We start from the raw sequence: 576,716 nt of genomic DNA, 5'->3' as shown, positions 1-576,716 counted from the left end.
TCAGGAATTTTTCACCCTTTCATCTCCTCTCGTTGCCAGATGTTGACGAAGTTTTATTGTCATTATAATTCAAGCAAATGAAGCATGCGAAGTGGAACAGAAAAGTCTAAAAATTAGACAGACGGGAAGTGCAAAATGGCTAAGCATAAATGGATAGAGGATAAATGTAAGGATTTAGAAGATATTTCACTAGAGGAAAAATAGATACCGCCTACAGGTAAATGAAAGAAACTTCTACAAACAAGGAAGCAGCTGTATGAACATCAAGAGCCTAGATGGAAAACCAGTACTAAGCAAAGAAGGGAAAGCTGAAAAGTGGAAGGAACATTCTGAGGATCTATACAAGGGAGATGAACTTGAAGGCAATATTACAGAAACGTAAGAGAACGTACATGAGGATGACACTGGAGATATGATACCGCCAGAAGAGTCTGGCAGAGCACTGAAAGACCTAAGTCGAAACAAGGCCCCTGGAGTAGACGGCACTCCGTCGGAACTACTGATAGACTTGGGAGATCCAGCTATGACAAAACTCTTCCATCTGGTGTGCAAGATGTTTGAGACAGGCGATATACCCTCAGACTTCAAGAAAAATGTAATTCCAATTCCAAAGAAAGCAGTTGCTGACAGCTGTGAAAATTACTGAACTATCAGTTTAATACGTCATGGTTGTTGGCTGGAATACTGTCCTTGAAATACTGAAGGTAGCAGCAGTAAAGGACGGGGAGCGAAAGGCTATCTACAATTTGTTAGGGCTGTAACCTATACCCCGAAATTATTCAATCTGTATATTAAGGAAGCAGTAAAAGAAACAAAAGAACAATTTGGAGTAGGAATTAAAGTCCAGGAAGAAGAAATAAATAAGTCTATGTGAACTTGTTTGGTTCTCGGAGTTGCTGTCATTGTGCAGAAACATCATAAAGCACTGAAAAGCATTACTTCAATTTATCATGGCGTCACAATAGATTGGTAACCGCTTACCGTGTCAATTGAAACTGCTTGGTTATCCTTGGAACTGTTGAGGAATTCCATCACTGCACCTTGGCGCGGTGGGATGTCACTATGATCATTCACGTTAGGTTACCAACAAAAGAATGGACCTATCTGAATCACCTGTTATGATTTGTTTTGATAACGATTTTCTCTGAATCCACGCCCTGCTGAAAAGCTACATTTCGCAGTAATACTTGATGTGGATCATCGCAACACAGATAGTGAATTTCATTACTATAATTATTGTCACAGTTCCTAAAATTTAAAAATTCGTAGGCATGTTTTATATATTGTTAAGGACCAATTTCTTGTTCTGAACTGTTGTTCTGTAGTGCTTACCTTTGCCAAGCGTTAAGTTTCGCTCACCTTCAATATACTTGTGGGTTTAAGCAGGAGGGAGGGAGAGGGTCGTCCATGGTTGCTCACAGCGCGGAAGTAAACGCTTTTCTGCCATTGTGCGCATGAAGTCAGAGATCAACACTTCGAGCCCATATTTGTGAGTTGGAGGCCGCGTGATTTCGTGTGTTTCGGTTTCGCTTAGTTGCCTTTGTATAGTGAGTGGCTTGTAAAATAATTTATTTTGATTATGTGTAAGCAGTGCTTGGTTGTTCTGTTGTTGACTGTAATTCCCACAGTCGCAATACCAAAGGGACTGATGCAAGTCTTCATAAGATTTTGCTGTCGAAATTCTGTAAAACGACGCAGTGAATGCTGCAAAGACTAGAATACGCTCACGTCATTTCAAAGAAACTGATCATCTTAGAAGCTTGCTTTCTGGACTGCCAAATTTAATGAGGGAACCAGTGCTTAATAGCGAAGCCTTGTAGTAGTAGCACCAGAGATAACACACCACGTGCAACAGTACGTAAGATCTATAGAAGAAGCATAAAGGCTTTAGAAAACCTATCACAACGGAAGGGGAATGACGATAAATGTGACATGGTAGGTTGGTTGTGATGATTCAGATGAATCCATTTTACAAAATTCCGTAGTGACATTACAGAGCAGAAATACTAGTCTGAAAAACATCTGTACGAAATTGCGTGCACATAATAAACGTGTGAAGTCAGTTGTCATCAACGAAACGTTGTCGGCATGGTGAAGAAAGTAGTAAAATGCACTTGTATCTAGTGATATTAATCGAATATGGGGCAAAATATTCTCATCCATTCAAATTAGAAGTTTTTGCGTTAAAAAGGGTTCGATGGGTCAAAGAGGACATTTGCAAGTCGATTACTTTGCTCGCTGTTTCGCATAAAAGTCACAATTTTCTCCGGGAGAGCTCGAATAACCTCTACGAGCAACTCAACCTTGTGCTCTTGGATAGACAGCATTTTCAGTAGCCACCCAGGTGTTTTGAAGGATGTTTTAGTTATATTAGTTATTTAAAATGCTTCCTACAACTACGGGACATGTATAATTGCTTCACAGAAAATGACAGTGTCCACCTATTAGTTGAAGGTCTTTTAAACCCTTGATGAATATAAAATGAAAATTAGCGTTATATAGACCTCGTTTACTCTTTAAAACTTTTCTCACAGCCAACTTCAAAATTGCGTGCTCATTTGGAACATTTACTTCGACAGAAATTTGCAAAAACTAACTAAACTTGACGCTTCTTTTTTGCGTGCTTCGATACGATGTTTACTTGATCTTTATTTTCATTACTTTGAATCAGCAGTATCTTTTTAATTGCTGGACAAGTTACAAACTGTAGCAGTAACATTCTAGTAATGGCAGAATAACAATTTACATCTCATTATTTCCGTAGAAAATAAAATATACCTCAGATACATCGCATAAATGCGCGGTCCACATGTTATAGCGCTGTTTCCTAAGCAGACGCTATTCCTTAGTGATGTCACACTGTCAGCCTTTAGCCTCATACAATGCTTATTACTAGAGTTCGGATTTTGCTATCATTTTTTTTTACGGATGATGTTATTTTAGAGGTACTAGGCTACTTTATATTCAAATTTAATATGCCTATATTTGCATATTTTTGGCGTTTGAGCATATTATTGTCATATTTATAAGAAATGGCCGTAAAGAAGCATATTTTTGACATTTACAGGTCATATTGAGGTTCATTTTGTTCTCTGACAACCCAAGAACCTCCCAAACATTTTTCCTCTTAGGTAGTCTTTCGGATAAGGATGCTAAAGACTTGTGATGGTTCAGTGTTGCAAGATGGATTATCGGAGTAGAAACGTGCTTCGGTATATGTTGCCCGCAGTTAATGCGTGTTCAGGTCGCTCACCTGAACTCTGCAGTGCGCCAACAATGCCCTTCTAGTTATTGTTGGCATTTCGGAATATGAATCATTCTTGCGTGTTCTAATAATTTCCGGGTATGCAGCCGGATCCCGTCGACATTCTGCCACGATATTTCGGCCCAGAGACGTCCGGCCATCATCAGGTGAGTACACAACTACTGAAGAGCCCGACGACGACGACGCACATGATGGAGGGCTGAACCCTCGGCTGGAAACGAAGTTCTAGCGCTTTTTAATGCGCTTCTCCTTCTTAATTGGTGTGGTGAGAATGTGGGTGTGACATGACGGGTGTTGTTGACCTTGAGTGTTGTGCTGGTTTTTTTTTTTTTTTTGAGAGAAGACAGGACAGTAGAAGGGACAGTAGAAGGGTGGTGGAAAACGAACGGCCCATAGACTAGCCGGGGTTTACGACTACGTTACAGAATTAAAGAGAGGAGGAGGGATAGTGGGAGATAGTGAAAACGAAAGGCCGTTGTCCTGGCCTGTTCTTCTTCTCCATAGCGGCGTCTTGATGGTGATGGCAGTCGGTCGTGGAGTGTTGGGTTGGGGGGGCGGGGAGAGAGAAAGAAGTCAGAGGGTGACAGATGAAGGAGTGAAAAAGGAAAGGCCTGTCGTGAATTAGGCCGACAGTAGGGGTTGGGGTGTGGGGTGGTGGCGTGTGGGGGAGTGAATGACATGACATGTTGGGGGGGAAGGTCTATGGTGTGGGAGAGAGTGATTTTCATGAGGTGAGATGGCTATTGTATGTGAAGTCATGGGGGGCGAAATAAAAGGTCAGGCCATCTGGTGGTGGCTAGACGGTGAACACGGGTACCCAGGGAGAGGATTAAGGGATTAGGAGAGAGATGGGTTTGTTGGTAAAAGGAGTGGGCTGCGGAGTCGGCGGAGGTGGGTGGGGGCAGCATTGCCCCACACCACCACCGCGTATTCAAGGATGGGACGAACAAGGGAGGTGTACAGTCTAACAGCAAGGTGTGTGGGGAGTGAAGAGGTTGGGTTGATGAGAGGGTAGAGCAGGCATAGCCGCCCCATTGCCTTACGACGCACTTCGTCGATGTGGGGGCGCCAGGTGAGGCGTTGGTCCAGGGTAACACCCAGGTACTTTGCAGTACGAGTCCAGGGGACTGGGGTACCAAGGACCGTCACCTGAGGGAGCCGAATGGGAATACGGCGTCGGCAGATGATAAGGGCTTGGGTTTTGGTGGGATTAAATGCCAGACGCCAGGTCCTGGCCCAAGCGGTTAGGGAATCTGTAGCCCCCTGGAGCCACTGTTGAAGAACTGCCGCACTCCGAGAACGAGAGAAGAGTGCAGTGTCATCTGCGTAGAGAGCTAATTGAACCCTCGGTGCAGAGGGCAGATCAGCTGTAAAGAGGGAGTAGAGTAGCGGTCCAAGTACGCTGCCTTGTGGTACTCCTGCTCTGATTCGTCGTCGTGTGGATTTCCCATCTGGGATCCTGACATGGAAGGTGCGGCTTTCCAGGTATGTGGCCATTAGCTGTACATGGGACACTGGGAAGCCAAGGGAAAATAATTTGTAGAGCAGCCCTTCGTGCCAGACCTAGTCAAACGCTCTGGACACGTCGAGGAGTATGGCCCCAAAGTACTCCCTACGTTCTATGGCATCCAGTGCCTCTTCTACAAGGCGCAGGAGTTGGTGAGTGGTTGCGTGTCCCTGCCTGAAGCCAAACTGCTCATCAGGGAGGACTCGTTCTCGGGCAATGTGGATGAGCAGTCGTTTAAGGTACAGCCTTTCGAACACCTTGGAGATGGCGGGCAAGAGGCTGATGGGGCGATAGCTGGCAGGGGAACGAAGATCCTTCCCAGCCTTGGGTATGGCGACCACTTCAGCATGTTTCCAGGCAGTAGGATATTGCCTGGTTGAGAGGATGTTGTTGAAGGTGGCCGTCAGGATGGGAATAGTAGCTGGGGGTAGCTGCTTGAGGAGGGCATTCGTCAGCTTGTCGGGGCCGCCAGCTTTCTTGGATTGGAGGTGCCGCAATTGCAGTTCTACCTCCTCTTCATTAATGGGGGTGATTTCATCCTCAGGGTCCTGGACGGCAAGGAGTTGAGGGAGGCGTGCCGTTACCAGGCGGATATGGTCGGGGTCAACGGTGTCATTGACCGGGGTGAAGTTGTGTGCGAAGACATCAGCCAAGGCTTTAGCCTTGGCATCTGGTTCGGACACAAAGTCATTGCCGACCTGGAGCGGGGGAATCCGTTGCCCTCGCCTCAGAAGGCTTTTTGTGAGCCGCCAGGCTGATGGGTCGCTCAGGTCAATGGCAGAGATTTTGTTCTCCCATACCTGATTGCGGTGGTCTTGCACCGCAGCCTTGATTTGGCGCTGCAGTCTATTGATGAGGCGCTTGGTCGCTGGATTCCGAGTGAGCTGCCATTCTCGGATCATCCGGTTTTTCTCTGTGATGAGGGCAAGGATATGGTGGGGGAGAGGACGCAGATGATCTGGGGGCCGGTGTGGGCGGTGAGGGGTCGCTGCTGTTGCAGCATCTAGGACAATGGTGGTGAGTTGTATTAAGGTACGATCTGCGTCCATTTGATCGGCAGCAGGGATTGTGGGTAGGGCTGCTTCGACCCGTCTCTGGTAGGACTGCCAGTCAATACCGCGGATGTTCAGGCCGTCACTCGGCGCGGTCGGGGTTCCAACGAGATCGATGGAACATATGACCGGGCGGTGGTCGGAGGCAAGAGCGATGCGGGTGGCTGCAGTGATGGGGTTGGGTAGACCTTTCACCACTGCGATGTCTAAGACATCTGGGGGATGTCCTCCAGATGGATAAATGGTGGGGTCGTGCGGGCCGATGGCGCGGGCATGATGCCACTCAGCGACCTGGAGGAGTCGACGACCTGATGTGTTTGTTAATCTACTGTTCCGGGCAGCGTGTTTGGCATTGAAGTCACCGCCAACGAAGACGTCGTTGCCGAGCGACAGCAATGCTTCATAGTCCGGTGTTTCTAGAAGGCCTCGTGCTGGTCTATAAAGAGCCACGAACGTGATGGGACCCCTCACCGTGTGGACGACGACGCCATTGGCTTCCACAGTGTTAAGTGGGGGGAGGGAAATAGGGTGGTGGCGGAGGGAGTTACGAACGTACACCACCGTGCCACCATAGGCGGTGGGCCTGTCTGTCCTGTAGCAGGAGTAGTTTGATACACGGACAAAAACACCGGGTTTGAGGTGCGTCTCTGCAACAAGGCAAATATCAACCCTCTCATCGAGGAGGAACTGTCGGAACTCACCCTGTTGTTTGGGGAGACCATTGGTGTTCCAGATCATGGCTGTCAATCCGTGGTGTCTAACAGCCATGACTGGTTGGAATGGGAGTGGTAGTGGTGGCGGGGAACATGGATTGGGAGAGGGCGGTGGCAAGTTGGTGTGGGATGGTTTGGAGGAGGGAATTGGAGGTGGTGGAGATTGCTGTGGTCAGTGCTTCAACAACATGGGTGATGAGATCGCTGAGGTGGGTGGGAGCAGAGGATGGGGAGGGGATAGGGTGCTGCTGAGACTGTACCGAGGTGGGAGAGGGGGAAGCAGTGCTTAACGCCTGCTGGTGGGATGGGGAAGGAGCAGCGGAGCGTGACACCCGCCGTGGGGAGGGGGAAGCAGAGCTTGACACCTGCTGGGGAGGGAGGTGAGGGAAGGCTGTTGGGGGGGGTTGAATAGGGATGGAGAGGAGGGGGGTGGGTAGGAGCCCAGAGGGGCGGGATGGGAGCGAGACGCATGGGGGGGGGTGGGCCCGCGGCGTCGAAACCGCCAGGGCACCAGAGTAACTGGTGCCCGGGCGGACCGCCGCCGCTGGCCCTGCAAATCGGTTCTGGCTTGCCTTGAACGATTTGATTTTTGGGCAGCCCATGTAACTACCCGTGTGATTCCCTCCACAGCGGGCGCAGGTAGGGGGGGCGTCTCGGGGTTTGGTGCACTCCGAGGAGGCGTGACCACCGGCACACTTCACGCAACGCACCTCACGGGTGCAGTCACCCGCAAAGTGCGCCAGGCCCTGGCAGCGATAGCATACCAGGGTCATCCTCCTGGAGCGTGGTTTCTCCATCGTCACGCATATGTGATCGATGAGTGAGAGGGTTAGGAGGTGGCGGTTCTCCGGCGTGTCAGGGGCGGAGACGAAGAAGAGTGGGGTGGGGAGTCGGGTACGTGGGGAAATGATTCTGGAAATGACTGTGGTGGTTATGTTCAATACCGTAAGTGCCCTCCTCAGGTCGTCATCAGAATACTCCATGGGGAGCCCTCTGACAACCACCCGGAGGCGGCGGGTCCTTTTAGGGGGGGTGGAGAAACCTATGTTGCACTTGCTGAGGATAGCAAGTGTCTTAGCAAGGTCTGCGGGGGACTGGAGATACAGGCGATAAGTATCTCCTCCAGACCATTTTATACGGTAGGGGTATTCAGTGTGAGTAGTTAGGATATTTTGAAGCTCATTGTAGGGTCCCTTGTGTTGTATGTAGATGGGAGGGGGGGGGGAGGAGGGGTGGCTGATGGTTGGGGGGGCGGGGGAGTGGGTGGAGTGTCTGCGACACCATCAATAGCCGCGAAAGTGTTGCTGACTCGCACGTCTGTCAATGACGTGGTGAATTGGCGACGAGGTGCCGTTCTGCGCGGCACCTGGAAGCCCTCCGCGTCAACAATGGCCTTTTTCTTTTTGGAGAGGCCGCGTTCGGTGGGCTGGGTGGCCTCGGAGTCTGATGAAGAGGCTAACTGCCGCTTCCGACGCTCAGCGACCGGGCGCCGATGGTCGTCATCAAACTCCATCGCGCTCCCGTCATCGCTGTCGTCGGTCGCGGCAGTCATGTTCGGATAGAGGAGGGCCTGACGCCGAACAGGGTCGACCTGCAGGCCCCCCTCTTCTGCAGCGTCACGGAGGGCAATCATATGTTCTTCTAGTCCCTCCATTAGGTCAGCTTCTGACATTACGGACGACGTGATGTCGTCGTTGGGTGCCGGATGCGGTTTAGGAACGCATACAGCATCCTCTAAGTCGGGCATGTCGAGTGGGGCCCCGGGGGGGGGGGGGGGGGGCGGAGGGGGGAGCGGGATCTAGATCTCGGCGCACGCGGGCTTGTCCCACATGAAGGGGGCCCTGATGCGCGGTTTTCCCTAATAGCCCTAGGTGCAGTTTCATTGATGACTGCATCAATGAAACTGCAACCGGGAGTGGCAGGGGAGGGGCAGATGACTGTGGATGTGATGGTTGTGGTGGTAATGGTTGTGGTGGTGATGGTGGAGGTGCAGATTGCGGTGGTCATAGGCAGCGCAATAATGCCGCCGGCTGCAGCTGTCTTCGTCCGTTTCGCAGGCCCAGTCGTTACCGTCGTCGAGTGCAGGGTCGTTGTAGGTGGGGGGCCGGATGGGGCCGCCGACGGAGCAAGCTCCGCCGGACGGCGATCCGCCACACCCGTCGCATCACAACACACGTCGTTCGCCCGCGGCATCCCAGCTCGGAATGCTGAAGAGCCCAGGTGCAGTCGCGGTATTTATGCCGAATCTCGCGCATGCGAAATGTACTGGCATCCTACAGCGCATGCGTCAGGTGTTGACATGCGCAGCATAGCCGAGTTGTACGTGCTGCCCTCGGTGGTGAAAAAAAAAAGGTTCATCTAGTCACTGAGTATCGAATGACACTGTCGATTCCGCTGTGATTGTATAATTTTAATAACAGGATTCCAATTTTTATCCAGCTGAAAGCCGTTGTCACGATTTATAAGATTATTGGCAAGACGTATTTCCACTGATTCCTTGATTACGGAATGTCAAAAACCGGAAGCCTGGGCTAAAACCGGTTTCCGGTTGATTGTATAATTTTAATAACAGGATTCCAATTTTTATCCAGCTGAAAGCCGTTGTCACGATTTATAAGAATATTGGCAAGACGTATTTCCACTGATTCCTTGATAACGGAATCCCAAAAACCGGAAACCGGGGCTAAAACTGGTTTCCGGTTTTTGGGATTCCGTAATCAAGGAATCAGTGGAAATACGTCTTGCCAATAATCTTGTAAATCGTGACAACGGCTTTCAGCTGGATAAAAATTGGAATCCTGTTATTAAAATTATACAATCGCAGCGGAATCGACAGTGTCATTCAATACTCAATGACTAGATGAACCTTTTTTTTTCACCACCGAGGGCAGCACGTACAACTCGGCTATGCTGCGCATGTCAACACCTGACGCATGCGCTGTAGGATGTCAGTACATTTCGCATGCGCGAGATTCGGCATAAATACCGCGACTGCACCTGGGCTCTTCAGTAGTTGTGTACTCACCTGATGATGGCCGGACGTCTCTGGGCCGAAATATCGTGGCAGAATGTCGACGGGATCCGGCTGCATACCCGGAAATTATTAGAAGAAGAAATACGCCGGGAAAATTTCAGAAGTCACATTCTTGCGTGTGTTTCCGTGCTGTTCACATCGACCCTTTGCTACCTTCTTCAAATTACGAATACGCCCAGGCCAAAAACCAATAATTTACGGAAATTGATCGGGAGCGATTGTGCTTTCACAAAGGACGAAAAAATAACATTCTGCCAACTATGTGAGTTTAATTTTTTTTCCTTTATCCATAATTTTTCCAATAACTTAAACGATTATTAAGTTCATTTGTAAATTTGTGTCCATGTTTTCTATGTACGAATGGGAAGGAACAAAAAAACCTGTAGGAATTACATTCGGCGTTTTTGCAAATTTAAAAAAAAAATGTTAAATGTTGTGAGGGGATCGATGTTCCAATTTTTAGAAACTTATTTGTAGTCTTAATTCACTTTTCTGAGTGACCATCTCGCGGGTACACACTGTTCTCTTACATTTTTGTACAGTTGTACGTACTTTTTGATATTTATTCGCTTCTCTGACGCTTTAGGTCAGGGTTCAGAAAAAAAATTCAACTGTATCAGCATAAATAACATCTCAGCACCTCACAACTTAACCAAGGCACAGTTAGAAACTTCACTGGTTTGATGCGGCCCGCCACGAATTCCTTTCCTGTGCTAACCTCTTCATCTCAGAGTAGCAATTGCAACCTACGTCCTCAATTATTTGCTTGACGTATTCCAATCTCTGTCTTCCTCTACAGTTTTTGCCCTCTACAGCCCCCTCTAGTACCATGGAAGTCATTCCCTCATGTCTTAGCAGATGTCCTATCATCCTGTCCCTTCTCCTTATCAGTGTTTTCCACATATTCCTTTCCTCTCCGATTCTGCGTAGAACCTCCTCATTCCTTACCTTATCAGTCCACCTAATTTTCAACATTCGTCTATAGCACCACATCTCAAATGCTTCGATTCTCTTCTGTTCCGGTTTTCCCACAGTCCATGTTTCACTACCATACAATGCTGTACTCCAGACGTACATCCTCAGAAATTTCTTCCTCAAATTAAGGCAGGTATTTGATATTAGTAGACTTCTCTTGGCCAGAAATGTCTTTTTTGCCATAGCGAGTCTGCTTTTGATGTCCTCCTTGCTCCGTCCGTCATTGGTTATTTTACTGCCTAGGTAGCAGAATTCCTTAACTTCATTGACGTCGTGACCATCAATCCTGATGTTAAGTTTCTCGCTGTTCGCATTTCTACTACTTCTCATTACCTTCGTCTTTCTCCGATTTTCTCTCAAACCATTTGTGTATTCATTAGACTGTTCATTCCGTTCAGCAGATCATTTACTTCTTCTTCACTTTCACTCAGGATAGCAATGTCATCAGCGAATCGTACCATTGATATCCTTTCACCTTGTATTTTTATTCCACTCCTGACCCTTTCTTTTATTTCCATCATTGCTTCCTCGATGAACAGATTGAAGAGTAGAGGCGAAAGGCTAGAGCCTTGTCTTACGCCCTTCTTAATACGAGCACTTCGTTCTTGATCGTCCACTCTTATTATTCCCTTTTCGTTGTTGTACATATTGTATATGACCCGTCTCTCCCTATAGCTTACCCCTACTTTTTTCAGAATCTCGAACAGCTTGCACCATTTTATATTGTCGAACGCTTTTTCCAGGTCGACAAATCCAATGAAAGTGTCTTGATTTTTCTTTAGCCTTGCTTCCATTATTAGCCGTAACGTCAGAATTGCCTCTCTCGTCCCTTTACTTTTCCTAAACCCAAACTGATCGTCACCTAGCGCATTCTTTTCGATTCTTCTGTATATTATTCTTGTAAGCAGCTTCGATGCATGAGCTGTTAAGCTGATTGTGCGATAATTCTCGCACTTGTCAGCTCTTGCCGTCTTCGGAATTGTGTGGATGATGCTTTTCCGAAAGTCAGATGGTATGTCGCCAGACTCATATATTCTACACACCAACGTGAATAGTCGTTTTGTTGCCACTTCCCCCAATGATTTTAGAAATTCTGATGGAATATTATCTATCCCTTCCGCCTTATTTGACCGCAAGTCCTCCAAAGCTCTTTTAAATTCCGATTCTAATACTGGATCCCCTATCTCTTCTAAATCGACTCCTGTTTCTTCTTCTATCACATCAGACAAATCTTCACCCTCATAGAGGCTTTCAATGTATTCTTTCCACCTATCTGCTCTCTCCTCTGCATTTAACAGTGGAATTCTCGTTGCACTCTTAATGTTACCACCGTTGCTTTTAATGCCACCAAAGGTTGTTTTGACTTTTCTGTATGCTGACTCTGTCCTTCTGACAATCATATGGACGACAAAAGTGAATTCAATGAAGAACTTTGCGATGCTATAATAAAAGCAAACAACCCCTTGAATAAGCTGGACTATGAAGGATTGAGGACATTCTTGAAAAAATACACAGGAAAAGATATTCCTCACGAGTCAACGATCAGAAAGAACTATGTGGACCCATTGTATGAACAGGTAAGGTTTTTCGGTATGTGAAAGTCAATGGATATTATTTTATATATACATGGGCCAAAATAATAGTCGTTTAATTTTAAAAAACTCGAAAAATAAATTTACACTATGTTTGAACGTTTATTCTTTTAAGGACTTGGGAAGGAGACAGTCTGTCTCAAAACGTTCACTGCAAAAAAGAAAGTAAATTTATTTTTAAAGAATATAATTTTTTGTGCGAATTAAACTACTATTATTTTGGTCAATGTACATACATAATAAAATAGTCAAAATATAGGTAGGTGCATAACGGATATAGTTTGTTTTCGTGTGTATGTCTCCTACGTAGTGTCCACATGTTTATGTGTATTTTTTAATTTAGTTCCTCTATTACAGACATTGGAGAATATTAAGAAAGACATTAGCGATTCTCCAGTCTGGCTATCCGCTGACAAAACCACTGATTCTTGCGGTCGGTATATGGTGCACGTCACAGTTGAAAAATTATCTGCTGCCGAGGCTGGACGAGGACACCTCATACGACGCAAAGAAGTGGAACGAACGACTCACGCCACGACTGCTCGCACAGTGCGGGAAGCATTGGGTAAGTTTCGGCAATATTGAATAGTATAAAATAAATTATAGGTAATATAAGAGTGCAGTTTTCCACATCATATCCCCAGCCAATGATAAGTTTTTCACATCATGTCCCGAGCCAATAATAATAAAATAAAAAAGAATTGTAAAATTTGTAAAATCCTTTGATTTTCTTTCAGGCGTGCTATGGAGAAGTGAAGATCAGAAACCTGGGGAGTACAAGGTTTTAGCCATTGTGATGGATAGTGCCGCATATATACTGAAGGCAGAGTGTCTCCGAGTGTTTTACCGTAAAATTATTCACCTCACGTGTCCGGCCCACGGCGTCCATCGAGTCGCTGAAGAGGTCAGAGCCACATTGCCAGAGGTCAACAGCCTTATCTCTTCGGCAAAGAAGGTTTTCATCAAGGCACCAAGTCGAGTGAGAGCTTTCAAGACTGCTCACCCTGACTGTCCTTTGCGACCGGAACCAGTCTTCACGAGGTGGGGAACGTGGATTTCAGCTGCAAACTATTATGCGGACAACCACAGAAAAGTTGAAGAGGTATGGATGCGTATGTAGTTCTGGATAAATTGAATAAGCAAAGAAAACGAACACAATGCAGAATTCCAATATTAAGCTTATTTCTCTGTACAGTAGTTTTCAGCTTGAAACCGACATTCACTAGATTACTACATTCTTGTTCCAGGTCCTAAGGGGGTTTGAAGATAGCGAAAATTTAGCCACAGCAAAAACCAAGGACGCCATGAAGAATTCCAGCGTGTTACACAGCCTATCTTTCATCCGAGTGCACTTGGGTGGCCTGCCAGACCTAATTGTGGAACTTGAGACTCGTAACATGTAAGTTACGAAGGCAGTGGCTCTCGTCGAAGGACTCAGGACATAGTGTTGGCCAGGTCCGATCGGTGAGAGACTTAGAAGAAAATAGGATGCAGTTCTTCGTTGAAATCCTGGTAGGTCTACGATTCGGAAGATCGCTCAGTTACTGGAAGGAGAGAAACGCTCTGAGAATCTAAATGATTTCACGTCATCTGATGCCGCTGCTCTTAAATTTTTACCTGTAGTGTCATGTGATGTTGAACAATCATTTTCAAGATTGAGAATGTTATTATCTGACCAGAAGAAAAAATTTCATGTAGAGAATATGGAAAAAGTGTTCAAACAAACTCTAATTTTTAGAATTTACCAAACTTATCGTGTAGGTACCTATGTTATACCTCATTTTATTCATTGATTATAGCCATTACTGAAAAATATTTGATTGTTATTCATTAATTTTCCCAATTAAGATGCATATTTTAAAGAATTTATCTAAGATAAATGCATAATTAAAGAATTTTAGCTGCGTATTTAAAGGCATATACCGGCAGTAAGAGCATGTTTTAAATGCATATTTCGAGCAGTTGTGGCGCATATTTCGTTCGTTTTAAGTGGATATCGATCCGAACACTACTTATTACCAAACCTTATTTTTCACGGGCCTTGGTTCCTCGCATTCCCTGACTATGTTCTCAGCTTTGCTAACGCATTTACAATCTGTAACTGTAAGCCATTGTGAGAGCAATGACGCAGAGAACGCGTCGCCTATCTGACAAATTTCACAGTGCTTGCTTTGTACGCATTCCGCTAACCAAAATTTTTATTACAACGCGTTTCGGTTGCTGAGGTGAGTTTGGTCTATTCTTGTTCGTGGCATAGAGAGTCGGACATTTCCTAAATTTCTTTGTCACACTTCATATCTTATGCATAGTTTTATGGACGAACATATTGGCTTTTGATTTACCTATCGTTTTGTATTTGGTCGCTATTGGGCGCCCTGTCCCTAGTACCAACATCAGGTGTCTCTTATACATGCAGGGTGTCCCACAAGGCATGGTCAGTATTCATGGGTACGATAGGAATGATCTTTCGAAGCAAAAAACGCTAGTAAACGCGGTCTCTTTAATGTACACCTTAAGATCTATGAATACTTCATCATCTTCGACACTGTGAAACAAATCTCTACTACCGTAAGCTCTTTGCTTTTCATATTTTGGGAGAAGACAGTACGGACCAAAGTAAGAAATAATTGTCTAGTAAACAAATGCTCTAAACTGTATACATTAACAGCTATAAGCACTTGTTCAGTAGAAGAGACGTGTGTCACAGCAGCGAAACTGAACAAGTGTTCACAGCTCTTATGGTATGCACTATGCACTTCAGAGCATAAGTGTATCTCATAATATGGAAAGCAAAGAGCTTACAAGGTAAGAGATTTGTTCACAGTATCGGAGATGAAGGAGTGCCAATAGCTCTTTAGGTATGCATTTTAGAGCCCATGTTTACAAGAATTTCTTGCTTCGATTGATCGTTCCTGTCATATCTCTGAATGATGAAAATTTCTGCTGAGACAACTTGTATCGCGTGGGAGTACTACTGGACCTCAACCATAGGATCTAGCACAAGTTAACGAACAATAAACATTCATACTTCACTATATCTGCCAAACTGAATATAAATGGAACCAAGCAGTACTGTTTGTAGCCATGCAGAACTGTTAAATCTGATAATTAACATTCAGTCTATCTTGTGGAGTGTGACCGTTCTACCATTTAGTGTATTCAGAAATATGAAACGCGTAAGTGCGACGGTATTGCTTTCGTTTGTTTTTACATACTTCAATTGCTTCAAATGGCTCTGAGCACTATGGGACTTAGCTTCTGAGGTCATCAGTCCCCTAGAACTTAGAACTACTTAAACCTAACCAACCCAAGGACATCACACACATCCATGCCCGAGGCAGGATTCGAACCTGCGACCGTAGCGGTCGCGCGGTTCCAGACTGTAGCGCCTAGAACCGCTCGGCCATTCCGGCCGGCTTACATACTTCGGGATGAGTAATAAGGTCACTCGCAACAGAAAATGTGACTCTGAAGCAACACCTCATTGGCTATTGAAAGCACCTGTAAGCACTTCGTTTACCATCGCTGGGTGAAATCATCTTCAAGTTGAGCGGTCTACATGCCTAGCTGCGACGGGTCAGGACCTGGGTTCGTTTCCAGGTAGTGTCTGGTTTTTTTTTCTGGGATGAAAAGCTGAGGACGGAGTTCCCCCTGCTTTCAAGGGACAACAGCCGTTGCTGGATTGAGAAAATGTGGCCCCATTGCCGAGCTCCCATATTGTTAACCATGAGAGCAATCTGTCACTATATGTTTCTATTAAACTACCTTAACGCGACATCTCCGGCCGGTTTTTTCGTCATAATCTGTAAAAACAAAACAAAACTAAATGAGGTAGCATGATATGTGGTGTAGAGAATGGGTAATGAATAAGGTAAAAATATATTTAACAAGAATTACACAATTATTTCATGATAAACTATGAAACGTAGAACTTTCTGTGACTCATAACACTTTTGACTGACAAGCACTATTTGAGACAAAATGGCTGATGTCACAATAACGCAATGATACAAATCAGACGAAATATGTTTATCAATTTAAAATTAGAGAAAAAGAATGTTCTTCCGCCATATTGGAAACACACTTCTGGCTATTCATTGTCTAAGGAGTGATTGCATCTGTAAGTGTCACCTCAAATCGTATACAAGCTGCACGTAAATAGATGTAGGCACAATAAACGTTGTGATGGGTATAGGGAAAACACACATAGACATGCGCACCTGAACCAAAACATTGGGACCACCTGCTTAATAACTTGTTGACACATCTTTGGAAGATGCAACAATTCTGCATGGTATGGATTCGACAACTCCAGATGAGTTGTCGAATCCATACCACACGTGATGTCAGTATACGCACCTGTCACACAATTCCCATAAATTACAGGCCGGTGGTTTATGGGTGCGGATCTAGTGCGCGTAAATCTAGTGCCCTATGGCGTCCCAGATGTATTCCATTGGGTTCTGATTAGGTTACATTAGCTTTAGTTAATGGTCCTCAACCACTGTAGCGTGATCCTGTCTTTCTGACTCAACTGTTATCATGCTGGAAGATGCCATCGCCGTAGGTGAAACTATCAAGCGTACCTTCGATTGTTGCCACATGTCCCATGGAACCGCAGGTGAATGTTCCCGATAGCATAACAACTGCCCCAGTAGCCGGTGTCCTTGCCATGGTGCATGATTCGAGCACCCGTTCCCCTAAACAATGGAATATTCAGGCACGACTATCGAACTGGTGTAACAAGAAACATGAGTCAACCGACTAGGCGACACATTTCCACTGATCCATGGTGCAATCTCTGTGATGCCGAACTACTGAATCACAGTCATAGTCAACAATGTGGAAACATGTGTGCTGCGTAGCCCCCTTTTAGCAATGTGTGCAAACGGTATGCTCCGAAACAACTGCGCGTGCACCAGCATTGTACTCTGTTGCCACATCTGCCACAGATCGCTAAGTTCGGACGTCCAACAACTTGCCTACTCGTGGTTTCGCCATTCTTTAACCACTTTCCATAGATGTTAACAACAGCAGCAGCGAACAGCCGACCTGCATCGACGCTTCCGAGATCCTCGTACCAAGACGCCACAGCACATTAATCTGACCTTTGCCAAAGTCGCTTATGCCAGTGGATTTCCCCTTTTGTGGCCCCTATCGTTGCTAGAATGATTACTAAATTGCGTCTGCTCCGTATGCCGGGTCTCGTGCTTGCAACGCCACAAGGAGCACCAATTCTCACGTTGGGTGGTGGTCATAATTTTTGTCACAGGTACATTCCTAGTGCATAAAATTGAGCCTAAATAGTCTTTATATTCCCTTTATTATTGAAGTACAGCATCTAGTGCGCTTAATAAAAGTTAATGTCCGTAGACAGACTCTAGAGCCCTCACATAGTGTGTTTACCGCTTGGCCCTGAAGTTCAAAATAAATCAAAGCTTCCTAAATCAGAAAACTCCGAGCGTGGTCAAATCATGGAAAACCACAAAGCTTTTTCCAGCATTCACTGTTGATATAATAGTACAAGTTTAGGCAGCAGTGTAGTTCACCGCTCAACATGCAATTACAAACGCTGTACACATACGAAGCACTGTCAGCTCTGAAAGTACCGTAGTGAGGTAAGTGCTATTAATTAATTTACTAGCTCCAACCAGCTATCAAACTTCTAAGATTTAGAAATGCTGACCGCCATTTATGAGATCGATATCATTATAGATTATCCTCTATGGACGACCTGCAAAGGCGCGAGATGACGAGAGCTGCAATTTGTTACAGGTGATGGTTCAGCGACACACGACTTACGACGCGCTTGTCGCTTCCATTCGGCAGACGGAAACAGAAGACCCGCTTCGGACGTTCGGCCCCAAACAAAGGTACTCCAGGAGAAACAGCAAGACCGAGCTGCCTGCTAAGAATATGGAGAACTGAAAGCATCTGCAAAGAAACATTTGCTTTTCCTATTTCGCTCTACAAACTGTGACTTTTGGAAAGGTGGACAGTCAATAAAAGCTGAGAGTTTTATGCACTTAGAAAAGTAATTCGTTTTCTATGAAGTCAGCCTGATTATGGTAGTAAGAGTCAACGGACGTGAAAGGGAGCAGTAGCGGAGAAAGTATAGTTCATACTATCTGATCAGGCATGTATTCACACCAGTCTTCTATTAGTTCTTCTCCTCCTTCCCTTTTCTCTATCCATCTCTTCCTACCCCCTCTCTCTTCCCACCTCTTCCACCCCCTATCTCTGCCCATCTGCCCCCCTTTCCTTTCTTTGTCCGTCTCCTCCTCTCGTCTCTCTCTCTCTCTCTCTCTCTCTCTCTCTCTCTCTCTCTCTCTCTGTCCATCCCCCCTCCCCCTCCTCATCACTCTGTTCCTCTCCTGTTCCCCTACCCTTTACCATCTCCTCCTTCCACAACTCTGTCTATCTATCTCCTCCTCCCGCTTCTCTCTCCACGTTATCAACTCCACCCCTCTAGGAGGATTATATCAAATTGGGCTACAAAAACTACCTAAGCTACAGTGCATGAGCGTCGCGTCGCGCCAGATATTCAGTATCCTCGCGCTGTCTTTGCGCAAACTGTAAGTCCTAGGGAAACATGAATAGGTCCTTTTTTTGTAGGAAACTGAATGTAGTTAAAATTTGTACTGCGACATGTTGTAGGTGGGTGTTGCGGCTTTCGAGTGATTCCAGAAATCGTACAAAAGTGATATTAAACGTGTTCTATCTCGGAAACTATTCGCAATATGGCATATGTCCAAATGACGTTTTTTGTTCAGAATCACTTATATTATCACCCCTCAAAGCCTGTACCTTTCCTCCTGACTCACCATATTTATTTTTTTGGTTGAAATCATTCCAGGGGTTTAGGATGAGCTTTTTACCCATGGGTTTGTACGCATGTTTCACGCGTATTTCAAGCGAATTTCACACTGCAGTTTCATTTACACGCAGCACAATGTTTATGATTTCGTATCTCTTGAACTATGTGCCATACAATGACATAACTTTGCAGGTACGTCCAGTAGTATATTTTGCTTCTGTCTGTGACATGAGTTGTGAATAGATAGGTAGTAAAGAAGTAATAAATTATTACTTCTTGCATGATGCGACAGTTTTCACGCATCTCACAGTTTATGACATACCTTCTGTATTATGTGTAATACAACGGTCCATTTTTGTAGGTACACGCAGCGGCATATTTGTATACTGTCTACGAAATAGAGTTAGTAGTAAAGAAGTCGTAAATTAAAACGTCATGGACGATGCTGCAGTTTTTCATACATCTCAGCGTTTATGACTTCATATCTCCTTAACTATGTGTCGAACAATATCTTTTGCTGTTATGTTTAGTGGTATATATGTATACTTCTGCACAAGTGTAACAAATACGGTTAATAGTAAAAAAGTAATAAATTGAAAAGTCATGCTTCCAGTGGCAGTTTCACTGCCTGAAGATTGGAAATGTAGTAAGCGATAAACCTTTTTCCTTTCATCATTTTGCGGGGGTTGTCAGCGAGAGAAAATTTCTAAGGTTTGAAATTATGTGTTAAGTTTGTTACAAGTTACCAAACGCTCTCATTCTCAAATACCAGATGAATAAAATATGGATATTCGCACTCCGTGGGGTACACTGCTTTTTAACCCCCGGGCTTCTGATAGGTAGGTTCTTACACCCACTCCGATTCTTTCTGTAAGTAAGTAATTTGTGCATCAAGTTTATTGAAATTGATTAAGTGGTTTAGGAGGAGATGGAGAACATAACATACAAACACATATAATCCATAAACACAGGGACCGATGACCGTGGCAGTCTGGTCCCTTTAATCCCACGAACCAACCATAAACACATACATTTTTATAATACGTTGGATATCAGTAGAAAAGGAAGGTAAGAAGAAATTTGGAAAGGGAATTAAAGTACAGGGAGAATAAATTAAATCTCTCAGGTTTTCCAATGAGACTGTAATTCTATGAAAGACAGCAAAGGACTTGGGAGAGCAGTTTAATGGAATGGATAAGTGTCTTGAAAAAAGGCTACAACTGAATATCACGCAAAGTACAACAAGGATAATGCTATCGCGCGGAATTAAACCAGGCAATAATGAGGGAATTTGATTAAAATAGGAAGTTTTCTCTGAAGGTAATTGTCTGGAGAGTAGTGCTGTATGGAACCGAAATGTGAACGATAAAGAGTTCACACAGAAGACAACAGAAGCTTTGAAATGTTGTGATACAACAGAATGCTGAATATTAGATGGATAAATCGCATTCACCTTTTGTGGTAATTCACAAACAGCTCTACAAACAACTCCAGCGTGAGCATTATTTAACAGAGCCATTCATTACGCAAAATTATTATTTATGAGAAAAAGTGTGCAACGAAATTATTATTTATATGCAAAAACCAGACTTGTAAGATATACGTTGTCGCAAATCAAGCCTTGTTGAATACTGTAATTTACATTTACCACTTAATTTCAAACTTAGCTAGTGTGCACCACTGTTAAACATTATGAAAGTTTGGCAGCATCTGGGTAGTTATAGCAGTGAGACAGCATATGATATCACATCAGTACCCCGTTAATGCCCGCAGTCTTGACCTCGCGAGCCAAGTATCCAAAAAGATTCTAAGAGGCCGTCAGAGACATGTATTACTGTAAGTTCGTCATTTAGTGAAATATCAACATGGGAAAACTTATGGCAGCGATGAAATTCCTTTCGATCCTGAAATATTTAATTAGTTCCTTTCTCATACCACGCAAAACTATTTGTTTCCTATTTTCCAACATATTAAAAACTTTTTTAAGTTTGTACTTGGTGATGAGACTGTGAGGACAATAATCTCGACGTGTGTTTGTCGTTCTGGCTTTGTTATGTTCGTACGACCCCAAATATTTGAGATAAACAAGAGCTGATAAGCAATAATATCTAGGGACAAGAAAATGGCCCAAAAATGCCTTGAATGTGTTTTTAGCCTTTACAATATTCTTCGGGCTTTTTGACTAATTCTGGGCGGACCAAGCACTTCAAGGGTTGTTTTTAGTGTATCTACTAGTGGTAAGCTTTTTTGCAACATCTCTTCGCCAAAACAAAAATGTAAAACTACAGTCAAATAACGGAACATAAATTTGCGTCCAGGTTCATAGTTTGTGGTGTGATGGCCTGTTGCTCTTGTTTATAGCCTTCACTACGCGGTTACAATTTGCTGTAGGATACATAGTCTGTTGAAGGATGTAACTGCAAGATACTGTGATTAAATAGCATATTACAGGGCTATGTTTTGTGTGGGATACAAGAACGCTGATGCAGTTTACACACTGTTGAGCAGTTCTTTCATGGGCAGAAATTAAGGTATAATCTGGCTGACAATGACCACTGTCAGAGATTCATGGTAGTTTGTCATGATGAATCAACAGCATCTATTATCTCCACCCATTCGAGCACCAGCTGCCCGTCTACATCAACACGTTTGTACTTGAAGATGTTTCTGTGTGCAGACGCCACTCCAAGTTCCATTTTTTAAAATTTTTATGTAGGGAGTTGCTGTCATCTACTCTTTCAGCAGAATGAGTGCCAAGCCGTTTTATTTCTTACACTTAATGTACCAAGCTTTTTCAAAAGTTATTCCCCAAAAATTCTTATATCAGTGTTGTGACAACCTAGAGAATAAAATAAAAATACTGTGACAGTTTTTAAAGAGGAGGGCAACTCAGTTGATTCGCTTGCTCTTAATTTATAGTGTTCCAGTTGGCTTATACTCATTGCCTCATACTTTTTGTATTTCAGTCCCTGGTCAACTCAGCTGCTACCTGTTCCATGTCTTTGTTGTGCAAACTTTGCTTCTGAAGTGTGAGCCTGCTTAAGAAATGCATTGGCCGTAGAAACATTTTCTTCGTACTGCTAGTATAACTGCAACTTATAAATACTGCAAACTGTCAGGTAACTCTGTGACAGTCGACTTACTTCATGCAGTAAAACAGAACTATCCCGCTACATTCACTAGATATTTTCTTAACATTTTCGTGAAATATTTTGAATGATTTATCCCGTATGATGTGAGTTTCTTAGGAACTTCAGAAATTAAGGGGCTCCGGAACGCCCTATACTTGCAATGTTAAAATAACGCTTATAAATTACATCTTTCCTCACAAAGTATTTGAGGTAGGAAGTTGAACTTTTTACAGATTATTTATTGGAATATGGGCTACAACTTAACACAGGGATTTTACAAAATTTTAGTTCAGTTATTAAAGATGATTTTTTTTCAATTGTAATGAAAATTCACAACATTTTTTTGCAATTTTTTATTTATATGTTCAAAAATAAACAGTTTTTTGGAAAAAGGCTGTGTTAAATTATGCAGAAGGTACTGTGTAACATTTACTGAAAGTTTGAAACAAATATGTTTGGAAGATCCTTAGAAAACATGTAATTAGTATGAGAAAATAAAAGTTTTGGGAATCGAGCGACAAAGATTGGATTGACTTTTTAGTGCATTCCAGGTCCATAGGATGGATTATCTTCATCCTCTGCAAACTCTTCCTCCAGCTTCCTCTTGTTCCTCCTCCTGTCTACTCTTGCTTGTATTTCTAGACTCTTTACAGCCCTGTCTGCAGCCCGGAGGCGTTCCTTGTCTAAAGCAAGCATCGCTCGTACCATGTTAGAACCTATCTTCATTCCCATATTTCTAAATACCTTGCCCCTTCAATGTTGCCATCATTGAAAGTCGCAACAGCATCACACACACCAAAGTGAAGTGTTTCTATTCCAACAAATACAGTCTTGGGGATTCTCGACCATATAACACTATTTACACTTTCATTGGGGTTTTGAGTTTTTCCGTGAATACACTTTTTCAACAGTTCAGGTGCTGCTAAGTCTCTGAAAATAGGTTTTATCACGTCCATTATTGCATGAGGCAGACTATGCTTATGAGTGTACACTTCACCAGTTAGCAATCCTTTGTTATATTTACACCAACTGTCTTCTTCTTTGGGACACAAGCTATGTTGGGGATTTTCATCGGTTGAAGAAGTATGAAAAAAAAAAAAGAGCCAAAACAGCCTTCTTCATTTCGTCGACATGTTGTGTATTTTGCCTAATAGCCATTCCATAATAGTTCTGTATTTTGTCAATTACACTGTCAGTTAACCTTCCCTTCCCATCCAACCCTTTACCATCACTGAGTTTTTGTTTTTTGTACGAAGCTTCCAGTCGCCGAAGTCTTGTTCCCATTCGCTTCTGTACGTGTCCAATACACTCAAATTTCTGCACTACAACATCATCACCATAGGGCTTCAGTCCTTGAACATGTTTGAAACTTTTAGAATCACCGTCACCAAGGTAATTAACATATCGCACTTTATCACACGCCTCAAAACGCTGGAATATACTGGCAACACCAGCCACTTCCATTCCTCCACTACTGTCACTATGGTTAGCTTTGCAATTATTTTCATGTGTACCTTTATATTTTTGTGGACATCTACAATACTTTGATGTTACTGCTACATCTAAAACTTTCCCTGTACACATACTGGTGGCAGATACTACACCATGAAGAGATGTGTGTCCCCGTTTATGCCAGGTACCATCGAACGCTGTAGTCAAATCTCTGTTACCATTATTTTCCATTACTGCCTCTTCCACAGCGTTCTTCATAGATTCTATACAGACATCTTCTACTTTAGACCCTATTAATTTATTATAGGTCGTAAACTTGGTTGGGGGATTTGGAAGATTCATGATGCCACAGAAAATTGCACCTGCAGTAGCACCCTTACCAACTGAATGCAAGGAATAAACAAATCTAATGTTGTGTTCGTAGATTTTGCTACCATTTTCTTCAGTTGCAGTTACTGCAACACTGTTCCAAAAGGTGGTCATGTATGAACACTTATCACATTTCAGTTGTATTTCACTAGCAAGTCCTACGTCCTTTATTATGGAGAGTTCCAGACCAACTTCACTACAATGAATACATCTTACACAGTTTGAAAAAATTCCTTTGAGAACCGACATATCAAATATTTCATTCACATCCGATTCGCCCATAAAACATTCATAGTTTTCACTCATTGAACCAAGCTTCTTCTGTGAAGCATTTTCTTTCCCACTTTGACTGCTATGGGCAGGTGTACTTGAAAGGTTAGGTTCACTCACTTGGTTATCGTCTTTATTGTTTACAGTAATAACACATACCTTTGGCTTTCCAACATTTCTCCTTTTCTTAAAAGCCTTCAGAGGATTTCTAATAACTTTACTTTTACTCATTATTATACTTCAACAAAACAGAGACTCAAGAAACAGAATTAATTACGAATATTTTCGAGATAACGACAGAGTAAATAAACATGAAACAATCGACAATCACACCAGCGATATATATTGAACCATCACAGGTTAGCCACAACACATACTTTATCTCACATCACTAAAATGTACCTGATGAACACGGACATTAATAATAACACCATTTGACAGCAGTTTAACAGCGTCACAGTGGGTAATGCCCATGTAGAACACATTTCAAAAAAAATTTAAAAATAGTAGTAGTCTTCGGAATTGAATAAATTATATATCTATTAAAAGGTAATAGTCTGCAGATTCAGAAACCGCAAAAAAGTAAAAATTGAACTTTTCATGATTTTGAGCCTTTCCGGAGCCCCTTAAGTTACTCATGTCGTCCTATGCTAAGACCATTGCGCAACAAGAATTATAACAGTTCCTGCAGACATGTATGGATGAAACGTAAAGACCAAGAAACATGGGAAATGAAGCAAAGACGTTGTTTTCCTGCTCAGCGATACAACACTGCACAAGGTGTGCCAAGCTTTGCTTCATTGTTTTCGGCGGGAGGTTTGGAAGGACCCACCATACAGGCCAGGACTTACACCATGTGATTTCCCTCTTTTTGGCAAGCAAAACGATCTTCGGTTGGACATAAATTTCCACATAGTGGTGCTTGAATGGCTCTATGACCAAGGAGCGAATTTATACCATTAAGAAACTCAATGACTGGTAGGACTAGTCGACCATTGTTCACAGAGACATGGTGATTATTTTCAAATATAGTGTCATACATTGGTTTTACTTTGAAGTGTAGTGCAGCAATCAATAAAAGTTTCTTGACTTACTATTTAATGTTCTCTCATATCAAATTTGTTTTTGAGAACAGCAAGATCGGTCGATATTGAGGCAATTATTTTCAGATCGAATTTCCACAGTAAAAATGTGAGTGTACACCCTCTCAGTTCCTTGCCAAGTCAGACAGACATTTAAATAAACCACAAATTCTAATATTTCGTTAGTGCTAAACTCTTGCTCATAACGCGACAAAGTATTTTGAATAATCATTATGATGCTGCTGTTATAGTACTGAATGACGAAAAACAATTTATGAATTTCACTTAAATAATCGGTTATCCATCTTGATACATGTACCTTCGATCAAGAGACATAAAAAAGTGGGACTTAAAAATGGCCGTAATTTTTTTATAAATTCTTGTAATGTAACGAGGAAATTAAAAGGACGGCGGAGAGTTTAAATTTTGCGCATCTAGGGGCTTTGGTACCCTACGTGATCACAAACAGAGATCGAAAACATCGCAAATCATGCGAACGCGACACGATGCTTTATAATGCCCCCAATGGTGACATACTTTATTTGCTAAGTAAACAAGCCTATCGCCATTCTGATTTTACTCACTTCAGTACTAGTTACTATTATCTTTCCTTTCTGCTGGGATCAAGTTAAAAATATTTTCTTTCGGGTTAATATTTGGTTCATATTTTTAAAAAGATAGGAATAGGATTAACGTGAGACATAGAGTTGGTTATAAATTTTCTTTAGATGAATCTGAACATTGGTGTAGCCTGTAATATTATGACATAAAACAATAAAGATGGTTCTACAGAATTATGTTCAAAGGTGTGGTATATTAGTGAATTACAATTTGTTTGGTTTTTTAATTGTATACAACGTCAGTCATTGTCGCTGTTATATCTGTTACTGGTGGGATTAGATTTAATATTTCTTCTCGAATTAATTTCATTAGAGCGCTTTTGGTAAGTAATATCGAATGTTAACTTACGAAATTTCATTACACAAATTAATGTTCTTTAATTCGATAAAAGTTCTTTGCACAAGAGCTTGCAAATTAATTGACGCTTGAATAGAATTTCTCTAGAAATACTTTGTTTTTGAGTGGAGAATATTAATTTCCACACAGTTCATTGCAAAATTTTAGTACAATTTTTTCGGTTTCACAGTTGTTTGTTTTCGTAATTGTTCGAATTTTACAAAGATTATTCGTAGATAGTTTCTTTCTTCACAAAGGTAATGATGGTGGGATAGTTGTACTGATTACACCTGTGGTCATCAGTGGAGCAGCATCTAGTTGCTCAAGGCAAGTTTGTAGCGAATTGATGCATCTTAGGACCTTCACGATGATAGAAGGTACAGCTTACAGAATCGCCTTCCAGCGTCAGATGTAAGGAAAACAGGGAGCTTGTAATAGCTTTCTGTTGAGAAAACAAGATAAAAATAAATTGTTAATCAGGAGGCAGAGGTACGCTCTCTCGTTAAAACATTCTAACCTAACACAACTGTAATTGTGTGGGTTAGGGAAAAGCAGTGTACGATGAAGTTTATTTGACAACAGAAGCTTAATCTGTTTTCTGACTGAACCTGTTCATTGTTCGATATTTCGTGATCTACAATGCAGTGTATGACCATAGTAATTAAGTACTGTCCAGAACCGCTACAAGCGCACTTAAACAGCGTCTTTGTAATTAGTTGATTGCAATACATTTTGAAGATACCTGACGCACGCAGTTATTCACAAACAATTCCGGCTGGTACGTCTAATTGTCGCACCAGGAACCGTTACTCACTAGCGGCACGTCTGTACTTGGCGTCTAAGTGTGCAGTGTCAAGCGTTCTCTTCACGACACATTGCAATTCGTGTTCACGAATGGCAGTAGTTACATCGCACATGCCAGAAGCTCGTATCCTCGGTAGCCAAGTTAATGCTTGAAGGCAACCCTTACTAACTGTTTGTGATAGGTGCAGCTGCAGTTTACAAATGTCTACCCACAATGTAAAGTCAGTTCAGGCAAGCTAACGTTTGAATGTTCATACTGTCAGTCTGTGAACATAAATTTAATAGATTCTTTATCACAACCTTACAATATAACATTTAAGACTTCCATCCCAAATACCACGTGACTGCAGGCTGCATTATGCTAAACTGAAGTAACACAGTAACGAGAACAAATCGTATGATTTACAATAATGAAAATTTATCTTGGCACTCACGCTTCTCAGATACCTTATGTGCACCCTTGCCTAGTTCCTTATATGCACAGGTAGTTTGTATGTAGAAACACACAGTACGAAGTGCTGTTCGTTTCATCACCTCTTCTTTTCTATAGCGCATCACTTGGACAAAGTTCAGTGAGACAGTGAAATGGTAGCCAGACTAACTGATGCATATAAATTCGAACGAAAACGTAAACTCTCAATGAAATCTGATGCCGAACTCACAGTAACCTGTTCATCTTAGGATCGCATAGAATCCCGCAAATTCTTAACATAAGTTAGAGGGATGTCCACTTCTGTTGCATGGGCTCCGTGTAATTATTTCATCAGCAGCTGATTGTCTCACGGTTTTCATTCTCTTGTGCTGGTCAATCACACAAGTAACCCATGTGCTGGTAGCACAAAAATATAACTTAATCACTGTATGTCATAAAATACATCATATGTCATGAGAAAAAGCTAGCTTCTTATAAAAAATTGGTTCAAATGGCTCTGAGCACTATGGGACTTCAAACATCTGAGGTCATCAGTCCCCTATAACATAGAACTACTTAAACCTAACTAACCTAAGGACATCAAACACATCCATGCCCGAGACAGGATTCGAACCTGCGACCGTAGCGGTCGCGCGGTTCCAGACTGAAGCGCCTAGAACCGCTCGGCCACCAGCGGCCGGCTAGCTTCTTATCCACCACTAAAGGGCAATGACTGTTTTTTCGACAGTACCTGGAATTCTTATTACCTCCATGTACCAATACTATTTCCAAATCTCTATTGCCTTTCAGAATGAAAATATTCTTTATGCTTTTAGTACCATCAAAATGTACCTGAGACTGTTCATTAAGTCCACAAGAACACAACTAACTTATTAAGAGTAACTATTTACAGTTCATTTCAGATTTCTTGTGTAGTATAAAGAGTAGTCTAGACAACATACATACGAATTGTATTCTACATGTGAACACATTTTGTACAGTGCATACATCAGCTAGTCTAAATCAGTTTATATCTGGTAATTACATATATAATTCTTTCCTTTCACTAAAAGTAAATGTCCATTATGCGGATTAACTCTGCAACATATACAGCTACACTATATACATAACTATGTACACATCTACCGTTAAACACTGCCAGAAACACTTCTTTAAGTACTGGTATGTGTTAGTCCCTTTATTCTATTTGTACCAGGATAGCTTAGAAAATAAGATCCAGCATGGAATGGTCCTTGTATAATATTTGCAGTTTTTTATTTCTCTTATTAAGAACTGAGGACTTCCAGGACTCTCATACATTACAGCTGTGCACTCTTAATAATTTTTTGTCGAAATATCGTTTTCTTTGGGCAGCTTTACCCATCAGAGTTAATATCGTTTCTAGGTATTTTTGACAAAGGATCAATCTATGCAGTCCTCTCCAGCTTGCGGAGTAGCACTTAATTTGGTGTGTAGTTAGTGGAAGTGTGTGCTATGTTCCATTCCAACACCTTTTGCATCGCCAGTGATACACCGATGTGATGCATGTGACACTGGCAGCGCCCTGATGTGATGCCAGCTCACCACCAAGGTGATGCCAGTTGTGAATCGACGAGATGCCTGCGAGTCTCATAGGAGAGGCGCACCAGCACAGACCAGCAGCGGCAGCAGCTGCTGCTGGAAGCACGCATCTTCTCGCGAATTCAGTACACAGCTGCAGAAATACTTTTGAAGTACTGTTAAACATGGAGAGAAATCCATCGGGCGCGCATCGCTTTCTGCAAACCGCCACACAGCCGTGACACACAGCCACCATCTAGTACCTGCGGTGCTGTGTGATAGAAAAAATTGCTCTTGAACCTGTCTTCCACCACTATTCCTCTACTGGCGAGCATTTCCAAAATGGTGGTTCGTTCGATGTACACTACGTTGTCAAAAATATTCGGACACATGGCTGTAAATGACTTACAAATTCGTGGCGCCCTCCATCGATAATGCTGGAATTCAATATGGTGTTGTCCCACCCTTAACCTTGATGACAGCTTCCACTCTAGCAGGTATACGTTCAATCAGGTGCTGGAAGTTTTCGTCGGGAATGGCAGTTCAAATGGTTCAAATGGCTCTGAGCACTATGGGACTTAACATCTGAGGTCATCAGTCCCCTAGAACTTAGAACTACTTAAACCTAACTAACCTAAGGACATCACACACATCCATGCCCGAAGCAGGATTCGAACCTGCGACCGTAGCGGTCGCGCGGTTCCAGACTGAAGCGCCTAGAACCGCTCGGCCACACCGGCCAGCGAGAATGGCAGTCCATTCTTCACAGAGTGCTGCACTGAGGAGAGATATCGATGTCGGTCTGTGAGACTCGGCACGAAGTCGGCGTTCCAAAACATCTCAAAAGTGTTCTGTAGGATTCAGGTCAGAACTCTGTACAGGCCAGATCATTATAAGGATGTTATTGTCGTGTAACCACTCCGCCACAGGCTTTGCATTATGAGCAGATGCCCAATCGTTTTGAAAGACGCAATCGCCATCTCCTAATTGCTCTTCAACAATGGGAAGCAAGAATGTGCTTAAAACATCAATGTAAGCCTGTGCTGTGATAGTGTCGCGCAAAACAACAACGGGTGCAAGCCCCCTCCGTGAGAAACATGACCACACCGTAACACCAACGCCTCCGTATTTTAGAGTTGGCACTACACACGCTAGTAGTTGAAGTTCACCATGCATTCGCCATACCCACATCCTGCCATCGGATCGCCACATTGTATTCCGTGATTCGTCACTCCACACAACGTTTTTCCACTGTTCAATGCTCCAATGTTTACTCTCCTTACACCAAGTGAGTCATCGTTTGGCATTTACCAGCGTGACGTGTGGCTTATGAGCAGCCGCTCGACCATAAAACCCAAGTTTTCTCACCTCCCGCGTAACTGTCATAGTACTTGCAGTGAATCCTGATGCTATTTGGAATTCCTGTGTGATGGTCTGGATAGATGTCTGCCTATTACACATTTCGACCCTCTTCAACCGTCGGTTGTCTCTGTCAGTCAACAGATGAGGTCGGCCTGTACGCTTTTGTGCTGTACGCGTCCCTTCACGTTTCCACTTCACTATTACATCGGAAACAGGAGTGTTTAGGAGTGTGGAAATCTCGCCTACAGACTTATGACACAAGTGACACCCAATCACCTGACCACGTTCGAAGTCCGTGATTTCCGCGGAGGGCCCCATTCTGTTCTCTCACGATGTATTACTACTGAGGAGGTCGCTGATATGAAGTACCTGGCAGTAGGTGGCAGCAAAATGCACCTAATATGAAAAACGTTTGTTTTGGGGGCTGTCCGGATACTTTTGATCACATAGTGTATATCTTAGTGTAATATCCAGTCATGGCTCATCTTGTTTCAAATGCATTACCTACAATTTATATATTGTACATATTACAGCTGAACCAAGTTTGTCTTTAAAAATTTTTTTGCATTCACATTGCAGTATTTAAAACTACTGCTAAAACTGTCAGCCATTCGAATATCGTCCACCACAACACATACCTGAAATACTAAATGGGGAAATGCAGCCAGTGTATTTACTCTTGACCCCCTCAACCCTGCATTCAGTGCTGTACATTAACAGTGATATACAGCGGTGTGCATACAAGTTGTGCAGCTGCTTCCACAGCAACAAATAGGTGTCACATTTGCACTTTTACAACAGAGGGTGTAGCCAGCGGACTCCGCATGTTGGGTGCAGTTTTCGGATTGATTCCTACAGCAATGTGCAGGTATTCTTCTATTTTTGCATTGTTTACCTGACTGGTCTGAGACTGTATATGATCTGGGCATTAATATGAGTTCTATCAACTGGATGACATATTTTATTAATGTGATGAGCTGAGATATCTGTTGTTGCTTGGGTATTTATTTATTCCAACCTTCTGTCAGTTCATCTTCTCCTTCCTCCTCTCTCTTTGTCCATCTCCCCATTTCCCTTCTCTCTGCCCATCTCCCCTTCACACTTTTCACCCCCTTTTCTCTACCTACCCCTCTCTCTTTATCCACCTCTCCTCTCTCTTCTCACTATCCATCTCCCCGGCCCCTGTTCATCACCTCCACTCCCCTCTCTCTGTCCATCTTCAGCACACCGTCTCTCTGTCCTCCTCCTCTATCCTCACTCTCTGTCCATCTCCTCCTCCCCATCTCTATCCATCACCTTCTCCCCCCTCTCTACCAATTTACTCCTCATTCTCTGTCCATCTGCTTCTTCCCCCTCTGCTCATCTCCTCCTACCCGCTCTACCTCTGTTTCCTCCTTTCCTTCTCTTTGTCAGGCGTCTCCTCCCTAATTCCATCCCCTCCTTTCCCTCTCTTTGTCAGTATCCTCCTCCCCCTACCTCTGTTCATTTCCCCCTTCCCTATCTATGTTCATCTCCTACTCCTGCTATCTGTAACTATCTCCTCCTCCACCCTCCCTGTCTGCCCACCCTCTTGTCCTCCCTTCTCTCTTTGGGTTATCACAATCACTCCAGTGTGAGACTGGTGGGTCTTAGCCCTACAGTATTTCTTTCCAGGTTGCAACAACATATGTACCAAATTCGATCGAAATCGTTCCAACGGTTTAGGATGAGCTGTCTATCTGTGACTCTGCTCGCATAAACTAATGTCAAATATATTTCATACATATTTAACATACTTGTACACGTATTTCACCTGAATGCCTACCAAACTTCGTCCTGCAGTTTAATGTTTATGACGCCGTATCCCCTGAACTATTTTTGGTACATTGAGTGGCATATGTGAATACTGTCTGCAAAATATGACTCCATTACAGTCAGTAGCAAAAAAGTAATAAATTAAAAAGTCATGCTCCATGTGGCAGTGAACAGTGAAAATGCAGTAACCGACAAACTTTTTTTTTCCTTTTGTTATTTTGTAGAGGTCTTCAGTGGGAAAAAGTTTCGGAAAGGTTCGAAATTATGTGTAAAGTTCGTTGCTCCAAGTTCTCCCATTCTCAAATACTTGCCAACTAAAGTATGGCTATTCTCGGAGCGTGGGCTAACTACCTTTTTACCCCCACTTCTCCGACAGGTGGGTGGTTCTTGCCCATACAGTAACTCTTTCCAGACAGCAAACCGTATGTTTACCAAGTTTGGTTGAAATCGGTCAAATGGCTTAAGGTACGCTATCGACCTATTCTTATCTAGCACTGCGCAGCATGTGATGCCTAACATATAATACATGGATATTTAATACAAGGGATATCAACTGGAGTATCTTGGTTAAAATATTTGCAAATCAGAATTGCAAGACTTACTTAAGATTCTCACAGATAATAGTGTCAGTAAATAAGGTCATCTTTACAGCATGTATAAAAATCTCCTAGTGTACAAAAAACTTTATCTTTTAGCCACTTCTTTGTAACATTTTCAAAAGCAGGTGATATACCATCATATGCCTGTGGTTGCAATGCATTAAAAAACTTAGCTCCTACATACTGGTAGCTGTTAATTTTACTCTGAACCCAAGTTGCAATTGTTGTTTATGTTTCCCTCTGTCATGCGTCAAGTAGATGAACTGATTTTTATGATACATTTGTGTGTGGGATAGTCAGTTTTTCAGCTTTTTAAACTGCACTCAGCAAGAAGCTCTGTTGTTGTTGTGGTCTTCAGTCCTGAGACTGGTTTGATGCAGCTCTCCATGCGACCCTATCCTGTGCAAGTTTCTTCATCTCTCAGTACCTACTACAACCTACATCCTTCTGAATCTGCTTAGTGTATTCATCTCTTGGTCTCCCTCTACGATTTTTACCCTCCACACTGCCCTCCAATGCTAAATTTGTGATCCGTTGATGCCTCAGAACATGTCCTATCAACCGGTCCCTTCTTCTCGTCAAGTTGTGCCACAAACTCCTCTTCTCCCCAATTCTATTCAATACCTCCTCATTAGTTATGTGATCTACCCATCTAATCTTCAGCATTCTTCTGTAACACCACATTTCGAAAGCTTCTATTCTCTTCTTGTCCAAACTATTTATCGTCCATGTTTAACTTCCATACATGGCTACACTCCATACAAATACTTTCAGAAACGACTTCCTGACACTTAAATCTATACTCGATGTTAACAAATTTCTCTTCTTCAGAAACACTTTCCTTGCCATTGCCACTCTACATTTTATATCTTCTCTACTTCGACCATCATCAGTTATTTTGCTCCCCAAATAGCAAAACTCCTTTACTACTTTAAGTGTCTCATTTCCTAATCTAATTCCCTCAGCATCACCCGACTTAATTCGACTACATTCCATTATCCTCGTTTTGTTGATGTTCATCTTATATCCTCCTTTCAAGACACTGTCCATTCCGTTCAACTGCTCTTCCAAGTCCTTTGCTGTCTCTGACAGAATTACAATGTCATCAGCGAACCTCAAAGTTTTTATTTCTTCTCCATGGATTTTAATACCTACTCCGAATTTTTCTTTTGTTTCCTTTACTGCTTGCTCAATATACAGATTGAATAACATTGGGGAGAGGCTGCAACCCTGTCTCACTCCCTTCCCAACCGCTGCTTCCCTTTCATGCCCCTCGACTCTTTTAACTGCCATCTGGTTTCTGTACAAATTGTAAATAGCTTTTCGCTCCCTGTATTTTACCCCTGCCACCATTAGAATTTGAAAGAGAGTATTCCAGTCAACATTGTCAAATTCATTCTCTAAGTCTACAAATGCTATGAACATAGGTTTCCCTTTCCTTAATCTTTCTTCTAAGATAAATCGTAAGATCAGTATTGCCTCACGTGTTCCAATATTTCTACGGAATCCAAACCGATCTTCCCCGAGGTCGGCTTCTACCAGTTTTTCCATTCACGTTAGTATTTTGCAGCTGTGGCTTATTAAACTGATTGTTCGGTAATTTTCACATCTGCCAACACCTGCTTTCTTTGGGATTGGAATTATTATATTCTTCTTGAAGTCTGAGGGTACTTCGCCTGTCTCATACATCTTGCTCACCAGATGGTAGAGTTTTGTCAGGACTGGCTCTCCCAAGGCCATCAGTAGTTCTAATGGAATGTTGTCTACTCCCGGAGCCTTGTTTCGGCTCAGGTCTTTCAGTGCTCTGTCAAACTCTTCACGCATTATCGTATCTCCCATTTCATCTTCATCTACATTCTCTTCCATTTCTATTATATTGTCCTCAAGTACATCGCCCTTGTATAGACCCTCTATATATTCCTTCCACCTTTCTGCTTTCCCTTCTTTGGTTTGGGTTGCCATCTGAGCTCTTGATATTCATACAAGTGGTTCTCTTTTCTCCAAAGGTCTCTTTAATTTTCCTCTAGGCAGTATCTGTCTTACCCCTAGTGAGATAAGCCTCTACATCCTTACATTTGTCCTCTAGCCATCCCTGCTTAGCCATTTTGCACTTCCTGTCAGTCTCGTTTTTGAGACATTTGTATTCCTTTTTGCCTGCTTCATTTACTTTGTTTTTATGTTTCCTCCTTTCATCAATTAAATTCAATATTTCTTCTGTTACCCAAGGATTTCTACTAGCCCTCGTCTTTTTACCTATTTGATCCTCTGCTGCCTTCACTACTTCATCCCTCAGAGCTACCCATTCTTCTTCTACTGTACTTCTTTCCCCCACTGCTATCAATTGTTCCCTTATGTTCTCCCTGAAACTCTGTACAACCTCTGGTTCTTTAAGTTTATCCAGGTCCCATCTCCTTAAATTCCCACCTACTATCAGAAATTTCTAAGGTGCACCTGATGGCTGTTTTTCGCCAAACAAAGATTTTCTTTGATCTTCATGAGTTACCCCATAGCAATGCCCCATTGTTAAGTATGTTGAAACACGTATGTAACATAGCAGCGATGGCGAGGCATTGTAGCATCTGTGACCAGAGAGTATGCGCTTGACCGCGCGAGTGTTGCGAGCGGTTCTCAGTCAGTAGCAGTCAGTCTGTCGTTGCGAGTCTGTCAGTAGTAGTCGTTGCGAGTCTGTCAGTTTAGTCGTTGCAAGTCTGTAGCTCGGTTTAGTCGTCATGCAGAGCGGTCGGTCAGTAGTAGCAGCCCAGTGCGGTTGTGTGATGTAGGCGGTCGGCAACACTGGTCAAGATGGTGAATAAGGTATACCATTAATTAATATAATCATTAGATAATGTAAAAATTTATTTATTGTAATTATTCTCCAACAAGTTCCCCAATAATAATTTTTATTTCAAAAGCATTTTTCAAAAATTTAATTTTTTATTGAAGTAAAGATCTCGTTGCACTTCCCATTTCATTCCACTTCTTTTGAAGAAAAATTTCACTAGAATCAAAAAAAAAAAAAAGAGAATATTATTATTTGCTATGCAGTTCCTCCAAGCGGTGCGCAACAACAAGAGCAGATATGTGACATCCATTTATTCTGAGGTAAGACTTTAATTCTGATTGTTTTACACAGGGCCAAAGACCGATATTTCGGTTTAATTGAATTTTCTTATCACTGAATGGACTTTAATTTTTTTTGAAAGATTTACATTCGAGTCAGATTGCGCATTTCACATTTTTGTTGCCATTGTCAGTACATTTCATTGTGGGCAGGTTACGCTTAGCGCAATGTCCATTAGCATTCATAATTAAATATTGTCGTGTTTCTTTCTTTCAAATTTTTGTGGGGAGGTTTCACTCGGCTCGCATTTCTATTAAGTATTGTCCTACATTTCTTATAAAATTACGGTGGGGAGGTTACACTTGGCGACACCCAGTCCAGGATCGTATTTCGTTGAGAGTCTTTTGAGCAACAGTCAGATATCTGCTCTTGTTTGCTTAGATATAATTAGGATTTGGCGCAACGCTTTTATTAATCTTGTGACTTTCCTTCTACAGGTCAACGGCAATTTGTTGCTTTGTTGTATTTGTGTGTTGCTTTTGCATTGTGTTTATTTGTTTTGTGAAAAATTTTGACTATTGTAAAAATGCCGCGAAAGACTGTGAATAGTGTATCGCGAGGTATTACGAACGAAATTACCGGCTCAAACGACTTTACCGATAGGACATGTGATACGCAGTGTAATGATGACAATCCTGCGTTCACTACCAATCAGTGCATTCCAACCACTAGTGATGATTTTTACCTTGATAATGAACAAACGAACTCAATTGTCTCGTCTGTTAATTTGACGACAATTGATGACGCAGAACGCTCTATTGTAATGAGCGCTGCCGAGCTTAGCACACCCGATTTAGAAAATCCAAGTAATGAACAGACAAATTTGTCTAATGTAAATGGACAGTGTTCTGAAAGTACGACAGATTTATTTAATTCCGAAACAATGACTGATAGTATACATTTGACTGACAAACCTTTTTGTAAATCTCAAAATGACCATATGGTTACAGAAAGTGAAACAATTCCAGATCCACTGTTGAACAGCTCAGAGAATAGAAATGCTGACCTTGAGTCGAATCCAATTATGGCTTTGTTGCGACAAATGAGTAAACAACAGAGTGAAGATCTCAAACAACTTAATGAACAAGTCAAACAACAGAGTGAGAAAACAGACAACAATTTCAGACAACAGAGTGAAGATTTTAAACAACTTAGGGAACAGAACAAACAAGATAATGAAAATCTCAAACAACACTTAAATGAAAAATTAGACGACAATTCGAGACAGCTTAGTGAACAAATTAGAGCCGTTGCCGCGCAGTGCCATGACACTAAGGAACAGTTGCGCGTGGAAATTGAGGCTTGTTCACAAAAAAATAGCGAAGAAATTAAGTCTGTTGCGCAGGAATTAAGGGAAATGCAAACAGCCGCAACAGAAACACTCAGAGACGAAATTAGCGGAGTCGCTAAACAATGCTCTGAGAAAGCTACACAATTACGGGATGAGTTTAAAGCAATGACGATAGAACTTTCGCGCACTATGGACGCAAAGATAGACGCGAAATTCGAACAGCAGAACACTCAGATTAACGAGCGCTTTAATCAGCACATACAGAACAGTGATACGCGTTTCCGCAAATTTATTCAAGATCAAAACAAAGTAAAACGACAAGTCATGGAAACAATCACTGCACAAAGACAAGAGGACAAACGTAAAATATTCGCGAAAGCAAAAACGTATGTAGACAATAATATTACTACAGTGTCCGACAAAATTAATACCATAGAACAATTGAACGCGGAATTACGGGATGAAATTTCTGATCTTAAAGCAAAAACAGATACACACACAGTAAATATTCAAACAGTGACAGATAGATTCGAACAACTAGATATAACACAGGATTGCGATGTCATCAAAGCTGATGTTAAAAAACTGAGCGAAACTACGCGCAAGTTGCAGAAACAGATTAATGCGTCTGATTCTAAAACCGATGATCAGGTTAAAATACTGACTGAAAAATGTGATGAATTGGCCAGTCGTATTGATGTTATCGAAAATACTAATGACAATAAATCAGACGATACTGCACCGGTTTCTTTTATCCAAACACCTGAATTTCAAAATTTACAGCAGACAATTAATGAAATCGATTCATCTAACAACACGTTACGTAGGAAGTTATCAAATTTACAACAAGAAGTAACAGAGATGAAAAACATTTCAGTTAATAACATACCACAACAGACGCCACTTTATGAACATGTGTCAGACTCACGCAGCGCGTATAATTTGGGTAATCTGCAGAGAGTACGGGACTTAGATTCCGATCAACCGCAGTTCAATAGATTCTCTTACGATCCTGAACCTGTTTCATTACATAGAGATGATAATTTCGACTATAAACATTTTCTGTCAGTAAGAAAGTTCAAAATATTTAAAAACGATAGAACGCAGATTCACCCACTGGATTGGATTCAACAGTTTAGTTTTGCTCTTCCACCGACTTGGCCTGTAACACATAAACTTGAATTTATTTGCAGTTTTTTGGAAGGCGAACCGGCAACTCGTATGAGACCGATCGCGAGACAGTGTTACTCGGTAGAGGAATTTCAGAATGCTTTTCTGTCAGCGTACTGGTCGAAGACGACACAGCGCGGAATTAAAGACCAACTAATTAGTTTGCCAAACTATGAAAACTCAAATTTTCCCAGTGTAACGCAATTTTTTGAGCATATGGTACAACAAAACCAGTACCTAAGTGAACCGTACAGTGAATCCGCACTTATACAACTATGCATCTCTAAATTACCACGGTCATTACGAGTGTCACTTCTAACGGGCCAGCAAAAAGAAAACATTTCAGCATTCAGAGATCTTTTACAGCTCTTGGAAGTACAGCAATCTGATTATTCTTTTGTAAACAAAAACTTTTTGAGTAACAACCAAGGTCAACAACAGTACTACAATTATGATCAGGGACGTAATTCCAGTCGGAAAGATAACAGACGCTTTAGGAACGATAACTACCAGAAATTTAATAACAGGCAAAATTCTAATTATCAATACCGTCAAAATTTTCAGCAACAGGAACAACACTTTAGTAACAATAGAGGTGTTTCACAACAACAACATCAAAACCAGCCGGTTAACATACCTAACCAACAATGGAATACACAAGGTCAACCAGGCTTTAATGTTTCGCCGCGTGGACGCATAGTCCCTGGTCCAACAAATAGTAACGCACGGGAGCAGAGAAACAACTATGTACAAAGAAGACAGTATTTCAATTCCCATCGCAATACACCGTATAGGAATGACTATTACGACAGACGTAAAAACGACGAGCACAATTATCAGCGTACATATAATAACAGTCGGTCTCACCAACAGCAAAATTATTCACAAGAACATATTCTCATGAATGAACCCGACAGTAGATACCATCCAGAGCGTAACACGCCTGGAAGAAGTAATAGGACAGTTCAAATAGTCGAAATGCCACAGAATCCTCCTAATAATAATAACACGTCAGATAGAATCTGACTAGATAATGTACAGGACGCATCTTCCAATAATACAAGCACTACCTTAGACACGCAAAATGTTGTTCACGAAAATGTAATTACTTTTGACGACATCAGAGACACTCTTTTACAGGAAAGACCAGTTATTCAGAAAACCATTTCACATCCTGTTATCGAAATTAAAATTGGTTCATCAAAATTCTCAGCAGTAATTGATTCCGGCTCACCTATATCAGTAATAAATGAGGAGACTTTTAATGAGTGCAACAAACAGAATACCTATCCGACATTACCTTTAGGCAAAACAAAAGTGAAGGGAGCAGTATCGAATAAAGGAGTAGACGTTAAATTACAGACGCATTTATCATTTTGTATTGGAGGTCATACTTTTCACTCTAATTTTTGGATTGTTCCTTTATTGACAACAGACATTATTTTAGGTACGAATTTTCTGGTACAACACGACGCAGTTATTGATTTTCAGAATTCTTATTTAATGTTAAAGGATGAAAATGTACAACTTGCTTTAGAATTTCAGCACTCATTATCTGCGGAAGAACAAACAATCAACCGCACAGAGGTCATTTCCGCAACACGTGACATAGACTGTAATCCCACATTGTTAACGGATACGTACGTACACAACTATAATGCTCCAGACGAAATGGACTACGACGTAATACAAATGATTTCCGATAAAGTTAAAGAGAGTAGTGCAATTACAGACGACGAACGAACGCAATTACACAAAATTCTTTTACAGCAAGCTCCAGTTTTCGACAACATTCCTGGTACTATGTCCGGATTTATGTATGAATTTCAAGTCAAACAGCACGATACATTTAAAGCTAAGCATTATCCTATTCCGTATATTCATAGAGAACAAGTTAAAAAAGAATTGCAAGATATGCTTGATCAAGGAATTATTGAACCAGCAGTTAGTCCGTACATAAACCCGCTACATATTGTTAAGAAAAAAGATGGCTCACTTCGCCTTGTACTTGATTCACGTCACATTAATGACATTATTATTAACGAAACAGATCGACCACAGACACTAGAGGAGCTTTTACAGAAATTTCACGGTACAGCTATTTATTCCACATTAGATTTGAAATCGGGATTTTGGCAAATTCAACTTCATCCGAACTGCAGAAAATATACAGCTTTTCTCTGTTTTGGCGACTGTTATCAATTTTGCAAATTACCGTTCGGCTTAACTATTTCTTCTGCAGCTTTTATTCGCGGTTTGAACACAATACTTCCGACAGAACTTAAGGACAGAATCACGACGTATGTAGACGACATTCTTATAGCAGAAGCTAACTGGTCTGAACACAATCTGATTCTTAAACAACTGCTGCAAACTTTTCATGCACAAGGACTTACAGTTAACCTCAGTAAATCGCATTTTGGCAAAACTTCCATAAAATTTCTTGGACACGTAATTTCAGCAGAAGGCATTGCGCCTGATCCAGAAAAACTTCAAGCTCTACGTGACATTACTGTTCCTACGACGAAGAAGCAATTACGCAGTTTTTTAGGCTTAATTAACTTTTTTCGCAAATTTATTCATCATTCTGCTTTAGACACGCCTAGACTATGCCAATTAACAGGTAAAAACAGTATTTGGTCTTGGGATAAGCAAGCACACTCTGAATTCATGAACCTGAAACATGCTTTGTTGAATGCACCACTATTATCGCACCCAGATCTTACTAGAGATTTTTCCATTGCCACTGACAGTTCCAACACCGCTTTAGGCGTACACATTTTCCAGGAAATTGAAGAAGATGGTTCTACTATAATTAAAAACATCGCATTTGCAAGTCGCATTTTGTCACCTGCTGAACGAAATTATTCCGTCACAGAACTTGAAACATTATGCGTTGTATGGGCTTTTACGAGATTTCGGCACTTTCTTTATGGCAGACATACCACCGTCTACACAGACCACAGAGCAATACAATTTTTACTCTCGGCTAAATTTACTCACGACAGATTAAGCAGATGGAAACTTTATTTGCAAGAATTTAATTTTACGATTGTTCACATTCCCGGCACACAAAATGTTATAGCAGACGCACTATCGCGTTCTCTCGGCAACAATCAGCAAGACGTAGCAACCCACTTCTGCAAAGCAAATTTCAGTGTCATGTACATTCAACAAGTTGCATTTGAAAACTTTATTTCATCGTCATTACAGGACATAGCAAAAGAGCAAAATAAAGACAACGTGTGGAAAGAAATTAAACAGCTTTGGCAAGATAAGAATAATGTTACGATTAGAAACCACTACACTGTACGCAATGACACTCTGTTTCGCCGCTCTCATCCTGACAGCAACAATTGGTTATTATGCATTCCTGACGAACTGGTTAACAAATTAATTTGGTACACTCATTTAAGTTACGCACATTACGGAGCACGAAAATGTTTTCTTATACTGAGACAGAACTGTTATTTTGCCAACATGGAGAAACGTATACGACGAGTTTTAGCGTCTTGTAAAATCTGCCAGAAAGCTAAATCAGACACCACTTCACATATTCCTCCTTTATATCCCATTATACCTGTTAAATTAAGACACATGGCCGCAGTAGATATTTTTGGTCCGATTCCCAGAACTAACAGAGGTTTTTGCTACATATTCGTCGCTGTTGAGCTCACTTCAAAATTTGTTACTTTCACTCCGTTACGCAAAGCTACTGCTAAAACTGTTTCGAAAGCATTTGTAAAACATTTTCTATCTCATGTAGGGCATGTAATGAAAGTAATTTCTGACAATGGATCTCAATTTCGTAGTAGCGTATGGACACGCATGTTACGAGCCAGAAACATTTCTCCGATCTATATATCCAAGTATCACGCTTCTTCGAACCCCTGTGAAAGATTAATGAAAGAAATTGGTAAGCTGTGCCGAATATACTGCCACAAAAGACATATTGATTGGGATACACACATACTCTCATTCCAAGATGTAATTAATTCCATTCCAAATGAATCCACTATGCTATCTCCGACTGTTATACTGAGAAACGTTGAACCACCGAACAAAATTAAAGAATTAATAGAATTTCCCAAAAGCCGTCGCCTACGACACCACGAAATAATTGACATTGCGCTGAACAACATCAAACGTGCCGCAGAGCGCCGGAGAAGACAGCAAAAACAGGTTTGTACACGCCGCGACTTTGACGTTGGACAGAAGATACTAGTACGTACACACTATTTATCCAGCAAATTAAAAGGTAAGTGCAGTAAATTTGAACTTCTATACGCAGGTCCATATCGGATTCGCAGCATCCCTCACCCCAATGTTGTACACGTCGAAACTTTGAGAACCAGAAAATCGAAAGGCAATCACCATATATCAAACATTAAACCGTTTATTGAGTGAAACCACTGTATGATTCAACACACTATGATGCCATTTACTAATGCAATTATTTCACGTGACTAATTATTGATGATTATCGTATTTTTTCTTGGCAAGTGCCCGGCAAGGTAAGGTTAGCAGGTCGCTTTTCTTGTCGTTACACATCAGACGGTGCACATTTTCCATTTTTTTTGTGTATATGATTGTACTCCAGTTTTGTTTGTATGGACTATGAAATAGTTAAGATATAACACACACCAGTCGACTTTGACATTTTTTTTGCCTTATGACATCTCAACATCGTGACTGTTTCACATTTTTTTTTTTTTTTGCTGCTGCATTGTATTATTCTGTGTATATCTTTGTTTTTGAACACTGTCAATGTTTTTGACATATTACGTTTTCTGTCATGTTATGCTGTAGGGTTAATTATGTTACCATAAACCAGTCATTATCTAGTGGGTATATGATTTAAATGCAGGACATTAATCTTTGTTCATCAATTTCAGAAAGGAATGATGATTCTAAGAAATAAATTTAACATAAATGGAATTTCACCTACGGAATAAACGAAAGGAGATGCAATAACTTTATGAGGAAGAGTAAATGGATCAGGATTAACAAACATTAACAAGAATATACTATACTCATCACAGAATAGCAGTCTTAACTAATTTTTTCTTTCAGAATACAAGGTGATTGATGCAGGCTGTCAGAGAGAACTACACATCTTAGTTTTAGTGATGAAATATGCTAGAGATAAGGATTAGTTATGTAATGAGTAATGAAGTGATTTTTTGCAGATGATAGTGAATACTGATGAATAATGATGAAGGAAATGGTATTATGAATAATGAAGTTTTTCTTTACAGGTGATAATGGTGAAGTTATGATGATATGGATAATGAAGTTTTTCTTTACAGATGAGGATAATGTTGAAGTTATGTATTTATGTTATGTAGTTATTTAAGTATTTGTTGCAGTTTGCTTTGACAGCAGGTGTTATATTGCATAGTAGGATGACGGAAAGTTTTGGAAAGGACAGCTATGGAACACATTTTTATACACATTTCACTACCTGTTAATTCGAAGTTCACTACTTTTCAGCATAGTGTGCGTTTCTTCTTTCAGGTCAATAATCCGTTTTTGTAATTTTTCCAGGAGAAGTTTTTTCATGATACTTACTAAACCTGTTACTTATTATACCTGTTCTAGTACTTGCATTTTTATATTTTACCCATTTGTGTTTATCACTTCTAAATGTGATCACATGTACTGCCTTGTTACATAATCTTGCTACAGCTGACTCATGACGAATGACGTTACCTATCCTCATTTGCTGCAATAGGTCAAAAGCAAATAGTGTTATGTTTCAGCAATTAATTATCGATCCCAACGCAATGCATTGCTAACAAAAAAAAAAAAAAAAAATATAAAATGTATTAACAGTCCCAAATAGTGATACCAGTTTGAGAAAATTCTGAATAATACTGATCAACTCTGAATAGCATGTCACTTGAGTAATGACCTCTTAATGAGACTATATTCAAAATAATGCTTTGTCACTAGCTAATAACTGCCATTGTTTATTGTAATGTTACCACTAATAATGCTTGTGATTACTAATGATTTGACTGTAATTAACTGATTTTAATAATGACTTTGTAATGGTCTGAATACTACTGAAGGAGGAACACTGTTTATTGTAATGTTACTACTTATAATGCCTATGATTACTAATGCTATGACTAATTAACTGATTTTAATAATGACTTTGTAATGATCTGAATACTACTGAAGGAGGAACACTGTTTATTGTAATGTTACCACTTATAATGCTTGTGATTACTAATGATTTGACTGTAATTAACTGATTTTAATAATGCCTTTGTAATGATCTGAATACTACTGAATGAGGAACACTGTTTATTGTAATGAGTACTTGTAATGCCCATGATTATTAATGCTATGACTGTAATTAACTGATTTTTAATAATGACTTCGTAATAATCTGAATAATACTGAATGATGATTTTATTCAATACTTGCTGGCCACTGAGTGCCAATAATTAATGTCACTCCACGAATTGTTATTAATTATGCCATTGATTAGCTCTTGTTTCCAATGTTGATACTTTGTTGTTGGAAATGAATGTGACTGTTTCATAATGCTTTGTAATTAGGAAAAGACTAATGATTCTTAATAGATTGGAATGACACATAATTAATTAACTATGGTACTGTTTAATAATGCTTTGTAATTAATTAAGGCTAATAATTCTTAGTATATTGAAATGACAAATGATTAATTAATTAACTGTAATTAGACAAATGATTAATTAACGACAAATGATTAATTAACTGTAATTAGACAAATGATTAATTAACGACAAATGATTAGTTACCTGTAATTATACAAATGATTAATTAACTGTAATTAGACAAATGATTAATTAATGACAAATGATTAATTAACTGTAATTAGGAAAAGGCTAATGATTCTTAATTATACTCTGTCACTGGAAAAGAATGCGATTATTTAATAATGCTTTGTAACTAGGAAAAGAAGGCTACTGATTCTATGTAAAACAATTAATGAACATTTTTCTGTAATACTACATACTTGGTACAGAAATGTTCAATAACTGGGCTATGAATGCCACAAACTAATTAAGGCTGTAATTGTCAATATCATGTGACTTGATGTCCTTCACCTCATAAGCTGACTACCCTGAATTACTGCAATGTCCATTTGTCCTGTTTATCCTAGTGATCATGGAGCACTATATTTGGTTTTGCACTAATTCTACGTTGGTGTGCCTTGTAAGAGTGTGGTGTTGACACGACATGCTGTCCACCACCATGAGCGATGAAGACATTATTATGGTCCCACTGTTTGGTGTACGTAATGTACTGCCAAAATGAAAACATGGAACATTACTACGACAGTTCAGTGTCTTTGCTACACTGATAAATTCTGATGGGAAAAAATCTTCAAGTTGTGTCACTTGGTGTTGTACTTCTGTGGAAAGATATGGACTTTCAGAGCAGCTGTGTGCAATCTAAAGTGCTACAACCATGATGCAATCCTTCCCTTTCCTATCCTGATTCTTGTCACATAAAGAAAAAAATTATTTGGTAACATCATTTATGTTCATAGGTTATACATTTTTCGATTCGCTGAAGTCCAATGCGACTACACTTATGTCACTTGTCAACATAATATTTTTTGCCAGTCTGTTTATTTGTTCTGAATATGCTAAAGAATTTTTTCAGTGCCTGTGCACTTTGTTATCTGTCAAAAATTTGTATATACATTTTTCTGATTTGCTACTATGTTTTGTATTCACATTTTGTCTTTGTCTGATATATTTTGTACTTAGTGCGTGTGCACAACATTTACTTTATGTACTACATCTAATTATTTTTGCCAGTCTGTTTATTTGTTCTGAATATGCTAAAGAATTTTTTCAGTGCCTGTGCACTTTATCTGTCAAATAATTTGTATATACTTTTCTGATTTGCTACTATGTTTTGTACTCACATTTTGTCTTTGTTTGATATATTTTGTACTTAGTGCGTGTGCACAACATTTAAATATTCTGTAAGTTGTAGAATTTTGTTAATTAAAGAAAAATTTTGCCGCGCTTGGCAAGTCCAAATGACTCACCATCGCTGCCAAATTTTTGCCCCCCCAGTGGAGGGTTATGAAACACGTATGTAACATAGCAGCGATGGCGAGGCATTGTAGCATCTGTGACCAGAGAGTATGCGCTTGACCGCGCGAGTGTTGCGAGCGGTTCTCAGTCAGTAGCAGTCAGTCTGTCGTTGCGAGTCTGTCAGTAGTAGTCGTTGCGAGTCTGTCAGTTTAGTCGTTGCGAGTCTGTAGCTCGGTTTAGTCGTCATGCAGAGCGGTCGGTCAGTAGTAGCAGCCCAGTGCGGTTGTGTGATGTAGGCGGTCGGCAACACTGGTCAAGATGGTGAATAAGGTATACCATTAATTAATATAATCATTAGATAATGTAAAAATTTATTTATTGTAATTATTCTCCAACAAGTTCCCCAATAATAATTTTTATTTCAAAAGCATTTTTCAAAAATTTAATTTTTTATTGAAGTAAAGATCTCGTTGCACTTCCCATTTCATTCCACTTCTTTTGAAGAAAAATTTCACTAGAATCAAAAAAAAAAAAAAGAGAATATTATTATTTGCTATGCAGTTCCTCCAAGCGGTGCGCAACAACAAGAGCAGATATGTGACATCCATTTATTCTGAGGTAAGACTTTAATTCTGATTGTTTTACACAGGGCCAAAGACCGATATTTCGGTTTAATTGAATTTTCTTATCACTGAATGGACTTTAATTTTTTTTGAAAGATTTACATTCGAGTCAGATTGCGCATTTCACATTTTTGTTGCCATTGTCAGTACATTTCATTGTGGGCAGGTTACGCTTAGCGCAATGTCCATTAGCATTCATAATTAAATATTGTCGTGTTTCTTTCTTTCAAATTTTTGTGGGGAGGTTTCACTCGGCTCCCATTTCTATTAAGTATTGTCTTTTCTTTTTCTTTTAAAATTTCGGTGGGGAGGTTACAATGTATGAAAAAAGGTATGATGTGAAGCAAGAAAAATATTATCATTAATACAAATCCTAAGTTTTTCCAAAAAATAAGTGACTCTTGCTAGCCTTGTGCATAAAAAATTCGTTTGTTGCCCCAAGTTATAAACTTGAGTGAAGGTGAATACCAACAAACTTTGTCAATTTATCATCTGTTTCTATATTACATACATTGAAGAGAAGATTTATGCTTTCGTTAGGATTGATTCGTAACTCATTGATTTCAAACCAGTCATTAGGTGCACTTATTTGTTCTTCATTTCATGATGTTAATGCATCGAAGTCTTTCTCTACTATCATAAAAGTAGTATCATCTGCATAAATAACTGATTTACATTTTATCATACATGGTAGATAATTTACATAAATGATAAAGAACAGAGGTCCCAATGCAGATCCCTGTGGTATACCTTCTGTGATATTTAGCACGCATAGTCTTCAACTGTTGAAGTCTATCATCTGTTTTCTATCATTCAAGTAAGATTCAGTGATAGAAAACAGATGGTACAATTCAACAATTCAAGATCATTTACACTAAGTATCGCAGGAGGTGCTCTGCAGGGATTGCCAACCAATAATTGAGAACAGTCACGTCCATTACATATGTGATAGCGTGCATATGAAACTTAAATGGAGCGCCGAAATGAAATGATTCGTAGGAAAGGCAGAGACCAGACTGAGACTCACTGCAGTAATCCTCAGAGAATGCAATATACCCAGAAGGGGAGCAGCTTCCAAAACTTTCATTCAGACGATAATTGAGTGTTGCTCATCAGCTTGCAACCTTTATAAATAGAGCTGCAGATAAAAAAAAAAAGATTCAAATCAAGAGCATCATATTTCGTCACATTTTAGTTATGTAAGCATGAAAGCCTCACTGAGGTCCTCCTGCAACTAAAGTGACAGCCGCTACAAGAGAGGCATCGTCCATCATGGTGTGGTTTGCTGTCAAAATTCCAAGAGCAAACGTCTTTAGCAGAGCCAGCAAATATATTGCTTCCTCTAGCTTACATCTTGTTAGTCGACAATGAAGATAAAATTAGAGCGATTCGACCTCACTTTGGGATGAACCAACAATTATTTTTCATGTGGAACATTCGTGACTGGAACAGGCAGGAAAAGGTGGGGGGGAGGGACAGTTGTATGCGCAGTACCCCCCACCATACACCATAAGGTAGCTTATTGAGGATAGATGTGGACCTTATTCTATTATCATATAAATGCTGCAGAACAAAAAACAGTGTCATTAATAGTAAAAACATGTACGGGCTGTTGGTATTATATGCTGCATATTTATAAATAAATGATCATAAACTATTTGATGGTATAACACCCCACCACTGTGTTGTGCTAACATGTAATTATAATAAATAAATAACTGTGCTTTAAAAAGCTTATGACTATGTATATAATTTTATTAGACTATTACAAAATTAGTAACATAGAATTCAGCTGCTTTTGGTTTACTGGAGTATTTGCTTGCCTCATAGTCTTACATAAAAATAAATGAAGTAATATTCGATTGGAGTATAGCTGAGTGGGGCTTTCGCCAATGTTCTTTACTGGAGCAACTTCTTTTAATGATATGCATTAGTGACTTGCCTTCATGTTTCGTAGATAACTCTGAAACTGATTTATTTTTAGATGATACGAAATAATTGTTACATGAGTTATGTATCATTTCAATGAAGAATAACAGTATCTTTATTTCCACTGATCGATAACAAATAAATATACATAGAATATTGATTCTGGTCAGCAATGATCATCTTTAGATCTGTTTTCAATTTTGTATTGAAGTTATTCAAAGCACAAGCATAATGACTTTTTATTTTACTGGAAGTGTGCCATGCCAATAACTTAAAAGAGAAAAAAACACAACCATCATCAGAAAAGGTGACGCTGCTTGCTCTTGGGACTATCTTGACATGGTGTTAACATATTATGCTTGTAAGAGGCAAACTGCGTAGGCAACATACGACAGACAACTCCTGATGAGGCTGTCAAGTTGAAGTATTGTAGGAAGATGTGCAAGGTGGTGTTCTTGCTTCACAACACGTCAGCTCATTCTGTACTGGGCACAGTGAGGCACACTGTTCCTTGAGGCTATAAAATTTGGTCTAACCCACGTATTCATCTGACACAGCACCCAGAGACTTCTTCCTATTTCCTTGGCTATAGATACCATTTAGTGACAGGAATTTCCAGTATGACGATGAGGTGTTATTCGAGGTGGGTGTTTCCTCAACATCCAGCATGCAGATTACAGCAACCTGGATCTCCACCAAGTTGTATTGTTCGGATCTGAGTCACACTGAAGGGAGAATGTGATAGTAAAAAATTTACTATTACCGCTCGAAGTATGTTGTGTTCTTCAAGTGAATGTAATAGGGCATTTATAGTTCATTTGAAACATTAAAGACGTAGTGGGTTGTCTCATGCATTTTTCAGTTCCTGTAATTATCTGTGAGATCTTTACAAGTCGTAAAAATTATAGTAATATGCAATTGATCTCAACAAATGTAAGTATGTTGTCAAGACTCAAAACTAGCATGTACACTGAGGTGACAAAAGTAATGGGCTACCTCTTATATAGTGGCAGACCTCCTTTTGCCCGGAGTAGTGGAGAAACTCGACGTGGCTTAGACTCAAAAAGTCATTGGAAATCCCCTGCAGAAATTATGGGCCATATTGAGCTGCAGTCACCCATAGTTGTGGCTGACCTCTTGATTATGTCAAACAAATGTTCAGTCGTATACTGCCATAGCTCATTAACGCCAAATTTCGCTGCACTGTCCCAACGGATAAGTTCGTGTTGTTCTTTGGGGCATGCAGTGTAAAATATATCCTCTACTGACATGATTATATGAATATCAGCCTGCTACATTGCTCTTTAAGTGGTTTTTATTTTATAAACCACGCTTGATGAGCCCATTTTGGCATACTGCCATATCATGTGCTCTGTAAATACATAAGCAAATGATGGTCTTAATAGAATGGTCTATAACTGTTGGTGTTTTTACCTTTCATCTTAAGTATAATATCGTTGCTGCCATGACCTATCTTTTTTTTATAGAATTATTAGTTCTCCTTAGATGTATACTGGAGACGTACATCTGACTTCAGTCGGTTTTTATGTATTGCTGGTACATTGTCATCCAAGCTGACAAGAGAAAAATAGCATACATAAAAACCGACTAAGGTCAGGTATACGTCTTCAACGTACATCTAAGAAGAAACTAATAATTCTAAAAAAAGACAGGACATGGTGGCAATGATGTTACATGTAAGGTAAACACACCAAACGCTTCTAGTTACTTAACATTATATTACGACCATCACTTACTTATTTAATTCCAGAGCACCTTATGATGGCAATTTGCCGAAACGGGCTCATCATGAGTGATTTATAAAATAAAATCCATTTAAATAGCAGTGTAGCTAATTGATACGTTCGTTGTAGATACCATCGTATATACCACATTGATTTTGGCGATTATTTCACGCAGTGTTGCTTGTCTGTTAGCACTGATAACTCCACACATACGCCACTGCTTTCGGTCGTTAAGTGAAGGCCGTTGACCACTGCGTTGTCTGTGGTGAAAGGTACTGCCTGAAATTTGGTATTGTCGACACCATCTTGACACTATGGATCTCAGAGTATTGAATTCCCCAACGATTTCCGAAATGGAATGTCCCATACATCTAGCTCCAACTATTATTCAGCGTTCAAAGTTCGTTAATTCTCGATGTGCGGGCATAATCACATCTGAAACCTTTTCATATGAATCACCTGAGTACAAATGACGTCTCCACCAATGCGCTGCCCTTTTCTGCCTTGTGTACGTGATTTTCTCGTCATCTGTATATGTGCATATCGCTATCCCATGACTTGTCACCTCAGCATAATGCAGAGATATGAAAAGTTATGCACTTTACAACTAGTAAAACAGTGGCATTCATTGACGTTAGAGATCATGAGTTAAAACTAGAGTCAGTCATGTTGAAAAGTAGCTACACCCTTGGGCACACTTCCTTTCATCTTTGTTAATTAAATAATCATTGTCGCCATCTTAGTTATGTAGTGACCCGTCAGGGCAACGAAAAGAATGTACAACGTGGACTGACAGAATATGTTTGTCACTATGTTTCTGCGAGTATGCCTGAAAGATGCTTCTATCACGCTGTGCGAAGGGTCGCATACCCGGAGTGAAAGCCGAGGCGGGCCGCATTCGCAATTTCTTGAAAGGTATGTCTAGCGCGCCCTTGCAGTCACAAAAGTGGAGACTGCACTGTGAACAGCGTCTTTCATGTCTGACCGGCTGATCCCTTGGGAGGACGGGTGAGCGTCCTGAGCATTGCATGAAATGAAATGAAATGATCGTGTGGCATTGTTGACAGGGAGGTCCCATAGGGTTTCGACCGCCAAGTGCAAGTCTTATTTCGGTGGCGCCACTTTGGGTGACTTGCGGCCGATGATGAGGATGAAATTATGATGAGGATAACAGCCAGTCCACGAGTGGAGAAAATCTCCAACCCAACCGGGAATCGAACCCAGGCCCAGCGCATGGGAGGCAAGCAAGTTACCACCCAGCTAAGCAGGCGGAGCTGAGCCTTGCATTAACCTATGGGACATCTTGTCCAGCACGGCAGGCGCTGTACATTTACGGGTTCATGATATCGTCTGCGACAGTCGAGCGTTCTGGGGAGGGAGGGCATTGTCGTCCGCAGCTCGTGGTCTCGCGGTCGCGTTCTCGCTTCCCGCGCCCGGGTACCCCGGTTCGATTCCCGGCGGGGTCAGGGATTTTCTCTGCCTCGTGATGACTGGGTGTTGTGTGATGTCTTTAGGTTAGTTAGGTTTAAGTAGTTCTAGGTTCTAGGGGACTGATGACCATAGATGCTAAGTCCCATAGTGCTCAGAGCCATTTGAACCATTTTTTTTTTTAGGGCATTGTCCGCTGTGGGGAGAAATTTTTGCACAACTCGCTGGCGCCAGGTTAGCGTGGGAGCCTAACGCCTGCCAAAAACTATCTGACTGTGTGGATGAACATAGCTTTTGAGGGTAAGCTTCCCTATTGGGAGACTGTTTTATGCTGTGCCTAAGAGGGGGTTCTTGCGCGGTGTTAATTATGTCACTGGCGCGATTTACGCGCGCTGCTCGGCGATTGGTGACGATAATTGATGGCGACGGTTCTCGTGGAGATATAGTGTTGGGAAAGAAAGCAGGAGAGAATAGTTACAGGCATTTGGCAAATGTCTACCACAGAGTACGGTATTTTTTGTCTGTGGGCGCCAGCTTGGTGCAAGAGTGCAGTAGTTGCGGTTTTAGCAGTTAGACCCCTACGAGCAGACTCCATATCTCCATATCACACGCTGAACAATAAATTGGTGACGATATCTGCAGCCCACGTACATTAAGTTGGTTTTTTTTTTTTTTTTTAATTTATTCTTCACTGCACCGAGTCTATCTGGCCTGCAGCACTTGTAGTTCAGCCAAATGTATGTCGTATTGAACTGCCAACCAGAGGGTCTCAATCTCTGTCAATTCAAGATATGACACTAGATAGCATTTACATTGTGATTATTTTGTGGGAAGCATCGTGTTAACATGACCACCCACTGCCTTTTCAATAACTTTACCGAACATCGATATCATCCATGACCATCAACTATGACTTATGTTCTTTTTAAACTATTTTTACCAGTGTTTTATTTCTGTGTTTTCCTATGTTTCAGATTGTAATGAAAGAAGCCAGAAAGGAACAATTATTCATTTCAGTATCTAGTTTTTCATGGTCATTTACGAATTTATTAATTTTCTTGTGAGTTGAGGAGACATTAGGAGAGCAGGAATCTTACATTAAAATTCCCAGCTTAAGGCCACTGCTGGGAGTTTACAGCTTGATCGTTAGCATTGTGAAATTTATTTCATGAATATTATTGGTGGTGAGTCTTAAGGGTGATTCTGACATGAGGAGGAGATTCTGAGTCAGTAACCCCAGCAACGTAAATTGAACGTTGCCTCTTAACTACTTTCGAACCACAGTCGGGATTTTGTACAAACTGGCGAAAGCTCAGTATGTTTCTGGCAGAATAACTCTGTGATGCAGTCAGAGAAATAGTGTTGGCTTTTTAGTGTTATATCAGTAAGCGATTGTGAACAAATCAGACTTACGGTACTCTTAAATTTGCTGGTGCAATATGTACTAATATAGGTACTCTATTTTTCGGTGTTTATTTTACTGTGTGTTTGTGTCCTGAGATTTCTGCACCACCTATATTGTTTGGCTAACAGTTGACAAAGATGCTGAAAACTTTTGGAATGTTATTTCTTTGATGTGCATGTTTGTTTGGATAGAAAATATATCTGGAGGAATTATGTTCTCTATAGGCTTCATCTTATTCTGAGATGCTTGTTTGATGTCTGAATTTTAACTAGAAATAGGGCAACAGTCGTCATGTAAAAGTGTGAAATTTGTTTGCTCTGTTAGCATGGAGAACAATCAGTTTACAGATAGGGACGAATCTGTAGACGAAGCAGTTGATTTTCTCGTGGAACAGTCAAATTCAAATGTAAGTAATAGGCGTAGTTCAGTATCACATTTAGAGAAGGGTGAACCTGACAGTGAGATGAGTGAAGGTGAAGATACAGAAGACACTTTTCATGTCGATGCAGTATTTCACATTAAAAGCCAGTCAGCGGCCAACAATAACAAGATGATCCCGTCTCTGAACACAAATATGGAAAGTAGTTATACAATTAGCAACATCCGCGATTTTTTGCCGCGGTCTGAAGAGAACAGGTGTGAGGAAGTTGAGAATCTAGAAAGAAGATTAATGGAAAACGCTAAAACGTTGAAAAAGGTGGAGCTTGCGATAGTGAAAAAGTTAAGAAAGAAGGAGCTCGAGGAGGCAGAAAGCATGAGGGAAGCAGAAGCAGAAGAAAGATAAAGAGCGGCAGCAGAATTCGAACATAGGTTATCGCGAATTATCAAGGATGTGTTACAATAGGTAGCTACCAGCATTAAACCAGCAGGCAAAGCGAAGGAAATCACAATTGAAGGAAAAGAAGACCCTCACGTTGTTAAAAGAGTGGCACTTGGTGGCCAAGAGGTCGCGCTGGTAGGCAGGATATATGCAAGGACAAAAGTATCGCCCATCAAATCTGCACAGTTCTTACCACTACAGGTATGCGAGATAAAACGGATGATTCAGGAACAGATTCTGGAGCACTCCAAGAAAATTCACATAGTGGAAGAACAGCAGATAATTTTGTCACAGCTGAAGCAAGGCCATGAGCGGGTCTCTGGGCAGCAAGTTCAGATTCTGAAGGAAGTTAATGGCACTCATAGACATATAAAATAGTCAGAGGTCAGTGTGTTAATAGACAGAAGGAGGATGTGAAGCGTCGGAAGCGGCGCCAAAGAAGAAACGAGCAGTACTACCACTTACTCAGATACTAGTTAACCTGTAATTATCGTTGAATCCCCACAACAGAGGTCTACTTACATTTGTCCACCATGAACATGCAGAACACAAGCAACGGGGTGCATCACAGTAGCGGAACCTTCGCGTAACTAAATACCGAGCAGAAGCTCTGACACGCAAACCTGTTACAGGAGCAGTACAGAGCACAGCCATAATAGTAAACAGGACGAAGTTCCGCAAAATATCAAACAAATAAGGGTCACAGAGACAGACGTGACCGTATATGCAACTGAAGACTTTGGTCTCAACTCTAAACATTTTATGTCCATGCAAAATTTTCAAAACTATCGAGATAGTGGAAACACGCCACATATCCCAAGGCCTGGATAGCTCAGTCTGACAGATCATTGCCCCCCCCCTCCCCCCGCACTTGCCATTAGGCTACAAACTGGAGTTTACTTGCAGACACATGGACGGTTTCTTAGCGGTGGTTATGAGAAATACTGCAATCACCTGTCGATCATTTGATGAATTCAGAGAGATATTACTTCGTGTATACTGGCCAAAACTGATGCACGGTAGGATCAAGCAGGTGATAATGATGTGCAGGAACCTGGGTCATTGGGATTCTGAAGTCCTGTGAAACTTTTTAGTCGATGTTTAAGAAAAATCAGACTCAGGATTTGGCATGATGCCCAAGTGACATTACGCATTTCTGTTACATGAAGTTTCGCATCCGCTACTAGGAAGGTGTGACGATGACACCGAGGCATTTAAAAGTGTACTCCAAGAACTGGAGTATGCCTTTGTATCCCTTAACGCAAATAAGAAAAGGTGCAACATGGAAAGTAATACTGGAGTGTCACCTAGGAGAAACAATGACAAAAGAGACATTTCGTATAGTCCATCTGGTCAACAAAGTCATTTCAGACAACCAGTAACCGACATAATGACAGGAACTGGCATTACCCAAATAGGAGCAAACCACCAGCAGATACTGTTAAAATTAGGCATTCAAATCCACTGAATGAGGATCAAAATGACATCACATGTCATGACTGACTAAATACTGGAGCGGATATGGCTGGAAATTTACCCACGCGAAACATCAGATTTAACCAGATATTCTAGAATATGAGAATACAGGAACACTGTTGTTGGAGAAAAAATGATCATACAGCAAGTGTGAGATGGGATTTTATTAGGCAAGATCAAATAGTTTTCGGTATGCTATATTGTAGATCACTGTATAATGAGTTTTGTGTGGGAAGGTATATGAGTTTTCTGTTTAGAGCATTATGGATAACAGTATATGTACTGTGTCATTAATAAATTTTGGATTTGTCCATTGCAGGCCGGCCGCGGTGGTCTAGCGGTTCTAGGCGCGCAGTCCGGAACTGCGCGGCTGCTACGGTCGCAGGTTCGAATCCTGCTTCGGGCATGGATGTGTGTGATGTCCTTAGGTTAGTTAGGTTTAAGTAGTTCTAAGTTCTAGGGGACTGATGACCACAGCTGTTAAGTCCCATAGTGCTCAGAGCCATTTGAACCATTTGAACAATTTGTCCATTGCATTAGCTACAACATGATAGCTACAAATTGAGATTAACCAGGTTTTTCATGGTATGTAGAGGAAGTAAATAATTATGCTGCAGGTACCAGAATTGGATGTCACTGTTGGTACTTATCTGGAGAGATGATTCAGAAAGGTGTGCTGTCCCATTATATCCTACTTACATTGCGTGTTACTTGGCAGAATTTGTTGCTCTGATTCAGATTGCGTGTAGCATTGTTTAGGTTCCAAGGTTTGGTCGTCTTTTCACTGGTAGTCATTGTGACGGGTATTCCTTTTTGTGTCTCTATGTTTAACCGCGCCACTGAGGCATTGTGTCTTTGTTTCTCGTGATTGTCTTGGGTTGTGTCTATGCCATGGATGTTTGAGGGAGCATAAAGGGCTTGATCTACACAATGATAGTGGACAGACACTACTATTGCTGATATGTGAGAGATTTTTGGACGCCACAAGTTTCAGTACATGTGCGAAACGATTGAACTCTCTCTCTCTCTAGCTATAGATGTCGTGTATTGCACGCTCAGTGCAGGGCATTATGAGTACTGTCTCCACACAACGAAGAACAGAAAAAAAGATTGACCAAGAGGAGCAATACATCAGCTGGTTCCCTGTGGAAGAAGCAACATTTACTTCATGGCATAAATTAACAGTATTGAGCTTGTGATCTCTGGTCACTGTGCTTATATTACTGAGATGGAAATCTGAAGCATTCGGGTAAAATGGTTTTCTGAGTTTCAGAAGAAAAAAAAGGAGAAGAAGAGAAAAATCAAATGAAATGAAATAGAGAGAACATACTATGTAGCTACAGGACAGTCAAACCAAGGAAAATGACACCTCCACCTAATTTGGTAACTTGTGACCTCCCCCTCATTTATCGACCTTGATGACAGTGAAAAATTAAACCACGTGAACCTAATGGAAATTTGGGAAAAGCAATCGTCACCGAAGCTAATCTGTCGGTAAAGAGGAAGGAAGGGTTACATCTAAATGAAAGGAAAAATGCAAATGAAATTGGTGGAAATTAATTTTGAAAAAGGGTAAAGTTAATAAAGAAAGTAAATGTGTGGTCGTTACGTAAACAATTAACTGGCGTTAATTAGATATTTAAGATTTGGGGAAAATTACGGTCGCCGGTCCCATGGACAACTACTATAATAACTGAAAAAGAAAGGCACATATAATTTGCACTAAAAGCGTGGCAACTGAAGGTTGACATGTGTTGCATGAACACTGAATGTTTGTCAGAAGTAATAATTTTCGCTACACTCTGACTTAATTTAGCAAAAGAATTAATAAAACCGGAAAATTGAAAGTTAATTTAGTGACTGAAACTAACAGTGAACTATGTTTCTGAAGCACTACGAAACTAAATAAAATAAGGTTAGTCTTGGGCTACCTCAACAATCATCTCAAAAGCAACTTGAATCTACGCAATTTAGAAATAAGAGATTTAACTTTGAACTTGAATTAAATGATTTTAAACAATTAACAATAGTAAAATTTAGTACATACCAAGCTGAGCTGCAGTCACAGGTAAGCTAAAATATGGTAACAAAACTCGCACTCTTAATTTGTGCTTGTGTAATCTAAATATAGTTATGTTTGTTTATTGTAGCCAGCTATGAGTACTTTAACTGAACTTTGAAATTAAAGCAGTGAAATGGAATGATATTACTTTAATGCTGGAGTTTGAATTTCAACGACACTCGGGTTCATTTCGGAAAAGGAAGGGACCCTGCTTGGTAATGCAATTGGGACAATGAGCAACCAAGGTTCATGGTTAGTTGCTGTATTTTAGTGATGCAAATGGAATAGTTTGAAAAGCTAAGGTCTGCCATACAGTTCTAAAACTTTACGTGCCTTCAGTTTTCCTCATTGGTTGATTGAAGGTTTGAAGTCATCGATCAAGGACGTGGCGACAATCACTTATTGCCGGCCGTCACTGTTGCAGAAGTTGGATGTTGGTGCCCCTTCTTCTCGACATGGTCACCAGGCGAAACGGTCTCTTGATATGTGCCATCTAATGTTTCTCGTCCGTGACACCGTACCAAAAACTATCATAGCAAGTCGAACGCTATTACATGCTGCCATCCCCGAAAGTGCGGCAACTCGCGGGAGCGTCACTAACACACCTGCTCCACTGCCCTACTCTAGCCAGACTCTGCTCTGCCCGCGTTCCACGTGGCAGAGTTAACACTACCCAAGATCCTAAACACTTTGGTTCTTCACACGACCTATCGATGTAATCGTTCGATTGCATAGTTTTCCCTAGGCAAGACCCAGCTTCAAAATACAAATAATATTTACAAAACAAACCAATTATACATCAACATAAATGCATATATACAGGGTGAGTCACCTAACATTACCGCTGGATATATTTCGTAAACCACATCAAATACTGACGAATCGATTCCACAGACCGAACGCGAGGAGAGGCGCTAGTGTAATTGTTTAATACAAACCATAAAAAAATGCACGGAAGTATGTTTTTAACACAAACCTACGTTTTTTTAAATGGAACCACGTTAGTTTTGTTAGCACATCTGAACATATAAACAAATACGTAATCAGTGCCGTTTGTTGCATTGTAAAATGTTAACTACATCCGGAGATATTGTAAGCTAAAGTTGACGCTTGAGTACCACTCCTCCGCTGTTCGATCGTGTGTATCGGAGAGCACCAAATTACGTAGGGATCCAAAAGGAACGGTGATGGACCTTAGGTACAGAAGAGACTGGAACAGCACATTACGTCCACATGCTAACACCTTTTTATTGGTCTTTTTCACTGACGCACATGTACATTACCAAGAGGGGTGAGATACACGTACACACGTGGTTTCCGTTTTCAATTACGGAGTGGAATAGTGTGTGTCCCGACATGTCAGGCCAATAGATGTTCAATGTGGTGGCCATCATTTGCTGCACACAATTGCAATCTCTGACGTAATGAATGTCGTACACGCCGCAGTACATCTGGTGTAATGTCGCCGCAGGCTGCCACAATACGTTGTTTCATATCCTCTAGGGTTGTAGGCACATCACGGTACACATTCTCCTTTAACGTATCCCACAGAAAGAAGTCCAGAGGTGTAAGATCAGGAGAATGGGCTGGCCAATTTATGCGTCCTCCACGTCCTATGAAACGCCCGTCGAACATCCTGTCAAGGGTCACCCTAGTGTTAATTGCAGAATGTGCAGGTGCACCATTATGCTGATACCACATACGTTGACGCGTTTCCAGTGGGACATTTTCGAGCAACGTTGGCAGATCATTCTGTACAAACGCGATATATGTTGCAGCTGTTTGGGCCCCTGCAATGAAGTGAGGACCAATGAGGTGGTCGCCAATGATTCCGCACCATACATTTACAGTCCACGGTCGCTGTCGCTCTACCTGTCTGAGCCAGCGAGGATTGTCCACGGACCAGTAATGCATGTTCCGTAGATTCACTGCCCCGTGGTTTGTGAAACCCGCTTCATCGGTAAACAGGTAGAACTGCAACGCATTCTCTGTTAATGTCCATTGATGTAGCGACACATGAAACGGGTGAAAGCGGTGACGATGCAGTATGCGCATGACACTACTTTGACTCAGTCCACCGGCTCTCGCAATGTCCCGTGTACTCATGTGTGGGATCATGGCAACAGCAGCTAACACACCAACTGCACCCGCTTCTCCTGTAACGGGCCTGTTACGGACCCGCTTGCGTGCTACGACCATACCTGTTGCATACAGTTGGCGGTAGATGTTTTGCAATGTGCGGCACTTTCGATACTCTCTGTCCGGGTACCGTTCTGCATACACCCTGCAGGGTTCAGCTGCATTTCGTCGACACTCGCCATAGATGAGTATCATCTCCGCCTTTTCAGAGTTCAAATACACCATGGTCACAGTTTCCTACAACACTACACTATCACAGACGCGTGGTAACACGGTGTACTACAGTTGATCTGCGTGCGGAGACGAATGCAGAATAACAATAGCAGCAAGCGCTACATGCAGACACTGCGACAGCTAGACCAAACCACAACAGTGCACTACAGCCACACTCGTAAACACGGTCGTCATCGTAAACATGTCCCTACAGATGCTGCTCGCCGACCGTGGCCCGTGTTTGTTACAACACGCAACTGAACGTCGGAGGTTTCAAGCGTCAACTTTAGGTTACAATATCTCCGGATGTAATTAACATTTTACAATGCAACAAACGGCACTGATTACGTATTTATTTGAATGTTCAGTTGTGCTAACAAAACTAACGTGGTTCCATTTAAAAAAACGTAGGTTTGTGTTAAAAACATACTTCCGTGCATTTTTGTATGGTTTGTATTAAACAATTACACTAGCCCCCCTCCTCACGTTCGGTCTGTGGAATCGGTTCGTCAGTATTTGATGTGGTTTACGAAATATATCCAGCAGTAACGTTAGGAGACTCACCCTGTATATACAGGGTGTCCCAGCTATCTTGGCCACCCAAAATATCTCTGGAACAATAACAGCTATTGGAAAACGACTTTCACCGGTATCAATGTAAGGCTGGGGCCCATGAATGTACATATTTGGAAACATTCTAAAACGAAAGCATATGTGTTTTTTAACACAAACTTATGTTTTTTTTAAATGGACCTCCTATATTTTTTCTTCAGCAATCCATAGCATGACAAAGCACATACACAATGGCGTTGATTGCATCGCAATATTCCCATTACATCCCGAGATATTAAGACGCGAAGTTGACGCTTGAAACACCCGACATGCACTGCTAGCTCACGTCCTGAGGCTCAGGCGTGAACCCCATGCTACCCGTAATCGCGATGTGATTGACATGTGTAATCACACCTCCATACTTATCAAGAGGTCCGAAACGAATAATACGGTCTGCTGCCACCAACTCTCATAAGCACATAATGGTTTCCCTCTTGCACGTTTTACGTATCTACGTACACAATATGAACCAATTTCGATCGGTGTACACCCGTCAGGTTGTCTTATTTATCCTGCACACCCAAAATAAGGTTTATCTAATGCGTTATATGACCCATTGTGCCTGTCGCGCAGGGCCTGGTTCTACCTAGTCCAGTGTCCAACATAGTTCCCACTACTGCCACAGTTACCATTTCGCCTTGTTTATGATTTGCGACCCATGCAAACTCCTGTACTCCACCACCCTCCGAGCATCCCATTTGTTGTTGCTTTGGCGTGCAGTACACCGCTTGCCAGTGTAGTCGTGCATCAGAGTAATCTAGTGACGGCACGGAGGTAGTACACATTGTGAATAAACGTTGTGTTGTGGAACTTATACTGTACAGTATAATGTACACACATGAAGATATGGTAGAAATGCTGCTGATCTGTGGAGAATGTACGTTGACGGGAAATACGTTATGAGATTGCTTGTTTGTTTGTAGTACTGTTAGTGAACATTATGATTATTAAGTTAATATGTCTGTTTTCCACCCTACTCTACATACCTGTACTGTACCCCGTTGTAGGTGGACGAAATGCTGTTCAGGCAGAACGACTGTACAGAAGACGATTCCCTGACAAGCCATCGCCTTCGCGCCGGATGTTTGGTCGTCTCACATCTTGTCTACGTGAAACGGGAAGCTGAAATCCAAGACCTCGACATCGTCCTAGAACACGCACAGATGAACGTGCTGAAGTTGCTGTGCTCGCTACCATAGCTGTGAATCCTCAGATCAGCACACGTCAAATTGAACGTGAAGTTGGTGTGTCGAAATCAAGTGCACAGCGTATTCTTAAACGTCATAAATTTCATCCTTACCACGTTCATTTACACCAGGATCTTCATGGAAATGACTTCCGCAATAGCGTAACATTTTGTCGGTGGGCTCAGCAAAAACTTCTGACTAATCCAATTCTTTTTGCAGATGTTCTCTTTACCGACGATGCATCATTCTCCAACAAAGGAATTGTCAATATGAGGAATATGCATTATTGGTCCGCAGACAATCCAAAATGGCTCCGTCAGGTAGAGCATCAACGTCCGTGGAAAGTTAATGTTTGGTGTGGGATTATTGGAGATACCATTATCGGACCTTTCTTTATAAATGGCATCCAAAATGGCAGACAATACTCCAGATTTATACAACACAATCTTCCTGTTCTCTTGGACACCGTACCTCTGAACCGGAGAATGGTCATGTGGTATCAGCATGACGGATGCCCTGCACGTAACGCCTTACGAGCACGACGACTTCTGAACCGTAAGTTCCCTGGTAGGTGGATTGGACGAGGTGGCCCAGTAAGGTGGCCTGCCCGATCTCCGGACCTTACACCGCTGGATTATTTTCTTTGGGGAGCAGTCAAGGATGCTGTTTACCAACATGAACCAACAACACCAGAGGACATTAAGCATCGCATTATTGATGCTTGTACAGTCATCAAAGAGGAAACAGTAGCACGAAGTAGGGCATCCTTCATCCGCAGAGTGACCCTATGTATGCAAGCCAATGGGCATCACTTTGAGCATGAGATGTGAACGCTATGTTTAGTATGTAGTGCTGGTATCACAGTGAAAGTTTCTACAAAAGGCTATTTTACCCAGTGATGTTAAGAAACATTTGTTTGCAACAATTTGTCATTTAACGCATTAGATAAACATAACATTGATAATTATGTGAGAATAAAACTAATTGGTTAAACATGTTTACATTCATCTTCTATGTCCTACCTGAACTTCCCAAATCAAAACATTTTTACCTAAACAACGGAAAACTTTTAGTCCACTTGCTCGTTTCACTAAAACCATCAACATGAATTTTACTATTTCGAGTGAATGATTAACTGTCACTTGCGCTAGATCTACAGTAAAGTGAAGTTTTAACGTTAAACGGCATTACCTTTTTAGTAACGGATTAACGATAAGCGAAGTTAACTTTGTGACTAACGTTGCGGTACACAGATATGTTACAGAACCGCATCACCCCTAGCCTATGGGATAAATACCCGCTGGAATGTACGACGTTAATGCAGGATGGCAGCAGACCGTATTATTCGTTTCGGACCTCTTGATAAGTATGGAAGTGTGATTACGCATGTCAATCACATCGCGATTACGGGCAGCATGGGGTTCACGCCTGAGCCTCAGGACGTGAGCTAGCAGCGCATGTCGGGTGTTTCAAGCGTCAACTTCGCGTCTTAATATCTCGGGATGTAATGGGAATGTTGCGATGCAATCAACGCCATTGTGTATGTGCTTTGTCATGCTATGGATTGCTGAAGAAAAAATATAGAAGGTCCATTTAAAAAAACATAAGTTTGTGTTAAAAAACACATATGTTTTCGTTTTAGAATGTTTCCAAATATGTACGTTCATGCGCCCCAGCCCTACATTGATACCGGTGAAAGTCGTTTTCCAATAGCTGTTATTGTTCCAGAGATATTTTGGGTGGACAAGATAGATGGGACACCAAGTATACAGGGCTATTACAAATGATTGAAGCGATTTCATAAATTCACTGTAGCTCCATTCATTGACATATGGTCACGACACACTACAGATACGTAGAAAAACTCATAAAGTTTTGTTCAGCTGAAGCCGCACTTCAGGTTTCTGCCGCCAGAGCGCTCGAGAGCGCAGTGAGACAAAATGGCGACGTATGCGCAGTTTAAAGCTTCTGGATGCCTCTGTAAGGGGAAATCAACGGGTCGGCCTGCAGTGAGCGAAGAAACGGTTGAACACGTGTGGGCAAGTTTCACGCGTAGCCCGCAGAAGTCGACGAATAAAGCAAGCAGGGAGCTAAACGTACCACAGCCGACGGTTTGGAAAATCTTATGGAAAAGGCTAAAGCAGAAGCCTTACCGTTAACAATTGCTACAAGCCCTGACACCCGATGACAAAGTCAAACGCTTTGAATTTTCGGCGCCGTTGCAACAGCTCATGGAAGAGGATGCGTTCAGTGCGAAACTTGTTTTCAGTGATGAAGCAACATTTTTTCTTAATGGTGAAGTGAACAGACACAATGTGCGAATCTGGGCGGTAGAGAATCCTCACGCATTCGTGCAGCAAATTCGCAATTCACCAAAAGTTAACGTGTTTCGTGCAATCTCACGGTTTAAAGTTTACGGCCCCTTTTTCTTCTGCGAAAAAAGCGTTACAGGACACGTGTATCTGGACATGCTGGAAAATTGGCTCATGCCACAACTGGAGACAGCGCCGACTTCATCTTTCAACAGCATGGTGCTCCACCGCACTTCCATCATGATGTTCGGCATTTCTTAAACAGGAGATTGGAAAACCGATGGATCGGTCATGGTGGAGATCATGATCAGCAATTCATGTCATGGCCTCCACGCTCTGCCGACTTAACCCCATGCAATTTCTTTCTGTGGGGTTATGTGAAAGATTCAGTGTTTAAACCTCCTCTACCAAGAAACGTACCAGAACTGCGAGCTCGCATCAACGATGCTTTCGAACTCATTGATGGGGACATGCTGCGCCGAGTGTGGGAGGAACTTGATTATCGGCTTGATGACTGCCGAATAACTATAGGGGCACATATCGAACATTTGTGAATGCCTAAAAAAACTTTTTGAGTTTTTGTATGTGTGTGAAAAGCATTGTGAAAATATCTCAAATATATACAAATATATACAAATTGTAAAACAATTACAATATATAAAGACACAGAAATGTCATATCTTCAGGTAACAAAATAAAAAAAAATTTATAGTACAATAGATGGAAATAGGAGGATATGCATTTCCGGCGTTACAAACTGTGTACTGCATGTTGAGAGGTAAGATTAGAATGTTGAGTAGATCCACTGAGGCCTGTCATGGCACCAGAATTAGAATATATCTATCCATAATTCTGATCTAACTTGACTAGAAGAAGGGATTGGTTGGTAGGGCATGTTCTGAGGCATCAAGGGGTCACCAATTTGGTACTGGAGGACAGCGTGGAGGGTAAAAATCGTAGAGGGAGACCAAGAGATGAATACACAAGCAGATTCAGAAGGAATTAGGTTGCATTAGGTACTGGGAGATAAAGAATCTTCCACAGGAACGAATAGGATGGAGAGCTGCATCAAACCAGTCTCAGGACTGAAGACCACAACAACAGCAATTCAATCTTCGAAAGGTTGTACATCATTGATTGATTTTTGTTTGTGTAGTTGTGTGCTCCATATCATTCATACATCTACCAGTGGGCACTGACACCACACACTGTTAACTCACATCACGTGTGTATTTGTATGTATTTTTGTTATTTGTATGAAGTTAAAACATTTGTTTTGGTATGTCTATTTAATCCTACAATGCGTAATTATGGTTATTAGAGAAGATCATAGGAGTACGTATTTCAGTACTCCCTTTAGGAGTTTGTTGGTTATTATTCAGTGTGTAATGTTTACTGCATATTCTGTATGTTCTGTATATAAGTCACATAGACAAAAAAATCTTCAAATGTGTGTGAAATCTTATGGGACTTAACAGCTAAGGTCATCAGTCCCTAAGCTTACACACTACTTAACCTAAATTATCCTAAGGACAAACACACACACCCATGCCGGAGGGAGTTACATAGACCGGCTGCTTATGCGGCATGCAAAAGGTTTGTCCAGACAAAGCCCTGGAAGCTGACACCATGAGAACTCACTACACAACCAGCTCCCTGGAGAGCAGAGAAGAGCTTGTGTCTCAGCGTTAGCAGGTGAAATGTCATGAACTGGCCAGCTGACAGAGGGTTTGTGACCCACATTCAAGGAGAAGGGTGGTGACCTCCACGACAAGAGGTACCAAGGGATTGGGCGTGCCTCTGCGGTAACTGGGTGGGCCTATTGCGGGACGCCCCAAGGACGAGTTCCAAACTGGCTTGTAGCTGCTATTTAAATGCGGTGGAGATTATGGGAGACTGACTGGCGCATGCTAGGGCCGTACGCCATGCACAACCCCTTTCATAACGAAACGAGTGGGAGACAACAATGTGGCTTGGCTCTAATTAGGTCTGTAGTTCTGCTAAAGGGCCACTTCAGGAATAGCAGCAAAATTGAGGTGAAGAAACCCACAACATTATCTTCTCACACTTCACATTCTTTCAATTGATCATTCGCCCAGTCTGTGACTGTCATGCAGATCTGTGCTAAGGGATAGAATTTACATAGATAACTATTTTCTTTCTTGGAAGAAGAATACATTGCTATTGGCCATAATGATGGTTTTGATCAGCACTACCTACATACCTATGAAAATATATGGATCGTATCCTGACACCTCCTGAACTATTCCATCCATCCACTTCCTATTTGCTCTTACAAAGGACATTTTCCTTGCTTTAAGCTAACAACTGACAAACATGTATTTCATAGTCAAAGACTTGGAGGTCATCATCAAATGATGAGTCCCCTGTCATATTATAGTCAAAGAGTCCATGTACCAAGTCTTCCCAGTTGCCTTACTAATTGTCAACCTCGCTTCTCACAGATATCATGTGCTGCCACGTCAACAACGAGAGCCACATGCTCTAGTTGAACCCTCTCCTACTACTGACTGAAGGACAAGTACTGCTTAGGCCAGCATCACACTCTGAGGTATGGTCATTAATAATGCTTGTCTCTGACCATTAGATCTGAACACGACATTTGATACCAAATCCCAGCACAACTTCTCCAGACAATTGAAAGAGAATGAAGTGTAAAAGTGTCGCACCATTTAAGTGAATTATACAGCCTTGTGTGAAAATAACATAAATCCCTCATGCCTAGGGCTATGTTCTAAATATTATTTATGGCGCATTGGTCATTGATTTGTTTCTTTTCTAGAAAAGGTTGAATTAATTATCATGTAACCATGTAGTTTCTTTTGTAAATTTCACATTGTTTACATTTCATCTGTCGGTATATTGTCTATTTTTTTCTGCTTGTTGCAAGTTATTATTGGTTTCTATGGACCATAATGCACCTGACACCAATTTTACACAGTCACACTTCATCTTGGTGACTTTGTTCATGTTTATTTTCAAATCTGACTTTGCGTTCACACACCATTTTGTCCACGTTGGAATGTTATATAAAAATATTTGTTCGTATTCCAACTTTATTGTTAACTCACATGATAAACTTAATATTCACTTTGGTACCACATGAATGATTATCAATCATGAAAAAATGCTGTTGCATTCTTGATTCACACATGTGACATAGTTACAAATGATACATATTTTTGATGAAGTTACTGCTTTCATTTAATTAGTTTATCACAAAAGTTGTACATTCATATGTAAGGTTCACTATTTTTGCCATATTTAGTGACTGGTGAGTCAATAATTTATGGTGATATATACATATTTTATGTGTATGGATGTGGGGCACAGCTGTCTGGCGTTTATTCTGTCACTCTAAGGAGGAGGGCATTGTCGGATGCTGGGAGAAATTTTGGCACACCTCGCTGGCGCCAGGCTAGCGTAGGAACGTAAGGCCCACCAAAACGTTTCTGATATGGGACAATCTTCATGTGTGCAGGAAAATATAACAGTGCAACAGGAGGTCTGCTGTTGACGCCAGTACATTTTGTGTCATTCAAAAAAATGGCTCTAAGCACTTTGGGACTTAACATCTGAGGTCATCAGTCCCATATACATAGAACTACTTAAACCTAACTAACCTAAGGACATCACACACATCCATGCCCGAGGCAGGATTCGAACCTGCGACCACAGCAGCAGCGCGGTTCTGGGCTGAAGCGCCTAGAACCGCTCGGCCACAGCGGCCAGCTTGTGTGTGGGTGTACATAGTCTTTGGGAGCATGCTTTCCTATTGGGAGAAAGTGTAAAGCCATGTACAGGAAGGAGTTCTGGCGCAGTATTATAACAACGCCATTTGGGGTGATTTACTCGAGTCATTCGACGATTAGAGACGATAATTTTTTGGCGACTCGCCTTGTGGAGTGACGGTGTTGAAAAAGTAACCAGAAAAGGATTTTTAGAGGCACTCAGTAGGGATCCACCTGTGAGTATGGTGTTGGTTGTTTGTGATCTCCAGCTGGAATTCTCCACTCAGCTTGGTGCAAAGTTGCATTGTTTGCAGTTTTAGCAGTTAGCAGTTGCGTACCTACAAGCAGACTCCATACCAAATGTTGAGCAGTGGATTGGTTATCATATCTGCAGCCCATGCTTATTAGGAATGTTTTTAGGAGCTTAGCCTTCATTGGGCTGAGTCCATCCGATCTGCAGCACATGTAATGTTCCAGAAAAAAAGTTAGTGAACCATTTTAGAGGTTTTTGATTCACAAGAATCATTGCTGCAAAATTGCATTTGCAGTACATGAAATGATTACATTTACAGATCAATAGCACAATCAGTTCTGAGGTACCAGATATCGCCCCATGCTCAAACACCCATATTAGTATGTCCTGTAGCCTGAATGGGCAACAATGCAGGTGCAGTTGATTGTACAGATGGTAAATACTGTAGTACAATATGTTATGCCACGCCTGTTCGACCTGTTCAAGAAGTTCTGCAAGAGTTTTTGGCAGATGGTTGGCATGAGTCACTTCTCATTCCATTACATCCCACTTGTACTCGATTGGAGACAAGTCTGGGGATTGTGCTGGCCAGGGAAGTTGCTGCATGTCTTGCAAAGCACACTCAGTTTCACAGCCAGTGTGTGGGCTAGCATTACTCCTGTTGGAACAACACATCATGTTCCTGTTTTAAAAATGTCAAAAGAACGGGAATAACAATATTTTACGCATACCGAGCACTGGTTACCATCCCCTCCAGGAAAACCAAAGATGAATGAGACTTGTAACTTATTGTTACCCCAGACCATAAGGCCTTGGATGGAGAAAATATGTCTTGGGACAAATGCATACCAGATAGCACTCACCAGGTCTACATCATACACGTATACAGGCACAATCAGCTTTCATCACTGCAGACCATGGAATGCCATTCCATCTTCCAAGTGATCCTCTGAAGGCACCAGTCAAGACGTGCACGTTCACGCTGTGGCGTGAGTGGAAGATGGACTAGAGGTGTGTGTACCCGTAGTCTTAATGCTGATGACCAGTTTGCAACAGTTCGTGTTGACACATCTGGGCTCACAAGCCCTTTTATCTGTGTTATGGTAGCTGTACGATCTGCCACTCCTACCCATACAATACGATGATCCTGGGTGGGGTCTGTGTTTCGTGAACATCCTTTACAGGTATGTGAATGTTCACATGACCACTGATACCAGCATCATTTCACAGCTGAAGCAGCACGTCCACTTTGTGTGGCAATTCTCCAAAAGGACCATCCAAGCCCACAATTTGATTCCTTTCAAACTCGCTCGGTTGGCTGTAAGAAACACGAGCCCATCTCCATGGCATGACTGCCTACTTGCTTCACATGTCTGCACACACTGAGCCCTCTGACTGTGAGCATTCCCTATTAAATAGTGGACTCGGGTGGCACTGTAGTAGCTATGACTCTATGCTGTCTATCGGCGGGTGACGTTGGAACCATTATCAATATGTCCACTATCTCTCAGGCGGTATATGCGATCATCAGATCAAAATCGGCGTCGTCTTTTCAGTTGTAATTTCTTCCCAGCAGTATATTGCAGCCAATGTATGTTATATTGAGCTACCAGCTAGAGGTTCACACTCTCTGTCACTTCAAGATATAATAGTTAGGTAGAGTTCACATTGCAATTATTTTCTGGCATGCATCATGTTAACATGACCTTCTCATTTTATAATTTTTCCAACCTTGAATATCATGCATGACTGTCAATTTTAATTCATGTGTTTTTTTAAATTTATTTTGACCAGTGGTTTATTTCTGTGTTTTCATGTAGTTCATACCAGATAAAATAAAACTGAGGAGAACAATTATTCATTTCAGTACCTGGTTCTTCCTGATCATTTTTGAATTTTCTAATTTAATTAATTAATTAATTCATTCATTTCATTCATTCATTTCAGTGCCTGGTTCTTCCTGATCATTTTTGAATTTACTAATTTTCTTGTAATTTGAGGAGATGTTAGGAGAACAGGTATCTTATATTAAAATTCCCAACATAGCCCACTGAAGAGAGCCATATTTTTGTCGTTAGCGTTATGAAGTTCATTCGGTGAATATTATTATCGATGGTTCTGAAACTAGGAGGAGATTCCGAGTCAGGTATTCAAGTAATGTAAATTGAGCTTTACCTTCTACTACTTTCAAACCACCTTTGGGATTTTGTAATGTCATACAAATTTTAAGTAATAATGTGTAGATATAGTATATGAAATGGAACAACCATTAGGTCCGGAGAAGTAAAGAAAATGTTTGATGAAAAAAAAATATATTTATATATATAAATAAATAAATATTATGTAAAAATGAATGGATGAAAATGGGGAAGAAATGGCTTTAAATATTGTTGTTATTTACTCTTTCAGTACGAACTTTGTTATAGAACCCCTTATTTACGTGTGGTAATAAAAATTCACTAAGACAGAATTAAGCACATTTAAAAGTACGTGAACCTTAGCAACCCTCTCATGCTGATAAATTCAAACTAACTGATTAATAACATTTATGACTTTGAAACTTATTTAAATTAAAATTTTTTACTTATTTTGGCCTTATACACATTTTCTAAATGCAGTGGGTTTTTAAATATTTACTGAATTCTTTCCCGGCGTTAGCTATGGAACACAAGACTGTCTCTGTTAGCATAAAATGGTTAAATATTGCCAACCCGACCTGAACGTTTAATTATCATTGACAAAACACACTTCACTATACGTTTAAGTTATTTGCTTTAGAAATTGAAAGAACCAACAGATTAACAACTTCAACGTTAATTATCCGCCTATGAATGCACAAATGTAAAACCAGTAATAAATTCAGTCAGCCTCAGGATCGCTGTAAAAGAAAAATATTTCGTAATTCACTGTTAATTTTACCTGCTCCCGATTTACAGGTTTGGTTAATTTTATAGCAGAACAATTTTTTAAATGTGCCGCCGCTGCAAATCGTTCGGTCGCCGCACAGCCCAGCAACATCAACGATAATCGCTAAAAGTGCTGAAAATTCTTTAAAGAAATATTATAGATGACATGGGTAAGCTAATTTACATTAGTAATACACAATTTTGATAAATTATAGTGTATTTGGACCATAACAATAATTAAAATTACACACCTTCATAATTTCTCCTCTAATGGCAGCTAAAGATAGATACAGACAAAAGAAGTCCACTCATTCATATAATGCTACGTCACAGGTTCCTCTCTCTCTCAGCTCTCGAGAGAGATGACAAAGAATGCACATTATGTAGTGCTTTTTATACTACTGCTGATTTTGAATATCTCTTTGTAATCTTACAACATTATTTTCATCGCAGATATCAACATATTTCGTAATTAGATTATGAGTATAGAAATATTACAATCATAAATACATCGAGAATATTATTACAGAAAATATTACAATAATAACCAACGTCCTTTATTCAAAATTAAATAATGTTTTTGTTAAACAATTACAGTACATACGAATTGCTTCATAGCGGCGTACATAGTACAATTAAATGTCATTTCATTTTATTAATACTGTGTGTGCTGCCAGGGAACGTTACAAATGGTAGACCCCAAGTAATTGACAGCATATTGAGAAACTTCAGTTTTTTGTATGAACAAAACTGCATCCAATACACTTGTGTGGCATGTACTTGAATACTGTTCAAATTAGCAGGGCACATATTGGGTCAAAGTAAAGTGGGCATCGAACATATACAGATAAGGGCGGTGCAAATGATCACAAGTTTACCTTTCCCATCTTTCAGTGTAGAAACTGCTATATCAATCATGCCAGTAACATTAAGAAAGTAATGTGGTGCGATAATTCCTAATTGCACAAGCACAATGTCTGTTTTGCAGAAGTTTCAGAGCTATGATGGATTTCCAATAGCAAAGTTGAACAAGTGCTCTTAGGTCATAGACTTGGTGCCTGTATGAGAAACACAATTTTAAAGATACTACACCATATTTTGTAATCCTACTTTCTTCGTACTTCTGAAACAAAACTATAACGATGTTGTTAGGTTCCGTCAATAATTCTTGCTGATAGTGACTACATTTCAGTCTGAAACTTTTGCCAACAGGCATTATGCTTCGTTAATAAGCAATCACAATGCGATTTGGCGACCAGCAGACGTGGGCCTGCAAACAAACTTAAAAAATAAAATATGCTTGCATTGTGCGTCTAACTCCGCCGCCCTATGCATCTGTTTACTCTATACATTCCTCTAAAGGCAACATACGCATGTACAAAGTGTAGTAACCACAAGTCAAATCACAACACAAGTGTCGTCGAGAACTGTGGAAAAGATCTCACGTAACTGGGTAAAACGCATAAAATTGTGGAAAATTCGGAAATACGTAAAATATGGGAAGAATGAGAGTACTTTCATTTTTGTTTCGATGGGGCCTCTGCTGATGCTTCTAATAATGAAATATTAACAAACAGCCAAACCGTGGACCTCAAGTGATGTGACTTAACACATTATTCACAAAAAAAATTTCAAGTTGTTGTATGGGTACAAGCCACTGATTTCTGGTTCTCAGGATTAATCAGAAAATAACTACATCCATAAGGTATTCTCTCGATGACATCTGGCCCAATATATAGCATTTGCACCTTCTTATTTCTTTTATTTATCAGAGAGGCCTTCGGGTGCTTCTTTAGCAGTGCCTTCTCTCCTACTACAAACTCTTGTACTTCCCTTAGCTGTTTATCGTACTTTCGTTTCTGCACAATTTCTAAGTAAGGTCAAAGCTTTCTCGATTTTCTCTTCTCTCGTCAGCTGCCGAGAGTCTAACTTTTGGCAATGAAGTTACCCACTCGCCATTTTCATTTTCAGACATCAATTCTGCTGGCGTGTATTGGGTGGCAGAATGTGGTAAATGGTTAAATATGTATTCAAAGAGGTTCACATATTCAGTCGATTTTGAATGCTTATTTGGCGCATATGTGCGCATGGATCTATTGAACTCTTTGAATATCCGTTCCACCAGACTGGCTTCAGGATGCAACCTGGCTATCAGAATCTGTCTTATCCTATGATTTCTTAGAACATTTTTCCACCTATAACCCTTAAAATATGAAGCATTATCTGAAATGACCAGTTCCGGTTTACCTACTATGGGTAAATAATCCTTTTCTATTCTTATAACAATGGCTGTGGCTGTGGAACATTCAAGGGGGTACATCTTTAGATGCTTAGAAAACACATCGTAAACTGCCAAGATATATTTGCACCCTTCTCGTGTTGTGAGGAGTGCCCAGTTAAATCCAAAGAAACTAGCTGTAATGGGAGCGTCATTATGGTTGCATGTAATTCGTTTCTTGCTGAACGGTTGCTCGGTTTTGTTTCCTGACATATGAGACATGTTTTCAAAATTCTGTGAACATTCCTCCCTACATTCGGGTAATAGCAAACTTGTCCGATCTTCCCAATAGTTTTGTTTATGCCAAAATGCCCCTACGTTTTATGTGTATACCAGATAAAGTCCACCATTGCCGGCCTGAGTGGCCGTGCAGTTCCAGGCGCTACAGTCTGAAACCGAGCGACCGCTACGCTTGCAGGTTCGAATCCTGCCTCGGGCATGGATGTGTGTGATGTCCTTAGGTTAGTTAGGTTTAAGAAGTTCTAAGTTCTAGGCGACTGATGACCTCAGAAGTTAAGTCGCATAGCGCTCAGAGCCATTTTGAACACCACCGTTCTTCCTCCTTCTTACGTTTGTGATATAAAATGCCATTCTCTACTTTAAATTGCTCGGCTAATCGCGGTTTCGGATGCTGAGTGACCAGTTGCACAATGTCTTTCCACTTACTGTCAGCAATTTGCATTTCCGACATAAGTTTACACATGTCAAGAAAATACGTCTGCATGTCTGATCTTTAACCAACAGTACTTTGTTCTCTGATACCTGTTCAGTGTTGTTGTTGTTGTGGTCTTCAGTCCAGAGACTGGTTTGATGCAGCTCTACATGCTACTCTATCCTTTGCAAGCTTCTTCATCGACCAGTACCTACTGCAACCTACATCCTTCTGAATCTGCATAGTGTTTTGGTCTCCCTCTACGATCTCTACCTTCCACGCTGCCCTCCAACACTAAATTGGTGATCCCTTGATGCCTCAGAACACGTCCTACCAACCAATCCCTTCTTCAAGTTGTGCCACAAACTCCTATTCTCCCCAATTCTATTCAATACCTCCTCATTAGTTATGTGATATACCCATCTAATCTTCAGCATTCTTCTGTAGCACCACATTTCGAAAGCTTCTGTACTCGTCTTGTCCAAACTATTTATCGAGCATGTTTCAGTTCCATACATGGCCACACTCCATACAAATACTTTCAGAAACAACTTCCTGACACTTAAATCTATACTCGATGTTAACAAATTTCTCTTCTTCAGAAATGCGCTCCTTGCCATTGCCAGTCTACATTTTATATCCTCTCTACTTCGACCATCATCAGTTATTTTGCTCCCCAAACAGCAAAACTCCTTTACTACTTCAAATGTCTCATTTTCTAATCTAATCCCCTCAGCATCACCCGACTTAATTCGACTAAATTTTATTATCCTCGTTTTGCTTTTGTTGATGTTCTTCTTATATCCCCTTTCAAGACATAGTCCATTCCATTCAACTGCTCTTCCAAGTCCTTTGCTGTCTCTGACACAATTACAATGTCATTGGTGAACCTCAAAGTTTTTATTTCTTCTCCATAGATTTTAACACCTATTCCGAATTTTTCTTTTGTTGCTTTTACTGCTTGCTGAATATACAGATTGAATAACATCGGGGATAGGCCACAGCCCTGTCTCGCTCCCTTCCCAACCACTGCTTCCCTTTCATGTCCCTCAACTCATAACTGCCATCTGGTTTCTGTACAAATGGTAAATAGTCTTTCACTCCCTGTATTTTACCTCTGCCACCTTCAGAATTTGAATGAGAGTATTCCAGTCAACACTGTTAAAAGCTTTTTCTAAGTCTACAAATACTAGAAACGTAGGTTTGCCTTTCCTTGACCTATTTTCTAAGACCAGTCGTACGGTAAGTATTGCCTCACATGTTCCAATATTTCTACAGAGTCCAAACTGATCTAACCCGAGTTCGGCTTCTACCAGTATTTCCATTCGTCTGCAAAGAATTCGCGTTGGTATTTTGCAGCCGTGACTTATTAAACTGATAGTTCGATAATTTTCACATCTGACAACACCTGCTTTCTTTGGGATTTGAATTATTATATTCTTCTTGAAGTCTGAGGGTATTTCGCCTGTCTCATACATCTTGCTCACAAGATGGTAGAGTTTTGTCAGGACTGGCTCTCCCAAGGTTGTCAGTAGTTCTAATGGAATGTTGTCTACTCCCGGGGCCTTGTTTCGACTTAGGTCTTTCAGTGCTCTGTCAAACTCTTCAAGCAATATCATATCTCCCTTTCATCTTCATCTTCATCTACATCCTCTTCCATTTCCATAATATTGTCCTCAAGTACATCGCCCTTGTATAGACCCTCTATATATTCCTTCCACCTTTCTACTTTCTCTTCTTTGCTTAGAACTGGGTTTCCATCTGAGCTCTTGGTGTTCATACAAGTGGTTTTTTTCTCCAAAGGTCTCTTTAATTTTCCTGTAGGCGGTATCTATCTTACTCCTAGTGAGATAAGTCTCTACATCCTTACATTTGTCCTCTAGCCATCCCTGCTTAGCCATTTTGCACTTCCTGTCGATCTCATTTTTGAGACAATTGTATTCCTTTTTGCCTGCTTCATTTACTGCATTTTCATATTTTCTCCTTTCATCAGTTAAATTCAATATTTCTTCTGTTACCCAAGGTTTTCTACTAGCCCTCGTCTTTTTACCTATTTGATCCTCTGCTGCCTTCACTACCTCTTCCCTCAAAGCTACCCATTCTTCTTCTGCAGTATTTCTTTCTCCCATTCCTGTCAATTGTTCGCTTATGCTCTTCCTGAAAATCTGTACAACCTCTGGTTCTGTCGGTTTATCCAGGTCCCATCTCCTTAAATTGCCACCTTTTTGCAGTTTCTTCATTTTTAATCTATAGTTCATAACCAATAGATTGTGGTCAGACTCCACATCAGCCCCCGGAAATGTCTTACAATTTAAAACCTGGCTCCTAAATCTCTGTCTTACCATTATATAGTCTATCTGATACCTTTTAGAATCTCCAGGCTTCTTCCATGTATACGACTTTCTTTCATGATTCTTGAACCGACTGTTAACTACGATTAAGTTATGCTCTGTGCAAAATTCGACCAGACAGCTTCCTCTTTCATTTCTTAGCCCCAATCCATATTCACCTACTATGTTTCCTTCTCTTCCTTTTCCTACTACAGAATTCCAGTCACCTATGAGTATTAAATTTTCGTCTCCCTTCACTATTTGAATAATTTCTTTTATCTCATCATACATTTCATCAATTTCTTCGTCATCTGCAGAGCTAGTTGGCATATAAACTTGTACTGCTGTAGTAGGCATGGGCTTCGTGTGTATATTGGATACAATAATGCATTCACTATGCTGTTTGTAGTAGTTTACCCGCACTCCTATTTTCTTATTCATTATTAAACCTACTCCTGCATTACCCCTATTTGATTTTGTATTTATAACCCTGTACTGACCTGACCAAAAGTCTTGTTCCTCGTGCCACCAAATTTCACTAATTCCCTCTATATCTAACTTTAACCTATTCATTTCCCTTTTTAAATTTTCTAACCTACTTGCCATTTAATGGATCTGACATTCCATGCTCCGATGTAGAACGCCAGTTTTCTTTCTCCTGAGAACGACGTCCTCTTGAGTAGTCCCCACCCGGAGATCCAAATGGGGGATTATTTTACCTCTGAAATATTTTACCCAAGAGGACGTCATCATCATTTATCCATACAGTAAAGCTGCATGCCCTCGGGAAAACTACAGCTGTATTTTCCCCTTGCTTTCAGTCATTCGCAGTACCCGCTGAGCAAGGCCGTTTTGATTAGTGTTACAAGACCAGCTCAGTCAATCATCCAGACTGTTGCCCCTGCAACTACTGAAAAGGCTGCTGCCCCTCTTCAGGAACCATACGTCTGTCTAGCCTCCCAACAGAAACCCCTCTGTTGTGGTTGCACCTACAGTACGGCTATCTGTACTGCTGAGGCACGCATGCCTCCCCGTCAGCGGCAAGGTCCATGGTTCGTGGGGGGGACATGTTGAATAAGTTCTGCATTTTATGACATGCCTGGATAACCCTTTCCACCCTGAACACATTTTTTTTTGAAAATGGTGAATAAAGTTGAATTCTCTGTATACTTGGGCATAATAGACACTGGGAAAAATAATAAGAAAACTCTTCCACAAAAAATGTAGTGGGAAAACAACTAGCCAATCGTGAGGATCAGGTTTTATTTCACCAAAATTATTCTCTGACTTTCTGCGATTTGTTTGATATTATAAGTTACCTGAGGAACAGTTATGAATAAAAAATTATTCTTTTATTTATTAGTTATTATAAAAGATGCTACATAGATTGCAAATCATATTCTGTGGCAAAAAAATTAAAAATAATTTTTTTAATTTATTTTGTAACAAAGTCATGGTTCAGACTGCTTCACTTTTCATGAAATAATTTGAAACAATCCTTTCCTTTTGCAAGACATAAGTACTGATTGCATTTTATGCACTTTCTCTTTGTTCTGGAACTGCAGCACTCATACTGACGTGTTCATGGTGACAAAATATCATCCACTGTTGGCCAGTGATCATACCCATCATATCGCTTGTCCAAACCTGGTTTTGGAGGTGGTTTGCAAACTTTTGCCTTTGTGGAGGTACTTAACGTATCATCTAACGGTCCTTCAAACTCTTCAGCTCCTCTTTCTGTCTGGACATGACAGAAGAGCCTCAGCTAGAGACATTCTAAATTTCAACGGATCCGTAATGTTCTTTTTGGCAGTCTGGTTTTCACGACAGTGCTCTCTGTAGAGAAACCAGCGGTTGGCCACTGAAAGGTCTATGAAATGAGGCAAGCACTTGAGTGTGTGTCCATTTTCTGGTTCTGAACCACGTTCGGTAACACTCAACCTGCTGATCACGAATGTCTATGCCACCCATATTGCCATTGTACTGCTGAATTACAAAAGGGCGATCTACATCAAGATAGTGACCCTCCTGCTTACACCACCTTTGAACTTTACATTTTGGCTCAATGCCAGCACACGTGGATGCTATTATGACCCTCTGACTGTCCTGCCACTCAGTAATTATTACAGCTTCATCTGCTCTAACATATGAATGGCACTCTCCTCTTTTAATTCTTCCCTCTTTCAAATAACATTCTTAATTCTGTTTACCATTATTGCGCCAGTAGCCTCAATTCCTTTCCCATTAAGCTTTGCTAAGAGACGAATTGTAGTAAAGTACCTATCAAAATAAACAAACTTCCTTGTGGGAGAGTCAGTGTTAGTCGTAAAATAACAGAAGGGCCTAATCCTAATGACTTGTTACCCAGAGGTGTAGTAACCCCCTGATAAATTTCAAAATCCAACACTATACCTGATGGTGAGGTCATGATAAAGTTTTTAAGACCTACAGGCCTTGGTTTTCCTTTAACATATTGCTTCAGTTTGCAATGCCCAGTAAAAGGGATCATTTGCTCATCAATACTGTAGTAGTTAAAGCTATGAGCAAACTGTGACATCTTCTTCTTACTGTGTCGATCACTGGCTGACCTTTCCACAGTCTATTAGTTTTAGCCTCCTCAGATGGTTTTATAGTATCAACAAAGTGCACATTATTCCTGAGTGCAAGGAACCGGTCTCTAGACATAGTGTCACTAATAGCTGATAAAGAAATAGATTTCTTCCAGTACATGGGTAGCCTAGGATACCTTATGCACCCTATCATTAAATTTATCCCAAAAAACACCTTCAGTTCATGAGTTGTAGTCCCTAGGGATTTCCCTGTCGTTGCAACACTATACATATTTGTATATTTCGCTGCCTCTTCAAAAAACCTTTCACTGAAATATTCACAGAAATATTCAGCAGGAATTCCAATTGGTGAAGGAGTCTAGAATTAAAAAGAAGATATTTTAGTAAGAAAATGGGAATGATATACGAAATAGGTAACTTCGATCGCACCTCTTTGTCACTGACCTCAACAGCACTGTAATTAATGTTTGGTGGATGAAACTTCTGAACAAAATTTGATCGCCGAAAAAGCAGTGGTCTGACGCCTTCTGTGACACTGTTGAACTCCTGCGCTCTTCAGGAACTTCTTCGGCACTCAAATCATCATTAGACGAGTCGTCTGCCTGCTGAATATTTGAAGGAGAAGGAACAAACTCGTTGTCTTCATCTGACGAAATGCCACTCAAATCCGAATCCTCTAATAGAGTTCGGATTTGACTGTCTGACAAACCTGCATACAATTACGAGAATGTCCATGTCCATAAAAACTTTCCCATTCAAAACTGTATGAAAAGCAGTAATATAGGGAGGCCAATGACACAATCAACAACACCCACTCGAGGATGAAGTTACACAGTCAACACCTAACCCGCACAATCGTGCTAGTACAAATTTAACGCACAATTACTAATAATTATCAATATCACAACGTTGTACACACTATTACAAATAACCAGATCCAGCAGATAGCCGAAACAATTCAATTTAAATTAATTATGAGCTACTAACCAGGCGCCGGCATAATGCTCACTTCTCGATCAACTTAAACAACATGTGCTGCAATCTGTTAGAGCCGAATGGCAACATAAACATGAGAAACACGTAGCGCATAACCTGCACGATCGTTGCAGGTTGGTTGGAAGCAAGGCAAGAGATTCAGTTTGTCGTAAAAAAATAAAAACCGAACCCGCACGATCGTGTGGGTTCGGGTGGAAACGGATAAGGCCTCAGCAGTAATGTTATCCTCTCCGTTAATGTATACATTTTGAAAACGATACTCTTGCAAGCCCATCTCACTAAGAGTGCGTGTAACAGTTTACATGTTAATAAGAACCTTAATGATAGGTGCTCACAGTACACTTTTATCATTTTACAATAGACATAAAAATGAAATTTCTTGAAAGCCCGAACCACAGCCAAGGCTTCAAGTTCTGTTACTGAGTATGATCGCTCACATTCTGTTAAACCCCGACTCGCAAAACTAATTACTTTAGCTTGTTGTTTGCCGTCTGTTTCATCCACTTGGAACAGACAAGCTCCTAGTCCTGTAAAAGATGCATCAGCAGCAATGCTAAAATCTTTCCCCATGTCGGTGTGGTATAGAATACCTGCATTAATTTAACGCCTGCTTGATCCTATTGAACTCTCGCTCGCAGGCGAAATTCCACTGCCAAACTATATTGTTCTTAGACAAATTAATCCACTCATTAATTTTCTTGAGTGGATTGCCAATCTGTTCAGAACGATCAAGAGCCCTTTATGGCTTGAATGCTTTTTGTCATGGGGAACAATAAAATCTGAAAGACGTGTCCCAGCAATTTAACATTGTCCTGTCTGAACCTTGATTTTCCTAGATTGACAATGACTTAAGTCTCTTCGAATATGCTCAGCATTCTGTTTATTATTTTGACGTGCTCTTCCCATGTGGGAGTCACAGTTGAAATATCGTCCACATACACGGTGACTCTGTCAAGCAACTCGGGGCCCAACACCGAATCAGGAGCTGCTATAAATACTCCAGCATTGGTATTCAAACCGAATGGGAGTACTTTAAAATGGTAACTCCGACCAGCGAAAATAACAGCTGTATACTTTCTCGACTGTTCTGTCAAAGGGACTTGCCAATATGAAAATGGCAAATCAATGGAGGAAAGAGGCGTTACTCCAAAAAACCTTTGCAACTGTTCCTCCATAAATTCTCTGGCCTAGTCCTTATTGGCACAATAATTTTTTTAATGTCACGAGCATCTAACACCAGACGCACCTTTCCACTATCTTTTGTAACTGCTAGTAATGGGTTGCTGTAAGGTGACATTTACGGTTCAATTATTCCCCATTCTAGCATTTTATTTTACTGCCTCCTTTTTCGACCATGGAAGGGTTAAGCAGCATTTCAAAACGTTTTGTGTTGTATAGCATCAATATTATACTTATATCAGCTGATGACTCCTGGTCTCTCAGAGGATACTTCTATATGTTCGATCAATAGCTTAGATAATTGCAACTGTTTATCTGGTGTCAGATATGTATATTCCTCTACTTTATCTTTTACTGCTTGGCAAGGCTCTGTGGTACCAACATTCTTTCCACTGTGATGGCTATAATCTGCTCCCTCCCCCCCCCCCCCAAAAAAAAACACTGCTGCATGTGCAGTATCTTTAACAGGTTACACTTTAACATTGTGACAATATTTGCCATGTATGGCTTTAGTGCGCAGCAATTCCAGTTGCACTCCTGGTTATCCATTCTCTAAACTGCTAATACCTTGAGAGAGGTCCACTTTCTCTCAAAAACTCCCAACCCAGAATACAGGCGACTCTCAATCCCTTTACAGCTAGGAATGTGCAATTAAATGCTCCATTTCCCATAAATACGTCTACCTGTACCTGGCTGTTAACTACCTGTGCATGGGCACCAATGGCACCCGACACCTTGCAGTTCTGAACTGGCAACACTGGCACTTTATGCAATTAGCACAAATTCCTATAGAAATCATAACTCATCACATTTATTGTAGCTCCTGCATCAATTATGATACTGAGAGGCATTCTAATAACTTAAGCTTGAACCACCGCCTGTAGCAACTCACTATCTACTTGGTTACATCTCTTATTCTCATACAAAAGTTCCTCCTCCAATCCAACATCATCGTTATATCTTAACATATTGACTTTATCCTGTTTCTCCTTACTCTTCTGTGAGTTTTCCCCCGTCCCACGGCCAACAACGCTGAGCTAGTCGCGGCCGTCTGTAGCTTGTCGAATCAGTTGATGTAGGGCGATTGCCATTCGTCACTTCAGCGATTCCACACTTTGATTCTGGTTCTAGCAAGCTGGGTTGTTTGAAGTTCCTGCTAAACTGTGTTCGTTCCTATTATTATTATTGTTTGAGTATCTTTCGGGGTTATTCTGATTATCCTGTCTCGGAAACCATGGCATTGCAAACCTATTCTTTCCCTGTGGCCCTGCGTCTCGCATTGGCTGTTGATTGCCACCTCCTGGGCCAAACCTTTCCTCATGTCTTCGTTTTCGTCTATATTGAAGTGAACTGTTTCCCCAAGCTTGTCTATTATTATTAGCTTTGTCATCATTCGTATGGCTGTTAAATGACTGATTTCACAGTTACTACAATTATTCCAATTACTTTGCCTATTATTATTGTTCTTCTCTTTATACTCATAACCATTTCCATTGCTATTTTGTAACTTTAAGTCTTCCTGCATTAGGTCTATCGAATCCAAGACAGACAACAAATTATCTTATCATTATCTGGTACATGGATTAGTTTTTCTCTAATATTGGGTGGAAGTCTGGATTTTAATAATCTAATCACATCACGATTTGAGATCGATCGTCCCAATATCGCGTTTTGTTAATATATTTCTCGAAATATTTTCTTAAGTTTTCTTGTTTAGGACTATGTGCCTCTGGACTGTATACTTATTTTCTAAGTCTTTCCTGAACACAGGGTGACCAGTATTTGTTTTGAAATGCTTTCTCAAACTATTGATTGGCGACTCCATGGCGTGTTGTGTGCACCACGACCAAATAGTGGATAGAATTGGAAGGAAAATCAGCATTGGCCGTATTTTGTTGTTTTATTGTCAGCAAAATCGATATTCGGTCACTTAGTGACCATCCTCAGTGCTAGAAGTTAAAAATTTGCACATAACGATCAGAGAGTATAAAACCGAAACTCACAACTACATCTGCATATGAACATAACAGTTGATAGGAACATACCTGTAATATACAATTAAAATTGGTAGGCACTGGTATCAAGCTATAACCACAAGCGTAGAGCGATCACATAAACTGAGGCCGCTGTTTACATGCACCTGTACAGCAGACCTCGGTGTGACAGGACTTGGAACGCCCTCTAAGTGACATGTGTCACGTGAGGACTTAATATTACTGGTTTTGCAAGATATTAACCACAGTCTAACATAACAGTCGCGACACTTCGCCTCGATTTTGTTGCCTACGGCGCCAGCAGCACCACAACAGGAAGAAGACAGCACAGCTGTCTTTTTTTAGGTTTCCTGAGGATCCTGAGAAGTATATACCATCATGTTACTAAACTGTATCGTCAGGATTCACTTGCAAAACTACATGTGCATTAATGATTAATGTTTCGTTTTAGGAGCTGAAAATGGCTAGTTAATAGCAGATGAGATGACCTTATGAAAAATGACCCAGTTTACCTGTATAATAATATTAGGTTTTATTCGCTACATTTCGAACAAAACCAGTTCATGAACGCAGACAATAATAAACTCGTGTGGAATGCAGTACCCACACTGTTTGACAACCCAAATAAGCCACCTCAACTGAGAATGAAGAGGAAACTGCCACAAAGATTCGACAATCCATCTAAAGCTGTAAAACAGTCCTATGACTCAGAAGGAACCAGTTCAACTCTCCATGTGTCAGTGCCAAATTCGTGTGAATCGTCAACACAGACCTGCTTTGACGATGAAATGGTTAGATTAAGTGCAGTTATTCGTGTCTTACAGAAGCGTAATGTTTAGTATGCATTGCAATCACTTCTGTTGTTAGTCTAAGAACTTTCCTTGCTTCCTTTGTGTGATGACATTATTTTGGTAGCACCTTGTTCACTGACAGATTGTTTGAAAATTATTCAAATATTTGGTTTTTTATTTTGAAATGTAATCAGATCACTACAATGTTTTCAACACATTTCTCCCACTATTTGGCAGTTGTTTGTCCCACATAGAACAATATAAAGGTGAAGGTCGTACTTGTGGCAACAGGCGTCGACAATGACAAATACAGTAGGCCTACAGAACGATAAATGAGCTGTCGATCGCTTTTGCATGTAGAGGTACATGTGTGTGCTTCTTACGTGTGGATCTGTGTGTTTATATTCTTTTGATATCAACGTGGTAAACTGCAGTTCTATCTAATGTCACAAGTGTTTCTTCGTGAATGTGTTGCAGCTTGCACTCTATTAACGGTCTTTGACCTTACCTGCGCTTCTTTTAGAATCATTTTTAGAAACATATATGCCTTCTGAAACTACACAAACCCTTGGAGGCAAGAAAATAACTCAAATATTTCGTAAATTACGTAGGAAATGGATGCAAAACAAACATTATGCTTACGACGCGTTTGACGTTCACCTTACTCGCCGCCTGGAGCGCTAGTGTCGCTCCATCTGTCAAACGGTAACAACTTTTACAGCAGTGAGTGTCGCGACTGTTATGTTAGACTGTGATATTAACACAAAATACCTCTTGTGCATTTGTGACTCATGAAGTAATTCAAATTTAAAATGTACATAAAAAACATAGCAGACGAAGGGGGAAGGAAACATCTAAAATACACTGGCGTATTGTTTTTTAAAAAACCAACTTACAAAACATAAGACAGATCGATAATAAGTTGTTAGAGTGTAGGACAAGTAAAAGAGAAAAGGAAAGGAATAAAAATAATACATGAATAACATGAAATGAGGTATAACAGAGTTTTAAAAAAAACATAGTACTCGCCATCTGGCGTGGGCAGTTAGAAGTACGACGTTCGTGATGTACATCATCATGTCGGTTAAATATGATAACAAAACTGTTTTTCTACACCTTCAAAACTTTTTTATAATGAATACTGTGTTTCACGGCATTTCAATTATTATGTAATGGCATGTTCGTACTATTACTATTTTTATATATTTGGCTTCTTAGTCTTAATGTAACAGTTTACATAAACTGAGTAAACTGCGCAAATTGTCCGTGTCACTTCTGTCTGTATTTTCTCGCTTATTTGTTTCTCTTTGTCACCTATCTATTTTTCTATGACCTTTTTAGTGTACTCCACTAATCAACTCTGTGTTTTTCTTCATTCCCTATTTCTATGTTTGCTACTCCTGTTATGTTTTGGATATCTTCTTTCATACTATTTTGGTCTATCTGCAGATTTTGTACATCTGCCGTTAGACTGGCTACCAAATTTGGTAATTCTTGGTATGCTTGTTTTAAGCTAGCGATGTCCGCCTTCATGACTTCGAAACTTATCAGTTGTTCGCATATTCTACTTTCCCTTTCCTCTCTCCCTCACTTTCTCTCTCCTCGAGCTGTCTCCACATTTCTAACTGTATTCTTTCCCTCTCTCTATATCTCTCTTCCTGCTGCTTTTGGAACAGATCTAGTTTCATCAAAATACCAGTTACGGCGTCGTAGCCCTGCGCGGCGCACGTAACTGTTGGCTAAGTTGCGGGCGCGGCAGTTTCACCCGCAACAGTTGGCAACACACTGCCATCAGCGCTACACTCTATCTCTGCGTGCTGATGTGCAGTTTCGGTTTCATGATTAGTAATATTGTCTTGCATATGTCTATGCGAGGTGGATCTCATGGCGGTTTCCTCTAATTCGTTATTACTGCACTCTCGTGAATCTGTTTCTACATCGACCTCTCTCGCAGTCTTGCTACAAAATCTCATGGATTCTGAACGAGACATTATTTTAGCACAACTATCTTCACACCGTAATCATCGCAAAAGTAATAATAATGCAATCTACAATTTCTAATTATACACTAAATCTACAACAAATATAAATTTCCTTGCTTATTATAATCACTGTTTGCCAAACACTACCACTCAGTACGAACCATGAATACTGGCACATAACACGACACACGAAAGCAAGAGATACTTTCGGAAGCCCTTACTTTCGTTCTGGCCTAAAATGAAATGGAAATTATTGTGAGACGCTAGATGTTTTACATTTATTAAGATGCTCTGGTGAGGGAAGGATGGGGAAGGAAATCGGCCGTGTCCTTTCAAAGGAACCATCCCGGCATTTGCCTGAAGCGTTTAGGGAAATCACGGAAAACCTAAATCAGGATGGCTGGAGACGGGATTGAACCGTCGTCCTCCCGAATGTGAGTCCAGTGTGCTAACCGACAGTGCAGTAGAGATGGGCCCAACAACATGCTGAATGGACCGCTCAGGACTGACATCACGTTCTCTTCACTGATGAGTGATGCATATGCCTTCAACCAGACAATCATCGGAGACGTGTTTGGAGGCAACCCGGTCAGGCTGAACGCCTTAGACACATTGTCCAGCGAGTGGAGGTTCCCTGCTGTTTTGGGGTGGCATTATGTGGAGCCGACACACGCCGCTGGTGGTCATGGAAGGTGCCGTAACAGCTGTACAATACGTGAATGACATCCTTCGACCAATAGTGCAACCATATCGGCAGCATATTGGCGAGACATTTGCCTTCATGTAAGACAATTTGCGCCCCTATCGTGCATATCTTGTGAATGACTTCCTTCAGGATAACGACGTATCTCGACTAGAGTGGCCAACATGTTCTCCATACATGAACCCTATCGAACATGCCTGGGATAGATTGAAAAGGGCTGTATATGGACGACGTGATCCACCAACCACTCTGAGGGATCTACGCCGAATCGCCGTCGAGGACTGGGAAAATCTCGACCAACAACCCCTTGATGAACTTGTGGATAGACTGTCATGACAGATATAGGCATGCATCAATTGAAGAGGGTGTGCTGCTGGGTATTAGAGGTACTGGTGTGTACAGCAATATGGACCGTCACCTCTGGAGATCTCTATGTATGGTGGTACAACATGCAATGTGTGCTTCTCATTAGCAATAAAAAGGGCGGAATGATGTTTGTGTTGATCTCTGTTCCAATTTTTTATACAGGTTCGAGAACTTTCGGAACCGAGATGAGGCAAAACTTTTTTTGATGGAGGTATAAAACATAGAATTTCCTCATGGTTGTGTATTGGATCCAATTCTGTTCTTAATATGCACCAATGACTTTCCAGAAGTGTAAGACATGGAGAAAAATTCTCTTTGCCGATGACAGTAAAATCATAGTCACTGGTAGAACATGAGAACTTCTATTAGAGAAAGCAAATGAAACCCTCAAGGATGTTTATGAATGGGCAGTATGTAATCAATTAACAACGAACATAAAGAAAATGAAGAGTATGCACTTCAACCACATTCACTAGTGAGTTATAGAATCATCTTTTGGTGAAACTCCTCTCACAAAGAGAATATTTTCAAAATTAAGAAACGAGTCATTAGAATTATATCTGGTGTCAGTCCCAGATCATCATGCAGAGACCTGTTTAAGAAACTAGTTATTCTATCTACTGCTTCTCAGTACACATGCTCATTGATGTCCTTTGTCGTTTCCATGACTCTTTTTACACAAAATAGTGCTAAACATGATTATAATACCAGAACCAAAAACAATCTGTATAAGGACTATAAAAGCTTAACATTAATTCAAAAAGGAGTCAAATACATGGGTACTCATATATTCAGTAACTTACCAGAGCATATCAAAGGTCTTGTAAGTGATAAAGATCGGCTTCAGAGTAAATTAAAGAACTTCCTCTTGGCCAACGCCTTCTACTCCACCGATGAAAATCTACACAAGGATTATAGTTCATAACTCTGCATTAAAATCGTACAATAAGAACCTTAGTAAAATTGTAAACAGCCAACCAGTTGCAATGGATAAAGAAATTCTTTACCTAGGTTTCAATAAATATAAATTTGTCTTTTTCGGAAGGTAACAATTTTACATTAGCAACAATCGCCGTTTTTACGATTGTCAGCATAGATCCATGTGTCAAAAATAAAATATATCCCTGGAATTAGGGTTTGTCACGTTAATATAAAATAGTTCATGGATCTTGCAGAGGTCACAAAAAAAGTCGATAGTGAGCTCTGCAAGATCCATGAGCTATTTTGTAATAACGTGACAAACCCTAATTCTAGGGCTATATTTTATTTTCGACACATGGATCTATGCCGACAATTGTAAAAACGGCGATGGGACATTAGTCCTTGCTAATGTAAAATTGTTACCTTCTGAAGAAGACAAATTTATATTTGTCGAAACCTAGGTAAAGAATTTCTTTAGCCATTGCAACTGGTTGGCTGTTTATAATTTTATTACATGAAACCACTGCTGTTGTGCAGCTATGTTTAAAAAAACCAGAAACTTGTTATTCTAACTACTACTTCTCAGTACATATACTCATTGATGTCCTTTGTCATTTCCATGTCTCTTTTTACACAAAATAGTGCTAAACATGATTATAATACCAGAACCAAAAACAATCTGTATAAGGACTATAAAAGCTTAACATTAGTACAAAAAGGAGTCAAATACATGGATACTCATATATTCAATAACTTACCAGAGCATATCAAAGGTCTTATAAGTGATGAAGATCGGTTTCAGAGTGAATTAAAGAACCTCCTATTGGCCAACTCCTTCTACTCCACCGATGAATATCTACACAAGGATTATAGCTTATAACTCTGCATTATAATCGTACAATAGCCATGTATCTGAGTAAAAAAGACTTTGACTCTTTCCACATCCCAGAGACTCCTCTCCAAGGGATTCATGGAAAACGATAAATGTAATGTAATAAGAATAATAACTGCAAGTAGTAATTGGGCTCACTGTAGAGAGGCATTTAAAAAATTGAGCATTCTTACTGCCCAGGTGAGGACATCTACCAGTCTATGGTCCATATCACGGGAAATACTGCATTAACTGTTCTACATGCAATCATCGAAAAAGAGACTGTTTGTACTTAGATTTACCCAGGATAAAAACTCAAAACAGCGTTTTATAACAGGTGATAAATCTATATAATAAATTGCCAAGGAAAGTGAAAATACATTTGTTTAGCAAAGCAGGTAAAAATTCTTCACAAAAATATTACTCAATTAAAGATTTCTTAGATGGCTCAGAGTTATGGATAGCAATGAAAGGGCATAACTACATCACCTTGTCACATTCCAGTACATGATTATGGTTTACTACCCTCATAAACATCATGCATAAAGATGTGTAATGCTTGACTGTAATATCAGCTGGCCTAATTTTTCAGGTGGACCATAGCACATAACTGAATATGGATTCTGGAATTGAGGCAAAGGACACGGTAGCATCTTCTTAGTTTAGGAGTTATCAGTGGGTGTCTCTGTGTGTGCAGCAGTGGGGAGTGGAACTATGTTTTACTTTGCAAGTAACCAGAAACAGTCCAGGAGGCATCATCGAGTGTCCTCAGAATGTGTGGCAATGAAGGACAAAAGGCTAGCTGTCCTATCCTTATAAATGCGTCTTGTGTGTGCTGTGTGTAGTATATTTTGTGTACTGATTTGCATTATATTATCTTGACAAATCCTATATCATTTTGAGACGATCCTTGGACAAATAAAGATAAATAAAGACAAATAAATAACTTAAACACGCTCTATGCATTCCTTTATAAATCTTGTTTTAAGTGTTTGTATGTAAACATTTTGCTAAAAAATAAAAATCGATGTTCTGGAATGTTGTTCCCTTTTTTTAGCAGTTTACTATAGGAACATCCAGTATTGAATTTGCTTTGGCCTTCAATAAACTTTATCGATGTTAGCCCATAGGTCGTGCGGTTCTGGCGCTGCAGTCCGGAACCGCGGGACCGCTACGGTCGCAGGTTCGAATCCTGCCTCGGGCATGGGTGTGTGTGATGTCCTTAGGTTAGTTAGGTTTAAGTAGTTCTAAGTTCTAGGGGACTTATGGCCTAAGATGCTGAGTCCCATAGTGCTCAGAGCCATTTGATCCATTTGTTAGCCCATAATTCTGATACTATACTACAACTTTTTGTATTAAGGATGGTATCTAGCCACCTCAATTTCATCATTCGGTAAGGGGCTAAGTGAAAAAATCTCGTGTTAATAATGTTCCATCTAGTGTGAATCCTGAACACTCCACTATATGATGGCGACCACGCCCAACGCTGTGTTCCGTTGATGTCTAGTGTTAATCGTCTTGAGAAGTTTGGTAAGGAAAGGCATTGTGCAGGCCAACATCAAGCCTGTTAAAAGATTTATCCCCCCCCCCAAAAAATGAACACTTGTTCACTGTACCTTAAGTGTTGTTTAGAAGGGAACATCGAATACTTGATTGGCAGTATAGATGGACAAAGATTCATTTGAACCATAATGGTTGTTTCACATAACTGCTGAAAATGGGAATAGTAGTAGTAGTATTCATCCAGAGACAATGTGTGTATATATAATTTTATATATATATATATATATAATTATATATATACTCTACATAATACAAATGTGCACAATAGGACTACACAACATCAGACCGAATTGAATTAGCACGTGCAACTTTGATTAATTACATTAATGTATGAGAAAGACTTTTTACATGGAATACACAGTTGATATTTAGATATAACACACAATAATTCTAACACTTTTGTACATATTATTTATTTAGATCATAGTAACAGTAAGATAAAAATTACTATTGACACAGAGTACATAAATCTAATTGTTTCATATGAAGCTATTCCAGGTATTCGTTTACACTATAATAGCAGTTGCTCATTAAAAATTTGAATACTGCTTCTTTAAATGAAGACAATTCTTTTATTCCTTTTATCTTTACTGGTAGTTTGTTATACAATTTACTTCCTTGTATGTTTGTTTGTTCCTGCGCCAAAGCCTTGTTAACTCTTTTAATATGAATGTCATTGCACTTTCTTGTGTTGTAAGCATGTAGATCCGAGTAGGATTAGAAATTGTCAATATTTCATTTTACATTAATTACGCTTGTTTGTATGTAGAGGCATTGTAGGGGTAGAATATTTAGCTGTTGAAATAATTGGTTTGAAGGAGTTAGCTTTGAACTGTTGGTAATTATTCTAACAGCTCGTTTTTGTAGAGTGAAGATGGTTTTGAGATTTTTCTTACTATGACCCCAGAAGGTGAGGCCATAGGTAATAACAGAATATATATAAGAAATTAAACAGTTCTGCTACATTCCCTACTACATACAAAGCTAATAACACGTAATGCAAAGCAAGTGGAGCTTAACATATGAGACAGATACTGGATGTGGGATTTCCAGTCTAAATTTTCATCTATATGTACACCTAAGAATTTTGTGGTAGCATCTCTCACAATTTCTTTATTTTGTATTCTGAGATCCAGACCCGAGTGTGACTTTGTTTTCCTGTAATGGATATAATTAGTTTTAGAGATATTTATGGTTAATTTGTTCATTTCAAAACAGTTTTGCAAATATTCTATAACTCTGCTTTCAGGTGTTGGCAATACCCGGTTAATGTCAGTTACTACAATGTTTGTGCCTTCCACAAAATGGGTTATGTGAGTACCATTTCTGGAATCTTGATATCTTTTATGTAAAGAAGAAATAGGAGAGGTCCTAGAACGCTCCCCTGCGGTACACCAATTTGCACAGAATTCATTCCAATTAAGAATCTAGAAATACCTTGCGGTGCAAATAATTAATCAGTCTTCCTGCGCTTCGCGAGTGGAAGAGAGATGAGTTTCAATGTATTGTACAATGGAAAGTAACGACGTTACAAAGAAAAAATACAGGAATTTAAATGTTGCTATAGAAGATTGGCATCTTCTCGAATAATTATGTGGCATTATGCTTCCGTTAGCATATTAATGTCCGGTGCAAATTTTAGATACACAGGTTCTTCTGGAAATATATAAGCATGCTGCTGTTACTGGCAGTTGGTATTACGCGTACATGAATACATCGTGTGTTGGAACTCTGTGTATCGTAGATCTTTGAACTGCTGTAAAACAGAAAGGTCTTTGCCGACCGTAGGGGATGGTTGTTGGTGGGGAGTTACAAAGTTTGTCAATAGTTGAAAAACTGCCCAAGAATGTCAGAAAAGTTGGACCACTTGAAATGGGTAAATCTCGGATTGAGAGTTGGAGGAGCCATAATTTTACACCCAGTAGAATATGCAAAAGTCCTTATTCAGGTAAGATAATGCTTATAACTGTACGTTACTCTGTATGCATAAATTTAATATATCTTGATTACAATTTTTTGTGTTTTAGATTGGTTATGAACCTATAAAACCGTATCCAACGAAGACCCTGTTCGGAAAGCCGGCTCTTGCTCTTCCAAATGTGTTTCAATATGGTAAGTTAACGTCTTACACCTTAAATAATGAATGCAGTTACTTTTCCTTACCGGTGATTCGTAAGATTACCGGCTATTGCTGATTAGTGTATTGTGCAGTACGAATCTTGAAATGCGGGTTAAAGGAATGATGATGAACTATGTTGAGCGACAGTATTTGTGGTCATGCTTATTATTCAGTGTCGTACTTCTTGGGAATCAAACCTTACCGGAAAGTATGTAGAAATCATTCATTCCACAAAATTCGTAAGGCGACACCCCAGACAAATATCGCGATGGTTACTTTGAAAGGAAATGGCCTTTGTTCCGTCTATAATGACCTTCGTTATCGATGGGACGTTAAACGGCGATCTTATTTCCTAACGCAGCGTGCCGTAAATAACGCCGCCTTGTAGTTACTAATCACATTATCTCCAGTGGTCATTGATATAGCGCAGTATATGCAAGAAATCTGTGGGCAAAAGTACTGCTTTATCACTGGGACAAGAAATTCGGTATACTTTGGGAATAGTTAAGAGTCGGATGCCCGTATTTGGCTGCTATGTATATGCACTAGAAGAGTGCTAACCCACAAATTCAGGTTTTACGTATTTGCCGTACTAGGATTTTTTTGTGTCGTTGTGTGCAGTATTGGTGAAATAAATCGTTTATGGGTATCTTGCACTGACAGAAGAATGGGAAATGATAGTTCAAGCTTGCCTTACATTATACTGTAGGTAGCTATAGAAGTTATTTTTATTTTCCGTAATTTTTGGAGCCATACAGCAGACATTTCTATTGTTGCTACAAATACATCTATGTCACATATGCACTTCATTTGTATACGATACATAATGGTTTATCACACCCTTATGAGGTATACTTTCCTTTCTACATAGAATTTCGTATGGGAAGGAGTTCACCAGTAAATTGTGGAATATTCAGGTGTAGTCTTGTTCTTCATGCATGAACTGTTTCACTACATTTAAGGTTTATTATAGTATTTGTACTGCTTTGAACCATCTGCAGAGTAAAGAGCTAATTTTATTAGTCCATGGACTTACATTTTGTTGTTATAGCCAACTGTTCAGTGTAAGGAAATATGTTGACAGCAGGTCAGGAGTATAAATATGAGCAGCATTTTTGTACAGAAGAAATATTTTAGCTTGTAAACTTGGTAACTGAATATTAAGGTAAGCAAATCCTAAAGCTTTACTGAATTTTAAAGTTTGTCTGTTTCTTATCTTTGCACATGAATCAAGAAGGAGAGTTATAAATGGGAGTTCAGTACTGTATGGTTTTGTTTCCTAGTGGGTAAAGAGCCTTTGATGCAAATTTGTGACTGTGACAAGGCTTTGTCTGATTAAAGTTCAGCGTCTTTCTGTGCCCCTAACATGTCATTCCAGACAAGAATTCTGGCCTTGTTGTTGGTTCCTTTCCACTATATAGCCAGGATTGCAAAGTATTGCACTGGAGCACAAGATAAACACAGTAAAAATCCCTCTCAAGACCAAAAACGGGAATTTGTTTGTGAACAGCACACTACTTCATTGTCTGTGGGTTCTCACAATAAGCAAAATATCATTCACTGAGCCGGCTGCTGCCATTGTGTGAGGAGAATTGAACTTGGTCACAGAGCATATTGAACGACTTATTGAAGCTGACAGTACACATCGTGCACGAGATGTGATCCTGTGGCTAGTGTGAGGACACTCTTGCTGACATATGAAGTAGGAAGTCTTAAAACTGCTGACATCAGTTCTTCACTTATCTCTCTGAGAGTCTAATTACTGGATGCCCATCTATAAAACTTTTTGCACACAAGCCTGCAGCTGTCATCATCATCCTCTGCAGACTGAGTGCTGTACAACTTTTGTTAACAAGCATGTGTTGAGCACAGCTTCCAGGATTGGTGATACACCTCCAATTAGTATTCAATAAAAGTAAATTTTTACTCACAAGATAGAGATGTAAGTACCAACATTGTGTTCTGTGCATCGGTCTGCACTTATGGAAAGATGGATAATCTTGTCCATAAAACGTGGTTGCTGTAGAGACTGAGTCTGTCATTCACATAAGGCCGGCAATAAAACAAGCTGCACCTGAGTTCTAATTCTTGTCATATGCACGATCAACAACACTGTAGGATGTGGAAGTGTCTGGAGAAAGTGTTCTCTCTTCTTGAGCTGTTTCAGTGCTGTATCTGCTCAGGGTTTAGTGGTAAACGTTGCACAATAGGCACATAGTTTAGAGTTAGTCCACTGCTTCCTCTATTTTACTGCATTTTGGGTGTCTGCTAAATGCATGTCTCATGGAACCTCAAAGATAATTAACTTCACTTTGTCCCACTAGTAATAGCAAAAACTTCCAGAAATAATTCCACAAAACAGCTAATGGCTGTGTCAAGATCAGAATAATTTATGCCCGAGAGTTTCCTCATCCTGCAGCGGCCTGGCATCAGGTGCCATCTGATCAGCTAAATGCGGTGCATTGTTAAGAGTGTATTTGTTGACTAGTATTTATCTTGCAGTTGTGTATTGAATTTTGGATATTTGAAACATAGGGACATTATTCAAGTGTTGTAAAATAGAATTACAAGTAGAAAAAGGTCTTAACATTTGCAACATATTGCTTGCTGTGGTTGAGAGTGGCGAAGCTAAAAGAGGCAGTTCAAAACCCTGTATTGTGTATGGGATAGTGCTTTTGGGCAAAACACATACAATTTTTTTTTAAGAAAGATTGTTCTGGCATGAATGATTTTCCACGTTCAGGGAGTATCAAAAACTGACTTGTGATCAAATGTGACTATCTGTAATGTGACACTGCATTCAATAGTCTGTTTAATTCAATGCAGCATAAATTGAAGGGTGACTATTACTGAGTTTTTGCTTCAGCATCATCAGTTCACTCGTTGAGCATTCCTCTGCAGTATTGTTACTGTTGACGAGCAATGGAAATTAAAGGCAGAGCCCTACAACACTTGAGCAAAGGGCCATATGAAAATAATACTTCACAGGTGGTGCCTCGAGAAGAGTGTTGTGTAATGCAAAGCACACCCCAAGGGCATGTACATCACACCTGGTGTTTGTTGCCAACTGAGACACCCATCGCTCTCTGTGTGAAGAACACTGATAAAACTGTCATATGTTGCTACTACATGATAATGCAATCTGCTGATTTCACAAAAAAAAAAAAAAAAAAACTAACCAAGAGTTTGTTTGGTAATTATCCCATATTGTTCTGATCTTATGCTCTCTGATGTTGATCCTCCTGTTCCTTACTGAACAACCTTTAGAAAATTTCTGGGCAGAAATGCATTTCAGGCCTGGTTTGACATTATCTTTTAACTCGGTAAATAGTTTTCTAGTCATGGATTCGTAAACTACCTGAGGGTCATTCCATCTCAAATCAACTAACAGTCTGAACCTTGATATCTCAGATTCAGATGAATTTTTTTTTTCTGGTAATGTACACACTAACACTAGCTTAAATTAGAATTTTCAAATTTTTCTGACCTTTGGGTTTTTGAGTTTCAAGGGTTTAAAAATAAAAAAAAACTCCGTTTTTGATCAATAGATGATTGTTTTAAAATGCTGTAGCTCAAAAACTATACAACCTAGAGAGCTCAAACTTGCACCATTGTTTTCCTCTATAAATTCCCTTCAATTTGATATGTAACATGACTATGCTACCTATATCTCAAAATTTTAAACTATTCAAAAAAAACATTTTTTGAAATTTCCAAAATACGTACTCTCGGATTTTTTTTTTTTTTATAAAAATTGTATGTGTGGTCCAGTCTGACTACGTGCATGCAAAATTTCAAGATGGGATCTCAATGGGTTCTTGTATAAAATAAAAATACCGCAATACACGCTAGTGAGGTGAAAAGCAGACTATTTCTAGACTATGAATACTAAGGTAGGCCTATGTAATTCTAACAAACTAGTGTTAGTGGGTACATAACCTGAAAAAAAATTCATCCAAATCTGAGGGGTTATGGTTCAAATCATGTAGTACAATTGGTTGATTTGACATGGAATGACCCCTGAGCATTGTCAGACTATTTTAGGTAATGCGGGAAAATACATGGTGTTTGAAAAAGAACTCCCTAGTTTTAATGTGTTCTAGAATCTGTACAAAGTGACATACACTATTTTAGTTTGTGGTGTTTGATTCATCAACTTTAAAAGTTCGGCTCCCCTGAAGTTAGCAGGTCTGCTTGACCTTGAGACGGCACTAGTGCTGTTTTTTCCTGTTTCCTCAGTCTAGTCCAGGTGTGCATGCAGTGCAGAGCAACTTGGCAACAATGTATACTCAGCAACAGAAAGTGCAGTGTGTTACCTGGCTTGTGAAAAGTGATTAGTCAGTTATAACAGTGCAACATAATTTTAGATGTCAGTATAGTGGTGAACCACCTACAGCAAAAACTATCCATCATTGGTTAATGTTTTTCAAGGAAACCAGTGAAATGTGGTGAGAAGTGGAATATCATCTCGACGTGTGCAGGGCAGCAAATGGATCTTACGTTGCAGTCTACTAACATTAAACAGTACTTGAAGGAATTCTTTCATGGCATGTACTCATTGATGTAATTTTTTCATTAATTTCCCCATTAAATTTATACTTAAAACTGGGGAGTTCTTTTTCTAACACCCTGTAAATTGATCAATTTCCCTCTTGATATTTACTGTTGTATCCAATAAACTAATGGAAAATGCCTTAAAGTAAGCACTGCACTAACACAAATGAAATAAAACTTACCATGATAACTTTGACAAAAGTTTATTTTAATACCATGAGGTATCTGCGGCATGAGCGTGCCTGTTTTGGTTCGAATTATAATTACTTACTCTGGGCTTCAAAATGGTTTATTTAGTTGTTGTCCTGAATCATAGTCAGGTGGTACGGAAACGTGGTATTTCATAAATTCACAGAAGCCAAAAATTATGTTGGCAGAAGTGAAAAGAGGCTTTATCAGTTGTGAAGTATCATACTTCTTCACCCTTACATTATGGGGTACTGGCATTAAGAAGCATATGATGAAGATTTAAGATTTGCTTTTTAATTTTCAGACAGGTTGCTTGTAGCTATGTCACAGAGTAGATAATAAGATGGCCTCCAGTGAGATTTCAAGCGAGACCCTGTGCAGCTTTCACCTTATAGCGTGACTTCGTTACTTGTGAGCTGTTCAAGAGCTGCAGCATTTGTCTCCATTATTGTCCCAGTGGTGGTTGGGACAGGTAAATCACAATGTAAAAGATGATTAGTTATATTCTTCATGTCATACAACTTGCCTGGGCTCAAAAGCATAACTTGATGACCATATCTTGCATCTTAAGCTTAAATTGCTCAGCTAATTCAATAGAAATGATACAAATATATAAAGTGAATTTAGCAAGGTAATTCCAGGAAGTAACTTTTTAGTCAGAGTTGCCTAAAATAATGTGTATTGTTGCAAAGATTCAGTGATACTACCAGCAGGAATATTACCAGCCGCTGTGTTCCATGAATGGGCTTGGAAGTGACTACAGCTTGCATCCCAAAGACACGGCTGCTGATGGCCAGAATTTGCAAAGTATTTGTCAGTTGCCTTACTCGCATTTCTGTAAGTAGGTTTATGGACTAATGTAGTTATTAATAATACTCAGATGCACAACTACAAATTAAGCACCATAAAACAGTAACTGTCACAGTTACTTGTGTAATTCTGTGTGAAGTGTACACACAACTAAGAAGCATTATTCACCAGATACATTATGAGTAGGAAACATATCGTTTTTTATAATTGTAGGCTTAGAAAATGCCTTTCTTGAGATCAGCACTATCCCTAAAAGATAGGCACACAAATGCAGAGACAGCACTACAGCATTGATTACAAAATGTGAACATCTACTTTGTAACTGACGAATACATTAAAGTTACAAATCAAGAAGGGCTACTGTGCAGGAAACTATGTGCTGTTATTTGTGTAATTCTGTGTGTAAAAAAACAATTTAACATGGAACCAGTGAATCTATCCTGTGCTAAAATTCAATTCCAGCTTCTGCTAACACAAAAGAAGCATTTGTTATCAGAGCATGGAACAGTGACCACAAAACGCTGACAGTAGTGTCTAGCATAAGTAATGCTTAAGGAAAACTATCGTTCAGATTATAAATACTGAAAGAATGACACATATCATCTACTTTTTATGATTACAGTATATCCACTGCTAATGCTTTATTAGTAGAAACAGAAGTGCCTATTTTGAAGAGCTTTGCAGTTTGCGTATGCCCGCTGCTTGAATACTGCTCAGCAGTGTGGGATCCGTACCAGATAGGATTGATAGAAGAGATAGAGAAGATCCAATGGAGAGCAACACGCTTCGTTACAGGATCATTTAGTAATCGCGAAAGCATTACGGAGATGATAAACTCCAGTGGAAGACTCTGCAGGAGAGACGCTCAGTAGCTTGGTACGGGCTTTTGTTGAAGTTTCGAGAACATACCTTCACCGAAGAGTCTAGCAGTATATTGCTCCCTCCTACGTATATCTCGCGAAGAGACCATGAGGATAAAATCAGAGAGATTAGAGCCCACACAGAAGCATACTGACAATCCTTCTTTCCACGAACAATAAGAGACTGGAATAGAAGGGAGAACCCAAGGTACCCTCCGCCACACACCGTCAGGTAGCTTGCGGAGTATGGATGTAGATGTAGAACCCAAAATAATGACAGGTTCACCAAGCTGAGCATGTGTCTGAGACTATGTAGCACCTGAGCATACTATTATTAATTTGTTCCTTGACATTTTAATATGAATGATGCTTTTAGATTACTACAGTATGCACATGGGAATTATAAAGTTGTAATATGTTGTCTCAGATAGGCAGGCAGTTCTAAAACTTGCTGCTGATTCATAATGCCAAAGTAACACTATGTTGGATTATAGTCTAGACTTAATATCTACCGGAAATAGTTGCTCAGCAGTGCATCAAAAGCCTCACACCTCTGCACCCCACATAGACAGACCTGTTAGACGTCAATTAATCGGAGAAAAATTCCCTATGCCTGTATCTTTCTACCAATAACGTAATTTCTTTTGCAGCACATTGTCACCCAGTTGTGGAGGCAATAAACAAGTGTTACTGTTTACCACACCATCATTCACAGCTGCACCCTCCACCCACCTGTTACACCCAGTGAGGATGTGTCTCAAATTGTGACGTGAATGCAGATTCATTCCTATATTAACCGGCTTCTTGTTGCAGCTTCTCTGACTGGGTATTCTGCCACTGCTCTGTAGTTAAATATGAATATTTTGCATGGTGAACATCCAATGTTACCATTCAAAAAACAGTGAAAATGAACAACAGGAAATGCCTATGAACTAATAAAAGTTTGGTAAACTACATCAGTCACCTGACGATTACAAAAAGCTCCTTTTTGTAACTACACAGCATTGAAATACGACTCCAAGGATTTCGTAGGATTCCGTTACTTAATTTCTTTGCAGTTGTTTTCAATTACAATAGAAGAACAAGAGGAGGAAGACATCTAACTTTAAATGTACTTCTAGTGGGATTTGAATCTATATATAGGCCTACAGTTGCGGTAGGACACAGCTAGCAAGACATCAAGAATGTAAACATTCTCTTTTAGCTGTTGTAGTCTAAGGTAGAAAGAAGCAGGTTTCCCACAAAGTGAATGAGACATTGTAATTTACTCATAAAATAAGCTTCTTGCAGTCAAAATATTTTCCAACTCAGTCACTTATTATGCCTGAATTGTTTGTAATATTTCATCAGAATTACAACTAAATAATGAGAGAACTTACTGGGATAATTCAGGTGCAGTCTTGTAAATCCATCAACTGCCACTTCAAGTATGCAAAATCCACTATGTAAATGCAAGGTACACTTAATGGCATGAACATTATGACCATCCATTAACTATCAATATAAACCTGTCCAGGCGACAAGTATATCTCTCTCTCTCTCTCTCTCTCTCTCTCTCTCTCTCTCTCTCTCTCTCTCACACACACACACACACACACACACACACACACACACACACACACACACACACACTGTGCATGCTGTTCATGTGTAGAATGGGGAAGGCACGTGATCTATCTGTGTTTGACTGAGGGCAGATTGTGATGGCCCATAGTCTCGATACAGACATTTTGGAAACTGCACAGCTTGTCAGTTGTTCGAGCAGTGCTGTGGTTGAGGGTCTTATACACATGGTGAAACTAAGTAAAGGCATCGTGGGGCTGGGCAGCCACCCCTCATTACAGATGTCAGACATCGTAGGCTGGGCAGGCTGGTGAAACAACTGTGGCAGAACTAACATCAGACTTTAATGCTGGACTTGAGTACAAGTGTGTCTGAACACACAGAGCACCGAACATCCCTAAGGACGGGCCCCCACAGCGGACAATCCATGCATGTGTCAGTGTTAACATCACAACATTGGCGACTATGACTGAAATTGGCATGTGACCATCAGCACTGGATGTTGGCCCAGTGGCAGAGCTTTGCATGGTCTGATGAATCCCGATACCTTCTTCATGAAGCCGATGAGAGGGCATGATTCAGTCATCTTCCAGGGGAACAGCTCTTTGACACCTGTACTGTGGGACAGAGACTAGTTGGCGGCAGCTCTGTTATGCCCTGGGTAACATTCACATGGACATCCATGGGTCCAGTGGACCTTGTGCGAGGCATCATGATGACCAAGGAGTATTGTGCACTGGTTTGCAGACCATGTACACCCCTTCATGACTATATTGTTTCCTGAAGGCAGTGGCATTTTTCAACAAGATAATGTGCCATGTCACAAGACCAGGAGTGTAATGGAGTGGTTCAAGAAACACAGTGGCAAGTTCCAGTTGCTGTGCTGGCCCCCCAACTCGCCAGGTCTGAATTCCAGAATTTATGGCAATTAGGTGACTTGAGTGCAGATGTGGTGCCAGTCCCCTCCAGCACTCTGCCAAAGTATCCATGACAAAGGTGAACATACTGGCTATTAGGTGGGTGATCATAATGTTCTAGCTGGTCACTAAATATTAGAACTTCAAATAAGAAAACTGCAGCTGATAAATATACTCATACACCACTTCACATTCACCTGGTCACATAGTCCGGGGCAGAGAAAATCCCCAACGCGGCCTGGAATGAAACTCGCGATCTAGAGGTAGCAATGCTAGCCACTAGACCATGAGCTGCGGACACTTGAGAAGAGAGAGCTTCCTCCAGATAGTTCCACATAATATAATGTTGCCAGGTGGTTCCTATGGCCAGACTTTGAATTCTGAGGGATTGCTCGTTTTATTGGCCTCATTAAGTGAACGACTCAGACTTTCTCTGGCAACTAGGTAAGACAGTACCATTGATGACTGATATGTACTAGCACCTTTGAATTCAAGACACTCAGTTTTAGTAGGGTTGACTGTAGACATCATAGGCTTCCATGACTTGAAATAATATGGCAACATAACTGGAGTTAAACATAGTTGATGACACTGCATTATGGTTTTGTGATGCATCTGTTTTTATTTATTGTATTTGTTTTCATTGTAAAACTCTTTATTCTTGCAACTTAACTTGCTTATGATGTTGCTGCATTTATTGCTTTTCATCCAAGAATCTTCAAAAATTCTTTTTCTTTATTATATAATGAATTTTACAAACAAGTTATCTTTCTTGTTATTGCTTAAACAAATACTGCCCATAGAAACACCATGGTCATGATTACACTGGCAACAAGCAAAGGACGCAACTTGGTGTGCAAAGTGATGTGATAATGTGCAATGTTGCATGATGCTGAAGCAACAGTAATCTGTTAGTATGATGATTATATGTATAATGAAGATAATACTATGTATATAATAATTAATGTGAATATGATTATGAATAAGAAAGATGAAACTGTCTATAGGTGGAAGGATAATGTTAACCATGTGAAGAAGACAGAGATGTCATTCACTGCTTCCCTTCCAGCATGGGGACTTTTAAATGAAAAGTGGTTATCTCGTTGCTGGCCGCTAAACAGGAACATCTACAGTATGATAGAAAGATACAAATTTAAAAATAGTTCAACCTACCAAAATTATAATGTTCTAAAATTGTTTTCGTGAGATAAGGATGGAAACAGAAAAAGGAAATGGCATGCATTAGGACTGAGTGGAAGTAAATCCCTACAAACCTTGAACACACGAGATACACATTATAAGAAACAAAGTGGCAATAACAATTGTATAACACCTTGAAATTCAGCACTTCTGTGTAAGAGTTGTCAATAAGTCGTAGAGAGAAGCTTAATGCAAAGAAAATAAGTATGAAAGATGAAGACATAACTCAAACCAAATAAATGACAGAAATGTGTATGGGAAATTGGTATATGTTAACAAGGTTTTCAAAGTTGTGGCAGACGATGTGAATGGGCTGTTAGTGTCACTTAGGATAATTAAAGTTTTGTTGTTTCATACCTGTTTAACAGAGATGCTGGAGGAAAGGTGGCAGTGACTGGAATGTTGAGGAACTGGAACACATGGGAAGGGTACTTCATCTGATAAGATATCTGTGAGATCTTCATAGTATTTGGATAAGTTCTACTTATTTTGCCTGGGTTATAGGCAAGGGGCATTATGATGTGTAAATTGACAGCTGTTGAATAAAAGCTGTAGTTGGGGGTATGGGTGTTTCAATGTTAACAAAGGTTTGGGAGCTGTGTGAGAAGTAGAGCTTAACAGTGTTTCCCCTCTAGCTGCTGTATGCAACTTAAAACTGGCATTCACTTCACTATGCTTCCTGCTATCCTAGTCTCAAAATTGATTGCATTAACAGTCAGCCACAACATTACTAAATCTTATTTTCACTTGTACTTCTCATCTCTCTCCCCTCTTGTACCCAATAAAACCCAGAAATAAGCCAGTACACCGTGCATTGAATTTCTTTGTTAGTTTGAGTGGTTGTCATTCTGTGTGTTGGTTAGTTGCTTGTGTTTACATGTCCAGAATTGTGACTTCTTGTTATGATATGGAACAAATCACTTCTATAATTTTATCTTCTCAATAGAAAATGCGACAACATGCAGATGTTTTGTATGATGTCTTAAGTTTCTTCTTCTTCTTCTTCTTCTTCTACTACTACTGCTACTACTACTACTGTGCCATTCAGAAATTGTTGTTGCAAGTGGTGGAAGAAGTTGTGAAACAGTTGTGCGGATGTGAAGTGTGACTATTTTGTAATGTGTTTATTGGAGCACAGCAATGAATTTTTGCGGTAGCTATGCATCTGTCGGCTGTAACATCACATTAAATACATAGGAATGTGTGTAATTCTTCTTTTAGCAAATATACAGTGTACTAACAAAAACTGTTTTGTTGACAGTGTCTTACATCAAGACAATTGATGGTGTCTCTGGATGTTTTAGAGGTATATCTCCAAGGCTCAGTGGAATTATTGTTAACGGTCTTGTCTATTCACAAACATCTACATATTTAGGAGGAGACAAATATCTCGAGGAATGTGATGAGAGTAGACTCTCGGAGCAGGAAAGGTAAGTCTCCTGTAGTGTATATTGCTATTAAAATGCCATAAATTAAACAAGGTCTGGGTTGTTACATTACAAAATAGAGAAAAAACATTGGTTGCAGAATTAGTTGTGTTAAGTGACTTAGTTATGAAACTGAAACAAAACAATATTCCAGTAATTTTCCAAAGGTACAAACAGTTGTCCCACTTCATATAAACAAATTTTCTCGATTTTTATTGTATGTAGAGATTGACAAATACCCAGTGAACCCAGTGAATGGGTACTGTTACTTGTGAAAAACTGTACTCAGGAAGAAAGTGGAGCAATAAAGTGAGGTTATGGTGAACCTTTTTTTCACCGGTAATGCAGTTTCTTGGTAGTAATAGTACATTTCCATTATTTCAATAAATAGCTACGTAGTGATGGTAGATATGTGAAAACATTGCGTGGTAGAAAATGGTGGTTGCAGTAAACTTTCTCAGGAGTTGTATGTATGCCACAGTGTCTTTTTGCTATGGTCATTTACTTCTGTGTTAAATGTGTGAACTTGATCATAATGCTGTCCTTGCTTATTTTTGTCAGTTTGTAGCAACTTGGACTGAATTAACAAATAAAAAAGTTTCTGATAAGTTACATCATAGAATCTTGAAGAGGCAGCAATTAGTAAGACACCAGAGAAATTTCAGACTCCACCTTACATGCCTGCTAAGTGCTACAAGCTCTTAAGATAACAACCTGAGTGGTAAAATGATGGAAGGTGAAGCTGCTGGGCTTCGTTTGTTACTGTTAGAACTCCTCACCCATTATCCTTAGCACTCACCTATCAGTAGTAGCTTTATTGGAACATGGTCACTTCTTCTGCATTAGATCTGTAGGTGGTTGCAATTGAAATACACAGTTCTGTGTCTACTTAACCCTCATGATGGCCGGCCAATGTGGCCGTGTGGTTCTCGGCGCTTCAGTCTGGAACCGCGTGACCACTACGGTCGCAGGTTCGAATCCTGCCTCGGGCATGGATCTGTGTGATGTCCTTAGGTTAGTTAGGTTTAAGTAGTTCTAAGTTCTAGGGGACTGATGACCACAGATGTTAAGTCCCATAGTGCTCAGAGCCATTTGAACCCTCATGATGACACATTTTAGTTCTGCAGTCGTGACTTTGTCTGCCACTAGTGTCCCAGAATACTCTTGTAACCTTACTCACACACCTTATGGAAAGTGTTGAATACCAGTTAATAACTACCTACATTATATGTTTAACAGAGAAGAGCATTGAATGGGGGTACTATGACTGGATGTTCAGAAAGGTTAACTGGGCTCTTTACAATCAACTGTAAGTTATATTATACATACTTCGCTAGTGTAAAAGAACGGGTGGGACCTGTGGTCATCAGCTCAGTCACTAACACGTCCGTACTGAGATCTGTTAGTCATTATAGAAGATATTCATTGAGGAACACACACACAGAACTACAAAGATTGATAATCAGTTGTTTGGAGAAAAGCTATCAGCATGTTAGTAAGCCGGGCCTATAGCTAGGAAGAGATTTGAGAAGATGAGCACATAGTGTGAGTTTCTGAACCATATAAACAGTTCCCCATCATTTGATGTAGTACAGTCTGTAATGTGGTTTTGTGGGTGAGGATGAATATGTCCACTCGCTGCTGTACTGGAAATTAAATTAAAAAGAAGTCATAGTTTCCGCTACGGTGCTGAACAGCCTGAACTTTTTTGAAATTACAATTGTAGCCAATCCAAGACCCATATTGAGTAAATGGTGTAACTGTAGAGAAATATTGATGGAATTTTTAACAGTGCTGCAAAAATAATTTTAAAAAATACTCTACTAGATGTTCACTGTGTGCCATAAAATTGTCAGTCAGACTTTGCCATCCTAACTCATTTTTTAAAAGTTTCAGTAAATGTGGAATTTTCCAGCTCCATGATTTTATCCTCATAATTAATTTCAGTTTCACTGCAATAAAAGCTACTAAACTGCTACAATTTCACTTTTAACAAGGGAGTGACAGTCACTATTAAATTCGTGGTCATCTCTGCTGGTTCTTCTCTCCATGACTGTTGTTGACCTCCTCCTTCCTCTAGCCAGTGCCGATAATGTCCAGTACATGTCCACTGTGGTTAAAGCCTACTACTCCCTAGTCCACCATAGCATCTCAAACTAGAATCAAACTTTACATGGGTAAGGTGAAAAGTTCTCACCCCAGCACAGATATGACATTGATAGTAATAATTTTGTTCTGTTGTGTTCACACATGTTAAACAATAAATTATTGACTCATTATTAATAATAGTTTTGTTTATATGGCTTTTTAAAGATGACATGTTGTCTGTTCTTTGTTTAAATGGATTAACAGTAATATCAAGACATCATAGAAATCTAAATTATTATTTATTATCACTAGAAACTGATCCAAAGGTTTTGAAGCTTTATGAGGAATCTTTTAAGAAATGTAAAACTGAATTCAAATCTGGTTGTATTTTTTCTTCTTAGAGATTTAGGTGAAGGGTGTCAAAGAATTCAACCACAGATAAGAAACTGTACAATATGGTATTGAATATCACCATCTTGAGCATATTTTGAGCACTTTTGTAGGATAACATCTAACTCTAGTTCACGACACTGTGTTGTGCAGCAGTGCAGCTAATTATCACTCAGTGATCCTATGAAATTATAACAATGTGTTTTACAAATAAGATTTATATGTTGATCTCGAGTTGCTAGATCTTTTACGTTTCAGTGAGAGATGTAATTGATAGTTCATCCAAATCTAAAGACTCTGAAAGTGATAGTAACTTTCCAAATGGTTTACCAGAATCAGATCAGAAACAATGGAAGAAAGGCACCTTTACAATGCTGGAGATATGTAACAACTGTAAATTTGCAGACAAGTCGGAAACTAATTTTCACATCTACAGTAATGTCATGGTGGTGACAAAGCTTAGCACAACTGAAGAAGCCATCACAAAAAGCACCCCAGAAATATTCAGCACAGAGCAAGGCAGGCTGGATATCCCTGTCCCAGGAGGAAGCCCAAACGGAGGCTACTTACCATGAGTAGGTACATTAAACAGTTATGTTGCAGCACTCAACTCTGCATTGGAAGGCATGTCTGTAGCAACCAGAGGGTTAATACATTTCGCAAATAACACTTTTGTTGAGTGAGCAAAATATTTTGAGAACTATGTGGGAAGAGTAGAGTGATCATGGATCATAGGGAAAAACATCAGAGTAGGAGGGGTACGAAGAAGCTTTTTATTCAGATAAGCTACTGCCTGGTGCCATGTTCATTGTCACTCGCAGATAGTGCCACTGGTATGACTTCGTTAAGTTTTGCTTCATATTTTCCATATAACTAATCTGAAGGCAAGTCTGCGACTATTTAAGCACTCTCCAGTCACCCAATGACATTATCTAAAAGCAAGTAATCTGCATCTCCAGCATAGAAACATTGAATTTCTCAAAACAAGTCAGAGTGCCGTGTGAAATTGCCTAACCAACGGCCTGCTGCACCTCAGTTTCAAAATAGTCAATGAAAGTTCTATTCAGCTACATGTATTTTAAATCTTTGTGCTTCGATTTGTGTGTAGAGGAATCTTAATTTTTACAAAGGGTTTGTTTGATTTGTTTCATAGTGAGAACAATTTGGAGGACCCAAGACAGTTGACCATCTTGTGGGTGACCTGGTTATTTAATGTGCTGCTGCAGTGAGATGAACAATTCATAACTCACATTAGTAAATATTAGCCAGGAAGCTAACAAAAAGCAGCTCTTGTTGCTGTAAGGAACTTTGAATCATACTGAAAATAAGGGAGAAGGAGCTTATTAAAATTTGGAAAACACACTTCCTGAACATTGCAGTGTCACGATAATTATTGCAAAAATATGGTAATAACTGTATGATGAGAGTCTTAAGTGTCAGATATCTGTTTGAGACATTGTATTGTCAGTTAAAGAACAGAAGAAAAGTTGAAAATATAAGTATTTAGGTTTAAGTAGCTGTTAAGGACTTACAGCCTGTGGAGGGATGTTTTGACAAAAAGGTCAAATCCATACTTAAATTCATAGTCTTGCAGCAATGCAGGCATGGCATCATATGATTTTTTGAAATCTTCAAAGTTAGCTATATAAAGTGGGTATGATGAAATCTGCTGGGTGAAATGAGAGACTTAAGTGATGGGTAACAACTTTCCTAGTATTTGGCTCATTTCCTCCCATAATTCATGTACATACTCAGCAATACAGGAAGTGTCTGCCAGAGGGTAATTAGCGCTGTACAAAATGTTAGTTCCTTCCTGGTTTGAGTGTGTTTGAAGTGCAGGAAGATGACTGTTTATCTGCATACACTTTTCTTCATGCCTCCACCATGGGCAGTTTCAAAAAATTGATATGCCGTGCCCAATTGATGAACTAATGGGAGTTCAGTTTTTGATTCATGTCCATGACTCTAGTACTCAGGTGAATTATTAAAAATGAAGGTACTCAGATGGTTGTGTTTCTTCTGGAACTGTGCTTAAAGAAGCAGTAGGTATTTTGCTTGGCAGACATGCAGTGAACATAGATAATGTTTCTATCTTTGCAATATATGGGACCCTATTGACCCGCAGAGGGTGCAATGTGAAGCGAGATATAAACCCTTGGTGATGCAGCAGCTAGCAAGTCACTGAAGTATGGCTGTACTGAGCACAATGGTGTCTGTACCTGGGGACAGAAGTCTCAATAATTGTATAAAAGGATGTGCTGCACAACTAACTCATCATTCATCAGCAGTCGACTGACGATGTCTCACTGCCAAAAACAATGCAAAACTGCCAACTTCTCGTGGCAGAACACTGAAGAACTCAAATTGTCCTTGTGCTGATGCAATTGGAAACAATTTATTTTATGTACTGGTAAAGCAAAAAGAAATAGTTTGTCTAAACAAACACATAGTGAAGAATGATAATAAATTAATCTATAAATGTGTTTTAGGGAAATTAAACAAGATTTGTATCCAATTCATGCCTTTAGTTTCCCTCTCTTTTCTTAATTGACATGGTACTTTATACAAAGGGTCCTTTACTGTACTTTTCCTGAGAGTGTAAATGTTTCATTGCATAAATAAAGTAAAAATTATCATATTAATGTTGGGGTTAATGTGTTTCTTTTTAAGGTTTTCGCGACTTGTTAATAAACTGACTATTGACATAACAGCTCGCACAGCTGGAATTATTGCAAGCCAGCCACTGGCTGTGATAACATATCGGATGATGGCGCAATTTATTGGTGGTGAGGACAAATATAGGTAAGATAGAAATAAGTCATCAGATTTTGTTATTAAAATACTTAGGCATTCAGAAGCAAAACCAACTAACTTGACTTATCATGGGACTGGACAAATAAAAATTGGAGTAGTACTATTTTTAGCAGAAACAAAAGCATCATTTTCAAGTGACAGCAACTGTTGTAATAAATTTACAGATAAATCAAAACAGGCCATGTATTATTAGATTTTTCGTTCATCAGACACAGGCAGCCTCATTTATTCATTGTCCTGGCAGCAGCGTGATAGCCCATGTCTAAGATGTGGTTAATTCCTCTTTTCCTCATATTGATTACTGACAAAGCTAAAGAAAACAAAGAACTAGATCCAGGAAAGTCGTACGTCAGTTTGGAAATCTTGTCTGTCCCCATACCAATCTTTGGTCATTTTATTTTGGTTTCAGTGGTTTGCTGCAGTGGACTGAATCATACAGTAGTTAATAAGGGCTCCATAATGTGAGTAAGTTGAAGGTGGTTGTTCCCAGATGTTAGAAATATCAATAACCCTGTGTTATAGTTGTGCAGTTTCTTGTATTTATGTTACAGGCTGTGTTGAATGGAGTAATTGTTAATAAACCTGTGCCCATTTGTATATCAAAGAGAGTGCTGTTGTTAAACACTGAACATGCATTAGAAAAAGAGTACTTTAAAACCTTGTCTGGTCATCCTGATTTGGATTTCCCATGGTTACCTTAATTGCTTAAAGCAAATGTCAAGATAGTTCATGTTCAGAGGACATGGCCTATTTCCTTCTCTATTCTTGTCCCACCTGAGCTTAAATTCTCTCTAATCACCATTTCATTGTCAACAAAAATAATAAATTTTTGTCAGTATAATGTAATTGGATAGTTAAAAAATCTACTCTCCAAGTGGTGACAGAACATGCACATAAAGGAGGTTATACTTGCGCAAGCTTTCGGATCCAGTGGCGCCTTCTTCCGGCAGAAGGGTTGAATGGGAAGGAAGAGGGGTGTAGGAAAAGGACTGGAGAAGTTTAGGTTTAGGAAAAGAGGTAGATTTCGGAAAAGTCATCCAGAATCTCGGATAAGGGGAGACATACCGGACGGGATGAGAGGGAAAGACTGATCGTTGGGGCTGCACTGGACAAAATTTCGAAACCTGAAAGCTTAAAGATAGAAGACAGTGTAATATGCAAGACAGAGATTACTGATAAAACATTGTACACAAGTTAATAAGAGTGAAAAGCTAAGTGCATTGTATGTATCAGAGGTGGGAGGGGGACAGCGAAAAATAGACAGGTCAGAAAATGAAAGATGTAGGAAAGTAAAATGGAGTGAAGAAATGCTGAGACGGAAGAATTTAATGTAAATTAAAGTCAAGTGGGTGTCGAGAACCAAGAACATGTTGTAGTGCTAGTTCCCACCTGTGGAGTTATGAGAAACTGATGTCTGGGAGAGGAATCCAGATGGTGCTTGTGGTGAAACAGGCACGGTGGTCACCATTGTCATGTTGTAGAGCATGCTCTGCAACAAGATATTGTGTTGCCAGTACACGCCCTCTGCCTATGGATATTCATCCTAACTGATAAATGAGTGAGGTGGTGCAGTGATTACCACACTGGACTTGGAATTCGGGAGGGCAGTGGTTCAAACCCGCACCCAACCATCCTGATTTAGGTTTTCCGTGATATCCTTAAATCACTTCAGGCAAATGCCGGAATGGTTCCTTTTAAAGTGCATGACAGACTTCCTTCCCCAGCCTTCCCTAATATGATGGGACCAGTGACCTCACTGTTTGGTCCCCTCCCCCAAATCATTATTATTCTCCTCCTCCTCCACCACCACCACGAAACTTAATTTGGAGGCAGTCATCCCGATGTAAAAGGCCGAACAGTGTTCACATGACCTGTCATTTCACAGGTGGTTCTCCCTTTGATAGTATATGTTTTGCCAGTTACAGGATGGGTGTAGGTGATGGCATAAGGATGCGTAGGCCAAGTCTTGCATTGGGGACAGTCAGAGGGGTAGGAGCCATACGGTATGGAGATGGGTGCAGAAGGTGCATAAGGCCTGACAAGGATATTGCAGCAATTGAAAGGGTGACGAGAAGCTATTCTAGGTGTGGTGGGCAAAATCAGATAGAATGGATCTCATTTCAGGTCATGATTTAAGGGAGTCTTGACCTTGTTGAAGTAGCTGATTAACACATTCCAGATGAGGATAATATTGAGCAACAAGTGGCGTGCTCTGAAGTTGTTTTTTGGTGGGATCAGCAGTACCACGATTGAAATGTGGGGGCCTGGGATATCTGCTTTTGAACTAGGCTGGTGGGGTAATTACCTCCAGTGAAGGCTGAGGTGAGAATGGGGGTGTATTGCTGTAAAGTGTCTCCACTCCAACAGATAAGTTTGCCTCAAATGCCAAGGCTGTGTGGGAGGAAATATTTGACATGGAAAGGATGGCAGTGTCAAAATGTAAATATTGTTGTTTGTTTGTGGGTTTGATGTGGACAGAAGTGTGTTGTTGGCTTTTGATGAGGATGAGATCAACATCTAGGAAAGTGGTATGGGATTTGGAATAGGACCATGTGAAATTTAATGGGGAGGAGGTATTCAGATATTCCAGGAATTTTAACAGATCAACCTCACCAATGAGCCCCTATGGTGAAGATGTCATCAATGTCTCTCAACCATACCAGGGGCTGAAGACTTATGGATACCAAAAGCCCCGTCTTAGTGATCCATGAAAAAGTTGGCAAAGGAAGGAGCCATCCTAGTTCCCATGGCCATGCCCCTGATTTGTATATCTACTCCTCAAAGGTGAAGTAGTTGTTTGTAAGTACAAAATTGATTAAGGTGAGCAGGAAGGATGTCATAGGTTTGGAATCAGGTGGCTGACTGAGGAAACATTCAGTTCCAGACAGACCATGTACATGGGGGATGTTGGTAGAGAGGGAGGTGGCATCAGTGGTGACAAACAAGATGTGTGGTGGGATTGTGACAGGCATGGATTTCAGATGATTTAGGAAATGATTGGTGTCTTTAATATAGGAGGGACGTCTTTGTACTGTGGGATGAAGGTGTTGATCAACCAAGGCAGATATACTTTTGGTGGGTACTTTGAAGCCATCAACTATAGGACTTTTGTCAGGATGTTGTTCTAATCCTCCTCCTTGGTATTTATATTTTGTTTTTGAGGATGTAAAATAAACCCACTTTACAGATGGTAACACACATTGTGATGCCAAAACATTGAACATTTCATTTAGAACTGCCAAAAAGAAAGCTTGGTCTTCTTTATCTACAGAGAATTTCTTGTGCAGAGAGTTTACAATTATATGGTGGTTGGTTATGGAGCAGTTCCTTAAATAGGGTTTTAGTTTACTTAAAAGTGACAATGTACAGCATTCTATGTAATTGGCCTAGCTTCTGGAAGGCTAACTTACTGTAGTACTTGGATTCAGCACAAAGGAAACCAAATAAAGTTGCAATCTCTCAAACTTTAGCAACAAAGGATGTGAAACTAATTGAGGGTAAACCAAATAGAAATAAAGAGCGTATAAAATGTAACTCTACACTGAAACATGTGTAAGGTTCTATGAAAGTTTTGTTCCTGTTTGCATTATGTCCCTTAGGTACATAACACTCTAACATTTTTATTTTTTATATAGTAAACAGTTGGTTGGATCAATATGAAAGTAGTTTGAAAAATAGTATTTCCTACACTTCTCAGTTACTCAGTATAATAGTGACTGACGTCTGCTCCTTTTTCACATGTTCACATTGTAATTTCAACTAAATGTACCAAATAAAATTTCTAGTTATGTGTCAACAGAAACAGGCCACTCAAAGATAGTAACAAAATTGCTAGGTTTTTGACTTAAATTTTCTTGATCTAACAAAAGAGTAAAGAGCTGGAGTAAACAAGACTAGGCATAAATTAGGAATGTCAACTGAGACCCCAGGCCAAGAAGAGACAGATGGAGTTTCTTGTTCATGAAACCTAATGATTTTGTGAATATCTATGTCTGTGCGTCTCTCTCTCTCTCTCTCTCTCTCTCTCTACAGCTACTTGGCAAGTAGATTGTTTTGCATAAAAATGGAAGTGAAGGTCCATTTTGATTATGTACAAGGTGCTTGGAAATTCTCATTACAAGCTACTAGGACTTCTAGATGGGAGTGAGTAGATACTATTTTGAATTAGAACTATTATCTGTAACCATGCCATTTCCACACCACAACCATTTGAAAACATGTTGGTAACATGGCCACTTTTACAAGTAATTGATGCAGTATGTCATTTGTTTTACAATTACACTAATTAACAGTCGAAGAAATTGCTCTTGGACTCATAGACGGATTCCTCTTAAACGTGATGCAGTAGGGCCTGTTCTAATTTGGGTGTGCAGTGTCTCCATAGAGCACCACTGTCATGCCAGCTGACAGTGGAGGCATCCTTTCTTAGAGTTGTGTAATTGTGGTAAAAAGTGTATGTGATGAAGTCAGACGTGGTGGAGAAAAATCTCCGTAAAGGCAACGAGCAGCTCTTCCATTATAGGGAGCTTCGCCTTTCAGAAGGATCACGTCATTGTGTTCTACAAATGTGGACTCAACCATATTGCTCCAACACTCCCAATCACATGAATAAGGCTCAAACCAGGTCAGAGAGGTAGAGTAGATGTCAAATGACATTAGATGATCCGGTGTAACCACCCCTACCATGACTACCCTGTTGCATGCCTACCTAGCAAATATAACAACAAAAATAATCGATTTTTGACAGATAATGTAACTGTGTAGATAAAAATCTACTCACCACACGGCATCAAGAGAACGCGCATATAAGAAAAAGGTTTTAAGTATGCAAGATTTTAGAGCTAGTGGCTCCTTTACTGGCAGAAGGGTTGAAGGAGAAGGAAGGGGGGTGAAGGAAAAAGACTCGATAGGCTTGGGAAAAGGAGTAGTTATGGGAGGCTCATCAGACTGGATGAGGAGGAGGGACTATAAGTCTCCCCTGACCTGCAGTTCTGGGTGACTTTTCCAAACTATATCCCTTTTCTTAAAACTCTCCTTTTCTTTCACCCCTCTTTCTTCCCCTTCAACCCTTCTGCAGGAAGAAGAAGCCACTAGCCCTGGCAGCTTGCGTACGTGAAACCTTTTTTTATACTTAGCAGCCATGTGTTCAATTGGCTGTAGCACAGAAACGGTACATTTCCATATTTAGGTTTCTATTCAAAATATTACCTACTCATTCCTCTCTAAAAGTCCTAGAAGTTTGTTATGGAAATTTCTGTACACCCAGTATATCACATATAGGTGGGTTTTCTTGGCCTTAAAGCCCACATCCTTTCGTCTTTCCCTCTACCTCTATCGGTTCTCCCTTCTATTCCAATCTCCTAATGAACTATTAAATATGAGCTCGTGAGTGTGGGATGATGATCATGTAAATTATATGAAATGTGAGAAGGCTGCTTGAATTTCTAAAGAAATAATTGTCACAATGTATTAATGCACAACTGTTTTTTGATCTTGAACGATGTCCTTATTCTGTGACAAGTTTGTTTGTACTTCATCATCTTAGTGGCACTGGACTAGTGGCTTTCTACAGAAGTATTCTTGTGTTCTGTTTGGTCATGTGTTAGATTTCAAAGTAGGAACAGCGGAGTCTGCACAATCCCGTATTCTTTCCTTACACTGCTCGAAACATTCTTGCATGTCATTTTCATGATTACTGATGCATTTGCCTTCCAGCGGAGTGCAATAATATATCTATGGCAAACTGCTTGCCCCCTGCCATTGATTTGATAGAGCAAGTTGAAGGTTGTCACAGCATAAGGACACACTTAAAGATTGAACAGTCACACACTAATACACAGTAATTAATAGTTCATTAGTAATACAAGCATTGTGGTTTCTTCATTTGATAGACCTAGAAATTTTAAGCTGTTATGCACTTAGGAAAATTGTTTATTGCTGATTCTTCCACATTCAGCAGTGGCTAGTCTCTCATCAGCCCCCTTATGGAAAGACTGTTGGCACAGTCAGGGCACCTCCATGTTACAAAAGCCTACAGTCAATGTAACCTAGAAATTTTTTGGAGGGACTGTGAGCAAAACTCGTGACCCTTAAGTAGTTCAGTGAGTGACATGTTATTGCTGAACATATTTTGTCTGGCTCATCTGCTGTGCCTTAGTTGGTGTGTGGGGCTGAACCAAAAGTGAGGCTAACACTGGCATAGCTCTAAATTTCATGTGGGCTTAAACCTTTTTGGCTGTACTGACAGTTTTCACCTAATGTGTTTTCTGCAGAGGAGAGGGTTTTAATTTGTTGTTGATTCTGTAAAAAGTAAATGATTTTCTTTGTTTCAGTAACATCTTCAGTTCAATTGTCGAAATATATAGGGAGAATGGTATTGGTGGCTACTTTAGTGGTCTAATTCCAAGATTATTAGGAGAATTATCAGCTGCAATCCTTGTAGCCACACTGGAGTATGCAATTACGAACTTTTTCGCTGCTGAAAATGATAAGCATCGTGTTGTATCATCTTTAGCATCAGTAAGTATGACGTCAGCACATTAGCTATACATTACTCACTATGAATGTGTACTTTAAGCATTATATTTCTCAATAATATATTAATTGGTATTCTCAATAGAGATGTGGAGGAAGCCCTCCCTGCAGCTACTGAGGGTGCAGGGTGCAGTAGCTGTTGCCCAAGTCGGCACCAATGATGCCTGTTGCTTGGGTTCTGAGGAGGCCAGCCTCAGTTTCTACAGGAAGCTGTCAGTAGTGGTGAAGACTGAAGGCCTCGCTCACAGGGTGCTAGCAGAGTTCATAATTTGCAGCATCATGCCCAGAGTCGATCGGAGTCCTTTTCGTTTGAAGCTGAGTGGCGGGCCTTGGTCTGAGACTGTCAATTCTGTGACTATAGGGTGCAGGTTTCTGGACCTGCATTATAAGGTGCATAGATGTAGGACTTCTGTTGATAGATCAGGAGCACACTATACAAAGGAAGCAACTATGCTGGTAATGGAATACTTGTGGAGTGCACATGGGGGTTTTTTGGGCTCTGGAGTAGTTTGAGGTTCTTTGATGAATGCGTGCCAGTATATACACAGAAAACGAAATCAGATCACGACTGAAGTACACACATTTTGACTGTCAAAATTTTAACAGTGAGTTGTCGAAGTATTCATAACAAAGAACCTGAATTTACTGCTCTCCAGGTAATTTCTCACATTCGAATTATTCTGTGGATGGAGAGCTGACTGAAACCCAGAGTAGAAAGCTCTGAGATACTTAGCAATTCACAGGGTGTATATCAAAAAACCAGATTAGATACCACAGGAGGGGGGAGTGTTTCATAGCAGTTCGCAAAAATATTGTATCTATCAGGGTTGGATTGATGTTTGGTTTGTGGGGTGCTCAACTGTGGGGTCTTCGGTGCCCATACAAATTCCCAATCTGTACACATTCCTATCTAGCCACTTTGACTAATGATGATGGAATGAGGAGGGCAACAAAAACACCCAGTCCTCAGGCAGAGAGAATTCCCAACCTAGCCGGGAATTTAACCCAGGACCCCGTGACCCAGAGGTAGCAATGCTTGCCAGTAGACCACAAGCTGCAGACAAGGTAGGATTGAGTGTGACAGTGAAGTTGTCTAACAAGTCTAGGTGAAATCAAGTTAATTGTTGGATGTTTTTACTGGCCACGTAATTCTGCTATGACTTCTTAGAGCCATTTGAGGAAAGTCCACAGTCAGTATCACTGGAAACACTGATCATGCAGTATTAGTTGGTGACTATAACCTACAGAGTAAATACTGGAACGTCTATGGGTTCATTGCAAACGGTAAAGGCAGATATTCTTGTTAAGTACTTCTGAACACATTTTCTGAAAACTGTAATGAACAACTGTACAACCCACACACAGTGGAAATAGTTTAGATCTTGTTGCTACAGAAACGCCGAATCTTGTTCAAACAATGTTTGGGAATACAGCTGGGTGGCATCGACAATCGCTGATATTTTGACAGGAGTATGCCCTGGCATTTTCAAGACAAAACTGAAGCAAGCAAGCAAGAACTGTGCAAGGGAATTTAAAATCTTGGTTTTGCAGAGAAACTGTGGATGTTTTTTGACGAGGGAGATAGTCCATGCAGAATTCAAACAAAAGCATCATCTCTGTTTATAAGGTTACTTGCTAATTTAATTTCAACTGCTTCCTAAATAACACTGTCCCAACAGCTGGAATTGCATGCCAGAACCTAAGTGTTGTTATGTGTTGTTATATTCCACAGCTGTATAGTTTTGATAGTCTGACCAATATGTGACATGCAACAACTTTACAGAATATGATAGATACCTGTGCTACACAGACCGAGATCATAGATCGTCCTTTATGCAACCAAAAACATATTTTCGCAAAATATGACCAATCCTTTTCGAAATGCTTCCCCCCCCCCCCCCCCCCCCCTTCTCCTTTGGGGAAAGTTACCTTCTTCTGCTAGGCGCTTTCTGATAAACAGCTTTTTTCTAATGTTGGTCAGTCTCTTCAATGACAGTTCACCTACCCACTTAAGCGCTGCCCGTGGCTCCTTTTCGGCTATGGATTGTGTAAGATTCCTTCCCCCAGTCCCATAACTGTTAAGGATCATATTGTTTGAAAAATCAATGTATCCATCTAACAGATGTGTGGAATACACTGACGTGACGAGTCACTGGATTGTGTCTAATATTGTCGGACTTCCTGCTGCATGGCGTCGAGCAGCAATTCAATATGGCATAGACTCAACAAGTCATTGTAAGTCCCGTGCAGAAATATTAAGCCATGCAGCCTCTATAGCCGTCTATAATTGCGCAAGTGTTGTCAGTGCAGGATTTTGCACATGAACTGACCTCTTGATAATGTTCTGTAAATGTTTATGGGATTCATATTAAGTGATCTGGGTGCCCAGATCATTTTATTGAACTGTCCAGAATGTTCTTCAAACCAATCACGAACAGTTGTGGTTCAGTGACATGGTGTATTGTCCTCCATTAAAAATTCCATTTTTGTTTGGGAAAATGAAGTCCATGAATGGCTGCAAATGGTCTCCAAATAGCTGAACGTAACCGTTTCTGGTCAATGATTAGTTCACTTGGCCCAGAGAACCCAGTTCCTCCCATATAAACACAGCCCACACCATTATGGAGCCACCACCAGCTTGTACAATGCCGTGTTGACAACTTGGGTCCATGGCTTTTACCATCAGCTCTTACCAACTGAAATCGGGGTCTCATCTGACCAGGCCATGGTTTTCCAGTCATCTATGTTCCAACTGATACGGTTATGAGCCTAGGAGAGAAACTGCAGGTGATGCCCTGCTTTTAGCAAAGGCACTCGCATTGGTTGTCTGCTGCTGTAGCCCATTAATGGTAAATTTTGCCACACTGTTGTAGGTCCCACATTGATTTCTGTGGTTATTTCATGTAGTATATCTTATCTGTTAGCACTGACAACTCTACGCGAATGCTGTTGCTGTCAGTCGTTGAGTGAAGGCCGTTGGCTGCTGTGTCATCTGTGCTAGGAGATAATTCTGGTAATTTCATATTCTCAGCACACTCCCGCCACTGTGAATCTTGGAATATTAAATTCCCAATCGATTTCTGAAATAGGATGCCCCATGCATCTAGCTCCAACTACCATTCTACGTTCAAAGTCTAATAATTCCCGTTGTGTGACCATAATTGCATAAGAAACCTTTCCACATGAATCACCTTAGTACAAATGACAACGGCACCAATTCACTGCTCCTTTATAGCTTGTGAACGTGATACTATTGCCTTTGTACATGTGCCTGCCTTTCTCACATGATATTTTTCACCTCAGTATGTTTGATGGACGAGTAGTTCAGTTTCATTTATGTAGTTGTTATTAATGCTGTTCGCATAAAAAGTGGTAGGTACATTATAAAGGCGAATTTATTGAGTTCTGTAAATCTTACTTCAAACCTTCCACCAATTTGACCTGTCCAGTGATAAGTAGAGGTATCAGATTTGTGGACCTCTAGAGTGGATGGTAGAGGAACCATTCTTTTGGTTTTTCAGGATGGCATTTGGCTCTCTCATCTGGGAAAAATGGATTTGGTGGGTTGGCAGAAACTACAGGAATTCGTAAGGGGTGCAGACGGCCGCAGCAAGACAGGTGGCATTCAGGAAAACTTTCTTTTTGATTAGCCAAATAAGGTAAAAGTGTCTGGTGACATTGGCCCATGTTTCTTCGTATTGATGTAGTGGTGGCAAATACCCCTGAAGATTATGCTTGCTGCTGGGGACCAGTGCAATAACTAGGTGCTGAGTGGCATCAGCGGCCAGTAGAGACAAGTGCAGCATACATGCAGCTCGTGGTGACTGTACTTAGCACAGCTGGTGGTGTGTAGGTGAAGTATGTGGTGTTGAGGCAGGGTGGCATAGCAACTCAAACTCCAGATGTCAACTTAGGAATGACAGGCTGATGATGACAGAGGCTGTCCATCAGATGCTGGAAGGTCCACCAGTCATGTGGTTATGGTTGCTGGCTCCAACCTGCCTGGCAGCTTGGTCAGCAGATACTGGAGGTCGAGGGATGCTCTGCCAGTAGGTGCAATGCTGCGGTGCCAAGTAATGTGGGACATTTCGCAGTTTGGCTGTGTTGTCAGCTGCATGCATTCAGGATGGATAGTTGGAACACCAGTGTTGTGAAGCCTTGGCATGCAGAATTTCATATTTTTTCAGCAGCGTAGTGCACTGGCCCACATGAGTTATTTGGCACAAAATTGGATGGCAGACCATTTTGATATAGAATGAATTTTATCCTGTAGCAATGCGTGCACCAATTTGAAACTTCCTGGCAAATAAAAACTGTGTACCAGACTGGGACTCGATCCTGGGACTTCTCACAATCTGTGCTTAGCTTTGCTTTGCTTCTGCCAGTGCCTTATCTCTGAGCTTCCAAACTTCACGGAAGTTCTCCTGCATATATTGTGGGACTGGCATTCCAGGAACAAATGAGAGATGGCTTACCAACAGCCTGGGGGATTGTTTGCAGTAAAGCTGTGAGGGCAGGTTGTGTCATGCTTGGACAGCTCAGTCAGCAGAGCACTTGTATGCAAAAGGCAAACGTCCCAGATTATGTTGTTGTGTTTGTTTGTTATAATTTTTTTGTGGTAAAGCTAATGTTAAGTGGTGGACAGTCATTGTAGTGCCTTTAAATGTGAAACTGGTTTTCAGTATGCTTCAGATGCTGAGACTTGAAATACAATCCGTTTTCCTGTGTCGGCTGTAGTTCCTGAAATCCAACATAAATACCTTACTTAGGGTCGATTGTATAAACGTCGCTGACTGGAGATAATTTTGACGTTAGTTCAGAAATTGAACTCTCTTCAGAATTACTCTCTATTATGTAACACTAAACTTCGATTCATCGAAGGTGGTTCAGTGTATATCTAAGATAGCGAGAAACATGCTTGGCAACACCACAGGAACTACTATCTTGCTTCCAATGCAAACATTAACTGAACATTGTAGGTACACAGTATTTATTATTGAAAAGGTCATGTTATGAAGATAAAGGAAAGTAAACAGACACAGAACCAATCTTTGAACTTCTCCCCATACAAAAAAGATTTTTTGCTGGAAATTGTGTGGAGCCAGTATAATGATACAACAGAGTGAAAAAGAAGCAGCTTAAATGATTTATCACTTGGTTATGAGAATGAGTTTGCTCTCTGTCGTCCTCAGTAGACTCATCAGAATACTGAGATATCTAAAAAGTAAATGAAAGGAAACCAAATACCATAAGTCACATGGTGTAAGTTTCCTGCACACAGAACGCTGCCCTCCAAAGTGGCCCAGAATACTCAGAAAATAGAAAGTTATGTTGTTTCAGAACATATTGTTGTTATAATTATCTTTATGGCCAATACAGCAGACAAAGCAGTATCAGATGGAAAAAAAAAACCTAGAATTGATCTGAATTGGAACTTGAGTTCCTACATACGAGATAACCAAACGCAAGCTGTGAGCTACCGAAACAGTTGTACAAATGATGCCTAATAAATAACAACTCGCTAATCAACTTACATATACTTGCTTATTTCTCTGTTTTTCATCAGTGCTCACAATGTTGCCAGAGCAGTTTAGTCATGTTTGATAGTTCAAATATTGATGTACGTTGTATTGTTGCTGCCACTAGAGCAGAGAGAGTACTTTTAAGAGACATTCAGTCATTATTGACTTGTCAATGTCGGTATATGTAATTGTTCATGGTAAATATTTCGAATTTTCCTTTCTTACTCTGCTGCTAAGTGTCTGTAAAATGCCTTGAAGTTAATCACATAAATTGCGAGATGTCTCCGTGAATTGTTATGAAATAAATTATTATGTGCACTCATTACATATTTAGCTGGTAAGTCCCATAACCTAACTTTGTATATAGAACAAATTTTGTGAGCTTCAGCGGTGTGTGAATGCATATTTACATGTTAATAACAACTTCTTTATTATTTCAATTTGTGTTCGCACAAAAGTGTTCGTTTTATAATGTCGCACTATAAACTGATAAATATTTACCACAATATAATCTGGGATTAATGTTAATACAACTCAGATTTAAAAGTTAAGCTTAATTTGAGGCAATGTTTTGTACTAATCCAGGGTTGAATGCTTTATACAGTCATTATTATTATTATTATTATTATTATTATATAATTTTGCCTGCTCCATACTTCATGCAGGAAATTTTCTACACACATAGCCGAAACATGCTCCATCTCAGTTTAACGTGTTTATAAATTATTTCATGAAACTTGTTTTTATTTGCAGTGAGGACTGTATGATGTTATTTATGTCCAATGGCAAAGCTTTCTTTAAAAGGCCACTGTTTTCTCACCTAGTGTTGATCTGTAACTGTACAATCCTAAAAACATGTAAAGCACAGATACTTGGTGTATTTACCTTGCTAGAAACAAATTCACCATATTCAAATCAACCTCAATGGTCCATTAGCGATCGTAGTAAGAGATTTTAACCAAAACTATGGTTACTGTAGCCTGATTTTTATGCATACAAACTGAATAGCCAGTTGGGATGCACCTGTATAGGTTCCCATTATGTAAAGGTACACACTTGAGGCTATCCTTGGTACAGTTTATAAATGTCATTCACTTGGTATCTGTTTTCTTACACAAAGTTTTGTTAGCAATCCTTTCAGGTTGTTACAGAAAATAAGTTAGTTTCCTTTTGTGAAGAATGGCAAAAAAAATTTCGCTCTTGCAGTAGAAAGTGATTTTGTTTCCCAGTCAGCCTAGAAACTAATAACTAGAGATTTCCTGTACATTCAGCATTGGCAATTCACGTTTCATGTGCTTCTGTTTATCGTTTGACTACTGTGCAAATGTTCTGTGCATATCTTGTACACAAGATGTGTCCAAGCCTTACCTTGTTCTCCAAATCGTACTTTGAAACAGGCTAAATACACTCTTTTTACAAAGTCAATTACACATTTCCTTTGCTGAACAAATGTGTACACCTCACTAACAAAACAAAACTCCTTTCGATGATTCAGACGTTTTCTGTGTCATGCAGCCATTTCAGTTCTCATGAAAAATGAGAAGACCATTACATTTAAATACAGCTTGTAGAACAGCATCATGGATGTACATAAGTAAATTTAGTTATTTAGATAGGTGACAATAAAATTTAATATTCAAAGCATTGTACTGTAATAAAGTGCACAAAATACACTGTAAAATATTTATCATTATCATTAAATGCATTAAGATTACACTGTTAAAAATTAATTTTTACAGATCAATCATTACATCAGCAACAATATCCAACACAATATAGTGACTATCTCAAATGTTTATTCTGCTAAGTTCTGACATTGTATGTACCAAGTTGCTGCTGACATTTTTCAGTAAAATGCATATAATGAATACTAGCAACATCATGTGTTCATTGTTCGAAGCTCCAAAGTAGTAGCCATGAAGATGATGATGCCATCTTTTGGCTAAATCCATATCTTTATTTGGAATGACAAGTAGTGAGCTTAGGCACACCTGTCTTAAAATATTTATTTATACTATAGATTGTGTACCAACATATTCATAAAATAATAAATATTGATTAAAAAGTAATCATAAATTACAATGTAAATAATTGTATCATCAATTTGTGGGAAACTAGAGTTGCTAGAACAAAATCGATGGTATTTTTGGAATCTTCAGCACCACACTTACACAGGATATGGGAAAAATTCCAGGCACTGCAAAACGGATTTTTCATTTCTTTCCCAGTGCAAGCGTTGGATTTCAGAAGATGTTTTCAGTTTTAAAGTAGCAACTTTTTTTGGGTGCTATGCTGATTGTAGTGATCGGAGATATTTTGTCGTAGTAATAAATTATACACCGATGGAAAAAATTGGAACTTCAAAACGTAATTAATGTAGAGTAATGAAATGTCAGGAATGCATTTGGCTAGATAAATATATTTAAGTGCTTAACATCGCAAGATCACAGGATAATGTAAGTGCGAGATAAGGCATTGCAAATGTGAAATGCTGATACATTAATAACCAGTGTAACTGCCAGAATGCCGAATCCAAGAATACAAAGGTGCATGCATTAGGTTGTACAAATGTCAGATGTCTGTCTGTGGAATGGAGTTCCATGCCTGATGCAGTTGGTTGGTCAATAAAGGGATGGTTAAGCTGTTCATGGATGACACTGGATTTGTCATCTGGTGATGTCCCACATATGCTCGATTGGAGACAGATCTGGTGATAAAGCAGGCCAAGGCAACATGCCAACACTCCGCAGAGCGTGTTAGGTTATAAGGGCAGCATGTGGCCGAGGGTTATCCTATTGGAAACCCCCAGAGATGCTGTTCATGAATGGAAGTACAAAGGTCAAACCACCAGACTGACGCACGGAGCTGCAGTTAAGGTGCTTGGGATAACAACGAAAGTGCTCCTGCTGTCATATGAGTTCACACCCTGGACCATAGCTGGAGGTGTAGGCCCAGTGTGTCTAGCTACAATGCAGATAGATTGGTTGTAGGTTCTCAACTGGCCACCTGCTAACCAACACATGGCCATCACTGGTACCAAGGTGGAACCAGTTTTCATCAGAAAATAAAAAAGACCACCATCTTTCCCCCTAATGAGATATCACTTGACACCACTGATGTTGCAAATGGCAGTGATGCGGGATCAGTGGAATGCTCACATTAGAGGGCTTTTACGTCAGAGCTCCTTGAAGAAAATGATTAGTAACAGTTCATTGTGTCACTGTGGTGCCAACTGCTCTCAAATTGGTACTGGACAGAGCAGTGCAAATCCGCTAGAGCCATACATTTGAACACTATAGTCTTACCTTTCCGTAGTGCCACATGGGCATAGAACAATTATTCCACAGTATTCAAAAGGCAGATTAAAAAGTACAGTAAACAATAAGAATTAGCATAAGCTACAATTACACATCATACCCTTATTGGTTAAAATCGAAGCATATCTTGTTAATTAATATATTTATAGAACTTTTATTCAAAATATACTTTTCCTGTGATTTTCCAACTTAATACTCTGTTGAAAAAGTTCAACACATTCTTTTAAACAGGTCCAGGCATTATTCTTCTCAAGAGTATTCAAATTAGGAGGCAGTTTTAAAGGGTTATACGTAAGCCCTGAAATAGGTTGTTAGCAGCTGCTGTTAGTGAAGGCAATAAAGCTAACAAGAATGGTGATCAAATAAGAAAGTGGCCAGTGAAGTGATAGGCAGTGTGTTGTGTGTGCCTGTGAATGTTTCACTGAAGACTACAGTTTTACATTTTTTGTTTCCAGTTCTTCGTCTCTTCGCTGACTCATCCTTTCGTTGTAGTGAGCACGTGTATGGCTGTTGTGGACTCTGGGTAAGTAAGAACTATGAGGGATATAATAGGAATTCATATGATGGAGCTTAACATTAGCAGGTGTAAAACCACTTGTCTTTCAAGAAAGTAAGCTGTTTCATAGTTAGGAATACACAGCGGGACACTTCCTTTAAAAATAAATGGTGGTCCAGGATTGTTTCGTATGTTAGAGAACTAGAGTTCAGTGATCAGTGTGGGGGTGGGGTGGGGTGGGGTGGAAGGGAGAGGGAGAGGGAGAGCGCAGGGGCACTAGTTTGGTTTGTTGAAGGATGTTGTCCTAAAGCTCAGCAATGTTTCTAGTGTTGTTTATGTACCTATTGATCTCTCATCAGTGCTCAGCTGTAGAATGAGTCCTTACCTTAACTCCTTCTGTTACTTGTATTCCTTCCTAGACGTTCATCTCTCAAGTTAGCATTTAAGTTGGAGATTAGAAGACTGTAACTCACAAATACTCTGTTCACATTCCAACAGTGGTGAAGAAGAAATGGACTTAACACATCCACAGTAAAATCACACGCGTTATTGTTTTTGAGGCACAGAGTGAATCTGCAAGTGAAAATAGCACTAGGCCCATATTACTTCGTTTTTAAGATAGCAGTCAAGTACTTGGGACTCACCAATCATACGCTAACCTGGAAGGTGCCATGGCTACAAATTGAGAGATGGCTGTCAACATAATCAGAGCTGTGACAGGACTTCAGTGAGGATTAAACATCAGCACAACACTAGCACTATACCATATGTAGGTACATACAGTTATTGATCTGGGAATGCTTGTTACAGTTGTGCAACTGACACTTAACAGAATTAAAAAATGTCAGTATTAATAGCTGAGAATTTGTTTGGTAGCAGTGCACACCACTCCTGCCAACACATTCATGATTGAAGCATATGAACCTCCATTCCATCTACACCAGCCGTATGTCTGTTCAAAATGAAACAATATGAATCCAACATTCCAGAATCCAGTCACTTCAAAGTTCACCACACAGACTGGACACTTCTGAATCACCAAAACTCTTCCTCTCCTGATCCAAGCATATGTAGATACTCAGGAGATATCGTGGACTACCATTAGAGGCTCTAGGCCAAATAGTTTGTGTTGCATTCCCTCTGAAACTGTCTAACATGAAATAATAACTGGTGTTACATTTGGCCATGAGACATACATTAACAATAAAACTTTGACACGGGCTTTAAGACAGTATTCAGAGGCAATATATGTTTACACTGAGGGCTCCAAAACAAGTAAACCTGTCAAGCACGCACACATGCACATGCACACACGCACGCAGATATTCTAACACTAATATTCTATAAATAGCTGTATATTTTATGTAAGTATAAGCTACTTATATGGCATTCAGCTTACTTTAAATGCTTAGAAATGTAACATTTTGCACTTCACAAAATGAAAACAGCATTGGCACTGTATGACTACAGTATCACCCAGTCACAGTTGGAATCAGTCAACTCATATAAATACGTGGGTGTAACAGCTTGTGGCAGTGTGAAGTAAAATGATCAAATAGGTCCAGTGCTAGGTTAAGTAAGTAGCAGACTTTACTTTTTTGGTAGAATAGTGGGAAAATGCAGTCAATGTACAAAGAAGATGTCTTGTAAGACACCCTTTGTGGCCCATCGTAGAATATTGCTTAAGTGTTGGGCTTCATATCGTATAGGACTAACAAAGCATGAGCATGTACAAAGAAGGGCAGCACAAGTGGTCACAGTTTTGATTGACCCATGGGAGAGTTTAACAAATATTGAAAAAGCTGACCTGGAAGACACTTGAAGAAAGATGTCAACTATCCCACAAAAATCTACTTAAAAAGTTTCAGGAGGCGAGTTTGAGTGAGGAATGTGGAGAATATACTGCAGCCCTTTAGATATCATTTTCAAAGGGACCTCAAAGACAAGATAATACTAATAACACCGTGACAGAGGCACTTAAGAAAGTATTTTTCTCGCACACTGTTAGCAAGTTGAATAGAGAGAAAACCATATTTGGTACAACACAAAGTAAGTCTTGGGTGTATGTGAAACAATATGGTCAGAAACATATAGGTCAGTAGACTTTTCTAAACATTTAATAGTCATCAAGAAAGTTCTAAGCAGTTTTCATATTGAGTGAAGCAGATATAGAAACATGCTCACAAGCAACATTCATGAAGTGTCCCAAGATTCTTTGCATCTGGAGCCATTTGTGAATGACTTAGTCTGTCAATTTTGACCTGCATTCTACACACTAGTAGTAAAATATAAATTTTTGGAGATTTTTTTGCAATCAGAGCTGCATTGGCAGAAACTTTGAGATTTCTGTGAAAGTAACAAGGATATGTAATTTTCTGTAAATTTAACTCTAAATGCTCAGAATGTCTGCAACCACACACACACACACACACACACACACACACACACACACACACACACACACACACACTTTTAAACATTTGTGTGGCTCTTACATTACTAGAACTGAGATTTGAATGAAGATTTACAGAAAATGAGACATCTCTGCAAGCAATTTTCATTCATCCCACAGTTACAAAAACATAAATATCTGCGTCAAAGCTATGAAGAGAGGCTTTGAATTTCATGGTGTTGAAAGTCTTGAAGTAGTAGCTAGTGTGCTTTAGGAAGAAAATGGATTGTGACAGAAAAGTGATATTCATTTGAAAACTGAAGAGTGTACCGCTGAATTATATCACATTTCACCACTCACCTATTAGTCAGCGTGTCTCAAGTTTGTGTTTATTAACACTCTCAGTACCCGCCTGATAAGTGCCCATGTCTGCAGAATTCAGGCAATTTTAGATATGTCCAAAAATTAATGCCTCAGAAAATATTGAACATATAAATACAAAATTAACAGTATTTTATGCCCATTTCATCGTCTTTAATATGCAACTATGAACAAAACCAAGTTTGATATTACGTAGACAAATTAATTTATTACATGTGACAATGTTTTCATAAAATTGTCATACATTCAAATAAGTAGAGTGAATGAGTTCATATATACGTAATGACCAGGGCTAAATCTTGTAGCTGTACAGTCAAGGGCACCTTGCCATGGTTCGCACGTTTTGCATCACCCCAGTTCCCAGAACTCCTGAAGATATACATTGAACGTGGATGTTGTATCACAGACACAGTCCCTTCGACTGTTCAGAGATGTCACTAAACCCACCCAAAGATGTAAAGGACTCTGTATGAGTTGAGCCTATTACACGGAGGGTGTCCGACAGCTGATCAGTTCGTCATTCCACCAGGAAGGAGGTATACAGCTCGTGTTGTCTGTAGTTCAGAAATGCCCAGACAGTCAGTACCGCAGTCCAATCATGTCCACATTGTTACTTTGTGCCAGGAAGGGCTGTCAACAAGGGAAGTGTCCTCACGTCCCGGAGTGAACGAAAGTGATGATGTTCGGACATGGAGGAGATACAGAGACAGGAACTGTCAATGACATGCCTTGCTCAAGCAGCCCAAGGGCTACTAATGCAGTGGATGATGGCTACCTATGGATTATGGCTCAGAGGAACCCTGACAGCAACGCCACCATGTTGAATAATTCTTTTCGTGCAGCCACAGGATGTCATGTCATGTTATGACTCACTTCGCACAATAGGTTGCGTGATGTGCAATTGCACTCCCGACGTCCATGGCGAGGTCCATCTTTGCAACCAAGACACCATGCAGTATGGTACAGATGGACCCAACAACATGCCGAACGGACTGCTCAGGATTGGCATCACGTTCTCTTCACCAATTAGTGTTGCATATGCCTTCAACCCGACAATTGTCAGAGACGTGTATGGAAGCAATCCGATCAGGCTGAACACCTTAGACACACTGTAAAGTGAGAGCAGCAAGGTGGAGGTTCCCTGCTGTTTTGGGGTGGCATTACGTATGACGTACGCCGCTGGTGGCCATGGAAGGGGCCATAACGGCTGTACGATACGTGAATGCCCTCCTCCGACCGATAGTGCAACCACATCGGAAGCATATTGGCGAGGCATTCGTCTTCATGTTAGACAATTTGCGCCCCCATCGTGCGCATCTTGTGAATGACTTCCTTCAGGATAACGACATTGCTTGACTAGAGTGGTCAGCATGTTCTCCAGACATGAACCCTACCGAACATGCCTGTGATAGATGGAAAATGGCTGTTTATAGACGATGTGACCCACCAACCACTCTGACGGATCTACGCCAAATCACTGTTGAGGAGTGGGACAGTTTGGACCAACAGTGCCTTGATGAACTTGCGGATAGTATGCCACGACAAATACAGGCATCCATCAATGCAAGAGGACGTGATACTGGGTATTAGAGGTACTGGTGTGTACAGGAATCTGGACCACCGCCTCTGAAGGTCTCACTGTATGGTGGCAAAACATGCAAAGTGTGGTTTTCATTAGCAGTAAAAAGGGCAGAAATTATGTTTATTTTGATCTCTACTCCAATTTTCTGTACAGGTTCTGGAACTCTCGGATTCGAGATGATACAAAACTGTTTTTGATGTGTGTAGTAAGTTTAACGTGTTTCTTAGGTATTTCAGCCTCTTCCATTACATTCCGCAATGCCACTCATGAAATGCTATCACAGGCTTGTTTAAAATCGATATAAAGCTGGTGTATATTTATTTGATCTTTGTAGCATTTTTCAAATATTATGTGCAGTGTGAATATCTGGTCAGTTGTTGACTTACTTCTAAAGATACTCTGATAGCTTTCAACCTCTCTTCCACATAGGGAGTAAGCCTCCTAATTAGGATCTTGGAGAACATTTTATACGTGCTATTTAGCAGGGAGATTCCTTGATAGTTACGCCAGTTTGATGTATCTCCTTTTTTTGTGTTTGGGGCACATTATAGCCATGTTATATGCCATTGGCATGCTCTTCTCCTGCCAGATGCTCAGTATTCGTTTGTGTATTGCTTTCCACAGTGTTCCCCCACCATATTTGAGAAGTTTAGTCTGTATCTGATCTTCTCCCAGTGCCTTGTTTTTTAAGGTCTGAAGAGCTTGTTTCCATTCTCTTAGTGTGGGGTCTGGTTTTAAGACCTCTGGACCATAAAAGTTATATCCACCAGTTCCTCTTGTTCTAATTCTTCTACTTCTGGGTTCAGTGACTCATCGAATTATTCTGCCCATTTGTTACTCTCCCCTATCAAATCATCTTCATTACACATAAATATATTTATCCTGGCTTGAAACCCAGCCTTTCCTCCTTTGATCTTTTGGTATGTTTCACAAATTTGCTTCTCTTCTTCTAGCTGTTCAATTTCTTCTTTTCTAGTGTTTAATTCTTCTGTCTGCAAATCCTCTTAGCAACACAGCACTTCCCATTATATTCATTCAGATTGACTCTAGTTCTTCTCTGAAATAATTTCATTCGTGCTGTCTTATGCTCCTCAATTCTTCTCATACATTCTTCACCAAACCAATGTGTCTTCCTTTGAGCCTGTGTGTGTCCCAAAACCTCGACAGTTGCCTTGAGGATTGCAGTCTTACATTGTTTCCACATTATTTCTTTGTGTTCATTTGACATTTCGGTATCATTTTTAATCACCTCTTTTGTTTGTGGTCTTTTTGTTTACTCAGTAGTGAGATCCTTTATCTGTATTTGTCACTAGATGATGATCTGGATTGCAATCAGCTCCATGTTGGCTCCTGACATCTATTATGTTTTAATCTTAACATGGACATCCATCCATTGATTGGTTCTAAGTGCATCACCGCTTGTTTCAGTCATTTAGTGACCACAAAACCTGTTCCCTTTCACCTAATTTCCTGGAGAGCCAATATTTTTGTACCGTAGTTGCTTACTTGTGTTATCAGCTGACGCAGTGCTCCAGCTTGGTATAGGCTCCGCACATTCCTTGTTTGTATTTACGTATATCTTATCCTTTGTTTTCTGGGGTTGTCATCAAACTAACTGTCCAACTTATTCCTTTGTTAGCATTTGAAACAATCGATTTTTACTGGGGAAGACTGTTAATCTTACACCCAGCCGTTTGGGGAGGTTGCCCCTTACAGCTCACCAGGTAGCTGGCTCCATTTACAAGGGAGCATTCTAAGCCATTATAAATCCCTTTCCTGACTGCGAGGCAGCAGTTAGTAGTTGGGAACTCCTCTCCTTTCTTCTAACCCATTGGCCCTCATGCCTGCTGATTTTGGTCCATACCATGTATTTTATTACCTTGTACCCTCCATATCTGGATAATGTTCCTCTATCTGCCACCTGGGAAGGCACCCCAATGAGGGACCACCAATGCCACACAGGCTTTTTCAATTTAGCTGTAACCAAAACCTTAGGTATAGACTTTCTGTCTTTATTTACAGTCCCAGTGCCAGTACCTTTGTGAAATAACTGCTCAGTGAGTTCTGGGCTAGGATAACATCTATTTAAATAAACAGTGTCCTTTATTTAAACAATTTCTGCTAGGCAGCAGCTTCATAACAACTGTTGACAATGAATTGTCAGTGGTGTGTTTTCCGGTATAAACTTTTTAAGTTTACATGTGGGGACAGTTAGCTTCAGCAATTCTTTGTAATTTCAGTCCTTACTTATGTAGTTTATTCTGCATGTAAGTACAAAAACTGACACAGTCACGAAATGGTCAGTTTTTCAGAAGGACCAAAGCTTGGATGCATCGCTCTTTCAAATTACTGTAGTAAGGAAGCACTTTGAAAAGTGGATGAAAACTGCCACCTCCTAATTTGTTTTGGTCAGTTATCAACAATATGCAGACTTGATAGTATCCGCTTGAAATTGAAGTGACTCATTATTTGCGGACAAAAATTTCAATGGACCATGTTAATAGTGCTTCAGTGATCTGATAATTTTGGCCTATGTGACTGAAACATGATGCCCAAGAAGTGTCTTAATTTCAGCTAGAGAAACTAACTTCCAGGAACTGAGTACACTGACTGAGGTTCAGTTCATTTTTGCTATGCTTTCTTTGAATTGTTTGTGATGTATACAGATTTGTTTGCAAATTATGTCATTGTCAGTTATGAATGTACTAACACAATCAAGCGCTAAACTCGAGCGAACAGTGTCCACATGAATTAGTCTCTTGAGTTGTGTTCACATTTATAACTGGAGCAGTGTCACATTCACTCCATTCACCAATTTCTGTTGTGGAAGGAACAGTGGTACTTTACATAATATCATTATAACTACTGTAGCCTTCTGATGAACTGATTTCAACTGAAGCTTCAGCTAAAAAAAGGGAGAAGACATAAAAACTACAAGTTCTGTAAAGTTATACACGCTATTTGCCTGATTTTGCTAAGCACTGTTAATATATGTTTTTATAGAATTTTACCAAAAAACGTACCTTTAAAGACACCCATATCAACCAAATCATAACCTTCACCATCTAGGACATCGATAGTGTTTCCATAATTCAGCAGATCAGCAGTTTCATCATCAGATAAATCACAGCATGCCATTTCTCTTACACAGAATACCAGTGATGTGCTCAGTCCACGGGTGAAGATGGTAACTCATAATGAACAAAATACTATGAAAACAAGGTACTTGTTCATGCAATCTATCCATGCAACTGATAACTAACAATATAAACAATGTATATCAGTAATCAGAGGTGCAAAAACAATGCACAGTGCTCTTTAATCAACAGAATATGCTGGCCGTGAAACCTATAGGTTTGGCACTAATGGAAGGGCACACGGCCTGTGCAAATGTACAGGCTTGGCACTGAGAGCGTTAAGTACCTACAGAGAGAGATTAAGAGAGATAAATTTCCAAGTACCTGATGTATATGACTTTCCTTAAAATAGATGAAACTTCTTTTGGTTTTTTGTGAAAAATAGTAGATTTCCTATTTCCCATTATAATTTTCCCAAAACTTTATTATACAATATAATTCCATATTTCAGTTGTAGGTTTACAGCACCAAAGAAAAGAGGCAAAACATTCAGTTAATTCCAAATGTAGTTTTTATGTACCACCTATTCTTCAATAGTAAATTTTAATACCAGTATTTATCACGCACAGAAGTTGTTCCTTTTTGTATTTTATCAAAATAGATGTGTCAAATAGAACAGTATTTAGAGTTTTTTACGTAACTCGCATGCAATTACCAGTTCTCAACAAATATCTGCTGTGTTTTGTAAACTTGTACCTGCTGTGCATTATTGCCAAAAAATAAAGGTGTGTGTGTGTGTGTGTGTGTGTGTGTGTGTGTTAATTTTTTGCAGTTAAAGACAACCTTTTTCAATTTTAGGTTAGCAGCTGGGAGGCCACCACACATGCCATTGTACACATCGTGGATTTGTTGCTGGTCTCATCTGAGTAGAGCTAAACAGCTTAAACGTGGATCCAGCCTGGTGTTCAGATATTATACAGGACCCTACTCTGTTCCCACAAATGATTCCAAGAATATTGAGAAAACTATGTGATGAAATAGTTGAATGTCTGTCCTGGAGCAGATCTCCTCATTTATTTTATTTTTTTTACACTCTAACAAGTACAAAGAGCACATTAGTAGTTTTGAGCAAAGGTATTTACATGATGTTACTCGGAGGTTGGGGAATCATGACAGTTATTTATCATGTACCTTTGTTGTATACAGACATTAGTTCAGGATAATGCATCTTTCAAAGACTCAGATGGTGATTGTATTATATTCTGGAAGTGGTTGTGGATCAGTACCTATTAGTAACAGTGAAATATTCATGTACTAACAGGTCTGTCTTTCTGGACCAGAAACAGGTTTATCGAGCCCTCTTTTTCAACTTCATAGTGTGCCAGAGTGTATTACACACGGATTTGACTCTGAAATGCACTGTTAAAGGTGTGTGCATTTTGTCATTGCAGATACCCCGACTTCTGTATAGTGCTGTTTTTAAGTAAAAAGTACGTAACGGGAGGACAGTTTTGTGATCAAAGCTGTTTAATTGGTTTATACTTTGTAATTTGTTGGCTTTTGTGCAGGAGACTTGAAACACATTTTATATAATGAAATACTTCTTTGTACAGTAGTTGTAACGTTAATGCTGTAGTACTTTTTTTACAAATCTGTAACATACTATTATACAGAATAAATACATAGTACCACAAAGAGATTTGTCGTTGATTTCATTAATTGGCCAAAATCTGCATTTCTTTCTTTGGTGTTTCAGTTTAGATTATTATTAAGTACAAGATCTAGCAAACTAGAAAAGTAGTATTTCTCAAATTTAGATCTGTCTGTTGTTGTGTGAAAACCTTGTAGTTTCTGGAGATGACGTGAATGACTACACTTGAGCAACAGATGTACTCTGTGAAAGAATCGAGAATTGGATCCTGTCACCATGGTAAATTGAATAACTCAGTATGAGTGGGATTATGTTGGATCTTTTAATGGCTGCTAGCAGCAGAATGAAATGCAGTATGGATGAAAGGTGTGATGTTAGTGAATTTGGTTGTTGCCAGCTCATGCAGCTGCTGGGCCCATGACATTACAGTGTCAAGGGTTTACTAGGAGTACCTCTATTTGAGGAAAATCTCTGTAGCCAGAGTCAACTGTCTCGCAAGAAATTATGTGGATAGTGGGTTGTCATTCATCATCACAGATAGTAAGAGTGGGTAGATTGGAGACAGTGTATTTCATTACTAAGATTCCAGTGCTTTACAACAGCTGTTCAGAAGCTGTAACACCCAGGAAGCCTTCGAGCTACATGTGTGTCTCAGATCCAGCTACAAGAGATCTCCATGACATGAGCAGCAGCTGTGGATTATAATAGTTCTCTAATGGTTTTAGTATCTCACAGTCTACCCCGAATTCCAGTAAAATACAATCTTTGATACCAGTTACAATATTGGAAAGAAGCCTGTTTAAGATCTTGAATTAAAATTATTATAGTGCTTCTGTCAAATGAAGAAAATTTTTTCCCATAGGACATTATGATTTTATTGCAATCAAAAGATTCCTCCTTGGAAAAAGGACACAGAGTATTCTTCACTAAACAGTTTATGCACCATCTCTAATAACCTCGTGTTCAATTCACTGCTGAAACATAATCTTCCCTTCCTTGCAAACTGGCACCAAATATATGAACGTGAACTGTTGATGAGAAAAGCATTGTGGAAGAGGCTTTTACAGAAGCACACCCAAAGTGCTTTAGTGAAGAAAGACACACACAAATTATTTTTCATTAGTTAAGGTATCTCCCCCCCCCCCCTCCCCCTCATTAACCATGGACCTTGCCGTTGGTGGGGAGGCTTGCATGCCTCAGCGATACAGATAACCGTACCATAGGTGCAACCACAATGGAGGGGTATCTGTTCAGAGGCCAGACAAATGTGTGGTTTCTGAAGAGGGGCAGCAGCCTTTTCAGTAGTTGTAGGGACAACAGTCTGGATGATTGACTGATCTGGCCTTGTAACACTAACCAAAATGGCCTTGCTGTGCTGGTACTGCAAACGGCTGAAAGCAAGGGGAAACTACAGCTGTAATTTTTCCCGAGGTCATGCAGCTTTACTGGTAGCATGGAGAGCTGCACCAAACCAGTCTTTGGACTGAAGACCACAACAACACTTAACGTATTTCACCCCTGTAGTAAGAAACATTTTCAGTTTGTTAATAAAAAAGGGTATTTTCATAAAGAATAAATGTAACAATACCTATTACACAATATAAAAGTACAGAAGTCCTATCAAGTGTACATAACAACACCAATTCTTGTAACCCAAATTATTGGGCAAGTTGATGACCAGTTCGTGGCAGGGGCTTTGTCTTCTTATCTTGGTGCGTAATGTTCGTTGAAATTTGCATCACTTTTATTTCAGCATAATAAATTTTTCCTGAGACAATGTTGTCTAGTATCAATGTGTTTAGTGTGGTCTTTGTATTTAGTTGGCTTTGATAGGTCAATTGCACATTCATTGTCTGACAACTTAATTAAGCCTTCTTTCTGGTTGTTGGAGCGAGGGTGCTTCCTGACAGCCGGAAGTAAATAAATGCCAAGTGTTGTTCTTGTCTCCAAAGCAAGTGTCGTGGGTACGTTCATGCAGTTCCATGAAATTGCTGCAACTTGAGACTTGCACAAGAAATCAGTCTTCAGTCTCCCCAAGCCAGTCAGTAGATGACATGGTTCTCATCTTTCATGCAGCCACTGGGCTCATCATAGTCCCGTGTCAAGGGTTTACTACGAGTACCTCAATTTGAGGAAAATCTTTGTAGCTTTTTATTGCCTGTCAGTGGCATATTCTGGGTTGTAATTAAACCAATTCACCATCCCAATTGCACATTAGCCCAATCAAATGGTAGTTTTCTGTACCAAAATGGCAGAAGTTTTTTCTCTAAAGTTCTGTGCATTTTTCTGGGTGCTGAATCCAAATTTCATGTTCTCTGCCTCATAGGAGATCGGCTTCATAAAGAAAAATACAAATACAATATCAGTTTTCTGTATTTATCAGTTTTTGCATGTATCTTGAATACTTTGTGTTTTTCAAAGATGATCACTCTATACAAATTTAAACAAAATTTCCCACAAAATGCACTGGTCAGGTTTGATTTTTGTGGTAGCAGTGCTAGGCCACACTGAAGATGCAGCAAGTTTTTAGCCCTTCTGCGAAAATGTCAGAAACACCCACATGCAGTCACAACTCGGTATATAAACCAAGATGATGTGACTTACCAAACGAAAGCGCTGGCGGGTTGATAGACACACAAACACACACACAAAATTGAAGCTTTCGCAACCAACGGTTGCTTCATCAGGAAAGGGAAGGAGAGGGAAAGACGAAAGGATGTGGGTTTTAAGGGAGAGAGTAAGGAGTCATTCCAATCCCGGGAGTGGAAAGACTTACCTTAGGGGGAAAAAAGGACAGGTATACACTCGCGCGCGCTCGCACACACACACACACACACACACACACACACACACACACACACACACAAGCAGACATTTGTAAATAATCTGTGGGTTATGCTTAGGAGATTGTTTTGAATGAATTTATGGCAAAGCTTGTTTGATGAAAACATTAACGTATATGTTGAACATTTTAGGTTCATGACACTGAATAGAAAGATGAATATGAAATTTGTATGTAGTAATGTACATACAGGGGTGAGTCTAGAAGTCGGTCGAGGGGGGGGGGGGGGGGGGGGAGTTGGGTGAATGTAATATGGCTTAACAAATGGAGAGTTGGGGTCCTCTACTCACAAACTGGTAAAATTTGATGTTGGTTAAAGTAGTTTTTGGTAACCGTTTTGGAGTTCAGGGTAAAAAATGTGTGTTAATAAAGATACACCTATTTTAAGTTGAATGATATTTATTGGTTTAGGTAGTAAGCTATTTGCCACTCTTAATCTTTTGTTAAAATGTGTTTGGAATACGTTGCAACCTATATTGGTACATAATTATAAAAAAAATGATTGAATATGTTGGAGTAATATATTCGCTGATTTCTGAAGCCGTTTCATCCAGTGTAATACGATACTACATGAGGGGGCTATAGCCCCCCATAAGCGCCCCCCCCCCCCCTCCCCCCTTGTCCCAGCCCCTGTGTACCTGCGTCGTGAAATGAGTGAATGTTGAGCCCAGGATAGGTCATCACTTCAAGTTGGTTCTCCATCTGGAAAAGGAAGATGGCATTTAGCAGTAGAATATGGATACACAAGATGATAAGTTGTGCAGTGAACTGCCAATGTATGAAGAAATAAGGTGTATCTGTAAGTGTGCGGTTTCTTTACTCACCTTCCTTTGCCTGGCAGTGTTTCTTGGGCACTAGAAGGTCCAGGTGAAGGACCTTGGGCAATGAAAGTTCCAGGCAAAGTGTCAGCAACTGTGGAACGTCCGCAATGAAGTGTTAGTTGTTCAACTGAAAAAAACTGTACTTGAATTACCATTAATATGATATGCATAATGGCGCAAAATAATACACGAGCTAATTCCTCCAGTTACCTCAGCAGTGGTAGTGTGAATTGCTCATCCAGTTTGTCTTTGTCTCGTACATCAACTTTCTTGTTGGTGCTCAAGAAGACTATTCACATTGCTGGCACAGTTTCGTGCAGAACAGCTCTGCTCACTTACACCCACACCAGCCTTGCCTGTCTGTCTGGCACTTGCGAGAGATAAGCTGAACAGGCCTTTCAGGAGCAGGGGCTTTCAGTGTGTTAATGGGAGCCAAGTCAATTTTTGTCAACTTCACCTGCAATTAGTGCAGTATGTGCGATTGATGGATGCTTTTTGTTGCACAAAACAATATGGCAGAGTTGGCATACCTCCAACAAATTTGTAACTCAAATATATGTTATGTATGAAGTAAGTACTATCAAAATGCAACAATTGTTTGATGGGTACTCTATGGGACAGAAGACCAGAAAGTCCATGGAGCGTTTGAAGAGGTCGACCAAAAAGCAGTATATGGAGATGAAATTTAGCAACAAATGTGATTTGAGACTTTCTCGGCGTATTCCATTCGTGAAATCTTCTCGGGTGATCAGCCGAGTAAAGGCGTCGTCTTCTCGCAACGTTTCGAAGGGTTTCGTACCCATCATCTTCAAGCGAAGTGTCGAGATGCTGTGTTGCGCGGTCCTATAAAGGCTCCTGGACCAGTGACTGATTCCGGGCGCCGACCAATCTGGTACCTGCAGAATCGGCTGCCGCGCCAGTGGTGGAGGGTTCGCGGCGCGGACCGGGCGTCGAGTCCCTGCCGGTTCCTAATACGTCTGTGGCCGCTACCGTCTTCGTGCCGGAGCGTTCTCTTCTAATTTTAGTTATTGCGGGATTCCAAGCTGTACTAAGTTGGAAACCAGTGTCACGATTGATCAGGTTGCTGTTCAACCGAATTTCTACAGCCTCTTTGAAAACTGAATCCCAAAATCCTTTAGCGTCACACAGCTTCTTCGTACCCTCAAAGAGGAAGGTGTGTCCTTCGTTAATGCTATGTTCCGCTACCGCCGATTTTTCTGTCTGACCAAGGCGTACATTTCTAATGTGTTCCGAGCGCCTCTGCGTGATGCAGCGCTGCGTTTGTCCGATGTATTTCGTACCACATTCACATTCAATACTGTATACGCCTGGAGTCTGCAGTCCTAGGTGGTCTTTGACTGAGCAAAGTATGTCCTTAATTTTACTTGGGGCATGAAAAATTGTCTTGATGTTGTGTTTCTCCAGAATGCGGGCAATCTTGGCTGTTGGCGGTCCCGCGTATGGTAGAAATGCCAGGCATCTGGTCTCATCTTCTTCTTCTGGTGTGTCTACCTTCCTGCTCTTGCGTAGGGCGCGCGAGATTTGCGTCTCATTATAACTGTTGCTGCGGAAGGTCTTCCTTAGGTGTTGTAACTCTGCAGGTAGGCTGTCATCATCACAGACGTCATCAGGAAGCTGTACCCCAGAGCACCGGCACCACCACGGCTATATGGGCTCCCTAAGATCCACAAAGACGGAGTTCCATTGCGACCCATAGTGAGCACCATCAACTCACCGACATACGGTTTAGCCAAGTACCTAGCACAACTGCTCAAACCGATCGTGGGTCACTGTGAGCACCATGTCAAGAACTCGGCGGAGTTTGTGAAGGTACTACAAGGCTTTCGCCTGGATAAAGAAGATCTTCTTGTCAGCTTTGACGTCACCTCACTCTTCACACGAGTACCGCTGGAAGACTCCCTAGCGCTGCTCGAAACACGCTTTAGTGAGGACACAATAAAGCTGTTCCGGCATGTGTTAACAAACACCTACTTCAAGTGTGGAGGCAAATTTTATGAACAAGTGGATGGTGTAGCCATGGGGTCCCCCTTAGCTCCAGGCATCGCTAATCTTTACATGGAGCACTTTGAAGACATAGCCCTGGACACCGCCCCATTGAAACCTAAAGCCTTTTACAGATATGTGGATGACACTTTTGTCGTGTGGCCACATGGCAGAGAGAACCTGCAAGACTTCCTGCGACATCTCAACAGCATACACAGCAACATATAATTCACCATGGAGGTGGAAGAAAACGGAAGCTTGCCCTTCCTTGACATTCTAATCAAGAGGCACCCTGATGGCACCTTGGGTCACGCTGTGTATAGGAAGAAGACACATACGGATTTATACCTTCATGCACAGAGTTGCCACCACCCAGCACAACGCAACTCAGTGCTTAACACACTTGTGCGCAGGGCCAAGTCTATCTGTGATGATGACAGCCTACCTGCAGAGTTACAACACCTAAGGAAGACCTTCCGCAGCAACGGTTATAATGAGACGCAAATCTCGCGCGCCCTACACAAGAGCAGGAAGGTAGACACACACCAGAAGAAGAAGATGAGACCAGATGCCTGGCATTTCTACCATACGCGGGACCGCCAACAGCCAAGATTGCCCGCATTCTGGAGAAACACAACATCAAGACAATTTTTCATGCCCCAAGTAAAATTAAGGACATACTTGGCTCAGTCAAAGACCACCTAGGACTGCAGACTCCGGGCGTATACAGTATTGAATGTGAAGTGTGGTACGAAATACATCGGACAAACGCAGCGCTGCATCACGCAGAGGCGCTCGGAACACATTAGAAATGTACGCCTTAGTCAGACAGAAAAATCGGCGGTAGCGGAACATAGCATTAACGAAGGACACACCTTCCTCTTTGAGGGTACGAAGAAGCTGTGTGACGCTAAAGGATTTTGGGATTCAGTTTTCAAAGAGGCTGTAGAAATTCGGTTGAACAGCAACCTGATCAATCGTGACACTGGTTTCCAACTTAGTACAGCTTGGAATCCCGCAATAACTAAAATTAGAAGAGAACGCTCCGGCACGAAGACGGTAGCGGCCACAGACGTATTAGGAACCGGCAGGGACTCGACGCCCGGTCCGCGCCGCGAACCCTCCACCACTGGCGCGGCGGCCGATTCCGCAGGTACCTGATTGGTCGGCGCCCGGAATCAGTCACTGGTCCAGGAGCCTTTATAGGACCACGTAACACAGCATCTTGACACTTCGCTTGAAGATGATGGGTACGAAACCCTTCGAAACGTTGCGAGAAGACGACGCCTTTACTCGGCTGATCACCCGAGAAGATTTCACGAATTAGCAACAGTTTCACAAAGAAATTTGTACCGACAATAAACAAAGATAGAGTAATCATCTTGCTAATTACAAAATCCAGTGAAGGTGAATCACCTCCAAGCAAGCAGCTGATGATGGAGACACACTGATAGTGCAGATGGTAGAATACTTGGATAGGGCACAGAAGAGTGTGACAATTGTCGGGGAAGATGTTGATCTTCTGCCCATAATGATGGATCTCCAAAGACAGTGTCCCCCCTTCTCCCCCCGTCCCACTCCTTTTGCCCCCCTCCCCTACCCCCTCACTCTCTACCCCTCCCCACCCCTACCCACACACCTCTACCCTCCCCTCCCATACCCTACCCCCACACCCTCTCCTGTCCACATCCCCTCACCCATACCCTCCCCTCTTCCAACAGCCCTCTCTCCCATCCCCCCTCTCTTCCCTCCCCCACTTCCCTCCCCCTCTACCCTCTCTTCCCTCCCCCTCTACCCTCTCTGCCCTCCCCCTCTACACTCTCTCCCCTAAACCCTCTGCACTCTCTCCCCTCCCCCCTCTACACTCTCCCCCCTCCCCCTCTACACTCTCTCCCCTCCCTCTCTACACTCTCTCCCCTCCCCCTCTACACTCTCTCCCCTCCCCCTCTACACTCTCTCCCCAAACCCCTCTACCCTCTCTCCCCAAACCCCTCTACCCTCTCTCCCCAAACCCCTCTACCCTATCTTCCCTCCCCCTCTCCTCACTTCCCCCTCCCCCTCTCCCCTCCCCCTCCAATCCCACCTCCCCCCTCTCCCCTCTCTTCTCACAGCCCCCTCTCCCCTCCCCCTCTTTCCCTACACCTCTGCCCTCCCTCTCTCTCCAATCCCTTCTCTCTCCCCACCCCTCTCTCTGCCCTCCCCTCTCTCTGTCCTCCCCCTCTCTCCTCTCCCCTGACCCCCTTCTCTCCCCTGACCCCTCTCTCTCCTTCCCACCTCTCCCATCCCCCTCCCCCCTCTACCCACCCCCTCTCTCCCCTCACCTCTCTAACCTCCCCTCTCTCCCCTCACCTCTCTACCCTCCCCCCTCTCTTCCCATCACCCTCTCTCTCTCTCGTCCCCCTCTCTTCCCATCACTCTCTCCCATCCCCTTCTCTCTCCCATCCCCCCTCTCTCTCCCGTCCCCCTCCCTCTCCCACCCCCTCTCTCTCCCCGTCCCCCTCTCCCTCTCCCCTCACCCCGCCTCTCCCTCTCCCCTCACCCCCCTCTCCCCTCCCCCTCCCCCTCTCCCCTCCCCCTCTCTTCTGCCTCCTCTTCCCCCACTCCCCACCCTTCTCCCTTCCCCCCTCCTCTCCCCTCCCTCTCCCCTCCCTTCCCCCCTCCTCTCCCCTCCCTTCCCCTCCCCTTCTCTCCCCCTATCCCCCTCCCTTACCCCTCTCCCCCTCCCTTCCCCCTCTCCCCTCCCTTCTCGTCCTCTCTTCCCCTTCTCCCCTCCCTTCTCCTCCTCTCTTCCCCCTCTCCCCTCCCTTCTCCTCCCTCCTCTCCCCCCTCTCCCTTCCTTCTCCCCCTCCTTTCCCCCTCTCCCCTCCCTCTCCCCCTCTCTTCCCCCCTCCCCCTCTCTCCCTGCCCTTCTCCTCTCCCCCTCCCTTCCCCCCTCTCTCCCTCCCTTCTCCCTCTGTCCCCCTCCCCCTCTCTCCCCTCCCTTCTCCCCTCCCTTCTCCCCTCCCCTCTCTTCCCTACCCCTTCCCCTATCTCTTTTCCACTCCCCCTCACCATGCCCCTCCCCCTCACCATGCCCCTCCCCCCTCGCCGTGCCCCTCTCCCCTCACCATGCCCCTCTCCCATGCCCCTCTTCCCTCACCATGCCCCGCCACCTCTCGCCTCACCATGCCCCTCACCACTCTCTGCCCTCCCCTCTCTGTTCCCTCCCCTCCCCCTCCCTCTCCATCTCTTCATTTCGTCTTCCATTTGGAAGTGCAGTGGAGGACGTGTTGCTAACCACATGCTCATCCTCCATGCAGTGTGTTGTTGCAAATCTACTTCGACTTTTATTCAGTTAAGCCAAGATTAAATTTCTCAAGATCCTCACAAAAAAACCAGAACTCAAATCAGACACTTATCCTTCCCCTAATCCAAAAGAAATAACAGCTGCTGGTGGAAAATTTATGAGTCCCCATTACGAGGCAACCATCCAAACACAACACTCATCTAGCTGAGGAAAAGCAGTATGTGACATCATCCTACGAGGCCTCATAACACACATCTTTCATACTTCCCACCAAAGCTGCAACTTAACAACACAGTTTGTCAGTGTTCATCAGGTGCAGCAGCAGATTGGGTCAAGAGCAGTGGTGGTGAAAGCTACAAAGAATGGAGTGGCTCCAAGTACTCCAGCTCCCAAAAGGCTTCCTTAGCATTATATCTTACAAATGCAAGACAGATTGCCAAGGTCAGTGTGGGCACAGATAAGCATTCACAGGGTCCTTCGCATGGATCTTTCAGTGACCAAGGAACGTGACATCATTACAGGTATTTCTTCATAAATTGACAGTTCACGACACTATTTATCTGTCTTTCGTATTCATATAATATCACTAAATGCCTTTTTTTCATATGGAGAACCTACTTGGAGTGATGACCTAGTCACGGGCTCAACATTCACCCATTTCATGACACATGTACAGTCTTAGACATAAAAACTGACCGCCAGCCAACCACCACAGAGACTAAGTCAGAGTCGTTCATTTAAGGTGGCCAATAAAACCGACCTCTCCTGACAATGCTAAGTCTAGCCATCTGCACAATCTGGCCGGCCGGTGTGGCCGTGCGGTTCTAAGCGTTTCAGTTTGGAACCGCGTGACCGCTACGGTCGCAGGTTCGAATCCTGCCTCGGGCATGGATGTGTGTGATGTCCTTAGGTTAGTTAGGTTTAAGTAGTTCTAAGTTCTAGGGGACTGATGACCTGAGAAGTTAAGTCCCATAGTGCTCAGAGCCATTTGAACCATTTGATTTTGCACAATCTGGCAACACTGTAAGATGCAGAAGTGTCAGGAGGAAGTATTGTCTACTTCCGAGATACTGTCGTGTTGTGTGAGCCCGTGGTCTAATCGTAATCGTCGTGCATTCTAAACTTACAGTCACATTCGTTTCCAACCATTTCTCCTTTTTTTAAATTTATTTTTGTACCATATTTCGGCACTTGTCTATAGTTGTAAGTCTGATTGACATCGAAGATAATTAGCTTCACATTTTACCTACCAGTAATAACAAATACTTCCAGAAACAATTACGCAGGACAGCTCGTGGCTGCGTCGTGATCAGAACAGCTTATGCTTGAGCATTTCCTTACGCTGCAGCGGTTACTGGCCACCGACCAGACGCCACCTGCCGCCTGAAATCAGGTGCCGCACAGGTGAACGCGGCACGATGCTGTCAGTGTATGTATCAATTGTCAGTTTCAAATTTGAAGTTTTAGTTTTCATCTTGCAGGTAAGCATTGGATTTTCCATACTTGAAAATCATGAACTGCAATTAAACATTGTAAAATTGGGTTTGCGAGTGGAAAAAGGTGTAACATCAGCAGCACAGTATTTACTTTGGGTATAATAGAGGGGTGAATGCAGAGTAGGCAGCTCAAAAGATTTGAACTGTGTGTGGAGTGAGTGCTTTTGGGAAAAATACGCCAGAAAAAGATATTCTTGTTTCAACAAAGATCGTTCTGGCGTGAATGATTTTTCCATGTTAAGGAAGTCTCGACTACTGATATAAGTGATGGATTACCAATTAAGATCACGGGGCATTTGCATTCAACAGGCAAGGTTCAGAAGTCTGGTGTAGGAGTACTGCATGCTCTAATTCGAAACAGCAAAAATCGATGGAGTGACTATTATTGCAGTTTTGCCTGAATATCATCAGGTTGTAAAATTAGAAATTTTCCCGGCGAATCAATTGTTCAAAAAGATTTCGGGCTTGCAGCTGGTTGTCGTAAACTTCATTGTACGATATTTTGGCTGGACAACTGCCAGCCATCTTCAGGTAAGCCGAACGAGGACTGACAAAGACGTTCTCTGCTTCAGCTTATATAAAGCAATGATAGTACTGCTGCGCATGCATTGCAGTCACGGAGACAGAAAGGCCACACCGCCCAGTGACAAAAGTACCTCTTGTGGATTCCTTGATTCTAATTGGTCAGCAGTTTAAATCGGAAATTACGGCTCTGTTTTGACATGCTCTTTCTTCAACTTATTTTACGCTTAACCAGGAATATTTTGAACAGTCTGACGGTGTTGCCGTGGGCAGCCCTCTGTCTCCTTTGGTGGCTAACCTTTTTATGGAGGATTTGAGGAGAGAGCACTTGAATCAGCGGTTTGAAAAGCGACTGTTTTTTTAGAGATATGTCGATTACACTTTCATAGTGTGGGCCCACAGGGAAGAAAAGTTAATGGAGCTTTTTCATCATCTTAACTCCTTCCATGAGAATATTCAATTTACTATGGAACTAGAGAAAGATGGCTGCCTTCCATTCCTGGATGTTTTGGTTAAACGGAAGAGTGACGGCATGGTGGGACATTCTGTCTATCGTAAGCCCACTCACACTGATTTGTATTTGCATTCTTCAAGTTGCACACTGATTTGTATTTGCATTCTTCAAGTTGCACACTGATTTGTATTTGCATTCTTCAAGTTGGCATCACCCATCCCAGACCATGAGTTTACTTCAAACCCTTCTGCACAGGGCACATGAGGTGTCGGATGCAGAGAATTTGCCTAAGGAACTTGCACATTTGAGGACAGTGTTCAGAGGCAATGAGTAGTCAGCCCGGCAAATTAACAGGGCCTTCTCAACTAGTGCCAGGAACCGGGAAGTGGGTAAAGAGGGGAATGCACCAGCCAAGTCCCTAGCTTTTCTTCCCTTTGTTGGAAATATCTCCTTCAAGATGGCAAGGATTCTTAATAATTTTCATGTGAAAGTGGTTTTTTCGTCCACTTTCTAAGATTTCGGATTTGCTGAGATCGGTGAAGGATGATTTGTTACTGCGGAATGCGGGAATTAACAAAACACCGTGTCAATGTGGAATGGCCTATATAGGACAGACAGCACGACAGTGGAAGAGCGTTGTGCAGAACATGAACGTTGCACTCGCCTACTGCAACCCAGTAAATCTGCAGTTGCGGAACGTTGTATTTCTAACGGACATTCAATGGGGTACGACGAAACTTTGGCCACAGCAACAAGTTTTTGGGACTCCATTATCAAAGAATCCGTTGAAATACACATTGCGGGAAATCTAATGAACCATGACAGTGGTTACGAATTGAATAACACATAGAATCTCGTCGTCTCCGAAATTTGCTCGAGACGAAGACGCCAGAAGACTTCGATAGCTGCGGCCAGCGACAATACCGATAGCAGCTGAGTACTGCAGTTCCACCAGCCGTGACGGCATCGCGCGGCAGTACTATCAGCGCGCTATATAAGCTGGAGCGGAGAACGTTCCTCGTTCAGCTGACCTGAAGATGGCTGGCAGTTGTCCAGCTTAAATATCGTCCAATGAAGTTTAGAACAGCTGGCAGCAAGCCCAAAATCTTTTTGAACATCATCAGGTCGCTCATTGAGAATTTCAGTGCAGTACTGTTACTGCTGATGAGTTACGATGCCTTCATTGTTAACTTCCTAAGAAGAAATGAAAGGCTGAGTGCTACCAAAAGCCTCAAACTCGAGCAAAGAGTCGTGTGAACATAGTATTTTCCATCTGAAAGCTACAAAGTGTGTTTTGCACTATGAATGCTTCCCCAAGGGTGTGTCCGTCACAGCTGGAATTTGTTGCCAATAACTGAGGCACCTTTCGGTTGCCATGTAAGAAAATTGACCAACAAAACTATATCAAGCATGCTACTGCATGATAACACACTCTGTTGATTTGAGAAAGAAAACGATCCAGGAGATTGATAGAGAAGTTATATCTCGAGCATTTGTATTGATAGGGAAGTCATCTCTCAGGCGGTTGTCACTCTGATCGTGTGCTCACAAAATTTTACCTTTCTGTCAAGGAAATTCATTTCTACACGGAAATGCTCTTTAGCACTGTCAGATTGTTTTAGATACTGTGAAAAAATGTATTGTTGCCAGTTGATTTCCCTTTTATGATTACTGTCGTGTTCAATAAGCTAATGGAAAATACAATTAAAATATTCACAGTACTAATACAAATTAAATTTAAGTTACTACAGAAACGTTATGATGACAGTCTATCTTAAGAAAGCATTAAGTGACTGTAAGATGATTAAGCCTATTTTAACACGAATTAGTAGGATATTACTGACTTTTGATTTCAAAAGGGTCTGTGTTCACTTCATGTCCTGTATCATACTCAAGTATTATGAAAATGTGGCAGTTCATAGATAAAATTATGTATTCACAAAAAAAAAAAAAAAAAAAAAAAATGTTGGCAGAAAACAAAAGTGTCATTATGAATTTTGCAGTACCATAAGGTTTTCGCTCTGACACTTAGGGGTACTGAAAGTAGCAAGACGAATTTTGCTTGGGCGTTGTCTTAAGATTCCCTTATTGAGTTTCTATCTGCCTGCTTGAAGGTCTGCTCCAAAAGACGTAAAAATCTGGCATTCAGCGAGTCTCAAAAGGCGAATGAAAGCATATTGCACCTGGTAGGCAAGCACTTTACCTCAGAGCTAGCGAAGAGGTGTGGCATATATTTCTTACTTATTGGCCCAGTAGCTGCTATGACAGATAAATCGCGATGTAAGAGAGGAGACTAGTTGTATTTCCCATGTGGGAAGACTTTCACGGACTCAAAAGCATTAACTGATATCCTTATATCACATCTCAAGAGAAAATCACTCAAATTATTCAATTTAAATCACACGATAGTATCAAGTGAATTAAGAAGGATAGTTCTGTGCCATCAAGGAAGTAACTCGTCGGTCACAGAGTTGCCAAACATATTTTCCATTGTTTTTAAGTTTCAGTTATACTACCGGGAAGGATACCAGCTGATGTTTTCTGTGAGTGACCTCGGAGGTGACTTTGTCTCAAAAGTTGTGAGTGGCAAGGGCCGGAATATCCATTATATGTCAGTGAGTCTTATTCGCATTTCTGTGACTAGGTTTAGGGGCTAGAGCGTATTTTCTTGTAATACATTGATGCACTGAGTGCAAACAAAACGCCATAACTTAGTAACTGTGACAATTATTTGTGTTTTAATTGGACCAAAACTTTGAAAGCGTATTCATCAGATGTAATTCACAATTTTGGAACTTCTCTAGTGGTTGAGTTGGCAACGTACCTTTGCTGTACAATATTGTTATTAAGATCACTGTCATTGGCACACCTACCAGAAGACAGGCATGATTTGGCTTCTCGTTGTCAGCTTTTCTGATGGATGTTCTGCCGTTGCTTGAGACATGAGCACTTAAGGTGAATTCGAATATTCCATATGGCAAAAATCTGATGTTTCTATTCTTCCAGCTCCAACATTCAAAAAATAGTTACAATAAGCAGCAGAAAAGTGCCTGTGAACCAACAATTAATAACACAGTCATAATTAGTGGAATCTGACAAACTCCATCTGTCATCTGATAATTGTCAAAAACTACTTTTTTCATATGCACAGCACCGCAGTATGAACTCAAGGGTTCGTAGGATTCCTATACTTAATTTTGTTGTGATCTCTTTTCAGAGACAGTAGAGGAGAAGCAAAATCATCTGACTTGAAATATACTTTTTCAGCAGGATTTGAATCTTTGGCTACAGTTGCAATAGCACTCCAGTGAGGTATCAAGAATGTGAGCATTCACTCATTGCTGGCAGAAAGAAGCAGGTTTTGCACAAAGTGAATGATGAGAGACACTATAATTAACACATAAAGTAACCATCTCACAAATGTAAATTTTCCAAAAATGAATTGCTCAGAAAATTAAGACTATATCTAGTGAAATGAGTAGGTTAATGCAGCTACAGTCCGTCACTGTCACAGAGTTGCCAAACATTTTCCAAATACCACTTAAGATAGAACTGCGTGTGCATGTGTGTGGAGAGAGTCTTTTCTTTCAGACATGTCTGAAATGCCAGACACCATACATATATGCATATGCAGGGTGTTTCAGGAGGAATAGTAGATATTTTAGCAAGTGGTAGTATACCCAAATTGCATAAAAAATTCCATATAAATGTATCAACTTTTTATTGAGTACGGTGGTACAGCTGTTAGTATGTAAACCTAACAAACTGAAAGCAAAGGTAAATGAGGATGTTCAAAGCTGATTTTCAAAAATTCCCCCTGCCAACTTCGATGGACTTTTGACTTCTCTTGATAACACCACGTGTACCTCTTCTGAGGTTGTCTTTGCGTTCTTTTATGAGGGCTTCACTATTCATAATCTGAACAATTAAATCAGCTCTTGGGTTTACTTTTTCTTTGTAGACTTTGCCTTTCAACCATCCCCGCAGGCAAAAATCCATAAGGGATAAAGTGCCCATATCTAGTGATCAATCTTCCTTGATTTGTTAGGTTTGATGATGTGTCACCTGATGACTAGAATGTACACGAGCCCCGTCATGTTCGAGGAACATACGCATTCTTTTAGCCAAAGGAACATCCTCCAGTAATACCAAAGGGAAATCAATCGGCAACAGTATATTCTTTCACAATATCTAAAACAATCTGACCGTGCTAAAGTAGTTTACAAATTCTACACCTGTAGAAACCAACTGTTCTAACAATGTAATTAAACCAGTGTAGTTTGAAGAGCATTTTCGGGTAGAAATGAATTGCCTTGATGGTTGATCGATCAAGAGCAAAAAGGTACAATTTTACAAGTACACGTTCAGAGTGACATGTGCCTGAGAGATGACTTCCCTATCAATACAAATGCCTGAGACATAACTTTCCTATCAGTCTCCTGGATTGTTTTGTTTCTCAAATCAACAGAGTGCATTATCATGCAATAGCACAAGTGATGTAGTTTTGTCGGTTGATTTTGTTACACTGCAACCGAAACGTGTCTCAGTTATTGGCAACAAATTCCAGCTGTGATGTACACGCCCTTTGGGAAGAATTCTTAGCGCAAAATACACTTTTGGATCTATCAGATGGAAAATATTACCACACTACTCTTTGCTCAAGTTTACATCTTTTGGTAGGACTCAGCCTTTCATTTCTTCTTAGGAAGTTAACGATAAAGGCATCATAACCCATCATCAGTAACAGTATTGCATAGGAATGCTTAATGAATGACCTGATGATGTTCAGGCAAAACTGCAATAATAGGCACTCCAATGATATTTGTTATTCCAAATTAGAGCCTGCAGTACTCTTACACCAGACTTCTGAACCTGGCCTGTTGGATGCAAATGTCGCATGATGCTTAGATGGTAATCCACAACTTATATCAGTAGTCGAGACTTCCTTAATGTGGGAAACCATTCATACCAGAACGACCTTTGTAGAAACAAGAATATCTTTTTCTGGTGTATTTTTCCCAAAAGCACTCGCTGCACACACAGTTCAAATCTTTCAAGCTGCCTACTCTGCATTCACCCATCTATTATACCAAAAGTAAATACTGTGTTGCAGATGTTACACATTTTTCCACTTGCAACTCAATTTTACAATGCTTAACTGCAGTTCGTGACTTTCAAGTATGCAAAATCCAATGCTTAACTGCAAGATGATTACTGAAACTACAAATTCAAGAATGATAGTTGACACATACACTGACAGCATTGTGCAGCGTTCATCTGGGCAGCATCCAACTTCAGGTGGCAGGTGCTGTCTGACCAGTGGCCGGTAGCCACTGCAGCGCGAGGCTGATTACGACGCAGCCATGAGCTGTCCTAGGGAATTGCTTCTGGAAGTATTTGTTATTTCTGGTGGGTAGAATGTGAAGCAAATTATCTTTGATGTTAAATCAGACTCTCAACTTAAGACGAGGGCTGAAATGTGGTGAAAAAAGAAAAGGAGATATGGTTGGACGCGAACCATGCGACTGTAAGTTTAGAATGCATGATGATCACCACTAGACCATGGGCTCACACAACACGACAACATCTTGGAAGTAGACACCATTCCTCCTGACACTTCCGCATCTTACAGTGTTGCCAGATTGTGCAGATGGCCGAACTTAGTGTTGTCAGGGGCCATCAGTTTTGTTGACCACTCTAAGTGAACGACTCGAACATAGTCTCTGTGGCACCTGGCTGGCTGCAAGTTTTTATGTCTAAGACTGTACATTACTTCGCACCGATTTCTTATTATAATTCTATTCAGGGTCACATACCTAATACGTCGTAAAGGTTTTCATCAAACATGCTTTACCATAAATTCCTTAAAAACAACCTCTTTTAAGTGTAATGCACCGAAAGTGTAGCACCAATGAGCTAGACAGGAAGGACGGGTCATGCAACTGTAGGGCGCAGAAAGCATGTATCATAATTTTTCGCTTTGTTCCCACTCCCCTTAGAGAAATTTGAATGTTAGCAGATGTATCCGGTAGGAAATTTAATTTACTTTCATGTGGTGTACAGTTTTTCATTGACAGCACGTGTATTTTAAGAGTTGGAGGCTGAGATGGACAGTTCTGACTTTTCCAAAAGGTCCAAAAATTCACTGCTTTTCAGTGTGCTTTAGTACTGATACACTTTGTGAGCAAATAGAACCTTGCCAGAGTGTTTTGTAGGAAATTTTGTCTACTTTAATTTTGTATCGTGTGGTCTTCTTCAAAAAGCCCATAGCATTTGAGATATAAGCAAAAACCTGAAAAAGTATGAAGAATTTGAGGTTGTTTTGCGTTTTTCATTGTAAAGGTGACCACCTACATGGCAGTAAACGTGAAATTTGGATGCAGCACCCCAAAAACCATATAAAAAACTTCCACAATTTTGCTACAAAAACAGCTGTTTTGAACCAGTTGACTGAATTATTTGCAAGGTCTAAACTTGTACCTAATTATGCAAGCATTGGACTACCTATTGTTCTCTGTGTAAGACATTTAATTCTTTGTTATTAACCAAGTGTGTGGATACTAGATTGTAGTCTTTTATGATATTTTGTTCTAAAATTGATGTATGTAGTGGCTCTAGTCCTTCTTTAAAAAAGTCAATGCCTCTAGGGATTTAATGTTTAAACTTCAGTTAGCAGCAAATCTAAACAAATATCTAAATAAAATGTTTCATATCAACAGTACATACATGTTTTCACAGTCTACATCTTCGACATGTACACATTCCTTAACAACTAAGTGAGCTGTATGGCAAATTACACTGCCTGACGAAAACATGCGAAGCACCCAGAAGACATGGTCATATGTCAGTGTATCTTTGTACACATACAGAAAATGATTACATTTGCAATTATTTGTGAAAGGTGGAACAGCCAGCGGAGTGTGTAACAATGTTGTGACCAGGCCTGGTAAAGTGTATAAGGGTTATGATCATCATCAGTTGTTGAGTGATCGCTGTGTGAGGCAGTTTTATCAACAAATGAGAAGAGTTTGAAAGGAATGACATTGTGGTTCTCCATTTGTCCTGCTGGTTGAATTGTGCAATTTCCGGTTTGTGGAGCATTCAGATAGTGAACCAATGTTGAGCTGCATGGGAATATGAGGGCAGGCATGCTCATCGTCAAATCACTGTGAGGGAGAATCGCTGTATTGTGCACCAGACATATAACCATTTCACATCTTTGCTTGCCATCTGAGAACAAACAATGGATTCCCTGCAACATTGTGTAATCCTGCATCACTGGACAGAAACTAGCTGCAGTCTGTCATGGAATTATTGTCCCCTGCATGGGCTACCATTGCCATCACAACACAAATGGCTGGCTCTGAAGTGGCACCATGACAGGGAAACGTGGACTCCTGATGAACAGCATTGCATTGTGTTTTGTGATGAACCACAGTTCTGCATTAGCCTAGATGAGAATTGTCAAGTATGGTGGCAACCTGAGAGGAGATCAAAGTCTTCCAATGTTTTGGAGAGGCACTGCAGTGTTGCTACTGGTGTCATGGTGTGGGATAACATCACCTAAGACTTCAGGTCACAGCTGGTAGTAATTGACGAAATTCAGACTGCACAGCAGTATGTCACAGACATCCTGCATCCCCAAGTGTTACCTCTCGTATTACAGCATTACATTGTTTTTTTAACAGGTCATGCTCATCCGTACATGGCACGTGTCTCCACAACCTGTCTGCGTGATATGGAGGTACTTGTGTGTCCAGCAAGGTCACCAGATCTGCGCCTGATAGAAAAAACGGAACCAGCTCAGATGTCAACTCCATTCCATTTCCAATATATTAAGGACCAGTTACAACAGCTGTGGACCAGCTTACCTCAGGAGAGGATACAACAGCTTTATGACACTCTTCCAAATCAGTGCATGTATCCAAACTAGAGGGTTGCAACACTTGGGCCCATTTGGCACAAATTGCTTTTTTGCCTAGAAACAGGATTACCAATCCGCTCATTTCATTTTCTGTATGTCTTCAATTCTCCTTTATTACCATAAAGTCATTTGAGACCTTGGAGTGCAACACTTCTTCCATAGTTGGTGTTTCTGATACTTGGGGATCTTAGGAGGGCATATAACCATCAATCTTTGGTTAAGCAGTTCAAACAAGTTGTAGCAAAGAAGAAATTCATAAATCATCTGAGAAAGTATGACTGACATGTACAAGGCTACTATAATGATTTTTCATTTTCAGTATTACTTGCACAAATATGATTGATCATCTACTGAGTTTGCATTCTGCTCTCTACAAATGTTCTATGATTCTCCTTTTGGTCATGCAACACACATTCAGGTGGTAGTAAAGTTCATTCCATATCTTACGTAGCAATAGGCTTTCAATGGCCATTACATTAATGAGCTCTCTGAGCTGTTCCAGTTTTCTTGGCAATGGTACACACAGTCCTTAACGTACCGCCAAAGAGAAAAGTCTTAAGGCATTGGGTCATGAGATCTGGTGGGGGGGGGGGGGGGGGGGGGGGGCGCAACGGAACAGAGCCACATTGTCTTCTCCACTACACCCAATCCAGCGATATGGAAGATTGTTGTGTATGTAGCGAGAAATATCGATGCTCAAATTAGGGAGTGACCCATCTTGTTGGAAGATGGAAGTCTTGAAATTATCAATTAGTTGTGGGAACAACCACAACTGCAACACATCGAGGTAAGACATACGTGACAGTGTTCTCTCAAAAGAAAAATGGCCCGTACAGAGTCACCTTTGCACAGAAAACATTACCCTCCAGGGAACCTCATTCATGCTCCACAATTTCATGGGGATTTTCAGTGTCCCACACTACCACATTGTGGGAATTAACCATTTCCACATAAATGGGAGGTTGCTTCATCATTGAGTCTCAGCTTGGAGGCGAAATGTTTATCCTCAAGTGCTTCTTGTATTGTAGTGTAGAACTGAAGGGCTGCCCATAATCTTCCAGATTTCATTCTTTTTATGAGCTGCAGACGGTATGGTTTAAAGGTAACTACTGTCACAATCTTCCGTACAATTTTCTGCTTTAGTCCAAGTTCATAGCTTGTGCAGACTGTTGATTTATTTTAACGCATATGAAACTGTCCCCTCACCCTCTCCAAGGTTGCATATGCCACACTTGGTCAACCCGTACTTTTATATTTACACGGAGAACCCGCATCTCCAAACTGTCAGTACCAACAAACAGTGCTCTATTTACAAGGTGGCTCTTTTCCATATTTCCTTCAGAATGCACACTCTACTGTTACAACAGATATCTCGCATATTCCTACAAAAACTATTTTCTTGCTTTGTCATCATTTTGTCAAGGCACTGCACTCGTTAACACCAAGCGGTGGGCACAATGCAAACTTGGTGATTTTATGACTGTTTTCATGCATCAGTTGTATTTGTATGTGTAATACTTTGGAAACTGTAGAACTTCAAAAACAAGTGAATCATTTATAATAGCCCTGTGTTTCGCCACATATTGTGAATGTACTCTTGTGCTGTTACAGAATAGACTGAAGTCAAGGGCCATATCTAAATTACAAATTTAACTTCAGATGGTTATTTTTAGCACCCGATAGAAAACTGTGATGCTGGTTGCCATACCATCCATACTGCACTTAAGGCTTTACCCTACAGCAGTATTTGAGAGGTACATGGTCAGTGTACCAATCTCCCTGTTGACAGTGTTTGCTTTCAGAAAAAAGGGCATGATTTTCACTAAAATTGGCTCATTCATTGTCCTTACTTGACTGAATGGCAGCTATAACTCATATCCTCCATCTGTCTTACGCCAATGTTTAGGATTTGTGTTGAAGATCATTCTCAACAATTCTAAACCAAAAGAGCGTATGTTACAAAATTCCACCATTTTTACTGTTGTAACGATGTAATCTAGAAATATTTCAGGTTACTAATTTATAGGGCGCCCCATCATAAACCAGACAAATGTGCTTGTAAATGTAATAGTTCTTGCAAAATAATAAATACTACGAAAATCTAGTAATCTGGTACATGGGTTGCCATTACTGAATAGTCATTTAAAGTACTCACTTTCAGCTGTAGTAATGGCGTTCCGTGTCAGTCTGAATTGTGCACCTGCGCAACGGTAATGTATGTAAGTTTGTATTGGCAAATGCTATCTCAGTGGTGGTCCTTAATGATGTCGTATTGGAATGTTGATATATGTTGGTGACCCTTTCAACTGAGCTCCATCCAAACTAATCTAGGGAATTTAAATCAGTGCTTTTAGGAGGCTGAATTGCCTTAGACAAAAATTTATCAAAATTGAAAGTTACTGGCATATTAAAACTGTTTGCCACACTGGGACTCAAACTTGGAACCTTTGTCCGGAGCGGGCAAGTGCTCCACCAACCAAGTAACCACATATGACTCACAAACCATCCTCACGGCTTTAATTCTGCTAGTACCTCGTCTCCTATCTTCCAATACAATGGCTTCCTTTGTAGTTTCCGGAAGTAAAACAGGTTCTTGAGGTTTATACAATATTAATTTACTTCATGCAGTATTCAATTGTAAATGAATATTCTAGGCCTTTATGTATGTAGGTTAGTATGTATGGACAATATGTAAATAGTGTGGAAGCCATTTACTAGAGTAGTCAATATAACAAGATGTATACATGTCTGCTTTTATAGACTGATTTTGGTCCTCAAGCTACTCAATTATGTCTTCATTCAAAGCTAATTATGATCCTGAGTACTGCAATATTGTATCTGACTGGAACTTGAGTTGTGGGCAAACTTATGCTTAACTCTGTTTTGGGTACCCTAGTCATCATGATTGTGTCTGTGTGAGTTCTCAAGGAGAGTGTACAACTATTGATTGAGGTTAGATGCTTCTTATAATTACTCTTTACATATGATTGAACTTACTGATATAATTATGAACTTTATTCATTTTGTTGTGTTTTTTGTTGTGTTTTTTGCTGGTTTTTACCCAGTTTGATTTGGATTCATGGGTTGTTCCCCACATCGTAAGCTTAGGCCCTAATATTTTTTCATTATTGTGTTCTTTCACAACTCAACATATCCTTATGTGGCTCGTTGTTTTTGTGCTTTATATTGTGCTGAGTATATTCTTCTGGCCTGTAGTTGTCGTCGTGAGTTTTTCTTGTCAGCCTACTCGTCGTACACTTAGGGTCTGAATTGTTTTCTCTTCGCTTTTGACAGTTTTGAAGGAATGATATTATGGATGTAAAATTGCAATTTGTAATTCTAGTAATTTACATTGTCTTTGTATTTATTTCTATAGTTTAGTACTGTAATGTTGTACTTTTGACTTTGTATTGTCTTGGGACAGTATGTTCCACAGATCTGAAAGCCATGTCCTGATATATGTATAGATTATGACTTGTATAGTAGATATTTTTCTTCATTTTCTGTAGTATCTTATATATCAGATACTTCTATACATCTGTATTCTATCTTTTGGCATCATTTTGTACGCTGTTTGCCAAACCTGCTAGTCTGTCACAAATTATTGTAAACACATAGTTTTCAAATTTTGTAAGGGTGCTATTGTAAAGGGACACCCTCCTCTCATATTACCTATATTCAAAAGAAGTAATCGATACCAAAAAATTTTCAAATCTTGTATAGGTTAACATTATCTCAGCTGTTTAAATAAAAGGATTTCATATGATTTTGTATATTATATGGTATATTTTAGGCTATAATCCATAAAAAGAAATTACTCTATTTTTCATTGTTACAATCGATATGTACTATCTAAGTATTTACAGTTAAAATAATTTTTTTTTTTAATATTTGAAGCAATAAAAATCTGGCACACTTAAAATTCCTATTATTAATTGTGCAATCTGATGATATTTATTATGTTTATTTCTGGATTCATGTATAAAATAATGATATAAATTGGTGGAGGTTCATTTGTCAAAGAAATTTGTAAACTCTTTGGAATATTGTTAGTACCGTAGAATGGATTTTAGTAGTGGGCATGCCTCTGATGTGATCAGACTTGTTTTTATTTTTGGCAATAACAACATAATTTTTGGTTTTGAAGTGGAAATTGTAAAGACAGTGTGATATAGAAAAACTGGAACCATGAGAACCTACAATGTCAAAAATTTCAGCTTCAAGAATCAGCCCCTAGACATGAAGAACTGGAGCCAACTACAAGAAAAGAAGATAAGTGAAAGTTTATTGTAAATTTTGCCCCTCTTGAGGTTTATTAAAAGAGTTAATAATGAAGTCAGTGACAATCAGCAAATGATGTAAGGGAGGGGTAGATTTCAAGTTTTAGCAGTGCCAGCTGTTTCTCAACACCACTGACATTAACATCTACATCATTTATCTTTGCAGTTGTCTGAGAATGAAACTGGGCAGTACTTACAGGATCTCTAGTGAAGGAGACTGCTTTCAAAATTAAATACCTCAAAGTGAGATCAGTAGATGAATGAAACAAAAGGTTTCTTTATTGTGAGAGCTGTAAGAATTTTATACAGAAATTGTATGAAAGTTACAAAATAGTTTGAAAAGCTGCTGACAGATGCTGTTATGCTGTACAGTTCACACAGTATCAGTGTGCATAATTAAACTCACCCTACACAATCTGTCTTTGCAATCACATCATTGTCCGATTTTCTCAGTTTTGTTAGTTGATAGTGACCTTCTGGGTGTTTAGTTGAGCTGTTGTTTCCATTTTCTGCACAATATTTTGACTGACCCAGCCACCTTCCTCAGGTGCTACGAGTTTTGCTATTATGGATACTCACTACCTGGACTCCAACTAGACTGTGAGCTATTGTTGATCTCCCACCACTGTTTATAACTGAGTACGATTCCCAATTTCCACTATGCACTTTGGCCTTCTGGAATCACAGTTCGGAGCGCCCACATTAGGCGTGTTATGGTGCCCCTTAGGGACTTTGCTGACAAGAAGCGAAAGAAAACCAAAGTGCACTCCGTGTGCATACCAGGTGGAGTCATTCCAGATGTGGAAAGGGTCCTCCCAGAAGCCATGAAGAGCACAGGGTGCAGCCAACTGCAGGTGGTTGCTTATGTCGGTACCAATGATGTGTGTCACTTTGGATCAGAAGAGATTCTCTCTGGTTTCGAGCAGCTAACAGAAGTGGTAAAGGCTGAGAGTCTTGCTTGCAAGATGAAAGCAGAGCTGATCATTTGCAACATAGGCGACAGGACCGATTGTGGACCTCTGGTACAGAGCCGAGTGGAGGGTCTGAAACAGGGGCTCAGACAGTTATGTGACTGTATAGGCTGCAGATTCCTCGACTTCCACCAAACGGTGGTTGGGTTTTGGGTTCCACTAAATAGGTCAGGTGTCCACTACAAGCAGGAGGCGGCTAAATGGGTAGAAGGGGCTGTGTGGCATGGACTGGGCAGTTTTTTAGGTTAGAGGGTCTCAGGAAAACACAAGAAGGGCTTCAGTCACAAAGGGTGCAGGCTGAACACAGGAAGAACATAGATACAGGAACCATTGATATAACAGTTGTAAATTGTTGTTGTGTTGGGAAAGTACCAGAGCTCCAAGTGCTAACAGAAAGCACTGACGCTCAAATTGTTATAGGCACTGAAAGCTGGCTGAAGCTAGATATAAGCTCAGCCAAAATGTTGGCAGAGAACCAAATGGTGTTCCAAAAGAAAAGGATAGGCTAAACACAGTTGGCAGTGGCATGTTTGTTGCTGTTAGAAGTAGTTTAACTTGTACTGAAATTGAAGTGGATACTTCCTGTGAGTTAGTATGGACAGAGGTCATTGTTGGCAACTGGAATAAAATAATAATAGGATCCTTTTACCGACCTCCCAATTCAGGTGATACAGTTGTTGAAAGGTACGAAGAAAACTTGAGATCAATTTCAAACATGTACCCAACTCATACGATAATAGTTGGTGGTGACTTTAATTTACCCTCGATATGTTGGCGAAAATACATGTTTAATTCCAGAGGTACGCATAAAATATCATCCGAAATTGTGCTAAATGCATTCTCTGAAAATTATTTTGTACAGTTAGTTCATGAGGCCACACGAATTGTAAACGGTTGTGAAAACACACTTGACCTCTTAGCAACAAATAATCCTGAGTTAATAACGAGCATCAAAACCGATACAGGGATTAGTAAACACAGGGTTGTCATAGCGAGATTGAATATTGTAATCCCCAAACACTCCAAAAATAAGCAAAAAATATACCTAATCAAAAAAAGCAGATAAAAATTCGCTTAACGCCTTCCTGAGAGACAATCTCCACTCATTCAAAATTAATAATATAAGTGTGGACCAGATTTGGCTTGAATTCAAAGAAATATTATTGGCAGCAATTGAGAGATTTATACCAAATAAATTAACAAATGATGGAACTGATCCTCCTTGGTACACAAAACGGGTTAGAACACTGTTGCAGGAACAATGAAACAAACATGCCAAATTTAAACAGACACAAAATCCTCAAGATTGGCGATCTTTTACAGAAGCTCAAAATTTAGCGTGGACTTCAGTGTGAGATGCTTATAACAGTTTCCACAATGAAACTTTGTCTCGAAACCTGGCAGAAAATCCAAAGAGATCCCGGTCACATGTGAAGTATGTTACTGGCCATGGAGGTAGAATAATTTTTACCTCCATGGTTAGCGGCAAGAAACAATCAATGCCTTCTCTGCATGATAGCAATGGAGATACTATCAAAGACAGTGTTGCCAAAGCAGAGTTACTAAACACAGCCTTCCGAAATGCCTTCACAACAGAAGATGGAGTAAATATTCCAGAATTCGAATTGAGAATAGCTGCCAACATGAGTAACGTAGAAGTAAACATTTTCGGAATAGTGAAGCAACTTAAATCACTTAATAAAAGCAAGTCTTCTGGTCCAGACTGTATACCAATTAGGTTCCTTTTGGAGTATTCTGATGCATTAACTCCATACTTAACAGTCATATACAACCATTTGCTCGACGAACAATCCGTACCCAAAGACTGGAAAGTTGGGACAGGTCGCACCAATATTCAAGAAAGGTAGTAGGAGTAATCCACTAAATTACGGGCCCATATCGTTAATGTCGATGTGCAGCAGGATTTGGAACATAGATTGTGTTCAAACGTTGTGAATTACCTCAGAGAAAACTTTCTATTGACACACAGTCAGCATGTGTTTAGAAAACATCATGCCTGTGAAATACAACTAGCTCTTTATTCACAAGATGTGTTGAGTGCTATTGACAAGAGCTTTCAAATCAATTCTGAATTTCTGGATTTCCGGAAGGCTTTAGACACTATCACACAAGAGGCTTCTAGTGAAATTGCGTGCTTATGGAATATTGTCTCAGTTGTGTGACTGGATTTGTGATTTCCTGTCAGAGAGGTCACAGTTCATAGTAACTGACGGAAAGTCATCAAGTAAAACAGAAGTGAATTTTGGCGTTCCCCAAGGTATTGTTATAGGCCCTTTGCTGTTCCTTATCTATATAAATGATTTGGGAGACAATCTGAGCAGCAGTCTTCGGTTGTTTGCAGATGACGCTGTCGTTTATCGACTAATAAATAAAGTCATCAGAAAATCAAAACAAACTGCAAAATGATTTAGAAAAGATATCTGTATAGTGCAAAAATTGGCAATTGACCCTAAATAACAAAAAGTGTGGGGTCATCCACATGAGTGCTAAAAGGAATCTGTTACACTTCAGGTGCACGATAAATCAGTCAAATCTAAAGGCTGTAAATTCAGCTAAATACCTAGGAATTACAATTATGAAAAACTTAAATTGGAAGAAACGCATAGAAAATGTTGTGGGGAAGCCTAACCAAAGACTGTGTTTTATTGGCAGGACACTTAGAAAATGTAACAGATCTACTAAGGAGACTGCCTACACTACGCTTGTCCATCCCCTTTTAGAATACTGCTGCTCGGTGTGGGATCCTTACCAGATAGGACTGACGGAGTACATAGGAAAAGTTAAAAGAAGGGCAGCACGTTTTGTATTGTCACGAAATATGGGATAGAGTGTCATAGAAGTGATACAGGATTTGGGCTGGACATCATTAAAAGAAAAGAATATTTTGTTGCGATGGAATCTTCGCACAAAATTCCAATCACCAACTTCGTCCTCAGTATGCGAAAATATTTTCTAGACACCAACCTACATAAGGAGAAATGATAACCACGATAAAATAAGGGAAATCAGAGCTTTTACAGAAAGATATAGGTGTTTGTTCATTCTGTGCGCTATATGAGATTGGAATAATAGAGAACTGTGGAGGTTGTAATGGTACTTGAATTACGTAACTATTACGGCGCCTCACCTGAACCTCTCGATACCAGTAATATTCTACTGTGTTTCTGTAGAAGTAGTTAACATATTTCTGAGACAACATTCAGATTTGATTTCATTTGTGATACATTGATATGTTTATATTGCAATGATATTATTCTTATGTGTATTCTTTCTTTTGTCACTATGATCTTTGACGTACTTGTAACTCTGATTTTTGGGCACGTAAGCGATTATTAGTTAGTTGTTAGAGTCGGACCTTGAGAGGGTGAAATCTCGGACGTCATGTTGGAAAGACGCATATTGTAGTTGGCTTATAAAATGTGAGGAAGATGGTTTCAAGTATGTTTTGTATTGTGAAGTGATGTTTTGTGTGTTACATAATATTGCAATAAAAGCAATTAAAAGGAAGTGTAACTTAAATTCGGAGTGCTGATTATTTTTTCTACATCACCATTGTGCTAACTTTGAAAGGTTTAATCTTAAAGAATGCTTTGTGAAGCGCATCTACAAAACTTTTGAATATAGCAGAATAAAACCTAGACCTCTTTGCATCCGAGCTTGGAATCATAACCACCTAGATTTTCGACGATTCAGCCATGATTTTACAACGAGACCAGCGTGGGAAACACGAAAACATGAGTGTCTAGTTTACTCATTATTACATGAAATGACTTTATTAACTATGCTCTAATGACACCTGTCATATAATAACTATGTTGTTGCCCGAAAATGCAGTATTTAGCTGCGTGAGCAACACCACAATCATTATTAAATTTTGACCTTTGTTGTGGTAGGGTTGTTAGAACGTGGGGGCTCAGCCAGGATAGGCAGCACCAAATATTCAAAAATTAACTGTAGATGTGTTTCAGGAAAAGTACACAGTGAATCTGTTATGAAAAATATCAACAAAAACCTGAAAATCAAAAGGAGACAACCACAGGATTAGAAAAGGACGCAAAAAACAATGAGACGACAAAGGATTTAAAATAAACACTACGACTCGATTCCGACAGAGAAGACTTCAGCTATAAGTTAAGTAAAAATTCTAACGAATTTTGTAATTTGGTATCGTCATTTCTAGTGGTTCATTTTCTGTTAACAGTTAATAATGGATAAAATTAATGCAGGGGAAGAAGTAGAAGGGGGGGGGGGGGGTCCAAAAATTGATAGGTTAGAATTAATTATGTATCTTCCGAGTAAGCAGAATGAAAACATAAATAACTTAAAATCTGAAATGAGGGCTGAAATTGGCGAAAGGTTAGGGGAGAATTTGAATAAGCAATTAAATGCAATAAAAACTGAGTTAACTGGGATCAAAAATACACTGGAAGGTAACTTAAAGGTGATAGTATCGAGGGTAGACAATGTGGAGAAAAAAGTAATTGTTTTTGAAAATGAATTCATTGCTGAAAATAGTAACAGAGCCAGGGAAATTCAGGAACTTCAAAATGAAAATGAATCACTAGATGAAAAATTAAATGACTTGAAAGTAAACAGTGTTAATGCAGTCTGTAGTGTTGAGAAAAAGGTTGACAGTTTAGAATTAAATCTTACCAATAAATTAGACACTTTAAAAAGGAAAATAAATAAAGTTGAAGAATATGTTTGAACAAGAATTTGTACAGTCATGGACCAGTATGGTCGAACCTGTTAGTGAAAAGGTTTCCTTGTGATAATTTGCACCCAGTTGATTTTTTGCACCATTGCAAGGATAATTTTGTGCCAGGAATGTCTGATAATTCAAAAATTAAATTTGTCAAAAAAATTTCTTGAAGGGTAGGCCCTATCCTGGGCTAACCAAAATTTTGATCAGTGGGAAACCTTTGCAAATTTTGAGAAAAGCTTCTTAAACAAATTTTGGTCAGTATCTGAACAGGGGAGGATTAAATCTGAATTTTTAAATGGACCTATTTTCAGAGGGAGAGTGGGCACCATGAGAAAATTAATACATTTAGATAAACCTTTTGATGAAATGACACAAATAGATGCACTGAAAAGAAGGCTACCTGAAAAATTGCAATGGGATTTAGTTCACGGGTCTGATGGTTCTGTGGAAGAATTTTTAAAATATGTGAATAAATTGGATAGGGCATTAGAAAGAGCAAATATGCAATATTTTGACAATGGTGAACACCAACAGGGGGGGGGGGGGGGGTGGTATTCAAACAGGTATGGAGAGAGAAGACAATACAGAGACAATAGATATGAACAACACAGGGGAAACAATAGGGATCATAATGGTAATGACAGAGACAGGGATAGAAATTTTGGAAATAGAAACAGATGGGATGACAGAAACAGGAGGGAACAAAATTGGAGATCAAACAGAGAAAACAGGCAGGAAAACTCCGGACCGCCTCAATGAGGGTCCGCAGTTCTGGGGCGAAAAAATTTAATCACAATAGGACCTACAATAACAACTGTGAATTTACAGACAGAGGAAGAAAGAGAAATGTAACTTATTATTATAATAAAACTAGTGGAAGACAAAACAAATACACACCACAAATGACATTCAACACCAAATTAATACTTTAAATTTTGACCAGAAATTTTGGGATACAATAAGAGAAAATAATCATGTTGAAAGCAATAAGGTAACTACTTCTGAGAACAAGCCAGATGAGGATATTGCAGTTGTGCCAGAATTTTATAATTGAGTAGAGAATGATAATCTATGTAATTCTGAAGTATCTGACAAACATTACAGCTCTGATTTGAATAAGTTATTTAATGAAAATGAAAAGTTATGTGAAGAGAGAGAGAGATGGAACTTAATGTGAATGTGGACAGGATGCATGATGAGGAAAGTTTTGATTTTAATGAAAATATGGAAGCTAATGATGTTGTTGAGAGTTAAATGGAGGTAAGTAATGGTGAGATTAATGCTGTGGGTGAGTATCAGGTATTCGTTGAGATTATTTCAAGTGAAGTAGTGAAGCTATGTGATAATGAAGTTGATAATTGTGAGCATTATGATGAAGTAAGTGTGGTTAGTAATGAGGAAGAGGACACTCATGCATCTGAAGAACAGGTAAAGTTAAGTCAGTGTAACCAATTTAATGTAGCAGAGGACTGTAATGTTGTGCCAGCTAATAGTATGAAGTATTTAAACCCACATACAAGTTCTTAAGGAAAAGGTGAAAATTTTTTAAAAATATTATGGAATAGCTGCAATTACAAAACAGATATGGAAGAGTTGTGGAACTATTTAGCTAAAATTTGTAGAAGGTTATATGCTCACTGGTGGCAAAGTGTAAAATGTAATGAATATCTGATGTATGCTGAACCTGTTGTATCCATAGATGATGATAATGAAAGTGTAAAGTTGTTAAAAACTGATCATGAAAATAATGAGGGTAATTTTAGAGAAATTGAAAATGACCTGTTACATGAACCATTAAAAGAAAAAGTAGAAGAATGTGAATTAGGGTGTCCATACATTAAAGCTAAAGTAAAAAATTGGGAGGGTAAATGTCTCATTGATACATGGAGTCCTATTTCAGCTATTTCTGAAAAATTTAGAAATAAAATTAAAGACAGTGTTAATTTTGTTGAGGCCCCTGTGATGGAAGTAAAGATAAGAGGAGCTACAGGCAAACACAGTAAAATCATCAAAAGTCAAGTTTTTTTATCATTTGAAATGGAAGATGTAAAATTTGAGCAGGGTTGTCTTGTTATTCCAAGTTTAGAAGAGAACATATTGTTTGGCATGGGCTGGGTGTTAAAGCTAAGTGCTGCATTTAGCTGGAGTGAGATGAAGTTTATTGTGTGTGAACCCAAAAGCAATACAATTGTGTGTACACAACTGTTTATTATACACTGTGGAGAAGGCTGCAATCATGTTCGGAAAATCATAGACTATGAAGAGAATTTGTACTGTTATGATAACAAGCCTAAGCAAAATTTTTCTGGTCAAAATTATTAAAACCTAGTAAAAAGCAAAGTAGAGGAAGCAATAAATTTGGACAGTAATCAAAAGAGACAGTTGGAAAATTTATTGTGGAAATTTCAAGATGTTTTCAATGAAAAACCTGGAAGAGTCAGGAATTATCAATGCATTTTACACCTTAAAAATCATGAACCTTTTTTCCTCAAGCCTTGTAGTATTCCTTTTGCAAAAAGAAAAGAAGTAGAGTGTGAGATACAAAAAATGGAAGCATGGGGTATAATCGAAAGAAGTAACAGTGATTATAATAATCCTTTGGTGGTGGTTTCCAAACATGGACGGGGTGTTAGACTTGTATTTCGTTCTAGGCACCTTAACAAATTTTTGAAAAGAGAAAATGATCATCCAGAAAACATAGATGAACTGTTACGTAATTTTGAATGTGTGAAATTCATGAGCAGCTTAGACTTAACGTCAGGCTTTCACCAAATTTCTTTAGAAATAAATTCTAGAAAATACACTGCATTTTTGTATGGGGGGAAAAGTTATCATTACTGTGTTGTGCCATTTGGACTAACTATTTCTTTTGCTGAGTTTATTAGAGCATTAGATCTTGTTTTGGGGGATGAACTACTGTCTAAACTTGTATATGTAGATGATATTTTGATTTCTGGAAAAACATGGGAAGAACATTTTGAATTGCTAACACAGGCGTGTACAAAATTAAGGGAAGGGGGTATGACCTTAAAGTTAGAAAAATGTAAATTTGGAGTAAGTGAATTGAAATTTTTGGGACACATTATTTCGGAAAAGGGGATTGAACCTGACAGAGAAAAAATTGAAGCTATAGAGAATTTTCCTGTTCCTAAAAATAAAAAAACAATTAAAATATTTTTTTGGTCTTGCTGGATTTTACAGAAAGTATGTCAGTACTCAAGCTATGAATGCTTCTTGTTTATGTGATCTATTAAAGAAAAATACTGTCTGGGATTGGTCATCTGATTGTCAAAAAGCATTTGATGAGATATAGAAGCAACTTTCACAGAGACGAATTCTATATAGCCTGACATGTCTTTACCCTTTTGTTTGATGACTGACAGCAGTGATACAGGATTAGGAGCACACTTATTTCAGGAAAAGTCATAAGAGATCATATTGAACACCATTCCATTGCATTTGCTAGTAGAGTATTACAAAAGTATGAAAAGACTTACACTGTGACTGAAAAAAAACTTTTGGCTATACATTGGGCTTTCAACAAATTTAAAAATTATCTTCTTGGGCACAAAGTAATTGTTTACTCTGACCACAAAGCACTAAGGTACTTACAGGAGTGTAAGCTTTATCATAGTAGAATCACCAGATGGGCATTATTCTTACAACAATTTGATTATGAAATTAAATATATTAAGGGGAAGGAAAATGTTATTGCTGATGCACTTTCTAGGTCACCTATTGGGCTAAATTTTGATAATGAAACAGGCATTGATGACAAAAATTTCAAAATTATGTATTTGAAGGGGATAAAAGAGGAAGGAGAACTTTTAAAAATTTGTAATGACATTAGGAGACACCAAAATCATGATGAAAATTGGAAATTGGTAAAAAGTTATTTGGGAGTTAAGCAAAAGGTAGATGATTATTATAAGGTACACAAAGGGATTCTGTTCAGAAGATTAAGACCTGATTTGGATGACCGGAAATTATGTTGGCCTGAGCAGCACATAGACACATTAGTTAAGTATATACATGAGAGCTTTGGACATTGTGGTTCTGTCAGATGCATACAAAAGATTCAGGAAAACGTCTATTTTTATAACATTGCCAGAAGAGTGGAGAAAAAATTAGCAGCCTGTGACTGATGCCAAAGAGTAAATGTGAGTAATCAAACATGCAGAGGGATGATGCAAAATATTTTGCCCAGCAAAAATTTAGAGCTGACAGCTTGCAACATTTATGGACCCCCTCCCCAAGTCAAAAGGAGGTTACAGTTTCGTCTTTGTGATCGTTGACATATTCTCAAAATGCATCAAATTGTATCCATTAAGGAAAGCCACAAGTAAACAGATTACATCTAAATTAACCAGTGATTATTTCAATAAGGTAGGTACTCCACAAGCAATCATGTCAGACAATGGCTCACAATTTACATCAAAAGTATGGAAAGATTTTGTTGAAAATGCAAACATAAAACATAAACTGAAATCAAAATATCACCCGTCCAGTAATCCAACAGGGAGGTACAGGAGAGAGATAGGGAGGTTGTGCATAACATATTGTAGTAGGAACCATGTAAATTGGATTGAATATGTAAATGATTTCGAAGACATAATGAACAGTTTGCAACATACATCCACTGGCTTTTCACCATTCGAATTTATGTTTAACAAAAGACCCACTAACTTTATTACTGAACACACAGATTTTGCAGTTTGTTAAATTTTGTCACCTCAGGAAAGAGAACAAATTGTAAAAGACACCATGAAAAAAAAAGCAGATTACAGAAAGAAAAGACATGATGCAAAAGGCAGGTTTTCACACTTTAATATTGGTGATTTGGTTAAAATGAAAGAAAAATCTAAACTTACGACTTCAGAATTAAAGAAATTTTTTGACATTTATATAGGACCATTTGAGGTGAAAGAAAATCCTCACCCAAATGCTTACAGATTGATCTATCTAAAGTCTAGGAATGTAACTGAATTGAAACCTTATAAGTCTGATTTCTAGAATGAAATTTGCAAATCTCAATAACCTGAAATACAAGGAAAATTTTTCACATTTTATGTTGTTTATGAAGTTTGTTTCCTATCATGTGATATGGAAACTATATATGATACTGAAGCTTACTTATTGCTGAAAGGAAGTGCAAAATGATTTTGCTTGATGAACCATGTACACATGTAATATTCATACTATTCATTGAATATATGCCTAGATGTAAGAAGATATTTTGATGGTTGCTTCTGCATTTTATTTTCTTTGTGTGGTAGGACATGTGCTATTTTAGTTGTAGTTTACTCATGTTAGTTATTAGATATTTTGGTGAACGTTTTTACATTCATATTTTGTGCTTACTATTGTTTAAAAATACTCTTGAAGTATTAGTGGTGTGACTTGTTAAGGAAGTTGTGTGGTGAGTAGTGGAGTCATGAACAATTACTCATTTTGGTAACATAATGTTTATGGATGAGCCTATTATGTATACATGCTTAAATTTTCTTCATGTGCTGATGGCATTTATGCTGAAAATACCTTATTGCTGTTATTATATTTTCCGAGCCTATATGTTGGAAAAGACTGAAATTGGAATATTATGAACAGGCTATGCCTGCTTATTTGCCCACTTGACAGTTGGGATGTATAAAATTGAGGACTTTCCACACTGTGGAATTAAATCATTCTTTTGTGTATTATTGGTGAAGCATTCTGTCTGCCTGTGGAGGCAACACACAGATACTAACAGTTGTCATTTTTCTTAATTTTGTCTTTGTATATAACATGTTTAGGATTAGTGTGATACCTTTTGATATTTTGCATATTATGTTGATGAAATTGAGGATGCTTGTTGTAAAATCCAACCTTTACTTTTGTCATTTTGATAATATTTCTTCTGTTTTTGTAAGACTCAGTGTAGCCATGAGCACTTTTCTTCCTTTGTACATGTCATATTGGAGGTTTTTATGCTATAGTTAGATTGGACCTGTATGGGGGGGGAGGGGGGTGAATATTGGGATAGACGATATATATCAGTGATGGGTTTCTTAAGCTACTGTAGGGGGATTATCACAGTCATCCGTTCTGCCATGTCTGCGTTGTATTTTATATTGGTGGGCGGCTGTTGATATTCCGCTCTCACTTATTTTTTTGAGCCCTCCCCTTTTATTTCTTATCCTACTGCCTGTCACTGATTCTATTCTATTTTTCTTCTTCTGCTCATGGGAGGGGGCTAGGCTGAACTCTCCAGTAGTACCTATTTCTATCTTTCTTTTCCATCCACATATTTTGAGGTATCGCTCCTCCCTTGTTGCAGTGTCTATAATTGTACCATGTCCTCATGCTCTTCAAGACAGATCAACAAACAATTGTTTTCTTAAATGCTGTCTGGTAATACTTTTCTTTGTCACAAATTACCATGTTAATGTAGTAAACTGTATCTGGTTGAATAACTTTGAAATTAATTTCAAAATTTATTTATATACTATCATACCATATTATAGTGGAGTAAAAATTCCAATTACTTTCACATCAGAATGTTGAAGGGCTATGGATGATAAAAGCTTGCTTATGACATGTCATAAACAAGATTTTTTCTAAAAGTAATGTTAGAAAATGAAAAATTTAATGTGTGTTGTAATATATAGAATTTTTATTGAATATGAATCATAATTGTTAGACTATTATAATCTTTCATATTGTTTCTTTCATGTCATTCTACTAGTGTTTGATCATTCTTGGTGACACAATATAACACTGAATATTTGTGCAGGAACTTACACTGAATTGAAGAGTAAAGCCTATGTAATAATTTCAGGTCACCTACCTGTGTAGATAAAGAACCCACCAGCTAAAAGGAACTATGTAAAGGAAATACCTATGGACCTGTTATTAGAGAAAAAACTTAACTAGGAGAACAGGAACTACAGTGGTGAAATTGACAGTGAGTTATATATAAATGATGGACTGAAAAGAACAATTGGACTCTTGTTTGAAAAAAAATTTAATACTATTCTTATTTTATTGCCAAGAGACATACTCTGTGCTCAGGTATATAGTTGTAACGAAGATTCAAAAAATTTATGATTTTTTTCTTTGCATACAATATGTTACAGATTAACAGATTACATTTTGATATTTATGTGTACTGTTGTAAAGAGAGTGAAGGGAGGCCTGTTACAGAATTTAGTAATTTTTGCAAGTTTGAAAAGATATGGTTAATGCAACTTTTAATCTATTACATTTCATTTCTTTAATGTTATACCAAAAGGGTCAATAATCTGTATGTACTGTTTCAAAGATACCATTATTCTATATAATGATTATTGTAACTTACTACCTTATTTCTTGCTGTTTGGGACACCCAATCCCATGCAACTCGTGCATGGAATTGTGTGTGGTGTGTGTGTGTGTGTGTGTGTGTGTGTGTGTGTGTGTGTGTGTGTGTGTGGGGTGGGGGTGTGTTGTAATGGTACTTGAATTACGTAACCATTACGGCGCTTCACCTGAACCTCTCGATACCAGTAATATTCTACTGTGTTTCTGTAGAAGTAGTTAACATATTTCTGAGACAACATTCAGATTTGATTTCATTTGTGATACATTGATATGTTCATATTTCAATGATATTATTCTTATGTGTATTCTTTCTTTTGTCACTATGATCTTTGACGTACTTGTAACTCTGATTTTTGGGCACGTAAGCGATTATTAGTTAGTTGTTAGAGTCGGACCTTGAGAGGGTGAAGTCTCGGACGTCATGTTAGAAAGACGCATATTGTAGTTGGCTTATAAAATGTGAGGAAGATGTTTTCAAGTATGTTTTGTATTGTGAAGTGATGTTTTGTGTGTTACGTGATATTGCAATAAAAGCAATTAAAAGGAAGTGTAACTTAAATTCGGAGTGCTGATTATTTTTTCTACATCACCACTGTGCTAACTTTGAAAGGTTTAATCTTAAATAATGCTTTGTGAAGCGCATCTACAAAACTTTTGAATATAGCAGAATAAAACCTAGGCCTCTTTGCATCCGAGCTTGGAATCATAACCACCTAGATTTTCGACGATTGAGCCATGATTTTACAACGAGACCAGCGTGGGACACACGAAAACATGAATGCCTAGTTTACTCATTATTACATGAAATAACTTTATTAACTATGCTCTAATGACACCTGTCATATAATAACTATGTTGTTGCCCGAAAATGCAGTATTTAGCTGCGTGAGCAACACCACAATCATTATTAAATTTTGACCTTTGTTGTGGTAGGGTTGTTAGAAGGTGGTTCGATGAGCCCTCTGCCAGGAACTTTGTGATGTGATTTGCAGAGTATCTATGTATGGTTTCTTGGTGCACCTAAATAGTATTAATCGAGAGATACAATTTACTATGAAGAAAGAGAGCAATGGACAACTAAATTTTTTGGATGTATCAGTAACTAAACAGGCAGATGGGAGTCTAGGGCATAAAGTGTATAGAAAAGATACACACACCGACCTTTACCTCCATAAGGATTCAAACCATCATCCCAGGCAGAAGTGAGGTGTCATTAAAACATTGGTGGACAGAGATAATAAGATCTGTGAGGCAGTTTATTTGCAAGATGAACTAAATCAAATGGCTTTTAAGAAAAATGGATACACTGACAACGAGATAGATCGAGCGATTCATCCCAGAAGAAAAGTGTCTGACAACATTCAGCAACAACAACTGTCAGCTGGAAAAGTTTTTCTTCCATTTATTTGCAATATTATGGACCATATTGGGAAAGTTCTGGCCAAGTTTCAAGCCGAAGCAATCTTTAGACCCACCAAGAAGGTTAATGAGTGTTTAAGATTGGCAAAAGATGCATGACACCCTTTAGCAACTCCTGGAATGTATAAAATTTCATGTAAGTGTGGGAAGGTTTATATTGGAACAATGAAAAGATGTGTCAATAACCACTTAACTGAACACAAAAGGAACTGTTGACTGGGACATACCGATAAGTGAGCTGTAGCAGAACATGTTTTTAAAGACGGTGATCATGAAACAAAATTTAGTGAGACGAGCATGCCAACCAGGATATCACATTATTATGCACATATGTATAGGGAAGCTATAGAGATGGTTGGTTGGTTTAAAGGTGGGAGAAGGGACAAAACTACGAGGTCATCAATCCCTTGTTCCTAATAAAACAATGCCACAAGTGTGAAAATAAAATGGACAAAACATATAACACAAAACGGAAAGAAAGGAAAAGCCACAAGAATGAAGGGAAGGCAATGAACACTAAAAGGAACAAAAGAGGACAAGAAAACAACAGAGAGATGCTAGAAACAGAAGAGAGTAAATCAGGAAAGCAGATTACAGTGGCTAGCCAACCATAAGAATAAAAAGGGAAAGGCAGCCACTCTGCAACACATTAAAACCTCCACCCTAAAAGCACTATGGTGGAGGACACAGAGGAACAAAGAACATGCGCTAAAACCTACATAGAAGTATAAAACCCACTCTCACGGATAAAATGTAAAACTAAAGCTGCTGTGGAGGCACTGTCGCCCAACACCGAAGGCACGGCGCTAGGAAAGTTAAAAGTCTGCCGCAGAGCGCCTAAAAGTGGGCAGTACATCAAGAGGTGGACGACTGTCATTTGGGAGCCACAACGACACTGAGATGGGTCCTCGCAATGGAGAAGACCATTAATGGCCACTAAAAATAGAGACAAACTCAATGTGAAGCTGTCAGAGGACAACTGATTCCCTGCGAGAGGCCTGCATGGAAAACTTCCACACATTCATAGTCTCCTTAATGACATGCAGTTTGTTGTGTGTGCTGTTATGCCATTCCGTCTCCCAAAGCCGGAATACCCCGCAGTGTAAGACAGAATGCAGGTCAGCTTCAGAGATGCGTATCTCCAGAAGCAGTTTCCACATCACCTGCTTGGCCAGCCTGTCAGCAAGTTCAATGCCGGGGATTCTGAAGTGGCCTGGGGTCCACACAAACTTTTCCAGGGCATAGATGGACTCCTGAATGGACACTACCAAATGCTGGTGAGGGTAGCACTGGTCGATAGCTTGTAGGCTGTTCAGTGAGTCAGTACACAGGAGAAGTGACTCGCCAGAGCATGAGCTGATGTACTCAAGAGCACGAGATATGGCCGTCAACTCTGCAGTGGAAACACTGCAGCCAACTGGCAAGGAGTGCTGCTCAGTATGTCCTCCGTGAACATATTCGAAGCCTACATGACCATCAGCCATTGAGCCATCGGTGTAAACCACTTCAGAGCCCCAGAACACATCAAGGATCGAGAGGAACTGACAGCAGAGTGCAGCGGGTTTAACGGAGTCCTTAGGGCCATGAAAAGGGTCCAGATGAAGCTGTGGCCGAGGCGTAACCCATGGAGGCATATGTGAATGGACTGCAAGTAGCGGTGGTAAAGGGAAGGACTCCAGTTTGGAGAGAGGGGATCGCACGCAAACCGCAATCGTTAGCCCCAATCTGGGCTACCGATGCAGGAGATGGACTTCCGTGGGTGGAAAAGGAGATGGTAATTTGGATGCTCAGGAGAACTATGAATGTGTGCTGCGTAACTGGCGAGCAGTTGGGCACATCTGATCTGCAGAGAAGGGACACCAGCCTCCACCAGTATGCTGGTCAATGGACTCGTCCTATAAGCTCCTGTCGCTAATCAAACCTCACAGTGGTGCACAGGGTCAAGTAAATGCAATGCTGAAGGTGCTCCCGAACCATAAACCACACTCCCATAGTCAATTCATGATTGGGCAAAGGCTCTGTAGGGCTGCAGCAGTGTAGAGCGATCTGCACCACAATTGGTATTGCTCAGGCAATGGAGGGCATTCAGGTGCTGCCAGCACTTCTGCTTAAGCTGATGAAGATGAGGGAGCCAAGTCAATCAAGTGTCAAAAACCAGTCCTAGGAATCGATAAGTTTCCACTACAGTGAGTGGATCATCATTAAGGTAAAGTGGTTCCAGATGAATGGTACAATGCCGACAGAAGTGCACGACACACGACTTTGCGGCTGAAAACTGGAAACTGTGGGCTAGAGCCCATGACTGCGCCTAGTGGATGGCTCCCTGGAGGCACCGCTCAGCAACAACAATACTGGTGCAGCAGTACGAAATGCAGAAGTTGTCTGCATTCAGAGAAGGTGAGACGGAGGGCATGACAGCTGCTGCTAGACTGTTAATGGCCACTAAAAATAGAAAGACACTCAATCCAGAGCCCTGTGGGACTCCATTCTCCTGGATACAGATGGAACTATGGGAGTTACCAACTTTGGACACAGAAAGTACGGAGCGACAGGAAGTTTTGGATAAAAATCGTGAGTGGTCCCCGGAGGCCCCACTAATACAGTGGCAAGGATATGATGTTGCCAAGTTGTGTCATATGCTTTACGTAAGTCGAAAAAGATGGCAATCAGGTGCTGCCATCTGGAAAAGGCTGTTTGGATGGCAGACTCGGTACACACAAGATTATCAGCGACCCTGGCGAAAGCCGCCCTGACATGGAGCCAGCAAGCCACGTCACTTAAGGACCCAACCCAACTGCCGACACACCATACATTCCAGCAGCTTACAAAGGACGTTGGTGAGGCTGATGGGCCGAAAGCTATCCACATCAAGCAGGTTTTTACCGGGTTTGAGCACCGGAATGATGGTGCTCTCCCGCCATTGCGACAGAAAGACGCCATCGCACCAGATCTGGTTGAAGATGACGAGAAAATGTCCCTTGTAGTCAGATGAGAGATGTTTAATCATCTAACTGTGGATGCCATCAGGCCCTGGAGCTCTGTCGGGGCAATGTGCAAGGGCACTGAGGAGCTCCCACTCTGTAAATGGGAGTTATAGGATTCACTGCATCGTGTAGTTGCATCGTGTAGTGAATGAGAGGACGTTCCCTTCCAACTGCCATTTGAGCACGCAAAGGCGAAGGTGGGGGGGGGGGGGGGTGTAATTCTCCAACACAGAGGCTCAAGCAAAGTGCTTGGCAATTGCGTTTGCATAGGTACATAACTCGCCATTTATGGTAACACTGGGGACAGCTGTTGGGGCCTGGTATCCAAAAAGATGTTTGATCTTTGCCCAGACTTTGGAAAGTCATGTGTGGCACCCAATGGTTGAAACATATCTCTCCCAACACTCCTTCCGTTGTTTGATAAGGTACCGAACATGGGGACGAAGCCGTTTAAAGGATGTGAAATGTTCCGTGGAAGGGTGCCACTTATGCTGCTGTAGAGCTCGCCAACGCTCCTTAATTGCTTCAGCGACTTCCGGCGACCACCAAGGGACTGCCTTACGCCTTGTGCAGTCTAAAAAGCAAGGGATCGCATTTTCTGCTGCAGAAACAATTATGCTAGACACCTGCTCAACCATCACATCGATGTTACCATGTGGGGGAGATTCAGCGGTGACAGCACAGGTGAAAGTTCCCCAGTCCGCCTTGTTCAAAGCCCATCTGGGCAGGCATCTGTGCGCCTGACGCCGGGGCAGTGACAGGAAGATGGGGAAGTGGTCACTACCACACAGGTCGTCATGTGCTCTCCAGTGGATAGATGGAAGAAGTCTTGGGCTGCAAATTGATAAATCAATGGCCGAGCGACTACCATGAGCCACACTGAAATGTGTGGCGGCCCCAGTATTTAAGAGGCAGAAGCCAAATTGCGACAGTAAAGTTTCGACATCTCTGCCTCAGCCAGTAAGCATGGTACCACCCCACAAGGGGTTATGGGCATTAAAATCTCCCAGAAGTAGGAAAGGTTTAGGGAGTTGATCAATTTGTGCACCTAATACATTTAGGGGTACTGCATCACCTGGAGGAAGATATACATTGTAGACAGTTATTTCCTACATCATCCTTATTCTGACAGCCACACTTCAAGAGGTGTTTGAAGGGGCACATGTTCACTACAGACCAAGTTTAGGACATAAACGCAAACTCCACCTGACACACTATTATAGTCGCCACAGTTCCTGTAATACCCCTTATAGCTGCGGAGGGCAATACCGAAAGCAGGTGTAAAGCTTAACAGTTGCCATAGCTCAGCCAGGCAGTGGAAAAAAACGCCGAAATTCCACTGGAGGATGACATTGTGAGACTGGGAAGGCATGGAACATTCAATGAGGCGGTTTATACCTCAGAGTGACCTGCTGCCACCGATTTATTGCCCGAGCAGTCTATATCCATTATGTCTTGAGTGTCTGGCGAGATCTAGGTCCTCAGCACATGCCAAAATCACCACCCCACCCTCAGCTGCAGAGCTTGTAGGTAGCGGTGGTGTTGGTGCCACTGCAATTTACTTGGTCTTGGGGGGGTTTCTTTGTGGATTTCTCTCGCTGCTCCTAGGGTTTCCCTGGCAGGGAGGACTTCACGGGTTGTCTCTGAGACTGAGGATGAGCGTGAAGCCCTATGACCAGCTGCTTTTGGGCTCTTCAGCCACTGGCAGGTGTCGTCTTTCCCACTAGAAGAAATCTGGGAAGGAAGTGATCCAAGGGACCCCTTCCTCAAGAGAGAAGGCGAAGTCTTACGCTTCTCCGCTTAGAAGTGGGGATGGACGTCCCCGATGTTTGGGGGGATGTTGCTCCCGAAGTAGGTGGTGCAGGAGCAACAGGAAGGGAAATGCCCCCCCACCATCAAGGGGGCAGGTGCAGTCTTCCGGCTCTGAGAGGTGACCTGGGTTGTCGGAGCTGATGGTACCAGAACTGTTGTAGCGACGGCATAAGACGATGTCATACACACAGGATGCAGGCGTTAAAATTTTCTCTTAGCCCCTGTGTAGGTCAGTCTGTCCAGGGTCTTGTACTCCATGATTTTCCTTTCTTTCTGGAGAATCCCGTAGTCAGGCGAGCAAGGCGAATGGTGCTCTCCACAGTTGACACAGATGGGAGGCAGGGCAGATGGAGTATTGGGATGTGATGGGTGTCCGCAATCTTGGAATTAGACACTGTACATACAGCGGGAAGACATATGGCCAAACTTCCAGCATTTAAAGCACCGCATCGGGGGAGGGATATGGGGCTTTATATCTCACCAGTAGACCATCACCTTGACCTTCTTGGGCACTGTATCACCCTCAAAGGCCAAGATGGAGGCACCGGTGATTATCATTCGGACCCTGGTGGACACGCCAGATGAAATGTACACCTCGCCGTTCTAAATTGGTGCACAGCTCATCGTCGGACTGCATTAGAAGATCTGTGTGAAATATGATACCCTTGACCATATTTAAGCTCTTATGGGGCGTGATGTTTACAGAAACATCCCGCAGCTTGTCACAAGTGAATAACTCCTGTGGCTGGGCAGAGGATGCTGTTTTGATCAAGACTGACCCAGATCTCATTTTGGACAAGCCCTCCACCTCCCCAAACTTGTCCTCTAAATGCTCAACAAAAAACTGAGGGTTCATTGTCATGTAAGATTCTCTGTCAGCTCTCGAACATACAAGGTACCAGGGCGAATAATCTACGCTGCCATCCTCAGCCTGACGTTTCTCCCGTGGTGTGGCCAGGGAGGGGAACGATTTGGGGTCATACTTCTGTGCTTTGAATTGAGCTCTAGAGACTGCTGGTGTTTCACCACTAGCAAGAGATGATGGACTCCGCTTCATTGGGTATCATCCACCTTGATGCCACCCACTCTGACCTGGGGCCCTCCCCACAGGCACCACCCAGCCGCAGCAAAGGCCACCTGGCAGGTTGGCTATTGCCAGGAGTCCCAACGCCCCAGGGGGATGTGCATCTACCCCTTAATGGCGCAGACATCAGCAGAGCGATCCCTGTGTGGTCAGGGGGCTACAACCAACAGGGTACACGGCAGCCCTACCACCACAATGGACTGGCTACCGGGCTGGAAGTACACGCTCATCGTCGACACAGAAATCAACACTGCATAGTGCATAGTGGAAAACGCACCCAGGAAGGTGTCCTCGCCCGAGAGATGGAGAATGGGCAGGACTGCAATGTGACAACGAGAAAGTGGGCTAAAGATCTCAATGCATGATGGACATGATGCACCTTGCAAGGCGCCCTTCCCCAATTGGCTCACCCTTTGGAAAAATTTTGAAGAATGGAGGTCAAACGGTTCACAGGACCATCACACAAAGGCCGAAACGTGTGAAGCTCCTTTTAGGCACCTCGTACGACAGGCAGGAATACCTTGGGCCTATTCTAACCCCCGGACCCGCAGGGGGGAGCTATAGTAGACAATAATGACATTAGTCAGAGATGGACTTACAGTCAGTCTCACGTGATGTATGGTGGTGCCCTCTATGCACTGTACATAAACGGGACTTTTTTGAGATTGTGAGAGGCCACATCACCTTTCCTTTAAGTGGAGTCATATGGAGTTTCGGGAAACAACATTTCACCCTCCTTGTGTAAGCCGGCCGGAGTGGCCGTGCAGTTCTAGGCTCTACAGTCTGGAACCGAGCGACCGCTACGGTCGCAGGTTCGAATCCTGCCTCAGGCATGGATGTGTGTCATGTCCTTAGGTTAGTTAGGTTTAATTAGTTCTAAGTTCTATGCAACTGATGACCTCAGAAGTTAAGTCGCATAGTGCTCAGAGCCATTTGAACCATTTTGAACCTCCTTTTGTAGTGCAAGGAAAATGATCATGACAAAATAATATTAAATAAGGAGTAAGTTGCAGATATATTCTGTGTGTGGGTGTTTGTTTTCATACGTGCGGGCATTAAATGGGAGGTGTGGAATATTAGAAAACGGCAAAAGGTGAGCAAATAAATGGCTTCACCTGCTGTGGATTGGGTCTTTTACGTTTTGGTGTCATGGCTTGACCACAAAGAGCAACCACACTCTCCAAGAACGAAAACAAATGACAAGATGTTTTTGTAACAAATGAAATATATTGTATTCTTCCTTGTCATGTTGAGCTTTCGATGTGTATGTAGTATGAAAGGTTGTGTTTTACTCAAATTCATAAGTCACGCTAAAGATGTCTACACCCACTCAAGGAAATACGTGTTTACAAAAGGAAAGTAGTGGATGTGCTTCTTTGTGATACGAGTAGATGTTATCTTCTTTTGCTCCAATAGCAGCTGCAAAATGTGAAGAAGTCAAGCCTTTCTTCGACTACCCACAGAATTTCAGAGGCAATGATTATCAGGACCTGTAGTTCATGAGAATGAACTATGGCTACTGCCTTAAAAGAAAAAGATAACTACGTCAAATGTTATGTCACATGGCAGATCTCATGAGGTGTTCTGCGTCAGCTTCAACTAATAGGGGTGAGGCAGCAGCTACATAAAACCCTAAACCAATAAGAAAAACACTTCAACTTGAGGTGCCTTTGGTATCTCTTGTACATGACTCTCCAGAGTCCTCCCAATACGCCAGTTTGCAGCAGCTTTCAATTGATTGTCAGTAGTCAGGGTGATTTCCAGCTGTTTACAAATATCAAACAACTCATACTGTGTTTAAGAGCGGAATTTAGAGTGGGACTTGTGCAGTGTTCCTACCTTTTTGGTTCATCATCTGAGGGAATTATGCGTAACATTGGAGCTCCTGTGGCAGGCATGAGTTGTGTTCTTGTTGGAGCTGGTAGCATTCTATGTCTGCTGGAATGGCCTTTTAAAAATTTTTAGATGTGCCCAATGGTATTTGTGACCCTTACCAGCCATATCCCAAAGTAATGCTATTGTTCTCACAAATAGCCACCTTTGGCACACAAAAGAAATATGTCACACTAGCTCAAGTATCCCTTGAGGTGTGCAATGAACAGATAAAGTGACTGCTAGCAATTACTTGTTTACAACAGTATTACATATACATGACTGCTCTTCAGTTCACACTTGAGTGTCTGTCAGAGGATTTGTCAAACTTCCTTCACATGATTTCTCTTCTGTCCCACTCTCAAGCAGTGCACAGAAAAAAAATAACACTTCAATCTTTCTGTGCGATCTCTGATTTCTTCATTTTATTACAATGATCATTTCTCCCTAATTAGGTAGGCATCAGCAAAATACTTTGGCATTCAGAGGAGAAAGCTGATGATTGAAATTGCTTTAAAAATCTCACCACAATGAAAAACACCTTTGTTTCAAAGATTACCACTTCCATATCATGTCCATGCCCTATCTCCTCTGTTTTGCGATAATTCATGATGAGCTTCGAACTTTTTGTGTCCTCCATCAGTCCTATTTGGTAAATATCCCATATTGTGCAAAATGCTCCAGAAGAGGATGGACAAGTGTAGTTTAGGCAGTTTCTTTAATAGAGTTGTTGCATCTTGAAGTGTTCTGCCAGTATAAAATAGCCTTCCAAACAACATTTTCTACGGGATTGTTTCCGATTAAATTGTTCATAATTGCAGTATCTCCACATTTAGTTGAATTGTCAGCCTGAAGATTTGTATGATTTATCATGTAACCAAAATTTAACTGATAATGTATGGAAAGCACTGGCTGAAAATTACAAATTATTTAGCAATAAAGGAGACAACTCACGGAATGACAGAAGTGCTGCATCATCAATAGGCACACAAACATTAGTTACATTTTACAATTGGCTTTGATCTTCTGATGACTTTACTATATGGTAAACAATAGCATCATTGCAAACAATCTTAAAGGGCTGTTCAGATAGTCTCCTAAATCATTTACATAGATTAAGAGCAGCAGAGGGGCTGTAATACTTCCTTGGGAATGCCGGATATCACCTCTGCTACATCTCGATGACTTTCCATCAATTACTACAAACTAACACCTTTCTGAGGACATCACAAATCTGGTCACACAGCTGAGACAATAATTGAAACAGTCATGATTAGGTGCAACAAAAAGTTACCTTTTTAATAATGGAGTTTTTGCTTAAGCACAGTGTGATAAAAGGCTCAGTTATGAAATATTATAATATAATAGTGCTAACATGAATAATGTATTTGACTCTTTTACTCACTGCTAATATTCCTTGATGTGAGGTTTAGGAAATATGATTTATGTGAGGTAAACTTTTATAGAAAGAGAAAAAGTATGAATTATCACTTTGCATAGAATTCATAGATTCTGTAAAAACTTTTATTCAGTTTCAACCTAACTAATTTTACCTGATAGTGTCAATGTAACAATTGTTATAAAGACCAATCACTTTCAGTGAGAAGGCAGTAACTGTGGAAACATGTAGCTTTTGAGGTACTCCATTTTTCATGGTATTCAAATGAATGGCTCCATCTGGCAGCGAAATTAGTGCATACTTTCCAACACTGTTAGTAATCATGTGGCACTTCAAAAAATCCTACCTTTTTAGGAACTTGGAAATACAAAATTTCCATTCCAGGTTTTGAATGGACATGATTTTTACTTGCAAAGTACTGAGCATGGGAGTTAAAAATATACCATTTTTTAAAATACACCGCATACTTAATGAGTACATTTTGTAATACAGGCATGTGCAAAACAAAAATGAATCATTACTGAATAGTAGAAAAGTAGGCAGAAGAAAATATAAAGCACACAGAATGAAACTTAAATCTTTGGAAGTGCTATGCTCATGCTACACAATAAAACTATTTGTAAAAAATTAAGGCCACAGTTGCAGATTGGTTGTAATGTGTTAGGAGGGCCATTCATAAAAAGTACTCTCCCTGTTTGACAAAAGCTTTATTTACTTTTTAGTTATAATGAGAAGTTAACATAGTTACAACTGATGTGTCTCTTCTAAAATAAAAATTAGGAGTAAACACTTCCCAGATAATGCTATACTTCTGTGAGTACTATGAAGCTGACAATAATACATACAGCACATCATTCCCTCATTAAAACTTGAATGCAATGTCATAGCAACTTATAAAGAACTAAAAAGGAAATCCTCCATAATGACTGGAATAAAAATCTACGACATCACAGCACTCCATCTTCCGGCTAACGGTGCAGCACCCTTTTGAGATGTTCAATAAAGAATAGGCAGTCTCGGTTGCACTTTAAGACTACTGGCAAGTGTACAGAAAGTCCCACAATCACAAAAAATGGCATGTTATCCAATAAAATTTACAGGACACATCCACCAGGCAGAAACACTTGAGGACCACTGGCAAGAGTACAGAATGTCTCACAATCACCACTAATGGATGACGTTCCATTTTTGGTGATTGTGGGACTTTCTGTACACTTGCCAGTGGTCCTCAAGTATTTTTATCCGATGTCTGATGATGCTGCTCCTGTGAGAGTGAAACACATCACAAATAAAATAAATAAAAAAAAATTTCCAATGAGACTGCCTAGTCTTTCTTAAAAATCTACATGGCTCCACATTAATTTTTGGTTTCTGGAAGAATAGGAAAGTTTGTATCCAACGAAGGACATTCCTGGATGGAACAGTATGTAAAAAGGGAATGGCAATTACTCACCTATAGTAGACTAATGTGTGGAGCATAGAACAGGAAACACTATTCACACTAGCTTTCAAGCTCTCACTCTTTTTTATATTAAAAGTACACACAATTCCACATACAACCATGCAAACATGTGTTGTAGTTTGGGTGTAACACGCCTTTCTTTCAAACAGACATAGTTGATAATCAGAATAAGAATAGTCCATACAAATATTTCAAATTTATAATTTTGGTGCAAACAGATCTCCATTATTTAGGAAAACACATTTTCAGTAACTTTCCTGTAAGCGTAACAGATTTTATTACTAAATTACAATTTAAAAGAAACCAGAAGGATTTAGTGTTGGCCAACTTCTCTTACTCTGTTAATAAATTTACTACAACCTCTCGTAACACGTGTACTATGCAAATCTTGCATCTGGATAATTTCAGTGCAGTAGCTTGGCTACAGTAACACATGACTTTTCTTTTGCAAAACATGTAAGTATGTGCATACTGAAGTGGCAATTTGCATGAGAAATATGTTTACACTTTTTGACTTAGTCTGTATCTTTCAGAACCATTTCACTTAGGATCTGAAGAAAGAACATAAATATTTTTTTGTGTTGTGGATTTTTGTTTTTTGTGACATTATCCTTATCCTCAAAGACCTCTCACTATCAGTCTAGTGAACAAGAAGTGTATCTGATCTGATCACATCAGAGTTTTTTAAGCAGCTATCCTTTAATAGTAGAAAGTGTGTACTGTACATAGGGCTTAGTAATCTAAGAAGTGAAAGTACAATCACGTGTAGAAAAACATTTTAATTACAAGGTGGCAGCAAAAGCAGTCTGAAGCCTTTGGGGCAACCTGAATTTTGTTTAACAATCACCCACCATTGTTTACAATCCAAGAAAACTGTTTAGTAGCAATCAGTTACATTGCTGAATATGAGTGATCCTTGCTAGTGGCAACTGTGTAACTTATTTATCACATTTAGTGCCTGTTCTAGGCACCTGTTAGCCAGTCTTTTGTTATCGACATTTACGTCTATACCCTGTCAACCACTGTAAAGTGCATGACAGAGGGTACTTACCATTAATCACTTTGAATGGTTTCTTCTCTTCCCACTTCCATTGGCAGCATGGAAAGAATGCCTAAATGCCTCTGTGCACAATGTAATTTGTCTAATCTTGTCCCTACAGGAGTGATAACATACGGGCTTGTAGTAGATTCCTACCTAGTTCACTTAATATTGGTTCTTCAAATTTGTAAGTTGGGTTATATATACTCTGCAGATTACTGAAGAGCATGGTAGAGGGTGCTTCCTATTGCATTGCATCACATTTTAAGGTTTCTTACTGTTTCAGTACCTTATGAAATTTGGTCAGGAGGACTGCTTTTATGCCTCTGTATAACGGAAATTCTCTAACTTATAGCAAATCTATGCATGGAGCACAGAAACATGTAACAGAAAACAGCACTCACAGTAGCTTTTGAGCGCTAGATCTCTTTCTAGCAGTAGTATACGCATTCACATACACAACAACACAAGACACCCAAACTAAACCTCTTGTGGCCACGGAAAGAGTCTGTCGTTAATGTAATACTGCCTTTGCTGTCCCTTTGGGCACAACACGTAGGAGGCAACATCATATTCCTAGATTCCTCACTTAGTTCTGCTTCTTAAAAATTTTACGGGCAGAATCTAACTTCAAGCAGCTGCCAGTTCAGGGTTTGCAGCATTCCCATGATGCTCACCCATAGCTCAAACACACCTAAGACCATCCCTGTTACTGTTCTTTGTATCCAACCAATGAAACAAAGACTGACACCTACAACTGAGCCTATCCATTCAATTCCAAATGCTAAAAATTTTTATATGCAGGTTTTGCATATGTATACATCTTCTAACTGCGCTTTTTTACATTGTAATCATCAGATAACATGATTTTAACCAATGTGGCTGGGAGTGTTAGCGAACTTACTTGTGACAATTATTTATGAAGAAACAGTCATGATTGCAAAATTTTATTTACTTAAAATGACCAGTTTGGCACATGTAGTAGGGCATATTCAGATCGATTGCACCATTTGCTGGAGTTCGTGACATGCTGAACAGCTGCATGTTGCAGCTGTGACCAGTTATTGTCTTGACAACACACACTGTTCAGCATGTCATCAGCTCCAGCAAATGGTGCAGTCAGTCTGAAGATGGCATACTGTATGTGCTGAAACCGGTCATTTTAAATGAATGATATTTTGCAATTGTGACTGTTTCTTCATAAGTAATTATGGGACAATATGTTGCTGCATTTTTTGTGAAGTGTAAAATTTTACATTTTTGAACATTTAAAGCAAGTTTCCACTCTCTCTGCCACATTCAAATCTTATTCATTTAAATATTTGTACATCTTTTTTCAGACAGTGCTCTAGCTCAATAACTGCATCATTAGCCAAGTCATAAATATACAATATGAATGGCAAGGGTCCCAAACCACTTCCCTAGAGCACACCTGAAGTTATTCCTACATCTGTTGATGGCTCTCCCTACAAGATAACCTGCTGTGTCCTCCCTACCAAGAAATTCTCAATCCAATTGCAAACTTCCTTTGATCCCAATGTGACACTACTTTTGTCAATAAAAACTCGTGTGGTACCAAGTCAAATGCTTTCTCGAAGTCAGAAAACACCTTATACACCTGACTTCCTTGATCCACGGCTTCCTGGACAACATGTGAGAGAAGTGCAAGTTGGGTTTTGCACGATCAATATTTGCTGAATACATGCCGGTTGGAAAGACAGAAATTATTTTATTACACACATCATTATGTTTGGATTCGTAATATGTTCTAAGATTCTACAACACATGGATGTCAAAGACATTGGTGGGTAATTTTGTGAATCACTTCTGCTGCTCTTTTGTAGATAGAAGGGATCTTGGTTCTCTTTCAACCACAGGGCACAGTTTTTGTTTTTTGGAATGTATGGTGTATTATGGCTAAAAGCCACAAATTCTGTACAGAAGTGGATAGGAATTCTGTAGGGCCTTGGAGCTTCATTCAGTTTTAGCAATCTCAACCGTTTCTCAACGCTGCTGACACTAATATCTGTATTACACTAATATCTATATCACTCATCTTTGCAGTGGTCTGAGAATTAAAAATTGATCTTCCCTTGTACACAAACATTTGAAATTGGAGTTCAGAATTTTTGCTGTTGTTCCATTACCGCCAGTTTTAGTTTCTGCCCCATCCATGAGTGTCTGGATAGTAACTTTGGTGCCACTGTCAGTTTTTGCACAAGAGAAGAATTTCTTTGGGTTCTGTGAGGGGTTCTTCAGTTATGTCAGTGGGTTAGATTGAGGTGTGAATTGATTAAAACCGATAGGACGGCAGTCACCACTCTCAAGAGGCCTTAGAGCAGGGCCAAGTGACAAAGCACTGTTGTTGTTAGCTATAATATGGTGGGTACTAACGTGTAGGTTATAGCAGAATTCTTTTGCTACCAAACTTGGGAAATTGTTAATGTAAAGACCAGGAACATTCCCAACTACAGTGGAGGAGGAGGGAAAGGACCTGAGACTATGCAGGGTTTAGGCAAAATTTGATAGCCTTAAGAGGAAGCATGTGTGACTGACTCCTGTTCAGAGTGCAAGGAAGGAAAGAAGATCAGAATTTAAAGTCTCATCAACATCGATGTATTTGGAGCAGAGCACAAGCTCAGAGTGTTTCAGGGATGGGGAAGAAAATCTGCCATGTCCTTTCAAAGGAACCATCCCAGTATTGGCCTTGAGTAATTTAGGGAAACCACAGAAAGCCTAAAGCTGGATGGCTGGACAGATGTTTGAGCCATTGTCCTCCCAGATGCGAGTTCAGTTGCGCTAACTATTGCGCCATCTCACTCAGTTATTCAGAATGAGCAGCAGCGATGCTGTGGAGCAACAACTCGCCCTTTAACAACCTCTCATGGCACTTTGTCTTGCCAGCCTCCCATAACTTCATCAAGATATTTCACTATTAAGCTCCCGTGATGATTTGCCCCTTGCATAGTCTGTCACCACCATCCCAGTTGCTGTGTGAACTGTGTATATAGCTCAGGAACAATCGAAAGTGAGAAAGCTGGCTCACGTACCTCTCTTGGAACCTGCAGCAGCTTGCTGTAGACAAACTGCATGGGAGAGCATTGTATGCCTTCATTCACTGTTGTTCCCAATCCGAACATGGCCACAGGCAGTGATTCGGACCATGGTGAGGGGATAAACATTAGGCCAGTTTTGTGTGTGTTTCGGAGCTGCTCCACCATCCTGTTGCCTGTGGGATGGTAGCATGTTGTGCGGATATGGTGTGCAGCTGCACAGTAGTAGGAGTTCATGGAAAAGCTGGCTTTCCAAATGCCTCCCACGGTTTGTGGTTATGTTCTCAAGAATGCCAAACCTAGAGAAACTAGAGTGCACTAGCACTCTTGCAAAGATCCTGGCAGATATGTCCTGGTTTGAGGCAACTTCAGGCCACCCTGGAAAACAATTGACGACTGTGAGTAAATAGCATTGTCCTGTAGAGGATGGTAGCATGCCCATGATGTCCACTTGCATATGTGAAAATCTTGCTGATGGTATTGGAACATGAGTGATCAGTACAAAGACATGCCTGCTGATCTTATAACACTGGCATAACAGTCATGACATGATTTTGTTAGATAATAACTTGGATGTGGCTCGGAGTCCTGAATGGACGACATTATGCAGTGTGTTGAAAACCTTACAGTGATGCTGTTCTGGTGTGTACAGTTGCTGTGTGTCCTTGGAGCCTTTCATGGTAGTGGGCTTCAATTTGGAGCCGAGATGCTGTTTCTTTGTGAATGGTTTTAAACAAACACAGTTGCAAACTAGGCAATCTATGACAAGGTTGTTTTTTCCTGATGTGACACACATTAATTGTGAATTGTGCGATATAGTCAGACTGCCTGCACTGCTGCAGTGTCTCACTAAAAGATAGCTATTAGTGGCTTGTGGCCCATAAAAATTACAAAGTGGTTCCCTTTATCAGATGGTCCAAAATGCTTGATAGCTAAGTAAACAGCAATCAATCAATACCACTCCATTTTTGCTGCTGCTGCTTTAAGATTTTAAAAACAAATGTGAGTGGTTGCCATTTACCATCCACTTTTTATTGAGGAGCTGTGCCCACTACTGCTTGACTTTTATCAACCATAAGCACTAAAGACCTGCTCAATCTTGGATGTCCCAGCAGCACTGAACGTGACATGTTTCTATAAGGTCATGGAACACTGCTTCAGCCACTGGACTCCTTGGTATTTTGTGATATCCTGTAGTGAATTTACCAGGGAGGGGGTCCTGGGCAGCTGCTACATTATGCATGTAACATCAGTAAAAATTCAGCATATGGAGGAATCTGTGGATCCTATTTAAGTTGTGGAAAGGATCATCTGTTTTACTGCTTTGACCTGTTTGGGCAATGGTGACAGGCCTGCCATGGACAGCAAGTAGCCCAGGAATTTAATGCTGTGCTTTGCCAATGCACACTGTTTTGTTAATAATTATGCAATACTCTTGTAGGTGGTTAAAAAGTTGCCACAGATGTTCAACATGCCACTATACTGAAGTGGAGAACACTATAATGTCGTTCACATGGGAAAAAAAAGTAATTCATTAAACACCTCATGCATAAACCATTGACAAGTTTGAGTAGTGTTTCTGAAGCACATGGCATAAAATTACATTGAAACAAGCCATGGTGTGATCACTGCTGTTTTATTGATGCCAGGTGTAGCCCTGGGAATTTGGAAAACACCTTGGTACAGTCTGTAACACTGAATATTTTGGCATTGCTAATAGTACTGTTGAAAATAGCCACTTTGGGTACAGGGTAGCAGTTGGAATTGTGCAGACATTAAGTGCCCTATAGTCTCCAAATACTCTCCAACTATCCGACTTTGTCACAATACCTCCTTTCAGGATTTGGTTGATTTCTGTTTGCGCCATGAGGAACTTAGAGGGGGGAGGGGGAGGGGGAGAGGGAGGGAGGGAGGGAGGGAGGGGGGGGGGGGAGAGAGAGAGAGAGAGAGAGAGAGAGAGAGAGAGAGAGAGAGAGAGAGAGAGAGTGTGAGTGTGAGTGTGAGTGTGAGTGTGTGTGTGTGTGTGTGTGCGCGCGAGTTGAGTGAAATTGTCTTGTATGTAGGTAAAGACATGGGAGGAGTAGGGGTAGGGGAGAGGCTTTTCTTTTTCGCAGGTTGGCAACATCCACAACATGAACGGAAACAAATGAATAGACATAAACACCGTGGCAGTGCAGAATGAGAACTAGTTCAAGAAAGTGAATTTTAAATAGTGCAGCATAGGAAATACTGCGAAATGCCAAAAACTGCCAAGTGCAGATGTGAAATGAAGCCTTTTGGCACCAACCACCGCTAGCAAGGAGGGAAGGAGCAAAGTAGGTAAAGAAACACAGTAAGTATCTTGCAGACCAACTTTGCAAAGAAAACTGTTTTCAACCTAAAACAATCAAAAATGTACAAATGTATGTATCCAATTTACAGAATAACCACAGAAGGTGCTTTACAAATAAAAGTGAAATGCATCTGGTGCAATTTTTTTAATTAGGTTGCAGTCAGGTCAAGGCGGATAACCTCTAGTAACAGATCACAATATTCTTCTTGTGTGATGCGCATGTGTGCACCCTACATTGCTGCATGTGCAAAACCAATCATAATACCTCAGCACAGGTGGTGCGGCAAAGGTACTGGAGAACTTCGTACAGGAAATCACAGGCACATCATACTGCACTTGACCCCCTTGGGAGGCAACATCTTTTCTGTGTATGCTGGCACCAATTGATGGTTGATCAGGTCGGGCACAAGTCAAAAAGTTGTGTCAAAAGTCTGCACCAATGATAGGGCAAGGCATGTCTGCAATCACAAAGATCTATGTTGAGTGGAAGTTGTAATCCAAATGCAACTATAACTGCTTTTGGCCGTAGATAGGGATTCTGGAGTAGTTGGTTGCAATAAGTACATGTAGCACTGTTACCATTAGTACGCCACCAGTCGTCCTTGGATACACAATGAAATTTGAACCCACCTCAATCAGTACCTCTTAACTTGATGTACAGTCCTATACGAAAAGTTGGTGCAACCGGTTGATTCCAGATAGTGTGGCATTCGCACATCTTTGTACCATGCTCAGTTTTGGGTGCACATGCTGTTGCTGATGGATGTTAGTGTCCAGATCTTTTCAGTTTGGGTAGGGGTAGTTGCAGAGTTGAGTATACTGATGGGCAGAATTGCTGAAATGCCTGTGGTATAACACCATTGCTCTGCCGAGTCTTGTGGCATAGCGTTTTTTTCCATTTTTCCAGCTGTGACTTCGTAGCTGTTGTTGATGTGTCACTACCTGCACTCTGAGTTTTGTCTCTTATGCTGCCAGTTACTCCTTGGTGGTGTCATAAGATGTGTGCTGCTGGTGGGAAGTATTCATTTACATTTCAGAGTCAGTGATGTCAGCTTCATACGAAGCACATTCTGCGCCTGCTGTCTTGGCTGTTTTTGATGTTTGCACATGTAGAAATTTCACATAAACTGTTTGCGAAGGTATCTGCTGTTTTTGCTAACTCTTACAATGTTAAGTTCATTTGTGCTGAAATGACAGAATGGAGACTGGCTGGAAGTTTATGAAGCCACAACACACTTAAGGATTGTTTGGGCAGTAGTTTAGGACCTGCTACTGACCATAAGAATTTGAGGCCTTGTGACAGAGACTTGTGTAATCACAACTCTGGTGACAATGTGTAACGCTGTATGAGTGCTTCCTTTAATGCAGCATAACTTCATTGTGACAAAGTTTCTTCAGTCATTTGTAATTCCAGATGTAAAACCACTTCTCTAAATTTATCAATGTTATTGAACATCCTATGCTGCTGAAATATACATTCAGCCTGCATTAACCAGAGCTGTGTCATATTCGCCAGAATGTGGAACGCTTAATGTTTCTGTGTCAAGCATATGTACTAACATCTTACGAGTTTTCATCTGTTATTCTGTACATAAGTTTGCTGCATCCTTGGAATATTTACACTAAGCTGGCTCTAAAGCAACTGAGTGGTTGGAAAAACTTAACACTGATGTAGATATGCAGACTGAAGCAATGAGTGAAGATTTGTACCAAAGCCAGGATTCAAACCTCGGTCTCTTGCTCACGAGGCAGATGCACTAACCACTACGCCACCCTTGTACAATGGCTTTGCACAACTGCATGTGCACTGTTCCCACGCCACTGATGAGTTTTATTATTTGCGTAGTTCGGCTCTGTCTTAATGTTGACTAAATTCGTCGAGTGAAAGAGGGGACGGCACAGCTGATGAAGAAAATGTTGCCTATGGCGATCATTCACCAGTAACTGACACTGTCTGACTGCTTCTCGTAATAACTCTTATTCAGAACTCCTTTTTTACAATAATTACAGCGATTTATTTCTGATACCTATGTACTTGAGGTACCACCTAATGCATTACTGGCCGTTAAATTGCTTCTTCCCACTTTCACTGTTATACCCAAAGTTCCTCATTATACATTCTTCGTTTTTTTCCCCCCAAGTCCAACAACCGCCTCGGAGTATCCTGCCGCTGCGACTCTGAACCTGCATGGAGCGACGTCATCAGCCTCACTGTGTTTGCTCAATGACGGCACACTACTTGCCGCGTCAATGAAAGTCTGCGCCGGTTGCTGGCTTGATGTTTGTATTATTTGCACATATAAAAACCAAATACTTCCGCAGTATTTATGCATATAACTAACAAATCCTAACCCGCAACTCAATTTTATCATTTAATTAGAATTTGTGCTAGGCCAGGGGCGATAGATGGCGCATGCAGCAGACCACTTGTCTGTTACACCACACACAGACTACTCTAGCATGCCTCTCTCCTCAATGTAAATTCCTATTCATACCTCAGCCCATTTGGTATTCCCCCTAAACTCAACCAGCATAGCAGAGACTCTTCAACTGAATTGGAATTGCATCACAGCACTGAACAAAGTGGGGGATCCTGCCTGAAAACCAGATGTTAGTGCTTTAATCAAATGAAACTATATTTTCCAGGGACCTCCTTTATTGCCAGAATGCAACAGGCCTACTAGAGAAACTGCCTTCCCCTCCATCCTCTTCTGGAGTACTGCTGAATGGTATGGGATCTGCATCAGATAGGATTGGTGGAGGAAGTCTTAAGAAGTTCAGAGAACAGGTCTTTTATATTATTGCGAAATATGGGAGACAGTACCATAGATATGATATGCGACTTGAGGTGCAATCATTAAAATAAAGTTTTTTTTTTTTGTTGCAGCAGGTCCTTTTGTGAATTTTGAAGCAACAATTTTCTCCTCCAAGTGGGAAAATATTCTGTTGGTAGCCACCCACCCTACATAGGTTGAAATGATCCATCATAATAAAATAAGAGAAATCAGAGCCTGCACTGAAAAATTTAAGTGTTTGCTTTTTGCCCATGCTGTGCGAGAGTCGAAGGTAGAGAAATAGCTTGAAGGTGGTTCAATGAACATTCTGCCAGGCACTTAATTGTGAATTGCAGAGTAATCACGTAGACATAGTAGATGCAAGCCCTAGATTTGACAGAAGTCTGCTTCTGTTCTTACCCGTTCTACTCACATCTATTACATATGTGTTGCAGGGACTTATCTTCTTCTCTTTCTATGAAGCATCTTCTTGATGGAGTTGCTGACAGAGATGCTGACCACCTACTGGCTACATAAGAATTGTGACATTCCTGCTGTCATCAGTTCATACACTGTTTTATTTCAGCAAACAGGTGAAGTGTGTGTGTGTGAGTGTCTGAGGCAATGAAATTAACAATGTTGACGCTATTTAGCGTGTAACTCATCCGAGCGACTATACATTAATGTGAGGTACTGAACCAAAATCAACAATTCAGTGCAAATTTGATTATACCTTCCTGGAGATTGGAAACCCCTATCTTAGTGTGTCACTTGGTCTAATGACCTTAACATATTCCATCACTCTTTATAGATGGCTAGAGGTTACAACATGACCTTCATGATTTCATACACAATTACATATGCACCCTATTTCTGTTCAACCAGCAATTGCACAATATGAATAATTTAGAAGGCTATCAGAAAACATCCTTTGGTTAGCTGACACACACACACACACACACACACACACACACACACACTCTCTATTCACCTACATCGTGCCGGCTGGACACAAAAGAGTGGGGTTCCAGTTCGGCAGGTGGAATATGTTGGGGGTTGTATTGGTTGGGGTAGGCAGAGGGAGTGAGAAAAAGGAGGAATAGTTTGGGACGGGTAGCTAGCACCTCAGAGGACACCAGCACAACAGTAATGCGGGAGCAGTGTTGGCAGGTGCACAAGCTCGAGCTCAGCATGTGACACGGGCACCATGGCTCTGATGAGGTGCAGTGCACTATGATGGTGACAAGGAGGAATGGATTATGAAGGGGAACTGTTAATTCGAGGGTGTGGGTGTAGTGGGCTAGCAGAAGTCGAGGCCAGGGGAATTAGGAGAGCACAAGTTGTGTGGCAAAGATAACTTTTATCTGCGTACTTCAGAGGATTTGGTGCTGGAAAAAAGTATCACAAAGGCAAGGGTTGTGAAGCAACCATAGAATTCTAGCATATTGTGCTCTCAGCAGTGTGTTGTGCCACTGGGTGGTCAGCTCTGCCCTCTGCCATAGTTTGGTGGTAGCCATTCATTCTGGTGGACAGTTGGCTTGTGGCCATGTCCTCAAAAAACAACGTGCAGTGGTAGGAACACAGCCAGTATAGGACTGGGCTGCTTTCACAGGTGGTTCTGCCTCTGATGAAAGAGCATAATCCTATGACAGTACTGGAGTAGGATATGCAGGATAGGTGAACTGGCAGGTTTTGCACCTTTAGCAAGGTGTTTTAAAGTCGGAGGAGCATAGGGATTGACCAGGAGGAAGTGTAGGTTGGGTGGGTGACAGAATGTCACTTTAGAAAGAGTGGGAAGGCTCTTGGGTAGGATGTAGCTCATTTATGAGCATTAGGACAGATAATCAAAGCCATGGTAAAGGATATGGTTCAATTGCTCCAGTCAGCACCTCCTATAGTACCAGTTGCGAAAGTTTCAACTAAATCGCACGCTATTCTATGAACTGCTCATCAGCTAGACCACAACTAAAACACTACCCTAACAACAAACCCCCACATTTCATCTCCAAATCTACCACCCCTCCTCAAACATTGCTCTCCTATCAGAATTTTATATCTTTCCTTTTCCTTCCCTGTGTGCGACAATAATGCTCAGATTCACCAATTTGTCATTCCATGTCATGTTTTCCTAGCAACATTCCATCGCAAAAACACACACAAAAAAAGTTTTGCATCACCCCTGTTCCCAGAACTCCTGAAGACAGACATTGACTGTGTATATTGTATCAACAGTCGCTTTGACTGTTCAGAGATGTCGCTAAACCCACCCAAAGATGTAAAGAACCATATATGAGCAGCACCTATTAGACGGAAAGGGTCCGACAGCTGATCAGTTCCAGTCATTCCACCAGGAAGAAGGTACACGGCTCGTGTTCTCTGTAGTTCAGCCACGCCTAGACGATCATGTCCACATTGTTTCTCTGAGCCAGGAAGGGCTCCCAACAAGGGATGTCTCTAAGTGAACCAAAGTGACGTCGTTCAGACATGGAGATTCACAGACAGGAACTGTCGATGACATGCCTCACTTAGGCCGCCCAAGGGCTACTACTGCGGTGGATGACCACTACCTACGTATTATGGCTTGGAGGAACCCTCACAGCAATGCCACCATGTTGAATAACGCTTTTGATGCAGCCACAGAACGTCATGTTACAACTCAAACCGTGCGCAATAGGCTGCATGATGCATGGACCGCTCGGGATTGGCATCACGTTCTCTCCACCAATATGGGAGCCGCATATGCCTTCACCAGACAATTGTTGGAGACGTGTTTGGAAGCAACCCAGTCAGGCTGAATGCCTTAGACACACTGTCTAGTGAGTGCAGCAAGGTTGGGAGGTTCCCTGCTGTTTTGGGGTGGCATTATATGGGGCCGACGTACACCACTGGTGATCATGGAAGGCACCGTAATGGCTGTATGATATATGAATGCCATCGTCCGACCGATAGTGCAACATATTGGCAAGGAATTCGTCTTCATGGATGACAATTCGTGCCCCCATCGTGCACATCTTATGAATGACTTCCTTCAGGATAATGACATTGCTCGACTACAGTGGCCAGCATGTTCTCCAGACATGAAACCTATCCAACATGCCTGGGATAGATTAAAAAGGGCTGCTTATAGATGACGTGACCCACCAACAACTCTGAGGAATCTACAACAAATCTCCATTGAGGAGTGGGACAATCTGGGCCAACAGTGCCTTGATGAACTTGTGGATAGTATGCAAGAGGATGTGCTACTGGGTATTAGAGGTACTGGTGTATACAGCAATCTGGACCACCACTACTGAACGTTTTGCTGTACGGTGGTACAACATGCAATGTGTAGTTTTCATGAGCAATAAAATAGACGGAAATGATGTTTATGTTGATCTCTATTCCAATTTTCTGTAAAGGTTCTGGAACTCTCGGAACTGTGGTGATGCAAAACTTTTTTTGATGTGTGTACATCACTGCACCATATAGGTGCATCAGTTAATGAAAGTATCCCTATCCCTTGCTAAAATCCAGTCCCATATCCTTTTCTCTAAATGCTGACTAAGCCATGGAATCCCACCCCCCCTCCCCCTCCCTCCCTTCCCCAACAGCCTAAATGTAAAAATTCCCTTCACTGAATTGCAGCCATCTTTCCATAGTTGTTTCACATAGCAGATTCTGCCAGTTCCTGTCCCTCACAAATCTGGTACTGCAGAAATATGTCACCATCATTCAGGCATCACAGAACCACTTCTGCTCCCTCTTCAAGGTATTGATGGCGTGCAATCCCCACTATGTACACATCACAAAAACTGAAAGCCTTGCCCTCCATCGGTCTGGAAGAGCTCTCCAGACACCACCTCCACAAATTATCAAACTTGCTGACATCCTACTCCCAACTTGGAGTATTACCACCCATCAATACCTATCCTACCCACACTGAACCTCTCTGTCAACCCTTCACATGCAACACATACCCTGCTTTGGTGACTTTTTCTATTTGCCATATTCTCCAAAACTCCATTCCAACTACGAAATCCAAATCTCAAATGAACCCGAAACAGTGTTGTTAACCTTTTCACCAAGAAACCTCCATCCTATAGATGTTTCAGCCCTACCTAAAAGCCTTACTTCTATCACACACACAGGTTTAACCATGTTGGACTCGTCAAAGACCTACTCTCCTCCTCCCAATCCCTACAATCTATGCTCTTCTTTGCTACCAATCCCCCAAACAGTGCCAATCTAATACCAACATTAAACTCTGCCTCAACCATTTATATGAATATTCAACCATCCATCCATCCATGAATTCCTTACTTCCAATTTGGCCTCATATTCCCTCCCCAAGAACACAAACCTCTCAATGGAAGACAGACCCCGATTTAAGGCGACTTCACACACATCATCAGTGATGCGACGGCACCTTGACCAAGCTGTAATTGCACCGGCCGTGATGCCACAGTGATGCCTAGCCACAGTGGTCAGTGTTTCTTGTAGCGCATGGCAGTGCACTTGAGCAGCTGGAATAGAGAAGTCTTCAGTCGATGATCTCGTGCTGATTGCTGTGATTCTGGATAAAGAAGAGGCAAAATTGAAGTGGGTTCATCAGGCACGGAAAAATAGAGCAACAGAAGGGGAATTTGTGACTTTGTACAGGGTACTGATTGGTGAGCAAAGTTTTACAAACAATTCAGAATGTCAGAAAATTCATTCAACTTATTACTGGAAAAGTTGGATGTTCGTCTAAAAAAGAAAAACACACACTCGAGAAAAGCCATCACACCAAGAGAATGGCTCGGTGTTTGCTTGAGGTTTGTTAGTATATATCATAATTAACATATGCTTTGAGAGGTTATTGCTAGTTAATTATATGAAATCAACATTTATCATTATTGGCTACTGATGTATAGTCTTGAGTGTTTTCTTCTGTTTCATGCGATTCTGATTTATTACCGTCATGGGCATCTGCGAAAAATTCGTTTGCTGTATTTGCACTGTCTACTGTTTTTCAGAGATTTGGTCACTCGAGAAAGGCTAAACATGATTTCATTTAGTTATCACATGGGGCTAGTAAGGTTCACAAGATCATGCAAGAAACCTGCAAGATAATTACAGACAATATGATGGACGAATAGATGCCTCCTATGACAGAAGAAATGTGGAAGAACATATCTAAGGATTTTTATGAAATGTGGAATTTTCTGAACTTTATAGGAGCTTTAGATGGGAAACAGTTTACTATACAGGCTCCTTGAAACACTGGATCACTTTTTTGTAACTACAAAAAGACATTTTCCATAATTTTGTTGGACCTCATAGCCACTCAAAGTAACTTTATTGCTGTCAGTGTTGGAGCATATGGAAAGAGTGATGGTTTTATTCTAATTCAAAATTAATTAAAGTGCTTCGACAAGGTTCCTTGAATGTACCAGCATATTCTACCATAGTCAAGTTCCATACATAATTGTAGCTGATGAAGCATTTCCTCTAAAAATGTACTTCATGTAACAATATTCAGGACATAATTTGGGCAATTGAAAGTGTAGCTTCAACTCTCAGCTCAGTTATGCCAGGAGGACATCAAAAAACAGTTTTAATGTATTGTCTCAAAAATTTAGACTTTACAATAGGCAGATTCAAGCTGCTCCAAAATATGTAAATTACATAATTAGGGCCAATTGCTTACTGCGCAATTTTATCATCCCTGAGGTAGATTGATGAAAGCTTCCAGCTGGGGAAGGCAGTTCAGAGTACATTGGTACAGAATAATCTGCCAAGTGAGACAATTCTGGAGCTACATACAATTATGTCACTCAGCAAGTCAATACGAGCACTGCAGGTCACACTGCAAAATTTAGATTTACAAGGAGGGAACATAAAAATGGATATATTTCACGTAAGAGAAATATTCACTGAATACTTCTGTTCTGAGGCTGGGTGTAATCTTTTGCCGACCTTGTTTGTATTCATTGACAAATTCAGAAATATACTTGTATTACCAGTTGTTTTTATTTATGCTCTTATTTTGTTCCATAGTATTATTCTTGAGATCTGTTTCACAGATCGCTCAGATTTTGGATATAATGTAATGAACACACACGTGAATAACAGTAAATTTTGGCCCTTTATTGCCAAATAAATATCTGAAATCAACATTCATCCACCATCGCTAATCAAAACATGCACATAACAAATCAAATATATGTTACATATGTAAGAAATAAACCTGTGATCTGTGTGTTAGTTTGTGTACGTGCAAAGCGTGTTGAAAACACTTTCATTTAGACATGGAAATTAATCATGACTGTAACATAAAAATGAAGGTTTAACTAAATGTAAAACTGTCTTTTAACTTCGTTTCCATTCGGCAGGAGGATGAGCATACTGTTTCAATGAACAGGTGAGTGAAGTGGCCTGTTGGCCCGGATCAGTAGACAGTGCTGTTAGTAACTCATTCCCTGAAGTAGTCTGATGACAGATTCCTTCAAACTGTTGCAATAAATGGTTGAGAGAAATTGACTGTTGGCTTTGATTAATAGAAGATGTACTGTGACATTCATTCCCTGAGGTAGATTGATGAAAGCATCCAGCTGGGGAAGGTAGTTCAGAGTACATTGGTACAGAACAATCTGCCAAGTGAGACAATTCTGGAATCTACTGGTGGTCTATACACATTTTGAACTCATATTTTTGAACAGCAGCAAATATATCTGCTTTGGCATAATGCCAGTAATGTGGGGGCTAAGTTTTTCAAAGCCGGAGCTAAAAAAGCGTCAACAGGGTGTAGTGGTGATGAAGGGCAACGTGTACTTACTTTCTTTGTAATGCGGTACAATGGTAGTTTTTGGGAGAGTAGCATTTGGTACCAGGTTTTTTTCCTTCAATGGTACAGTCTGTTGGGTTTGGATTGCATGGGGTGGGACTTTGTGATTCTACACATTCAGAATTAGTGGCCTCTGTTGTATATTCTTCAATGTTTTCTTAATTTTTGTGAGATTCTGCTTCACTGCTGCTGAGACCACCAGGGACATTTTCATTTGTTCTTTCACCATCAATGTTAGTCCTGGTTTCCCTCTCATCAAAGCATTTCTCCAAAAAGCTCATATGCTCTGAAATTTATAAAGCTTTAAATTTTTGTTCTGTTGGCCACTCACTGAATTAGTTTTCTTCAAAGATTTTCTGAAGTTTTCTAATATTTTCCCATCTAGCATTACGCAACAGCCCTGAAATATACAAAAAAGTTATTTTAGCAGCTGAGGTTCTTTCAGTCTCAATTTCAAAATCAGCTATTTACCCTACTGTCAACTTTTTTCAGGTATTTGGCCACTGGAGATGTGCTAAACAGGCTGTCATTTAGCTATCACATGAGGCATAGTGCAGTCCACAAGATCGTATGAGGAACCTGCAGGATATATTCAAGCAATATAATGGACAAACTGATGCCTACTCCGATAGATGAAATGTGAAAGAACATGCTGGTTTTTATGAAATGTGGGATTTTTCCAACTTTATAGGTGCTTTGGATGGGAAACACTTTTCTATTCAGGCTCCTTCGAACACAGGATCTCTATTCTTTAATTATAGAAAGACATTATCCATAATTTCATTGCCTCTTTTAGACACTCAATATAAGTAGCTATATAGCTATTGATGTCAGGGTATATGGAAAAGTAATGTCACAGTTGTAGCAAGCAGTCTCAAACAACAATCTTTGACCTACTGGCTGTATTCACTTACGTAAAATTAGATATATACACACATATGTACTTACCAGTGTTTTTATCTCTATTCCTATTTTATTCCAGAGAGTGTTATTCAGCTCCATGTCTATGTATTTGGGATTGAAGAGATCACACAAGAGATGTTAGTTGCACATTAAATCAATAAGTTTTTCATCATTCATGTTTATGATGATAAACTACTGCACAACAATGTACCCAACCTGTGTAACAGCCGTAAAGTGAGAAAATATCTACTGCAAGAAATACAGCAATCTCAGTACAGCGCCGGCAGCAGCACAGTTTGCACTGTTATGGTCATGCCATTCCTAGAACAATACTTTCACACACGTCGCTGGTCTTTTAACAGGCCGGTCACGGCACTATTGCATTAGTGAAGAGCATGAAGCTTTAATCATCCTCCCTGCAGACAAAAGACCCACTACTATCATGATGAATCACAATGAATTTCTAGAGCTTTTTCCAATTTCCATCAGGAGGATACAGCAACCAGTGACAAAAGTTTTGAAGCCATCCAAGACTTGTATCTCTTCAAAGCAATGACTATTTGACAGAAAGCGTCCACCAACTAACTGATTCCTCGAACTACAGGATCTGCCTAAGTGATCGCATCCCAGAAGTTCAACATAACTTCTAAACCCTACCTGAATGCTTAGGCCCATCCCAGAATCTCTCCCTCCCCCAAGTCCATATTCATTCTCACCCCAACAAACTCCCTATCACTTACACACTCACCTCCTAATGCTTCCTAAAATCCACGATGCCCCATTGTAGCTGGTTACTGTGCTCCTACTGAAAGAATATCCACTCTTTGTCAATGAACACCACCAACCAATTGCTTTAAGCACAGCCTCTCATATGAAAGATACAAACGACTTCCTTCACTATTTCTTGACCATCCCCAGCCCATTACTACCTGGATTTCTATTCGTTACTGTTGATCCGACCTCCATACACACCAATATTCCTTATACCCATTGCCCTGCCGCTATCAAATATTACTCTAAAAGTCCTTCAGACTCCGAACCCACTATCTCATATCTGCACATCTTACTATATCCTCAAACACAATTACTCTCTTGAGGAAGATATACAAACAAACCTGTGGCGTAACCATGGGCACCTGCATGGCACCATCCTATACCAACCTAATTACCAGTCATCTAGAGAAAATCTTAATGGATTCCCAAAACTCCCTAGTCAAGTTCAGGTTCACTGATGATATTTTCACGATTTTGACTCAGGGCCAAGACAGTCTATCCTCGTTCCTCCAGAACCCCAACATCTTCTGCCCCATCCACTTCACCTGATCCTTCTCAATTAAATGTGCCACCTTCCCGAATATTGATCTCCACCTTCCTGATAGCTCTATCCACACCTCAGTCCCTATTAAACTCAACATATTGACAGCTGTCATCCCCTGTATCTCAAAAAATCATTCTCATCAGCTTGTCCAAGCATGGGCGGCATATCTACAATTACGAGAATGCTCTTGCCAAGTATGCTAAATGTCTCAAAGACAGGCACTACCCTCCAAATCTAGTCTGTAAACAGATTTCCCTTGTGATATCATCACATATCACTCATCATCCCATCACCCACCAGAAACAAGCTGCAAAGTAGTGCCCATCTCATTACACAGCACCACCCCAGACTAAAGCAACTGAAATACATCCTGCACTAGGGATCTGATTAGCTATCATAAAGCCAGAAAATGAGGGGCATCCTACCTAAGATCCTTCCTATTCCTCCTATTCCAGTCCTGTCATGGGCTTATATCACCCCTTCAGTGGCCAGGCCACCTGTGAAAGCAGCTGCGTCATATACCAGCTCTGCTGCAGTCACTGCACAACTTTCATATTGGTATGACTACCAACCTGCTGTCCACCAGGAGGAACAGCGAAGAGTAAGAAGACTACCCTTTGGCACAACATGCAGCTGGACATGACAGGCTTGATTTCAAAGGTTACTTCACTATCGAGCCATCTGGACCTCCACTCCACCAATAGCTCTTTTTAAATGCGCAGATAGGAGTTGTCATTACAACACATTCTCTGCTCCAGAAATTATCCTGGCTTCAACCTATAACAACATACTGCCCCATACCCTCCAGCCAACAACTTCCTTTCCCTCTATCCTATCACCTCCTTTCTGTTCTCATACCCCACCCTCTGTCTGTGCCACAATCAGCCAATGCAACTGCCCTTCTTTCCCCACTCCACTCCTTTCTGCCCCTGCTCCCCCCCTCCCTTCTCCACAGCCTCCCAAAGCTACACCTATTGGCAGTCTGGTTCTGCACACTTCACCAGACAGCCCTCTTCCCTCCCCCCACCTGTACACTGCAATCCTTTCTCCTTCCACAACCCCTCCAGATTTCTGCTCCATCCTACATGACATTTGCATTCTGGTCTGAGCTGCCAGAGGTGGGTGCATGAGGTACGCTCGCTTGTGTGAATGAATAGGGGTGTGTGTGTGTGTGTGTGTGTGTGTGTGTGTGTGTGTGTGAGACAGAGAAAGGCATTTACAAATTTCAAAAAAATTAATTTATTGCTTAGTTACAAAAGTTACACACTTTTATTAATACTTTGTTTGGCACTGGACTTTTTATTAGGTCTTTATGTTCCATTAGGGTTCTGCAATGGAGGTAGTACCAACCCCAGTGCAGAGGCAGTGGTATATGACATGTATTGAATTTTTATGGACACTATGATGTGACAGGTAGGCCCCACGGATCTTTCTTTTGATGAAGGAGTTCCAGAGATGATTCACATATTTTTGCAAGTAAATCTTGAAGTCCTTCTGTAGTGTACACCTGATGGACAAACAAACACTATTGAATTATTCACTATTATACAGAAAGCACAATAATACAGATTTAAGCAGACAGCAAAACTGGTACATTATCTCAGCAGGCACACTGTCACTGCCTTGGCTGAGACCATTGTCTACACAGTGGACACATGATTTTACTGATGTAAAAGAAGTAAATTTTAACAAAATAATTTTAAAACTCAATCATCAACAACTAATTTTGGTGTATGTCCATTGTAAGTACATGAAATGGTCCCTGATATATATATATATATATATATATATATATATATATATATATATATATATATATATATATATATATATATATAATACAAAGATGAGGTGACTTACCGAACAAAAACGCTGGCAGGTCGATAGACACACAAACAAACACAAACATACACACAAAATTCAAGCTTTCGCAACAAATTGTTGCCTCATCAGGAAAGAGGGAAGGAGAGGGGTAGACGAAAGGAAGTGGGTTTTAAAGGAGAGGGTAAGGAGTCATTCCAATCCCGGGAGCGGAAAGACTTACCTTAGGGGGAAAAAAGGACAGGTATACACTCGCACACACGCACATATCCATCCACACATACAGACACAAGCAGACATATTGGTCTTTAAATATGTCTGCTTGTGTCTGTATGTGTGGATGGATATGTGCGTGTGTGCGAGTGTATACCTGTCCTTTTTTCCCCCTAAGGTAAGTCTTTCCGCTCCCGGGATTGGAATGACTCCTTACCCTCTCCTTTAAAACCCACTTCCTTTCGTCTTCCCCTCTCCTTCCCTCTTTCCTGATGAGGCAACAATTTGTTGCGAAAGCTTGAATTTTGTGTGTATGTTTGTGTTTGTTTGTGTGTCTATCGACCTGCCAGCGTTTTTGTTCGGTAAGTCACCTCATCTTTGTATTTATATATAATTTTTCCCACGTGGAATGTTTCCTTCCATTATATATATATATATATATATATATATATATATATATATATATATATATATATATATATATATATATATAAAAAAATAGAGGGAAACATTCCACATGGGAAAAATATACCTAAAAACAAAGATGACGTGACTTACCAAACGAAAGCGCTGGCACGTCGAAAATGTCTGCTTGTGTCTGTGTATGTGCGGATGGATATGAGTGTGTGTGCGCGAGTGTATACCTGTCCTTTTTTCCCCCTAAGGTAAGTCTTTCCGCTCCCGGGATTGGAATGACTCCTTACCCTCTCCCTTAAAACCCACATCCTTTCGTCTTTCCCTGAGGCAACAGTTTGTTGCGAAAGCTTGAATTTTGTGTGTATGTTTGTGTTTGTCTATCGACGTGCCAGCGCTTTCGTTTGGTAAGTCACATCATCTTTGTTTTTAGGTATATTTTTCCCATGTGGAATGTTTCCCTCTATTAATTCATATATCAATTAGACTTGATCACAGTAAAAATTACAAAGTTACACATGAAATAGTAAGAATAAGTAATGCTACCTATTTCTTATGGCCATAACCTAGGTTTGTCTGTATGACTCTCAAAAGGAGACTAACTATTGACTAATATTATCCTCATACATACTGTGTCAGCTTGTTAAATTCCCATCTGATACAAGAATATATGATCCAAAGATACATTTACAGCAACTCCCAAAATAACTTTATTTTTTTTTTATTTAGTTTCTAAACCGACACCAACATCATTACATGATTAAATGTGGCTGAGAAACATGTCTTTTGTGCTTGTTGCTAGTATTTGTTAACAACATGCTGCTGTAGAGTGAAAATTTAATTCTGGAAACAGCCCCCAGGCTGTGGCAAAGCCATGTCTCCGCAATATCCTTTCTTCCAGGAGTGCTAGTTCTGCAAGTTTTGCAGCAGAGCTTCTGTGAAGTTTGGAAGGTAGGAGATGAGGTACTGGCGGAAGTAAAGCTGTGAGGATGGGGCAAGAGTCAAGCTCGGGTAGCCCAGGTGGTAGTGCACTTCCACGCAAAAGGCATAGGTCCCGAGCTAGAGTCTCAGTCCAGCAGGTTTCGTATCAGCGCACACTCAGCTGCAGAGTGAAAATTTCATTCTATCCACTAAGCATTTGCTAAGTATGATTGTAGTTATTTCTTTGTGTCACTGAAAGATTTTGAAACCTCTAATTTAGTCCCTTTCCATTCATTAGAAGAGACGAAGTACACTTAGCGTCATTTGTAAGAGCACAAGGTAGGTCTTGAAATTCACAGTATACAGAAATGTGGATGTATATACTTGCCTTGTATAATCCATAGTGTTCGTCAACAACAAGATCAGCAAGTTGTATACACTCCCTGTAGTCTCCCATTTTATGATGTAATGTGTGAAGCAATAAGACAACCTGAAATTAAAGGACTTAGCATTTATCTAGTAACAACAGAAGTAAAACAGTAGTTTTCCATTGCTAAGAAAATGTTACTGTGGGATACATAATGTAAATTAGTACTAATCTAAATGTATATGTAAAATGCAAGAAACCCAGTTCGCATAGAATTGCCTTTCCGCAAACTGCTAAGTAATGTACACTAACAATAACGCTAAAATAAGGACACACACACACACACACACACACACACACACACACACACACACACCACTTTGCCATTGTTCAAGAAGGCTTTCTAAATTGCTGTTATTAATTACCAGGCTATCAGAGTAGATTATATTAATATGTAATTCCCATAACTGTCTGATATTTTCATACTGTTGCTTAGAATAGGGTGGCATTCATGTTTTTCAGTAAGACTCAAACACGTTTAGCATTGAAAATGCCTCCTCCAGTGATGCTGTTTATTTGCGAGTCCAATATTAAGTGGTGTAGCTTCCTCCAGTAAGTTAGCAATTTTTATTTTTGGCTCACCCATAAAATGCTAGTGGTGTTGCAGTACGAATTTCCTGCTGAGGTACTTTCTGCTTATTGGTAAAGGTGCTTCCATTGTTTTGGCTAATTGTGAATTTGTCAGAGTGGATCCTAAGGCTCCCATGCATAGTTGCAGCGCTTTTTAATTGATACCTGTTCAATGTCTGCAGCAGCAGCTGCACAATGCAACATGTAGGCATAGTCTAGATAAGGTCACAGCAGCTCATGGTACATATGTAGAGCTATGATGGGCTCAATGACCCAAAGTGCATGTAAAGTCTTAACCAAGACATGCATAGACAAATCTTCCCAAATGGAGATAACTAATTATGTAGATTGATTACAAATGAAAATGTGGAACCTCATAACAGTACACAAAGGCTGATTGATGTGTTAGTGAACTTTACTGCTGATTGTATAACGTGCACCCTTCTATAACAAAAACAGGTAGATAAAAACGTATTTATTTTATTTTACATATCTAATTCTGTAGGAGCAAATGTCCATTGTCATGGAATGTGTCAGTACACTAAATTACAACAGAAAAGTAATAATAGATTAAAAAATGTTTACAAATCCTAAAAAGACAACAAACTATAAGTTTAATAAATGTGATTGACAATGTAACACAGAAATTTTTTTCCAGTAACTCCTCAACAGAACAGAAGGAGTGGCCCACGAAAAAACTCTTCAGTTTGGATTTGAAAGCATGAGGATTACTGCTGAAATTTTTTAATTCATGTGATAGCTTACTGAAAAATGGATGTGGCAGAATACTCCACAGCTTTCTGCACGTGAGTTAAGGAGGTGCAATCCGAACGCAGATTGCGTATCTGCCAAGTATTAAGTGTATGAAAGCTGCTAATTCTTGGGGAATAAACTGATACTGTTAACAGGAAATTACATCAAAGAATAGATACACTGATGACCCAAACATTATGACCACTGCTCCCTCCTGATGTTGGATGCTGCCTGGTGGCACTATGGGCACGAGACGTGGGCTGAGCGACACGGATGACGAACCAAAAAGCGAAGATATGGGCTGCAAATGGAAAATCCATTGAGATAAGTGACTTTAGCAAAGGGCACCTTTTTATTATGCAGAGCTTGTGAACTAGTATCTCAAAAACGGCAAACCTTGTCAAATGTTTGCATTCTACTGTCATGAGCATCTACGGAAAGAGGTAGAATGACAATGAAACTTGGATAGGCGCTAAATGGTGGCCATCCATGACTTCACAGAATGCGGGGTTAACAGACTTGTCTGTGCTGAAAGTAGGATACATGGTGACTTGTGACATTTCTGCTGAAAGAACATAACGCTGGTGCATGCACAAGTCTTTCGGAGCACACCATTCATTGTACAATGTTGAACATTGAACTCCACAGCATACCACCCCTGCATTTTCACATGCTGACTCAGTGATATTGTCAATTAGGATTTTAGTGACAACAGGACCACTGAGATAACAACCAATAGAAATGTGTCGGCTCTTCAGGCGAATCACATTTTTGCAACATTATGTTAACGGTCGTCTCCATAAATTGTGCCATCGAGGTGAATTTTGACTCTAAATGTGCAGCACGCCACAGACGCAGGTTGGTGGAAGCAGTATTATGCTATCGGAGACATTCACCTGCACTTACAAAGGACCTGTGTTAGTAATTGAAGATATGCTGCCAGCTGTGAAACATCTGCATCCCTTCATGCTCAGTGTCTTCTCTAATGGCAATGTCATCTTTCAGCAGTGTAACTGTCCTTGTCTCTGAGCCAGAACCTTGCTACGGTGCTTTGAGGAGCATTATAGCGAACTCACATTGGTGTGGGTGTGGGCAAATCTGCCTGATGTAAATCCCATGGAACCCATACAGGTCACTATCTGACGCAATCACCAAATCTGCGGCCCGTTATTTATGCGAACTACAGTATTCCTTATCACATCGGCACTTATCGAAGCACATACTCTGACAATTCTCTCTCACATATCTTCAGGTGTAGTTGGAACAGATTTACAAACAATGTCTTTAACGAATCACCACAAGAAAAAATCCAGAGGGGTCAAGTCTGGCAAATGAGCCGGCCATGACATATCTCCTCCTCGTCTAATACAATGATTTGGGAATTGTCTCTGCAACTCATTTCTAGTCATCAGCGAAAAATGTGCCAGACACCCACCATGTTGATACCACATTCTGTTCCTTGTTCCTACAGGTATTTCTTCCAATAACAGACTTAATGTTTCTTGCAGGAATGTAGTGTACTTCCTACCATTAAGATTTCCTATGATGACATAGTGGCCTATAATTCTGTCCTCCTGAATCCCACACCATACATTCACCGAGCACTGTTTTTGGCGTGCAACTTGCCGCAGCCAACATGGATTTTCAGTTGCCCAATAATGCATATTATGCAAATTAACATTTCCAAGGTTCATGAATGTAGCCTCGTCAGCAAATAAAATCAAATTAATAAATGTGTCATCCCTCTGAATCTGAAGTCAAGCCCATCAGTAGAATTCAACGCAACACACACAATCTGTACCAGTTAATTCTTGGTGGAGACTGATACGGTAAAGATGATATTTATGGAAATGCAGAACACGAACGACACTAATCTGACCCATGCCAGATTCCCTTGCGTTTGACGCGAACTAACGCAAGGATCTCAAACCACAGTGGCAAGAGTGCCAACTTTCGTTTCCTCATTAGCAACTTTTCTTTGCCGGATATATTTCCGATGCATTAAAGATCCAGTTGTTCTCAATTTATCACACAAATATTTAAATGTACAACCTGTAGGATTAGTACATTGAGGTTATCTTTCAGCTTATAAGTCTCTAGCTCTCACTGAATTTCTTTGGCATTCTCCATAAATGAGAAACATATCAACTTGTTCTTTGAAGGAATACATCATTTACATTCGCTTGATTTGACAATACTAGTCTTACTGTTCCCATTAGTGTTGTACTGCGAAACTGTCAAATGGTGTTTACATGTCAATGGCATATTAGATGGATACGGCATATTCGGCAAATATTTACTATTTGCACGATATACAAGAGAGAATTGTCAGAGCATGTGCTTCAATAAGAGCCAAAGTGATAAGGAATACACTCAATCCATGATAAGAAGATTGCAGCACTGCACTGATGCCAATGGTCATCACCTCTAACATCTTCTGTAAATGGACATTCATGCCACCTTTTTGACCTTCGTTGACCTTCAAAGACCTTACTGTTACACATCATTGGATTAGTCTCGATAGCCGCTATTAGAAAATAAGTACCAAACTATAGCATCCCATTTCAAAAAACAAAGTTGACCTTCATATCTGTGACACAACCACAGCTAGCAACAAGAAACCAACATCATATTATGGCCCCCATTGTCTCATGCAACTTTTGTCCCACAAACTTTACAGCTACCATCATACTTTCAGAGTTATTCTAGGTGGCAATAGTTACTGACTCACCCCAAATATACAGAGGAGTCAATGTTAGAATACCATACTAATGAACACGAGTTGACAAGAGGTTCATGATCTTACTGCTTATTGCCCAAACCGCCTCTTTCTGAGCCAAAAATACCCTTCGAGAATGGGAAGAGTTATCCCTAATATGATACCAAATGTCATATGCGAACGAAAATAAGCAAAGTAGACTACTTTTCATCATATTTGTTTCTCCAGAAGTTATTCTTGTTTTAAGTCGGACTAAAGCTAAAATTTATTTGCCATGAGTGAGAAGTGTATGACTTGCCTTAGGATTATTAGTTCCGGGGTGTGGTGCGAGGCTTGTTGCAGTTTCTTTTATGTGGGTGACTGTAGCGGCATGGGAATTGGGGAAATAAACAAGGCTCATTGGTTGCATAGGATCTGCTGTAGAGATAGGAAGATAGTGGAACAGGAGAAGAAGATTGGTGCCCTTCAGGCAGACCTAGACAAAGTGAAACAAGATCTGGAAAGGTTAAGGGGGGAGAAGGCAAAAGTGAGGTGGGAAGTGACAACAGGTTATAGGAGAAATAGGAATAGGACGTTCTCAGACAGTGTGGTTGTGAATGTGGGAAACAGGTTTGATCTGTTGTCACAGTTGGAAACTTACGAACCACAAATAGATGTAGACAGTACACAACAAACTTTCAAAAAGTGTTTGAAAAGTAAGAAGTCAGAAAAAGCTGTGAAGAAGAAGAAAGTTTTGTTGTTAGGTAGTTCACATGGTAGAGGTATTGGCCAACTGTTGCAGGATCAACTAGGGTCAGGTGATAGAGGATTTAGGTTCACTTTGTAAAGACTTCACAAAGGAAGACACGGTGGTAATAGTGTGTGGGGAGGACAACAGCATAGATAGGCACCCTTATTATTCAAGTGAGAGTGACCTGGTAAATATAGCTTCAGCAACGAGACACTGGTGTTGGGCTTGTCTCTGTTCTGAGGCGCCATGACTGGCCTCATTTAAACTCCTCTGTTAGGAGAGTTAATTTAGAGGCAGAACAGCTGCTTGAATCAGATATGGGGTCTCATATCAGTGTGGTTCCTGTTGACCATCAGCAGGTGGGACCCCAGATCACGTAAGAAACAGATTGACCGTCCTTAGGGCGGAACAGGCAACCGTGAAAATAGTTTTTCCGTCGATCAACAGATGTCACAGGCGACGCTACAATGATAACTGACCTGTCCATGTCGCGGAATTGGCAACGCTGTATCTTCGATGACGTGAATGACGCTGATTTGCGCTCGGCTAGAGCGCTGCGCGCGAAATGCATTCGTCACACTGCTGAGTGTAGCTCATGATCGGCTGTGGTTTTTCCCGAGTTTTCAATCTAAGAATGTAGATTAGCCCCTGTAATTCTAAAAACCAAGTTTATTTCTCACAATCATATGCGAAATGAAATAAATGAAAAGTAACACACAAGGCAATGGCAAACTACCTCCACTAGGACCTTGCCTAGTAAGGCGGCGCTGGTCACCTGCGTCGCTCCCCTACGCTCTGTAAAGAAGTATGGGACTCATCATCATCAACACACAAACATTTCTCGCGAGTTACTGTTTAAATGCAGACTGTATTGCAGTCGCATAGGTTTTACACTCGTCTTCCATGCCATCTATTTCCTCTTTGCTATACAGCTCTTCTGATACGGATTATGGTGGTAAAAAAGATCTCCATGTGCAGGTTAACACTATAAAGTTTTCAAAATCTGCACTCTGTTATGATGCGAATTAAGGATGGACATATTTCAGTGACAGTCATTTCAAATTTAAATTCTTTTACTTTGCATGTAACGTATCGTAAATGATAGAGTGGCACAAAACGATGAATTTTGGATTGTTTTTGAAAGGGGGCTGCAAACGCGGTAATATACAAGTGAAAGCGTGTTTTTCGAGCATATTTTGGCGGTGTCAACTTTGAAGAGCCACAGACGGCAAACCATAATTATGTTAAAAATTTACTTTTTACAGTTTAAAGATAACCCGCAAATATTCGCAACAGACGTACGCTTTTATCTGCAACACGGTTATTACTGGGGATATCGGCACTCGCGCAGACCTGTTACTATAAGTAGTGTTGTTTTCGAGTGAAAGCTGTGTGAGGATTATTAGCGCCAAGATTTTTAAAAAAAAAAAAAATTAAAATTGGCAGCGTCTATTGTTTGCATGTTATGCTCGTTCTCTTCTATTCCCCTCACTTCATTCCAGTATAAACGCTTGTTCACAAGTATAAACGAATGGCAGTGAACATTGGCGAATTATCTATGAATACTCTTTTGTAGCAGTGTAAACGAGGTTTTACACTCGCTCACTTCGTTCGCTCTAGTATATACCAGGATTCAGAGGGACCGATGACCTAGCACTTAGATGACGGCTATTATTCATTTATTTCACTGTTGCGATTTCGGCTCTAGAGCCATTTTCAAGTACCAAGGGAAAGGTCTTGTAAGGTAATGTTTCTTAAATTGTTTACCAAATGTTACCACACTATGCTTTGCATTTTGTTATCCATATCTTATATTAGTTTCAGTTTTCACATTGCACACAAAAATGCCTCTACAGCCAAAATTATGATAGTGAAGTGAATAAACAGTTTAAAAAAGTCCAAATCGCAGCAAAGATTTCATTTAAAAATTGTATGAAATGATTCTTGTACTGGAAGGGCTGCCACGTTATATCAGAATATCAGATCGACAAAATTTAGATAGGATCGAATGCTTAGGGCTCTTTATTTATTCTTACTCGTAGCTAATTTATTGATTTACCTGAATTGAAAATCCACTCCCGTAACCTTTCTTTATCTTTGACGGGAAATCTGAACATTTTTAGTTCAGCATTTGTCTGTCTACTCCTTCTACAGTTGATATACTCGCAGGCCTTCGGCATGACGACTCGATCCACTACCACCGGTATGACAGAAACAGCTGTACTTCACAGACGCCAAATGGTGGAAAGCTGCATGCGTTCGGACGATGTTGCCACATATTTCACAGAACGGAGTGCCATCTAGTGGTTGGTGCCACAAGTAAGGGTGTGACGCTGTTGCCGCCTGGTGGCCGTTCCCTGACAAGGGTTGCCTGCTAGACCAAGTGATCGGGCAATCTGTTTCTTACATGATCTGGGGTGGGACTATATTAGGCTAGGGAGGGCATAAACAAAAGATGTTCAGAGAAAGGCTGAAAATGCATATTCACATTGATAAGAGAGGCAACCAGAAAACAAATTATAAAACACACAATTCATGCAGACAGCCTCTGACAAACTAGAGATATTCAAAGATATTCAAAAATATTCAAAAATTGACAGGAATATTAGGTTCATCCAGCTGTAATTCAGCCATTGCACAAAATCAGTTACCCTTACTGCATCAGAATATCTGAGGCCTAAGGAATAAGCTTAATGTGTTGCTTATTTGTGTTGAAGAATTAGAGTTGAGCAAACCAGTTGATATAATTGGCCTCTCTTATCATCATATGACCACTTGTATAGGTATGTTAAATGTTACAGGATTCAAGTTAGCTTCTCATTTCTGTAGAGAAAATGTGGAGAAAGGAGGAGTTACCATATTTGTCAGAAACTGTTTTGTTTTCAAGAATTCTGATATTAATAAATTTTGCTCAGAACAGCACTTATAAGCTTGTGCAACAGTAGCAGTATTTAATAATAAGTCCTTTATAATAGTAGGTATATACAGATCATCTTCAAGATCTTCAAGAAATTTTAACCTCTTCATAAAAAATCTGGAAGCTCTGGTATTCCATCTCATAGTAAAAAACAAGTAAATAGTGGTTGCTGGGGATTTTAATGTGGATTTATTGAAAAGCTCTGTCAGTGAACAATTATTGCCGTCACTAACACTATCATTCAATTTAATTCCTACCATAAACTTTGCTACTAGGATATGTAAATGCTCTGAGACTGTTATTGTTAATATCTTTGTAGACAAATCTAGGGAAAAAAGACGTATCACAAAACCAATAGTAAATGGGTTATCTGATCATGACATGCATCATTTTGTGTTAAATATTGAAACTTTACAGTATAAAAAATCTATTAAATGTGAGTGCCCAAAGACATGGACTGTATAGATGTTTACAATATGCCTGATTCAAATGGAAAATACAAAGCATTCATTAATAAAGTTGCCTCCACTTCTGAAAATTGTTTTCCTCTAAAGGTAACTCAAATCACATAGAAGTCAAAAAATAAATTGTGTATTACACAAGGAATAAAGATATCATGCAGGACAAACAGGAGACACTATATACTATCTAGGAACAGCTCTGATGTTAGAACTGTAATGTATTACAAAGAATACTGCAAAACATTGAAGCACGTAATCCAGATATAGAAGCAGCTTTATTATGAGAAAAAGATAATTACATCAGGTAACAAAATAAAAACTGTATAGGACATTGCGAAGACAGGGAGAGGAGATCTAGGAACAGCTCTGATGTTAGAACTGTAATGTATTACAAAGAATACTGCAAAACATTGAAGCACGTAATCCAGATATAGAAGCAGCTTTATTATGAGAAAAAGATAATTACATCAGGTAACAAAATAAAAACTGTATAGGACATTGCGAAGACAGGGAGAGGAGGGGCCAAAAAGGAAAAGGAACAGATAGCTCTAAAAATAAATGAGACTTTGGTAACAAGTACGTGTAATGTTGCAAACCTCTTAAACAAGTACTTTATTTCTGTTACTGACAGCTTGGGGTTATCAGGTTTGTCGAACAGTGCAATGGAGTATCCGAGACCAGTCTTTAAAAATAACTTCAGTAAAATGGAAATGACACTCGCGTCTCCTAAAGAAGTAGCATCCATTATAAAATCCTTAAAATCTAAGTATTCCAGTGGGTACAATAACATGTCAACAAAGCTATTCAAAGAGTGCTGATGCGAGTTGAGTTATATCTCAAGTTATTTGTGTAATCACTCTCTTATCAGCGGACCATTTCCAAACTGGCTAAAATATGCTGAAGTTAAGCCTCTTTACAAGGAGGGGGTAAAGAGATGCCACCAAATGAAGAAACTGATGAAATGTATGATGAGATAAAAGAAATTACTCAGGTAGTGAAGGGAGACGAAAATTTAATAGTCATGGGTGACTGAAATTCGCGAGTAGGAAAAGGGAGAGAAGGAAACATAGTAGTTGAATATGGATTGGGGGTAAGAAATGAAAGAGGAAGCTGTCTGGTAGAATTTTGCACAGAGCATAACTTAATCATAGCTAACACTTGGTTCAAGAATCATAAAAGAAGGTTGTATACATGGAAGAAGCCTGGAGATACTAGAAGGTATCAGATAGATTACATAATGGTAAAACAGAGATTTAGAAACCATGTTTTAAAATTGTAAGACATTTCCAGGGGCAAATGTGGACTCTGACCACAATCTATTGGTTATGAACTGTAGATTAAAACTGAAGAAACTGCAAAAAGGTGGGAATTTAAGGAGATGGGACCTGGATAAACTGACTAAACCAGAGGTTGTAGAGAGTTTCTGGGAGAGCATAAGGGAACAAATGGCAGGAATGGGGGAAAGAAATACAGTAGAACAAGAATGGGTAGCTTTGAAGGATGAAGTAGTGAAGACAGCAGAGGATCAAATAGGTAAAAAGACGAGGGCTAGTAGAAATCCTTGGGTAACAGAAGAAATATTGAATTTAATTGATGAAAGGAGAAAATATAAAAATGCAGTAAATGAAGCAGGCAAAAAGGAATACAAATGCCTCAAAAATGAGATCGACAGGAAGTGCAAAATGGCTCAGCAGGGATGGCTATAGGACAAATGTAAGGATGTAGAGGCTGTAGAGGCTTAATTCATTAGGGAAAAGATAGATACTGCCTATAGGAAAATTAAAGAGACCTTTGGAGAAAAGAGAACCACTTGTATGAATATCAAGAGCTCAGATGGAAACCCAGTTCTAAGCACAGAAGGGAAAGCAGAAAGGTGGAAGGAGTATATAGAGGGTCTATACAGGGGCGATGTTCTTGAAGACAATATTATGGAAATGGAAGAGGATGTAGATGAAGATGAAATGGAAGATATGATACTGCGTGAAAAGTTTGACGGAGCACTGAAAGACCTGAGTCGAAACAAGGCCCTGGGAGTAGACAACATTCCATTAGAACTACTGACGGCCTTAGGAGAGCCAGTCCTGACAAAACTCTACCATCTGGTGAGCAAGACGTACGAGACGGGCGAAATGCCCTCAGACTTCAAGAAGAATACAATAATTCCAATCCCAAACAAAGCAGTTGTCCACAGTTGTGAAAATTACCGAACTATCAGTTTAATAAGTCACAGCTGCAAAATACTAATGCGAATTCTTTACAGACAAATGGAAAAACTGGTAGAAGCCGATCTTGGGGAAGATCAGTTTGGATTTTGTAGAAATGTTGGAACACATCAGTCAATACTGACCCTACGACTTATCTTCGAAAATAGATTAAGGAAAGGCAAACCTACGTTTCTAGCATTTGTAGACTTAGAGAAAGCTTTTGACAATGTTGACTGGAATACTCTCTTTCAAATTCTAAAGGTGGCAGGGATAAAATACAGGGAGCGAAAGGCTATTTACAATTTGCACAGAAACCAGATGGCAGTTATAAGAGTCGAGGGGCATGAAAGGGAAGCAGTGGTTGGGAAAAGAGTTGAGACAGAGTTGTAACCTCTCCCCGATGTTATTCAATCTGTATATTGAGCAAGCAGTAAAGGAATCAAAAGAAAAATTTGGACTAGGTATTAAAATCCATGGAAAAGAAATAAAAACTTTGAGGATTACCGATGACATTGTAATTCTGTCAGAGACAGCAAAGGACTTGGAAGAGCAGCTGAATGGAATGGACAGTGTTTTGAAACGAGGATAGAAGATGAACATAAACAAAAGCAAAACGAGGATAATGGAATGTAGTCGAATTAAGTCGGGTCATGCTGAGGGAATTAGATTAGGAAATGAGACGCTTAAAGTAGTAAATGAGTTTTGCTATTTGGGGAGCAAAATAACTCATGATAGTCGAAGTAGAGAGGATATAAAATGTAGACTGGCAATGGCAAGGAAAGGATTTCTGAAGAAGATAAATTTGTTAACATCGAGTATAGATTTAAGTGTCAGGAAGTCGTTTCTGTAAGTATTTGTATGGAGTGTAGCCATGTATGGAAGTGAAACATGGACGATAAATAGTTTGGACAAGAAGAAAATAGAAGCTTTCGAAATGTGGTGCTACAGAAGAATTCTGAAGATTAGATGGATAGATCACATAACTAATGAGGAGGTACGGAATAGAATTGGGGAGAAGAGGAGTTTGTGGCACAACTTGACAAGAAGAAGGGATCGTTTGGTAGGACATGTTCTGAGGCATCAAGGGATCACAAATTTAGCATTGGAGGGCAGCAGGGAGGGTAAAAATCGTAGAGGGAGACCAAGAGATGAATACACTAAGCAGATTCAGAAGGATGTAGGTTGCAGTAGGTACTGGGAGATGAAGAAGCTTGCACAGGGTAGAGTAGCATGGAGAGCTGCATCAAAGTAATCTCAGGACTGAAGACCACAACAACAACAACAACAACAACAACAAAACTATCGAGCAATTTCACTTTTGCCAGCTTTCTCAAAAATATTTGGAAAGGTTGTGTTCAAGCATCTCCTTAAGCATCGACTGCAAATAATATATTGTCCAAGTCACAGTTTCGATTTCTGAAGGGTTCTGATATAGAAAACGCTATTTACACTTACAGTGAGAATGTACTTAATTCATTAGATAATAAATCACAGGCTACTGGCATTTTCTGTGACCTGTCAAAAGCCTTATAATATTATGGTTTCACAGCAATGCTGCAAAATGGTCTTAGTCTTATCTATCTAACAGGAAACAAAGAGCATCTCTGCGAATTACCTGTGCAGTAAGCAGTCAGTCTTTATCTGACTGGGAATTAATTACATGTGGTGTTCCTCAAGGTTCCATCTTGGGCCCATTACTTTTTCTAGTTTACATTAATGACCTCTCATCTGTTACATTGCCAGATGCTAACTTTGTTTTGTTTGCAGATGATACAAACATTGCAATAAGTAGCAAGTCCAGTACAGATTTAGAAATAACTGCTAATCACATTTTCACCGACACTAATAAGTGGTTTAAAGCTGAATTCACTGTCATTAAACTTTGAGAAGACCCACTATATGCAGTTCAGAACCTGTAAGAGATTTCCTTCCAGTTTGAGTATAACACATGATGACATGCAGATTGAAGAGGTTGACAGTGTTAAATTTCTGGGATTACAAATCGATAATAAAGTCAGTTGGGAATGGCATACCACAGAATTGCTTAAGCACCTAAACAAGTCTGTATTTGTCAAGAGAATGATGTCAGATGTAGGAGATATAAATATAAAAGAACTTGCATACTTTCATTGTATTATGTCATATGGGATCATATTCTGGGGCAACTCATCAAACCGAGCAAACGCTTTTAGGGTGCAAAAGCATGTGATAAGAATCATTTGTGGTGTAAATTAAAGAACATCTTCAAAACCTGTTCAAAGAACTTTGAATTCTAACCACTACTTCTCAGTATATTTATTCCTTAATGAAATTTGTTGCAAGTAATAAATCTCTACTTCCAACCAATAGCTCAATACATAGTAGCAATACTAGGAATAAGAACAATGTACATAAAGACCTAAAAATCACTTACCTTGGTCCAAAAAGGGGTCCATTATTCAGGAACACACATTTTCAATAAAGTACTAGCAACCATTAAAAACTGGGTTTTAGATAAAGCACAGTTTAAACACAGTTTGAGACATTTTGATAGGCAACTCCTTCTACTCCATAGATGAATGTCTTAATAGAGACTGTTAAGCCAGCTTAAGTAAAAATACCTGTAAGATTTCAGTTTTGACAACACTTGGTCACAACTGTCAAGATTAGGTATTTTGTGTATGATAAATTTATTAATAGTGCATAACAGTGTTTCATTCTGATAGTATGTTAATTCTGTAAATATTAGCTGTTCCAGTTTATTGAATTGTATTAACCTATTTCAACTATCTCCTGACAAATGATGAGGGTAGTACGTATTATATTCAAATGTTTTATGTTATACTCTGACATGTTCCACACCCACGAGAATCATCTCATTTTTTGGGTCTACGGAATCAAAACTGAGTCTAATCTATCATGTCAAACTGTCACTTACTTCAGATATTGTTATAACACTAAAAACTGCTGCATTAGGTCTCTGAACAAGATCACGAGTGTGGGCTTTCCATGACAGTTTACTATCCAACTGTACATCTAAAAATCAAAAGTGTTCCGTCTCACCAATCAAATGCCCATTCTGTGTAATTAGAACATCGGTTTTGTTGAATTGTGCATTAGAAACTGTAAAAACTGAGTCTTACAGTGATTCAGCACTCGTTTACTTTCTACAAGTCATGAACTTGTGTCTTGAACTGCACTATTCTAAACAGTGCCAACATTGCACACAACATCTTTTACTACCAAGCTACTTTCACCAGCACACAGAAGTATTTTATAATCACCTGAAGTACTAAATACTTTATGAGATGGAAAAGGGAGAAAACCCCTGAAGACATGGCCATTTTGCAAGATACCATATTACATGCCACTCTTAATATCAAACAGATACCTAATTACAAGAGACAAACAATGGCACCTTTCACTTGAGCATAGCTATATTCACTATCGAGTTGTAACTGATTTTTCTTCCTTACACGTGATTTGAAAGCTTAACACACCGAGACTGTGCTAATATCGGCTATGAGGAGCACCTAAGTTACCACAGAGGATTTCATCCCAACAGGCAGACCACTTGTTGCCCACAGTGCAGCAGTGGAACATATCACAGAACTCCATGAAACTGGCTCTGTCATAAACAAACAAAGCTGGATGATCAGAAATGGCTATGGCTGAAGCAACATCGACTGCTGTTTTTGCTTCATTTAGTAACTGTACAGAGTGCACAACTCACCACGTTTTGCAGAAAACTGGGGCCATTCTGGACATACTACATAGCTTAGAAACAAAGAGAGAACAAAATTACAGACACAGATCGGCGGACAATACTTACTTTCAGGAGTTGAAATTCCAGTATTGCCAAAAGACATGTTAGAAGTGAATACACTAATCTCAGTGAAGACAAAATGCAGACAAACAACTAGCATCCTAATCAAATAATTTAATATGAAAAACACACAAACTGTAAGCACACTATACCTTGGGGATGCAAAGCTGTCTCAGACAGTCCATCTGTTGTTTCCGCAAGTTAATTTCCTCGATGGCATCTTCCTCTACCTCCCACCTATCTAAAGGACCCGAATCAACCATCCATCCTCCAGACGGAAATGTAAGAATGTTCATTAATTTATCTTTAACAGCCTGAAAATTTTCAAAGATATTATGCCTCAAGTATAATGAACATCAAAATGCTGCTGAAATACAGTGTACAGAAACAACAGAATTTTTTTCGGTGTTTTAATGTAAACTAACTTTAGTCTGCTGCAACATTATTGTCCTCCAACGTTCCATTTCAGCCTTGTAGATATTTTCTCGTTGCTCAAATGCAACCTTTTCAGCGAAATTTGCATGTACTCCAGGCTTCGCAGGTGGCTTTGGTCGAGCATTATAAAAATGTTCGATCCAATTAGAGAATACTTCTTCAGCATCCTGCAACATTTATACTGCTCAAACAAATCATTCAATAGCAGTGCACAAATACGAAGGGAAATTTTTTTTAAAGTTTCAATGCACGTTTAAAAGAAAGTTAAAATGCACTAATGTTTGTGAAGCTACAACGCTCAGAGAATGGTTCAAATTTATCCAAACATCAAAGATGTGAAAAATAACGCACCAGCAGGAAGTGATCAACAGTGCTGAAAGATAAAGTGCTACTAGGCCAAATAAATGTTATGTCTTATGATCACTATGGTAGGCTACTCCAGTTCAAAAGCCCACTGATAAGCAGCTGTACGGGCACAATCACAGGTGGGCAGTCTTGCAGCTGGGCCATAGTGCAGGCAATAATACTCCATTGGCCACACTCTCTGGGAATGGGTTGCCAAACATCTTGTACAGGCATGAAACATGTGCAATTGGGCTATTTGCAGGTAGCCTACACTTTCTGCCCTTGCTCACAGGCATGGTGAGTGGTGGGCAAGAGCATCCTTGCCCCATGCCACAGGGGTAGAACAGCCTGCACTAAGGTATGTGTTATGCCAAATACCATCAATAAAGAACTGCCAAAGGGGAAGCATCAAAGGAAGCCTACTGAATGCCTCGTTGGCATAAAATCATGCTATATCAGCATGGGTGCATGCTCAAACCAGCCATAATGTTTTGCCTCTAGGAAATGGGCTTATTATACAGGTTGCTTCATAAAGACTAATTCAGTTTCACAAGACTATTTTCAGCATGAATAAAGATAGAAACTCTCGGTCAATTTCAACTTATGTACAGAACAACAAAGATTTAATTTTCAAAGGAATAATCCAATTTTACAAGTGTATATTTTTTCTTCACACCTGTGACTGCTTTTACTTTACCTAACACTGTGTTGCCCTGCCATCATACTGGTAAGACATTGCCCCCAGATACATTCCACGCAGTAATTTGCATAGTGCCACAACCAGTTATGTTAGCAGTGACAATTTTTTATAGCCAAGTCAGCCCTTTTAGAAAAAAAATTAGTGTCCTTTCACTATATTTATGTTTTTTTTTCTTTTTTTTCTTTTTAAATGCGGGCAAATTTTAAAACATGACTCCATAACCACAAGTTTTACCTACTGTCTTATACTCATCGTACTATAGCGCACAAAGCATCTCCGAGCTGGGAGAAGACTGTATGAAAGGAACTGCCTCAATCAGCACATAATGCAGCAATTGTTGCCCTGCACTGAGCCCACATACACCTGGTTACATCTACAAACCAAATGAAACAATCAAACAATATACAAGTCTCCACTCACTATTCAAACTAAATAATATTTTTATTGCAGCAATCATCATTCATCTACACAAATGAGCCAGTAAAGGAGCACAGAAGATTATCAAACCACAGGACAATCCCCACCTTGATCCCACGGCCATAAACTGCACAGCTTTTCCTACACTGTTGACTTCATCGAGGAATACTGCAACAACTGTGGTTCTGTCTGCTTGAATAACTAAACAAAATTTCCTGCAACATAAACAGGGGGCATGTCATTGCCTTTGATACAATTGTCCAAGAAGCATAAATGCTTCCCACTGCAATGGACACATGTATGTGGGCTGCTGCGCAGATTGATGAAATGTGGTGTTTATTGATGAGTCAATCATCAATTTGTCCTGCAGATATGGCTGCATGTGAGTTCAAGATTATCATGGCAACGAGAAATATCAGAGCTTTCATATGAAGTCAAATGTTGATACTTGAAACTAAAATTGTGTGTGTGTGTGTGTGTGTGTGTGTGTGTGTGAGGGGGTGGAAAGAGAGAGAGAGAGAGAGAGAGAGAGAGAGAGAGAGAGAGAGAGAGAGAGAGAGAGAGAGAGCACCCTAGGCTGGCGGATGGGCTTTGAATTGGCACCAGTGGATCGTTAAGTGTGGACAGAAGACGACAATGAAGAATGCAGAAGTGGAGAAAGTATGAGCAAGTAAACCAAGTAGAAAGTGGGAAACATGGACAACAGTGCAGTATGGTTACCAAAACAAGAGTGAGGTGAAAATATCAGTGAAAGCAGAGGAGCAGTGCGGCTAGGTTTATAATGTCATTGAGTGCATTAACTGGTTGGCAAGATGAGAGTGGTCTTTGGGCTCACTGAGATCAGCACGGGAGATGGCATTACTACATCTTGTACCGTTAGCAGTACTGCCTACTGGCCAAGATTAGATCCCATGCAGTCCGACATGTTACCAAAGTTGTTGGACTGCAATACCAGCAAAGGGCCCTACCAGCACAGGGCAAGAGGGAAATGGGTGAACATGGAAACAGGGGTGGTGCAAAGGGGAGAGCAAGTGGGGGGCAAGTGAGGATGGAAGAGATAGGGATAACATTGGTGCAGGAGGAGGAGTAGGAGGAGGAGGAGGAGGAGGAGGTGGCTTTGGGTAGACAATCACGGATTCTGGAAAATTGACTGGCGTGACTAATTACAATGACTAGTAATTTAGGATGGAAATGTACCTGAAACATTAGGGGCTGTGGCAAACACTTGCTGATACTGACAAAGAGCCAAAGCATAATCCAAAATATATTTAATTATACATTCATTGTTATATCCAAAACTTCATGGAACATTGACTATTTAACAAGCATGACAAAATTTACAACCTGCATTCAAAGATAAGAGTTCATCTAGTTACAATGGGCTGGTATAATGCTTGATAAATATTTGACACTCTTCTGAGAAAAATACCAAAGTATATTTGTTGAAAATTTTGTCACTTGCTCAACAAATTTAGGGCACTGGTGAGAAAATTGATTATAATTTTGTAGCAGTGATTACGCAAGTGGACTTCCGCAGATTTCCAAATCCTTGATTATGGTGACAGAATTCCAGTGTCGGTATTACTAGTGAGTAGTGAGTCAGTAATTAAATCAAAACTCATTAATAATTTTAATACACAGTATTAATGTTCCACAATAATAACTGTATGTTAAAGTTATACATTCCTCTGGGATCTGACAGTATATTCCATAGATATTTTAAAAACTCAAGAATCAACAAAACATCAATTTCCTTTGACAAATGAGATGACAGATTCAGTGCTGGCAGCCATTAAGCAAAACAGTGAACGTCAGAAGACCGATATCAACTGTGATGTGCAACTTCTTGTAAACATCAGGAAGTTTGTCATAGGTTGAGTGAGTGTGGAACTAAGAAGAAACCAGATAAATCTTTAAATTCTGTGAATATTGTGACAACTGAAAATGAAAATTTATTAATGGCTGTTCTGTAGACTCCAGATACATGCGGTACATGATTGATACAACCCGGATGACAAGAACAGGCATGTAGCTATTAACATTGTTGCATGTTTTCCAAGCCTTGGATATAACTTGCTATCAGTTAGACAGTAAGACGTGGATTGGATGTGTTGTTTGATGATGTGAAATGCAGTATATAAAACCAAAGTGGTCTGTCTATCTCTGGAACACCAGTAGAAACTGCAACTCAAGTAAGTGGCATGTATCAATTAGATGAAAATTATGGATCTTGGTATAAAATACTGGGACATTGAAAGAGGGTAAGCATGGGTTGATAAAAAGAAAACATGGACAGTGGACTGAACTGGACAAATGTCAGTTTAAACCCAAGTATTTTCGCATAAATGGAAAATGAATCTTGACATCCTTTTCTAAAAAATAGAGCAGAAGAGCAAAAACTCTACTTGACATAGTGCAGTCTGATGTTTGTTGACCAATGAGCATGATTTCATGGTGTGCAACACATTATCTTCTTATTTTTACAGATGGTAAGTCGTTAAGATTGAGTTCAAAGCATGAGCAGAAAATGAAAATTATCAAAAAATTAAAATCCTTTGAACAGATAATGGAGAAGAGTTTGTCAATCAGCATATGATGTCATTCTTAAAGCCAACTCGAACTCAACATCGAACAACAATTCGATATACACCAGAACAAAACAGAGTTGTGGATCACCCCAGTCTGGCAATAATTGAAAAAGCAAGAATGTTGACAGATGCAGGACTAAGCAAACAGTTTGGGACTGAAGCCATTAACACAGTGATTCATCTGAAGAGTCGATCAACAACAAAAGCTGTTCAAAATGTTACTCCTGAAGAATTATGGAGAAGTCATCAAATAAATCAAAGTCACTTACATATCTTTGGATCTCGAGCATTTGTACATTTACCAAAAGAAAAACAAAGTTAGAAGACACATCCAATCAAGTTATTAAAGTGTACAATCTGATTGCTCCACATTTACCAAAGACAACTGGGAAGGCCCGTGATGTGCAATTTATCGAAAAGTCAAAGTGAAATTTTGGAATCGGTATCATGAACTGTAATCCAATTGATGACGACGACATGGGCACACTCAGCTGGTGGCAGCATGTAATGCTGTTGAAGAGACAACGGAACTAACACAAGCTGCTGATGTTGACAGAAATGCAGTTCATCTTGAATCAGTGCATAGTGACATTGAGCAGACAGTGAATGGCAGTGTGGATATGGACACCAATCAATCATATATAGATGGTGTGCAGTCAGAAATTAGAGCATAATGACATGAAAGAAAGCCAAACCCCAAATATTTTAATGATGATAATACTTATTTTGCTAGTATTTCTGAGCCAAATTTGACTAAAGAAGAAATGAGTCATAACAATTGCAAAAAATGGAAGGAAGCCTTAAATGATTAACTTAAATTATTACTTTAAAACAATGCTTGGACTTTGACCAATTTACCATCAGGCAGAAAGGCAATGAATTCAAATTGGATACCCGAAAGTTAAAGAAACATCAGGGGTGAAATTGAACATTATAAGGTTCGTTTTGTGGCAAAATGTTATTCCACACTACTGGGAGTGGACTTTGATGAATAGTTCACATCTGTTCTTCATCATTCTTCACTTCATATCCTGTTTGATGTTATTATTGAACACATGGAGGTTCTAATTGCATTACCGAATGGTGATCTCAATGAAAAAGTTTACATTCGTCAACCTGAAGGATACATGAAGAAGCGGGAGGAGATGATGATTTGCAAGCAGAAGAAGCCAATTTATTGTATAAAACAGGCATCACTTGTTTGATATCAGAATTTTGGTGTAACATTACGTAAAATGAACTTAAAGTAGTCAGAATATGATCCCTGAATTTAACACACAATTGAGTAGCAAAACATACTCATTCTAGCTGTTTATGAAGATGCCGTAATCATCCTCTATAACAGAAATAACAGAACTGAAGAAAGAATTAATGAATCAATTTAAGATAAGAGATCTTGGTGAACTGTGTGTCTTGACGTGATAATAAGACGAAAAAGAAAACATGATATTATTAGCATTGATCAAAGCAAATATCCAGCAAATGTACTCAATATATGTGTATAGAAGACTGCAATCCAACTGCACATTCACTCGAATCTGGTCTGAAACTACAGAAACATGAAGGAAAGTTTACAGATGAGGAAAAACTTATGTTACATCACATTCGTTTTCAGTAAGTCGTTGAGTCACTTGTACATTTGGCTCACGGTAAAAGCCCAGACATTGAATATACTATGGGGGTTATAAGTAGATTCAACTCCTATTATCGAAAAACCCACTGGTAAGGAGTCAAACGAATTGTTAAACATATCAGAGGCATCGTCAATGTAGGACTAACTTTCCAAAAAATTGGAACTGGAACTGAAGGTGTCTGTGATGCCAATAATTATGCATCAGATCTCTATCAATGGTGATCAACAAATGGCTACATTTTCCAGTTAACTGTGGCAGCAGTTTTTCTAAAATTTAAGACAGGAACAAACTTTTGTTCTATCAACCATAGAAGGAAATACCTAGCCATGTGAACGGCAAGCAAGAACTGAGATATCTTAAAGGACTACTCCATAAATTGTATATTGAACACAGTGAAAAACCAGTAAGAGTGTTCTGTGACAACATAGTGCCATTGCACTGAGTCACAACGGTGTTCACCATGCTCTACTGAAACACATCCACATAAGGGACCACTATATTCATGAAATAATTAATGCAGGACAGTTCAGCACCAAGTTAGTCAGTACTGACAGTCACCAAGCTGATTTTTTTGACAAAAGCACTGCCAAAATTAAGCACTAGTGGTGCCACTGAGCTGAAGAACTTTCAGTGTTCAAGAGGTGACATATCTCATGAACTTTTAGGGACATTGGGAACATCTACATTTTTCCCTTTCCTGACACCTTGTATAGTAGCTTCTCGTTTTTTCATCTACGGTAAGTTTTGTAAATACAAGGGCATGCTGGAAAGTAATGCTTCCGAACTTTTTACATAAAAACTCTGAAAACTTTTTAAACAAAACAAACATTGTTAATAATCTATATATTTATTCTTCACATCTATATACTTGCAGGCCAAACTGTAGCATGTAATGCGGCAGGTTGCAATGTAGTTATGTCAGTGCACGAGAGAGAGTGCGCTGTAATCGAGTTTTGAATTTAAAAAATCTGTCCACACATGGAGCATCCTCTCCTCCTGCAAGACACTGCAAGACCACACACAAATGTTGTGACATCAGTAACAATCTGATGCCCTATGTTCATTTTCATGATTATACAGTTCCAACTTGGCCCCACCCAATTTTCATCTGTTTCCAAAACTGAAAGAACACCTTTGAAAACTTTTCTTAGATGGTGATGACATGGTGCAAGCAGGCATGAGGCTGTGGCTCTGTTACACTAAGTCAAACATTCGACAGTGAACGGTATAATAAACTGATCTCTCATTTGGAGAAATGTGTTCATCACCAGAATGACTATGTTGAGAAATACTGATAATAATAATTCCAACCTGAACTGCTGGAGTTGGTGGACATGCGTACGTGAGGGTGGGTGTGTGTGTGTGTGTGTGTGTGTGTGTGTGTGTGTGTGTGTGTGTGTGTGTGTCTACTGCTGAAGACTGTGGCCGAAAGCTATATGCGAGTGTCTCAACAGTGCCTTTCTGCTGCAACTTGATGTGTCTTCTTTATGGTATGTAGTGACCAGTCTTTTCCTACATTGTTGAGAAATGCAGATGTACACATGAGGAATAAAGCTGTAGAAACTTAACAACTTTTGTTTTATATAAAAATCTTCAAGAGTTTTTGCATATAAAGTTCTGAGGTATTACTTTTGAACATGCTCTCATGTATCGCTGAATAAATAGTGGTTGATAATGTGTGTCCCTGGCAATAAGGTGTACGTGAATTTCATTTGCCAAGTGAAATTTATAATCTCTCAAAAGACTAACTGGAGTCAATATTGAATAGGAAGATAAAGCAATGCATGAGTCAGGAAGGCCAGTTAAAGCTGTTACAAAAAGTCTGACGACGAAGTTTTCTTACAACAATATTGGTCAAAGATTCAAAAAGGGATATAAAATCAGCACCGTATGTGAAGCAACTAAATACTGAAGGATTCCTTCTAAATTATTATTATTATTATTATTAATATTAATAATAATAATAATAATTATTATTATTATTATTATTATTATGCATTATTATTATTATTATTATTTCTTTACTTTCTCAGACGTTAAGTCTGGTTAAAAATGGAAAGTGACGCGGACCTTGATCAAGCGTCACTTCCTTTTAACTGTATGGTATGTGTTATATCGCATTTAGGAACTGAACATGTATCAATAATTACAGATTTCTGTAGTTGTATATATAAGTTTGGATGTAGCTGTATTGCATTGATGTACTGGTGGATATTGTGTGGTATGACTCCTGTAGTTGATAGTATAATTGGTATAATGTCAACTTTATCCTGATGCCACATGTCCTTGACTTCCTCAACCAGTTGGATGTATTTTTCAATTTTTTCTCCTGTTTTCTTTTGTATATTTGTTGTATTGGGTATGGATATTTCGATTACTTGTGTTAATTTCTTCTTGGTGAGTATGATGTCAGGTTTGTTATGTAGTGTTGTTTTATCTGTTATAATGGTTCTGTTCCAGTATAATTTGAATTCATCATTCTCCAGTACACTTTGTGGTGCATACTTGTATGTGGGAACGTGTTGTTTTATAAGTTTATGTTGTAAGGCAAGCTGTTGGTGTATTATATTTGCTACATTGTCACGTCTTCTGGGGTATTCTGTATTTGCTAGTATTGTACATCCGCTTGTGATGTGATCTACTGTTTCTATTTGTTGTTTGCAAAGTCTGCATTTATCTGTTGTGGTATTGGGATCTTTAATACTATGCTTGCTGTAATATCTGGTGTTTATTGTTTGATCCTGTATTGCAATCATGAATCCTTCCGTCTCACTGTATATATTGCCTTTTCTTAGCCATGTGTTGGATGCATCTTGATCGATGTGTGTCTGTGTTAGATGATACGGGTGCTTGCCATGTAGTGTTTTCTTTTTCCAATTTACTTTCTTTGTATCTGTTGATGTTATGTGATCTAAAGGGTTGTAGAAGTGGTTATGCAATTGCAGTGGTGTAGCCGATGTATTTATATGAGTGATTGCTTTGTGTATTTTGCTAGTTTCTGCTCGTTCTAGAAAGAATTTTCTTAAATTGTCTACCTGTCCATAATGTAGGTTTTTTATATCAATAAATCCCCTTCCTCCTTCCTTTCTGCTTAATGTGAATCTTTCTGTTGCTGAATGTATGTGATGTATTCTATATTTGTGGCATTGTGATCGTGTAAGTGTATTGAGTGCTTCTAGGTCTGTGTTACTCCATTTCACTACTCCAAATGAGTAGGTCAATATTGGTATAGCATAAGTATTTATAGCTTTTGTCTTGTTTCTTGCTGTCAATTCTGTTTTCAGTATTCTTGTTAGTCTTTGTCTATATTTTTCTTTTAATTCTTCTTTAATATTTGTATTATCTATTCCTATTTTTTGTCTGTATCCTAGATATTTATAGACATCTGTTTTTTCCATCGCTTCTATGCAGCTGCTGTGGTTATCCAATATGTAATAATCTTGTTTAGAGTGTTTTCCCTTGACAATGCTATTTTACTTACATTTGTCTGTTCCAAAAGCCATATTTATATCATTGCTGAATATTTCTGTTATCTTTAGTAATTGGTTGAGTTGTTGATTTGTTGCTGCCAGTAGTTTTAGATCATCCATGTATAGCAAATGTGTGATTTTGTGTGGGTATGTTCCAGTAATATTGTATCCATAATTTGTATTATTTAGCATGTTGGATAGTGGGTTCAGAGCAAGGCAGAACCAGAAAGGACTTAAATGAGTCTCCTTGGTATATTCCACGCTTAATCTGTATTGGCTGTGATGTGATATTATTTGGATTTGTTTGGATATAAGTGTGGTTTTCCAATTTTTCATTACTATGTTTAGGAACTGTATCAATTTAGGATCTACTTTGTATATTTCCAATATTTGTAGTAACCTTGAGTGGGGTACACTATTAAGCTTTTTGGTAATCAATGTATGTGTAGTGTAGTGACCTTTGTTTGGTTTTAGCTTGATATGTCACCTCTGCATCTATTATCAGTTGCTCTTTACATCCTCGTGCTCCTTTGCAACAGCCTTTTTGTTCTTCATTTATAATATTGTTCTCTGTTGTATGTGTCATTAATTTCTGTGTAATGACTGAAGTTAATATTTTGTATATTGTTGGTAGGCATGTTATGGGGCGATATTTAGCTGGGTTTGCTGTGTCTGCTTGATCTTTAGGTTTCAGATAAGTTATTCCATGTGTAAGTGTATCAGGGAATGTGTATGGGTCTGCAATGTAACTGTTAAATAATTTATATGGTTATAATAGAGGGAAACATTCCACGTAGGAAAAATATATCTAAAAACAAAGATGATGTGACTTACCAAATGAAAGTGCTGGCAGGCCGACAGACACACAAACAAACACAAACATACACACAAAATTCAAGCTTTTGCAACAAACTGTTGCCTCATCAGGAAAGAGGGAAGGAGAGGGAGAAGACGAAAGGATGTGGGTTTTAAGGGAGAGGGTAAGGAGTCATTCCAATCCCGGGCGCGGAAAGACTTACCTTAGGGGGAAAAAAGGGACGGGTATACACTCGCGCACACACACACATACCCATCCACACATATACAGACACAAGCAGGGATATATGTCTGCTTGTGTCTGTATATGTGTGGATGGATATGTGTGTGTGTGCGCGCGAGTGTATACCCGTCCCTTTTTTCCCCCCCTAAGGTAAGTCTTTCCGCTCCCGGGACTGGAATGACTCCTTACCCTCTCCCTTAAAACCCACATCCTTTCGTCTTTTCCCTCTCCTTCCCTCTTTCCTGATGAGGCAACAGTTTGTTGCGAAAGCTTGAATTTTGTCTGTATGTTTGTGTTTGTTTGTGTGTCTGTCGACCTGCCAGCACTTTCATTTGGTAAGTCACATCATCTTTGTTTTTAGATATGTTAAATAATTTAGTTAGATGTGAATGTGTTGAGGTGAACTTCTTTAGCCAGAAATTTGCTATTTTATCTTTTCCAGGGGCTTTCCAATTTTGAGTAGAATTAATTGCTTGGGTGACTTCATGTTGCAAAATTATCACTTCAAGCATTTGTGGTATGACCTTGTATGTGTCCGTTTCTGCTTGTATCCACCGTGCATGCCTGTTATGTTGTACCGGGTTTGACCATATGTTGCTCCAGAAGTGTTCCATGTCTGTTATGTTTGGTGGATTGTCTATTTTAATGTGTGTGTTATCTATTGTCTGGTAAAATTTCTTTTGGTTTGTGTTGAATGTTTGGTTTTGTTTCCTTCTATTTTCACTTTTTTTGTATCTTCTAAGTCGTTTGGCCAACGCTTGTAATTTCTGCTTCTTTTCATCTAATTGCTCTATTGCTTCTTGTTGTGAGATTTTACCTAACCTTTTTCGTTTTTTTTTTCTGACATTTCATTTCTTATAAATTGTGTTAGCTGTCCGATGTCTTTTCTCAGTTTTTCTATTCTGATCTGTAGCCTGTGTTGCCATGCTGGTTTTGTGGGTTTCTTCTGTGTGTTGGTTGGTTCTGATCTCTGCCTAGTGTGTATTATTATTATTATTATTGATACTGATGCAATAAATACTTTGTCTCAAACTAATATGTCAGGATACATTAGAAGAGTTTCAAAGGGTATAGTACCTCCTAAGATGTGATACAGGTTCTCATGATATAAAAGAGTTAATGGGCATAAAAAGTAAGAACTTTCTTCACCATTATCTGCCTGCAGGAAATTCTGCACATCTTCGCTGTGTTTCTGAAGGCCATTAAGTTGGGAAAATATTTGGAATGTACCATGTCAAAAGCATCACCACTGGAAGTCGAGATTGCACCTTATTGTATCTCATGAGTTGTGTGTGCCAAGCAACTATTAACATTTCACAGGATAGCAATTAGGAAATTTTTGAAACGTGTGCAATAAAAAGGAAAACTGTTCAAACTGGATCCATCAGCAGAAAAGAAAGCAGTAAATTCAGTACTTTATGAAAGCATAAGCACATTTTGTTGTACAGAGGACCTGTGAAAGGATGCGAGCATGCTGTCTGAGATGAGGACAATGATCATAATGATAATGCATTGCAGCCCCACAAATCCCACTAAAATAATTGGATGTGCCGTCTGATTCTGAGCATTTTAATTTCTTTCTTCATTTTTGCATGTACGTAATCAACAACCGTTCCCAGCACCATCAGTGCATCTTCCATTTCACTAATGCCAACTATGGTCAGCAGGTGAAACACTGATAACGATCCAATGAGACTCTCATTGCCATACTGCAGCCTGCCAACATGAACCAGGTTGCAACAACCACTCTAATGGCTTAATGATCTGACAAGAGTTTACCTCACTCAGGCACTATGCTACTGTGTCTGGGCTTTACCTCACTCAGCTGCTATGCTAATGTCTCTGAACAGTTATCCTGTCGAAGGAAGGACAGGTGTTTTATTTGGTGTATGGCAACATGGACAAACAACCACCTTAGTGATGAACAGTTTCACTCAGGAAATCATTTGGAACACCACCATCTTCCCACCCACCATCCTGTCCCAACTCCTACATAAAAATTTTAATACAGAATTCATTTGGTATCAATGAATGCTTGAGTTTTTTTTCCTGAATGAAGTTCAGCAGCCCAGAAAATATCATTATTGATGCATCACATTGAGGTGAAATGTGATGGTTAACTGATCAACTTATTCCTGGGCAATGGTTACAGCAAAATCTAGCGAGTTGGATGTTATAGCAAATCATTGAGAATTTCCCACAGAGCAATCTGCTCAAAGCTTTAAGAGTGAAAAAGAGAGATCAACAGCATAGAAGGATAAGTTGAGTACCAAGAGGCTTTCAGGAGATTAACCCTTGGGTCATGTGTCATTAGAGCCACAAAGCACATGATGTGCAATAAAATTCTCACTGAGAGGCAGAAACGTGTGTGATAAGGGTGGGATTCTCATTCACTTGACTGTCACTAGGCGAACGTAAAGATAACATACTGCCACCTTATTCAGAAAATATGCATTAACAGCAAGTTAATTTCTAAGTTTGTATTGAATTTTAACATTGGAGGTTTAGATGACTGAGAATTGTCTAAAATGTTAAACAGAAGCAGTTCAGTATTGTCAAATAGTTTCAGCCAGTTTTTATGGGGCTGTGATCTCCTTCAGTTGTCCTTTCTGGTTTTGTATTTAGCATCTTTGTAGTCCAGGATACAATTTCTGATTTTTCATATTTACCTGCAACGTCTATATTGAGGAGATCTTTGTATTTCTATTACAACTTCCGGTTTAACTTGTAAAGGACTCAGTTTGAAAACTTATTTCCCAAACATTCTTTCCTTCAATTCTGACTGCATGTTCTCAGGATTTTTTTCATAGGGTAGTGATGATTAACACATCATTCCTGTTTCATGTGCAACTTTACAATAGTTACTGTACTCTTGCAATTTACGATGCTGCACTCGTACTACAAAATATCTGACAGAGTTGGACAATTGTGAATGAGCCATATAACAAATAAAAATCAGCCTTGTTGTATTCTAGTAACACTAAAGTACTGAAGTAATATATAAATGCTTCTCAAGCCATTTATCTCCTTCATGCTGTTCCTCACATAAGTTATTTTCTTCTTCACGTTCATATTTAACCAATTAAATGTCCATGTTCACTGAGTATCTGCACGACACGAGAAATGTGCCATTTCTAAGCTATTTTACTGACAAGGATTCCTACAACACTCTGCCAAGCTTTCCAGATACAAAAAGGTAAGACCTTTCTTAAGGCTCCATGTATTTGTTTCAATATCGGGAAAAGAATCTGTGATAATGTATATGGTCTGTTGCAGTTCATAGATTTGTTAAATGTACCAATTTTGGAGGACTATCCTCAGAAGATCTTACAGTAGATGGGTTTTACGATTTCCTAACGGTACACTATCCCATTACGCAGTTATATGCCGACTCACATAAAGCTTCACATGCCCCAGCATTCCTAATACAGTTTACATCCCCTGAGGTCACTCACTAATGGCTATTTTAGTAACAAGCACCAACCACTGCTTACCTTTCAGGATTACTTATCACAAGTTGCACGTGAACTGCTGTTTTATCATCAATATTACTGTTATATAAGGTACCGATTTTGCTGTGCACCTGCCATGCCTGCTTCAGCCTTCCAATGGCTGGGACTCAAGCTTTACTATGCTGCAGGCCTCTGACTCAACATAAAAATTTATGAAAACACCAGAATAAAGATGACTGCCTGCAGCTAAGCACAGCTTGGGACCCAGCCATCAGAAGGTTGAAGTGGGCACAGAGGGTGTGCAACGAAAACATTACCTTATATGGTGCTGGTTCGAACATAATTGATATCAAGGAAGGCAGTGTGGTTATATGAGGACAATAGCAGCAACATAAAGACAGTCATCATCTGATAATGGCCAAGGAGTACTCAGCTGAAGGCTCATGGATAAAAATCACTGGATGCAGATGGAAGCTCTTCTTAATATTACTATTGGTAAAAAATTAAAAATAACTTGCATGCAGAAATATGGAGAGAAAATGAGACTGGCACAGAATTAAAAACTTACTAAATAAGCTGAAATACAAAGATATTCTCTACAGGTCTCTGCAACTTGTGCTGGCAAAAGTGTATTTACATCAGCATATGAATATAGTTTTACTGTTTCTGAAGCATTGTATTCACGAACGAGCGAATCTATTGTATCACCAGGTATCTGAAAAAAGGAAATATACATGTGAATTACCCACTGTGTTTAATATTTCACAAATACTTTCATTTATTCACAGAAAATTTCAAAAATACCTTATTCAGAGCTTTACGGGCTATTTCAAGTTTGCCTGATGCTATGAATTGCCGTATTATTGCATTTGCTTGCCAGAGCAACTCAAATCGTTGTTCTGGGTACACCACAAGCCAATTTAGAGCATTCACCTTTTCTGTATCTTGCGACGTTTCTTCATGTTGCAGTCCAAATTCTAATTCTGAGTCTGCTCTCCTCCTGTAAGAGTTCATTTATTTACTGCGAGGAGGAAAGTCTATGTATATATGGCTAAATATGAGATGTCTGCCTTCCTGTCGAAGACATGGCTGCTGCCTGAATCATGAGCACACAGAACCACAATATTTTTAGTGGATCTATGTGGTGGTGTCAACATCTAAAAAGTAATTTCATACACGTCTCCTTTTTTCTGGAAGTAAGTAGGAAAATGTTAGTCATCTCTTTGAGGATGGTAGTATTCTACATTCAGATTGTAAAATCAATAGATACTTCATTACTCCCTCTTCAGTTGTACCTGCGCATTTACTTCAATGGCAAACAGACACAAAATTTATTAAATTCGACTTCAATAAATGAAATCATCAAGCAGAAAAACAATTAGTTAAAACAGTTCATTTTTACATTCTTTCAGTACCTATTTATCGTTTATACACCTTGTAAGCAGTGTTAACCAGTCAAGTCCAGCTGAGGTTCTGTAATAGGAAACATCCTTATTTTACATTAAAAATTAAAGCCAACTCGTGACTATTTCATTACGTAAAATTATTTTCTCCACAAAATCCACACCCTCCTGCACCAAAGTCCACTAGTAATCACAACAGTGAATATTTCAATCATGGTCAACTTCATTCAATGCATGCAGAAGTCTTCAGATTTACACTGCAAATTCTGTAGTTTAAGGAATATGATGCAGACTGGTTCTGTGATCCTACAGCATGTACTTTGTTTCATAGACTTAAGTTAGATGACTGCAAACTGCCTCAACATTTATAGCTGTGAAAATAGGACTTGCTACTTTGCTAGATCTTCTCTTGTGCATATCACACATGTAACACTTGTCCCAAACTTAAGGCAAATGCAATCTCAACGTCACTCATATTTTCTACATCATCTGCAGCAGATGCACTGCTTTTTGAGTATTATAAGTCTTTTTATTAAATGACTATTGAAGCAGATGTGCAGCAGAAAATCAGCTCAGAAGAGGTAGGAAAATATTTTTGTGATAACTGTTTTATTGTGAATGACAAAAGAAAGGTCTGGATGAAATTCAGCCATTGAAGAGTAATTGAATTCGGTAACTTTAAATTCAGGAGGCATTGCACTCAAACTTCTTAGGAGTATGGGCAAACACTCACTTAAGATGGGAAAGCCATATAGAAACACTAAACAGAAAACTATGTTGTTACATGTTAAGAATACTTAAGAAGTAGAACTACAATACAGAAACATTTACATGCTTATCTTTCAGTCGTACATAATTTAAAGAAGACTGAGGACTGTTCTGGTGTAACATAATCTCTAAATTTCAGATGAGATCTGTAAGAATTATAGCAGCATCTACCGAATGGAATTGTGTACGGAAATTTTTAAAGAACTTAAAATGATGAATTTGTCTGTCATTTACAAATGCAAAGGCTTCCTTAAGTCTCATGAGGAGCAGTATTAAACAGTAATTTTCATTAGTAAGAAACAAGAAACCAAGATGATTTTGATAGGGAAATGTGACAGAGTAGCTCTATATCAAAAAAGTGTGCTGTATCAAACAAAACTTTCAATTGAAGCTTTGCCTTGAAGACTTTACATATTTCAGGACCACACATGTTCAAAAAAGGAACTAAAATATGATGGAGGTCAACAGCTTCTGCAGCACTGACAAATTTAAGAAGCATAATCAGGAATTAAATGTAATGAATCTTTTAAATTAACCCTCGAGCAGGTGCACCTATGTATAAAGTGCACCAATCACAAATAACAATGTCTTGTACCGTTCCACCATTGCTTTACAACTGCGAGCAGGTACTTATTCCTTCGTTACTGCTTTAGCTAACACAATGCTAAGTTGTACTGCCATATATCGATGTTTGCAGCAGTAGTATAAAATGAGAAACAAGGTAGGTAAGAAAAAATTTACAATTCGTGCAAGAAAGGACCCAGATTCTAAGCTGGTGGCATAATCTCACAATGAGGCAGCTTTCAACAATATAATCAGCAATAAAATATGTGGTTGGCTGGGATCTGATGCAACATGTGCTGATGTGCTCTTATTAATGATTCAAGTGGGTTATTACTGTGGGGTAATACTTGTACACAACAACAGAGTGATGTAACGAAAGTTTTTTATTATTGTTTAATTTGGAGTGTGATTTAGCACAGTTAATGAAAGTTTATTTTATCTTTACTTAATGAAATTATGATTAAACTGTGATTTTGCTCATACATGTTTATCACGGCAACATAAAGAAAGCTATTCTTTAAATCTATATAAAGTATGCGGCGCACCCACTCATATCATAAAATATACCGCATCCCCTCGAAGGTTAATTTCCAAATGACATGGGGTGTAACGGTTTCGGTGGCAGTCCACTGTGACAAGTGACAATGACAGTGACAAATAATTATATTCTGGGTGATATGTATGTGGGTGGGTGCTAAATAAATATGATACAGTTATCAAGAAACAGTTTACAGCATCTACAACAGAAAACTATCATTATCGGCACTGGTTTGCTATAGATTCTGATAGTAACAGCCCTATCATGTAATTGTTGGCAGTACCTCACTCTCTGCACTACCCTCCTATTAGTTATAAATACTAATTCCATTGTATCATTTTCTGCTGCTGTTGATATTAGCCTAAACTATCTTACCAGAAATCCTTGTCTTCTTTCCATTTTACCTCACTGATGCCCACTATAGTACCTAGACTGAGCCTGAACATTTCCCTTTTCAGATTTTCCAGCTTTCCTACCACATTCAAACTTCTAACATTACATGCCCTGACTATCAGAATGTTACCCCTTTAATTGGTTATTCAATCTTTTTCTCATAGCTACCTTCCCCTTGGCAATTTCCTCCACAGATCTGAAAGGGGGATTAGTCTGGAATCTCTTGCAAATGGAGAGACCATCATGACACTTCTCAATTACATGCCCCACATCCCATGTGCCCTTAATGCTGTGGTTTTCACCGCTTCTGCATTTATCACTGTTAGTTCTTCCACCTTCAGAAGCATTTTCCCATCCCAAGGGCAAGAGAGTGCCCTGAACCTCTGTCTGCTCCTCCGCCCTCTTTGACAAGGCCATTGGCAAAATGATGGCAACTTCTTATGCTGGATGCCTTGGCCGTTGTTGTTGTTGTTGTTGTCTTCAGTCCTGAGACTGGTTTGATGCAGCTCTCCATGCTACTCTATCCTGTGCAAGCTGCTTCATCTCCCAGTACCTACTGCAACCTACATCCTTCTGAATCTGCTTAGTGTATTCATCTCTTGGTCTCCCTCTACGATTTTTACCCTCCACACTGCCCTCCAATACTAAATTGGTGATCCCTTGATGTCTCAGAACATGTCCTACCAACCGATCTCTTCTTCTAGTCAAGTTGTGCCACAAGCTCCTCCTCTCCCCAATTCTATTCAATATCTCCTCATTAGTTATGTGATCAACCCATCTAATCTTCAGCATTCTTCTGTAGCACCACATTTCAAAAGCTTCTATTCTCTTCTTGTCTAAGCTATTTATCGTCCACGTTTCACTTCCATACATGGCTACACTCCATACAAATACTTTCAGAAACGACTTCCTGACGCTTAAATCTATACTGTATGTTAACAAATTTTTCTTCTTAAGAAACGCTTTCCTTGCCATTGCCAGTCTACATTTTATATCTCCTCTACTTCGACCATCATCAGTTATTTTGCTCCCCAAATAGCAAAACTCCTTTACTACTTTAAGTGTCTCATTTCTTAATCTAATTCCCTCAGCATCACCTGACTTAATTCGACTACATTCCATTATCCTCGTTTTGCTTTTGTTGATGTTCATCTTACATCCTCCTTTCAAGACACTATCCATTCCTTTCAACTGCACTTCCAAGTCCTTTGCTGTCTCTGACAGAATTACAATGTCATCGGCGAACCCCAAAGTTTTTATTTCTTCTCCATGGATTTTAATACCTAGTCCAAATTTTTCTTTTGATTCCTTTACTGCTTGCTCAATATACAGATTGAATAACACTGGGGACAGGCTACAACCCTGTCTCACTCCCTTCCCAACCACTGCTTCCCTTTTATGTCCCTCGACTCTTATAACTGCCATCTGGTTTCTGTGCAAATTGTAAATAGCCTTTCGATCTCTGTATTTTACCCCTGCCACCTTCAGAATTTGAAAGAGAGTATTCCAGTCAACATTGTCAAAAGCTTTCTCTAAGTCTACAAATGCTAGAAACGTAGGTTTGCCTTTCCTTAATCTTTCTTCTATGATAAGTCGTAGGGTCAGTATTGCCTCACGTGTTCCAACATTTCTACGGAATCCAAACTGATCTTCCCCCAGGTCGGCTTCTATCAGTTTTTCCATTCGTCTGTAAAGAATTCGCATTAGTATCTTGGAGCTGTGACTTATTAAACTGATAGTTCGGTAATTTTCACATCTGTCAACACCTGCTTTCTTTGGGATTGGGATTATTATATTCTTCTTGAAGTCTGCAGGTATTTCGCCTGTCTCATACATCTTGCTCACCAGATGGTAGAGTTTTGTCAGGACTGGCTCTCCCAAGGTTGTCAGTAGTTCTAATGGAATGTCGTCTACTCCGGGGGCCTTGTTTCGACTCAGGTCTTTCAGTGCTCTGTCAAACTCTTCACGCAATATCATATCTCCCATTACATCTACATCCTCTTCCATCTCCATAATATTGTCCTCAAGTACATCGCCCTTGTATAGGCCCTCTATATACTCCTTCCACCTTTCTGCTTTCCCTTCTTTGCTTAGAACTGGGTTTCCATCTGAGCTCTTGATATTCATGCAAGTGGTTCTCCTTTCTCCAAAGGTCTCTTTAATTTTCCTGTAGGCAGTATCAATCTTACCCCTAGTGAGATAAGCCTCTACATCCTTACGTTTGTCCTCTAGCCATCCCTGCTTAGCCATTTTGCGCTTCCTGTCGATATCATTTTTGAGACGTTTGTATTCCTATTTGCCTGCTTCATTTACTGCGTTTTTATATTTTCTCCTTTCATCAATTAAATTCAATATTTCTTCTGTTACCCAAGGGTTTCTACTAGCCCTCGCCTTTTTACCTATTTGATCCTCTGCTGCCTTCACTATTTCATCCTTCAAAGCTACCCATTCTTCTTCTACTGTATTTCTTTCCCCCATTCCTGTCAATTGTTCCCTTATGCTCTCCCTGAAACTGTGTACAATCTCTTGTTCTTGCAGTTTATCCAGGTCCCATCTCCTTAAATTCCCACCTTTTTGCAGTTTCTTCAGTTTTAATCTACAGTTCATAACTAATAGATTGTGGTCAGAGTCCACATCTGCCCCTGGAAATGTCTTACAATTTAAAACCTGGTTCCTAAATCTCTGTCTTACCATTATATAATCTATTTGATACCTTTTAGTATCTCTAGGGTTCTTCCATGTATAAAACCTTCTTTCATGATTCTTAAACCAAGTATTAGCTATGATTAAGTTATGCTCTGCGCAAAATTCTATCAGGCAGCTTCCTCTTTCATTTCTTAGCCCCAATCCATATTCACCTACTATGTTTCCTTCTCTTCCTTCAGGAGGCATTGCACTCAAACTTCTTAGGAGTATGGGCAGACACTCACTTAAGATGGGAAAGCCATCCTGTTCCTACTGACGAATTCCAGTCACCCATGACTATTAAATTTTCATCTCCCTTCACTACCTGAATAATTTCTTTTATCTCATCATACATTTCATCAATTTCTTCGTCATCTGCAGAGCTAGTTGGCATATAAACTTGTACTACTGTAGTAGGCGTGGGCTTCGTGTCTATCTTGGCCACAATAATGCGTTCACTATGCTGTTTGTAGTAGCTTACCTGTACACCTACTTTTTTTATTCATTATTAAACCTACTCCTGCATTACCCCTATTTGATTTTGGCCTATGCTGTTTGTAGTAGCTTACCTGTACACCTACTTTTTTTATTCATTATTAAACCTACTCCTGCATTACCCCTATTTGATTTTGTATTTATAACCCTGTATTCACCTGACCAGAAGTCTTGTTCGTCCTGCCACCAAACTTCACTAATTCCCACTATATCTAACTTTAAACTATCCATTTCCCTTTTTAAATTTTCTAACGTACCTGCCCGATTAAGGGATCTGACATTCCACACTCCGATCCGTAGAACGCCAGTTTTCTTTCTCCTGATAACGACGTCCTCCTGAGTAGTCCCCACCCGGAGATCCGAATGGGGGACTATTTTACCTCCGGAATATTTTACCCAAGAGGATGCCATCATTATTTAATCATACAGTAAAGCTGCATGCCCTCGGGAAAAATTACGGCTGTAGTTTCCCTTTGCTTTCAGCCGTTTGCAGTACCAGAACAGCAAGGCCATTTTGGTTAGTGTTACAAGGCCAGCTCAGTCAATCATCCAGACTGTTGCCCCTGCGACTACTGAAAAGGCTGCTGCCCCTCTTCAGGAACCACACATTTGTCTGGCCTCTCAACAGATACCCCTCCGTTGTGGTTGCACCTACGGTACGGCTATCTGTATCGTTAAGGCACGCAAGCCTCCCCACCAACGGCAAGGTCCATGGTTCATGGGGGCCTTGGCCAACATTACTAATTATTTTTATTCCAAAATTAACCAGTGCCGAGGTCATGTTTTTGATTACCAGACATAGATGCTACCCCTAGACCACAAATAAATACCTCGGGAGTACAATTACTGAAGTTGGGAGGCAGCTTGCATCTATTCTGCAGAACAGCACAGTACAGCTCAACGAAAGATCTACACCTAAAAGCTGGAACGTTGCACTGGTCACACTCATACTCAAGAAAGGAAATAATAAGCCTGTGAATTAAAGATCCATATCACTGGCATAGATTTGTGGTAGAATTCTGGAAAACATACTGTGTTCAAACACTATAATTACCTTGAAGAATACAGTCTATTGACGTACAGCCAATGAACATTCAGAGATCATTATTTTTGCCAAACACAACTATCTCTTTACTAACACGAAGTGTTGTGTGCTGTCAACAGGGGATATCGAATTGATTTCATATTTCTATATTTCCAGAGAGACGTCTAATCAACCTTCACATGCCTACAGACTGTCGTCTCAGCTGTATGACTGGATTTGTGATTTCCTGCCAGAAAGGTCACAGTTCTTACAAATCAATGAAAGTAACTGAGTAAAACAGAAGTGATATCTGACATTCCCCAAGCAAGTAAGTATTATAACCCCTCTGCTGTTCCTAATATAGGTCAATGATTTATTGGACAATCTGTGTAGCCCTCTTAGATTGTTTGCAGATGATGCTGTCATTTATTGTGTCATAGTAACTTATCAGACCAAATGCAACTGCAAAATGACTTATACATGATATCTGTATGGTTCCAAAAGTGGCAATTGACTGTAAATAAGGGAAAGTATGTGGTCATACTCATGAGTACTAAAAGGAATCTGTTAAATTTCAGTTGCATAATAAATCAAACAAATCTAAATGCTGTCAATTCAAATGAATACCCTGAGATTACAATTATGAATAACTTAACTGGGGAGCAAAATAACTGATGTTGGTCGAAGTAGAGAGGATATAAAATGTAGACTGGCAATGGCAAGGAAAGAGTTTCTGAAGAAGAGAAATTTGTTAACATCGAGTATTGATTTAAGTGTCAGGAAGTCATTTCTGAAAGTATTCGTATGGAGTGTAGCCATGTATGGAAGTGAAACATGGACGATAAATAGTTTGGACAAGAAGAGAATAGAAGCTTTCGAAATGTGGTGCTACAGAAGAATGCTGAAGATTAGATGGGTAGATCACGTAACTAATGAGGAGGTATTGATAGGAATTGGGCAGAAGAGGAGTTTGTGGCACAACTTGACATGAAGAAGTGACCGGTTGGTAGGACATGTTCTGAGGCATCAAGGGATCACCAATTTAGTATTGGAGGGCAGCGTGAAGGGTAAAAATCATAGAGGGAGACCAAGAGATGAATACACTAAGCAGATTCAGAAGGATGTAGGTTGCAGTAGGTACTGGGAGATGAAGAAGCTTGCACAGGATAGAGTAGCATGGAGAGCTGCATCAAACCAGTCTCAGGCCTGAAGACCACAACAACAACAACAACAACAACAACAACAAGTACACTGAAATGGATCACTATGGATTAATGCGTTTAAACACACTTCATCAAACCCTACAGGTCTTCCAGAATGTGGAGAGTAACTAACGTCAAAACGATCCTCCTTAAAATGAGAACACCATTTTCTTGCTGTGCTCTGTCCACTGGCTTTATCTCCATCCACAGCACAAATTTTTATGGCTGCATCTGCTGCTGTCAACCCTTTACTGAACTCTTAACAGAAGATATGTCAGAAGTGGTCTGATTTCACCACTTGACACTCCATTTTTCTGCATCCACAGTCCACTTGCTGTTTCCAAATGATTAATAAATAAACCCATAGCAACCATCATACCAACATGCAGAACAAAAATGCTGTGAACTTATGCACCACCCTATTATAAAACCATTATTCAGCCTTTTACAACACGTGGTTCACAGTGCAGGATGATTATGGGGAAAGAGCTGAAAGAAAAGAAAAGCTGTAGGAATAGAATTAAAAGACGCTCAACAAATATCTCCCTTTTGGAACAGAGAACAGATAAAATGTATGGGAAATAATATACAAGGAAGATACCATACTATATTAAATAGAATACAGACAATTTTTTCGGTTTGTACACTTAATGAGAACTGGACACAAAAGAATACTCAAAAATGTATTTAAATACAGACCAAAAAACAGAAGCCACAAAAGAAAAGTGCAACTTAAATTGAGTCAAGGGATAGAAGACAGTGAGACCAATAGAAATTCGGCTATTGAAGACACACAAAATGGGTATTATGGAGTCTGAAATGCAGGATGCACCAGGAGCTGAAGGACTGTGGGATGCTGTTCTCTTGGACAGGTGGGGAACCAAGTGATCCATCATTTCTACTCCCAAAACCACCACCACCACCACCACCACCACCACCACCACCACCACCACCACCCTATCATCCTTTCAAATACTTTACACAGCATGCTAGCAAGGTCAATTGTTTAATAACTGTCAATGGATTTTGAGTTTTTCCTAGCTTAAGAATGGAGACAATGTTATTATCTCCCCACTGCGAAGGGAGAACATCTTGTGGTCACATACAGTTGAAGATCCCGAGTACATGGAACTTTTGAGTGACATTCAGATGGTGGATCTTCTGATTATGAACTGAATCAGGATCTGGAGCCATATCACGTGACGAGTCAAGAGCCTGAAGCAGTTTTGAGTCAGCGAAAGGTTCATTATACAATTCAGTTGTGACGGGGGGCAAAGGATAGGGGGTGCCATCAGCTTTCTTTAAGGCATTCAAAATGTAGCTGGGTAAGAAGAGGACGCCGATGCAGTAACAAAGATGGTCACAAAGTGATCAGCAACAACTGACACACTGGTAGATATACCGCCATGCAGGAGGAGACCCGGGACAGTTTTTGATCTTTGGTGGCACAGAAGACTGAGATAGACACATAAGTTCCCAAGGAGGAGATGTATCACTCACTGGATTTAATTATGAAGCGAGCCTTAGCACAGAGCCACTTAGAAGTGTAATGGCAGTCTGTGAAGGATGTCATTTGAGATGGTGTAGGGCTGTCTGATTATCCTGAAGAGCTTTTTCCAAATCTATGGTCCACCATGCCACTAGCTGGCAATGGAGGTGACCTGTAGGAAGGGGAATAGCAGCTCCAGTGCTGTGGGTAATCCAAATGGAGATGTTCCTCACAATTTTGTCAAGGCAGTGTGACAGAGGGGGCATATGGTACACAGTGATATAGACTTGCACACACCAGTTGGCTCTTTGAAGAGCCCAAAGTGATAAGTCGTACATCATGTAATGACAAGAAAGTGACTGGATCATCGGAAAATGTCACAGTCACAAAGACTGTCACTGATATAAGCAGGTGGGAGTACAGCACGAGAAGTGATACCCGAAGGCTGTGCTGATGTCATCATGGGGGAAAGGCCATATTGCCCCCATGATTAAGTTTGTTTATGCAACTGCCAGAGGTCGATGTCAAGGGTTGCTTTGTTTGAAGGAGTGGGAGGGGGGGACGACCAAACTGCAGGGGCATCGGTCCCTTGTTCCCGGTGAAATAATTACACAAGGGAAAGAAGAAAAGAAAGGAGATGTACAGCACAATAGCAGAAGAAAGGAAGAATCAGAAGAATGTCAGAAGGACAACTAACCCTACTATGAGCAAAACAGGAAGAGAAAACCACAGAGAGAAGCAAGAAACAGGTAGACAGGGTACAAACAAGAGAGGAGATGACCGTGGCTGGCCGACCACAAGAATAAAAAGGAAGAGCCAGCCACTCTGCGACACATTAAAACATACACCCTAAAAGAATTAGAGTGCGGAACACAAAGGGACGAAGGACATGCGCTAAAACTTATACAGAATGATAAAATCCACCGTCACATGTAAAACGTAAAACTAAATTAGCGGATGAGGCATTGTCAGCTAAAATTAATGTTAATGCGTTCAGCAACTGAAGAGTCCATCGCAGGGCAGCCAAAAGAGGACAGCTCACTAAGACATGGGCCACTGTAAGCTGGGCGCCACACTAACGCTGAGGTGGGTGATGTCGAGGGAGTAAATAAGCTATGTACTGCTGACGACCTGGCTACAGAAGCGCACAAGTCAATATCACTGAGAGTGGCTACAGACAATCATATTTTTCTAGGTTCAAAGTATGAGGTGTTTCTCAATAAGGGTAACAAACTTTAGAGATTGGTGAATGTGGTCATTCTCAAAACTGACAGATAGTGGTAGTACACAGGGCAAATTGCTATGAAGTGGCTGGCCACAGTTTCCAAAAATCGTCAAAGCACTGGCATTTAAAGCACCACATCTGGGGGTGAGAAATGATTTTGACCTCCACAAAATCAAGGATGACTTCACCGATGTCAACTTTCCTGTCCCAGTGGCCTTTGTACAGTATGCACAAAGTGAATCCCTCGCTTCTGGATGTGTTCATGTAGTTCTTTACCCATCCGCAGTGTTAGGTTTCAGTGAGACGTTAAACCCTGTATAGTGTTTAGGTTCTTATGGGGTCTTATGATAACACATACATCAGCAAGTTGCTTAAAAGAGAGTAACGCCTGGGACTGGATAGGATTAGCCATCTTAATTATGGCAGAACACTTTGTAATTTGGGAAGAAAGTTTGTAAAGCATTCAAATATTTTAAATATTCTCCACAAAGATCATTGGGTTACTAGAGACAAAGGATCCTCCATCTGTTCAGGTACAAAGCAGGGACTGATGTGAGTAAATATCAGATAGTTGCTTGGTTTTGTTTTCCTTTCATGCACAGGCACCTACTGTTTGGCATACGTGGGGAGGTGATAGCTTGGGCATCAACAGTGGGATACAGGCATGGTCGGAGAGCTGCCATCATATGGTTACTTCATGCCCCCCCTCCCACCCCTACCCATGTATTCTGTGAAAGAATTTTATGGAAGAGGAGGAAGGCAGCCCCAGATGTGTCAATCAAACATAAGTTAACTGAAATATGTAGTGTAAAACAAAGGGAATGAAGCGAGAAAAAGTCATAACTGACATCCTATGAGCAAGTAAGCTGACGCAAGTATTGGCCAGCCCCTCTCTCTCTTTGTTAGTATTTGTTTCACATCTTTATATGAGATTTTCCATTAATCATCCCATGAGCAAGCTATGTTCTAATCAAGGAATCAGTGCTAGAGAAAAGTCTGAGGGAAGGTACAATCAGATAGCAAAACTGCATCAAAGGAAGAATGGAAGGAAATAAGATTAGGGTTTAATGTCACTTTGACATTGTCATCATTAGAGGCAGAGCACGAGCTACAAATGTGTCCAGGATGGGGAAGGGAATTGGCTGTGTTGTTTTGAAAGGGACCATTCCAGCATTTGCCTTGAGCGATTTAGATAAATCACAGAAAACTTAAATCTGGATGGCCAGACAAGGACTTCATCTGTCATCCTCACAAATTCGAGTCCAGTGTGCTAACCACTGTGCTGTCTCACTTGGTGCAGCAGAATAAAAGAAGTAGTCATGCGATGGCTTGGGGGTCCATGCACATCACGCACATACTCAAAAAAGAATTGTGAGACCCCTGGGGGATGTGTCCTGGGGGAAGGTATTAGTGGGGATGGTGGCCAAAAGGCCATTCATTTGGGTGAATAGCTGGTTGGTGGTCTTGCCCATATAAATTTCTGAGCAGACGTTATAGCAGGACTGGTAAATAATATGACTGCTTTCATAGGTGGCCCTGCCTCTGATGTGATAGGATATACCTGTGATGAGACTGAAGTAGGTTTCGCTTTGTAGGAGCGTCAGGCTCGTCTTGTACCTGGGTCTTCTACCCAAGTGGCAAGGGCCTGGAGGTAGGTGTGCCACATGGATAGGCCAGCAAATTTCGTACACAGAGCAGGCCTGTTGCCACATATGGCCAGATCTATAACCCCCACAACTGTCACTTGTGCTGGCCATTCTGAGCAACACCTTGTGGACCAACTGAAAGTTTCAATGTGTGTCTAGTTTTCCATCTACTTTTCAATTTGTTGGGGACAGTTATAAAAGGCAAAGCTTCCATGACAGGTTGGCTTTAACATCACGCAACATTGCTTGGCATGGTCCTACTGACTGTGGTACGAAAGAGAGGTCAGCATCTTCTGGCTGCACTCCTAAATGGTAGCACGATGTTCACCACATTACTATTAAAAGGCAACTCAAGGACAGTTTCACAGTTATTGATAATGTGAAAAGATTACGTTAAAAAGAATGTGTCACAACAAAAGTACAAGTATCATACACTGCAATGCACAAATTACTTATTATGGAATCTTTCAGCTACAATGAAGATTAATTAACAGAATAAAGGCACTCATATCAAAGAAACTGAACTTTAATTGCTGTGCACTTCAAACAAAAAATGTTATTTACATTTTTTAGACTAGATATACTCGATTACCTTATATTCTCTACAGTTGCCTTTGTGACTGCACATATGTCTAGGCCTGCATCTTCACCATCTGCCAAACACTGTAGTTGTAACTCTGGGTCCACAATTTTTTGCAAGAACTCAGAATATAATGTTATCTGGTCATCTTGGGGAAGGAGAGATGCATAATAGGCTACAAGACAAGGCTGCTGCCATCCTATCAGCACCTAGATAAAGATATAACAGTTCAGGGAAACTGGATTCTTTCACACTGCTAGATGTAACATAAATCTTTGTATAATAAACTAGGTCCAATGATAGCTCTGAGGTTGGGGAGATGAGTAATTGCATATGAACTAGCATTACAGAAACAATAAGAGGTTTAAAATTTCCTTCCATCTGTAGCTCCTGTTCTGGTTATTTGACTTCTAAAGCGAACAGATGCAATCTTTTTCATTAATGGAAAATCTCATTTTAAGATGTGGAACAAATTTTAACAAAGAGATAGAGGGGCTGGCCAGTACTTACCTCAGCTCAGTTCAGCCGATAGATTCACAATACAGAACAGAAAATTTACATTCCTAGCTTTCGGAACTTTGTTCCTTCATCAGGGAGGAGAGAGAGAGAGAGGAAAAAGGGAAAGTGGATTCAGTTACTCACAACCCAGGTTATGAAGCAACAGGAAAAGGTAAACAGGGAGGGTAGCAAGGATGGAAGCATGGTTGTCAGAGGGAAGCCAAAGATATTCTACTGTTAAGTACTGTGCCAGCTTCAAACAAAAGAGGATGCATCCAGAAGTAAAGAGGTATATAGTTTAAAGATAATCACAACTATGTAGGATGAAAAGATGCGTGAATGGCTAAAGAGGAGAGGGGAAAAAGGAGAAGACTTAAGAGTAAATGGGAGTGAGGTTGGTTAACGTAGTTTCAGTCCAGGGGGATGGCGGGGTGAAAGGATGTGTTGGAGTGCAAGTTCCCATCTCCGCAGTTCCGAGGGACTGGTGTTGGTGGGAGAAGCCAAATGGTACGTACGTTGTAGCAGGTTCCTAAGTCTCTAGAATTATGCTAGATGGCATGCTCTGCTACTGGGTATTGGACATCTCCTAGGCGGACAGTTCGTCTGTGCCCGTTCATGCGCTCAGCCAGTTTAGTTGTCGTCATACCGATGTAAAAGGCTGTGCAGTGCAGGCATGTCAGCTGATAAATGACATGTGTTGTTTCACATGTGGCCCTGCCTTGAATTGTGTATGTTTTACCAGTAGCGGGACTGGAGTAGGTGGTTGTGGGGGAATGGATGGGGTAGGTTTTGCAGCGGGGTCGGTTACAGGGGTAGGAACCACTGGGTCGAGGTGGTGGTCTGGGAATATTGTAGGGTTTGACAAGGATGTTATGGAGGTTGGGGGGGGGGGGGGGGGGGGGCGACGAAAGGCAACTCTGGATGGTGTGGGGAGAATATTGTCAAGGGATGATCTCATTTCAGGGCTTGACTTGAGAAAGTCATATCCCTGGCAGAGTAATTTGTTGATGTATTTGAGGCCAGAATAATATTGGGTGACAAGGGGGATGCTTCTGTGTGGTCTGGGGGTAGGAACAGTGTTGTTGGACAGGGAGGAATGTACTGCTTGGGAGATCTGTTTGTGGACAAGGTCTGCAGGATAATTGTGGGAGAGGAAAGCACTGGTTAGGTTATTGATTTAATTGTTGAGGGATTTGTCACTGGAGCAGATACGTTTGCCACGAATACCTAGGCTGTAGGGAAGGGAGCGCTTGATGTGGAATGGATGGCAGCTATCAAAGTGAAGGTACTGTTGTCTGTTTGTGGGTTCGATGTGGACAGAGGTGTGGATGTGAGCTTCAAAAAGATGAAGGTCAACATCCAGGAAGGTGGCTTGGGTTTTAGAGAAGGACCAGGTGAAATTCAGATTCGAAAAGGAGCTGAGGTTGCTTCATAACCGGGGTTGTGAGTAACTGAATCCACTTTCCCTTTTTCCCTTTTTTCCCCCTCTCTCCTCGCTGATGAAGGAACAAAGTTCCGAAAGCTAGGAATGTAAAGTTTTTGTTCTGTATTGTGAATCTATCGGCTGTACTGAGCTGATGTAAGTACTGGCCAGCCCCTCTATCTCTTTGTTAGTAGATGCAATCTTTTCTTCTTCATTCCAAAGTGGAAAAGAAACGAGTTTTGAAAATCTCAATATGTGACATTTTTATTATGTAACTGTATGGAGAAGTCACTAACAAATCTTCACAACAAAGCCCCACCACTGTACTTTTCAAAACAATTTCTACTGGGTACCATACTCCCGCTTGCCTCTAACTGTCCAACTGAATTCTTTGAGTTCAGTTACATTTATTATTAATACATCTGACTTGTTATAATTATTAGTTTATATGTACAGCACATTGGTGATATCAGAGTTATACAATGCTATAGATACGAACAGATGTACAAAGGAGATATTCATCCATTTCATTGCATGAATGCACATAGCAACAACACATAAAAATGAATGTATTCAAAACCTTAAACTATTATTAATTATATCACAACAGAAACAATGGAAAATCCAGGATGGAATTTAACAACATTATGAGAAAGATAGTCGCTGTTCACCATTTAGCGGAGATGCTGAGCTGAAGATAGGCACAGCAAAAAGACTGTCACACATTAAGCTTTCAGCCAATAAGGCCTTCATCACTCACACACACACACACACACACACACACACACACACACACAGAGAGAGAGAGAGAGAGAGAGAGAGAGAGAGAGATGTCTATGGTTCCAACACCTGTGTGTGTATTTTTACAATGGCCTTGTTGGCTGAAAACTCACTTTCCGACAGTCTTTTTGTGGTGCCTATCTGTGACTCACCATCTTCATTATATGCCAAGCAGCAACTATCCTTTTCATAATAGCGTTACATTCCATCTTAGGAATACTTATTTAAGATTTTTTTTTCAGTCGCACATTATACTTATGATATTTTTTTATTTCAGTCAAGCAACTTACCTTTATATATTCCACAAGAACTAAGTCTCCAATATCATCACGTTTGGACACACCAGCCATCCTAAAGAAAAGTACAAGATGGGCAAGAAAGCGCAGAAACTGTGGGTCACAACTGGAAATCCAGCAACTTATTTTTTCCATCAGAAGTGCTATTTCATCCATTATAAGCATCTGTTGAACCACACACATAGGTTCATTTGCTGTCAGTTTAATACTTGGGTCTTCACTTGATGCCAACTCTGAAAAAATTTCTTTCACAGACTTCCTGGGGGGAAAAAAAAGTTATTAAAGTCTTTTATATCTGCCAGACCAAGGCATAACACCCATAATCAGTCACATCTGAGACTGAGAATAAACGAACAAATGTATGTATATCGGTGTAGTACCACAGAATATTTTGTCTACACTGAAGTTAAAACTCACATATTGTGCACATCTTTATCAATCAATGTTTATCAAATATAAAATATTTATGCTGGTTGAAAATAATGTTGATATACAAATTATAAAACACAATGAGGATTTAAAATCTAATTATATCCTGTAAAAAGTCATGCCTGTACAGCCATAATAAGGCGTATTATTTATCTTATCTCCACAGTATACAGATCATCCTTTATAGATGTTATTACTGTTAAACACTAAACAGCCACATTTACTGGTTGTAACGGACACTACTGTTACATTAAGGAAACACTGAACTGGTCATCAGGGCAAAGAATCTCTCTGTACAGGTCTCTTGTTATGTCAAGAGACAACACCTAGATACATCTGCAGCATAAACACCCTATATACACACATCAAAAAAGTTTTGCCTATCCCCGGCTCTCAGAACTCCTAACGATAGATGTTGAATGTGGATATTTTATCACAGACACATCCCTTTGACTGTTCAGAGATGTCACTAAACCCACCCAAAGATGTAAACAACCAGCATGAGCAGCACCTATTACACGGAGGAGGTCCGACAGCCGATCAGTTCCAGTAATTCCACCAGAAAGGAGGTACATGGCTCGTGTTCTCTGTAGTTCAACCGTGCCTAGATGGTCAGTACCACGGTTCGATCGTGTCCGCATTGTTACTTTGAGCCAGGAAGGGCTCTCAACAACGGAAGTGTCCAGACACCTCGAAGTGAACCAAAGCGATGTTACTCGGACATGGAGGAGATACAGAGACAGGAGCTGTCAATGACATGCCTCGCTCAAGCCATCGAAGGGCTACTACTGCAGTGGATGACCACTACCTATGGATTATGACAGGCAGGAACCCTGACAGCAATGCCACCACGTTGCATAATGCTTTTCGTGCAGCCACAGGACGTCGTGTTATGACTCAAATTGTGCCCAATAGGCTGCATGATGCGCAACTGCATTCCGGACATCCATCTTTGCAACCTTGACACCACGCAGTGCGGTACAGATGGGCCCAACAACAATACACCGAATGGACATCATGTTCTCTCCACTGATGAGTGTTACATATGCCTGCAACTAGACAATCATCGGAGACATGTTTGGAAGCAACCCAGTCAGGCTGAACGCCTTAGACACACTGTCCAGCGAGTGCTGCAGGGTGGGGAGGTTCCCTGCTGTTTTGGGGTGCCATTATGAGGGGTTGACATATTCTGCTGGTGGTCATGGAAGGCAGCGAAATGGCTGTACGATACATGAATGCCATCCTCCGACCGCGACTGCAACCATATCAGCAGCATATTGACGAGGCATTCGTCTTCATGGATGACGATTCGCACCACTCTCATGCACATCTTGTGAATGACTTCCTTGAGGATAACAACATTGCTCAACTAGAGTGGAAAGCATGTTCTCCAGACATGAACCCTATCGAACATGCCTGGGACAGATTAAAAAGGGCTGTTTATGGACGATGTGACCCACCAACCACACTGAGGGATCTACGTCGAATTGCTGTTGAGGAGTGGGACAATCTGGACCAATAATGTATTCATGAACTTGTGGATAGCATGCCACGACAAAAACAGGCATAAGTCAACACAAGAGAACGTGCTACTGGGTATCGGATGTCATCAGCAAACAAAAGTATGTTCAGGTATCTCTCATTCGTTATCTTTAATTCCTTTGTTTACTTTATGTTTCCATTTGCAATTAGTGAAGTCAATGTAGATATAAAAAAACCAGTAGGCAATAGCCCACATCCTTGTCCGACACCTTGGTTCGTAATTAGTTCTTCTAATCGATTCCTATCTGCGTTAATTACAATGCATGTAGTTTTATAAAGAATTCTCACTACCTCTGTTGCATGACAGGGATATCCAAGTTCAGAGATAATCTTCCATAGGCTTTCACGGCTCACACAGTCAAAGGCCTTCTCAAGATTGATAAAGTTCACTTGGGTTTCTATATTAAATTCTGTGTGTTGCTTCTATGATGATTTTAATTTGAAACATACAGTCTGTGCATGAATGACCTGATCTAAATATATTTTGTTCTTCAGAAATAATAGCTTCTGTAATATTCTTCATGCGGTTATTGATCATCTTTGAGTATGGTTTGTAGCCAGTGTTAAGAAGACTTATGCCACAATAGATTTTAGTCATTATGTTTCCCTTTTTTTAAAAATAGATTACTTCTGCTATAAACCAAGGGTCTGAGATCTTTCAGTTCAAACAACACTCATTTATTAACTGTAAAAAGTCTTATCTAGTGGTAACCCTCTGCATTTATTCCATCTAATCTAATAGATTTCCTGATTTTCATGTCTTTCAAAGCCTGTTGTAGGTCACCCATAGTAATTGGATCTACTGTTTAATTGCACAAAGAAAAGTTGTTACCATAAATATTTTGACAATCTTGAAGTCTTGACATTAATACTGCAGTAACACACATAATGTAATGCTCTGCTGATGATTTATTATCAAGATCATAAAGACATTATAGTAATCAGAAAACAATTAACATCTCTGCTCTGTTATCAAAATGACATAAAAACTAGGACATAATACATCCTATGCATGGAAGTTACAAACAATTTTCCTTTCAACAAGCACCATGACCTTTCATGTATTTTTTGCAACTGAAACTAGTATTAGTTGAGGATGAGGGTGGGGGTTGAGGATAATGCTGACAGTACTTACATGTTAGCCCAATATTCTTCTGGCATTGGCTCATATTTCCTTGAAGCAGCAGCACGAATCTCCTTCTCAACTTTTATGTCAACAACCACACGCATATGAGACCACAGCATGTCAGCCCACGTCTTAGAAACTTCCAATAATGATTTTAGATGTCCACAAAACGCACCCAGAACACCATTCATGTATGGACGCAGCTGTTTTGTTTCTATAGTTTGCCAAGTCATCAACTTCCATAAGTCTCTGCATTGAGAAACCCATCACTCTTTGAAAAATTTTCTCACAATGAAGCCAAATAAAAATAAAAAATATGTACAGGTAAAAGGAATACAAATCTGAATGTAAAGTTTTGCAGCATGAGGGAATAATAATAATAATAATAATAATAATAAACAAGAAATTAAAACAACCAAAACAACAAGTGTTATAATTACAGTGGAGGCTCAATTAAACAGACTGTTGTCTTAAGTCATTCAAATAAACAAAAATCCAGATAATTGAATTTGGGAAGAAAAGCGATTTTTGTATTATTAAGACTAGAAAGATAACCTACGTCATTTTCATATGGTTATCCTTTAGATATACTGTTACATGGTTATCTTCTACAGTTAATACACAATGTTAGGTGTTTCTTCAAAACAAGAAAAACAAAAATCAGCGTTCATTAGGTATTAGAGAGAGACTTTTATATATATATATATATATATATATAAAAAGAAAGATGATGAAACTTACCAAACAAAAGCGCTGGCAGGTCGATAGACACACAAACAAACACAAACATACACACAAAATTCTAGCTTTCGCAACCAATGGTTGCCTCGTCAGGAAAGAGGGAAGGAGAAGGAAAGACAAAAGGATATGGGTTTTAAGGGAGAGGGTAAGGAGTCATTCCAATCCCGGGAGCGGAAAGACTTACCTTAGGGGGAAAAAAGGACAGGTATACACTCGCACACACACACATATCCATCCACACATACACAGACACAAGCAGACATTTGTAAAGGCAAAGAGTTTGGGCAGAGATGTCAGTCGGGGCGGATGTACAGAGGCAAAGATGAAGTCGAAAGACAGGTGAGGTATGAGCGGCGGCAAATTGAAATTAGAAATTAGCGGAGATTGAGGCCTGGCGGATAGCGAGAAGAAAGGATATGCTGAAGGGCAAGTTCCCATCTCCGGAGTTCTGACAGGTTGGTGTTAGTGGGAAGTATCCAGATAACCCGGACGGTGTAACACTGTGCCAAGATGTGCTGGCCGTGCACCAAGGCATGTTTAGCCACAGGGTGATCCTCATTACCAACAAACACTGTCTGCCTGTGTCCATTCATGCGAATGGACAGTTTGTTGCTGGTCATTCCCACATAGAACGCTTCACAGTGTAGGCAGGTCAGTTGGTAAATCACGTGGGTGCTTTCACACGTGGCTCTGCCTTTGATCGTGTACACCTTCCGGGTTACAGGACTGGAATAGGTGGTGGTGGGAGGGTGCATGGGACAGGTTTTACACCGGGGGCGGTTACAGGGGTAGGAGCCAGAGGGTAGGGAAGGTGGTTTGGGGATTTCATAGGGATGAACTAAGAGGTTGCGAAGGTTAGGTGGACGGCGGAAAGACACTCTTGGTGGAGTGGGGAGGATTTCATGAAGGATGGATCTCATTTCAGGGCAGGATTTGAGGAAGTCGTATCCCTGCTGGAGAGCCACATTCAGAATCTGATCCAGTCCCGGAAAGTATCCTGTCACAAGTGGGGCACTTTTGGGGTTCTTCTGTGGAAGGTTCCGGGTTTGAGGAGATGAGGATGTGGCTCTGGTTATTTGCTTCTGTACCAGGTCGGGAGGGTAGTTACGGGATGCAAAAGCTGTTTTCAGGTTGTCGGTGTAATGGTTCAAGGATTCCGGACTGGAGCAGATTCGTTTGCCACGAAGACCTAGGCTGTAGGGAAGGGACCGTTTGATGTGGAATGGGTGGCAGCTGTCATAATGGAGGTACTGTTGCTTGTTGGTGGGTTTAATGTGGACGGACGTGTGAAGCTGGCCATTGGACAGGTGGAGGTCAACGTCAAGGAAAGTGGCATGGGATTTGGAGTAGGACCAGGTGAATCTGATGGAACCAAAGGAGTTAAGGTTGGAGAGGAAATTCTGGAGTTCTTCTTCACTGTGAGTCCAGATCACGAAAATGTCATCAATAAATCTGTACCAAACTTCGGGTTGGCAGGCCTGGGTAACCAGGAAGGCTTCCTCTAAGCGACCCATGAATAGGTTGGCATACGAGGGGGCCATCCTGGTACCCATGGCTGTTCCCTTTAATTGTTGGTATGTCTGGCCTTCAAAAGTGAAGAAGTTGTGGGTCAGGATGAAGCTGGCTAAGGTAATGAGGAAAGAGGTTTTAGGTAGGGCGGCAGGTGATCGGCGTGAAAGGAAGTGCTCCATTGCAGCGAGGCCCTGGACATGCGGAATATTTGTGTATAAGGAAGTGGCATCAATGGTTACAAGGATGGTTTCCGGGGGTAACAGACTGGGTAGGGATTCCAGGCGTTTGAGAAAGTGGTTGGTGTCTTTGATGAAGGATGGGAGACTGCATGTAATGGGCCTCACCTTCAGCCCCACTCCCAGATTTAACCAAACAGCCCTCGTCAAAGATTTACTGTCCTACACCCGTACTCTCTGCTGGAAATATCACTTTGCCACGAAGAAAAATGATCCTAATCCTACTCCTAATGATCCAACTCCCCAAGACACTATCCAAATTGAACCATGCCTGGAACAGTTCCGTCCTCCGTCACAGCGGGACCCACCTCCTCTTCCTCAAAATCACCCTCTCCTAACCTTCCAGGAATTTCTGACTTCCAGCCTTGCCTCTCAATCCTTCTTAAAAAACCTTAATCCTACTCCCAACAGCACCACTGCTGAAGCCCAGGCTATCCGTGATCTGAAGGCTGACCGATCCATCGTCATTCTTCCGGCGGACAAGGGTTCCACAACTGTGGTACTTGATCGTCGGGAGTATGTGGCTGAGGGACTGCGTCAGCTTTCAGACAACACTACTTACAAAGTTTGCCAAGGCAATCCCATTCCTGATGTCCAGGCGGAGCTTCAAGGAATCCTCAGAACCTTAGGCCGCCTACAAAACCTTTCACCCGACTCCATCAACCTCCTGACCCCACCAACACCCCGCACCCCTACCTTCTACCTTCTTCCCAAAATTCACAAACCCAATCATCCCGGCCGCCCCATTGTAGCTGGTTACCAAGCCCCCACCGAACGCATCTCTGCCTACGTAGATCAACACCTTCAACCCATTACATGCAGTCTCCCATTCTTCATCAAAGACACCAACCACTTTCTCAAACGCCTGGAATCCCTACCCAGTCTGTTACCCCCGGAAACCATCCTTGTAACCATTGATGCCACTTCCTTATACACAAATATTCCGCATGTCCAGGGCCTCGCTGCAATGGAGCACTTCCTTTCACGCCGATCACCTGCCGCCCTACCTAAAACCTCTTTCCTCATTACCTTAGCCAGCTTCATCCTGACCCACAACTTCTTCACTTTTGAAGGCCAGACATACCAACAATTAAAGGGAACAGCCATGGGTACCAGGATGGCCCCCTCGTATGCCAACCTATTCATGGGTCGCTTAGAGGAAGCCTTCCTGGTTACCCAGGCCTGCCAACCCGAAGTTTGGTACAGATTTATTGATGACATTTTCGTGATCTGGACTCACAGTGAAGAAGAACTCCAGAATTTCCTCTCCAACCTTAACTCCTTTGGTTCCATCAGATTCACCTGGTCCTACTCCAAATCCCATGCCACTTTCCTTGACGTTGACCTCCACCTGTCCAATGGCCAGCTTCACACGTCCGTCCACATTAAACCCACCAACAAGCAACAGTACCTCCATTATGACAGCTGCCACCCATTCCACATCAAACGGTCCCTTCCCTACAGCCTAGGTCTTCGTGGCAAACGAATCTGCTCCAGTCCGGAATCCTTGAACCATTACACCGACAACCTGAAAACAGCTTTTGCGTCCCGCAACTACCCTCCCGACCTGGTACAGAAGCAAATAACCAGAGCCACATCCTCATCTCCTCAAACCCGGAACCTTCCACAGAAGAACCCCAAAAGTGCCCCACTTGTGACAGGATACTTTCCGGGACTGGATCAGATTCTGAATGTGGCTCTCCAGCAGGGATACGACTTCCTCAAATCCTGCCCTGAAATGAGATCCATCCTTCATGAAATCCTCCCCACTCCACCAAGAGTGTCTTTCCGCCGTCCACCTAACCTTCGCAACCTCTTAGTTCATCCCTATGAAATCCCCAAACCACCTTCCCTACCCTCTGGCTCCTACCCCTGTAACCGCCCCCGGTGTAAAACCTGTCCCATGCACCCTCCCACCACCACCTATTCCAGTCCTGTAACCCGGAAGGTGTACACGATCAAAGGCAGAGCCACGTGTGAAAGCACCCACGTGATTTACCAACTGACCTGCCTACACTGTGAAGCGTTCTATGTGGGAATGACCAGCAACAAACTGTCCATTCGCATGAATGGACACAGGCAGACAGTGTTTGTTGGTAATGAGGATCACCCTGTGGCTAAACATGCCTTGGTGCACGGCCAGCACATCTTGGCACAGTGTTACACCGTCCGGGTTATCTGGATACTTCCCACTAACACCAACCTGTCAGAACTCCGGAGATGGGAACTTGCCCTTCAGCATATCCTTTCTTCTCGCTATCCGCCAGGCCTCAATCTCCGCTAATTTCTAATTTCAATTTGCCGCCGCTCATACCTCACCTGTCTTTCAACTTCATCTTTGCCTCTGTACATCCGCCCCGACTGACATCTCTGCCCAAACTCTTTGCCTTTACAAATGTCTGCTTGTGTCTGTGTATGTGTGGATGGATATGTGTGTGTGCGAGTGTATACCTGTCCTTTTTTCCCCCTAAGGTAAGTCTTTCCGCTCCCGGGATTGGAATGACTCCTTACCCTCTCCCTTAAAACCCATATCCTTTTGTCTTTCCTTCTCCTTCCCTCTTTCCTGACGAGGCAACCATTGGTTGCGAAAGCTAGAATTTTGTGTGTATGTTTGTGTTTGTTTGTGTGTCTATCGACCTGCCAGCGCTTTTGTTTGGTAAGTTTCATCATCTTTCTTTTTAGATATATTTTTCCCACGTGGAATGTTTCCCTCTATTATATTCATATATATATATATATATATTTTCCTTGAAATTACTAAAATAGTGCAATCTGAATTATGAAATACCTAACAAACGGTCACAAAGGACAGACATTACAGTTTAATTTTGTTTGAAATATTTTGTAACTGTCGTCTGAAACAATTTTTTTCTCTTCATTGCTGCTATATCATGAATTCGTTTTAACTGTAGCAAACTCACAGTATCAAACACTGTTTTTTTTCTCGAACCATTAGAAAGCTGTTTCCGGCGCTTGAAAAGCTTCCACGTGTGATGGTACTGCAATATTTTCTGCATCTATGTTTCCTTCTGTTTCATCTTATTGCACCCCATGTGGGGTGCGGGCTTGTAGTGCACGGACCAAAAAGTAAAGAGATACTTGCCCCCAGTTGACAATCCAAATGATTGCGAATCTGTATATCTGAGGTCTCGATAATCGAGTCTCCACTATAATAATAATAATACCACCACCACCACCACCACCACCACCACCACCACCAACAACAACAACAAAAATAATAAAACTGATTAACACACAAAATTTTCCTTTGGCCTATTTTCTGTACTTTTCTCTTTGATAGCTACTGTAATGAATACATTAAATATTCTCTTCTCTCTCTCTCTCTCTCTCTCTCTCTCTCTCTCTCTCTCTCTCTCTCTCTCTCTCACACACACACACACACACACACACACACACACACACACACACTTTAAAACAAATACAACTACCTAAAATAAGGACATGCTTTTTTGTCACCTTCATGCATTAAAACAAAGTAAAGCCGTTTATTTATTACAATACCTGCGATAATTTCCCTCAGTAGGTTTTTTTTCTGTTACTGTCTCCTCATCAACTGGCGTCTCATCGTAATTTGGGTCATGATACAGACGCCAACCTTCCAACAATACTGCTCTCCAAAAACAGCCACACTGTCTGCATAACAGCTGTGCTTCATCCAAACAACCACTTCGAATTCTGTTGAACATCACCATTTCTAGTCGAGAATCATCCTTCTAGTAACATAAAAGGAAAATAGGAGGCAGCCATTATATCACAATACAAATATAAATACAAGGCAAACACAGTACTAACTGATTCTGGGTTTACATAGGATGATAAAATTTCATAAAAGCACGATTTCAATTTTATTCATAAAAGCATATCCACACAATGCCTCTTTCCTCATGGACAAGTGGAGAGTCAATCTGAGATTGCTGTTTGCAGCATAGTGACAGCATTCCAGCCCGAGATGCTAGAGTTGGTGGTCATGGTGCATGAGGTGTGCTGGGTTGTGTGCATGAATGGTGTGTGTTTCTCTTTTGCTAATGAAGGCTGTGGCCAAAAGCTTTATGTAACTGCCTTTTAATTGTGCCTATTTGCTACTTAACATGTCTTCTTTACGGTAAATAGCAATCTGTATTTTCCTACATTGTCAATATACCTACCTAGAGTTTCCACTGTTTCATACATGATCTCAGGTACATACACTGTTCCATTTTTTCAAGCCGTCTGCTATGCATACACCTCTTTGCTCGGAAACTTGTGCTGTGTTCACGGTAATGAAATGTGACAGGAAAGGAGAACATGGAAGCTACTATGGGTGCAAGAATACCTCAGCAACAGAGGTACAACAAGCGAGAAATACTCTATCACATTCTCCACAGAGTTTTCGACTATCTCTCATCTGTCCTGAAAAGAAAAATATGCTCCCCCAACTCTCCCACAGTGGTATTCTGCTGCCCATGCAACCTACACAAGTAATGATGGCATTTTGTTTCACAATTTTAAAAGAATGTCACAGTAAGATTTTGATTTTATGCTTGGGAAAATGAGAAATTGTCTCTCTACACAAGATGCTGTTATCCATAATGCGATTTGTACAGTAATAAGGCTGGCAATAACAATTTGTTATATAGCAACCAGTAACTGATATGTTTGAGGTATATACATCACATTTCAGAAACAACGCATTTCAATGGATTATGCCTGAAACTGTTAAGACCTTAGGGATGTTCCGAGTGGTTATGTGATGGTTAGTTTGCTTTCACATTTTTTTCAGAACTTCACTCAAAAAAGTTTATAGGTTGTAATGTTGACAAATTTGTGGATGTCAGACCTCAAAATCCACTGCAAAATAGGTTTTGCTTTCCAAATTTGTATTTTTTGTATTTCAATTTGTAGTAATATCGAGAAGCTACAAATGTGAAATCTTTCTCAGTTGTTCGGACATCAGGCTCCTCAACCCTTGTGCTATTATTAAGTTGCTGAACTATGAATATTCATCCATAGCCTTCAAATGCACTTTATGGCTCAGAGTAATGGATGACAACCAATGATCTGGGGTGAGGGTGAGGACACAATATCCACGTTTCTCCAGAACCGCAACACAGAGGTTTGCTGAAACCTTCAAAGACTAAAATTACTCTCCTCACCTTGTCCAGAAACAGATTTCCCAGTCACCCACTACTCCCACTACCCCCACAACCCACTGACCAGTCAAAAAGAAGTGCCCCTCTGATGACTATCATCCAGGACTTCAGCAACTGTATCACATTCTCCACCAGGATTTCAAATAACACTCGTTGTGCCCTGAAAAGATAAATATCCTCCTCAACTCTCTCACAGTGGTACTCTGCTGCCCATTGTACCTCTGCAATATTGGAGTCTGTCCCTACTCTACCCCTGCTCCCAACCCCTTGCCACATGGCTCATATCCCTGTAAAATACCTCGATGCAAGAAGTGCACCATACATCCTCTCAAAAGCACCTACTCCAGGCCTGCCACAAGCATTTCCTACCCCATCAAAGGCAGGACCACCTTTGAAAGCAGCCTTGTGGTCCACCAATTTATCTGCAAACACTACTGAGTCACTCTACATGGGCATAACTATTAACAAGCCAGCTGTCTGTTTGAATGGCCAAACTGTATAATAGACAAATGACCTATTTGCCAAGCATGTCACGCAACACACTGTTCTTACCTGTAACTAGAGCTTTACAGGCCATGGTGTTTGGACTCCTTGCAACAACACAAGATTTTCTGATATGTGAAGGTGGAAACACTCCTGCAGCATATCCAACATTCTTGTAACCCCCCTGCTCTCAACCTTCGATAGCTCCTATCTTTCAGCTCTATCTAATGTGCTTCCCTGCTCCTACTGGAGCCTCACCCAGTACTGTTGCCACTTAAGGGGCAACAAAAATTCAATTTCCAATACTTTGCATTATTACTGACCTAATTTAAAAATCTGAAATGCTCTCATAATCTGCTCATTAAGAAGTATAATATTACGTTAAAATTTTAACACAATAAGATAAGTACTATATTTAGAAACTGTGTTTTCTTGAGAGAGTGTAACAGCATGCAAATCCATGGACTTCATTCATTCCGCATTTGCCAAGAGCACTTAGCGACTTCCAATAAAGATTACACATAATTTCAAACCATTAAAATACATTTTTCTCACTGACACCCCCGACAAAATCATGAACACTGTTCATACTGTTAACCTTCAGTGTCAGGCATGACGTTTTAATTTATTACTTCTTTACTATTATCTCTAATCACAATGTACTTTGCCTACAGTATCTACATATTACAGCACTTGATGTACCTGCACAACATTATACCACTGTATGACACACAGTTCAGAAGATATATTGTCATAAATGTTAAAATGTGTGAAAAAATAGTTTGTGCTTAAAATGGGGGGAAAATTACCCGGTTATATTCATCCAGCATTTCATAATGAGAGCACTTAGTGATTTCCAACAAACTTCAAGAATAATTTCAAATCTTTTCTAAATTTTTTCTCACTCACAAGCTTAAAGGCAAATATCAACCACATTAACTCATTTGTGAAGTGATAAGACATTTGAAGCTGTTTTATACATGGAAGTTCAATTATTTGAAGAATTGGCAGTTTACTGGTACTATACTAATTAATTAAATAAATAGAACGTGTATGGTGACAATCATCATTCATCAATTAGGTAGATAATGTGCAACACACCCATTTATCAAAGCAGTATGTTACCATATGTACAATAATATAAATAAACAATGAAAGTTTGAAGTTCAGAACTGAGTTAACATTCTTATATATAATTATTGACAATTTGTAGGTATATTGTTTCTTCGTTCATGTGCTATACTTCTAAATAAATTTCTGGTCACTGTTTATTAATAATTATGACCTCCTATATATAAACTTCCAAGTCACAATAAACCTGTATGTCTTTGTTGATGCAGAGTTCCATCTCCTCCTACAACTTCTGTGCTGGAAAGTGAAAAGGTCTCTCAAAAATTTCACTCTTTCAAGAAATGATGTAGAGGACTCCTCCTTTAACATCAATATGTTGACCAACTCCTTACAGTACTCTAACGTCTAGTACAATACTCGCTGAAAAACCAGCTGCTTCCATTATTATTATTATTATTATTATTATTTCATTTGATATTAACCTTCTCACTGCAGTGGAAGAGGTGCCTCGTCATGCTGCAGGCGCTTTTAAATGTGGCCTCTTGCACTACTGATGAATTTTGTGGCCCGCTCCACCAGCCCTCTCACAGCTGTGAATAAGTTTAAGCACACTGACCTACATTTGCATGTGTTCTCTAGATGTGTTGACATGCAAAGCTGAATTTCTGTGCCATTCTTCCAAAGATTTTTAGAGTTCCAGTTTCATAGTTCAAGTATGCAACTATGCTTGCTGCTGTAGTCCCTTACTACTCTGCTTTGCATGTTTTCAGCAGTTTTATCTTTGCGTTGTTCTATTCTATGAAAGAAATGTTACATCACTGTGATTACAAAGAGAGAGAGAGAGAGAGAGATCCTGGAAATACTTGCGAGGAGTGACAGTGACTGTGTATTTCCTCATGTTGATAACAGTGATGAGCCTTCAATGGAATCTTGAATCAATAATCCTCAGCCCTGTACATCAGCTGGTATAGCACATCAGTTTGATGATACTACAAGAGGTGCAGTCGGTACCCTTCAGAATCTGAAGAATGAAACTTATAGCAAAACACTTCTGAAAAAAGAGTGCACCTTAGGGACACAATTGCAAACAAACCAATTTCCAGTCGTTTAACTATTCATTTGACGACACAGCTTTAGGACACAAATATCAATTGGTAAATTACTCAAGCATTCTGCCATTTTTTATGATATTCTACACCTACGTAGGTACTCCGCAAGACACCATATGGTACGTGGTAGAGGGTACCCAGTACCACTACTTGTCATTTCCTTTCCTGATCCACTGACAAATACAGCAAGGGAAAAACTACTGTCTGTATGCCTCCACATAAGCCACAGTTTCTTGTATCTTATCTGTGTAGTCCTTATGCGCAATGTTTGTCGGTGACAGTGGAATCTTTCAGCGGTCAGCTTCAAATGCCAGTTCTCTAAATTTTCTCAGTGGTGTTTCTCATAAAGAACGTCACCTTCCCTCCAGGTATTCCCTTTTGAGTTCCTGAGGCATCTCTGTAACTCTTACGTGTAACAAATGTAGCAGCCTGCCTCTGAATTCCTTCAATGTGTCTGTTCAATCCGCTCTGGTACAACAATCGAGCAGTACTCAAGAATATGATGCACTAGCATCCTATAATTCGTTCCTTTACAGGTGAACCACTCTTTCCTATAATTCTCCCAGTAAACTGAAGTCAACCGTTTGCCTTCCCTATCAGAGTTCTCACACGCTTGTTCCACCTCATATCACTTTTCAATGTTATGCCCAGATACTTAAACGACTTGACTGTGTCAAGCAGGACACTAGTAACACTGTATCCGAACATTACAGGTTTGATATTTCTACTCATCCACATTAACTGACATTTTTCTGCATTTAGGGCTAGCTGCCATTCATCACACCAACTGGAAATTTTGTCCAAGTCATCTTGCATCTTCCTACAGTCACTCAACTTAGACACCTTACCATACACCATGATATCATCAGCAAATAACAGTAGATGGATGGCCACCCTGTCAACCAAATCATTTATTTATGTACGGAACATCAATGGTCCTTTCGCATTTCCCTGGGGCACTCCTGATGATACCCTTGTCTCTGATGAACTCTCGCTGTTGAGGAAAACACATTGGGTTCTACTATTTAAAAAGTCTTCGAGCAACTCATGTTTCTGTGGACTTATTCCATATGCCCATATCTTTATTAACAGCCTGCAATGGGAAACCGTGTCTACTGCTTTCTTAAAATCTAGGAATACGGAATTGGCCTGTTGCCCTTCATCCACAATTCTCAGTATATCATGCGAGAAAAAGGCAAGCTGTGCTTTGCTTGAGTGACATTTTCTAAAACCATGCTGATTTGTGCACAAAAGCTTCTCAGCCTCAAGAAAGTTTATTATATTGAAATGAAGAAAATGTTCAAAGATTTTGCAGCAAACAGAAGTTAGGGATATTGGTCTGTAATTTTGCAAGTTTATTCTTTTATCTTTCCTATATACTGAAGTCACCCGCACTTTTTTCCAGTCATTTAGGACTTTGCGCTGGGTGAGAGATTCATGATAAATGCAAGGTAGGTAAGCGGCCAATGTCACAGAGTACTCTTTCTAAAATCTAACTGGGATTGCATCTGGACCTCTTGACTTATTTGCTTTCAAATCCTTCAGTTGTTTCTCTACAGAAGAGATGCTTATTACTATGTCGTCCATATGGCAGTCTCTCCGATGGTCAAATGTTGGTAAGTTTGTATGATTCTCCTAGGTGAACAATTTTTTGAATGTGAAATTTAAAACTTTAGCTTTCCTTCTGCTACCTTCAACGGCCCACACCAGACTGGTCGACAACAGATTGACTGGAAGTTTTAAACCCTCTTAGAGATTTTACATATGACCAAAATTTTCTCAGGTTCTCTGCCAGATCTTTTACTAAGATGTGACGCAGGTAGTAGTTGTATGCTTCGTGCACAGATCTTTTCAGAGTCACAGGAATCTCTACTAACCTTCACTTGTCGTCCTTTATGCTTCCTCTTATGAACCAAATGCGTAACAGCCTTGACCACCTCAGCATCTGCTGAATTTCATTATTTAACCATGGTGGGTCGTTTCCATGTTTTATCCACTTATTAGGCACATAACTTTCCAGACCACGATTTACAATCTGGTTAAACTTTGCCAATAATGCCTCTACATCCATCTTACTGGAACTGAGCGATGCCAATTCACTGTCTAAGTGAGATGTTAATATATGCTTATTTGTTCTATCTATCAGAAACTCTCTCCTAGCCATCTTGACTGATTTATTAACTTTCATACTCATAGTTGCTGTAATGACATGATCTCTGCTCTCCACTTTTATCCCGACATTGTCAATAAGGTCTGACCTATTTGTAGCTACAAGATCCAAGATATTTCCATTGCTTGTGGGCTGACAAGCTAGTTGCACAAGACAACTTTCAGAAAACATGCTCAAAAGTATTTGACATGACTGTGCCTGTACCCTCCACAATGAATCCATAGACATCCCAGTCTACACTTGGCACGCTAAAGTCGTTCCCAAACAGTATTGCATGGTCTGTATATTTACGCGCTATTGACCGTAGACTTTCTTTGAATGATTCTAGAACTGTCACAGCAGAATTGGGTGGCCAGTAAAAACATCCAACAATTAAATTGGTTTCACCTCACCTGTTATAAGCAATCAGAGTCTTCACTGTCACAGTCAACTTCAACAGAGACAATATTTTTGTCCACTGCAATGAACACTCCCCCTCCTATGGCCTCTGATCTGTCTTTCTGATATACATTCCATGACTAGCTAAATATGTCTGAGCTTTCCACTTCATGTTTCAGCCAGCTCTCAGTCTCATGGAAAATTTGAGTGCGATGACTTACCTGGAGGGAAGTAAATTTAGGAACCTTATTACGAAAGCTTCGGCAGTTTACTGATAAAATTGTGACAGTCTAAGTATCTTTATTTTGAACGCTGTTTGACTTCCCTTGCTGCACATCAACTGGGGAGTGTTTATCAGAGCACCTCAAGCTACTGCCTAGGCTGAAAAATCCTCATGTGCACTCGTCAAGTACTCTGTTACACAAGTAGTTGCTTCCTTTGTGTAGTGCACCCCTGACCTACCAATGGGAGGCCCACAAATCCCCACACGACAATGCAGGTCTAGAAATCTGCAGCGAAGACTGTTCTGTCAGAAGATCTGTTGTAGTTTCTAGCAGGCAAAACAAATCTATTTTGTGTATACATCAAGGCAAATATTCCAGAATGTGTGTATTCTCTACTGTCAAAGTGGAAAGATGCTAGATTTCAGGAACTTTATTACTTTGATGTTAGTGTTCTCCTAATGGCTCAAATTAAAAATTTGAAAGTAAGTGATTATTGGTCCACAGGTGTACTTTTAAACACTCCAGTTTCTACCAAAATTATGTCCCACAAATATTTTCTTTTACTTTTAACAGTGCTGCAATTTCATTACAACTTTGCAGGTGCTGGAGGTGATAGTGTGTTTAAAATTAGGAATATTGTTGATAAAGTTCATTTTGCAGTGCATTAGTCCACATTAGAAGCATTGCATTGAAGAAAGTCTCGTTTTTTAAAGGCTGATTATCTTATAAACATTTTTTTCATCCAAAAACAGTACATTCCATATTGATGACATTTGTGCTGTGTGACAGTCTGAGTGGATATATTTTGGATTTACTGTACTGGTGCAACAATTCACTTCCACAATTTAGGAAAAGTGGCAGCATAGTTGCAGCATCTATGGGACCATATTTGAAACAGGTATACTCTCAGTATGTTGATAACTGGTATTCCATCTCAAACCCGTTTCTCTGGCTCCACAGTCATGAACAACCACATGTGGCACTAATTGTAAGAATAGGCACAACATGTGCCAAAACTGCAGAAAAATTGAAATGAGGAGAAACCAAGTTTAAGCAGCAGACAAGATACTTGCTGTTATGTGATGCAATAAAAGAATATTTCCATCAGACAACTATACTGTTTCCATGCAGAATATCACATGGAATTTTTTTAAATCTAAGCTGGAACAATTGCCACATTTTTCAGTGTTCCTGCAGAACAAGGATGACCAGGAGATTTCTGCTCATCACAAGTTTTATATCTAAAGGAAACCGTTTTCTTACTAGGAAGACAATACTATCAACCAAGCATGAGTGGATGTAAGAGTCATATTGTGGTACAAATGGCAAACCAGCATTTTCATAAACTCCAACAGGCTCAATGTTCTTTAGAAGGAGGGGGGAGGGGAGGGGGAGAGGAAGCCGTTGATGCATTCCAAATGCATTTAAATGAGTTACATTAGTTTTGCTGAAACTAAACTAATTCAGTGCCATATTAAACTTGAGATCTAATGATGATAAGATATTTCTGGTATATTTCCTTGCTTCCTTAACATAATTATCATTTATTTGAAAGTAAGTACCTTTACACGCAAGTACTTCTAAGGACAAAGTTTTACAGTATCTGCTTTTTTTATTAAAAAATATTAAATGAAGTACAACAATAGGGCACTATTACTTATTTTTGCCCTCAGTTTGTTGAAAAATATGGACAGTTTTCTTCAGGCGATTACCTTGAGTGACAGATGATTGTCAAAATGAAGCAACCTTAGGTTTTGATGTCAGAGTTATCTGAAACTGACCACAATGTCAGACTGTGGACGCGAGTAGGACACAACTGTTACAGCACTAGCCTTAGCAGTTTAGGGAAAACACAGAAAACATAAACCTGGATTGTTTGACTCAGAACTGTGGGTTGTAACAGTATCACACTGAATAGCTGCCCGAGTTTGTTCAGTGTCCTAACTGTCTCTTCGCTCCTACAGATTTAAATGATAACATACAGCAGAAAGTGAAACATAGTGAGGTGGAAAAGCTCCACTTTGCTGTAATCCTACTCCTTAAACATTTTTAGTTCTTTTCTGATATATTTTCTACGCAAAAGACAGCTACTGTAGCTATATAAACCGCTGAATTCTTATTTATACTGTATCCTGCTAAACTTTATTCTTTAATGTATAGTTTTCAGCCCAACGGTGATGACAGTATAATTCCTTTTTGAGGAAACACTATATTTGATGAATTGTTATAAATTTATGAGTCAAGAAAAGCACATGCTAGTCAAAATTCAATCCTGGAAATAGTTGTGTGTTCTAAGATTACCACACCTGCACTGAAAGCCCTCATTCTGGAATTTCCAATGATCATCATACTATTTCTGAGAGCTCAATATTGTAACAGTTATTAGTAATAAAAATTATCATATTCCAGAATGTTTGAATCTTAAAATGAGATTGTAAGACTTCCAGCTTTACAGTTTTGAAGCCCCAATTCTTCTACTTTCAAAAATTTAAAACCTTCCCAAAATGAGTTGGTTAACAAAACATTCAAATTAGAAAATTTAACTTTCCATAAAATTCTTGGCGGGCTTTGAAAATCTCCATGTACATTAAAACTTCCACTTCACTAAATAGTGTTACTCCTGGTGTCATGATGTGGGAAGCTGTCAAGAAGCATTTCAAGCCGCCTGGTAGTGATCAAATAAGTCGTGGACATCCTGCATCCTCATGCATTAACTGACATGTATTATGATGCCATTTTTCAAGAGTACAATGCTTGTCCACACATCGTATATTTCTCTATTAATTGTCTGCTTAATGTTGAGGAACTCCCTTGGCCATTAAGATTCGCAGATCGGTATTTGACAAAACATGTGGAGCCAGCTTGGACATAAAATCAGTCCAAGGGCTAGTAACCAGGATATTGATGATGTTGCAACAGTTGTGGGACAGCTTGTCTCACCGGAGGATATAACAGGAATCAGTGCATGCATCCAGGCCAGAGAGGTTGGAGCATCATACTGATAAAAGGGTTCATACTGCAAAGCTGTTTGTAAATATTACTGGATTCTGCTCACTAAAAGAACATCATACACACTCTCAACCCACGAAGTTTCATTGTATTTGATTTCCTCCTCCCCTTCCGGGTGCTTCGTGAAAAGATTGGAAGCTGGTATCAGAATAAATATAGATGATGTGCATGTATAGATGAAAGTATCCAGTATAATTTGACTCGATAATCGACAACCTGATCGTTGGAATCAGTCACAAGCTTCAGGTACCTAAGCTTTTCTATCAGGAATGATTTAATGTGGAATGCCCACATAAAAATAATTATGGGAGGGGCAGATTACAGGCTCAGATGCAATGAAAGAATCCTCAGGAAGTGTAATACACACAAAAAGAGGATATTAACAAAGCCCTTTTTGAGAAATTCTTTAGTACTGACAGTAGGTCTGGGACCCAAACCAAATTAGATTAGCAGTAGGGAAGTAGCCAGGCAGGAGCAGGCGATCGTGCGGGGGAGGCAGGCCGAGAGGCGATCGTGCGGGGGAGGCAGGCCGAGAGGCGATCGTGCGGGGGAGGCAGGCCGAGAGGCGATCGTGCGGGGGAGGCAGGCCGAGAGGCGATCGTGCGGGGGAGGCAGGCCGAGAGGCGATCGTGCGGGGGAGGCAGGCCGAGAGGCGATCGTGCGGGGGAGGCAGGCCGAGAGGCGATCGTGCGGGGGAGGCAGGCCGAGAGGCGATCGTGCGGGGGAGGCAGGCCGAGAGGCGATCGTGCGGGGGAGGCAGGGAGGGGGAGTACGTGCGGGGGAGGCAGGGAGGGGGAGTACGTGCGGGGGAGGCAGGGAGGGGGAGTACGTGCGGGGGAGGCAGGCCGAGAGGCGATCGTGCGGGGGAGGCAGGGAGGGGGAGTACGTGCGGGGGAGGCAGGCCGAGAGGCGATCGTGCGGGGGAGGCAGGGAGGGGGAGTACGTGCGGGGGAGGCAGGGAGGGGGAGTGTGGGAGGGAGAGGAAGAGGGAGGGTAGAGACAGGTGGTGAGAAAGGGGAGGGGTGAGGGGAGACAGATGTAGGGGGTCCCTGCACAATATTTTATTAATTTAATTAGTTAACATGAGTTTGTCACTGAAATGATTAATAATCTGCAGTGGCAAACATTTCAGGAAGATAAAATACATTTCGGAAGGTGTTACAAGATTCCAAGAGCTCATATTCCAGAATGAGTCAACAAACGTATTACTTCCTCAAGTACAGATGAACTATGTCAGAACTTGAAAAATTCTGTTTGTAGAGCAGAGTGATGACAGTCTCTCCTCCAGCATATCATCTGCCAGTTGAAAAGTAGGTGGCGGGAGCAAACGAAACCAGTACACACTGTACCCACAACAACATATCATGTGATGGCTAGTATAGTACTGCTGTTTATGTAGATGTAGACTTAGAAAATCAGTATTTCTAACATATCTTTTGTTTGCAGAGAAGAAACTGGACAGACTTTGGATCCTTTAATAGATTAGAGGAGTTGCAAGAGGAGTTAAATAACAAATAGGATACAAAATTATCATCACAAGTGAGTTGAAAAATGAAGATCATGTACAATTAAAAACAGGACATGTTTTATTACAAAGATTCTCAGGATTTTCAACCTTCCATTCTCTGGTTTTAATTCCTATCTCAAGGAATGAAAGCTGTGGCTCTGAAAGCTAGGCACACATCCTTGTTTTGCATCCACCTGAATTTCCACTAACAACGAACTAAACACAAAGTTACAGTTAATACATTATTACAAGAAAAATTTGCATAAGTGATAATGTGGAAAATAATACAAAATTGGCAGTTTTTGCAGACAAAATGATAAATCTGCAGTTTATGGCCAATGTTGTGAAATTCGAGATTTTTCCTATGATAAAATGTCAAATCTGAATGCAGTAGTTCACTAATATTGGTAACTGACAGTTATCAAATGTTCAAAACTGAATTATGACAATTTTTCTCAGGGTCATTTTGTGGTGCAGTTCTTCTTCTTGTCTCCGTGATTGCTAAGAAAATGGGATGAGAAGTTCCGCCTTATGCAAGACTACTTTTTTCTTTTGTTTCACCCATACATGTTTCAGCACTTTTGTGCTATCGTCAGTGGGTTCTATATTTATTTTTAACTGTAAATTTGTTGTTAACATACTAACATTTGTGTCATTTACAACATTATGTAAAAGTTGCATTTATAACTTAATTGGTGAAAAGTGGTTGTAATCATAAGTAACATACCTTACATGATGCTATTGTCCACTTATTTTGGTAGCTGTTCTGCTACATAATACACAACTTGTCATCTGCAAACAGCAAAACGTAATTTGTTTTCTGTTTGTTATGCATTTACGAACGGAAATAAGACTGTATTACGTTTTCTATCTGTAACTTACAGTATTGAACTTGTGGTAAGTTTTTCTGTGTTGTTGGCGAAGTAAATAGGCTTACTTCTTTGCCTGTGTTCACGTGGCAATGCAGTCTTTCCGATTACTCAAAACATAGGTGGAGTTTTCGCTGCCATTACATGTTGTTGTGGCTGTGTGGCGTTCATTTGTTTCGTAGCGTGTTCTGCTGGGTGAGGCGCCACGAGTTTGAATTGTATTTGGTGTTAGTGGTGTGTGGTTTGTGTGGGTTTGCGTGTGTGTGATGAGTACTGGGGCAGAGAGAGAGAGAGAGGGGGGGGGGGGAGAGAGAGAGAGAGAGAGAGAGAGAGAGAGAGAGAGAGAGAGAGAGAGAGAGAAAGAAAGAAAGAAAAGAGAGAGAGAGAGAGAGGGGGGGGGGGGTTTGTGTGTGTGTGTGTGTGTGTTTTACTTGTATAGCTCTTCTATTGTGGCGAACAGGGTTTTGTTGCACAGTGATGTGCATTCATTGAGTACTTTCTTTCCTTTGGCTATTGATTTTTGGATGTGGTAGTTTTCTTCTATAGTTAATTTTTGGTATAGGCTGCTGCTAGATTTTAGGATGTGAAGGTCAGTTTCAATGTTTGTTGGGTGGTGGTTGTGTGCTACCAGGTGGTCTGCAAATGTTGAGTGTGTGCTATTGCTTTTCAGTGCTCTGAGGTGTTCATTATACCTGGTTCAGAAGGTCCTGCATGTTTGGCCCACATATACAGATTGACAGCAGCTGCAAGTAAGTTGGTAGATGCCAGGCTGGCTTTATTTGTCAGTGTTGGTGGTATTTCTTCCAAGTCTGCTCTGTATTGTGTTGTTGGTTCTGTATGCTATGTTGAGTCCTTGTTTCTTTAGTATATTACCCAACCTGTGTGTGACTTTGTTGTTGTAAGTAATTATGTGTCATTTGTTGCTTACTGTCTGCTGATTTGTTGTTTGATGAGTTGTGTTTGTATGTGTGTGTGTTTGATGGTTATGTGCTGTTTGTTTTTGTATTTTGTGTTTATTTTGTCTACTCTCTTTGCATCATATCCATTCTCCTGTGCAGTTTGTTTTATCATGTTCAGTTCTTGTGTGTAGTCATGCTTGTTCATGGGTATTTTGCTCAGCCTGTGAAGTAAATATCTGAAGCTGTCTTCTTTGTGAGTTATGGGGTGATTGGATTTGTTATGAATAATGGTGCTGGTGAGAGTGTGTTTTCTATAGATTGTGAATTCATGTTTGTTGTTTCTCTTGTGTATAGCGAGATCTAAGAAATTAAGTTTTTCATCTGTTTGTGTTTCTATGGTGAACTGTATTTGTGGGTGGATGGAATTTATGTTATCATAAAGTTCTTTTATGCGAGACAGTGGTTTATCTATTAAGCAAATTATGTCATCTACGTATCTGTACCAATATACTATTTTTTACTGTTTTGGTATTACTATTTTGTCGAAGATTTGTTTTTCTATCTGATTGTGGAAAATGTCAGCTAGGAGGCCACTGATTGGGGATCCCATGGGTAGTCCATCTTGTTGAGAGTAAAATCTGTTGTTGAATGTGAAGTAGTTTTGTTCTGTGATGAGCCAGAGTATGGCTAATATTTCTTGTATGTTTGTTGTGGGTATGTTTCCTTGCAGTTGGAGGTTTCTTTCTATTATGTTGATGGTTTCTTCTGTTGGGATGTGTGTGTACATTGAAATTATATCAAATGAAACCAATGTTGCTGTGTTTGGTATGTTTTCATTTCTTATGTTTTCTATTAAGTCACTTGAGTTCTTTAGACTTCTGTTGTCAGTGTATTTGTACAGGGTGTATACGGGAACAAGGAAAAAATATTCCCGGATTTCTCCCGGATATCCCGTTTAAAAAATATGCTTCTTCCCGGGCGAAAATACACTTTTTCTGTGCTAAGTGACAGTAGGTTTTCCATAGATCTTCCCTCGGAACTGTAAAACTTATCAATCCTTTCAATGGTTAATGTTTTATACAATCGCATAGAACTTCCCGGAAAAAAAAGAAAAGACGGGGCAAAGAAGTTTTGGAGGGACTTTTTTAAAAAAAGGGAGAGAAGTTTTAGAAAGACCTCTGATTTGCAGCAACATATACGTTGCATTTTTTCGTATTACGAAAGTATAAATTCGAATTGCACCAAACACAGCGCATTAGTTTCCGGGGCGTTGAAACCGAGGTTGCGATGTCCTTTTGTAAGCGAGTCATATCTCAAGCCACGAGATCTCGTCAGCCGATGACAGCAGCTATTCAGAGCATAGGACACGTGTTATCGTCAGCCAATAGCAAGATCACTGGTTACATAGCGCAAACACGCAAGAGGAAAAGTTAACGGTTTACATTAATGTACACAGTACCGTATATCTACAAGAAAAGCTAAGTTCTCACATATAATGTTAAGTCTCTAAGATTAACACGCTACAACAGAAGCTAAGCTTTCACATGTAATATTGATCTTTTTTTGCGTGTGTTATACTTTAAGACACACCACACAAATGTGCCAGTAAATTTAAAATCATGACATAAATGTCTCGGCTCCAAATTCTTGTAAGTGGCTGGTCCTCAAACTGTTCAGTTTCGAACGCTCTGTGATTTAGATATACATCCCACTTTCTCACACGTGACATAATTCATCTTGCGTAAAAAGAAATTTACTTTGAAAGTAACGCTTTTCTAACTACCGTTCGCAATACTATCCGGAGACTGTTAGAAATAGGTTCTATTTACCAGTTGCCAGAGAGCGCCAGAAAACAGGCACTATTGTGCGTGTGCAACTGCAGTGGTGTAAGAAGCCCGCATGATCGTGTGTATAAAGCACTAAGAGAGCTTACATTACACCATAAAAGAAACAGTGCATCAGAGGATACTCCTAAGAGCATCGGAATTTCGTAAATGATTCTAAAATGCGTAATTCGGCTTGCAGTGTAAATTGGCTTTTTCCAGATTCACAATGAAGTAGGTCCCATCTGATATTAAGCTTTTCAGTGTGGTTTTTGGGATGTAAATTTTCTTGGAGTACCAGTACTCTACGATCTCATTTTTGGTTCTTTATTATGGCATAATGCCATATATGGCAGAAGATGATAAAGTGCACTTGAAATTCAGCGAACAGTTGGAACTAGCCAATAGTGTAGAATGAAACACTTCGAATCAAATAAAATGATTGCCTCGGCGGAAAGATTAATAAAGCCAAATTTCTTTAGCAAACTTGCACAAATGACTTCACTGTTCTGCAAGGCGATTAATGCTTGACTGCTACTAACTTGGAAATAAAATAAAATCAAAAAACTGAAATTAATAATATATTTTTGCCCTCCGTAATTATGTGAATGTATTTTAGTTCACTTGATAGCTCCCGGCCACAGAAATCCGTTTTGTTTTCATTTGACGTGGGAGCTGTACACGAAGTGAAGCGAAATCACGGGTCACGTGGAGGTTAACCCCCGCCCCACTACAACTCAGACAACTCTGTGCAAGCGTGAATCTGGCAGCTATGGGGCGCGAGAAAAATTTTTCTCGTTTGCATCTGGCTGCTTGCTGCTACTACCGATACAGCTAACAGCCAAACTTCAAGTAGCGGGAGAAGGTACAGCTTAATACGAGAATCAAATGCGCATGTGCAACAGACCGCTGGCAATTGGTCAATCGAACCTAATGTGAACAGTTGTGACGTCATGCTCATAGCAAGCAGTTTATTGTTACGAAGAGTTACAGTCTGCGCAGTATGGCCTTTGACATATTTTTGCTATTTGCAGAGGCTTGTGCGTGCACAGTTTGTTGTTGTTGTAAATTGCACACTTCCTTTGCCACTAAAGGTTTTTTTTCCCCTCTCGTTTATATTTTATTGCTGCAGTATCATTCTCCAGTAGCAGGATACAATAACATCCTTTGCTAGAGAATCAAAATTACAAAAATTTAACTGAAAGCTAAAACAATGAAAAACTCCCAGAATTCCGAAAAATTCCCGGGTTTTTCCCGGTTTTCTCCCGGATGAAAAAATTCCAGGGTTTTTCCCGGATTTCCCGGTTGTCCCGGGTCGTATACACCCTGTTGTACAGGGTGATTCAAAAAGAATACCACAACTTTAGGAATTTAAAACTCTGCAACGACAAAAGGCAGAGCTAAGCACTATCTGTCAGCGAATTAAGGGAGCTATAAAGTTTCATTTAGTTGTACATTTGTTCGCCATTTCAGCCAATAAAGTTTTTGGTCCCTTTTTCTTCGAAGGTGCTACTGTAACTGGACTACAGTATCTGGAGATGTTAGAGAATTGGCTGTTCCCTCAGCTCGAACAAGAAGCACAACAATTCATATTTCAGCAGGATGGAGCGCCACCACATTGGCACTTATCTGTCCGTAACTACCTGAACGTCAACTACCCGAGGCGATGGATCGGCCGCCAGGCAGCCCGTGACAGAGCACTTCATCACTAGCCTCCAAGAAGCCCTGATCATACCCCTGCGATTTTTTCTTATGGGGGTATGTTAAGGATATGGTGTTTCGGCCACCTCTCCCAGCCACCATTGATGATTTGAAACGAGAAATAACAGCAGCTATCCAAACTGTTACGCCTGATATGCTACAGAGAGTGTGGAACGAGTTGGAGTATCGGGTTGATATTGCTCGTGTGTCTGGAGGGGGCCATATTGAACATCTCTGAACTTGTTTTTGAGTGAAAAAAAAAAAAAACCTTTTTAAATACTCTTTGTAATGATGTATAACAGAAGGTTATATTATGTTTCTTTCATTAAATACACATTTTTAAAGTTGTGGTTTTCTTTTTGAATCACCCTGTATATTGTCTGTAGCAGAGTGTGTGTGTGTGTTTGGCTAAGTGGTATGTTGGTGATTTGGTGAAGTTTATTAATGGACGTATGGGTATTCCAGGTTTGTGAACTTTAGGCAATGATTTTAGGGTGGGGGTCTTGGGATTTTTCTGTATCATTTTTTAAATCTGTGTCTCTGTGAAAATTGTTTCTGTGTTTCTCAGGGTTTTCTGTAACTTACTTTGGTATCAGTTTGTTGGGTCACTTGTTAATTCTGTGATGATGTTGCTTTGGATGAATTCTAATGTTTTGTGAATGTATTCCTGTTTGTTTATGACTACTATTGAATCCATGCATGTGCCAATGTTAACGCCACAACATTGGCAACTATGACTGAAATAGGCATGTCACCATCGGCAATGAACGTTGGTGCTGTGGCAGACCTTGCACGGTCTGATAAATCCCAGTATCTTCGCCAAGCCGATGAGAGGGCACAAATCCGTCTTCCAGAGGAAGATTTCCTTGACACCTCTACTGTGGGACAGATACAAGCTGGCAGCAGCTCCATTATGCTCTTGGGAACATTCAGATGGGCATCCATGGATCCACTGGAGCTCGTGCAAAGCATCATGATGGCCAAGCAGTATCGTACACTTGTTACAGACCTTGTACACCCCTTCATGATGATCATGTTTCCCAACTGCAGTGGCATTTTTCAACAAGATGATGTGCCACATCACAAGGCCAGGACTGTTATGCAGTAGTTGTTGAACACAGTGGCGAGTTCCAATTTATGTGCTGGCTCCCCCAACTCCCCAGACCTGAACCTGATCGAACATGTCTGGAATGAGATTGAATGTGGTGTCCGATCTCGTTGCCCGTTTCCCAGAATTTACAGGAATTAGGTGACTTGTGTGTGCAGATGTGGTGCAAACACCCTCCAGTGACATACCAAGGCCTCATTGCTTCCATGCCAAGAAGTGTCGCCACTGTTGTCCAAGCCAAAGATGGACATACCGGCTATTAGGTGGGTGGTCGTAAAGTTAGAGTCAATTGCATGTTAGTAAAATGTGTATGCAGAACAGACAAAAGTGATAGAAATAAGTTTTAAATAAAAATGAAATCAATAAATAATATTGGGAACACAAATCAAGAATGGGTAATACCTAAATACATCAGTACAAGTAGATCTAACTCATACATTAAATGGTAAAATTAAGTCACTTCATTTTTATCAAATGACTTCTCCATTGCGATTAAATATATATATGAAAACAAAGATGATGTGACTTACCATACGAAAGCGCTGGCAGGTCGATAGAAACACAAACAGACACATACATACACACAAAATTCAAGCTTTCGCAACAAACTGTTGCATCATCAGGAAAGAGGGAAGGAGGGAAGGAGAGGGAAAGACGAAAGGAAGTGGGTTTTAAGGGAGAGGGTAAGGAGTCATTCCAATCCCGGGAGCGGAAAGACTTACCTTAGGGGGAAAAAAGGACGGGTATACACTCGCACACACACACATATCCATCCACACATATACAGACACAAGCAGACATATTTAAAGACAAAGAGTTTGGGCAGAGATGTCAGTCGAGGCGGAAGTGCAGAGGCAAAGATGATGTTGAATGACTGGTGAGGTGTGAGTGGCGGCAACTTGAAATTAGCGGAGATTGAGGCCTGGTGGGGAATTCCCGCATGGAACATTTCCCTCTATTATATATATATATATATATATATATATATATATATATATATATATGTGTGTGTGTGTGTACTTATGGATCTAGCTGTCACATAACTTCAGACAACAATGTATGACTTTCAACAAGAATGTACTGTGAAATATATATATATATATATATATATATATATATATATATATATATATATATATATATATATATAAACAAAGATGAGGTGACTTACCGAACAAAAGCGCTGGCAGGTCGATACACACACAAACAAACACAAACACACACACATATTTTCCTTTGTTTTTATATATATTTTTTCCCGCGTGGTATGTTTCCTTCCATTATATATATATATATATATATATATATATATATATATATATATATATATATATATGTGTGTGTGTGTGTGTGTGTGTGTGTGTACTTATGGATCTAGCTGTCACATAACTTCAGACAACAATGTATGACTTTCAACAAGAATGTACTGTGAAATCAACATTGTTTTGCTCCAGGAGAAGGCTGACTAGTCTGAGTCATAAACTGGACAAGTGCCTTCTAAAGGGCTCACGGGTGGCAAGAATTATTATGGATCACATTACCAGTGCATTTGGGCAAATGAAAGATGCGACATCTATAAACACATTACTGTTCTTTATACTCATAGTCAAATCCAAAAAATTAATTGTGTGCTTGTTTTTCGAAGTCCATGGTGAAATTTATGTACTGCTCATTCTATTAAGTTCTGCTAATATAATGTCAACACACTGAGGGAGCCTCTAAATAATACCCACTGTAATATTCAATTTTGTTAGCTATAATGGGAAATTTCTCGAAGAATGGCTTTTGAGATGATTGGCAAAAATGTCAGCAAGTGTACTCAGAAATTTCAACAAGGCTGTGGACCCAGTCCTCCTTAGAATTGTCAAATGCCTCATACTGTGCTGAAGGCAGTTTGTCATTCATGTTTAAATATAGTGTGGGCTGTTGTTTATATGCTAAGGCAAGAGTTGATACAATAATGTCATAAAGTCTCTGAAAATAACTTTTCAATGTAAGACTGAAAAACAATGAAGACAAAAATAAGAAACACAGTACCTTAAAAATGCATCAGAAACTAGTACAAAAATTGTCAAAAGGGACAACATCAAAATTGGCCTGTCATTAGTCACCTGTTTCACAGTGTATGTACACACACAAGTAAAAAAAATTCCTGGATTTTTCCCAGACTTCTTGATTAAACGCACACTTTTCCTTAAGTTTAAAACACTTTTCCCAGCCGAAAATGCACACATCACTAGTGTGAAAGCAATTTTTTTTTGTGTTCAATGACACTGTAATTTCCCCTGGAGCTGTGAAACTTGCCAGCCAATGATGGCAGATATTCAGAGCATAGGATGTGTGACGTAGTCAGCTGATTGCAACACACTGTTAAGCAGGAAGAACATACAAACAGAAAAAGTTAATAGTTTAAATTAATATACATACAGAACAGCTATAAGAAAAGCTAATCTTTCTCATATAATATTGGTCGCCAGAAATTTTTTCCTGTTTTTTCTAAGGGTGTGGTTCTTTTTAAGTACAATTGTTCACTTTGCCATTGTTACTGCATAATTTGTAATCTATGAAAAACTAAAATAAGTATGAAAGGCTAACCTTGAAACTTGCTCTTTCTCAGTGAGTGTTACCCATTATAGCATTTCGAAATGTGCCAGTAAAATTTTAAATAATGGCATAAATGTCTTATCTTCTAGGCTTGAAATTTTTCTATGCAGCTACTCTTCAGTATTAAGTTTTGAATGGGAGTCTAATGCTCTGTGATATAAGGAATTGATCATGTTCTCTCACAATTATAATAATTCATCTCATGTAAAAAGAAAATTACTTTGAAAGAAACTTTTCTCAAATCACCACTCGCGATGTTTCCCTGCGACATGTTAGGAATGCAAACAGTTGTGACATCACATTCATCAGAATGTGACCCCATGAGAAAGACGCATTTTATGCACTTTGTTGCTCTGAAGTATTGCATAGTCTCTCTCACATTTTGCTGTCGGCAGACTCTAATGTGTGCACTGTGTTTTGTTATTGTAAATGGCACATTTTCTTTGCAATTGAAGTTTTATTTTGGTTTTATTCTCTCATTTTTGTTTTCTAGCTGCAGTAACAGGCTAAAGCGAAATTCTTTGTTAGAGCATCAGTTCTTACTAGGCAAAATTACAGAAGTTTATATGAAAACTAGACTAATGAAAAATTTCTGGAATTCTTTAAAATTCCCAGGTTTTTCCTTTTCTTGTATGTCTCCCAAATGAACAAATTTCCCAGGTTCTTCCTGGATTTCCAGGGGTGTATACACCCTGTTTCATTATTCCAGTCACAATCACATAATAGATTCCTGAAACCTATCAAACATTTAATAGGATATGCACAAACAATGAGAATTCCAATATCAACAAAACACTTGAAGCTATTGTAGCAATATGTTTCAAGCATTTCATGTGGTTGAAAATTATTTTGTAGTTAAGTTTATTTAAGACAAAAATAATAAATGCATTAACTGCACTGCCAAACATTCTAACAATATATTCATGCAGACATTTGAAGAAAATTTTTTTCCCTTAACACCCTGCAGTAATTCACTTTGGTGCAGTAGACAAAATCAGTGGTACAGATACACATAATAGTGATGCTGAAAAGTAGTTGGATGACTTAAACGAATCAGTTACCACAAAGTACTAGTGATTTAGCTGGCACATTTCCATACCCTGGGATATCTTCTGCAACAGATAGTAGGCCCAAGTCTAATATGTACAGCATGAGTAAGAAGGCTTTCAAGAAAATAAGTTTCTGTGGAGGAAAACAAATACTGGCAACACATGAGATGACGAGTGACAAGGTGCTTTCTGAGGGTATAGCATCTTTGCAAAGTCCTTACAACTTTTTGGTATTATTTTGTGCATGGACTGATAAATATGGGAAGTTCCCCATATAATGTCCAGGTTTGTCCCAAAAGGTCAATAAACATACTGCCATCTGATATAACCAAATTTGGTATTTTATCCAGCTTCAGCATCCGTAGTTGTATACATCGAAGAAACCAGCAACCAGTTTCATAAAAGAAATTTAATTTCTTAGCCAGTGTCAGGCACTCAGAACACTTCTTTAGAAGCTTGTAAGTGTCACATTATTTGTATCAACAATAAGACACTTGCAGCAATGTGGTTAATATTGCCTGTACACCAATGGTACAAAGGAGCCAAACAACAAGTGCAAACATCAAGCCATAACTGTATTTGTTGTTTGTCTTCTTTATGCCATTGTTGTACAGGCACTATGTACCTCATGACACAGCAAAATGCTACATGCATCTTATTGTTGACACAAATAATGCAATAGTTACAACCTTCTGAGGAAGGGTACAAAGTGGCTGAATCTGGTAAAGAAATTAAACTTCCTTTATGCTCCTCGTGGCTGATTACTTCAAAATATATAACTAAATTTATTGGTATATTCACAATAGGAAGTGTTGCTAGTATGAGATACGAGAGAGACTAACAAAATCCATTGGGCATCCCAATTTTTTAAGGTATCGTGGCCTTGAATTATCCTGAAACTGTCTCATGGTTGTGACAACTTCTGCATTTCTTAGAGGAGATGCAGGACAAAACAAATTTCAAACTGTTTTTATTATTTAACATATCTGTACACATTTTCAACTTCGGAACGTATTCAGACACAGAAAATGATGAAACAGTGAGCCAGACTTATTAGCATGTGCCACAGTTATTGAGACTTACTGGAGATGTTCCACAGAATACACTGTATTACAACAATTACTATAGGTCAATTCCACTGACATTAATATGGAATCCATTTTCTCACTACAATATGTCACAACAGAATCCCACATTGCATATTTCAAAGAGTTGAGCAGCCAAAGGCAGAAAAATTTGAGCAAAATGGACTTGTTTAACAATCCCTTTCCAAATGTGGCTGAGAAACTCTGTACAATCAGCTCAACAGAAAAACCATTGCAGTATAAAATGTGCAATTAGTACTAAAAACAATCTATCGATTGTGAGCTCACTCCAAGTTTTTCCATGGAAAACAGGAAAATAATTAACTCCCTTAAGAGCAAATTTTTGCATAGGGTTCATAACATTTCAAGCAAAATTAGTGCAGTCTAGCCTCAGCAGCCAGAAATAGTCATTGTGTGTACGCGTTGTGCTTGTGTACATGTGTGCATTTTATCTACTTTAGATGACGACCCTTTGGCTGAAAGCTCAAATGTGAAGCAGTCTTTTTCTTCTGCCTATCTGCAACACACTGATGAGTAGCAATCTACCCTTTTCATAATATTGTCTTTCCAGTCAACACTGTCAAAACCTTTCTCTAAGTCTACAAATGCTATAAACGTAGGTTTGCCTTTCGTTGACCTAGCTCCTAAGGTAAGTCGTAGGGTCAGTATTACCTCTCGTGTTCCCTATATTTCTATGGAATCCAAACTGATCTTCCCTGAGGTCGGCTTCTACCAGTTTTTCCATTTGTCTGTAAAGAATTTGTGTTAGTAATTTGCAACCATGGCTTGTTAAACTGATAGTTTGGTAATTTTCACACCTGTCAGCACCTACTTTCTTTGGAATTGGAATTATTATGTTCTTCTTGATGTCTGAAGCTATTTCACCTGTCTCATACATCTTTCTCACCAGATGAAAGAGTTTGGTCATGGCTGGCTCTTCCAAGGCTATCAGTAGTTCTAACGGAATGTTGTCTATTCCCGAGGCCTTGTTTCTACTTAGGTGGAAGGGTAAAATACAGGCTATTTATAATCTGCACAGACACCAGAAAGCAGTTTTAAGAGTCGAGGAGCATGAAAGGGAAGCAATGGTTGAGAAGGGACTGAGACAAGGTTGTAGCCTATTCCAGGTGTTATTCAATTTGTACATTGAACAAGTAAAGGAAATCAAGGAAAAATTTGGAGTAAGAATTAAAATCCAGGGAGAAGAAATAAAAACCTTGAGGCTTGCTGACGATATTGTAATTCTGTCAGACGGCAAAGGACTTGGAAGAACAGTTGAATCAAATGGACTGTGTCTTGAAAGTAAGCTACACGAAGCACATCAACAAAAGCAAATTGAGAATAATGGAATGTAGTTGGATTAAATCAGGCAATACTGAGGGAGTTAGACTACGAAATGAGACACTTAAAGTAGTAGATGAGCTTTGCTACTTGGGCAGCAAAATAAGGATGGTCAAAGTAGAGAGGATATAACATGTAGATTAGCGAAGGTATTTCTGAAGAGAAATGGTAAACATTGAGTATAGATTTTAGTGTCATGAAGCCTTTCTGAAAGTATCTGTATGGAGTGTAGCCATGTATGGATCTGAAACATGGATGATAAAGAGGAGAATAGAACCTTTTGAAACATGGTGAATGCTGAAGATCAGATGGGTAGATCACGTAACTAATGATGAGGTACTGTACAGAATTTGGGAAAAGAGGAACTTACGATACAACTTGACTAGAAGAAGGGATCAGTTGGTATGACAAGCTCTGAGGCATCAAGGAATCACCAATTCATTACTGGAGGGAAGCATGGAGGGTAAAAATCGTAGAGGGAGACCAAGAGATGAATATATTAAGCAGATTCAGGCGGATGTACATTTCAGTAGTTACTATGAGGTGAAGAGGCCTGCACAGGATAGAATAGCATGAAGACAACAACAACAACAACAACAACAACAAAAGTTTCATACTCAAGTATGACACTCTTACACCCCTACTTAAAATGCATACTACGACAGATATTAGTAACTATTGGGTAATTTTACTATTAACTTCCTTTTCAAAAGTTTTGATAAAAGTAATGTAAACATATTTAAGAATGGCTGAGCATATATGCAAATTTAAGTTTCAGTTACTCCCAATTTGGATTCCAGAAGAATGTATCTGGTGGACAAGGCATCTATAATTGATATTCTATTTATTAAAATACCTGAATGACAAGCTGTATCCTAATGTGTTTCTTGTGGTCTGTCTAAGATATCTGTAAATCACAGCTTGCGTTTGGAGAAACCAGGAAGTTTACAGCTTTCAAGGCACCAGGGCAAGTTGTTTATATTTATCTGATAGGCAGTAAAGGGTCATGTTCGACAGCTCATGTAGCTCACGACAAAACATGATATGGGTAGAAACAAATTACTACTGGTGTTCCATAAGGTTCAATTCTCATAATATAGAAATGACATCCCATCTCACATTGATAAAGCAGAATTGTGTTCTTTGCTAATGAAGAAAGTATCATAATCAAGCATTGTTGTCAGCAATGCAAAAATAGAAAGAGCAATAAATGAAAGATTCAACAGTATTATTGATTAAATTATCTATCACTAGATATCTCTATGGATAAGAAAACTGCCATCTTCATCCGCACGACATCCACACTTCCATTTTCCACATTCAACAGTCTTAACCCAAGTCCTTTATTCACATCCGAGAATGATGTAAACCACGTTAACCTCTTATGGCACACCAGAGCTCTGACACGTGGTTTCCACTTGGCCTTAATTTTTCTCTGTGGAAGTCTGACCTCATAATTTACTTAACACAGGCTCAACATATACAATCCTAACCACAAACATATTTTAATATAACAAAACCTGGCATTTTTCCAAATTAGTTATGTTACAACTTCGTCCTCATTACTGAAATGCTTTTTGTGAAATTTTTTTGACAATATTTTGTCAAGACTGAGACACTGACATTTTACTATTTTTCACATCATTAATACTGTTTAATGTTAACTACATAGTCTGTTTATCAAATGTACAGTAATTCATTGTAATTTTAATCATGTGAATAGGCTACACTTCACAATGTAATTAACTGCTGCATTGTGTACTTGTATTTTATTTAAGAGAAATATCAACAGATTCACTAACTTTATACCAAACATTATGTCATATGTGATACATCAACATAAGTAAGATCATGAAGCAAAGAGTCTACTGAATGGACTAGCATTGTAGCAGTGTTCATTAATGATGTGAGTAAACACTGTTGATGTAAAAGCAACAGGAATTATTCAGACATAAGGGAGCTCCTGCTATGCTATGACAGGAACAGGATGTACATGTAACTATGTAGAACACAAGGATAATCATCATGCTGGCATCTTTAGATCTTCCACATATCAACAATGCAACCAACATCTCCAGGATACTGTGTATTCATCCCAATTTAGCAAAATTCTGTTCCGAACGGCTAGTGTATGGAATAGTTTCATTGAGTGACTGTAGGAGGATACAGGGCGACTCGCCCAGAAATTTTACTTGGTTTGATTAACGGCAGCTTGCTTTAAATGTAGAAAAAAATGTAAGTCAATGCAGATGAGTAGGAAAAACAATTCTATTATGTTCTGATGCTGCTGCTGTTATTAGGGTGTACAGGCACTTAATGGCGAGTTTATCAATGCCCTTTCAAATATCAAAAGAAAAGAATATGGTTAAAAGAGCAAAAAATGCTGGCTGGCTCACTCATGCTGACCCACAAAAACACTTCACTTCAGAATAAAACAGAAGGACAATGACAGGGGAGCTAAAACGATAGCACAAGTATATGTACCACCTGACCACTACAAAAAACATAGGTGAGACAGTCGTCCTGTTAGTACATTAAGAATATCTAACTAAAATTTTTGGAAACAAGTTGGATAAATCACAAAATCTTAAAAGGCGCACCACATGAGTTTGAATGTCACTTAAAACAAGAGGGAAGATCTGCCGGCAAATCTTCCACTGCTCTCACAGTCCAGTAAAATGTGGCACATAGTGATCTCTGCACCACAAGCACCACACATTGGAAAGTAATCTTGCCAGATCAAAAATCCATGCGTCATAGGGCTTTGGTCTATGCAAAAATGAATGATGAGGACCTCAACCAGTTGATGTCACTGGAAAGAGATACGATACAGCCGTGTAGTGGGCTTTCCTAGATGCAGCGTGTTATCTGTCACTTCCAGCCACTCACACTCCTATCGACGCATGGCTCCGTAGCGTAAAATGTAGAACAGTGTCCCTCATTCGCAATTCACATAAATTAAAAATACAATGGGAATGATTAAAATGAAACACACACACACACACACACACACACACACACACACACACACACATTGAAAGCTGGAAACACATCTTTGCAGCACACTCCTCAAACCTCTGTAACGTAAATTGCAACTGACGGGTCACTGTTGCGACACTTGAGGAGGAACAGAAAACAGCAAAATTGTCCACAAATAAGGAGCACTGTGCTCGACTCCCTACTGTGTATGTGGTATTGTTAATGGCTACAGCAAAGGGAGTAACATTTAAAACACTCTCCTGAGGAACATCGATCTCCTGCTCAAAGCGAGCTGACAGTGTGTCACCAACTCATGTCCTAAAAAACTGCTCAGACAGGAAAGACCGTATGAAGATGAGAAGGTAGCCACAAAAGCCCCACTGATGCAGTTGCGTAAGTATACTGTGTCTCCAAGTGATGTCACACACATTACTGATGTCAAATAACATACCTAAACAGTGATGTTTATGTAGGAAAGCCTGCTGGACAGAAGACGCCTCCAGTTGGGGTCAGGTTGTTGACAGTAGACTGAACTCTCTGGAATCTACACTGAGAGAGGCTAAGGAGTTGCCTGATCTTTAACAACCAGACCAGACAATGGTTAACCATTCATTCCAGGATCTTTCCAACAAAGCTCATTAAGGCAATGCTCTGGCAACTACTGGGACATATGTGGTCCTTTTCTGGTTTGAGGAGAGGTATCAGAATAGCCTCTCTATGAGTTGGGAAAGTTGCCTGTTTACCATATAAAAGTAAACAATTTGAGGAGGATTTCCTTTGACACTGCTGGAAAACATAGAAGCACCCAGCAGCAGATTTGGTCATTACTGAGTACAGCATCACAAATCTCAGACAGCACCAATTCCAGCTCCCATAGGGAGAAAGGGCAGTTGCAAGACTCACATGGAGAAAGAGCAATTTTAAGACTCAATTGTGCAATCTGAATTCTAACTTGCTCCTCTCTAAAGCTGGATCTTTGCTAGCATAGGTAGTAGCTGCTCCAAAATGCTCTACCAACGTCAGAAAGATGTCTCCGGGCATTGCTTGGAGACATCACTGTTTCAGCACTGTTGCTATTGGTAAGCAACTGTATTTACCAGAAAGGCTCCTGATAGCATCCCATACTTTTGTAGAACAAGTGGAATGGTTGATGGATTAGCAGTACAAAAATGAGTGGGAGTACCTGTATTGAGGATGCACAGCTCGTAAAACATCGTGAGGCTCTCTAAAACCCGACTAAGGGCAAGTAGAGATTGAGCCCCACAAGACACGATGGGCATTAAAGTCTCCCAGCAGGAGAAATAGTTCGACAACTGTTCTATAAGATCTGTGAGAGCCTCAGAATCTATTGCATCTTATGAAGGTAGATAAAATGAGCAAATAGTGATCTTCTGACACACACATGAATTTCAACGACAACTGCTTGCAAGTCCTTAGCCAGAAGGAGAGCAGAGGAGTAGTGTGCATTACTGACGAACACAATGATCCCTCCCTTGACCCTTTCCTCAGTCAGCTTATCCATGCAATAGAAGATATAGCCACGTAGTACAGGGACATCAGACACTTTGAAATGCATTTCCTGCAAACATAAGCAGAAGGGGCATTCTAGGGTATTCATGTGCTATAAGTTTCAGTTCCTCCACATGTGTGTAATGGTGGTAGTGTAGTGTAGTGTAGTGGTGTGCTGCAGGACACATGCGTTAATTAAATTTGTAGGCATAATGTTGCAAAATGATAAGAAATGGAATGAGGACGTCACGTTGGCATTCACTCACGGAGGAGCCCGCCTACAGAACATTTGTGCAACCCGTTCTTGAGTATTGCCTCTTTTTTTTTTTTTTTTTTTTTTTTTTTTGGGGGGGGGGGGGGGGGGGGGGGCGGGGGGGGGGGGGGCGCAAAACTTCTATGGTCATTAGCGCCCGGTCCGTGACTTAGGAAACAGTAAAAAGCCGAAATTGAAAACCAGCAGCAATGGGAACGAAAGTCATAAAATTGGAGAAACTAAAAGCAGAAGGAAGGTTTAAAAATCCACTACAGAAAGGGGTTGGTTGTCCCCAAAAAAAGCTTAAAATGACTGACGTCATTTCACTGGCACTAATAAACTTGAGAACGTGGTCGGCTGAGCGCGTGTCATCTGCTAAAATCGACGATATATCAGGCGATAGCTGTCGACGGGAGCGTAACGGATTAAAATAGGGGCACTCAATTAAAAGGTGTCTTACCGTCCACAGCTGAGAGCAGTGGCGACAGAGTGGGGGAGGATCGCCACTTAAAAGATGTCGATGGCTAAAAAGACAGTGCCCTATCCGGAGTCTAGTTAAAATTACCTCCTCCCGACGACGCGTTCGGGAGGAAGAGGTCCAAGCACACGGAAGAGCTTTCATGTCCCGCAATTTATTATGGGTAAGTGTCGACCAATGCGTGTGCCATAAATGAACAACACTTCGACATAGAACGCTCCGTAGATCGGCGAAGGGAATCGATTGAACAGCTGGCCGAGGAAGAGAGACTGCAGCCTTGGCTGCAATATTGGCCGCCTCATTTCCACAGATACCAACGTGTCCCGGGAGCCAGAGGAACGCCACCGAGACGCCCCCCAGGTGGAGCAAGCGCAGACAGTCCTGAATCCGGTGGACCAGAGGGTGCACAGGATAAAGAGCTTGGAGACTGAGGAGAGAGCCGAGAGAATCTGAGCAGATAACGTACTGTATCCACTGATGGCGGCGGATGTAGTGGACAGCCTGGAGAACAGCGTAAAGCTCCGCAGTATAAACCGAACACTGGTCGGGACGCCGAAAGTGATTTGGGGTGTCGCCAACAATATAGGCACTCCCTACACCTAACGATGTTTTTGAGCCGTCGGTGTAAATAAATGTGGCGTCCGTCATTTGTGCACATAGAGCAGCAAATGCTCGATGATAAACAAGAGAAGGGGTACCACCCTTGGGAAATCGACAAAGGTCACGGAGCAGGCAGATGCGGGGCGGAGCCAAGGCAGTGCTGTACCCCAAGTTGTCAAGAAGGTTTTAGGAAAGCGGAAGGAAAGAGAATGGAGCAGTTGACGGAAGCGGACTCCCGGTGGTAGTAGGGAGGAGGGGCGGCCTGCATACCCTACATCAAAGGAGGCGTCGAAAAAAATGTCATGGGCTGGATTAGCAGGCATGGAAGACAGATGGCTAGCATAACGACTCAGAAGGACTGCTCGCCGATTGGACAGCGTAGGTTCAGCAGTCTCAGCATAAAGGCTTTCCACAGGGCTGGTGTAAAAAGCTCCAGACACTAAACGTAATCCACGGTGGCGGATAGAGTCGAGGCGCCGAAGAATAGACGGCCGAGCAGAGGAGTAGACTATGCTTCCATAGTCCAATTTCGAGCGCACTAAGGTGCGATATAGGCGGAGAAGGACCACTCGGTCCGCTCCCCAGGAGGTACCATTCAGGACACGGAGGGTGTTGAGGGATCGCAGACAGCGAGCCGAAAGATAGGAAACGTGGGAGGACCAGCACAGTTTTCTGTCAAACATAAGACCCAAGAATTTAGCGACATCTGAAAACAGAAGGTTGACAGGACCTAGATGTAAGGAGCGCGGAAGAAACTCCTTACGTCGCCACAAATTAACACAAACGGTCTTACTGGGAGAAAAACGGAAGCCGGTTTCGATGCTCCAAGAGTGGAGGTGATCAAGACATCCTTGAAGACGTCGTTCAAGAAGGCTGGTCTGTTGAGAGCTGTAGTAGATCGCAAAATCGTCCACAAAGAGGGGGTCCGAGACATCAGGAAGGAGACAATCCATAATTGGATTGATGGCAATGGCAAACAGTACAACACTCAGCACGGAGCCCTGGGTACCCCGTTTTCTTGGGAGAAAGTACGGGAGAGAGTAGTGTTCACCCGCACCCTAAATGTGCGCTCTGCCATAAATTCGCGAAGAAAAAGGGGCAGCCGACCTCAAAAGCCCCAAGAGAACAATGTGCGGAGGATGCCTGTCCTCCAACAGGTATTGTATGCTCTCTCCAGATCAAAAAATATTGCTACTGTTTGGCGTTTCCGGAGAAAATTGTTCATGATATAAGTGGAGAGAGCAACAAGATGGTCAACTGCAGAACGATGCCTTCGGAATCCGCATTGGGCAGGTGTTAAAAGACTGCGGGATTCCAGCCACCACGCTAAACGGTAATTCACCATACGCTCCAAAACCTTACAGACACTACTCGTGCGAGAAATGGGGCGATAGCTAGAGGGGAGATGTTTGTCCTTTCTAGGTTTCGGAACAGGAACGCCGATAGCTTCCCGCCATCATCTGGGAAAAGTACTGTCGGTCCAAATTCGATTATAAAGGCAAAGGAGGTAATGCAGACTATAGGTTGATAAATGCAGCAACATTTGGACGTGGATACCATTCGGTCCTGGGGCGGAGGAGCGAGAAGAAGAGAGTGCATGTTGGAGTTCCCGCAAGGAGAAAACAGTATTGTAGCTTTCGCGATTTTGAGAGGAGAAAGCAAGAGGTCGCACTTTCGCTGCACGTTTCTTCGGGAGAAACGCTGGCAGGTAATTTGAAGAGCTCGAAATCTCAGCAAAGTGCTGACCCAACGAGTTAGAAATTGCGACGGGGTCCACTAATGTGTCATGCGCGACAGTGAGCCCAGAGACCGGGGAGAAACTAGGCGCGCCTGAGAACCGTCTAAGCCGACTCCAAACTTCCGAGGAGGGAGTGAAGGTGTTAAATGAGTTAATAAACAATTTCCAGCTTGCCTTCTTGCTATCGCGGATGACACGACGGCATCGCGCTCGGACCTGCTTATAGCGGATACAGTTGGCCAAAGTAGGATGGTGGCGGAAAACGCGGAGAGCACGTCGCCGCTCACGTATTGCATCACGGCATGCCTCGTTCCACCAAGGAACTGGGGGGGCGCCGGGGCAATTCGGAGGTGCGTGGTATTGAATGTTCCGCAGCTGTAGGAATAAAGCCGGTAATATGTGTGACCTCATCGTCGACGCTGGGAAAGTGACAGTCATCGAATGTCGCTAGAGACGAAAAAAGTGTCCAATCGGCTTGGGCAAACGTCCAGCGTCGCGGGCGCATCTAGGGCAGTTGAGGCTGCAGTCTAAGGACACATGGAAAGTGGTCACTCGAGTGTGTATCATTTAGGGTGAGCCATTCGAAGCGCCGAGCTAGCGGAACAGTACCGACCACAAGGTCCAAATGAGATAAATTTGTCGTGGAGGCAGACAAAAATGTAGGGACCCCAGTGTTGAGGCAAACTAGATCTGCTTGGTGGAAGATGTCTAGCAATAGTGAGCCACGTGGACAAAGATGTGGAGATCCCCAAAGCGGGTGGTGGGCATTGAAGTCCCCAACCAGCAAATATGGTGGTGGAAGCTGACCAAGAAGATAAAGGAGATCAGCTCGTGCCATTGGTGTGGACGATGGAATGTATACAGTACAAAGAGAGAACGTGTATCCGGAAAGGGAAAGACGGACGGCGACAGCTTGGAAGGAAGTGTTTAAGGGGATTGGGTGATAATGGAGAGTATCATGGAGAAGAATCATGAGTCCTCCATGTGCTGGAGTGCCTTCAACAGAGGGGAGATCATATCGGACGGACTGAAAATGAGGGAGAACAAAGCGGTCATGGGGACACAGCTTTGTTTCCTGAAGACAGAAGATGACTGGCGAGTAGGATCGTAAGAGGATCGACAATTCATCCCGATTGGCTCGAATGCCGCATATATTCCAATGGATAATGGACATAAGGTGGACAGAAAAAGGAAGAATGTGACCAAGGTTGCCCTCAACTCAAAAACAGCGCAGAGCTTGCGACTGACAGCGTGGAATGGCATTCAGCCGAAGGCAGAAGATCCTGATCCATAGGTTGGTCAGGAGCAGCTCCTGCCACCAGCGATTGGCCGGTTGATTGGCTGCCAGCAGTGCACCTCGGCGACACAGAAGACGGCCGAGGGCGATTTCCGCCAGGTGGTGCTGTAGATGGGACACGCCTTGGCGGAGAAGGAGAGGAACTGGGTTTCTTTGTAGCCTTCTTGGAAGTATGATGTTTAGAGGAAGGAGGAACCGATGGTTGGGAAGTTGCCGTACGTAAAACTCTTCACGAGTATGCTCTTTTTCGAAGTCTTGGTGTCTGACTTTTGGGCTTGAGATTTAGCAGAACTCGACGAAGGGTGAGCCAGAGAGTGGGCAGGTGAAAGTGGTGAGGTTGAACGGGCGATTTTTGCGCTGGCCGATCTGACGACCGTGGCACTAAAGGTGAGGTCGCAAGTCTGCATGGCCGCCTCCTTTGTTGGCCGAGGAGAAGCAAGGACAGTGCTGTATTTTCCTTTCTGAGGCACGGTGGGCTGTCGACTGGCGAATAATTTTCGGGCAGCAAAGGTCAACACCTTTTCCTTTACTCTAATTTCCTGGATGAGCTTTTCGTCCTTAAAAACGGAACAATCTCGAGAGGAAGCAGCGTGGTCACCCATACAGTTGATGCAGCGAGAGGATGGAGGTGGACAAGCACCCTCATGGGCATCCTTGCCACATGTAACACATTTGGCCGGATTGGAACAGGACTGGCTGGTGTGATTGAACCGCTGACACCGATAGCAACACGTAGGGTTTGGGACGTAAGGGCAAACGGAAATTATCTCATAGCCTGCTTTGATTTTCGATGGGAGTTGAACTTTGTCAAATGTCAAGAAGACAGTGAGAGTTGGAATGATGTTCGTGTCAACCCTTTTCATAACCCTATGAACAGCCATTACGCCCTGGTCAGACAGGTAGTGCTGAATTTCTTCGTCAGACAATCCATCGAGGGAGCGTGTATAAACGACTCCGCGCGAGGAATTTAAAGTACGGTGCGGTTCCACCCGGACAGGGAAGGTGTGTAGTAGTGAGGTACGTAGCAATTTTTGTGCCTGGAGGGCACTGACTGTTTCTAACAACAGGGTGCCATTCTGTAATCTGGAACTAGACTTTACAGGACCTGCAATTGTGTCGACACCTTTCTGAATAATGAAAGGGTTGACCATGGAGAAGTCGTGACCTTTGTCAGACCGAGAAACAACAAGGAACTGTGGCAACGATGGAAGAACTGACTGTGGCTGAGACTCAGTGAACTTACATTTGTGAGCAGACATAGTGGAAGGTGAGGAAACCATTGCGGAAGAATCCCCCATGATTACCGGCGTCTCCGATGGGGCGCTCCTCCCTTGTGGGGGCCCTCTCTGAGGGCACTCCCGCCTTAGGTGATTGTTCACACCTCAGGTCACACCTCCCGACAAACGGACGGAGGGACCAATCGGCACTTTCGGAAGGTATCAGCTCGGGTAATCACCCCTCCCTGGGCCTGGCCGTTACCAGGGGGTACGTACGTGTCCTACCTGTCTACCCGGGGCGGGGAATTACGCGTTACCCTGTCACCGGCTACGCATTGAAGTGTGTGGGTTGGCCTTCAGACACGCACAGGGAGGAAGAAAGAGAAAGGGAAAGGAAAGAAGAGAAGAGAGGTCTCAAACGCCGCAGCGGAGAAAAGGGTAAAGAGAAGAGGTAACGAAAAGAGAAGGACAAAGGAAGGATGAAGACATACAAGCAAGGAAGGCGAAGAATGCGGTACATTTACAAGCATCCATCTCCGGACGTAGGCACAAACCATACTCCCAGACGGGGAGAAAGGGAAGGAAAGAGCCAGAGGTGGGGGGGGGGGGGGGGGGGGGGGGCGAAGATGGGGGATGGGGAAGGATGCGGAAAGGGAAGGTATGCAGCCCGGAAAGGAAGGAAGGCCACATTAGCTCGGGGTCCCGTGCTCGCTACGCACGTATCCACAAAAAAGTTGTGGATCCCCTGGGGGGAGAGTATTGCTTGTGTGTTTGTAATCTCCACCTTTTTTGGATTAAAGGATGACATTAAAACAATTCAGAGGGTTGCTGCTTTATTTGTTAGCAGTTGATTCAATCTACATATAGTATTACAGAAATGCTCTGTGAACTCCAATGAGAATGCCTGGAGAGAATACAATATTCTTTTTGTGCAACACTGAAGAACTTTACAGAATTGGGATTTGCCACTGACTGAAGACCGATTCTACTGTCACCAACATACATCTCCGGTAAGGACCATGAAGACAAGATAAGAGATATTAGGGCTCATATGGAGTCATATAAACACTTATTTTTCCATCACTGCATTTGCAAGTGGGACAGGAAAGGAAACAGCTAGTAGCAGTACAAGGTACCACTTGTCATGCATAGTGGCTTGTGGAGTCCGTATGTAGGTGTAGACAGTACCCACTTTTCTCTGGCAGACAATTCTATTTTGTTTATGCTTGCAACCGCCAGTCCGCCAGTTAGTAGTGTGTGCACTCTGCACTACAGCGACTGGGAAACAAAACTTGGCAATGTATTTCGACCTCGCTGAAAGTCTCTTCCCAGCTCTACACTAAGTACTTTGTCAGTTCTGTCTGTAGCATTATCAAGTATTGGTTGTGCAGCTAAGTGTGGCCATGAAAGGTCAAAATAATTGTGCTACTGATTTTGTAATTATCAAAGTGGGTTGGAAATGAAAAATAACGTCAAGAAACACTTTAAATCAGAGAAGCACTGTGTTCACTAGCTGAAAAATGCTACTCGTTATCAACATAAACATTCACTTGTTTGAAGCTTAAATAGCACCAGAAGAAAGAAAACAAAGGCCATTTTAGAAAAGAAAAGAAAAGAAAAAAGAAAACTGTTGTCAATTTTGGAAAAGCAAACATTTCAGTCAAGAAGTTCAGCAATCATAACTTTTCTTCTTCCTTTAACAGTCTATTTCAATCCACAAAGGCTTTGCTTCAGACAGGTTGCATGACAAACTCTCAAACTTTTACTTCTATTCATCTGCAAACCAACAAAATATTAGATGCGGATTTTGCCAAAATTAGACATACTAATTTCGACACTAACGGAGGCTACATTTTCAGACCCCTCTCAATAACAGTACAGCATGAGAAAAAGGACATATGCAGAACTGATTTTTCCCGGGTTTGTTTGTAGATCAGAAATTTTCTTGTATAGAACATACTATAGATCATTTCTAATGTTGGATTTTATCAAGATTTGCTTTGTGTGGAATTGCTAATTTTGATGATGAAAGTACTAGAAAAAATGGTTCAAATGGCTCTGAGCACTATGTGACTTAAGATCTGAGGTAATCAGTCCTCTAGAACTTAGAATTACTTAAACCTAACTAACCTAAGGACATCACACACATCCATGCCCAAGGCAGAATTCGAACCTGCGACTGTAGCAGTCACATGGTTCCGGACTGAAGTGCCTAGAACTGCTCGGCCACAGCAGCCGGCGAAAGTACTAGAATATCAACTACTTTGCATACTTGGATTCCTTGAGATCATATAAAATAATTTACTGAGGCATTTCCATACAGCCACAAAGTATTCTTTGCAATAGGTCTGTAATTCATCATCAAACTTCATGTAGACGAATGTTTAGAAAGCTGGACATACTAACAGCAGGTTCACTACATGTTTAGTCTCTTATGAAGTTTGTTCTGGAGAATCGGGCGCACAGTAGTGTTTGTCAATTTAACCTTAGGAAGAAAAGTAGCCTCCACATCCTACAACTTAACCTCACTCTTGTGCAGAAAAAGACAGTATGTAGCTACAGTATAAATTTATTTGACCACCTCTCACCTGAATTAAAGGTGTGTCGGCAGATAATGAAAGTTTTGAGAACTAATCTAAATCATTCCTGTTCGAGAACTACTTCACCTACATAGAACAACTTCTGAATGCAAATTCGTTATGTGATTGGGCTAGGCTTCTCAAATTTTGCTGTACATTAAGTTTAAAAATTGAGAAACATTTTTTGTTGCATAAAATAAAAGAAGGAAGGCACATTTTCACAGAAAAATGTATCATATTTCCAAACATACAGACATGTTCCACATAATGTCCAGTTATTGCAATATATACCACAGAACATGAAAAAAAAAAAAACTCAAATAACACTAATGAGTCAGGAAATCTGGTACACCATTTGCTAATTCAAAAATTCTTTTGCCAATGCATCCAAATACTATAGTAACAGAAAAGAAATACCAACAGGATTGTGAGCAAAATACTAACCTCATCAAGGGGGTGCAGTTTCTTCTTTTGCCGAAAGGGTGCATCTGGGTCAATTTCTGTGACAAGATCCTCTGGCCCACTGTACGGTATGTCTTGCTCTTTATTCTGAAAAATTAAAGTAATATTGAAATGCCAGCATCAAATCAACAGAACATTTTAATAACTGTGGCCACAGATTATAGAGTGTGTGTGTGTGTGTGTGTGTGTGTGTGTGTGTGTGTGTGTGTGTGTGTGCGCGCGTGTGTGTGTGCGCGCGCGCGCGCTTTTCTATTTCTTATGAAGGTCTTGTTTGTCAAACGCTTACCTTCTGACAGTCTTTGTGTTGTGCCTATCTGTAGCTCAGCATCTCCACTATATGGTGAGCAGCAACTATCCTGACAATTACACGTTTTGTATTTAAGCTATCACAACAGTAAATGTATGTTATCGGGATAAATTTTAAGTACCACAAAAAAAAAAGTTCTGAAGAAAATAGTTAGGAAACACAAGAAATCACACTGAATCTTACCAACTGGTGCAATGCTGTCCATGTTATTCTTGGTGAGCAATATTATGAATTATTAATCTAAATAAATTAAGAGACCACACACACACACACACACACACACACACACACACACACACACACACCAAATAATAGAAGAATGGAGTGCCAATGGGCTCACAAAAAAGAATGAAAACTGCTACTTTTGTACAAATCCTTCCAGCAGCCAAAATGTGCATGTGCGTGTGCGCACGCATGCACCTACATTGCCACAGTTGCAGGTTTGTGTTGGGTGAAGTAGGGAGAGGGAGGGAGACAGAGGAGGGGAGGTTGGGGACTAGCTAGCAGCTCGTACAGTGGCAGCAGCTTTTGCAAGATAGGAATGCGAGAGGGGGAGGGTTGGCAAGTGCATGGACTAGGAATGGGACATAAGGGCACCCCAGCTGGCGTGTTGTTGCAACACAGAATGACAATTACATGGAGGTGTCAACTGGGATGGGGCGACAGGGCAGAGGAAAGAAAAACTGTTAGGCAGAGGGTGTGGGTGCAGGGGTTTAGTAGAGGTTGAGGCCAGGAGGATTACCGGATGTGTGGTAAGGATAACTCCCATTTGTATAACAAAGAAAAGATGGTGCTGGAGGCAAGGATCCAAATGCCATGGTTATGAAGCAGCCACTGCATCTGGGTAGTAAAAAAAAAAGCTGGTGCTGGAGGAAAAGATCCAAATGGCACAGTTGTGAAGCAGTCACTGAACTCTACCATGTCTTGCTTGGCAGAGTGTTGTGCCCGTGGGCAGTCAACTTTGTTCTTTGCCACATTTTGACAGTGGCCATTCATTGTGGAGGACAGCTGGTTGGTAGTTGCAAAAGTTACAGTAGAGTGGATATATGATTGGGCATGTTGATAGATAGTCGAAGACCTGGCAAAGCACATGGTTCAGTTGCTCCTATCCTGGGTGATGAAGGGATCACATTTGTAGACGATTATTGGGGATGGTGTGAGCATTGTGGGTGTGGTCACAACTGTGGGATATAGCATCGAAGAACAAAAAGATGCATGTGTGTGTCTGCTAGCTTAAGTTAGAAAGTTGGCATAATGCAGACACTTTTAACATGGTAGTTTTAGAGGTGGCGGGTGTTTTGAACTGTGGTTGTGTCAGATAATGCTAGAGATTGGGCCTGAACTACCTTATTCACATCACTGTCAACATTAGCAGACAACTGCACGGTAGTTGTTAACAAATACTTCGCATTGTATGTTGCTCATTGTGTATTCTCATATTTTGAAATGAGTGAAGAAACTATTCCTGGTCCATCATAGAGTTCAATTATGCCCACAAAACACTTAAAGGAATTATTGATTCCTACAACAATGTTTCAAGTTCTGATTTCTCAGAAACACAGAACATGCATTGCCCTGCAAGAGGGCTCATTTCCCCCTCACCACTCCTCAACCCTCTGGTCGACATAATTCCAGTTTGTTTATGCTCGCAGCGTATTGGGAATTTATAGTTTCTGTACTCTGCACTACAGTGCAACCAGAAAACAAAACCTGGTAACATATTTTAGCCTTACCAAAAGTCTTCGCCCTAATGTGCGAATAGAGTTATTTTCGGTTCTACTTCTATGCTAAGTATCTTGTCAGTTCTGTCTGTAGCATTGCCAATTATGGATTGAACAGCTATAAATGCCCACGAAAGATCGAAATTAATATTCTGCAGATATTGTATTTCTCAAACTAGTTGTGAAAAGAAAAAGAATGTCGAGAAACATCTTAAATCAAAGATGGAAAATGGTGCTGCTTCCCAACAGAAACAAGCATTCGTTGAAAGCTTAAATAGAAGAAACGAAGAAAACAAGCAAAGACTGTTTTCGGATAAAAAGGTTGAAGTTTTAGCAAAATAAAGCATTCCAGTCAATAAGCTCCCAAATTATTACTTTTCTTTTTTTTAACAGTCAATGTCAGAGCACAAAGGCTTCATATTCGGACACTTAGCATGACAGCCTTTTAAATTTTTACTTCTAATCATTTATCAATGCCAGATGCCTGGTTGTGACTTACATATTCCCTTCACTTTTTAATACTGCCTGCTTCCCTCACAATATAAAATGCAAAACATTATGCAACACTATATTCTTTCCCAGTTAGGTGAGTCAAAAAATTTTTATACTTTAAAACTTACAAGATGAAGCACAGGGTGTAAAATATTACATTCTTAAAACAATAATTAATGTAAGTGGCAGCTTGGTTAGTAGGTTTTTTTATTTATCCAATTACACTTTTTTCAAATTACACTTTTTCACAGTAGCTTACATTTTAGGCAATTTTTCCCTTAGTTTTTTGCTAGATAAATTAAAATTCATAGTTTGAAGAAAACCATTACAGGTTGTTCAGTTGTTTACTTGTGAAGCAGCAGAAAAGACGAGTAGTTATATACATATACATTGGATTTTGGTTAGGATTAATATAAGAGTAAATAGGACTGTATGTGTCCACGTCGAGGAAAGAAAAGATGATTCGGTTACGTTCCTACTGGAAGGCACCAGCGCTACAATCCAGAGATTTAATTACCAACAAAACCTGGTGACGGGCAGAAAATAACTGAAAATATTATTAAAAGTAAGTAAAAGGTTAAAGTATGAAGCTGGTGTTTTGGTCTGGTACGAGAACTAATTGCTGATATTGTTGTGGTGAGTAATATTTCATGTTCATTGAAGTTATGAAGTAAAGCTGTATCCTGGGAAAATATACTGTTCCTAAACAAAACAGTGAATAAATCTGCTCAAGCTATGGAAAAATCAACCAGTGAGGACTGGGATCATGAGAAATGCATATTTCAATATCTGAAAGGTACATTTAATTATAGATATTATCTATGATATAGAAGAAAATTTCAGAATTTATGTGATTCTGATTTAGCTGGGGAAGACATTCAACAACTGGTATCGTGGCAACATCACGTACAAGTCAGTTGCAGAAGGCTGTGGCCACATCTACAACTGAGGCAGAAATTATTTCTGCAAGTGAAGGAGCCAAAGAATTAATTTAGTTACATTGTTTGTTAAGTGAATTAGTTGAAATGCCGAAAAAACCTCCAACACTTTATAATGACAATGTTAGTGCATTAAAATTGGGGGGGGGGGGGGGGGGGGGGGAGACACCACACGAATAATATCATTGTCAAAAAAACAAATACATCTGACACTTATGTCCATGAAAGATTTGTGAATGATGAAATTATGTTGCAACACATATATGGAAAGAACAAGTTGACTGATCTTCTGACGAAGCCACTTGAGCAAGTTCGCTTTAATTTGCTGCATGCAGAGATTGGTGTGCAGGCAGTCAAGCATAACTCATTATTTGTTTGTTTGACTGTTTTTTTGACCGATTTTTTTTTTTTTTCCTTTTGGAGAAATGTTGTGACAAAAGGAAAAATGTTTTAGCATTTACTGTAAAATATTATTCCTTGTTATTTTTGACATATTCTTGTTTTTATATAATCTCTTTGAAGTTTGTTGAAGTTACAAAGTAAAGCTGAGAAAATCTACGGTTCATAAATAAAACTGTGTTGTTCAGACTATATAATTTACGACACATACTAACATTGTACATGCAAAAGTAACTTGTCTGTTACACTTTCACAACTAAACTGCTGAACCGATCTTGAAGAAATTTGGTATGAAGATAGCTTGAATGCTGAGGAAGAACATAGGCTATTTTAGAAAGTGTGTAGTACAGCGTATTTGTTGGTTTGAAGAATATAACATAAAATAAGAAACAATAATTACTTTTTGAAAATGCTATTCACTCTTTGGCTTTTGAACTTTATCACAGTCATGTAAAAGCTTTTTTTGTTCGATACAGTCTACACAATGCGATTCAATGTACTGAATATGATGATTATAGAAACCTCTACATGTTTAATCCATACTTCCATACAAATGTCAGTCACAAACCCGTCACATTTTAGCCACTGAGCGTCATGTGCACTTTATAACATCTTTGTTGAGATACAATTTGCATGAACAGCTTGCAGTCATCCAGTTAGCATAACTGTTTCACAATCATTGGTTTCCAGGTTCAATTCCCACCAGCTGCCTTCCCCACAACATTTTCTGTGTGTTCTTTCCAATTTAAGTTGTTCATAATTGTAACTCCTACGTATTTGGTTGAATTTACAGCCTTTGTATTTGGCTGATTTATTGTGAAACCAAAGTTTAATGGATTCCTTTTAGCATTCATATTGATGACTTCACACTTTTCATTATTTAGGGTCAAATTTTTGTAATATGCAGATACCTTTCTAACTCATTTTGCAATTTGTTTTGATTTTTGGATGACTTTACTAGACAGTGAATAACAGAATCGTCTGCAAACAACCTAAGACGGCTGCTCAGACTTACTTCTAAATCGTTTATATGGATAAGGAACAGCAGAGGGCCTACAACACTAACTTGGGGAATGCCAGAAATCACTTCTGTTTTACTTGATGGCTTTCCGGCAATTACTAAGAACTGTGATCTCTCTGACAGGAAATCATGAGTTCTGTTACATAACTGCAACGATATTCCATACGCACGCAATTTCACCACAAGCTGCTTGTGTGGTACAGTGTCAAAAACCTTCTGGAAATCTAGAAATACAGAATCAATTTGAAGTCAATAGCACTCAACACTGTGTGAGTAAAGAGCTAGCTGCGTGTAACAAGAATGATGTTTTCTAAATGCTTGTTGACTGAGTCAATAAACCATTCTCTTCAACGTAGTTCAGAATGATCGAATACAATATATGCTACAAAGTCCTGCTGCGAATTGATGTAAACAGTATGAGCCTGCAATTTAGTGGATTACTCCTACTTCCTTGCTTGAATATTAGTGTGACTTGCGCAACTTTTCAGTCTTTGAATATGGGTCTTTTGTTGAGCGTGCAGTTGTATTTGATTGTTAAGTATGGAGCTATTGCATCACCATAATGTGAAAGGAGCCTAACTGGTACACAGTCTGGACCAGAAGACTTTTTTTTTATTATGTAATTTAAGTTTCTTCACTGCTCTGAGGATATCTAATTCTAAGTTGCTCATGTTGGCAGCTGTTCTTAATTCGAATTCTGGAATATTTACTTCATCATCTTTGGTGAAGGAGTTTTGGAAGCTGTGTTTAGTAACTCTGCTTTCGCAATACTGTCATTGATAGTATTTCCACTGTTATTGCGCAAAGAAGGCACTGATTGTGTCTTGCCTCTAGCATACTTTACATACGACCAGAATCTCTATGGATTTTCTGCTAGGTTTTGAGACAAAGTTTCGTTGTGGAAACTTATCACCATCTCGCACTGAAGTCCAAGCTAAATTTTCAAGCTTCTGTCAAAAATCGCCAATCTTGGAGATTTTGTGTTCTATTCAAATTGGCATGCTTTTTTCGTTGTTTCTGCAACAGTATTCTGACCTGTTCTGTGTACTATGCCCTAAAATGACAAACATCCTACCCAAGATCCTTCCCACCCCTCCTACAGTAGTGTTCCATTGCCCACCAAACCTCCACAACATCCTAGTCTATCGCTATGCCACTCCCAATCCCAATCACAACCCCTTGCCACATGCATCATATCCCTGTGGAAGACCCAAGTGCAAGGCCTGCCCAATCCACCACTTCCTATTCCACTCCTATAACAAGTTTATCCTCTCCCATCACGGGTTGGGCCACCTGTGAAAGTAGCAATGTCATTTACCAGCTCTGCTGCAATCACTGCACAGCTTTTTACATCAGTATGAACAGCCACTGCCAAACTGTGGCCAAGAGCTAAGTAGACCACCCCATGGCACAACACGCAGCTGAAAATGCACGACTTCAATGGCTGCTTCACTACTACCTGAGCCATCTGGATACTCCTCTCCACCACCAGTCTTTCTGGACTGCATAGGTATGAGTTATCCTTACAACACATTCTCTGCTTCCATAATTAGCTCAGCCTCAAACTATGGTAATATACTGCCCACACCCTCCATCCTACAGTTTCCACCCCCTGTCCTGTCATCTCTTCCACATTCTCTTCTCTGACCTTTGTTTGCCACCTTCTGCCAACACACCCATCCATCTTTCCCCACTCCTCCCTTTTTCACTCCTTTTTTTCCCTACCTTCCAGCCTTACAACCTCCTGATACTGTGCCTGTTGCCATTCTAGTCTCTGCATGCTCCGCCAGACAGAGTGCATTTGTTTCTCCCCGTTCCTCTTCTTCAGTCCCTCCAGATTACTGCTAGCATCCCACATGATAGTAGCATTCCGTCCTGAGTTGTCAGATGGTGGTCATGTGTGCATGAGGCATGCTTGCTAATATGTATGAATGGTGTGCGTTTCTCTTTTTCTGATGAAGGCTCTGACTGAAAGCTTTATATAAGTGTCTACTTGTGCCAGCCTGCAACGTAATGTGTTCTCTGTATGGTAAGTAGTAATCCATCTTTTCCTACATTGTTCAAGTTCAAAAGAAATAGTTGACCATGTACTGGATAGATATGTAACCAGTAGGACAGTTCACAATCTGAGAGAACCTCCATGGTATACAGTCACTGTAAAGTAGCTTCTAAAGAAACAGAGATTACTGCATAGTAGGTGTAAAAGAAAGTGTTGGGCTATAAGATAGATGCTGAATGAAACCTGTGACTTTGAAGAGAACAACGCACGACACCTTCAGTGAGTACCTTAGCAGAATATTGTCAAACAGTATTTCAATAAAACCAAAGAATTTCTGGTTCTTTCTAAAGACTGTTAGTGGCACCAAAGTTAATGTACAGTAACCAAGTGAACGAGAGAGGAACTGATAATGAGGGTATCAAAGCAAAAGCCAAAATGCTCAACTCCATGTTCAAATATCCACCCATGTCAGAACAGCAGAAGACAAAGACAAAGAGAGGAGTTAAAAATGACTGCACACTAATCGCAGTCAATGAAAGGGCAGACAGCTATAAACAGGGATGTGGAGAGGGGTCCATAAAATATACCATCGATAAAAAGATTAAATGTTCTTTGTCGTATTGCAATGACGCATAAAAAGTACAATGCGGTCGGCAGTCCACGTGCCGTTCGCTTAAACAGTTAATAACTCAGATGGCAAACACAAATGAGAATGCAAGTGGTTAAAAAAGGACTTTGTCAGAAAATGGTGAAACGTCAAAGGTTGAGGGCAATGAGCACAAAGTGGTAGGGAAGCATCACTTAACAAATGGTAATGGCTAAAAACACAGTGCCCAATATGCAATGTAGTTAATAAAATGATCTCCTCATGGCGAGGAGACCGAGAGGAAGTTGTTGAAGCTGCTGGGAGAGGCTTAATAAAACAAGTCTTGTTCCCATAAGGGAAGACCAGTGGTGATGTCAAAAGTGACACCACCTGCTGACAGACGGCAGCACACAGATAATCGGAGGGAATGTAAGAACTAGTGGACTGAGGTATGAGGACAGCAGCCTTCGCAGCAGTGTCAGTGGTATTTCCTGCCAGACTGGGTTCCTGGACACATCACAGTGGCTCCATCAAGAGTGAGCAAGTGACAGCTTTCCTGGAGCTGTTGCACTAAGGGATGGACGGTGTACAGCACACAGAAGGTAGGAGACGAGGTACTGGCAGAAGTAAAGCTGTGAGTACCGGCCGTGAGTCGTGCTTCGGTAGCTCAGTTGGTAGAGCACTTGCCCGCGAAAGGCAAAGGTCCCGAGTTCGAGTCTCGGTCGGGCACACAGTTTTAATCTGCCAGGAAGTTTCATATCAGCGCACACTCCGCTGCAGAGTGAAAATCTCATTCTGGAAACGTCCCCCAGGCTGTGGCTAAGCCATGTCTCCGCAATATCCTTTCTTTCAGGAGTGCTAGTTCTGCAAGGTTCGCAGGAGAGCTTCTGTAAAGTTTGGAAGGTAGGAGACGAGGTACTGGCAGAAGTAAAGCTGTGAGTACCGGCCGTGAGTCGTGCTTCGGTAGCTCAGTTGGTAGAGCACTTGCCCGCGAAAGGCAAAGGTCCCGAGTTCGAGTCTCGGTCGGGCACACAGTTTTAATCTGCCAGGAAGTTTCATATCAGCGCACACTCCGCTGCAGAGTGAAAATCTCATTCTGGAAACGTCCCCCAGGCTGTGGCTAAGCCATGTCTCCGCAATATCCTTTCTTTCAGGAGTGCTAGTTCTGCAAGGTTTGCAGGAGAGCTTCTGTAAAGTTTGGAAGGTAGGAGACGAGGTACTGGCAGAAGTAAAGCTGTGAGTACCGGCCGTGAGTCGTGCTTCGGTAGCTCAGTTGGTAGAGCACTTGCCCGCGAAAGGCAAAGGTCCCGAGTTCGAGTCTCGGTCGGGCACACAGTTTTAATCTGCCAGGAAGTTTCATATCAGCGCACACTCCGCTGCAGAGTGAAAATCTCATTCTGGAAACGTCCCCCAGGCTGTGGCTAAGCCATGTCTCCGCAATATCCTTTCTTTCAGGAGTGCTAGTTCTGCAAGGTTTGCAGGAGAGCTTCTGTAAAGTTTGGAAGGTAGGAGACGAGGTACTGGCAGAAGTAAAGCTGTGAGTACCGGCCGTGAGTCGTGCTTCGGTAGCTCAGTTGGTAGAGCACTTGCCCGCGAAAGGCAAAGGTCCCGAGTTCGAGTCTCGGTCGGGCATACAGTTTTAATCTGCCAGGAAGTTTCAGCACACAGAGGCTTTGAAGGGCACAGAGTGTCGAAGCAGATGATGCAATTAAAAAGCCTGTGTCACAGGATGTATTGTGTGGCCTGATACAGGGCAAAGAGCTCTGCTGTAAATACTGAGCAGTGTTCCAGAAGCCGATACCAAAAAACATCGGTGTCAATGACGAAGGCACATCCAACAACACGATCAGTCCGGTCAGCTTCCAACTGGTGATTGCAACTGGAGAAATGACGTTCATCCAAGGTCGCCAGGGAGGAGTGAAGCCTCTAGACAGCTTTAGGAAGTGCCATTTTTTTCCACAGAGGTCGGACGTAGGAGTCAGCTGACACACGGAAAATGGTCGCTTGAGTACATGTCAGAGTGAATGGACCACTCAAAATAACGGGTGAGCCAGACACTGAAGAAGCAGGGGTCCAAATGGGAATAGGTGTGAAACCAATGTGGGTGCTCCCATGCTAAGGCAGATGACGTTAGGTTGATTGAGGTCAGCCAAGAGGGCTCCACTTGGACAGTTTCTTTGAGAATGTCAAAGAACATGGTGCGCACTGAAGTCACCAAGCGGCAGAAAAGTGTGGGGGAGTTGCTCCATAAGCAGGAGGAAGTCTGTCCTGGTGACACTGAATGACGGAGGGCTGTAAATGGTACAAAGGAAAAAGATCAAGCGAGGAAGAAAAATGCGGACTGCAACAGCTTGGAGCAGGATAGTCAGGGAGATGAGTTGACTATGAATATCATCCCTGATGAGCAGCACGACTCCCCCAATGAGACAGAATGCTGTCCACAGAGGGAAGGTCAAAGCAAACCTGGAAGAAACGAGAGAGATCAAAGCAGTCGTGAGGACACAATTCTGTTTCCTGGAGGCAGAGTACAGGTGGACACTGCAATTCTAAGAGCAGCCGTAGGTCCTCTTTGCTGAACTGAAGGCTGCAAACATTCCCTTGGAGGAGAGTCACAATGTACAAAAAAATGAAGAGGTGTCACCTCGGAAGCTGCCGAGTGCCAGTGTTCGAAGCCTCACTGCTACAGTCCACAGAGGCAGGATGATTCTGCTCCTTGGTGTCTGCAGAGGCGTTGACATTCTCATTCTGCCGGTCTGCAGAGTCCAGGGCAGAAAAACAGTTGGTGGTGTGTGAGAAGACCACTTCCCTTTGTTTGACTTCTTGGAGCCTTTTCAGTTGGCAGAGGAATGCCGAGATGCTTGTTGGCTGGAGGAACGTAAGAAGTCTTCGTGGGAGTATTCCTTCTATCCTTTCAGGAGAAGGAACGGAAGGCAGTGGAGAGACTGTTCTGATACCAGCAACTGAATATGCAGAACACATTTCCAAAACATCCCAGACTTGTTCTCCAAGGGAGGGATAGGCAAGCAACATGGAAGAGAAAAGATGCATGCAAAGGCTGGGACCCCATGGTAGTCAAGCACGAACCTGCCACAGAGTGATGAGCCCCCTTCAGGGAGTGTCAGCGTGTTTAGAAACAGGTGAAATCATTAAAACTGAACAAAGTTCCAGAGCCTCATGGAATCCCTGTCACATTCTATACTAAATTTGCAGCTGAGTTAACCCCTCTTTTAACTATAATCTATTGTATCTCTCTCAAACAAAAGACTGTTCCCAGTTGTTGCAAAAAAGCACAGGTCACACCTGTCTACATGAAAGGTAGTAGCAAGAGATCCACAGAACTGCCACCCAGTATTCTTGACATCAACTTGTTGTTGAAGCTTAGAACATATTCTCAAACATAATGAGGTATCCTGAACAGAATGACCTTCTCAAACCAACCGACATGGATTCTGAAAACATCAATCATGTGGAATCCAATTTGCACTTTTCTCAAATGACAAACTGGAAGCTTTGGATCAAGGCAGTCAGGTAGATGCAGTATTTCTCGATTTTCTAAAAGCATTTGATCCAATACCACACTTATGCTTATTGTCAGAAGTATGATCATACGGGTTACCAACTGAAATTTGTGATTGGATTGAGGACTGTTTGGCAGGGAGGACACAGCATGTTATCTTGGATGGATAGACATCATCAGATGTAGAAGTTACTTCAGGTGTGGCCTGGGGAAGTTTGTTGGAGCGCTTTCTGTTCATGTTGTTTATTAATGACCCTACACACAATATTAATAGTAACCTCAGACTTTTTGCAGATGATACAGTTATCTATAATGAAGTACTATCTAAAAAAAAGGTATATAAATGTCCAGTCAGATCTTGTTAACCTTCAAAGTAGTGCAAAGAATTGCAACTTGCTTTAAATGTTCAGAAATGTAAAACTGTGCACTTCACAAAACGAAAAAAATGTTGTATCGTACGCCTATAATATCAATGAGTCACTGTTTGAATTGGTCAACTCATAGAAACACCAGGGGCTAGCAATTTCTAGGAATATGAAATGGAATGATCACATAGTATCCTTTGTAGGTAAAGCAAGTGGTACGCTTCAGTTTGTTAGTAGATACTGGTGAACTGCCATCAGTTTACACAGGGTACTCCTTACAAATCACTCGTGCAACCAGTTCTAGAATATAACTCTAGTGTGTAGGGTCCATTGCAAATAGGACTAACAGGGGATACTGAAGACATATAGAGACAGGAAGCACAAATGATCAAATATTTGTTCCATCAATGGGACAGAGCCATAGAGATACTCAAGAAACTGAACTTGAAGACTCTTAGATGTACACTATACCGAGAAAGTATATTAACAAAGTTTCCAGAACAGACTTTAAATAATGACTCTAGGAATATACTACAACCCCTCATACATTACCACATATGGCGCATGAGGATAAGATTAGAATTATTACTGCACACAAAGGCATTCGGACGATCATTCTTCCCACACTCCATACGTGAGAAGGAACCCTAATAACTGGTACAATGGGACATAACCCTGCCATACATTTCACAGTGGTTTTCAGACTATAGCTGTATATGTAGATGTATGATGTATAATTCTAGCATAACACAGTGCCAATTTATTCTTTGAGTTTCATTAATCCCACATATAATTTCGAACAAACTATTACTAAACCTTTCTGACCTTTCATGTGTGCTGATATCAGCCAACCAGATATATACACCCACCGCTTAATTTTTTTGACTGCATTTTGTCTGCCACTGGTTTTATAATTATCATTAACAACATTCATCTAATAATCCCTTTAAACAGTCTACAATACTAAAATTGAGGATTAATCCAGTTCTTTTTTTTCCTACCTTGCATTTACTTTATAAATTTAATGTTCCGTACATTAAACTGCCATCTGCAGGTGAGACACACATGCGCATTTAGTTCTTTTTGTATGATTCCACGGGGCACACTCTTATCACACTGGATATAACTAAAGGATTACTTGTACACCGGGATCACTTTTTTCCCATGCAAACTTTTACATGTTGTTCTAGACACTGGGAGTTGCATTTTGCTCATTCTCAAGTCTCACCCAAAAGTTTACTCATATACTTTCTCATGTCAGAATTGTTGTAACCATTTTTAAGAGATTGTTTATTTTACCTCACTTCAAGATGACAATGACAAAAACAATCTGGTGGCACTCGGCATTGAGGTCATCAGTGCCTGTGTGTGTTCCCAACCTCGCCATTTTCCGAATGATGATGAGGACAACATGAACACCCAGGCCTGAGTGGAGAAAATCCCCCACCCGGGTGGGAATCAAACCCGAGACCCTGTGATCCAAAAGTAGCAACAACAGCCACTAGACCACAAGCTGCGAACCATAATCTCAAAATGACGATTCTCAGAGCAGCCAAATCAAATATACATCCATTGCTATGTTGCAGATAAAAATCAGGACTCATCTGAAAAGACGAAGTGCGGACACACTTGTGTTCAGTGTCGTTGCTGGACACACCAGTGTCGGCGCCCATGTGTCTGCTGCTGTGGTACACAAAGTCACAACAAGGGTCACTTTTCCAGCAGTCCATGATGTTCCAAGCACTCAGAAAAATTATCGATAAGTTTCTCCTGTGTTTGTAACATCGAACATGATTTTAGCATTTTCCACATCATGCATATTAAACATCAATTAAAAGTCACTGTTAATTTCAATTCTAAGTTTTATTGTTACAGTCCTTTACTACAATTCTTGTTACTATTCTAATTTCAGAATAATACAGTTCCACAATTTTAGACAGAAAAATCTGAAAATCATCTGTGATTGGAGGGTTACTTTTGTATTGCAATTATAAACACTCACTTTTTTGAACTAAATATTACCTAAGTGGATGTTTAAACCTGGAACAAACCTTCATGAGCACAATCTTCTCCTCATCCCCTATGCATTGCTTCCTTCACATGATGCTAGATCTTCATCTAAAGCTAGAGAGATAATTAATTTAACAATTTACATACTTTGATATCAATATAATAGAAGGAAACATTCCACGTGGGAACAATTATATATAAAAACAAAGATGAGGTGACTTACCGAACGAAAGCGCTGGCAGGTCGATAGACACATAAACAAACACAAACATACACACAAAATTCAAGCTTTCACAACAAACTGTTGCCTCATCAGGAAAGAGGGAAGGAGGGGGGAAGACGAAAGGAAGTGGGTTTTAAGGGAGAGGGTAAGGAGTCATTCCAATCCCGGGAGCGGAAAGACTTACCTTAGGGGGAAAAAAGGACAGGTATACACTCCCACACACGCACATATCCATCCACACATACAGACACAAGCAGACATATTTAAAGAGACTTGTCTTTAATACTTTTGATGTCAAGATGCTTCTTGAGACATGTAAGAATTATTAGACTAAAAAAAATTCTCAATTTATCCACACTTGTCATATACCTCAACTGATTCCTATCAAACATGAACATTGTTTAATTGTCTTAATTTTTATTTTGCAGTATTCAATATACTTGATAGTCGCTACTTTTAGGGAACATCAATGTGGAGTTTAAATTTTTTCTCTCTTCCTGTATTGTTCTCTTCATTTCACCTCTCATACTGCTCTGGGTCTCTGATAGAAACAATGACAACTCATGTAATGGCACTTTCTGAGATACAGTGTTCATCACATTGTACAATATTCTATCCTCGAATATATTGTGTATACTTTTGTCTCTCAACAGGTACTGCTCATCCTCTGTCACATGGCCATGCATTGCATACTTCATGATTATATGTTCTGTTGCTCCAAGTTGTCCCAGTTACATACACCTCTCTTTTGCTTCTTACGCCTTGTTCTGTATGTTAAGACATGGTGTCTGATAATATCTAAAAGTGGACTGTATCCTGAGATGGATAAACATTCCCAATCAGCAATATTTACTCAATGTTGGGAACAAGTCTCTTTACATGCTTCTTGCCTCCCCTCTCATTACTTCTCATTCTATTAGTTAACAGCAAAGCCATGACACCACTACTCTTAACCTAGGGTCATATCTTACAGTAACAACGAGAGTCAGTCTGGTGGTATTCAGTAAGCCTCTGTAGCTCGAAGCAATACTCCTCCCTGTGCACAGAACAACTGCCCTTACCAGCACGTCTGTGAGCACAGGCACCTTCTCTGTGTGCCACAATGACAGATAGGTGTATTTGTGATATATTCTGTTCACCTTCAATGGCACTTTCAGTCTATTTTGGACTATTTCCTGCACTATGTCCACAGTTTAGCTGCTGGCATTTATAACAAACTCTGAATCCACTGGGTGTCTGACAATGGCATGCTTCAAAAATATCATATTGTTTTACCAGCTGCGTGAATTTAAACAGCCATCTCTGTCGTCATTGTCATCAGAGCTGGCACGATGTTCTGCTTATATAGATGCAACAACAGCATCTGGAACCTTCCAGTGGGGGCCCAAAAGGATGCATGTGTGAAAATCAAGTTCAGCAGCTCGTGGCAGCTCCATGCCACCACGAGACCGAGGGACGTCAGGTGGCAAAAGCACCACATTTGAAACTGCTGCTCCCGCCTCCCTACTATCATCAAGTCTTTGTCTTTGCTTTCACTCGACGCTCAAAGCCACCACCTCTTGTCCTACTAAGTGTGCACCCTTGATCTCTCTTAAAAATGGTGCTGTTCATACTAATTTTGGCCATTTCTTTTGTAACAGAATCCCAATATGATGATAAATGAACAAAAACTGTCACCTTTCCAAATTATATTTTGTGTCTGTTTTCTAATTCCATTTGTTTAATGTGTTGAGTGCTCTGTACAACACTCACGAACAGTGCAAATAGATTGTCCTATGTAAATATACTACTTCCAAGAACAGAAGCTCACTATTGCTCTCCATCTTGACAGTAAATTTAATGTTGGGATGAACACTTTTCTTGGGTGTTTCAGCTGAGCGGAAGGCAGGAGGCCAGCTTGGTCATTCAGTGCGACAGATATCTGTGCACACTGACTGGTACTTTCACACCAACAGTTTTCACCATCCTGTACACAAGAAAGAAGCCCTGAACATTCTGGCACACAGGGTAAAGATTATTTTTTGACTACCATCTAGAGTCTGCATTTCGGCATTGAAGTGAGTGTTTGGGGAAAATGGTTACAGCAAAGGAGAAATTGCGAAGCTTTCATGTACTTGTGAAGTGGAAGTGGCCATTCTGGCTGCATTCCTTCCATACTGCGATGCATTGACTAGCATGAGAGGATGCTTGTTGAAGAGAAGTGGCCTGAGACCAGTGTTCTGTCCCACCTCCAAGATGCGAGGTATGTTGTTACTCCTGGTTACAGATAACATAGGTCTTTAAGCTCATGGCATGTATAGCGTCCCTTCTGAATGGAGTAGCATTTGCTCAAGACAAACTATTCACACTGTTGCTTGCTGATGAGCATTGTGCAGAGCACTCACAACATAATAAACAATGCGAACTTGAGAAGTCAGCCGTGTCTGAAAATCTCCAAGAAAAATAACACAATGTACTGTTTAAAATGATGATAGTTTTTGCTCATACATAATCATATTGGGATTCTGCTACAAAATAAGTGGCCAAAATCAGTATAAATAGCACCGTTTTTAAGAGAGACCAGAGGTGTATACTTAGTAGAGCATGGAGGCAGGAGCTTTGAACACTGAGCTAAAGCAAAGACAGAGGCTTGATGATTGTAGGGATGCGGAAGAAATTGTTTCAAATGTGGTGATGGCACCTTGGGTCACCTGATGTCACTCAGTTCCATGGAAGGCTAGAGCATCTATGAGCCACCCAACTTGCCCTCCACACATGACTCACTTCGGCTCCTCTGGAATGTTCCAAATGCTGACATAGCAGCTATATAACTAGAACACCATGTCAGCCCTGGCAGTCAGTAACTGAACACCTGATGACTATGTAGGAGACAGCTACTGAAAGCTGGAGTGTTTTATTTTAAGTGACATGTTTTGTAAATTGAGAAAATTTATTGATAAACTAGGAATGTTTTTTTTTTTTTTTTTTTTTTTTTTTTTTTTTTTTTTTTTTTTTTTTTTTTTTTCCCCACTCAACATGATGCCTAAATATCGAAATGTGAGTACTCTTCGTATGTTCTCTTGCACAGTCTTGATTGTACGGGTTTCCTGTAATTTAAAGTCATCCACTTCACTTGTGAATTATTTTATGGGCAACAACTTTTCACATACTCTATGAAACACCATTTGTGCAGTTCTTCTCTTGTAATTCTTGCCTGTCTGGTCTCTGTCCTGGATCTCCCAGCTACAATCATCTGCTTAAGTCACCTAGCGGGTTGTTGGTCGTGCCACTGTCATATTTTGTAATAGGCACTCTATGGCTATGTTCCAAAATACTGCCCTGTAAACATCCTTTAGTTGTTAGGCTGAGCACACTTTTATCTGTGTACATAAGTATGACCTGGCTAGGTACGTAAGAACCTGTTAGAATGAGATATAAAGCAATAGGATATCACAAATACTGCTATTCTCTGTCCAAAATTATTTTAGGGCTGATAGTTAACTGGAAAGTGTTGCGGTGAGACACAGAAGACAAGTAACAATTTCAATCACAGAGGACTTGTATCCAAAGCAAACATCCACCACTTCCATGAACTCATCACTGGAAATTTTAGCAACTTCACACAGTTGACATGTATTTGGGGTAAATACAAATTTTATTGCCTTTTGTCAGTGATTGTGACACTGGCAGGAATGTTAGCACATTTCAATAGTCACAAAAACTCAAAATACAGTTGATATACAGTCACCTGTCCTATAAATTGTTTTGATGGATTAGTACACTATCAATATATCACACAATCTATTTACAAAGTAAGGAGAGAGAAAAATCTGCTCATAAAATGGTGGCAGGAAATGCATATATAAAAAGAGGTTTTACATATGCAAGCTTTCAGAGCCAGTGGTTCCTTCTTCTAGCACAAAGTTTGAAGAGGAAGGAATAGGAGTATAGGAGTGAAGGAAAAGGACTGGAGAGGTTTAGGAAAAGGGATAGAATACGGAAAAGTCACCCAGAATCTCAGGTCAGGGAAGACTTACCAGGCAGGACGAGGAAGAAAGAATCGGTCTAAAAAAGAAGAATCAATCTTTCGTTCTCATTCCGTCTGTCCGTCATTCCTGACCTGGGGTTCTGTGTGACTTTTCCTAAACCACTCAAAGTCCTTTTCCTTCATTCCTCTTCCTTCCCCTTCAACTCTTCTGCCAAAAAGAATGAGTCATTAGCTCCAAAAGCTTGCATAAGTAAAATCTTTTTTTATGTATGTCCCCCTGCCGCCACTTAGTAGATTTATCTGCGCAGTAACATTATATTGTTAAAAATTGATTATTTTTGTTGTTGTATTAACACAATCTATTTACACTGAATTAAGAATAAAATTTAGACAATGATCCTTAAACCTGCTGTGACAGCAACAGAGAAAGAAACTTAGTAATCAATAAACATAAAACATACACGGAAGGAGAGAGAGAAAATATTAAAATTCAGATTAGTCTTTATCAATGAATTATGCCTGATGTTACCTGTAAGCAGTGAATAGTATTTTCCCAGTTCACTGTCTTGTCTGTGAAGTAATGTATCATGACAGCTTTGTTTCTGTCTTCTACATTATCATCTGCTGCATTCTGTTCCAGCCAGTCCACCACAAGTTGATACTTTAAACACAAATTAAAATTAATTAGTTCAAAATACATTAAAAACTGTCAGAAAATAATGCCCCCCCCCTCCCCCCATCATATACATTTTATTTTACACTTTTCTTTGAGCACTCTTTTACATCCCATGATTTCAGTTAACCTTTTTCTCAGTTCACAAAGGGCCAGAATTTCGTGGTTAATGAAGTACCTGATGAATGTGATTGAAACAGTATTTGGTGATAGAATTCTGAATTGTGAAGAGTGTAACAATCGCTCACTTTCAAGAACACTTGCAGAATGTTTGTGGACTGAATCAATGTATGTAGGGATTGATAGGTGGTGTACACAGCATATAATGATGACCTAATTATGCACGCTGGAGTGTGTTTCTACACAGTGTAGTAACTCTCATCACACCCAATATATCTGTAATACTATTTGTGATGGTGCAAGTTAAAAATACATGAATTATGCTTCTTGTAAAATGGTAAAGAAAGTATAACAAATATTTTACACCTGAGTTAACCACAATCTTGGTCAAAACCTGAAAATATTTACAGAAAACAATAGCTGCACATCTCTTCCAATGTTGTACGGTGAAATCAGGAAAGTAATTGTTGAGTTTTGTGGTACGTAATGAGATCTCTATTTACTTCCCTGAAGCAAAAATTTGTCAAGACAGAGAAAACTCAAAACGGTGTTCTTAGTGAGAAATATCATGGGCTTCTGTTATCTGAGACGCACTTTAGAGTGATTCTGGTGAACATCTTGAACAAAGGACCCAAGATAACCCTAGTATTTATTAATTAATGGAAAAATCAATGTGTACTACAACTTTAATGGCATACACCAGTAAATCATGTGATGATGTTCATTTACAAGATAATGAAAGGCCACAAATTCTCTGAACATTAAAGAGAAAGTTACCACATTCTATCACACCCAATACACAAGCCAGCAAGCACCAAGCGACTCAAGTCTTTCAGCAAGTGAAGCCAACTCTTCAAAGGACACCATCTTTTCGACAATGAAAAACCGAAAGATGCTAATCACTGAAGGAGCAGGATAAAATATTTTGCATGTGTGATGTATGTGTATAACTCGACATTGACTTAAAATTATGCAATGATAGCAATAGTTTTGGGGTGCAATGTATTCCAAAACAAACTTACCACACCAGTTTGTTAAAATGTGACCTAGAATCCATGTAAAATAAGAATGATAAACAGCAAGAGTCATTGCTTTTCAAAGGACTAGAGTGCAAGAAATTAGCTGCCAGTGCAGCGTTTAAAACTTTGCAGGTACCCGAGGAGATCAACTACTTTTGCTTCAGTTTCTATCGTTAAATAATACGTCTACATTTCATTTCTGCTGTGCTGAGTTGTAAGGAAATTGCAGTCAACTAATTGACAAAATTGTATTTATATGGCATCAACTCAATAAATGCATGTTCACAGTCATCAAATACACATTACATTATGAAAACCCATCCTAAATTACTACAAATAAACTCATTAAAGCAAAATTCATAAAGAAAATATTGAGGGCTCTAACAAAAAGTAATTAGCTTCTGTCTCGGGTTCTTCGGCTGACGTTCATCTAATGATTTTTCTGACGTTTCGCCAGCACGAGTGGCTGGCATTGTCAAAGCTTCACCCTCCATTGCCGGATGTTGGCGCGCCAGGTACATATAGTCTGTGCCCGCGAGCTCGGCTCCAGTTCACCACCGGCAATGGAGGGTGAAGCTTTGACAATGCCAGCCACTCGTGCTGGCGAAACGTCAGAAAAATCATTAGATGAACGCCGGCCGAAGAACCCGAGACAGAAGCCAATAGGCAGTTTGTCAACAAGTGGCCACGAAAGCCTTAACAATTTTGTAAAAAGTAATTAATAAATACAGAATTAAAATATGCCCACACTGACCCAACTTGATGATTCAGTGGAACCACAAAATTCAAAGACTTTCAAACAGTTTCATTTACCAAGAAATAAAACATTTTACATATGTTATTTTCCTTATTTGCCATCAATAACATCTTGCATGCCAGCAGAAAATGAAGAATTAACCTCTTTAAAGCAATATTGTAAAACATTTAAAGAAATCTGCATTTCACAGAATACGAGCTCTGAAAAATCAGAAGAACATCAAAGGGTGTAGGTAGGCATTTGGAAATGAGCTCTGCTATAAATAGCAATGTGAGACCAACAATAGGTTACATTCTTGTTGGCGGACAGACAGCTAGTACACATAACAGCAATACTTGCAGCACCTGAAGAAGATGGCTGGATTGGTAGTCAAAATCTTGGTCGTAAAAGAGAAACAACTCACAACACCTAAAAGCACACTATTAATATCCTAAAATGGTTAAACACTTTTGCTATTCGTCAAGGGAATGTTGAACAGCACAGATTACATCTAAATTTTCATCTAGTTCGTTCTCCATGTGCTTTTCCAGCAGGACAATGGCTGCAAACACACTTCTCACAACATCCAAAATACTCTCCTACATATTCGTCACCTTCCCTTGCTGTCACCATCATCTGAAAAGCTGCAACAACGTGATCTTGTCTGTATTACCAACACCAACAGTAACAACTACAAGAGGAAGTAATGTGGAACATTATCTCCCAAAATTACATCAAATATCACTAAGACCATCTCTTTCCACCATTGCAAAAATGCATTGTAGCTAGAAGAGGCAATATGAAACACAGAAATTGTCATCCCAGACAACCTATTTGTATGTGCATCTCTTCTCTCTACATTTGTTTCTAATTCTTATAACTGACCACACTTTCAATATGAATTTATTTGAGGTTTGTTTTTGATACAGGTAGGACTTGTCTCACTGTGTTTTAAATTTATACTTGTGTGTGTATCAACATACTCGCACTACACTGTTACACAGAAAGAAAAATCATCTCATTTTTAACTGGAGTTTTAAGAGACCACTGCTGTGAGTCTCTTTAATGCATTTCAACACAAGAGAATTTTTTTTTTTCCCCACATAATACATTCACAAGAAATAAACTCATTCAAATTGACGAAATGTCTAGTACAACTGTTAAAATGACACTTCACGATGCTGTTTGACACCATTAAGTAAATGAAAAGGTTAATTCTCAAGGATCATACTGAATCGTTCTACAACCTCTAAAGCTTCAGAATATTATCACTAGTTAATGATGTGCGCTGGAAAACAAAAATGGCTTGTTTTGATTGTGTAATGCATTATTCATTACTGAAATTTTTTTGTACTACCTCTCTTATCACTGGGTCATTTTCAAACAGCTGTTCAGCTATTTCTTTCTCACTAAGTTTCCTTGGTGGTCCGACTTTCATTTCACGCTCGTGAGAACTCAAGCGATTCTGGTACAGACAGTAAACAAGGCGCCAAGTATTCCTTTCAGCAGTAAGCCATGACAACTCCTGAAAATGAGAAAATTTAACTGAGAATAAGAGATCCTGCATCACAGAAGAAATTAATTAGTTGATGGCATCTGTTCAGCTAAAACCAAGTTTGTGATTCAATTTTTCATAGTACTCCAAGTGGTGGTTTTGTATGTGTGTACAAGCTAGACTACTGCCACAGTCAAGTTGCACTCAAAGTAATACCATCAACAACATATTGATACAAACTTAGAAAAAGTATCCATCAAAAATGCTACGCTTTGCCAAAAAGCTATGGTACAAGGTTTCCTAGTCAGTCTTAAAACCAGAGAAAGAGCAGAACTGATACGTAAATGGATAGTATTCACAACTAGAAGAAACTTTATAACTCTGTAAGGAAGAGAGGGCAATACACATCATACATGCAAAATCATTCTTATAACCACAATTCTTCAAGCTGTAATTATGAGTGTTAAATAATATGTAAATAAATATCAAAGCCATATTTTCCACCAGACAGGAAATAAATTGCTTTATTCTCCTCAACTACCCCAAAATATATTATAACAGCATTGTGAACTGGTTTTTATTTTATGACAACCCTATCAATGAATGTATGCAGCTAGATTCGAGAATCAAGAAAATCAAGTTTTAACATCTTGCCAATGTAGGATACATAAGGTATGGAAGTGAATAAAGATTGACAACCTTTTCAGAAGATCCTTCTTGGCATTCATGTGAAGTGATTGAGAGACATTTCAGAATATCTAGATCTGGATCATTGGACATGAACTTGAGTACCACTCTTTCTGAATGCCATCCAGTGTGTTAATCCCCGTGCTACTTCACTCCCTGAACAAATACAATTTTTCTTCTGGATCATTACACAAAATTAAGTCTAATACAGTCTACCAGTGACTGGCAACACATCTTCTACAATCATTTTTATTTCTCTGCCCTTCTGCATGAAAATGACATTTGTGATAACTGTCATCCAAGTACGAAAAAGACTATTCCCCCCAACTCAAAGGAAAATATACAAAAAAAAGGTTCAGCAAGAAGAGGCTCATCAATAATAAGGAAAACCCTTCACTTCCTGGAAGTTTCAACACAACGAATGAGGCGGCATATTGGTTGAGAGGCCAGTAAGAACTTACTGAAATTTAGTAAACGAAAATGATCACAATGTAATGGAGGGTTATAAATAAAGTACAGCTACTCACATTGGTCCAGTACGGGCTTAATTATCATATGGCAGCAAAACTTTGTAGATGTGCTAACCTGTTAATGCGGAACCAGTATTATTATTATTGTTGTTGTTGTCGTCGTCGTCATCGTCATCATTGTCGTCGTCATTGTTATCGTCTTCTTCTGTAAAGAGACTGGTTTGATGCAGCTTTCCATGCTACTCTATCCTGTGCAAGCCTCTTCATCTCCGAATACCTACTGCAACCTATATTCTTCTGAATGTGCTTAGTGTATTGATCTCTTGGTCTCTCTCTCTCTCTACGATTTTTACCTCCACGCTCCCCTCTGTTGATGTCTCATAATGTGTCCTAGCAACCGGTCCCTTCTTCTAGTCAAGTTATATCAGAAATTCCTCTTCTCCCCCATTCTATTCAATACATCCTCATTAGTTATGTGATCTATCCATCTAATCTTCAGCATTCTTCTGTAGCAAAACATTTTGAAAGCTTCTATTCTTTTCTTGTCTAAACTGTTTATCGTCCATGTTTCACTTCCATACATGGCTACAATCCACACAAATAATTTCAGAAAAGACGTCCTGACACTTGAATCTCTACTCTATGTTAACAAATTTCTCTTCTTCACAAAAGCTTTTCATGCCATTGCCAGTCTACATTTTACATCCTCTCTACTCCCCAAATAGCAAAGCTCATTTACTACTCATGTAAATAAATATCTACTCATGTAAATAAGTGTCTCATTTTCTAATCTAATTCCCTCAGCATCACCCGATTTAATTTGACTACATTCTACTATCCTTGTTTTGCTTTTGTTGATGTTCATCTTATACCCTCCTTTCAAGACACTGTCCATTCCATTCAGCTGCTCTTTCAGGTCCTTTGCTGTCTCCGACGGAATTACGTCATCAGCAGACCTCAAGGTTTATATTTCTTCTCCATGGATTTTAATTCTTACTACAAATTTTTCTTTTGTTTCGTTTACTGCTTGCTCAGTATACAGACTGAATAACATTGCGGATAGGCTACAACACTGTCTCACTCGTCCTCAACCACTGCTTCCCTTTCATGCCCATCTACTTCTATAATGGCCATCTGATTTCTGTACGAATTGTAAATAGCAGCTCACTCCCTGTATTTTACCCCCGCCACCCTCAGAATTTTAAAGAGAGTATTACAGTCAACATTGTCAACAGCTTCCTCTAAGTCTACAAATGCTAAAAATGTAGGTTTGATATTCCTTAATCTAACTTCCAAAATAAGTCTTAGCGTCAGTATTGCCTTGTGTGTACCAACATTTCTACAGAATCCACACTGATCTAGCTCAAGGACGGCTTCTACCAGTTTTTCCATTTGCCTGTTAAGAATTCAAGTAGTATTTTACAGCCGTGACTTATTAAACTAATACTTTGGAAATTTTAACACCTGTCAACACCGGCTTTCTTCGGGACTGAAATTATTATATTCTTCTTGAAGTCTCAAGGTATTTCGCCTGTCGCACACATCTTGTGCATTAGAAGGAAGAGTCTGGTCATGGTTGGATCTCCCAAGGCTATCAGTAGTTCTAATGGAATGGTGCCTGCTCCCAGGACATTTTTTTGACTTAAATCTTTCAGTGATCTGTCAAATTCTTCACACAGTATCATATCTCCCATTTCATTTTATCTACATCATCTTCCATTTCTATAATCAAGTACATCGCCCTTGTATGGACCTTCTATATACTCCTTCCACCATTCTGCTTTACCTTCTTTACTTAGGATGGGTTTTCTGTCTGAGCTCTTGATATTCATACAAGTGGTTCTGTTTTCTCCAAAGGTCTCTTCAATTTTCCTGTAGGTAGCATCTACCTTACTCATAGTGATACATGCTCCTACATCCTTAAATTTGTCCTCTAGCCATCCCTGCTTAGCTCTTTTGCACTTTCTGTCGATCTCATTTTTGAGATATTCGTATTCCTTTTCACTTGCTTCATTTAATGCACTTTTATACTTTCTCCTTTCAGCAACTAAACTCAATATCTCTTGTTACCCACAGATTTGTATTAGCCCTCGTCTTTTTACCTACTTTATCCTCTGCTGCCTTCACTATTTCCTCTCTCAAAGCTACCCATTCTTCTTCTACTGTATTTATTTCCCCTGTTCTTGTCAATAGTTTCCTAATACTCTCTCTGAAACTCTCCACAACCTATGGTTCTTTCAGTTTATCCAGGTACCATATCCTTAAATTCCTACCTTTTTGCAATTTCTTCAGTTTTAATCTACACCTCATAACGAAAAAATTGTGGTCAGAGTGCACATCTGCCCCTGGAAGTGTCTTACAATTTAAAATCTGATTCCTAAATCTCTGACTTGCCATTATATAAACTATTTGAAACATTCCAGTGTCTCCAGGCTCTTCCATGTATACAACCTTCTTTCATGATCATAAACCAAGTGTTAGCTATGATTAAGTTATGCTCTGTGCAGAATTCTATCAGGCGACTTCCCTTTTCATTCCTTACCCTAGTCCATATTCACCTATTACTTTTCCCTCTCTTCCCTTCCCTACAATCAAATTCCAGTCCCCCATGGCAACTAAATTTCCGTCTCCCTTTACTATCTGAATAATTTCTTTTATCAAATCATACATTTCTACTATCTCTTCATCATCTGCAGAGCTAGTTGGCATATAAACTTTTAGTACTGTGGTAGGCGCGGGCTTCGTGTCTATCTTGGCAACAATAATGTGTTCACTATGCTTTTCATAGTAGCTTATCCGCGTTTTTTTTTATATTTATTTATTTATTCATTATTAAACCAACTCCAGCATTACCGTTACTTCATTTTGGGAATTACAGTTTATGTACAAAAAAAGTTAGTTCAAATTTTGTCCATCACGTGCAAATCTGGTGCTGTACACTGTTAGTATGACTGTAAACATCCATACCGTCAGCTGACAAGATGTAACTTCAGCAAACCACATGGCTATTGAGGAGATACTGTGCACTGTTAGTGAAACTGTTTTATGTGAACGACAGAAGTTACAGTGCTGCATTGAGAAAGTATCACCAACTGAAAGGTCTGAAGAGAAGCCAGGTTTCATTAAATGGTTTAAAGAAGATGACACTCAAATCTGCAAACATGTGTTAGCTTGCTGTGGCACCTGGAAGAGGAAAGCACCCTGCTCTGATGAAAGTTACTAACGAGGTTGCTGTTACTGTAACTGACCATGCAGCATGTGTCCCACGTAGTGTTAGTGCTCAATCAGTGTCATGAGAATTGTTCATCCGATGGTTTTGTTTTAGAGTGCAAAAACAACTAGGTTCATAGGCACCCATAACAGAACCGTAGAACACAAAGGGGGGGGGGGGGGGGGAGGGGGAAGAAAGACTACACTTTAAGCCCAATTGACAGAAGGAAAGACAGCTAAAAACAGGGATCTGGAAAAAGGTCCATGAAATACGCCATACAGAAATGGAGGTTCTGAACTAAAGATTACATGTCCTCCATATTGCTATGTTGGATAAAAAGTAAAGCGCGGTCCACAGCCCGTACATCTTCACTAACATAGCCGATAACTTAGATGGCAAACATAACTCAGAATGCAAGTAGTTAGAAAAAGGGTATGCCGTCAGGAAATGGTGAACTACCAAAGGTTGAGGGCAATGAGCACAAAGTGCTGGGGAGCACCACTTAACAAATGGCAATGTCTAAAAAGACAGTTCCCAATACACAACCTAGCTGACATGATCTCCCCACAGCGAGGAGGCTGAGAGGAAGTCGCCCAAGCTGCTGGGAGAGGCTTAATTCCCTGGAGCTTGTTCCCATGAAGGAAGGACCCCAGTGGTGAAGCCAAAGTGACGCCATCTGCTGACACATGGCAACACATAGATCATTGGAGGGTGTGGAAGAACTAGCGGGCTGAGGTACGAGGACTGCAGCCTTGGCAGCAGCATCAGTGGTCTTGTTTCCCATTAGACCGACTTGAACAGGAACCCACATAAACATCACAGTGGCTCCATCAAGAGTGAGCAAGTGACAGCTTTCCTGGACCCACTGCACTAAGTGGTGGACAATGTACATCACACAGAGGCTCTGATGGGCACAGGGAGTCAGAGCAGATGTTGCAACTGAAAAGCCCATGTCTCCAGATGTGCTGTGTGGCCTGATACAGAGCGAATAGCTTTGCTGTAAATACTGAGCTGTGATGGGGAAGCCGGTACCGAAAATCATCAGTGCCAATGGTGCAGGCACACCCAACACCATGGCCAGTCCAAGAATCACCAGTGTACACAAAGGTACTATTGAGAAGTTCTGTGCAAAGGTCATGAAACTTACGGTGATACAAGGTGGCTGGAGTAGTGTCCTTAGGAAGCGAATGAAGGCCAAGGTGAACACGGGCTGCTGCATGAAGCCAAGGTGGTGAGGGTTCAAATAGCTGAAAACAAACTCCAGGAGGTAACAGAGAAGAGGGACAAATCCCATAATGGTGATCAGAGGAGTCATTCAAGGAGGCATAGGATAGGTGACCAGACATGGCAGACAAACGGAATGCTTATCTGCTGAGGAGAAAATCATGGTGGTATGACCCCGATAGTTCAGCTTCTGCATACAGACTCTCAACTGGTATTGTGTGAAAGGTGCCAGTGGCCAAACAGATGTCACAATGGTGTAAGAGGGGCGGACATGTAGATGCATAAACGAAGCACCAATAGTTTATTTACAAATGGACAAGGGACAGGTACAAACAAAGGAGGGTGGTACGATCTACTCCCCAGGAAGTATCGCTGAGGACACATACAGCAGGGACTACATACAGCAGGTGGCCACATAAGACACATGGGAGGAGTTAGAAAGTTTTGTATCATCCCATGGTCAATGGGATGGATAGTTTTGAGGTCTGTATTCCACTGACACTTGTACAAGATCCGGACAGTCCATGAACTAAAACCGCCTGATTCACAGCAATGTTCTGATTTGCTCTTCGATTTCTGGCATGGATCAAAGTTGATGACATGGCCTGGCAACCCACTGTGTAGTGACAGGGCACATTTTACACTGAAGGGTGCAGCAAATACACAGAAGTGTCAAAATTGGGATACTGCTAAACTGCGTGTTGTGCATGTAGAGTCACTGCACTTCACTTACACATGGCTGAGTGGTGTGGACTCACAAGCACCTTTATTCTCAGTCCATTCTTCCTGAAGAGAGTACATCCAGAGGACCTGTCTGGTAAACCACGACGTCTGCACATCATCGAGACCACCTTGTACAGCATGCGATTCCTGCTTTGGATGAGCGCAACTGTGTGGAAACCACAGTTTTCATACAACACTTCAAGCTGCTTACCCAATGAAATATCTGCTTAATGCAACCTTCCATAAACATGTTATCTCCAGAGATTCTCCAGATGCATGGCCTGCAAGACCACCTGATCTCAACCCATGAAACTTTTGGCTCTGGGGATATCTAAATGAATGCATTTACAGGACACAATTGGTCTCTACCTGATTTAAAGGACAGCATGCAGAAACATGTTGCTCAGATTCCACTGGAACTGCTGCAACCGACTGTTGATCACATCATTTTATGAACACAGTATCTTGCTGATATCTCCAGCACTCATATTGAACAATGCACTGCACTGCATTGGAAGTGGCAGTTAATAATAAAATCAACTTTATGCCTTTCCACTCGTTTCACCTTTTCTCCCCACATCCTGTCCCTAATCATGGAAACATTCCTATATGCCTTTCCTGCATTCAAAGCACCCAATTTGCACCCGGTGGCCAAACTTTTAACTATTCCCCCCCCCCCCCCCCCCCCAGCATAAATCAGTTCCGCATTAACACATTAGCACATCCACCAAGTTTCGCTGCCATACAATAATTACAGCCCACACTGGACCTCTGTGAGTAGCTGCCCTTTAATGATAACCACCCAGTACGACAGCCTATTTACTTTACGTTGCAAAAAGCCACGAAAAATGATTAAAGAGATCGAACACACATTCCTCCATTCTCTCCACAATGGCAACTGTTCACAGATCAGTTAAGGTGATGAACTGATTTTCTAAGACAGACAGGAAGTGGCCCCCACAGATTACTGGAGAAGAGTCAAGTTATACTATTCACAACTCCATGGTAACAGTTTCGTGTCAAGTCGTAATTTCATTTTCAAGGAGAGTAAATCCTTTGTTATTCTAAATAATCTGCCACTTCAGACAGAATTTCATTGCTCCAAGAACATATTTCAACAGGAGGAGATGACACAGTCAGCTTTAGTAGCAAAACCATGTAATTATGAAGGAAACAGCTCAGTTCTTCATTCTCAATTTCTGCAAACATTAAACAAGCACAACTCAATACAGCTATACAATGACAGTGCACAGTTCTAAGCTGAAGAGGTCAAATGGCATACCTGACTTTTGCAGTTATCTAGCAATTGGAAAATTGCGCCAATTAAAAAAACTGAGACCTTAGTCAATGAACATCTCATCTCACAAAGAGAGCAGCTGCTAAGCCACTTTTGTATCTCAATAAACCTTCACTGACAATCTGTTCTAAATTATGTGAGACTGAAAATACCACTAATGTACATCTTATATGATTGGAACAGATCTTGCTTATTTGAAAATAGTTGCTATTTCTTGAATTATACTAAATAGATCTTACATAAGATAAGTCCACCCAACACAGACCACATACCTTCATTTTGAGCACTGGGTGGTTCAGTTCTCTCTTCCAGAGGAGTAGTCACCTCAGATGTTACTCTGCCATATGGCAGAGCACTATTATTGACAGTATTCATAGCTAACACTTGGTTCAAGAATCATGAAAGAAGGTTGTATACATGGAAGAACCCTGGAGATACTAGAAGGTTTCAGGTGGATTATATAATGGTAAAACAGAGATTTAGGAACCATGTTTTAAATTGTAAGACATTTCCAGGGCAGATGTGGACTCTGACCACAATCTATTGGTTATGAACTGTAGATTAAAACTGAAGAAACTGCAAAAAGGTGGGAATTTAAGGAGATGGGACTTGGATAAACTGAAAGAACCAGAGGTTGCAGAGAGTTTCAGGGAGAGCATAAGGGAACAATTGACAGCAATGGGGGAAAGAAATACAGTAGAAGAAGGATGGGTAGCTCTGAGGGATGAAGTAGTGAAGGCAGCAGAGGATCAAGTAGGTAAAAAGACGAGGGCTAATAGAAATCCTTGGGTAACAGAAGAGATACTGAATTTAATTGATGAAAGAGAAACGTCTCAAAAATGAGATCGACAGGAAGTGCAAAATGGCTAAGCAGGGATGGACAGAGGACAAATGTAAGGATGTAGAGGCCTATCTCATTAGGGGCAACATAGATACTGTCTACAGGAGACCTTTGGAGAAAAGAGAACCAAGTGCATGAATATCAAGAGCTCAGATGGAAACCCAGTTCTATGCAAAGAAGGGAAAGCAGAAAGGTGGATGGAATGTATAGAGGGTCTATACAGGGGCGATGTTCTTGAGGACAATATTATGGAAATGGAAGAGGATGAAGACGAAATGGGAGATACAATACTGCGTGAAGAGTTTGACAGAGCACTGGAAGACCTGAGTCGAAACAAGCCTCGGGAGTAGACAACATTCCATTAGATCTACTGACAACCTTGGGAGAGCCAGTCCTGACAAAACTCTACCATCTGGTGAGCAAGATGGATGAGACAGGCGAAATTCCCTCAGGCTTCAAGAAGAATGTAATAATTCCAATCCCAAAAAAAGCAGGTGTTCACAGATGTGAAAATTACCGAACTATCAGTTTAATAGGTCACAGCTGCAAAATATTGACGCGGATGGAAAAACTGGTAGAAGCCAACCTCGGGGAAGATCAGTTTGGATTCTGTAGAAATGTTGAAACACGTGAGGCAATACTGACCCGACGACTTATCTTAGACGAAAGATTAAGGAAAGGCAAACCTACGTTTCTAGCATTTGTAGACTTAGAGAAAGCTTTTGACAATGTTGACTGGTATACTCTTTAAAACTCTGATGGTGGCAGGGGTAAAATACAGGGAGCAAAAGGCTATTTACAATTTGTACAGAAACCAGATGGCAGTTATAAGAGTAGAGGGACATGAAAGGGAAGCAGTGGTTGGGAAGGGAGTGAGACATGGTTGTAGCCTTTCCCCGATGCTATTCAATCTGTATATTAAGCAAGCAGTAAAGGAAACAAAAGAAAAGTTCGTTGTAGGCATTACAATCCATGGAGAAGAAATAAAAACTATGAGGTTCGCCGATGACATTGTAATTCTGTCAGAGACAGCAAAGGACTTGGAAGAGCAGTTGAATGGAATGGACAGTGTCTTGAAAGGAGGATATAAGATGAACATCAACAAAAGCAAAACAAGGATAATGGAATGTAGTCGAATTAAGTCGGGTGATGCTGAGGGAATTAGATTAGGAAATGAGACACTTAAAGTACTAAAGGAGTTTTGCTATTTGGGAAGCAAAATAACTGATGATTGCCAAAGTAGAGAGGATATAAAATGTAGACTGGCAATGCCAAGGAAAGTGTTTATGAAGAAGAGAAATTTGTTAACATCGAGTATAGATTTAAGAGTCAGGAAGTCGTTTCTGAAAGTATTTGTATGGATTGTGGCCATATATGGAAGTGAAACATGGACGATAAATAGTTTAGACAAGAAGAGAATAGAAGCTTTCGAAATGTGGTGCTACAGAAGAATACTAAAGATTAGATGGGTAGATCACATAACTAATGAGGAGGTACTGAAAAGAATTGGGGAGAAGAGGAATTTGTGGCACAACCGGCTAAAAGAAGGGATCGCATGGTAGGACACGTTCGGAGGCATCAAGGGATCACCAACAGTACTGGAGGGAAGTGTGGAGGGTAAAAATCATAGAGGGAGACCAAGAGATGAATACACTAAGCAGATTCAGAAGGATGTAGGCTGCAGTAGGTACTGGGAGATGAAGAAGCTTGCACAGGATAGAGTAGAATGGAGAGCTGCATCAAACCAGTCTCAGGACTGAAGACCACAACAACAACAACAACAACAACAACCACATGGCAGAGCACTATGAATATTGTTACTACCACCTATGTCTACATAGGATGGCAACACTGTCACCAAACACCATTGGTGCAGGGTGAATACTTCACTGTCCATCACATGAGACTGTCTGTAAAGTCATTAAATTTGCATAAAAAAAAGGCTTTTTTTTGTTAATCGGCACTTCCCCTACCATGCTGTGGTTAGTTTCAGTGGACAGACACTACTGTTCCTCCCTTCTGAAACTACCATGGCTCTCTCTCCTACCCAGTCTGCACTGGTACAGGTTTGTATGTAGACTGCTACTTGCTTTATGTATACATTGGAAAATTATTAATTACTTGAGAACAGACATATGTGTACAGTTAGTATTATTATCCATTTAAACACAAATGTGGATTTTCAAAACCCAAAACTAAATTATCAGAAAATATATACAAGTTGATATTAAGGCAAACTTTTAAGATAGTTTTCAGTGTTTACCAGAGATCTGTTTGAGAATGGGGTGACGGTATTATAATCTTGGCTTGGGTAGCAAGTGTAACACATGAACCAATAACAGCTTATGGAACAATAACAGCACTGATTATATGGAGCCAAATATAGGTATAATTTGATTTCCCCTCACTAAAGTTTCCTGGCATCTGCACTTTGGTAAACTTCCTGGTTAAACAAATGATCTTTATTGTTTCTTAAATTCACCATAGCAGCTCTTGTTTGTTGTTTGAAGTTTCCCACACTTCTCTCTCTCTCTTTTTTTTTTTTTTTTTTTTTGTTTAACACTGAAGAGGTGTCTTTTCCATGCCATGCAACTTGTGAACTACATGAATGACAATCAGTTCAGTCAGGTTCATGTGTGCCTTAACACTTTTGCTACACCAATTAGCTTCTTTGCAAAGATTAGCTACTGCAGCTGCCATATGAGCAAAGCTCTGACACTAATACTATTGATAAAATGCTTGAGGGTCACCTCTTGGGTTTAAATCTCTTGTTATGTCAAATAATGCGCACGTATTTTGTGCTAGCGAATCTTTTTAACACTGAATTTTTAACTATTTAAACATAGTACCCAAAAAGGGGGATGAAATGTGTCACCACTCATTCTGAACCAACAGCACAACTTAAAATTTACTATGTAATTGTTACTGAAGTGCTTGTCTGCAACTTGTGGTCTACTGATTACTGTCACTGCCTCTAGAGCAAGGGATCCGAGCTCAGTTCCCAGGTGGGTCAGAGAGTTTCTTCAGTCATGGACTAGGTTTTTGTGTTGTCCTAATCATTTCACCTCATCTTCAACAACATGCAAGTCACCAAAACAGTGTCAAACAGATACTTTTGCAGCTGGCAGCTGAACAATCCTGGACAGTGCCTCTCAGCCAGTTTATTATACTTGGAAGCTAGGAGGACCTGGGATTGAAAGTATGACTAATATTACAATTTCTCAAAATGTTTGCTTCTCTTCTGAAAATCAGTTAACTTCCAAAGTCTTATTTATATTTTTAACCTTACTGTCAGCTCAGCATGTTATTACTAAGTACTGCAAATAAATCTGGACAGGATTCTGTCTTAAAATGAATGCAGGTACATCTGTTGTTCTCAGCTCATGCACAAAATCTGCACTGTTGTCTGCAATTGATTTCATTGTCTACATGGTTATTTGTAAAGCTGATTATCAAAAGAATTTGATATTTGATATTATCAGAGAAGTATCACTCACACTTACTTATTTCACCACTTACATTAGCTCATTTTGTAGAAAATGTTTCCAAAAGATTGAGTTATTGAGCAACTACATACTTTTGTAACATATTTTCAAAATGAATAAGCCACTTAATTCACAAACAAAGGGTCTTACTGTTAATACAATAAAGTGGAAAGAATGATAGGGTAAATTTTAACATCCCATTAATGTCAGAGACATTAGACACAACTGACTACATTTGGCAAGGATGGGAAAGTGTATAAAAAATATTATGCTTACCTTAATATGGAAAACATAGATCACAGATCAACAAATACAAGAAGCATTCTAAGTCACACACAGGCACAATGAAAAAGAATGTGTGTGTGTGTTTTTAACTTCTTTTGATGAAGGGCTTGGATAAAAAGTTGAACATTTCTACCAAACTTTCTCATTGTGCCTCTACGTGATAAGTAGCAACCTACCCTGTCCATACTACTGTTACTCCATCCTGAACTTTCAATCATTTGATTATGTTTACCTGAGCATCAACCAAAATCACAGACTGAATGTGTGTGTTTAAGTCAATCCAAACTAGCTACATTTTGCTGTAGAACTAAGAAAGGTAAAATGAGTAACTATACGCTTTAGTGACATGTATGAGACTAGACTGATGTCAATGCCCCAAATTGCTCTTCAAATGACACGGCACATTAATGAAAATGACACTGCTCTTCCAATGATGAGCGAGAAAGGAGCAGGAGATGTGAAATATAAGAGACTCAGTAGAGTATTAATAATGGCTGGCTGCTTGGTTTATTCATTAAAGTGACCACAGTACGAGGTCATAGTTCCCCCTATCTGGAACAGGCAAATCAACAAAACACGCCAAAGACAGGCCTACTGCGCTAAACCCAAGGACAAAAAGCCCCATGGTCTACTATAGGTGAACAAAGCCTAAAGAAACAAACAAGGAAAGCAGGAAAAAGAAGAAAGGTGGGTGAGGTGCCCTGTCCAGGGTGTAGCAGTAGGCCCCCAACAGCAGTAAGTGCAAAGCGGACATACAGCTTGCATCTCATCTAACAATACTCAGAGAAGACTAGGGACATGGACAAGGCAACAGAAGCACAGGAATAACACCAAGTCAAACAGAATGCACAAGAAGGGGTAAGAAGTGCAAAAGAGTGGATAGGGCGGACCACCATTACCAGACCGCCACTACCAGTTTGGGGTAGGGGTAGAGGAGGCAACAGGGCATTCTACTAAGCCATCAATGGGCCAACAAGGTTGAGCTGCCCTCCCTCAGATAGTGGTAAAATAATCCTACACAAATAAACCATAACACAAGGTCAGCCACTGAGGCATCATTCACTAACACCAAGGGTAATGAGTTATGCAGATTACAATTCTGCCGCACGGCGTCTAGATTAGGAGAGTCCAGCAAAATGTGGACCACCATCAGACAGACATCGAACAACATTGGGGTGGATCTGATCCTCATGTTGAAGGAGCTGACCACAAGTCAGCCAAGTATGGCCAACACAGAGCCAGCAATGGACAATGGGAGTCCTCGCAAGAGGCCCGCATGGAGGACCTCCACAAATTCGTTGTCTTCTTTATCACCTGCAGCTTGTTTGGCAAAGTCAGAGTATGTCTTTTCACAGTCCAAATCCTGATAATTTGATTATGTAACACCAATTGATGGTCCAGTTCCAGAATAGCAATCTCAAGAGGCAGCATGATGGTAACAAATCTATCCGGCTTGTCAGTGAGTTCATTCCCCAGGATCCTAACATGACCCAGGGTCCAGCCAAAGACCACCGAGCAGCCACATTGTTCGAGGACAAAAAGGGAGTTCTGAATAATCAGGACCAAGAGATGGTAAGAGTAACACTAGTCAAGAACTTGTAAACTGTTCAAAGAATTGCTACAGATGAGGAAGGACTCACCAGTGCAAGAATGGATATGATCAAGAGCACAAGAAATGGCTACCAACTCCATAGTGAAAACACTGCAGCCATCAAGTAAGGAGTGGATATCATTACATCCCACATGAACATAACCAAAGCCAGCATAACTGGCAACCACTGAGCCATCAGTATAGACTACTTCTAAACTCTGAAATACCCAAGAATGGAGAAGAACTGGTGGCAGAGGGCCTTAGGATGGTCTGAGTCTTTTGTACCCTGTGATAGGTCAAGACAAAGGATGTACCATGGAGTTGTTAGTGAGCAGGCAGGAGAAGACATTGTAGAGGGGAAAGGAGTTCAGAAAAAAAAGGACCGGACACAGGTTGCAATCTTAACCCCAGCTCTAGGCCGCAGTTGCAGGTGGTGGATCTCCATATCTGGAAACAGAGATGGTAGTTGGGGTACAGTGGGAAGCAACAGATGTTTAACGCATAAGCTATCAACTGTTGTTGGTGCAGAACCTCCAATGGTGGAATCCCTGCCTCAGCTAGGAGGCTGATGATGAGGCTAGTCCAAAGGGCTCCAGCATCTGTCATGTTGAAAGTGATGCCAAGCCACATGAGAGACTACCATAATCTAGACAGGACTGGACACAGGTGCTGTGTAGAACCGTATCAGTGTAGAGCGGTCCATGACCCAGTTGGTGCTGCTGACGCATCAAAGATCTTTGAGATGTGTCTGCTTTAGTTGACAAAGATGGGGAAGCTATGTCAATCTAGCATCGAAGGCCACTCCCATAAACTGATGAGAGTCCACCACATTGTGGGATTGGCCACCAATGTATCCAGATGGGGACAGACTGTATCGCGATGACAGAAATGCATAAAGCAGGTCTTGACAAAAAAAAAAAAAGAGAGAGGAAGATTTGAGTGAAAGCCTAAGACAGCACTCAGTGTATTGCTCCCTGCAGTCTCTGTTCAGCAATGACCACCACAGATGAACACAAATAAATGCAAAAAACATCAGCCCTGTAGCCACTACAAAATCATCAATAGCCACTACAAAGTGAGGGACATTCAACACAGAACCCTGCGGTACCACATTATCCTGCAGATGCGAGGTGCTATGGGAGGCACCAGCTTGTACCTGGAAAGCACTACATGAAAGACAGCTCTGGATAAAAATCGGGTCATGTAGGCTCCATTCATGCAAGGTGACAAGGATGTGATGGCACCATGCAATATCATAAGCTTTATGCAGATTGAAGGAGACTGCAGCGAAGTGTTGATACTGGGCAAAAGCCATTCGGATAGCAGACTCCAGGTATGAAATGAAATGTCGTGTGACGAGGGCCTCCCGTCGGGTAGACCGTTCGCCTGGTGCAAGTCTTTCGATTTGACGCCACTTCGGCGACTTGTGCGTCGATGGGGATGAAATGATGATTAGGACAACACAACACCCAGTCCCTGAGCGGAGAAAATCGCCGACCCAGCCGGGAATCGAACCCAGGCCCTTTGGATTGACAGTCTGTCGCGCTGACCACTCAGCTACCGGGGGCGGACTCCAGGTAAGATTAAATTATCTGTAGTTGAGATGTCTCAGCAAAAATCACCCTGGACTGAACTCAAAAGGTCCAGAGATTCAAGGATCCAATTCAGCCTTTGACTCACCATACATTCTTGCAGACGGCATTGGCTAAACTGATCAGACAATAGCCGTCCATCTGAAGAGAAGGTTTGTAAGATTTCAAAGCTGGAAGAATGACAGTTTCTTGCAATTGGGAAGGCAATTTCCCCGCGCCCCAGAGATGGTTAAAAAGTGCAAGTATATGAGATTGGCTAGCTATCAATAAAGTGTTGAAGCAGTTGAGTGTGTAACTAGTATGGTACAGAAGCAGCATCAGGCAGAGAGCAAGAACAAATGGTGAATTTCCATTGGCTAAATGGGGCGTTATAAGACTCCACGCAACAGGGAACAGAAGATAGAGAGTTATTCCAGATGGTGTTTGAGAAAACCAAACACGAGTGGATAGTGGCCCAATGCTGAAGCCTAGGTGAAATGTCAAGCAAAATGGTCAGTGATAGTGTTTGGGCTGGCGAAGATAACACCATTCAGGAAGAGTCCTGAGATACCTGTAGGAGGACAAAGGTCAAAAATGTGATTGATCTTTGCCCAAACCTGAGAACAGGGAATATGCAGCCCTATGGCAATGACATTGTTCCCAACAAATCCATTTCTGGCATTTAAGAAAATAATTATCCGAGGAATGAAGCTGTTTAACAGCCAGGAGATGGTTTAGAGAAGAATGACGTTTGTAGAATTAGACAGCACGACAGTGGTCTTTAATAGCCGCAGCAATTTTGACATCCAAGAAGAGGCGGTCTTCTGTCGAGGAGAACATGAGGAAGAAGGAATCGCTGAAGCAGCTACCCAAGGGATCGCATCACTCAAACACTGTATGGACTCATCAGTGACATCGTGTAGTAGAGTGGTTGAGATGGCAGCTGAGGAAAAGGCATCATAATTCGCATGGCTACTTGGGAGGGCACCAAGGTGAATGATGCTGGACAAAAGATCAGGCAATTGGAAAATGATCACTGTCACACAAATCGTCATGAACTCTCCACTGAATGGAGGGGAGGAATTAAGGGCTACAGATGGAAAGATCAATGGCTTAAAAAGTGCCATGCGCCACACTAAAGTGTGTGGGGACTCCAGTGTTGAGGAGGCAGAGATCAAGCCTTGCCAACAGGTCTTCAACACTCTTGTCCCGATCAGTGGTTACAGTACTACACCGCAGAGGGTTGTGGATGTTAAAATCCCAAAGGACAAGGAAGGAGGGAGGGAGCTGTTGAAAGAGTGCATGAAGAACAGAAACTGTAGGAAGCCGGTCTGTGGAGAATTAAAGACTGCATATTGTTAATGCAGAGTCTATATGTATCCAAATGGCCACCGCTTCCAGCACTTCATGGGGACTAATATCATCAGAAGTTTGCAAAAGGGCAGACTCAGTTCCACTGGAGGAGAGCATTACAGGAGGCTGGATGGACGTGGAACAGACCAGAATTGGTCATTGTGCCGATTCAGTCTCCATCATCGATAAGGAAATAGTGACGTCCATGAATGTAAGATCAGACACTGATTTAGAAGGAGGGGGTGACACCCCGTGGGATGTTGGGGGTCTCATTCTGAGACTTATGCAACTCCTTCAGAGTGTGATAGGTGGTCTTGTCAGGAAGAGAGCAATTTACAGCAATACAAAAATCTGAAACAGAACGAGTGGCCTTACGGCCTGCAAAGCATGGGTTCCACATCTGACTTAAGTAACAGCCTTCTTGTCCTGGAGACATAGGGGAGGGGGGTTTCCTTGAGGGAGTCCCACCCTTGCCAGATAAGGTGGTTTCTTCTCTGGTGAAGGAGAAAAGGAGGAGTGGTTCCATGAGGGAAGAGAACAAGAACCGCCAGGGAGGAGGAAAGGGAAGGGGGACAGGATGGAGGTAAGGAGGGAGGAAGAAAGAGAAAGAGAAAGAGGAAGAGGAAGAGGAAGAGGAAGCAACAAAAACAAAGCTAGGCACTCTAGATAGTTGGTGGAGACAGTTGAATTTGTCGGGCTTTAGAGTAGGGGCTTCAGAGTAGGATAGACTGTCAAGAGTTTTGAATTCCCATATCTTTCTTTCATTTTTGAAGATTGGGCAGTTCAGCGAGTAAGAAGAATATGGGATGGAACAGTTCATGCACTTGGGCAGTGGGGTACAAGGACTCCCCCCCCCATGGAGAGGGCATCCACAGTCATTGCAAATAGGATTCATGTCACACACATCAGAAAGGCATGTGACCAAAACAGAGACACTGTAATCAATGCCTGGGAGTTGGGCTATAGGGCTTCACATCGCAACAGTAAACCATAACTTTGACTTTTTCCAGCAGGGTACCCCCTCAAAGCCAGGATTAAAGTGCTGGTAGCAACAGAATCGTTTTTAGGACCTCTCTCGACTTACCAGATGAAATGAACACCATGCCATGCCAGATTAGACCTGAGTTCCTTGTCAGATTGGACAAGGAGGTCCCCATGGAAGATAATGCTCTGGGCCATATTTAAGGACTAGTGAGGAGTGATGCTCACCAGGATGTCTCCCAAGCACATGCAAGTACAAAGGGAAGCTGACTGAATGGCAGAGGAGGTTTCAATCAGTAGAGAACCAGACTGCATCTTACTGAGTGAGTCAACTTCACCAAAATTACCTTTGATATGTTCTGCAAAAAAATAGCTGTTTGGTAGCAGCAGAAGTCTCCCTGTCTGTCCTGGAACAAAGTAAAGGGCAAAGGGTTTGACCCCCAAGTTGCCAGGCCTGGTCCTTCTCCCAAAGGGTGGCCAGGGAGGGGAAAGCCAAGAAAGGAAAAGTAGGAGCAGAGAGAGAATTGTTCTTGTCTGAAGACATGGCTGTGTAAGAGCAGTCAGAAGTATGGAGCTTAGCATGCTTAGTGTGCCTCTGCTGCCCTGGTACCATACACCCTGTGGGCACCACCCAGCCATGCAAAAGCTGCCTGGCAGGTAGTGGTTACCAGGAGTTCAAATGTCTCAAAAAGACAAGCAACCACTTCTAGGCATACATGAGGCAGTGACAGTCAGGTACCAGATTTGTGATACCTGTGTTGTCAGGTGGCAGTAACATGGCTATGTAACAACCCCACAACACAGGCTGCCTACAAGAGCTGGTGATGTAGCAAGGAGATGTGGGGGAGTGTCTACAGCAAGAGAGGAAGAGGGGGAGGGGGAGGGGGAGAACAACCCACACTAGGGAGGGAGTTCCTCTTCAAATGGCCGAAACTACTGAAACTATTTGGAAAGGGGGGCATCAGGGGAACACCAAGAGAGAAAGGTGAGGGGGAGGGGCGGGAGGGGCAGGAAGGGATGGAATTAGGACAGGAAGGAATGGATATGGAAAAGGGAATACAAAGACTATAATAGCTCGGGGCCCATGCAACACCACACACGTTCCCATGAAGGAGTTGTGGGGCCCCCCTAGTAGAATACCAATAACAACTTGTAGAAATTGTTTGATGGAGCTGAAATTGATTTTATTTTGCAGATGTTGTGTAAATCACTCAGTTAATAATATACAGGTTTGTACTATTACTGGGGTAACATGAGTTGAAGATGATATGGTGTGCGACTGTCAGTCCCAACTTATTTTTGGATCAAATTGTCACAGTTATTTACACAAAAGGCATCTTTCATTCAAGCATGATGATCAAATCACATCAGTCCTGCAAAAGATAACGATAATCTTTGGTATTAGTCAGCATATTTAGTAATAATTCACATCAGGAACAGCTGTTAAGATGTCTATGGAACAGATCACTGTGGACAAGACGTTTAATTCCCTCTCAAATATAAGATGTGTGCCAAATATATGGGTCTGGTTACTGGAAAAGATCACAGAAGATGCAAATAACTGATCCACCTACAAACACTTTTTGCTTAAATTTATACAGTCTGCATTAATTTCCAAGAACACAGGAAACAGTTTTTCTTTTTAACCACTGTGTGCAATTCTGTTGCTTACTACTAAGTTTTAACACTTCACTATCAAAAAAAAGATGGAGATTAATAGCATTTGCTGAGGTGTAGGAAGAAACACTATTTGTGAGGTGTAAGAAGGGTGTTTGATTAATACTCACCAAGACTACTGTACCATTTACAGTACGCAGATTTAGCGCTATTTGAGTTATTAATTAAACTTTTGGTTTTGAACTTGCTTTGTGGAACATCTCATATGTTACTGATGTACCCAAATCCCATAAAATCTTTATTTCAGTTTTATGTGAAGGCCGTGTTTTTATTACTACTATTATTGCACATTCAAGATTAAGTATTTCTCAAGGTCTTGAAGGGTTATTACACTTTATTCTGACTGACAGATCTGATGTGAATTGACTGTCATGAGATCCTCAAAAAAACTGCAGCTGACATGGAAGGATGACTGGTCATCGTTGTTACAACTTAGCCGAATGCCCATATTTTTAGGAACGTCACACAGTTTTTTCACTGATGCTATATGGAGAAACAATTTTTCTGTCACATCTAGATGTTGTTGTTGTTGTGGTCTTCAGTCCTGAGACTGGTTTGATGCAGCTCTCCATGCTACTCTATCCTGTGCAAGCTTCTTCATCTCCCAGTACCTACTGCAACCTACATCCTTCTGAATCTGCTTAGTGTATTCATCTCTTGGTCTCCCCCTACGATTTTTACCCTCCACGCTGCCCTCCAATACTAAATTGGTGATCCCTTGATGCCTCAGAACATGTCCTACCAACCGATCCCTTCTTCTGGTCAAGTTGTGCCACAAACTTCTCTTCTCCCCAATCCTATTCAATACTTCCTCATTAGTTATGTGATCTACCCATCTAATCTTCAGCATTCTTCTGTAGCACCACATTTTGAAAGCTTCTATTCTCTTCTTTTCCAAACTATTTATCGTCCATGTTTCACTTCCATACATGGCTACACTCCATACGAATACTTTCAGAAATGACTTCCTGACACTTAAATCAATACTGGATGTTAACAAATTTCTCTTCTTCAGAAACGCTTTCCTTGCCATTGCCAGCCTACATTTTATATCCTCTCTACTTCGACCATCATCAGTTATTTTGCTCCCCAAATAGCAAAACTCCTTTACTACTTTAAGTGCCTCATTTCCTAATCTAATTCCCTCTGCATCACCCGACTTAATTAGACTACATTCCATTATCCTCGTTTTGCTTTTGTTGATGTTCATCTTATATCCTCCTTTCAAGACACTGTCCATTCCATTCAACTGCTCTTCCAAGTCCTTTGCTGTCTCTGACAGAATTACAATGTCATCGGCGAACCTCAAAGTTTTTATTTCTTCTCCATGAATTTTAATACCTACTCCGAATTTTTCTTTTGTTTCCTTTACTGCTTGCTCAATATACAGATTGAACAACATCGGGGACAGGCTACAACCCTGTCTTACTCCCTTCCCAACCACTGCTTCCCTTTCATGTCCCTCGACTCTTATAACTGCCATCTGGTTTCTGTACAAATTGTAAATAGCCTTTCGCTCCCTGTAGATATCAGCATCAATTCCTTTTTTGAGTAAACAAAAATGAGCAAAGTTCTTAACCTTGTGACGTACAGTCTGAAGTTGGAACTGGAGTGTCAGATGGCGTAAATCAGAGCTGGCAGTAATTTGCGATTTGAAACTGTACAACAACAGTACTGTATATCCAATCTGTCATGACACACCAAAAACGGTTAGCAGCATTAATGAGTAACAACAACAAAACAATTGTTATACAAAAGAGACTGACTAAATGACACTAGGAATTACACAGCACGAGAAAGATAGACATTTAAACAAACAATTTCACTGATCAAGCACAGAATTCATAGGTCATAGATGGAAATATATCCTCCTCATTTTGAGGTATCTTCATATGACACAACCGACTTCCCTTTAACAAACTTGCTTTCAGTCAATAACGCAAGATGTACTTCCTGAAAGAGTCACTATTTGTTTTTTACTTATTTTTAAATTGTATCAGCTTGCCACATTCCTGTCCCTTACATATTCAAGGTTAAGTGTTTCTTAAAGACCCAATATTCAAGAAGCCAGCATAATCAGTGGACAACAATCCTTTCAAGCCGTTTGCAGAGCTTGTTTGTGAAGCTAACTGGCTAATAACTGTCTACGGTTGTTGGATTTCAGCCCAGTTTAATGACTGGAATGATGATACTACCTTGTCACTGCAATTCCCGGACACAAAGGTGTTCAAGCAAGAGCCAATGCATCCTTATAGAGACGATCCTGTAGGAAGACACCCTGTACAGTTATGGATCTTGACTCACACCTTGGAAGAAGAGGCATACCTTCCATGGAAGGAGACGCAGTACTCCCAACAATTATTCTTGGTGTTTTTAATTTAATAGCAAGCCTTAGCAGAAAGTCACTTAGAAGTGATAAGGTTGGTCTGCGAAGGACATTGCAGGAAAAGTTGCAAGGCTCTTTGGTGATTCTGAACAGCTACTGCAATGTCTTTGGTCTAGCATGGTACCAGCTGGTGATGGTGGGGATCTGTAGAAAGGGGAATAGCAGTTCCAGAGGCATGGGTAATTGGATCAGAGGTGCCTTGTACAACCTCATCAATGTAATCTCACTGACAGGGGGTGAAAGTACAAGAAAGGCATGCAACATGCAATCTGTCAGGAAGGGGATGAAGGTCACAACAAAGACATGCTATCTGACAGGGAACGGGAACGTAATAGCAAAGGTGTATAATTGCAAGTTGGCTTTTCAAAGCACCTAACATGGTAGCCAGTCCATCTGGCTGTGCAAGAAAGCAACAGGATCAACAGAAAGCGGTCACTGTTCATGTAGTGACTAATGTAGTGAAGCCACAAGATTCGGGGAAGAGATCATTAGGTCAGTAACTGGTAGGGTGTCATAGACAGCATTGAAGTGTGTAGAAATACTATCTTTCAGAAGAGACGGATCATTGTCAGTAAGAAGCTGGTCAATTAGAAGGTCTCTAACTGGTGGTGCAGTACTTCCCAAAGGGAGTTGTGCACATTGAAGTCCACGAATAGGTGATAAGGGAGGAGGGAGGCGAAGTTGTTGGGTTAAGGTGGTCAACTCAATGTAAGTGGCCAGCCCAGAGGTAAACAACCACTGCTAATGATGACCACCGAGGTCAACTGCACCTGCACCAAGCTGTTTCCAATGTGATATGAAGGGGAATCCATTCACAAACTAAATCAATATGAAATAATGCGCAGACTTCTCTCCTGGGGCCAGCATGGTTCCAACAGAATGCATGATAGCTATGGAGTGTTGGGGGAACGGTCATCAGTGAAGCATGCTTCTTGCATAGCAACACAATTTGCAAAAGATAAGGAAATAAGGTGATGTAGTTTTGGCAGGTGACAGTAATATCATTCAGTTTCACTAAATGATCACATTACGGGTGTCCAGCTTAGGTGTGAAGGAGCCAGGAGTGTTCATGTCACAGGATCACTGCCTGTCACCAATGTGAATGGAGCCACATCAATGGGCTTCGGTTCATCAGTTCAGAGCCCAACTACATGGGGGGAATCTGGCACCTCTGGGGTAAAAGGAGTAGCTCCTCCTGCTCCTCCTCCTCCTCCCTCCTCCTCCTCTCCTCCCCCCCCCCCCCCCTTCCATCCCTCCCCATAGCCTTTGGCAGCTGAGAGTCTTCCAAGGGCCTATTCACAACATGGGGATGGATGAGGAGAGGCCAGCCTTTTGACCCAAAGGCCACAGTTCCTTCAGCCATTGGCTGGTGTCAGATGTTCCCGAAGATGGTACCACAGGAACTACAAGAGAGGAACAAAGTTTCACATCACACCTGTACACCATGACTAACTTTTTCTGGAAGGACATTTCCCTCAAAAACTACAATAAATGCACCTCTAACTATTTAATTGTCCTTGGAAGCTTTTTGGGAGCATTTGACAAAATGTACACCTCATCGCTTGAGATTAGCCCATAGCTCCTTGTCTGGAGTGTAAGGTCTCTGTGGAAGATCATTCCTTGGACCATATTCAAAGGTTCTTGTGGGGCAATGGTCACTAGTAAGTTGCTAAGACAATCACATACCTGAGGTGCTGTAGATTTTGCAGGAAAACAGGCTTTAGCCAATAGCAATCCATTGTGCATTTTTACCAAATGCTTATCTTCTCCAACATTATTTTCAATATGTTTCATAAAAAATTGTAAAAAAGTATCCCCATCAGATCAAATATATCCAAAGCACTGGATAAATTGTTTTGCACTCAAATGCCTGGCTTGTCCCTCTTTCCATGGAGTAGTCAGGTTAGGGAATGCCGTGCAGTTACAAGTGTCCATATCGAAATGCTTAGACCTTTCTGACAAAATGGCTAGGTCAGAATGACCCATGTTTTGGTGTAATCTGATACATTTCACATGCAAAACAGTGGCCCCGATGCCAGCTACTCGTCACAGGGAACACCCATCCACAGCAAAGGACATCTGGTAAGATGGTCATTGACAGAAGTCCTAATGCCACAGGAAGAAAGGGATCTGCTTCTGCCACAAGTTTCCCCAAGTGAAATTCCCTGATATTTCCCTGATTTGAAGAGTCTTTTTCCGGCTGCAGTGATGTCTGAGATTTGATGTTTTACTGGATTCCTGATATTTATGGTACACTCGTGAAATGGTCATATGGGAAAATATCCACTTCATCGCTACCTCAGAGAAGCTGCATCCCGCTGCTTGTGGGCTGACTGCAACACCACATTCAAACCCACTTAAATCTTGATAATGTGCCATTATAGCAGCAGTAACCGATCTAACAACTGACTTTTTGTCTTATATGGGCAGCACTGTATTCTGCCTGCTTACATATCTTGGTATGTGAATACGCATGCCTACACCAGTTTCTATGGCGCTTCAGTGTATGTTTCATTAAGATCACTGATTATGTTTTATTTCAATAAAGTGAAACATTTGGTAACAAAAATATGCTTTTCCTTGGAGTCATAAGACAGATTTAAAATTACCTTCACTGGTTTCAGAAATAACCTCAGCAAAAAGTAGGCCTCTTTAAAGAAATGTATAATGCAGGGAAGAGTTGTGTAAACCAACACTATAGGTGATAAGACAGTAAAATGATTCTACTATGTTCGTTATTGTCGGTTATTACTCACTGTGTTGCGTCTATTATTTTACACGTATTGTGTATATTCTTGAGCTCACTATTTAACTATTCTTTCTGTTCCTCATTTGAGTTACATCTTCCCTTCCCACTCATGATTCAACTCTCTGATATCTATGTGTTTTAGGTCTCTGTAAAATACAATGCCCTTAATAGATGAGACTTTATTAAAATTCCATGGCTACTGAATGTTCTCACAATAGCTGTGTGTTCTGACAGTTGGCTGCTGTCTCTATTAGCAGTGTGCAGTTGCTCAGATACTTGACAAATTTTGGAGTGCTCACTCTGCAATGGAAACCTTTTTGTACACTAAATGAAGACACATTTACAAATGATTTTTTCGTCTTTTAATAAGCAAGAATATCTTATCAGAAACAATATCTTTTGTTACAATTTTGAACCCCTTTCTGAACTGAAGCTCTCTGCAGGCTACCTAAAGTCCTCTTAGTTGAGGGGAGTTGTTGCTTCCATGTTACACCAATCCCATTGGGACTGTTATTTGAAGAATCAGAAAAAACTGTATACCCACAAATAGCTTGGAAAGTAAAGATCAATCCACACAATAACCCATATTGTCTGAAAAGCCTAAGGCACTGAAATGTGATAAGTGATCTGGAGGATGCCCCGACTGTTTTGCTCAGTTGCCACTGATTTATGCCCGGAGCCGACAGTACTCAACAGGCCACATCTCAGGAATCCCAGGTTTTCAAACGCATCCCCACCGACACTGGTTTTGCTACATATTTATCTATCATTGAAATTACAGAGCAGTGCATAAAAATCAGTTAAGCGATACAACCAGAAAACAAAAAGTTTCCCTATGTAGTGACTTTCCCATGTACTGAGTAAAACACTCATCTGCGGCCTTTACAGACCTGTATAAAGTAAACATCGAACCAGCAACTAACATCAGTGATTCCTGGAAGTGTGTACAAGAGCTCTTTCACATTAGATGCTTCTCTGCTAATGTATTTCTTGTAAAACTTCACATTTGTCATAGCTATCCTTCATGCTGATATCTAAATGAGTCAGAGGAAGTCATGAACCATGTCTCCAACTTTTTCCACAGATTTATTAAGTCCATACTCAGTGAATACCGACTTTGTTACTTTGAAATACTTCTGTAGCAGTTACACTAACAATAAAACTTTTGCATCAACCTCAATTCCTCTAGGCCTTACAGTAAGTTGTTTCTTTTTTTAGGGAAAGACATGTTCAGCCTGAACAGCATATTACAACTGCATGGAACAGTGGTTTCAGGATTTCAACAACTTATAAGTGCAGTTAAATACACAGACAGGTTGGTTGGTTGGTTTAAGGGGAAAGGGTGGAGAGACAGAGAGAGAGAGAGAGAGAGAGAGAGAGAGAGAGAGAGAGAGAGAGAGAGAGAGAGAGTGTGTGTGTGTGTGTGTGTGCGTGTGCGTGTGCGTGCGTGCGTGCGTGCATGCGTGTGGGTTGGGGGGGGGGGGGGGGGGGGGGGGGGCAAACTGCTTGGTCATTGGTCTCTTGTTCCTATAAAACAAGTCCACGAGGGAAAGAATAAAACAAATGAGACTTACTGCAGAAAACCAGGAGAAAAGAAAAACCACAACAATAACAGAAGGGCAACAAACACTACAAGGGACAAAATAAGAAAAGAAAACCACAAATAAGAAAAGAAAACCACAAATAAGAAAAGAAAACCACAAATAAGAAAAGAAAACCACAAATAAGAAAAGAAAACCACAAATAAGAAAAGAAAACCACAAATAAGAAAAGAAAACCACAAATAAGAAAAGAAAACCACAAATAAGAAAAGAAAACCACAAATAAGAAAAGAAAACCACAAATAAGAAAAGAAAACCACAAATAAGAAAAGAAAACCACAAATAAGAAAAGAAAACCACAAATAAGAAAAGAAAACCACAGAGAGACGTAAGAAACAGGTAGAAGATATTAACACCTGACAGCAGATGACCACGGCTGGATGACAAAGAGAATAAAAGATAAAGGATAAGCCAACCACACGGCAACACATTAAAACCTCCAGCCCAAAATCGCTATGGCAGAGAACACAGAATGACAAACGACATGCACTAAAACTTGCATAGAAAGATAACCACCAACAGCCCCCCCCCCCCCACCCCCCTCCCCCTCCCACATAAAACGTAAAACTAAATCAGCCGATGAGGTGTTGTTAGCTAAAATTAACAGCAATGAGTCCAATAACTAAAGGTTATGACACAGAGCAGCCAAAGTAGGACAGTGCAACAGAATGTGGGCCACCGGCAACTGGCCGCCACACCGACACTGAGGTGCTTCTTCATGGTGCAGGAGATAGCCATGGGTCACCAAAGTAGGGGCCTATGCAGAGCTGGCAGCGAACCCCACAGTCCCTGCACATTCGTAGTCTCCTTTATAGCGCACAGTTTGTTGTGCGTAACAAGGTTATGCTGTTCCATATCTCAAACCCGAAAACCTTGCAGCATAATACTGAGCGCAGCCCAGTTGCAGAGATGCTGATGTCCAGAAGCAGTTTCCAAGTAGCCTGTCAGCAAGTTCATTGCCGAAGTGTCCGATGTGTCCTGAGGTCTAGACAAACACCACTGAAAAACCAGACCATTCCAGTGCAGAGACAAGACTCCTGAATGCTCACTACCAAAGGATGGCAATGGTAGCACTGATAAATAGCTTGTAAGCCGCTCAAGGAGTCACTACAGACAAGAACAGACTCACCAGAGCACGAACACATATGCTCCAGAGCACGAAGTATGGCCACCAGCTCTGCAGTAATAACGCTGCAGCCATCCGGCAAGCAATGCTGTTCAATATGTCCGGCATGAGCACAGGCAAAGCCAATGTGACCATCAGCCATCAAGCTGTTGAGGTAAACTACTTCAGAGCCCCAGGATGTGTCAAGAATCAAGAGAAAGTGAAATGGAGAGCCTCGGGAGGAACTGAGTCCTTAGGGACATGCGAAAGGTCCAGACTAAGCTGCAGCCTAGGTATACACCATGGAGATATATATATGAATGGACCTGGAGGAGAGGATGTGAAGAAAAGGGCTCGGTCACACAGAAGGGGCTGAACACGAATTGCCATCATAATCTTAATCCTTGAACTGGGTCGCCGATGCAGCACATGAACTGCTGTGGTTGGGTAAAGGAGATGATAATTTGGATGCCCCAGGGAGATATGAATGTGTGTGACATATCTGGCGAGCAGTTTTCAGCGTCCGATCTGCAAAGGAGGGACCCCACCCCAGCCTCCACCAGTATGCAGATCACTGGACTCATCCTAAAAGCTAGTCAAACTCCACAATGGTGCACTGGGTCTAGTAACTGAAACACTGAGGGTGCCATCAAACCATAAACTAGACTCCCATTGTAAAGGTGGGATTGAACAAGGGCTTTGTACAGCTGCAGCAGTGCAGAGCAATCTGCACCCCAGTTGGTGTTGCTCAGGCAACGGAGGCCATTTAGGTGCCTTTTATTTATGTTATGGTTTTAGGGCACAGAACTGCTACGGTCATTAGCGCCCGGTCTGTGACTCAGGAAAAGGTAAAAAAACGAAACTGGAAACCAGCAGCAAGGGCAACAAAACTCAAAAAATTGGAGAAACTAAAAACAGAAGGAAAGCTTTAAAAAACCACTATAGAAGGGGGCTGGCTGTCCCCAAAAAGACCTTCTAATGACTGACATCTCACTGGCACTAATAAACTCGAGAACACTATCGGCTGAGCGCGCGTCATCTGCTAAAATGGAAGATAGATCAGTCGACAGCTGTAGACAGACGCGTAACGGAGCAAAATAGGGGCACTCAAGTAAAAGCTGTCTTACCGTCCACAGCTGAGAGCAGTGGGGACAGAGTGGGGGAGGATCGCCACTTAAAAGATGTCGATGGCTAAAAAGACTGTGCCCTATCCAGAGTCTAGTTAAAATTACCTCCTCCCGACGACGCGTTCGGGGGGACGAGGTCTGAGCACAGGGAAGAGCTTTCACGTCCCACAATTTATTATTGGGAAGTGTCGACCAATGTGCGTGCTATAAAAGAGCAACAAGACGACATAAAACACTCCGTAGATCGACGAAGGGAATCATGCGAATAGCTGGCTGAAGAAGAGAGACTGCCGCCTTGGCTGCTATATCGGTCGCCTCACTCCCACAGATACCAACGTGTCCTGGGATCCAGAGGAACGCCACCGAGACGCCCCCCAGGTGGAGCAAGCGCAGACAGTCCTGAATCCGGTGGAACAGAGGGTGGACAGGGTAGAGAGCTTGGAGACTGAGGAGAGAGCTGAGAGAATCTGAACAGGTAAAATACTGTATCCGCTGATTGCAACGGATGTATTGGACAGCCTAGAGAACAGCGTAAAGCTCCGCAGTATAAATCAAACATTGGTCGGGAAGCCGAAATCGATTTGGGGTGTTGCCAACAATATAGGCACTCCCAACACCTAACGATGTTTTTGAGCCATCAGTGTAAATAAATGTGGCATCCTTCATTTGTGTGCATAGAGCAGCAAATGCCCGACGATAAACAAGTGAAGGGGTACCATCCTTGGGAAACTGACAAAGGTCACGGAGCAGGCAGGTCCGGGGACGGAGCCAAGGCGGTGCTGTACCCCAAGTTGTCAAGAAAGTTTTAGAAAAGCGGAAGGAAAGAGAATGGAGCATTTGACGGAAGCGGACTCCCGGTGGTAGTAGGGAGGATGGGTGGCCTGCATACCCTAAATCCAAGGAGGCGTCAAAAAAAAAAAAATGTCATGGGCCGGATTTGCAGGCATGGAAGACAGATGGCTAGCAAACGACTCGGAAGGACAGCTCGCCGATTGGACAGCAGAGGTTCAGCAGTCTCAGCATAAAGGCTTTTCACAGGGCTGGTGTAAAAAGCTCCAGACACTAAACGTAATCCACGGTGGTGGATAGAGTCGAGACGATGAAGAATAGATGGCCGAGCAGAGGAGTAAACTATACTTCACTAGTCCAATTTCGATCGCACTAAGGCGGAGAAGGACCACACGGTCCGTTCCCCAGGAGGTACCATTCAGGACACAGAGGGTGTTGAGGGATCGCAGACAGCGAGCCGAAAGATAGGAAACGTGGGAGGACCAGCACAGTTTTCTGTTAAACATAAGACCCAAGAATTTAGCGACGTCCGAAAACGGAAGGTTGACAGGTCCTAGATGTAAGGAAGGTGGAAGAAACTCTGTACGACACTAAAAATTAACACACACAGTCTTACTGGGAGAAAAGTGGAAGCCGGTTTTGATGCTCCAAGAGTGGAGGCGATCGAGACATCCTTGAAGACGTCATTCAAGAAGGCTGGTCTGTTGAGAGCTGTAGAAGATCGCAAAATCATCCACAAAGAGGGGGCCCGAGACATCAGGAAGGAGACAATCCATAATGGGATTTATGGCAATGGCAAACAGTACAACACTTAGCACAGAGCCCTGGGGTACCCCGTTTTCTTGGGAGAAAGTACGGGAGAGAGTAGTGTTCACCCGCACTCTAAATGTGCGCTCTGCCATAAATTCGCGAAGAAAAAGGGGCAGCCGACCTCGAAAGCCCCAAGAGAACAGTGTGCGGAGGATGCCTGTCCTCGAACAGTTATCGTATGCTCTCTCCAGATCAAAAAATATTGCTACTGTTTGGCGTTTCTGGAGAAAATTGTTCATGATATAAGTGGAGAGGGCAACAACATGGTCAACTGCAGAACGATGCTTTCGGAAACCGCATTGGGCAGGTGTTAAAAGACTGCGGGACTCCAGCCACCAAGCTAAATGGCAATTCACCATACGCTCCAAAACCTTACATACACTACTCGTGAGAGAAATGGGGCGATAGCTAGAGGGGAGATGTTTGTCCTTTCCAGGTTTCGGAACAGGGACGACGATAGCTTCCCGCCATCGTCTGGGGAAAGTACTGTCGGTCCACATTCGATTATAAAGGCGAAGGAGGTAACGCAGACTATTGTATGATAAATGCAGCAACATTTGGATGTGGATACCATCCGGTCCCGGGGCAGAATAGCGAGATGAAGAGAATGCATGTTGGAGTTCCTGCATGGAGAAAACAGTGTTGTAGCTTTCGCGATTTTGAGGGGAGAAGGCAAGAGGTTGCATTTCCGCAGCGCGTTTCTTCGGGAGAAACGCTGGCGGGTAATTTGAAGAACTCGAAATCTCAGCAAAGTGTTGACCCAATGAGTTAGAAATTGCGATGGGGTCGACTAATGTATCATGCGCGACAGTGAGCCCAGAGACCGGGGAGAAACTAGGTGCGCCAGATAACCGTCGAATCTGACTCCAAACTTCCGAGGAGGGAGTGAAGGTGTTAAATGAGCTAGTAAAGAAGTCCCAGCTTGCCTTGCTATCGCGGTTGACGCGACGGCATCGCACACAGAATGGCTTATAGCGGATACAGTTGGCGAATGTAGGATGGTGTCTGGAAACGCGAAGAGCACGCCGCCGCTCACGTATTGCGTCACGGCATGCCTCGTTCCACCAAGGAACTGGGGGGCGCCGGGGCAATTCGGAGGTGCGAGGTATTGAACGTTCCGCAGCTGAAAGAATAATGTCTGTAATATGAGTGACCTCATCGTCGACGCTATGAAAGTGACGGTCATCGAATGTCGCTAGAGACGAAAAAAGTGTCCAATCGGCTTGAGCAAACGTCCAGTGTCGCGGGCGCATATATGACAGGTGTGGCTGCAATCTAAGGACACATGGAAAGTGGTCACCCGAGTGTGTATCAGCAAGGGCGAACGATTCGAAGTGGCGAGCTAGCGGAACAGTACCGACCGAAAGCTCCACATGAGAGAAATTTGTCGTGGAGGCAGACAAAAATGTAGGGTCCCCAGTGTTGAGGCAGAAAAGATCCGCTTGGTGGAAGACGTCTATCAATAGTGAGCCATGTGGACAAGGATTTGGAGACCAAGAAGATGAAGGAGATCAGCTCGTGCCATTGGTGTGGACGATGGAATGTATACAGTACAAAGAGAGAAGGTGTATCCAGAAAGGGAAAGACGGACAGCGACAGCTTGGAAGGAAGTGTTTAAGGGGATTGGGTGATAATGGAGAGTATCATGGAGAAGAATCATGAGTCCTCCATGTGCTGGAGTGCCTTCAACAGAGGGGAGATCAAATCGGACTGACTGAAAATGGAGGAAAACAAAGCGGTCATGGGGACGCAGCTTTGTTTCCTGAAGACAGAAGATGACTGGCGAGTAGGATCGTAAGAGGATCGAAATTCATCCCGATTGGCTCGAATGCCGCATATATTCCAATGGATAATGGACATAGGGTGGACAGAAAATGGAAGAATGTGACCAAGGTTGCCCTCAACTCAAAAACAGCGCAGAGCTTGCGACTGACAGCGTGGAATGGCAGTCAGCCGAAGGCAGAAGATCCTGATCCATAGGCTGTTCAGGAGCAGCTCTTGCCACCAGCGATTGGCCGGTTGATCGGCCGCCAGCAGTGAACCTCGGCGACACAGAAGACGGCCGAGGGTGGCTACCGCCAGGTGGTGCTGAAGATGAGACACGCCGTGGCGGAGAAGGAGAGGAACTGGGTTTCTTATTAGCCTTCTTGGAAACAGGATGTTTATATGAAGGAGGAACTGATGGTTGTGAATTTGGGGTACGTAAAACATCTTCATGTAAAGGCTCTTTTTTGGAAGTCCGGGTGTCTGACTTTTGGGCTCAAGATTTAGCAGAACCCGATGAAGGGCGAGCCTTAGAGTGAGCAGGCGAAAGTCGAAAGTGGGGAGGTTGAACGGGCAATCTTTGCGCTGGCCGATCTGACGACTGTGGCACTAAAGGTGAGATCGCAAGTCTGCATGGCCGCCTCCTTTCTTGGCCGGGGAGAGCAAGGACAGTGCTGTATTTACCTGTCTGAGGCACAGTGGGCTTTCGACTGGCGAATAAATTTCGAGCAGCAAAGGTCGACACCTTTTCCTCCACTCTGATTTCCTGGATGAGCTTTTCGTCTTTAAAAATGGGGCAATCTCGAGAGGAAGCAGCGTGGTCACCCATACAGTTGATGCAACGAGGGGATGGAGGTGGACAAGCACCCTCATGGGCATCCTTGCCACATGTAACACATTTGGCCGGATTGGAACAGGACTGGAACTGCTGACATTGATAGCAACGCGTAGGGTTTGGGATGTAAGGGCGAACGGAAATTATCTCATAGCCCGCTTTGACGTTTGATGGGAGTTGAACTCTGTCAAATGTCAATAAGACAGTACGGGTTGGAACGATGTTCGTGTCAACCCTTTTCATGACTCTATGAACAGCCGTTACGCCCTTGTCAGACAGGTAGTGTTGAATTTCCTCGTCGGACAATCCGTCGAGGGAGCGTGTATAAAGACCCCACGTGAGGAATTTAAAGTGCGGTGCGCTTCCACCCGGACAGGGAAGGTGTGTAGCAGTGAAGTACGCAGCAATTTTTGGGCCTGGAGGGCACTGACTGTTTCTAACAACAAGGTGTCATTTCGTAACCTGGAACAAGACTTTACAGGACCTGCAATTGCGTCGACACCTTTCTGAATAATGAAAGGGTGACCGTGGAGAAGTCGTGACCTTCGTCAGACGGAGAAACAACAAGGAACTGTGGCAACAATGGAAGAACTGTCTGTGGCTGAGACTCTGTGAACTTACTCTTGTGAGCAGACATAGTGGAAGGTGAGGGAACCATTGCGGAAGAATCCCCCATGATTACCGGCGTCTCCGATGGCGCGTTCCTCCCTTGTGGGGGGCCTCTCTGAGGGCACTCCTGCCTTAGGTGATTGTTCACACCTCAGGTCACACCTCCCGACAAACGGACGGAGGGACCAATCGGCACTTTCAGAAGGCATCAGCTCGGGTAATCACCCCTCCCTGGGCCTGGCCGTTACCAGGGGGTACGTACGTGTCTTACCTGTCTACCCGCGGCGGGGAATTACGCGTTACCCAGTCGCCGGCTACGCAGGGAAATGCGTGGGTCGGCCTTCTGACATACACAGGGAGGAAGAAAGTGAAGGGAAAAATAAAGAAAGGGAAAGGAAAGAAGAGGGGTCTCAAACGCCGCAGCGGAGAAAAGGGTAAAGAGGAGAGGTAAGGAAAAGAGAAGGACAAAGGAAGGACGAAGACTTGCAAGCAGAGAAAGCGAAGAATGTGTTACATTTACGAGCGTCTGTCTCCGGACGTAGGCACAAAAGATACTCCCAGAGGGGGAGAAAGGTAAGAAAAGAGGTAGGGGTGGGGGGGGGGGGGGGGCGGGCGGGCGGAGAGTTGTGACGCCCTGGGGGGCATTGAGGTGCTGCCAGCGCTTCCACTTCAACTGATGAAGATGAGGAAGCTAAGTCAATCGGGCATCGAAAACCAGTCCTAAGAATCGATATGTCTCCACTACCACGAGTGGATCGCTGTCCCGGTATAGTTCTGGATCTGGATGAATTTTAAGACTCTGACAGAAGTGCATGATGCCGACTACGTGGCTGAAAACTGGAAGCCATGGGCTAGAGCCCATGACTGCACCTTGCGGATGGCACCCTGTAAGCACCGCTCAGCAATTCCAATACTGGAGGAGCAGTACGAAATGCAAAAGTCGTCTGCATACAGAGAAGGTGAGACGGATGGCTCCGCAGCTGCTGCTAGACCGTTAATGACCCCTAAAAATAGGAAGACACTTAACGCGGAGCCTTGCGGGACCCCATTCTCCTGGATATGGGGGAACTATGGGAGGCAACAACTTGGACACGGAAATTACAGAGCAAGAGGAAGTTTTGGATCAAAATCGGGAGTAGGTTCTGGAGACGCCATTCATGTAATGTGGCTAGGATATGTATCACGAGGTCATGTCGTAGACACTTCTTAAATCAAGAAAGACGGCAACCAGGTGTTGGCAGTGGGAAAAGGCTGTTCAGATGGCAGACTCAAGGGACAGTAGGTTATCAGTGGTAAAGTAACCCTGGCAAAAACTGCACTGGCACAGAGCCAGTAGGACCCGGGACTCAAGGAGCCAAAACAACCGCCCACTCACCACACATTCTAACAACTTACAAAGAATGTAGGTGAGGCTGATGCACCGATAGCTATCCACATAAAGTGGGTTTTTTCCAGGTTTGAGCACTGGAATGACAGTGCTCTCCATCACTGCACTCCAGTTGCCCCTGAAGATGAGGATATTTTTCTAGTAGTCCAAAGAAAGATGTTTAATCATCTGAGCATGGATGCCATCTGGCCCAGGGGCAGTGTCGGGACAATGTGTACGGGCGAGGAGGAGCTCCCACTCAGTGAATGGAGCATCATACAGTTCACTGTAGTGTGTAGTGAACGGGAGGAGTTTGCCTTCCATCCGCCCTCGATGGTACGAAAATCGGGGTGGGGGGTAATTCTCCGACGCAGAAGCCCGAGCATAGTGCTCAGCAACTGCGTTTGCATTGGTAGATAACACTCCACTGATATTAATGCCAGGGATACCCGTTCAGGTCTGGTACCCAAGGGTGCATCTGATCTTCGTCAGACTTGTGAAGGCGATGTATGGTACCCAATGGTTGACACAAATGTCTCCCTACCACGTTTTTATGAGCTGGCAAACACGGGCATGGAGCCTTTTAAAAGATATTGGGTTCTCCGATGATGGGTGCCGCTTATGTCGCTTTAAAGCCTGTCTATACTCTTTAATGGCATCAGCGATTTCTGTCGACCACCAAGGCACCGTCTTTCACCGTGGCACAAGGGAACAAGGGATCGCATTTTTCACCACAGAGATGATCATTGTGGTTACTCGCTCAACCACTACATCGATGTCTTTGTGTGGGGGAGATTCAATGATGACGGCAGAGTTGAAAGCTTCTCAGTCTGCCTTGTTTAATGCCCATCAGGGTAGGTGTCTTGGGGAAAGACGGGGGGGTGAGTGGGGGGGGGGGGGGGGGTGACAGGAATATGGTAGGGGGCCCCAGTATTTAAGAAGGAGATGTCGAGTTAAGATAGTAAATTCTTGACAGCCCTACCTAAGCCAGTAATCATGGTGCCACCCTTCATGGGGTTATGGGTGTTAAAATCTCCCAAAAGTAGGAAAGGTTTTGGGAGTTTATTAATCATTGTAACCAATGTGTTCAGGGGTACTGCACCATTTGGAGGAAGATATCTATTGCAGTCAGTTATTTCTTGTGTTGTCCTTATCATCTTATCCTGAGAGCCACTGCTTCGAGAGGAGTTTGAAGGGGCACAGGTTGGCTACATACAGAGTTCAGGACATGGTTGCATACTCCACCTGACACACTATTGGAGCCACTACTGTTTTTGTAACATTCCCTATAGCTGCGAAGGACAGGGTTCCACATTGCCGAGAACCAGTTTTCCTGGAGGGCAATGCAGAAAGCAGGCGTAAAGCTTGACAGTTGTCATAGCTCAGCCAGGTAGCGGAAAAACCGCCACAGTTCCACTGGAGGATAACACTGTCTTGATGCTGGGAATGTATGAAGCAATCAAGGAGGAAGTTTATACCTCAGGGTCACCTGCTGCCATCGATTGAGTACCTGTGCAAACTATATCCACCATGTCTGAGGGTTCGGCAAGATCTAGGTCCTCGGGGATTGCCAGAATCTCCACCTCATCCTCAAACACAGAACTTTTAGGTAGTGGTGGTGTGGGCGCCACCACAATTTATTTTTCCTTGGGGGTCTTCTTCTTCTTAGATTTCTCTCACTGGCTGGGTGGGCTTCACTGATTCAGTCTTGGGGACTGAGGAGGATCTTTAAGCCCTACGACCAGCTGTCTGTGGGTGCTTCAGCCACTGGCCGTGACCACTTTCCCTCTGGTAAGAACCTGTGAAGGGAGTTACCCAAGGGACCACTTCCTAGCGAGAGCAGCCAAAGAAGACTGGTAAGTGGGGACTGATGTCCCCGATGGTTGGACGGTGGGAGGGGCGGGGGGGGGGGGGGGGGGGGGGGGGGGCATTCCTCTCTAAGTAGGCAACACGTTAGCAACAAAGACAGTCTTGCAAGCCTGAGGGCCAACTATAAATGGCTGAACTGATTGGGCTGGAATCGGAGTTGTAGCTGTGGCCTTAGATGCTGTTGTGCGCACAAGATACAACCTTTCAAATTTTCTCTCAGCCTCAGTGTAGTTCAGTTGATCCAGAGTCCTGTATTCCATGATTTTCCTTTCTTCCTGTAGAATCCTGCAGTCCAGTGAGCAAGGGGAATGTTGCTTGCCGCAGCTGACACATGTGGGAGGTGGAGCACATGGAATATTGGGATGTGATGGATGTCCACAATTGCGACATGTGACACTGGAAGTACAGCGGGAAGACATATGCCCAAACTTCCAGCACTTAAAGCACCACATTGGGAGAGGGATATATGGCTTCACATCACAGCATTATACCATCACCTTGACCTTCTTTGGTAATGTATCACCCTCAAAGGCCATGATGAAGACACTGGTGACCACCTGATTATCCTTTGGATCCATATGGACATGCCAGGCGAAATGAATAACTCGCCACCAAGGTGGCGCACAGCTCGTCATCTGACTGCAAAACAATGTCACTGTGGAATATAATACCTTGGACCATATTTAAGCTCTTATAGGGTGAGATGGAAACAGAAATACCCCCAGCTTGTCACAGGTGAGTAATGCCCGTGACTGGGCAGGGATGCTGTTTTTATCAGGACTGACCCAGATCGCATTTTAGACAATCCCTCCACCTCCCCAAACTTGTCCTCTAACTGCTCCACAAAATACTAAGGCTTCATCAACATGAAGGATTCCCCATCAACTCTCGTACAAACTAGGTACTGGCGTGAATAAGGTTCGATTACACCTTTAGCCCGGCGCTACTACGTTGGTGTGGTCAGGGAGGGGAATACTTCCTTGCATTTAACTGAGACCTCGAATGCTTAGAGACTGCTTGTGTTTGACCACCAGCAAGTGATGACTTTGTGTGCTTCATGGCATGTCATCTGCCCTGATGACACCTACTTTGGCCAGAGGCCCTCCCTACAGGCACCACCCAACCTCAGCAAAGGTCACTTGGCAGGATGGCCATTGCTGGGAGTCCTGATGTTCCAGGTAGACTGGCATCTACTCCTTGGCATTCATGTGGAGTTAACGGTGCAGGCATGAGCAGAGCAATCCCTGTATAGTCAGAAAGCCACAACCAAGAGGGTATATGGCAACTCCACCACAACAGACTGGCTACCATGCCAGATGACACGTGCAAACAAGTCCATTATCATCGCCAGCACAGAAAACGACACCGCACTGTGGATGGAGGAAATGCACCTGGGAAGGTGTCCTCACATAATAGCTGAAGAATGAGCGAAATTGCAGATCCACGACGATGAAGAAGCTAAAGGTCTCAACACACAATAGACTCTATGCAGCACATAAGAAGCCGTTCCCCAATTGGCTCGCTCTTCAGAAAAATTTTTGGAGAATGATGCTCAAACCCTACAGGGGACCATCACAAAAAGGCCGAGATGTTTGAGACTCCTTTTAGTCACCTCTTACGACAGGCAGGAATAACTTGGGCCTATTCTAATCCACGGACCTGCAGGGGGGGACACAGACAGGGAAGATAACTACATGCACTTCATTAAGTAATCATAATTATATTGTATGAATATAATAGAGGGAAACATTCCACGTGGGAAAAATATATCTAAAAACAAAGATGCTGTAACTTACCAAACAAAAGCTTTGGTATGTTGATAGAGACAAAAAATTCACAAACACACACACAAATTACAAGCTTTCGCAACCCACGGTTGCTTCATCAGGAAAGAGGGAAAGAGAGGGAAAGACGAAAGGATGTGGGTTTTAAGGGAGAGGGTAAGGAGTCATTCCAATCCCGGGAGCGGAAAGACTTACCATAGGGGGAAAAAAGGACAGGTATACACTCCTGTGTACACACACACACACACACACACACACACACACACACACACACACACACCTCCATCCGCGCATATACAGACACAGGCAGACCTGTGTGTGTGTGTGTGTGTGTGTGTGTGTGTGTGTGTGTGTGTGTGTGTGTGTGTGGGGGGGGGGGGGGGGGGGGGGGGGGCGCGCGCGCGGAATTGGAATGACTCCTTACCCTCTCCCTTAAAACCCACATCCTTTCGTCTTTCCCTCTCTCCTGATGAAGCACCTCTCCCTTAAAACCCACATCCTTTCGTCTTTCCCTCTCTCCTGATGAAGCAAACGTGGGTTGCGAAAGCTTGTAATTTGTGTGTGTGTTTTTTGTCTCTATCAACATACCAACGCTTTCGTTTGGTAAGTAACAGCATCTTTGTTTTTAGATATAATTATATTGCATTTATTTCTTTCACGCAGCTCACAAAACACTTTAGAGATCATCCTACCATTACAATAGTATACCAATTTTAACAAGGGTGTCATTTTCATAAGTTAATCCTCAATGCAAAGAAGTAACTTCAGATGTGCCATAGGAAAGTGTGTTGGGTCCCTTGCTGTTCATGTTGTATATTAATGACCTTGCAGACCATAATAACAGTAACCTCATACTTTTTCCAGATGATGAAGTTATACACAACGAAATACTGCCCAAAAGAAGCTGCATAAATATTCGGTCAGATCTTGGTAAGATTTCAAAGTGGTGCTAAGATTGGCAACTTGATTTAAATGTTCATAAATGTAAAATTATGCACTTCATAAAACAAAAAAACATATAATCCTATTAATACAATATCAATGAGACACAGTTCGAATCAGCCAACTCATACAAATACTTGGGTGTAACACTTCATAGGGATACGAAATGAGATGATCACATAGGCTCAGTTGTAAGTGAAGTAGGTGGTAGTTTATCGGTAGGCTACTGGGCAAGTGCAATCAAATTATAAAGGGGACTGCTTACAAATCCCTCATGTGACAGGTTCTGAAATACTGCTAAAGTGTGTGGGACCCATACCAAATAGGACTAAAAGAGGATATTGAACATATACAGAGAAGGGAAGCACAAATAGTCACAGGTTTGTTTCATCCATGGGAAAGTGTCACAGAGATACTGAAGGAACTGAACTGGCAGACTCTAAGAGAGACTTAAAATATCCCAAAAAATGTTTATTAATAAAGTTTCGAGAACTAGCTTTAAATTATGATGCTAGGAATATACTATAACCCCCTACATATTGCTTACATAGAGACTGTAAGGATAAGGTTAGAATAACTGCTGCATGCACAGAGGCATTCAAACTATCATTCTTCTCGCACTCCTGTGGTTTGCAGAGCATAGGTGTAGATGTAGATCTAAAACTTTTCAAAACTGGAGCTTGGACTCAGTCACAAACATATAGACAAAGAAATTATTTTACATACAACATAAAAGCATTTGCTACTTATTATTTTCTGTAAATAAGTTGTTTTGGTTTACCTACTTGTTCAGTGGCATTAACTGATCCATCACAAAAAAACCTTAATACACAGAACACTAAAACCACTTTCTTCTTGGTGGAAAAGGTGATGTGGATTATTACTTGTTTACATTGCAGCTGAACACGTGCACACAACTGAAAGTTTACACTATTAAATGCTTGGATAAATTACAGTACTCAGTACCAGGAGTGAGTGGAGGAAGGTTTGGGGGTGGGGGGCAAATACTTTGAAACAGGAGGATCTTCGGATCTTGTGGTTGGATCTGTCAGGGTAGGTGGGGTGGAAATTGTAAATTCAAACATTTCTGTGTGAAGACTGGAATGAGTTTGTTGAAATAATCTGTGGCAACTCAGAAAGATGAAGATATAAATATCTCGTAACCTGTCCTATACAAACTGATTCTGTTGTCCTGCTGCATACAGAAAACAAATACAAATGAAATTTAGAATGTTAACCACTTTTTATTTTATTTTAATGACAATATGTTTTCAGCTGAGGGAAAAAATGATTCTACATTACCTCTACACTCAACTTTGACCTCTTCCTCTTCCAGTTTTCAGTTATCAGCTGAATTGTATGCTTGCAGTTCTGAATTAAAGCAAGCACTATATCAAAAATCCTCCTTTCAGTTGCATGTTGTTGCAGAGACTCCAGGAATAAAGTGTAGAGACTGTCAGCATCTAATGAAAGTAGCAGAAATCCTTGTACAACATATAAATATTAAGCACAAGAAAAATAGTATTAGCATTCAATTTCACAATGAATAGCAAATAATAACATTTGATTTCTTATTAGTTAAACGCTCTATTATTTTTATAAACATTTTGAAACAAACTTCCTGAAACCAAAATGAGAAAGTGTGTCCACAGTTCACAAAGAGCAACAGTAGTACCTGTCATTCCAGTCCACGACAGTTTGTAGCGATGTATGGTACACACTATTTACCACATCGAATCAATTAATGATTTGGACTTCAGTGTAAGATTTTGACTATTTTTCTGTTGTTCTATGCACCCACAGAATGAAGAACTAGTACAAAATTTCACTCTTTGAATGCCTACATCAGTTATTTTTGAAACTTAAAGGAATGAAAATTGGTCATTTTTCTAAAGTGCAATAAAGCAAAAATACCTAAATTCAAAACTATACATAGCAGGGGTCTGAAACTGACATCAATGTAAACGTCTTGGGTTAAGCTTCAATTTGATATGCAACACAATAGTGATGTAACATTTGGTAGATTTTACTAAGACCTGAAAAAATATCGTTCGGAAAACGTATTAAAGTCCCATGTTGTTATACTACATTCTTAGTGGGATATCCACAACTGTTCCTTGAATTGTTCTTGGGGGATAAAATCTGCTGCAGTTGCAATTCTGAAGTTCCTTTATTTGAATAAAGGCATGTACACTAACCAGGTTTTAGGACAATAATCCCCATCTTCAGGCACTACTTAACTGCCTATAAGAAACTTGAACAACTAACACAGACAAATCAACAAAACTATCCATTAGTGTGAGAGACCTGAGCAGGTGAGACATGAAAAATGTAAGGTCAACTGTTATAGACTGGAGCTGACCAGAGAACCATACAAGCATCCAAGCAGCCGGATGTCAAGTACACCTACCATGACCCATGTAACTGACTCAGCATGTGGCTACCTGAGTGGTTATATAGCTCTGTTTACCTGTAATCTTACCAGTCACACCACATTTTTCATGCATCACCTGCACAGACTGCAGAAATTTGTTAATCGGCTACTTGACTTTTACAGTTTTCTCGTATGTAATTAAGTAGCATCTGGATACGAAATTGTTTTTTGAAACAGGAGAGTGGTGTACATGCTATTATTCAAATTAAGGAACTTTGGAATTACAGCTGCAGCAGATTTTATTGACCCTGAACAACCCCTTCCTTAAAAAAAAAAAATTACAAATAGTGGTTTTAATTTCAAAATGGAGAAAGAATATGTTCTTAAGATGGAGAAAGAATATGTTCTTAAGATGAAACAATTAAGAAGACTGGATTACATACATGAATTAAGTGAATTTACAAAGAAATGTTGAAATTAGTACATTCCTTCTAACAAGCTGAGGTCTCAGGCTTATTAAAAACTGAATTACATTTTTATTAATTGGACAGGATAATCTTGGTAAGATATTTAAGTAATAAAAATATCAGAAACAGAAATGACTGCATAATAATGATGTTACTGAACATCATCTGTATTTTTAACAATGGAAACTCCATGTTGGGATAACAACATTATAAAGAAACTATAGTAGTTAAAGCCTTCATCATCAGAAAAGCGCACGTGCACATGACCATCACCTATGGCAGCTCGGACCTGACTGCAACCGTCACATACAATGGAAGAAGTAACATGGAAGCAGTGGGGTAGGGGAAGGGATAGCAGGGTATGGGTGGGGTGAGAGAAGCACACTGACTGGAAGATTGTGCAGGGACTGGACTGCCAACAGGCACAGTGTCAAGGTGCTGTGAGCAGGGAGGAGTGAAAAGAGGACAGGGAGCGAGGAGCAGGGAAAGGCGGCGGGGAGGGGGGAGAGAAGGAAGAGCAGGGAAGACTGGGCCACCTGTGAAAGCAGCCATGTCACTGACCAGCTCTGGTGCTATCATTGCACAGTTTTTGATATTGGTGTGACCACCAACCAGCCGTCCACCAGGATGAATGGTCACTGCCAAACTGTTGCCAAGAGCAAAGTAGACTGCCCTGTGGCACTACATGCAGCTGAACATTACAGACTTGAACATGGCGAACTCTTATAAAGACAGGCGTCTATTAATAAAGTTTCAAGAACCGGCTTTAAATGATTACTCTAGGGGTATCCTGCAACCCCCTACATATCGCTCACACAGTGATTGTGAGGATAAAGACAAAATTAAGCCAGTAGCCTGATGTCTCTGTGTTTCAGAAAAAAACAGTAAATAATTTCTTCATGAACAGCATATATCGGATATAAACAAAGACATAGATGAATAAATATATTTATAAGCATGCTGCTACCGTTTTTTCTGTGGAGTACTTATGGCCTGATGCGATCGATAATAATCGTCCACTTTGACCTCCAATAACTCGTGTACTATGCCTGTAATTCATACCAATTCAGGTTTACACTAATGGCTTTATAAAGACACATCGATCGACGAAATCAGATGAAGCGTTTAGATTTTGGAAATTCGTTGCTGGGTGTTACTTGTATAATTTACAAGTCAGATACTAAACTTCAAACTAATAAAGACATTGAAAATCTGACTACACCATCAGAATCGTCATGCAAATAATGGTAATGTACATGTTTCTTTTTAAGGTATCATTCATCTGGCTACTATTAATTTATACACGAACTGTGAAATGTCTGCCATTAAGGTTTCACCAAGTCCGCCATCTTTGGCACTCCCGGCCTGTCTCCATCGACACAACGTCACCATGGAATTCCCAGCCATGCGGCCGATGGATTCCAGCTAACGTTCGGCAACATGTGGCCCGCCGAGAGACCCCAATGCGGCCACGCCAACTCCGAACATAGAATATTTCCAGGGCGCCACAACTCACCAGTTACCTCACAGCTACCAGCTGAATTGTCTGTCCTTTAATACTAAGTGTCGATCCTCTTCCTGCATTTCGGCAGAAGTTTCTGGCATTGAAGCGAGACCATATGAACTTCCACCTCTCTACATGAAGACGACTGAGGAATGTGAGGAGACCATATACACATTCGTCTTAGAGTTTTACATGTTTAGGAGAGTCCATTATTATACAACTTCGAGTTTAGATGAAAATACGTTTCCAGTAAATCAAATTTCTGATTATGTGTGCCCATTCTTTCTGTTTTGAATTAATAGAGAAAAACCACATGTACCTATTTTATCTCTGCATTGTTTATGTTTCGAAGACCGTACAGTTATGAAGTGCCGATCTGCAATGAAAGTTACGTCGAGTTATCAGAATGTCTAAGGGAAAAATCAAAATTCCCAGTATCAGTTGCTAAAATTGTGGGTGTATTTGATGGCAAGTAGTCACATTGTAACATGTTAAGTAGCTACTGCTTGATTCATTACACCTTTCGCAATATCATTGGTACGCATGCGAACCTCGGCTTCTATTGGTGATAGAAAGGTAGGATCAAGTGTTTTGGACAGCCCATTTGTATACCAAGCAGAAAGCTCGTCTCAGTGTAATTACCATACAGGAGCATATTAGCCTTTTTGTGTTCCGATAGCAGCATTTTTTGGCTAGTAAAGTATACCAAGGTGGCTCAGTGCCTTAACGGATATGGAAACATCAAAACAAACCACGTATTATTGAGAAATGCTCTGAGGAAGCGATCAATCCTACAAATATTCTCGCTTGTGTACTACATTCTGAGTATAGAACATTTACAGGCGACAGTGGTGAATTAGAGGGTTATACACTACTGGCCATTAAAATTGCTACACCATGAAGATGACTTGCTACAGACACGAAATTTAACAGACAGGAAGAAGATGCTGTGATATGCTAAATGATTAACTTTCCAGTGCATTCACACAAGGTTGGCGCCGGTGGCGACACAACGTGATGACATTAGGAAAGTTTCCAACCGATTTCTCATACACAAACAGCAGTTGACCGATGTTGCCTGGTGAAATGTTGTGATGCCTCGTGTAAGGAGGAGAAATGCGTACCATCACATTTCCGACTTTGATAAAGGTCGGATTGTAGCCTATCACGATTGCCGTTTATCGTATCGTGACAATGCTGCTCGCGTTGGTCGAGATGCAATGACTGTTAGCAGAATACGGAATACGGAACGCCGTGCTAGATCCCAACGGCCTCGTATCACTAGCAGTCGAGATGATAGGCATCTTATCCACATGGCTGTAATGGATCGTGCAGCCACATCTCGATCCCTGAGTCAACAGATGGGGATGTTTGCAAGACAACAACGATCTGCACAAACAGTTCGATGACATTTGCAGCAGCATGGACTATCAGCTCAGAGACCATGGCTGCAGTTATCCTTGACGCTGCATCACCGACAGGAGCGCCTGCAATGGTGTACTCAACGACGAACCTGGGTGCACAAATGGCAAAACGTCATTTTTTGGATGAATCCAGGTTCTGTTTACAGCATCATGATGGTCACATCCGTGTTTGGTGACATCGCAGTGAACGCACATTGGAGGCGTGTATTTGTCATCGCCATACTGGCGTATCACCCGGGATCATGGTATGGGGTGCCATTGGTTACACGTCTCTGTCACCTCTTGTTCGCATTGACGGCACTCTGAACAGTGGACGTTACATTTCAGATGTGTTACGCCCCGTGGCTCTACCCTTCATTCTATCCACGCGAAACCCTACATTTCAGCAGGATAATGCAAGACCGCATGTTGCAGGTCCTGTACAGGCCTTTCTGGATACAGAAAATGTTCGACTGCTGCCCTGGCCAGCACATTATCCAGATCTCTCACCAATTGAAAACATCTGGTCAATGGTGGCCGTGCAACTGACTCGCCACAATACGCCAGTCACTATTCTTGATGAACTGTGATATCGTGTTGAAGCTGCGTGGGCAGCTGTACCTGTACACGCCATCCAAGCTCTGTTTGACTCAATGCCCAGGCGTATCATGGCCGTTATTACTGCCAGAGGTGGTTGTTCTGGGTACTGAGTTCCCAGGATCTATGCACCCAAATTCCGTGAAAATGTAATCACATGTCAGTTCTAGTACAATATATTTGTCCAATGAATACCCGTTTATCATCTGCATTTCTTCTTGGTGTAGCAATTTTAATGGCCAGTAGTGTAAAATAATTGCACGACTTTAAACAGACGGTGAGAGTAAATGGCGATCTAGACGTGTGCAATCATTGGACTGAAAATCTGTCCATTCTTTTAAAAGGGTGCAATTCAGAAAATGCAAGAGAAATCCTACATTTTTGCTTCTCATTTGTCATCTGAATACACGTTTTGAAGGAGAAGACTTGGGAAACGTTCTAAATACCAAAATGAAAAACAAAGCTGACATATCTAAGTGTTTAATTGTCCATTATTTGTCTTAGGTTATTACAAAATGAGCGTTTACAATATTTCCTAATTCCACGCGCATTCTTTACCTTTTCTTCCTTTCTTCAATAAATAAAACAGGTATCTGTTAGACATGAGTTAGGCAACATCTTTCAGAAGGAAGCTGCTATTGTAAAGTAGAAACATACCACCATCCCCAGAACTCTTGCTTAAACATTTTCGAATGTATTGCCACATACAGTCAGCTTTAAGTGCATTCTTGTTTAATCCAGGAGTAAGAGGCGTCAGTGCTATAGACGGAATCATGAACTATGGCGGCAGAGTTTAGGCTTATTCTACATACATACTTCATGCATTCCCCGACAGCCAATGAGCGTTCAGTAGTGTTCTGAGCGCTCTGCTTTGAATCCTGTAGCTAATGTGAGTATTAAATGTAATTGTAGCGAATTGATTAGTGAATTTTTATTCCTTTGTTGCGTGTTGGTGGTAAGTGATACATTCTGCATAAGCAAGGGAGCGACAATGTGCAGTATATAGGTTTTCTTCAAGCAGAAAAAATGCGCATACGCGTATTGCAATTTTCGCTTGGGATTGTCAACAATAGAAGCCTCGTCCGTGCCTCGACATGCGCGAACCGCCATCGTTCATGGATCAGACTATTGTCATCTGTATCCATCAGCCTCGGGCAGTTGCTCGTTGCTCGTTCTACTAACTTCCTAACATCTAACAGGGGAAGCCTAAACTGAACGTCTTTCTCACGATAGTTCTCAGTGTTTTCGAACATTCAATGATCAATGTTCAGCGAGAGATTCACAACAGTGAATGCCCAGCGATACTCGCAAACCTTGACCACCCTTCGCCAAGCGATCAAATCAAAACGACCAGGCATTCTCACCCGTGGGGCGATTCTGCTCCACGACAATGCAAAGCCTCATATGGCCAACACAATCGCGGCACTCCTGCAGAAATTGAAATGTGAGGTTCTCGGCCAGCCTCTCCCTGTAATTACGCCATTTTTGGTCCCCTTAAAAATGCTCTGAGGGGCAAACGATTCACCTCAGATGACGACGTCTGGCTGTACTTGCGGAACTGGTTCACATCGCAGCCCTGGTCTTGGTCTATATCGAAAAAAATCGATGCCGCGAAAAGATACCGATGTCTCGAAAAAAAAAAAAAAAAAAGGATGAAAAAATCGACATATCGAAAGAAAAAATACCGACACGTCGAAAAAAACCGACACCCCGGGAAAATGTCGGTATATCGAAAAACGACGATATCTCAGAAAGCGACGATATCTCGAAAAATGTCGATATCTATTTTACTGTATCGTTCTGAGGTTGAACGCCGACCTCCGGAAAAACGCCGACCTCCGGAAAAACGCCGACCTCCGGAAAAACGCCGACCTCCGGAAAAACGCCGACCTCCGGAAAAACGCCGACCTCCGGAAAAACGCCGACCTCCGGAAAAACGCCGACCTCCGGAAAAACGCCGACCTCCGGAAAAACGCCGACCTCCGGAAAAACGCCGACCTCCGGAAAAACGCCGACCTCCGGAAAAACGCCGACCTCCGGAAAAACGCCGACCTCCGGAAAAACGCCGACCTCCGGAAAAACGCCGACCTCCGGAAAAACGCCGACCTCCGGAAAAACGCCGACCTCCGGAAAAACGCCGACCTCCGGAAAAACGCCGACCTCCGGAAAAACGCCGACCTCCGGAAAAACGCCGACCTCCGGAAAAACGCCGACCTCCGGAAAAACGCCGACCTCCGGAAAAACGCCGACCTCCGGAAAAACGCCGACCTCCGGAAAAACGCCGACCTCCGGAAAAACGCCGACCTCCGGAAAAACGCCGACCTCCGGAAAAACGCCGACCTCCGGAAAAACGCCGACCTCCGGAAAAACGCCGACCTCCGGAAAAACGCCGACCTCCGGAAAAACGCCGACCTCCGGAAAAACGCCGACCTCCGGAAAAACGCCGACCTCCGGAAAAACGCCGACCTCCGGAAAAACGCCGACCTCCGGAAAAACGCCGACCTCCGGAAAAACGCCGACCTCCGGAAAAACGCCGACCTCCGGAAAAACGCCGACCTCCGGAAAAACGCCGACCTCCGGAAAAACGCCGACCTCCGGAAAAACGCCGACCTCCGGAAAAACGCCGACCTTTCGAAACACGCACACGCGCGTGCGCACACACAGAAAAGTGTCATCTCTTGATGTTCATGACCGATTGAAATCAGTAACTGGATTCATTTTTGTGTGTTGTAACTGGAATAAAACTTGTATAAATATTTTATGTTTGCTATTGTGGTTCCTTGGTGCTGAGAAAAGAGTAAACTGAATGGCAGCTGATCAAGAAATGCTAGTATACTATTTGCAGATGTATTGGCCTATGTGATATTTTCAGAGATATGCACCATGTTTCCCCAAAGAAAACATGCTGTGTTATTTTCAGAGATATGCACCATGTTTCCCCAAAGAAAACATGCTGTGTCAGTTTCAGAGATTCACAACGTTTAGGAGCGACGACTTAAATACAGGTTTCTGCTATTGGCCAAGTATGTTTAGTAAACATCAAATTCATTTCTCTCTTTTCGTTCGCTTTTATTACGAACAGTTGTCATATATTACTCCAACATCGGATATCAGAGAGAGAATGCAGAGAGCAGCCAAATGTGTTAGCTCTAACGCTACAGCTCTGCGAATGGCAGGCGCTCTGGGTAGCTATCTGGGGGGGGGAGAAGTTTCACTTCAGAGAATCCACTCCAAGGTTGTAAGGCGTTACTGTATTAGATGGTCACAAACAAGCAAAAGGCATCGAGCTTGATACTTTCCCCTGAGAACTGCAGTATCAATGTGTTCAAAAAAGTTCAAAAACCGTTTCAAAGTCATATGAATAGTCGATGGACTAACGCTCGCTGGATGCTAGGCGCTTTGTGAAACAAGGTTTTTCCCCCCCTCAAGAATTTAGATTTGCTCCCCCCCCCCCCCCCCCCCCCCCTCCTAGATCTGGGCCTGCTGCGCATTCATGAATCTGGCAGCTTGGGCGCTCCAGTAAAATTTTTCCCGGTGGCATCTAGCTGCTTGCTGCGACTGCTTACACAGCCAGCAGCCACATTTCTGTAGCGAGAAGCGGGAGAGGGTACTACTAAACTGCGCATGCCCACGATCCTGCTCTTAACTGCAAAGACGAATCTAATGTAAGCAGTTGTGACGTCAAACTCATCGAAGACAATTTGTTGTTAAGAAGCATTGCATAGTCTTCCTAAAGCCTTTCACACATTTTGCTGTTGGCAGACGCTTGTATGAGCATTGTGTTTTGTTGCTGTATATGGCGCATTTCCTTTACAATTTAAGTTTTATTTTCGTTTCTTCTCTCGTTCATGTTTTATTGCTGCAGTATTATTCTGCAGTAGCGGGATACAGTGTTATCCTTCATTTGAGTATCGGTTCTTACCGGTCAAAATTACAAAAATTTAACTGAAAACAAAAACAATGAAACATTCCCGGAATTCTAAAAAATTCCCGGGTTTTTCCCGGTTTTCTCCCGGATGAAAAAATTCCTGGGTTTTTCCCGGATCTCCCGGGTGTCCCAGTTCGTACACACCCTGTCGTTAATCCTCTGGGCGGATTCGATTCGCGGCCGGCGCCCTCCTCGGATCCTTCAATAGGTGTGCTAACGTGCGCGGCAGTCTGGGCGTGTTTCTTGTCCATATACAATGTCTATCAGTAAGCGAAAAAAAGGTTCTCAAGACATAGTATTACAATATACAGAGAGGTCCAGAAAAATAGACGCTCTTGATAGTATCTTTGGAACAAAATGACATATCGCTGCAATTTTTCGCGGTAGCGTAGTCCATTGTTTCCTCAGCAGATCTTGGCGTAAGTTTTCCAGCAGATGACAGGGTAGGAATGAAGAACCAAGACTGCCATTTGAGCAACGCAAAGTCGTACTGAAGTGGTGCTGGAAGTACGAAAACATGGAGTTACAATGGCAGTGGCTTAATGTGTACAAGACTCAGCCACCAACACGTACAACAATTTATTGTGTTTGGGATAAATCTGAAGTTGACACTACTGTTCAGGATATGCAGAAGTAAAGGTTTGGCCGACCAAACAGGTGAACAAGTCCCGCTTCCAGCGCTGCTGTGTAGTAGTAGTTTAGAAGGTCACCTCAAAAGTCTGAAGCAGGGTGCACGTGAAAGTGGGCTGAGCCAATCATGCACACGACGTATTCTGGAGGCTGCAAAGTGGAAAGTATACATTCCAAGATAGCTGCAAGCTGTGAACGAGGACAACCCGGATCGAAGGATGGAGTATGGAGTATTGCGAGTGGTTTGAAGGCTTGCCTTGCGAGGATGAACGTTCTGCATGGATGCGTATATGGTCTGACGAGGCCCAATTCAAACTGAACGGAACTGTAAACCGGCGCAATTGTGGACACTGGGCTCGTGAAGATCCTCACATTCACGTGGACCAACATGTTAATCTACCGCGTATTAATGAGTGGCGTGGTTGGATTGACCCATTCTTCTTTGAAGATACCGTAACTGCTGAGGTGTACCTTCATATGCTGCAAACATTTATTATACCTACCATGCGAGAGGTGTTACCAACAACAACAAATGGAGGTCGCTTTGTACGCACAAAATAGCCTCCTCCTAGTACAAGAATTTAACTTTATGTCATTTTGTTCCATTAATACTGTCTATCAACAACAACAAGAGGGCGCTCTGCCTAGTTACCAGCGATATCATAGCCTACTTGGATGAAAACCTACCTGGACGGCGGATAGGTTGAAAATGAGCCGTTTAGAACCCATCACGGTTTCCAAACCTTACACCTTTTGACCTGTACCTGTTGGGGACCTTGAACAAAGAAGTTTACCGACAGAAGCCTGCTATACTAAACGAGCTACGAGAAACCGTAGAGGCGTCCTGTGGAGCTATCACACTGGCAAAACTGACAGCCCTAGTTCGGTCAACAGTTCAGCGGCATCAGCGTTGTTTGGCTGCTAATGGAGGTCGCTTTGTACGCACAAAATAGCCTCCTCCTAGTACACGAATTTAACTTTATGTCATTTTGTTCCATTAATACTGTCTATCAAAGGATGTCTACATTTTTGTGGGGCACTCTGTATTCCTTTTGTTTATAAACTATCATTTCGGTATAATTTCCTTGAGTAGTAGGCTGTTCAGCGTCCAGTTCCAAGTTTTCGGATACAGATCTTCATTTATGCAACATTCCGGTGCTGCTCCCTGTTGGTCTGTTGTGTTATCATTCATAAAAACGCGCTTCCATTGTTTGACAGAAGATTCTGTCGCCATTCGGCGCCAAAACGTACCCACAGACAAACAGAAAGGAAAATTTTAAAGGATTTCTCATCCCCTTCGTTATACTTATTTAAATTAACTTAGGTATCTTTTTTATAATGCTTCAAGACATCCATTCGGAACTCGTTCCAGTTCGTATCGAAGTGCACTAGATGAAGCAGGTTGGGGGGGGGGATATGAGATACATTGCGTCTGCACCACCACGTCAGGGCAGAGTATGCCCAAACAAATGGCGGAAAATGAAAACGGTTAACGGTTTTCCTACAGGATAATTAACGCCAGCAAATACCAACATATCTCGAGGAAAGTCTTAAATTCCAGGAGGTGAGCTTACATTCCCGGAACAAAATGACCCATTAAGTGGGAACACGACGTAAGACCTGTTTAGCCAAGAAATTCCTGAGTAACACCGCTCCTGCGTGCAGAAACTCTGTGCCAATGTTGAAGTCAGTTTCTCACAAAGTTTCGTTCCGTTATTCCGTCAGGAGGAAACGAATAAAATCAGCTCCAGTAACTGCACTTGCATTCGCTACGAAATCATCATAGGATAACAGCATTTCCAATGCGGCAGACCTCTGATTAGGGAAGAATGGCGAAGGAGATCGACCGCTTTCTTTCAAAGGAACCACCCCGGCATGCGACTTGACCCTAAATGGCTAATCGTAGAAAGCCAAAATCTGGCTAACCGAACGGGATTTTGAACCTGCATTCTCCCAAATACGAGTCCAGTGCCGTATGACCGCTTCCCATCGCTCTGTTCAAGCAGGAGGAAGCCATCATGTCATTTTAGCAGACAACTACTTCATTATGAAACCAATTCCTTTCACATCAAGTTCTATACCCATTGAAGTCGTCCCGACCACGCCTATAGCTAGCTTAACAGCTGCCACACCCATGTCCTTTATTTCCGCCAACTGTGACTCGTGGAGGAGTTGCATTCCTTCGGGCTCAAGATTCTCTGTGTGCCTACCATGGCAGAGAGACTAGCTACTCACGCTCTGAGTCGCACAGGGCATCTCATGGCCCCCTTCAGCTCACGGACCTTTGCAGGGTTCACCACAAAGACTGATCATTTACTCGTTGGAGGTGCTACATAAGTATTTTGAAGGAAAAAGATTGACCTGCACCTTAATTTAAAGAGGATCAATGCTGCTATATGAGTGACACTATTTCCGTACAGTCTGTCACTGTTTTACACAGTTCTAGACATGTCTCTTGTAGATGTTTTGACGTCGCATTTTTACAAAGGTGTCTAAGATCGCTGTCGTATATTTTCGTATCATTGTCCTGTAGCATGAGCAAACCGTGAGGAAAACAAGTGCTCTCCTTTTATCTACAGTGAACTACTAACATCTTAAATCTACTCTGAAATAAAAAATATAACACACACACACACGTGGGGGAGAGGGCGAGAGAGAGAGAGAGAGAGAGAGAGAGAGAGAGAGAGAGAGAGAGAGCGCGCGACAGAGAGAGAGAGAGAGAGAGCGCGCGACAGAGAGAGAGAGAGAGAGAGCGCGCGACAGAGAGAGAGAGAGAGAGAGCGCGCGACAGAGAGAGAGAGAGAGAGAGCGCGCGACAGAGAGAGAGAGAGAGAGAGAGCGCGCGACAGAGAGAGAGCGAGAGCGAGAGAGAGAGCGAGAGCGAGAGAGAGAGCGAGAGCGAGAGCGAGAGAGCGAGAGCGAGAGAGAGAGCGACAGAGAGAGAGAGCGACAGAGAGAGAGAGCGACAGAGAGAGAGAGCGACAGAGAGAGAGCGACAGAGAGAGAGAGAGAGAGCGACACAGAGAGAGAGAGAGAGAGAGAGAGAGAGAGAGAGAGAGAGAGCGACACAGAGAGAGAGAGAGAGAGAGAGAGAGAGAGAGAGCGCGACAGAGAGAGAGAGAGAGAGAGAGAGAGAGAGAGAGAGAGAGAGACAGAGAGAGAGAGAGAGCGACAGAGAGAGAGAGCGACAGAGAGAGAGAGAGCGCGAGCTGTAACATTTCTTCTGTAACGGAAGCAGTGAAAGTGGATATTGCAGTTTTCAATTCATTGATGGATTCTGGACTGTTTTTATAGACAGTTGCTTTCGATGTACCCCAGAAGCTGGCAGCTGAACACTATTAAAGGTCAAGAAAAGTGTCCGGGTCGGTACAAGGTTATTGTCGACCTTTTTCATTACCCTATGGACAGCTGTCACGCCCTGCTCAGCGAGGAAAGACTGAATCTCCTCGTCAGTCAATCTGTCGATTGATCTAGTAGATACCACACCACGTGACGAATCCAAAGTGCAATGAGCCTCCACCCGGGCAGGGAACATGTACAGGAGTGTGGCCCGAAGGAGTTTTTGTACCTGAAAGGCGCTCTCAGTTTCCAACAACAAGGTACCGTTACACATCCTGGTACAAAACTTGACAGGTCTGGCTAAGGCATCTACGCCCTTCTGAATAACAACAGATGAAAAATCCTTTCCGTCCTGAGATCTAGAAACTACGAGGAACTTTGGGGCAGGCGGCAGCACTTTTGTCACTGGTGGCTGGTCAAGTTTCCGTTTTTAGGCAGAAGTCGAGAGAGATGAATCCCCCATGATGCCAGCGTCTCCAACAGCGCGCTCCTTCCTTGTGGGGACCCTCTCAGAGGGTGCTCCCACCTTAGGTGGATGTTTACACCCCAGGTCACACCTCCCGAGAAACGGATGGAGGGACCAATAGGCATGGTCGGAAGGTGTCAGCTCGGGCAATCACCCCTCCCCAGGCCTGGCCTTTACCAAGGGGTACACACGGGCCCTACTTGTCTACCCCGGGTGCGGAATTACGCTTTACCCCGTCACCAGCTATGCATGCGAACGCATGGGTTGGCCTTCAGGCCACACACAGGGAGGAAACGAGAATAGGAAAAAAAAAGGGAGAGAAAGGACAGACTGTCTCAAATGCCGAGGCGGAGACCATATGGTGGACAAGAAGGCAAGGAGAAGGAGGCAAGGAGAAGGAGGCAAGGAGAAGGAGGCAAGGAGAAGGAGGCAAGGAGAAGGAGGCAAGGAGAAGGAGGCAAGGAGAAGGAGGCAAGGAGAAGGAGGCAAGGAGAAGGAGGCAAGGAGAAGGAGGCAAGGAGAAGAAGGCAAGGTAAAAAGTAAGGAAGACAGTGAGAGAGGGAGAAGGACAAAGAAAAGAAACAAACAAAGGAAGGAAGGAAGGAAGGAAGGAAGAAAGAAAGAAACCAGAATAAGCGAAAAACCAAAGTGACCACAGATGTAAGTCATTGAACCGTCTGTCTCCAGACGCAGGCGCAGACTACCTCCTTGATGTGGAGAGACTCCTTTTAGTCACCTCTTACGACAGGCAGGGATACCTCGGGCCTATTCTTACCCCGGACCCGCAGGGGGTATGAGCCTTCTTGGACGTTGACAAGGGGGAGGAGTCAATGGTTGTGAGGTCTGGGCATGTGAAAAATCTTCGTGAGTAGGCTCTCCTTTGGATACCTGGGTGTCCGATTTTGGGACCTGTGATTTAGCAGGAGCCGATGGAGGCTGAGCCTTAGAGTGAGCAGATGATGGTGGGAGGTTGAACGGGCGAGCTTGGGGCTGGCCGATCTTATGACCTTGGCAGTGAAGCTGAAATCTCAAGTCTGCATGGTCAACTACTTAGTAGGTCAAGAAGAGGTGAGGACATCTACATCTGCACATCTACATCTATGTGATTACTCTGCTATTCACAATAAAGTGCCTGGCAGAGGGTTCAATGAACCACCTTCAAGCTGTCTCTGTACTGTTCCACCCTCTAATGGCACACAAGAAGCACTTAAATTTTTCTGTGTGAGCCCCGATTTATTTTATCGGGATGATCATTTCTCCCTATGTAGGTGGGTGCCAACAGTATGTTATCGCAATCGGAGGTGAAAACTGCTGATTGAAATTTCGTGAGAAGATCCCGCGCAACGAAAAACGTCTGTTTTAATGATTGCCACTCCAATTCACATATCATGTCTGTGACACTATCTCACCTATTTCACGATAATACAAAGCGAGCTGCCCTTCTTTGTACTTTTTCAATGACATCCGTCAGTCCCACCTGATGCGGATCCCACACCTCACAGCAATACTCCAGAATAGGGCGGACAAGCGTGGTGTAAGCAGTCGCTTTTTTTTTTTTTTGGTCATCAGTCTACTGACTGGTTTGATGCGGCCCGCCACGAATTCCTTTCCTGTGCTAACCTCTTCATCTCAGAGTAGCACTTGCAACCTACGTCCTCAATTATTTGCTTGACGTATTCCAATCTCTGTCTTCCTCTACAGTTTTTGCCCTCTACAGCTCCCTCTAGTACCATGGAAGTCATTCCCTCATGTCTTAGCAGATGTCTTATCATCCTGTCCCTTGTCCTTATCAGTGTTTTCCACATATTCCTTTCCTCTCCGATTCTGCGTAGAACCTCCTCGTTCCTTACCTTATCAGTCCACCTAATTTTCAACATTCGTCTATAGCACCACATCTCAAATGCTTCGATTCTCTTCAGTTCCGGTTTTCCCACAGTCCATGTTTCACTACCATACAATGCTGTACTCCAGACGTACATCCTCAGAAATTTCTTCCTCAAATTAAGGCCGGTATTTGATATTAGTAGACTTCTCTTGGCCAGAAATGCCTTTTTTGCCATAGCGAGTCTGCTTTTGATGTCCTCCTTGCTCCGTCCGTCATTGGTTATTTCACTGCCTATGTAGCAGAATTCCTTAACTTCATTGACTTCGTGACCATCAATCCTGATGTTAAGTTTCTCGCTGTTCTCATTTATACTACTTCTCATTACCTTCGTCTTTCTCCGATTTACTCTCAAACCATACTGTGTACTCATTAGACTGTTCATTCCATTCAGCAGATCATTTAATTCTTCTTCACTTTCACTCAGGATAGCAATGTCATCAGCGAATCGTATCATTGATATCCTTTCACCTTGTATTTTAATTCCACTCCTGACCCTTTCTTTTATTTCCAACATTGCTTCCTCGATGTACAGATTGAAGAGTAGGGGCGAAAGGCTACAGCCTTGTCTTACACCCTTCTTAATATGAGCACTTCGTTCTGGATCGTCCACTCTTATTATTCCCTCTTGGTTGTTGTACATATTGTATATGACCCGTATCTCCCTATAGCTTACCCCTACTTTTTTCAGAATCTCTAACAGCTTGCACCATTTTATATTGTCGAACGGTTATTCCAGGTCGACAAATCCTATGAAAGTGTCTTGATTTTTCTTTAGCCTTGCTTCCATTATTAGCCGTAACGTCAGAATTGCCTCTCTCATCCCTTTGCTTTTCCGAAAGCCAAACTGATCTTCACCTAGCGCATTCTCAATTTTCTTTTCCATTCTTCTGTATATTATTCTTGTAAGCAGCTTCGATGCATGAGCTGTTAAGCTGATTGTGCGATAATTCTCGCACTTGTCAGCTCTTGCTGTCTTCGGAATTGTGTGGCTGATGCTTTTCCGAAAGTCAGATGGTATATCGCCAGACTCATATATTCTACACACCAACGTGAATAGTCGTTTTGTTGCCACTTACCCCAATGATTTTAGAAATTCTGATGGAATGTTATCCATCCCTTCTGCCTTATTTGACCGTAAGTCCTCCAAAGCTCTTTTAAATTCCGATTCTAATACTGGATCCCCTATCTCTTCTAAATCGACTCCTGTTTCTTCTTCTATCACTTCAGACAAATCTTCACCCTCATAGAGGCTTTCAATGTATTCTTTCCACCTATCTGCTCTCTCCTCTGCATTTAACAGTGGAATTCCCGTTGCACTCTTAATGTTACCACCGTTGCTTTTAATGTCACCAAAGGTTGTTTTGACTTTCCTGTATGCTGAGTCTGTCCTTCCGACAATCATATCTTTTTCGATGTCTTCACATTTTTCCTGCAGCCATTTCGTCTTAGCTTCCCTGCACTTCCTATTTATTTCATTCCTCAGCGACTTGTATTTCTGTATTCCTGATTTTCCCAGAACATGTTTGTACTTCCTCCTTTCATCAATCAACTGAAGTATTTCTTCTGTTACCTATGGTTTCTTCGCAGCTACCAACTTTGTACCTATGTTTTCCTTCCCAACTTCTGTGATGGCCCTTTTTAGAGATGTCCATTCTTCTTCAACTGTACTGCCTACTGCGCTATTCCTTATTGCTGTATCTATAGCGTTAGAGAACTTCAAACGTATCTCGTCATTCCTTAGTACTTCCGTATCCCACTTCTTTGCGTATAGATTCTTCCTGACTAATGTCTTGAACTTCAGCCTACTCTTCATCACTACTATATTGTGATCTGAGTCTATATCTGCTCCTGGGTACAATCCAGTATCTGATTTCGGAATCTCTGTCTGACCATGACGTAATCTAATTGAAATCTTCCCGTATCTCCTGGCCTTTTCCAAGTATACGTCCTCCTCTTGTGATTCTTGAACAGGGTATTCGCTATTACTAGCTGAAACTTGTTACAGAACTCAATTAGTCTTTCTCCTCTTTCATTCCTTGTCCCAAGGCCATATTCTCCTGTAACCTTTTCTTCTACTCCTTCCCCTACAACTGCATTCCAGTCGTCCATGACTATTAGATTTTCGTCTCCCTTTACATACTGCATTACCCTTTCAATATCCTCATACACTTTCTCTATCTGTTCATCTTCAGCTTGCGACGTCTGCATGTATACCTGAACTATCGTTGTCGGTGTTGGTCTGCTGTCGATTCTGATTAGAACAACCCGGTCACTGAACTGTTCACAGTAACACACCCTCTGCCCTACCTTCCTATTCATAACGAATCCTACACCTGTTATACCATTTTCTGCTGCTGTTGATATTACCCGATACTCATCTGACCAGAAATCCTTGTCTCCCTTCCACTTCACTTCACTGACCCCTACCAAGTCTAGATTGAGCCTTTGCATTTCCCTTTTCAGATTTTCTAGTTTCCCTACCACGTTCAAGCTTCTGACATTCCACGCCCCGACTCGTAGAACGTTATCCTTTCGTTGATTATTCAATCTTTTTCTCATGGTCGCTTTAGTAGACCTGTTGCACCTTCTAAGGGTTCTGCCAATGAAGCGCAGTCTTTGGTTTGCTCTACCCACAATATTATCTATGTGATCGTTCCCATTTAGGTTATTTGTAATTGTAATCCCTAAGTATTTAGCTGAATTTACAGCCTTCAGATTTGTGTGACTTACTGCGTAATCGAAATTTAGCTGATTTCTTTTAGTACTCATGTGAATAACTTCACACTTTTCTATATCAGGGTCAATTGCCACTTTTCACACCAAACAGATATCTTATCTAAATCATTTTGCAAGTCTTTTTGATCTGATGACTTTAGAAGAAGGTAAATGACATCATCATCTGCAAACAATGTAAGAGGGCTACTCCAATTGTCTCCTATGTCGTTAATAGGAATCAGAAACAATAGAGGGCCTATAACTCTTCCTTGGGAAACACCAGATATTAGTTCTGTTTTCGCACAACTAAGGCAATACTCCGTAGGCACGCAGTTTGGTTAGAAGACTGTTTGTGAGAAACTGTGTCGAAAGCGTTCTGGAAATCTAAGAATATGGAATCAATTTGACATCCCCTGTCAATAGCACTTATTACTTCAAGAGTATAAAGAGCTAGTTGTGTTTCACAGGAACAATATTTTCTGAATCCGTGCTGACTATGTGTCAATAAATTGTTTTCTTCGAGGTACTTCATAATGTTCGAATACAGTACATGTTCCAAAACCCTACTGCAAATTGACATTAGTCATATAGGCCCGTAATTCAGTGGATTACTACTACTTCCCTTTTTGGGTACTGATGTGACTTGAGCAATTTTCCAGTCTTTAGGTACAGCTCTTTCTGTGAGCGAGTGGTTGTATATAACTGCTAAATATGGAGCTATTTTATCAGCATACTCTGAGAGGAACCTGACTGGTATACAATCTGGACCGGAGTGATTCAAGCTGCTTTGTTACACCGAGGATATCTACTTCTATGTTTCTCATCTTGGCAGTTGTTCTTGATTGGAATTCAGGAATATTTAAGAATGAAATTTTCACTCTACAGCAGAGTGTGCGCTGATATGAAACTTCCTGGCAGATTAAAACTGTGTGCCGAACCAAGACTCAAACTCGGGACCTTTGCCTTTCGCAGGCATGCGCTCTACCAACTGAGCCACCCAAGCACAACTCATGCCCCGCTTTGTATTTAGTCTATCCTTTCTGAACACTGTTAGATTATTTGAAAAAATTTTGGCTGAACTTATTTCCAGCTTTAGCCAGCTCTCTGTACCTACAACTATTTCAGCTTCAGTGCTTTCTATTAGGGCTTGAAGCTCTGATTCTTTCCCAACACAGCTACGACAATTTACAACTACAATACAAATCGTTTCTACAACTACCTTACTGTGTTTTACCTGCCCACTTTCTAACGGATGCCCCTTCTGTGATTCCCTGAGACCCTCCAACCTAAAAAAACTGCCGAGTCCCTTCCACACAGCCCCTGCTACCCATGTAGCAGCCTCCTGTGTGTAGCTGACTCCTGACCTATCAAGCAGAACCCGGAAACCCACCAACCCATGGTGCAAGTCAAGGTACTGCATTTACCTGCTGGGAGCACAGTGGGCTTTCTACTGGTGAACAACTTATGAGAAGCAAAGATAAGCATATTTCCCTCCACTGCATTTCCTGAATAATTCATTCATCTTTAAAAATAGGGCAATCTTTAGAGGAAGCAGCGTGGTTGCCCATACAGTTGGTGCAACGACGGGATGAACGTCGACAGTCACCCTCATGGGCATCCCTGCCACATGTAACGCATTTGGCCGTATTGGAACACGACTGGCTGGTATGATTAAACCGCTGCCACTGAAAGCAACGCATAGGGTTGGGGATGTAAGGGCGAACTAAAATGATCTCATATCCCACTTTAATGTTGGCAGTTGAACTCTGTCAAATGTCAAGAAGAGAGTACGGATCTATACCAATTCTTTTTCAACCCGTTTCATGACGCGATGTAGGGCTGTTACGCCCGGATCAGACAGGTAATTTTGAATATCCTCATTGGATAGTCCGTCAAGTGATCTTGTATAAATCACCCCACATGATGAGTTTAACGTATGGTGTGCTTCCACCCAGAAAGGGAAGGTGCGTAGCGGTGTAGTTCGAAGCAATGTTTATGCCTGGAGGGCACTGTCTGTTTCTAACATGGTGCCAATTCATAACTGGCAACAATACTTGACAGGACCTGCAATCGCGTAATAAAAGGGTTGACTGCGGAGAAGTCTTGGCCTTCGGCAGACCAAGAAACAACTACGAACTTTGGCACTGACAGAAGAATTATCTGCGGCTCAGACTGATCTAACTTTCTCTTCTGGCAGAAGCTGCAGAACTAGAGGAAACCATTGAAAAAGTATGCTCCATGATTACCGGCATCTCCAATGGTGGCGTGCTCATAAACAGTGCGGGCCCTCTCAGAGGGCACTCCTGGCTTAGGTAATTTAGCTCGGAGTCCCATGCTTGCCACGCAAGTATCCACAAAAGAGTTGTGGACCCCCCTGGGGAGGCAACAGCTTGAAGACGGATAGTCGGGAGATGGGTTGACTATGAATGTTATCTCGTATGAGCAGCATGACTCTGCCATGAGATGGAGTGTCGATCTCAGGAGGAACGTCAAAACTCACCAGGAAAAAATGCAAAAGCTGAAAGCAGTCATGATGACGCAATTTTGTTTCCTGAAGACAGAGTACAATGGGACACTGTGATTCTAAAAGCAGGCGTAAATCCTATTTGTTGGATCAAAGGCCATGGACGTTCCACTGGAGGAGAGTCATGATGAGAGAAAAATGAAGGGGTGTCACCTCAGCAGCTGCTGAATGCCAGTCTGTGAAGACCCACTGCTACAGGGCACAGAGGCTGGAGCATCCTGCTCCATGAGATCTACAGAGGCGTCAGAATTCTCCCTCTGACGATCTGTGGAGTCCAGGGCAGAAAACAGTGGGTTGTGTGCACCGGCAACACTGAGGTCAGCTGGATGAGGGTGAAATGAAATAATTGTATGGCATTGTTGGCCGGGAGGCCCCATGCAGGGGAGTTCGGCTACTGTATTGCAAGTCCTTTTTAGTTGACCCCACTTCGGCGACTTGCGAGTCAATGATGATGGAATGAAGATGAAAGACACACAACACCCAGTCATCACAAGGTAGAGAAAATCCCTGACCCCGCCGGGAATCGAGCCCGGGACCCCGAGCGCAGGAAGCGAGAAGTGAGAATGCTACCGCAAGACCACGAGCTGCAGACTGGATGAGGGTCTCAAGTGGAGACACTTTCGAAGAGGATCTCCGAGTCGGCAAAGGCGAAGACCATTTGTGTTTCTTTGACTTCTTGGATCCTTTCTGGTTGGCAGAGGAAGACTCCTTTTCTTTTTTTTTTTTTGTTGGCTGGAGGGATATATGAAGTCTTCGCGGGAGTATTCCTTCTGTCCCTTCTGGCCCGCCGGTTGTGTAGCAGATGACTTTGCCTTGTGAGGCGAAAGTCTGGTGGCTTGATGCACAGCTGGAGGTGGAGACAGGGATGCTACCATGACACTGGGTGATTTCACAATCGCAGTGCCGAATTTGAGGTTGTATGTCTCCGTGGCTGAGGCCTTCGTGGAGCGAGATGTATCAAGAACAGTACTGCAAGTGCCGGACGGTAGACTGCAGGATTTCCAACTAGCCAACAACTTGCGAGCAACTGGGTAAGGCACTTTTTCCTTCAGCCAGATCTCCTGCACAGCCTGATCATCAAGATACATGGGACAATCTTGGGAGGAGGCAGCATGGTTGTCAGTGCAGTTGATACAGTGCCGAAGAGGAGGCGGACAATCACCCTCATGGGCATTCCTACCACAGGTTACATTCGGCCGAGAGTCGACAGGACATTCGAGCGTCGTTATAACGACATTTGTAGCAGCACATTGGGTTCGGCGTGTATGGTTGGATTGTGATAACTTCGTAGCCTGCTTTGATCTTGCACCACTCTATCAACAGTGAGAAAAAGAGTGCATGTGGGCACTACAGATGCATCTACCTTTTTCACCACCTAATGGACTTGCAATGACACCCTGATCAGAGAGGAATGTTGGATTTCTGCCTCAGTCAGACCACCAAGCAGCCTATTGCAAACAACACCACAAGAATAATTCAATATTCGATAGGCCTCGAAACGAACAGGATTGAACTAGAGCTCCAAGTGTTAATAAAAAGCACTGAATCTCTAATCATAAACGGTGAAGAAAAATGGTGAAAGCCGAAAGTATGTTCAGACAAAATATTTACAAGGACCCAATCATGTTCAGAGAGGATGGATTAAATATAGTTGGTGGTGCAGTGTACCTTGCTCTCTGAAGTAATTTAGCTTGTTGTGAAATTGGAGTAGATAGTTCCTATAAGTTAGTATTATTTTGTGTGTGTGTGTGTGTGTGTGTGTGTGTGTGTGTGTGTGTGTGTGTGTTTTTAGGGCACAAAACAGCTAAGGTCGTAAGTGCCCTGTAGAGAACCATAGAATGCCGGGACCGCAAGGGTAAAAAAAAAAAACCATTGCAAGATCCAATACAAAAAGGAAGAAAAAACAAATCTAAAACATCAACACATTACAGAAGAGTACCTAAAAGACGTCGACAAGACACCCGAGTCACCAGGTAGAAATCAAATCTCTTGTCATATTACTGCTTTTTTAAAAAAAACTTAAAATGCGAGCCACAGCTCGCATGTCATCTGCTAAAGTGTCCGGCAAAGCGGGCGGCATCACGACCCTGAAACGTAAGTGACTAAAATAGGGGTAGAGGATGGCTGGCTACAGAAAGGACAGCTGGGTACAGGGTCACCACTCAACAAGTGACGGTGACTAAAGCAGCAGTGTCCTATTCGCAACCGAGCTAACATTACTTCCTCACGGTGAGACTGCCGGGAGGAAGTTGACCAGGCTGTTGGGAGAGGTTTGACTTCTCTGAGTTTGTTCCCACGAAGAGAGCACCAATGATCATGCCAAAGTGAGGTGACACGCCAATAGAGAAAAGTACAAATATCTTGAGAGGTAACAGAGTAAGAGGTGGGCCGACCGAGATGGACGGCGGCCTTGGCTGCAGCATCAGCAGCGTCATTCTCAGGCAAACCAACATGGCCAGGAATCCACGTGAACATCACTTGGGCTTCCCCATCCGGGAACAAATGGAGGCAGTCTTGGATCTGTTGAACGATGGGGTGGACTGGATCGGTATCATCTAGACTCAGAAGGGCACTGAAGGAGTCAGAGGTAGTGAACAGCCTGATAGAGGGCAAAAAGCTCTGCTGTAAAAATTGTGCACTGGTCAAGAAGCCAGTATTGAAACTTATCAGCCTCAATGACAAAAGCACTGCCAACACCGTGGGCGGACTTGGAACCATCAGTGTACAAAAATATGCTATCGGCAAGTTGTGAGCAAAGTTCGAGAAATTTGCAGTGATAGGTCAGCTCAGGAGTCTAATCTTTCGGGAACGAGCTGAGGTCAAAATGTACACAAACCTGTGTCTGAAGCCAAGGTGGTGAAGGGCTCTCACACATTCGGAAAGTGGCAGGAAGTGTGAACTGCAGCTGCTGAAGCAGGTGACCAAAGCAGACACCGGGAGGCCGCAGAGAAGAAACATACATCTCGTACTGGCGGTCAAGAATGTCATAAGAAAAAGGGTCAAAGGTTGGGTGGCCTGGCATGGAACAAAGCCGACACACATACCTACTGAGTAAGACGTTGTGCAGGTATGACAGTGGTAGTTCACCGGCTTCTGCATAGAGATTCTCAACAGTGCAAGTACGGAAGGCACCTGTGGCGAGACGGATTCCCAAATGGTGTATTGCATTTAGATGGCGTAAGACAGAAGGCCATGCAAAGGAGTAGACAATGCATCCACAATCCAACTTGGAGCAGACAAGAGATCGATAGAGGCGGAGGTGGACAGCCCGGTCAACTCCCCATGAGGTACCACTCAATACACAGAGGACATTTAGGGACCGGGTGAAGTGTGCAGCCAGGTATGACATGTGGGGAGACCAACTGAGTTTCCTATTGAACGTAAGCCCTAAGAACTTCATTGCATCCATGAATGGGAAAACATTTTGGCCCAGTCACAAGGACGGTGAAAGAAACGTCTTGTACTGCCAGAAGTTGACACAAACGGATTTGGTAGCAGAAAAGCGGAAACTGTGGTGTCACCGCCAGAAACCACACTTGCTAGGTGGTAGCCTTTAAATCGGCCGCGGTCCATTAGTATACGTCGGACCCGCGTGTCGCCACTGTCAGTGATAGCAGACCGAGCGCCACCACACGGCAGGTCTAGAGAGACGTACTGGCACTCGCCCCAGTTGTACAGCCGACTTAGCCAGATATGGACCACTGACAACTACGCTCTCATTTGCCGAGACGATAGTTAGCATAGCCTTCAGCTACGTCATTTGCTACGACCTAGCAAGGCGCCATAGCATTGGATATTATTTTATATTGTGGTTATAACATGTACCGTCAAGAGAGATGTTCTACAATTGTGGATTAAAGTTAAATATTATATCAACTACGTACTTTATTTGCTACTATTAATTCCCTTAACTGTTCCAGACCTCGCACCAACCTGCGTGAGCTTAAGCGCGTGCCTTTCGGCTTCCTCTCATTGTGACTTGGCTGTCTTGCCAAGTCACAACAGAAACCATTTGTGACACTTCACTTCACAAATAGAGACAGTCCAGACAATGCTGAAGAGTTGCAGGAGACATGTCCGTTGGGAGCTGCAATAAATAGCAAAGTCATCAACAAAAAGAGAGCCGGAAATGCCAGCTGGAAGGCAGTCCAAAATGGGGTTGATTGCTATGGTGAAGAGGAAGACACTCAGTACAGAGCCCTGAGGTACCTCGTTCTCCTATAATGAGGAACCCACACGTACATGGAAAACTCAGTCCGTTAAAAATTCCCCAATGTAAGTGGGAAGACGCCGCGGAGGCCCCATGTGTGCATAGTACGTAGAATGCCTGTCCGCCAACAGGTATCATAGCCTTTCTCTAAATCAAAGAATGCGGCCACTGTTTGTCGGTTCTGCAGAAAATTATTCATGATGAACGACCGCGGGGTGACGAGATGATCAACCACTGAGCGGTGCTTTCAAAACCCACATTGAACATTAGTGAGAAGATGGTGTGACTCCAGCCACCACACTAATCGACCATTGACCATGTGTTCCATCACCTTACAAACACTGCTGGTAAGGGAAATTGGATGATAGCTGGAAGGAAGAGATTTATCTTTACCAGGATTAGGTAGGGGAACAATAGTAGCTTCACGCCAAAGCATGGGAAATACACCATCAGTCCCAATACGGTTGTAGGTATCGAGGAGAAAGCGTTTTCCCACAGGAGGAAGATTCTGTAGCACGAGGGCGTGGATTGTATCGGGCCCAGGAGCAGAAGACCTGGATGAGGAGAGAGCACACTCGAGCTCCCTCATAGTAAAAGGAGTATTGTACCATTCTCAATTCAAAGAGAGAGAAGAGATTGCACGAGCCTCCTCTGCCTGTTTCCGAGGAAGGAAGGCAGGATGGTACTGGGTGGAACTTGAAACCTCCGCAAAGTACTGACCAAAAGCGTTGGATACATCGACAGGGTCAACAATGACGTTTGCCACCACAGTCAGACCAGGAACCGGGGAGTGGGTGGTAGTACCGTGAAGCCGGGCAGGCCACCACAAACGAGAGAGACCAGAGTAAAGCTGTTGAACAAGCTTGTGAAGGAAACCCAGCATGCTTTCTTGCCTTCTTTAATAGTGTGACGGCACTGCACACGTAGTTGCTTATAGCGGATGCAGTTCGTTAATGTAGGATGACAGTGAAAGACATGAAGCACACATCTTCGGGCACGAATCACACTGCCGCACTCCACAGTCCACCAAGGGACCGGGACCCGACTGGGAAAAGTAGTAGTATGCGGGATAGAGGATTCAGCAGCCGAGAGAATAATGTTCACAAGGTGCTCGACCTGATCACCACAGCTAGGCAATGGCCGTTTGTCAAAGAATGCCAAGGAGGAATATAGCCTCCAGTCAGCAAGAGAATTTCAAATGAGCGGGCCGCTGTGGTGAGGTATGATGGTACAGGCGAGTCTCACAAGGGAAGTGGTCACTCGTGTAAGTATCAGATAGAGCACACCACTCGAGACGTCGAGCGAGCTGGGCAGAGCAGATCGAGAGGTCTAAATGGGAATAAGTGTGCATGGAATCAGAGAGAAACGTGGCTTCGCCAGTACTAAGGCACACAAGATTAAGATGATTAAGAAGACCCGCCAAAAGAGAACCTCTCAGGCAGGTGACAGGCGAGCCCTGAAGAGGATGATGGGCACTGGTGTCACCGAGGAGCAGAAAGGGTGGAGGAAGCTAAGCAACAAGCTGCATCATGTCTGCCCTAGTGCCAGCAGAAGACGAAGGGTGCAGAGGGAAAAGGCAAATTCAGGAAGGAAAACACAGGCAGCAACTGCTTGCAGGTGTGTGTGCAAGGGGATAGGACGATGACAAACATCATCTCGTGGAAGCAGCATGACCCCACCACGAGCAGGAATCCCTGCCGTAAGGGGAAGGTCTATCTGTAGCAAAGTAAAATACCCCACTCATACGGTTATAGTTGGTGGGGACTTCAACCTTCCCTCGATATGTTGGCAAAAATACTTGTTCAAAACCGGTGGTAGGCAGAAAACATCTTCCGAGATTGTCCTAAATGCTTTCTCCGAAAATTATTTCGAGCAGTTAGTCCACGAACCCATGCGAATTGTAAATGGTTGCGAAAACACGCTTGACCTCTTAGCCACAAACAATCCAGAGCTAATAGAGAGCATCATGACTGATACAGGGATTAGTGATCACAAGGTCGTTGTAGCTAGGCTCAATACCGTTTCTTCCAAATCCACCAGAAACAAACGCAAAATAATTTTATTTAAAAAAGCGGATAAAGTGTCACTAGAAGCCTTACTATGAGACAATCTCCATTCCTTCCGAACTGACTATGCAAATGTAGACGAGATGTGGCTCAAATTCAAAGATATAGTAGCAACAGCAATTGAGAGATTCATACCTCATAAATTGGTAAGAGATGGAACTGATCCCCCATGGTACACAAAAAGGTCCGAACGCTGTTGCAGAGGCAACGGAAAAAGCATGCAAAGTTCAGAAGAATGCAAAATCCTGAAGATTGGCTAAAATTTACAGACGCGCGAAATTTGCCACGGACTTCAATGCGAGATGCCTTTAATAGGTTCCACAACGAAACATTGTCTCGAAATCTGGTAGAAAATGCGAAGAAATTCTGGTCGTATGTAAAGTACACAAGCGGCAAGACGCAGGCAATACCCTCACTGCGCAGTACCGATGGTACTGTTACCGACAACTGTGCTGCTAAAGCGGAGTTATTGAACGCAGTTTTCCGAAATTCCTTCACCAGGGAAGACGAATGGAATATTCCAGAATTTGAAACACAAACAGCTGCTAGCATGAGTTTCTTAGAAATAGATACCTTAGAGGTTGCGAAGCAACTCAAATCGCTTGATACGGCAAGTCTTCAGGTCCAGATTGTATATCGATTAGGTTCCTTTCAGATTACGCTGATACAATAGCTCCCTACTTAGCAATCATATACAACCGCTCGCTCACCGATAGATCTGTACCTACAGACTGGAAAATTGCGCAGGTCGCACCAGTGTTTAAGAAGGGTAGTAGGAGTAATCCATCGAACTACAGACCTATATCATTGACGTTGGTTTGCAGTAGGGTTTTGGAGCATATACTGCATTCAAACACTATGAATCACCTCGAAGGGAACGATCTATTGATAAGTAATCAGCATGGTTTCAGAAAACATCGTTCTTGTGCAACGCTTACTCTTTATTCGCACAAAGTAATGGCCGCTATCGACAGGGGACCTCAAGTTGATTCCGTATTTCTAGATTTCCGGAAAGCTTTTGACACCGTTCCTCACAAGCGACTTCTAATCAAGCTGCGGGCCTATGGGGTATCGTCTCAGTTGTGCGACTGGATTCGTGGTTTCCTGTCAGGAAGGTCGCAGTTCATAGTAATAGATGGCAATTCATCGAGTAAAACTGAAGTGATATCAGGTGTTTCCCAGGGAAGTGTCCTGGGACCTCTGCTGCTCCCGATCTATATAAATGACCTGGGTGACAATCTGAGCAGTTCTCTTAGGTTGTTCGAGAATGATGCTGTAATTTACCGTCTAGTAAGGTCATCCGAAGACCAGTATCAGTTGCAAAGCAATTTAGAAAAGATTGCTGTATGGTGTGGCAGGCAGGTGGCAGTTGACGCTAAATAACGAAAAGTGTGAGGTGATCCACATGAGTTCCAAAGGAAATCCGTTGGAATTCGATTACTTGATAAATAGTACAATTCTCAAGCCTGTCAATTCAACTAAGTACCAGGGTGTAAAAACTACGAACAACTTCCGTTGGAAAGACCACATAGATAATATTGTGCGGAGGTGTGCCAAAGGTTGCGTTTCATTAGCAGGACACTTAGAAGATGCAACAAGGTCACTAAAGAGACAGCTTACACAACACTCTTTCGTCCTCTGTTAGAATATTGCTGCGCAGTGTGGGATCCCTACCAGGTGGGATTGACGGAGGACATCGAAAGGGTGCAAAAAAGGGCAGCTCATTTTGGACTATCACATAATAGGGGAGAGAGTGTAGCAGATATGATACGAGAGTTGGGATGGAAGTCATTAAAGCAAAGACGTTTTTTGTCGCGGCGAGATCTATTTACAAAATTTCAGTCACCAACTTTCTCTTCCGAATGCGAGAATATTTTGTTGAGCCCAACCTACATAGGTTGGAATGATCATCAAAATAAAATAAGAGAAATCAGAGCTCGAACAGAAAGGTTTGTGTGTTCGTTTTTCCCGGGCGCTGTTCGGGAGTGGAATGGTAGGGAGATAGAATGATTGTGGTTTGATGAACCCTCTGCCAAGCACTTAAATTTGAATTGCAGAGTAATCATGTAGATGTAGATGTAGAAAGAGCAAAATGGTCATGAGGACGTAGCTGTGCTGCGAGGGCTCACCAAAGAGCAGTGAGCCCCCTGGGAAGGGAGTTAGTATGAGTAAACATTATACCTGACACTTCGTAGAAATTAAAAATTGGTTCCTTCTAGTGACCTGCTTACTCAGATGAAACAGTTGTTGAACATATCAAAGAATACATCAAGTCTCATTTCAAGCAGGTACCAGCCTTATAATTGGTGGTGACTTCATTCAACCTCGATATGTTTAAAAAAAACATGTTTAAAGTCTGTGTTGGGCATGAAACATCATCTAAAATTGAACTGAATGCTTTCTCAAAAAATTATTTTGAATTATTTCTTCAGGAGCCTACTCAAAGTTTAAATGGTTGTGAAAACATACTTGACCTTTCAGCAACAAATAATGCTGACCAAATAGGGAGCATCGAAGACAGATACAGGTACTAATAACAAGGTTGTTGTAGCTAGAGAGAATACTGTAACATCCAAACACACCAAAAATAAATGCAAAATACATACATTTAAAAAAGCAGATAAAAATTCTGTCCGACACCTTCCTAACAAGGAAACCTCCCCATCGCATCCCCCTCAGATTTAGTTATAAATTGACACAGTGGATAGGCCTTGAAAAACTGAACACAGATCAATCGAGAAAACAGGAAGAAGTTGTGTGGAACTATGAAAAAATAAGCAAAATATACAAACTGAGTAGTCCATGGACAGGATAGGCAACATCAAGGACACTGTGAACTGAGAAGCGCCGTGGTCCTGTGGTTAGCGTGAGCAGCTGCGGAACGAGAGGTCCTTGGTTCGAGTCTTCCTTCAAACGAAAATTTTACTTTCTTTATTTTCGCAAAGTTACGATATGTCCGTTCATCCATTGACGTCTCTGTTCACTGTAATAAGTTTAGTGTCTGTGTTTTGCGACCGCACCGCAAAACCGTGCGATTAGTAGATGAAAGGACGTGCCTCTCCAATAGGAACCAAAAACATTTGATCGCAAGGTCATAGGTCAACCGATTCCTCCACAGGAAAACACGTCTGATATATTCTATACGACACTGGTGACGGCATGTGCGTCACATGACAGGAATATGTTGTCGAACAACCTAACTTGCACACTTGGCGAATGGGTAAAAAGATTCTTCTACCTTGCCCGATTTAGGTTTTCTTGTGGATATGATAATCACTCCCAAAAAGTGATGAAAACATAAGAGTTTGTCACATAAACTGCAACAAATGAATGCAACAGTTTCACAGTTTTCCCTGTGCTCTGTCAAAACATATGTTTTTTACGTTTTCAAATGTTTCCGTGTGTAGACCGTCAAATCCTGCATATGTCCAAGCAAATCTGAACATGTTCTGGAATTTTGGAGAGCGAAGTTGATTATGTGTGAGTGCCTGAACTTTGATAATGCTCTGAAAATAAAAAATTAAACTTTTCACTCGAGAGAAGACTTGAACCAGGGACCTCTCGTTCCGTAGCTGCTCATGCTAACCACGAGACCACGGCGCTCGTAAGCTCACACTCTCCTTGATGTTACCTACCTTGCGCATCGACTACTCAGTTTGTATATTTTGCTTATTTTTTTTCATAGTTCCACACAACTTCTTCCTGTTTTCTTGATTGATTTGTGTTCAGTTTTTCAAGGCCTATCCCTGTGCCAACTTATAACTAAATCTGAGGGGGGTGCGATGGGGAGGTTCCCTCGTAAGTAACAGTCTCCACTCCTTCCAATTTATGTAAGCATAGGCCTGGCATGGTTTACATTCAAAGAAAGTGTTGACAGAATTGAGATATATATACCAAACAAATTAATAAGAAATTGTACACAAAACAGGTTAGAACACTGTTGCAGAATCAACGAAAACAGCATGTCAAATTTACAAGAACTCAAAATCCCCTATATTGGTGAAGTTTTACAGAAGCTCGATATTTAGTACAAATTTCACTGTGAGATGCTTTTAGTAGTTTCCACAAAGGAACTGTCTCGAAATCTGGCAGAAAACCCAAAGAGGTTTTGGTCGTATGTAAAGTACGCCAGTGGTTAGATGCAATAAGTACATTCAATGCACAATTACTATGGTGATATTACTGACGACAGTACCAATAAAGCATAGTTACTTTATATTGTTTTCCAAAATTCCTTCATAAAAGAGGAGTAAGTAGCTATACCAGAATTTGAATCAACACCAACTGCCAACACGGGTATCTTAGAAGTAAATATCCTCGGCGTAGCGAAGCAGCTTAAAACAATGAGGGCAAGGCTCTCATCCAGACTTTTTGTATACCAGGCACGTTCCTTTCTGAGTATGTTGATATAATAGCTCTGTAGTAGACAATCATATACACCAGCTCGGTCATAGAAAGATCCATACCCAGAGACTGGTAAGCTGCACGAGTCACATCACCAATACCCAAGAAAGGAAATAGGAATTACCTCAAAGAAAACCATTTATTGACAAATGGCCAATACGGATTCAGAAAATATCCCTCTTGTGAAACACAACTAGCTCGTTATTCTCACAAAGTAAGAAGTGTTACTGACAGGGGACGTCAAACGGATTTCATATATTTAGATTTCCAGAAGGTTTCCGATACCATTCCTCACACGTGACTTCTAATCAAAATTGCATACCTATGGCGTGTGAGAAATGTCACAGTTTGTAATAACTGATACAGTTATTGAGTACAACAGAAGTAATATCTGGTGTTCCCCAAGGAAGTATTATAGGCCATCTGCTGTTCCTGACCTACATAAAATAAAAGGAGACAATCTGAGCAGCCCTCTTTAGATAGTTCGCAGACTATCCTGTCATTTACTGCCTTGTAAATCCATTAGATGATCAAAATGAATGACAAAATTATTTACACGAGATATCTGAATGGTGCAAAAAGTGGCAATTTACTCTAAATCACTTAAAGTGCAAAATCATTCACATGAATACAAAAAGGAATCTGCTAAATTTTGGTTACCCAATAAATCATACAAATCTACAGGCTATAAACATAACTAAATATTCACGGATTACAATTACAAATAATTTAAATTACAAATAATTTAAACTTGAATGAACGTACAGATAAATTTGTAGGGAAAGCAACCTTCTGGAATATGCTGTGTGGTGAGAGATTTGCATCAAATAGGATTGGCGAAGGACATGGAAAAAGTTGAAAGAGCAGCAGCTCATTTTGTGTTGTTGTGGAATAGGAGAGAGAGTGCCATGGATATGATACACGAACTGGGGTGGCAATCTTTAAAACAGTGGTGGTTTTCACTGTGGCAAATCTTCTTGTGAAATTTCTGTCACCAACTTGCTCCTCAGAGAGTGAAAATATTCCATTGGCACCAACCTACATAGGAAGAAATGATAATCATAATAAAATAAGAGGAATCAGAGATCACATGGAAAGATTTAAGTGTTGGTTTTTTCCATGCACTGTTCAAGAGTGGGAAAGTTGACAAGTAGCTTTAAGATAGTTCAATGAACCCTCTGCCAGGCAGTTAATTGTGGATAGCAGAGTAATCATGTAGATGTAGACATGACATGGCAAAAAAGTTTTTTTTTTGTTGATGACAGCAACATCATCATCACTGATAGAATATCATGAAACCGTAGAGGATTTTTACGATTGGGCAATATGTAAAAAAATTAACACTTAAGATAAAGAAAACAAACAGTACTCACTTCAGCATAAAGCAGGAAAACAACTACGTTGCATCAAGCACACATGATAAATCTACAGATAGTGCAATAAACACGAAGTTCCCAAGGATGGATACTGATTGTTAACTAAAATGAAATGAACACACAAAAATACTAGGAAAAGAAGGTAATTGGCATGTTATGTTCTTAGAGTTCTATCATCGGTTTGTAACATCCATTGTCTTACGGTGACATCCTGTTCCCTTTTACACTAAATTTGTAGTTATAAGATTCTTTTCTGGAGACCAAAAGTGTAAAACATGGAAACAATTTTTAAACTATAGAAAAAGTCATAAGAATAACAACTAGCAATCAGGCTCATAATGAAGAATTGTTTAGAAAACAGAGTATCCTTACTGCAAGATATTACATCTACCAATCTGAGGTACATATCAGGGAAAACAGCACGAAGTACTTCAGTAATAGTTCTATTCCTAATCACGAAACGAGAGCCATTCTCGACTTACATTTACCAGGAAAAAGAAACAAGAACCTCCAAACAGCTTCTTCTAACTAAATAAAATTGTATACTAAATTGTTCAAGGAGGTGAAGAAGATTACTAAAAGAGATCAGTTTAAAGAGGCAGCTAGAACTTTCGTTGGAAGTAATGCATATCACACAAATAAAGACTACACAAAATACTCCGGCTGGTGATTAACAATTGAAAGGGAAAAGTACAACAGCTTGTCACATTACAGTACATGATCACGATGTTACCTAGAGGAAATTGTGTGTAAATCTAAGGAAACTGTACAATAGTGACCATCTGAATGAGATACTGCAGTTGTTAAGGTACTTATCTTACATTCATGAGGATAGAGTTTGCTCTCTGTCCAGCCATCTAGATTTGGATATTATGTCATTTTCTTAAACTATTTCAGGTAAATACTGGCATGGTTCCTTCATTACGGAAACGGTCAACCACCCATCCTATCCTCATAAAAGTATACATATATTTGTGTGTATCTGTATTCTGAGTTAACAATGTAGGAAAAGGCAAGATTGCTGCTTATCATAAAGGAGATACATCAAATTGCAGACAGGCAGTCAAAAGACACTCACATATTGCTTTCACCAACAGCCTTCGACAGTAAAAAACACACACACACACACACACACACACACTCTCTCTCTCTCTCTCTCTCTCTCTCTCTCTCTCTCTCTCTCTCTCTCTCTCTGATGAAGATTGTGGCCAAATGGCCAAAAGCTATATGTGTCTTAATTGTGCCTGTCTGCAATCTGACATGTCAGTTTTACAGAGAGTAGCAATCCGTCTTTCCATACTTTGTCGATATTCCTACCTGGAGTTTCCGTTTTATTCTGATTTACTTATTTTCACTGCATTACGATGAAACATCATTGTTAGACGATCCTTAGATGAACGAATGAATGAAGAAATAAATAAACACACTTGTCATTTGGATTGTAATTGAGCTGAGACTGTCTAGGATCTCCTCCCACTTTCAACACAACTTTAGTTGATAAAACTTGATGCCTGTGAACAATTGAAGACTGGGCACTAGTTCACACAGTGTGATAAGTTGCAGGTTCTTCCCCCAGATTACTGGGTAATCTTGTTTATTACAAGAAAATTAGGGGGTATAAAACTTCCAAAATGCAGCATCCAAAGTGACCACCTGATGATTGTTGTCTCTAGAAATATGTTGCTCAAATTTGATATTTTTCAGATTATTTCAATACACAAAACAGTGCCCAAATATTATGGGAATATTACAGTCACAGAAACAAATGTAAAACTTACAGTTAACTTCATAAACAGATTCTTCTCTTATTGTAGTGCTGTGCAGTGCAGTGACGTCACACTGAGCTAATGTTACAGACAGGTCTGTAACTCCTCTTCTTTGATGTGGTGAACACAGCACACTGAACTCTGAATGATCTATAACAATTAAATGAAAAATTAAAATCATGAAAACTTAGACGGGATACACAGCAATAATTAAAAGGCAAAACTAGCCAAATATTACACATCTTGAACCACACAGAGAAACACTAAAGCGAGATACACAAAATATAGAAGAACATGAGAGGATAAAACCCAACAACTGTACCATAAACTAGGGACTGTTTACTTGTTACAGAACAAAATGAGCAACATGTAAAGAAGAAAACAATACATAAAATAACATAACAAAATATAAAACCTAGTATAATTCATAGAGCACCACAATTTTTTTTTATGTTCCATCATAATTATGGCCACGGGGCTTAACAGATTTTGGAGAGGCGTTTATGAAGTCTTTCTACTCTACATGAAATCGTCTTAGTGGACATTCATGAATAATGGGGTCTACTATCTGCTCCATTGGACCATAATCTCATTCAGAGCTGTGTACATTCTTCAATTTATAAATAAAATGATGGGAACTCCAGGTTGAAATATCAAAAATATCAGGAGAAGGATAGATTGCTACTTATTGTAAAAATGACCCATTGAGCTGCGGACAGCCACAACAAAAAGAATGTTACATATTACAGCTTTCAGTCAAAGAACGGACACACACACACACACACACACACACACACACACACACACACACACACACACACAAAGCAAGCACACCTCATGTATGCGTGACGACTAATATTGGTAGCTCTGACTGGGATGCCGCATCCGAATGCATGCACATCCAAAGGAACACTGCAGTGTTCTTCTTAACGACACAGGCACCGCAATATCGTATCACAATGAATAGTACTGATGTACCTAAAGAGAGGGGGGGCTTGGCGTGGTGGGTGGGGGGTGCGGGGGGAGGGGGGGGGGGGGGGAGAGAGAGAGAGAGAGAGAGAGAGAGAGAGAGAGAGAGAGAGAGAGAGAGAGAGAGAGAGAGAGTGTGAGTGTGAGTGTGAGTGTGAGTGTGAGTGTGAGTGTGAGTGTGTGTGAGTGTGAGTGAGTGTGTGTGAGTGTGTGAGTGTGTGTGAGTGTGTGTGAGTGTGAGTGTGTGTTCTCCCAGTTTTCTGATAATGTTTCCAATTCTAATTTTTTGTCTGGTTGTTTCAAGTGTATAGTTTCAGTGCAACTGATGGTGGCAAGTTATAGGAGATGCATACCAAATCAGTAAAACACCTGCACACAAGTGAGATTTGTGAACTATCATTTGGGAACGGTTCACAATGATTGTGATGGCCTTCCCTGGTAAAGACAAATTTTGCTGTAGAGTAATTCCATGAAAAGTGAAACCTAAATTGCACCTTTTAAAACACAATACATATTGTCTACTTATTCATAAATTCAAAGGTCAGAATATATAATTTCTGCAACTGTGCAATACTTCACAGCATAACTTTGTATAGATTATATTTTTACTGAAGAACTGATGAGGATTTATTCGAAGTGGAATGAATTTTGGTAGACTAAATTTTGATACTAAATCTATTTCTTTGCTACTTCAATTTTTTTTTTCAGAATGTAACAACATTTCCAAATAGTTTCAAATAACGTTTAGAAACACTTTATACATTTTGGAAACAAGAGAACCCTTTTCCTGTTGAAAACGTAACCAGTTAAATATAAAAGTTAGCAACACAACCATAGTTTTATACTTAATGGAACAAAAAAAATTATGCTCTTTTTAATTAGCTATAAGAGATAACATTCTGGTGGAAAATATTTTGCAACATATCACAATTGCCAGAAATGCTGTCACAGATGTAGCACTAACGAGACATAGCTCTAATGAAACAAGGAGTGCAAGACATTTTTCAAATAGGTGTTTGACACATTCCAGCAGTATGACATTTAAAGAAGTATGAAGAATTCAGTGTGTTTCCTTGTTGCTCAGATGAACCCATCAGCTAGTACCAATGGAATAATGACAAGTCAGGAAGATGGAAGTTATGCAGATGGGTTCTGTACATCACATTTTCAAAATGCTGGAGAAATAATTACCAAGTTTCCTTATTCACTGTTTTGTTCAAAATTAAGCAAAGTTCCTTCTTCGAAACAATGAAAGTGTCAAATGGCTCAGATAGCATTTTCATTCTCCAGACTGATTTTAATGATAACTTCGGTACTGTTTATCATACGGAAGTGAAGAGCTGATAGTGGAGTAACAAATCACTATTTACACACCAGTGGGGAAAAATCACAAGAATGATGAAGGGCAACAAACATGTAAATAGCCAAAAGGGACAAGAAAAGCACAGAAATGCAAGAAATGGGATGAAGAGATTAAAACAACAAAGCAGATTACCATGGCTGGCTGACCATGAGAATAAGAAAGGAAAAGCCAGCCACACTGCAACACATTAAAACCTCCACCTCAGAAGCACTAGAGTGGAGGATACAGAGGGACAAAGGACATGCACTAAAACTTATATCAAATGATAAACCCCACCCTCACGAATAAAATGTAAAACTAAATCAGCTGATGCGTTGTCAGATAAAATTAACAGCAACAAGTCTGGTAACCCAAGATTTCGTCGCTGGGCAGAATATGGGCCACTGTCAACCGGGCACCGCACCGATGTTCAGCGGGTCTTAACGGTACAGGAGGTAACCGTGGGTCGTCCAAGTGTGGCCAATGCAGAGCTGGCAGATGACAACTGATTCCCTGCGAGAAGCCCGCATGGAAGTCTTCCACACATTCATAGTCTCCTTAATGAGACGCAGTTCGTTGTGTGTACTGTTATGCCATTCCATCTCCCATAGCCGAAAAACCCTACGGCATAACCAGAATGCAGGTAAGGTTCAGAGATGCTCATCTCCAGAAGCAGTTTCACCGTAACCTGTTTGGCCGCCCTGTCGGCAAGGTTGTTGCCTGGGATTCCAATGTGTCCTGTGGCCCACACAAACACCACTGAACAATGGGACTGTTCCAGGGCATAGATGGACTCCTGGATGGACGCTACCAAGTGATGGTGAGGGTAGCACTGCTCGAAAGCTTGTAGGCTGCTCAAGGAATCAGTACACAGAAGAAACTATTCCTCAGGGCATGAACAGAGATACTGAAGTGCATGGAAGATGGCCACCAGCTCTGCAGCGAATACACTGCAGCCATTGGGCAAGAAATGCTGTTCAAAATGCCTATGTGGACGTAGGGGAAGCCAACGTGACAGTCAGCCATCGAGTCATCAATGTAAACCACTTCAGAGCCCCGGAACACGTCAAGAATCGAGAGGAAGTGACAGCAGAGAGTGGCAGGAGCAACTGAGTCCTTAGGGTCATGAGAAAGATCCAGACAAATCTGTGGCCTAGGTGTGCATCATGGAGGTGTATGCGGATAGACCTGGATGGTAGGTGGTAAAGGGAAGGACTCCAGTTCAGACAGAAGGGATCACATGCGAACCGCAATCGTTAGCCCTGACCTGGGGCCCCAATACGAGAGATGAACTGCCGCGGGTGGAATAAGGAGATGGTAATTCGGATGCTCAGGAGAACTACAAATGTGTGCAACATACCTGGCAAGCAGTTGTGCACAGCAGATCTGCAATGGAGGGACTCCGGCCTCCACCAGGACACTGGTCACTGGACTCTTTCTAAAAGCTCCTGTCACTAGGCGAATGCCACAGTGGTGCACTGGGTCGAGTACAAGCAACACTGAGGGAGTCGCTGAACCATAAGCCAGACTCCCAGGGATTAAACGAGGGCTTTGTAGAGCTGCAGCATTGTAAAGTGATCTGCACCCCAGTTGGTGTTCCTCAGGCAGCGGAGGGCATCGAGGTGCTGCCAGAACTTCAGCTTAAGCTGACGAAGGTGAGGTAGCCAAGTCAATTGGGCATCGAAAACCAGTCCTCAGACTCAATATGTCTCCGCTAGTGAGTTGATCATCATAAACGCAAAGTTCTGGTTCTGGATGAATGGTACAATGCTGACAAGTGCATTGCACATCACTTAGCGGCCGAAAACTGGAAGCCGTGCGCAAGAGCATATGACTGTGCATTGTGGATGGCTCCCAGTAGGCACCATTCAGCAACACTGGTGGAGCAGTACGAAATGCAGAAGTTTTTTTTTTTTTGTGGTTTTACGGCGCAAAACTTCTATGGTCATTAGCACCCAGCCCGTGACTTAGGAAACAGGAAAAAACCGAAATTTAAAACCAGCAGCAATGGGAACAAAGTCATAAAATTTGAGAACTTAAAAGCAGAAGGAATGCTTAAAAATCCACTACAGAAAGGGGTTGGTTGTCCCCAAAAAAAGCTTCAAATGACTGACGTCATTTCACTGTCACTAATAAACTGGAGAACGCGGTCGGCTGAGCGCGTGTCATCTGCTAAAATCGACGATAGATCAGGCGACAGCTGTAGACGGGCGCGTAACGGAGTAAAATAGGGGCACTCAATTAAAAGGTGTCTTATCGTCCACAGCTGAGAGCAGTGGGGACAGAGTGGGGGAGGATCGCCGCTTACAAGATGTCTATGGCTAAAAAGACAGTGCCCTATCCGGAGTCTAGCTAAAATTACCTCCTCCCGACGACGCATTCGGGAGGAAGAGGTCCAAGCGCAAGGAAGGGCTTTCACTTCCTGCAATTTCTTATGGGGAAGTGTTGACCAATGCGCATGCCATAAATGAGCAACTTGGCGACATAAACCGCTCCGTAGATCGGTGAAGGGAAGCGACTGAAGAGCTGGCCAAGTAAGAGAGACTGCAGCCTTGGCCGCTATATCGGCCGCCTCATTTCCACAGATACCAGCGTGTCCCGGGAGCCAGAGGAACGCCACTGAGACGCCCCCCAGGTGGAGCAAGCACAGACAGTCCTGAATCCGGTGGACCAGAGGGTGCACAGGGTAAAGAGCTTGGAGACTGAGGAGAGAGCTGAGAGAATCTGAGCAGATTACGTACTGTATCTGCTGATGGCGGCGGATGTAGTGGACAGCCTGGAGAACAGCGTAAAGCTCCGCAGTATAAACCGAACACTGGTCGGGAAGCCGAAAGTGATTTGGGGTGTCGCCAACAATATAGGCACTCCCTACACCTAACGATGTTTTCGAGCCGACGGTGTAAATAAATGTGGCGTCCGTCATTTGTGCACATAGAGCAGCAAATGCCCGACGGTAAACAAGTGTAGGGGTACCATCCTTGAGAAACTGACATAGGTCACGGAGCAAGTAGATCCGGGGACGGAGCCAAGGCGATGCTGTACCCCCAAGTTGTCAAGAGGGTTTTAGGAATGCGGAAGGAAAGAGAATGGAGCAGTTGACGGAAGCGGACTCCCGGGCGTAGTAGGGAGGAGGAGCGGCCTGCATACCCTACATCAAAGGAGGTGTCGAAAAAAAGGTCATGGGCTGGATTAGCAGGCATGGAAGACAGATGGCTAGCATAACGACTCAGAAGGACTGCCGGCCGATTGGACAGCGGAGGTTCGGCAGTCTCAGCATAAAGGCTTTCCACAGGGCTGGTGTAAAAAGCTCCAGACACTAAACGTAATCCACGGTGGTGGATAGAGTCGAGACGACGAAGAATAGACGGCTGAGCAGAGGAGTAAACTATGCTTCCATAGTCCAATTTCGAGCGCACTAAGGCGCGATAGAGGCGGAGAAGGACCACTTCGTCCGCTCCCCAGGAGGTACCATTCAGGACACGGAGGGTGTTAAGGGATCGCAGACAGCGAGCCGAAAGATAGGAAACGTGGGAGGACCAGCACAATTTCCTGTCAAACATAAGACCCAAGAATTTAGCGACGTCGGAAAACGGAAGGTTGACAGGACCTAGATGGAAGGAGGGCGGAAGAAACTCATTACGTCGCCAAAAATTAACACAAACGGTCTTACTGGGTGAGAAACTGAAGCTGGTTTCGATGCTCCACGAGTGGAGGCGATCGAGACATCCTTGAAGACGTCTTTCAAGAAGGCTGGTCCGTTGAGAGCTGTAGTAGATCGCAAAATCGTCCACAAAGAGGGAGCCCGAGACATCAGGAAGGAGACAATCCATAATTGGATTTATGGCGATGGCAAACAGTAGAACACTCAGCACGGAGCCCTGGGGTACCCCGTTTTCTTGGGAGAAAGTACGGGAGAGAGTAGTGTTCACCCGCACTCTAAATGTGCGCTCTGCCATAAATTCACGAATAAATAGGGGCAGCCGGCCTCGAAAGCCCCAAGAGAACAGTGTGCGGAGGATGCCTGTCCTCCAACAGGTATCGTATGCTCTCTCCAGATCAAAAAATATTGCTACCGTTTGGCGTTTACGGAGAAAATTGTTCATGATATAAGTGGAGAGAGCAACAAGATGGTCAACTGCAGAACGATGCTTTCGGAATCCGCATTGGGCTGGTGTTAAAAGACTGCAGGATTCCAGCCGCCAAGCTAAACGGTAATTCACTATACGCTCCAAAACCTTACAGACACTACTCGTGAGAGAAATGGGGCGATAGCTAGAGGGGAGATGTTTGTCCTTTCCAGGTTTCGGAACGGGAACGACAATAGCTTCCCGCCATCGTCTGGGAAAGGTACTGTCGGTCCAAATTCGATTATAAAGGCGAAGGAGGTAACGCAGACTATGGGTTGATAAATGCAGCAACATTTGGACATGGATACCATCCCGTCCTGGGGCGGAGGAGCGAGAAGAAGAGAGGGCATGTTGGAGTTCCCGCATGGAGAAAACAGTTTTGTAGCTTTCGTGATTTTGAGAGGAGAAGGCAAGATGTCGCACTTCCGCTGCACGTTTCTTCGGGAGAAACGCTGGCGGGTAATTTGAAGAGCTCGAAATCTCAGCAAAGTGCTGACCCAATGAGTGAGAAATTGCGACGGGGTCTACTAAGGTATCATGCGCGACAATGAGCCCAGAGACCGGGGAGAAACTAGGCGCGCCTGAGATCCGTCGAAGCCGACTCCAAACTTCCGAGGAGGGAGTGAAGGTGTTAAATGAGCGAATAAAGAATTTCCAGCTTGCCTTCTTGCTATCACGGATGACGCGACGGCGTCGCGCATGGAGCTGCTTATATCGGATACAGTTGGCCAAAGTTGGATGGTGACGGAAAATGCGAAGAGCACGTCGCCGCTCACGTATTGCGTCACGGCATGCCTTGTTCCACCAAGGAACTGGGGGGGCGCCGGGGCAATTCGGAGGTGCATGGTATTGAACGTTCCGCAGCTGTAAGAATAACGTTGGTCAGATGTGTGACCTCATCGTCGATGCTGGGAAAGCGACGGTCATCGAATGTCGCTAGAGACGAAAAAAGTGTCCAATCGGCTTGGGCAAACTTCCAGCGTCGCGAGCGCATATATGACAGTTGAGGCTGCAGTCTAAGAACACATGGAAAGTGGTCACACGAGTGTGTATCATCAAGGTCGAACCATTCGAAGCGTCGAGCTAGCGGAACAGTACCGACCGCAAGGTCAAAATGAGATAAATTTGTCGTGGAGGCAGACAAAAATGTGGGGACCCCAGTGTTGAAGCAAACTAGATCCGCCTGGTGGAAGACGTCTAGCAATAGTGAGCCACGTGGACAAGGATGTGGAGATCCCCAAAGCGGGTGGTGGGCATTTAAGTCCCCAACCAGCAAATAGGGGGGTGGAAGCTGACCAAGAAGATGAAGGAGATCAGCTCGTGCCATTGGTGTGGACGATGGAATGTATACCGTACAAAGAGAGAACGTGTATCCAGAAAGGGAAAGACAGACGGCGACGGCTTGGAAGGAAGTGTTTGAGGGGATTGGGTGATAATGGAGAGTATCATGGAGAAGAATCATGAGTCCTCCATGGGCTGGAGTGCCTTCAACAGAGGGGAGGTCATATCGGACGGACTGAAAATGAGGGAGAACAAAGCGGTCATGGGGACGCAGCTTTGTTTCCTGAAGACAGAAGATGACCGGCGAGTAGGATCGTAAGAGGATCGACAATTCATCCCGATTGGCTCGAATGCCGCGGATATTCCAGTGGATAATGGACATAGGGTGAACAGAAAATGCAGGAATGTGACCAAGGATGCTGTCAACTCAACGACTGCTCAGAGCTTGCGACCGACAGCATGGAAAGGCATTCAGTTGAAGGCAGAAGATCCTGATCCATAGGTTGGTCAGAAGCAGCTCCTGCCACCAGCGATCGGCCAGTTGACCGGCCACCAGCAGTGCGCTTCGGTGACACAGAAGACGGCCGAGGGCGATTTCCGCCAGGTGGTGCTGTAGATGGGACACGCCTTGGCAGAGAAGGAGAGGAACTGTGTTTCTTCGTAGCCTTCTTGGAACTATGATGTTTAGATGAAGGAGGAACCGATGGTTGTGAAGTTGCGGTACGTAAAAACTCTTCACGAGTATGCTCTTTTTTCGAAGACTTGGCGTCTGACTTTTGGGCTCCAGATTTAGCAGAACCCGACGAAGGGTGAGCCATAGAGTGGGCAGGCGAAAGTGGTGAGGTTGAACGGGCGATCTTCGCGCTAGCAGATCTGACGACCGTGGTACTAAAGGTGAGATCGCAAGTCTGCGTGGCCGCCTCCTTTGTTGGCCGAGGAGAAGCAAGGACAGTGCTGTATTTTCCTGTCTGAGGCACGGTGGGCTGTCGACTGGCGAATAATTTTCGAGCAGCAAAGGTCGACACCTTTTCCTTTACTCTAATTTCCTGGATGAGCTTTTCGTCCATAAAAACGGGGCAATCTCGAGAGGAAGCAGCGTGGTCACCCATACAGTTGATGCAGCATGGGGATGGAGGTGGACAAGCACCCTCATGGGCATCCTTGCCACACGTAACACATTTGGCCGGATTGGTACAGGACTGGCTGGTGTGACTGAAGCGCTGACATCGATAGCAATGCGTAGGGTTTGGGACGTAAGGGCAAACGGAAATTATCTCATAGCCTGCTTTGATTTTCGATGGGAGTTGAACTTTGTCAAATGTCAAGAAGACAGTGAGAGTTGGAATGATGTTCGTGTCAACCCTTTTCATAACCCTATGAACAGCCGTTACGCCCTGGTCAGAAAGGTAGTGCTGAATTTCTTCGTCAGACAATCCATCGAGGGAGCGTGTATAAACGACTCCACGCGAGGAATTTAAGGTACGGTGCGGTTCCACCCGGACAGGGAAGGTGTGGAGCAGAGAAGTACGCAGCAATTTTTGAGCCTGGAGGGCACTGTGTGTTTCTAACAACAGGGTGCCATTCCGTAATCTGGAACAAGACTTTACAGGACCTGCAATTGCGTCGACACCTTTCTGAATAATGAAAGGGTTGACCATGGAGAAGTCGTGACCTTCGTCAGACCGAGAAACAACAAGGAACTGTGGCAACGATGGAAGAACCGTCTGTGGCTGAGACTCAGTGAACTTACATTTGTGAGCAGACATAGTGGAAGGTGAGGAAACCATTGCGGAAGAATCCCCCATGATTACCGGCGTCTCCGATGGCGCGCTCCTCCCTTGTGGGGGCCCTCACCGAGGGCACACCCGCCTTAGATGATTGTCCACACCTCAAGTCACACCTCCCGACAAACGGACGGAGGGACCAATCGGCACTTTCGGAAGGTATCAGCTTGGGTAATCACCCCTCCCTGGGCCTGGCCGTTACCAGGGGGTACGTACGTGTCCTACCTGTCTACCCGGGGCGGGGAATTACGCGTTACCCCGTCACCGGCTACGCATGGAAGTGCGTGGGTTGGCCTTCAGACACGCACAGGGAGGAAAAAAGAGAAAGGGAAAGGAAAGAAGAGGGGGTCTCAAATGCCGCAGCGGAGAAAAGGGCAAGGAGAAGAGGGAAGGAAAAGAGAAGGACAGAGGAAGGACGAGGACTTGCAAGTGTAGAAAGCAAGGAATTTGGAACAGTTTCGAGCGTCCGTCTCCGGACGTAGGCACAAACCATACTCCCAGAGGGGGAGAAAGGGAAGGAAAGAGCCGGAGGTGAGGTGAGGGGGGGGAGGGGGGGGGGGGGCGGGGGGGGGGGGGGTGGAAGATGGTTGACGGGGAAGGATGCGGAAAGGGAAGGGAAGGTATGCAGCCCGGAAAGGAAGGAGGGCCACATTAGCTCGGGGTCCCATGCTCGCTACGCACGTGTCCACAAAAGAGTTGTGGACCCCCTGGGGGGGGAAATGCAGAAGTAGTCTGCATACAGAGAGGGTGAGATGGACGGCCCTAAAGCTGCTGGTAGACAGTTAATAGTCACTAAAAATAGTGATACACTCAATACAGGGCCCTGCAGGACCCTATTCTCCCGGACTCCTGGATATGGGGCGGGGAGAGGGGGGGGGGGGGGGGGGGGAGGGAGGGGGGGGGACTATGGGAGGCACCAACTTTGACACGGAAAGTACGGAGAAACAGGAAATTCTGGATAAAAATCGGGAGCAGGCCTCTGAGACGCTACCTGTGTAATGTGGCAAGGATATGATGTCACCAGGTGGTGTCATATGCTTTGTGTAAATCAAGTATGACAGGAACAAGGTGGTGGCATCTGGAAGACTTTTCGGATGGCAGACTCGAGGAACACGAGTTTATCAGTGGTAGAGTGATCTGGCAGAAGCTGCCCTGACATGGAGCCAGTACGCCACGTGACTCCAGGGCCCAACCCAACTGCCGACACACCATACATTCCAGCAGCTTTCAAAGAATGTTGGTGAGGCTGATGGGCCGATAGCTATCCACATCAAGCGGGTCTTTACCAAGATTGAGCACCGGAGCGATGGTGCTCTCCCACCATTGAGATGGAAAGATGCCATCGCACCAGATCCGGTTGAAGATGATGAGGACATGGTGCTTGTAGTCAGTCAAGAGATGTTTAATCATCTGACTGTGGATCCGATCCAGCCCTGGAGCTGTGTCGGGGCAAAGCGTAAGTGCGCTGACGAGCTCCCACTCCGTAAATGGGGCATTATAGTGTTCACTGTGGCATCTAGTGAACGAGAGGACTTTCCTTTCCATCCACCATTTGAGTGTGCGAAAGGCTGAGGGGTAGTTCTCCGAAACAGGTGCTCGGGCAAAGTGCTCGGCAACCGCGTTTGCATCGGTACATAGCAAGTCATTGATGGTAATGCCAGGAACAGCTACTGGGGTCTGGTACCCAATAAGATGTCTGATCTTCGTCTAGACTTGGGAAGGTGACATATGGCACCCAATGGTCGCCAGGTACCTCTCCCAGAACTCCTGTTTCCGTTGTTTAATAAGATGGCATACACGGGCTCAAAGGCTATGAGGTGCTCCACGGAAGGGTGCCGCCTATGCCATCATTCAACTAGTTTCCACCTTGTTCCAGACCTCAATCCTGTGGCAGAAGAGGACAACACTCAGTACAGAGCCCTGAGTCACCCCGTTCTCCTGCCGAAAGATGTGGGACAAGGAGGAACCAACACGTACCCGGAAAACTCTGTCAGTTAAAAATTCCTGGATGTAAGTGGGAAGATGACTGCGAAGGCCCCATGTGTGCATAGTACGTAGAATGCCTTTCCGCCAACAGGTATCATAGCCTTTCTCCAAATCAAAGAATATGGCCACTGTTTGTTGCATCTGCAGAAAATTAGTCATGATGAATGTCCGCAGGGTGACGAGATGATCAACCGCTGAGCAGTGCATTCGGAACCCACAGTGAACATTAGTGAGAAGATGGTGTGACTCCAGCCACCACACTAATCGACCATTGATCAGGTGTGCCATCATCTTACAATCGCTGCTGGTGAGGGAAACTGGACCATAGCTGGAAGGAAGAGATTTATCTTTACCAGGCTTAGATAGGGGAACAATAATAGCTTCACGCCAAAGCGTGGGAACCACACCGTCAGTCCAAATACTGTTGTAGGTATCAAGGAGAAAGCGTTTTCCCACAGGAGGAAGATTCTGTGGCATGAGGACGTGGATTGTATCGGGCCCAGAAGCAGAAGACCTGGATGAGGAGCTTGAGCTCCCTCATAGTAAAAGAAGTATTGTAGAATTCTAGATCCAAAGAGAGAAAGAAACTGCATGAGCCTCCTCTGCCTCTTTCCGAGGAAGGAAGGCAGGATGGTAGAGGGTGGAACTTGAAACCTCCGCGAAGTGCCAGCCCAAAGCATTGGAAACATCAACAGAGTTGACCATGACATTTCACGCCGCAGTCAACCTGGGATCGGGGAGTGGGCAGTAGTCCCAGAAAGCATACGCAGGCCACTCCAAACAAGAGAGGATGGAGTAAAGCTGTTGAACGTGCTGGTGTAGGAAACCCAGCATGCTTTCTTGCCTTCCTTAATAGTGAGACGGCACTGCGCACGTAGTTGCTTGTAGCGGATGCAGTTCGTTAACGTAGGATGACGGTGAAAGACACGAAGTACACACCATCGGGCACGAATCACATTGCCACACTCCACAGTCCACCAAGGGACCGGGACCCGACTGGGAGAAGTAGTAGTATGAGGGATAGAGGATTCGGCAGCCGAGAGAATAACGTCCACAACGTGCTTGACCTGATCATCACAGCTGGGAAACGGCCGTTTGTCATAGACTGCCAAGGAGAAATATAACCTACAGTCAGCAAGAGATAATTTCAGGGTGTATACGCGGACAAGGAAACAAAATTCCTGGGTTTTTCTCGGATTTCCCGGTTAAAAGATACAATTTCTCCTGGGTGAAAATACGCTTTTTCCGTGTTAAGCGACAATATACTTCCCCTCAGAATCATAAAACTTGTCAATCCTTTGAATGGTTAAGGTTTTACGCACCGGCGTAGAAACTTCCGCCACTTCAGCAAACGAACCACAGGAAAAAAAAAAATGCGCTGCAGCATGTACGCTGCATATTTTTGTGTTATGAAAGTAGATACTCAAATTCCAACAAACAAAGAAAGTTAGTTTCCAAAGCACTGAAATCGATATCACAAGGCGCTTTTGTAAGCCAGTCATAGCTCATGTCACTCATGTCACGTCTCGCCAGCTGATGATAGCAGGTATTCATCGCTTTTACATGGATCTCCCAAAGCCGAATTTCATAAACCAAGCTTCCAGTACTGTTGCTGGGTGGCCATGTAAACACTTCATAATCTATTCTGGAAACCCACTTCTGGTTGCCAGTTTTCCCATCGTGCAATTGATTTTTGCTCCCATGTAAATGCAACTGGTTTTGAAATATGTGTGGGCTGTCAGGTTTCGTCTTATTCTTAAAATTTTTTGGGTAGTATGGACAGTGTGTGTTTTTGTATAGTGAACGATAAGTATAAATGTTAGACTATCTATTTACAACTAGTCTAATTGAAGAGAAATACTGATTCTGTTGACAAAATCAGAAACTGTAATAGCTGTTTTCCAGGCGCCGCAGTTAACTGCGCTAGCAAAACCACTTCAGACCTTAACGTGTGAACACAACAGAGAAAAATGGTTTCCGAAATTCGGTTTTCGTCTTTTGGAAGGTGTCACATGTAAACGTAGTGATTCAGAGCATAGGACACGTGATGTGGTCAGCGTATAGCAACACTACTGTTAAGTAGCGCGAACACACAAATACGAAATGTTAATGGATAGTTGGTTTGTGAGATTGAAGCAACCAGACTACAAGGGCCATCAGTCCCACGAAATATTAATGGTTTAAATTAATGTACATAGCGTAGCTACAAGAAAAGCTATGCTTTCACACATAACATTTGCCTTTTTTGCATGAGTTACACTTCGATACATCTCACAAATGTGCCAGTAAAATTTAATGCAAAGACGTAAATGTCTGGTCTTTAGCATCCAAAATTTTTCTAAGTGGCTGGCCCTCAAAGTGTTAAGCTTTAAATTAAAATCAAACGCTCTGTGATTTACGAAATTCAAAGCACATTCGTACACGTAACATAACTCATATTGCATATAATAAAATGTACTTTGAAACTAACACTTTTCAAATGACCAATTGCAATATTTTCCTGCGACCTGTCAGAATTCATTTCAATGGTTGGCAGAGAGCGCCAGAAAACGGTGTTACTGTGCATGCACAGCTACGATGACATAGGTAGCCCGTATGTTCTTACGTATACAGCATTAAGAGACCTCACATTACGTCATAAACGTAACAGGACATCAGGGGATACTCCAAGAACACCGGAATTTTGTAAACCATTCTAAAATGAATAATTCAACTTTAAGGGCACATCCATATGCCCAGATTCACAAAGAAGTAGGCCCCAAACTGACAAACTTTTCAGTGTGGTTTTCGGAATCTAATTTTCTTGGAGTACCAGTACTGTGTTATCTCGTGTTTAGTTCTTTATTATGGCATAATGCCATACGTCCCAAAAGATAACAACGTGCACTTTAAATTCCGCAAACAGTTGACACTAGTCAATAGTGCTTCAAATAAATAGACTGCCTCTGCGGAAAAGATTAAGTAAAGCCACTTTTTTAGGAAATCGATAAAACTAAAAATCTGGAAACAAAATAAAATAAGAAAACAAACTAACAACATATTTTAGCCTTCCATAATTATGTGAATATTTTAATTCTCCTTATAGCTCCTGGCCACAGATATCCATTTTGTACTTGAGAGCTGTAAATCAAGAGGAAACAAGAAAATCGTTAAACGTACACAGTTTATGTTCAGACTGCCCCCTCATCCCAGTACAACTCAGACTGCTCTATGCATGCGCTTATCTGGCAGCTTGGGTGCACCAGAAAAATGTTTCTGGGTAGCATCTGGCTGCTTGGATACATGTAACAGATGCACTTGAAGTAGCCAGAAGCAGAAGAAGATATTGCTCATACGTGACTCTACTGCTCATGCGCCAAACCCCCTGGCAACTGCTCAAACGAACCTAATGTTAACTGTTGTGACGTAATGCCCACCGGAAGCTGTTTGTTATAATCAAATATTACATAGTCTTTGTCCTAAAGCCTACAACACATTTTGCTGTTGGCAGATGCTTGTCTCCCCCCCCCCCCCCCCCTCGTATATGTTTTATTGCTGCAGTACTATAGTGCAGGAACGGGCTAAAGCAAAATTCTTTGTTAGAGTATCAGTTCTTACCAGTAATAAGGACAAAAATTTAACTGAAAACTAGAACAACAAAAATTTCCCGGAATTCGTAAAAATTCCCGGGGTTTTCCTGGTTTTCTCCCAAATGAAAAAATTTCCATGTTTTTCCTGGATTTCCCTGTTGTCCCAGAGCGTATACGCCCTGAATTTCCAATTAGCGGGCTGCTGTGGGGGCGTATGATTGTACAGGCGAGTCACACAAGAGAAGTGGTCACTCGAGTAAGTATTGGAAACATATTTTCTTTTTTTTTTAGGGCGCAAACATGCTATGGTCATTAGCGCCCGGTCCGTGACTTAGGAAACAGTAAAAAATCGAAAATGGAAACCAGCAGCAATGGGAACGAAACTCAAAAAATTGGAGAAACTAAAAGCAGAAGGAAGGCTTAAAAATCCACTACAGAAAGGGGTTGGTTGTCCCCAAAAAAAGCTTCAAATGACTGACGTCATTTCACTGGCACTAATAAACTCGAGGACGCAATCGGCAGAGCGCGTGTCATCTGCTAAAATTGACGATATATCAGGCGACAGCTGTAGACGGGCGCGTAACGGAGTAAAATAGGGGCACTCAATTAAAAGGTGTCTTATCGTCCACAGCTGAAGCAGTGGGGACAGAGTGGGGGAGGATCGCCGCTTAAAAGATGTCGATGGCTAAAACGACAGTACCCTATCCGGAGTCTAGTTAAAATTACCTCCTCCCGACGACGCGTTCGGGAGGAAGAGGTCCAAGCACAAGGAAGAGCTTTCACGTCCCGCAATTTATTACGGGGAAATGTCGACCAATGTGCGTGCCATAAAAGAACAACACGACGACATAAAACGCTCCGTAGATCGGCGAAGGGAATCGATTGAATAGCTGGACGAAGAAGAGAGACTGCAGCCTTGGCCGCCATATCGGCCGCCTCATTTCCACACATACCAGGTGGAGCAAGCGCAGACAGTCCTGAATCTGGTGGACCAGAGGGTGGACAGGGTAAAGAGCTTGGAGACTGAGGAGAGAGCTGAGAGAATCTGAGCAGATAACATACTGCATCCGCTGATGGCGGCGGATGTAGTGGACAGGCTGGAGAACAGCGTAAAGCTCCGCAGTATACACCGAACACTGGTCGGGAAGCCAAAATTGATTTGGGGTGTCGCCAACAATATAGGCACTCCCTACACCTAACGATGTTTTTGAGCCATCAGTGTAAATAAATGTGGCTTCCCTCATTTGTGCACATAGAGCAGAAAATGCCCGACGATAAACAAGTGAAGGGGTACCATCTTTGGGAAACTGACAAAGGTCACGGAGCAGGCAGATCCGGGGACAGAGCCTAGGCGGTGCTGTACCCCAAGTTGTCAAGAAGGTTTTAGGAATGCGGAAGGAAAGAGAATGGAGCAGATGACAGAAGCAGACTCCCGGTGGTAGTAGGGAGGAGGGGTGGCCTGCATACCCTACATCAAAGGAGGTGTCGAAAAAAATGTCATGGGCTGGATTAGCAGGCATGGAAGACAGATGGCTAGCATAACGACTCAGAAGGACTGCTCGCCGATTGGACAGCACAGGTTCAGCAGTCTCAGCATAAAGGCTTTTCACAGGGCTGGTGTAAAAAGCTCCAGACACTAAACGTAATCCACAGTGGTGGATAGAGTCGAGACGACGAAGAATAGACGGCTGAGCAGAGGAGTAAACTATGCTTCCATAGTCCAATTTCGAGCGCACTAAGGCGCGATAGAGGCGGAGAAGGACCACTTGGTCCGCTCCCCAGAAGGTACCATTCAGGACACGGAGGGTGTTGAGGGATCGCAGACAGCGAGTCGAAAGGTAGGAAACATGGGAGGACCAGCACAGTTTTCTGTCAAACATAAGACCCAAGAATTTAGCAACGTCCGAAAACGGAAGGATGACTGGTCCTAGATGTAAGGAGGGTGGAAGAAACTCCTTACGTCGCCAAAAATTAACACAAACGGTCTTACTGGGAGAAAAACGGAAGCCGGTTTCGATGCTCCAAGAGTGGAGGTGATCGAGACATCCTTGAAGACGTCATTCAAGAAGGCTGGTCCGTTGAGAGCTGTAGTAGATCGCAAAATCGTCCACAAAGAGGGAGCCCGAGACATCAGGAAGGAGACAATCCATAATTGGATTTATGGCAATGGCAAACAGTACAACACTCAGCACGGAGCCCTGGAGTACCCCGTTTTCTTGGGAGAAAGTACGGGAGAGAGTAGTGTTCACCCGTACTCTAAATGTGCGCTGTGCCATAAATTCGCGAAGAAAAAGGGGCAGCCGACCTCGAAAGCCCCAAGAGAACAGTGTGCGGAGGATGCCTGTCCTCCAACAGGTATCGTATGCTCTCTCCAGATCAAAAAATATTGCTACTGTTTGGCGTTTCTGGAGAAAATTGTTCATGATATAAGTGGATAGAGCAACAAGATGGTCAACTGCAGAACGATGCTTTCGGAATCCGCATTGGGCAGGTGTTAAAAGACTTCGTGACTAAAGCCACCAAGCTAAACGGCAATTCACCATACGCTCCAAAACCTTACATACACTACTCGTGAGAGAAATGGGGCGATAACTAGAGGGGAGATGTTTGTCCTTTCTAGGTTTCGGAAGAGGAACGACGATAGCTTCCCACCATCGTCTGGGGAAAGTACTGTCAGTCCAAATTCGATTATAAAGGCGAAGGAGGTAACGCAGACTATGGGTTGGTAAATGCAGCAACATTTGGACGTGGATACCATCCGGTCCTGGGGCGGAGGAGCGAGAAGAAGAGAGTGCATGTTGGAGTTCCCGCAAGGAGAAAACAGTATTGTAGCTTTCGCGATTTTGGGAAGAGAAAGCAAGAGGTCACACTTCCGCCGCACGTTTCTTCAGGAGAAACGCTGGCGGGTAATTTGAAGAGCCCAAAATCTCAGCAAAGTGCTGACCCAATGAGTCAGAAATTGCGACGGGGTCCACTAATGTATCATGCGCGACAGTGAGCCCAGAAACTGGGGAGAAACTAGTTGCGCCTGATAACCGTCGAAGCCGACTCCAAACTTCCGAGGAGAGAGTGAAGGTGTTAAGTGAGCTAATAAAGAATTTCCAGCTTGCCTTCTTGCTATTGCGGATGACGCGACGGCATCGCGCACGGAACTGCTTATAGCAGATACAGTTGGCCAAAGTAGGATGGTGGCGGAAAATGCGAAGAGCTCATAGCCGCTCACGTATTGCGTCACGGCAGCCTCGTTCCACCAAGGAACTGGGGGGCGCCGGGGCAATTTGGAGGTGCGTGGTATTGAACGTTCCACAGCTGTAAGAATAACGTCTGTAATATGTGTGACCTCATTGTCGACACTGGAAAAGTGACGGTCATCGAACGTCGGTAGAGACGAAAAAAGTGTCCAATCGGCTTGGGCAAACTTCCAGCGTCGCGGGCGCATATATGGTAGTTGAGGCTGCAGTCTAAGGACACATGAAAAGTGGTCACTCGAGTGTGTATCGTCAAGGGCAAACCATTCGAAGTGCCGAGCTAGCGGAACAGTACCAACCGAAATTTGTCGTGGAGGAAGACAAAAATGTAGGGACCCCAGTGTTGAAGCAAACTAGATTCGCTTGGTGAAAGACGTCTAGCAATAGTGAGCCACGTGGACAAGGATGTGGAGATCCCCAAAGCGGGTGGTGGGCATTGAAGTCCCCAACCAGCAAATACGGGGGTGGAAGCTGACCAAGAAGATGAAGGAGATCAGCTCGTGCCATTTGTGTGGACAATGGAATGTATACAGTACAAAGAGAGAACATGTATCCGGATGGGGAAAGACGGAAGGCGACAGCTTGGAAGGAAGTGTTTAAGTGGATTGGGTGATAATGGAGAGTATCATGGAGAAGAATCATGAGTCCTCCATGGGCCGGAGTGCCTTCAACAGAAGGGAGATCAAATCGGATGGACTGAAAATGGGGGAGAACAAAGCCGTCATGGGGACGCAGCTTAGTTTCCTGAAGACAGAAGATGGCCGGCGAGTAGGAACGTAAGAGGATCGACAATTCATCCCGATTGGTTCGAATGCCGCGGATATTCCAATGGATAATGGACATAGGGTGAACAGAAAATGGAGGAATGTGATCATAGTTGCTGTCAACTCATCGACTGCTCAGAGCTTGCGACCGACAGCATGGAATGGCATTCAGCCGAAGGCAGAAGATCCTGATCCATAGGTTGTTCAGGAGCAGCTCCTGCCACCAGCGATCGGCCGGTTGATCGGCCGCCAGCAGTGCGCCTCGGCGACACAGAAGACGGCCGAGGGCGATTTCCGCCAGGTGGTGCTGTAGATGGGACACGCCTTGGCGGAGAAGGAGATGAGCTGGGTTTCTTAGTAGCCTTCTTGGAAATATGTTTAGAAGGAGGTGGAACCGATGGTTGTGAAGTTGGGGTACGTAAAAAGTCTTCACGAGTACGCTCTTTTTTCGAAATCTTGGTGTCTGACTTTTGGGCTCGAGATTTAGCAGAACCCGATGAAGGGTGAGCCATAGAGTGGGCAGGCGAAAGTGGTGAGGTCGAACGGGCAATCTTTGCACTGGCCGCTCTGACAACCGTGGCACTAAAGGTGAGGTCGCAAGTCTGCGTGGCCGCCTCCTTTGTTGGCCGAGGAGAAGCAAGGACAGTGCTGTATTTTCCTTTCTGAGGCACGGTGGGCTGTCGACTGGCGAATAATTTTCGAGCAGCAAAGGTCGACACCTTATTTTCACTCTGATTACTTGGATGAGCTTTTTGTCTTTAAAAATGGGGCAATCTCAAGAGGAAGCAGCGTGGTCACCCATACAGTTGATGCAGCATGGGGATGGAGGTGGACAAGCACCCTCATGGGCATCCTTGCCACATGTAACACATTTGGCCGGATTGGAACAGGACTGGCTGGTGTGATTGAACCTCTGACACCGATAGCAACGCGTAGGGTTTGGGAAGTAAGGGCAAACGGAAATTATCTCATAGCCTGCTTTGATTTTCGATGGGAGTTGAACTTTGTCACATGTCAAGAAGACAATGCGGGTTGGAATGATGTTCGTGTCAACCCTTTTCATAACCCTATGAACAGCCATTACGCCCTGGTCAGACAGGTAGTGCTGAATTTCTTCGTCAGACAATCCATCGAGGGAGCGTGTATAAACGACTCCACGCGAGGAATTTAAGGTATGGTGCGCTTCAACCCGGACAGGGAAGGTGTGGAGCAGTGAAGTACGCAGCAATTTTTGAGCCTGGAGGGCACTGTGTGTTTCTAACAACAGGGTGCCATTCCGTAATCTGGAACAAGACTTTACAGGACCTGCAATTGCGTCGACCCTTTCTGAATAATGAAAGGGTTGACTGTGGAGAAATCGTGACCTTCATCAGACCGAGAAACAACAAGGAACTGTGGCAACGATGGAAGAACTGTCTGTGGCTGAGACTCGGTGAACTTACTCTTGTGAGCAGACATAGTGGAAGGTGAGGGAACCATTGCGGAAGAATCCCCCATGATTACCGGCGTCTCCGATGGCGCGCTCCTCCCTTGTGGGGGCCCTCTCTGAGGGCACTCCCGCCTTAGGTGATTGTTCACACCTCAGGTCACACCTCCCGACAAACGGACGGAGGGACCAATCGGCACTTTCAGAAGGTATCAGCTCGGGTAATCACCCCTCCCTGGGCCTGGCCGTTACCAGGGGGTACGCACGTGTCCTACCTGTCTACCCGGGGTGGGGAATTACGCGTTACCCCGTCACCGGCTACGCACAAAAATGCGTGGGTTGGCCTTCAGACATGCACAGGGAGGAAGAAAGGGAAAGGGAAAGGGAAGAACAAAGAAAGGGAAAGGAAAGAAGAGAGGTCTCAAACGCCGCAGCGGAGAAAGTGTAAAGAGAAGAGGTAAGGAAAAGAGATGGACAAAGGATGGATGAAGACATACAAGCAGAGATGGCGAAGAATGCAATACATTTACGAGCGTCCGTCTCCGGACGTAGGCACAAACCATACTCCCAGAGGGGGAGAAAGGGAAGGGAAGGAAAGGAAAGAGCAAGAGGTGAGGGGAGGGGGGGCGAAGATGGGGGATAGGGAAGGATGCGGAGAAGTAAGGTATGCAGCCCGGAAAGGAAGGAGGGTCACATTAGCTCGGGGTCCCGTGCTCGCTATGCACGTATCCGCAAAAGAGTTGTGGAACCCCTGGGGGGGTACTGGAAACAGCACACCACCAGAGACGTAGAGCAAGCTGGGCAGAGCAGATCGAGAGGTCTAAGTGGGAATAATTGTGCGTGGAATCAGAGAGAAACGTGGCTTCACTGGTGTTAAGGCACACAAGATTAAAATGAATAAGAAGATCCGCCACAAGAGAACCTCTCAGGCAGGCGACAGGCGAGCCCCAAAGAGGATGATGGGCACTGGTGTCACCAAGGAGCAGAAAGGGTAGAGGAGGCTGAGCAACAAGCTGCATCAGGTCTGCCCTAGTGACAGCAGAAGACGAAGGGATATAAATGGCACAGAGGGAAAAGGCAAATTTGGGAAGGAAAACACAGGCAGCAACTGCTTGCAGGTGGGTATGCAAGAGGATAGGACGATGACAGACACATCATCTTGTAGAAGCAGCATGACCACACCACGAGCAGGAATACCTGCCGTAAAGGGATGGTCCGTCCATAGCAAAGTAAAATGGGAAAGAGCAAAATGGTCTTGAGGACATAGCTTGGTTTCTTGGAGACAGATTACAAGCGGACATTGCCATCGCAGGAGCAGCTGGAGGTCTGCCCCGTTAGACCGAAGGCCACAGATATTCCATTGTAAAAGGGCCATAAAATTTAGGAACACCGGAGAATGAAGAAGAAACACTCACCTCAACGGCCACTTAGGGCAAGCAGTAAGGCACTTTTTTGTTCACCCAGATCTCCTGGACAGCTTGCTCATCAAGATACATGGGACAATCTCGGGAGGAGGCAGCATGGTCTTCGATACAGTTGATACAGTGCAGAGGAGGTGGACAATCGCCCTCATGGGCATCCCTAGCACAGGTTACACATTTGGCCGAGTGTCGACAGGACATTCGAGTGTGCTTATAACGATGACACTGGTAGCAGTGCATTGGGTTCAGAATGTATGACGGAACTGTGATAACTTCATAATGTGCTTTGATCTCTGACAGAAGCACCACTATCAAAAGTGGGAAAAAGAGTGCATGTGGGCACTAAGGATGCATCTATCTTTTTTATCCCCCCATGCACTGCAATGACATCCTGATCAGAAAGGTACGTTTGGATTTATGCCTTTGTCAGACCATCAAGCAGCCTAGTGTAAATAGCAGCACGGAAAGAATTAAGCGTTCGATGAGCCTCGACACGAACAGGATAGCCATGGATGAGTAAAGCTGTGAGCAGTTGCTGTGCTTGGGAATCAGAAGTAGTCTCCAAAAACAAAGTGCCATTTCGTAAACAAGAGCAGGATTTCATTGGGCCAGCAACTGCATCATCACCTTTCTGAATAATAAATGGATTTACTGTAGTGAAGGACTGACTGTCTTCAGTATGTAAAAGCACGATGAACCGTGGTACAGCTGGGGGGTCTTTGAATCATTAGCCTCATTCCATTTACACATCGTAGATGTTGAATGAAGAAGATAATTGGCTCATTGAGAGAAAAATCCCCATGATTGCCATTGACTCTGATGGCACGTTCAAAGAGGGGCACACCCGCCTTAAGTGATTGTTCATACCAAAGGTCACACCTCCCGAACACCTGACACAGGCACCAATCAGCAATTTGGGAAGCTAGCATCTCAAGCAATCACCCCTCCTTGGGCCTGGCCTGTACCGGGGGTATGTGCGAACCCTATCAGTTGACCCGGGGCTGGGAATTACGCATTACCCAATCACCTGTTACATTTCAGGACACATGGGCGGGCCTTCATGAACACCCAGGGAGGAACAAGAAAAAGAGGAAACTCAAATCCCGAAGTGGAGTAAGGGCAGGAGAAGGGAGAGTGGTATCCCACATAAGAAATTCAGATAAATTAAAATGACTATGAGAATGAGTAACTCACTCACTCACTCACTCACTCACTCACTCACTCACTCACTCACTCACTCTCCCTCCTCTGCGTAAAATGTAAAATCAGTATTAGCAGCCCAATCCTCCAACCTCTTCACTGTTACTTGCAACTGACAACTCATTGCTGCGATATTGAAGGAAGACCAGAAGACGGCAAAATCATCTGCAAATAAGGAGCACTGTAGAGGACTACTGTGGACATTGGTGGATGTTACCCTGTTAATGGTTATGGCAAAGACTGATTGAGGGATTGATTGAGAGGGTTTATGGTATCAAATGGCGAGGTCATCAGTCCCACAATTCCAAAGTTACTCACAGAGGAAAGAGCGTTTGCTAAAAGTGGGCAGATCCAGTCAAAGGCGTCAAATTATAAAATAATGTTGTTAAAACACACGCATAATAAAAGGCACAAAACGTGAGACCAAATCTAAAAACTGGAAAAAAGGGGGTCTTTCCATGGGGATGTGGTCATGAGACCAGACCAAGAAGACTTTAAGAGAGGTCCTAACCTCAATCACCCTGTACCTGCTCCAGGAGTAAAACAAAAGATGATATCCAAAAATAAAAACAACTTTCACAAAGGAAACTGAGGAACAGTTCAACCACCCGTAAAACATCTGCTAATATTAAATTTAAGGAATCTGAAAGACTGTACTTAGCAAGAAGGGCCAAAAGAAGGAGAAAAGATGTGGGATAACATCAGTCTGACTCCACAACCACATTGTGAGGATGGTTCATTACACAGGAGGAAACAGTGGGTGAGCTTGGTGTGACCAATGCGTAGACGGCATAAAACAGTGGACGTCTTCTGAGAGGAGCAGAAGCAAGAGCGCCAAACTGCAGTAGATGGTTGGTTGGTTTAAAAGGAGTGGGGAAGGGACAAACTGCTATGTCATCGGTACCTTGTTCCGAATAAAACAATGCCACAAGGGTGAGAATAAAACAAGTGTGGCTGACAACACAAATCAGAGAGAAAAATGACAAGAATGACAGAAGGGCAACAAACACTTAAATGGACAAAAAAACACAAGAAACAGGTAGAAGAGGTTAAAACGACAAACAGATTACCATGGCTGGCTGACCATGAGAATAAAAAGAAGCCAGCCACTCTGCAACACATTAAAACTTCCACCCTAAAAGCACTAGGTTGGAGGACACAGAGGGACAAAGGACATGCACTAAACTTTAGAGGAAATGATAAAACCCACCCTCTTGAATAAAACTTAAAACTAAATCAACCGATGAGGTGTTGGCAGATAAAATTAGTGGCAACAAGTCCGGTAACCCAAGATTTCGTTGCTGGGCAGTCAAAGTGGGACAGTGCACCAGAATATGGGCCACTGTCAACCAGGCGCCGCACCGACATTCAGGCGGGTCTTCACAGTGCACAGGAGGTAGCCATGGGTCGCCCAAGTGTGGCCAATGCAGAGCCGGCAGAGAAACACAGGGTCCCTGCGACAGGCATGCATGGAGGACTGCCACACATTTGTTTCACCTTAATGGCACGCAGTTTGTTGTGTCTCCCAAAGCCGAAAAACTTGTCGGTGTAAAAATGAATGCAAGGCAGTTATTGGAATGTCGATCTCCATATGCGGTTTCGGTGTAGCCTGTTTGGCCGGCCTGTCAGCAAGTTCATTGCCTGGGATTCCGACATGTCCTGGGGTCCACACAAACACCACAGAACGACCAGACCATTCCAGGGCATAGATGAACTCCTGGATGGTCACTACCAAAGGATGACGAGGGTAACACTGGTTGATAGTTTGTAAGCTGCTCAAGCAGGCAGTACACAGAAGAAACGACTCTCCCAAGGACATGAACAGATGTGCTCAAGAACACAAGATATAACCAACAGTCCTGCAGTGAAATCACTGCAGCCATTGGGCAAGAAATGCTGTTCGATATGCCTTCCACGGACATACGCAAAGCCAACGTGACCATCATCCATGGGTGTAAACCATTTCATGGCCTTGGTACATGTCAAGAAATGAGATGAAGTGACAGTGGAGAGCCACGGCCATGTGAAAGGTCCAGGCAAAGCCGCAGACTAGGTGTATACCATGAAGGTGTATGCAAATGAGTATACGTGGTAAAGTCAAGGACTCCAGTTCAGATAGACAGGATTGGACGCGAACTGCAATTATAAGCCCCAGCCTGGGTCACCTATGCTGGAGATGAGCCGCTGTGGGTGAGGAAGCAAAGTCAATCAGGCATTGAAAACCAGTCCTTAGAATCAATATGTCTCCACTACAGTGAGTGGATCATCATGTACGTAAACTTCTGGTTCTGGATGAACGGTACAATGCCGACCCAAGTGCGTAACACACAACTTTGTGGCCGAAAACTGGAAACCGTGGGTGAGAGCATATGACTGCGCCTTGTGGATGGCACCCCTAGGCACCGTTCAACAACACCAGTGGTGCAGTATGAAATGCAGAAGTCATCTGCATACAGAGAAGGTGAGACGGACGGCCCTACAGCTGCTGCTAGACCATTAATGGCCACTAAAAATACACACACACTCAATACAGAGCCCTGCGGGGCCCCATTCTCCTGGATATGGGGGACTATGGGAGGCACCAACTTGGACATGGAAAGTACGAAGCAACAGGAAATTTTGGATAAAAATCTGAAGCGGACATCTGAGACATCACTCCTATAATTTGGCAAGGATACGATGTCACCAAATCATGTCATACGCTTTTCGTGAATCAAAACAGATGGCAACCAGGTGTTGTCGTCTGGAAAAGGCTGTTAGGATGGCAGACTCTAGGGACACAAGATTATCAGTGGTAGAGCGACCCTGGTGGAAGCCGCTCTAACATTGAGCCAGTAGGCAACGTGACTCCAGGACCCAACCCAACTGCCAACACACCATATGTTCCAGCAGCTTACGAAGAACATTGGTGAGGCTGATGGGCCGATAGCTATCCACATCAAGCGGGTTTTTTCAAGGTTTGAGCACCGGAATGATGGTGCTTTCCCATAATTGTGATGGAAAGACACCTTCGCATCAGATCCAGTTGAAGATGATGAGGTGTCGCTTGTAGTCAGATGAGAGATGTTTAATCATCTGACTGTGGATCCGATCTGGTACAGGAGCTGCGTTGGGGCAACGTGCAAGGGCACTGAGGAGCTCCCACTCTGTAAATGGGGTGTTACAGGATTCACTGTGGCATGTAGTAAACTAGAGGTCTTTCCCTTCCAGCCACTGTTTGAGAGTGCGAAAGGTTGGGGAGTAATTCTTCGACGCAGAAGCTCAAGCATAGTGCTCAGCGAAGTGCTCAGCAATCGCGTTTGCGTCGGTAGACAACACGCCATTTATGTCAACATTGGGAACACCTGATGGGGCCTGGTACCCGAAAACATGTTTCATCTTTGCCCAAACTTGGGAAGGTGACGTATGGCACCCAATGGTTGAGACATATCTCTCCCAACACTCCTGCTTCCATTGTCTGATAAGTTGGCGAAGCGAGCACAGAGCCGTTTAAAGGCTATGAGGTGCTCCAGGAAGGGTGCCGGTTATGCTGCAGTAGAGCTAGCCGATGCTCCTCAATTGCTTCAGCGACTTTCGGCAACCACCAAGGGACTGTCTTTCTCTGGTAGCACCCTAAAGAGTGAGGGATCGTGTTTTCTCCCACAGAAGCAATTGTTGTAGTCATCTGCTCAACCACCACATCAATGTTCTCGTGTGGGGGAGACTCGACAGTGGCAGCAGAGGTGAAAGTTTCCCAGTCCACCTTGTTTAAAGCCCATCTGGGCAGGTGTCCATGGGCTTGACACTGGGGCAGTGACAGGAAGATGGGGAAGTGGTCACTACCACACAGCTCATCATGTGCTCTCCATTGGACAGATGGGAGAAGTCCTGGGCTGCAAATGGATTAATCAATGGCCGAGTACCTACCTAGAGCCACACTGGAATGTGTGGCGGCCCCAGTATTTAAGAGGCAGAGGTCAAACTGAGACAGTAAAGTTTCGACATCTCCGCCTCTGCCACCCCACAAGGGGTTATGGGCATTAAAATCTCCCAAAAGTAGGAAAGGTTTGGGGATTTGATCAATCAGTGCAGTTAATACATTCAGATATACTACACCATCTGGAGGAAGATATACATTGCAGACAGTTATTTCCTTTGTCATCCTTATTCTGACAGCCACAGTGTGAAGAGGGGTTCGAAGGGACACAGTTTCACTACAGACTGACTTTATGACAAACACAAACTCCACCTGACAATCAATTATAGTGGCTGTAATATCCCTTATAGCCATGGAGGGTAGGGGTCTGCATTGCCGGGAAACAGGTTTCCTGGAGGGCAATGCAGAAAGCACGTGTGAAGCTCAAGAGTTACCGCAGCTCAGCCAGGCAGTGGAAAAAAGTGCTACAGTTCCACTGGAGGATGACATCATCGTGAGACTGGAAAGGCATGGAACATTCTGTGAGGCAGTTTACACCTCAGGTTCACCTGCTGCCACCGACTTTTGGCCTGAGCAGTCTATATCCATTTTGTCTGAGGGTCCAGCAAGATCTAGGTCCTCAGTGGATGCCAGAATCTCCACCTCATCCGCACATGCAGAGCTTGGAGAGAGCTTTGGTGTGGGTGCCAACGCAATTCCCTTGGTCTTCGGGACCTTCTTTTTGGATTTTTCTCCCTGTTCCTTGGGTTTCCCTGGCTGGGAGGACTTCACTGATTCAGTCTCCGGGACTGAGGATGAGCGTGAAGCCCTGAGACCAGCTGCCTTTGGGCTCTTCAGCAACTGGCGGGTGTCCTCTTTCCCACTAGCAGAAACCTGGGAAGGGAGTGACCCAAGGGACCCCTTCCTAGCGAGAGCAGCCGAAAAAGTTGTACACTTCTCCAGTTTAGAAGTGGGGATGGACGTCCCCAATTATTGGAGGGGGTGGGGGTGTTGCTCCTGAAGTAGGTGGTGCAGGAGCAACAGGGAGGGGAAGTGCCCCCACAATCAAGTGTGCAGGTGTAGTCTTCTGACTCTGAGGGGTGACTGGGTTTGGCAGAGCTGATGGGGCTATAACAGTTGTAGTGGTAGGGTAAGACAATGTCATGCGTACAGGATGTAGGCGTTCAAATTTCCTCTTAGCCTTAGTGTAGGTCAGTCGGTCCAGGGTCTCATACTCTATGAGTTTCCCTTCTTTCTGGGGAATTCTGCAGTCTGGTGAGCAAGACGAATGGTGCTCGCCACAATTGACACAGATGGGAGGTGGGGCACTTGGAGTATTGGGATGTGATGTGTGTCCGCAATCTTGACATGTTGTGCTGGAAGTACAGTGGGAAGACGTATGACCGAACTTCCAACATTTAAAGCACAGCATTAGGGGAGGGATAGCCTATAGGGTTTTACATCACAGCGGTAGACCATTACCTTTACCTTCTCGGGTAATGTATCACCCACAAAGGCCAAGATGAAGGCACCAGTGGCAATCTGATTATCCCTCAGACCCCGATGGACACGCCGAATGAAATGTACACCTCGCCGTTCCAAATTGGCATGCAGCTCATCGTCTGACTGTAAAAGAAGGTCCCTGTGAAATATGGTAACCTGACCATATTTAAGCTCTTATGGAGCATGATGGTTACAGAAACATCCCCCAGCTTGTCACAAGTGAGTAACTCCCATGACTGGGCAGAGGATGATGTTTTGATTAGGACTGACCCAGATCTCATTTTGGACAAGCTCTCCACCTCCCCAATCTTGTCCTCTAAATGCTCAACAAAAATCTGAGGCTTCATCTTCACGAAAGATTCTCCATCAGCTCTCAAACATACTGCAACCAAGCATATAAGTTCATTATCATCATCAGCATAGAAAACGATACTGTACAGTTGATGGGAAAATACGCACCCAGGAGGGTGACCTCGCCCAACAGTTGGAGAATGAGCAGAAGTTCAGGTCCACATTGACGAAGGATGCGATAGGTCTCAGCGCATGATGGACACAATGAGCCCTTCCCCAACTGGCACGCTCTTCGGGAAAATTTTGGAAAAAGAAAGTTTACCCTACAGGGGACCATCACAAAGGCCGAAACGTGAGAGACTCCTTTTAGTCACCTCTTACAACAGACAGGAATACCTCGGGCCTATTCTAACCCCCCAGACCCCCATGGGGACTGGTCCAGGGTCTTGTACTCCATGATTTTCCACCCCTTTTGGAGTACTGGGCAGTCTGGCAAGCAGGGGGAGTGGTGCTCTCCATAACTGATGCGAGTGGGAGGAGGCACATATCGAGTATCTGAGTGTTGTCTTTGGGTCCTCTGAGAATGCGCCAGATGAAATGAACATTCCACCATTCTAAATTGGCATGGAGCTCGTTGTCAGGCTGCAGGAGGAGATTGCAATAGAAAATGATCCCCTGGACCATGTTGAGGCTTTTATGGGGAGTGACAGAAACAGGAATATTACCCAGCTAGTCACAGGCGAGTAATGCGGAGGGTTTGAGCTGGGGATGCTGTCTGAATCAAGACTGCGCCGTTTCGCATCTTGGACAGTACTGTTACTTCTCCAAACTTATTCTCAAGGTGTTCAATGAAAAATTGAGGCTTCGTAGGTAAAAATGCAGGAGTAGGTTTAATAATGAATAAAAAACAATAGGAGTGTGGGTAAGCTACTACAAACAACATAGTGAACGCATTATTGTGGCCAAGATAGACACGAAGCCCACGCCTACTACAGTAGTACAAGTTTATATGCCAACTAGCTCTGCAGATGATGAAGAAATTGATGAAATGTATGATGAGATAAAAGAAATTATTCCGGTAGTGAAGGGAGATGAAAATTTAATAGTCATGGGTGACTGGAGTTCGAGAGTAGGAAAAGGGAGAGAAGGAAACATAATAAGTGAATATGGATTGAGGGTAAAAAATGAAAGAGGAAGCCATCTGGTAGAATTTTGCACAGGGCATAACTTAATCATATCCAACACTTGGTTCAAGAATCATAAAAGAAAGTTTTACACATGGAAGAATCCTGGAGCTACTAGAAGGTATCAGATAGATTATATAATGGTAAAACACAGATTTAGGAACCAGACATTAAATTGTAAGGCATTTCCAAGGGCAGATGTGGACTCTGACCAAAATCTATTGGTTATGAACTGTAGATTAAAACTGAAGAAATTGCAAAAAGGTGGGAATTTAAGGAGATGGGACCTGGATAAACTGAGAACCAGAGGTTGTACAGAGTTTCAGGGAGAGCACAAGGGAACAATTGTCACAAATGGGGGAAAGAAATACAGTAGAAGAAGAATAGGTAACTCTGAGGGATGAAGTAGTGAGGGCAGCAGAGGATCAAGTAGGTAAAAAGACGAGGGCTAGTAAAAATCCTTGGGTAACAGAAGAAATATTGAATTTAATTGATGAAAGGAGAAATAATAAAAATGCAGTAAATGAAGCAGGCAAAAAGGAACACAAACGTCTCAAAAATGACATCGACAGGAAGTGCAAAATGGCTAAGCAGGGATGGCTAGAGGACAAATGTAAGGATGTAGATGCTTAATTCATTACGGGTAAGATAGATACTGCCTATAGGAAAATTAAAGAGACGTTTGGAGGAAAGAGAACCACTTGTACGAATATCAAGAGCTCAGATGGAAACCCGGTTCTAAGCAAAGAAGGGAAAGCAGGAAGGTGGAAGGAGTATATAGAGGGTCTATACAAGGGCGATGTACTTGAGGACAATATTATGGAAATGGAAGAGGATGTAGATGAAGATGAAATGGGAAATACAATACTGCGTGAAGAGTTTGACAGAGCACTGAAAGACCTAAGTCGAAACAAGGCCCCGGTAGTGGACAACATTCCATTAGAACTACTGACTGCCTTAGGAGAGCCAGTCCTGACAAAACTCTACCATCTAATGAGCAAGATGTATGAAACGGGTGAAATGCTCTCAGACTTCAAGAAGAACACAATAATCCCAATCCCAAACAAAGCTGTTGTCGACAGATGTGAAAATTACCGAACTATCAGTTTAATAAGTCACAACTGCAAAATACTAACGCAAATTCTTTACAGACAAATGGAAAAACTGGTAGAAGCTGACCTCAGGGAAGATCAGTTTGGATTCCGTAGAAATACTGGAACACGTGAGGCAATACTGACTCTACGACTTATCTTAGAAGAGAGATTAAGGAAAGGCAAACCTACATTTCTAGCATTTGTAGACTTAGAGAAAGCTTTTGACAAAGTTGATTGGAATACTCTCTTTCAAATTCTAAAGGTGGCAGGGGTAAAATACAGGGAACAAAAGGCTATTTACAATTTGTACAGAAACCAGATGGCAGTTATAAGTGTCGAGGGACATGAAAGGGAAGCAGTGGTTGGGAAGGGAGTGAGACAGGGTTGTAGCCTATCCCTGATGCTATTCAATCTGTATATTGAGCAAGCAGTAAAGGAAACAAAAGAAAAATTTGGACTAGGTATTAAAATCCATGGAGAAGAAATAAAAACTTTGAGGTTCGCCGATGACATTGTAATTCTGTCAGAGACAGCAAAGGACTTGGAAGAGCAGTTCAACAGAATGGACAGAGTCTTGAAAGAAGGATATAAGATGAACGTCAACAAAAGCAAAATGAGGATAATGGAATGTAGACGAATTAAGTCGGGTGATGCTGAGGGAATTAGATTAGAAAATGAGACACTTAAAGTTGTAAAGGAGTTTTGCTATTTGGGGAGCAAAATAACTGGTGATGGTCGAAGTAGAGAGGATATAAAATGTAGACTGGCAATGGCAAGGAAAGCGTTTATGAAGAAGAGAAATTTGTTAACATCGAGTGTAGATTTAAGTGTCAGGAAGTCGTTTCTGAAAGTATTTGTATGGAGTGTAGCCATGTATGGAAGTGAAACATGGACGATAAATAGTTGGGAAAAGAGGAGAATAGAAGCTTTCGAAATGTGCTGCTACAGAAGAACGCTGAAGATTAGATGGGTAGATCACATAACTAATGAGGAGGTATTGATAGGAATTGGGCAGAAGAGGAGTTTGTGGCACAACTTGACATGAAGAAGTGACCGGTTGGTAGGACATGTTCCGAGGCATCAAGGGATCACAAATTTAGCATTAGAGGGCAGTGTGGAGAGTACAAATCATAGAGGGAGACCAATAGATGAATACACTAAGCAGATTCAGAAGGATGTAGGTTGCGGTAGGTACTGGGAGATGATGAAGCTTGCACAGGATAGAGTAGCATGGAGAGCTGCATCAAACCAGTCTCAGGACTGAAGACCACAACAAACAGATAGAAAGGAGTCCTCATCAGTTCTGCTACAGACTAAAAACAGAGGCCAATATGGCTCTCTCCTTTCTGTACCCCTACATTTCTCCCATGGAGTAGCGAGGGAGGGAAACAATTTAGGGCCATACCTGTCGGCATTGTATTCGATCTAGCCCTTCCTGGAGACTGCTGGTGCCACACGGTCACCAGCAAGAGATGACTTAGTCCGCTTCATTGCGGGTCATCCGCCCTGATGCCACCCACTCTGATCAGCGGCTCTCTCCACAGGCACCACCCAGCCACAGCAAAAGCCAACTGGCATGATGGCCGTTTTTGGGAGTCCTGATGTGCCAGGAAGACAGGTATCTACTCCTTGGCATACATGGGCAGTTTACAGCTCAGATATCGGCAGTGCAATCACTGTGTTGTCAGGGGGTTACCACCAAGTGGGTACATGGTGGTCCCACCACAACTGTCTGGCTACCGTGCTGGATATTGGGCGCAGAGAAATCCAATACTGTCATGAGGGCAAATGAGGACAGGAAACAACCGAAGAAGATACCATACCATGGAAAGTGTCCTCTCCCAGATGGTTGAATCGCAGGTGGAGATGCAAAGCCATGACAAGGGATTCAGGAGATCGAATCTAAGGGCACTATGGATAAATCGTGCACCACGGAAGGCATCCTTCCTGGTATGGCTCACACTTCTGTAGAATTTTGAAAGTGGCAGGTCAAACCATAGAATGGGACCTGAACTCATAGGGCCAAAAAGTGAGAGACTCCTTTTAGTCACCTCTTATGAGAGGCAGGAATACCTCGGGCCTATTCTAACCCCTGGACCCACCAGGGGTAAACTGCAGGAGACTCCTTGATTGTGCAGAGTTTATTACTATGAGCAGTAGCACACCAGATGGCCTTCCACTTTTGGGCAAAGAGAGATTTGACCTAAATCCATATATCCACAGCTGGAATCATGAAAGGGAATGGAGGTAAGTATCTGCTTCTCGAGCCAAATGGTCACCCAATTCATTCCCCGACATGCCCATACGACTTGTGACCCAAAGTAGGACAACTGAGCAGGTGCATGGCTAAGGGGCAGAGAGAAGGTTATGGACAGCAAAGACCAAAGGGTGACGAGAGTAGCATCCGTCGATGCCCTGCAGGCTGTTCATTGAGCCGGAGCTAACAAAAACACTGTGGAGCGAAGTCTGAGAAACAAAATGGAGGGATCTGTGAATCCCTAGTAGCTCTGCTGTGAACACATTACATAAATGGTGTTCTAAGCCAGTATGAGTCGTGAAAGCATATCCCATCTTATCTATTGTCTTAGAACCACCAGTGTAGAAGATGGTAGCGTCCTGGAATTGCGCAAGGTTATCGTGTGCAAGACACCAGAAAACCATAGGGGTGACAGGCCTTAGGACCCTGGAATTGGTTGATTCTAATCCATGATCAAGACACCATACAAGTGGGGTGGGGGTGGGGTGGGGTGGGAGAGAGGAATTACACAGGGTGCATTCCAGTGACTGGATATGGAGATCCTGACGAGGGGAAGTGAGAGACATGCCAACCAGCAATCCCACCCGTGGGCGTTTGTCAGGAGGGAGACATCCTCTGTTTGCAAAGAGGACAGGGTACACGGGATAATCAGGGAATTGGCAAATGGGGTCAATCCAAATGAAGTAGTCTAATAAAAATTAAGTTGGTTGCTTGACCATTTATAAATATTTTAATTTTTTATATGTTATTACTCTATAATTGAGAAGTTCAAAACAGTTTTTAAAAAAATGAATATCTCTGCACCGGGTTAAGAAACTCTGAAAGTTTCCTTAAAACATTTTTCATTGGTATCCAAACTCTGTCACTAGTAGATTTCTTGAATGATGTTCTTGGGCCAGCAGGGTGGTAAAAATGCACAAAAACATCGTTTTCCAAACTTATTCTTTCAATCTCTGCAACCCACCACATCCATCATACACACATGCCACTATGTCATTCAACGTTAAAGACAGAGATGTAATTTTACTGACACAATGATCCTCATAAATTTCGGTTTCTGATGTTACATAGCATTGAACTAAGTTTTCTGCAATTCCAAGGAATTTGTGGAAATACTTTGTTCCTTTTATTGCTATACAGTTTTCAAATCTGGTTTGAAGTGTTGTTTTCATATGCAGAACCACTTCTTTCTTGATCAGAAAATAGGTAATGCCTCTAATGTTATCCTTGCAAAAGACGTACATGTCCTGTACTGTGAGAATTTGGTCTGTGGTTGGTCTTTGTAGGCTGGCTTTACTTACTTCATGTTTTGTTGTACCTCCTACTCCATCACATGCATTCTTACCCTGGCAAGATGCAAAAAAAGTGCCATTCAGTCTCCAACCCAAAGTCTACTATGTGGTTGCACAGATTTGAAAAAAACTTTTGTTCTTATACTGACTACCACTTCCACCTGGAAAGTATATCAGCTTCTCAACCTTGGAAAAATCTTCTTTTATGTAATTTATTACATACTTTTGAAACACATGTACAGCCAAAGTGTTGTGCTCGAAGTAGTCGCTTAGAATGCAAATTCAAGAACTGTAAACTTCATCTTTCTCATTTTTGAAGATGAGAATAAATGAATGCATTGTTGCCTGGTCATTGACCCAATAGTACCCTTCTATTGCATCCCGAATCACAAATGTAAAATTTTCTGCAGAAGCAGCTAGTACTATGCAGTCAGTTTCATGAAGTTGTGCTTTTTGTCCTTCAAAAATGTACTTTGGTTTTTAGAAACATAGAGGTGACTTGAGTTTTTGCACATTATCAATTAAAGATTCCAAGTACTCTTCCCGAGATTTAACCACTGTTATCATTTCTGCCCTGTCAGTTGTGACCCACTGTTTGAAGGTAATACTCTCTGGCATTTCCTCATCATATGCATGAAACAATTCAATAACGGTTTCCTTACCGGGGCATTTATTACAAAAACTCATCATGGAGTCATAACTTAGTGTCACAGACCATTAAATTTAGTAACTCTTTGTAGTCAAGATCACTGAGTTTTGCACCCGCCATCATGTTTGACATTTTGATGATATAAACAAACACATACAGAGTGTGTCCCTGAGGATCCAGCTAAAATACACCACTTAGGGTGGAGGTCACACAAAATTTTGACCTTCCAATTTTGCAATCAGGAAGAGAATTTTTGAAAGCTACATAAAGTTCATTTAAATTTGACAGCACTAGTCGTTTCTGCATCGTTACTTTAACTCCATTTATAACAACTTTTTCACTATCTTTGCAACCTGGGCACATTCTACTGTTTTCATCATCTTCAAAAGACTGCTGGATCTTTTTAATTGTTTCTTCACTTATACCTACTCCTTTCTTCTTTTCTAAAACTGGAAGAATGCCTTGCTATTTCACTAATTTTCGGGTTAATTTAACCAAACTATGAGAAACATTGAATTCATGAACTATTTTTTCTCTTGACCATGAGTCACTCAGCAAACTTAAAAATTTTAACTTTTTCCTCTTTAGATGTCCCTGAACATTTTACACTACTGGCCATTAAAATTGCTACACCAAGAAGAAATGCAGATGGTAAACGGGTATTCACTGGACAAATATATTATACTACAACTGACATGTGATTACATTTTCACGCAATTTGGGTGCATAGATCCTGAGAAATCAGTACCCAGAACAACCACCTCTGGTCGTAATAACTGCCCCGATACACCTGGGCATTGAGTCAAACAGAGCTTGGATGGTGTGTACAGGTACAGCTGCCCATGCAGCTTCAACACGATACCACAGTTCATCAAGAGTAGTGACTGGCGTATTGTGACGAGCCAGTTGCTCAGCCACCATTGACCAGACGTCTTCAATTGGTGAGAGATCTAAGGAATGTGCTGGCCAGGGCAGCAGTCGAGCATTTTCTGTATCCAGAAAGGCCCGTACACGACCTGCCACATGCGGCCGTGCATTATCCTGCTGAAACGTAGGGCTTTGCAGGGATCGAATGAAGGGTAGAGCCACAGGTCGTAACACATCTGAAATGTAACGTCCACTGTTCAAAGTGCCATCAATGAGAACACGAGGTGACCAAGACGTGTAACCAATGGCACCCCACACCATCACGGCGGGTGATACGACAGTATGGCGATGACAAATACACGCTTCCAATGTACATTCACTGCGATGTCGCCAAACACGGATGCGACCATCATGATGCTGTAAACAGAACCTGGATTCATCCGAAAAAATGACTTTTGCCATTTGTGCAACCAGGTTCGTCATTGAGTACACCATCGCAGGCGCTCCTGTCGGTGATGCAGCGTCAAGGGTAACCGCAGCCATGGTCTCCGAGCTGATAGTCCACATTGCTGCAAACATCGTCGAACTGTTTGTGCAGATGGTTGTTGTCTTGCAAACGTCCCCATCTGTTGACTCAGGGATCGAGACATGGCTGCACGATCCGTTACAGCCATGTGGATAAGATGCCTGTCATCTCGACTGCTAGTGATATGAGGCTGTCGGGATCCAGCACAGAGTTCCGTAATACCTTCCTGAACCCACCAATTCCATATTCTGCTAACAGTCATTGGATCTCGACCAACACGAGCAGCAATGTCGCGATACAATAAACCGCAATCGCAATAGGCTACAATCCGACCTTTATCAAAGTCGGAAACGTGATGGCACCCATTTCTTCTCCTTACACGAGGCATCACAACAACGTTTCAACAGGCAACACCGGTCAACTGCTGTCTGCATATGAGAAATCAGTTGGAAACTTTCCTCATGTCAGCACGTTGTAAGTGTTGCCACCGGTGCCAACCTTGTGTGAATGCTCTGAAAAGCTAATCATTTGCATATCACAGTATCTTCTTCTTGTCTGTTAAATTTCGCGTCTGTAGCACTTCATCTTTGTGGTGTAGCAATTTTAATGGCCAGTAGTGTAATTTTTAATTTCTCTATTAAGCTCAAATATTCAGTGTCAGATGATGCTGGTGGTAGGTTTTCTTCTTCTTTAGAAATAATGTTGGTATCTGTATTATTAAAGCATGATAGAAAGTCTTTTCTCATTTTGTCTGAAATTTGTTGTAACTTATTTTCAATAGCTGCTTCTCTTTTTCTGCTACTTAATTTTATTATTTTCAAAGCAGGAGATACGTCTAACTTAGAACAAGCAGAATCCAATGTGCTAACAACTTTCTCATTAGGAATATAAATGTCATTAACCAGGTTACATGATTCTGGTTCTGGATTCACAACAAATATTTTTGAGTAACAATTTGGGCACAGGGAATTTACAGAAATCACATTCCGTTTCACTTGGGAAGCTGTTACACTCTCATATAACAAGGACAAATGTTCAAGTTGTATTTCCCTCAAACCTTTAGTGATAGGCTTTTTATGAACTTTAAGTGGATCACAGCTTTTTCTTCCAAAAATGTGGTTGTATTTCAGAATATATTTTTTCTCGTGATACTGACACACTGATGTTGCAGAGGAACTTACTCGAAATTTAAACAAAGTTTGTCTAACTTCATCAAAGTCATTGACATTTTTCAAGTTTTTTGAAACTGAACCGTAAACTGTTTTGTGACACACTTCACTTGCTATCTGTCCAACGGAGCACTGTTCATCCATATTATTGTATTCCAGTTAATGCCACACCCACCAATAATGTAATTCTACAATGCCACACCCAACAATAATGTACTCCTTTATTGACAATAAACCTAAACGTAAATGGGCATTTTTATTACCATAGAACAAAAGCGAAAGCTCCTATTGTTTAATATTGCATTATTAAAAATAAATAACCTAAATGAATACTGGGTGATAGTGTTAAGTAAATATATGTCACAATTAAATTTTATTACAATGGAACAATAAACCATTTAAATAGGCAACAGCCACAAGATCAGTTGTAGAGTAATGTGAATTATTTCCTCATTTTCAAAATCTCTTATCTTTGTTCACAGTCAGATATCAGTGTTGAAATTTTTACAGTACGTTGCTATCATGTAGGTGTACAAACTGTGCAAAAATCATATTTTTATATTCAGTCCCGCCTGAGATAACTAACCCCAAACTTTACAAAAAATGAAAATATTCAAATTTCAAAATTTCATAAAAAATTAAGGAAACATTTGTAAGTGTTCTTGCTCTATATGAGACTAGTAGTGTATGATATCCAGCTATAGGAAAAAAATACACACTCATAAATCACTCCTTGTTATGTTTCAGTCTAAAAAGTGGATTTTTGAAAATTTGGTACGAAATATTTGAGGTCATTTTGACTAGTTATTTTTGAATTTAGGGTATTTTGTGTAATAAACAATTTTATAGAAGACACTTTTCTAAAAACAATCATGTCAATTGCAATGTTGTAACTTAACCCAGTGCAGAGATATTTAAATTTTTGATAATGTCTCCAGACTGAAAAATCGTCACGTGCCTACAAATAAAAATGGCCGCCATCCAGTAAAGGTGCAAGATAAATTATTTTAAAAAACTTTTTGAACTTCTCAAATATAGGGCAATCACATATAAAAAAAAATCAAAATATTTAAAAATGGTCAAGCAACCATCACTGGACCACTTCATATGGATTGAACCAATGGCAACTGTGTAAGAAACCGGGAGCTGGCTCCGTCGTATTTGTAGAGGTGGAATCCCCACATCTGTGAGGAGACTGTCAATGGGACTAGTGTGAAAGGCACTAATAGCCAGACACACCCCACAATGCTGAAGAGTATCAAGTAGTTGCAGAGCGGAAGGAGCCACTGAGACATAGACCTGATTACCATAATCTAGTCTGGACAAGATTAGAGCATGGTAAAGATGGGTAAGAGTGGTAAGGTCTGCACCCCAAGATGTATGGGCCAGGACGCGGAGAGCATTAAGCTTCCACATGCACGTGTAGGTGGCAAATATGGAGTAGTCATGTCTGCTTTTTATCAAAAATAAGGCCCTAGAAATGAGAATGTGCTACAATGTAAAGGAGCTGGTCACCTAAATAAAGTCCAGACTAGGGTAGACTGTGGGTCGACAACAAAAATGCATAGCCAGTGTTGTGGAGGTAGAAAACTGGAAGTAATGGGAGATGACAAACGCAGAAGTCTGTCGGATGGCGCCTCGGAGCTGGTGCTCAGTAGATTCTACTGAGTGGGAGCTGCACCAAATGCAAAAATTGCTGAAGTACAATGCCGGGGTAACCACAGGTCCAATAGAGGTTGCAAGCTTGTTGATGGCTATGAGGTAGAGCGTGACACTTAGCACAGAACCCTGTGGGATACCATCATCCTCAATCCGAGTGGCACTGAGTGAAATGCCAACTCATGTCAGGTGGCCGTTCACAACCTGAGTAAATGGTCAGTTGGAGATCGACCTGCCTGGAAACCATACTATACAGGTACAAAAGGCCCTAGATTTGAGTACCCAACATAATCTGAAGCTAACCATCCTCTCGAGCAATTTACAAAGTACATTGGTCAGGCTAATTGAGCGCTAGCTGTCTAGAAACATTGGGTTTTTCCCAGGCTTAAGGAAGGGACTAACTACACTTTTTCGTCATTATGACGAGAAAGCACCCATGAGCCCAATGCAGTTGAAGACCCTGAAGACATGTTGCCTCTGGGGAATGTCCAAGTGTTGGATCACCTGATTGTCAACAGAATCTTGGCCTGAGGTGTCTCATGAAGAGGTAAGAGCCTGCAAGAATTCCCATTCAGTGAAGGGTTCATTATAGGGCTCAGTGTGTTGCAGGTTGAAACAGAGAGGGGTCTGTTCAACTTTACATTTCTGCCAGAGAAAAGTAGAAGGACAGGAAGAGAACACCGATGCCGTCACAAAGTGTGTCACAAGGTGTTCTGCATGGACCAATGGATCACCGGACAGAGCACCTTTGAGGTTAAGACCCTGGACAATTGACTGCCGCTGGCAGCCCAGAAGGCTACGGAGCTTGGACCAAACCTGTGATGACAAGGCATGCATCCCCAGAAAAGAAACATAGTGCTCCCTGTGTTCTCTTTTACTCTGCTCAATAAGGTAACAAGCCTTAGCGAGAACGTTGGTCTGTGAAGGAAGTCATTTAAACCACTGCAGCACCCATCAGCAGGCCTGGACAGCGACTACTATATTCTTGGTCCACCACGGTACCTGCCGACAACGAGGGGGACCTGCAGATATGGGGCAGCTGTGTCAGCAGCATGAAGAATAGTGGCAGAGATGCCTTTCATGACTGCATCAACGCAATTCGAGACAGAGGTGTCAAAGTGCACAGTAGCTGTATATAAAGATGAAATGGCCCAGCAGAATGACCAGTGTGGGAGCCTGTCTGCCTGGCAGCAGCAGGGGAACTATATAATCATCAGAAAGTGGTCACTGTCACAAAGGTCATTGTGGGATGACCAATGTAGGGAAGCCACGAGAACAGAGGAGGAGATTCTGAGATCAATAGCAGTAAAGATGCCATGAGCAGCACTGAAGTGGGTAGAGGAACCATCACCGAGGAGACATAAATCAAGGTTCATAAAAAGATAGTCAATTAGGAGACCCTTACTCACTGAAATGCCACTCCCCCACAGTGGGTAGTGGGCACTTAAGTCCGCAAGGGGGAGAAATGGGGGTGGGAGTTGCTGTATTAAGGTAGACAGCTCAACCCAAGGAAATGGCCTACCTGGAGAGATGTAGACGTTGCAGACAGTGATTGCCGGAGTTGTTTGCACCCTAACCACAATTGCTTTCAGACTGGTACGTAGGGGAATCCTGTCACTAATTACATTAGAGTAAACCAAAGTGCAGACCCCACCAGATGCTACCCCAGGACCAGTGCAGTTCTGACAGAATGCCCGATAACCACAAAATGTTGGAGAGTGATCATCACAGAAGTGTGTTTCTTGAAGAGTAAGTCAGAATGCAGAATAGGAGAAAGGATGACATATTTCCAGTAGGTGACGATAGCATCTGTTGGAATTCCACTGGACGATCATGTGGCGCCAGTCCAGGTTAGACATAAAGGTCATGTCACTCAGTCAGTGGTCATCACCGACAAGGATGGTGCGACATCCATAAATAAGATGGCAGACTCCGGCGGTGAGGGGCGGTGCTTGTCTTGAGATTTATGTTTCTGTTTCTTCTTCTTCTCCTCCTCCTCCTCTTTCAGAAGTGGAGAAGGGCAGGGCACAGAGGGAGTACAGGCCCTGCAAGATCTGGAATCGAAAGAGTGGACGATGTTGGGGTGCACAGATTGTGCATTCCATGCCCAATTGCTGGTAGGAGGCTTCTGGGCTGACACACACCAGGGAGAGGGTTCCCAGGGAGGAACCCAATCTCCGGCAAGTGCCAAAGAAGGGGAGCGGAGAGCACTTCCACAGCAGGGGAGGGAAAGTGATTCCCGGATAGGAGGTCATGGAAAAAGCAGGGAAGGGGGAGGGGGGAGAGGGATGGGGCCAGGGTAAGGAAGAGGTAGGAGGGGGAAAGGATGTAACAGAGGTAAAAGCTGAACATATTGATGCTGGATGGAGTTTCTCACACTTTTGGCAGGTCGACAGAAGCATCCGATCCCACCTGTTGGCTTTGACCCGTGACGTAAGGGTGTTGTGGTGTGTGATGTCATGACGGCGCGGAGTTTGGTTTGTGAGTGTGGCATGTTTGTAGATGTCGTCGTGTTGTGGTTTGTTGTGCCCTCTGGGGGTATGTTTAGGGCTTTCGTTTGTGTGGTGTAATGGGCTCAGTTTCGTCTTGCTCATTACACAGAATTGTTCGAGTGTTGACTGTGTTTGTAGTGCAATTCTTTACAGTGAGTTAAAGATTTAGTGCTTTTGTGTGAAGGTTAATTTAGTGTTATTCGCTGTAGGTAGTGTGGTAATTTGAGTAAATTAATCGGTTGTTGTTTTTGATCAGGAAGGATAAGATTAATAGCACGCGTCTGTGTGAAATGATGGGAAATACCGCGTTGGAGCTGATAAAGTTTTTACAGCTGTTTGGGTTACTTGCTAAGATCGTGAAGTGCTCCATTTGTGGGCAAGAAATGAAGTTGACTGAAGTTCCAGCATCTCGGACCAGGGATGGTTATATGTGGCACTGTCGAAAGGATGACATCTGGCGTTCCATATGGCATGGTTCCTGGTTTGAGAAGTCTAAATTGGGCATGCGCGAGATTGTACTGATGACTTATTATTTTTGTAAAGATCCTCACATAGTTTTTGCGCGCATGAGACTGGTGTGAGTGAGAGGAGTGTGCTTGATTGGTTTTCTTTTTGCCTTGAAGTGTTTTCCGAGTTTATTAAGTACAGGGTACAGGGTTAAGTTGGGGGGGGGGGGGGGGGAGGGGGGGGCAGAATTAGCGGGGTTAATTGAGGAGTACATAGAACCGGGGTCCACAGTAGTTTCAGATGCATTTTCTTCATTTAGGGGGTGGGTGAGAGGGGATTCAATCATTTAGTCATTAACTATAGCTTAAGAGTTTCAACATTATGAGGCGGGGGCTTGCACAAATACTATAGAGGGGATGTGGTGGCTGTTAAGTCAGTTCTTGGGAGGGGGAAGAGGTGCTCTTCCAACCTTCAGTCTCATTTAGATGAGTACTGTTGGCGGAAGAGTGTCCCTGAGGGCTATTGTGTTTTTCGGGTTTTTTTAAGGGCTGTTAGTAAAATGTATAGGCCGAAAGTGGTTAGTTAGGGTGGTTTGGGTGGGTGGGTGGGTAGCTGGCTGCAGCTCAGGGTGGAGTGGGTGGTTTATTTTGTGTTAGAGTGTTTGTGAGGGGGGGGAGTGTGTTGGTTTGTGTTTTAGTTGGCTCTGAGCACTATGGGACTTAACTTCCGAGGTCATCAGTCCCCTAGAACTTAGAACTACTTAAACCTAACTAACCTAAGGACATCACACCCATCCATGCCCGTGGCAGGAGTCGAACCTGTGACTGCAGCGGTCGCGCGGTTCAAGACTGTAGCGCCCAGAACCGCTTGGCCACTCCGGCCAGCTGTGTTTTAGTTGTGGAGGATCTATTTTGTTGAGAGGTGTGGGTGGGTCGGGTCTTTCTTTTGGTTGAGTATTTTTTGTTGGTTTTGTGTGTGTGTGTGTGTGTGTGTGTGTGTGTGTGTGTGTGTGCACGCAGTTGGGTGTGTGATTGAGGTGGCCAACCTAGTTTGTGGTGCCGGAACTTTTTTGTGGTAAGTTATTTTTTTTGTTTTTAGTGTACGTGTTGTGTGTTGGGGTAGAGGAAAGTGTTTTATTACAATGTGTGGTTGTGGCTGTTCGTATTGGTATTGGTATTGGTATTGGAGGATGTTTTTGAACTATATAGGTCAAGGGAAGTGTTCGATCCCAATTTATGGGATCGGGAGCTGCTGTTGAGCTATATAGGTCACGGGATGTGTCCGATTCCAGATGATATTGTGTTTAGTGAAATTTGGGGAGTTTTGTGTTGTTTTTTTTTTCGTTGTTTTGTATGGGGGTGGGTGTATAAATTTGTTTATATTTAGTTTGTCCCCACCCAAAAACCCCCAACTTCCTGCGCTTGTCCCGTTAAGGTCATTAGGCTTTTTGTAGAAATTGTGTGTGTGTATTTCTCGATGTATTTTTGTATTTATAATATGTACGTAATGACTTTATATGCGACATATTGGAATCGTGGTTTATGGTCGTTTCCACCTTTATTTGTGACGTCATGGGCCAAAGCAGACGGGTGTCATCTGACGCTTCAGTATTTCCCTTTTGGTGAGCCTCAGCTTAAGACAGGCAATCCAGGGACTTCTACTCTTGGATCTTCTTTTCTCTCTTGTAAGCTGGGCAATCCGGCGAGTGAGAGGAGTGTTGGTCATGACAATTGACACACACAGGTGGCGGAACACAGGGGCTTCCCCTCATGGAGTGGGTGTCCACAGTCACCATATAGAGGGTCCGCTGTACAGTGGGATGATATATGCCTAAAAAACAAGCAATGAAAGCACCTCATGGTGGCGGGATGTATGGCTTCACGTAACACCTGTAACACGTAACTTTAACTTTCTCTAAAGGATAGTCCCCTCGAATGACAGAATGAAGGCACCAGTATCGGTGCGGTTGTCTCTGTGACCCTTCTGCGCACATCAAACAAAATGAACGCCATGTCACTCCAGATCAGCCTGGAATTCCTCATCAGTTTTCAGGATAAGGTCCCTATGAAAAATCACTGCCTGGACCATTTTCAGAGATTGGTTACTTATTTATTTATTTATTGTTCCATGGGACCAAATTAGGGAGAAGTCTCCATGGTCATGGAACGAGTCAATACATGAAATTATAACAATAGTAGAAACAGATAAAATGAAATATGAAACAAATATTCAGGCAACAAGTCGTAAGCTTAAATAAAGAAAATCAACAATGTAACACTGGAATTTGCTTAATTTTTTAGCTCTTCCAGGAGCTCCTCAACAGAATAAAAGGAGTGAGCCATGAGGAAACTCTTCAGTTTAGACTTAAAAGAGTTTGGGCTACTGCTAAGATTTGAGTTCTTGTGGTAGCTTATTGAAAATGGATGCAGCAGAATACTGCACTCCTTGCTGCACAAGAGTCAAGGAAGTGCACTCCACATGCAAATTTGATTTCTGCCTAGTATTAACTGAGTGAAAGCTGCAAACTCTTGGGAATAGGCTAATATTGCTAACAACAAACGACATTAAATAAAATATATACTGTGAGGGCAATGTCAGAATTCCCAGACTATTGAATAGGGGACGACAAGAGGTTCTTGAACTTACACCACATTTAGCTCGAACAGCCCATTTTTGAGCCAAAAATAGCCTTATTGAATCAGAAGAATTACCCCAAAAAGAATACCATACGACATAAGCAAATGAAATTATGCGAAGTAGACTATTTTTCGTGTTGAACTGTCACTTATTTCAGATACTGTTCTAATGGTAAATAAAGCAGCATTTAGTTTCTGAACAAGATCCTGGACATGGGCTTTCCACAACAGCTTACTATCTATCCGAACGCCTAGGAACTTGAACTGTTCCGTCTCGCTTATAACATGCCCATTCTGTCTGATCAAAATATCGGTTCTTGTTGAATTGTGAGTTAGTAACTGTAAAAACTGAGTCTTACTGTGATTTAGCATCAAATTATTTTCTACAAGCCATGAACTTATTTCAAGAACTACATTATTTGATACTGTTTCAATATTACACACAAGATCCTTCACTACCAAGGTGGTGTCATCAGCAAACAGAAATACTTTTGAATCACCTGTAATACTAGACGGCATATCATTTATATAAATAAGAAACAGCAGTGGCCCCAGCACCGACCCTTGGGGAATGCCCCACTTAACAGTGCACCATTGGGACTGAACATCACTACCACTCTCAATATTGCGGAGAATTACCTTCTGCTTTCTGTTCTTAAAGTAAGAGGTGAACCAATTGTACGCTACTCCCCTTACTCCATAATGGTCCAACTTCTACAGTAATATTTTGTGGTCAACACAGTCAAAAGCCTTCGTTCAATCAAAGAAAACACCTAGCGTTCGCAACCTTTTATTTAATCCGTCCAAAACCTCACAGAGAAAAGAGAATATAGCATTTTCAGTTTTTAAACCATTTCTAAAACCAAACTGTACATTTGACAGCAAATTATGTGAATTTAAATGCTCCAATAACCTTCTCGATAACTTTAGCAAACACAGATGGCATAGAAACAGGTCTAAAATTGTCAACATTATCCCTGTCTCCCTTTTTATAATGTGGCTTTACCACCGAGTACTTTAATCGGTCAGGAAACCGACCACTCCTAAAGGAAAAGTTACAGATATGGCTAAGTACTGGGCTAACATACATAGAACAATACTTCAGTATTCTGCTAGATACCCCGTCATATCCATGAGAGTTCTTGGTCTTTAGTGATTTAATTATTAAATCAATCTCCCTCTTGTCAGTATCATGGAGGAGCATTTCAGGTAACAGTCTCGGAATACTTTTTTCTAAGAGCGCTATATGATTCCCTGTTGGGACTAGGTTTCTATTTAGTTCACCTGCTATATTCAGAAAGTGATTATTAAATACTGTACATATATGCGACTTATCAGTAACACAGACATTCCCACTACACACTGATTCTATATCCTCGACCTGTCTCTGCAGACCAGCCACTTCCTTTACGACTGACCATATGGTTTTAATTTTATCCTGAGACTTAGCTATTCTATCTGCATTCCACATACTTTTTTCCTTCCTAATAACATTTTTAAGCACCTTACAATACTGTTTGTAATGGGCTACTGCATTTAGATTTTGCCTGTTTCTAACGTTTTGATATAATTGCCACTTTGTTCTACAAGATATTCTTATCCTTCTAGTCAGCCACCCAGGCTGCCTATTTGTGCTAGTACCCTGTTTTGAACGTTCTAACGGAAAGCAACTTTCAAAGAGCACGAGAAAAGCATTATATTTATCATCTACTGTATCAGCGCTATAGACATCTTGCCACTCTTGTTCCTTGATAAGGTTTACAAAGGTCTCTACAGCAACTGGATCAGCTTTCCTAAACAGTTGATAACTATATTTAACATGTGTTGCAGCACAAAAATCTTTTAGGGTTAAAATTTGTGCATCATGATCTGAAAGGCCATTCACCTTTTTGCTAACAGAATGCCCTCCTAGTAATGAGGAATGAACAAAAATGTTGTCTATGGTTGTTCTACTGTTCCCTTGCACTCTCGTTGGAAAGAATACGGTTTGCATAAGATTACATGAATTAAGGAGATCTACCAGCATCTTTTTCCTTGCACAGTCACTTATACAATTAATGTTGAAGTCACCACATATAACTAACTTTTTGTATTTCCTATAAAGTGAACCAAGAACCTCCTCTAGCTTTAGCAAAAATGTTGTGAAATCGAAGTCTGGGGTTCTATAAATAACAACTGTTAGAAGTTTAGCTCCATTAAATTTAACCACACCTGCACAACATTCAAACACTTTTTCGGTGCAGTACTTTGAATCATCAATTGACTCAAATGGGATGCCGTTTTTCACATACATGGCTACTCCCCCACACCGCAAAGAGCTCCTTGAAAAGCTGCCAGCCAATCTGTATCCTGGTAAAGGAAGCCTCTGAATTATCTCCTTATTTAAGAAGTGTTCAGATATACCAATAATTTCAGAGTCAACATCTATAAGCAGTTCACTAACTTTATCTCTAATACCTTGTATATTTTGATGAAATATACGAATTCCCTCATTACTCGGATACCTAAGCTTTGTCAAAAGTGGTTCCTTTGTTAGAGAGACTTCCCTTAAGCAGGAATACCTATCAGCTGACTTCAATCTAAAACAGGTGCACCTCTAACACCCACTACTGCAGGAATTTTCCCATGAGTGATCCCACCACCCCCACCTATGCTGTCACCTATAAGCTTTGCCAACCTCCCCTTCCCATACCTGTTTAGGTGCAGGCCATGTCTAGTGAACCCCGTCCTGCTGATAGACTCCACCGGCACCACTGAAATGTGACACATGCTTTCTGTCATCAGCGCACCCCCAAGTCTCGTCTCATCTCGCCTGACGGTTGTATTAAGATGAGGCCGATCGTGACGCTGAAACGGTTCCACGAAATGCACATTCGTGTTGCCAGTCTGAGTGGCTATCTTTTCCAGGTCACCATCTATGTCATACTCCCCATCCCTATCAATACTATTACCAGCCCCACCCACAATCACTACCTGATCCTCTTTAGTAAATTCCCTACATAACCCCCCTATGTTAACAGTCACCTGAGCCAATCCCGCATTAGGCTTCACTATGCTGGTGACCTGGTATTCACTCCCCAACACTTCCTGCAATTGCTGGCCTGCACCTCTGCCATGAGAACTACCTAACAGCAGAACCTTCTTCTTCCTCTTCGACTTTGCAACTGTCCTAGCCACTGTAACTGCTGAGGTCTGCATCATACTTCCTACATCTACAGCTACTAGAGATTCCTCTCCACTAGACTCTGACAGTTGGTCATATCTATTGCAAACACCAATAGTAAAACTATCTGAAAATCTTCTTCTCCTAGCAGATCTCTTGCCAACAGCCAGCTCCCATTCCCCAACCCCCTTCCCCCTCTTCATCCTATCTAGCTCCTCCTGTGCGTTTTTCAATTGCGCCTGAAGGGCACAGATCTTACGCTCCTGTTCCTCTATCAACTTACTCTTGCTAATAACCTGCAGATCCAGGAGAGGATCTCACCAGAATGTCCACTGGCTTCCCCACTGCATTCCCCCCAGTGAAAATACTTCAACCAAGTCTCACACTGCAATCCACTACTCACGGACCTACAGCAAAGCCCACACTTCTCACTCATGGTAAAATCTTACACTTATTGAAACAAGAAAACTACTTTATCTAAGTTCCGCTACTACAATAAGAAGATGTTAAAAACCTGACTACAATAATCACAAACTTACTCTACAAGGGAAGTAGCTACTATTATTAACAGTATTAATCAACAACAAATGAGAATATAACAAAAGACTAATACAGAAAGAGAATCAAACGTCTAATGACACAGAAACAAAACTGAAAACAGTTCCCAAAAGGTTCTTCTGAAATTATTTCACCAGAAAACACCAAGAACACCGGTTGAAGACTACTTAAGTTCCTAAATAAACCACTATACACACAATTAATTAGTACTTAGCTTTCGATGCGCCGCTACAGCTGCAACTGGTCAGTGCGGAATGTAAACACAGGTAAGAGGTTAAGTTGCTCGATATGAAACACTCACAAATATCAGGTCACAACACAAGAAAGGCAGAGGTGAATGAAGAAACCAGTTTTCAGGATAAGGTCCCTATGAAAAATCACTGCCTGGACCATATTCAGAGATTGGTGAGGAGTAATAGAAACTGGGACATTGCCAAGACGATCACAGGCACAATGGGCTGCGGGCTGGGTGGCAGAAGCAGCTTTTATCAACAGAGAGCCCGACCATATTTACTAAGAAACTCCATTTCACCAAACCTGTTCTCAATATTCTCCACAAAAATCAACTGCTTTGTGGCTGTGAATGTGTCCCCATCTATCCTAGTGCAGGGAAAATGTTCCATCCCTAGACGGTGAGCTTGAAGCTCCCTCCCATGTTATAGTCGGGGAAGGGAAGGCTGATGGGTCATATGAAGCAGCATTGAATGTTCCTTCACCACTCAAAGAAACTTCTGCTTGAGAACGGCCAGATTTTTGCAGCTTGATACACTTGATGAGCCAAGCATCTGCGCTGATACCATCCACCCCGATCAGGGGCTGTCGCCACGGGCACCACAAAGCCAGCAAGAGCCACCTCGCACCACAGCCGTTTCTGGGAGTTCCGATGCTCCATGAAGACAAGCATCCACTCCTTGGCATACATGGGGAGGGAACAGCTCAGGTATCAGTAGTGTGATCCCTGTGTTGTCAGGGGGCTCAGCCTGATGGGTACATAACAGCCCCACCACAATGACTGGCTACACGTGCTTGGTTTTGGTTTTGTTTTGGTCTAGGGCGCAAAAAACAACTGGGGTCATAAACGGCCAAGTCAAACTATAGAAGACGAAGACAGAGAGGAGTTAATAAAATGACTAAATGTCAATCCCAAATGACATAAGAGAAGATGGCTAGACACAGGGACATGGAGAAAAGTCTATAAAATACACCGTAGGGAAACAGATGTCCAAAACTAAAATTTAAATGGCCTTCACCATATTGCTACAATGGATAAAAAGTAAAACATGACCAACAGCCGATGTGTCATTTGCTAAAACTGATGATAACGCAAATGGCAGACCCATGCGGGAACATAAATGGTTAAAAAATGGGCATTCCGTCAGGAAGTGGCAGACAGTTAAAACTTAGGCGCAATGTGTACAAAATAGTGGGGTAGCGCCACTTATCAAATGACAATAGCTAAAAAGGCAGTGCAGCTGCGTTGAAATCACCTCCTCCCAGCGGGAGGGCTGAGAGGTCGTCCAAGCCACTGGGAGAAGCTTAATGAGCCAGAGCTTATTCCCATGAAGGGAGGACCATTGGCGATGCCAAAGGGACACCACCTCCTGACAGACAGCAATACAGAGATCATCGGAGGGAACATAGGGACTCCTGAATTGTGGTGCGAGGTCTGCAGCCATGGCAGCAGCATCAGCAGCCTCGTTTCCTGGCAGACTGACATGAAAGGAACCTAAATAAAAATCACAGTGGCTCCACCAAGAGTGAGCAAGTGACAGTTTACTTGGAGCCGTTGCACTACGGGACGGGCGGTGTATAGCGCACATAGACTTTGAAGGGCGCTGAGTGAGTCTGAGCAGAGGACACAATTGAAAAGTCTGTATCTCTGGATGTACTCCGTGGCCTGAGAGCTCGGGTGTAAATACTGGGCAGTGTGCCGGAAGCTGACATCAAAATTCACAGGCGCCATGAGAAAAGCACAGTCAGTCCGAGAGCCACCAGTGTACACAAAGGTACTATAGTGAAGTTCCACACGAAGGTCGTGAAATTGAAGGCGATAGATTGAGGCTGGAGTAGTGTCCTTAGGAAGCGAATGAAAGCTAAGGTTAACATGGGCCACTTCACTAAGCCAAGGTGGTGAAGGGTTCACACCCAACGAGGAATTTGCAGGTAGAAGTTTCTACCAACAGCACCCCATTGCATTCGTTTCACAGGTTTTAGAGTGCCAGAAATGCCCTCTAAATCTCTTTGAATATAGAAAGGGGAAATTCTCAAAGCTGCCCTCTTTCCTTGTAACGATTAAAAATACATTCCGGCTGACAACATGCATTCTGTTACTGTTACCACAAGAACTCTGAAAAATTCCTAAGTCAGGAGTTCTGGTTACATGAGCCCTCTTGTTAGACTGGAAGTTAGTATCTACCAGCAATCCACCAATTCCGCTATCTGTTATGAGCTATTATGTGCTCTGTCTGCCCCTACCCATATTTGTTCATCACCAGCTTTACCATTCTCATGCTGGCAGCATGGTATAGAGTCAAAATGCTAATAAATTTAAAAGTTATGACTCATTATTTTATGGTAAGACAGGTTTCAAATTGTAAGACATTTCCACGGACAGAGGTGGACTTTGACCATAATTTATTTGTTATGAACTACAAATTAAAATTTAAGACACTGCAAAAATGTACGAAATCAATGAGATGAAACCAGGATAAACTGAGAGAACTGAAGGTAGTTGAGAGTTTCAGAAGAAGCATTAGACGTTGTTTGATTGAAACAAGGGAAAGAATACAACAGAAGACGAACTGGTAGCTTTAAAACATGAAATGGTTTACATTACCATGTGATAAAACTGTTGAAGAAAAGGCAAGTCCTAGCAGAAATCCAGTGATACCAAGAGAGATGAAATGAGAAATTATAAAAATGCAGCAAAAGAAACAGGCAGAAGACAATACAGGCATCAAAAACAAGATTGTAAGGAAATGCAAAATCAGTAAGTATGAACAGCTAGTGAACAAATCAAAGGCTATAGAAAAATAAATGAGTAAAGGAAAGATATAGATACTACCTGTAATAAAATTAAAAAGACCTCCAGAGAATAGAGAACCAGCTGTTTCAATATCAAAAGCTCAGAGGGTGCAACAAGCAAAGGAGGAAATGTTAAAAAAATGGAAGGAATTTTAAGAAGAGAACTGAACTTTAAAGAAATGTTTTAATGCACAAAGAGGAAGTAAATGAAGACAAAATGTGAGATATGATAGTGCAAGAAAAATTTGATAGTGCAGTCAAAACAAAGCCCATTGAGTGAACAACATTCCCTCTGGGTAACAGACGTTTTGGACAATGACAGAACTTCCCATTTGGTGTGCGAGATATGGGACAGACGAAATAGCATTAGGCTTAAAGAAGAATGGGATAATTCCAACACAAGGAAGGCAGTCACTGACAGGTGTGAATACTACTGAACCATGAATTACTAAGTTAGGACTGCAAAATATTGACATAATGCAAAAACTGATAGAAAGCAACCTAAGGGAACTTCAGATTGGATTCTTGAGAAATTTAGGAACATTTAAGAAAATGTTGACACTCCAACTAATTGGACAAGATAGGTTAAAGAAAAGTGATTCTACGATTATACTATTCGTAGACTTAAAGAAAGCTTTTTGGCAACGTTGGCTAGAACATGGCAACAGCCCCTGATCGGGGTGGATGGTATCAGCACAGATGCTTGACTCATGAAGTGTATCAAGCTGCAAAATTCTGAAGATTGCAGGGCTAAAATACAGGAAGTGAAAATTAACATACAAATTGTACAGGAACTGGATGGCAGACTAACAACTTGAAAGGGAAGCACTGGTCGCAAAGTGAGTGGGAGATAGGGCTGAAACCTCTGCCCAATTTATTTCCCCTGTACACTAAGCAAATTATGAAGGAAACCATGGGAAAACATGGAAATGGAAGTAAACTTCAGTGAGAAGAAATTAGTCCATATGATGGGTCAAGTTAAACTAGTGGGTGTTCAGAGAATTGGAACAGAATATGACTCACTAAAACCAGTATACGAGTTTTGTTATTTTTGGCAGCAAAACTACATATCGATAAATTACAGAGGATACAAAATACAGACTGGCTATAGTGTGTCGAGTATAGCCTTTTACAGAAATTCAACGTGGACATAAACAGTTCAGGCATGAAGAGAACAGACGCTTTTGAACTGTGCTGCTGCAGAAGAATAGACGTGCAGATTAAGAAACTAATCAAGAGCTGAGTCAAACTGGGGGAAAAGTAATGGCAGTTTTATTAAAAGAATCAGTTAATAGGATACCCCCAAACGCATCAAAGAATTGTCAATTTGGCAGCAGAGAGAGATCAAGGCATGAATTGAATAAATTTGTTCAAATGGATGTAGGTCAGAGTAGTTGTTCAGAGATGAGCCCATTACAGGATAGAGCAGTGCAGAGAATTGCATCAAATCCGTATTCAGACCGAAAACCATCACACCGAAATTAACTAAGTAGTGAAGGTCTGAAAACCGCCACAACGAAATTAGCTTATCAGTGAAGGTTTGGAGTTTTGACTCGTTTTCCGACAGATTGACTTGTCTAATAACCACAAAGAGGAAAACGATGTAAAACATGTATGTACTAGGTTTCTACTCTGCAATTGATTTCAAGGCACTGTCAGTTCAACTTAAGCAACAATCTAGACGGTATACTGCCACAGTATACTAATAGGACACTGGCTTTCTAAGTCATCAATAGTCTGGGAAAGATGCTAACGCAGTGTGTAACTCCAGATGTAAGTCATAGTACTACCTATATTGTGCACACATATGCAAAAGCAAACAATTTGTTCAACAAACCTTTCCTAAAGCTTTCCAGCAGTTTCCTTGCTACATTTTCTCTCTCGCGAGCCGGTGGCTTGCGGCTTATATTTACAGACTGATCGAGTAGATCAAGGGTCCGCAATATGTCACTCTGAGATATATTCATTGTATGGAAAAATTATTTACTGTCATAACCAAACCGAGTACAAGCTTAATTTCACATGGGCAACGATATTTTCCAAATGCACCGTTAATAAGTGGACGCGGAGTGGTTAATAATGTCCTGATATCCAATTATCTTCAATCACGCTGTTATAACACACCAATGCACAGTTCACATAGTGTACATGTTAAATGTAACACATAACCAAACTCATATTTTCACCGCGCAATACAAATAACTTCTGCAACGAAGACATCTCGATTGCCACTCTTGCACAAAGCCGCGTAACTCCAAGCATTGAAAACTTGCGCATGCATACGCATACCGCGACTCGTGTTGGCCAACATACCTGAACACCCTACTAGCAAATGACGTGTCTTTCGCATAGCGGAAAAGTTAAAACTGATACTATATTCCATAGGCAATTACAACTTGTAAATTCATCGTCTTCTTCGTCACCTTAGGAAGTCAGTACGTGTTTCAACATGCACAATTAACACGCATTACTAATTGTAGTACTTGAACAAAGAAGAAAATACAGGAAGATCACAATGTGTAAACAGAAGAACCAGCTGAAGCAGCATGAAATGTAATAAATGAACCATCAGACACAATACCGCAAAAAGAACATGAAATACATCGAAGTACGAAAAAGCAACAATCACAAATTCATCAAAAGTTGCACAAACAGAAAGGAAACCAAGGTGGACATCGCAAAGAGTTCGAGCAGTACCACAGTACTTAGTGAAGATTTTTTTTTTACACGACGGCCAACAAAAGAGAAGAGAGACAAGATAAATAATAATGAATAAAATGTGGACACATGTCATTTTACAATTAAATCAGATTTTCAACATCACGGAAGTCACTAAAAAGAAAATAACATTTAATTCTTGACTGTATCATTAAATACTCAGGCAACAAAAAACTAGAAGTAGGAAAACTCCAGAGTGAAACAAAGCCAGATGCATTGTGCCTTAATGAGCAAGGGCTAAATGAACCAAGTCTTCCGAGTATAATAACAAGGGACTAGATCTGACTAATTATTTCTGTACGTCAAAATAAAAACATGTAGCTGTTGTTATATGCAAGAAGAAAATCGGTAATGTACAAGATACTGAATATTGTGAATGTATAAAACTTTCAGCACCTTGAATGTTGTGCAGTTAAATTAGAGCTTGAAACACAGTTCCTGATCATAGTAACAGTTTACAGGGCACCTATGGGAAACATTCAAAACGTTCTCTCTCAGCTAGAAACAGTTCTTACTAAACTTTATAAAAACAATAGTAATGTCATCGTATGTGGTGACTTTAACAGAAACTTACTCACAAAAAACAACATTCAGAAACTATTACAATCATTGCCGTTAACCTTCAATCTGCTCCCCATGATCTCATTCCCAACAATGGTATATGGGCACAGCAAGACCTTGATTGATAATCTGTTCCTAGAACCCACAAATTACAATGAAGTGATGACATGGGCAATAACAAATGGTTTGTCTGATCATGATGGTTAAGTGACAACCCTAAAACTTGCCAGCAGAAAAACAGCACATGGCCATTGTAGCCAAGTAAAAGATGGTAGAATAATAAATGCTGAATCTACTTGCTTGTTCAGAAATAGTTTATGCCACGAACAATGGGAGGAAGTATACTAGGCTAACACAGTGAATGAGACGTTCAACTATTTCCTGTACTTATTCCTTAAACATTTTGAAGCTTCTTTACCCCAAGACAGATTAAAATCAAACCAACCTGTAGTAAAAGGAAAGAGTGGCTAACTATATGCAACAAAAAGAGAGATCTGTATGTACAACAGAGGACTAGTACAGACCCAGCAGTACAGTTACATTACACGAAATACTGTAAAATTCTAACAAGAGTAATCAAGAAGGCCAAACAGTTGCACATGCACAAAAATTAGCATCTCAAACAATAAAACAAAAACCATATGGCACACCATAAAAAGTGAGACAAATAGGAACATAAAACCTGACAATAATAACCACAGAGTTGCTGCCTCAGATTTCAACAATTTTTTTCTCATTATAGATGAAAAAACAGAGAACTATAATAAACAATCCCACACAGAAGCTATTGAACTACTTAACCACATGCAAACAACATCTGAAGTAGCACTTCATTTCAGAAGTACAACTCCTAAAGAAATTGAAAAAAAAACATAAAATTACTCAAAAACTCAGATTCCTGTGGATACGATGGCATATCAAGGAGAATTTTGAAACCATGTGCAGACTTAATCAGTTATAGATTGAGCTATTTGCGCAACCAATTATGAGGGTATTTCGCCTGTCTCATACATCTTGCTCACCAGATGGTAGGCTTTTGTAATAGCTAGCTCTCGCAAGGCTATCAGTAGTTCTAATGGAATGTTGTCTACTCCCAGGGCCTTCTTTTGACTTAGGTCTCCCAGAGCTCTGACAAATTATTCGCACACTATCATATGTCCCATCTCATCTTCATCAACGTTCTCTTCCATTTCTATAATATTGCTCTCAAGTATGTCGCCCTTGTATAGACCCTCTATATACTCCTTCCACCTGTCTGCTTTCCCATCTTTACGTAGGATAGGTTTTCCATCCGAGCTCTTGATATTCATACAGGTGGTTCTCTACCCTCCAAAGATCTCTATAATTTTCCTGTAGGCAATTTCTATCTTACCCCTTGTGATATATGCCTCTACCTCCTTACATTTGTCCTCTAACCATCCCTGTTTAGTTATTTTGGCTCTTCCTGTCGATCTCATTTTTGAGACGTTTGTATTCCTTTTCGCCTGCATCAATTCATGCATTTTTATGTTTCCTCCTTTCATCAATTAAATTCAGTGTCTCTTCTGTTAGCCAAAGATTTCTACTAGCACTCGTTTTTTTACCTACTTGATCGTTTGCTGCCTTCAGTATTTCATCTCCCAAAGCTACCCATTCTTCTTCTACTGTATATCTTTCCCCCATATTTGTCAATCATTCCTTAATGCTCTCTTTGAAACTCTCTACAATCTCTGGTTCTTTCAGTTTGTCCATGTCCCGTCTCCTTAAATTCCTACCATTTTGCAGTTTCTTCAGTTTTAATCTATAGTTCATAACCAATAAATTGTGGTGAGAGTCCGCATCTATCTCTAGAAATGTTTAAATTTTAAACCTGGTTCCTGAATCTCTGTCTTACCATTATATAATCTATCTGAAATCTTCCAGAGTCTCCAGACCTCTTCCACGTACTTAATCTTCTTTCATGATTCTGAAAGTCAAGTGACTTAGGTCTTCCAGAGCTCTGACAAATTATTCACTATCTTATCTCCCATGGTTCATGGGGGGGGGGGGCTGGAACACTGTATGTCATCCACTTCAACAAAAGACAATATATGATTAAGTTACACTCTGCACAAAATTCTACCAGGCTGCTTCCTCTTTCATTCCTTACTCCCATGCCACATTTACCTACTACTTTTTACTCTTCCTTTACCTTCTATAAAATTCCAGCCCCCCTAGACTATCAAATTTTCGTCTCCCTTAACTATTTGAATAATTTCTTTTATTGCATCATACATTTTTTCAATCTCTTCATCATCTGCGGAGCTAGTTGGCATATAAACTTGTACTACTGTGGTAGGCTTGGGCTTCGTGTCTATCTTGACTACAATAATGCATTCACTATGCTATTCGAAGTAGCTTATCTGTGCTCCAATTTTTTTATTCTTTATTAAACCTACTCCTGCATTACCTCTATTTTATTTTGTATTTATAACCCTGTATTCACCTGACCAGAAGCCTCGTTCCTCCGTCACCAAACATCACTAATTTCCACTATATCTAACTTTAACTTATCCGCTTCTCTTTTTAAATTTTCTAACCTACCTACTTGATTAAGTGATCTGACATTCCACGCTCTAATCCATAGAATGCCAGTTTCCTTTCTCCAGATAACGTCCTCCTTAGCAGCCCTGCCTGGAAATCCGAATGGGGACTATATTACCTCTGGAATATTTTACCCAAGAGGATGCCATCATTATTTAACCATACAGTAAAGCTGCATGCCTCGGGAAAAATCATGGCCGTAGTTCCCCTTGCTTTCAGCTGTTCACAGTAATGTTACTGTGGTGTCACCGCCAGACACCACACTTGCTAGGTGGTAGTTTTAAATCGGCCGTGGTCCATTAGTACATGTCGGACCCGCGTGTCGCCACTGTGTGATCGCAGACCGAGCGCCACCACAAGGCAGGTCTCGAGATACGGACTAGCACTCGGCCCAGTTGTACGGACGACTTTGCTAGCGACTACATGGACGAAGCATTGCTCATTTGCAGAGCAGATAGTTAGAATAGCCTTTAGCTAAGTCAATGGCTACTACCTAGCAAGGCTCTATTAGTAACATTGCATGTATCTAAAGAGTCTCACTTGTATCGCCACAATCTCCAGATGTACCAAAAAGGATGGATTAAAGTTAAGTATTCCAGAAGCTACGTACTTTTCTTTATAGCATTCATTACGTATCCTGTTTCAGACCTCACGCCATCCTGCTTTAGCTTAGCGCGTGCCTTTCGGCTTCCTCTCATTGTGTCTAGGCTGTCTTGTCTAGACACAACATTTTTGGCGACGAGGCTTCAAAGAGGATTTCGCGTTCGTATTGCTCTAATTTAATTGTGTCATGGCTTCGCCAGATGTACTGTCCGAATTTTATCGCTTGCAGAATCAGCAGACGCAGGCGTTATTGGATGCCCTTGGACAGCTCGTCCACGGTCAACGTGCACTGCAAAACGATGCGGCCGCTGCCGCTTCACCGCTACTACAGACACAACATGCAGTTGCACCCCCATTTCGTCGCTATGAACCAGCTACGGAAACATGGACGGAGTGGTCACGCCAGTTTGGATTTCATCTCGCCGTGTACAGAATTCAAGGTAACGAGCGGCAGCCTCATTTATTGTCGTGTGTAGGGGTGCAAACGTACCGTGTGATAGTGAAATTATTTCCCCGACGCGATGTAGCAACTCTGTCCTACGAAGAAATTTTGTCGGCATTGGACGCCTATTTCAAGGAAACAGTTAATGTAGTTGCAAAAAGGTATACTTTCTTTCGTAGAAAACGTATGGCCGGTCAAACTAATAGGGAGTGGGTTGCAACATTGCAAGGCCTTACTCGGGATTGTGCTTTTGAGTGTGAATGTGGACTCCCTTATTCAGATACTATGGTGCGGGATGCAATAGCACAGAACGTTTCTGATGTTCGTATACGGGAACAGATTTTGAAACTAGTTAATCCCTCCCTTCAACAAGTGATAGACATATTGGATCGACAAGACACGCTTGACTTTGCTCAGGAATCATTTGCAACTTCGCCAGCCGTGTGTAACATTAACCGGCCCGCCGGGCGCGCTGCACGGCCCGGTAAACTGCCCTCGCACACGTCCGCGCAGCTGCCGCCACGCTCTTAACCAGGTGTGCCGCGCCAGCATACAAATGCCGTGAAATCATGCCCGCGGTGTGCTACTAGACATTCGCATGAAAATTGCCCATCACGCCAAGCTATTTGCTTTTTCTGTAATAAGAAAGAACATGTTCAAAGTGTTTGCCAGAAAAAGCTCAGATCAGACACTCTTCATCATTCCAGGCCCTTTGCTTCGCGCCGGAATCGAACCAAGGACACTCAGGCTCGTGAACCTTCACCCATGGACATTCATGTAGTTAATTCCAGTTCGTCCAGTGCCACTGTCTCTAACAGTGACTGTGTTCGTCCCACACAAAGTGTGTGTCGACGTCGCCGGAAATCACGTCAATTAGCAAGTGATGCTGTACCTGTATCAGTTCAAATTGCACGAGACAGTCGCTCTTGTCGTCAGCAGGACAATAAACTTTTTGTAGATTTGGACTTTAATGGCAAGGTCATACCATTCCAGCTCGATACCAGAGCTGCGGTTTCATTGCTCAATCTCGACACGTACAAACAACTGGGCAAACCTCCGTTGCATGCCGCAAATGTTCAGTTAAATAGTTATTCAAGTCAGAATATCCCTGTGTTAGGACAGTGCACTCTTCTTGCAACATACAAGGGACAAACAAAACTTGTGTCCTTTTACGTTCTTCGTACTTCTACTGCAGTGAACTTGTTTGGTTTAGATTTATTTCAGTTGTTTAACATGTCTATTGTAAATCAGGTCCTATCAGTGAATCAGACTGTGCCTTCCGCCAGTGTTTCTCGGCTATGTGAAGAATTTGCAGACATTTTTGCACTGGGCTTCGGTTGCGCTCAGAACTATGCAGCACATTTGGAACTGAAAGTCAACGCGCAACCGAAGTTTTTCAGAGCGCGCAATGTTCCTCCCACATTGCGTGATGAGGTCGCAACAACATTACACGATTTAGAATCACAAGGTGTGAGTGAATGTGCGCAATGCCTCTTCCATTTCAGCTCCGCTTCATCGCTTACGCCGTACAGGTGTTCCGTTCGTCTGGACGACGGAATGCGAACGCGCCTTTCGCCAGTTGAAATCGGCGTTGCTTTCAAATACTTGCCTTACGCCATTCGATCCCCAGAAACCCTTTTTGTTGATGGTCGATGCATCGGATTTCGGGATCGGTGCTGTGCTTGCACACAAAGATGGATCGCATGATCGCCCTATTGCCTTTGCGTCCAAATTGCTCTCGTCTGCGCAAAGAAATTATTCACAGATAGAGAAAGAAGCTTTGGCTCTCGTGTTTGGTGTTACTAAGTTCCATGATTTCTTGTATGGTCGTCACTTTACCATCATCACAGACCACAAACCTTTGTCGTCGCTTTTTCATCCGAACAAGCCTGTACCTCCGCGTACAGCGCAGAAATGCATTCGCTGGTCTATTTTCCTCTCGCAGTACCGCTATGATATCTTGTATCGGTCCACTGCTAAGCACGGAAACGCCGATGCGTTGTCCCGTTTGCCTGTTGCTGAGGATAGAGCATTCGATTCTTCCGAACTTGCTTGCATGTTCATTGATGCGGAAACTGATGAAGTGGTCGAATCGTTTCCGATTGATTTTCGTCGTGTAGCTACAGCCACAGCTGCTGACCCGGTCCTTGCTACCGTTTTGCGTTTTGTTGCTACGCAATGGCCTTTGTCAAAGTCTCGGATCGAGGATCCGTTGGTTCGCCGATTTTTTGCTCACAAGGAGAGACTTTTTGTTCGACGTGGTGTTTTGTTGTTGCGTTCTGATAATGATCAGTCCAGAGTCGTGGTCCCACGTTCGTTACAGTCCTCTGTTTTACGGCTTCTTCACCAAGGACATTGGGGTATAGTGCGAACGAAACAACTTGCTCGTCAGCACTGTACTTGGTTCGGTATTGATACTGCGATTACGAATATGTGTTCTTCTTGCATGGCATGTGCCGAACAACAATCCGCATCGCCGCGGAAAGTCTTTGCATGGCCAAAAGCCACTTCCCCTTGGCAACGCTTGCACATCGATTTTGCTGGTCCATTCAGGAATGCTCGATGGTTGGTTCTGGTAGATGCCTTCAGTAATTTTCCTTTTGTTGTCCGGATGTCTTCCACGACGTCATCTTCCACCGTCCAAGCGTTGTCTGCTATCTTTTGCATTGAAGGTCTTCCGCAGACTATTGTTTTCGACAATGGCCCACAATGCATGTCCGCAGAATTTCAGTCATTCTGCCAGGCCAATGGTATTCAACATCTGACATCCGCGCCGTTTTCGCCTCAGTCAAACGGTGCTGCTGAACGATTGGTCCGGACTTTCAAGTCGCAGATGTTGAAGTTGAAAGAGTCGCATTCTCGGGAGGACACGTTGTTGCTCTTTTTGTCATCGTATCGCTCTCAGCCCCGAGATGGTCGCTCGCCGGCTGAGTTGCTCCACGGTCGTCCTCATCGAACCTTGATGTCTTTGCTGCACCCGCCGCATCAGGTTACTGTGCAGCGGCAGACTTCTGCTTTTGCTCCAGGCGACGTTGTATTCTATCGCAACTATAGAGGTTCAAGGCGTTGGCTCGCAGGGCGCATTCTTCGCTGCCTCGGCCGCGCGATGTATTTGGTTTTGGGGGCCTCTGGTGAGGTGCATCGGCATCTCAATCAGCTGCGCCTCTGTCGTCGCACGGGTTCTGCCGCTCCCTGTCTGCTTTCAGCGACGGTGCCGTCCGGTCAGCGCCCTGGGGACCCATCTACTGGCTCGCCTCATCCCCAGGTGTTACCGACGATACCTTCCATTTTGCCCCATGGCGACGCGCCTCCGCCGCCTCCGCCGCCGCCGCCTGTCCTCCAGCTGGCGCTGCCCGCAGTGGACGCTTCACTGCAGCCGCCAAGCGCCTCCCTGGGTCACGTGCCGCAGATCGCTTCCCGTGACCAGCTGTCCTCCGCCATGGAACTCTTGCCCGCTCCGGACCACATGACGTCATCGCGCGTCGGATACCCCGACGCAATGGAGGTCGACCCGTCGGCCCCTCCTGTCTCTTTACGGGCGCATACACCGCAAGTTGACGTGCACCCTGGACTAGGTTTTCTGGCGTTTCCTAGCTCCCCTCGGACCGAATGGCCGGGTGCGGGTGGCACAGCCTCGCCTGTTGTTAGGCTCCCCACCTCATCGCATATGTCAACATGGGGTCCTCCCCACGGCGGGCGGAAGCATTATAACACGACCGTTCGCCGATTTGCGGGGGAGGAATGTGGTGTCACCGCCAGACACCACACTTGCTAGGTGGTAGTTTTAAATCGGCTGCGGTCCATTAGTACATGTCGGACCTGCGTGTCGCCACTGTGTGATTGCAGACCGAGCGCCACCACAAGGCAGGTCTCGAGATACGGACTAGCACTCGCCCCAGTTGTACGGACGACTTTGCTAGCGACTACATGGACGAAGCATTGCTCATTTGCAGAGCAGATAGTTAGAATAGCCTTCAGCTAAGTCAATGGCTATGACCTAGCAAGGCGCCATTAGTAACATTGCATGTATCTAAAGAGTCTCACTTGTATCGCCACAATCTCCAGATGTACCAAAAAGGATGGATTAAAGTTAAGTATTCCAGAAGCTACGTACTTTTCTTTATAGCATTCATTACATATCCTGTTTCAGACCTCACGCCATCCTGCTTTAGCTTAGTGCGTGCCTTTCGACTTCCTCTCATTGTGTCTAGGCTGTCTTGTCTAGACATAACAGTTACAAGGTCAGATCAATCTACCATACAGATTGTTGCTCCTGCAACTACTGAAACCACACATTTGTATCACCTCTCAACAGACACCCCCTGCCTTGTGGCTACACCTATGGTACAGTTGTCTGTATTGCTCAGGCACGCATGCATCCCTGCCAACAGCAGGGTCCATGGTTCAGGGGGAGGGGGGACCGGGGGGCTGGAACACTGTATGTCATCCACTTCAATAAAAGACAATATATGAATAAGGTGACTGACGCTGGATTTGGAGAATAATGCTGCAGATACTTGTCCGTTTCGCACAGGATACACACAGTAAAAATGAAAATCACACAGTAAATATCTAGAGCACAAGGGAGACTTACACTTATGTATGAAGGATTCATTCTATTGCTGTGGGTAGCACTGCAATATTGCACTGATTTGATATCTTCCTTATTCAGATAGCATTAAAGTAAATGAGCCTATGGTCACTAGCAGAAATTAGTAAATAATTCTTAGCCACCTACTGGCAGTGGGGAACTTCTTGCCTAGCTACAGTATGGTGGGCAATGCAGACAACAGAAATTTACCGTCAGACTGAAGTTCGATGATCAGAGACCAGATTTTTACATCCAGACATCTGGTGGCTCTACCAGAAGAAAGTCGTATTTGGCGCTAACGTCACAAGAATAATGGTTGGTACTAATCGATGGAACCATTGGGAGAGGGTACACAGAAAAAAAGATCTGCAATGTAGTGGATGCAATGCTGTGAAACAGTTCGCATTCACGACGTGCAAAATCCTTCTTTAAAAGCTGCGCAGAGAAAATGTTCGTACTTCCATTTCTGTGTTCGTAATTTGTAAGTGCAAATGTTTTGGAGAAGACCCAATGTATTCGCTATATGACGATCAAGACACCAGATGCCATACCATACGTACTACGATTGGCAAATATAAACAAATATGTCTGTACCCAGAATCAAACCCTCGACATCCTGCATTAACTAACTAATTAACTTACTTCTCCCAAACAGACCATGAAGGCCCAACGGTACCGATCGGCCGCTGTCATCCTCAGGCCATAGGCGTCACTGGATGTGGATATGGCGGGGCACGTGGTCAGCACACTGCTCTCCCAGCTGTATGCCAGTTTTCGAGACCAGAGCCGGTATTTCTCAATCAAGTAGCTCCTCAGTTTGCCTCACAAGGGCTGAGTGCACCGTGCTTGCCAACAGCGCTCGGCAGACCGGATGGTCACCCATCCAAGTGCTAGCCCAGCCTGACAGCGCTTAATCGGTGATCTGACGGGAACCGATGTTGCCACTGCGGCAAAGCCGTTGGCCGACCTCCTGCAAGGTAACCCAAAAATGCTATCCCCTGCACTAACTACACAGCAGTGCTCCTATATGCTGACAGAGACAGTTGCTATGCATGTGATTACAGCGTTGCCAGAATGCCAGTCCTTAACGTCCACCGAGCGAGGTGGCGCAGTGGTTAGCACACTGGACTCGCATTCGGGAGGACGACGGTTCAATCCCATCTCCGGCCATCCTGATTTAGGTTTTCCGTGATTTCCCTAAATCGCTTCAGGCAAATGCCGGGATGGTTCCTTTGCAAGGGCACGGCCGATTTCCTTCCCCATCCTTCCCTCACCCGAGCTTGCGCTCCGTCTCTAATGACCTCGTTGTCGACGGGACGTTAAACACTAATATCCTCCTCCTCCTTAACGTCCATTTACTGCTGGAAATATGCGAGAGGCAAAATTTTGTGACAGAAATTTTTTTATTACTAGTGTGTGATGAATCGGACTGTGAAGTCCGAGTGCGCGAATTTTTCTTCACCCTGTATATAAGAGTGTGCTTTCTCAGCAAACAGTTCCTTCATTTTGAAATTTCATGCGGATTGAAAGACAAATGATGAACTTGCTACAAGTGAAACAACCAGCAATGACATTCACATTTTATGAATGAAACTCATACAACACTGGTGTAATCTTCTACAATATATTTTCTTTGTTACACGAACTGGTCTTGGGCTGTTACGCCATCATCAGGTGGCTCATGTGGTATAGTGAGATTTTGTTTGTTAAACTAATACATTTACATATGCCTTTATTTGCATATACATAATGTGAGGTACTAAAGTTGTGCTCATTTCAAATATATTATGTGGCTGCATCACCTGAATGGGACAATATTGGATTTCGTCAAAATCGTAGTTGGTATGTTTTATATTATAACTATATCATAACTAATGTCCTATAAATAAATGCTGTACCTAAATTCTAGTACATTGAGATTCTCTCGAAAAGGCACAATTTATAGATATTGAATATCAGATAATGAGTTGTTAGCATTTCAATGTTTCAGGGACATATGCAAAACGAGAAGTGTCTGTAAGGGATAGCAGTTGAGGGCTGTAAGAGTTTAGATTAGTGAGTTTTGCTGCTTTGAGCCTAACCCCGTACTGTAGTTGTAACTTAAGTGAAGGCAGCAGTCACTAAGCAGTGACTGTATTAATTGTATGTCACAAAGCATGATCAGTATGTCTATAATCACTGTTCAACAGTCTGTGCCCTTCTGCTTCAGATAACATTATCTGTGCCATTTAATATTATCTTCTTTAGAACAGCCTGAATCTGCTGAAGTGTGTGGATTACAGTCTTTTATGGAGTACACCCTCAGTCATCTACTTTGAGGTCTGATGTGAGGACAGAAAAAGAAAAATTAATTTTAGAGTACTTTGGCCATAGACAACTTCAGTCAATGTTTCTGTGCTACCTTATTGCAGCCTGTGATCCTGCTCCTGCTCTTGGCACACAAAAACAGATAGCTTCATGTTTCAATCTACGTGTAAATGTCTAAATCACATCTAGAACCTACATGCTACAAAAGCATCTGCAGCTCAAAAACTTGAGACATTAGATCTTTTTTTATTCTACTTGTGAACCACAAATAGTTACCCACAGATGAGTAAATGCCTGTCTTCAGTTTTTGTTTTTGTCGTCAGGTTCTTGTAATTAGTAATTGGTAGATAACAGGCTAATAACTAACAAGCATCATATGTGGGTGGAAGAAAAAGGATGTGTCGGTGGCAAGTGCGGTAGAGGAGATACAGGGATGATGACTACTTTCAAATACTTGAGTTTACAGTATTTTCTATTGGAAATGAGGCACCACTTGATAGCAGATTCATATATAGAACAAAAATTCCCACGTAATCAATCCTGATGAAGATTCATACGTGTCAGAAGATTTCATGAAATCGTAGGCTACCAGTTCTTTGCGGTACGTTTAGTTGATCCCACATGGTTCTGCTGGAAATATCATGTAAGATACAGTTGTTTTGTCAGTAGAAATAGAAAGCTTGCTTGTTACAGAACACGTATTATACCAAAAGCAAGAAATTGATGACATACAGTTTTTCAGTGGCTGAGGATCCTGCCATTTTAACATTGCTTTAGAAGCAACAATGAGCGTTTACCAAATGACAGGAGCTTGATGTGCATTGTTTTGGACCATAAAGAATGAACTCATCCCATATTTGGTGTTTAGTGTGGTCATACTGTTCTTCTGAAAGTGCCCTGCTGGCTAAATGAAAGGTTTTATAGATTGCACTCCGCGGTTTTTTATTCAAAAAATTCCGTAAATTTGTCCACAAAATTTTTCTACTCTTACCTTCTACTTATTGTGTATGGCTCCTTCGAAATACTCTCCTCCACAATTAATACACCAATCCAATGCCGTTTCCACTTCCGGAAGCAGCCTTAGTGAGCCTCTTGCTGGATCGCGCGTATCTCAATCTGCGAATTTTCTTTTATGTCATATATCGTTGCAAATCTTCGTCCTTTCAACGTGGTTTTCAACTTTTCGAATAAAAAAAGTTCTGCAGTGGTAAAGGTTGGACAGTATGGAGCATGAGACAGCACAGTGATTTTGTTTTCACTGCAATAGTCGCATACTAACAGGGATGAATGTGCGGGTGCGTTATCGTGATGCAAGAGCCATGAATTGTCTCGCCACAGTTCAGGTCGTTTCCTTCTCACATTTTCTTGAGGCTTCGCAACACGCCCCTATAGTACCTTCAATTAACAATTTGTCCCTGTGGCACGAATTCGTAATGAACTAATCCTTCAAAGTCAGAGAAGACTATCTACATGGCTTTGACATTTGACCTGACCTGACGAGCTTTTTTTGATCTTTGAGTACCTTCCTCGACCCATTGTGAAAACTGAACCTTGGTCTCAACATAATAACCGAAGACCCACATCTCATCACTATTTGTGTGATTCAAAAGCTCTTCACAGACTGCAAGACGAAAGTCTTTCCGATCCTGACCCATGAGCCGTGGGACGAACTTGGCAACACGAAGTGAATCAAGGTGCTGTGTCAGGAGTTCATGACATGATCCGACTGAAATGTTTCATTCTTCTGCAGTCTTTCGGACAGTCAGTGTTCGATTGCCATGCACAGTTTCGTTGACTTTCCTGACGTGAGTGTCGTCGGTAGACACTGAAGTGCGTCCGGAACGAGGGTCGTCTTTAGCTTCCATCCGGCCATTGTTAAACCGTGTGAATCATTCGTAACACCGAATATGGCTTAAGCACTCGTCACTGTAGGATTCCTGCATCATCTACTATGTCTCTAGTTTCACGCAAAGTTTAATGCAGACGCGTTTCCTCTCTAACTCGCCCGTCTCGGAATTCGCAAACTGCGTGACACAATGTTTTACTCAATACAGCACTGAACAATAATTAACAGACATACAACAATGAAACTTTCGGCAGTTACGCATTAAACACAGGCGTGTGCAAGGATGCCAACAGAATTTCGCTCCATCACACCACTGGCGTGAAATCCTGAAAGGTCCAAAATTTTTGAACAGACCTTGTATGCCTGTGTTGTGGGAACATTAGCTGGTAGCTTTTTATGCAGGTGCAATTTGTTCTCATTATTGCTCTAACTGCAAAATAAATAATGTAATGCTGTGTGACTTAAACCTGATATCATGATTTGCTCTAAACATGGTTGGTAGAGAACACAACGTAAAGATTTTCGGACATTATCTTCAATCAGAAAAAGCATATAAGTTATAAATTTTTGTCTAGAAATTACTGTATCCCCCACCTCGCAAATGTCTGAGATGGCCTTTTAAATTTTTTCTTATACTAGAAAACAATTGCAGATAAGTGTTTTGTTCGAATTTTGTAGCAGTATAGGCTCCTGATGCAAATAACGAACTGATGAGTAATGTATGTATTGTACATTGAAAATGGCAGCAGTGAATAGTCTAAATGGACAGATGAGTCAGAATAATGTACAGTTTCAGAATATCATCTTACCATAAAAAATTCTACAATAAGACAGGGTATTATATGCTATTGCTCACAAAATCAATCTGAAATTGTATGGGTTGTCACTCGCAAAGTATGTAAACTACTCACAGTAATTGTATTGTTGTACTCACTGCATGTCAAAGATCAATCTATGCAAACATGTACAAGAAGGCCTTCACGTCATAGTGCAAAATATGCCCCCGGAGGTTCAAAGTATGAAAACAGTAAGTATTTTGTTCTCAGGGGTGAGTCTGCCATATGGAACCTACGGAAGAGCATTAGATGAACAAAGGGACACAATTCAGTAATGCTGTAGCCAATTAAATAAATTAATAGACATTTGTTGTAAAATAAAGAGATTGCTAACAGTTAGTAAGATGATTTGCTATATGTACAAGACTGAGCAATGGCATATGGGTATATTACTTGGTGCCTCCATATGCCCAAGTAGAAGAAAACTAAATTTAATGGTGTACATTATAACTAGGTGGTTACATGGTGTTTTTTACAGAGCTGTATTCATATTATACCAACAATATCTTCTTTTGTACATACTGTGTTAAAAATGTTTTTGAATGTTTCAGAGCTGTGCTTACATATAGGTCCTTTCACACCTGCATCTCTAAGGGTATCTTACCCCCACCGATTGTTTTTCCAAATAGGAAACGTTGAATGGATGAAGCTGGCTGTGGTTGAAATGTAGGTATGACTACAGTGTGATGGTGCCTATCCATTAAGCCCTCTCAAGCCTGACAATCAAGAGGAGTTGATGGGCGATCAACAGTGAGGTCATCAGCAGCCTGACGATCAAAGTCTCATAGAATTGCTGTAAACTGATTTATAGGAATTGTACAAATAATGCACACTACACAACTTCCAAGCAAGATGGCTTTTCCTTATTTGTTACCTCTGAAAAGTACTGTGATGAGTAAATTTGACTGCAGATCAAAATATTTCTATGCAAATAAACAGCCTTTCTCTCCCATGACAGAGTGCTGCAGTGGCAAATACAATCAATGTCTGAAGTTACAGTCCTTTTTAGATGCAATGTTTTCAGTACACAGTTTGTCAAATAGTAACACACTTTATGTAGCAAACACTTACTGCAGTTCCAAAACATTCTTTATTAGATACTTCATGCAAGGTGTTCATTCAGTCACAGTCTAAAATTCAAATATGATATAGCTTTCAATTGGTGAATAAGTAGAAGTAGAAGCTTGCTTCCTCTCATGCATTTTTTCTAAACTCACCTATAACTTATTACTGTGGTAATATGTAAATCATATTGTGTATTCAATACCAATAAGAGCAGTAGTTTGGCATTTCAAATGAATGTGTGCATCTTTCATAAACTTGTTCTATATAGAAACTTTTAGCAACAATTATAAGGTGTCACTAATGGTTTACTAGGACTTTATGCCACAGTTTATTTTTCAGTGTTCTGAAAGGCTGAATGAATGAAGACTGATAAGCACCATTCACTATTACCAATGGATCATTCTTTGTTGCAAAAATTTTTCATTGGCTATGTGTTATTAGTGGAACTTTATTCGCTACGTTTGCTACAGCACTCAAATCAAGTTTTGCCAAGACATCACTTTTGATTTTTAGCTTTGGGATGATTATTCCTCTACATCTGAATGAAGTAAGGAGGTGCATAACGTTTATTCAGCTCAAACAGAGCAATTGACCAATAGTTTGAAAGCTCCATTATCAAACAACAAAAATTGATTGTCACACTCTTTACTAGACTTATCACATTTATTACACCAATAATTGCCAGCCACGGTGGCTGAGCGGTTCTAGGCACTTCAGTCCAGAACCACGCTACTGTTACAGTCGCAGGTTCGAATCCTGCCTTGGGCATGGATGTGTGTGATGTCCTTAAGTTAGTTAGGTTTAAGTAGCTCTAAGTTCTAGGGGACTGATGACCTCAGATGTTAAGTCCCATAGTGCTCAGAACCATTTTTGAACACCAATAATTGTACATACAATTATGTTACAATACATAATTTTAACCAGAAGACAGTTGAAACTTAGACTGTCCAAATCTATCAACATTTATACTTTTTCATTTCAGTTTTTCATAAATACATTTATTACATTTTTCTACATGATACAGTGTCTTGATACTACATTTGCATTATTATAACGTAAAACATGATACTTTTAATGTAAACCAAGTTTTTAACAAGCCTAACTGCCCAGTTTTATGCAGAGAGCAATACCAACATAAAATAATCTCCAGTTTTCGTTTTTCTTTTTTTTTAAATCATTAATATTTCGTAGCATAAATTAAGTGTTCATAATGGAGCAACTTTGTAACTGTGTTTCAAATAATAACATCTCAGCCTTGGGTTATCCAATACATAATAGGTGTTCTGCACACTTTGAATAAATACAAATTTTGACTCAAGCTATTTTCTTGGAGATTGCCACGAATTTCTTTTGAGTTGGCTTCTGTTGCAGTAAGAGAGACAAACGTTGACACTGCTTCACCCTGGCATTCGCCCATAGTTCGTTGGGAAAATGTCGCTTTAAAAAAAAACGACAATAGCTTGGCATCTGGCATCTGCCATGCACTTGATTTATAATGCAATACAATGTCTTGAGGATATTTTCAGCTTGATTACAGCGATGGGTCAGTATGAGCAACAAGTCACGGACAGCATGGAGATGGTAACAGGAACATGGCTCTCTACAGTCTTCAGATTCTTACGACTGTGATCATGTTTTACATGCAACAAATTGTAGAACACATATTAGTTTCATGCCATACTAAAAAACAACAGGGTCCTGGAAGCATTCACAGACCATAAATTCATATTACACTGGCTTGCAAAATGTAAGGACAAAAGTAAATTCCACATGATATGTCACTACCAAGTAACATAGCTCAATAAAACTATACATAGAAATAACTACTTGACTATAGTAGAGAAGGTAACTGGGAGAAATACACTATGACATAAACAAAAATGATGCTTTCATTCAAAAATCATAATTATGCTGAAGTCACCATGATTTATGATGGTCCCCTGGACATTACAAAAAGCAGGACATGGTTCTCAATAGGGTGCGTGATCACCAAGAATGGCAATGCATGCTCTGCCACATGCTCTCATGTTGGTCACGAAGTTGGTAAGTTCTTGTGGTAGGGTGTTACATTTCTCCACAGCTGGATGGTCGTTGGTGTCTGTAGCCATGCTGCAGTGTGTCTCCTCAACATGTTCAATGGGATTTAAGTCAGTGGAATGGGCAGGCCAATTCATTTGCCAAATATCCTCCCATTCCAAGAGCTCGTCCACCTGTGATGTTCAATGCAGTCACGCATTGTTATCCATAAAAATTAAATCATGGCCAAATGCACTCCAGAAAATCTTTACATCAGGAAGGACTACAGTGTCACAATAATATTGTCTGGTTACTGTATTCTATGCAAAGATTTGAAGGCAGTATGCCCTTGGGACATTGTTCCCCCTACATCATAACAACTAGACTACCAAAATTATAGGCAATTTTGTTGGGGTGAATTAGTCTAGGTGTTATAGTGCGGAGAGCCATAAAATTGCACAGGTGTACAGACTTCAAATCTTTGAATACAGTACACTCACAAGTCAACAACCATTGGGACACTACTCCTTCCAGATGCTTGTCTTTTCAAGAGTGCATTCTGCCCTGGCTTCATTTGTATGGATCACAATGCATGGCTGCATCGAACACAGCAGATGGAAGAGCTCTAGAAATGAGAAGATATCTGGTGCATGGGCTGGCCTGCCCTTCCCCTGTCTTGATTCTCATTTAACATAAATGGGTGTGTTGGGGAGACAAACTGCAGCACATCTACATGCACCAACAACCATCCTGCAATTGTCAACTGTGCTGGTGAATGGAAAACCCTACCATAAACACTACATACCAAACTTGAGGGCAGCATGGGAGCACACTACAGAGCATGCTCATCGGAAGAGACATTTCTTGCCTTTTGTAATGTTCAGAGTTTTGCTTGAAACTGTAAATATGTAAATATCAACCATCCTAAATTAAAGGTCACTGAACAATTCTGTAAAACTGCCTTTCTTAAGAAAACACCTTTAATCCTGAACTAAAATCAATGTGATCATACCTCATAACTGAGCAAAAACTTTACACCATAATGAGAAAACGAGTTTGATTCTTCAGCCTAACATCTATTCCTGAATCTAGATTTTTTCTCTTTCTTTGGGGGGGGGGGGGGGGGAGTGAGATGGGATGGGGGTGCGCTGTCAATATCACGTTGACCCACAAAAGGGGAAAATATTTAAAACACTGAAGATTGCAAGCAATGGAATAAGCTACATGCAAGGACAAAACAGCTAATCAATGGTATCTATAAATACTGCTCTTTCCTTTCTTTTATTTTACAAAATATGGCTAGTGTGTGATAGTGCCCACCACCATCCCACAGAATACTGGCTGAGGTGACAGACTTATCTGTAACATACCCTGTGATTTATCTTAGATTGATATGTGGCAATCCGTTTACAAGTCTATGAATGTGATCTCAGTAAAGGATTGATTTATAGGGTAGCCTGATGTCGAAGTTTTCTACCACAAAGATACAAACCATTATGAACACAAGAAAACATACTGTAAATAGGTTTCCTAAGAAACTAAGACATTACTGTGGTAGATACAAGCACAACACTAGAGTTCATCATATTACATTGAATATTTTCTGCACCTGCCCTTTTGTTCATCTGTGTGTTTTCGTATATTCTGAGAACTGTCACAAATCATACATTGCTTTTTCTCTGCCTTGTTGTTGCTGTGGCAAATGCACATACGTTTCCATAAGACAGGACTGTGGACGAAAATCTTCCCATAGACATTGCAGAACACTACACATTTGATCTGTATTTAAACACGTGAACAAAATAAACTACATAGTTCTCAACTCATATCAGAATGTTTTCATTAGCTGTTTGTAACCTCAGTCGTCACTGGCTGCCTACGAAATGGAGGAAATATTTATTTATTTACTCTCCATGGACAACTATAAGGATTTGTTTTGCATAGTTTACATAGTGATCATTTCCCCTTATATCATTGTGGGAAACAACTATATACAATAGGCCTACAGTAAAAAATTATGTTGCTTTTTTTGGTACATGTAAATACTATTTATACGAATGAAAGTATTCTACTCCTCTGAGAGGAATTCCTTAATACTGCAAAAACATTTATTGCTGAGGAACTCCTTCAAGGCAATTTCAAAGCAGCTTCCACTTTAGCTTTTTTAATATTCTGGGAAGTTTGTTATAAAATGTATCCCCATGTAATAGAGGCTCTTGTCTGCATTTTTTGTATTGTTTCTTTCCAGGTGATAGTCACTGTCCCTCCTAGTATTGTACATGTACATTTCTCTATTTAGATGATTGTACTGCTTGTATTTTAGCATCAGCTGAACAGTTTTATAAGTATCTAGTGATGGGTGTGTTAGTAGTTTCTTAATTTTGAAAATTGCTTTGCAGGACTCATTATATCTTTGGACTGGAATGATTTTATGTCGGGAAAATAAGCATTCGTTACCTTCACTGCAGAGACATTGATCAATGCCTTCGAAATAGCCGATTTATATCTTTGAAAAGAGCACAGCCACAGTACCTCTCCTAATGTACGCAATCACTGTTTTGGTGCTATCCACCCTAGAAGGTGCTATCCATTCACAAAAACTCTTTCTCCATCTCAAACAAGCGATGTCGGTCAATCATTATGTGGTAACCAACAGTGTGACAGTGGGCGGATGGGATGGAAAAGACACCACCGATTTACAGTTGATAGTGCGAACAATTTTAACAATTTTACAGTAATTTCAACACGACCAATGATGCGACACCATGTTTCCCTATTTCAGTATCATAGCTAAACCGCCCCTTCTCCACTTTGCGAGTATCATTGCGAACGTGGATAGATGACAGTGCAGTACGTCCATTCATTGTTAATTCTCGAACACATACACCATCAAAGTATATCAGACAGTGCTCTAAATATTTCTAACACCTCGAGCATAGTGCTTAATTTACGATCTATCTCTCTGCGTATGGGAGTCACAGAACACTCTCGCTGTCTTAGGGTAAATTTAGAGAGTGAAAGGCCCTCCTCACACTGTCATTGACCAATCCGCCCTGTGGCACCGTTACCGATTTAATCTGCAACCGACCTGAAGTGGGCCGCTACACTCCATGTCTCGTGAATGACTGGAGCTACCCGAGACATCAGCCATCCAAGTACACAAGATTTCTCGAGATGCGCCCATGTCGAGGAGTTTAGCACCCCATACCCGTGTATAGTAACAGATTTGAATGTGTCGTGATGTAACAGTAGACGGTTAAGCAGAACAAGAAATGGATGGAGCTTAAGACGGATGGAGTTCGACGCATTTTTATGTAAATCAAGCAAGCTATCAACTCTAAACTATTGTTCTAGAGTCTAGGATCCGTACCTGGAAGGTATTGGTAAGAGAGAACATAAACACACGCACTCCTAAGGCTACAACGTTCTGCACTTAAAACGGGCTGTAATGTTAGATCACTTGCGTTTCCGACCTATCAGTCGAATGGAATGTAGCGCTGTTAATATTCCAATGTAAGAAATATATTTCAAGCCGATGACATACATCCTTCATGCAGGTTTCTATACGATAAACTATGGTAACAAACTGTAAAACAAAAAGCTACTTTCTTAAAACAGTGGCTCTGTGTAATACATGCACAATATAGCTTTCCAGAGTTGTATAGCGTCCCACTGCTCACATTCGATCACGGTTCAAAAATTAAACTATGCCTACATCAGTCCTATATAAAATGATCGTTAATAACGGCGAATACCTCTTACAAGGATACAGATAAGCGCATAGCAGCAGCGTCCAAGATGTGAAAATTACAAGTCATTCGGCCAGTAACTCTGTAAACAGCACATCCGTCAGGCAAATGTATACACGGGGATTGCAGTGTCTCACAAGCGCCTATCGCTAACTTAGTTATGAAGCTGAAGTCTCGATTTTACACCCAAGATGCGACAGGGGGGTGGAGTACATCGCATAAATCAAAGTTCGTTTAGAGTAATGTGTCACGTTTCATCACACATGAGAAGGAAGTCCTCTGATGACCGACAGGTTTACCGTTAACGATCGCACATAGACAGTGCTTTAAGTCATATACAGAACACATGACTGTATACGAGTCGAGCGCAGGTTATGTCACGTGATTGATGTATCCTGACAGAACAGTGGAAAAATTGACCTGTAGCAACTGCCCCCTCTCTAGAATGCATCGTCAGTTTACCGTTACATCGTACCTCGATACAGCTCCATCTCAATCGATCACCCCGTCCACTTTCCGTTATCCTTTAACACAGATGCAAGTAAGTTTAGAGGTGGATGGTTCTCTGTCTTCCTGAAAAGCATCAAGTACAGTAGTCAACTCACGTGTGTCACTGGTACCTCAATAGACATACAGTATAATGCTACCTCGGCGGAAAAAAATTGATCCAGTTCTCTTTGCTTCCATGTCGACGTTTTCTCGGATTCCTCTTGCTGCAGCATACTTGTTCTGATGTACAAACTGTTCTGGGCAAATCAGAAGATGTTCAAGTGCTTCCTCAATTTCCCTGCATTTCGGTGTATATTCGGTCAATTTATATCTATACCCTGTCACATGCGTAATTCTGTCGATTTTATGGCAGTTCTATCCATGCGATCACGAAAAACTAATCCCTAAATGTGGAGTTGACTGGATACAATCAGTACAGTGCTATATTACACCCCTCCGATCAGTGCATTTGGGCTAGGTGTTGGCAGCTGTGTTACATTTAAAAGCAATTTTAGAACACAGAACGAGAGGTTATTTACCTCGATCCTTAGCCGAATCACTTGCAAAATTCGATAATTTTATTACGAGGGTGCATTGTGGGCTCTGTGTAACCGCACTGCTGTTGTAATAATACACTGCTGGACATTAAAATTGCTACACCAAGAAGAAATGCAGATGATAAACGGGTATTCGTTAGACAAATATATTATACTAGAACTGACATGTGATTACATTTTCACGCAATTTGGGTGCATAGATCCTGAGAAATCAGTACCCATAACAACCACCTCTGGCCGTAATAACGGTCTTGATACGCCTGGGCATTGAGTCAAACAGAGCTTGGATGGCGTGTAAAGGTACAGCTGCCCATGCAGCTTCAACACGATACCACAGTTCATCAAGAGTAGTGACCGGCGTATGTGACGAGCCATTTGCTCGGCCACCATTGACCAGACGTTTTCAGTTAGTGAGAGACCTGTAAATGTGCTGGCCAGGGCAGCAGTCGAACATTTTCTGTTTCCAGAAAGGCCTGTACAGGACCTGCAACGTGCGGTCGTGCATTATCCTGCTGAAATGTTGGGTTTCACAGCGATCGAATGAAGGGTAGAGCCACGGGTCGTAACACATCTGAAATGTAACGTCCACTGTTCAAAGTGCCGTCAATGCGAACAAGAGGTGACCTAGACGTTTAACCAGTGACACCCCATATCATAACGCCGGATGATACGCCAGTATGGCGATGATGAATAAACGCTTCCAATGTGAGTTCACCGCGATGTCGCCAAACACGGATGTGACCATCATGATTCTGTAAACAGAACCTGGATTCATCCTAAAAAATGACGTTTTGCCATTCGTGCAACCAGGTTCGTCGTTGAGTACACCATCGCAGGTGCTCCTGTCTGTGATGCAGCGTCGAGGGTAACTGCAGCCATGGTCTCCGAGCTGATAGTCCATGCTGCTGCTAACATCGTCGAACTGCTCGTGTAGATGGTTGTTGTCTTGCAAACGTCCCCATCTGTTGACTCAGGGATCGAGACGTGGCTGCAAGATCCGTTACAGCCATGCGGATAAGATGCCGGTCTTCTCGACTGCTAGTGATACCAGGCCGTTGGGATCCAGCACGGCGTTCCGTATTACCCTCCTGAACCCACCGATTTCATATTCTGCTAACAGTCATTGGATCTCGACCAACGCGAGCAGCAGTGTCGCGATACGATAAACCGCAATCGCGATAGACTATAATCCGACCTTTATCAAAGTCGGAAACGAGATGGTACGCTTTACTCCTCCTTACACGAGGCATCAGAACAACGTTTCACCAGGCAACGCCGGTCAACTGCTGTTTGTATATGAGAAATCGGTTGGGAACTTTCCTCATGTCAGCACGTTATAGGTGTCGCCACCGGCGCCAACCTTGTGTGAATGCTCTGAAAAGCTAATCATTTGCATATCAAAGCATCTTCTTCCTGTCGGTTAAATTTCGCGTCTGTAGCACGTCATCTTCGTGGTGTAGCAATTTTAATGGCCGGTGGTGTATATTGTGAAGCAATAGTCAGAATGCCAGACAGTCACGTTAAACAGTCATTGATAAACAGATGTCTACATGATAATGGCGGGTGAGCACCCCATATTATTTTTACAGCACGTTTTTGGGCTATAAAGACCTTCCTTCTTAAAGATGAGCTACCCCAGCCCATTATTCCATACGATATTACTGAATGAATATAAGCAAAATATGCCAACTTTCTGATATCTCTCCCTCTAAAATTTGCTATGATTCTAGTGCAGATGTGACTGATCTAAGTTGTTTTAGGAGTTTCAAAACGTCTTTTTCTCTAAATTTAAATTCTCGTCAGTATGGACACCTAAGAATTTTGAAGTTTCCACCCTATGTATTATTTCACCGCCATGTGTTACACTTATCACTGGTCCAGTGCCCCTAGAGGTGCAAAACTGAATATGATGTGTCTTTGTGAAATTCAGGGTGAGACCATTCGCAGAAAACTAGTCAATGATAATTTTGAGAACTTTGTTCACCATTTCTTCCATTTCTGTATGTGTACTGGGAGTTATTACAATACTGGTGTTATCTGGAAAAATAACTAATTCTGCTTGTTCTACATTAGATGGTAGATGATTTACGTATATGAGAAACATTAGTGGACCTAAGATTGGTCCTTGATGAACTCAGTACATGATTTCTAGCCAGTCAGAGATATTTCTCTGGATTCTGTTAGTTGAATCACTACTAAGTACAACTTTCTGCGTCCTTTTGTTTAGATATGACGTGATCCATTGGTTGGCTATACTATCAATAGCATAAAACTTCTATTTGTGTCGGAGTATACTATGATTCACACAATCAAATGCCTTAGATATGTCATAGAAAATACCTAGTGGTGCTATTTTGTTATTTAATGAAACTTCCTCCACTTCAGAGTGAAATTCTCAGTCTTGTCATTTAATGCTTGTAATATCTGGTGTGTGAAAATGTAAATGGGAATCTCAGTAAAGCAACCCTTCTGAAATCCAAACTGTGATTTGCTCAAGATATTATTGTTTCCAGGGTGAGATATTATTCTAGAATACATCACCTTCTCAGAAATTTTGGAAAATGATGTCAGCAGTGAAATAGATCGGTAGTTACTGACGTCTCTATTATCACCTTTCTTAAACAACAGCATATTTTAGTCTCTCTGGAAAAATGCCTTGAGTTAGTGATGAATTACATATTTCAGACAATACTGGATTTATTATGCAGGAATAAATCTTTAGTAGTCTATTGGAATCACCATCAAAACCAGATCTTTTGTTCTTGAGAGAATGTATAACACTCTTAATTTCAGAAGCAGAAGTATGTTTAAGAAACAATTATTAAATACTTTTTCTACATGTGACTTATCATTTATAACAATTCAATTCAATTCACAAGGAATTTTATCCTCTTCTGTGGCTGGCTGTCCTGTCTCTTGCTTCACTATATTCCATACTGCCTTTACTCTGTTGTCAGATGTACTGATCTCAGACATTATGTGCATGTTTATTGATTTAATAATTACCATTCTTAGTAATTTTTGGTGGTTTTTGCAGTGTGCAACTACTGCAGGGTCTCTACTTGCTCTTGCTAAAAGATACATTTCCCTTTTCCTTTCACAAGATACTTTGATCCCCTTAGTTATCCATGGTTTTTTACATGGCTGTTTAATGTGCTGCTGTTCTGCTCTCCTTATTTAATACTGGCATTAATAAATGGTTTCTTTTCATTTTTACAACTGTGAGGAAGCCCTTGTGAGTAGAAGGTACCACTAGAAAGTATGTTAGAAATTACTGCAAAAATGTATGTAATCTGATTGTAAACATTGTTTAATTAAAGTATCATGCAATTGTATCTATATCACTGATTAATATTATAGCGTCGTCTACTCTTTTTTTTTTTTTTTGTTGCATACCGGATATGAGAGCTATGAACTTCCAGTCCTACATCTACATCTACATGGATACACTGCAAATCACATTTAAGTGCCTGGCTAAGGATTCATCGAACCAACTTCACAATTCTCTATTATTAAAATCTCGTACAGCGCATGGAAAGAATGAACACTTATATCTTTCCGTACGAGCTTTGATTTCCCTTATTTTATCGTGGTGATCGTTCATCCCTATGTAGGTCGGTGTCAACAAAATATTTTCGCATTCGGAGGAGAAAGTTGGTGACTGGAATTTCGTGAGAAGATTCCGTCGCAACGAAAAACGCCTTTCTTTTAATGATTTCCAGGCCAAATCCTGTATAATTTCTGTGACACTCTCTCCCATACTTCGCGATAACACAAAACGTGCTGCCTTTCTTTAAACTTTTTCGATGTACTCCGTCAGTCCTATCGGGTAAGGATCCCACACCTTGCAGCAGTATTCTAAAAGAGGACGGACAAACATAGTGTAGGCAGTCTCCTTAGTAGGTCTGTTACATTTTCTAAGTGTCCTGCCAATAAAACGCAGTCTTTAATTAGCCTTCCCCACAACATTTTCTGTGTGTTCCTTCCAATTTAAGTTGTTTGTAATTGTAATACCTAGGTATTTAATTGAATTTATGGCTTTTAGATTAGACTGATTCATCGTGTAACCGAAGTTTAACGAGTTCCTTTAAGCACTCATTTGGATGACCTCACACTTTTCGTTATTTAGAATCAACTGCCACTTTTCGCACCATTCCGATATTTCTTCTAAATCGTTTTGCAGTTTCTTTTGATTTTCTGTTGACTTTATTAGTCGATAAACGACAGCGTCATCTGCAAACAACCAAAGACGGCTGCTCAGATTGTCTCCCAAATTGTTTATAAATAAGGAACAGCAAAGGGCCTATAACGCTACCTTGGGGAACGCCAGAAATCACTTCTGTTTTACTCGATGACTTTCCGTCAGTTACTACGAACTGTGACCTCTCTGACAGAAAATCACAAATCCAGTCACATAACTGAGACGATATTCCATAAGCACGCAATTTCACTACGAGCCGCTTGTGTGGTACAGTGTCAAAAGGCTTACGGAAATCCAGAAATACAGAATCGATCTGAAATCCATCGTCAGTAGCACTCAGCACTTCATGTGGATAAAGAACTAGTTGTGTTTCACAGGAACGATATTTTCTAAATCCATGTTGACTGTGTGTCAATAGACAGTTTTCTTCGAGGTAATTCATAATCTTTGAACACAATATATGTTCTAAAATTCTGCTGCATATCGAAGTTAACGATATGGGCCTGTAATTTAGTGGATTACCCCTACTACCTTTCTTGAATATTGATGCGACCTGTGCAACTTTCCAGTCTTTCCGTATGGATCTTTCGTCGAGCAAACGGTTGTATATGATTGTTAAGTATGGAGTTAATGCGCCAGCATACACCGAAAGGAACCTAATTGGTATACAGTCTGGACCAGACGACTTGCTTTTATTAAGTGATTTAAGTTCTTCACTACTCCGAGGATATGTACATCAACGTTGCTCATGTTGACAGCTGTCCTCTATTCGAATTCTGAAATATTTACTTCGTCTTCTTTTGTGAAGGCATTTCGGAAGGCTGTGTTTAGTAACTCTGCTTTAGCAGCACTGTCTTCGATAGTATCTCAATTGATATTGCTCAGAGACGGCATTGATTGTTTCTTGCCGCTAACATACTTCACATACGACCAGAATGTCTTTGGATTTTCTGCCAGGTTTCGAGGCAAAGTTTCGTTGTGGAAACTGTTGTAGGCATCTCGCATTGAAGTCCGCGCTAAATTTCGAGCTTCTGTAAAAGATTGCCAATCTTGGCGATTTTGCCTCTGTTTAAATTTGGCATGTTTGTTTCGTTGTTCCTGCAACAGTGTTCTAACCCGTTTTGTGTACCAAGGAGGATCAGCTCCGACGTTTGTTAATTTATTTGGTATAAATCTCTCAGTTGCTGCCGATACTATTTCATTCAATTTAAGCCACATCTGGTTGGCTATTAAAAAAGAAAAAAATCGATGATTTTATATGCAAGGTGTACTTACATGTTGACATTACTTCACCACATGGTAGCCACCCAAATTAAAACATTTGTCCTCCATCAAAAATTGTCCCTCCTGCTGCTTCGACCAGTTGTTGACAGCATCCTTGTACTGAACTTCGGTCACGAAGTGCTGAGCAGCTAGCCATGCCTTCATCTCAGGGATGAGACTAAAATCGCTTGGTTTCAAGTCCAGATTATAGAGAGGATGTTGAAAAATCTCCCAGATAAAGAAGTCTGAGAATTTTCCTTTATTCGATTCACAGTAATGGATTGCTCACTGTCGTGAAGAAAAATTATTTCTTCTTTATTACCCTAACTGTTTGTTTTGGATTCACCTTCAGAGTTTCATAAGAGTCTCAAGTAAACCTGTGAAGTCATAGTAGTCTCAAGCTTCAATCGCATAAAATTGGATGTTAAAATCCTTGGCAATTCCCAAAAACTGCAACAGTATTTCGAGGTTTTACAGCATCTTCTTGAATTTTATTTGGGCTTTGTTGGATAATGAGTGTGCATCCATATCTCGTCTGCAGCCACGATTTGTTCAGAAATACATCTTTCTCTTCACGACAGCGCTGAAATAATACCAAGCCAAACGTATTCTTTCAATTTTATGAATGTCAGACATCTAGACATCTTTATACCCACTGTTCATAAAACTTATGGTAATCTAGAATATCTGTACAAATGTTAAAGAGGTTAGTCCTTGAAATCTGTGGCACTTTTTCAGAAGGTTTGGAAATTGTGAACTGACATCTCACATGCACAGTTTCGTCAACGTATTACACAAGTAAATCGGTCACATCCGGATCTCTTCTTTGACTACTTTGGTCATGCACATCTGTGAAACCAGCCTCGAATTTTTTGCACCACTCCCTCACAACACATTTACTCATAACCTCGTCCCCATAGGAACTACACAATCAACGATGAATCTCGACTGAATTGACTCCTTCTACTCGCAGGAAATGAATAACAGAAGGTGTGGCGGAAGACACAAAAACACCATCCATTTCAATCGCTTGCAGTTTACACATTGACGAACGCAACAGAGAATTGACTGACATATTGTGAATTTAAGAATCTGGCATTATAAATGACGCAAGTTGCGTGAATCATACGTTTTAAAAACAGGTCGGATTTTCGTTTACAAATAGTCCTTCTAATTTTTTTTTATAAAAATACATCCCAGTACTATAGTTAATATTCAGCTACATTTTACATATTATTGAAATCAACATACTTACTGTTAAAAGACCAGACATCCGTTAGTTAAATAGGTGAGTTTATTAATTCCATATCATAACACCTAAATCATATGTTTCGTGCCAGCAGGCATGAAAGTCAGAAGCCCTAAGAGCTGTTTAAGTTACTGACTGCAAGCACCTACCCTCAACATTGTCCAAGAGCTTCAGCCAATGTCTCTAGGAGGATCTACTCTCAGTTTAATTTTGTTTTCTCGACTACACAGGTCTTCAGTCATTTTTTATGTACATGACTAGTTAATATCATAGCAAAAAATGGCCTTCGTCTTCTACTCAGTAAATAAATACTTTCTTAAGTGGTAGGATGCACTTAGACATTGTGGTAGGTACCTCTCACTAGCCTTCAGCTGTTCCTTGCAGGCACTTATTAGTACTACATTAACACCACATCATCAGCATCTGAGAATTGGAATCCCTATTCACCTAGGGAAAACAATAGTCTCGGCTGCTATCAGGGCTCGAATCCCAATACGGAAAAAATTTCCTTGTCTTGTGGTCGTTAGTAGAGGGACAAAGGGGGAGTCAGGACAATTTGTTAGTGTGGGTTGCTTACTTCAGGGACAAGAATACATTCAGGGGCCAATTTAATATTCTCTTTTGAATGATATGTCCTTAATCAATTGTTCTGCTAAGAGGATTATGGCCCCAGGGATAATCTGTCTTTTGATCGACAGGTCCTTAACACCCACCCCTCCCATCCCTCTCCTCCGCCCCCTCCTCCTCACCCATCCCTCGGGAAACCCTCTCACCAATACACACCAATACAAGCACACTTTGATATCAATTGTATTGACAAATTAATTCAATTGGGCAATTATTTAATCCCTCCCTTCCTGGGAACCCCCCAGCCCCCAATCCTGGTCCATAGCACTATTTGTGATCTCTAGATGTCAGAGATCACTGAAAGACTTGCACATCCTGTGTGCCCATCTCTTGAAGTCCACATGCAGACCGCGAAGCCACTCATACGCTGCCAGTGCCAACACTCAGAGGTCAGTGAAAGGTACTGCCTTGGCCACAGTCACAGTTATGGAAGCATGTGTACAGCACAGTGCACCAGACCCAATCATGGAGGGCATCAGAGATGACTGGAGTGGTTTGAATTCGAATGTTATCAATACACTCAGTGCACTCACCGTTTTGAATCTCCTCTTCACTCACCCAGGACACTGTCACTTCACTAGCCTCCACTACCACAGACAAGAGCAGACAGGTCATCGCATTCTTTGTGCCTATCCGCCCATCACAGGCTGAGCTATTCAGTTACTTCCAATTGCCAACTCCTCATGACCACCCTTGCAATCAGCCACAGTGCACTGTGAAACACACAGGTGCGGTTTGGATGTATCCAGTTCTTCTAACCAATTCCATCCCAAAATAGACATCCCCAGTTTAAAAACTCCACTTTAACGAATCCAAGACAGTGATGTTGTTGACCGTCTCCCTTTTATTCAAGTTATTTTCGAAGACAATAGAAATCGAGGCATACACGCTTTCTCACTTTGCTGCAGTATTGTTACTTGTAGTGAAAATCCTGTAACAGTATGGCATAGGCTACATTTCCTTGAAGTATTTTCTCATCAGGTAGAAATAAATCTGTTCTAATCAGCTTAATGTAAGTTACATCATATATCACAGGACTGAAATATTAAACTTATTGTTGGATCATGGCAGAGTGTGAAGATGTACCTCTCTCACAGGATGCCTTCTCACTTTACAACTCCCTTAAAGTAGCCAAATTTCTCGTCACATACGAAGTCTCTTAAAGTAATGGCAAAGAGAAGTTGTTAATATCTGCTTTATACTGTTGTTGTTAGTTATTTTGGTCTTCAGTTCAAAGACTGATTTGATGCAACTCTCCATGCTACTCTATCCTGTGCAAGCCTCTTCATCTCTGAGTAACTACTGCGACCTACACCCTTCTGAAACTGCTTAGTGTATTCATCTCTTGGATTTCCACTACGATTTTTATCCTCCACACTTCCCTCCAATACTAATTTGGTGATCCCTCGGTACCTCAGAACGTGTTTTACCAACTGATCCCTTCTTCTAGTCAAGTTGTGTCACAAATTCTTCTTCTCCGCAATTGTATTCAGTACCTCCTCATTAGCATCTAATCTTCAGCATTCTTCTGTAGCACCACATTTCAAAAGTTTCTATTCTCTTCTTGTCTAAACTGTTTATCGTCCATCCATGTTTCGCTTCCATACATGGCTACACTCCATACAAATATTTTCAGAAAAGACTTCCTCACACTTAAATCTGTACTTGATGTTAACAAATTTCTCTTCTTCAGAAACGCTTTCCTTCCAACGTCAGTCTACATTTTATATCCTTTCTACCTCGACCATTGTCAGATATTTTGCTACCTAAATAGCAAAACTCATCTACTGTTTTAAATGTCTCATTTCTTAACCTAATTTCCCTCAGCATCACTTGATTTAATTCGACTACATTCCACCATCCTCCTTTTGCTTTTGTTAATACTCATCTTATATCCCCTTTTCAAGACACTGTCAATTCCGTTCAGGTGCTCCTCCAAGTCCCTTGCTGTCTCTGAGAGAATTACAATGGCATTGGCAAACCTCAAGGTTTTTATTTCTTCTCCCTGGATTTTAATTCCTACTCCAAATTTATCTTTTGTTTTCTTTGCTGCTTGTTCAATATACAGATTGAGTAACATTGGGAATAGGCTACAACCCTGTCTCACTCCCTTCTCAACCACTGCTTTCCTTTTGTGCCCTCGGCTCTTTTAACAGCCATCTGGTTTCTGTACAAATTGTACATAGCTTTTCGCTCCTGTATTTCACCCCTGCCACCTTCAGCATTTGAAGGGGAATATTCCAGTCAACATAGTCAAAAGCTGTCTCTAAGTCTGCAAATGCTATAAACGCATGATAAGCTGTAGGGTCAGTATTGCCTTGCTTGGTCCTACATTTCTCCAGAATCGCAACTGATGTTCCCCGAGGTCGGCTTCTATCAATTTTTCCATTTGTCTGTATAGAATTTGTGTTTATATTTTGCACCTGTGATTTATTAAACTGATAGTTCGATAATTCTCACACCTGTCAGGATATGCTTTCTCTCTGTATTTTTATTTACACGTCGAGTTCCGTAGGATCAAATTGAGGAGCAAATCTCCAAGGTCATGGAACGTGTCAGTACATGAAATTACAACATAAAAGTTATAACAAATAAAAATAAAATGTTTATGAACCCGAAAAGGTCAATCTATAAGTTTAAGTAGACGTAATCAACAATACAACAAGAACTAGCTTAATTTTTCAAGGAACTCCTCGACAGAATACCAGGAGTAACCCATGAGGAAACTCTTCAGTTTCGATTTGAAAGCGCGTGGGTTACTGCTAAAATTTCTGACTTCGAGTGGTAGCTTATTGAAAATGGATGCAGCAGTATACTGCTCATCTTTCTGGTAAAGAGCTAAGGAAATCCAGTCCAAATGCAGGTTTGATTTCTGCCGCGTATTAACTGATTGAAAGTTGTTTAATCTTGGGAATTATTGTATTCTTTATACTATGTATCACTTTGTAAATTCAGCAATACGTCTGGTTTTCTTACGATGGTTGTCTCTCCCTGTGTAGGTGGGAGATCGAAATGTCGTTAAAAGATATCACCATAACAAACAAAAACCCCTGATTACAGCTCCAAGTCAAGAACTATATCCATGGTATCCTACCGATCATTCCACCCACTAAGTAGCATGTCATTTATATCAAATTGATTTACTAATTAATTAAATTGATCGTGCGAGTCTCTTTGCGTGGAAAGTAATTTTTTTTCAGCAATTGAATTACACTTACCAGCCAGTACATGTGGGAATTCATGGAAGGAAGATGTTCTTTTTGAGGATCACTATTGAGAACCGACATTTGAAGCTGCCCAGAGAAGGATTCAACCGCTGCAAGATACATTTCGCGTAAGGATGGCGCTATTAAAAACACGATCACATCGATTATGTTACCATCGCCCTGCGTAAAAAGCTGTCTTTGTTTTACAGGCACACATAAGAGTCGGTGACAGCGTTACGATTTCTGGTAGGAATGCTGTCTGCGATTTGGAATCAAGTCTATCCATTCAGCCATACGCTTGCGTTGGGCCCTATGGAGCCATCTTTTAAGGAATACAGCCACTGGTGAATCGTATTCGTTCTACTCTCACATCTCGAAACGAGTCATCTTTTTCGAACCTATCAGTTAAGGATCCTATACAGCGAAAACTTCAGCGTGATTTTTTAGGCATCTGTAACTGTTCATCAGTACTTGCCCTGCTCTCGCTGCAGCTTTGTCGATTTGATCGTTCCAAATTAAGTCGGAACTGAACAGAAGTCAGAGAGCACTATATGTAACACCTTCTGCATCCCGTGGAGAAATTTGGTGAGCTGAATTAATGCGACAGGACTGTGTTTTGATGACGCAGTAAAAATGGGAATTTGTTTTCATAGCTTCCCTAATCGTGTGCAGTGTGTGACGCCAGCGCCAAAGGACGCTTTCGCCTTCAACACGAGGTAGTAGAAAAGACAGCAGGAGCAGTTATGGTTGTGTTTCTTATTAAGAAAATTAAGAAGACTCCACACCTTACAGGAACTGGAAGAAGGATGAGGATTTTGCTACTGTGCTGCAGCGCATCTCCAAACTACATACCAGTTCTGCAACCCAAAGGAGATCTACATCTCTCAGGCTGCAGTCATGTCTGTCGCCCAAACATTCTCTCTGCTCTCATTATCTTGCACTATATAAACTAAGCTAAACTACGAACTATAAAAACCCCACTAACGTCACCTGCTAGGGATCTCAATAAGGTATTACCAGGTCCCTGTCTTCCGATACATCGAAAACAAATACCGTCTGCTTGTTGGCATCGAGTGTATGTGGCGATTCTGTTAAATATACAGGTATTTGTTCCTTGGAGCAGGTGCCTCGTGATCAAAGTCGCTTCCAAGGAGCACTGTAAAGTTCCGTCGCCTGTACTGTAGGAGAATCATATCCCACAGACATCAATCACAAGAGAGGGTCCATGTGTCATTGTTTAATACATTGTTGTTTCTGCTGTGACACATTAATGCGATGTGCGACTACACTGCGTACGCCGCCATCATTTTATTTTTTCCACTACAACTGCGAGGTCTGTGTCAGTTGCTAAACTGACATTAACATGTCTCGATGCATTGGCTATCACTGAAAGCTGGACGTCACTTGGTGTAAACTATACTGCTTCCACAACACACAACATAGTTGAAATAAAAGATAGAGGTTATGTTCCTTATTGACAAAAATGTGGAATACATCGCGACATATGCAACTGGAAGAGTTACGGCATTGTGGGGCGAGTCCAAACAGCTGATGAAACTGTGATAGTTGCCAACACATCCGATTTTTTGAACAGTGTTTATAAAGAGCCAATTGAAATTATATTGGCAGACAATTTGATCAGTAAAGACAATGGGCTTCCTCTTAACAGGATGTGGATGCCTGTACTATCCGACATCAAAACAGAAAATTCTTCGGTGCGGCCAGTCAGAGTGTTCGAAAATCGTCTCAGAATGCGATATATCGTTGGTGTCAGTGTTCTACTAAGGGTGGCGCTACCTGCCTAGTCTCGGAGGGCAGAAACTGTGATGGGCGGCGCATGTGCCGTGTACGGTACGGAGGCCTATGTAGGACGTCGATTTGCAGCCTTGGCATGAGTTCTCACCGGGACTCAGCAACAGAAGCAGCGTTCTCTTGAAGATGGCGAACAGATGGATCGCTTAAATATTGAATCGAGTCGATTTTAGGATCTAGCAGCAAACCCGAAGAGCAACACCCATCCACTACTTTGCATGTACCATATAGTACAGTGTGAATGTAGGTAGATGACCGTGCGATATGTCCATTCATGGGTAATTCTCGAAGATATACGAGGGTGGACCCAAAAATTACCGGAATTTCTTTCTAGAGAACATATACTTTATTGTCTTCAAATACAACCTTAATCGCCTTCGAAGTACTCTCCATTAGCATTAATACACTTGTACAAACGTTCATTCCAGTGTTCGAAGCACCTTTTAAATTCGTCCTCTTTGATACCTGGTAGCACTTTTATGACATTGCGTTTTACGTCTTCCACATCCGCAAAACGCTTCCCTCTCAAGTCTCTTTTCATCCTCGGGAATAGGAAGAAGTCCGAGGGAGGTAAATCCAGCAAATAGGGCGCGTAGGTCAAGGCAGCCGTCTTCGTTGAGGCCAAAAACTGGCTTACGCTGAGAGCCGTGTGCGCGGGAGCGTTGTCATGATGCAGGAACCACACACCAGATTCCCACAAAGCTGGACGTGTTCGCAACAAACTTCTGCGAAGCTGTTTCATAACCTCCAAATAGAATTTTTGGTTTACTGTCTGGTTTTCAGGGACAAATTCAGAGTGTATGATCCCTTTGATGTCAAAAAAATAGATCAACATCATTTTCACATGCGATTTCACTTGTCGAGCTTTTTTTTGGTCGAGGTGAGCCAGGTGACTTCCATTGTGATGACTGTTGTTTACTTTCTGGATCGTACCCATAGCACCATGACTCATTACCTGAAATGATTTTGTTGAAAAGATGTGGATCATCTTTGAACGCGTCCTTCATTTCGAGACAGGCTTGAACACGACGAACCCTTTGATCTCCGGCAAGAACCTTCGGCACGAATTTTGCTGCCACTCTTCGCATCGCCAAATCGATGGTCAACATGCACTGAATTGAGCTCCAGGGCAACCTGGACAAGTTCTCGAGTTGGTCGATTGTATTGCGTCGATCTTCGCTGATGAGATCACTGATTTTGTCGATGTTGTCTTCGCTTCGAGCAGTTGAAGGTCGACTGGAACAGGGCTGATATTCAACCACCATTTCTCCATTTTTAAACCGAGGAAACCATTCGTACACTTGCGTTTTACTAAGAGCGTGGTCTTTGTAGGCTGTCTGAATCATCGCAACGGTTTCTGCTGCGTCCTTGCCGAGCAAGAAACAAAACTTCACTGCCGCACATTGTTTGTAAGAACTAGCCATTTCCTCATGTCACGTCTGCACTGTACGCAACTCAAAGAACTGCCAAAGGAAGAACACTTCTCACTGTTGGGTGACGCCGCGTGGCAGAATGACTCAGCAGAGGTCCTACAACAACCATCTGGCGGCGCAACCTGCTACTACAAGTACACGATGTGCAGCATTACGATTCCGGTAACTTTTGGGTCCTCCCTTGTACACCAAAGTATACCAGACAGCGTCCTACAAAGATGCAGTTAGGTTATCAACATATTTCTAGCAATTCGATCATAGTGCGTAATTTTACGATTATGATTGCCCATTTTCTCTATGCAGATGACAGTCACAGAGCATTCTCACATTCTTAGGATGAAGCTGGAGATTGGAAAATCTCCACACATTATCTTTGATCAACCCTCCCTGCTACACTTTCACCGATTTAATTTGCAGCTGACACGAAGTAGGAGGTTACTATATTTGCTACATTCCACTTCTTGTGAAGGAACAGAGCAAGCCAAGTTCGTAAATATGGTTCAGGAAAAACTATTCTGCACCAGTTTTACTTACGGTGCCCATCCAAGTGCACAAGATATCTCCAGATGCGCGTATGTCGAGGAGGTTAGCGACCCTCATCAGTGTATAGTAAATATGGGAGTACTGCGACGATGTAACAGATACACGCCTTATGCATGATGGAGCACCAGATGGATGTAATTTGAAGCATTTTACTTAAACCATCTGCACTGTCAATTCTGAAGTATTGTTCTAGTGTTTGTGTTCTGTACCAAGAAGGTATTGGTAAGAGAGAATTGATCTGGAACATAAACACATGCACTCCTAAGGCTATATGGTTAAGCACTGAAAACAAGCTATAGCACTAGAGTGGTGCGTTCCCTGACCTAATAGCCGTTGGAATGCAACGATGTTAATATTCCAATGTAAGTAATATATTCCTAGCCCACCCGGTTAGCTGCGCGGTCTAACGCACTGCTTTCCGAGTTAGAAGGCATGCCGGTCCCTGGCAAGTATCCGCCCGGAAGATTAGTGCCGAGGTCCAGTGTGCCAGCCAGCCTGTAGGTGGTTTTTAAGGCAGTTTTCCACCTACATTGGCGAATGTCATGCAGAATTAAGAATAAAACATATTGCAGATGGTACTGAAATCACCTCCATGTGTTGTGAAAAAGGGTACACTCTTAAAACTGAAACGATGTGAAAAGTAGAAAAAGTAAAACACATACACTCTAGGAAAGTTCACACACTCATTCCAGTTAAAAGAGAAGTCAAATAATTGAATTTTATACCTGTGCTAGAGTAATGAACTTCTTACACCATGTGTTCTGCTTACACAAAGCAAGGACTGGAGAAACTTACTACGTACAGAGAAATATATACTTGATCACACTCTAAAAAATATAAGAATACGACTACCGAACTTGAAAATGAACTAGCAGATCAAATGTGTACATCAGTTAGAATATGTACATACCACCACACAATAACACACTCACCAGTGCCAAGTCCTCTTAAGAATACCATCTTCACTCACCAAAGGTCCAGCCTCAAGAGCCGAGAGCACGCTCTCCCTGCAACGAATTTCCCCCAGGTAGCCAGAAGAGTCCAGACAGGAACTTTCCGCCTCCAACTGAACTACTGTCGAATCACTACCGAAAGGCTACAGATCTCTTTGCCTCGACTGATATAGCTACGTTGGCTGCACTGTTGCTACCACAGCAGACCGCCAGATGCTGTACTGCTACCATATGAAAGACAAATTCAACATACACACTCACTCACTCGTTCATACAGATGATTTAGAGAGAAAGAAAATTTGGGACCACAAAATGTAGGTAATGTACACAAGATTGTGTGCTTACTGGAAAAATTGATACTTTAATGTAGTTGTGTACCACTGAATGGGAACAAACATGAAGTACAAAACTAAATTACAAATGATTGAGCATGACAGTACGAAATACAAGTTCAATAGTATGGAGTGAATCTAACGAAGACGTTTCAACCACACCTGAATTCTAAACCCCAAACTATTCTATTGATACACCACTTAATTCGCCCTGCTAGCACTAATGAAGATATTGTTCACTTCATTACCACTGTCCACTGGCATTCAAAATATCCAGCCATTTGAGCATTTATATACCCTCCACCAAGTTATCCTACCTGCATGTTCCATGTTCAATGTAAATTCCAACGTCACGTACTCTCAAAACCAGCCCCACTTCCTGTTTCCCCAATTAATTACCCTTGACTAATACTCTCCGACTGGACACTGACCCCAGAGCACTCATCATCACTCCACAGTATTGTGATATTCTTCACGGGTTTGCAGCCGGATCATGTCGCCGTCCTAACATAATATTTCGGCGGACCAGCTGGCCGCCATCTTCAGGTGAGTTAATGCTAGTGCACTGCCTCGCCGAAACATAATTCCAGCCAAAACGACGGAAACCTTTATACACCATGAAGAGAGCACTGCACGTGCGTGAGATGAGGGGCAGCGCCTCCAGGCAGCAAGTAAACACGCAGCGCGCCGCTGGGAGAAGACGGCAGAAACGATAAATCGCAACAGCATTAGTTGGAAGAATCCAATGATCGAAAAAAAGACCGTCGTTGTTTAATGTCGGACAAAATCGGATTCCATATCTTACTTAGAGGAAAACCTTTATCCCTTTTAATAATATTACTGGATAATCTAATTTCAATCGATTCTTTAAGAACACATTCCCAATAGCAAGAAGCAGGAGAGATCAATTGTGTCTTGTCATACATCAACCTGTGTCCTTCGTTAAGGCAATGTTCCGCCACTGCCGACTTCTCAAGCTGGAACAACCGAGTGTGCCGATGATGTTCCACGCACCGGTCCTGAATAGTTCGAATAGTTTGACCAATATACTTTTTTCCACAGTGGCACGGATTTTCATAAACACCAGGACTCCTCAAGCCCAAATTATCTTTAACTGAACTAAGAAGTGCTCCAGTCTTGGCCACCGGCGTAAAAACACTTTTAATATTATGTTTTCTTAAAATTCTTAAAATTTTGGATGATATACTTCCCACAAAGGGTAAACAAGCAACCGATTCAAAAGTATCCTCTATTGGCTCGCGTGATGGACCAAACTGAAGAGCACAGCATATTTGTTGTTCCGTATATCCATTCTGTTTAAAAACAATATTGAAATGATCAAGATCTTCTTTCAAATGTTCGCCGTCTGAAATGGCATAAGCTCTTCTGACGAGAGTCCGCAAAACTCCACTACGTTGGTGTGGCGGATGACAACTAGTCACATGAAGATAGTGGTCAGTATGAATGGGTTTCCTATACACACTATGTCCAAAAGTCCCATCATCCTTTCTTTGCACTAAAACATCAAGAAATGGAAGTTTACCATCTCTTTCAATTTCCATAGTAAATTTAATACTTGGATGTAGACAATTAAAATTATCTAAGAAACGATTCAAAGCATCAGTTCCATGTGGCCAAACCATAAAAATGTCATCAACGTATCTCAAAAAACACTTTGGTTTAAGAAACGAAGTTTTGAGTGCCATATCCTCAAAGTCTTCCATAAAAAGGTTGGCGACTATGGGGGAGAGTGGACTCCCTATAGCCACGCTGTCAATTTGCTAAAAATATACATCATTAAAAAGGAAATATGTTGAAGTCAACACATGACGACATAACTTGGTAGTTTCTTCATCTAATTTCTCACCGATAAGTAACAGGGTCTCTTCAAGAGGAACCTGAGTGAAGAGAGGAATAACGTCAAAGCTAACGAGCAAGTCAGAAGGACCACAGTACAGACTTTTTAATCGTCAAATAAAGTCTAACGAATTTGATATATGGTGTTCACATTTTCCCACATATGGCCTGAGGACTGAAGCTAAATATCTGGCCAAATTATAGGTAGGGGCGCCCAAGTTGCTGACAATGGGATGCAGAGGAATAGCACTCTTATGAATGTTGGGTAAACCATACAATCTTGGGGGAACCGCTGCACCAGGATGAAGATTCAAAGAATTTTAAGAAAACATAATATTAAAAGTGTTTTTACGCCGGTGGCCAAGACTGGAGCCCTTCTTGGCTCAGTTAAAGATAATTTGGGCTTGAGGAGGCCCGGTGTTTATGAAATTCCGTGTCACTGTGGAAAGAAGTATATTGGTCAAACTATTCGAACTATTCAGGACCGGTGCGTGGAACATCATCGGCACACTCGGTTTTTCCAGCCTGAGAAGTCGGCAGTGGAGGAACATTGCCTTAACGAAGGACACAGGATGATGTATGACAAGACACAATTGATATCTCCTGCTTCTTGCTATTGGGAATGTGTTCTTAAAGAATGGATTGAAATTAGATTATCCAGTAATATTATTAAAAGGGATAAAGGTTTTCCTCTAAGTAAGATATGGAATCCGATTTTGTCCAACATTAAACAACAACGGTCTTTTTTTCGATCATTGGATTCTTCCAACTAGTGCTCTTGCGATTTTAACGTGTCTGCCGTCTTCTCCCACCAGCGCGCTCCGTGTTTACTTGCCACCTGGAGGGGCTGCCCCTCATCTCACGCACGCGCAGTGCTGTCTTCGTGGTGTTAAAGGTTTCTGTCGTTTTGGCTGGAATTCAGTTCCGGCGAGGCAGTGCACTAGCATTAACTCACCTGAAGGTGGCTGCCAGCTGGTCCGCCGAAATATTATGTCAGGACGACGACATGATCTGGTAGCAAACCCGTGAAGAATATCAGAAGTTATAACGCCGGGAAAGTCTACAAAATCACATCCAAAGCCTCTACGGGGAGGAGATGGTGAGTCTTGTTAGAAAGTTGGATAATTTTCTTAAGAAGAAAGGGAAGTTACTGAGTGCACTTGTGTTTTTATTGAGATGTCGGGATGAGCGTATTATCCCTAAATTTGCCAGAATTAATCATTATATTGACACAAAAGCAGCCAACAAAATCAAGAAGTGGGCCAGTCCAGCATTGGTACGGGAACGTATTCGTTTTACGCGGCCACAACTGGACTTTGTATCCAAAGATTTATATTATTTGCACTTAGAAATTTCTTCAAGGCTATCTGCCACATCGTTGGAATGGGTGGATAGCGCTTCATGGGCTTTTTCGGATTCAGTGCAGAAAATTGCTATTAGTAAGCAGTCATCTAAGTTCCGACGTCTCTGTGTTTCTACTACTATGTCTGGTTACGACACCCGCCAGCGGGTGGTTATTAATCTTACGAATCAGGAATTTGATGATGCTACATTATCTGTTTTGGAAAAAGGTTTAAATTTTGCACCTACTCCTAAGAGGACTCCTATTACTGGTTTTATTTGTGCTGCAGAACAAGCTGTGGCCCGCCTTCCTGAGAACAGGGCAGAAGAGATCAGGCAGGAGGTTGCCTATAAACTTCGTCGAGTTCCCGCTCCACGGAGTAATATACCATCTTGTGAAAGGGCTGCTATTCGGTCTCTGAGAGAAAATCGGGATGTAATAATTCTACCGGCTAATAAAGGTAATGCCATAGTTATTCTCTCACGTGAGGATTATGTCGCCAAAATGGATCTTTTGTTAGAGGAATCGGCCTATCGAAAAATCAAAAATTATCCCACAGATTGTATAAAATGGAAGATCCTCTCACTTTTAAAGAAGAGCTCCTTACCTAGTGATGTCATCAAGGAATTTCATCCTGGTGCGGCGATTCCTCCAAGATTGTATGGTTACCCAACATTCATAAGAGTGGTATCCCTCTGCGTCCCATTGTCAGCAACTTGGGCGCCCCTACCTATAATTTGGCCAAATATTTAGCTTCAGTCCTCAGGCCATTTGTGGGAAAATGTGAACACCATATCAAATTCGTCCGACTTTATTTGACGATTAAAAAGTCTGTACTGTGGTCCTTCTGACTTGCTCGTTAGCTTTGATGTTATTCCTCTCTTCACTCAGGTTCCTCTTGAAGAGACCCTGTTACATATCGGTGAGAAATTAGATGAAGAAACTACCAAGTTATGTCGTCATGTGTTGACTTCAACATATTTTCTTTTTAATGATGTATATTTTTAGCAAATTGACAGGGTGGCTACGGGGAGACCACTCTCCCCCATAGTCGCCAACCTTTTTATGGAAGACTTTGAGGACATGGCACTGAAAACTTCGTTTCTTAAACCAAAGTGTTTTTTGAGTTATGTTGATGACATTTTTATGGTTTGGCCACATGGAACTGATGCTTTGAATCGTTTCTTAGATAATTTTAATTGTCTACATCCGGGTATTAAATTTATTATGGAATTTGAAAGAGATGGTAAACTTCCATTTCTTGATGTTTTAGTGCAAAGAAAGGATGATGGAACTTTTGGACGTAGTGTGTAAAGGAAACCCGCTCTAACTGACCACTATCTTCATGCTACCAGTTGTCATCCACCACACCAACGTAGTGGAGTTTTGCGGACTCTCGTTAGAAGAGCTTATACCATTTCAGACGACGATCATTTGAAAGAAGAACTTGATCATTTGAAGATTGTTTTTAAATAGAATGGATATACGGAGCAACAAATATGTCATGCTCTTTAGTTTGGTCTGTCATGTGAGCCAATAAAGGATACTTTTGAATTGGTTGCTTGTTTACCCTTTGCGGGAAGTGTATCAACCAAAATTTTAAGAATTTTAAGAAAACATAATATTAAAAGTGTTTTTACGCCAGTGGCCAAGACTGGAGCACTTCTTGGCTCACTTAAAGATAATGTGGCCTTGAGGAGGCCCAGGGTTTATGAAATTCCGCGTCACTGTAGAAAGAAGTATATTGGTCAAACTATTCGAACTATTCAGGACCGGTGCGTGGAACGTCATCGGCACACTCGGTTGTTCCAGCTTGAGAAGTCGGCAGTGGCGGAACATTGCCTTAACGAAGGACACAGGATGATGTATGACAAGACACAATTGATCTCTCCTGCTTCTCGCTATTGGGAATGTGTTCTTAAAGAATCGATTGAAATTAGATTATCCAGTAATATTATTAAAAGGGATAAAGGTTTTCCTCTAAGTAAGATATGGAATCCGATTTTGTCCGACATTAAACAACAACGGTCTTTGTTTCGATCATTGGATTCTCCCAACTAATGCTATTGCGATTTATCGTTTCTGCCGTCTTCTCCCAGCGGCGCGCTCCGTGTTTACTTGCCGCCTGGAGGCGCTGCCCCTCATCTCACGCACGCGCGGTGCTCTCTTCGTGGTGTATAAAGGTTTCCGTCATTGTGGCTAGAATTCAGTTCCGGCGAGGCAGTGCACTAGCATTAACTCACCTGAAGATGGCGACCAGCTGGTCCGCCGAAATATTATGTCAGGACGACGACATGATCCGGCTGCAAACCCGTGAAGAATATCAGAAGTTATTACGCCTGGAAAGTCTACGAAATCACTCCACAGTATTGCTAGATCCTTCTCAGCATCACAACCCTTTCAGACGACACCATCAAAACTTTTTCCTTCTCTCTAACTGAAAGCCCAGATCACGTAAGAAACAAATTGACCGTCCTTACGGCGGAACAAGCAACCGTAAAAATAGCTTTCCCGTCGGTCAACAGATATCGCAAGCGACGCTACAATGCTAACTGACCTGTCCATGTCGCGGAATTGGCAACGCTGTATCTTCGGTGACGTGAATGACGCTGATTTGCTTTTGGCTAGTGCGCTGCGCGCGAAATGCATTCATCACACTGCTGACTGTAGCTTATGATCGGATGTGGTTTTTCCCGAGTTTTCAATCTAAGAATGTAGATTAGCTCCTGTAATTCTACAAACCAAGTTTATTTCTCACAATCATATATGAAATGAAATAAATGGAAAGTAACACACAAACATTGCTAGCGAGTTACTATTTAAATGCAGACTGTATTGCAGGGGCATAGGTTTTATACTCGCCTTCCATGCCGTCTATTTCCTCTTTGCTATACAGCTCTTCTGATACGGATTATGGTGGTAAAAAAGATTTCCACGTGCAGGTTAACACTAGAAAGTTTTCAAAATCCGCACTCGGTTATGATGCGAATTAAGACTGGACATATTTCAGTGACAAATTTAAATTCTTTTACTTTGCATGTAACTTATCGTAAATGATATAAGAGTGGCACAAAACGGTGAATTTTGGATTGTTGTTGAAACGGGGCTGCAAACGCTGTAATATACAAGTGAAAACGTGTTATTCGAGCATATTTTGGCGGTGTCAACTTTGAAGAGCCACAGACGGCAAACCATATTTATGTTAAAAATTTACTTTGTACAGTTTAAAGATAACCCGCAAATATTCGCAACAGATGTACCCTTTTATCTGCCACACAGTTATTACTGGGGATATCCGCACTCGCGCAGACCTGTTACTATAAGTACTGTTGTTTTCGAATGAAATCTGTGTGAGGATTATTAGCGCACAGATAAAAAAAATTAAAATAGGCACCATCTATAGTTTGCACGTTATGCTCGTTCTTTTCTATTCTCCTCCTTTCATTCCAGTATAAACGCTTGCTCACAAGTATAAACGAATAGCAGTGAACATTGGCGAATTATCTATGAATGCTCGTTTGCAGCAGTGTAAACGAAGTTTTACACTCGTTCACTTCGTTCGCTCTAGTATATACCAGGATTTAGAGGGACCGATGACCTAGCAGTGAGATGATGGCTATTATTTTTATTTCACTGTTGCGATTTCAGCTCTAGAGCCATTTTCAAGTACCAAGGGAAAGGTCTTGTAAGGTAATGCTTCTTAAATTGTTTACCAAATGTTACCACACTATGCTTTGCATTTTGTTATCCAGATCTTATACTGGTTTTGGTTTCCACATTGCCAACAAAACTGCCTCTACAGCCAAAATTACGATAGTAAAGTGAATAAACAGTCTAAAAAAGTCCATATCGCAGCAAAGATTTCATTTAAAAATTTTATGATATGATTCTTGTACAGGAAGGGCTGCCATGTTATATCAGAATATAAGATCGACAAAATTTAGATAGGATCGAATGCTTAGGGCTCTTTATTAATTCTTACTCGTAACTAATTTATTGATTTACCTGAATTTAAAATCCACTCCCGTAACCTTTCTTCATCTTTGACGGGAAATCAGAAAATTTTCAGTTCAGGATTTGTCCGTCTACTCCTTCCACAGTTGATATACTCACAGGCCCTCGGCATGATGACTCGATCCACTACCACCGGTATGTCAGAAACAGCTGTACTTCACAGACGCCATGGTGGAAATCTGCATGCGTTCGAACGATGTTGCCACATATTTCACAGAACGGAGTGCCATCTAGTGGTTGGTGCCACAAGTAAAGGTGTGACGCTGTTGCCACCTGGTGGCCATTCCCTAATAAGGGTTGCCTGCTAGACCAAGCGATCGGGCAATCTGTTTCTTACGTGATCTGGGCTGAAAGCTCACTCCTTATCCCCATCCTCCATCTACTGCCCACCAAGATCTATTCACAATTACGCCTTAACAGGAGCGACACATGAAACAATAAACGACATCAGTATCATCTTCTTCAACTCATCGCCTCCAAGCAGCTCGCCATACTACATCGAGTTTATCACATCAGATCATTTTGTTTTTTAATACCATCCTTCTCTTACCATTATATGTTTTAATGAAAATTTTATGTTTTACAAACTGTAAGCTGAAGAACAGCTCATTGCTCCTGTCAGCCCACTCCCACATGTGAGAATTAAACGATAATAAAAAATCACATCATCTGCAGTGATGCAGTATGTCCCAAAAGTGTTGTATCTGATGGTACAGTCTCTGTAAGTTTCACATTGCTGCAGAACTGATAATATTGTAAAAATATTTTGATGTCAATATAATGATATTAGTTTTTGTGTTAGTCACTGATAATAAATATTACATTGTGGGTCAGGAGTCCTCCATTCGGGGAAGTTCGGCCGCCGAGGGCAATTCCTTATTTCGTTCAACGCTACATTGGGCGACTTTGGTGTCGGAGATAGGGATGAAATGATGCTGATGACAACACAACACCCAGTCCCTGAGCGGAGAAAATCTCCTGCCCCAGCCGGAATCGCACCTGAGCCCCTTAGTGTGGCATTCCGCCGTGCTGACCACTCAGCAAATATTACAGTGAAGTGGAAATGGAAAATTTATTTATGCCTTATGAGATTTGAAGCTACTCTTGGCTAAAATATAATCCCACATAATTCTAAACATGAAAACAAAGCAGAGCTATTAATATAAGAGCCTTTTCTTTATCATGTACTTTTAGGATATTGTAAGACAGAATTTCACTAAAAATTAGAAATCGCTCTTTAGGAATTCAGTAAGCATATTATACTTACAATATAATATCTGCAGACACCAGGTATCTTGGTGTTATTTATAACTTAACAGAACTGCCATGTCTTCAATGTGTATTTGACTTCCTCATAGAGAAGAAATGTAGCTCAAAGGAAATTCAAAGTTAGTTTCAATCGAATGAAAAAGATTTTCAAAGGACGCTTCGTCTTCTGTTGACAGTACCTTTAAAAGGGTGTTGATCCCATCATCTCAAATCATTTTTTATGAGAATGCAGTACAATGCCCAATATTTCTGGGACAATTTCCTTATTGTTAACGTCTGCGTGAGATCTTGCTCTAAAAATATGAGAAGCTACATTCATGTCCATATGAAGTATTTCTGATACTGCCATCTTGAAACAGTTGCCAGTAGGAATTCTGATCATATCTGTGGAAACATTTGGTGGCCTCCAACGTCGATGTTCAGAAAATGTATGTACAAGTTCTTGCGTCACGTGAAAAAGCTAATTTCTTCTATCTTTATTCAAGTTTGATGGAAAATTTATTAGTTAAATATAATTTTATTATGCAAATAATTATTCTTGATTAGTTTTCTTTTCTACATGATTTAGAATATTTACTGCGAAATCACCACACACCATTATTGGCTGTTTTTTATTTAACAGATAACTAATAATGAAGATGCCTCAATAACAATTCAAAGTTTCCCTGTGGAAATCTGTCTACAGATACAATATCATAACAAGTTCTGTGGACAGTCTACTTTCTTAGTATGAGTATGTAGTTTTTGATGCTTGTGGACATATAGTAGTATATATTGCTCAGCAGCATCAACACCTACTACAACAGCAATAACAGCAAAGAGTATGAACTCAATAGCAACAGAAGACTCAATATGTGGTGAAGTGGACAAAAGGAGAGTAGTGCATACACATCACATTATCAATGAAACAGCAGAAACAATGTAATGGAAGCAGCAGTATTACTGCACCCAGAGGAAGAGTCGACAGATACAACAGCAGTTATGTTAGTAGTAGCATCAACAACAGCACAAGAAATAGAATGCAGCAGTGTGAGTAAAAGGAGGACAGCGCCTCCTGCTCATCTGAAGGATTTTTTAAGAAACGGAGGGAAGAAGCAGTGCCCAGGATAAATAACTTTTTTAGCAGTGTCTCGCCAGAATGTCCACTCACTAATAAACTAAGTGCAACAATTAGAAATTGAACTGGAAACTGTTGCTAGCTTTGTTACTCACATTAATGAATACTGGTGTAAACGAACTGAAATTGAGTACATAGTTTCACTTTCTTATCAGTTAGCGTATTACATCAGCACGTTTTTAAAGAGAGACAGAGGCTTGTATATTTTTATTATGAGAGGACTTCAATTCGTAGTTAGAAGTGATATGATTTCTTTGAGTGAGGATGGAGTTAAAAGAAGATGAAAGACTTGAAAACTGATTATACTTTTTTATATATGTCTCTTAATGACGATGTCAGTATCTTTTTCCCTAAATTAATGCCAACCATAGACAAGATGTCTACTGATAAGGAACATGGTCTAATGTGTGGATATTTAAATACCAATTTGATGAAAGTGGATGAAGTCAGCAACGGTTTCTTGAATATACTGTAAGTTGCGGTATCTCACAGTGGGTAACAAGTACAACAAGAATAGCCAAACACTCAGTTTCAATTATTGAACCCAGATATCAACCAAAAATATTGTGAGGTAGCTGTTAAAAACCTTGGGATGTCAGACCATTTCGGTGGCTCAACATATGTGGGAATACATCTCTCAGATTCAGAATATTTCAACCTTGGAGTCCCTCAAGATAGTGTGTTGGGTCCAACACTGTTCATCATTTACATTAATGACTGCCCATTGTGGGTCACACAAGGTGAAACAGTGTTGTCTGCTGATGACAACAATATAAAAATTACGGATAAGATACCAGAAATATTAGAACTAAAAGCTGGCAAGGCGCTTATGGCGGTCAGCATCTGGTCAACAAACAATCAGGTAGCTCTTAATATAAAAAAGACTAATAGCATGAACTTCTACATAAGTAAAAACCTATTTCAAGAAAACTTAAAGAAGATTATAAGACCATAGAGGGTGTAGGTAGCTCAATTTATTTTAATTCATGTTGATAAGCATTTGAAATAGGTTGAACATATCAGAGTACTTGGAAAAAGAATTAGCACAACATGCTATGCCTTATGAATTCTAACAAGAATGCCTAAGAACAACATATTTTCATACATAATTTCTATCATCAGTTATGACATAATACTCTTGGATGCAAATGCTCAGACTATGGAAAATGTGCCCAAACTCAAAAAAGGGTCATCAGAAAAACGAACGAGATGTACAGAAATGCCCACTGCATTGAGTTATTTGAAAAAAGGACATTTTGGGAGTTCCAAGTGAATACGTTTAACTACAGAACTTAAAGAGAAAAATAACTCCATATATAGTCACTAAACCAGATGGAGTGGTTACGTGACTTGGAGAGAAAGAATCAAGTCGGACTCAAGCCATTATGTTTTGGCAAGGAGACACACCATATTATAAATTGCAAGAAAAGTTTGCAAACATGAACAGATGGTGTAAATTTAAAACATATCTTAAAGTACACTTACTAAAATACTGTTTTTGCTCAGTTAAAGATTTCATACAATAAAAATTATGACCTTTAATAAGCAGGATGAGTAATAACAATTTAGCCAAAGAGAATGTAGTACCTGTGTCTGTAGCAACATAATACATGACTAGTTTGTAAATTTTTCCATGTAATTTAAATACATACTGTAATATCAGAGGAGTTTTGTGATTTATTTCTATTGTCTTAATCAGTTCTTTCGTTTCCTTTAACACTCCAGTTGCAGGTAACACACACATGTGTATTCAGCATTTTCTATATGATTCCATGGGGCAAGCTGTCTGTGGTGGATATAATTTCTGGGCTATTTGTATATAGAATCCTTTCTTTCAGGAGTGCTAGTTCTGCAAGGTTCGCAGGAAAGCTTCTGTAAAGTTTGGAAGGTAGGAGACGAGGTACTGGCAGAAGTAAAGATGTGAGGATGGGGCGTGAGTCGTGCTTGGGTAGCTCAGTTGGTAGAGCACTTGCCTGCAAAAGGCGAAGGTCCCGAGTTCGAGTCTCGGTCCGGCACACAGTTTTAATCTGCCAGGAAGTTTCATATCAGCACACACTCCGCTGCAGAGTGAAAATCTCATTCTGGGAACTATTTGCATGTCTTGGTCTCTAGCCTATGCTAGAAGATAAATGAATAATTTAATAGAAAAGGCCCTATTCTAGTGTCTGTAATTGCTGTAAACAACAGAGAATTTTACTGAATAATGTTTAAGCAAGAAAGTGAAGTTCAAATAAACAGGAACTGATCCTACGATAACAAAGTGTAATACAGACACAAATATTCTTCTTCATTCTTCTAAAATGCAGTAAATTTACGTTGATAGCGTTACAAGAATGGAAACAAAATCCCTAAATTAAATAGTCATCAAAGATATGCAAAAAAATGGTTCAAATGGCTCTGAGCACTATGGGACTTAACATCTATGGTCATCAGTCCCCTAGAACTTAGAACTACTTAAATCTAACTAACCTAAAGAACAGCACACAACACCCAGTCATCACGAGGCAGAGAAAATCCCTGACCCCGCCGGGAATCGAACCCGGGAACCCGGGCGTGGGAAGCGAGAACGCTACCGCACGACCACGAGCTGCGGACAAAGATATGCAAAAACTTTGTCCACTGCATGATCACAATATACGAAGTATTCGCCAGTTCAAATAATTCAGAGTTCAGTATTGCGATTCACAAATCTGACGAAATACAAAGAGTAGTAACTCATACCCTGTATGTTCTCAATTCCATAATGCAATCCTAAAAAGTTAACATTTCTACATATTCAGACGTCATGTGAGTTAGAATCCCTTCAAAAGTGAGAGAATAGTAGAGGCTGTTCACTGCCCAAAGTCTATCACCAACACAAATTAATATCTTACATCACCACATGCTGGTCTGCCTTCCACCAGATCTCCATTTGAAATGTCTAGAATCGCTTTCTTGATCTCTTCTACTCAAAAAATCCCATTTTCCACTTGGCTCCCATAGTGTTCTGCTACTGTCTGCTTTTCTGTAGCTGAAGGCTGTCCTCAACAAAAATACGACATTCTACAGGTATGATCTCACACAACCTGACCATGTCCTGGGCTAAAGTACTATATTCCAACAATATTTAGATAAAAGAACTGTTCTAAATGTTCATTCATACTCAGATCATTTTCAATAAATTACAAATAATGGTTTGTTCATAAATAAATAAACTAGTATTCTTATGCAAGGGCACTCACTCTAAATGACAACAGATTGTCGCTAAATATTGTTCGAAAAATTAACTTCTTAAATTATCATGATGTATTCCCAGTTCCAATCAATAGCTAAAGAAATATTTGGTAAAAATAGTTATATATTCATTAAGTTAATACACAAGTATGAAAAAATATTAGGTATTCATGCTACATTCAATTGCTGTGTTATTGTAGAGAATGCGCTTTTCTGTCATGCATTTGCATAATGAAAAGACATAAAAAATTTAATAAATCAAGAAATAAAATAGATACATATATGTAGCTTTCAGAAATTGGCTGTTCTGCAATGCTATCATCTGAGATATCGTTTGTTAAAATCACATGAAGCATTTAAACCAGAGGTTCATTGTGAAAATGTTCAGTCACATTTATCGTGTTATACTGCCTTAACACTTTCTGGTATCTTGTTCAGAAACACCATGCCACAATGTGCAAAATCGCTTTTAATTTCGGAAAGTATAGTCCAGTGTACATTTATCTGATTTCTGTTCGTGGTTTTGTAAGTATGGACATTAGCCCTGGTTTTTTATGTATATGCATTGTCTTTGGCATAAACAAGAACTTGGAGTATGTACGAACTGGGAACAGCAAGTGTGAAGTATTGTTTTGTAGACCAAAGGTACATCTTATTACTTTCTCCTGGCAGATGATGCCATTCTTATCTCCATCAGAGTTTCCCCAGAGTATCAACCCATAGTTCAAGTGTGGATGCAAAATGCATAATAGGCTATCAAGAGGTGGTCTTAACTGACACAGCTTTTTAATTTTCTTCTCAAGTGTAAAACGCTAGATAACTTATTACAAACATTTCTGTTTGAGTATTACAAGATAACGTATTGTTGAGATGTATGTCTAACAGTTTTACTAACTTTTACTTGAGATTTTTCCTGTCAGTATCACGATTCCTGCAGAAGAAAAGTATCTGTTCTGTTTTATTGTGGTTTAGATTCAATTTATTATCACTGAGCCACTAATTTGCTTCATTCATCGAGGGCTCAGTCATTTGCAGTGTGACCTTTTCATCTGTATGACATGGGATGAAGCTGATGTCCTCTACATACATCACTGCTTTACACAGTATAAGACTCGACAAGTCATATCACAAACAGGAAAGGTCATACCACAGAGCCTTGTGGAACTCCATAACTTACTTTCAGAAAATAAGATTTTTTGCTTGGATTTATTATCACTGTTTGTTTTCTGTCAGCTAAGTATGATTTCAAAAGCACTAGTTCATTATAATTTATTCAGTAATGTTCTGTTTTTTTTATTAAGGTATTGTAGAAATCCACTTGAGTGACATGGGCGTGTTATCTACTTTCGAAGACATGTAAGACACAGAACACAACATCGTGAACTGTCTTAGTTGTAGACAGTCATTTCGAAACCGGTACAGAGACTTGTTTAAGAGGTTTTTACTTTAAAAAAATCATTCAGTTTGCTTTTTACTATGGCTTCAACGATTTTTTGGTATTTGCACTACTGCAACAGGGCTATATTTTTCCAGTGAGTTTCTGTCTCCTCTTTTATGGAGAGTTAAGATGTTGGTTAACTTCAAGTTGCCTGAAAATGCACTATATTTTTACATTAGACCTATAAGGATGCTCTGGGGCTGATTGATTGTATTCACTATTATTTTAAGGATAATGTTAGACAAACCATAGATATTCTCTATTCTAGATACGCTCGCTCTGAAGACCACATCTAATATACTTAGTGTAGACTGTCTTCCACTGAAATTGACGTTAGCTCCTTCGTTCCAAGAACTGAACAGTCTGTCTGTGCTTCCGTAATTACTGCTTGTCTTGACTTCATCTGTCGTATTAAATTATCCAACATTTATGAAGGAATTATTAAACTCACCTACACTTAAGGGAATGGGCACTTTTTCTGTAGTGGACCTATTTTCTGTTTTAATTGGATTCCAAGTTACGTTAAATTTGTTGCTGGAATCAAAAAAGTAATCGTGTTTGGCCTTTCTCCGAACAAGAATCAGCTCTTTTCTGTATATATTTTTTAGTTTGTTATAAGCAGGTGTAGTGAGAATACGTACACAGGATTTTTCACAACATATTCTTAATCTATGGAGATAAGGTATATACAAATTGTTGGAACTTTTTTCTTCTTGTAGGTATGAGATAAATTAGATTTTGTTTTGAGTGGACAACACTCTTTAAAAGTATTTACAATAGCATGTAGGAAACATTCAGATGCTGACATTATATGATCTCAAAGTATCTAACAGAAGGTTGATTTTAAAATTATGTACATCCCCATCTATATTACTATCGCCAAAGATAAGAATGTTATATCTCCTCACTCTAAGTAGAAAAATTAACAATCTCTCTACATGGTCCTCTGTAACTTTTGAGTCAGTATTGGGAGTGAAGTCTATGAAAATCACAATAACCAAACGTTCAAGGAACTCAGCAGCAACAGCTACAAATTTTCCTTCTTGAATTAAATGCTTAATATCTATTACACTAACCTTAATTTAGATTAAAACTGAAGAAACTGCAAAAAGGTGGGAATTTAAGGAGATGGGACCTGGATAAACTGAAAGAACCAGATGTTGTACAGAGTTTCAGGGAGAGCATAAGGGACAATTGGCAGGAATTGGGGAAAGAAATACAGTAGAAGAAGAATGGGTAGCTTTGAGGGATGAAGTGGTAAAGGCAGCAGAGGATCAAGTAGGTAAAAAGACGAGGGCTAGTAGAAATCCTTGGGTAACAGAAGAAATATTGAATTTAATTGATGAAAGGAGGAAATATAAAAATGCAGTAAATGAAGCAGGCAAAAAGGAATACAAACGTCTCAAAAATGATATCGACAGGAAGTGCAAAATGGCTAAGCAGGGATGGCTAGAGGACAAATGTAAGGATGTAGAGGCTTATCTCACTAGGGGTAAGATAGATGCTGCCTACAGGAAAATTAAAGAGACCTTTGGAGATAAGAGAACCACTTGTATGAACATCAAGAGCTCAGATGGAAACCCAGTTCTAAGCAAAGAAAGGAAAGCAGGAAGGTGGAAGGAGTGTATAGAGGGTCTGTACAAAGGCGATGTACTTGAGGACAATATTATGGAAATGGAAGAGGATGTAGATGAAGATGAAGATGAAATGGGAGATACAATACTGCGTGAAGATTTTGACAGAGCACTGAAAGACCTGAGTCGAAACAAGGCCCCCGGAGTAGACAACATTCCATTGGAACTACTGACGGCCTTGGGAGAGCCAGTCCTGACAAAACTCTACCGTCTGGTGACCAAGATGTATGAAACAGGCGAAATACCCTCAGACTTCAAGAAGAATGTAATAATTCCAATCCCAAAGAAAGCAGGTGTTGACAGATGTGAAAATTACCGAACTATCAGTTTAAGAAGTCACAGCTGCAAAATACTAACGCGAATTCTTTACAGACGAATGGGAAACGTAGTAGAAGCCAACCTCGGGGAAGATCAGTTTGGATTCCGTAGAAATGTTGGAACACATGAGGCAATACTGACCCTACGACTTATCTTAGAAGCTGGATTAAGGAAGGGCAAACCTACGTTTCTAGCATTTGTAGACTTAGAGAAAGCTTTTGACAATGTTGACTGGAATACTCCCTTTCAAATTCTGAAAGTGGCAGGGGTATAATACAGGGAGAGAAAAGATATTTACAATTTGTGCAGAAACCAGATGGCAGTTATAATCGTCGAGGGGCATGAAAGGGAAGCAGTGGTTGGGAAGGGAGTGAGATAGGGTTGTGGTCTCTCCCCGATGTTATTCAATCTGTATATTGAGCAAGCAGTGAAGGAAACAAAAGAAAAATTCGGAGTGGGTATTAAAATCCATGGAGAAGAAATAAAAACTTTGAGGTTCGCCGATGACATTGTAATTCTGTCAGAGACAGCAAAGGGCTTGGAAGAGCAATTGAACGGAATGGATAGTGTCTTGAAAGGAGGATATAAGATGAACATCAACAAAAGCACAACGAGGATAATGGAATGTTGTCGAATTAAGTCGGGTGATGCTGAGGGAATTAGATTAGGAAATGAGACACTTAAAGTCGTAAAGGAGTTTTGCTATTTGGGGAGCAAAATAACTGATGATGGTCGAAGTAGAGAAGATATAAAATGTAGACTGGCAATGGCAAGGAAATCGTTTCTGAAGAAGAGAAATTTGCTAACATAGAGTATGGATTTAAGTGTCAGGAAGTCATTTCCGTGTAGCCATGTATGGATGTGAAACATGGACGATAAATAGTTTAGACAAGAAGAGAATAGAAGCTTTTGAAATGTGGTGCAACAGAAGAATGCTGAAGATTAGATGGGTAGATCACATAACTAATGAGGAAGTATTGAATAGGACTGGGGAGAAGAGAAGTTTGTGGCACAACTTGACCAGAAGAAGGGATCGGTTGGTAGGACATGTTCTGAGGCATCAAGGGATCGCCAATTTAGTATTGGAGGTCAGCGTGGAAGGTAAAAATCGTAGAGGGAGACCAAGAGATGAATACACTAAACAGATTCAGAAGGATGTAGGTTGCAGTAGGTACTGGGAGACTTAGAAGCTTGCACAGGATAGAGTAGCATTGAGAGCTGCATCAAACAAGTCTCAGGACTGAAGACCACAACAACAACAACAACAACTTTAAGTTTTACATAAGATCTGATAAATATATCTACATTTCCTTCACTCATATTGAATCTAGAAAAAAGCAGATGTTCTTTCTTAGCCATCAGAAATGTACAATTGACTTTCATCTTTTGTGAACCAGTGCACATTGAGACACAGAACCAGGCAACATTTTCCATATTGACTATATATTTATGTGGAAGGCAGAAAGAAGTTCAGTATTCATGAATTGAAACCTAGTTCAGATTTTGCCTCACATAGTAACTGCTCAAGATTTTCGCATTCACAATTATTTTGGTCAGCTTTTGGGTATGTTATTTCATGTCTCAAATTAGATCCATCTTTAATGACCTCGATGTCATGGGACATTAAACCCAATCTTCCTTTCAATTTAATGTCAGTATTTTGTAAATGAGCTGAGTGCCCATGTACAAATTGTATGGGCCCTTTTACATGTTTCCCTGATCTTATCATGGAAGTGCTATTGTGCATACAGTGTTTACTTCTCATTTAGAGCTTAATAAGTATATACAGTCACTGGCAAATTTCTGTTCACTCAGTCTGTTCATACGCAAACTGTGAGTAGTGAAGAATATTATACCAAGAACTGCTTCCCTATTTTGCATTCCAGTCCAGAAAGGATGTGATAAAAAATTTCCTTAAGTACAATAATTCCGTACATCCCCTCTGAATAACTTGCCGCAGTGCTGCACATAGTCACATGCTACCCTAATTTCCAAAAAGAAAAGCAATAAAAGGCATACGAGCAGAGCATATGAGCACATACTTCCTGTGTCATCCTAGCAGATCATTCACATTAAAGGCTTTTTTCTGGCGCTCTCTACCAATCGCTCAAACGAACCTAGAAATCCTTAAGGCGGGTTAACACAAGCATCAAAAGTGTCTCCACATCTAGTGACATACTGTAGCCGCCATGCACTAGCATGTGTGAACTCCCAATTTTAGTGGCGCAAGTTAAGAGACTCAACTTTTGTGATGCCACAAGAAGTTCATTTTGGTTGTACTTTGTTGTGCTTCTTTCGTACCACCACTGCTCCCTGGCGACAGTATTTCGAAACACGAGCAGTCTGTCGCAGTTATCATGCAGTAATTGCTGCTGTACTCCATTCGATTTCAGTTTGTTTTTATTTTATTCCTGAAAAAATGAAAACAATGGTCTACCAATACATTTTCGCAGCTTCTAAACCTACAATAACAACAACCTATGTTTGGACTCTGCAGCAGTGTGTGTGTGTGTGTGTGTGTGTGTGTGTGTGTGTGTAAACCAATGGCATATCCTATGAAGGAAAAAATTAAGAAACATAATGTATGTAACGGAAGAAACGAGTCGTATAAACTTTATAATTTGTGAGACCAAGCATTGTATAAATTGCCTATTATATGCAGGAAATAGCTCCAGAGTGTAATATGGCAGCTCTTAAACTAAAATGTAGTTATTCAAAATACCTGTATCGACGAATGCAATAAGATTCTCAAATCTTGAAAGATTGGCGTGTCTGCAAATGATATTTACATGGCAGCTGTCGATTAGTCTGCCGTTGTAGACAGCATTTTGTCTCTCATTGTCATTTCTTTTATATATATGTGTTTATTTCCCTGTGTGAAATTTATTTTTTGATCCAGCATTTGGATTTCGTATTCCTCTTACTTAACTCTTGTCATAGCGCTAAGCCCGTAATCTGCACTATTTTATTCATACACGCTTATGTGAGTTCAATTGACGCCATATTGAAAGCTGTGTAACTACGTAGAATTTGTGGCGTCCAGTGTACTGTGGCTCACGATGGCCCCTACAGGAAGCAACAAGCTGTGGCGCCACGATAGATGCGTATGCCCTGCCGTACCCTATGAACTACATACACGAACTTTGGCTGTGTTTAGCTTTGGGAAAACCGCCATATGTACTTTTAAGTATCTTTGAATGGAAGTGGCGTTGTTGTGTATAGTGAATTGTAGGAGCGGTAGAAGCTTAGTGGAAAGAGTATTAAAGTTTCCAATTACTTTTGTGCTGTATATGTAACACGCTTATGCTGTGAAACAAGTGCGTAATAGATTGCTCTTGATACATAGCTAATAGCACGTGTGTGTAAATATTTGACCGGCAGTCGTGGTCTCACAGCAGTCATGAAATTAGTGAGGTAAGTAAATAGTTAATACAAAAGCAATGTTCATATACTATTTCTTCTCTGTTTAGGAAATAGCATAACCTAAGTTTTAAAGTGAACTTCACATAGTGTATTATACTTCAGTGTTGTATGTACAATTTTCGTTGTAAATGTAGCTGGTTTGTAATGGAAGTTTCTTTGTTCTTATTTGAATTGTCTTTTTTTTATTTTAGAAAAACGACTTGAACTGTAAGCTATTGTTAATTTTTGAGGGGTGTGTGTTAATCGTCTTCCAATTTGCGTTTGTTGATTAACGACGGATTTGTATGTTTTATCGTAATTATCATTTTTGTAGGTTTTTGATGAAGCTTAGCCATGAAACGGTTACCATCGAGCTCAAGAATGGGACCCAAGTGCATGGTACTATTACTGGTAAGTTTCGTGTTAGGGTGAAGTGGGGTAAGTGTAACCATGTTTTGGCATAGTTCAACTTTGACACCAAATTGCCAACTTGTTATTGAAGATATGATTTTGAAATTTCTCATGCTTAAAGTTTGACTTATTGACTTTTAAACAATCTACATTTTGTTTTTGAAAAAAGAAATTATATGGTCAATTGTTTTCCATGTTTTGTGTTGTGAGGTTACGCTTGCTCCATGGTTCGGGGCAAGTGTAACCCCGCATTGTTGTGCCCATACAGAGCATTGTAAAAGAGGCTTGGGGCAAGTGACCTGATTACCCAATTTTTACTGAATTTGAGGATTTTTAAATTATTAAAATATCTTAAATTTTACTCAAGATATGAACTTTTTTGCACACGCCTCTTTGTATATTATGAAATACACAGAAAATGTTAGCTAAAACCATAAAACACTGAAACAGAATGCTTCATAGATGATTTATTTTTGTTTTAGGCTAGTAATTGATTAGTTTAAATTCTACAAAAGTAATATTTTTTCTTTAGTAGGCAATTTAACAAGAATAATAAAATATCTAATATCAAGAGAAAAGAAAAATTCACTTTATAAGTTCACTTTCTATTATTTTTCGTGGTAATTGAACTAAAGTTGTTGGCAATTTGTGTTTAACGCTAAACTGCCCTAATTCAACTTATTATATTCACACTTAGGCCCTAACTATTATTTAGTCACTGAATGTTGTATGAATCAAATGTAACACCAAATGTCAGGTCTCCCCTGCGACTCAAAGTAGGCTCAGGCAGCACTGAAATGACATCGGAGGATGGAACTTCCGTCTCATCTCTTCTATCAGGCCAGTAGAATGTGGTGCCATGCTTTGTCTTAATTTTGAATCTGAGGAAAATCACTTCTGGATCTCCTAAATCACTAATTTTTGTAACTTGGCCAATAAAATGAACTTTCTTACCTTTTGTTGCAAAAGCTACCAGAACATAGTTTCCAACTGTAATTTTATCTTTGGCTTCAAAAAAGTTTGCCTCTTTTTCTTCTTCACAGTTTATCATTTCTTTCCTGATATTGTCCAGTGTTATTATGGTCCCATTTCCTTCAACACTACTTATTAAAGATAGGCCTCCTTCAGTTTCACTTTCTTCACTTGTTGATTGAACTTCGTCTTTTTTTCTTGTTACCCACATGAGCAATCAGGAATTTTTTTCCACAACATTCCGAGATGCCATTTCAAATAAAGTAACAGCACTTTGTTTGGAAGATTTACTTTTCATTACCAAGCCCTTTTTTATGTCGATAATGCTTTTTCGTTTTGCTTTCTTCTTATTATTCTTGTTTCCTTTAAAATCTTTTTCTTTATAGATGGCATCTTGAAAAGTGATAACTTCAGCTCCTGGTATAACACACTTGAAGCACTTCCTTCGTTATGGCGATTCTTTAGGTGCAGATTCATTCGAATTAGTGTCAATATTTCCTTTTCAGATTCAGATGGAAAAAGAAAAAAAATCTGTACACCAGGGAAGTTTAAGTTACAACTTTACCAAGACATTAGCAGTTGAAAGTACTTATTGAATAACTAAGTTACAATGAACTCATAGATCACCTATAACACATTTTGTATTATAATTTCAACTTTTCATATCTGTGAAAACAGGCACCACTACTATGGTGGGGTTTTGTGAACTGCCATTAAAATTTGTCTGTCTTTCTCGACAAATGAAGCTACAGTGATGTTAAGCACAGTCTCATCTATAGCTTATAAAAGTAAGTTACCAAAATGTCAAACTAGAAATTATCTGCCCTTTCATGACAACATTAAGAAATATGTTGGTGTGTGTGAAACCCCAGATCACCATGAAGGGATAAGAATGAATTTGTGTATGAAGGGGCTAGGAAGAGAATGGAGTACTATTAAATTTAGTATTCTGATGAGATGGTCTGCGGAGGACAGTGTGATCTTGAGAAACACAGTAATCATGTATATGACAAAATTTATCACTTGATTTGCATGCTAAGCTGCAACCACTGTGCTGCTTTCTACATGGGCATGACAAGTAACAAGTTGCCTGTCTGCTTGGGGGACACTGCCAAACTGTGGCCAAGGCAGCTGGACCACCAAGGTGCTGAACATGCTGCCCAACATCGTGTGCTTCACTTCAGTGACTGCTTAGACTGCTTAATAACCTGCAATATATCCTACATCCCTGTAACCCCCCTGACCTCAGTCTTTGCTACCCCCTTTGCTGCTTCCACTCCAGCACTACACAGTCTTGTATTCCAACAAACCTACTAGTCGTCTTTCCCACTCTGCTTCTCACTCCTCTCCCCCCACTCCCTCTGCCGCACCAAAAACTTTCTGACTGGACCTAGAAATCCTACACGGTCCCCACCATGTCACTGCATGCTCTCGCAAGCAGCACTATACCTTCCCCCCTCTCAAGCTATCCCTCCGCAACCTGTGCCACATTCTTACTCACACGACAATGCAGTTGCAGCCCAGCAACGGTAACCGGAGACAATGGTCATGTCAGAATTTTGAATATGTGCGTCTTCTATTTCGAAAGAAGGCCTCTTGGCCAAAAAGTTAAACTTATAGCAGTCTTTTTGTTCAACCCGTCCGCAACTCAACATTCCAGCGTATATGGTGAGTTGCATTCTGTCCTTTCGGTAATATTGCCGTTTTCCATATTTCGTGCACATTATTGTATGCAAAATCTGGTTGCGGCAGATGATGATTACTTACTGGTGTTTTTACCCCCCCCTCCTGTATCCATTTGTTTATGTGGATGATTTGTAATGATTACTAAGTGTATCATCCTACAGTCTGCGTAGATGACGTTCTCAAGGTAAGCTTTTTAATTAATTTGGTTTAGGGTTTAAGTTACAACTTTTCACTAAATTATAAAATGTGTTCTTCCTTTGTAGTAATTTATTTTTACATACACATTTACTTTTTTGCTTGAAGGTGTCGATGTTGCTATGAACACTCACTTAAAGGCTGTGAAGATGACAATAAAAAACAGAGACCCAGTGCAGTTGGAGACACTGAGCATACGTGGAAATAATATTCGATATTATATTTTGCCAGACTCATTACCTCTTGAAACACTGTTAATAGATGATACGCCTAAAGCCAAAGCAAAAAAGAAGGAAGCTGCAAGAGGTAATATATTCTGTTTTAGTTATAACCATTCTTTTGTGGCATGGCGGATTATATTACACTGCTTGAAGAGAAGTGAAAAATATGTACAGCTGTAACTTATTCTTTCTATATAGGTGCCAGCAGAGGCCGAGGACGCGGCAGAGCAAGGGGACGTGGGCGTGGAAGGGGCAGAGGAAGAAGATAAGTGTTACCAAGAAAGAAATTGTTCTGTATGTGTTCTGATCAATCTCACAGACTTGAGCATTGTGACACTTCAGTTAGATATGAATCCTTGTGTGTTTGTGCGTAGCTGTATTCACACCATTGGTGTGAGCCGTGTGGTTGTGTTCTTTCCTTAATATGCATAAATTTCATTTACTGTGGAAGTTTGTATGTCAAGCATTTTTATTTGTAATATGTAATAAAGATCTATAAGGAAGTGTAATCACATTGCACATTTGTGTGTGTCACTACATTGCTGCTATGCAGTGCAAGGATTTATTTTAAGAGGAGGCTTGAGTGTTCTGTTTCAGTGGATAGATTTGTGTGTCAGTCCTACAATCACTCGATCTCAAATGAAACTTAATTTCACATGGAAACATAGTAACTGTGTTTTGCCTCCACTGACAGTAGTTGGAAAGTTTATTTTTACCATTTTGAAGACAATCTCTTCCTTCGAAAACTGTCACACTTCCTCAGACAGTATGACATGTTACATGGAACAGGAGGACGATACAAGAAAAATTATAGGCAAACCTAAATTAGCTGTCTCTGGGAACTAGATTTGAGCTCATGCTGCCAGCTCTTTCATGGATGTTCACACAGGGGACAGATAAAGCTTGGAATCTGATTACTTGAATTTTGTCAGTTGTAAGAAAAGGTGAAATTGTTTTCCAGTGTAAAAAAAGATTGGCAAGACCAAAGTTTGCTCTGGAAGAGCCTCGAGTTACGAGAAACTAGAAGTCTTAGTACAAAAGTACTCATTGATTTCTTTGATACAGAAGGAATTGACACGCATTGTGAAGGTAAGTGTACCTCTTGCAAGGGTGTGTGAACATGTAATGAATCACACTGTATTGGGCACTCAAAGCAGGTTGAATCCTGAACTTGGTAGTTTATGAGCTTTTATACCACAAATTCTTCCTGTTTCGTGAGAGATACTGGAATGGACTAATGCTTATCCCTTTTTTACAGGTATGACGTAAAGGATAAATATTCAGAATAATTCTTATATACCAACAGCTTTTTGTTTTACTGATTTGGGAATATTGCAGTGATAGTTGCGTATCTACTTGCCTAAGTTTTCCATAGCTTTGTAAATAACAATATTAAAATTAGTTTAATGTGGTGACAGGAATAGTATGATTTTTTTTTACCCATCAAATGAAGTGCTCGATTTCTGTGAATCCTTTCATTCTAAGGAATTTATTATTTTTCTAATTTTACTTGGGGTGTCATCTCCTATGGTGCTTTGAACTGTTACCAGTAATAATAAAATTATATGATATACTTATTTTTAGTTAATGGTTATGGGTGTTACATGCAAAAAAGTTACTTTCAGAACAGTGGAAGTTCATTTTCAGTGACTTTGAAAGTGTCTCCTTTTACATTTTATTTGAAAGTCATGTGTTGGGTATTGTTCGGAACTCTTTGTTCTTTTAATTGGGGTATAGCTTAATGCTGGCAACTTTCAGGATAACACATCTGAATATGTATCTGCTTTTCCAAGTCTCTTCAGGTATTTCAGGTGAAATGAATCACTTTACATGGCCTTGATCTGAGAACTGTTTCTCTTTGCAATTGCTGCTTGTTAGCAGAATATCAATGAAGTCACCACAGTCAATGTTATCTTAAAATAAATCTGGTGCAGCCATAGTTCCGTCTGCTGCATTCTGGTCATTACCAGTCATTGTTATCACAGTGAAGAACTTGTTGTCAGTATAGATTGTTACCTGAACGGACTTCTGAGGTTTCCATCTTTCATTTACCACAGTTCTGCACATTTGTTTCTTCCTTAGGTATAAAAATTATGTTTGTTCTTAGTCACTTGACTAGCACATTCAACAAGTGCATTACCATCCTTTAAATTTTCTTGTAAGCACATTGTTCCATGCACTTTGCTTAGCAATGCCGCCTACTTCTACGTACCTGTACTGTGCAAAGATACAAGGAATTACCTTTCTCTAATGCCAGTGGAATCCCTGGTCACTTCAAACTATTCCTTTCCCCCCTCCCCCCTTTTTCTTTTAGGAAAAAATGCCCTATAGAAGTTGGCAGTTTACAATATAACTCAAGTCTGACAAATACTCAGCTTCTGCTGAGTTGTGTTCATATCAGCATCTATATTACTAGATATATAATAGACACACACAGAAAGCACATCATTGCTGAAACTTTCATGAGTGGTTGAAATATGTTGGTGTGCTTTCGACTATTCCCAGGTCATTATTTCTTTATTCCCAACATTGCAGCTAAGTCTCGTTCCACTTATTCACTACTATTGTTTCCCCACCCCCTCCATGTTACTGCATCCATCCCACATGATACTTGCATTCTGGCCAGAGTTGGCAGTTATGTATACTAGGTGTGTATTAATGGTAGGGTTTCTCTTTTGCTGATCAAGACTGGCCAAAAGCATTTTGTGTCTTAATTGTGCCTGTCTGCAATGTAACGTGTTTTCTTTTTTTCAAGTTGTTTTGTTAGGGAAACATCTGTAACAACTGTTCGACCCTCCGAAATAGTTGTTCAAAAGCTATAGCATTATACTTTTTGCAAAGTTTGTGTCGTATTTAAGTCAAGACGTGTAGAATATATGAACACATTTGCACAATTCGAAAACCTGAATACCACATTTACTACTGAATATACAGTAAAAATGAAAAGTGTCCTCTAAGTGGATACCATGGTTTCATCTATGGCAACAAAACTCTTTGCAACACATCCTCTATCTCTGTTAACTTCTGAGTTTTAACACCCTCTTTGGCTGATTTAATAGTGAAATGGATGCAGTTGAGGATAACCTGAAAGAAATTTCTGCTGATTATTTTAGGCAAAATGTCATTCTTGAACACAGGATTTGTACTGCAATAATCCTCTATTGTTAGTCATTATCAGTCCATTGTACATAATAATGCCAAAAAATTTGTGTATACCTTCTTGATTCATTTCTTTCCAAACTCCATCCATGCATTTTTCTTACATATTTGCTGTTTAAAATCTTAGCAGCATTTCAATTGGATTCAGTTACAATCAAATTAATCACTTTCTTGTCAAACAATACATGTAGTTTCAAAGTATTCCTATTTGTAGTATACATCTACATTTATACTCTGCAAGCCACCCAACGGTGTGTGGCGGAGAGGGCACTTTATGTGCCACTGTCATTACCTCCCTTTCCTGTTCCAGTCGCATATGGTTCGCGTGAAGAACGACTGCCGGAAAGCCTCCGCGTGCGCTCGAATCTCTCTAATTTTATATTCGTGATCTCCTCGGGAGGTATAAGTAGGGGGAAGCAATATATTCGATACCTCATCCAGAAACGCACCCGCTCAAAACCTGGACAGCAAGCTACACCGCGATGCAGAGTGCCTCTCTTGCAGAGTCTGCCACTTGAGTTTGCTAAACATCACCGTAACGCTATCACGGTTACCAAATAGCCCTGTGACGAAACGTGCCGCTCTTCTATGGATCTTCTGTATCTCCTCCGTCAGCCCGATCTGGTACGGATCCCACACTGATGAGCAATACGCAAGTATAGGTCGAACGAGTGTTTTGTAAGCCACCTCCTTGTTGATGGACTACATTCTCGAAGGACTCTCCCAATGAATCTCAACCTGGTACCCGCCTTACCAACAATTAATTTTATATGATCATTCCACTTCAAATCGCTCCGCACACATACTCCCAGATATTTCACAGAAGTAACTGCTACCAGTGTTTCTTCTGCTATCACATAATTATACAATAAAGGATCCTTCTTTCTATGTATTCGCAATACATTACATTTGTCTATGTTAAGGGTCAGTTGCCACTCCCTGCACCAAGTGCCTATCCGCTACAGATCTTCCTGCATTTCGCTATAATTTTCTAATGCTGCAACTTCTCTGTATACTACAGCATCATCTGCGAAAAGCCGCATGGAACTTCCGACACTATCTACTAGGTCATTTATATATATTGTGAAAAGCAATGGTCCCATAATAGTCCCCTGTGGCACGCCAGAGGTTACTTTAACGTCTGTAGACGTCTCTCTATTGATAACAACATGCTGTGTTCTGTTTGCTAAAAACTCTTCAATCCAGCCACACAGCTGGTCTAATATTCTGTAGGCTCTTACTTGGTTTATCAGGTGACAGTGTGGAACTGTATCGAACACCTTCCAGAAGTCAAGGAAAATGGCATCTACCTGGGAGCCTGTATCTAATATTTTCTGGGTCTCATGAACAAATAAAGCGAGCTGGGTCTCTCACAATCGCTGTTTCCCCCCTGCGGGTCCGGGGGTTAGAATAGGCCCGAGGTCTTCCTGCCTGTCGTAAGAGGCGACTAAAAGGAGTCCATCCCCCTCAAGGGGGTAATTAGCGCCTGCGTCCGGAGACGGACGGTCCCACGACCTATATTTGTGGTCTTTTTGGTTTTTCACTTCTCGTTTCTTCCTTCTCGTTTCTTCCTTCTTTGGTTGGTTCCTTTCTTTGTTCTTCTCCATCTCACTGTCTTCCTTACTCTTTCCCTTGCCTTCTTCTCCTTGCCTTCTCTGGTCTCCGCTTCGGCATTTGAGTCAGTCTGTCCTCTCTCTCTTCCTTTCTCCCTGTGCGTGCCTGAAGGCCGACCCACGCGTTCACACGCGTAGCCGGTGACGGGGTAACGCGTAATTCCCCGCCCTGGGTAGACAAGTAAGGCACGCACGTACCCCCTGGTAAAGGCCAGGCCCAGGGAGGGGTGATTGCCTGAGCTGATACCTTCTGACCATGCCGATTGGTCCCTCCGTCTGTTTCTCGGGAGGTGTGACCTGAGGTGTAAACATTCACCTAAGGCGAGAGTGCCCTCTGAGAGGGTCCCCATAAGGAAGGAGCGCGCCATCGGAGATGCTGGCAATCATGGGGGAATCCTCCGCAATGGATTTCTCTTCTTCTCTCTCGACTTCTGCCCACAAACGGAAACATGACCAGCCACCAGTGATAAAAGTACTACCACCTACCCCACAGTTCCTAGTCATTTCTCGATCTGAGGACAGAAAGGATTTTTCCTCTGTCAACCCTTTCGTTATCCAGAAGGGCGTAGATGCCATAGCCGGTACTGTTAAGTCTTGTACGAGGTTGCGTAATGGTACCTTGTTACTAGAAACTGAGAGCGCCTTTCCGGCACAGAAACTGCTTCGAGCCACACTCCTGTACACGTTCCCTGTCCGGGTGGAGGCTCACCGAACTTTGAATTCGTCTCGTGGTGTGGTCTATACTAGATCCCTCGACGGATTGACTGATGAGGAGATTCAGTCTTTCCTCGCTGAGCGGGGCATGACGGCTGTCCATAGGGTCATGAAAAAGGTCAACAATGACCTTGTACCGACCCGGAAACTTTTCTTGACCTTTGATAGTGTTAAGCTGCCATCGCGCATCAAAGCGGGCTACGAGGTTATTTCTGTTCGCCCCTATGTCCCGACACCTACGCGCTGCTACCAGTGTCAGCGTTTCAATCACACTCGACAGTCTTGTTCCAATGCGGCTAAATGTGTCACTTGTGGCAGGGATGCCCATGAGGGTGACTGTCCACCTCCGTCTCCTCGTTGTGTGTACTGTCAGGGTGACCATGCAGCATCCTCCCGCGACTGTCCCGTCTATAAGGAAGAACGCTGTATCCAAGAAATTTGGGTCAAAGAGAAAGTGTCCACCTCGGCTGCTCGCAAGCTATTGGCTAGTAGAAAGCCCACGCTGCTCCCAGCGGGAAATACAGTACTGTCCTCGCCTCTCCTCGGACTACCAGGGAGGTGGCAACCTAGACATGCGATCTGACCTTCAGCACCACGGTCGTCCGTTCAGCCAGTGCTAAGATTGCGCGGTCGACGTCTCCTCTTCCTCCCATCACCCCACAGACACCAGACCCTTCATCAGCTTCTGCTAAGATGAAGACCCAGAAGTCAGATGCACGGGCCTTCAAGAAGGAACCGTCCCGTGCAGACTTCCTACGTACCTCGACCTCCCAGCCATCGACCGGTACTTCCACCAAACGACCTTCCAAGAAGGCTCATAGGAAGCACAGTTCTCCTTCTCCGCCACGGCGCATTTCTTCTCCTGCGCCACCCAGCGGTTGTCGCCCCAGGCCGTCATCCGTTTCGCCTGGCCGCACTGCTGGTAGCTGAACATCTGGCTGTTCACCGGCGGAGGAAGCTCCCCCTCCCGGCCATCTTACCAAGATGGCCGATGAACCTATAGAACCAATGGACGATGACTGTCCGCCTACTGATAGCGGCGGCAGTGCTCGCTCGAAGCCAGGCCTTTGCGGTGACCCCTTCTTTCATCTTCATTTTCTTCTTACGAGAGCACTTATTCACTGGAATATTCGCAGCATTCGCTCCAACCGAGAGGACTTGAAGTTGCTGCTCCGCTTGCACCGTCCGCTCGTCGTAGCCCTCCAGGAAACGAAGCTACGCCCATGCGATCAAATTGCCTTGGCACACTACACCTCTGTGCGTTTTGACCTACCCCCTGTGGTAGGTATCCCGGCTCATGGAGGGGTTATGTTGCTGGTCCGGGATGATATTTACTACGATCCCATCATGTTGCACACCGGCCTGCAGGCAGTTGCCATCCGAATTACTCTCCCCACTTTTACATTTTCCATTTGTACCGTTTACACTCCATCGTCGTCTGCCGTTACTAGGGCAGACATGATTCAAATTATTGTTCAGCTACCTGCACCATTTTTGTTAACTGGCGACTTCAATGCCCACCATCCCCTTTGGGGCTCTCCAGCATCCTGCCCGAGGGGCTCCCTGTTAGCAGACCTTTTCAACCAGCTCAATCTTGTCTGCCTCAGTACTGGTGCCCCTACTTTTCTTTCGGACACATCTCACATGTTGGTTCCTACATAGTAGATTCTGGGTTTCCAGAAATGACAGGATACTCGAGCAAAAAACATGTCCTAAAATTCTATAACAGATCGATGTCAAGAGATATAGACCTATAGTTTCGCGCATCTGGTCGATGACCCTTCTCGAAAACTGGAAGTAACTGTGCTCTTTTCCAATCACTTGGAACCTTCTGTTCCTCTAGAGACTTGCAGTACACGGCTGTTAAAAGGGGGGCAAGCTCTTTCGCGTACTCTGTAGAATCGAATTGGTATCCCGTCAGGTCCAGTGGACTTTCCTCTGAGTGATTTCAGTTGCTTTTCTATTCCTTGGACACTTATTTCGATGTCAGCCATTTTCTCGTTCTTGCGAGAATTTAGAGAAGGAACTGCTGTGCGGTCTTCCTCTGTGAAACAGCTTTGGAAAAAGGTGTTTAGTATTTCAGCTTTAGGTGTGTCATCCCCTGTTTCAATGCCATTATCATCCCAGATTATCTGGATATGCTGTTTCGATCCACTTACTGATTTAACGTAAGACCAGAACTTCCTAGGATTTTCTGTCAAGTTGGTACATCGGATTTTACTTTAGAATTCACTGAAGGCTTCACGCATAGCCCTCCTTACGCTATCTTTGACATCGTTTAGCTTCTGTTTGTCTAGAGATTTTGGCTGCGTTTAAATTTGCAGTGAAGCTCTCTGCTTTCGCAGTAGTTTCCTAACTTTGTTGTTGAACCACGGTGGGTTTTTCCCGTCCCTCACAGTTTTACTTGGCACATACCTGTCTAAAATGCATTTTATGATTGCCTTGAACTTTTTCCATAAACACTCAACATTGTCAGTGTCGGAACAAATTTTCGTTTTAATCTGTTAGGTAGTCTGAAATCTGCCTCCTATTACTCTTGCTGAACAGATAAACCTTCCTCCCTTTTTTTATATTCCTATTTACTTCCATATTCAAGGATGCTGCAACGGCCTTATGATCACTGATTCCCTGTTTTGTGCAGAGTCAAAAAGTTCAGGTCTGTTTGTTATCAGTAGGTCCTAGATGTTATCTCCACGAGTCTGTTCTCTGTTTAATTGCTCGAGGTAATTTTTGGATAGGGCACTCAGTATGTCACTCGATGCTCTGTACCTACCACCCATCCTAAACATCTGAGTGTCCCAGTCTATATCTGGTAAATTGAAATCTCCACATAAGACTATAACATGCTGAGGCATTTTATGTGAAATGTATTCTAGATTTTCTCTCAGTTGTTATGCCACTAATGCTGCCGAGTCGGGAGGTCGGTAAAAGGAGCCAATTATTAACCTAGCTGGTTGTTGAGTATAACCTCCACCCATAATAATTCACAGGAACTATCCACCTCTATATCACTACAGGATAAACTACTACTAACAGCGACAAACACTCCACCACCAGTTGCATGCAATCTATCCTTTCTAAACACCGTCTGTGCCTTTGTAAAAATTTCAGCAGAATTTATCTCTGGCTTCTGCCAGCTTTCCGTACCTATAATGATTTCAGCTTCGGTGCTTTCTATCAGTGCTTGAAGTTCTGGTACTTTACCAACGCAGCCTCGATAGTTTACAATTACAATACCGATTGCTGATTGGTCCCCACATTTCCTGACTTTGCCCCGCACCAGTCTATATCTGGTAAATTGAAATCTCCACATAAGACTATAACATGCTGAGGCATTTTATGTGAAATGTATTCTAGATTTTCTCTCAGTTGTTATGCCACTAATGCTGCCGAGTCGGGAGGTCGGTAAAAGGAGCCAATTATTAACCTAGCTGGTTGTTGAGTATAACCTCCACCCATAATAATTCACAGGAACTATCCACCTCTATATCACTACAGGATAAACTACTACTAACAGCGACAAACACTCCACCACCAGTTGCATGCAATCTATCCTTTCTAAACACCGTCTGTGCCTTTGTAAAAATTTCAGCAGAATTTATCTCTGGCTTCTGCCAGCTTTCCGTACCTATAATGATTTCAGCTTCGGTGCTTTCTATCAGTGCTTGAAGTTCTGGTACTTTACCAACGCAGCCTCGATAGTTTACAATTACAATACCGATTGCTGATTGGTCCCCACATTTCCTGACTTTGCCCCGCACCCTTTGAGGCTGTTGCCCTTTCTGTACTTGCCCGAGGAATTATTTATTTCTCTTCATCTGTAAGTGCAGTGGTTGCAGACTGACTGACATTTTGAAACAAGATCATTCATTGGGCCATATGAATAAAACTGAAGCACGAGCTTGGAGCAAAAGGTAGAAGTAAGAGCATTCACTTGGAAGCAAAAGGTAAAAGCAGAAGCATTAGCTTCTTATTGTAAGAATAACCTTTTTCTTTTCATCTCTACCTTTTACTTCTAACACAGTTGCAAAAGCTCCTAGCCACCTGCTTGGTACGCATTGTCAGCAATCCATTGTTGAGCAAGAGCAGGCTTCATCACTGTTTCCTTTGCTGTGCGACTGAATTTCGCTTCATATATTTTAAGTGAGTACTGTCACTTATCGACTGAAGCTGTCCGATTCAGATGAAAGCTCGATATGTGCAGAAAGTACAATGTTTTTAGTCACGGCTTTAGAAAATCATCCTGAGCTATTAGAGAAGTCACAACTTCCAGAAGGAAAAAGAAAGAAAGAAGAAGCAATCCTAAATGTTATACATTCATTTGAAACATATCAAATTGACAGGAAACAGTTGCTAAAGAAAGTCAGTAACATGAAAATGAGACAAAGGGAAAACGGATAAGAACAGAAAGGAACCGATTGTTTTAAATATTTGGGAGAAAAAGCTGTACTGCTTGCTACAAGGAGATGGGAATCCTACAATGAACCAGATACCAGGTAAGATAAATTATAAGCTCGTGTGTTGTTAATATTTTTTTATTTTCATTCGGTTAAAAAATTACACACAATCTGTAAGTTCCCCCCCCCCCCTCCCCCCAAATCGTTAACTTTCAGGGGCAGTGACACTAGGGGTTGCACCGTCCATTCTACACAATCGCCAGTAGAGCACTCCAACTCATCTGGTAAGATTCAGTTCTAGTTAAACAAAATTAATTATTGCTACTTATAAAGATACTAGTGGAGATTTGTTTTTTGTGAGAGTAGCTAAATGTTCTTATTACTGTATCATAAGTATTACTACTATTACTATTATTAGTGATGCTAGCAGTAATATGATATGTAAGAGCCATGTTTGCTATTTTGTTTCATTAAGTGCCATGGCTAGAGTTAATGTGGGCCACCAACATTTTGTAACCCTTTGCGAAGGAAAGTTTCCGCTGTTATCTATGTAAAGTAAATCATCATAAAAATGCAAACACGCATTAAGTTCTACCGTTGTATACATCTCTGGCATACATATGTGTTTCTAAGAACAGATGTCACACCTCGTGCTGGCCCACCATCCTCTTCGTCTAGACCAAGTCCATATGCCAGGCCACCACCCTTGAAGGAAGGAGCATTGCCAGAAACAGACGAGACGAAGATGCTCAGTAACGCAGAATTACATAGGCTGGTGCTGCTGGAGCAACTGAAGCTCACGACTGCAAATGGAAAAAGAATTTACGTTAATGGACTTCCTTAATATAAAGATGAATAATGTAAAAAAATTTGCGACAGGAGGAGATGAAAATAGTTTTAATTTACATATCATTCTGTAGACTGTTAGTCCTTTTGTTGTAGGCAATCAGTAGTTTTGTATCTTTTCGTAAATAAAAAATTCTAAATCCTGCATTTCTATTAGAGCTGCAATTTCTTGTCTTCTTTGACGTCCTCTCCGAAGAATATCCACTTCAGTTAAAGGCTCCTCCTCATCGTTATCACTATCGTCATGTAAATCCTGTGCCGTGTCTTCAAAATCTTCATCTTGTAGATGTTTCGCAACATTATGCAGTATAAAGCAGCAAGCTATTATTGTTCGAACATTTAGTAAGGCGACTCTACACATATACTGCAAAATAGGAAACGGCCTCTTCAGCTGACCAAAGCAACGCTCTATCACAACTCCTTTTTTTAAAAGGTTATTGAATAACTTGTGACTGTCCTCAGTTGGATTACAAAACGGGGTCATCAACCAGGGCTCTAGGCCATACCCTTCATCACTCAAAAGAACAGTGTTCTTACATTCGCTAAGCACTTTCCAGAAACTTGAATTTCTCCACATCTGATTGTCATGTAATGACCAGGGCCAGCTAGCCTAAACACTAGTGAACTGTCCCTTCACGTTGCATGCAGCCTGCACATTTATACTAGCAAAACCCTTTATGTTGATATATTTGTCGCCAAATCGCACAGGTTTTGGAATTATCACGTGTGTACAGTCAATTACACTAATAGCACTTGGAAATTTGTATTTTTGTAGCCAGTCATTTTTAGCCGCAGTAACATTATGCGTTGGCGACGGAAACTTGATCCACAAATTAGCTTTTTACATTATCTTTTTACACTACTGGCCATTAAAAATGCTACACCAAGAAGAAATGCAGATGATAAATGTGTATTCATTGGCCAAATATATTATACTAGAACTAACATGTGATTACATTTACATGCAATTTGGGTGCATAGGTCCTGAGCAATCAGTACCCAGAACAACCAACTCTGGCCACAATAACGGCCTTGATACGCCTGGGCATTGAGTCAAACAGAGCTTGGATGGTGTGTACAGGTATGGCTGCCCATGCAGCTTCAACACGATACCACAGTTCATCAAGCGTAGTGACTGGCGTATTGTGACGAGTCAGTTGCTCGGCCACCATTGACCAGACGTTTTCAGTTGGTGAGAGATCTGGAGAATGTGTTGGTCAGGGCAGCAGTCGAACATTTTCAGTATCCAGGGATCGAATGAAGGGTAGAGCCAGGGGTCATAACACATCTGAAATGTAACGTCCACTGTTCAAAGTACCTTCAATGCGAAAAAGAGGTGACAGAGATGTTTAACCAATGGCACCCCATACTATCACGCCGGGTGATACACTAGTATGGCGATGATGAATACACGCTTACAATGTACATTCACTGCGATGTCGCCAAACACGGATGCGACCATCATGATGCTGTAAACAGAACCTGGATTCATCCGAAAAAATTATGTTTTGCCATTCGTGCACCCAGGTTCGTCGTTGAGTACACCATTGCAGGCGCTCCTGTCTGTGATGCAGCGTCAAGGGTAACCGCAGCCATGGTCTCCAAGCTGATAGTCCGTGCTGCTGCAAACGTCGTCGAACTGTTCGTGCAGATGGTTGTTGTCTTGCAAACGTCCCAATTTGTTGACTCAGGGATCGAGACGTGGCTGCACGATCCATTACAGCCATGCGGATAAGATGCCTGTCATCTTGAGTGCTAGTGATATGAGGCTGTTGGGATCCAGCACGGCGTTCTGTATTACCTTCCTGATCCCACTGATTCCATATTCGGCTAACAGTCATTGGATCTCGACCAACGCGAGCAGCAATGTCGTGATACAATAAACTACATACCGACCTTTATCAAAGTCGGAAATGTGATGGTACGCATTTCTTCTCCTTACACGAGACATCACGACGACGTTTCACCAGGCAACGCCGGTCAGTTGCTGTTTGTGTATGAGAAATCGGTTGGAAACTTTCCTCATGTCAGCACATTGTAGGTGTCACCACCGGTGCCAACCTTGTGTGAATGCTCTGAAAAGCTAACATTTGCATATCACAGCATCTTCTTCCTGTCGGTTAAATTTCGTGTCTGTAGCACGTATCTTTGTTGTGTAGCAATTTTAATGGCCAGTAGTGTAGAAACACTACTCACTGTTTTACTGACTGTAGTTTGATTAATTCCTGTTTCTTCTGCTGCTATTCCAGACTGGAGTCCTAGGTCAGCTACAAACCGAAGGAAAATCTTCACCTTCTGTTCCGACGATAGTGCTCCACCTCTTCTTTCCCCTGTCTGTCAGAAAATTCTTTTCAATTCACTTAACATTTTCTTTGTTGAAACGATACAAGAGTTTTACAGTGCTCTCCAGGTGGACATCGACGTGGTCTGTAGCATTTTTCGCGGCATAAACATGCTGGTATTTGAGCCATATCTGCACTCTGCAAATTTGAGCCTGCTACTGACCAGCCTTCAAGTTTCACAAGCAATTGCTTCCAGAATGAAGTCAGCGCTTCTCTTTATTCTTACAGTTCATCTAACACCGAAGCAAGAGCTCAAGGGGAAAGCAAAAGCTTTCATTGTTCTTTTTCTTCCTGCAAGCAAAAGCTCTTGCTTCACATTTTATTCATGAATTCCAAAGTTTTAGCTTCGAAATTCGAAGGAAACGCATTTGCTTCACTTTATTCTTACGGCCCATTGTAATCACCAATACTAGCAAAACTGGTGATATCACCATCTATGTCCATACTCCGGTAGCTACTATAAAGTGCATGGCAGAGGTTACTTCCCATTGTACCAGTTGCTAGGGCTGCTTCTTGTTCCATTTGTACAAGAAGCATAAGAAGAATTTTTAACCTAATCTTGTCAACATGATCCCTTTGAGAGTGACAGGTAGGGGGTTGTAGTTTACGCCCAGAGTCATCACCTAAAGTATGTTCTTGAAATTTTGTAAGTATTCCTTCTTGGGATATTTTGCATTTATCTTCAAGTGTCTGCCAGTTCAGTTTCTTCAGCATCTCTGTCACTCCCACAAGTCAAACAAAACTGTGACCATTCACACTGTACTTTTCTGTATATGTTCAGTGTACCCTGTGAGTCCTGTTTGGTATTTGAGCAACATTCTAGGATGGGTTGCGTAAGTGATTGATAAGCAGTCTCCTTACCAGACTGATTGCCTTTCCCTAGTATTTAACTGATAAACAGAAGTCTGCCACCTGCTTTATCTACAACTGAGTCTATGTCATCATTCCATGTCACACTTACGAAGTGTTACATCCAGGTATTTGTATGCTTTCACCAATTCCATCTGTGACTCGATAATCTTGTTTTAGGATACTATATTTTTCATTTTGTGAAGTGCACAACATTTTTGAACATTGAAAGCAAGTTTCCAATCTTTGCACCACTTTGAAATCTTATCAAGATCTGACTGAATATTTGTGCCTTTTTTCAGACAGTGATTCTTCCAATTACTGGGTACAGTTTTTTGTTTCAGGAATCTGCAACGGATTACAGTTAAGAGGGGCTAACTCTGTCACAAATTCAGGATCAAATCTCATTCACATTCCTTTGGCGCTGCAGTTTTGTTTTGTTTTAGCAATTTCTGCTGTTTCTCATCACCACTAACTCCACATCACTCATCTTTGCAGTGGTGCCAGAATTAAATTGTTGCAATACCCCTGGATTTTAATTTCTAGAGCACCATTTGGAAACTGAGCTCATTGTTTCTGCTTTTGCTTTACTAATCTGTCTCAATCCCTGTCCCATCCATTACTGTTTTGGCACCAACTTAGGTACTTTTACATATCAACAGAATTTCTTTGGGTTTTGTGTGTGTTTCTTTGATGAAATTTTGCTACAGTAGTCGCTGAAAGCTTCACACATTGCCCTCATGACCGCCAAACTCGCTTAATTCAGTGTTTCGATATCTGTTGCTCTATACATTTGCTATCAATTGTATCTGCAGGTGCATCTTATTCGTCAGAAAATTCTGATAATTCTGAATCATCTGTATCAAAATGTGATTCTTCCAATATCCTCAGTAATTCATCTGTGAAACCATTCCTCTATTGATGTTTACAGTAGCCTGACATCTGACTGGTTTGAGCTAAAACCATTTATGCTTGTACTATATAACAAAGCAAAACTAACTGCTCAAACAAAACATAATTAGCAGTCAACTTTATACTGTGTGCAAGCTCACTCTACACTGGTGTCAACTCAACAAGAAATAAAAATTAATGTAAAATACAGCAAGATGAACTGTAAGAAATTACTACTGCCACCAGGGTGTAACTGACAATACCTCGCCAATCCAAGATTGCACATATAGGCGACATTCATCTTCAGTATGTTCGATCAGCAAGGCATAGGTGACTGAATGGATTACATGTTACAAACACACCATTCAAGGACAAACAAGAGTGGAACTTGTTGCCACCATTGTGCACAAGGTGTCAGATGTCTGGGCTCTACTATGTCTACGAGCAGCAAAGCAGTTAACATGTTAATCTAGTGACTATGAAAGAAGTGGGAGGTGATATGTGGACTGATGCATCTTTTCAAATCCAATGGTCTGATCTTGTAATCTTATTGAATGCAATTGCACTGATGAGCCGAACCCTATGACCATTGCTCACCCTGCAATTGAAAGATATCTGGTAACACTGTGGGCACGTGACATGGTGAGGAAAGTATGTTATTGGAACAGCAACAAATTTGGAATCATTCTGGTGATGAGGAGGGCTTGCCACTTTAGCATTGGAGAATGGTGAAACTACTGTTAGGTAAGAAGTTGTTGGATGTCCAAACTGCACCTGAGAACATAGGCATCTGAGGCTTGCCTACTGTGGAGAGCAGGGTAGGTGGCGCCCTGTGGCAGATACGACCGAGTACAGCGCTGGTGATGGTACAAGTGTTTTCACAGCAAGCTTCAGTACACACTGTGGAATGTGAGGCCCCACAGTAGACAATCCCTACTTGTTACCATGTCAACCTGTTGACATCACTAATTATGATTGCAGTGGACACAGTATCATCAAGATTGATCTGTGGAAACAGGGCACATAGTCACGTTTCTTGAAAGTTGACAAGTGTGTCTGGATTCTCCATCGCCTAGGTGAACTGCTGCTTGAGACGTGCACTGCGCCATAGGTTCAGGCGGGTGGGGGCCAGCATTACTCTATGAGGGACATTCACCTGGCCTTCCATGGGACATGTGGTAGTTGTTGAAAGCACGATGACAACTGTGGAACATGAACATCATTGCAGATAACCTGCATCCTTTCATGTTTGATGTCCAATGATGGCGTATTCCCATAAGGTAACCATATGCTTCTCAAGCTTTAATTGTACTACAGTGATTTGTGGAGCATGGTAGTGAACTCACATCGATCTCTTGTTCACCACAATTCCTAATCTGAACATTATGGAGCACATCTGGTAGTGTATTGGGCGCTAACTTTGCACCTACAAACTACCAGCCAATAATTTATGGCAACTGCATGATCTGTGTATAGACATCTTTTGCCACATACCTTTAGAATTGTACCAAGGATTTGTTGAATCCAAACCACACAGAATTGATTTTAAATTTTGTTTGTTCTATGTATCATGAAACTAAACTGGCAATTCACATCGGGCATGGAGACTAAAGTTGTATTGAATTCTGCACAACTATATGGTTTCAGTTAGGAATTAGGAATTCCAGTCTTTCATTCTCATTCTATTCAGTAAGTCTGCAGATCTGGGGTTGTGGGCAACTTTTCTGAATTCTAACCTGTTTCCTAAACCTGGTCATTTTCCTTCACCCTTCTTCCTCCCCCCTTCTGCCAGAACACGCCACTGGCTCCAAAAGCTTGCATATTTTAATACCTTTTATATGTGTATTCTCCTGCCACCACATGGTGAGTAGATTTTCTTATCTGTACAGTTACATTATATTTTCAAAAAAATTGTAAAAAGGTTATGCAACTAGAATTTTACGGATGCTGTCAGAGTAAGGCGGCAGTAAAGTTTAAGGTTAAATTAATGACTGATGACTGCTTATATGTACATTACATTTGGGCATAGCTGTAGCATTTTATCTTGGTTTAATTTTGTTAAAAAAATTCTTGATATATGTTCTGCTATAGTTTGTATTAAGCTGAAAAGATCTTACATTTTGAAATGTACTGCCACTGACTTTCAACAGAAGGAAAATGTGTGTTCATTTAGGCTGTTGTAGGCAAGTACAGAACAAGTCATGCAAATCAATATCCTTAATAAATGATGCAAAGAAATGTTTCAATAATCATATACAATTTGCAAAATTGGTCTCGCACTTTCCTATTCTGTTATTGTTACACTGGAATAAAATAGCTCCCATCTACTTGGACATAAAATGTAAACAGGGTGGAAGACTATACATAAAGTGAGGTTTTAGTTTTTTTGTACCGTGTAGCAATAAAATATGGAAACTTTGGACTACATTATGTTTCATCCATATCTATACTAAAAGGAAAAAAATGACTGAGGAAAGCACTGCAGGCACAGAGACAAGTCACAGAGGTTAACAGGTTAAATGGTTTCTGTCTTTGGTGCATAAGATTTTCTACACACTTGTTCACTGTTCCACTACATCTGTTGCTGAAAGGTTTATGTCCTCTTTTGAATGAATTTTCTGTTGGTTAAAAATTCAAATTTTTTCTTTCACTTTGTTCCTTTCCCCTACAATACCAAAAGAGTGAATCACTAACTATGTGTTACGTATATTTGCTAAATTCTGCTGGAAGACCTTGATTATCTTTAGTAGCAGACCTCAATTGACAAAAAATAGCCCTACTACAAGCTTTCTCACAAAATTCTAATGTCTATGGATATTTGTCTGTATAAGTATGTGTGGGGCGGCGGATGAGAGTTTGTAGAAATAATCTAATTAATTGTTGGATATATGCTTGCATGTAGAATCAGTTTCTAGCTTTTAGAATGTTGTTATTGCTGTCTTTTGCCGTTCTCAACACTGGCTCTCTATTTACTCCGTGACCCCCAGAAAGTGATTTAATAAAACTTGGAGCCAGTAAATAGATATCCTAGTGCCCACTTTACCTGAGAATGTTCTTATAGCTGCAGCTTATAGCTCTGAGGAATTAGGAGATTGTCCGGGATTTCTAATCAAAAACGGTTTTCCAAAATAGTTGAGTATATTCTGAAATTCACTAATAAAAACCACAAGTATCCCTACAACCTAACTAAGGCGCTGATGCAACTATAAATGTCCGAATCAAATGTTAAAAAGAATGCTCGCCATAATTTGATGAAAATATTTCATCAAACGCCACGCTAAATATTTGGTAGAATGTCTGTCCCGCGACGGCACGTGAAAATACGACAGTACGCAAACTGAAGCTAGATAATGAAAATCACCCCAGAATTAACACTTCACATGAAATGTTTTCATGGTTCCGCATATCTCTAGTAACTTAATACGGCACCCGAGGCTGTTTGTAGCAGATACACTGATGCGACGCGACTACCGACACAGATGGCGTGTCATTCAGCGTCTGGAGAGAACTGGGGCCTTGCTTCCTCGCGCAGTGTTCTTATATATAAAGCCGCGGTGCGGACGGCGAAGGGAACGCCTGATCTTTCCGGCTCTCTCGACTAGCCGCTGGGCTAGTAACGCACCACTTCAAGTTACATAATAATTTATAGCTTCTTTGGCTGATGGCCGAAGAAGCTCTTAATTTAAACGTGCATTCAGCACGCAGGTAAGTATTGATAATAAAATTTTGACGTGGCTAAGTTAAATACTTTGAGCGAGAGAATTAATTAAATTACACTGCACGCAGCAGATGAGCTCTGAACTGTCCCTTTTGAGATCCGCTATCGCTATAATTTTATAGGTATTAAAAAGAAACTTTACACATCTTCATAATCATAGCGGACCTCCAACCTATTTAAATCTAAACATCCTAGCCTTATTTACTAGCCTACTTAATCTATCTTGCTCCCTTCAGTTTAGAGACGAAAACCAGAAAATCATGAATTTCCACTAAAGTCTTAATTTGTGAAATCCAAAGTACTGTTTTTATTAAATCATTATGAAAGATGAATCTAAATATAAATTTTGAAGTCTCTAGCTCTTTTCTGTTGCGCCAATGATTTTTCCAGAAAAACGTCCAAATCTCGGAAATGGCTGAAGTTATCGAACTGATATTTAACACACATTAATTTAGTATTATTTCTGATATACTAGAAAAGTTTTAGTTCATTTGCTTGATTTTTAAGGTATTGCGCAACATTTATGACGTCAGAGCTAGTTACAGCAGACTGGCTGGCACACAACGGAAACTGATGTGAATTTATTACAGCGTGAGTAGGCTGCTTCCCTACATATGGGGTAAAGAATAGGTAAATTTATCATCAATCCAAAGACTGGTTTGAACACTACAGTGCTTTACTATGTAGTGTCCTGTTGGTCATACACTATTGCCTTCCCTTGACTTATGAAATGACTTACCCAGCATGTTATAGAGGGAGCTACAGAGTAACATGGACTTCAGACCACAGTGAACTCAGTATTTCTAACAACAAACATTGCCAGAAAACATAGGGTACTGAGATTCATAGTAATTGTTTACATTGTGTACTGTTGTCGGTGTGTGTCGTCTTCACAGGAGGAGAACAAAATAAAGATATGTCTTGTATCTCACCATAAGATATCGATGTTATTGAGTCAAAGATGTTGTCAGAAATGGCACTTGTGGCAACTCACCCTTAAGAGATCAAAATGCCTTTATGAGCAGCGGCCAGGACCTCCACTAACAAATCGTTCGCTGAATGAAGACTGTTGGCATAATCCTTGTGGCACGGTACTGGAACCTGGTAGATCTCTCTGCATTGGCCTACAGGTTGCTATATGGGCTATTAATCACTGCACTGATAATGACTTTGCAAGGACTTACAAGACTTCCTGGTATTCTTCCACCACCAAGTCCGTTCACTCGTGCCAGCCTAGCTCATTCATGTTTTGTGGACTAACTTTGTTCCCTGCTTGTTTAACTATAAATTAGTAAAAGCCGTGCATGTTGACAAACAGGAAACAAACGTGTACAAAAGTAAGTAAAATTTGCACAAACAAATGAAGGGAGTATGAAAAGTGCTCTGCATGCAGGCATCTTATTTAGTGGTATGGCCAAATACAACAAATTCTAATTTATCATATGCTACACTCACAAGATACTCAAGAATGATTAGCCATTTACAACACTAGCCACTCCTTGTTGCTGTGCTCATCAAAAGGAAGACTAAGGTTTATGTCCAAATTATTATGATTTCATTAAATACAAGCTTTGATAAAAAAAAAGGATGACAAAGGGAACAAGCCATGTCCAGTTTTTATCTAACAATTTCGGAAATTATGTTAACTGTTTTAGGTACCAATATAAGACCTACATTAGGAAGGATGTGTGAAATACCTGGGTGTAACGATTAGTGGCGGGCATAGAACAATGATTCTTATGAGCTCAGTCATAGATAAAGCAGTTGGTAAACCTGAGTTTATTGGAATTATGCTGAGAAAATCCATTCAGTTCACAAATGAGACTGTTTACGAGACTCATGCAACCAATACTAGAACACTGCTCAAGCATGTGGAACCCATACCAAACAGGTCTAATAGGGGATACTCAATGTCTACAACAAAAGGCATCATGAATAGCAACAGGTTTCTTTGATCCATATGAGTGTCTCACTAAAGTGCTGGAAAACCTGAACTGACAGTCAGACACCAATTATCCCACAAAAGCCAACTTATAAATGAAATTGCCGAGGTCTCCATGACCACTTCTTGTCGTGTTTTTTGTTGGTGCCCACCCGCCTAAGGATTCAGATGGTTACTCAAATTGGAAAAAAATAAATAATAATACTCTGAGAATTCCAAGTGTGAGGAGGAAGTTGATATCAAGAAACTTGTGATAAATTAATTGTGAGTGGAGAGGGGAGGGGCATGCCATAATAGTAACCATTCTTTCCTCGCAGCTGAGATGAGATGTACTACCCATAAGCAGCAGTTCAACTGCAGTTTTGAAACACCAGTGATTTAAATGGAATAATATTCATATAGTTATTTCAAAATGTGCTATCAAGTATTTTGAAATTTGTGATTTATAAAACTCAATAAAATTAGATTTCAATGCTAGGTTAAAAACAGATTTCCCTGAGATTTTATGAAATTCCTGAAATTTTTCGAGGTAAAATATAATTCACTGAGAATTCCACGTTTTTCAGAAGAATCACCAAGCTGGGATTCCAGCAGCTGACAGTTGTTTAGCAGCACCAGCAATGGAGGGTAACCTTTGACAATGCTAGCCCCTCAAAGTTATGAAAAGTCAAAAAAACCTCCAAAAATCAGTTGGCCTAAGACCTGAGATGAGTGCCAAGAGCCTACTTAATAAAATTTCAAGAACCAGTTTCAGTGAGAATCTAGGAATGTACTACTACTACTACTACTACTACTACTACTACTACTACTGCTGCATCCTACATGTCACTGCCATAGGGTTTGCAAAGACATGGTTAGAAAAATTACTGTGCACCTACAGGCATTTAAGCAGTCGTTTCAGGAGTATGAATGTAGCTATAGATTTGAACTGTGTTCTTCCAAGTCAGGTATAGTGTATTTTGAGACTGGTTTCTTAATTTGATGCTCCATAATACAGGGTGGCCCAAAAAGGATGGTCACATTTTAAATAACTATAACTCCATCAGTTTTACAAATTGATTTTATTCAATTACGTAACTAAATGCTCCCAGGCACCCAATTACAAGAACTAACCACAAAAAATCATGTACGGAAAATGACTTCCGGAAGATGGTGTCCTTCCTCGGTGATACATTCCACAAGTCTTTCCTCGAAATTTTCCATCACTTTCACTACTGTTTCTTCTTGAATTGCCATAATTTCCGCACTGATTGCCTCCTTCAGATCAATTAAGTTTCGGGGCTTCTTTACAGGCTGAGAGGTCAGGTGATCTCGCGGGCCAGTGGACATCTCCAAAACGCGAGATGATGTGGTGGGGGAACATCCGCCTTAAAACACACATGGAGTCATTGGCTGTGTGGGTCGTGGCCCCGTCCTGTTGAAACTAAATTCGATCTCGATTTACATGTAACTCTCGCAGTTTCGGCACCAAAAAGCTACGTAGCATGTTAACGTAACGTTTCGAGTTCACTGTGACTGTAGCGTTGTTCTCCTCAAAAAAATAAGAACCAACAATCCCCAATCTTGAAATTCCACACCAGACTGTTACCTTAGCACTATGAAGAGGCTTTTGGTGCAATTCTCTGGGATTATCTGCTGCCCAATACCTGCAGTTTTGTTTATTGACATAGCCGTCTAAATGGAAATGGGCTTCATCTGACATAAGAAGCACAACATCATTATTAGAGTACAAAATGTCAAGCATTGATTCACAAAATCGTCTTCGCTGCTCAAAATCACGATCATACAGCTTTTGCATGATCATAATTTTGTATGGGTGAAACTGTAACTCACGGCTTAAAATACGCTGCAACGAACTACGGCTGAGGCCTGAAGTTTGAGCACGACGCCTAGTGGAACGACGCGGGCTTTGCAGCACTAACGCTCTATCATCATCAATGTTCTGTGGAGTAACTGCCGTACGTGTACGCCCTGTAGATTTACAATTTTTGACAGACCCTGTTGTCCGGAATGCAGTCACCCAACGTGATATGGATCTGCGATCTGGAATGGGTCCATCACGCGCTACACCAAAACGTTGTCGAAACAATCGTTGCACAGTAATAAACGATTCATCATTTCTGAAAAACTGTTCCACAGCAAAAACACGATGCTTGACCGTCCACTGCGCCATCTCGTGGCAAACTGGGTGTAATGGCCGACTTGCAGACGGCCGGCAGTGGTCCCCCCTCCTCACCTTTCAATGGTACTACGCAGTTCAAATCCGACCATCCTTTTTGGGTCACCCAGTATAAGATGATAAATTTTGTCACCATCACATACAAGAACATAATGAATAAGTAAATATCACTGTCTGAAATATTAGTTTATACATTACAGGATTTGAGATCAGTAATAAAAATATTAAAATTGAAAATTCTATTCTTGAACAATGGTGTGTTATCTATTACTTATTCTGTAACATTTTGTATACACCAAATACTAAGAAACACAGGAACATTAAAATTGCAGCCATAGCAAATGATTTTGTATTTTCTTTCTGAAGATGCTTTAATTCATGCTGATTCCTTTTTAGTTCTTCTTTCACTTCTTCAAGCTCTCCTTCAATACGCTGCCTGCAACAAAAGGGTTTCACTTGTTATGAGTAGATAATATTATGGAAACACACTGGCATTAATTGTATTTTGTCACAAAATCACAGTAGAAAGATACACGGGAGGTAACATGTAGAACAGATAACCTGAAAAAGTAACCAGAGTGCAGCAAAACTATACAAACATGGCCTTTGTGTCAAAGTATTCTTAAGAAACATACTACTATCTAGAAACATGCAAACATGTGAACTATGAGAATTTGAAAAACACCACCATTCATATCATTGTATGCCAACTAAGCAAAATGTAAAAACCAAGTACCTTTCATCAGATGAAAGATGCCTACTTCTGAGGTTCCTTTCCAGAGCTTCTATTCTGTAAAAACCAAACTTTATAGAGTCTTCTGCACTTCTGATCTGTAAAAGATTATATATAGACTTTAGAACGGAACTCACATTAAAATAGACAAGGAAATACATCAAAGGAATTGAACATTCTTGCTGTCCTTTAAAAATGTACAGTTCTCAAAGGGTAACATTCACATATCCTGTATTTATAGGTTACAGCAAGGGCTACTGAAAGGAAAGAGTGAAGGAAAAAGTGCTTACCATAACAGTTTGGCAAAAAGTTCAGTTCGGTATTGAGAATAGTAAAATTTGAAGCTGTGACTAGATGCAAAGATCAAAAAATAATAGTCAAAGGTATAAAAACTTAAGTAGGACTGTTGAAGACAAAGAGTGGCCAAGTTATGTAAATAATTACTATTAAAAATGCATGACACATTTTATATTTGAACTTAAATAAGAAAATTTTAAATGTTAAAGCATACTATTAACATTAAAACAGTTCCAACAAACTGACATGAGGTGTTAAAGGTATTAGGATACATATCCATAATCTCAGTATGTACAAATCAAACACTTAGAATCAACTGTAATTGCAACTGCTCCACATACACGAATGCACTTGGAGGGCAATATTAAAATATCATTCAGTGAAGAAGTGTTTCTCAAAAGTGTTAAGCATTCAAAAGTAATACCTTTGTTTAAAAGCTGTTGATTTGCCAACTACAAATATGAGACCAGGGGGGGAGTGTACAGGCTAGGCATGAGATGAATGGTTGTCGGAGCTAGAGTGGAGCAGCAGGTAACATAGGGACATGAATAGAGAGGGGGGTAACACAACAGGCCAAGGGGAGACTGTGGGGACAGGGGGTTACCAGGGATTGACGCCAGGACAATTATGGCAGTGAAGGGTGTGTTGCAAAGACAACTCTTATCTGTGTAGTTCAGAGAAGCTGGTGGTGAAGGGAAAGATCCACATGGCCTGGAGTGTGAAGAAGCCATTAAAATTTAGCGTGTTATGCTCAGCCACATTTTGTGCTACTGGGTGGTCAACTTTGTTAACTGTAACAAACGTAAATAAAAAAGTACACAATAATGTGATTTTTTCTTAATCTGGCTTCTCCAACTCCAGGTTCCCTACCTCAAATTGTTCAGTGGAGCATCCTCTATGTTTCATTAAATTTTTGCATGCTTCTACAGAAAAACCCTGTATAACAAGGGAAAAGACAGATACCACCCACAGGAAAATGAAAGAGGCTTTTGGAGGAAAGGAGGGAAGATCAGTGTTAAATGCTTCATTAACATTGAGGTCATTACAGACAGAGCACAAGTTCCGATTGTTTCAAGGATGAAGGAGGAAATTAGCCATGCCCTTTCAAAGAACCCATCTTACCATTTGCCTGGAGTCATTCGGGGAAATGGATCGTGGGACATGGATTTGAACTGTCGTCTTCCAAAATGCAGGTCTAGTGTGCTACAAACGCGCCCCTTTGCTTGGTTTGGAGAAAAGACAAATACCCATATGAATACTGAGACCTTGTGGAAAACAAGTTCTAAGCAAAGGAGAGAAAGCTGAAAGATGGAAGGAGTATATAATGTGTCTACACACGGGAAATGAATTTGAAAGCAATATTATAGAAAGGGAAGAGGGCTTAGATGAAGATGAGACAGGAGATACGATACTGCGAGAAGAATTTGACAGAGCACTGAAAAACTCAAGTCAAAACAAGGCCCCTGGAGTAGTAGATATTCCCTCAGAATTACTGATGTTCTTAACACAACCAGCCATAACCAAATAATTCCACTTCATGTGCAAAATGCGAGACTGGGGACAAACACTCAGACTTCCAAAATAATGTAGTAATTCCAATTCCAAAGAAAGTAGTAGCTGACAGGTGTGAATATTACCAAACATTAGTTTAATACATCACAGCTGCAAAATATTGACATGAATTTGTTATAACGTCAAGTTTAACAAATATATTTCAAGGACGACACAATACATGTAAGTCACAGATCAAGTAAACAAAGTAAGACGTGTGTGCACTGTAACAGTCAAATCAGCACCGAGTCCAAGACTAGGAGCCGCTGGCTGGCTGGCCGCTTAGGTGGCGCGGCTGCTGCATGGCTGGCAGACAGCGCCGCATGTAGACAACACGCGTAACTGCGCGGCGGCACTTTGAAAGATCGGGTAAGTCACAACACTTTTCCCCCCTTTGAATTTTTTGTACTGGTCTTGATGGAGGTGGCCTGTAGATTGCTAACGTCCATAGGTGTTGTTTGACTGGCCGTAAAGTGTCGAGGAGGAGGCTTCCCGTACGGACAGAAGTGTCCCCGATGATAATGGGTCGAGATGACAGGAGACGTGGGGGTCGAACCTGCTGGGGCCCCGTGCCCCAATCTGCCCGTTGTGGCAAGTCCGGTTGTTACAACAGAAGACATGGGCGATGTGTCGGCACCCCTAGGAGAAGGAGGCGAGTAGAGATGCTCCGACAGATGATGGTCACCTGGTTCCTGCATGGGCACGTCTCCTGGTGGTGTCAGTTCCTGTGCTGGCTCCGAGATGATGGTGAGAGGACTGCGTTGTGAGTAATGAGAGATTCCAAGATCCCTAGCGTCAGGTAGAGCCGAAGGTGGCGTAGCGGCTTTCTGAACAGGCATTGCCGGCACACGAGGCCGAAGCTGGTCCGAATGACGCACTGCAACACCCGTGTCCATCTGGATTTCATACAGGCGTCAGCCATGATGTCGTAAGATGCGCCCAGGACTCCATTTTGGCCGCCTGCCATATCCCCGTACCCATACAAGGTCGCCGGTGGTGAACCGGCCAAGCGAAGGCACCCGCGGCCGTGAGGTGTAAGGTCGCAGAAGAGGAAGTAGCGTGCGGGGCTGTCGGCCATGTAAGAGCTCAGCCAGGCTGTGGTTGCCCATGGGGATGAAACGGTAAGAAGCCAGAAATTGGAGAAGCACATCATCATCAGCAGCAGAAGAAGCCAGGAGTTTCCTCATCTGAGCCTTAAATCTGCAAACCAGTCGTTCGGCCTCACTGTTTGACTGTGGATGGAACGGAGGGGCCATGAAATGCATGATGCCGTGACGGGCACAAAAATCCGCAAAATCAGAAGAGGCAAATTGCGGACCATTATCAGTAACAAAAGTAGAGGGAAGGCCTTCCAAAGAGAAAATGCAAGCCAGAGCATTGGTGGTTGCCGCAGTGGTAGGCGACGTGCAATGGACAATGAAAGGAAAGTTAGAGTAGGTGTCAATAATGAGAAGCCAGTAAGTACCTAAGAAAGGTCCAGCGAAGTCAGCATGAATATGCTCCCAGGGCTTCTCAGGCGAGGGCCACGGCGACAAAGATGACTTCGGGGCGGCGGCCTGTGACGCACAAGAGCTGCAGGCAGGGACCATGTGTGCGATTTCAAAGTCAGTTCCGGGCCAGTACACATGATGGCGCGCCAGAGATTTTGTGCGAGAGACACCCCAGTGCCCTCGGTGAAGGAGGCGCAAGACCGAAGCACACAAAGACGCAGGTACCACAACACACGGCGAAGCATTTTCGGTGGAAAGAAGGATAACACCATCCCTAGCCGTGAGGCGGTAATGCAAAGCGTAGTAGTTCTGCAAAGGATCAGAAGTCTTAGTGGACGGACGATCTTGCCAACCCTTCTGAATACAGTGTAAAACCCAGGAGAGGGTAGGATCAGAACCCGTAGCAGCCGCCAGTCGGTCCCCGGTGATGGGGAACCCGTCCACAACCCGCTGCTTGGCAACATCCAGGTGGAAACACAAAAGTTTGTCCCTATCGAATGCCAGATCAGGACCCGTGGGAAGGCAAGATAGTGCATCAGCATTCGCACGTTGAGCTGTCGGCCGGAAATGAATCTCATAATTGAAACAAGACAAGCAAAGAGCCCAACGCTGGAGGCGGTGTGCAGCCTTGTCTGGAAGTGACGTTGATGGATGAAACAAGGAAACAAGTGGTTTGTTATCTGTAACAAGATGAAATTTGGATCCATAGAGAAAACACCAAACTTACGAAGAGTATAAATAATGGCCAAAACTTCTTTTTCAATTTGAAAATATTTTCATTGGTCATCCATGAGCGTTTTGGAGGCATAAGCAGTGGGTTGTTCAGAACCGTCAGAAAAACGGTGCGCAAGTACTGCACCAACCCCATATTGAGAGGCGTCTGTGGCAAGAACAAGATGTTGGCCAGGTCGATAAGTAGCCAGGCACGGGGCCTGTTTCAGCTTAGTCTTCAATTTCTGGAAAGCCGCATTGCATGACGCAGACCAGTGAAAGGGCATGTTTTTATGCAACAGCTGAGCCACCGAAGCCGCAAACGGTAAAAACCTGTGATAGTAAGCTATTTTCCCCAAGAAGGCCTGCAGTTCCTTAACAGATGTAGGGCAAGGAAGGGCATCAATCGCAGCGACAGTTTGCTGAAGCGGACGAATACCATCCCGAGAGAGTTGAAACGCCAAGTACGTGATAAGATGCCTGAAAAAATTTTGATTTCTGAAGATTACACTTAAGACCAGCAGTCTGTAAGACGTGAAATAGGGTGCGGAGATTCTAAAGATGTTCTTCAGTGGTGGAGCCAGTGACAACAATGTCATCCATGTAATTTATACACCCCGGAACAGGGAACAATAATTATTCCAAGAATCACTGAAAGAGAGCAGGGCCACTGGCAACCTAGAATGGCAATCGTTGGTATTGATAGAGGCCGAAAGGCGTGTTAAGGACCAGGAACTGCCAGGAAGCAGTGTCGAGAGGAAGTTGATGATAAGCTTCTGACAGGTCAAGTTTAGAAAAATACTGGTCTCCAGCAAGTTTAGTGAACAATTCTTCAGGTCGGGGCATAGGGTAAGTGTCGATGAGGCATTGAGCTTGTACAGTGGCTTTGAAATCGCCACAGAGACAAATATCACAATTGGGCTTAGCAACGACAACAACAGGAGAGGACCACTCACTGGAAGTGACAGGAAGCAAGACCCCCGAAGCAGTGAGACGATCCAGCTCCCATTTGACCCGATCACGAAGGGCCACAGGAATGGGCCAAGCCCGAAAAAACTTAGGCCGAGCACTGGGTTTGAGCGTGATATGAGCTTCAAAGTTGTTTGCATGGCCTAACCCAGGAGGAAAAAGGGACGAAAATGTCGTCAACAAGGAATCCAATTGAGCATAAGGAATAGCATCAGAGACGATATTGACAGAGTCATCTATGGAGAACCCAAAAGCACGAAAGCCATCGAAACCAAAAAGATTCTCCGGGTTACTATGGTCGACCACAAAGATGGGAACAGTCCGAATGAAGGATTTGTAAGATACCGCAGCATTAAATTGTCCCAAGAGAAAAATCTTCTGTTTGATGTACGTCCGTAATTGCCTAGTGACAGGTGATAGGATTGGAAAACCCAACTGAAGATATGTCTGAGAATTGATGATAGTGGCAGCAGAACCAGTATCCACCTGCATGCAAACATCCCGACCAAGGATTTGGACAGTGAGGAATAACTTCCCTGAAAGGGAACAAGTACCATTGACAGACAACACAGAAGCAGAATCAGTGTCACATTCATAAACGTCAGGTATGCGGTCGGATTTGCAAATGGATGACACATGACCCTTCTTTTTGCATTTGTAACACATGGCCCAACGTTGGGGACAATCCTCCCGTGAATGTTTCGTTAAACACTGCAGACATGAAGGAAGTTGCCGTGGGTTTTGCTGCAGTTTCTTAGAGGTTTGTTTATGGGTTTATGGGGGACACGCCGCAAGCTTCGTCAACAGTGCAAAGAGGTTGTATGTCCCCAACGTCACCCCCTGCCTCTATTTGCGCTCCAGCGGCACAAGAAATTTCAAAAGACTGAGCGATGGATAGGACTTCATCCAGAGTCAGATTTGCCAACTGAAGGGCACGTTGCCTAACGTCTTTGTCGGGTGCCAACCGGATAATAGCATCCTGTACCATGGAATCGGCGTAGGATTCTTTGTGAACGTCAGTAACAAATTGACACTTTCGACTGAGGCCATGAAGTTCAGCAGCCCAAGCGCGATAGGATTGATTCGGTTGTTTTTGACAACGATAAAAGGCAACACGAGAGGCTACTACATGCGTATGCTTTTGAAAATATACGGACAGAAGTGAGCACATTTCAGCAAAGGACAAAGACGCAGGATCTTTCAAAGGAGCCAATTGCGACAACAACCAATACATTTGAGGTGAAATCCATGAAAGGAACAGAGACTTACATGTTTGGTCGTCCACGACATGAAATGCCAAGAAGTGCTGTCGAAGACGTTTTTCGTAATCAGACCATTCTTCCGCCGTCTCGTCATAAGGAGGAAAAGGAGGTACAGTCAACGACAAGAGACGGCCCGCATTGGATGCCGCGACGAAATCACGAATCGCAGATGTGAGAAGCGTTTGCTGTTCAATGAGACCTTGCAATAGTTGCTCTAAAGTAGCCATGGAAACCTGTGGGTCAATGACGAAAAAGAAAAATTCACTACCTTGTCGCCAATTGTAATAACGTCAAGTTTAACAAATACATTTCCAGAATGACACAATACATGTAAGTCACAGATCAAGTAAACAAAGTAAGACATGTGTGCACTGTAACAGTCAAATCAGCACTGAGTCCAAGTCTAGCGGCTGCTGGCTGGCTGGCCGCTTAGGTGGCAGCTGCTCCATGGCTGGCAGACAGCGCCACATGTAGAGGACGCGCGTAACTGCGCGGTGGCACTTTGAAAGATCGGCGAGTCACAACAGAATTATTTCTAAGACTAGGAAAATTGGTAGAAGCCTATCTCGAAGAAGATCAGTTTGGATTCTGGAAAAATGGAGGAACACCTGGCAATACTGACCCTATAATTAATCGAAGAAGATAGCATATGTAGACTTACAGAAAGCATTTGATAGTGGAATACATTCTTTGAAATTCTAAAGGTAGCAGGGGTAAAATACAGGGAGTGAAAGGTTACATACAATGTGTATAGAAACTGGGTGGCAGTTACAAGAGTTGAAGGGCATGAAAGGAAAGCAATGGTTGAAGAGAGAGTGTGACAGATTTGTGGCCTACCCTTGATTTTATTCAATCTGTACACAGAACAGTAGTGAAGTAAGGCAAAGAAAAATTTGGATAATGAATTAAAGCTCAGGGAAAGAAATAAAAACTGAATTTGATTACATTTCAATTCAGTCAGGGACAGCAAAGAACTTGGAAGAGCAGCCGAACAGAATGGACAGTGTCTTGAAAGGAGGACACAAGACAACTACCAACAAAAGCAAAGCAAGGGTTATGGAATGTAGTCAAATCAGGCGAGATAGAGTTCGATTAAGAAAGTAGGTGCTACAAGTTACAGGTGAGTTTTGCTTTTTGGGAAGTAATTAAATGATGATGGTCAAAATAGAGAGGGTTTCAAATGCAGACTGGCAGTAGCAAGAAAATCATTTCCAGAAGAGAGAAAGTTGTTTACACTGAATATAAATTTAAGTATTGGGAACTCTCTTCTAAACGTACTTATCTGAAGTGTACCCATGTACAGAGGTGAAATGTGGGTTAAGTAGTTCAGGCAAGAGGAGAATATAAGCTTTTGAAATGTGGTGCTACAGAAGATGGGCAGATATCACAACTAATGAGGAAGTATTGAATAAAATTGTGGAGAAAACAAATTTTTGGCATGGCTTGACTTTAAGAATGGATTGAGAGGTAGCAGATATTGAGAGATGTCAAAGAATCATCAATGTAGTATTGGAGGGAAGTGCAGGGAGTAAAAATTGTTGGAAGAGACCAAGGGAAAAGTGCAGCAACTAAATTCAAATTGATCATCGGTTGCAGCAGTTATTCGGAGGTGATGATCCTAGCACAATATAGCAGCATCAGAGCTGTATCAAACCAGTCTTCAGACTGAAGACCACACAACAACTAATATACAGGGTGTCTCACCAAAGGGTTGTCAGGTGCATTTTCTCTGGTGTTGCAGCAGATATTTGCAGTTTTGTTTTCGCCAAGTGTAGAGGAGTCAGCCCAAACAAGTACTGCTCATCACATCTTTCTTGCTATACCCCACATTGACGGAATGATTCAATTTGGTTCCCATTACAAAGAAAATGTATTCTAAAGCAGAATTTCACATGACCATTTGACAGAGTGGTCCCAAATTAGTCCAGTATGCTATTCATTTTATCGATATGTATTAACAGAGACAGTAAAACATGACGAATAACCAGTACACCAGCAGCGACAGCACTGCTACGACCCATGCTGATGGCTAGCATTGTGCAGCAGCACTCCTCTGTCACTGCTGGAGTAACAATTCTTCTTCATGTTTTACTCTCCTGGTTAATAGATATTGATAAAACAAATCTGGGACAGCTCTATCGAATGGTCGTGTAAAATTCAAAAAACATTTTCTCTGTAATGGGAAAGAAACTGACACTTTCCATCAAAACTGGATGTCACAAGAGAGACTTAATGTGCAGTATTTCTATGGGCTAACTCCAGCAAGAACTGAAAGAACAAAATTGCAACTATCTGCTGAAAAACTAAAGACAATGCACCTCAAGACTCATAGAAGAGGCACCTGGTACCGTATGACACTGCAGTTCAACAAAATACACAGTGTTATAGATGGTGTTAGGGAGTAGACTCCATTTTGAGAGAAATTGTCTTCAAAATCAGAGTTCTTCGGGTAATTGCAGAGTTGATCCATTGAAAAATTCACAACCAATTTCTTGCCCCCTCCTTGTTCAACCCGATTTAATCTTCTTTCCTTGTGTGTGCACACACATCCTGTTCTTCTGTGCAAAAAGTGAATGATGTAAAAGAATTTTTGTGTACAAGTACTGGTGAAACCTGAAAAAGTGCACTTTTCTGTCCAATGTCAACAAGCTGACCAAGTAAATACCAATTTAATATGATTTGGAAAAAATGAGAAAATTAAGGACGCATATTCAAAAACATGTGATCTACACTGAAATTATATTTTTCTCACCAGCTTTCATCAACTTAGAAGAGAAAAACAAATTTAGTGTCTCATAGAGTTCTAAGCAGATAAAGAAGATAGCAGAGTTCATTTATTTACTGATAATATTTGGTGCAGTGTACACTACACAAGTTCTTGTAATAATACATGTAATGACTTGGATATTACAAAACATTACAACTGACAATGTAGTCATCTTCACATAGAAGCATCAGACTGGAATTTCATAAAATCATAAGCTGACAACTTCCAACAAACTAAATTAAAATTTTTCCTCATATTTTGTACTGACTCTGAAATGTATAACTGGATATTCTGCAGATGTGATTTCTCTAAAAAAAAAAAAAAAAAAAAAAAAAAAAAAAAAAAAAAAAAAAAAAAACTATCTGTGATAACTATTGTGGAATGAATAAGCCTTTTAATTACTTCTCACAAACTCTACACATGAATGACTAACAACAGAATGAGAAAGATAGTCGACACCCCCCTAATGGAGCAATGGCTTTAGAAAGGCAGTATGTTGTAACGACAATGTAACTACTGTATGCCAATTCGCTGAAAAACAAAAATAATACAATCTGGATACTCTTACCGCATTCACACATTGCGAAAGAGACTTTCAATAGAATAAGCAGCAGCAAGCTTTGGATTAAAAGGGAAGAAATGAACTCATCCAAGGCATTTAGCACGCGTATGTCTACTATGGAGTTTGTATCAGCACACACAAGTTATAATACATCCAGGGAAAGAGAAGACAATATCAATGAAGATCATCAGAGGAGTGCAAAAAGGGTGTAGCCTTTCACCTACTATGTTCAGTATATATCTAAATGACACTGCTAGATAAGAGTACTGGGAAGTTAAACACTTACTGTTAAGAAAAGATCTCCATGTATTAAGCATCTCCATGTATTGTATTTAATTGTTTTCAAAACAATCTATGACTGAGAATAAAATGGTCATGCAAAAAAAATTGCAAACTTCAATTAATCTACACACTATTAAATTTAACAGGTTACAGCCTAGTTTCACTTAACTGTTGTTCAAGAATCTACTTCTGAACTGTTTTAGTGTAATTAACTGTCGAAAAGAGAAATTTTAAGCATGCGACCTGATACACTAGGAAGTTGAGGTTAACGTGTTGTTAACTCAGTTTAGAATACAGTCCTCTGAGTTCTAGGGTTAAAAACATTGCCAACTGAGTTTTGGATTAATAGATTTGTATCCAACAAGTAAATTTTCATCACACACTATATACTGAGATAAAATTCTGCAGAAAAGAACATGCCAAAGAATACTGTACTTAAATTGCTAATTGGAGAAACTGACTACACTGCATGGAATAGGAAAGTAAAGAGACTACTTGGATTACCTAGAATGCGCTTTGTGGACGTCACTGACAAGAAATCAGTGAAGCTCCAGTCACTGGAAGAAGATAAACATAAGTCAAAAAGTATAAAAAACAGTTGGATTCGTATAATAAGGTAAATGGTTGTCCAAAGTCATTGAGTCACACAAAGACACAATAAAGAGAATACTAGAAATACTTCACCTCTTGGACGAAGTCTTTCTTCAGAAGTAGGAAAACCATACATGTTCATACGACTGACACATAGAAGGCCATTGTCACCTGGCACTGTGATAGACTGTGTGTGACATGTTCCACACTAACAAGAATCATCTCATTTTTGAGTCTATGGAACGAAAACTGAGTCTAATCTAATTTAATATAATCCAAGCAGCCATCTAGCTGAGGTGAGTTGTGGGGCTAAGGAAAATGCTTGGGGTGGGGAGGAGGACAATGATGTGCTGCCTGTGGGAGAACACAGGGATGTGGCAGGGACAGGGTAGCACTGCTAGGAACAGATCAGGAGGCTATCTGGGATCGGGAGGGGTGGAGGGAAAAAAGGGGGGGAGGGAGATGGGAGATAAAGAAGAGGAAAGGACTATGTAGGTGGGTTGCTGGGATAGAAGACATATGTAGTACTGGAGTGAGAGCAGAGGAGGGTATAGCAGATGGAGGACAGGGAGAAACGTGGATTAAGGGGGCGGGGGGGGGGGGGGGGTGTTACAGGAACGAAGGATATGTTGTACGGAGAGTTCTCACCCGCACAGTTCAGGAAAGCTGGTGTTGGTGGGAAGAACGCAGATGGCACAGGCTGTAAAACCAGTCATTAAAATGAAGCACGTCATGTTGGATGGTCATTCAGCAACTGGGTGTTCCAGCTCTCTCTTGGCTACCATCTGGCAAAGGCCATTCATGGGGACAGACAGCTTGCTAGTTGTCATGTCCATGTAGAATGCAGCACAATGGTTGTAGCTAAGTTGGTAGTCCGTAAGGCTGCTATCACAGGTGGCCCTGCTCTTGATGGGAAGAAGATGTCAGTGACAGGACTGGAGTACGTGGTAGTGGGTGGATGTATAGGAAGGGTCCTGCATCTGGGTGAGGCATGAGCTATGAGGCAAGGGGTGGAAGCAGAGGGAGAGTAGGGATGAACAAGTATATTGTATAGATTGGGTAGGCAGCATAATACCACTGTGGGTGGGATGAGGAGGACATTCATTTCAGCGTAGGTTGAGAGAGAGTCGAAATTCTGGTGGAGAATGTCACAAAATAAGTGCATCTTTGTGGCTGGACGGTGAGTATGTGGGGAATAATGGATGACTGGTGAGGCAAGGCATGGGAGATCTGTTTCTGGGCATGACTGGGATGGTAATTTCAACCTGTGAAGGCCTCAGTAAGACCCTTGGCATATTTGCAGAGGGACTTACTGTTCTTATTCCAGCCTGAACTTTCTATTGTTTGATTTAGTTTTGCAAAGTGTATAGTAACAAATGGAATTAGCGATCACATGTATCAAAAGGCCATAAACAAACAGCTAGTAATACACAGGATGCCTTAAAGCTGCAGTTTGAAGCCACATCCAAAGATAATTTGTTTGTAACTTGTACAAACTTTCTCTCTTTTGGCTGCACACAAGGTGAAGATGTTTCAATTCATATAGAAAAACTAAAAAGTTTGTTTCATGAGTTGAACAATGGACTTCCAGATAAACTGTAAATATTTTTTCCGATGTTAGTTTGCATATTTTGACAAGAGAGTTCAAAATGTTTCCGTCAATTTGGATGTTACTAACAAAGAATGAAAAGAGAACATTCAATGAATTAACAGTCCAGTTATGTATGTTTGAGAGGAATTTTATGAAGAATTCCAACAGTGACAGAAATGTCAGAAGAAGTGCTAATGGTAACCACAATGAAGCAAAAACAAGATGGCAAAAACAAACTTGTTATGGGTTAATCAAGGAAAAGCAACATTTGCAATTATTGTAAAACAAAGGGCTATGAGAAAAGGACTGTAAACAGAGGAAACAATAAGAAGTCTTAACTGAAGCAATGATAGTCATGAAGGTGCTAAAACTGTTCTGAAAACAGTCTGTGAAGAGGTCTATTTAGTTGAAGCACATACAACATGGTGGGTTGACAACAGAGCTACACGACATCCAGTCAAACAGCTCAGATTAATTTACGGACTTTAAAGAAATCTTTTATAGCCCAGATCAAGTTCAAAACTGGTGTTTAGTACCGGATTTGACAGGTAAGACTGTCATCTCCAGATCTTTAGAAACTTTTTTGGTTCTATATCATGTTCTATTGTGTGCTCATTACTCATACCACATTACCCAGGTCTCACATCTAGGTCTATTTGTAAGGATGTGAGTCATAAGACAAGGAACTGGGAACAGGGACGGTGAAGGTACAAACAAGGAATTGCGTAGGTTGGGTATGCAGTGAAATACCATTGATGATGGAGCGGGGAGGATATTCCTCACTCCAGGGCATGATGAGACATAGTCGAAACCCTGGCAAAACATCCCAAGATTAATGAACACACAATGGAATAACATGTACAACCAAAGAAATTAGATCTGAAGATAACAATCGAAAAAACAGTTCTGAATGCAATCTTGGGTACAAAACATTTCTATAACGCGCTGACTTTCTAAAATTTGACAGTCCATGTGGTGTAAAGGCAGCCAAAGCATTCGTCACCTCAGTGTATATGCAACAACCAGAAGGGTCCACTGATGGCAGAGAGACAGGCAGTCATTTAGTTATGGCAAAGATCAGCAGGATGCCAGAAATTACACTGCGGAGTTGAAAGCTGAATTCATGATTGCAACGAGTCTGGCATCATACTGTATTTCCTTGGACTGATCTGATGATGGTGCAGTCAAGATAAATCACCAAGCTTATAAAAGGAAGATTCTGGAGCATTTCAATTTTCAAGAGTGAAAATCTGTTTCAACCTACTGCAAAGGAAGGAGATACGTCACAAGCAAAAACAAGGAACGCAGGAAAGTGTGATTTTCTTTAGCCTGATGCTTGGAGCAAGACCTGATTTGAATTATAGTGAGATATTTTTGTTTTGAAGACTTGACTCACCATTAAAAGAAGATGTAGTGAGGCTAAAATGAGTATTCCAGTATACTGTATGCACATGTGAATTATTGTTAAGATTCATGCAATGACATATTAAATTCCCACAGTGATGGATACTTTGGAGGATGCAACATAAAAGATCAACATCCGATATCCTTTATTACACTTATAGCGGACCTACCTCCCAGCTCAGCCAAAGACAGGTAATGAATCTCCTGCTGCCTCTGAACCAAAGTAAGTCACTGCAAAAGGCATTGTTAAGGCAATAATTTAACTGTGCAGACTTAAGGATGGTGAAAGCTGACAGTAGTTCCTGTCCTCAAGGTTGATAATAGAGGAACAGTGAGACCCACACAGAATCCTGAATTCCGTCACTGCACAAAACATTTAAACGTAAAGCATTTTTTATTGGAGAAAAGTGATACGGCAGTTAGATGTCCAGAACTTGTCAGCCAGCGTATTATAGACAACGCTCCTGGAAAATCCATAACTGTCTATTTTGTCAGAAAAGGGTCTTTCATGTTGAGGTGTACCATCTTCATTTATTAACGATTTCCAGGTACTGTATTCAACTAATTACAACAAAGTACGAGGAGAGTACACAACAGCCAATCACCAGTTACAATTAATATGCAAACTGTTAATATTAGCTATGAATATGCAAATGATGTCACGACTAAATTACATGACTTTCTAATGCTATATGCTGCAATACACAGAACACTAGATGGCAAGACATGGTAGGAGACAAAATTAACTCCTATTCTAACATATGGAAACTTATTTTGGACATTAAATAAAGACGAAAAAAGGTATAGAGTCGCCTGAGATAAGTTTTTTGGTGAAAGCTGTAGGACGTGCCCTCATAGATCATAAACAAAACATACAGAACAAGAACAACTTCATATATCACTTTATAAATGAAAAAAACAGAGCGAGGATGCATAAAATACAAACATGTGAACAGAATGGGAGAGGCAGGTTAGTTAAACAAGTGACCAATCATAAATAACCAGCTGGGAGAGATTCAGGGCGACCGAGAAACATATGGTCTTAGTGAAGGCGGAAAAGGCTGTAAACCTCCGCCACAAAGAGAAGACAATTCGGATATTGTCTACAGGTTGTACAAGTAACTGTGACCATTTATATGGTTACCAGTGTAGGCTTCTCACATTTACACTACTTCGACGTACATTAGCTATGAGCGTTTTGTCGGGGAACTGTAGCGTTATACGTAACAGCAAATAAAATAACATATGTATTTTTACCCCAGAAAGAATGGAACGCGGTTCAGAAGTATTTCCCATATCCATCTTACTCTAACGTCATTATCTTGATAGCGCCACAATCTTTCAGTAATTCAGTTTCAAATCTGTCAGTTACAGGTGGCAAAATCAGTGTCTTTCGTTACTGAAGATAAACACGTTTACGTCTCTCCTGCCACAGATTGTGGCTTGCTGTACTGGCATCGTGAGCTACCGTTCAGACAGGGCGTCACAAACTCTACATAGTTTCACAGCTTTAATTTGAAATCATATGGGCTGGTATGAATGTTATAGTGCAGGTCACGGCCTTAGAACTGTGACAAGAGTTAAATATAAGGAAAACGAAACTCAGGTGTTGGATCCGAAAATAGATTTTGCACAGGGATAAATCATGGAAACAAATACATTTATAAAAGGAATGACATCAGGAGACGAAAATGGTGTCTGCAATGGTAAACTAACCAACAGCAAGCATGTAAATATAATCGGCAGATACGCCATTCTTCCAACCAACCAGGATTTCAGAATATTATTATATACGTTGAACAGGCATTTTGAATAACTAATTTTTAAGCCCGTTCTACACGGGATGTTTGAGCTTGCAAGTTTCCCCTTGATTCAGCGGTTCCGCCAGCCTCTGCCGTGTAGACAGGGCCACTTGCACAAATTTAACGCGTACGATCGCTGTTAAGCCCGTTCTACGCGGGACCACGGGAGTGTAAATGGCCAAATGCGGCCTCCCACTCTTTTCTCCGTCATGATGAATCTCGAGTAGTGACGTCATCTGGCAGCTACTGCAGTTTCTTTACAACTGTGTCGTTTGTGTGTATTTCTTGTCCTGCCGAGTGTTCAGTTGGAAAGGAGTTTGTTTCGTGTGTCGTGTAACTTCGTTTTTGGAATTATGTCTACAAATACGTCGTATTGTGCAGTTGCTGAATGTAGTAATAGCGGACGTAAGACTGAAGGCATAATTTACCATCTTTTCCAAAAAATGTTGAACTACAGCGTAAGTGGATTGCTCGTTATAAACGAGAGGATAAAGTTAATGTTAATAATGCAAGAATATATTCTGAACACTTTTGTGAAAGCGATTACAAACGAGATTTGCAGAATGAATTGTTAGGTCTACCTACACGGAAATTGCTATGGTGTTCCGTCTCAAAAAATACCGAACTGGCACGGAAATATATTCCAAGTTCCAGGTCCTAGTACCCCGAATGTTACGGGTAGCATTCTAACAGAGAGAGAACGTCCCTGTGACACTAGAACAGTAAAACAAAAATAAATAAATAAATAAATAACTCTCTCAATGTTGATAACTTTATGTCTGAAGAAAAGTAAGCTGGACAAATCCAGCAACACAGACATTTTTACTGATCCACTAATTTCACTTAAAGACCAGGAAATTCAAGAACTGAAGAGAGAATTGGTTAGTTCGGAGATTAAAAATGTTCGACTGGAACAAATAATTAAGTCCATGAAAGAAATTATAAAGCAAGCTGCATCTATAAAACGTAATGTGCCTCACACTAATAAGCATAAATGTGTATGCTCGGATGTGAGAAGTACACTTTCTCAGTGTTTCACACAAGGACAAATTCGCTGTCTGTTAAAGAAGAGGAAGCAAGTAAAGTGGTGCTCAGAGGACATTGCAAATGCTCTTACATTGAGAGCTTTGTCTCCTAAAGCATATGCGTATCTGAGAAGGAAGAATTATCCTTTTCCCAGCAGGTCAGCACTCCAGACATGGACGAAACAGTTCAAGTGCCAACCAGGTATTTTGAAACCAGTTTTGGAATGTGTGGAAGCAATGTGGTGTGTCTACATCCAAGACATTTTTTTCAAACCCTGTTGATCATAGCAGAAAAGTCTGTTTTTTTTCATATTCCACATTGGCTTCAATTATTAAGACATCATTTTCTTGATGACAGAATCACTTTTCCTGGCGGTACTGTGATTACAAAAATATTTATAGATGATCTTCTTCGACATCAGAAAGGCGATCTTTCTAACAATTATCACATATCGGAGGTTCATCTTAACGTTAGTGAACGTGACCGTCAGAATGTCTGAAGGGCTGCACAGCTATTTTCAAGGCGCACTGCACAAGCTGTGAGGCATGTTCTGCATAAAGATCGCGAAGGGAGCTTCATTGAGCTGGTGAACGATGTTTTCAATGTGCTGAACTCGAGATACCCTCAAGATGAGAAAGCTCCCCTTAGAAGTGGTTAGAGGTTTAATATCAGAAGTCAGGAAAACTCTCTAAAAAGATTTCTTGAAATGTGTTCTAATATGCAAGTAGGAAAAAGAAACAGTCTTCTCCCGTTTCAGAACGGATTCATTATATCAATAAATTCACTTTTTGGACTTTAGAATGATATGAAAAATTCCGGAGCTACTTATATATTGACAGCCAGACTTAATGAAGAGTGTCTTGAAAATTTCTTTTTCACAATTCGTGGGCTTCGTGTTTTCTACAACAATCCCACACCTTTCGAGGTGAAAAACTGAATTCGCTTATTGATACTCATGGGAAGTGCAAGTAAATACCTTTGTCTTCTGGTGCTTCGACTTCAGATGACAGAAATGAGAATTCTGCTTCTGAAAACTACTCGACACCTGCTGTTGAAACTGAGGGAGATTTTGGACGTTTTCTCTCGAGTGATTTATGTATCAGAGTAACTGATAAATCATTTGACATCGCTACAGATGACGAAAACTTGCTCTTAGATTTCGAGCTCAGTGGTTCAGTGTGTACCTGTGAAGATGTGAATGATGATGCTTTAAAATATCTAGCAGGATACATAGTATTCAAGAGGAAAAACGTTGACAGTTCTTTGGGAAATACAGCAGAGCAGTGTGTTGTTGATACAGAATTCAGTCTGAAGCAAGACTGGATTACTATTATTTCAAAAGGGAGCCTTTTTTCTCCCTCTACTGACTGGTTTACTAAAATACGTGAGTTAGAAATTATATTTGCTGCTTTTCATGGATCAAATATTTTTCATTGTAGCAGAGTGATGGCAACCTAAGCAGATCATATACGTGCGAAATTTCCCGAACTTAATAGCAAAATACTTCAATTATATGTCAGAACAAGAACTTTTATATGGATTAGGCATTTAAACAAAAGTGCCAAAATTGATCCAATGAAACGGAATTTGGCAAGGAAGAATCGTCTCTGGTCTGCGTCGCCTTCAGCATCTTCGATGTAGCTTCTGCATCAGCTTTGTAAGGTAAGGTTGGAGATTATTATCTTTTATTTACAAAAAAAGTGTAAAATAGGCAGTACCCAATTGTAAAACATTTACTGTAGTCAGATGCCTAAAACACGAGCATGAATGTGGATGCGAACATTGGCCACTAGTTTTGTGTGGTGATATATCACCATTGTTACTAATATTTAACGCACTTCTTTCGAAAACCTTGTATATAATATTAACATGAAGTGTGTTCAACCCTGTGAGCTCGAAACTTTAAGTTATATGAGAAGAGAAGAGACGTGAAAACAATTATTTTGCAATCTCCCATACTCTACAAACGGAGGCTGCTGCCGGGTGACGTAGCAAGTCGCTGACCGATGAGAACGCACTAAGCCAATCTGGCATACCTTTCTTATTCTATGTTCCTTGCACAGGATGTACGAGCTTGGAAGATAACCCAATGCACGTTCATGCCTACGAATGCTAGAGGCGGAACAGGATGGATCCTATTCTCACGCATATGTAGGTGCTTCACGCATGCGCAGACGACAGAGTGTGGAGCACAGCTGACAAATGGGGCAAAGTGCTTTGTGAATTACGTACCTTGCTCCTGCTGAGCGAAACGTAATACAGCAGGTTGTTCATCTCACAAAAGTTAACTCATGAAATATCTGCAATTTTCGGTAAGTATTATTTGAAGCTTTATCTCGGTTATAGAATTTATCAAAATCTGCTGTTGTTCTAAGCCATTATTCCTGTTCAGTTGTTGGAGCCCATAAGAAAGTACACTCCTGGAAATGGAAAAAAGAACACATTGACACCGGTGTGTCAGACCTACCATACTTGCTCCGGACACTGCGAGAGGGCTGTACAAGCAATGATCACACGCACGGCACAGCGGACACACCAGGAACCGCGGTGTTGGCCGTCGAATGGCGCTAGCTGCGCAGCATTTGTGCACCGCCGCCGTCAGTGTCAGCCAGTTTGCCGTGGCATACGAAGCTCCATCGCAGTCTTTAACACTGGTAGCATGCCACAACAGCGTGGACGTGAACCGTATGTGCAGTTGACGGACTTTGAGCGAGGGCGTATAGTGGGCATGCGGAAGGCCGGGTGGACCTACCGCCGAATTGCTAAACACGTGGGGCGTGAGGTCTCCACAGTACATGGATGTTGTCGCCAGTGGTCGGCAGAAGGTGCACGTGCCCGTCGACCTGGGACCGGACCGCAGCGACGCACGGATGCACGCCAAGACCGTAGGATCCTACGCAATGCCGTAGGGGACCGCACCGCCACTTCCCAGCAAATTACGGACACTGTTGCTCCTGGGGTATCGGCGAGGACCATTCGCAACCGTCTCCATGAAGCTGGGCTACGGTCCCGCACACCGTTAGGCCGTCTTCCGCTCACGCCCCAACATCGTGCAGCCCGCCTCCAGTGGTGTCGCGACAGGCGTGAATGGAGGGACGAATGGAGACGTGTCGTCTTCAGCGATGAGAGTCGCTTCTGCCTTGGTGCCAATGATGGTCGTATGCGTGTTTGGCGCCGTGCAGGTGAGCGCCACAATCAGGACTGCATACGACCGAGGCACACAGGGCCAACACCCGGCATCATGGTGTGGGGAGCGATCTCCTACACTGGCCGTACACCACTGGTGATCGTCGAGGGGACACTGAATAGTGCACGGTACATCCAAACCGTCATCGAACACATCGTTCTACCATTCCTAGACCGGCAAGGGAACTTGCTGTTCCAACAGGACAATGCACGTCCGCATGTATCCCGTGCCACCCAACGTGCTCTAGAAGGTGTAAGTCAACTACCCTGGCCAGCAAGATCTCCGGATCTGTCCCCCATTGAGCATGTTTGGGACTGGATGAAGCGTCGTCTCACGCGGTCTGCACGTCCAGCACGAACGCTGGTCCAACTGAGGCGCCAGGTGGAAATGGCATGGCAAGCCGTTCCACAGGACTACATCCAGCATCTCTACGATCGTCTCCATGGGAGAATAGCAGCCTGCATTGCTGCGAAAGGTGGATATACACTGTACTAGTGCCGACATTGTGCATGCTCTGTTGCCTGTGTCTATGTGCCTGTGGTTCTGTCAGTGTGATCATGTGATGTATCTGACCCCAGGAATGTGTCAATAAAGTTTCCCCTTCCTGGGACAATGAATTCACGGTGTTCTTATTTCAATTTCCAGGAGTGTAGAAGAGAAGTGAAAGTTCTCACTTCTTTTGCTATTCAGTAATACAGGAAACAAGTACTTTCAAATACTTATCCCTCCAAGAGTTACGTATTTCACACGGTACATCTGTTATCGGTTTTGGCAGACTTGAAACGAAACACGGTGCAAACGACAAGCTTTTGTAAGGTTCGTCAGTCGCCAGAAATCGCTATGTAACTGTTAATCTCCAAAGGAATAAAATATGACAATTTTCAGCTATTATAATTGAACAAACAATGAAAGAATATACACACAAAATTAAAGTCGTGCTTTCTGCTTGGTAAAATTGCTTCTCTCAGGCGAATATTGGGCTCAGTGAAGGATGACAGCTTTTCGAAACAAGCAGCATCCATTCTCACACATTTTTAAACTGTAGTGGATCCTCCAGCCTCAACTCTTACATTGATAAGGAATAACAGTCCTTTTCCTGGCCCCTGCTTTGAAGCCATGGCTGAACCCAGCAGCTTCTATTTTTGCCGCGTATTTCTTCCGATTTTTTTCTTTCCGTCCTTCTGAGCCTTGTCGTCTGAAAGTATTTAAACGTCTTTTACAACGAGGGTGTTTACACATTTGAGCGACTTACAGTTTTATGTAACCCGTGTGAAAACAATTAAATGCAGCATTATATTGACCATCTAAAGTACAAATAAATGTAGGCCAATGCCCTTGGGAAAAGACATAAATTACCGAAAATCTCCAAAGAGAACCAAAGCCGTCGATTCACGTTCAGGAAGCTGTCAACAAACACAGCAAACATGTAAAGCAGACGACATGACAGGCAGATGCCATATAAACGCTTTTTTGTAGTCGGACATTCTACTGCAGGGAGCACTGCCATAGACAAAGTCTTTATTGTGAGAGTCGAACACCTAATGTAAAACGGGCTTTAGATGGAATAGGATGGATTCTGTTCTCACATGTATGAAAGTGCTTCACGCATGCACAGACAACTGCGGGGGTAGCGCAACTGACAAACAGAGCGAAGTTAATTTTGAATTGTATCTCCTGCTCAATGAGATGTTGTGGTTCGTTCATCTCATAAACAGTTAACGAATGGAACATCCGTTATTAGCATTCTTTGGAATTTAAACAATAAGACGCTTGTATGAGGAACTGGATGTAAATCAGTGATCTGGATCTATCTGGAACTGCTCTTAAAAATATGTTCTTGTTGACTCACACATGATCCTTAATGTGTCTTCTCACGAAAGGAAAAACGTGAGTTAATATAGTAAAATAATATTGGCAACACAAAAGCAATATTTCTATTGGTTTGTCCAGCTTTTACAATGAGGTCGTTTACACATGTAAGTGACTTAGTTTCACATAAACTGCACCTAAACAACTAAATACAGCGGCACAGTGTCCGTCTTAAAATGTAATTAAATATAGTAATCATTACAAAAGGACATAAAATACTTAATAGTCACGGAAAGTAAATTTAAGCCATCTGTTTTGTTGCTGGAAGTTGACAACAAAAACAGTACACATATAGAGCAGACGTCTAGATAGGCAAGCACTGTGTAAACGCTTTTTCCTAGTTAGACCATCTGTAGTGTGGAGCACTGCAGTAGATGACGACTTTCTTGTTCATGTTGTAGGTCCCCTGTAAAATGGGCTTTAGTTTAATAGCTGCCACATCACACTCTGGAACTTTTTCTGGCGTATAATCCACAGTTTATACAATGCTTCATCTCACAAATTATGAAGTTTTTATGACTCGCTTTTTTAGTTAAATATATTAAGTTTCTTTATTCATCCAAAAATCTTTTAAGACTGTGGAATATGTCATTGGTTTGCAAATATTGTGTGGGCGCGGACACACACACACACACACACACACACACACACACACACACACACACACCGCTGTAGAAAATCAAACACAGTTTGCTGTTGCTCGTCCAAACTATGCCCCTGGGGCGCTAGCGCCCGCGAGCTCCTGAGGCTAGCGCCCCCGGCGAATTCGTATGTTGCCGCAGTGTCGCTTAGATGGCCATGCGGACCGCCGGCCAAGCCTCGCCATGCTGCTGTACGCGTGTTAGTGTTTTATTTGAGTTTCAATGAATGGAACAATTAACTGTTGAAGTGATAAAAGTGTTTTAAAAAGAGGATTGTACAAAATTAATTGTATGTTCTTTTTTTGCTGTGTTAGGAGCAGGAAACAGGTGGGCAAAGTTTGCGCGCAAGTTACAAATGTTAGCTGAGAGTTGCGAAAGCAGGCAAACCCTTTGTGGCTGGGAATCTCATCAAGGAATGCCTGGTCGACTCGGCGACTTGTATTTGTCCAGCAGACCTCAAGGAAAAATTTGAAAAAATAGCTCTTTCACATCAAACTGTTGCTCACTGAGTCAAAGATATGGCCTCAGGTATGGAGCAGGAATCAATGTAGAGAGCTGCAAACTTAATTTCATTTCCTATCGGTCTTGATGAGTCCGCTGACGTTGTGGCCATATCTCAGCTCGTCATATTCATTCGAGGTGTCGACGACAATCTGCGTGTCACCAAAGAATTTCTCGACCTTATACCATTAAAAGACACAACCACGGGTTTGGATATTTTTCTAGCCGTGGAAAAGTGTTAAAGTCAATTGTTTTAAAATGGGAACGCCTGACCAGCACAACAATGGATGGAGCTCCTGAGCTACGAGCGATACGCACTGGATTCCTGGGTTACGTCAGGTCAGAAATGACTGAAGTCAGCTGTTCCTTATTCACGGCAGTCCATTGTCTGATACACCAGGAGGCAGTTTGTGTGAAGATTGTCAACATAAAAAAATGTTATGGACACAGTTTTTCAAATGGTTAATTATCTTCACTCGCATGTACTCACACATCGCCAATTTAAAGAATTTCTGGCTGATATCGAAGCAGAATACCCGTACATCCCCTACTACTCTGAAGTAATATGGCTGAGCAGAGGAAAGGTGCTTCATCAGTTTTTCTCCTTGACGGGCGGAATAAGCACCTTTTTGGAAATGAAAGGACGTCCAGAAGAATTACTCTGTGATCCTAAATGGATGGCGATTTTGGCTTTTTTGAGTGACTTTACTGGTCATTTAAATACTTTGAATATTTCACTCCAAGGCGAAAATCACTCTGTTGTTGATTTAGTGCAGACAATTCAAGCATTTCAAAGAAAACTTGTTTTGTTGGAAAAACAGTTGCGTGAGAAGAATTGTGGACAGTTTCCTGCACTAGACAGCATTAAAGAAGATGCGGATTTTTCAGATTATGTTCAAATCATTTGCAAATTACAAGAACAGTTTGAAAACAGATTTTTGGAGATAAGTGAGCTTCATATGGCATTAGATATATTTCTTCGCCCGTTTTCCCTTCGGGCAGCGGACGTCTCACAAGTGCTTCAACTAGAGCTGATTGACCTGCAGTGTGATGTCCGCCTGGAGAACCGCTTGCTTATGTGTAAAACTTTGGATGACTTTTACAGCTGTCTTCCATGAGAGAAATGTCCTCTTTTGCATAAGCACATGGCTGAAGTTCTCTCAATGTTTGGTTCCATGTATATTTGTGAGCGCTTTTTCTCTCTTTTAAAGCTTGCTAAAACCAACAACCGTTCATTACTTGGCAATAAAAATTTGGCTGATTCTTTGAGGTTATCAGGCTCACGGAATAATGTACCAGACCTAGACAAAATCGTTTCCACGAAAAAGGAAAAAGTGTAAAATGTTACTTGTCTTCTTTAACAATGTTGACTGTAAGAATTAAAGAGCTTTATAACCTTAATTCTATTTTTTAATAAGTTTTCAACGTTGGTCAGTTAAAATTATTATGTACAAAACAGCAAGCTGAGGATCCGACTTCTAAACTCCGAAAAGGGATACAAAAAGCTGTAGCATGAAGTATAACAAAAAATATTTACTTGTAACTGCTAACAGTAAGAATGAGACTCTATATCCCTTACATAAATTTATCTCTAAAACAGAATATTTATCTATAGCTCATTTAAGAAACGATATATTTTTCAGAGAACGCCTATTGTGCATATGACGAGTGTGCATGTGCAGTACTAATAGAATCAACTTGTGGGTCAGAAAACTACTAAGTTGTTCTTCGATTCTTGTTTTGGATATTGTTTTCTAAAGCTTTGTGTAGTAATTCTGCCAAACGAACACTAGTTGTTGCCTAAAAAGTAAATGGTTTGCTTTTTTTACCACTCAACGACCTCTTTTACAGAGGTGCACTTCCTCTGTTATTTTGTTCACACTAGATCTGACCGAAGGACAGTCCAATGCAGAGCAGTGCTGTTGCGGACTCACTCACTCTGCAGCAGTCTCTCTTGCTCCTTTGCCGACACTAGCAACACACGGTCGCGGACGGGATGCTGAGCTACACTGCCTTGCGTGCTGCGTCCGCCGGGCGCAATTCTTGGATGAGCCTGTGTAGAAGCTGCAAAAATGTAGCTGCCGACCACTGTTTTCACTTTTTTAGAAATAAAATAAAACCGACACTGAAATCGAATGGTGTAAAGCAGCAGTTGCATCACGATAACTGCGATGGAATGCTCTTGTTTAGAAATACTGCCACAAGGGAGCTGTTATGATAGGAAAATGGCGTAACAAAGAAAAGTACAAGCAAGCCTAACTTTATGTGTGGTAACAAAAGTTGCTTCTCTTAAATTGCGCCACTAAAAACTGGGAGTTCATACATGCAACTACAATGCAACAATAGTATGCCACTAGCTGTAGTAACATTTTTGTTGCGTGTGTGCAACTGGCGTAAGTGTTCTGACTTCTTAAATAAAGGAAGACGAAACCCAAATGTTGCATCCAAAAATAGATATTGCACAGTGATAAATACATTTATAAAAGAAATAACACTAGGAGGAGAAAATGCTGTCTGAAATGGCAAACTAACCAACAGTTGGCATGTAAATATCATTGGCAGGATAGTCACTCTCCCAACATTTTAGAATCTTATTGTATTCGTTGATACAGGCATACTGAATAACTAATCTATAGTTTAACAGCTGCCACATCACAGTCTGGAGCTATTTCCTGTATATAATGCACAGTTCATATGATGCTTAGTCTCACAAATTACAAATTTTACAGAATTCGCTTTTCTGATTACATATCTTAAGTTTCTTTATTCACTCAAAAATCTTTTAAGACAGTGAGTTATGTCGTTGGTTTGCAAATATTGTGAGCACCCACCTCCCCCCCCCCCCCCCCAGACACGCACACTCACAACACACACTGCTGCAGAAAATCAAACACAGTTTGCTGTTATTGTAGTTCTAAAAGCTGCGAAAGTGTACACGCCGAACATTGTTTTCACTTTTTTTCAGAAATAACTTTAAAAAAACACTGAAATCGAATGCAGTACAGTAGCAATTACTTCACGATAACTGCGACAGAATGCTCGTGTTTCGAATTGCTGCCGCCAGACAGCAGTGGTGGTAGCAAAGTGCGCAACAAAGTACAGCCAAGCTGAACTTCTTGAGTCATAACAAAAGCTTGTGCCTCTTAAGTTGCACCACTAAAAACTGTGACTTCCCAAATGTAGCTGCAATGCAACTGCAGTACTCCACCAGCTGTGGCGAGACTTTTGTTGTGTGTGTGTGAACCAAGCTTTATCTGTATGTGCACACCGAACTCTAAAATAGTTAGTATGTGTCAGTTCATTCTTAAATTTAGGAGTCACTCACGTTTGCTGAAAGTAAAGTACAAGGAATACAACGATCTGGATAAGGATGCATGTGCTAATAATTATGATTGGTTTGAAGTTAATCTGGTATCTCTGTTGTGTAGGTGCAAGGCCTCCTGAGGAAGAAGTGCAAGGGCAAGAACACAGTAATAGTATGCCATATTTCTATCTCGAAAGCGTCAGAACTCTACCTTCATCGAAAAATGTCGACGCTCGAGGATGTAGAACTCACGTGCTCTGCAATTGTGTTGCTTGACTGCCTTACAAAACACAAGCATAATGTGCGAAAAATGTCTGGAAAGCTTCCAGCGAACATATAGGTGGAGCAGCATCTCATTCAAGGCAGCATAGATTCGATAATTACAACAACTGATTACAAATCAAACAAGTGAAATGTGTAATTTGTTGAGTACAGGTTCTGCTTTCTATGTATTTCTCGTGGAGGTAATGAAATTTCTTTGCCATAGCAACTGTTCCAAACGAAATAAAACAAATTATTATTTACTAACCAGTAGCTGAAATATTTCATTGCCTTATGTCTGTGATGTGAAACTGTTGCAAGAGATGAACATTTATGCACACTGGATGGCTGACCTGACCTTATGTGTCGCTTCTTGGAACAGCTTTTCTTTTCTTTTCTTTTTTCATCAGTCTTCTGACTGTCTGCAGCTCGTGGTCTCGAAGTAGCGTTCTCGTTTCCTGACCACAGGGTCCCAGGTTCGATTCCCGGTGGGGTCATGGATTTTCATCTGCCTCGCGATGACTGGGTGTTGTTGTGTCGTCTTCATCATCATTATTCATCCCCATTATGGTCGGAGAAAGGCAATGGCAAACCACCTCCACTAGGACCTTGCTTAGTACGGTGGTGCGGGTCTCTTGCATCATTTCCTATGCTCTGTCATGCAGTATGGGATTTCATCAGTCTTCTGACTGGTTTGATGTGGCCCACCACCATCTTGAGGTAGCACTTGCAACCTACGTCCTCAATTACACTCCTGGAAATGGAAAAAAGAACACATTGACACCGGTGTGTCAGACCCACCATACTTGCTCTGGACACTGCGAGAGGGCTGTACAAGCAATGATCACACGCACGGCACAGCGGACACACCAGGAACCGCGGTGTTGGCCGTCGAATAGCGCTAGCTGCGCAGCATTTGTGCACCGCCGCCGTCAGTGTCAGCCAGTTTGCCGTGGCATACGGAGCTCCATCGCAGTCTTTAACACTGGTAGCATGCCGCGACAGCGTGGATGTGAACCGTATGTGCAGTTGACGGACTTTGAGCGAGGGCGTACAGTGGGCATGCGGGAGGCCGGGTGGACGTACCGCCGAATTGCTAAACACGTGGGGCGTGAGGTCTCCAGAGTACATCGATGTTGTCGCCAGTGGTCGGCGGAAGGTGCACGTGCCCGTCGACCTGGGACCGGACCGCAGCGACGCACGGATGCACGCCAAGACCGTAGGATCCTACGCAGTGCCGTAGGGGACCGCACCGCCACTTCCCAGCAAACTAGGGACACTGTTGCTCCTGGGGTATCGGCGAGGACCATTCGCAACCGTCTCCATGAAGCTGGGCTACGGTCCCGCACACCGTTAGGCCGTCTTCCGCTCACGCCCCAACATCGTGCAGCCCGCCTCCAGTGGTGTCGCGATAGGCGTGAATGGAGGGACGAATGGAGACGTGTCGTCTTCAGCGATGAGAGTCGCTTCTGCCTTGGTGCCAATGATGGTCGTATGCGTGTTTGGCGCCGTGCAGGTGAGCGCCACAATCAGGACTGCATACGACCGAGGCACACAGGGCCAACACCCGGCATCATGGTGTGGGGAGCGATCTCCTACACTGGCCGTACACCACTGGTGATCGTCGAGGGGCACTGAATAGTGCACGGTACATCCAAACCGTCATCGAACACATCGTTCTACCATTCCTAGACCGGCAAGGGAACTTGCTGTTCCAACAGGACAATGCACGTCCATATGTATCCCGTGCCACCCAACGTGCTCTAGAAGGTGTAAGTCAACTACCCTGACCAGCAAGATCTCCGGATCTGTCCCCCATTGAGCATGTTTGGGACTGGATGAAGCGTCGTCTCACGCGGTCTGCACGTCCAGCACGAACGCTGGTCCAACTGAGTCGCCAGGTGGAAATGGCATGGCAAGCCGTTCCACAGGTCTACATCCAGCATCTCTACGATCGTCTCCATGGGAGAATAGCAGCCTGCATTGCTGCGAAAGGTGGATATACACTGTACTAGTGCCGACATTGTGCATGCTCTGTTGCCTGTGTCTATGTGCCTGTGGTTCTGTCAGTGTGATCATGTGATGTATCTGACCCCAGGAATGTGTCAATAAAGTTTCCCCTTCCTGGGACAATGAATTCACGGTGTTCTTATTTCAATTTCCAGGAGTGTATTTGCTGGATGTATTCCAATCCTTGTCTTCCTCTACAGTTTTTCCCCTCTTCAGCTCTCTCCAGTACCGTGGAAGTCATCCCTCATGTTTTAACAGATGTCCTATCATCCTGGCCCTTCTCCTTATCAGTGTTTTCCACATGTTCCTTTCCTCTAAGATTCTGTGCAGAACCACCTCATTCCTTACCTTATCAGTCCACCTAATTTTCAATCGTCTGTAGCACCACATCTCAAACGCTTTGATTCTCTTCTGTTCCAGTTTTCCCACACTCCATGTTACACTAGCATACAATGCTGTACTTAACATGTACATTCCTAGAAATTTCTTCATCAAATTGAGGCCGATATTTGATAAGAGTAGACTTCTCTTGGCAAGGAATGCCCTTTTTGCCATTGCTAGTTTGCTTTTGGTGTCCTCCTTGCTCGGTCCGTCATTGGTTATTTTACTGCCTAGGTAGCAGAATTCCTTAACTTCATCTACTTCGTAACCATCAATCCTAGTGTTAAGTTTCTCGCTGTTCTCGTTTCTACTACTTCTCATTACCTTCATCCTTCTTCGATTTACTATCAATCCATACTCTGTACTCATTAAACTGTTCATTCCATTCAGCAGATCATGTAATTCTACTTCACTTTCACTCAAGGCAGCAATGTCATCAGCGAATTGTATCACTGATATCCTTGCACCTTGAATTTTAATTCCACTCCTGAACCTTTCTTTTCTTTCCGTCATTGCTTCTTCGATGTACAGATTGAACAGTACACCCTTTTTAATCTGAGCACTTCGTTCTTGGTCATCCACTCTTATTATCCCTTCTTGTCTGTTGTACATACTGTATATGACCCATCGCTTCCTATAGCTTACCCCTGCTTTCCCAGAACATTTTTGTACTTCCTTCTTTCATCTATCAGCTGTAGTATTTCTTTTGTTACCCATGGTTTCTTCGCAGTTACCTTCTTTGTACCTATATTTTGCACCATTTTACACTGTCGAATGCTTTTTCCAGGTCGTCAAATCCTATGAACGAGTCTTGATTTTTCTTGAGTCTTGCTTCCATTATTAACCACAGTGTCAGAATTGCCTCTCTCGTGCCTCTGCCTTTCCTAAAGCCAAACTAATCGTCATCTAGCGCATCCTCATTTTTTTTCCATTATTCTGTATGTTATTCTTGTAAGCAAATTGGATGCATGAGCTATTAAGCTGATTGTGCGATAATTCTCGCACTTGTCAGCTCATGCTGTCTTCGGAATTGTGTGGATGATGGTTTTCCAAAAGTCAGATGGTATGTCACCAGACTTATACATTCTACACACCAATGTGAATAGTCGTTTTGTTGCCACTTCCCCCAATGATTTTAGAAATTCTGATGGAATGTTATCTATCCTTTCTGTCTTATTTAATCTTAAGTTCTCCAAAGCTCTTTTAAATTCTAATTCAAATGCTGGATCCTCTGTCTCTTCCAAATCGACTCTTGTTTCTTCTTCTACCACATCAGACAAATCTTCCGCCTCAAAGAGGCTTTCAATGTATTCTTTCCACCAATCCGCCCTCTCCTCTGCATTTAACAGTGGAATTCCCATTGCACTCTTAATGCTATCACTCTTGCTTTTAGTGTCACCAAAGGTTGTTTTGACTTTCCTGTAAGCTGAGACTGTTCTTCCGACAATCATTTCTTTTTCGATGTCTTGACATTTTTCCTGCAGCCATTTCGTCTTAGCTTCCCTGCACTTCCTACTTACTTCATTCCTCAGTGACTTGTATTTCTCCATTCCTGAGTTTCCCGGAACAGTTTTATACTTCCTTCTTTCATCGATCAGCTGTAGTATTTCTTCTGTCACCCAAGGTTTCTTCGCAGTTATCTTCTTTGTACCTATATTTTTCTTTCCAGCTTCTGTGACTGCTCTTTTTAGAGACGTCCATTCCTCTTCAACTGTACTTCCTACTGGACTATTATATATCGCCGTATCTATAGCCTTAGAGAATTTCAACCGTATCTCATCATTCCTTAGTACTTCTGTATCCTACGTATTTGTGTATTGATTCGTCCTGACTAGTGTCTTAAACTTCAGCCTTCTCTTCATCGCTATGATACTGTGATTTGAGTCTATATCTTCTCCTGGGTACACCTTACAATCCAGTACCTGATTTCGGAATCTCTGTCTGACCATGATGTAATCTAACTGAAATCTTCCCATATCACCCAGCCTTCTCCAAGTATAGCTCCTCCTCTTGTGATTTTTGAACAGACTATTCGCTGTTACTAGCTGAAACTTGTTTCAGAACTCAATTAGTTTTTCTCCTCTGTCATTGCTTTGACCGAGCCCATATTCTCTTGTAACCTTCTCTTCTACTCCTTCCCCTACAACTGCATTCCAGTCTCCCATGACTATGAGATTTTCGTATCCATTTTATGTACTGTATTACCCTTTCAGTATTCCCATACACTCTCTCTATCTCATCATCTTCAGCTTGTGACGTCGGCATGTATACCTGAAGTATCTTCGTCGGTGTTGGTATGCTGTCGATTCTGATAAGAACAACCCTTTCGCTGAACTGTTCATGGTAACACACTCTATGCCCTACCTTACTATTCATAACAAATCATACTCCCGTTATACCATTTTCTGCTGCTGTTGATATTACCCTGCACTCATCTGACCAGAAATACTTGTCTTCTTTCCACTTTACTTCACTGACTCCTACTATATCTAGACTGAGCCTTTGCAGTTCCCTTTTCAGATTTTATAGTTTCCCTACTTCATTCAAGCTTCTGGCATTCGACGTCCCGGCTCGTACAATGTTACCCTTCCGTTGATTATTTGATTATTCAATCTTTTTCTCATGGTAACCTTCCCCTTGGCAGTCCCCTCCTGGAGATCTGAATGCGGACTATTCCAGAATGTTTTGCCAATGGAGAGATCATCATGACACTTCTTCAATTACAGGTGACAAGTCCTTTGGATATACGTTACATGTCTTTAATGCAGTGGTTTCCATTGCTTTCTGCATCCTCAAGCTGTTGATCAATACTGATTCTCCTGCCTCTAGGGGCAGTTTCCCACCCCAAGGACAAGAAATTGCCCTGAACCTCTGTCTGCTCCTCCACTCTCTTTGACAAAACCTTTGGCAGAATGAGGGGTGACTTCTTACGCCGGAAGTCTTGGGCCGCCAATGCTCATTATTAATCAAAATTTAAGCAGTGGCAGGATTCGAACCTGGGACCGAAGACGTTTTCATTGTTAATCAAAGACCCTACCCATCCTTTTTTTGCATTTTGTTCGTTAGTGTTCATTGTGGCAGACGACACATGACGTACATTGGAAGTTCTTTGTGGATCCTTTCACTCAGTTTTTTTAGTACAGAGACCACTCAGCTCTCTGAACGAACACACTGAGGTACTGTGCTGGCACCCCTAGACCACGGGTGTTCGACTTGGAACAGATACAAGCAGAATAAACATTCCTGGTTAATGTCATGACACAGTGATTTTCAGTTTCCTTTACTGTGGACAAAGACATATCTGGCATTTCCTGATCAATCAGCTATTTCATTTCTCAAAGCACCACAAGCTTCTTTTATGTACATCTTCCAGGCCACTTCCTGATCTTTTGTTATATACTTTTCTCAACTCTTTTTAGAATTTTGTTTGTGTTGAACTGACTTTCTGTCAATCTCAGCAGAAACTGTCATGCTTTGCACTATACGACTCTTACATGGTATAGTATGCTGCACAGTATTTTTAAAGCTCTGCACTCTTCATCAATATGTTGCACAAACCGTCAGTACCTACCTCATCCCATCAACACTTTTGTGCAGTACCCTTTACATGTGCATCCCTCACCACCAGTCAAAAGCCATCGGCACATGGCATGGGTTTTCTAACATTGATGTGGCGCTCTAAGAGTTTTCTGGAGTCACTTCCCACTATTTCTCGTTGAGTAGAGATTTCATCATGTGAAACACAAAATGTAAATATCACATAACATTACAGTTAAATATTGCGCTCTTTTAATGCACAATTTTTTATTATTTTCTATTTTTTAAATAAAAAATGAAATAGGAGTCCGCTTCTATGCACTTTCCCCCTCAAATGTCAATGCTGCTTGTTGGCTCACAGCAACTTAAGCTTGTTGTGTAACCACACCCACAGAAATAGCGACATAATCGAGAAAAACCGTCAAATATTTATAATAAGTAAGAATATAACTATCACTGCTGGTCTCAGAATCCATCACATACTCGAAGATAAAAAAAGAAGAAACAGTTTAGTTACAACAAGCTTTGAAACTGTTACCTTCGACATGGTAACCTGATACTTCTAATCACATGACCAAACGTAACGATGGAAACACTGGAGTAAAGTTTTTTTCATATTTAGATCTCCTGATGACTCTGTTGTTAGTTGATATTTAATTATAAGAAATCCTACCAAGGGTAACACGGTTGTGATAAAACTTCAGTGCGCCCAAAACAATTTTTGTAAGAAAACAAATACCACCTGCATGTAAGGGAAACATAGCGCTTGCCAATTGGTCTTCTGGTTCTACTTTTCATTGGTCACTTGGTTAGAACTGGGAAGATGTGTTGTGAATAGTGGTGTTTCTGTTCTCACCAACAACTACGCTATTCCCTGCCTCCTGACGTGTTTCATGCACGAATCAACACAAACAAGAACACGATTTCGACATATTAAAGTGGGTTAGCATGCGCAAAAGTGTCACCACAGATAGTGGCATACTGCAATAACATTGGAGTTGCATATTAAAATTCCCACGTTTAATGGTGCAACTTAAGAGATGCAAGTGTTGTCACGCCAAAAAAAGTTCAGCTTGGTTGTACTTTGTTGTGCCCTTCCCTATCACCACAGTTCCCTGGCGGAAATATTGTGAAACACGAGCATTCTTTCGTGGTTATCACGCAGTAATTACTGCTGTACAACATTTAATTTCAGTGCGATTTTATTTCATTTCTGAAAAAAATGAAAACAATGGCCAGTAAGTACACTGCCTCTAGAACTAGGAGAATAGCAGCAGGTGTGTGTGTGTGTGTGTGTGTGTGTGTGGAGTATCATCCCAAGAAGGAATAAATAAGTAAACGTAATATATGTAATCAAAGAAGCGAGTTGTAAAAAGTGCATAAATTGTGAGACCAAGAATTGTATAAATTGTTGATTATATGCAGGAAAAAGCTCCATAGTGTGATGTGGCAGCTGTTAAACTGAAAATTATTTATTGAAAATGCCTATATCAACGAATATAATCAGATTCTAAAATCTTGGAAGAGTGGCATGTCTGCTGATGATATTTACATGCCAGCTGTTGGTTAGTTTGCCATTGCAGACAGCATTTTCGTCTCTGAGTTTTCTTTCTTTTTTAAATGTGTTCGTTTCTCTTGATTTATTCCTTTGCGAAATCTATTTTTGGGTCCAGCATTTGGGTCTCGTCTTCCTTGTATTTAACTCTTGGCACATCTCTAAGGCCATAACCTGGAAAATATTATTCATATTCTCCCATATGATCTCAACCGATGCCATACTGAAAGCTGTGCAGCTTTGTAGAATCAATGGCGTCTTGTGTGAAGGTAGCTCCTGATGCCATTACAGCAAGCCACAAGCCGTGGCACAACATTCGATGTGTATGTGTGAAGGTGGCTTAAGTTTTTCAATATTTCGCAACATGCCACGTAAAGTAGAACCCATAGAAAGCGAGAACGCTCTTTGTGTAATAAGCAGAAAGCAAGGCGCCATACTGTTTTTGTCATGTTCAGTAGAAGCCCGTATTCGGCGGGTTTATGTTATATGTTAAATACTATGAATACAAACTGTCTCTAACACCCAAACCTCCAGATGTCAGACACTCAGATCGGTACCAAACGTTGTACGTGGGTCACTCCAAAAGAAATGCACACTATTTTTGTAAAAATACAGTTTTCATTCTGCATGTTTTAAGTTGTACAGTGTGTAGATACATCCTTCCCGCTTGTTTTCAAATTTATTTCAACCTGTTCCCGTGAGTGGCGCCGTCACAGCATGTCTTCAAGGTGACTGCTACATTTGACGTTCGTCACAAGCAATGTGCTGTCATAGAATTCCTGCGCTGTGAAAACGAGACAGTGTGAAACATCCACAAGAATTTGAAAAAGGTGAATGGAGATGCTGCTGTTGATCGCAGTACAGTTAGTCGGTGGGCAAGCAGGTTACGTGATGAAAGTGGGCACGGCAATATTGAGGATTGTCCTCACAGCAGCAGGCCTCGTACTGCACACACTCCAGACAATATGCAGAGAGTTAACGAATTGGTGACTGCTGCCAGACGCATCACTGTGAACGAATTGTCGCGCTACACTGTGACAGGGGAAGGAAGTGTTTGCAGAATACTGAAAGTGTTGGCATTAAAAAAGGTTTATGCCAGGTGGGTTCCCAGGATGTTGACAGTGGCTCCCAGAGAAACAAGAAAAACGTTATGCAGCGAACTTTCGAAACAGTACGAGAATGGTGGAGATGAATTTCTTGGAAGAATTGTGGCAGGTGATGAAACATGGCTCCATCATTTTTCACCAGAGACGAAGAGGCAATCAATGGAATGGCATCATGCAAGTTCACCCAAGAAAAAAAACATTCAAATGTCAGTCAAAAAACCATGGAAGCGATCACAAAACTCGGATGGACAACACTGAAACACCCGCCTTACAGACCTGACCTGGTTCCATGTGACTGAAAGACTCTCTTCGTGGTACAAGGTTTGAAGATGAAGACTCCCTTGTGCATGCTGCCAAACAATGGCTCCAACAGGTTGGTCCAGAATTTTACCTTGTGGGCATACAGGCGCTGGTTCCAAGATGGCGTAAGGCAGTTAAGGGGGATGGAAATTATGTGGAGAAATGACAATATTGTTCCTAAAGGGTGTATCTACACACTGTAAAACTTTCAAACATGTAGAATAAAAGAGGGATTTAAAAAAAATAGTGTGCATTTCTTTTGGAGTGACCCTCGTATGTTGCTGGAATATTAACCAAAACACCGATTTAGTTCGTGCTGTGTGTTGTCATCCAGTAGAAAATACGTAAATGCTAATTAAAAATACCATCAGGACTACAGAGTACAGGAAAGGCATATCGGTGAGTAATTGTTTCGAAAACCTCGCTTGGGGAGTTGGTACAATGTGAGATGGTTGTACGAAAGGTGATGTGTTCAAACCCTGCTGACAACAATTTCTTTTTAACTGTGTATGCATGAAACTGTTATGTAGGAGAACATTTTCTGACATGAAAAAGGGCTGTTCCGAGTTTGTATCAATGTTCTATTGGCAGTCTCCTTTCACTTCTCAAGTTGAAGGTAGCAAACCTTATAGAATACATTTGTATAGATGGGTGTGGTGTTCTGTTGGACATGTGCAACAGAACACCACACCTGTCTATAAAAAACAAACTCTGTAGGTTTGCTACTTTAAACTAACGAAGCGAAAGCAGACTGCCAGAAGAACATTGCTACAAACTCCGAAAAGTCCTTTTACATGTCAGAAAATGTTCTCCTACATAACAGTTTCATGCATAAACAGTTGAAAAAATATTGTCATCAGTGGGGTTTTAACACATGACCTTTTGTAGACAACATGGCGCTCTACCAACTCATCTACACTAGATCTGCATATCAATTGCACACAAACATGCTTTTCCTGTGCTTTGTAGTTCTGGCGTCACTTTTAATTGCCGTTTACAGATGTTCTACTGCACGAGCACAAAATAAATCGGTGTTTTCTTGATACTCTGTCAACATACAACATTTGGTACTGATGTGTGTGTGTGACATCTGGGAAGTTTGGATGTAAGCGCCAGCACATTGACTGTCACTAAAACAGATCTCTGTAGACTAATTGATTGATTGAGGGGGTCATGGGAAATCGTTATTCGTACGATTTGTTGTAATAAAATGACGGCAAACGTCGTATAGGTGGTTGAAGAATTTCCGTATGTAGTTATTTTCGCGTTATAGCTCTCATGTTATGGGAGAAATCCCGTTTTAAGGCAACCACCCATTGATGGAGAGTTCATGAAAACGTGTCATTTTTCAGGGATTCGTTATAATTAAATATCAACAACATTTCGCCTTTACAACATTGAACACAAAATGTGAGGCTCTGAGCACTATGGGACTTAACTTCTAAGGTCATCAGTCCCCTAGAACTTAGAACTACTTAAACCTAACTAACCTAAGGACATCACACACATCCATGCCCGAGGTAGGATTCGAACCTGCGGCCGTAGCGGTCGCGCGGTTCCAGTCTGTAGCGCAGAGAACCGCTCGGCCAAGCCGACCGGCTAAATGCGAGGAGGTTTGAGGCTGACGTTTAGCATAGCATAGTTGGTTGAAGTGCTACCATCTGAAACCAAAGTGTGGGTGACTATTAGGTTCGCGCCTTTTTTCTATTTTTGCCTTTTCTATAAGGTTGTGGGACTTTCCTATGAAATTAATAGAATTAATTTCTTTAATTCTTGATGTTATGGAAATGTAAGCGCGCACTCTGTCAGGGGTGAGTTTGTTCGATTTGATAAACTTTTTTAAGCTGATGTCCTTCCTGAGTGGCCATGTATGTTACATTTTTGTCTTATTACACGTTCAGGTATGTTGGAATTTTTTATTTATGTATATCACAGACAGAACAACATGACAAGCATTAGGAATTCTATGAACATCCGTTTTCGTTGAACTAACTGCATGGTTTTGAGAGCCAAATGAAACTGACATTTGGCGCTGGATAGTGCTAAGAGCGTAGAAACACATTAACAAGTTTCGTCGAGTGTGCCGATGTCGTTGTATGTCTGCATGCATGCCAACGTTAACTTTCTCGTCTCGTTTGGTGATGGCTTTAGGATACATTTATACTGCAGCCACATTAATGGTACCTCACTGCTCATAGCTGGCGCATCACATCTTGCTGCTAGCAGGGAGTTTTGTTGCACTTACCCACAGCCTCACTGCTAGCACATCACTACTTGCTGGTCACACAGTGTCTCTCTTTCCTGCTAGGAACCTTAATCCTGCAGTTGCTCACATCGCTAGTTGGGTGGATTACTTGCAGTGTATTTCCTATGCCTCATCTGACGACAGTAATATAGTTTCATTGACGCCCACAGTTTGATTACTGAAAACGAGAAAGAAGAAATGTTATGAATGCAGCCTTTCAATGTAGATCGTCCACATGGCAGATAGTTTCACGGGTTCTAACAACAGCTCAAAAATACCTAGAACATTTTTTCAGCTAGTTACACATGCTGTAACACATTTTCCAGTACATTTTAAATATTATGGACTAAGAATATTTTAAGATCTGAAGATTAGACCTAAAATTATTAGCATAAAATCTGTTGAAGAGCGATTCGTGGGCCTACTCACTCTGCAGTAGTAATTCGTCAGTTTTTATCCATATCTGCTTCATACACCACATCTGCCACTTTTAGATTTTTGGGCCGATATTCTAACGAAAAAAAGACGACAAATTAAGTCAAATAGGGGCACTAATTATAAAAAATTATTACATCTAATATTATCCATCGTGAAGTAGTTATGATGATCTGTATGCCTCTCATTCCAAATAGCCCCATGTCCAAAAACAGCTGGAATAAGTTCCTGCTTAAAAATCGTTACTTATAGTTCTCACAACATTACTGTCTATGTATGTTGGCTGCATTGGTAAGACACTGAAAAGTTACACACAAACTCTCTCTTAATACAATACTTATAACGTTTCAAGTGCCAGTATTAAATGAGGAATGTAGGAATATACGACAGCTTCCTACAGCTCTATCAGTAATGGCAAAGGTAAGATGAATCTAATAACAGCTTGCACAGTGACATTTCAGAAGTCCTTTCTCCCATGGTGCATACCTTAATGTAAGGTATGCACGCTCTGCTATGCACTTCACTTTAGTTTTCAGAGTACACATGTAGATGGAGATGTAAAAATAGATGTTTGATGTATGAGACCGCCTCAGGGTTACACTGTCCGTGCACAAAGAGGTTTGCATGCTGTAGATCCAGAGGGCTCTGCTGGTGGCAGCTTAGCTAGCAGATGGGTCACTCAGGTTGGACAGGCCAAAGGGGAGGAGCCCGATAAAGTTTGTCCCACAGTGGCCTATCACTCCCCCTTTCCTATCCAAAACATGTCCTCAACATGTCCTTTCCCTGTCATTTCTTGTTATATGTACAAGACCTCAACAGCAGCGACAGCAGAGAAAGAGTCTTTCGGAAGGGTGAAACTAGCGGAAGAGGCACCTTTTCTCTTTGGGTACAAAAAGAGTACAAATAGCGACTGTACCCCAAAGGGGCGGCTACAGACAGCGTCTCATAGTGAGTGGCTGATTTTAGGCTGGGCCACCTTCTACCTAAGTGGTCAGTAACGGGAAACTATCACATTACATTCCCAAGCAGTACATGGTATGTTTCTCCATGTGAAAGATTCCGGAGTTAAAACTTCCCTCATTTGGATCTCTGGGAGCGGAACACATTGAGAGTAGACACATTTGAAAGGAAGAAAGGGACAATGGAGGAAGGAAAGATTGGAACATGGAATGTGGGACACTACTGCAAGTACGAAAGCTAGAGAATGAAAAACAGGGGACGAAAAGGAACAGATTAGATGCCTTTGGTTTGTGTCAAATGAGATGGGAAGAGAATGGGGAGATAGAAGGTGGAGATTATAATCTCTTTTACTCAATGGAAATCAAGAGTGGTGAAAACAGAGTAGGAATATTGATAGGCCAAAAGCTGAAAAATAAGGTAATGAAAGTACAATGTACTGATGGAAGACTGATGATGATATGGCTGAAGGGTAGTTCAAAAGATTTTATGTTAATACAGATATGTATGCCAACCAGCCATCATAGAGATGAGGAAGTGGAAGAATTTTATGATAAAATACAAGAACTCATCGTGAATGAAAATAGATGCCTGCATTATCATCATGGGAGACTGGAGTGCAGTGGTGGGTGAAGGAAGAGATGAATTAGTTTCTGTAAAGAAAATTCATTAGCAGTGGGTAACACTTTATTAGAACACCACAAAAGGAGGCATTACACATGGATATCAAATTTGAATAGGGAAAGATATCAGCTGGACAACATCCTGATACAAAAAAGGTTTAGGGACTGTTTGAAGAATGCCAAAACTTATCCAGGAGGGTATGTAATTTCAGACCACAACCTAGTAGTGGGAGAAATACAAGTGAAGTTGAAAAAAGTCTGGATAGGTAAAGAAAATGAAAGACTTAACATAGAAAGACTCTAAGGGATAGGAAAGGCATCAGATCTGGAAAACAGATTTATGGAAAAATGGGAAAGAGGTAGCATTGATGAAAGTGTTAATGTCAAATGGATAAAAATGAGGGAAGGACTCATGGACTCTGTCAAAGAAGTTGTAGGAATTAGAGTATTCCAAAGTACCAGGGAAGAATGGATAACAGAAAATATGTTGAAAAAGATGGAAGAGCAGAGAAAGTGAAAAATTTAGAAACTGAAGAAGGCAAAAAGAGGTACAGGAAACTGAATAATGAATTAAGAAGAGAAACTGAAGAAGCAAGGCAAAAATGGACGAAACAGAAATGCGATGAAATAGAGAAAATGGAGAAAGAAAGATTGTATGAAATGATGTATAGACTGGACAGTGAGATAGTTTTTGAACGTGAAAGAAAGAGGAGTAATATGGAAATAGAAATGGCGGACAGTACTCGAGCAGAAGAATCACAGGACGTTTTGAACAGATGGTAAGAATATATTGAATGTCTGTATAAGGGGGATGAAATACAAAGCGAAATTAAGGTTGAAGAGGGTCAATATATGTTGGAAGATGGAAAGGGATTCACCACATTGGAAGCAGAAATAGAATGGAATTGATGATTTGCCAGAAAACTGTTGAAGAGTCTGGGAAACAAGGCAAGAAAAGAAATAGCCTACCTCTGTAATGAGATATATGACAAAGGGGTATGGCCTGAGGACTTCCTTGCAGCAGTTATGGTACCAATATAGAAAGAAAGAAACACAAAAATTTGAAGAGGTAGGACCATCAGTCTAATTTCTTGCGCAGCTAAAGTATTGCTGAGAGTGTTGAATAGAAGGCTATATGGCAACCTGGACAGAGGGTTTGCAGAGGAGCAGTTCGGAGTTAGCAGGGGAAAAGGAACAAGAGATGCTACTGGTCTGTTAAGTACTATAGGGGAAATATCTTTGCTGTTTTTATAGCTTTAGAAAAGGCTTTTGACAAAGTTCAGTGGAACAAGATGATGGATATTTTGAAAAGGAAAGGAGTAGATTGGAAAGAGAGATGGCTGATACACAGTCTATATTTACACCAGAAAGTAAGATAAGGATCGGAAATGAAATACCAGGCGGAAGCAGTATTGGACGAGAAGTTAGACAAAGTTTTTGCCTTTTCCCACTGTTGTTTAATGCATACCTTGATGGGATTATTACGAAAGGCTTAGATGGGAAAAGAGGAATATGTATTGGTGGAAAGAGAGCAGAATGTATAAGATTTGCTGATGACGTGGTATTAGTGGCAGAAAGTGAGTGGACAGTAAATAACATGCTGAAAGATCTGAATGAAGCTTGTGTGGAATATGGGATCCACATAAATACAGCAAAAACATAGAGTATGGTCATCAGTGCATGACACAGATTGTCCACTATTAAAATAGTACAGGCTACCATTAGCTAAGTAAGTGCATTTAAATATCTTGGAAGCACAATAACTGAAGACTTGAGATGTTACCAGGAGGTGAAAAGTCAAATTGCCATAGCAAAAGAGGCATTCAACAGCAAGAGGAGACTATTATTTGGCAAATCAGAGAAAGGCCTAAGGAAAAGGCGTGGCAAACGTTTTGCCTGGAGTGTGGCACTATATGGGACAGAAACATGGACGCTGAGATTGACAAATTGACACACATGCTTGGAATGACATGGGGTTTTATTAGAACCAAAAAAATACAAAAGTGCAAAAAATGTTCGACAGATGGCGCTTCATCTGATCTGAATAACTATAATTAGCATAATAAAGTAATACAAAGCAAAGATAATGTTCTTTACAGGAAATGCTCAATATATCCACCATCATTCCTCAACAATAGCTGTAGTCGAGGAATAATGTTGTGAACAGCACTGTAAAGCATGTCTGGCGTTATGGTGAGGCATTGGCAGCGGATGTTGTCTTTCAGCATCCCTAGAGATGTCGGTCGATCACGATATACTTGAGACTTCAGGTAACCCCACAGCCAACAATCACACGGACTGAGGTCTGGGGACTTGGGAGGCCAAGCATGACGAAAGTGGTGGCTGAGCACATGATTATCACCAAACGACGCGCGCAAGAGAGCTTTCACGCGACTAGGAATACTTTTTTTTTGGTTCTAATAAATCCCCATGTCATTCCAAGCATTTGTGTCAGTTTTTACCTCTCTATCTACATTATTCCATGGTTTATTAAGTTTTCAAATTTATACTTACTTTTTGATCACCCGGTATATAATAGTTTAGGATTTACTGTTAAAGCAAAATTAACAATTTTTGTAACAAATACCTGAATGCTAAAGTCTGAACGCTTTGGTCGATCTTAACGATCGATATTTCATATAGATGAGCATGAGTAAAATGATAAACGTTGTAAATATCAAATCTGTGACTTTATTTGTTTAAAATATGTAGCAATTTAAATTATCAGTATTTTTAGTTAAGCATCAAGTCATCATTTGCTCCACACAAAACACATTAAACGCTGACAGCAGGACACCTTATTGAATCATTAGGTAATATAATACTTGTCATAAAGTTAAGTGCATAATAGTTACTTTTATTCTTTATTTATTTATCAGAAAGCACACTGGTGACATTCAAAGTTAAGAAGGAAATTGTACTGGTTTTATGTAAAAGAATTTAACAGTGGGTATTATTTTTACTTTATTTTGAATGTGAAAGTGGTCAAGCTTTGATTATTTAAATATGCTAAAATGTAAAATAGTGTAGAATAAGCTGTAGCCAATCAAATGGACGGCTTCACTAAAGGGAACTGCCCTAGTCAGTGGAATGAGGAAGTTCGTTGTGCGGGAAATGCGGCCGGGGACGAGAAGAGGGGGAGTACTGGTGCAGATGCGAAAGTGACAGTTCGGCTGGAGACACCAAAAGGTACAGTTCGGTCTGAGACGCAAAAGCGGACAGTCAGTCTTTAGGCAGCTAGGAAGTGAAACGAATTAAAAAATTTCGCGTTGTGTGGTATTGTGGGACTTAGCTTCTGAGTGGTGAGCAGCTGTGCGTTTGATGTGAACTCTAACATTTCGCGTAAATAACTTGTATTTCGCGATGAGATTGTGAATGATCGAACTCTGTCAAATGGATATGCGCTCGAGTGTAACAGTAACTGTAAATACGACCACTTTCGCTATTAGTTTGCTTTCTGAATAAACATAATTCGAACCAAATCGCAGCTGTGTGGTCTACATCATTTATGGGTCGTTAATTTAGTTCCTGATATTATTATTACCGTTATTATATGTTATGTTAACTTTGTATTTCGCAAACTTGCGTCAGCCAGACAATTTAACCACAGAGTCACAAGTGTCTAATATAGGGCGTGTAATGCGACATGTGCAGTTCAACCCATAAAAGAGATTGAGCCAAGACATTTCGGCGAAGAGGAACAGCATGTGAGCCTGAACGTCTTTGGGATGTTAGCTCACAAGTGCATGACCATGACGAAATCAAAGGACATGTATTGTATATTATTTTATGTAATGGATGTAACCATGGAGCTTAATAGTTGATTTTTTAAATTTATATTGAAAGGAAAAGATCTACATACCTGGTTAATTATAACATCTATACTTAATTATTTGTCACAGTTATCTGGGTGTCTTATGCATCACATGCACGGAGGCTTATGGTGTAAAGTGTTTAAAAGGAAGGAAATTATTATCTGATATGGTGCAGACTGTAGAGGCTACAGGGTTTGAGTGTATGTTGATAATAATCAGATTTTATTGCATTTAAGTTGTTATTATAATTAACATTTTGTGATCAATATTTCATTGATTTAGAGATTACAGAAGATATCATGGATGTTAGTGATGTCCTGAGGTTAGTTAGGTTTAAGTAGTTCTAAGTTCTAGGGGACTGATGACCTCAGAAGTTAAGTCCTACAGTGCTCAGAGCCATTTTGAACAGATCATATCTAGGAAAATTTTGGTATTGCCATGTGGCATTAGAATCTTTTATTTAACCTTGCATTATGAAATTCGTATTTTTTTCGTTTGCTTCAAAAGGATTTTGATTTTTAAACGCTGTAAATTGACTCTTGAGATCTGGTTTTTGATCTGTTATTATTAAAGAGACTGTTGATTAAATAATGCTTCATGAAGTTCCATTAAGAAACTATACTGAAGATCTTGCTGTTCATGATAACGAATGTTCACTTACTATTTTTAAAATCAAGTTAATAAAGTTGTAAAATTTAAAAAACGCCTTTATTAGAGAAATGGTGTCAGCCTGTACTCCCCACAACTTCCACATACTCACGGTATTGGCCTTCAGACATTGTCTGATATTTTCCCCAGTATCTATACCAGCTAACGCCTGTGGGACCACGTAAATGTTCACACATTACCTACTCACAAATAATTGTATTATTTCATGACACATTTCTATAACTGTTTATCAAATACACTAACTTGACTTTCCACCTGTAAATTTAAGGGCTTTGAAAGAATGGCCATTCCCAAAGTGTGTAGGTAAACGCTAACTTGGTGGAAATATGTCTCTCATTATAGTATTTTGCTTTTTGATCATGGGGATCTTAGTATCCATGGAAATTGAACTAGGGGTGAGGGGGAGCTGAAGGACACTAAAACGGAATTTTTCACGTAAAAGAATTGGTTAGTTTTGATACAAAAACATTATCTCCTAAAGAACTGATGGGTATTCAGTCAGTATTTGTTACATGAACATTACTTCAGTACTGTACTAATACCAACAAACAAACGATTATACAGCAATCGCTGAAGCCATATTGTTGTCTTAACGATGTCAGCCATGCAGTGCCACATTTGGCTAAGTGACAGGTTCTAGACTTATATAAGAATTTTGAAACAAATATTAACACCATACATCAGATGCGAAAAGGGAGGGAGATTGGGGAAAATACCTAAAAAAGGGGATGCCTAAATGTGTTGGTAACTATTTCCAGTGATGTATCAAATGTTTGAACATCAAACACAAAGTGTAATGATAATCGTTTTTTATTTCCAATCTCAGTTCCATCAGGACGTTTTTGTGAGTGATCTTTAACTCTCTTTAACCCCATTTTTATCCACTTTTTTCTGCTTCCAATAAAATAGAGTAATAATCACAGCAGCAGTGTCTTTATCATCGACAGTCCAAACAGCAATATTACTGCCTAGTATTATAGAGCAGTGAGGGAAGAAACTCAAAAAATATTGGACAAAATTATTGTACAGTGTTACTGATCATCTGGGGTCCACTTTAATTTTTATCGTAGAGTTAATTATGCAGTCTGCAAGAGTCAATTCACAAGCGAGTCTGTGGACGATACAATGTCTCCCTACCATTCACTAAAGGCAGGGCATGCACCAATAGCGACTTCTAAAAGAAAAGGGCTTTTCTTGTGCAGTATTATGTTATATGCATACAACGTGTAGTACATGATCACCTCATGATTTGCGGGATGCCTTCCTTTATGCTGCACAAATGGCATAGCCTTTATTTGTTGGGCTTCCTCGGTCAGCCAATTATTTACTGTTTTTATTTGCATATGGAAGCTGTAATATATATATATACACATATTATATATTACAACTACCACTAGAAGATAAACAATTTTGTTACAGAAATCATTACAAGAAAAGTTAACCACCGAAATGTCCACAGTGTCTTTAAAATTTTTTTTTCCTTTTTCGAAGCAGTTTCTTTCCAGTTGAGTTTTTGAAACTCCCATGAGCGGTGTTTCCATAGTCCAACAATTTATTATGACATAATAATGGTAGGCTACTCTGTATTGACAGGGCACTTATTAGGTTACCACCAGTCAAAGCAGCTTAACAGATGTAGTTTACTGCATAGCATGTCTGGTGCTGTCAGTGATATCCCCAATGGAACTATGACGACCTGACAATGAATTAGGAGACTGAAGAGACCAAAACAATATAGGGGCCCCACAGTGACATATGTTACATAGAAACTTTTCACACTTGATGTGCTTGCAGCTTCACTCTTACCAGATGACATTTTATTATA

General features: G+C 41.4%; 4 protein-coding genes, 2 long non-coding RNA genes and 1 other non-coding gene across 9 annotated transcripts; 4 read left to right on the top strand and 3 right to left on the bottom strand.

Annotated features, from left to right (window-relative positions):
• The first annotated feature begins 92,188 nt into the window (after positions 1-92,188).
• Positions 92,189-134,359, top strand: LOC124790575 (mitochondrial carrier homolog 2-like). Its single transcript, XM_047257795.1, has 7 exons — positions 92,189-92,380; positions 92,460-92,544; positions 103,906-104,074; positions 109,220-109,351; positions 115,696-115,882; positions 125,192-125,259; positions 133,523-134,359. The coding sequence occupies exons 1-7, from the start codon at positions 92,279-92,281 to the stop codon at positions 133,695-133,697; spliced, it is 918 nt and encodes a 305-aa protein (XP_047113751.1). The 5' UTR covers positions 92,189-92,278; the 3' UTR covers positions 133,698-134,359.
• Positions 134,360-137,789: 3,430 nt separating this feature from the next.
• Positions 137,790-160,430, bottom strand: LOC124790591. 2 transcript variants are annotated; one of them, XR_007016321.1, is made up of 4 exons: positions 160,387-160,430; positions 148,614-148,790; positions 137,982-138,069; positions 137,790-137,859 (listed from the first exon to the last, which is right to left on the bottom strand). It is a non-coding gene; the product is annotated as an uncharacterized LOC124790591 (long non-coding RNA). The 2 variants fall into 2 exon arrangements; XR_007016319.1 differs by lacking the exons at positions 148,614-148,790; positions 160,387-160,430 and adding an exon at positions 138,189-138,750 and having other exon boundaries at positions 137,982-138,105.
• Positions 160,431-202,461: 42,031 nt separating this feature from the next.
• On the bottom strand, positions 202,462-446,965 carry LOC124788890 (nuclear pore complex protein Nup107). The gene is made up of 16 exons (XM_047256175.1): positions 446,595-446,965; positions 392,947-393,084; positions 358,583-358,743; positions 318,011-318,178; positions 314,635-314,766; positions 296,543-296,647; positions 259,391-259,602; positions 253,389-253,628; positions 250,277-250,541; positions 247,298-247,494; positions 234,078-234,273; positions 233,842-233,988; positions 219,619-219,795; positions 219,346-219,507; positions 204,996-205,097; positions 202,462-202,745 (listed from the first exon to the last, which is right to left on the bottom strand). The coding sequence occupies exons 1-16, from the start codon at positions 446,722-446,724 to the stop codon at positions 202,638-202,640; spliced, it is 2,640 nt and encodes an 879-aa protein (XP_047112131.1). The 5' UTR covers positions 446,725-446,965; the 3' UTR covers positions 202,462-202,637.
• On the top strand, positions 305,582-305,656 carry Trnas-cga. The gene has a single exon. It is a non-coding gene; the product is annotated as a tRNA-Ser (tRNA).
• A 57,050-nt stretch (positions 446,966-504,015) lies between the features above and the next one.
• On the top strand, positions 504,016-508,316 carry LOC124789165 (small nuclear ribonucleoprotein Sm D1). Its single transcript, XM_047256461.1, has 4 exons — positions 504,016-504,334; positions 504,657-504,733; positions 507,695-507,892; positions 508,006-508,316. Exons 1-4 carry the CDS (start codon positions 504,321-504,323, stop codon positions 508,074-508,076), a joined length of 360 nt encoding a protein of 119 aa, XP_047112417.1. The 5' UTR covers positions 504,016-504,320; the 3' UTR covers positions 508,077-508,316.
• Positions 508,317-516,973: 8,657 nt separating this feature from the next.
• LOC124799317 lies at positions 516,974-518,953 on the top strand. The gene is made up of 3 exons (XR_007017014.1): positions 516,974-517,789; positions 517,907-517,974; positions 518,329-518,953. It is a non-coding gene; the product is annotated as an uncharacterized LOC124799317 (long non-coding RNA).
• An 11,728-nt stretch (positions 518,954-530,681) lies between these two features.
• Positions 530,682-546,082, bottom strand: LOC124712882. Of its 2 annotated transcripts, XM_047242905.1 has the most exons (4): positions 545,925-546,077; positions 537,478-537,703; positions 531,194-531,288; positions 530,682-530,893 (listed from the first exon to the last, which is right to left on the bottom strand). In XM_047242905.1, the coding sequence occupies exons 2-4, from the start codon at positions 537,562-537,564 to the stop codon at positions 530,725-530,727; spliced, it is 351 nt and encodes a 116-aa protein (XP_047098861.1). In that variant the 5' UTR covers positions 537,565-537,703; positions 545,925-546,077; the 3' UTR covers positions 530,682-530,724. The 2 variants fall into 2 exon arrangements, with proteins under 2 accessions (XP_047098861.1, XP_047098862.1); XM_047242906.1 differs by lacking the exon at positions 537,478-537,703 and having other exon boundaries at positions 545,925-546,082.
• Between the last annotated feature and the right edge of the window lie 30,634 nt (positions 546,083-576,716).

Source organism: Schistocerca piceifrons, chromosome 1, assembly GCF_021461385.2.
Source record: "Schistocerca piceifrons isolate TAMUIC-IGC-003096 chromosome 1, iqSchPice1.1, whole genome shotgun sequence".
In the NCBI taxonomy this organism is placed as follows: Eukaryota; Metazoa; Arthropoda; class Insecta; order Orthoptera; family Acrididae; genus Schistocerca; species Schistocerca piceifrons.
The sequence above is the reverse complement of the archived record's forward strand: the minus strand, read 5'-3'. Positions and strand labels throughout refer to the sequence as shown.

Coding starts and splice junctions, on each gene's coding strand:
- LOC124789165 (XM_047256461.1), top strand. Junction 504,734..507,694: donor AGTGCATGGTACTATTACTG/GTAAGTTTCGTG, acceptor TTTTGCTTGAAG/GTGTCGATGTTGCTATGAAC. Junction 507,893..508,005: donor AAAGAAGGAAGCTGCAAGAG/GTAATATATTCT, acceptor CTTTCTATATAG/GTGCCAGCAGAGGCCGAGGA.
- LOC124712882 (XM_047242905.1), bottom strand. CDS start 537,564: ATGACGAGACGGCGGAAGAATGGTCTGATTACGAAAAACGTCTTCGAC. Junction 531,289..537,477: donor TGTCGTGGACGACCAAACAT/GTAAGTCTCTGT, acceptor AATCTTTTACAG/ATCAGAAGTGCAGAAGACTC. Junction 530,894..531,193: donor CATCTTTCATCTGATGAAAG/GTACTTGGTTTT, acceptor CTTTTGTTGCAG/GCAGCGTATTGAAGGAGAGC.
- LOC124788890 (XM_047256175.1), bottom strand. CDS start 446,724: ATGAATATATCTCAGAGTGACATATTGCGGACCCTTGATCTACTCGAT. Junction 234,274..247,297: donor GCAACTGTAGAGAATATAAG/GTAATCGAGTAT, acceptor GAACTCTTACAG/GAGGAGAGCAGACTCAGAAT. Junction 219,508..219,618: donor TAATGTTGCAGCAGACTAAA/GTTAGTTTACAT, acceptor GAAAATTTTCAG/GCTGTTAAAGATAAATTAAT.
- LOC124790575 (XM_047257795.1), top strand. CDS start 92,279: ATGTCAGAAAAGTTGGACCACTTGAAATGGGTAAATCTCGGATTGAGA. Junction 92,545..103,905: donor TCCAAATGTGTTTCAATATG/GTAAGTTAACGT, acceptor TTTTGTTGACAG/TGTCTTACATCAAGACAATT. Junction 115,883..125,191: donor TTGTATCATCTTTAGCATCA/GTAAGTATGACG, acceptor TTTTGTTTCCAG/TTCTTCGTCTCTTCGCTGAC.